At 42.3% G+C, this 517,948-nt stretch overlaps 1 protein-coding gene across 14 annotated transcripts; it reads right to left on the bottom strand.

Annotated features, from left to right (window-relative positions):
• Positions 1-125,301: 125,301 nt before the first annotated feature.
• On the bottom strand, positions 125,302-486,303 carry ptprub (protein tyrosine phosphatase receptor type Ub). 14 transcript variants are annotated; one of them, XM_036973950.2, is made up of 30 exons: positions 486,013-486,257; positions 392,289-392,420; positions 302,878-303,149; positions 283,035-283,116; positions 277,785-277,900; positions 271,154-271,328; positions 263,061-263,354; positions 259,164-259,481; positions 256,596-256,705; positions 254,520-254,721; positions 247,340-247,442; positions 246,888-247,161; positions 220,480-220,516; positions 210,553-210,691; positions 198,325-198,354; positions 197,997-198,154; positions 189,884-190,071; positions 185,999-186,122; positions 173,960-174,036; positions 169,820-169,856; positions 168,797-168,894; positions 167,907-168,023; positions 162,526-162,680; positions 161,988-162,123; positions 161,530-161,679; positions 153,309-153,623; positions 150,937-151,062; positions 149,488-149,645; positions 136,095-136,230; positions 125,302-133,721 (listed from the first exon to the last, which is right to left on the bottom strand). In XM_036973950.2, exons 1-30 carry the CDS (start codon positions 486,080-486,082, stop codon positions 133,653-133,655), a joined length of 4,398 nt encoding a protein of 1,465 aa, XP_036829845.1. In that variant the 5' UTR covers positions 486,083-486,257; the 3' UTR covers positions 125,302-133,652. The 14 variants fall into 14 exon arrangements, with proteins under 14 accessions (XP_036829845.1, XP_036829848.1, XP_036829850.1 ...); XM_036973953.2 differs by having other exon boundaries at positions 168,806-168,894; XM_036973955.2 differs by having other exon boundaries at positions 392,289-392,417; positions 486,013-486,255.
• Positions 486,304-517,948: the final 31,645 nt, after the last annotated feature.

Below are 517,948 nucleotides of genomic sequence, written 5' to 3'. Positions count from 1 at the left end.
TCGGGAAAAATCGGGAAAAAATCGGGAAAAATCGGAAAAAAATCGGGAAAAATCGGAAAAAAAATCGGAAAAAAATCGGGAAAAAATCGGCAAAAATTGGCAAAAAAAGCGGAAAAAAATTCGGAAAAATCGGGAAAAATCGGAAAAAAATCGGAAAAAATCTGAAAAAAATCGGAAAAAATCGGGAAAAAACGAAAAAAAAATCGGGAAAAATCGGAAAAAAATCGTGAAAATTGGGGAAAAATCGGAAAAATCGGGAAAATTGGAGAAAAAATCGGCAAAAATCGGGAAAAAAAATCGGAAAAAAATCGGAAAAAATCGGGAAAAATCGGGAAAAAATCGGGGAAAATTGGGAAAAAAATCGGGAAAAAATCCGGAAAAATCGGAAAAAAAATCTGAAAAAAATCGGGAAAAAATCGGCAAAAATCGGCAAAAAAAAGCTGGAAAAAAATTCGGAAAAAATCGGGAAAAATCGGAAAAAAATCGGGGAAAAATCGCGAAAAATCGGGAAAAATCGGAAAAAATCGGGAAAAAATCGGGAAAAATCGGGAAAAAATCAGAAAAAAAATCGGGAAAAAATCGGGAAAAATCGGAAAAAAAATCAGAAAAAAATCGTGAAAAAATCGGGATAAATCGGCAAAAAAATCGGAAAAAAAATCGGAAAAAATCGGGAAAAATCGGAAAAATCGGAAAAAATCGGGAAAAAATCGGGGAAAAATCGGAAAAAATCGGAAAAAAAATCGGGAAAAATCGGGAAAAATCGGAAAAAAATCGGAAAAAAATCGGGAAAAATCGGGAAAAATCGGCAAAAAAAAGCGGAAAAAAATCGGAAAAAATCGGGAAAAATCGGAAAAAAATCGGGGAAAAATCGGGAAAAATCGGGAAAAATCGGAAAAAAATCGGGAAAAAATCGGGGAAAAATCGGGAAAAATCGGAAAAAAAATCTGGAAAAATCTGGAAAAATCGGGAAAAAATCGGGAAAAATCGGAAAAAAATCGGGAAAAAATCCGGAAAAATCGGAAAAAAAATCGGAAAAAATCGGGAAAAAATCGGCAAAAATCGGCAAAAAATCGGGGAAAAATCGGGAAAAATCGGAAAAAATCGGGAAAAAAATCGGGGAAAAATCGGGAAAAAATCGGGAAAAAATCGGGAAAAAATCTGAAAAAAATCGGGAAAAAATCGGGAAAAATCGAAAAAAAAATCGGGAAAAATCGGAAAAAAAATCGGAAAAAAATCGGGAAAAATCGAAAACAAATCGGGAAAAATCGGAAAAAAAATCCGGAAAAAATCGGGAAAAATCGGGAAAAAAACGGGAAAAATCGGAAAAAAATCGGGAAAAAATCCGGAAAAATCGGAAAAAAAATCGGAAAAAAATCGGGAAAAAATCGGCAAAAATCGGCAAAAAAAGCGGAAAAAAATTCGGAAAAAATCGGGAAAAATCGGAAAAAAATCGGGGAAAAATCGGGAAAAATCGGAAAAAAATCGGGAAAAAAATCGGGGAAAAAATCGGGAAAAAATCGGGAAAAAATCGGGAAAAAATCTGAAAAAAATCGGGAAAAAATCGGGAAAAAATCGGGAAAAATCGGCAAAAAAAGCGGAAAAAAAAGCGGAAAAAATCGGGAAAAATCGGAAAAAAAATCGTGAAAAAATCGGGAAAAATCGGAAAAAAATCGGGAAAAAATCCGGAAAAATCGGAAAAAAAATCGGAAAAAATCGGGAAAAAATCGGCAAAAATTGGCAAAAAAAGCGGAAAAAAATTCGGAAAAAATCGGGAAAAATCGGAAAAAAATCGGGAAAAAATCTGAAAAAAAATCGTGAAAAAATCGGGAAAAATCGGGAAAAATCGGGAAAAATCGGAAAAAAATCGGGAAAAATCGGAAAAAAAATCGGAAAAAAATCGGGAAAAATCGGGGAAAAATCGGGAAAAATCGGGAAAAATCGGAAAAAAATCGGGAAAAAATCCGGAAAAATCGGAAAAAAAATCGGAAAAAAATCGGGAAAAAATCGGCAAAAATCGGCAAAAAAAAGCGGAAAAAAATTCGGAAAAAATCGGGAAAAATCGGAAAAAAATCGGGGAAAAATCGCGAAAAATCGGGAAAAATCGGAAAAAAATCGGGAAAAAATCGGGGAAAAATCGGAAAAAATCAGAAAAAAAATCGGGAAAAAATCGGGAAAAAATCGGCAAAAATCGGCAAAAAAAGCGGAAAAAAATTCGGAAAAATCGGAAAAATCGGAAAAAAATCGGGGAAAAATCGGGAAAAATCGGAAAAAAATCGGGAAAAAAATCGGGGAAAAATCGGGAAAAAATCGGGAAAAATCGGGAAAAAATCTGAAAAAAATCGGGAAAAAATCGGGAAAAATCGAAAAAAAAAATCGGGAAAAATCGGAAAAAAAATCGGAAAAAAATCGGGAAAAAATCGGGAAAAAATCGTGAAAAATCGGCAAAAAAGCGGAAAAAAGCGGAAAAAATCGGCAAAAATCGGAAAAAAAATCGTGAAAAAATCGGGAAAAATCGGGAAAAATCGGGAAAAATCGGAAAAAAATCGGGAAAAATCGGAAAAAAAATCGGAAAAAAATCGGGAAAAATCGGGAAAAATCGGGAAAAAATCGGGAAAAATCGGAAAAAAATCGGGAAAAAATCCGGAAAAATCGGAAAAAAATCGGAAAAAAAATCGGGAAAAATCGGAAAAAAAATCGGAAAAAAATCGGGAAAAAATCGGGGAAAAATCGGGAAAAAATCGGGAAAAATCGGAAAAAAATCGGGAAAAAATCCGGAAAAATCGGAAAAAAAATCGGAAAAAAATCGGGAAAAAATCGGCAAAAATCGGCAAAAAAAAGCGGAAAAAAATTCTGAAAAAATCGGGAAAAATCGGAAAAAAATCGGGGAAAAATCGCGAAAAATCGGGAAAAATCGGAAAAAATCGGGAAAAAATCGGGGAAAAATCGGAAAAAATCAGAAAAAAAATCGGGAAAAAATCGGGAAAAATCGGAAAAAAAATCAGAAAAAAATCGTGAAAAAATCGGGATAAATCGGCAAAAAAATCGGAAAAAAAATCGGAAAAAATCGGGAAAAATCGGGAAAAATCGGAAAAAAATCGGGAAAAAATCGGGGAAAAATCGGGAAAAATCGGAAAAAAAATCGGGAAAAATCGGGAAAAATCGGAAAAAAAATCGGAAAAAATCGGGAAAAATCGGGAAAAATCGGCAAAAAAAAGCGGAAAAAAATCGGAAAAAATCGGGAAAAATCGGAAAAAAATCGGGGAAAAATCGGGAAAAATCGGGAAAAATCGGAAAAAAATCGGGAAAAAATCGGGGAAAAATCGGGAAAAATCGGAAAAAAAATCTGGAAAAAATCTGGAAAAATCGGGAAAAATCGGGAAAAATCGGAAAAAATCGGGAAAAAATCCGGAAAAATCGGAAAAAAAATCGGAAAAAAATCGGGAAAAAATCGGCAAAAATCGGAAAAAAATCGGGGAAAAATCGGGAAAAATCGGAAAAAAATCGGGAAAAAAATCGGGGAAAAATCGGGAAAAAATCGGGAAAAAATCGGGAAAAAATCTGAAAAAAATCGGGAAAAAATCGGGAAAAATCGAAAAAAAAATCGGGAAAATCGGAAAAAAAATCGGAAAAAATCGGGAAAAATCGAAAACAAATCGGGAAAAATCGGAAAAAAAATCCGGAAAAAATCGGGAAAAATCGGAAAAAATCGGGAAAAATCGGAAAAAAATCGGGAAAAAATCCGGAAAAATCGGAAAAAAAATCGGAAAAAAATCGGGAAAAAATCGGCAAAAATCGGCAAAAAAATCGGAAAAAAATTCGGAAAAAATCGGGAAAAATCGGAAAAAAATCGGGGAAAAATCGGGAAAAATCGGAAAAAAATCGGGAAAAAAATCGGGGAAAAATCGGGAAAAAATCGGGAAAAAATCGGGAAAAAATCTGAAAAAAATCGGGAAAAAATCGGGAAAAAATCGGGAAAAATCGGCAAAAAAAGCGGAAAAAAAAGCGGAAAAAATCGGGAAAAATCTGAAAAAAATCGGGGAAAAATCGGGAAAAATCGGGAAAAATCGGAAAAAAAAGCGGAAAAAATTCGGAAAAAATCGGGAAAAATCTGAAAAAAATCGGGGAAAAATCGGGAAAAATCGGGAAAAATCGGAAAAAAAATCGGAAAAAAATCGGCAAAAAATCGGCAAAAATCGGCAAAAAAAGCGGAAAAAAATTCGGAAAAAATCGGGAAAAATCTGAAAAAAATCGGGGAAAAATCGGAAAAATCGGGAAAAATCGGCAAAAAAAGCGGAAAAAAAGCGGAAAAAATCGGGAAAAATCGGAAAAAAATCCGGAAAAAATCGGGGAAAAATCGGGAAAAATCGGAAAAAAAATCGGGAAAAAATCGGGAAAGAATCGGGAAAAAATCGGAAAAAAAATCGGGGAAAAATCGGAAAAAAAATCGGGAAAAAATCGGGAAAAATCGGAAAAAATCGGGAAAAATCGGAAAAAAATCGGGAAAAAATCCGGAAAAATCGGAAAAAAAATCGGAAAAAAATCGGCAAAAAATCGGCAAAAATCGGCAAAAAAAGCGGAAAAAAATTCGGAAAAAATCGGGAAAAATCTGAAAAAAATCGGGGAAAAATCGGGAAAAATCGGGAAAAATCGGAAAAAAAATCGGAAAAAAATCGGCAAAAAATCGGCAAAAATCGGCAAAAAAAGCGGAAAAAAATTCGGAAAAAATCGGGAAAAATCTGAAAAAAATCGGGGAAAAATCGGGAAAAATCGGGAAAAATCGGCAAAAAAAGCGGAAAAAAAGCGGAAAAAATCGGGAAAAATCGGAAAAAAATCCGGAAAAAATCGGGGAAAAATCGGGAAAAATCGGAAAAAAAATCGGGAAAAAATCGGGAAAAAATCGGAAAAAAATCGGGAAAAAATCGGGGAAAAATCGGGAAAAAATCGGGAAAAAGCGGAAAAAAAAGCGGAAAAAAAAGCGGAAAAAATCGGGAAAAATCGGAAAAAAAATCGTGAAAAAATCGGGAAAAATCGGCAAAAAAATCGGGAAAAAATCGGGAAAAATCGGGAAAAAATCGGGAAAAATCGGAAAAAAAAGCGGAAAAAATCGAGAAAAATCGGAAAAAAATCGGGAAAAATCGGAAAAAAAATCGGGAAAAAATCGGGAAAAATCGGGAAAAAATCGGGAAAAATCGGAAAAAAATCGGGAAAAAAATCCGGAAAAATCGGAAAAAAAATCGGAAAAAAATCGGCAAAAAATCGGCAAAAATCGGCAAAAAAAGCGGGAAAAAATTCGGAAAAAATCGGGAAAAATCGGAAAAAAATCGGGGAAAAATCGGGAAAAATCGGAAAAAAATCGGGAAAAAAATCGGGGAAAAATCGGGAAAAAATCGGGAAAAAATCGGGAAAAAATCTGAAAAAAATCGGGAAAAAATCGGGAAAAATCGAAAAAAAAATCGGGAAAAATCGGAAAAAAAATCGGAAAAAAATCGGGAAAAAATCGGGAAAAAATCGGGAAAAATCGGCAAAAAAAGCGGAAAAAAAGCGGAAAAAATCGGGAAAAATCGGGAAAAAAATCGTGAAAAAATCGGGAAAAATCGGGAAAAATCGGAAAAAAATCGGGGAAAAATCGGGAAAAATCGGGAAAAAATCGGGAAAAAATCGGCAAAAATTGGCAAAAAAAGCGGAAAAAAATTCGGAAAAAATCGGGAAAAATCGGAAAAAAATCGGGAAAAAATCTGAAAAAAAATCGTGAAAAAATCGGGAAAAATCGGGAAAAATCGGGAAAAATCGGAAAAAAAATCGGGAAAAATCGGAAAAAAATCGGAAAAAAATCGGGAAAAAATCGGGGAAAAATCGGGAAAAAATCGGGAAAAATCGGAAAAAAAATCGGGAAAAAATCCGGAAAAATCGGAAAAAAAATCGGAAAAAAATCGGGAAAAAATCGGGGAAAAATCGGGAAAAAATCGGGAAAAATCGGAAAAAAATCGGGAAAAAATCCGGAAAAATCGGAAAAAAAATCGGAAAAAAAATCGGGAAAAATCGGAAAAAAAATCGGAAAAAAATCGGGAAAAAATCGGGGAAAAATCGGGAAAAAATCGGGAAAAATCGGAAAAAAATCGGGAAAAAATCGGGAAAAATCGGAAAAAAAATCGGAAAAAAATCGGGAAAAAATCGGCAAAAATCGGCAAAAAAAAGCGGAAAAAAATTCGGAAAAAATCGGGAAAAATCGGAAAAAAATCGGGGAAAAATCGCGAAAAATCGGGAAAAATCGGAAAAAAATCGGGAAAAAATCGGGGAAAAATCGGAAAAAATCAGAAAAAAAATCGGGAAAAAATCGGGAAAAATCGGAAAAAAAATCAGAAAAAAATCGTGAAAAAATCGGGATAAATCGGCAAAAAAATCGGAAAAAAAATCGGAAAAAATCGGGAAAAATCGGGAAAAATCGGAAAAAAATCGGGAAAAAATCGGGGAAAAATCGGGAAAAATCGGAAAAAAAATCTGGAAAAAATCTGGAAAAATCGGGAAAAAATCGGGAAAAATCGGAAAAAAATCGGGAAAAAATCCGGAAAAATCGGAAAAAAAATCGGAAAAAAATCGGGAAAAAATCGGCAAAAATCGGCAAAAAATCGGGGAAAAATCGGGAAAAATCGGAAAAAAATCGGGAAAAAAATCGGGGAAAAATCGGGAAAAAATCGGGAAAAAATCGGGAAAAAATCTGAAAAAAATCGGGAAAAAATCGGGAAAAATCGAAAAAAAAATCGGGAAAAATCGGAAAAAAAATCGGAAAAAAATCGGGAAAAATCGAAAACAAATCGGGAAAAATCGGAAAAAAAATCCGGAAAAATCGGGAAAAATCGGGAAAAAATCGGGAAAAATCGGAAAAAAATCGGGAAAAAATCCGGAAAAATCGGAAAAAAAATCGGAAAAAAATCGGGAAAAAATCGGCAAAAATCGGCAAAAAAAGCGGAAAAAAATTCGGAAAAAATCGGGAAAAATCGGAAAAAAATCGGGGAAAAATCGGGAAAAATCGGAAAAAAATCGGGAAAAAAATCGGGGAAAAATCGGGAAAAAATCGGGAAAAAATCGGGAAAAAATCTGAAAAAAATCGGGAAAAAATCGGGAAAAAATCGGGAAAAATCGGCAAAAAAAGCGGAAAAAAAAGCGGAAAAAATCGGGAAAAATCGGAAAAAAAATCGTGAAAAAATCGGGAAAAATCGGAAAAAAATCGGGAAAAAATCCGGAAAAATCGGAAAAAAAATCGGAAAAAAATCGGGAAAAAATCGGCAAAAATTGGCAAAAAAAGCGGAAAAAAATTCGGAAAAAATCGGGAAAAATCGGAAAAAAATCGGGAAAAAATCTGAAAAAAAATCGTGAAAAAATCGGGAAAAATCGGGAAAAATCGGGAAAAATCGGAAAAAAAATCGGGAAAAATCGGAAAAAAAATCGGAAAAAAATCGGGAAAAAATCGGGGAAAAATCGGGAAAAAATCGGGAAAAATCGGAAAAAAAATCGGGAAAAAATCCGGAAAAATCGGAAAAAAAATCGGAAAAAAATCGGGAAAAAATCGGCAAAAATCGGCAAAAAAAGCGGAAAAAAATTCGGAAAAAATCGGGAAAAATCGGAAAAAAATCGGGGAAAAATCGCGAAAAATCGGGAAAAATCGGAAAAAAATCGGGAAAAAATCGGGGAAAAATCGGAAAAAATAAGAAAAAAAATCGGGAAAAAATCGGGAAAAATCGGAAAAAAAATCAGAAAAAAATCGTGAAAAAATCGGGATAAATCGGCAAAAAAATCGGAAAAAAAATCGGAAAAAATCGGGAAAAAAATCGGGGAAAAATCGGGAAAAAATCGGGAAAAAATCGGGAAAAAATCTGAAAAAAATCGGGAAAAAATCGGGAAAAATCGAAAAAAAAATCGGGAAAAATCGGAAAAAAAATCGGAAAAAAATCGGGAAAAATCGAAAACAAATCGGGAAAAATCGGAAAAAAATCGGGAAAAAAATCGGGGAAAAATCGGGAAAAAATCGGGAAAAAATCGGGAAAAAATCTGAAAAAAATCGGGAAAAAATCGGGAAAAATCGAAAAAAAAATCGGGAAAAATCGGAAAAAAAATCGGAAAAAAATCGGGAAAAATCGAAAACAAATCGGGAAAAATCGGAAAAAAAATCCGGAAAAAATCGGGAAAAATCGGGAAAAAATCGGGAAAAATCGGAAAAAAATCGGGAAAAAATCCGGAAAAATCGGAAAAAAAATCGGAAAAAAATCGGGAAAAAATCGGCAAAAATCGGCAAAAAAAGCGGAAAAAAATTCGGAAAAAATCGGGAAAAATCGGAAAAAAATCGGGGAAAAATCGGGAAAAATCGGAAAAAAATCGGGAAAAAAATCGGGGAAAAATCGGGAAAAAATCGGGAAAAAATCTGAAAAAAATCGGGAAAAAATCGGGAAAAAATCGGGAAAAATCGGCAAAAAAAGCGGAAAAAAAAGCGGAAAAAATCGGGAAAAATCGGAAAAAAAATCGTGAAAAAATCGGGAAAAATCGGAAAAAAATCGGGAAAAAATCCGGAAAAATCGGAAAAAAAATCGGAAAAAAATCGGGAAAAAATCGGCAAAAATTGGCAAAAAAAGCGGAAAAAAATTCGGAAAAAATCGGGAAAAATCGGAAAAAAATCGGGAAAAAATCTGAAAAAAAATCGTGAAAAAATCGGGAAAAATCGGGAAAAATCGGGAAAAATCGGAAAAAAAATCGGGAAAAATCGGAAAAAAAATCGGAAAAAAATCGGGAAAAAATCGGGGAAAAATCGGGAAAAAATCGGGAAAAATCGGAAAAAAATCGGGGAAAAATCGGAAAAAATAAGAAAAAAAATCGGGAAAAAATCGGGAAAAATCGGAAAAAAAATCAGAAAAAAATCGTGAAAAAATCGGGATAAATCGGCAAAAAAATCGGAAAAAAAATCGGAAAAAATCGGGAAAAATCGGGAAAAATCGGAAAAAAATCGGGAAAAAATCGGGGAAAAATCTGGAAAAATCGGAAAAAAAATCGGGAAAAAATCGGGAAAAATCGGAAAAAAAATCGGAAAAAAATCGGGAAAAATCGGGAAAAATCGGCAAAAAAAAGCGGAAAAAAATCGGAAAAAATCGGGAAAAATCGGAAAAAAATCGGGGAAAAATCGGGAAAAATCGGTAAAAATCGGAAAAAAATCGGGAAAAAATCGGGGAAAAATCGGGAAAAATCGGAAAGAAAATCGGGAAAAAATCGGGAAAAATCGGAAAAAAAATCGGGAAAAAATCTGGAAAAATCGGGAAAAAATCGGGAAAAATCGGAAAAAAATCGGGAAAAAATCCGGAAAAATCGGAAAAAAAATCGGAAAAAAATCGGGAAAAAATCGGCAAAAATCGGCAAAAAAAGCGGAAAAAAATTCGGAAAAATCGGGAAAAATCGGAAAAAAATCGGGGAAAAATCGGGAAAAATCGGAAAAAAATCGGGAAAAAAATCGGGGAAAAATCGGGAAAAAATCGGGAAAAAATCGGGAAAAAATCTGAAAAAAATCGGGAAAAAATCGGGAAAAATCGAAAAAAAAATCGGGAAAAATCGGAAAAAAAATCGGAAAAAAATCGGGAAAAAATCGGGAAAAAATCGTGAAAAATCGGCAAAAAAGCGGAAAAAAGCGGAAAAAATCGGCAAAAATCGGAAAAAAAATCGTGAAAAAATCGGGAAAAAATCGGGGAAAAATCGGGAAAAAATCGGGAAAAATCGGAAAAAAATCGGGAAAAAATCCGGAAAAATCGGAAAAAAAATCGGAAAAAAATCGGGAAAAAATCGAAAAAAATCGGAAAAAAAAATCGGAAAAAAATTCGGAAAAAATCGGGAAAAATCGGAAAAAAATCGGGGAAAAATCGGGAAAAATCGGGAAAAATCTGAAAAAAATCGGGAAAAAATCGGGGAAAAATCGGAAAAAATCGGAAAAAAAATCGGGAAAAAATCGGGAAAAATCGGAAAAAAAATCAGAAAAAAATCGTGAAAAAATCGGGATAAATCGGCAAAAAAATCGGAAAAAAAATCGGAAAAAATCGGGAAAAATCGGGAAAAATCGGAAAAAAATCGGGAAAAAATCGGGGAAAAATCGGGAAAAATCGCAAAAAAAAGCGGAAAAAAATCGGAAAAAATCGGGAAAAATCGGAAAAAAATCGGGGAAAAATCGGGAAAAATCGGGAAAAATCGGAAAAAATCGGGAAAAATCGGAAAAAAATCGGGAAAAAATCCGGAAAAATCGGAAAAAAAATCGGAAAAAAATCGGGAAAAAATCGGTAAAAATTGGCAAAAAAAGCGGAAAAAAATTCGGAAAAAATCGGGAAAAATCGGAAAAAAATCTGGGAAAAATCGGGAAAAATCGGAAAAAAATCGGGAAAAAAAATCGGGGAAAAATCGGCAAAAAAGCGGAAAAAAAGCGGAAAAAAAGGGGAAAAAAATCGGGAAAAATCGGAAAAAAAATCGTGAAAAAATCGGGAAAAATCGGGAAAAATCGGGAAAAATCGGAAAAAAATCGGGAAAAATCGGAAAAAAATCGGGAAAAAATCCGGAAAAATCGGAAAAAAAATCGGAAAAAAATCGGCAAAAAATCGGCAAAAATCGGTAAAAAAAGCGGAATAAAATTCGGAAAAAATCGGGAAAAAGCGGAAAAAAAAGCGGAAAAAAAATCGTGAAAAAATCGGGAAAAATCGGCAAAAAAAGCGGAAAAAAATTCGGAAAAAATCGAGAAAAATCGGAAAAAAATCGGGAAAAATCGGAAAAAAATCGGGAAAAAATCGGGAAAAATCGGGAAAAAATTGGGAAAAATCGGAAAAAAATCGGGAAAAAATCCGGAAAAATCGGAAAAAAAATCGGAAAAAAATCGGCAAAAAATCGGCAAAAAGCGGTAAAAAAAGCGGAATAAAATTCGGAAAAAATCGGGAAAAATCGGAAAAAAATCGGGGAAAAATCGGGAAAAATCGGGAAAAATCGGAAAAAAATCGGGAAAAAATCGGGGAAAAATCGGGAAAAATCGGAAAAAAAATCGGGAAAAAATCGGGAAAAATCGGAAAAAAAATCAGAAAAAAATCGTGAAAAAATCGGGATAAATCGGCAAAAAAAGCGGAAAAAAAATCGGAAAAAATCGGGAAAAATCGGAAAAAAATCGGGAAAAAATCGGAAAAAATCGGGGAAAATCGGGAAAAAATCGGGAAAAATCGGCAAAAAAAGCGGAAAAAAAGCGGAAAAAATCGGGAAAAATCTGAAAAAAATCGGGGGAAAATCGGGAAAAATCGGAAAAAAATCGGGAAAAAATCGGGGAAAATCGGGAAAAAATCGGGAAAAAATCGGGAAAAAATCTGAAAAAAATCGGGAAAAATCGGGAAAAATCGGAAAAAAAATCGGAAAAAATCGGGAAAAAATCGGGGAAAAATCGGGAAAAAATCGGGAAAAATCGGAAAAAAATCGGGAAAAAATCCGGAAAAATCGTCAACAAAATCGGAAAAAATCGGGAAAAAATCGGCAAAAATCGGCAAAAAAAGCGGAAAAAAATTCGGAAAAAATCGGGAAAAATCGGAAAAAAATCGGGGAAAAATCGGGAAAAATCGGAAAAAAATCGGGAAAAAAATCGGGGAAAAATCGGGAAAAAATCGGGAAAAATCGGAAAAAAAATCTGGAAAAAATCGGGAAAAATCGGAAAAAAATCGGGAAAAAATCCGGAAAAATCGGAAAAAAAATCGGAAAAAAATCGGGAAAAAATCGGCAAAAATCGGAAAAAAAATCGTGAAAAAATCGGGAAAAATCGGCAAAAAAAGCGGAAAAAAAAGCGGAAAAAATCGGGAAAAATCGGAAAAAAATCGGGGAAAAATCGGAAAAAATCGGGGAAAAATCGGGAAAAAATCGGGAAAAATCGGCAAAAAAAGCGGAAAAAAAAGCGGAAAAAATCGGGAAAAATCTGAAAAAAATCGGGAAAAAATCGGGAAAAATCTGAAAAAATCGGGAAAAAATCGGGAAAAATCGGAAAAAAATCGGGAAAAAAATCGGGAAAAAATCGGAAAAAAATCGGGAAAAAATCGGGAAAAATCGAAAACAAATCGGGAAAAATCTGAAAAAAAATCGGGAAAAAATCGGGAAAAAATCGGGAAAAATCGGGAAAAAATCCGGAAAAATCGGAAAAAAAATCGGAAAAAATCGAGAAAAATCGGAAAAAATCGGGAAAAATCGGAAAAAAAATCTGGAAAAAATCGGGAAAAATCGTAAAAAAATCGGGAAAAAATCCGGAAAAATCGGAAAAAAAATCGGAAAAAAATCGGGAAAAAATCGGCAAAAATTGGCAAAAAAAGCGGAAAAAAATTCGGAAAAAATCGGGAAAAATCGGAAAAAAATCGGGAAAAAATCTGAAAAAAATCGGGAAAAAATCGGGAAAAAATCCGGAAAAATCGGAAAAAAAATCGGAAAAAAATCGGGAAAAATCGGCAAAAATCGGCAAAAAAAGCGGAAAAAAATTCGGAAAAAATCGGGAAAAATCGGAAAAAAATCGGGAAAAAATCTGAAAAAAATCGGGAAAAAATCGGGAAAAATCGAAAAAAAAATCGGGAAAAATCGGAAAAAAAATCGTGAAAAAATCGGGAAAAATCGGGAAAAATCGGGAAAAATCGGAAAAAAAATCGGGAAAAATCGGAAAAAAAAATCGGAAAAAAATCGGGAAAAAATCGGGGAAAAATCGGGAAAAAATCGGGAAAAATCGGAAAAAAATCGGGAAAAAATCCGGAAAAATCGGAAAAAAAATCGGAAAAAAATCGGGAAAAAATCGGCAAAAATCGGCAAAAAAAGCGGAAAAAAATTCGGAAAAAATCGGGAAAAATCGGAAAAAAATCGGGGAAAAATCGGGAAAAATCGGGAAAAATCGGAAAAAAATCGGGAAAAAATCGGGGAAAATCGGAAAAAATCGGAAAAAAAATCGGGAAAAAATCGGGAAAAATCGGAAAAAAAATCAGAAAAAAATCGTGAAAAAATCCGGAAAAATCGGAAAAAAAATCGGAAAAAAATCGGGAAAAAATCGAAAAAAATCGGAAAAAAAATCGGAAAAAAATTCGGAAAAAATCGGGAAAAATCGGAAAAAAATCGGGGAAAAATCGGGAAAAAATCTGAAAAAAATCGGGAAAAAATCGGGAAAAAATCGGGAAAAATCGGCAAAAAAAGCGGAAAAAAAGCGGAAAAAATCGAGAAAAATCTGAAAAAAAATCGTGAAAAAATCGGGAAAAATCGGGAAAAATCGGAAAAAAATCGGGGAAAAATCGGGAAAAATCGGAAAAAAATCGGGAAAAAATCGGGGAAAAATCGGGAAAAAATCGGGAAAAATCGGAAAAAAATCGGGAAAAAATCCGGAAAAATCGGATAAAAAATCGGAAAAAATCGAGAAAAATCGGAAAAAAATCGGGAAAAATCGGAAAAAAAATCTGGAAAAAATCGGGAAAAATCAGAAAAAAATCGGGAAAAAATCCGGAAAAATCGGGAAAAAAATCGGAAAAAAATCGGGAAAAAATCGGCAAAAATTGGCAAAAAAAGCGGAAAAAAATTCGGAAAAAATCGGGAAAAATCGGAAAAAAATCGGGAAAAAATCTGAAAAAAATCGGGAAAAAATCGGGAAAAATCGAAAAAAAAATCGGGAAAAATCGGAAAAAAAATCGTGAAAAAATCGGGAAAAATCGGGAAAAATCGGGAAAAATCGGAAAAAAAATCGGGAAAAATCGGAAAAAAAATCGGAAAAAAATCGGGAAAAAATCGGGGAAAAATCGGGAAAAAAATCGGGAAAAATCGGAAAAAAATCGGGAAAAAATCCGGAAAAATCGTCAAAAAAATCGGAAAAAATCGGGAAAAAATCGGCAAAAATCGGCAAAAAAAGCGGAAAAAAATTCGGAAAAAATCGGGAAAAATCGGAAAAAAATCGGGGAAAAATCGGGAAAAATCGGAAAAAAATCGGGAAAAAAATCGGGGAAAAATCGGGAAAAAATCGGGAAAAATCGGAAAAAAAATCTGGAAAAAATCGGGAAAAATCGGAAAAAAATCGGGAAAAAATCCGGAAAAATCGGAAAAAAAATCGGAAAAAAATCGGGAAAAAATCGGCAAAAATCGGAAAAAAAATCGTGAAAAAATCGGGAAAAATCGGCAAAAAAAGCGGAAAAAAAAGCGGAAAAAATCGGAAAAAAATCGGGGAAAAATCGGAAAAAATCGGGGAAAAATCGGGAAAAAATCGGGAAAAATCGGCAAAAAAAGCGGAAAAAAAAGCGGAAAAAATCGGGAAAAATCTGAAAAAAAACGGGAAAAAATCGGGAAAAATCTGAAAAAATCGGGAAAAAATCGGGAAAAATCGGAAAAAAATCGGGAAAAAAATCGGGAAAAAATCGGAAAAAAATCGGGAAAAAATCGGGAAAAATCGAAAACAAATCGGGAAAAATCTGAAAAAAAATCGGGAAAAAATCGGGAAAAAATCGGGAAAAATCGGGAAAAAATCCGGAAAAATCGGAAAAAAAATCGGAAAAAATCGAGAAAAATCGGAAAATATCGGGAAAAATCGGAAAAAAAATCTGGAAAAAATCGGGAAAAATCGTAAAAAAATCGGGAAAAAATCCGGAAAAATCGGAAAAAAAATCGGAAAAAAATCGGGAAAAAATCGGCAAAAATTGGCAAAAAAAGCGGAAAAAAATTCGGAAAAAATCGGGAAAAATCGGAAAAAAATCGGGAAAAAATCTGAAAAAAATCGGGAAAAAATCGGGAAAAAATCCGGAAAAATCGGAAAAAAAATCGGAAAAAAATCGGGAAAAATCGGCAAAAATCGGCAAAAAAAGCGGAAAAAAATTCGGAAAAAATCGGGAAAAATCGGAAAAAAATCGGGGAAAAATCGGGAGAAATCGGAAAAAAATCGGGGAAAAATCGGGAAAAAATCGGGAAGAATCGGCAAAAAAAGCGGAAAAAAAGCGGAAAAAATCGGGAAAAATCGGAAAAAAAATCGTGAAAAAATCGGGAAAAATCGGGAAAAATCGGAAAAAAATCGGGGAAAAATCGGGAAAAATCGGAAAAAAATCGGGAAAAAATCGGGGAAAAATCGGGAAAAAATCGGGAAAAATCGGAAAAAAATCGGGAAAAAATCGGGAAAAATCGGAAAAAAATCGGGAAAAAATCCGGAAAAAATCGGAAAAAAAATCGGAAAAAAATCGGGAAAAAATCGGCAAAAATTGGCAAAAAAAGCGGAAAAAAATTCGGAAAAAATCGGGAAAAATCGGAAAAAAATCGGGAAAAAATCTGAAAAAAATCGGGAAAAAATCGGGAAAAATCGAAAAAAAAATCGGGAAAAATCGGAAAAAAAATCGTGAAAAAATCGGGAAAAATCGGGAAAAATCGGGAAAAATCGGAAAAAAAATCGGGAAAAATCGGAAAAAAAATCGGAAAAAAATCGGGAAAAAATCGGGGAAAAATCGGGAAAAAATCGGAAAAAAATCGGGAAAAAATCCGGAAAAATCGGAAAAAAAATCGGAAAAAAATCGGGGAAAAATCGGGAAAAATCGGGAAAAATCGGAAAAAAATCGGGAAAAAATCGGGGAAAAATCGGAAAAAATCGGAAAAAAAATCGGGAAAAAATCGGGAAAAATCGGAAAAAAAATCAGAAAAAAATCGTGAAAAAATCGGGATAAATCGGAAAAAAAATCGGAAAAAAAATCGGAAAAAATCGGGAAAAATCGGGAAAAATCGGAAAAAAATCGGGAAAAAATCGGGGAAAAATCGGGAAAAATCGGAAAAAAAATCGGGAAAAAATCGGGAAAAATCGGAAAAAAAATCGGAAAAAAATCGGGAAAAAATCGGGAAAAATCGGCAAAAAAAAGCGGAAAAAAATCGGAAAAAATCGGGAAAAATCGGAAAAAAATCGGGGAAAAATCGGGAAAAATCGGGAAAAATCGGAAAAAAATCGGGAAAAAATCGGGGAAAAATCGGGAAAAATCGGAAAGAAAATCGGGAAAAAATCGGGAAAAATCGGAAAAAAAATCTGGAAAAAATCTGGAAAAATCGGGAAAAAATCGGGAAAAATCGGAAAAAAATCGGGAAAAAATCCGGAAAAATCGGAAAAAAAATCGGAAAAAAATCGGGAAAAAATCGGCAAAAATTGGCAAAAAAAGCGGAAAAAAATTCGGAAAAAATCGGGAAAAATCGGGAAAAATCGGGAAAAATCGGAAAAAAATCGGGAAAAATCGGAAAAAAATCGGGAAAAAATCCGGAAAAATCGGAAAAAAAATCGGAAAAAAATCGGCAAAAAATCGGCAAAAATCGGTAAAAAAAGCGGAATAAAATTCGGAAAAAATCGGGAAAAAGCGGAAAAAAAAGCGGAAAAAAAATCGTGAAAAAATCGGGAAAAATCGGCAAAAAAAGCGGAAAAAAATTCGGAAAAAATCGAGAAAAATCGGAAAAAAATCGGGAAAAATCGGAAAAAAAATCGGGAAAAAATCGGGGAAAATCGGCAAAAATCGGCAAAAAAAGCGGAAAAAAATTCGGAAAAAATCGGGAAAAATCGGAAAAAAATCGGGAGAAATCGGAAAAAAATCGGGGAAAAATCGGGAAAAAATCGGGAAAAAATCGGGAAAAAATCTGAAAAAAATCGGGAAAAAATCGGGAAAAAATCGGGAAGAATCGGCAAAAAAAGCGGAAAAAAAGCGGAAAAAATCGGGAAAAATCGGAAAAAAAATCGTGAAAAAATCGGGAAAAATCGGGAAAAATCGGAAAAAAATCGGGGAAAAATCGGGAAAAATCGGAAAAAAATCGGGAAAAAATCGGGGAAAAATCGGGAAAAAATCGGGAAAAATCGGAAAAAAATCGGGAAAAAATCGGGAAAAATCGGAAAAAAATCGGGAAAAAATCCGGAAAAAATCGGAAAAAAAATCGGAAAAAAATCGGGAAAAAATTGGCAAAAATTGGCAAAAAAAGCGGAAAAAAATTCGGAAAAAATCGGGAAAAATCGGAAAAAAATCGGGAAAAAATCTGAAAAAAATCGGGAAAAAATCGGGAAAAATCGAAAAAAAAATCGGGAAAAATCGGAAAAAAAATCGTGAAAAAATCGGGAAAAATCGGGAAAAATCGGGAAAAATCGGAAAAAAAATCGGGAAAAATCGGAAAAAAAATCGGAAAAAAATCGGGAAAAAATCGGGGAAAAATCGGGAAAAAATCGGGAAAAATCGGAAAAAAATCGGGAAAAAATCCGGAAAAATCGGAAAAAAAATCGGAAAAAAATCGGGAAAAAATCGGCAAAAATCGGCAAAAAAAGCGGAAAAAAATTCGGAAAAAATCGGGAAAAATCGGAAAAAAATCGGGGAAAAATCGGGAAAAATCGGGAAAAATCGGAAAAAAATCGGGAAAAAATCGGGGAAAAATCGGAAAAAATCGGAAAAAAAATCGGGAAAAAATCGGGAAAAATCGGAAAAAAAATCAGAAAAAAATCGTGAAAAAATCGGGATAAATCGGCAAAAAAATCGGAAAAAAAATCGGAAAAAATCGGGAAAAATCGGGAAAAATCGGAAAAAAATCGGGAAAAAATCGGGGAAAAATCGGGAAAAATCGGAAAAAAAATCGGGAAAAAATCGGGAAAAATCGGAAAAAAAATCGGAAAAAAATCGGGAAAAAATCGGGAAAAATCGGCAAAAAAAAGCGGAAAAAAATCGGAAAAAATCGGGAAAAATCGGAAAAAAATCGGGGAAAAATCGGGAAAAATCGGGAAAAATCGGAAAAAAATCGGGAAAAAATCGGGGAAAAATCGGAAAAATCGGAAAGAAAATCGGGAAAAAATCGGGAAAAATCGGAAAAAAATCGGGAAAAAATCGGGAAAAATCGGAAAAAAATCGGGAAAAAATCCGGAAAAATCGGAAAAAAAATCGGAAAAAAATCGGGAAAAAATTGGCAAAAATTGGCAAAAAAAGCGGAAAAAAATTCGGAAAAAATCGGGAAAAATCGGAAAAAAATCGGGAAAAAATCTGAAAAAAATCTGGAAAAAATCGGGAAAAATCGAAAAAAAAATCGGGAAAAATCGGAAAAAAAATCGTGAAAAAATCGGGAAAAATCGGGAAAAATCGGGAAAAATCGGAAAAAAAATCGGGAAAAATCGGAAAAAAAATCGGAAAAAAATCGGGAAAAAATCGGGGAAAAATCGGGAAAAAATCGGGAAAAATCGGAAAAAAATCGGGAAAAAATCCGGAAAAATCGGAAAAAAAATCGGAAAAAAATCGGGAAAAAATCGGCAAAAATCGGCAAAAAAAAGCGGAAAAAAATTCGGAAAAAATCGGGAAAAATCGGAAAAAAATCGGGGAAAAATCGGGAAAAATCGGGAAAAATCGGAAAAAAATCGGGAAAAAATCGGGGAAAAATCGGAAAAAATCGGAAAAAAAATCGGGAAAAAATCGGGAAAAATCGGAAAAAAAATCAGAAAAAAATCGTGAAAAAATCGGGATAAATCGGCAAAAAAATCGGAAAAAAAATCGGAAAAAATCGGGAAAAATCGGGAAAAATCGGAAAAAAATCGGGAAAAAATCGGGGAAAAATCGGGAAAAATCGGAAAAAAAATCGGGAAAAAATCGGGAAAAATCGGAAAAAAAATCGGAAAAAAATCGGGAAAAAATCGGGAAAAATCGGCAAAAAAAAGCGGAAAAAAATCGGAAAAAATCGGGAAAAATCGGAAAAAAATCGGGGAAAAATCGGGAAAAATCGGGAAAAATCGGAAAAAAATCGGGAAAAAATCGGGGAAAAATCGGAAAAATCGGAAAGAAAATCGGGAAAAAATCGGGAAAAATCGGAAAAAAAATCTGGAAAAATTCTGGAAAAATCGGGAAAAAATCGGGAAAAATCGGAAATAAATCGGGAAAAAATCCGGAAAAATCGGAAAAAAAATCGGAAAAAAATCGGGAAAAAATCGGCAAAAATTGGCAAAAAAAGCGGAAAAAAATTCGGAAAAAATCGGGAAAAATCGGGAAAAATCGGGAAAAATCGGAAAAAAATCGGGAAAAATCGGAAAAAAATCGGGAAAAAATCCGGAAAAATCGGAAAAAAAATCGGAAAAAAATCGGCAAAAAATCGGCAAAAATCGGTAAAAAAAGCGGAATAAAATTCGGAAAAAATCGGGAAAAAGCGGGAAAAAAAGCGGAAAAAAAATCGTGAAAAAATCGGGAAAAATCGGCAAAAAAAGCGGAAAAAAATTCGGAAAAAATCGAGAAAAATCGGAAAAAAATCGGGAAAAATCGGAAAAAAAATCGGGAAAAAATCGTGAAAAATCGTGAAAAAATCGGGAAAAATCGGAAAAAAATCGGGGAAAAATCCGGAAAAATCGGAAAAAAAATCGGAAAAAAATCGGCAAAAAATCGGCAAAAATCGGTAAAAAAAGCGGAATAAAATTCGGAAAAAATCGGGAAAAAATCGGGGAAAATCGGCAAAAATCGGAAAAAAAAGCGGAAAAAAATTCGGAAAAAATCGGGAAAAATCGGAAAAAAATCGGGGAAAAATCGGGAGAAATCGGAAAAAAATCGGGGAAAAATCGGGAAAAAATCGGGAAAAAATCGGGAAAAAATCTGAAAAAAATCGGGAAAAAATCGGGAAAAAATCGGGAAGAATCGGCAAAAAAAGCGGAAAAAAAGCGGAAAAAATCGGGAAAAATCGGAAAAAAAATCGTGAAAAAATCGGGAAAAATCGGGAAAAATCGGAAAAAAATCGGGGAAAAATCGGGAAAAATCGGAAAAAAATCGGGAAAAAATCGGGGAAAAATCGGGAAAAAATCGGGAAAAATCGGAAAAAAATCGGGAAAAAATCGGGAAAAATCGGAAAAAAATCGGGAAAAAATCCGGAAAAAATCGGAAAAAAAATCGGAAAAAAATCGGGAAAAAATCGGCAAAAATTGGCAAAAAAAGCGGAAAAAAATTCGGAAAAAATCGGGAAAAATCGGAAAAAAATCGGGAAAAAATCTGAAAAAAATCGGGAAAAAATCGGGAAAAATCGAAAAAAAAATCGGGAAAAATCGGAAAAAAAATCGTGAAAAAATCGGGAAAAATCGGGAAAAATCGGGAAAAGTCGGAAAAAAAATCGGGAAAAATCGGAAAAAAAATCGGAAAAAAATCGGGAAAAAATCGGGGAAAAATCGGGAAAAAATCGGGAAAAATCGGAAAAAAATCGGGAAAAAATCCGGAAAAATCGGAAAAAAAATCGGAAAAAAATCGGGAAAAAATCGGCAAAAATCGGCAAAAAAAATCGGAAAAAAATTCGGAAAAAATCGGGAAAAATCGGAAAAAAATCGGGGAAAAATCGGGAAAAATCGGGAAAAATCGGAAAAAAATCGGGAAAAAATCGGGGAAAAATCGGAAAAAATCGGAAAAAAAATCGGGAAAAAATCGGGAAAAATCGGAAAAAAAATCAGAAAAAAATCGTGAAAAAATCGGGATAAATCGGCAAAAAAATCGGAAAAAAAATCGGAAAAAATCGGGAAAAATCGGGAAAAATCGGAAAAAATCGGGAAAAAATCGGGGAAAAATCGGGAAAAATCGGAAAAAAAATCGGGAAAAAATCGGGAAAAATCGGAAAAAAAATCGGAAAAAAATCGGGAAAAAATCGGGAAAAATCGGCAAAAAAAATCGGAAAAAAATCGGAAAAAATCGGGAAAAATCGGAAAAAAATCGGGGAAAAATCGGGAAAAATCGGGAAAAATCGGAAAAAAATCGGGAAAAAATCGGGGAAAAATCGGGAAAAATCGGAAAGAAAATCGGGAAAAAATCGGGAAAAATCGGAAAAAAAATCTGGAAAAAATCTGGAAAAATCGGGAAAAAATCGGGAAAAATCGGAAAAAAATCGGGAAAAAATCCGGAAAAATCGGAAAAAAAATCGGAAAAAAATCGGGAAAAAATCGGCAAAAATTGGCAAAAAAAGCGGAAAAAAATTCGGAAAAAATCGGGAAAAATCGGGAAAAATCGGGAAAAATCGGAAAAAAATCGGGAAAAATCGGAAAAAAATCGGGAAAAAATCCGGAAAAATCGGAAAAAAAATCGGAAAAAAATCGGCAAAAAATCGGTAAAAAAAGCGGAATAAAATTCGGAAAAAATCGGGAAAAAGCGGAAAAAAAAGCGGAAAAAAAATCGTGAAAAAATCGGGAAAAATCGGCAAAAAAAGCTACCCAGAGAAAAAACAGAATTACTAGTTGGAAACGAGAGCATAACAGGGTTAACCTGACACTCTGTGATGAAAGAACACTAACAGAGAGAAAGGGATGGATAAAACTCGCTCACCGGAGAAAAAGGTGACATTATTGGTATGATATCATCTTATTTCATTGGACTAGACTACCGATGGGTTCCCTCTGGATTGATGCATTCAGCTTCAGAATTCAACTTTAAACTACTCAGATATTTACATAAGACAATTTATTTTGATTACCCTTTGCTATTGGTGGTTTAAAAAAGTAATAGGAGGACGTGGTGATGGCGTTGAACTGAGCAGATGTGTTCTCTTGCTCTCTTGCCAATTTTGGCTAAACTTCTTTTAAATTCTTTTAATCTCTTGTTTTAAATCCTCTTAACACAAACAGCAATTTTCTTGGACCATTTCAGGAGTATTCATTCCATTATGAATTGTCTAATTAAACATAGTCCTCCTAAAAACAACAAGAACATCTAGCATCGACAACATGGTCCAGGCTAGGCCAGTTAGCCTTGCTAATTCAGCCAGCCCTACTAACTTGGTTTGCTCTGCATCCTCCTCACACCATCCTCACACCATGAGTCCCACGTGACAAACAACGATGTTGACGACCTAAACCAGAACAAAGGGGTTTTGGAAGCAATCTTTGCCATTGGGGCAGACTTTTCCACCAAACTCGAAGGTGTCCTAACAGGGATTAGTGAAGTTAAACAAGCAAGAGGAATGCATTAGCATGGTGGAAGATACTGTTGTCACTGTCAAAACAACAACCAAAAAGTTGGAAAAACAGGTGGCGGACTCTACTTCAAAACTAATTTTGCTCGACAACCACCACAAGAGGTGTAATTGAATCTACCCGAAAAAGTGGAAAATTGGGACGTAGTTGGATTTCTCGAGAGAGATGGCTTCCCGAGGCATTGGGGCCGGACAACTTGACGGACCCCTGATCATTAATAGAGCCTATCGGCTTCCAGCTCCTACAGGCCCAAGAAACCACCCCTCTCCTCTAGTCCTTATCATTATTAAGTTTATCAACTTTCAAGACGAATTCAAAGTGACTTTCAAGACGAGCTCAGGTCCTTCAACATTGCCTAAAATACGTGTGAAGTTTACCACCACTCTGGACGAATTTATTAGCTGCTAATAAACGACGCTGAGATGGTGGGACATCGCTGCATGCTCTCGGACGCGCTCCTCGACCCCTATACCAGGGGCACCTGCTAATAAATTAGCAGCGGTATTACTGGGCTGCACAATGTTTTGGTTCTCCAAGAAGCCATACTTAGACTGGAGACTGAAATGCTCTCCACAAAAAAAGGCTTACCTTTAAGTAGTTGGCAATTTCAGTGGGTTTTGTGATGAATGAGCCATCTAAATCAATGAATTATGGAACTAAATTGGCCTTTTTTCCCAACATTTCATTTAAGATGCTCCAAAGCTCTTCCTGACAGTCCCCGCTTTGTTTCATAGTATAGTTTCTTATTTTTTCAGTTTAGTCACATGATTTCTCAATTTGCAAAAAGTTTGCCAATCGCTTCTGCAGCCAGACTTATTTGCCAATCCTTTTGCCTCAACTATCCACAGAGATTTAACAGCTTTTACAGTAATTTTCTTAACGGGTGAATGCTTATTAGTAACTGGAATGAGAGGAACTTCTCCCAACCATCTAGGAACAGTTTGGTGACGAACAATGCCTTTTCCAGCATGATGGAGCATCTTGCCATAAGGCAAAAGTGATAACTAAGTGGCTTGAGGAACTAAACATCAATATTTTGGGTCCATGGCCAGGAAACTCCCCAGACCTTGAGAACTTGTGGTCAATCCCCAAGAGGCGGGTGGACAAACACACATTTTGACAAACTCCAAGCATTGATTATACAAGAATGGGCTGCCATCAGTTAATTGACAGCATGCCAGAGTGGATTGCAGAGATATTGAAAACAAAGGGTCAACACTACACATATTGACTATTTGCATCAAATTCATGTCATTGTCAATAAAACCCTTGGACACTTTTGAAATACATGTAATATACTTCAGTATTCCAAAGTAACATCTGACAAAGAATATCTAAAGACACTGAAGATGCAAACTGTGGAAATTAATATTTATCTCATTCTCAAAACTTTTGGACACGACTGTTGTATCAGTAGAGGCTGTTAAAGGGACATAAATTAGGTCACTTATATTGTATCTTACCCCTGGTGTAATGTACATTTGCTGAAGCATTATGACAACTCTGCGCCACAATGGTAGGGATTAGCAGAGCTGGGCTTGGGTCAGTGATTAGTCATTGTCACAATGCAGCACTATAGTGGTGTGGAAGGATCCAGAATCCCAAATGATTTGGATGGATCCCATCCATCCCATCCTTATATAACGTGTTTAGTTTCCAAAAGGTATCGAAATTGTCAACAAAAGTTACAACCATTGAGCTGCAATGATCACATAGTCAGTTGTGAAGAGAAAGAATGCTGCTTCAACGTTCAATGTTGCAATTCAGAGGGCACAGAGGGCATATGATGGATCCTTTATTAGTGTTTACCTGCTGAGCTCATTAAAATACAGTTTCAACTTTTCAGAGCCACCCTTCATAAATGTCATTAAAACACACATGGATTATGATAGAATCGACGGGGCGAGAGGCAGGATAACTTGAGCCCGTTGCTCCCTGCGCCTGGTGCAAAGCCTCCTGCTTGATCGAGTGTATATTGCTTGTCTTGCTCCTCTTGCTGTGCTCCTTTGATATCGCTATCAGATGGTGAAGCTCTGGTAAACATAGGCCAGTTGGATAACAACAAACGACAAGGCAGAGATGCATCCAACAAGCATGAACGCAATTCCAGTCACCTGCTAAGAAAATGTTAACATTCCTCTCTGCGTTTTTCACAGTTGCTTAAGTAGGCTTGCGACCTGCATGATCAAGGAAGCCACCTTTGAAGCCTGTAATCCTCGGCAAGTGAACAATTGCCTCAATGGAACTTCGAGTGATCTGTTTTGTCCCGAAACAATGTGTAATAGATACAGCTCCTACAGCGCTGGAATTGTTAATTTATTTCTTGAGACAAAGACATTGCAAAACTCATCTGGTACCAACTTCGCTAGCTTGACGGCTGGCAGTGTAGCGTCTCTGTCAAGCAGGCTTTAACCTGTCTGTTAAGTGGGATTCCGGGACAAGAAATAGCGGTCCTAGCTGTTAAAAGCTAACCGTCTCGATGAATCCATGCAAAAACAAGTTCTGTATTCGTATTTAGTTTTGTCAACTGCAGTTATTCAATACCTATTTTCTCTCCCTTTGATTTCTACTTCTCAGGTGAGAGTTTCTGTGAATGAGTTATGCTCTCGATCCAATGTGATTGGAGTGAGCTTCTCTGATTGGCTCAGTCACCGTTGGTGCTTGACCATACAGTATCACTGGTGGCACAATCAGATGGTTTGAATTCCTCGTCCTGCAGTGGTAATTACATTATTATTTCATGTTAAAGAAGATATTGAGACTACATAAATAACAAATATCTAATCAGTCAAGCCACTCTGTGTTCTAATGTGATTTTCTGAATATACTGCTTTAATGTGACAAGCTATTACGATATTCACAGAACTATGTCAAGTCATCCTTTCATCCTCTGACAATTTCAGATCATATGTGGATATACAGCGACGTGCAATTCTAGATGCATGCATGAGTCTGTGTAATGTTTAAATAATTATATTAATGCCTTTGCAATCCCTTTTGGAAATGCATGTTGCATTTAACACACTGGTTTGGAATATTAGGGTAACATTTTTGGAGCTTAACAGCCCCAAAGCATGATGTTTCCACCCCCATGCTTCACAGTACGTATGGTGTTCTTTGGATGCAACTCAGAATTCTTTGTCCTCCAAACGACGACGAGTTGAGTTTATACCAAAAATATATATTTTGGTTTCATCTGACCATATGACATTCTCCCAATCTTCTTCTGGATCATCCAAATGCTCTCTAGCAAACTTCAGACGGGCCTGGACATGCACTGGCTTAAGCAGGGGGACACGTCTGGCACTGCAGGATTTGAGCCCCAAGCGGCGTAGTGTGTCACTGATGGTAGGCTTTGTTACTTTGGTCCCAGCTCCTATTGCAGATTCAGTCTTCCCAGCCTGGTGCAGGTCTACAATTTTGTTTCTGGTGTCCTTTGATAGCTCTTTGGTCTTGGCCATAGTGGAGTTTGGAGTGTGACTGTTTGAGGTTGTGGACAGGTGTCTTTTATACTGATAACAAGTTCAAACAGGTGCCATTAATACGAGTGGAGGACAGAGGAGCCTCTTAAAGAAGAAGTTACAGGTCTGTGAGAGCCAGAAATCTTGCTTGTTTGTAGGTGACCAAATACTTATTTTCCACCATAATTTGCAAATAAATTCATTAAAAATCCTACAATGTGATTTTCTGCATTTTTTTCTCATTTTGTCTGTCATAGTTGAAGTGTACCTATGATGAAATTGCAATTGGTTCAGAACAGGGCAGAACGGCTGTCCCTTGGATGTACACAGAGAGCTAAAATTAATAATTTACATGTCAATCTCTCCTGGCTGAAAGTGGAGCAGAGATTGACTTCATCACTACTTGTATTTGTGAGAGGTTATGTCATGTTGAATGCGCCAAGCTGTCTGTTTGAACTACTGGTGCACAGCTCAGACACCCATGCATACCCCACAAGACATGCCACAAGAGGTCCCTTCCCAGTCCCCAAGTCCAGAACAGAGTATGGATGGTGCACAGTACTACATAGAGCCATGAACTCTATTCCACTACAAGTAACTCATGCAAGCAGATAAAAAAACACACACGATAACACACACACTATACACACACATACACGTGGATTTTGGCACTTGCAGATATGTAGTAGTTGTGGAGTAGGGGCCCGAGGGCACACAGTGTGTTGTGAAATCTGTTAATGTATTGTAATGTTTTTAAAATGGTATAAACAGCCTTAATTTTGCTGGACCCCAGGAAGAGTAGCTGCCTTGCAGGATATGCCGTTAAGAAGGTGGGGCGGCAGGTAGCCTAGTGGTTAGAGCAACACTAACCGAAAGGTTGCTAGATTGAATCCCGAGCCAATGAGCTGAGGTAAACTCGAAATTGAATATACCACAGGTGAACTCCCATCAAGTTGTAAAAACATCTCCTAGTGATGGCCGCCCGGCTAAACTGAGCATTCGGGGGAGAAAGGCCTTGGTCAGGGAGGTGAACAAAAACCAGATCGTCACTCAGACAAAGCTCCAGAGTTCCTCTGTGGAGATAGGAGAAACTTTCATAAGGACAACCATCTCTGCAGTATGCCACCAATCAGGCCTTTATGGTAGAGCGGCCAGACGGAAGCCACTCCTCAGTAAAAGGCACATGACAGCCCACTTGGAGTTTACCTAAAGGCACCTAAGAGCTCAGACCATGAGAAACAAGATTCTCTGGTCTGATTGAAACCAAGTTAGAACTCTTTGGCATGAATGCCAAGTGTCACATCTGGAGGAAATCTGGCACCATCCCTAATGTGAAGCATAGTGGTGGCAGCATCATGTTGTGGGGATGTTTTTCAACGGCAGTGACTGGGAGACCAGTCAGGATCAAGGTAAAGATAAACGGAGCAAAGTACACAGACATCCTTGATGAAAACCTGCTCAATACCTCATACTGGGGCAACGGTTCACTTTCCAACAGGATAACGCACACTGCCAAGATAACGCCTTCTCCATTGCCATGAGTAAGACATTTAAGAGTTTTAATCACTTCTGTCATCATGAAGTGCTTTGAGAGACTAGTCAATGATCATATCACCTGTCACCCTGGACCCACTTCAATTTGCTTACCGCCCCAATATATCCACAGACGATGCAATCGCCATCACACTGCACATCCCATCTAGACAGAAGCATACATATGTACAAGCTCATCATTAAGCCGGAGGCCCTGGGACTGAACCACCCCCTGTGCAACTGGGTCCTGGACTTCCTGACCTCCTGACGCGACCAACACATTTTGATTTGAGGAGTGGCTTCGGGACAAGTCTCTGAATGTCCTTGAGTGGTCCAGCCAGAGCCCAGACTTGAACTTTTGGTCAGAGAACAGGTGTACTCACTCATGGGTTTTCATAGTTAAAATAATAACAGGAAGAATCTGCCTGACTGACAAACTAACTTATGTTGTCTATCTTCTTTCTTCCTGTGTAAAACAGGATCTTACTCTCAGTAGCGGGATCTCATGTCCAGGACCTGTTAAAATAGCAATATGAGTCGAGTCATACCTGAGACTTTGTCTACTCTTTATCAGTTTCCCTGATCAAGTCAAAATGGACAAAACCCCTAACCCAATGATTAACTTCCCCATCTCAATCATTCGTAGGTCTAGGGAACAATGCTAAGAGCGTTATCTGCACAGAAGATGAGTAGCCTTCTGTATGCAAACAGAAACCACAGCGTTGATGACAAACACAGTGGATTAAACGGAACCATTTCCCATGCTGCCCCCTCTCTCATCCCATTATCTTTCCTCTTTTCCAGTCTGCCATATCCCTAACGCTCGCACTGAATATTTTAGAGAACTGAGAACATAGAGAACATTTTTTGAGAACTGCTGGTGTTTACATGGGATACGAGGGGCAGTTGTTCAACATGGCTGACATTAAAATCAAATCAAATGTTATTTGTCACATGCACCGAATACAACTGGTGCAGACTTTACTGTGAAATGCTTACTTACAAGCTCTGCCCAACAATGCAGAGTTAAACAATGTAAATAGTAACACCATAGAGGAATAAAATAAAATACACAAGAATGGAGCTTGGAGTACCAGTAACAGATCAATGTGCAGATGTACGAGGTATTTGAGGTAGATGTGTACATGAAGTTAGGGTAAAGTGACTAGGCATCAGGATTGATAATAATGATATAGGGCATGGAGCTCGGCCCCAGTGATACACATTTGCCATACCAAGCGGTGATGCAGCCAGTCATGATGCTCTCCATATTGTAGCAGTAGAACTGTAGAATCCGAGGGCCCATGACAAATATTTTTTAAGAGGACGGGTGAGATGGACGTGAAGCCGTATTGTTACCAGTTTCCCATTTATATTTTCAGGTTGGATGTTAATACATGGGGCACACTGAATGCTGTTACCTCATTAGTCAGTATATGTTATACCTGTGCTGGCCCATGTGATCAGAAGAAGTCAGAGAGTGCTATACAGAAACACAGCCTAAAACCCCAAACAATGCAGATGTATAAGCATGGTGGCTAGGAAAAGCTCCCTAGAAAGGCAGGAACCTAGGAAGAACCAGGCTCTGACGTGTGGCTATGCCAGGTGGAAATTAGAAGAGTACATGGCCATTTAAGGCTGAATTGTTCTTCAAGATTTTTTTATGTATATATTTTTGTATTTAACCTTTATTTAACTAGGCAGTTAAGAACAATGATGGCCTACACGGCCAAACCCGGACAATGCCTCATTTACTTCATGAGTAAATGTCAGTTGGCTTTTCATAGCCGAGCATTCAAAGGTCGAGAAAGCAGATGCCGTTGAGAGAGAGAGAGAGACTCAAAACCAGAAGAACTGTACAGTGAACAGGTCAGGGTTCCCGAGCCGTAGGCAGAACAGTTGAAACTGAAGCAGCAGCATGACCAGGTGAGCCAGGAGTCATGAGGCCAGGTAGTCCTGAGGCATGATCCTAGGGCTCAGGTCCTCCAGGAGGGGAGTGAGAGAGAGAGAATTAGAGGGAGCATACTTAAATTCACCCAGGACACCAGATAAGACAGGAGAATGACAAAAGACATAACAGACTTACCCTAGCCCCCCGGCACATAGACTATATTGGAGCATAGATACTGGAGACTGAGAGACTCATATCTTAATGTTTGAAGCCTGAAATGTGGCAAAAGGTCGCAAAGTTCAAGGGGTCCGAATACTTTCGCAAGGCACTGTAGATTATTGCATAAACCTAATCTAGAATGATCTATTCTGCATCATTTTTGGACAAATAAGCATCTGATTTTGGGGTCCAGTAATGCTGAGGTCCTTCACAGTTTTATTTGAGATGACTGTACAAGATTAATTGTCAGATTAATTTCGGATGGCTCCGAAAGTCATCAGCAGATCTCTTTGTTTCTTGGGAACTAGAACTAGCATCTAAATTTAAAAGTAATTTGTCACCGTCCACTTCCTCATTTCTGAAACAGGCTTCCAGGGCAGGCCATTTTGGGGCTTCACCATGTTTCAACGAAATGTAGAGCTGTGTGTCGTCTGGATAGCAGTCAAAGTTGACATTGTGTTTCCGAATGACATCACCAAGAGGTAGAATATATAGTGAAATAAATCAATAGTGGTCCGAAAACAGAACCTTGAGGAATGCCAAAGTTACAATTTATTTGCCAGAAGACAAACCATCCACAGAGACAAATATTTATCTTTCCGACAGATAAGATAAGGCCTGGGCAACTCCAGTCCTCGGGGGCCTGATTGGTGTCACACTTTTGCCCCAGTCCCAGCTAACACACCTGACTGAAACCAGGCTGAAGCATTTCATACACATTATTTGTCTTGGGAAGGCAGCTTCTTCAAACATTTGAGGGGAATGAGAGAACTGATATAGTCCGATTCGTTTTTCACATTTTCCGGGTCAACGTTTGGCTTTTTCAAGAGAGGCTTATAATAACTGCCACTTTTATCCGATGGATAGAGCCAATTATTATGTTCAAACATAGGAGGGCCAAGGAAGTAGCTCCTTCAATAGTTTAGATGGAATAGGATCCAGTTTGCAGTTGATCGTTTAGAGGCTTGACTATTTTCATGAATGTGTAAAGAGACACAGGATTAAAAAAAACTTGTCTCCATATTTTTTTTAAACAGATTCAAAGTGGAGTCTAATTTGCTTTCTAATGATCATGTTGCTTGTTGCTCTTTTCACCTAAGAAGTTCATGAATTTATCACTGCTGAAGTTAAAGCTAGCTAGTTAGCTTTGCGACAGGATCAAAATACATTTTGGATTGTTCTTATTAAGTGGGAATAATAGGATGATCTCACAGCAGTGATGGCTCTTCGAAACTGCACGGTATTGTATTTCCAAGCGAGTCGGAAGATATCCAGTTTGGTGGAGCACCATTTCCGTTCCAATTTTCTAGAAGCTTTTCAGGGCTCAGGTATTTTCTGTACACCAGGGAGCAAATGTCTCGTGAAAAATGTTTTTTTGTTTTTAGGAGTGAGACTGCTTGCAACACGGCTATCCTCACCATAAGGCAATAGTTCTCCTGTATATTACGAGTATAGCGACTGCAATTAGATGTTATAGTGTTAATGTTACTACTTAGCTTTGCCAGCTTAGTGGAGGTCCTGTAGAACCATGTCCAGATAAAGGTTCCGGGATGAAAAAGTTGGATGAAAAATGTTGAGTGAGGGGAAAAAACTAAGACATTGGTAAATGTATTAAGAGTAAAAAAAGTTTGGCAGATAGCCAAGTAGCAACCAACAGCGAAACAGCACAGAGACAAATGTTGTTTTTGTTGACTCTCCCTATTTGATTTCTAGAAAAACAAAAACATATTGTCGCTCAAACAGTAGGAGGAAGTAGCAGACTTTACCGACAACAACATTGTGTTAGTTCCCCCTTCTGTTTGAGCGACAGATTTTGGTTTTCTTACTGGGGAAAGTGTTTATACTGTTAGAGGCCCGTTAATGGAGACCATCCCTCTTGATCCACAGGGTGCAGTGGAGCAGTGATTTTTGGGCCTCACAAACCCAAAACCATGCAGGAAATAGATGAGACCAATTATAAATTAACATATCCCTTTCTGTGAACCAGTAATGGAGAGTGTGGGAATATGGAATACAAAAATGTATTCTTTATTGTCCGGAATAATGGATCAATATGTAAATGTTTTTAAGCAATATAGAGTGCACACAGAGATACTGTAATGGTTACAGTGTAAAGGTGAAACACATCAAGCTCGCTTGCATTTGTTCAAAATGAATGCTTCACTTCCAGCTCTCGCCTCACTCGACTTATGATGAAGCCTTCACATTCTTTTTTCTTTGCTCACCATACAAAGTTGGGCACAGAAGTGTTGAATATTCCTGAAACTTTGTGGCACATTAGTGTACTCACCTACAAAAAGTGTACTCACCTACCTCAAAAGGAAGTTGCCTAGTCTTTGTTTGCCTGGTTCAATGGGTTTACTGAAGCGCTGAATTCAATGCTTACTGGCTTCCTCTAGTAACTGGCCCTTTTGGTTCCCACTGAGGTTTTGTAAAAGTGATGCCTAAGGATAGACAGACACACTAGTAGAAATATAAGTATGGATTGCTTTAACACACATGTGCGTGCATACACAATCATGTCTCATCATCTATTGTAATTGTTCTCTACTACCATAACAAGTGTTCATTTATACAATTTTGACATAATGCAAACACTTCCAAAAAAACACATGAACACACACAAAGACACACTCCATGTCTAGGTTACATACTTGAATTATGCTCCTCTGATAAGAGCAACATGACCTCCAGGAGATGTGGACAATGCATTGTGAGAACAATGTTTCGTGACAGCTTAACACCTTTTAAATTCACCCGGAGGAAAGTTGGAGGGAGAGTGGTAGAGACTGAATATAGCTAGAGGTAGAGAGATAAATAAAGTAATTTAAATTTAAGAAAAAAGGGGGGTTGCAACTGTCGCCAACTCGCCTGGTGCATTGGCTGGTCTCTGAGGACCGTCCACCAGCAGCTGAGCATTCCTGATAAAGTTTCAGCCAAGGAGCAGAGGAAAAAAGGGGAGAAAAGACAGTGAAATGCTAAACTGATAGGACAGTTGTTATTTTATATTTCAATTCTTCCTCTCAAATTGTCATTATATAAAGTCAGTATTACATTTTCTCAAAAGTGAAAAATTGCCCTCTTTACTGGTAGAAAAACACCTTGTAACATTTCCCAATGGGAAAGCTTTTGAGCAAAACAGGATTCAGACAAACTATTTAGGGAACCAGAATATACCCGGGTGTATAAAACATTAGGAACACCTTTTAATAGTGAGTTGCGCCCAGTCCCCCTTTTTGCCCTCAGAACAGCTTCCGTTTGTTGGGGCATGGACTATACAAGATGTCAAAGTGTTCCACAGGGATATTGGCCCATGTCGACAACAATGGTTCCCACAGTTGTTTCAAGTTGGCTGGGTGGTGGACCATTCTTGATACACACGGGAAATTGTTTAGCGTGAAAACCCGAGCAGCGTTGCAGTTCTTGACACACTCAAACCTGTGCTCCTGTCACCTACTACCTTACCCCATTCAAGGCACTTAACCCTTCTGTTGTGTTCCAGTCGAATTGGAACAATTTACAAGTTTTTGTCTCTGAAAAATGTAGTTCATTTAATCTTATTGTCATAAGGTTATGTGACTTTGTCCAACCAGTGCATCTGAACACACAAAATAGATTTGGATGATTTTCATAACATTTTGGCTCTTTTATTTAACTTATTTAACTTAACACCTGTGGTGTTCCCGGTCAACAATGACCGATCATTAGAAATGAATGGGTGAGACTACAATTACTCTATACAATTGAGTTCATGCGCATGCCCGTTCATCAGATGGACACACCAGACCTCCACATGCAAGTGTGTTTGAGCACACATACACACACACACCACACTCCCCTTCTTGGCTTCCATGGCAAACCCCACGGGAACTTTTTCCCAATAGAATCTTTCTCCCACGGGAACCACACCCGTTGGCATTCTCACAAACAATCACAACATCGTTTCAATAATACTGTATACAGTTTTCTCGCAGCTCTGGTAAAGTTTTTTTGCTCACAATTCATTCTGTGGCAGCACAATGACCAAACAATACTGTATGTATACTGTAGGCGCTTGATCAAATCTTTGATCATGACACTGGTGAGGAGGAGAGAGTCCTTGTTAAATTGACACAAAGTATTCTGTGACAAATAGAACAATATGTATCATCTGAGTATTTGTTATAGTCAAAATAACCCATACATTAAGCTTGTTTTACTCATAAACTAGTTGAATGAGCTCAGGTCAATGAGGCCTACAGGCCATAAACAGAAAATAGAAATTCAAAATGTGTAATGTTCACAATAACTTAAATTGATAAAAAGATCTAACAACATTAGGTGATAATGTTTTATTATGGATTTATAATCAGCTATCAGCTAATTTTGGACAGGGAACACAGAATGAAAGGGGTTGTAGTCTGCCGTGAAGCTTTCATCCATGTATACAGGTAAGAATCTAGCTACAGATTCAGATATTACACATTTCCAATTTTGTCTGAAAGTTATTTTCATTGCAAGCTAAAGCTTGCTGAAAGCTAGCCAGCTGGAGTTCGATGGCTAGCTTGCTAACTACCAATGAAATCAAATCCAATTTTATTTGTCACATACACATGGTTAGCAAATGTTAATGCGAGTGTAGCGAAATGCTTGTGCTTCTAGTTCCGACAACGCAGTAGTAACCAACGAGTAATCTAACCTAACAATTCCACAACTGCTAACTTATACACACAAGTGTAAAGGGCTAGATAATATGTATATAAAGATATGTACATTTATGATGTACATAAAGATAATGAGTGATGGTACAGAACGGCATAGGCAAGAGTCAGTAGATGGTATCGAGTACAGTATATACATATGAGATGAGTAATGTAGGGTATGTAAACAAAGTGGCATAGTTTAAAGTGGCTAGTGATACATGTATTACATAAAGAGGCTGTTTAACAGTCTGATGGCCTTGAGATAGAAGCTGTTTTTCAGTCTCTCGGTCTCTGCTTTGATGCATGCGTTGTGCAGACCTCACTACCCTCTGGAGAGCCTTACGGTTGTGGGCGGAGCAGTTGCCATACCAGATGGTGATACATCCCGACAGGATGCTCTCGATTGTGCATCTGTAGAAGTTTGTGAGTGCTTTTGGTGACAAGCCAAATTTCTTCAGCCTCCTGAGGTTGCTGCGCCTTCTTCACAACGCTGTCTGTGTGGGTGGACCAATTCAGTTTGTCCGTGATGTGTATGCCGAGGAACTTAAAACTTACTACCCTCTCCACTACTGTCCCGTCGATGTGGATAGGGGGGTGCTCCATCTGCTGTTTCTTGTAGTCCACGAACATCTCCTTTGTTTTGTTGACGTTGAGTGTGAGGTTATTTTCCTGACACCACACTCCGAGGGCCCTCACCTCCTGTAGACCGTCTCGTCGTTGTTGGTAATCAAGCCTACCACTGTAGTGTCGTCCGCAAACCTGATGATTGAGTTGGAGGCGTGCATGGCCACCCAGTCGTGGGTGAACAGGGAGTACAGGAGAGGGCTCAGAACGCACCCTGGTGGGGCCCCTGTGTTGAGAATCAGCGGGGTGGAGATGTTGTTACCTACCCTTACCACCTGTGTGCGGCCCGTCAGGAAGTCCAGTACCCAGTTGCACAGGGCGGGGTCGAGACCCAGGGTTTGGAGGGTACTATGGTGTTAAATGCTGAGCTGTAGTCGATAAACAGCATTCTCACATTCCTCTTGTCCAGATGGGTTAGGGCAGTGTGCAGTGTGGTTGAGATTGCATCGTCTGTGGACCTATTTGGGCGGTAAGCAAATTGGAGTGGGTCTAGGGTGTCAGGTAGGGTGGAGGTGATATGGTCCTTGACTAGTCTCTCAAAGCACTTCATGATGACGGAAGTGAGTGCTACGGGGGCGGTAGTCGTTTAGCTCAGTTACCTTAGCTTTCTTGGGAACAGGAACAATGGTGGCCCTCTTGAATCATGTGGGAACAGCAGACTGGGATAGGGATTGATTGAATATGTCCGTAAACACACCAGCCAGCTGGTCTGTGCATGCTCTGAGGGCGCGGCTGGTGATCCCGTCTGGGCCTGCAGCCTTGCGAGGGTTAACACGTTTAAATGTTTTACTCACGTCGGCTGCAGTGAAGGAGAGTCCGCAGGTTTTGGTAGCAGGCCGTGTCAGTGGCACTGTATTGTCCTCAAAGTGAGCAAAAAAGTTATTTAGTCTGCCTGGGAGCAAGACATCCTGGTCCGCCACGAGGCTGGTTTTCTTTTTGTAATCCGTGATTGACTGTAGAATTGCAACTCTACATTGTCTCTATACTGACGCTTAGCTTGTTTGATTGCCTTGCGAAGGGAATAGCTACAATGTCTGTATTCGGTCATGTTTCCGGTCACCTTGCCCCGCTTTCAGTTTCACGCGACTGCTGCCATCAATCCACGGTTTCTGGTTAGGGAATGTTTTAATAGTTGCTGTGGGTACGACATCGCTGATGCACTTTCTAATGAAATCACTCACCGAATCTGCAACATAACGTTATTTGGTTAACTTTAGCTTGCTATTGCAATCGGTTTGAATTGCTAGTAACATTACTATATGGATTAGGATTATAGTTCATTTTTTAGCTATTTTTTTAGCTATCTAGCAAACGTTAATATGACATGTATAAACAAAAGATCCCAAGTTAAAGGTTCCTGTAAGCTAGCTAATGTTAGCTGAGGTTAGGTGGCTGGCTTGCTAGCTAACATTAACCTGTGTTTGTGAAGTGTGTGTAATGTTAGTTATGTTCTCAGAATGCCATTTGACATCTATTGTATAATAATGCTAAAATATTTGTGTCTAGAATTTGTTTTTCAGCATTAATCAGTAGAACACACCTGACTCTAATCCACCAATCATATAGTCATCAAAAAGTTAGCTGGCCCAAGCAAGCAAAGGCAGCAGCGCAGTCATCAACTACATGCACCATTTCTTCAAATATGGAGTTGGGAAAAGACGTGTGGACCTGAATTGTGATAACTGCAGTGGCCAAAACAAGAACAAGGTTGTGCCTGGTACACAAGCTCCACCACAATCTGGACCTTCACTTCCTGATCACAGGCCACACCAAGTTTGCCCCTGACTTGTGCTTCAGCCTCATCAAGCAGCGCTTCAGAAGGACCAGAGTGAACACTTTGTCTGAGATTGCTGGTGTTGTGAAGGACAGCACTGTCGTTGGGTTGCCTAAATATGATCCCCAATCAGAGACAACGATAGACAGCTGCCTCTGATTGGGAACCATACTAGACCAACCTAGAAACTAGAAACTAAAAACTAGAATTCCCACCCTGACCTAACCAAATAGAGAAATTAAAGGATCTCTAAGCTCAGGGCGTGACAACATGTGCACCTCACTCAGGTTTCAACTTAGGTTGCATGGCCTTAACTTATCAAATCAAATGTATTTATATAGCCCTTCTTACATCAGCTGATTCAAAGTGCAGTACAGAAACCCAGCCTAAAACCCAAAACAGCAAGCAATGCAGGTGTAGAAGCACGGGGGCTAAGAAAAACTCTTTAGAAATGCCAAAACCTAGTAAGAAACCTAGAGAGGAACCAGGCTATGAGGGGTGGCCAGTCCTTTTCTGGCTATGCCGGGTGGAGATTATAACAGAACATGGTCAATATGTTCATAAATGACCAGCATGGTCAAATAGTATTAATCTCAGCAGTTGTTGAGGGTGCAGCAAGTCAGCACATCAGGAGTAAATGTCGGTTGGCTTGTCATAGCCGATCATTAAGAGTAATCTCTACCGCTCCTGCTGTCTCTAAGAGAGTTGGGACAGGTAGCTCGTCCGGTGAACTGGTCAGTGTTCTATAGCCGCAGGCAGAACAGTTGAAACTGGAGCCGCAGCACAGCCAGATGGACTGGGGACAGCAAGTAGTCATCAGGCCGGGTAGTCCTGAGGCATGGTCCTAGGGCTCAGGTCCTCCGAGAGATAGAGAAAGAGAAAATTAGAGAGAGCATACTTAAATTCACACAGGACAAGACAGGAGAAGTACTCCAGATATAACAAACTAACCCAAACAGGAAGGATAAAACCCCACCCACTTTGCCAAAGCACAGCCCCCACACCACTAGAGGGATATCTTCAAACACCAACTTACCATCCTGAGACAAGGCCGAGTATAGCCCACAAAGATCCCCGCCACTTCCCAAGGGAAGATCACGTCAGTGACTCAACCCACTCAAGTGACACACCCCTCCTAGGGACGGCATGAAAGAGCACCAGTAAGTCAGTGACTCAGCCCCTGTAATAGGGTTAGAGGTAGAGAATCCCAGTGGAGAGAGGGGAACCGGCCAGGCAGAGACAGCAAGGGCGGTTCGTTGCTCCAGAGCCTTTCTGTTCACCTTCATACTCCTGGGCCAGACTACACTCAATCATATGACCCACTGAAGAGATGAGTCTTCAGTAGAGACTTAAAGGAGACTTAAAACCGAGACCGTGTCTCTCACATGGGTAGGCAGACCATTCCATAAAAATGGAGCTCTATAGGAGAAAGCCCCTCCTCCAGCTGTTTGCTTAGAAATTCTAGGGACAATTAGGCGGCCTGCGACCGTAGCGTACGTGTAGGCATGTGCGGCAGGACCAAATCGGAAAGATAGGTAGGAGCAAGCCCATGTAATGCTTTGTAGGTTAGCAGTAAAACCTTGAAAATCAGCCCTTGCCTTAACAGGAAGCCAGTGTAGGAGGCTGGCACTGGAGTAATATGATCTATTTTTTGGGGTTCTAGTCAGGATTCTAGCAGCCGTATTTAGCACTAACTGAAGTTGTACGGAATACTATGTGATAAGTGCATCTGTAACAGTATATAAAAGTATGCTAATGCACTGGTGTGAAGGCATTTGGGAAGTGATGTATAAAGTACTTAAGTGAAAATACTTTAAAGTACTACTTAAGTAGTTTATGGTATCTGTACATTACTTTACTATTTATATTTTTGCCAACTTTTACTTCACTACATTCGTAAAGAAAATAATGTTCTTTTTTTCCATACATTTTCCTTGACCCAAAAGTACTTGTTACATTTTGACACAAAAATTGTCAAATTCAAATACTTATCAAGAAAACATCCCTGGTCATCCATACTGCCTTTGATCTAGCAGACTCACTAAAAACAAATGCTTCGTTTGTAAATTATGTTTGAGTGCTGGCTATCCATCAATAAAAAACAATACAATTGTGCTGTCTGGTTTATTATAAGGAATTTTAAATTATTGATACTTTACCTCCGGTATAACAATTTAGTACTATTTCCACCACTGGATGTGGCTGGGAGTTATAGCATTTCTTTCACATGACCTATCAATTTAGACAAATGTATCTGGGTAATCATCATCTATTTATAAAATATTTTTATCTAGACACTTTGTTTACCTGGAATTTTTCCTTATTGTAGGCTACTACCACTCGACCTCATGTGAATCCTTAAAGAGATGGGTGGGGCTGTATATGGCAGCCCATTTTGGCAGGCCATTTTGTAGCTCCGAATCTCTACTTTTATTCAATGTAAAAAACTGAAAATCTAATTTTGCTACATCAGAAAGAATCCAGGTGGTGAGTCACATATGCCAATTTCAGTGGCATAGGAATATTTAAAACTAACCAAAAGCTTATCAGTAAAGCAATTGGTTATGGCATTGATTTTGGCAGTGCACACATTAACACTATTAACATAACCAATGTTTTGTTCAAATATCACGAGCAGCAAAACTTTCAGACAGTCCCCTTTTTTATGTATACATTAGACATTATTATTGTCCAGGTTCTGTGTAATGTTGGGACTCATTATGTGCGATGTCTACTGCATGAAAGATGGCAGTGACTGCAAGAAGCTTGGTGAGGAACATAAAGTCATTTAAAAAGATTGCATCTTCCACTTGGAACTAACTGTCAAATCGCAGGGAATACCAATCACTGTCCATGGTGCAGAATCCACTTGTAGGCTATATTTTCCTGTTTGTTTACCTTTCACGTGGCAATGTCACTACTAGCTATATTAATGGCGACGTAAGACTATACACTGAACATTTTTTTATGCAACAATTTCAAAGATTTTACTGAGTTACAGTTTATACAAAGGAAATCAGTCAATTGAAATAAATTCATTAGGCCCTAATCTATGGATTTCACATGACTATGCAAATGAGTATTCCCAGAGTTGACCAGGCAGTTGATTGGGACCTGTGGAATGTTGTCTCTCTCCTCTTTAACGGCTGTGCTAAGTTGCTTTATATTGGTGGGAACTGGATCTAGAACATCCCAAACGTGCTCAATGGGTGGTATGTCTGGTGACTATTCAGGCCATGGAAGAACTGGGACATTTTCAGCTTCCAGGAATTGTGTACAGATCCTTGCATATGGTGACAGTGGCGGATGAATTGCACAATGGACCCCAGGATCTCGTCACGGTATCTCTGTGCATTCAAATTGCCATTGATAAAATGCAATTGTGTGTGTTGTCCGAAGCTTATGCCTGCCCATACCATAAACCCACCACCACGGGGCACTCTGTTCACATCAGCAACATGCTCGAACACACGACGCCAAACATGCTGCCTGCCATCTGCCCGGTACAGTTGAAACAGCGATTCTTCCATGAAGAACACACCTCCAGCGTGCCAATGGCCATCGAATGAGTATTTGCCCACTGAAGTTGGTTACAATGCCGAACTGTAGTCAGGTCAAGATCCTGGTGAGGACAACGAGCATGCAGATGAGCTTCCCTGAGACCGTTTCTGACAGTTTGGTGCAGAAATTCTTTGGTTGTGCAAACCCACAGTTTCATCAGCTGTCTGGGTGGCTGGTCTCTAGGGAAGAATCTGGATATGGAGGTCCTGGTCTGGTATGGTTACACGTGGTCTGCGGTTGTGAGGCCGGTTGGATGTGCCAAATTCTCTAAAATGACGTTGGCCTCCAACGCTTATGGTAGAGAAATGAACATTCAATTCTCTGGCAACAGCTCTGGTGAACATTTCTGTAGTCAGCATGCTGTAATGAATACTGAGGAAGAAAAAGGTGTAGATTCACTCGCAGAGCGCATCCATGGTCACAGGCAGGCCATGGTCATACACAGGTTGGCAAACAGGCAGGTGTATCAAAACTAGGACTTAAGGCTCTAACTGGTTCACCCAAACAAGCTAGGAAAAGGCTAGTAGTGTCAAAACGAACAGTACCTCACAAAAGGCACAAACTGAATGAACTGAACTAAATAAGGAGCTGATGAGACCAGGTGAGTAACTAACACAGGTGAAATCAATGAACAGAAATGAAAGACAGGGCTACGTTCAAGACCACAAAGAAACAGGGCTGTGTTCAAGAGCACAACGAAACAGAACACAAGGTTGACTATGAAAATAAATACAGAACCTTACACATGCCAATTGCACTTGAGACATCTGTGGCATTGTGTTGTATGATAAAACACGTTTATATGATCAATTCATTTATATATGATAAAACCACATCTTAGAGTGGCCTTATATTGTCCCCAGCATAAGGTGCACCTGTGTAATGATCATGCTTTTTAAATAAGCTTCTTCATATGCCACACTTGTCAGGATGATGGATTATCTTGGCAAATGAGAAATGCTCACTAACAGGGATATAAACAAACTTGTGTGCAAACTTTGAGAGAAATAAGATTTTTGTGCTTATGGACAATGTCTGGGATCTTTTATTTCTGTTCATGAAACATGGTACTGTTAGGTTCTAATTTTCTGGGTAAATACCTCATGGACACTAGAGAAGCTTAACCAAGCTTAATTCTTCCCAAAGGGTCGATACAGCTGCATTCAGGACATCACGTTTCCACCACCACAAGTATATATACTCCAATTTAGACACTCCTTCTCTCCAATCCTTACATATTTTATGGTCTGACAGGAAGACGAACTGATAGGTTAATCCAAAGATCTCCACCTAACACATTCCACAGCCATCTGTCTCCTACAGATAACCATTAACTTCTGATGTAAAAACAGACTCTTTCACTCTTTTATATACTATGCGTCTGAGTATAACAATGTCTCTTGCATAGCAATGTTCAAGTTTCACCCCGAATCCAACAGTCCCTCCTCTTGAACAATAGCTACCTACTGTTCAACTTACATAAACTTGGAAATTACTTATAAATGGACAAACAATGATAAGAAAACATGAATTTCAAAAACTAAAAGATAAAACATAAAAGATAAAAGATAAAATAAATGAACGAACAATGACAACAAAACATTCACTGTGAGGTTTACAAACTCAGAGACTTATGGCCTCTATTCTATGATCACACCATACAGCATTTTATTTTCATCTCTCATCACACAATAAAATGCCACTCCAGCTGAATCTGCTGGCTTGCTCCATGTTAGTTGGAGTGGCTTTAAGTTTCTCCAATTTCACTTCCTGGTTCCTAAGAGAGTGATAGCACAAGATTTGGAAAGCAACAAAAAGACACACAAAATACACTGCTCAAAAAAATAAAGTGAACACTAAAATAACACATCCTAGATCTGAATGAATGAAATATTCTTATTAAATACTTTTTTCTTTACATAGTTGAATGTACTGACAACAAAATCACACAAAAATGATCAATGGAAATCAAATTTGTCAACCCATGGAGGTCTGGATTTGGAGTCACATTAAAATTAAAGTGGAAAACCACACTACAGGCTGATCCAACGTTGACGTAATGTCCTTAAAACAAGTCAAAATTGAGGATCAGTGGTGTGTGTGGCCTCCACGTGCTTGTATGACCTCCCTACAACGCCTGGGCATGCTCCTGATGAGGTGGCGGATGGTCTCCTGAGGGATCTCCTCCCAGACCTGGACTAAAGCATCCGCCAACTCTTGGACAGTCTGTGGTGCAACGTGGCGTTGGTGGATGGAGCGAGACATGATGTCCCAGATGTGCTCAATTGGATTCAGGTCTGGGGAACGGGCGGGCAAGTCCATAGCATCAATGCCTTCCTCTTGCAGGAACTGCTGACACACTACAGCCACATGACGTCTAGCGTTGTCTTGCATTAGGAGGAACCCAGGGCCAACCGCACCAGCATATGGTCTCACAAGGGGTCTGAGGATCTCATCTCGGTACCTAATGGCAGTCAGGCTACCTCTGGCGAGCACATGGAGGGCTGTGCGGCCCCCAAAGATATGCCACCCCACACCATGACTGACCCACCGCCAAACCGGTCATGCTGGAGGATGTTGCAGGCAGCAGAACGTTCTCCACGGCGTCTCCAGACTCTGTCACGTCTGTGTGAACCTGCTTTCATCTGTGAAGAGCACAGGGCGCCAGTGGCGAATTTGCCAAAATCATGGTGTTCTCTGGCAAATGGCAAACGTCCTGCACTGTGTTGGGCTGTAAGCACAACCCCCACCTGTGGACGTTGGGCCCTCATACCACCCTCATGGAGTCTGTTTCTGACCGTTTGAGCAGACACATGCACATTTGTGGCCTGCTGGTGGTAATTTTGCAGGGCTCTGGCAGTGCTCCTCCTGCTCCTCCTTGCACAAAGGCAGAGGTAGCTGTCCTGCTGCTGGGTTGTTGCCCTCCTCCACGTCTCCTGATGTACTGGCCTGTCTCCTGGTAGCGCCTCCATGCTCTGGACACTACGCTGATACACAGCAAACCTTCTTGCCACAGCTCGCATTGATGTGCCATCCTGGATGAGCTGCACTACCTGATCCACTTGTGTGGGTTGTGCTACCACTAGAGTGAAAACACCGCCAGCATTCAAAAATGACCAAAACATCAGTTTTGCATAGGAAGCATAGGAACTGAGAAGTGGTCACCACCTGCAGAACCACTCCTTTATTGGGGGTGTCTTGCTAATTGCCTATAATTTCCACCTGTTGTCTATTCCATTTGCACAACAGCATGTGAAATTTATTATCAATATTGCTTCCTAAGTGGACAGTTTGATTTCACAGAAGTGTGATTGACTTGGAGTTACATTGTGTATAACAGTATTAACAATGTCATAAGCTTTGTGTAATTTCCTGCGCATGAAAACCATGACAATTCCCACTCTCTCTTCACCTGACTCTATGCCTAAGGATACTTTTCTGCTGGATTCCACAAAAACGAAAGCCCTAAAAAGCCTACTCATGCTTTCGCCCAGTATTCCCCTTTCGGCCCCAGATTCTGAGAGGTATTCCAAAGTCATGTCATTTTCACTTTGTTCCCCATATCCTCCATTGTCACAACCCTATATCTTCTTGCTTTCACATCAATGCCTTCAAAATGTTGTTTAGAGTACAACTACCCCAACATCTATCTTCTTTCATACAATGCATTAGAAATAAAGCAGCTAACCCCAACCCCAACTATGATGTTTTAAGACAAGCATAGACTATATGACAATTTATTACATTAACCTTTTCTTAATAACATTATCTCTATGACAAACTTCAAAGAGCATAACATACAGTTACTGCTAAAACCATTTTCCAAATTAGTTTATACTGCCTGTTTCTACTGGCGACCTCTCGGCAGACTTACCATATCATAAAGTTAGCACCCTAACCCCACACAGAAATCCCACACTCCATAAATCCCAATCTGGTGAAATTTGAATCAAAACAAAAATGAAAAATGAAATCAGCAATGCAGTTGAAGTCGGAAGTTTACATACACTTAGGTTGGAGTTATTAAAACACATTTTTCAACCACTGCACACATTTCTTGTTAACAAACTACAGTTTTGGCAAGTTGGTTAAGACATCTACTTTGTTCATGATACAAGTCATTTTCCCAATTTTCCCAAATGTTCACAGACAAATTATTTCACTTATAATTCACTGGATCACAATTCCAGTGGGTCAGAAATTTACATAAGTTGACTGTGCCTTTAAACAGCTTGGAACATTTCTGAAAATTGTGTCATGGCTTTAGAAGCTTCTGATAGGCTATTTGGCATCATTTAAGTGAATTGGAGGTGTACCTGTGGATGTATTTCAAGGTCTTACCTTCAAACTCAGTGCCTCTTTGCTTGACATCATGGGAAAATCAAAAGAATTCAGCCAAGACCTCAGAAAAAATTGTAGACCTCCACAAGTCTGGTTCATCCTTGGGAGTAATTTCCAAATGCCTGAAGGTACCACGTTCATCTGTACAAACAATAGTATGCAAGAATAAACACCATGGGACCAAGCAGCCGTCATACCACTCAGGAAGGAGACTGTCTCCTAGAGATGAACGAACTTTGGTGCAAAAAGTGCAAATCAATCCCAGAACAGCAAAGGACCTTGTGAAGATGCTGGAGGGAACAGGTAGAAAAGTATCTATGTCCACAGTAAAATAAGTCCTATCCCCTGAAAGGCCGCTCAGCAAGGAAGAAGCCACTGCTCCAAAACCGCCATATTAAAAGCCAGTCTACGGTTTGCAACTGCACATGGGGACAAAGATCATACTTTTTGGAGAAATGTGCTCTGGTCTGATGAAACAAAAATAGAACTGTTTGGCCATAATGACCAATGTTATGTTTGGAGGGAAACTTGCAAGCCAAAGAACACCTTCCCATCCGTGAAGCACAGGGGGTGGCAGCATCATGTAGTGGGGGTGCTTTGCTGCAGGAGGGAATGGTGAACTTCACAAAATAGATGGCATCATGAGGCTGGAAAATTGTGTGGATATATGGAAGCAACATCTCAAGACATCAGTCAGGAAATTAAAGCTTGGTCGCCAATGGATCTTCCAAATGGACAATGACCCCAAGCATACTTCCAAAGTTGTGGCAAAATGGCTTATGGACAACAAAGTCAAGGTATTGGAGTGGCCATCATGAAGCCCTGACCTCAATCCTATAGAAAATTTGTCGGCAGAACTGAAAAAGCATGTGCGAGCAAGGAGGCCCACAAACCTGACTTAGTTACACCTCTGCTGTCTTCAACCAAGATCTCAGCGATCACTGCCTCATTGCTTGCAACCGTAATGGGTCAGCGGTCAAACGACCTCCACTCATCACTGTCAAACGCTCCCTGAAACACTTCAGCGAGCAAGCCTTTCTAATCGACCTGGCCGGGGTATCCTGGAAGGATATTGATCTCATCCCGTCAATAGAGGATGCCTGGTTATTTGTTTAAATGCTTCCTTAAATAAGCATGCCCCATTCAATACATTTAGAACCAGAAACAGATATAGCCATTGGTTCTCCCCAGACCTGACTGCCCTTAACCAACACAAAAACATCCTATGGTGTTCTGCATTAGCATTGAACAGCCCCCTACACAGGCAGTTAGAAAGGCCAAGGCTAGCTTTTTCAAGCAGAAATTTGCTTCCTGCAACACTAACTCAAAACATTTCTGGGACACTGTAAAGTCCATGGAGAATAAGAACACTTCCTCCCAGCTGCCCACTGCACTGAAGATAGGAAACAGTCACCACTGATATATCCACTATAATTGAGAATTTCAATAAGCATTTTTCTACGGCTGGCCATGCTTGCCACCTGGCTACCCCTACCCCGGTCAACAGCACTGCACCCCTCACAGCAACTCGCCCAAGCCTTCCCCATTTCTCCAACTCCCAAATCCAGTCAGCTGATGTTCTGAAAGAGCTGCAAAATCTGGACCCCTACAAATCAGCCGGGCTAGACAATCTGGACCCTTTCTTTCTAAAATTATCTGCAGAAATTGTTGCCACCCCAATTACTAGCCTGTTCAACCTCTTTCGTGTAGTCTGAGATTCCCAAAGATTGGAAAGCATCTGCAGTCATCCCCCTCTTCAGAGAGGGAGACACTCTTGACCCAAACTGCTACATACCTATATCTATCCTACCCTGCCATACCTTAAGGGAACATTTTGGCATTTCGTGTATGATTAGTGAAAAAGTCCATATTGCAAATGTACGGTCCCTTACTAGACGTCCGAAATCGTTTGTAAAATTCGCGGTCGGCGTCGGGCCGTGCGGTAGAGCCGGACCTACCGGGAAGTCATCAAATGAACTTTGTCGGACATTCGGTTTCCGTTTTATAAAATAACAAGTTTTGGACCATTTTTCCGCTATCCCGGAAATTCCCACAAGAGGGCATACGGAATCATATGGCAATTTGGCAAAACATCACGAATCACGACGGGGCCTTATCTCGAAAAAACTGAAAATATTTAGAAGCCGAAACTTGGTGAGCGTAGGTTTGGCATAATGGGCAGTTGGCCGCGAACAAGATGGCGTCTAGGTCTCAACGGTTTTTGAGTTATGGCCATTTTTCTGGGATTAAAGGTCCAAAATGGAAATAGAGAAATTATTTTTCCACTTCAGGTCAAAGTCAAGGAGCCTCCAGTGTCAATAAAAAAAGAACCAGCCATTTATCTATCGTCATTTAAGAGAAACGGAACAATGACAAATGTGTGATGTTCACAAATAGGCGTTTTTTTTTCTCCAACGGTTACAGATCCAGTTGCAGGGTGTTCATACGAATCTTTTTAAAGTGTGCTGCGGAGCTCTGCGAGATTTCTGTGATTTTCTATGATTTTCTGAAATAACACACACATACTAAACCCTCCGTAAATAACTCAGTTCTTAACGTAAAGACTTAAAACTCATGTAAAGGCATACCCCAATCAGGATATGAGTTTATTTATAGCTTCCTGTGCCAACCGGAAGTGCCTTAAATGGTGTCTCAGGGGCTGTTTCGAAGGGTTAAAAAAGTCAGATCTGTCCAAAACGTCATATATGTGATTAGGCAACCCCCATGAACTGTAAATCAGTCATTTTTCCCCAAAAAATTCAAAGGAAAAAAAAATCACACTAAAACACAACTTGGAAGGAGGGACGTATTGGGGTGCGTAGAGACAGACAGTGGCTGCAATAGTTAGCTTTGTTCGAGCTAAAAAAGAACCGTCAGACCTAGAGTTCCGAAACGTTAGAAACCTGTTTTAGACCTCCGGTCGATGGTGCGTGGTGAGTTACGTGGCTCTAGAAGGTTCTCGGACCGAGAAACAGCCTCGTACATTTGCAATACCTTCAATTCATTTTGACCATTACGAAAATGACGACGTTTAGAAAAGTCTCAGAGACGCAAGGCTAGGTGCAATGAAACCGGCTCGGCCCATAGAGACGGACCCCAACGTTTCTGTCCGATAGCTTGTTCAAGGACCCCGTAGTAAGGCATGGAAAAAAGTGGATTTTCAGCACCAATTAGGGTTTTTCTCGGACACCAAATGACCTATCAAGCCGAAACTCGGGATTCGGGGTCGCCTCACATAGGCCTTCACATAATGTCCGAACTGGACCCGCAGCTAGAACGTAACTATGTGTTTTACCTTTTTATTATGTTTTAAACTGGAGGCGCTGTGAATGATGGGCCTGCTCTGACATATGTGATAGTTGGCTTCTAAATGAGTAGGAAAAAGTGGGTTTGGTGTCAATTGATATCAGTTTGGTGTCATAATGACATCTAATTGACTGATGGACACTGACTTGCTAGTTGACTTTTGTGCATTTGCAATATGTTTAAACGGAGAGGGACCATCACCAAAATGGCATTCTGAAATCAACACAAAAAATGGCATCACCATAGGCCCAAAATGAAGCCTGCCCCACAATGTCATTTGATTTTGAGTGACAGTGAGAGAACCGTTAGGGTGAGAAGAAAAATTCCACCACATGAATGTTCCTAAGGTCCTCCCGATCTGAGCAAGCCTAACCTTGACCGTGTGGCATTAACCCTTAACAGTAAAACAGTGTTTTTTGATCTCACAGATTACAGTGTCATCTCTCCCCATAGGAATACATTGCCTGCACCCCTAAATTCAACCTGAAGCCTATATGGGTTATGAATGCCGTATGAACCCGTCTTCGGTACCAGTCCATCAGGCCACTATGAGGTCTACATGTGTTGATTCTAAGCTTCCTGGACCAACCGGAAGTGGTTAAAATGCCCCTAAAAGTGCATATCCATACCCTGCCTGCAGTTTGACAGACATAGTGCATTCAAGCCTGTGTAAATCAGTCAATTCTTAATGTAAAGACTTAAAACTCAGGATTCTATAACAGCATACCCCAATGAGGATATGTGTTGATTTATAGCTTCCTGTGCCAACTCAGGGGCTGTTTCGAGGGGTTAAAAAAGTCTGATCTGTCCAAAACTTCATATATGTGATTAGGCAACCCCCATGAACTGTAAATCGGTCATTTTTCCCCAAAAAATTCAAAGGAAAAAAAAATCACACTATAACACAACTTGGAAGGAGGGACGTAGTATTGGGGTACGTAGAGACAGACAGTGGCTGCAATAGTTAGCTTTGTTCGAGCTAAAAAAGAACCGTCAGACTTAGAGTTCCGAAACTTTATAAACCTGTTCTAGACCTCCGGTCGATGGTGCGTGGTGAGTTACGTGGCTCTAGACGGTTCTCGGACCGAGAAACAGCCTCGTACATTTGCAATACCTTCAATTCATTTTGACCATCACGAAAATGACGACATTTAGAAAAGTCTCAGAGACGCAAGTCTAGGTGCATTGAAACCGGCTCGGCCCATAGAGACGGACCCCAACGTTTCTGTCCGATAGCTCGTTCAAGGGCCCCGTAGCAAGTCATGGAAAATAGTGGATTTTCAGCACCAATTAGGGTTTTTCTCGGACACCAAATTACCTATCGAGCCGAAACTTGGGATTCGGGGTTGCCTGAACTAGGCCAACACATAACATAAGAAATGGACCCGCAGCTAGAACGTAACTACGTGTTTTATGGTTTTTTATGGTTTGAACCGAAGGCGTTGTGAATTTTGGGCCAGCTCTGAAGTATGTAATAGTTGGCTACTAAACGAGTTGGAAAAAGTGGGTTTGGTGTCAGTTTGTATCAGTTTGGTGTCAGAATGATATCTAATTGACAGATGGACTCTTGTCCACTTGACTCTTGTCCATTTGCAATATGTTTAAACAGTGAGGTACCATCACCAAAAGCGACATTCTGAAATCTACCCTTTTTACTATAAGCGATTGAGATGAACCAGAATCACTGCAAAGCCATCCCGAGTTCATCGGGCCAGTCAATTTCACATTCCTGCAGGATTTTTATAGCATGACAAATTCGTGATGGTACCTGCCCATTAAAACATATTGCAAATGCACAGTGACTTTGAAAAAGTAAGGAAACATAAACAAATGGACATAATGAAATCACAATTTTTTTATTTTTGGGTAACCAGTTGCACGTGCATTTGCAATATGATTCTATAGTGAAAAAACATCACCAAATGGACATGATGAAATCAACACAACGAGTGATGGAAATGAACAACTATCACTGCCCGGCCATCCCGAGTTCATCAGTACAGTCAATTTTGGCCCCCCCAAAAATAGACTTTTGACTTCCTATGAAATCATATTGCAAATGGACAGAACATATGCCTTATGCACAAGTAAAACAAAACAAAAAATTATGATAATAACATTTTACAAAAGTATATTCATACACTTCTTACACATGATTAATTGTCTTAAAATCGAAACAATTTCGAAAAACGGTCCAGAAAGCACTTTTTTTTAGTTTTTAAAGTAAAAAAAAAAAATCTAATTTTCGACTTTTGACATCCTATTAAATCATATTGCAAATGGACAAAACATATGCCTTATGCACAAGTAAAAAATAATAATATATATGATCATAAAATACGAATAAAGTATGTTGATACAGTTCTTATCCGTTTGTAATTGACACAAAATTCGAAAGAATTTTGAAAAATGGTCCAGAAAGCACTTTTTTAAGGATGTGTGAAGTTTTTTACCAAATTTTGACATTTTTGACTTTTGACTTTCTATGAAATCATATTGCAAATGGACAAAACATATGCCTTATGCGCATGTAATTAAAAAAAAAAAAATATGATAACAATATTGGACAAAAGTATATTCATACAGTTCTTACACATGTGTAATTGACAAAGAAAATCCAAAGAATTTCGAAAAACGGCCCAGAAAGCACTTTTTTAAGGGGGTGATAAGTTTTTGAAAAAAAAATCATTTTTTCAAAATTTTGCTTTTGGATGTTGACTTGGGTTGCATTTCCAATATGAAAAACCCCGGTGGAGCGCACTCGCCCCCTGTTGGATTTTTTAAGTGTTACAACTGGCAATTGCCATATGGCATTTGCCATATACTTTGGACATTGTGTATATTGTTTGTCCAATGCCAATATGTTGCCATTCATTTTTGTCCAATTCAGGGGGGTATTCCCTTACTTTCTAAGGTCCTCGAAAGCCAAGTCAACAAACAGATTACCGACCATTTCGAATCTCTATGCAATCTGGTTTCAAGGTCCTCAAGGTCCTAAACAATATCTTAACCGCCATCGATAAGAAACATTACTGTGCAGCCATATTCATTGATCTGGCCAAGGTTTTCGACTCTGTCAATGTCAATCACCACATCCTCATCAGCAGACTCGACAGCCTTGGTTTCTCAAATGATTGCCTCGCCTGGTTCACCAACTACTTTTCTGATAGAGTTCAGTGTGTCAAATCGGAAGGCCTGTTGTCCAGACCTGTCCACACTGTGTTAACAACCCTCCAGGCAAGCTTCAATGCCATACAACTCTCCTTCCGTGGCCTCCAATTGCTCTTAAATAAAAGTAAAATTAAATGCATGCTCTTAACCCTTTAGTTCCACCTCCCACACATGCGGTGACCTGACCTGGTTTAAATGATGTTTCTAGAGACAATTTCTCTCTCATCGTCACTGAATGTCTAGGTTTACCTCCACTGTATTCACATCCTACCATACCTTTGTCTGTACATTATGCCTTGAATCTATTCTACCGTGCCCAGAAACCTGCTCCTTTTACTCTCTGTTCCAAACGTACTAGACAACCAGTTCTTATAGCCTTTATCCGTACCCTTATCCTACTCCTCCTCTGTTCTTCTGGTGATGTAGAGGTTAAGCCAGGCCCTGCAGTGCTAGCTCCACTCCCATTCCCCAGGCGCTCTCATTTGTTGACTTCTGTAACTGTAAAAGCCTTGGTTTCATGCATGTTAACATTAGAAGCCTCCTCCCCAAGTTTGTTTTATTCACTGCTTTAGCAAACTCTGCCAACCCGGATGTCCTAGCCGTGTCAATCCTGGCTTAGGAAGACCAAAAAAAATGACATTTCCATCCCTAACTAAAACATTTTCCAACAAGACAGAACTGCTGAAGGGGGAGAAGTTGCAATCTACTGCAGAGATAGCCTGCAGAGTTTTGTCTTACTATCCAGGTCTGTGCCCAAACAATTTATGCTTCTACTTTTAAAAATCCACCTTCCCGGAAACAAGTCTCTCACCGTTGCCAATTGCTATAGGCCACCTTCTGCCCCCAGCTGTGCCCTGGACACCATATGTGAATTGATTGCCCCCATCTATCTTCAGAGCTCATGCTGTTAGGTGACCTAAACTGCGACATGCTTAACACCCCGGCCATCCTACAATCTAAGCTTGATGCCCTCAATCTCACACAAATAATCAATGAACCTACCAGGTACAACCCCAAATCTGTAAACACAGACACCCTCATAGATATCATCCTAACCAACCTGACCTCCAAATACACCTCTGCTGTCTTCAACCAGGATCTCAGCGATCACTGCCTCATTGCCTGCGTCCGTCATAGGCCTTAGGTCAAACGACCAAGCCTCTACACTGTCAAACACTCCCTAAAACACTTCAGCGAGCAGGCCATTCTAATCGACCTGGCCCGGGTATCCTGGAAGGATATTAGCACATGCTGTAAATAGATCTGTCCACTGTATTATTGATTGTATGTTTGTTTGTTTATTCCATGTGTAACTCTGTGTTGTTGTATGTGTCGAACTGCTTTGCTTTATCTTGGCCAGGTCGCAGTTGCAAATGAGAACTTGTTCTCAAATAGACTACCTGGTTAAAAAAAGCCGGGTGAAAAAAAATAAATAAATAAAAAAATAATAATAATTATATATATATATATATATATACACACATACACACACGCACACACACAGTGGGGAGAACAAGTATTTGATACACTGCTGATTTTGCAGGTTTTCCTACTTACAAAGCATGTAGAATCCAGAAAATCACATTGTATGATTTTTAAGTAATGAATTAAGTAATTAATTTGCGCTGCAGGATTTTAATCCATGACGGCGTAGTGTGTTACCAATGGTTTTCTTTGAGACTGTGGTCCCAGCTCTCTTCAGGTCAGTGACCAGGTCCTGCCATGTAGTTCTGGGCTGATCCCTCACCTTGCTCATGATCATTGATGCCCCACGAGGTGAGATCTTGCATGGAGCCCCAGACCGAGGGTGATTGACCGTCATCTTAAACTTCTTCCATTTTCTAATAATTGAGCCAACAGCTGTTGCCTTTTCACCAAGCTGCTTGTCCTGTAGCCCATCCCAGCCTTGTGCAGGTCTACAATTTTAGCCCTGATGTCCTTACACAGCTCTCTGGTCTTGGCCATTGTGGAGAGGTTGGAGTCTGTTTGATTGAGTGTGTGGAAAGAGTCTTCTATACAGGTAACAAGTTCAAACAGGTGCAGTTAATACAGGTAATGAGTGGAGAACAGGAGGGATTCTTCAAGAAAAACAAACAGGTCTGTGAGAGCCAGAATTCTTACTAGTTGGTAGGTGATCAAATACTTATGTCATGCAATAAAATGTATGATTTTTAAGTAATTAATTTGCAATGTGATTTTCTGGATTTTTGTTTTAGATTCCATCTCTCACAGTTGAAGTGTACCGATGATAAAAATTACAGACCTCTACATGTTTTGTAAGTAGGTGTTTCAAATACTTGTTCTCCCCACTGTGTGTGTGTATACATATATATATATATTTTTTTTTTAATTAGAGGATGCCTGCTATTCTTTAAAAATGTTTTCCTCACCATCTTATACAAGCATGCCCCATTCATTTTTTTTTTAAAAACCTCTTAAAGCTCCCCTGAATTATTTCAACATTTTGTTAAAAATCGCGCAACATTTCAACGTCCTGCTACTCATGCCAGGAATATAGTATATGCATAGGATTAGTGTGTGGATAGAAAACACTCTGAAGTTTCTAAAACTGGTTAAATAATGTCTGTGACTATAACAGAACGTGAACAGCAAGCGAAATCCCAAGAAAAACCTGGTCACAAAAACCACAGAAAAGTATTCATCCGCCAGTCTCTATTGTTTATTGCAAGCAAAAATAGATAACGGTGAGGTTGCAGTTCCTCCAACTTCCACACGATGTCGCCAGTACTGGCATTTTAATTGGTTTAAATCCTTTGTGGAATGATAAATAGGTCCTTCCTTTCGTCCAGTAAACAGGAAGAGACTTATGGGAGAGAGACAAAGGACCACGATTTCAAGAGTAGCTGCTATTGAATACAGATCGCCCAGTGATCAATTTGATCGATTATTAACGTTTACAAATACCTAAAGTTGGGTTACAAAAGTAGTTTGAAGTGTTTTGTCAAAGAATATAGGCAACTTATTTAATTTTAAAAAATGACGTTGCGTTTTGGAACAGAGCTTTTGGATGGATCAGACATCAGACAAAAATGACATTTTGGGTATACATGGACGGATTTAACGGGAAAAAGACCCAATTGTGATGTTTATGGGACATATAGGAGTGCCAACAAAGAAGCTCGTCAAAGGTAATGAATGTTTTATATTTTATTTCTGCGTTTTGTGTAGCGCCGGCTACGCTAATTATTTTGTTTACGTCCCCTTCAGGTATTTCGGGGTGTTGCATGCTATCAGATAATAGCTTCTCATGCTTTCGCCGAAAAGCATTTTCAAAATCTGACATGTTGGCTAGATTCACAACGAGTGTAGCTTTAATTCAGTACCCTGCATGTGTGTTTTAATGAAAGTTTGAGTTTTATTGAGTACTATTAGCATTTGGCATTGCGCACTTCCATTTCCTGTTGACTAGGTGGGACACTAGCGTCTCACATGTCTCTAAGAGGTTTTAAACCAGGAACAGATATAGCCATTGGTTCCCTCCAGACGTGACTGCCCTTGACCAGCACAAAAACGTCCTGTGGCGTACTGCATTAGCATCGAATAGCACACGCGATATGCAATTTTTCAGGGAAGTGAGGAACCAATATACACAGACAGTTAGGAATGCAAAGGCTAGCTTTTCAAACAGAAATTTGCATCCTGTAGCACAAACTCCAAAAGGTTCTGGGACACTGTAAAGTCCATGGAGAATAATAGCACCTCCTCCCAACTGCCCACTGCACTGAGGCTAGGAAACACTCACTACCGATAAATCCACGATAATTGAGAGTTTCAATCAGCATTTCTTTACGGCTGGCCATGCTTTCCACCTGGCTACCCCTACCCCGGTCAACAGCCCTGCACCCTCCACAGCAACTTGCCCAAGCCTTTCCCATTTCTCCTTCACCCAAATCCAGATAGCTGATGTTCTGAAAGAGCTGCAAAATTTGGACCCCTACAAATCAGCCGGGCTAGACAATCTGGACGCTGTCTTTCTAAAATTATCAGCCGAAATTGTTGCAACCCATATTACTAGCCTGTTCAACCTCCCATCTAAGAACCCCAAAGATTGGAAAGCTGCCGCGGTCATCACCCTCTTCAAAGGGGGAGACACTCTAGACCCAAACTGTTTTAGACCTATATCCATCCTGAACTGACTTTCTAAAGTCTTCGAAAGCTAGTTAAAGTTAACAAACAGACAAACAGACCATTTCGAAACCCACCGTACCTTCTCCGCTATGCAATCTGGTTTCAGAGCTGGTCACGGGTGCACCTCAGCCACGCTCAAGGTCCTAAATTACATCATAAATGCCATCAATAAGAGGCAATAGTGTGCAGCTGTATTCATCAACCTGGCCATGGCTTTTGACTCTGTCAATCACCACATTCTTATTGGCAGACTCAACAGCCTTGGCTTCTCAAATGACTGCCTCGCCTGGTTCACCAACTACAGTATTTCTCAGACAGAGTTCAGTGTGTCCAGACCTCTGGCAGTCTCTATGGGGGTGCCACAGGGTTAAATTCTCGGGCCGACTCTCTTCTCTGTTTACATCAATGATGTTGCTCTTGCTGCTGGTGACACCATTCTGTATAATTCTGGCCCTTCTTTGGACTCTGTTAACTAACCTCCAGATGAGCTTCAATGCCAAACTCTCCTTCTGTGGCGTCCAACTGCTCTTAAATGCAAGTAAAACTAAATGCATGCTTTTCAACCGATCGCTGCCCATACCTGCCCGCCCATCCAGCATCACTACTCTGGACTGTTCTGACTTAGAATATGTGGACAACTACAAATACCTAGGTGTCTCGTTAGCCTGTAAACTCTCCTTCCAGACTCACATTAAGCATCTCCAATCCAAAATTAATTCTAGAATCGGCTTCCTATTTCGCAACAAAGCATCCTTCACTCATGCTGCCAAACATACCCACGTTAAACTGACTATCCTACCGATCCTCAACTTCAGCGATGTCATTTACAAAATGGCCTCAAACACTCTACTCAGCAAATTGGATGCAGTCTATCAGTGCCATCCGTTTTGTAACCAAAGTACTATATACTACCCACCACTGCGACCTGGCTGGCTTTCGCTTCATATTCGTCGCCAAACCCACTGGCTCCAGGTAATCTACAAGTCTTTGCTAGGTAAAGCCCCGCCTTATCTCAGCTCACTTGTCACCATAGCATGCGCTCCAGCAGGTATATTTCACTGGTCACCCCCAAAGCCAATTCCTTATTTGGCCACCTTTCCTTCCAGTTCTCTGCTGCCAATGACTGGAATGAACTGCAAAAATCACTGAAGTTAGAGACTCATCTCCCTCACTAACTTTAAGCACCAGCTGTCAGAGGAGCTCACAGATCACTTCACCCGTAGATAGCCCATCTGTAAATAGCCCATCCAACTACCTCATCCCCATACATTTATTTATTTTGCTCCTTTGTACCCCAGTATCTCTACTTGCACATTCATCTTCTGCACATATCACTCCAGTTTTTAATTGCTGTATTTTAATTATTTCACCACTATGGCCTATTTATTGCCTTATCTCCCTTATCCTACCTCATTTGCACACACTGTACATATACTTTTTCTATTGTATTATTGACTGTATGTTTGTCTATTCCATGCGTATCTCTGTGTTGTTTGTTGTTTGATAAATGCTTTGCTTTATCTTGGTCAGGTTGCAGTTGTAAATGAGAACTTGTTCTCAACTAGCCTACCTGGTTAAATAAAGGTGAAATGAAAATAAATAATGGGAAAATAAAGAAGTTGTCTGAATTGGAGGATTTGGTGGGTGGAAGCTGTTGTCCTCATCTCGAAGAAAAATTTAGGACAAAAGGAGGTACAGCACCTGGCCACTAGTGGAGCGCAACAGTTTGTCATTTGAACTGGAGTTGTCAGAGAATTTCCTTACTATTGAAAAACAGATTAAAAGCCAGACAATGTGGTTGCTGTGTTTGTTTTCCTATGCATATTTACCATAAATAATACAAACTGGGTGGGTGCTTATACTTGTCCTGTATTGTGTCATTCTGCACTATGTTATTTTAATTGTTTGTAGGTGTAAACACAACTGAACCACAGGTGGGTGGGAGGAGCCCAGCACATCTAGTTCAGGCGGTTAAAGACGTCTTGAATTCTAAATTGAGTATGTTTATGTTTAAAGTGATTTCCTTTCTGAGAATAGCAAACAGCAGATACATCAATTGACTACAGACTAAATGTAATTGTATTGTTTAGTGTTACCAGTAATGTAGTATGTAACATTTGATGTTTGATATATACAGTACCCATGCATGTTATCCATGCCAAACTCTCGGTCTTTCCTGATAGATGAATGTGGTGAAAAAGGTCAGTTCCCCTACCGCTCTTTTGAGGAGTGGACCATCGTCATTAGATGTCTGGGGCATGAGTTCACCATCAAGCGACCATCATCTTTTGGTAAGAAGCAGCTGGAAGACATACTGGAGACTTCTAATTTGAAATTAGTAGGTGTAAAATAGTTATATCTTTGTCTCATTCTATCGTGTTATTATTGTTCAATTTTCCGATAATTATTCCGAAATTATTACTTGATATAACTGAATAGATATTGTAGGCCGGCTCCTGAAATGACTCTTAGCAACTGTATGCAAGAGGTTTATTGTGTGAAAAAGTAGTGAGGGAAGATTTTTGTAGATAGAAGTTGCTCTATGCTGATGTCAGATGTGAGTTGTAAAAATGTAGTGGTTTGCTTTGTTTTTAATGGTGGGAATTGAGGCACAAAAATGTGTTGAAATTAAGTGTCCAGTATATTGAAATTAAATGCTCCCATCTCATGAGGTTAAGTAATCTACCTGCTGTTTATGTGAAACAGAAAGATGACAGAAAGTAAAATGTATTGTTTTGTTTATGTGTTATGCGTGTGATAGTATTTAACTGCAATGTAGTACATGTTTGTTTTTTAGTAAATTTCATAACTATACATAAAATATGCAGTTGGTTAAAATTATTCCTAATACATACTGTACATTTGTGTTACAGATAACCCCAGACACCCTGGTGACATTGGACATCTCCCAATTTAGTACACATTTGTATTTTGGTTGTTAATTTAGGGCAGACAGACAAGTTCTCTTCTTTCTCCCCTTTTCACTTGCCTCACTTGGACGAATTTGGCCTGCGGGTGGTTTTATTTGTCCCCTCAAGTTCTCAGAGCAACAAAGGTACACTTTTTTTTTTACATTTTCATTGTTGGACATAAGACTGTAAAAACACCAGGAAATTAGCTCCAAGTGACTTTTATTTAAGAAATCTGTCCCAGGTATTCCCACACATAATAGAGAGACACGTGATCATATACAAATGTAAGCAAGGTTTGAAATGATTGCGTTTCAGTCAAACATATCTTTTTGGGCTTCTTGCAGTCAATATGCAGTCTAGAAATTATTTGTAATTATAAACTGGGTGGTTCGAGCCCTGAATGCTGATAGGCTGACAGCCGTGGTATATCAGTCTGCATACTACGGGTATGAGAAAACATTTATTTTTACTGCTCTAATTACATTGGTAACCAGTTTATAATAACAATAAGGCCCCTTAGTGGTTTGTGGTATATGGCCAATGTACCACTGCTAAGGGCTGGATCCAGGCACTTCACGTTGCAGCGTGCATAAGAACCGTGCAGAAGAACAGCCCTTAGCCGTGATATACAGGCCGTATACCACACCCCCACAGGCCATTTGGTTAATTATGTTAAAATGCACTAGTAAGGCCTATCAAACCGTTTCACTCTTATTGAGTAGAATGTTACCCGACATATACATTTACTGTAAGCAGTGCATTGTAAGTACACTACACCACCATTTCTAAATGGTAGGACAAAGTGGGTACTCCATTTGTCCCATTGAAACACACAGACAACTCTAGTAGACTGAAAAGATTTGGCATGGGTCCTCAGATCCTCAAAAGGTTTTACAGCTGCACCAGAGAGCATCCTGACGGTATGGCAACTGCTCGGCTTCCGACCGCAAGGCACTACAAAGGGTAATGCGTACGGCCCAGTACATCACCGGGGCCAAGCTCCCTGCCATCCAGGACCTCTGGATGCCAGGTGCTGTCAGGTGAAGGCCCTTAAAATTGTCAAATACTACAGCCACCCTAGTCATAGACGTGCTACCACACGGCAAGCGGTACCAGAGCGCCAAGGCTAGGTCCAAGAGGCTTCTGAACAGCTTCTACCCCCAAGCCAGAAGACTCCTGAACAGCTAATCAAATGACTACCCAGACCATTTGCACCCCCCCCCCCCCCTTCTACGCTGCTGCTACTCTCTTATTAATTCAGTCTACCCCCTCCTTTTTCGAACATTCTGTTAAAAATCGCGCAACATTTCAGCGTCCTGCTACTCATGCCAGGAATATAGTATATGCATATGATTAGTATGTGTGGATAGAAAACACTCTGAAGTTTCTAAAACTGGTTAAATCACGGCTGTGACTATAACAGAACGTGTGTTTCATCGAAAAGCGCAAGAAAAACTGGTCACTGAAAGCTGAAAATAATATTCATGCGCCACTTGCATGTATTGTTTAAAGGACACCAAATTAAATAGGACCAAGGATGCAATTCTTACAGCTTCCACACGATGTCGCCATTGTCGTCATTTTCCTGAGAGTTATTTCTTGGTAAAGCAAAGGAAAGGGATTCCATTTCTTCCGGTCTCCGACAGGATGTTTTGGAGGAGAGATTTCCGACCATGATTTCAAGACGTGGAGCTATTGAATACACATCGCCCCGTGATAATTTGGATAGATTATAAACGTTTACTAATACCTAAAGTTGGATTACAAAAGTATTTCGAAGTGTTTTGTGAAAGTTTATCGTCTACTTTTTTAATTTAAAAAAATGACGCAGCGTTTTGAAACAATGTTTTTTTCTGAATTACACAGTTTCCATAGATGGCTATTTTGGGTATATATGGACCGATTTAATCGAAAAAAAGACCCAATAGTGATGTTTATGGGGCATATAGGAGTGCCAAGAAAGAAGCTCGTCAAAGGTAATGAATGTTTTATATTTTATTTCTGCTATTTGTGTAGCGCCGGCTACGCTAATTCTTTTGTTTACGTCGCCTTCAGGCATTTTGGGGTGTTGCATGCTATCAGATAATAGCTTCTCATGCTTTCGCCGAAAAGCATTTTAAAAATCTGACTTGTTGGCTAGATTCACAACGAGTGTAGCTTTAATTCAATAACCTGTATGTGTGTTTTAATGAACGTTTGAGTTTTAACGAGTACATTTAGCATTTAGCGTAGCGCATTTGCATTTCCAGGTGCCTAGTTGAGACATCTGCGTCTCAGATAGGAGCAACTGGATTTATTATCTATGCATAGTCACATTAATAACTCTACCTACGTGAACATATTACCTCAATTACCTTGACACCAGTGCCCCAGCACATTGACTCTGTATATAACCCCGCTATTGTTATTTACTGCTGCTCTTTAATTATTTGTTATTCTTACCTCCTACTTTTTTTTGGTATTGTCTTAAAACCGCATTTTGGTTAGGGGCTTGTAAGTAAATATTTCACTGTAAGGTGAAGGTAACCTGTCATATTCAGCGCACGTGACAAGTAACATTTTATTGGACATTTTGATTTAGCCTACTGTACATGGCATGATGTTAAAATGTTAGAGCAGCACATTGGTCTGAGCAACTTATTTCCTGTTAGTGAATGTCTCTTAAAACTACTTAGGGATAGGGGGCAGTATTTTCACGTCCGGATGAAAAGCGTGCCCAAAGTAAACTGCCTGCTGCTCAGGCCCAGAAGCTAGGATATGTATATTATTAGTGGGTGTGGGTAGAAAACACTGAAGTTTGTAAAACTGTTTAAATAATGTCTGTGAGTATAACAGAACTGATTTGGCAGGCGAAACCCCGAGCACGATCCATCCTGGGAAAAAATGTTTTGAGGTCAATCTGTTTTCCATTAGATTTCCATGGTATTCCCTTTTTAATAGGAATCTGCTTGCAGTTCCTATGGCTTCCAATAGATGTCAACAGTCTTTAGAAATTGGTTGATATTTTTCTTTTGAGAAATGAAGTAGACCTGTTGTCACTCCAGGGTGGACTCGTGACCTGGAACGCACTTCACTTTGTTTTTGTCCAGTATTGAACAGTTTATCCCGTCTTAAATTTGATTGATTATTTACGTTTTAGGATACCTAAGTTTGGATTAGGAACGTTGTTTGAAATGTTTGGACCCAGTTTACAGGTAACTTATTAGATACTTTGTAGTCATGTTGGGCAAGTTGGAACCGGTGTATTTTCTGAATCAAACGCGTCAAATAAATTGACATTTTGGGGATATAAAGAAGGAATTTATCGAACAAAATGACCATTTGTGATGTTTCTGGGACATTTTGGTGTGCCAACAGAAGAAGATCTTCAAAGGTAAGGCATGAATTATATCGTTATTCTTGACTTTTGTGTTGCGCCTGGCTGGTCGAAATATGATTTTCATGTGTTTGTGTGCGGGGTGCTGTCCTCAGATAATCGCATGGTATGCTTTCACCGTAAAGCCTTTTTGAAATCTGACACTGAGTATTTCTGTTTTTGAATTTGGCGCACTGCAATTTCACTGGATGCTGTCAAATCAATCCCGTTACCGGGATTCGAGCGGGAAGGGATCACTAAGACGTTTTAATGAGAAAAAAAATCTAAATGGGAATATTGCATTTTAAAATGCAAAACTATTGAATCTGTAGACAAATTGAAATAGTGATTCCGACATCAGTGGACCTGCGTGAGTGGTGCATTTTGGAGGGGCTGAATGTTGCACCATTTAGGCTTAGGCTACTGTACAGCCGGGAGCCTCTCAGAGGTCTACTTTCTCCTGATGAATTGATATGGGTACGAAAGACAGACAAGAAGTCAGAGAAATAAACTGTAAGTAAGCAATGTCCAAAATGGATGGCAAACACAAATTATCAGCCTAACATCCAAAACATGCAGCTGCACTACAGTATGAACCACTGGTAGTCTACTTTCCATTGTATTAGCCTGCTGGAGAAACTAGTCTAGATAAGACCAATAAAGTTTAATCGATTCGTAACAGGGAACAACAGTCAATGTTATTATATGGCCAACTTTCCTTCAAATAGCCTACGCAATATGTGATAATAATCACCTCTTTATAGTGGAGTTTATTATAGGCACAAGGATGCAACAGGTGCATCTATCTGCTTGGGCTCTATAGGCTACTACTTGACATTGACCTAAGTCTATATAACAGACACTTATTTGCATGGTTTTAATATAGGCTATGTTCTAATATGTATGGTGGTAGGCTGCTTGCATCATAAAGGCAATTTATGCGGGTGGAGAACATGAGTCCATCTGCTTGAGCCCTACGTGTCCTTGGCAAACATCAAAAGTTAAAACACAAATCATGGCACTGCCATCTGCATGTTAATGTATTCAGTGTCATTGTCAAGCAATATCCTAAAAAGACATAGTGCGCCTGTGTAGGCTATAGGGGGTTTAATGGCCACCCACATTTTTTTTATTTTGATGTTTGTTGAGGTTCTAATGTCGAGATATACATATATATATACATACATACATACATACACACACACATACACACACATTTACATACTTGTTTAACCCACCATTCAGCATTTGACCCCCTAAAACCCTTTGTGTTTATCAAGCTAGATCTGGTCATGTATGCACAAATTGACTGTCTTTTGTAGCTCTGACTTGGGGTTTGGAGAAATACATCTTTGGGATGATTCTGATATAATTTCCTAATTATTATTGTGTTTGCCACCCAGAAATATCAGAACTGATATTAGTTGAGTTGTCCCCATTGTTGAATATAAACAGACTTTCTTAAATTTGTTGATACCCTTACAGCACATTAAAATAATGCTTCATTCCTCCTGAAATGTGATGAAATTAAAAGCTATTTTATAATTTATACTTGCATGCCTTTGGTATGTCATAGAATAAAGTAAAGAAGCTGTGAAAAGAGATGAATTATTGTTTATTCTACAAAGATATTCTAAAAGGGCCTGGACATGTTTGTTGGTACATGTTTGAAAATATAATAAATAATTGGATTATAGTGATACTTCAAACAAATCAGTTTCTTTAATTAGTATCACACGTGTCTCAAATCTTGTAATCGGTCATTCAGCCTATTTAAATGGAGAAAAGTAGTCACTGTGCTGTTTGGTATCAATATGTGCAACACACTGAACATGGACCAGAAAAAGCAAAGAAGAGATTTGTCTGAGGAGAACAGAGACAAATTAATAGACAAGCGTGGTAAAGGTAAAGGCTACAAGACCATCTCCAAGCAGCTTGATGTTCCTGTGACAACAGTTGCAAATATTATTAAGAAGTTGAAGGTCCATAGAATTGTAGCCAACCTCCCTGGGCGCGGAAGCAAGAGGGAAATCGACCCCAGATTGAACAGAAGAGAGTGCGAATGGTAGAAAAAGAAACAAGAGAAAAGCTGAACTTCAAGGTGAAGGTATGTCCGTTTATGATCGCACCATCTGTCGCTTTATGAACGAAAGAGGGCTCCATGGAAGAAGACTCAGGGAAGACTAAACTTTTGAAAGGAAAACATTAAAAAGCCAGACTGGAATTTGCTCAAATGGATATTGACAAGCCACAATGCTTCTTTGAGAATGTCCTTTGGACAGATGAGGCAAACTGGAGCTTTTTGGCAAGTCACGTCAGCTCTATGTTCACAGACAAAAAATGAACCTTTCAAAGAAAAGAACACCATACCTACAGTGAAACATGGAGGAGGCCCGGTTATGTTTTGGGGCTGCTTTGCTGCGCCTGGCACAGGGTGCCTTGAATCTGTGCAGGGCAAAATGAAATCAAGACTATCAAGGAATTCTGGAGCGAAACGTACTGCCCAGTGTCAAAGCTCTGTCTCAGTCGCAGATCATGGGTCCTCCAACAGTATAATGACCCAAAACACACAGCTAAATGCACCCAAGAATGGATAAGAACAAAAAATTTGACTATTCTGAAGTGGCCTTCTATGAGTCCTGATCTGAATCCTATCAAACATCTATGGAAAGAGTTGAAACTTGAGTTTTCTGTAGTCAAGGAGACCAAGGAGATTAATTATATTAATTGATCTAACAATTGCACTGTTAAAAACTGAGGAAGTACCTCTCGATCTGCACAAGCTGATCCATCTCCACTTTCCTGCTGTGCCCTGAAAAAATAGATTAGAGAGGGCATACAATAATGCATGCTGAAAAATAACTTTGTTTAGTCATTTGAAATTAATTACAACATTGTATGTTGCTGGAGCATTGCAACAAATTGCTCATATTGCACAGATCATGCGTTTGCCTCTCAAGGGTGACACTGACATTCCTGCCCCAAATCCCTAATGGTGTCCAGTGTTGCTCCTAAAACAGAAGTAACAGATGTGACAACATTTCTAATCAATACTGAAATTCTATGCTTAGATTATTGATACCATGGTTTACCTGGATGAGAATGTGCAATTTCTGCCATTTCCCGTTCTGCGTCTGTTGCAACTTCTGTTGCTTGGGAAAACCTCTGTGGCAGAGTCCACTAAAACAAAAAAACTGGAAATGTTAGGATCACCACTAGAGTCATCCAGCATCAAGTAAATGAATAACAATTCTAAGTGTACTAACGTTGCCTCTGGCGTATCTCTTTCCCATGGTGGAGAAGTGTATCAGTCAGGAGGTCAATACGATGGTACGGTGGCATTTCTTTGGTGACCCTGCCAAAGCTCCTCAGATACGGCCACAGCCTCTCCATCTGCCAGTCCAGCACCTTCGACACATCGGGTGTTGAATTTTATCTAGAAATAGGAAATCATGTCATACCATGGTAAAAGGGTTATTTGGTTAAACCTTATAAAATATGAACAAATACCTACTGACAATATTAATGATCATGTTCAGGTATCTGACATGGCAAGTCATGTCCAAAAGCATGGAAAACTGGCACAATAAATTTGGCCCCATGCGTCTATTCAGGAAAGTTTCTCTAAAAAGTTATGGACAAATTGTTCATGTTAAAACAAATTTTAGATAAAACTGCTATTCAAATGGTAAAGTCAATGAGATCTTACACATGTGGCTGCATCTTGCATGCAATGTCACACATGAAGATGAGAATGATGTTCACTGCATTTGAAAAACTACAGAAGAGATACTTGATTATTTGGAAACTAAATTAATCAAACACTGAAAAAAAATACTGAAAAACAAAATGAAAAAAAAACTCATTATTACTGCATCCCACCTTTCACCCTTTTTCATGTTCAGGAAGTGAAGCCGGTGCTCATGCTTTCAGGAAACGCGCCTGTCTTGCCAATTTTGTTGTTTGGGTTTGGACCTGATGGCGTTGCCCGATTTGAAATCCATGGCAATACTAAAAATAATAATAATAATAATGATAATAATATCATGTATAACGTACGGCGGAAGCAGGTTCAGTACCTAAATGTATGTTGCATGAGACAACCAGCAATATTACATTCAACATACAACACCAGCATACCGTCTCCAACCATTAGACCACTGAGTCAAACAGATGAAGTGCAGGGACAACTGCATCATTTAAATATGAATTAGTGGTGAAGTTTGATACCATGAGATCAAATAATTCTAGATGTTGTTCACATTCCCTTCCAATTGTGCATAAGGTAACAATGGTTGGTATCCTTAAAATGCAGTGCATAGTACATTCAGGCATTACCCCTGTTGGTGATATCAGCTTTGTTTGCGAAGTTCTTTTCCCCATGTTTTGGTGGCTCAGAACTTGATCCAAACTACTTTTTCCTAGGCAATCCCCCAAAAATTGTCCTGTAAAGAGATGTCAAATATAATTGGATACAACTTTATAGTTTTTGGACCCCAGGTAGAGTATTTGCTGCTTTGTAACAGATCATGGGGCTCCCAATAAACAAATAAAATGAAAGACTAAATTCTAAGTCTATTAGTCTGTACAATTGTTTGACAAAAATGGAACGGATGTTTCTAATAGATAATTTATGTTTATAAAAGAGGGAGACGTCACAATTGATATCTTATTTTCTGATGTGGGTTTTGGGGGTGATAAAACATTTAACAGGCCCCAAAAAATACAACAAACCTTGGGACAGAGCGGGCACTGGGTTCCATCGGCAGTTGCTGGGGCCAGACGGCGCAACATATCAAGTTCCAAAATAGCATGTCGGAACTCCTCATAGGCCTCATTTGTCAGGGCAGTATACAAGTCTCTTCCCTGAAATGAATGAACAGAGTCACTTAAAGGCACTCTGATTCATTACTGCATTCCATCAGAGTAGGACATCAACACATACAAGTAGCACATGGTTTATATGACAGATCTGCTAATCAACAGGAATTTGGTTATGAACTTTAGCAGACAAAGTAGACATAGTATAGAATCAGACAATAAAAGTGATTATTTACTGTCCAATGAGGAGCATTTAATGACAGGCATATGGCCCTCAGTTAACCACCACTCTCAAGCTGCAGGCTGGTTTTCTGCTTGAGTAGTGAGCAGACCACTGCAGTCTGAGGCTGGCAGGGTGTGCAAGGCAAGAGCATGTACCTGACCAATGACACTGCTTCCAGCTCACACTGGCAGAGCTCTACTCGAACATCATGCACTCAGCCCGAAAGAAGAAAGTAGTTAGTCATGAAAAGTTCCATTAAAAAGTTCAATGCAAGTATAAATGGTTTTCTTTGACATATCTGTGATGCGTGACGGCACAATCTGCAGTCAGGAATTCAGTTTCACCATCATTCAGGGTTGACAGCATAACCAACATGCTTAAGAAGTTTAGGTTTGGTGCATTATAATTAGCCTTGTCCCAGCCATGACAGCCCATAAGGGCAGAAGCCTACCTCCTGTTTCATTAGTGTGAGGCAACGTGATATACAAGTATACCACTTGGACAGGATGCTAGTCTATCGCAATGCCTTACCCCAAATCCATCTGCTTAATGTGGAGTGCCAAGCAGAGACTCATTAGGTCTGACTTTTTAGAGTCCTTGGTATGACGGAACTAGGGATCTAACCCAACCTTCCAATCTCAGGGCTGACACTAACCCCAAGTCCACTGAGATGATGGGTGCATTCTGCTTTAAATGAACAACATCCGCTGCAGATTGTCAGCTGTTGTAACCTAAAACCTCAGTTTTGAGTTCTCCTTCAATGATTTGAGGGCAATCACTTACCGAAACTGTCTTGTTCACTTTTACTAGCTGTAAAACCATGTCTTCCGAGTTGTAAAGGGGTGGCCAGCCACTATCCCATTGACTACATCCAGTAAGTTTCTTATTGTTCTATTCAGGATATCATAACCTAGTTACGCTACTACTTTTAAGTAACAAGCCATAATCAAGGGATATTCACTGAGTAAACCAAACATTATGAACAGCCTCAATTTGTTGGGGCATGGACTCTACAAGGTGTCTAAAGCGTTCTACAAGAATGCTGGCCCATATTGCTTCCAATGCTTTCCACAGTTGTGTCAAGTTGGCTGGATGTCCTTTGGGTGGTGGACCATTCTTGATACACACAGGAAACTGTTGAGCGTGAGGTGCATCTGGCGCCTATTACCATACCCCATTCAAAGGCATTTACATCTTTTGTCTTGCCCATTCAACCTCTGAATGGCACACATACACAATCAATGTCTCAAATGTGTATATATATATACACACATATATATATATATATATATATGTATGTATGTGTATATATATATGTATATGTATATATGAATGTATATATGTGTATATGTATATATGTATATGTGTATGTGTGTATATATGTGTATATATGTGTATATGTGTATATGTATATATGTGTATGTGTGTGTGTGTGTGTATATATGTGTATGTGTATATATGTGTATATGTATATATGTGTATATGTGTATGTGTGTATATATATATATATATATATATATGTGTATGTGTGTATATATGTGTATATATGTGTATGTGTATGTGTGTATATATGTATATATATATATATATATATATATATATATATATATATTTATTTTTTATTAAACATTTTTTTTTAATGGGGGGAACGTTTAATTTAACAAATCCTTGTTCCGATCTCCTGACCCACAGTATGTAAAGGTACGGCTGACTATGTCGGTTGCGGATGGTTTATTTTTTGACCGGCAGTGCTTAGCAATATAATCTTGAGGCTATATCTTGCTTATCTCTGGGATTGACCCAAAAAAGGCTTAAAAATCCTTCTTTAACCTGTCTCCTCCACTTCATCTACACTGATTGAAATGGATTTAACAGTGACATCAATAAGGGATCATATATATCACCTGGTGAGTCTATGTCATGGAAAGAGCAGGTATTCTTAATGTTTTGTATACTCAGTATATGTAATTTGAAAATGCAAACAAAATTGCATTGAACTTCTCGCGTAATAACATTTTAAAAAACAAAATTGTTTTTAGAGTTTAGTTTGCTGTAAGATACTACTGACAAATGCTTTATTACTTACCAATGTCGCCAAATACCTTCAGAAGTCTACTCTGGTAGAGTGAGCACTAATGGCCATCTCTCCGCCTCCAGTGCCATTCAAAAGCAAACGGAAGGGTCCTTTTAAATGGACCATCCTTAAGAGGAAGAGTTTTGGTTAAGAGTGTGGGCTTGGTTTCAATGATTTAGCCACGGCTAAAAAGCATGACCTGGTGAAAATAAGCACGTTGTGGGTGGAAATATGTATCAGATAGACAGAGCAAATACATTTCGTTGGTCAGTTTAAGTGCTACTGCAAATAGTACAAATGCTTGATTAAGGTGATGACTGTGATCCTTTGTGGGATAAACCTCTGCGAAGGCTTCAGACACTTATCCATTTCACTTAACTTATGTTTAGAGAAATTAGTTTATTTGTCAATTGGGCTCATGATGAAACATTGTCGATGATAATTACCTGCCAGATCTCCAGGTAGTGCACAATGTTTGTCTTTATGGGTGGCCACCACACAGTCAGAGTAAAGTATTGTCTCAGCCCCACAGTCAGTGCACCGCCATATTATCTCTGGCTCGATCCCACACAAGGAGCAGATGGATTTTACTGGGAGGGCCATGTTCTCCACAAGGATGTTGTGCAGCTGCTCCCTCATTTCTCTCCATGCAGCAACTGTTTTCCCTTTCCTCCTCTGAGCACTGGCAGTCTGGGTATTACTTGTAGCTGGACTATGGTCCTCCCTTTGGGCCTGAGGAGGTTCCGAGACGGAGGAGCAGCACTGAGGGACAATGTGCCTCTTTCGCCTCAGAGCCTTGCCTCTCAATGGAATTTCCTTTCCCAAGATAAAGATTTTTGTTTTCCCAAATCTGAAACAAAGACAGTTATGAAGAATCAGATGAAATAGTGTCACGTCTTTCGTAATAATGGTCGGACCAAGGCGCAGCATACGTAGAGTTCCACATATTTATTAAAGAATAAAGTGAAACTTTAGCAAAGACAAAACAAATAAAGAATAAACGAAACGTACAATGAACCGTGACTACACCACTAACTCAAAACATAAACAATATCCCATAACCCACAGGTGGGAGAAAAAAAAATGGTACTTAAGTATGATCCCCAATTAGAGACAACGATAGCCAGCTGCCTCTAATTGGGAATCATACCAAAACCCCAACATAGAAAAAACAACCTAGAAAATATAAACTAGACTAACTCCCCAGTCACACCCTGACCTACTCCACCATAGAAAATAAATGCTCTCTATGGTCAGGACGTGACAAATAGATATAGTTGATCACAAACTCAAGGAAAGCAAGAACCCAGAAAATTCCTGCCCACTTTCAAAAGGTATTCACCATATGTCTTTGATGTCTCACAAATCATTTGACAAGGACTATGCAACATTTAGGGAAGGGATCATCAACTAGATTCAGCAGCGGGCCAAAATGTTCTTGAGAGGATAGTCAGGGGATCGGAACATAAAACAAATATTTGTAGATTGCAAATTGACTTCAAGAAGCCTAAACAGATATAATATTAGACTAAAACGGACATTGCCCTGCATAGGGTGCCTTAGGTGTCCTTACTCTCTGTGGTCATTTAATTCCCAACCTGGCCACATTCAATCATGGCCACCTAATCATCCACCTCATTCCTAATTGGCATAAATCACTCCTCACCTCTCCACCTGATAACTGATGTGTGGTGAGCGTTCTGGCACAAAAACGGTTGGGTAGTACACATTGATGGTGGATGAGATGAGTTTCCCCCTACTAAGTAATGTGCTTGAGTACCTCAGTTGGTAGAAAAGTGCAATTATTATTTGTACATGATCACATATGTCTCTCACATTTCCAAAATTACAGATTTCCAAAATTAAAATAAATTGGGAGATGATTACCTGGTGTTTTTACATCCAACAAGAAAGAAAAATATGTATAATTATAATACCAACCAAAGAAATGTGTATTTTTTTCCCTCAGAAAACCACCCTCGGGCCAAATTCGGCTGATTTAGGTTGTATTCACTTAGAATCACCGCATCCAGTAGGTGGCAGCAACAGACCTTTTGGGTTGGGAAACCCTGCTGACCACATGCACTGGTGGTGCTCGGTACTTCAGGTTCCAGCTGGTGAACGTCAACCCCTGCAGCCTGCAGTGAAGGCCTATCCACCACCAGAGAACGATCTCATAGTCAAGATGGCGGATGGAAGACAGGGTGGTGCGGCAGGTGCCGCTTCTCATTCGAATGCTGTAATTTTATCTAAACCATCAGGTGTACGCCGACCCCAGCTAAGTAACTCATGGAAAGAGCAATTATGTGTTTTATCTCCAGTACTCTGCCATGATTGTCAGTTATGTAGCTGCTCTACTGATAATCTCAGTGCGTCCTTGCTAGGATGACACAAATCTACTGCCGGAGAATATCAACACCAAACACTTTGGTTCACCGTTCCACGGGAGCGGACAGTACACAGCGTACCATAATGTTCTGAATAATGGCCAAGTCTATCTCGCTCCCTATTCCACTGAACCGCTTAGGCGTAACAAACACAAGTCCAACATTTATCGGAAACTACCTGTTCACTACCCTCCTGCTCTCCAGGGATGTGCAACTTAATCCTGGGCCCAACATCACCGAGCCAGCGATACGCACCGGAGTGGAAAGCGGTGGATTGCCTCGTCCACTGATCGTAGCCGCTGTGGGTGGGTGCTATGGTCCCATGGTTTCTCTCGACTCACCCGGCTCCAGGATGGAATTTGACTCTTCAAACATACCCAAGTCGCTATATGCGATCCCTGACTCTGCTTCTGGTACGCAAGCTGTTTTAATTAGTTCCCCGTATCCAGTGCAGGCGAGAGGGATTGTTAATTGCGCTACCGAACTGCCCCTAATCAAAACGGCCTAGACCCAGCCGTCAGAAAACACAGAAAATGTAACTTTTTTTAATGTGTCAATCACTCTCGAGTCATCTGGCACCCACGAGCTAAGCCCAAGGGACTAGTGGGGAGGCACTTGAACATTCGTAGTGTCATTCCAAAAAGTTATCAAATTCAACATCTACTCACAGACTCCAACCTTGACTTCATCTGCCTCTCAGAGACATGGCTCTATAAAAACTCTCCATATGCTGCTTTGATTGTGCCTGGCTACAATGTTTTCAGGAGAGACAGGATTGAAGGAAGAGGAGGGGGTGTGATGATTTACATTAAAGAACATATCCGATGTAAACAAATTGAGTGGTCATGTGATAATGAACTAGAATGTATTGGCCTGAACGTTACACTGTCTCCACAAATGTCTTTTACCCTTATTGGAATGTATAGGCCACCTTCCACCAAAAGTGTGTTTTTTGATCAGTTTAATAACATGCTTTGGGAAAGAGGTCATCTTAATGGGAGATTTTAACATGAATTATGAAGACTAGTTTTGTAGGAAAACCCTCAAACGGATCACTAATACCTTTGACCTTACACAGCTAGTTAAAGGGCCAACCAGGGTGACTTGTTGCTCTAAAACACAGATTGATTTGGTGTTCAGTAATAAACCAAAGAGAGTGACTGGGCTATCTGATCATAATCTGACACTTATAGCCAGAAAATTGTCTAAGAGCAGGTTTTAACCTCTCTACTGTTAGAAAGCCGGATTAAATATGTATATGTGTATATATGTGTGTGTATGTATGTGTATATATATGTATATGTATATATGTATGTGTGTATATGTGTGTATGTGTGTATATGTATATATGTGTATGTGTATATGTATGTGTATATATATATATATATATATATATATATATATATATATATTATATATATATATGTATATTATATATATGTGTATATATTTATTTTTATTTTTTATTTAAACATTTTTTTTAATGGGGGGAACGTTTAATTTAACAAATCCTTGTTCCGATCTCCTGACCCACAGTATGTAAAGGTACGGCTGACTATGTCGGTTGCGGATGGTTTATTTTTTGACCGGCAGTGCTTAGCAATATAATCTTGAGGCTATATCTTGCTTATCTCTGGGATTGACCCAGGATGACGCTTAAATGCGCAATATGTTTAAGTTGCAACTTATTCTGTTTAGGTTTATTAGATGCTAACTGAACACTTAACTCGCGGGAGCCTCCTCAGTTCATATGTTAGTAGAAGTTCTAGGATAGTGAGAGGTGAACGTATAGTTGGGATTTAATTTTTGTTTTACCTCTTGTTCGAGGTCGCGCCGTGCTTTTTTGGCATCGGCCAGACAATGTGTTTATTATTTTTATTTTTCCTTTTTTTTCTCTCCTGTTTGTGCATGCCTGTTAAATGTGGGTTGATGGGGGGGGGGGGGGGGGGTAAGTGTTGGGGAAATTAGGGGAACAGGGTGGGAAGTAAAGGTGCTTGCAGGGGGGGAGGGGTGGGTTGGATACTGCTCGGGTGTAGGTGCTACATATGCTGATCGTGATGGTTTGGTGCACTTTCTTACTTTTTTATCAAGTTACATGGTATGCAGGCCACCATAGGAACTACAAACGAGAGGAGGGCGGGGCTTACATTCACTTCCTGGAATGTCAAGGGTTTAAACGAACCAATTAAGAGGGGCAAGGTCCTAGCCCACTTGAAAGCACTCTCGTCTGATATTATATTTTTGCAAGAAACCCATCTGAAGAATAACTCTCATAGCAGACTTAAGTGTAGGTGGGTGGGGCAAGTGTATCACTCTAACTTCTCTGCCAAAACGAGAGGCACAGCGATTCTGGTACGGAAAGGAATTCCCTTTCTACATAAAACCACTATTGCGGATAAAGAGGGTCGGTATGTGATCGCAATAGGAGAAATCCACTCTACCTCAGTAACTCTACTAAATATCTATGGGCCAAACATTGACAACCCCTCTTTTTTCAAAAGAGTCCTTGCCCTGATTCCAGATATCTCCCATACTAACCTGGTCATTGGAGGGGACCTTAACTGTGTGCTAGACCAATATTTGGATAGATCCTCTACCCGGCGAACCCCTACCTCCTATTCAAGCGAATTCTTGAATACCTACATAAATAATTCGAACTTATTTGATATATGGAGGATCGCTAACCCTACGAGTAGGGAATACTCCTTTTACTCTCATGTTCACAAGGTTTATACTCGAATTGACTACTTTTTGTTGGATGCTAGAATACTCCCCTATACCTGTAATGTGAGGAATCATGATATTATAATCTCGGACCACAGTCCACTCACCTTCTCCCTGAGATTGGGTGACATTGTACCAAACGAGAGGGTCTGGAGGTTGAATCCTCAGCTCCTCACAGAACCAACATTCTGTGAATATCTTAAAGACCAAATTACATTTTTCTTTGATACCAACGACAACACAGAGACCTCCCCAGCATTATTGTGGGAAACACTGAAGGCTTATCTGAGAGGGTGTATCATCTCCTTTCAGGCTGCCAGGAGTAGGCAAAACAGAGGAAAACTGGAAGAACTGGAGGGACAAATTCCATTACTGTATAGGGAGAATGCTAGCCACCCATCTATGGAGAAACATACAAAAATTACCTCTTTAAAATTTGAATATAATCAGATTCTCTCAGCTAAAATTGCTAAATCCTTTCTCTATGCCAAGCAAAAATATTTTGAGTTTGGTGACAAACCACACAAATTACTCGCCAGACAACTTCGAAAAAATGTGAGTGACCGAATGATTCACAGGGTTAAATCTGCATCTGGGGAATTACTCTCTTCCCCCAAAGACATCAATGACAGATTCCGGCAGTTTTATGAGACTCTATATACATCTAAAGCGGATCCTAACCCCTTAATTATGCAAACATTTTTGGAGGACTGTAATCTTCCTGCCCTGAACCAGGTAGATTCTAACATCCCGAATAAGGAAATATCTCTTGATGAAATTCGAGAAACAATTAAATCTCTAAAGAGTGGCAAGACCCCGGGCCCAGATGGATACCCTGGTGAATTCTATAAAACATTCAGCAACATGCTCTCTCCCTACCTGCACAAAATGTTGGTTCAGGCCTATGAGGATGGAGCTCTCCCTTCTACTTTGGACGAAGCGCTCATTACAGTTATACATAAGAAGGGTAAAGATCCAGAAGAGGTAGGGTCATACAGACCAATATCTCTCCTTAATACAGACCAAAAGATTTTAGCAAAAACTCTGGCTAACAGGCTTAGCACTTTAATTGGCAAATTGGTCCATTCGGATCAGACCTGCTTTATCCCTAACAGCAACTCATTCTTCAATCTCAGGCGCCTCTTCAATATTATGAATTCTCAGAGGTTACCCAACGTGGACCTTGCCGTCATATCTCTTGACGCCGAAAAGGCCTTTGACCAAGTTGAGTGGCCCTATCTATTCAAGGTCCTACAGAAATTTAATATTGGAGGTTCATAAACTGGATCCAGCTTTTATATAGGAACCCCTGTGCCAGAATACTCACTAACCAATCATTGTCGCCCCGATTTAACCTCCACAGGGGGACAAGGCAGGGTTGTGCGCTGTCGCCTGTGCTCTTCGCCCTAATTATCGAACCGCTCGCTCAGACGATTAGATCTCATGCTGGCTATAATACTAAAGTTACTCTAAATAAGATCTCTCTATACGCAGATGACATCCTCCTCTATGTAACAGAACCCCAGGCTAGTATCCCAGCTATTCTTGATGTGATCAATTTGTTTGGTACCTTCTCGGGATACAGAATAAATTGGAACAAGAGTGAATTAATGCCCATACGGTCGCAAAATACCTCCTGGCTAGAACATCTCCCATTTAAGTTATCTTCAGAAAAATTTACCTACCTAGGAATTGTAGTTACCAAACAATACTCCTTACTATTTAAAGAGAATTTCCCCTCTCTGATACAAAAACTCAAAGCAAACATACTATTTTGGAGAACTCTCCCAATTTCTCTGCTCGGAAGAATTAATGCCATTAAAATGGTCTTCCTCCCACAACTGCTCTACCTATATCAGAACATCCCAGTAGACCTATATCCATCCTGCCCTGCCTATCTAAGGTCTTCGAAAGCCAAGTCAACAAACAGGTCACTGACCATCTTGAATCCCACCGTACCTTCTCCGCTGTGCAATCTGGTTTCCGAGCCGGTCACGGGTGTACCTCAGCCACGCTCAAGGTACTAAACAATATCATAACCGCCATCGATAAAAGACAGTACTGTGCAGCCGTCTTCATAGACCTTGCCAAGGCTTTCGACTCTGTCAATCACCGTATTCTTATCGGCAGACTCAGTAGCCTCGGTTTTTCGGATGACTGCCTTGCCTGGTTCACCAATTACTTTGCAGACAGAGTTCAGTGTGTCAAATCGGAGGGCATGCTGTCCGGTCCTCTGGCAGTCTCTATGGGGGTGCCACAGGGTTCAATTCTCGGGCCGACTCTTTTCTCTGTATATATCAATGATGTTTCTCATGCTGCGGGCGATTCCCTGATCCACCTCTACGCAGACGACACCATTCTATATACTTCCGGCCCGTCCTTGGACACTGTGCTATCTAACCTCCAAACGAGCTTCAATGCCATACAGCACTCCTTCCGTGGCCTCCAACTGCTCTTAAACGCTAGTAAAACCAAATGCATGCTTTTCAACCGTTCGCTGCCTGCACCCGCACGCCTGACCAGCATCACCACCCTGGATGGTTCCGACCTTGAATATGTGGACATCTATAAGTACCTAGGTGTCTGGCTAGACTCTAAACTCTCCTTCCAGACCCATATCAAACATCTCCAATCGAAAATCAAATCAAGAGTCGGCTTTCTATTCCGCAACAAAGCCTCCTTCACTCACGCCGCCAAACTTACCCTAGTAAAACTGACTATCCTACCGATCCTCGACTTCGGCGATGTCATCTACAAAATTGCTTCCAACACTCTACTCAGCAAACTGGATGCAGTTTATCACAGTGCCATCCGTTTTGTCACTAAAGCACCTTATACCACCCACCACTGCGACTTGTATGCTCTAGTCGGCTGGCCCTCGCTACATATTCGTCGCCAGACCCACTGGCTCCAGGTCATCTACAAGTCCATGCTAGGTAAAGCTCCGCCTTATCTCAGTTCACTGGTTACGATGGCAACACCCATCCGTAGCACGCGCTCCAGCAGGTGTATCTCACTGATCATCCCTAAAGCCAACACCTCATTTGGCCGCCTTTCGTTCCAGTTCTCTGCTGCCTGTGACTGGAACGAATTGCAAAAATCGCTGAAGTTGGAGACTTTTATCTCCCTCACCAACTTCAAACATCTGCTATCTGAGCAGCTAACCGATCGCTGCAGCTGTACATAGTCTATTGGTAAATAGCCCACCCATTTTCACCTACCTCATCCCCATACTGTTTTTATTTATTTATTTTTCTGCTCTTTTGCACACCAATATCTCTACCTGTACATAACCATCTGATCATTTATCACTCCAGTGTTAATCTGCATAATTGTAATTATTTGCCTACCTTCTCATGCCTTTTGCACACAATGTATATATAGACTCCCCTTTTTTCTACTGTGTTATTGACTTGTTAATTGTTTACTCCATGTGTAACTCTGTGTTGTCTGTTCACACTGCTATGCCTTATCTTGGCCAGGTCGCAGTTGCAAATGAGAACTTGTTCTCAACTAGCCTACCTGGTTAAATAAAGGTGAAATAAAAAATAAAAAAATAAAAAATACCTAAATCCTTTCATAAACAACTGGACTCAATTATCAATCCTTTCATCTGGGATTATAAAACACACAGGATAGGTAAAAAACACCTCTGTAAATCAAAGATGGAAGGAGGATTGTCTCTCCCAAATTGTATATTTTATTACTGGGCCGCTAACCTCCGCGTTGTTACGTTTCTGTTGGATGACGTACTTCCGGCATCCAGCTGGCTTAGTATGAAGCGTGAGGAGTGTCACCCCTTCTCTATTGGCGCTGTGATTTTGTCGCCTGTCAATCTGGAGATGTCACTTTATTGTAACAATCCTATTATACATAGCACAGTCCGACTCTGGAAGCAAATTAAAGTCCACTTTGAGCTTAGACCAATGTCATTCATGCTCCCTGTCGCCAGAAATCCCTCCTTTGCCCCTTCTAACCTTGATAACACCTTTGAGCGATGGGGAGAGTTGGGGATAAGTACTATAGGGGATTTATACATAGAAGGGACCTTTGCTTCCTTTGAGTTGCTGAGGGAAACTTATAATCTTCCCAGAAGTAATTTTTTCAGATACCTACAAATTAGAGACTACGTTAGAAAACACCTCCCAACATTTGGGAATGCTAAACCTTCCATGTTTGACGGATGCATAAAAATATGCCCCACCTCAGATAAACTGATATCGCGTCTATATGATGCTTTTCTAACTGTTAGCACACCTTCTACAGATGCCATCAAGGCAAAATGGGAGGAAGAACTAGGGACTGACATCTCGGTGGCAGACTGGGAAGAGAGCTTGGAGTATATCCACACATGCTCCATTAATTCCAGACATCGTCTCATACAATTCAAGGTATTACACAGATTACACTATTCCAAAACTAAACTGCATAGGATATTTCCTAACACATCCCCTACATGTGATAAATGTCAGGCTGCGCAGGGTACACTACTCCACTGCTTTGCCCTATGCTCTAGCTTGCATGGTTATTGGTGTGGAATTTTTGGGATCCTCTCTAAAGTTTTGGAGACTTCAATAGATCCAGACCCGCTTCTGATAATCCTGGGAGTATCTGAGTCCCTAAACGGATTAAGGGGGGGGGGGGGGGGGGGGGGATAGGGGGGACATCTTCCCTCTTTCTTTCTACGTGTCCTTGTTTTGTATGTCGTGTTTTGTATTATTTGTTCTGCACCCAGAACTCTGGGTCTTGTTGTTCCTGTATGCTATTTTATGGTTAGATAAGAATTGTATACCTGTCTTGTATACCTATACACCATTCTTGTGTGTGTTCAATAAAAAATATTTGAAACAAAAAAGAAAGCCGGATTAACTAAGAATACCTAAGTGTGAATTAAGCTATTTTGAAAACGCAATTAAGGGAATTAACTGGAACTGGACTAAATGGAGAAATCTGGCAATTGATGAAAGAACGAGATGATGCTCTAAAAATAGCCCTAAGATCCAAATTAGAGCATGACAGACGTAGGTTTACCATGTTGAGAAATAAGGTGATGAAAGAAATCAGACAGGCCAAGGCAAACTTTTTTATTAACATAATTGGTGAAGCAAAGGGAAATTCTAAACTGATCTGGAAGAATCTAAAAAAAGTTAACAGGGAAAGACCATAGTAACACTGCAAAAAGACTAGAAATCATTGTGAATAACAATCTAACACAGGATGCAGTCGAAATAGCAATAGCCTTCAATTCCTACTTTATTGACTCTGTCAGGGTACTGACACAGAACCCCTCCACTGGTTTCTTGGGCTCAGTGCTAGTAAATTATGCTCAACCTGTCTTCATCATAAGGGAGGTTTCTGAGTCAAAGGTGAACAAGGTGATTAGCTCACTAAAGAACTCTAAAGCCAAAGATGTGTTTGGGCTGGAATCTACCTTTCTTAAAAACTACAAAGAGTCACTCATTGGCACCATTACTAAGGTTACCAACACATCTATTGGTCTCGGGGTGTTTCCAAGGGTATGGAAGTCGGCCACAATAACGGCCATCTGTAAATCAGGCGACCCTGCTGATGTGAGTAACTACAGGCCAATTAGTATACCACATGTGGTGTCAAAGGTTGTTGAAAAGTGTGTAGCAGAACAACTGATTGCCCACCTCAACAACAGCCCCTTCACATTACACTCCATGCAGTTTGGCTTCAGAGCGAAACACTCCACAGAAACGGCCAACTGCTTTCTTCTGGAAAATGTGAAGTCCAAGATGGACAAAGGGGGCGTTGTTGAGGCTGTGTTTCTGGACCTAAGGAAGGCTTTTGATACTGTTAACCATGAGATTCTCATCACAAAATTGTCCAAGTTCAACTTTTCCCCTGATGCCTTGAGATGGATGAAATCATACCTTCAAGGCAGCTAACACATGCTTGCTCTACGCTGCTACTGGTGAGAAAGGACCATTTTTTTCTCCTCTCTGTTCCGCCATCTGCTGATTCCCCATTTTCTCCAAGCAGAGCAGGCAGGCCTGTTGCCCTAGCGACTCCAGACTCGACACAGACACAGCGTGTACACATGCTGCTCCAGAGCCAGTAATGTTCTTCCTTCGGACAAGCATTCATCAAAACTTTGTTCATTTAAACAATGTCTCTCATTCGCATTCTCTTGAAAATGTCCAAAAAGGACATTCGGAGGCTCCTGGGGTACCCTCCTGTTGGCCACTATTTATCCTACCCTTAGAGTACAGTCCAGTAGTGTGAAGGGTTATGTTGGGCTAGTACTGGCACCGCTGAGCTGGTTCTAGCACCGCTGGTCTGAACTGGGCTTGTTCTGGCACCGCTGGACTGAGCGGGTTCTGGAACTGCTGTGCCAAGCTGGTTCTGTCAGCGCTGGGCTGAGCTGGAATGGTTTAGGAACCGCTGGACTGGTTCTGGCACCACTGTGGTCAGCTGGGCTGGTTCTGGCATCACCGGTCTGGATATAGCGCCACTGGGCTCAGACGTGTTTGTAGGGGCTGGAGATGTCGGTGTCTGGCTAAACTGAGATTAGATGGTACTCCTCTCTCTCCTTGGATAGCGGGGAGGTGAGGGGGCTCTGTTGCTAGGCTGGTATGATTTTGGTACTATGCCTAACGTGGCATCCTTCAGGTCCTTGGCAAAGATTCTGACTCCCTCATGGTCCAGGTGTTCATGGTCGTATAAGTGCTCACATGTCAGGGTGTGGTGGTAAGAGATGTTGACATTTGGTGGTGAGGCAGTCTATGGAGATGTATTTTTGTTAACCTTGTGGATAATCTGCTAGGGGAGATCTTTCCTTGGTAGAAAGGTTGATATAATAATGTTTGGCCTTGGGAACAGAGTGTGTGCTTTCTCTGACACTTTTCTCACAACCTCAGCCACTCTTTCTCCTTTTGTGTGCAGGTCATTTGTCCCAGTATGTATGATAAGACTGTCAGGATTTTACAGCTTGGCTTGATAGAGCAGTTATAGTACACTGTCAGTAGTAGGACACCAGAATTTAGCTGTCTGGTGTCTGGGGAATAGTCTCCAATCTTCTAGATACTTTGCATTAGTCTATCAGAAATGCCGTTTTTCTGAGATCTCCTGGGTTGAACTGGATTCTGTCCCCTGTCCTCTGGAGGTGTATTAGGCTGAACATGGTCAGACTGCTGGGAGGTTGGCAAGGCAGGGTAGGCTGGGAGGTTGGCAGGTCAGGGTAGGCTGTGGCAGGCTCGGAGGGTGGCAGATCAGGGTAGGCTGTGGCAGGCTGGGAGGTTGACAGGTCAAGGTGGACCCTAAGAGGCTTAGAGGCTTGTAGTAGATGGGGTGAAGGCTGCACTGGGCTCAAGGGTATCTACGCTTCCACCTGGCTGATGGGGCTGCTCTGTTGATGGCATGGTTAGAAGCTGCTGACCGAGGGAATCGATGTCCTTCTCTCTGCTGAAGCTCCACCTTTACACACAGCTCCTCTTGGAGGGCATTATTGGACTGCGTCATTTGTTCATTGTTCAGTCTTAACTGTCCTATTGAAGCATAGCTATCCTCCTGGACATGCCTGAATTATTCTATCAGCGTCTGGAAATTGTGTCACACTCTTGTTGTTTGCTCTCCCTTGTTTAATCTCGCTCGCTCTCTCACGCATACCTACACACACGATAACAGGCAGAGAGCAGTGGAAAAGACTGTCTATTGAAATTCATATGAGGACGCATGCATATTCCTTTGACCCTTTGGCGTTGGGGCATTAGTCATTTGGACTGCGGAAACCATGAATAAAGAATGCAATGGGTGAATGGGTGCGAGGCCAGCGAGACAGGCTGGTTGGCTAAATACAGTGGACAGTTTGACGTCTCTCTCACAAGCAGCTAGGGAGGAGGAATGGGGTGATGCAGCACCCTTTAGTGTTGGCATATCATATTCTCCACATAACTTTTACTTTTTTCCAATCTTAACTGTTGCCTTTGACTCCCAGAGGTATGGCATTTCAAGGGCCAGACTCTGTTGATGTTCAGGGGGGGTCAGAGTGCCTTATTTATTTTAGACAATGACAGGGGGCACAGCTGACAGATATGTAATGGTTTCATAGGAAGGCTATGATCTTATAGTGGTCAGCCTGGAGCAGTATACAAAACACATTTACAGGGATAGAATACTATTTCAGACTCAGCTTTTTGCAGGTTAAACATACAGGGGAGGCCACACTGAAAATGTATCTTCTATTCCAACGTATGTGTATAATGCACCTGAACTCCCTTGAGGGAATTGGTCACTAAATGCTGTGTAGAAATACCAGGTGTTATGACCATATACTGTCACGGTGTCACTGTATCATACAATCTGATGGATACAATACGTTACAGACAACATAACAATTGCCATTATGTTTTTCTACAACACCACAAAATGGATTTGCATGTACACAAGCCTTCCTTGGGATTTTTGCATTCCACCTAAAAACAGCAAAGCAAATCTCTTTTTAGGTGCCAAGCTCAGTAACTTAACAAGATTGTCATGATCTGCTGAAACTTTTATCACTTGAAACAGTATCCTCTCCGAAACACTCAAACGCACACCTTCTCTCTTTCAAAGGGGTAGATCAGCTTTAATATTGCAGATAGATTGTGTCTTCTATCAAAGTAATTGTCCGCATTATTTCCAATCCCCCATATATTTTTTTTGTGTAAATATATACACACTACCGGTCATAAGTTTTATAACACCTGCTCATTCGAGGGTTTTTCTTTATTTTTGACTATTTTCTACATTGTAGAATAATAGTGACGACATCAAAACTATGAAATAACACACATGGAATCATGGAGTAACAGAAAAAGTGTTCAACAAATCAAAATATATTTAACATTTGAGATTCTTCAAATAGCCACCCTTTGCCTTGATGACAGCTTTGCACACTCTTGACATTCTCTCAACCAGCTTCACCGGGAATGTTTTTCCAACCGTCTTGAAAGAGTTTGCACATATACTGAGCACTTGTTGGCTTCTTTTCCTTCTCTCTGCGGTCTGACTCATCCCAAACCATCTCAATTTGGTTGAGGTCTGGGGATTGTGGAGGCCAGGTCATCTGATGCAGCACTCCATCACTCTCCTTCATGGTAAAATAGCCATTACACAACCTGGAGGTGTGTTGGGTCATTGTCCTGTTGAAAAACAAATGATAGTCCCACTAAGCCCAAACCAGATGGGATGGCATATCGCTGCAGAATGATTAACCATGCTGGTTAAGTGTGCCTTTAATTCCAAATACATCACAGACATTGTCAGAAGCAAATCACAACCACACCTCCTCCTCTATACTTCACGGTGGGAACCACACATGTTGACATCATCCGTTCACCTACTCTGCGTCTCACAAAGACATGGCGGATGGAACCAAAAATCTCCAATTTGGACTCATAAGACCAAATGTCAGATTTCCACCAGTCTAAGGTTCATTGCTCGCATTTCTTGGCCCAAGCAAGTCTCTTATTATTTTTGTGTCCTTTAGTAGTGGTTTCTTTTCAGCAATTTGACCATGAAGGCCTGATTCAAACAGTCTCCTCTGAACAGTTGATGTTGAGATGTGTATGTTACTTGAACACTGTAAAACATTTATTTCGGCTGCAATTTCTTAGGCTGTTACTCTGCAGCAGAGGTAACTCTGGGTTGTCCTTTCCTATGGCGGTCCTCATGAGAGCCAGTTTCATCATAGCACTTGATGGATTTTGTGACTGCTCTTGAATAAACTTTCAAAGTTCTTAAAATTTTCTGCATTGACTGACCTTCATGTCTTAAAGTAATGATGGACTGTCGTTTCTCTTTGCTTATTTGAGCTGTTCTTGCCATAATATGGACTTGGTCATTTACCAAATAGGGCTATCTTCTGTATACCACCCTACCTTGTCACAACACAACTGATTTGCTCAAACACATTAAGAAGCATCTAGCATCCCAGTGCTAGAAGCGTCACTACAAACAACCTGGTTCGAATCCAGGCTGTATCACAACCGGCCGTGATTGGGAGTCCCATAGTTGGCGCACAGTTGGCCCAGCGTCGTCCGGGTTTGGCCGGTGTAGGCCGTCATTGTACATAAGAATTTGTTTAACTGACTTGCATAGTTAAATAAAGGTCATAAAAAAAACATTTTAAAAAGTGTATGTATATATTTGTATGCCGCAAGCTAGCTAAGCTTTAGATTGACTCTGAAAGCAAACTCTTGCCACAGTTTTGCAATCCATACTCACACTGCGGAAAGCAGTGGATATGCTTCCTTTTTTTTTGTCAGACCTTCTTGTACCTTTTTGCTATATCATCTGGGGTTTTGGCTGTTAACATAAAGAACATAAAGCAATTTATTAATATGCTTCTCTTAACAACAAGGACCTTGGGTCCCAAATGAGGACCCAGCCGAGATGAGATCAACATCCGACGAGCTTCTCCTTCATGTCTCTATAGATTAAAATGTTTTTTTTTGATTTTGAAAATGATCTGAACACAATAGCATTTATTCTAAACATACATATTTATATATTTCCTTCTGCCATAACTCAAGTAAAGCTTAAGCTAGAAAACCAAATCAACTTCAGCATGTACAGTACAGAATGATTGAGGATGTTTAACTAGAAAACATAACACTTGTCCTTAAGTTGATGTTATATAGTAATTGCATAGTAATGTTCTTAGTAACAACAATGTAGGTAAATAGTAATTGTAATGTAATTACAGTTTGGTGACACCTGTTATCACAGGCTCCCTCCCCCTGAGTCCTCCCTCGTGCGCAGAACAAGCTGTTCAAATGGTTATATAATTAGCAGTCAGCCAACCATCCTGCCCATGTGCATTATGCCCAAAACGTGTCCTCAAAGACAAGGTTCCATGCTAAAATATCCATAAAAGAAACAACGTAGGTCACTTACTCACTTTTCCCTAAGCAGTTGAAATTTCCCAAAATAAAAAAATATATTGTGTTTTAATAAAGCTAGGGGGCAGAATTTTGAATAGCGTGCCCAATTTCAACTTCCTGCTACTCATGCCAAGAATATAAGATATGCATGTTATTCATAGATTTGGATAGAAAACACTGACGTTTCTAAAACTGTTTGATTCATGTCTGTGAGTATAACAGAACTTATGTAGCAGAAAAGAGGACTAACTGTTCATACTTTTTTCCCCCCTCTCTGTTCCCTATATTGTCTTTGCCATGGGATATTTCATAGGAACCTATTTTCAGGTCCTACCGCTTCCACTGGATGTCGCCAGTCTTTGGAATTTGGTTGAGGTTATTCCTTTGTGCAAGTTAGCCAATGTTAGCTGGTTAGCTTGGGTACTTGACTGATGTTTTTAGGACAGAACGCTCGGATCAACCCTTAAGTGTAGACAAAGAAGAGCTCTCCAGTAGGTATCAAAACATTCAAAGCACATTTTCTCAAAAGTGAGGTTACAAGGGTATCAACTTTTAAAGCAGAATTCTTTCTCAAATTGAATGTATGGTATACCATTTTGTAGCTCTGTCTCCGCTTTTATCCTGTGTAAAAAAACAATTTCAAATTTTGCAACATAAGACTGAATCAAGGCGGTCGGTCACATATTATTTCACCAGCTGGAACACTTTTATTTATTTATTGCTATGGACATGCATTGAAGAGAATAATCTAAGCTTTCCAGTGGCCAGTGTTCTTTATAATTGTGTATATGCTGCTTGAGAAATTTCCTTTCCAGTCTTTTTACAAGGGCTTGCACTCCTCTGTGTCCATGCTGCATTCCAACTCTGGACACGTTGGACTGCAAGCCCGTGTAGAGCGAGTGAAGAGTTTAGGAGACACACCCTTCTAGTCTACCTTCTAGTGTGGCCTGCAGCCTAAATCAAATCAAATCAAATGTATTTATGAAGTCCATCTTCCATCAGCTGATATCTCAAAGTGCTGTACAGAAACCCAGCCTAAAACCCCAAACAGTAAGCAATGCAGGTGTAGAAGCATGGTGGCTAGGAAAAACTCCCTAGAAAGGCCAGAACCTAGGAAGAAACCTAGAGGGGATCCAGGCTATGAGGGGTGGCCAGTCCACCTCTGGCTGTGCCGGGTGGAGATTATAACAGAACATGGCCAAGATGTTCAAATGTTCATAGATGACCAACAGGGTCAAATAATAATAATCACAGTGGTTGTCGAGGGTGCAACATGTCAGCAACTCAGGAGTAAATGTCAGTTGGCTTTTCGTAGCCGATCACATTCAGAGTATCTCTACCACTCCTGCTGTCTCGAGAGAGTTGAAAACAGCAGGTCTGGGACAGGTAGCACATCCGATGAACAGGTCAGGATTCCATAGCCGCAGGCAGAACAGTTGAAACTGGAGCAGCAGCACGACCAGGTGGACTGGGGACAGCAAGAAGTCATCAGGCCAGGTAGTCCTGAGGCATGGTCCTAGGGCTCAGGTCCTCCGATAAGACAGGAGAAATACTCCAGGTATAACAGACTGACCCTAGCCCCCTGACACATAAACTACTGCAGCATAAATACTGGAGGCTGAGTCAGGAGGGGTCGGGAGACACTGTGGCCCCATCCGACGATACCCCCGGACATGGCCAAACAGGCAGGATATTACCCCACCCACTTTGCCAAAGCACAGCCCCCACACCACTAGAGGGATATCTAGGAAAGGGTCCTCCATCATACCAGCGTTCTTCATAGGATTGGTTCGGCCATGGACCAAATGATGGAGAGGATGGATCGATTTGAGAGGAGTGGCCTTCCCACCTCATCTCCAGCACCCCCTCCTCCAGCACCTCCTGTTCCTGCTACCGCATCTGGCTTCGGGGCTCTTCGGCTGACGCTCCCACGGGAGTATGATGGAACGGCGGCTAGGTGCCAGGGTTTCCTTCTACAACTGGAACTGTACCTGGCTACCTTGCGTCCTGCTCCCTCCGGAGAGGAGGGCGTGAGCACCCTCGTCTCCTGTTTGACTGGGCGAGCTCTCGAGTGGGCCAACGCAGTGTGGAAAGGTCCGGACTCGGAGAGGGATCATTACCCCGAGTTCACCCGCCGATTCCGAGCTGTGTTTGACCATCCACCAGAGGGTCGTGCAGCGGGTGAACGGCTGTTCCACCTGCGTCAGGAGACGAGGAGGGCGCTGGACTTTGCCCTGGAGTTCAGGACCTTGGCCACAGGAGCAGTGTGGAACGACAGGGCCCTGATAGATCATTTCCGATGCAGTCTCAGGGAGGACGTCCGCAGGGAGCTAGCATGTCGGGACACCACCCTCACACTGGATGAACTCATTGACATGGCTATCCGTCTCGACAACCTGCTGGCTGCCCGCAGGCGTTCGGATCAGGTCCTGTCGTTTCCACTTCCCAGCCCTCCTGCCCCTATCCCTATGGATTTAGGAGGGGCGGCTTCGAGGGGGACCGGAGGAGGAGTGTCCTCCTGCACCAGTTGTGGCCGGCAAGGGCACACGGCCGACCGGTGCTGGAGGAACTCGTCTGGGAGTCGGGAGGGCAGGCGGAGCACTACTCGATCACCCCAGGTGAGTAAGCACCAGACTCACCCAGAGCTTCCTGTCGGTCATATGTATGTGTTAACTTCTTTCCCTGGGTTTCTTCCCTCTCTACAGCATAAGGCGCTAGTCGATTCAGGCGCAGCTGGGAATTTCATGGATCGTGGGCTCGCGTTAAGGCTAGGGATTCCCTTGGTGTCGTTAGACCTACCTTTCCCTGTGCACTCCTTAGATAGCCAACCATTAGGGTCAGGAGTAGTTAGGGAGGCTACGGTGCCGCTGGACATGGTAACGCAGGGGGGTCATAAGGAGCAGATTAGTCTGTTCCTTATAGATTCACCTGCGTTTCCAGTGGTGTTGGGAATTCCCTGGCTAGCTCAACACAACCTGGTGATTTCCTGGCGACAGGGGGCTCTTAAGGGGTGGTCAATGGAGTGTTCAGGCAGGTGTATAGGAGTTGCCGTTGGTGCGACTACGGTGGAGAGTCCAGACCAGGTTTCCACCGTGCGCATTCCCTCTGAATATGCCGATTTGGTAGAGGTCTAAATTCCATCACAGTGGGGTTTAGTTATCCACTACCTCTCATCGCTACGGCGGTGGAATCATTTCACGGGGCGCGCTTCTTCACAAAACTGGACCTGAGGAGTGCATATAATCTGGGATGTATCCGGGGAGGAGATGAGTGGAAAACCGCATTTAGTACTACATCTGGTCATTATGAGTACCGCGTCATGCCATATGGGTTGAAGAATGCTCCAGCCGTCTTCCAATCCTACGTAGATGAGATTCTCCAAGACCTGCTCGGGCAGGGAGTGGTAGTGTACATCGATGACATCTTGATCTATTCTGCCACACGCGCGGCGCATGTGTCTCTGGTGCGTAAGGTACTTGGGCGACTGCTGGAGCATGACCTGTATTGCAAGGCGGAGAAATGTGAGTTTTTCAAACAGGCCGTTTCCTTCCTGGGTTATCGTATTTCCACCTCCGGGGGGGGGGGGGGGGGGGGAGGGGGGACCGGTGCGCTTGCGTTGGTCAGCAGAGGCGGGCAGAGCTTTCAGTCGTTTGAAGGAGCTGTTCACCAATGCGCCCGTGTTGGCACATCCGGACCCCTCTTTAGCGTTCATAGTGGAGGTGGACGCGTACGAGGCGGGGGTCGGGGCCGTGCTGTCCCAGCTGTCCTCGGGCGTGCCACCGAAGCTCCGCCCTTGTGCCTTCTTTTCGAGAAAGCTCGGTCCAGCGGAGCGAAACTATGACATGGGGGACCGGGAGTTGTTAGCTGTAGTCAACGCTCTGAAGGTGTGGAGACATTGGCTTGAGGGGGCGAAACACCCTTTTCTCATCTGGACTGACCATCGTAATCTCGAGTATATCCGGGCAGCGAGGAGACTAAATCCACATCAAGCTAGATGGGCTATGTTTTTCACCAGGTTTCGGTTAACCATCTCATACCGGCCAGGCTCCCAAAACACCAAAGCCAACGCGCTGTCCCGCCTCTATGATACCGAGGAGCGGTCCGTTGAGCCAACTCCCATCATTCCACCTTCATGTCTCGTGCCACAGGTAGTATGGGAGGTGGACGCGGAGATAGAGAGGGCCTCACGGTTAGAGCCGGCCCCCCCTAACTGTCCAGCGGGGGCTCAGTACGTGCCGAGGGTGGTCCGGGATAAGCTGACCCGGTGGGATCATACTCTCCCCTCCTCGGGTCATCCTGGCATCGAGAGGACAGTGCGGAGTCTTAGAGGGAGATACTGGTGGCCCACGCTGGCTAAGGACGTGAGATTTTATGTCTCCTCCTACTCAGTGTGCGCTCATAGCAAGGCTCCTCGGCACTTGCCTAGAGGGAAGTTACAACCCCTCCCCGTTCCACAACGACCGTGGACACACTGATCGGTGGACTTTCTTACCGACCTTCCCCCGTCCCAGGGAAGTACTACGATCCCGGTCGTTGTGGATCGGTTTTCTAAGTCCTGTCGTCTCATCCCGTTGCCCGGTCTCCCTACGGCCCAGCAGACTGTGGAGGCCTTGTTTACCCATGTCTTCCGGCACTATGGGGTGCCTGAGGACATCGTTTCTGATCGGGGTCCCCAATTCACGTCCAGAGTGTGGAGGGCGTTTATGGAGAGACTGGAGGTCTCGGTCAGCTTAACCTCAGGTTTTCACCCTGAGAGTAATGGGCAGGTGGGGCGCATAAACCAGGATGTGGGCAGGTTTCTGCGGTCCTATTGCCGGGACCGGCCTGGTGAGTGGGCAAGGTATGTTCCTTGGGCTGAGCTCGCTCAGAACTCCCTACGCCACTCCTCAACTAACTTGTCCCCTTTTGAGTGTGTGTTAGGTTACCAGCCGGTCCTGGCCCAATGGCATCAGAGCCAGACCGAGGCTCCTGCGGTTGAGGAATAGGTACAGCGCTCCAAGGACACCTGGAAAGCCGTCCAGGACTCGCTAAGGTTAGCGGGAGAATGGCAGAAGAGGAGCGCTGACCAGCACCGCAGTGAGGCCCCCGTGTTTGCACCGGAGGACAGGGTCTGGCTCTCGACCCGAAACCTGCCCCTCCGCCTGCCCTGTCGGAAGCTGGGGCCGCAGTGTGTGGGGCCGTTCAAAGTCCTGAGGAGAATAAACGAGGTGTGTTACAGGTTACAACTTCCTAGGTATTACCATATTAAACCCTTGTTTCATGTGTCTCTCCTCAGGCTGGTGGTGGCTGGTCCCCTGCAAGAAGGTGAGGTGCCTGAGGTCCCTCCGCCCCTTCTGGACATCGAGGGGTCCCCGGCGTACACGGTTCGCGGCATTCTGGATTCGAGACGCCGGGTGGGGGGCCTACAGTACCTCGTGGACTGGGAGGGGTCATTTTGGACCCTTCTCTCCTGAGAGATTTCCACCGCCTCCACCCGGATCGCCCGGCGCCTCGTCCTCCGGGTCGTCCTCGAGGCCAGTGGCGGCCGGTCAGGGGGGGGGGGTGTACTGTCACGACTTCCGCCAAAGTTGGCTCCCCTACCTGTTCGGGCGGTGCTCAGCGGTCGTCGTCACCATCCTACTAGCCGCTACCGATCCCTTTTTCGTTTGTCTGTTGGTTTTGGCTTATTAGTTTCACCTGTGTGTATTTTGGTTTAATTCGCTTCCCTATATGTAGTAGTTTGACCCGCCCTTGTTTTGTGTGGGATTGTTTTTTGTTACTCTGTTGGTTGTGGTTTCATGTTGGTATTCTCCGGACTGTTTGGTCCTGTGTTTGGGCTGGTCTGTTTTATGCTGTATGGTCTGGTCTGTATGTTGGCGTGACCGTTTTTTGCCGGATAATAAATTACGATTTACCGAACCCTGCTCTCTGCGCCTGATTCCAACCCACCACTCCTAGTAGGCTGTGACACATCTGTTCTGTTAACGAATTTGGCACACTAAAAAAGTTTTGGATATTTAAAAAAATATTGGGGCTGCATTACCCAAAAGGGCTTCCAAAAATACCCCCCCCCCCCCCCCCCCCATTTTTTTTTTTGTTTTTATACTGGGATGACATGCTCATTGATGATTAAATAGTTGGGCTAGTGGTAGACCTGCCAAGGTCAGAAAATACATAATTTTGACCACTTTGTTGGTTTAATAGCTATCACCCATAGAATGTCCATGCTCTTTTAAAACTGTGTCTCAATGGGTTGAGTCTGGGGCCTATCGTGAGTTTAATTTATGAAAAAAATATGTGGGTTTCTATTGTCATACACTATTGATCTGATTGTTAATTTCTTTGTTGTAATATTGCAGAAATGCACAGGGGCTACACTTGAGGCAAGTTGATATGATAGAGGATGGCATTGCAAGGAGCTCAAGGACCCTGACAAGAATGACGATAAAAGCCTAAGAGTGCATTGTGAATGTTAGAGTTGTCAATCAACACAGAATAATGAAACATTTTGACTCTGAAAAGGCCACAAGCTTTGCTTGCCTACGGTGCATTTGGAAAGTATTCAGACCCCTTGACTTTTTTCACATTTTGTTACGTTACAGCCCTATTCTAAAATTGATTCAATCGTTTTTTCCCTCATCAATCTACACACAATACCCCATAATGACAAAGCAAAAACAGGTGTTTAGGAATTTTTGCAAATTTATTAAAAATACAAATTTAAAATCACATTTAAATAAGTATTACGAACCTTTACTCAGTACTTTGTTGAAGCATCTTTAGCAGCGATTACAGCCTTGAGTCTTCTTGGCAGTGACATTACAAGCTTGGCATACTGTGTTTCTCCCATTCTTCTCTGCAGATCCTCTCAAGCTCTGTCAGGCTGCATGGGGAGCGTCGATGCACAGCTATTTTCAGGTCTCTCCAAATATGTTGGATCGGGCTCTGACTGGGCAACTCAAGGACAAAAGCCTGTTTTCCTGACTGAATATAGGCTGAATGTTTTGTCAAATATTAAAATGTTTACAGTAAATTACAGTGAAAATAGCAACAGACAAACTCATACTCTCAGTTATTTTGTGACAACTTCCATTAAAGTGTATTTCAACATGAGACAGGAGCCGTGTCAGGTCAAGACGATCCTATAGAAGTTGATGGTGCTTCCTTGGGACACTCAAAGCCCTGAGAAGGTTCAAGAGGTGGAAGGGTTTCCAAATTGGGCCAAGTTATCCATTTATCAATTTTTATTCTTTATCTAGGCTTGGGACCTAAGAGATCATTTGTTGATATATTTCACTTTTGGTAAACCATTGCCTTTTTAAAGTACTGCTCAGTAGATATACTGAAATTGGAAATGATAAAAAAAAGAGGGCTTGCCAACTTCATATACTAAATAATATGATAAATACATCTCTGTATTTGTATTTATAAGGGATCCCCATTACTCTTCCTGGGGTCCAAACACAGCAAAGCACCCACATTACACAATAAAACAAAATATAAAAACAGTGAACTATGTTTGTCCTGAATGAGCCAAAGATTAAACAGTATATCATATAACATCGCTACACCACCACATATCCACAACACAACATTTTCAATACCACAATGTGTGCTTACACATGTGTACTTAAAAAAATAACTTTTATTTAATTAGGCAAGTCAGTTAGGAATAAATTCTTATTTACAATGACAGCCTACCCCGGCCAAACCCGGACGATGCTGGGCCAATTTTGCGCCTCTCTATGGAAATCCCAATCATGGCCGGATATGACAGAGCCTGGATTTGATCCAGGGTCTATAGTGACGCCTCTTTCACTGAGATGCAGTGCCTTTGACAACTGCGCCACTCGGGAGCCCCATGGTGCCACCTTTGTGTGTGTCTCTTCACACTCCCCGTTGTTCCATAAAGTGTATTTTTACCTGCTTTTTAAATCAAATTTTACTGCTTGCATGAGTTATTTGATGTGGAATAGAGTTCCATGTAGTCATGGCTTTATGTAGTATTGTGCGCCTCCCATAGTCTGTTCTGGACTTGGGGACTGTGACGAGACCTCTGGTGGCATGTTTTGTGGGGTATGCATGGGTGTCCGAGCTGTGTGCTAGTATTTTAAACAGACAGCATTCAGTACATTCAGCTGGTCAACACCTCTTACAAAAACAAGTAATGAGGAAGTCAATCTGTGTTCCACTTTGAGCCATGAGAGATCCCAGTTGAGTGATCGCTGTCCCTGTTCACCCACGACTGTATGGCCAGGCAGGACTCCAACACCATCATTAAGTTTGCAGACAACACAACAGTGGTAGGCCTGATCACCGACAACAACGAGCCTATAGGGAGGAGGTCAAAGACCTGGCCGGGTGGTGCCAAAATAACAACCTATACCTCAACGTAACCAAGACTAAGGAGAGAATTGTGGACTACAGGAAAAGGAGGACCGAGCACGCCCTTATCTATTGCAGATTCAGTCTTCCCAGCCTGGTGCAGGTCTACAATTTTGTTTCTGGTGTCCTTTGACAGCTCTTTGGTCTTGGCCATAGTGGAGTTTGGAGTGTGACTGTTTGAGGTTGTGGACAGGTGTCTTTTATACTGATAACAAGTTCAAACATGTGCCATTAATACAGGTAACGAGTGGAGGACAGAGGAGCCTCTTAAAGAATAAATTACAGGTCTGCGAGAGCCAGAAATCTTGCCTGTTTGTAGGTGACCAAATACTTATTTTCCACCATAATTTTCAAATAAATTCATTAAAAATCCTACAATGTGATTTTCTGGATTTTTTTTTCTCATTTTGTCTGTCATAGTTGAAGTGTACCTATGATGAAAATTACAGGCCTCTCTCATCTTTTTAAGTGGGAGAACTTGCACAATTGGTGGCTGACTAAATACTTTTTTGCCCCACTGTATATAGGCAGACATAGGAAATAGCTATGGATAGCAGAAAGAAAACCCCCGTCAATACTGCCATCTATTGGTAAACATAAATATACCAGGTTACTACAGTTAGTGATTCATTTTATCTCTATTTCTTCTTTTTGTGACTCCTCTTTGGATGGAAAATGGCTGTGTTTTTCTGTGATTAGGCACTGACCTAACATAATCAGATGGTGTGCTTTCGTCGTAAAGCCTTTTTGAAATCGGACACTGTGGTGGGATTAACAACAAGTCTATCTTTAAAATGGTGTATAATTCTTGTAAGTTTGAGGAATTTTAATTATGAGATTTCTGTTGTTTGAATTTGGCGCCCTGCACTTTCACTGGCTGTTGTCAAATCGATCCCGTTAACGGGATTTCAGCCGTAAGAAGTTTTTAAACAATATCTAGTCCTAGATAGAAAATCCTTGTATATTATGCTCACCCATCCAGGGGCTTTTTCATTTGGACCTACCCTGCCAATCAGGCTCATACTCTTGAGAGGGCAGTGCTACTTTAGCTGGTCTCTGACCGCATTCACCTTTCCGTCTTGGCTGCATTGGCTACTTGCAGTAAGCCTATAAAATGGATAAGGACTTCTTCTTAGTGGGTGGGTCACTCAGGTGGATGTCTAATATGGCACCGTTCCATCATAATAGGACAAAAAATAAACAAACTATATACTTGTGATTTTATTTTTAAAGTGGGCAAAAGTGAATACTCTCTCTGTCACAACTCCTGCTCGCAGACACACATTGGCTCTGGCATTTGCAGCCATTTTCCTTACTCACACACTTTCTAGCACACTCACATGTTCACACCTCATAAAGCCGCTCACACATTAAGCTTTGTGATTTCCTCTTCCAATTAACTGAACACATTATCTACAAAATCTGTAGCTTCTACAGTAAAGACTATTCTACAGGCGCTCTGACAGTGGTTCAATCTTGCAGTTATGGGTCATTGTCTTCTTCGCATCAGGAATTTAATTTGCCGGAACATTTTAAAATCCTGTTTGTCTGCTTCATGTGCTCCACAGGGAAAAGCTCATCTCTGTATTAAAGCTATAAATAAAATGAAAGGAGTTTGTGGTATTGTTTCATACCTCCAGGATGCTTGTTCACCGGACGCTGCCATGACAGGTGTAAGAGGTTTGCTCATCATCCTATGGCTGTCCAGAGGAGGCCTCCATCCTTGTCTAGATATGGCCTTGAGCCAGTGAGGAGCCCGGTGACTGTGACATTAGCCCCTGATCAGGTCTGTCATCTCATCTGAACCAGTTCCACACACAGCCAGGGGCCAGCCACACCTGGGGCACCCAGCCTCACAGGCTCACCGTCATCAACCAATCCCGACAGTCACAATATGCTGATGGTACACGGGAGCTTTGTTGATTTTCTCCTGGGTCAGCTGAAGCAGCATACTGAAGTCAATACAGACAACTCTCATGTCTGTCACAGCTTAGTCAGCTAAAACAGACACCTCATATTCAATCGATATTTGTAGCTACTGGGAGTATGGTGCAATTGACATTTGTAGCAAATGGACATATATTACATTTATAGGTTGCTAGCTATATTACAGTAAAATATAAAATATAATATATGCCATTTAGCAGACACTCCTATCCAAAGCGACTTGAATGCTTGCATTCATTTTACGTATGGGTGGTCCCGGGAATTGAACCCACTACTGAGTTATGGTAGAATCCATGGTGTTGATATATTATATATTAAAGTGTTGATATATTATTCTATTGACATGCATTTATTCATATTACTCACCTCATTGCACTGAGAGGCAGGTTAATGTGGGGGGATGATGTTTATCTCTGTAACTCTGAGATGGATAAATCATTCTCAAATTTTGTGAAACTACTACCCTATTTGTGGAGAGCCTCGGGTGTATTTCTCTCCATGTAAAGAGGTTTTTAATGATGGACATACGACAGAGTCAAAACATCCCCCTTTCATTATCCTCTATGAGCAGCATAATATTTGGTTCAATAATATAAAGTCCATATACTACTCAGTCAAAAACCTGAGTAGCTAAGTTACTTCTACCCTGAACACCAAAACCTCTGTATTCACCTGACAAATTATACATCATGTCTGGCTGGAGAAGCCGAGTCTAATTTCGACCAGCAGGTCTGGATAACAGAGCCTGCTGGGAGAGGTTAAAGGTCAGGCTATGTAATAACATCTCTATCACACCCGAGCAGCAAGGGGACCTGGCTGAGTCACAAGAGATGATTGCTGGGGCTGGGTGGTTGACTGTCTGATTCACTCTTCTGAGGACTCTCCCATCCCATCTCCATAACAGGTCTATTCCTCAGACAGCCTCTCCATCTTCTCTATTGCAACGAGTATTTGAACTGAAAATTAGTTCTGCTCTTACTTTGATCAATTGCACTGAGAACAAGTAAAAGTAGGTGTCTTGTTATTTTACACTAGAGCCCAAGTCTATGGATTTTCTTGTTAGTGTATGAAACAATTAAATGACATGTTGAAGAGACAGGTTTGCTTGTCACCACCATAATATGTAGCTATCATTATTATCCTTATCTTCAATACTTCAATACACTCTTGTTGGTGGTAAGAAAAGTGATTAGAAACACCTGTGTGCTCAACATTTGAAAATAACTCTTTAGAAATGACAGACTAAAACATTGAAGATGGATAGTCTCTCCGTCTGCAATAACAGAAACAGATGGAGACCACTTAACAAAGACAAATCTTCAACTAGAACTGGGTAGGAGAGGACAGAGGAAGGATTTTGTGACATTTCCAGCTCAGTAATGTATTCAACTAAACTGTTCTCGTTATGGCCTTTATGTGGAACAATTTACAGAGCTCACTGAAATTAGATGTTCCAGTTCAGAGTAATCTTTAGAGATCTATGTCTGTTTTTCTTAACATGTTTTGTCTATATTGTATATGTTTGATATATGTGTGCAGGGCTCATCTGACATCCCTGTCAAAACGAAGGTTAAAGAAATAAAGAAATAAATGTCTGCAATTCAATTATGCCCATTCCACCTGCTTCGAGAAATGTGTTTTGCTGTAGTGGCTCCCGAGTGGCGCAGCAGTCTAAAGCACTGCATCTCAGTGCTAGAGGCATCACAACAGCCCCTGGTTCGATAAAGGTTAAATATAAATACATTTAAAAAGAGCATAGCATTTTTACCATCAGCTCTGTCAAACCAATACTGTTCCTTAGCTTGAATGCTTTACTTTTACTAATAGTGCACCCTGTGCTTTCTCCTTGTTTAAGAACATGATGTCTGGAGGTGGGTTCAGCATAAATCAATGGATTTATTTTCATTGCAGCTGGCCTCTAATAATTACCCCAGTCTTCTTTGAGATGATGTGCAAAGAGCTGTAATGCATGCTGTTTACGTCATTGCGATTGGAAAGGTGCATTATGGAGACCTTGTTTGTGGATTTAGCATTTAATTAGGCCTCCTTTGGTGAGAGCATGGTCACAGGACCCAGGTGTCATGCGCCTGCCAGGGGCCTTATTGAGCTGTAGTGAGCATCATGTCAAGCCTACACATTGACATGGGGTAACCCAGACATCCTGTAGAAAAGTGACTCAGAGATGCACTCTCTAAGGTACAGTACATTGGTGACGTCAGTCTGAGCTAAGTGAGTTTCTCTAATGCACAAAATAACTCATATAGTCATGGATAGATCAAAGCATTTAAAATACTGCAAACAACCTGTTGTGGCTTGGTGTGCCTTCATCAGTGTGAGAGAAGGGTGTCAATTAAAAAGGCGAACAGTGCTACAGTAAAACCCAGTACAGGAGAGTGTCATCTGCTTACGGCGTTTTGTGATATTGTCAAATGGAATTAGAGGTATGCAAAAAAACTACATTGTACATTATCAGATAGGCTACACCTCATAAAAAACAACGTTGGCAATCCGTCAACAAGCAAATTGGTAATTCAAATGTACGTTTGATATCAATTATGAAATGTGATGATCCTGGCAATTAGTCCTTTAATGAATGAATTAATGTTCATTTCCCCTTCATATTTCCTGTAATTCAAAAGAGCAGCTGTTTCAGGGAGTTGAGGTTGGCTTCCCTGTTACCTTCCTATTACACAGTGGAATTTAGAGAGACTCAAAACGAGGCCATTAAATCATTTGAGTTATCACGCAGCAATAAAACCTACAGTAATGCAAGTCTTCCATCACAGTATGATGTCCTACACTGCCATAGATAGTCATAGATAAACTCTAAAAAAAAAGAGAGACAAAACAGCTGAGATATGCCTGTAGCGAATTGGTGGGGTTGTATGACTGGCAAAGCTGATGTAAAGCCAAAGCTACAGTTAAAATATTAAGCTAGTGAGCTAGCATGTGGTAATAGCACACTGCTTGCTTAGCAAGTATGTCCTGATTCAGCTTACACCAAGGCTTGAACACAGGACCTCTGCCTTGTAAACACACATGACCACCCCTACAGTGCAAATGGCGACACTTTAGGCTGACTAGTAAGTAGCTATGTTTCCATTAACTTTATCTAGTGATTTTCTTTAGAATAATTATTTTTTAGATACCGTTTCCATTACGTCGCAATGTAACATTGCTTTTGTCAAATAAACCTGCTTCAATGGAAACCTAACTACTTTCACACATCCCCATGTGCTACATTCACCCCTGAAACTTACTCCACAGCGACCCCAGCTTTGAGTGCAGATCTACATCAAGGCACACCGCTTCCTCCTGATTCGGGGCAGGCCAGAACCCAGGATCTCTGCCTTGCAAGCACACATGACTGCCCTCCCAAAGCGTCTTAACAGTCAGCAGCAACCGAAAAGTTAACAATTTCAGGCTGACACTTCAGGCTGAGGAGTAAGTTTCACATATCCCCATGTGGAACGATAGCATACAGGCAACAAAAAGACTTGTCTTAATTGCCTTAATTATACAACAGTAAAAACTGCTACTGCAATGATTATGATTGACAGTGACGTGCTCTTCAATGGCTAGCGGCAGTTAGCAACATTTTTTAACTCCTTTTCTCTTTCTCTGTTTGGTTTGAGAAGATTGAGGTGAGCTGTTTGTAGTGCTGCTCTTCAAAGTGTCGACAGGAAGGACCCCAAATACAGATAAGGTTCCCACGCACTTCCCTTTTTTATAGTCCCAGAACAGTGATTATCAAAGCTTAAAGACAACAGTGTTCCTCTTACCAAGGATAAGCATTGCATAACATAGAAAAAGTTTTGCGTCCTTCCATTTTCTTCTGGTTGGTAGACAGTTTGTGATTACTTGTATGAGGTGTTTCTAATGGTACATCAATAACGATAACTAACACACTTTTGTACATGGCACTGTTCCGTACAATTGACCTTATGTTAGTATTACAATTTTTTTTAATACTTCCAGATCAACTGTAATATGAATACCATTGTAAAGCACAATTTCTCCCCTTTCCAGCAAAATCAATGACGAGACCTTCATGCTGCCCGCCTCTGCATGATTGAAGAAGGCAATGAGCTCTGTCAGGTCTTTTTAAAAATGGCGGGTGGGGAATCGAAACCTACTGCGTGATAGGGAAAGGGGGCGACATGCCGTGTGGAGAAACTGCTTTTTTCACCTGATCTGTCCAACTTTTCACCTCTTAAATGTAAATTATACAATATAAAGAGTTTTTTGAAGGTTTGTGGTTTGAAGGTTTGAAGGTTTGTGTCAAATTTGAATTAGGTTTTTAGGGTGCCGCTAAAGTTACCTTCAGAAGTAAATAGCGGCATAACGCGTCATGATATGTCACAATTTAACGTACAGCGTCAGAGGGGTCAGTTTTTTAAAACTATTCTCCAATACTATCGGGCCATTACCATGTCAATCAACACTGGAATAGAAATGTAGTTCGCACCCCAGATTTTGATGCCAAGACAATCACTACGGTCCCATTAGTTTTCATTGCAGCCTCGTTTGAATGTCGCGGTTGCGCAAATCTATACAGAATGGGGTTAGTCACCGTTACTTGTTTTTGCAATGTCATGTCTGTGACTATCATTAAAGGTGAAGACTGTTATTTTATCAAATCAATTCTCTGTGTAATTCTTATTACGTGATTAAACTAATCATGTACACTTTAATTAACTAGGAAGTCGGGGCACCACGGGAAAATATGTATAGCGTCTCTATTTCCCAAATCGACTCTTCAGATATTTTCATATCTCATGAAGTACAGTCTTGTATTAATGTATTGTGATTACCTCATCAGTTCTCATTACTAAATGTCGCAAACCATTGGATATCTGCACAAACCCTAGTTTCCAGAATGAATCAGCGATATATAAAATGGCTCAATTATTTATTTACTAACTAACTAAACAAATCACAAAAATACATAAACAAACAATATATTTATTGGTTACTAACACAATGCGTTGATAAGTCCCTAGTGGGATAAACCGGTATGATGGCTTGGTTGACAATGGAAAGGGGTGGGACAGATAAAAAGCAGGAAAGACTAAATTGATTCATCACACACAGTTGATAATTATATGAATTGAAATGCTAATCCTTTGCACACGGCCGCTCATTCGAAAATAATTGCAATGTATATATTTAAATCGGTATGTTGTTTTTGTCTTCTCTGTTGGAATCACCGGTCCATCTGCTGGAGAGTCAGTTCATCAGAGAGTCTCTTGTTAACTTCCCCAGAAGTCCCAATGTCTTTTGTAGTTGTCGCTTTCTCAGCAGCTCTGGATAGTGTCTGTTGTAATGGATACGACAGGCGTACAGATGGTTGTTGCATAGAATAGACGCTTCCGCGGTTGTCGGTATTCTCGCACTAGATTTACGTAATTTCCAGCTGCAGACTAGCAATTCTACGTCTAGGATTTGCTCTTATTCTGTAGTGATTGATAGTCTCAAGAGTTTAACAATATACAGCTGTGTAGCCAACACTACACACTGTCTGGTCTCCCTGGCCTTAACCATTTCAACATGTAGCGCCATCTCCATATTTTCTGGTCTTAGAAGTTCAACCATTTTCAACCTTAGCTTACACCGTGGTTTGCGTGGTCTGGTGTGAATTGCATCACAGGGGCTTTTATACTTGGGTAGAAAAAGGGCCATCTCATCATCGTGCCCACCTGGGCGTGGCTACTGACTGTGCATAAGTTACCATAAACATCCAATTCTCATTTAGAAGATTAAATCACATTGTTACTTATTCATTCATCTTACATGGCATTCAAAATCAAATCAAATGTATTTATATAGCTAGCCCTTCATACATCAGCTGATATCTCAAAGTGCTGTACAGAAACCCAGCCTAAAATCCCAAACAGCAAGCAATGCAGGTGTAGAAGCACGGTGCCTAGAAAAAAACTCCCTAAAAAGGCTAAAACCAAGGAAGAAACCTAGAGAGGAACCAGGCTATGAGGGGTGGCCAGTCCTCTTCTGGCTGTGCCAGACGGAGATTATAACAGAACATGGCCAAGATGTTCAAATGTTCATAAATGACCAGCATGGTCAAATAATAATAATCATAGTAGTTGTCGAGGGTGCAGCAAGTTAACATTTACAGGAGTAAATGTCAGTTAGTTTTTCATAGCCGATCATTAAGAGTATCTCTACCACTCCTGCTGTCTCTAGAGAGTTGAAAACAGCAGGTCTGGGACAGGTAGCACATCCGATGAACAGGTCAGGATTCCAAAGCCGCAGGCAGAACAGTTGAAACTGGAGCAGCAGCACGGCCAGGTGGACTGGGGACAGCAAGGAGTCATCATGGCAGATAGTCCTGAGGCATGGTCCTAGGGCTCAGTTCCTCCGAGAGAAAGAAAGAATTAGAGAGAGCATACTTAAATTCACACAGGACACCGGATAAGACAGGAGAAGTACTCCAGATATAACAAACTGACCTTAGCCCCCCGACACAATAAACTATTGCAGCATACATACTGGAGGCTGAGACAGGAGAGGTCAGGAGACACTGTGGCCCCATCCGATGATACCCCTGGCCAGGGCCAAACAGGCAGGATATAACCCCACCCACTTTGCCAAAGCACAGCCCCCCACCACTAGAGGGATATCTTCAAGCACCAACTTACCATCCTGAGACAAGGCCGAGTATAGCCCACAAATATCTCCGCCACGGCACAACCCAAGGGGGGACGCCAACCCAGACAGGAAGATCACGTCAGTGACTCAAGCCACTCAAGTGACGCACCCCTCCTAGGGACGGGCATGAAAGAGCACCAGTAAGCCAGTGACTCAGCCCCTGTAATTGGGTTAAGGGCAGAGAATCCCAGTGGAGAGACTGGAACCGGCCAGGCAGAAACAGCAAGGGCGGTTCGTTGCTCCAGAGCCTCTCCGTTCACCTTCATACTCCTTGGCCAGACTACACTCAATCATATGACCCACTGAAGAGATGAGTCTCCAGTAAAGACTTAAAGGTTGAGACCGAGTCTGCGTCTCTCACATGGGTAGGCAGACCATTCCATAAAAATTGAGCTCTATGGGAGAAAGACCTGCCTCCAGCTGTTTGCTTAGAAATTCTAGGGACAATTAGGAGGCCTGCGTCTTGTGACCATAGCGTACGTGTAGGTATGTATGGCAGGACCAAATCAGAAAGATAGGTAGGAGCAAGCCCATGTAATGCTTTGTAGGTTAGCAGTAAAACCTTGAAATCAGCCGTTGCCTTAACAGGAAGCCAGTGTAGGGAGGCTAGCACTGGAGTAATATGATCACATTTTTTGGTTCAAGTCAGGATTCTAGCAGCCGTATTTAGCACCAACTGAAGTTTATTTAGTGCTTTATCCAGGTAGTCGGAAAGTGGAGCATTGCAGTAGTCTAACCCAGAAGTAACAAAAGCATGGATTCATTTTTCTGCATCATTTTTGGACAGAAAGTTTCTGATTTTTGCAATGTTAAGTAGATGGAAATAAGCTGTCCTTGAAACAGTCTTGATTTGTTCGTCAAAAGAGAGATCAGGGTCCAGAGTAACGCCGAGGTCCTTCACAGTTTTATTTGAGACGACTGTACAACCATTAAGATTAATTGTCAGGTTCAACAAAATATCTCTTTGTTTCTTGGGACCTAGAACAAGCATCTCTGTTTTGTCCAAGTTTAAAAGTATAAAGTTTGCAGCCATCCACTTCCTTATGTCTGTAACACAGGCTTCTAGCGCGGGCAATTTTGGGGCTTCACCATGTTTCATTGATATGTACAGCTGTGTGTCATCCGCATAGCAGTGAAAGTTAACATTATGTTATCGAATGACATCCCCAAGATGTAAAATATATAGTGAAAACAATAGTGGTCCTAAAACGGAACCTTGAGGAACACCGGAATTTACAGTTGATTTCAGAGGACAAACCATTCACAGAGACAAAGTGATATATTTCTGACAGATAAGATCTAAACCAGGCCAGAACTTGTCTGTGTAGACCAAGTTGGGTTTCCAATCTCTCCAAAAGAATGTGGTGATCGATGGTATCAAAAGCATCACTAAGGTCTAAGAGCACGAGGACAGATGCAGAGCTTCGGTCTGATGCCATTAAAAGGTAATTTACCACCTTGACAAGTGCAGTCTCAGTGCTATGATGGTGTCACGCCCTGACCTTAGTATTTTGTGTTTTCTTTATTTTTTTCGTCAGGCCAGGGTGTGACATGGGTGAATTATGAGTTGCCTTGTCTTGGGGTTTTGTAGATTGATGGGGTTGTGTTTAGTATAGTAGTCTAGGTAAGTCTATGGTTGCCTAGAGTGGTTCTCAATCAGAGGCAGGTGTTTATCATTGACTCTGATTGGGAAACATATTTAGGCAGCCATATTCTTTGGGTATTTCGTTGGTGATTGTTCCTGTCTCTGTGTTTGTTGCACCAGATAGGGCTGTTTCGGTTTTTCACGTTTCTTGTTTTGTATATTGCTAAATTTTTCATATTTTATTAAAGATGTATAAAGATAACCACGCTGCATTTTGGTCCTCCTCTCTTTCAAGAGAAGAAAACCGTAACAGAATCACCCACCACAACAGGACAGGGCGGCGTGGTGACAGGCAGCGGCAGCAGGAGCAGAGAAATCCAGATTTCTGGACATGGGAGGTAATCTTGGACGGTAAAGGACCCTGGGCACAGCCAGGAGAATATCGCCGCCCCAAAGAAGAGCTGGAGGAGGCACACAGGGAGTATGGCGAAGCCAGGTAGGAGACCTGCGCCTGCACGGTCCGGTCTATCCAGTACCACCTCCACGTACCAGCCCTCCGGTGGCAGCTCCCCACACCAGGCTTCCTGTGCGTGTCCTCGGCCCAGTACCACCAGTGCCACCAGTGTCTCCCGCCTGTCCAGCGCTGCCGGAGCCTTCCTCCTCGCCAGCGCCGCCGGAGTCTCCCACCTGTCTAGCGCCGCCAGAGTCTCCCGTCTGTCATGAGTCGCCAGTCAGCATGGAGCAGCCAGAGTCGCCAGTCTGCCAGAGTCGCCAGTCTGCCAGAGTCGCCAGTCTGCCAGAGTCGCCAGTCTGCCAGAGTCGCCAGTCTGCCAGAGTCGCCAGTCTGCCAGAGTCGCCAGTCTGCCAGAGTCGCCAGTCTGCCAGAGTCGCCAGTCTGCCAGAGTCGCCAGTCTGCCAGAGTCGCCAGTCTGCCAGAGTCGCCAGTCTGCCAGAGTCGCCAGTCTGCCAGAGTCGCCAGTCTGCCAGAGTCGCCAGTCTGCCAGAGCCGCCAGTAAGCCAGGATCCGCCAGAGCCGCCAGTCAGCCAGGATCTGCCAGAACCACCAGTCAGCCAGGATCTGCCAGAGCCATCAACCTGCCTGAGCTTCCTCTCAGGCCTGAGCTGCCCCTCAGTCCAGTGGGGCCCTTTGTTAGGGTTGCTAGGCCAAGGTCGGCTCAGAGGGTCGCCAGTCTAAGGACGCGGAGTAAGCGGACTAAGACTATGTTGGAGTGGGGTCCACGTCCCGCGCCAGAGCCGCCACCGTGGACAGAAGCCCACCCAGACCCTCCCTTATGGGTTTAGGTGTGCGGCCAGGAGTCCGCACCTTTGGGGGGGGGTACTGTCACGCCCTGGCCTTAATATTTTGTGTTTTCTTTATTATTTTGGTCAGGCCAGGGTGTGACATGGGTGAATTATGTGTTTGTCTTGTCTAGGGGTTTTGTAGATTGATGGGTTGTGTTTAGTATTGTAGTGTAGGTAAGTCTATGGTTGCCTAGAGTGGTTCGCAATCAGAGGCAGGTGTTTATCGTTGTCTCTGATTGGGAACCATATTTAGGCAGCCATATTCTTTGGGTATTTCGTGGGTGATTGTTCCTGTCTCTGTGTTTGTTGCACCAGATAGGGCTGTTTCGGTTTTTCACGTTTCTTGTTTTGTATATTGCTCATTTTTCATCTTTTATTAAAGATCTATAAAGATAACCACGCCGCATTTTGGTCCTCCTCTCTTTCAATGGAAGAAAACCGTAATAGATGGGGTCTAAAACCAGACTGAAGCATTTGGTATACATTGTTTGTCTTCAGGGAGGCAGTGAGTTGCTGCGCAACAGCTTTTTCAACATTTTTGGAGAGGAATGGAAGATTCAATATAGGCCGATAGTTTTTTATATTTTCTGGGTCAAGGTTTGGCTTTTTCAAGAGAGGCTTTATTACTGCCACTTTTAGTGAGTTTGGTACACATCCGGTGGATAGAGAGCCATGTATTATGTTCAACATAGGAGGGCCAAGAACAGGAAGCAGCTCTTTCAGTAGTTTAGTTGGAATAGGGTCCAGTATGCAGCTTGAAGGTTTAGAGGCCATGATTATTTTCATTGTGCCAAGAGATATAGTACTAAAACACGAGTGTCTCTCTTGATCCTAGGTCCTGGCAGACTCAGGACAACTGAGCTTTGAAGGAATACGCAGATTTAAAGAGGAGTCCGGAATTTTCTTTCTAATGATCATGATCTTTTCCTCAAAGAAGTTCATTAATTTATTACTGCTGAAGTGAAAGCCATCCTCACTTGGGGAATGCTGCATTTTAGTTAGCTTTGCAACAGTATCAAAAATAAATTTTGGATTGTTCTTATTCAGACGTAAACCTGACAGCTGCGAAATGTACACCTTAAGATGTACAGTTATGTATGTTTCCTGGCCTTCATGAGATCACCAAATGAAACACACTCAACATGACTGTCCCGTAAGTGTCCACAGACCATTCCCACATTCTCAGAAAAATAAAAATGGTTTAATTCTCCCATTTTGGGGATTTGTTCTCCATACTCTCTCCCTCAATACTGAATGGCAGTTTCTACCAGGTATTTATGACAGTTGTAAAACCTGATGTGGGAGAGCGAGTGAGAGAGGGGGGAGCCATGATATACACCCAAAAAGGGCCACGTCGTGAAAGCAAGAAGTGTTGACATGATGAATGCGGTGAGGTGTCTGTTTAAAATACTAGCACACAGCTCGGACACCCATACATACCCCACAAGACATGCCACCAGAGGTCTCTTCACAATCCCCAAATCAAGAACAGACTATGGAGGTGCACAGTACTATGTAGAGCCATGGCTACATGGACCTCTATTCCACATCAGGTAACTGATGCAAGCAGTAGAATCAGATTTAAAAACAGATAAAAATACACCTTAAGGAACATCGGGGACTGTGAGGAGACACAGGCACAGACTTACACATACAAATGATAAGATGCACTCTACACACACATGGATTTTGTATTATTAGATACAGTATGTGATAGTAGAGTAATGGCCTGCGGGAGCACAATGTGTTGTGAAAAGTGGGATCCTTAATAAATACAAAATACACACATAGGTCACCAAATGGCTTAGTATGGTCTCGACTCTATAACAACATAAGTACTGTAGCAGGAAAAACACTTCTTCACCACTATCTTTATTTATTGGCTGGAGCAGAAGTGCACAGTCAGTCTCTCTCGCTCTCGTTGGGTCTAGAGAAGAGCTTACCCAGGTTATGAGCCAGAAAAGGCCTCCTTTGCTACTGTTTTCAAGGGCGCAACAGTACTCTTTCAAAGACTCTCTCATCATGTCTACAACGAAAGCAGTAATGTTTTTCCGCTGTCTTCCGGACAACATCAGTATAAAAGGATCCATACTTGTATAGTTTCTACGAAATGGGGCAGCTTTGATTTGTTGTACGTATCCTGTCAGCAAGCATAGATCCCCCCCTCCACTTGGCCTTCGATGCTCAGTCATAGGACTGCTATATTGGAAACATAAACAGACTTCAACATCATCTTTCATCTTGCAGCAGTGAAAATGCCTCTGTTCAGAGAGACGTTTGTGCTCAGCTTGAATATCCAATTGCAGTAAAGCCACAAACAATGCGTATTTGCTATGGTAAGAATCTCTTTCTAGATTTGTCTGAATTCAGAACAAGAAAAAGTAATATGTGACTCATTTCAGGAATGTCGCACATCACTTCTTCACAGGAGAGGCATTTGAAAGTAAACTTTTTATTAAACTCTAAATGCGTTTTTGGGCAAAAATTCCATCTGGATCATGAGAACTTTAATGTGCCTTAATAACAAACCTGTATGCCATCTGTAAATACGAATGAATTGGTTATAATACGAGCCTAGTTGGTTTCGCTATGGAAAAAGTCTGGAAACTTCCCACTAGCCATGATTGGCTGAGATATAGGATGGGCTGGACATGCCGAGAGATGAGTAGCATGTTTCTGTCGATAACATCAGCTGGTCAGTATGTGAAAGTAATCCTTTCCAATGTGGCTTTTTTAAAAGATATCACGTAGTAGACCTGCAAAAATGTTGCTCTCCACTTTCTAGAGGACCGAGTTTTGAAATCAAACGAATGACCGCTGGAATTAGAGTATGATAGCTAAGGAGATTCTGGCGTTTGATTGCAAACATGCAAAAACACAAAAGGTTGTTGTATAAAACACCTGTCTCCAGTGTCCATCTTCAAACTAAGGGTAACCATGGCATCAGAGAGGTAGAAGTGTCCATCCATGTACAGTTGAAGTCAGAAGTTTACATACACCTTAGCCAAATACATTTAAACTCAGTTTTTCACAATTCCTGACATTTACAGTGCCTTGCGAAAGTATTCGGCCCCCTTGAACTTTGCGACCTTTTGCCACATTTCAGGCTTCAAACATAAAGATATAAAACTGTATTTTTGTGAAGAATCAACAACAAGTGGGACACAATCATGAAGTGGAACGACATTTATTGGATATTTCAAACTTTTTTAACAAATCTTAAAAACTGAAAGTAATTCTAATTTTGTCAAAGTTATTTTCATTTCAAGTTTAATTTTACTGTTAGCTAGCCAACGTTAGCTGGCTGGCTTGTTAGCTAAAATTACGTGTATGATATGTGTAGTAATATTATTCGTATCTCAGGGCCATTTACATTGCTAGTTATAGCCTAATGTTAGCTAGCAAGCTAACATTATGGTTAATTGATTAGCTAGCTAGTTAGATTAGCTATGTCTAAACAAAAGACTCCACTATGCAAGTAACCATTTCACTACACCTTCTGTATCCTGTGCATGTGACACATGAACGTTGATATAGTATGTGTTTACCAGAGACAGTAATGTGAAGAACATGACCTGGACCAAAGTCAAATCTTGATATAACGTTAGGCCAATGAGACAGTGCCCAAGTTAAGAAATTCTCTGGTAGAATGCCATGCTTTTATTTTTTCACACTGACAACCGTAGTCTATTTTCTCTTATTGGCTCGCATTAACTTGTTGTGAGTTGATCTTGTTCTGAGTTTATTTTTCTGTAAAAATTAAAACAAATGAGCTAAATTGAAGACATTGTCAACTATATGATATAGTCATTTTAACTGGCTATCCAGCTAACTTAACATTTCTAGCTAGCTAACAAGCTAGAAACTAACCAAAATATTGTTTAGAAAGTTGGTTTTAGTTGCCTGGTTTATTGGTGTTAAAATACACTACTTATGCTATTTTGGATCACCATGCTGCTGATGTCATAGTAGCCTGTAGTTTTTGTGTTTATACTTCATAATGACAATGACTAGTTTAATGTCAAAAAGACAATAGAATGTTCATGATGTCACTGAGACAACTGTCGATAGACGTAGTATAAACCAGGCTTTAGTCTTGAAAGCTTTGGTTGTTTAGTACATGGCCTCACTTGTGAATACTTAAAGAAATGGGTGGGGCTGCGGCTTGGGTGTGAACAATGTTGAATGGGTGTAGACTAAGAAGAGCACTCCAGTAGGTTTACCAAAACATTCAAGGGACATTTTCTCAAAAGTGAGGTTACAAGTTCATCAAATTTCAAAGGAGAATTACTTTCCTTTTGTTCATCAACTGTAGAGTATGATATACAATTATCTAGCTCTGAGACTCTACTTTTATGCAATGTCAAAAAACACAATTTCAAATTTTGCTACATAAGACCGAATCGAGCCAGGTGGTCACATATGAACAAAGTTATGTCTGAAATACTTATGGATCTCTGGGCCCAGTTTTTTTTTTTTTTTTTTTTTTTTTTTTACCTTTATTTAACCAGGCAAGTCAGTTAAGAACAAATTCTTATTTTCAATGACGGCCTGGGAACAGTGGGTTAACTGCCTGTTCAGGGGCAGAACGACAGATTTGTACCTTGTCAGCTCGGGGGTTTGAACTCGCAACCTTCCGGTTACTAGTCCAACGCTCTAACCACTAGGCTACCCTGCCGCCCCAAATGTTGTCTGGATTTCGCCTATCCGATAGGAGTAAATGCATAGAAATGGAATGAATAGTAACGCACAAATCATTGACTTGAATAGAACTCTCATTGTATTCATTCTATGTATGTGCATTTAATCATATATGATACCCAAAATAGACCAAAAAAATTAACTGGGACTTTTGAACATAGAGGCTCTAATGAAAAATCACTTGGCAGCTAGATCCTCTTCAGTGATTTAGCTTCTTGTGTATTGATCATGAAACAGTCTCATCTATTTAGCAAAGTGTCTTTGAGCTCACATAGAATATCAAAAACAAAGAAGAATCTTTAGTTCCAAAGACCAAAGAATCTTCTGCATTTAATCATGAAGCACTGTGTTGATAGAGAACTGTTCTACAATTCCAATAAGAACTTTCTGTAGACTCCATGCTTCTCATAAATTAGGATTGTTAGATTAAGGTAGAGTCATGGTATAGCATTATAATGTAGCAGTACTTGAACTATTCTTTATTCTGGACAGCATTAAGAAAACATTCATATACTGTAAATCTCTTTCCTTTCCTATGGACACACGCACACCAGTCGACTAATCCATGATGGTCTGTTTCTGTCTCTGTAGTGTCATTTAAATTTAATTACTACCATTACACTGCCTTTCATTGATTATTGATTGCCATTACCATTAGTATCTATCTGTTTATCCTACTACTGGTCACTATTACTCCTGTTTACATGTTGATATGACCATTAGTATATTACCAAAGTATTTACAGTATATATATTCCTGCTACGAGTCACTTTTCAGCACTGCTATATTGTTTACTACTTACTACTACTATTATTAATCCTGTTACCAGTCACTTTTGACTAATTCCTGTCTACATGTACTGTACATATCTACCTCAACTATCCCTGCACACTGTAAATGTGGTATTGGCATTGAACCTGTATGTAGCTTGTGTCATGTGTTATTTTTCTTTGCTTCTTATTTCTCGAGTTTGTTTAATTTCTCTAGTTATACTATTTTAGATATTTAATACAGAATTGTTGGGAAGGGCCTGCAAGTTAAGCATATCACTGTACTTGTGCATGTGACAATACAACTTGAAACTTGCCTAAGCAGTAATTATGCCAGTGATGATGATCATTCACAGAAAATATGAAATTAAAGTAAATTATATACTAAAAAGGTAATCCGACTGCACTTCCCATGTACCAAGCCTGCACTCCCAATGTACCAAACCTGCTCTTCCCATGTCCCAAACCACACCAATTGAGCTCTCCTGGTCCTCACACTGAGCCTCTCTCCCCAGACACACTCACCAGGAGATAAATTCCACTCATTTCCTGTGTTGACAGTCCTGAGCTGCTTCCTTGACTCCTTGACAATTAATGGTCCAAAACGTTTTCCCATCCAATATAGCACCATCAATCACATTGCGTGCCTTCATTACTTTCTATAATTATGTGTCACTGTTCTCTGCGAAGGCAAAGCATTGCCACAGCAAAGGCAGTGAGAAGAGGAGGGTGCCATGGCAAAAGCTATAGTTTGGAATTGAAAACAGATCCAAATTAATTACTTTTGAGCTGTGTTCAACCACTTATGCAGAAATCGGGGTCGATCTCAGTGCCTTCAGCACTAGCCAGTTAGGAGCAATTAGGGGCAACCAGGAAGTGACCCAGAAGTAAATGAGGACCAAACAGGAAATTATAGGTGCTGACCTGCAGTGGGCAGTGAGGACACAACAATGTACACATCCTGATATGCTCAATGGTTGGAATCTGCAGGTAATTGATGTGGTGGGAGAGGTCTACCTAGGGGAAACTGATGCAGACAATGTAATTTGTATAAGCACCCTTAAAGAGAAGGATCCCAGACATCAGAGGTAGGTGGTAATGCAAGGGTAAATTGATAGTGTGAATTGTGAAAAGGATATGCTACAGTGGTTATTCCTTTAAAAGTTGTGTTGTACTGCAGCACAGCTTGCGGGCTGCTGCAGAATTCTATGGCACATTATTTAAGTGTCAGCCATTATTGCCATTAATGCTAGTTAGTGCTAGTTTGACCACCAGAGGGCATCTTTGAGAAGAATTTGACTGTTTTTATAATCGGCTGTACTAGAGAATTTAAAACCTTTTTCTGTAAGAACATAGTATATGGGATTGATTAAGAAATGTAGTTTAATTAATTTGATTGAGATTATGGTGTTTCTATTACAAGAAAAATGAAAAACAAAACCCTCAGGGTTTCCTTTAGGAAAATATGGTGCTGTACAACATGACCGGTCGAGAGTAGGCTACTAAGTGACTGCGAGTGAAGAGCAAAATAATCCTAACATCTCCACACCCTAATTGTAGGCTAACCAATACCCAAACAGAGATTCAGTGAAAATAAAAACCTCATTGATTTATCAAGACCAGTCCCCAAGCTTGTCTCAGAGCAGCATGAAACAGTGCTGAAATAGTCGACCACAGGTGGGTAGGCTATTGCTTCAAATCCTATTATAACAATTGGATGACTCTGGGTGTTCCTGTAAGCAACAATTTGTTGCCTTCATTAGCCTACTTTATTCAGTTATATTTATTCCCATGGTAATTCATTATGGATCCATCCAGATGTGGTTAGAAAACAAGGCATTCGGTGGACACGGTACCAAACTCGTACAGAACGCGTCTCCTTCCTGAGCGGTATGAAGGCTGCGTGGTCCCATGGTGTTTATTCTTGTCAAGCAAAGAGGCACTGAGTTTGAAGGTAGGCCTTGAAATACATCCACAGGTACACCTCCGATTGACTCAAATAATGTCAATTAGCCTGTCAGAAGGTTCTAAAGCCATTACATATTTTCTGGAATTTTCCAAGCTGTTTAAAGGCACAGTCAACTTAGTGTATGTGACCCACTGGAATTGTGATTCAGTGAATTATAAGTGAAATAATCTGTCTGTAAACAATTGTTGGAAAAATTACTTGTATCATGCACAAAGTAGATGTTGTAACCGACTTGACAAAACTATAGTTTCTTAACAAGAAATTTATGGAGTGGTGGAACAACGAGTTTTATTGACTCCAACCTATATGTATGCAAACTTCCGACTTCAACTGTAAGTAGCAACATCTGAAATGGTGTTTTTTACATTATATAAAAGTAGAAACTCAGAGCTACAACGGGGTATATCATACGTTGCATTTGAGGAACAATGGGAAAGTAATTCTGCTTTGAAAGTTGATCAACTTGTAAACTCACTTTTGAGAAAATAGCTTTTGAATGTTTTACTATCTTGTGAAGAGCTCCTCTTTGTCTACACTTATTCAGCATCGTTCAAACCCTCACCCTAAGCTTCAGCCCCAGCCGTCTCGTTTTGTTCTCAAAACGCACACTTGACACTCTGGCCAATGATTTGTTTACCTCTGGATAACATGAAAACACCCTAACCAGCTCTGCTGCCAACAATTTCATTACGCTCTTCTTCAGATGTTTACTGAAACCGGCCATATTCATATACACACATCATGTAACGTTAGCTAACGAGCCAGCCAGCCAACGTTGTTAGTGAAACAATAAACAGTGCCAACAATGTCACAGTGCTGGGAGCTAACCAACCACATTCAATGTTAGCTAGCTAACATTAGGCTCTAACTAGAACAGCACACAGCTCTGGGAAATGAATATTAATGTCAGCTAGGGTGCCAGCCAACTAACGTTAGCTAGCAGTACACTTTAGCTTAAGACATATAGCTTGCTAGCTAGGTAAGCAATGTACCTAGCTAGGTAAACAAAGTGTAAGTTCGCGCACGTCACATAACGTTAGCTAGTCAAACAACAATGAACAGTGCCAACAATCTCATAGTGCTGGGAGCCAACCAACCATGGTCAACGTTAGCTAGCTAACATTAGGCTCTAACTAGAACAGCAAACGGCTCTGGGAAATCGAATAATAACATCAGCTAGAAATCCAGCCAGGTAACATTAGCTTGAAATTAAACCACTTTCTGTCAAAATTGGAAAACGTGTAATATCTGAAAATGTAACATTAGCTAGCTAAAGCTGCCCTTAGTTTGAAGATGAAATCCGGAGAAAGGTGTTATATCCATCTCTTTAGCTATCATACTCAAAACTTGATCCTCCAGAAAGTGGGGAGCCACACTTCTACAGCTCCACTACACAATATATTTTTTTAAAAGCAGCGTTCGACAGGATTGCCAACATAGACTGACGAGCTTCTATGGCAAACCAATCTGAACTCCTTTTTTGGCATGGCCTTCCCACTCATTATCTCAGACAATCATGGCTAGTAGGAAGGTTGCTCCCTTTTTCTGTGGCTTAACCAATAAGGCTCGTAATTGAACAATTGTATTCGTATTTACAGATGGCATTCAAGTTTGTTATTAAGGCACTTGAAAGTTCACATGTTCAAGAAGGCATTTCTGCCCCAAAACGCATTTTGATAAAAAAACAAAACGCCTCCTCAATTCACTTCCGTGGCCGGTCTGTGCTGTCGGTCCCCCTATCACAGGACAGAATGGGTTGAGGGGGGTCACACTGATTTGAGGGCACCAAGCAGCGTAACTGACAGAGATGGATTCTCTGTGGCCCAAGCATGGAATTACTTTTTCCTCCCTCTGGAACTGAGCGAGAAGCATCTGAAGGGCTGCAAACAATCTCTCCCAGCCAGGATCCAAACAACACACGGCCTGAGTGCCAAGAAAAGCTTATAGGCTGGAGGTGAGGAAAAGACAGGACTATTTGGATAAAATGTTTACATTTTAGCTCACCCTAACCTTAACCTGCTGTGCAACTTCTCCTAACCTGCTACAAAAAGAACATTTGGACATAAGCTGTACAATGTAGTCAAAACCTGGAGCCAGGGGAAACAGGAGGCAACGAAGCCAAAAAGATCTGCAGGTCCTCAAAACGTGTTTAATCAACAGCAGCTGCTGAGGAGGCAATTTGAGGCCGTTAGAGTCCTGCTTTGTTGAAATGTAAATGTATTTTTTATTTTTGTCATTTCTCACATAGCTGCACTCTCTGACTCCCCAATGCTGTAAGGTCCAGTAAGGTGAACAACTCTTGATGTGATGATGGTTATTTGACAGAGTTGGTAATTGGAAATTAGGCAGGTGGTGTAGGCTCAAGCTCACAGTGGGAAACAGAGTGTTTCAGAGTGTTTCACTCTCTCAGTAGGACAGAGACACAGAGGTGTGCTTTCCAATATCAGCTAGAGAGGCTCTGTACTGAGCTAGCTGCTTTAACCCAGATTCACCTTCTGGGTTAAAGCAGGGGCTTTAAGTTCAAATCGTAACCATGATCATCATCATCACAATGATAGGAAATGCAAAGTTAGTGATGTTACAATTCAAAAAGCCAGTGACACTCTCTGCATGTGGCTGACCCAATTGAAGATGTGAAGATGAATTTCAGGGACAAAGCAGACAAGAAGGCTTTCCTAATACAGATGGAGTCATTTTTTTCTAAAGAAATGTGTTGAATCCCACAGTAGTTTCACCATTAATGGTGCATGGCTGCAGTGTGATGATGCATCGTCAGACAGTGAGAAGACTGTCTCACTGAATCTGTCTTAAAAGACTACTTTTTTTTACCTCTCCCCTCACTCACTCACCCTCCCTCCAAACTCTGTCCATTTATTTTTTCCCTTCTATTTGAATTCCACTTCAGTCACACAACTCTTATGGGTGGTCTCCACTAATCTACCTCTCCTGACACAGTTATTTCATGACAATATGCCTGATACTGTAGAGTTATATCAGACAAAGCAACTAATCAGCATTTTGAGCAAAGGCCTGTCTCATCCAGTGATGCTCTCGGACACTTTTATCCCATCATTCACAGCATAGCCCGCCAGCCAGCCAGTGTGTATGCTTGCGTGTGATTGAGATTGTTAATGCTTGCATGGGTGCGTGCATGTGTGTGTGTGTTTCTGTGAAATAAAGAGATTGGCCCTGACCCTAAAGGCGCCCACATACTAGGTTTGCTCCTAGCAGAACTCGGCTAGTTGATGTGAAAGTCTGTGCCTTGCATACTCCCTTAAGAATTTTGCTTGAAAAACGTTTAAAAACTGCAATATTACTGTTTGTCCCTCTTGGACGCAGTAGACCGTACACTTCCTAAAATATAGATTACAACTAAAGAAATCTGCAATTTGTTTAGATTTCGGTCTTACTTGGAAAATTTTACATCGACCTACTGTAAGATGTTTGGTGCAGTATTTCTGCATGAAACAAATTTGCATGATCTCGTTGAATGACAACAAACACTTAATTGAAGAATCCCTACTGTTGACTAATCACTGACTAAGGGGCATAGACTTCAGCTACTGAACTTCGGCTTGATTCAAGAAAAACATTTGTGTGCATGAACAGCCGAAAAAAACCTTGCCGAAGACCAAAAGGAACAAAAATGTCACAAAATGTCATAATATACACGCTAATTATTTTTTAGCGTTTCAGATGGGATGCATGCAGACATCTTAACCCTCACTCCTACTGTCGGCTGACATGACTGGCTGTGTTTGTCTAGTCTGATCACAGCTCATTTGTCTGTGTGCAGTTAATCTGCAGCGCTCTTATTAAAGCGAGCTGACAAGTGCAGAAATGGGAAAAAGAAACAATCAATGATGTCCGGTTATTCCATTTACTAGTTCAATGTCACGACTTCCGCCAAAGTCGGTTCCTCTCCTTGCTCGGGCGGCGCTCGGCGTCGCCGGTCTTCTAGCCATCATCGATCCACTTTTCATTTTCCATTTGTTTTGTCTTGTCTTCCCACACACCTGGTTTCAATTCCCTCATTATATGTTGTGTATTTAACCCTCTGTTCCCCCCATATCCTTGTCCGGAATTGTTTATTGTAGTGCATGTGTACGTTTATCTGGTGTGCGACGGGTTTTGTACCCATTGATTGTTTGTTTCTGGATGCCGGCAGTTTAATGTAACTGCTCTGCTGAAACCCAGTTTTTTCTCTCCTGCGCCTGACCTCCCCCCGCCAGTACGCACCCCTTACATTCAAGGTACTGGCTGTATTCCTCTTACTAAATTGTTGTCACACTGAATGTCATTCTATCTTGGCCAGAATGTCATTCTATCTTGTGAAATTATATTGGACCGATGGCTATGCTTGGCAAAGCAAACTGACATTTACCCCTGAGGTACATACATGCCTGTTGCAGCTTCTACAATCACTCTGATTATTATTTACCCTGCTGGTCATCTATGAACTTTTGAACATCTTGAAGAGCAATCTGGCCTTAACGGCCATGTACTCTTATAATCTCCACCTGGCACAGCCAGAAGAGGACTGACCACCCCTCAGAGCCTGGTTCCTCTCTAGGTTTCTTCCTAGGTTCCTGCCTTTTCCTAGCCACCATGCTTCTACATCTGCATTGCTTGCTGTTAGGCTGGGTTTATGTATAGCACTTTGTGACATCTGCTGATGTAAAAAGTGCTTTATAAATACATTTGATTTGATGGTGGATGTCAACAAACAAAGGCTTCCTTTACAGGAGGTCAGTGATTAAGGTGTCATTACTCTTGTGTGTGTGTAATACTTGCACTCATTTGGCCATTACCGTCTGTATTTGTATCCGTGAAGACATGTGTCAAGTGCACTGTAGAGTGGGATAGTGTTCATTGTCTCCATATCATGCTGTACTCGTACATAAGTACAAACTCTGGGATGTTCTGTCACAGAAGGCTCAAACTATCACACCATGCGACAGAAGAGCCATGTCCACAACAACCCACAACAAGCCAATGCAAATACACATTGAGTTTTGCATCATTTACAATGAAAGTGCCAATTACCCATGCATTTAGATAATAAATGACCATGTTATATTAATGCTATAGATTGGCAGATCTATGCTGAGACAGATGTAAATTATGACATTGTGACATAACATCTAAACACACCACCTCAAAGCAGGTTGCGACTCTGTCACCTGGAGCTGTGCGGGACCACTGACAGACAATGAGAGGGCAGGGGACCAGGGGGGAGCGTGGGGGAGAGACCCAGATCTGCAGCCAGCTCCCCAGACCTCCCACCAGCTGTCAGAACAGAAGCTCCCCATTCCTCCAAATGTGACCTTCCCCCCACCTGCTATGAGAGGGAGATGGATGGAGAGAGGGAGGCAAGGGTAGGATGATAGCAAGGGAGGAAAAACACATGAATTATTCTGCTCCAATCCTGTCTGACAAGAGTCTCTGAAGGCATTTTTACAAAAAGTTCCCCCTCTGCCGATAAGTGTAACCTGTACAGAAATCAAATATTAAACAGTTCATCTTTGGATGTGTGTGGATTCGTGGGCATGGCCTGTACAGTAGCATGCCACTGGAATCCCCAATGCAGATAGAGGATCCCCAATGCCTGGAGGTCCAGATACAGACAGGAAAGGAGATTAACAACAACAGCCTGGAAGAAAAATGTTTTCACTCATAATTAAGTTGGAGGGTTATGTGAGAGGTCAGTGCAGGACAGTCTCCCTATGCGGTATAAGCATCTCTAGCCCCGTTTATACCTGGATCTAACTTGTCCGTTGTCCTGATCTTGTCCACATTTTGACTGCACCCACATTTTTAGACAGGCGAAGACAATCAAAATACACATTATGATCTGATTGGGATCAAATCATCCTGCCTAATTCCGGAGGTAGTCAGACACACATTGTGTCTGGATATCTTACAAGTGTAGACAGATCTGGAAAGAGAAACCACTTAAGTCATAATTATTCTGCCCTCTAAAATCATTGACAGGTGGCACCATTGACTGATTGCATCAATGTGTCTTACAATAAATAAATAAATATTATTTTGAAAGAATAGCCATGAAATAATTTTCATAAGGGAAGGGTCCTGGAAGTCTGGTTACAATGCAGATACAGGGCATGGATTCAGACCATGCCCTGAGATTGGGTACAACCAATTGAGATTGGGTACAACCTGTTTCCATTGATCATTCTTGAGATATTTCTACAACTTGGAGTCCACCTGTGGTAAATTCAATTGATTACACATGATTTCGAAAGGCACACACCTGTCTAGATAAGGTCCCACAATTGACAGTGCATGTCAGAGCAAAAACTAAGCCATGAAGTCAAAGGAATTTTCCGTAGAGCTCTGAGACAGGATTGTGTCAAGGCACAATTTTGGGGAAGGATACCAAAACATGTCTGCAGCATTGAAGGTCCCCAAGAACACAGTGGCCTCCATCATTCTTAAATGGAAGAAGTTAGGAACCACCAAGACTCTTTCTAGGGCTGGTCTACAGGCAAAACTGAGCAATCGGGGGAGAAGAGCCTTGGTCAGGAAGGTGACAAAGAACCCAATGGTCACTCTGACAGAGCTCCAGAGTTCCTCTGTGGAGATGGGAGAACCTTCCAGAAGGACAACCATCTCTGCAGCACTCCAACAATCAGGCCTTTATAGTAGAGTGGCCAGACTGAAGCCACTCCTCAAAGCACATGACAGCCCACTTGGAGTTTTCCAAAAGGCACCTAAAGGACTTTCAGACCATGAGAAACAAGATTCTCTGGCCTGATGAAACCAAGATTGAACTATTTGGCTTGAATGCCTGGTGTCATGTGTGGAGGAAACCAGGCACCACTCATCACCTGGCCAATACCATCCCTATGGTGAAACATGGTGGTGGCAGCATCATGCATATTTTTCAGGAGCAGGGACTGGGAGACAGGTCAGGATCGGGGGAAAGATTAACGGAGAAAAGTACAGAGAGATCCTTGATGACCCTAAGCACACATCTAAGACGACGCAGGAGTGGCTATGGGACAAGTCTCTGAAGGTCCAGGTGTGCCAAGCTTGCTTCGTACCCAAGAAGACTCAAGGATGTAATTGCCTGTGGAAAGGGTCTGAATACTTATGCAAATTTAATATTTCAGTTTATTTATTTATATTAATAGCAAAAAATTATAAAAACCTGTTATTGCTTTGGTTTTATGGGGTATTGTGTGTAGATTGATGAGAAACAAAAACAATTTATTCAATTTTAGACCAAGTCTGTAAGGTAACATAATGTGGAAAAAGTGAAGGGGTCTGAATACTTTCCGAAGGCACTGTAAACTGTGTCCAGACAAGAGTTTGTTGATAGATGCTTTTTAACTCTCAAAGTATAATCAGCACAGCATCTACAGAACATGTATTAGCACAATAATACACTATGAATAAACTATTTACAATATAATGAAGTACTTTAAAGATCGAGAGCTTGGAATATGGTAGAGAAAGAGTGTTTTGTAAAATGAGAAGATTGAGAATGAAAGTCATCTGACTGCATACGAAAGACAGTGTGAGTGAAGTGAGGCCCTCATTTTGAAGCAGAGAGAAACCCAAGAGGTGTAGCCAGCTAGCACAGGAAGGAGAAAGGAACAGGTGTGGCTGCCTGAATGGCCATGCCCTCATTTGGGATGCAGCAAGCAGTGTGTCCGGCCAGCTTGGCATTACTCATCTCTGGGGAGACCACACAGGTCGCAGTTCTGGGTCTGCAGAGATGAAGGGCGGAAGGACTTCAGAGCTCACTAGCTGGCAGGCTCCATAGCCTGGCACACTGAACTGCTTGTTATGAAGCATAAATTAAAAGGCAGAGGAGAAGAACTGCTGCTCCCATCATGCCATGGGGCCCAGGGTAAAAAAAATAGATGTTTTAATGTCAGATACACCAGAAAGGTGGGAAATAAGTTGTTTTACAGCATTATTAGATCTGTCCTCCGGTCCTCTCCACACTGCATCAGTCTTCCATAACTACAGGAGGGAGAAGGAGAGGAAGAGAAAAGGGATGGGGGAGAGAGGATGAGAAAGAGAGAGAGAGACTTTGGAGTCTTTGACTTTGGAGTACTACTGTTAATGTCCAACTCTTTACAGAACAAATCAATTGAACATTAGTATAGTTGGGTCACTTGAAATAGGAGACAAAGGGCTGTGAGAAAGAGGTGCAATCCTAGACACATGAAAAGTGGGATATATACAGAGGGTGCGGGGCAACAGAAGACAAACAGCAGAGGGCCAAGAATCTTAGAGATGGTGAAAGGACCGATAAAATGGTGCGAAAGTTTGAGGGACTCAACCCGGAGGGGCAGATCCCTAGTGGGCAGCCATACCCTCTGCCCGAGAATATATCGGGGAGCCGGGGTCCGGTGGGGGTCAGCCTGTCGTCGATATCTGGAAGTGGTCTAGAGAAGAGCGGACTGGACCCCGGCTCCCCGGGTTTTTCCTAGCCAATGTGCTTTAACACCTGCATTGCTTGCTGTTTGGGGTTTTAGGCTGGGTTTCTGTACAGCACTTTGAGATATCAGCTGATGTATGAAGGGCTATATAAATACATTTGATTTGATTTAGGTATGGCGACAGCAAAGGATGAACATCTGGGCTGAGGGTATGCTAACCTCTTCCTTGTGATCAGGGAAGAGTGGGAGTTGACATCCCATCGAACAATTGAAAGGTGAGAGACCAGTGGCCGAGCAGGGAAGGGTGTTGCGGGCGTATTCCACCCACACAAGTTGCTGGCTCCAGGTGGTGGGGTTGGCAGAGACGAGACATGGACATCGAGAACATGTTCTTGAGCTGAGTGGGAAAAGACGAGGATGTCGTCGAGGTAAACAGGGCCTGGAACACAGCAGGAGAGTTGGTCTGTCCGAATGGCATCACCAGGTATTCGTAGTGCCCGCTAGCCGTGTTTAAGATTGTCTTCCACTCATCTCCTCCCGCATCAGATGGTAGGAGTACTGAAAGTCCATCTTTGAGAAAATAGTAGCCCCCTGGAGCGGCTCAAAGGCGAGGCGATGAGTGGCAGCAGGTAATGGTTTTTAACCATGATGTCATTCAGGACCAGGTAGTCGATACACAGGGTCAGGAATTTGTCTTTCTTCTCCACAAAGAAGAACCCCACACCGGCGGGGGAGGCAGAAGGACAGATAAACCCAGCAGCCAAGGAGTCCTCGATGTATGCTTCCAGCGCACTGGTCTCCGGACCCGATAGGTCGATCACGCAGTCGTGGTCTCCAGCCCATGATCGCACAACCAGTCCAGTCAATAAGGGCATTGTGTCGCTGGAGCCATGAAAACCCCAACACCACGTGTATCTCAGGAGACTTGATGAGCATAAACAGCATAGACTCACTGTGGTTCACTGACACTCACAGGTTGATACGAACCGTATTGTGGGTGACTGCCTATACAGCACCCATCCAGCACTCTGACATCCATGGGAATGGAGACGGTTGAGTGGTGATAACTAGCTCTGACACCAGGGTAGTGTCCATAAAACCCTCATAGGCCCCAGAGTCAATGAGCACCAGGAGAGATTTCGACCAGTCACCACACAACAGGATGGCATGGAGAGGGGTACAAGTAAGGGGATATGGGAATGATGAGCCAGGTCTATTAATGGACAGGTAACGACCTGTATTCTCACAATACAGACAACTCTTGGTGTTAAGTCTGCGTAAACATTCTGCATGAGACAATCTAGCTCTGCCGAGTTGCATAGGCTCCGGAAGAGGCGTGTCGGCAGACGTCAGAGATTTCCGGGGGAACTCGGGTAACTGCGGATTCTCTCGGCAACGTAGATACCGGGGACTTCCGGATTCTTCGGAGGCAGGGTGGGATCCTTGAGCGAGCGAGTGGGACCGGAATCAGACCTCACTTTCTCCTACGTACCCATAGCCGCCAATAGATCAGAATGGTCAAGGTGATGAGTGAGTCGAGATCCGTGGGCAGCTTCCGGGGTGCGAGCTTGTCTTTAACCTCTTCCGATAATCCTCCAGACTGAAGCACACAGCAGACTGTTGTTCCCAAACCACCGTAGACCAGGCGAGAGCGTTATAAGGTATGCTATCTTTGAGCGGTCAGAGGGAAAGGACGATGGCTGCAGCTCGAAGACGAGTGAGCACTGGGAGAGAAACGCCCGACAGGTTCCTGAATCTCCAGTAAAGCGTTCCGTAGGAGGTAAGCAGGCTACTCGGGAAGCCGGGGTGGGCTGGAGAGCACGCTGCTGACAGCGGGGTTACTCCCGAGTGACACAGCGGTCTAAGGCACTGCATCTCAGTGCAAGAGGCATCACTGCAGTTCTTGGTTCGAATCCAGGCTGTATCACATCTGGCCATGATTGGAAGTCCCATAGGGCAGCGCACAATTAGCCCAGCGTCGTCTGGGTTTGACCGGGGTAGGCCGTAATTGTAAATAAGAATTTGTTCTTAACCAATTTGCCTAGTTAAATAAAGGTTAGATAAAACATTTTAATAAAAACTGATGGGCTGGGAGGTTACTGTAGTGGCTGGCTGCCTAACAAGTTTTGGCATCCTTCCATAAGACCTTGAAGTAACTCCTTGTGTCTTCCAATGGTGGCTCCTTGGGAGGAGACAACGTTGCGGAGCTGGTCCGAGTCTGCTGGATCAGTCATGGACAGTTCATACTAACACGACTCAGGATATGACCCAGATGCAGACACAGGAGTCAATAGACAGATTTGTTTAATAAACCACAGGAGGCAGGCAAAGGGCAGGTCAAGGACAGGCAGATGTTCGTAACCAGGTCCGAGTCCGACACGGCGGCAGGTGGGCTCAGGGTCAGGGCAGGCAGAAGTTCATTAACCAGGTCAGAGTCAGATAGATACAGGGCGGCAGGCAGGCTCGTGGTCAGGCAGAATAGTCGGAACCGGGAAGAGTAGAAAACAGGAACTAGGGAAACAGGAGTACAGAAAAAACACGCTGCTGGCTTGACGAGACAAAGACGAACTGGCAACAGACAAACAGAAAATGGAAGTATAAATGCACAGGGGTAATGAGGAAAATGAGAGAAACCTGGAGGTGGGTGGAGACAAGCACAAGACAGGTGAAACAGATCAGGGTATGACATATTCAGAGCCATTTTGTAAAGATGCTTTGAGATCCTCAGGGATGGATCTCCTGGCTAATTCAAAACCTTGCAGAGAGCACTGGTGTGTTTGTTATTGTGTTTTTGATTTATACAGTACATAGCCTACTACAAGGAAATCAATCGCTTGATTATTACGATATTAAGAAGAGCCAGAAAGTGGAGGTTTGATTGTCTCTGTTATTGGGAGCTATGTCAGCTTGATTGACAGATGATTGATGAGATTCATAAAAGGGGGCCTCATATTCTTCTCTAAATAAAATCAAAGATAAATCAAGTTCAACCTGTCTGTCCCTCAAAAGAGGTGACCTTTTGATAAGCCCATCTTTCAAATTTATGGCAGCACTGAGATGCTTTATTGAGCAGCAACCTACAAATAGCCCATGTGGACACCACCGACCCGAACATTTACAAGCTCTCTCCCAGCAAACCCGAGGCTCGACATCTCTATAACTGTACTAATGACAGGACAGTATCCTCTGTGAAAAATACCATGGCTGAATATATGGGCATTATCTCGCTCATTATGTTACAATTGAAGGTCTTTCTGGTGAGAGACCTTGTAAATCAATATAAAAGAGAAATAATAACCGAGGCCAAGAAATACAAGGGGGCTGCAGCACCTGTTGTTCTTTGCCCGAAATAAAAGAGGTAACGCAAAGATATCCAGGAGCTCAGATAGTCAGTCAGTTAGCCAAGTCTCCACAGGATTGGGAGGGAGATTGAGGAAGTTAAAGGATAAGTGTGATAAAAAGAGGTCTGAGGGGTAGTCAGCCATGCATCCACTGAATCACGTTATCAGGCCTGGGCTCCACTGATTGCCCCTGGGTGCTGGACTGGAACAGTCTGAACCTCTGTATACAGTGTATGCACAGTGACAACCAATGAGCTGAGAACACACCAGGTGATATAAGGGATCCAGTCAAACGGGCTGTAGCTGTAAACCAGTGAGCGAACAAGGCAGTCAGACAGTGGCCATCTGGCCCACACCTATATCCACACATTGCTCTACTGAGCTAAGACCTGCTGCAGCCACCAGACCCTCCTGCTTTGTACACTACCAACAAGATGAATACCAGAGAGAGGGTGGGACAAGATAACATCTGGAATTGTGCGTGTGTGTGTGTTTGTGCAACAGCGTACATTGCTGAACCCAGGGGACAAGCATTCTCCCCCATTGCTTCACATTGTGATTGTGGTGTGGGACATTGTTTCCAGCAATCACACAACGTGTGGATGTGATGGCCTGTGTATAGCTGTGTAAATTCTCCTCCCTGATGACAACCCGTTAGTTCCGGTGTCCCAGTGCCATTTGAAAAGGAATGCAAAGACTCTTCTGTTAGTTTTCCCACTGAAGTTCGGTCAAGGTCAACCTCCAAAGAATTCACGGTATCTCCCCTGGAGACTTTTGGTGTTTTATTAGCATTTTTAAAGTTGAGCCTTTCGGGGATAACAAACATTTCGCTGTTAAACTGACACCGTTATGCACTTTGACGCACAGCATGCTGCAGTTGCTGAAATTTCTATGACTTTCGCACCATCTTTCATCAACTAGCCGAACACCGGAGCGGTCTTTGTTAACAAGTGGAGCGCAGTGCATTTAGAGCAGCAGCTCTCCTTCTCCCTCCTCAACACAGCAGCCCCTGACTGTCAGAGGTTATCTGCATTTATTGATCCACAACATGAGTAGTAGAGGAAGGAATAGAAGGGGAAGAGCATAAGCAGCAGTAAGCAACAAATATCAGCATACTAGGCTCATCCTACTGAGAATGCTTTATCCAATGCACAATTATGTTGGTTCCCGCCATTCGTACATGGTGGTACAGCGCGTCCCCTCAGCTAATTATCACGTCAAAAACACGTGGGTCTCGAAACAAAATTCTCTTCCTCAATGGTGTGGAGCAAGTTTTACTACATGAAAAGCCAAAATGAGTATGACATCCTGGCATTCAAGGCATACAAAATTGTTGCAATTTCACATACTACAAAACTTTATTTTTTCACATACCCAAAATGCCTACTATTTGGAAAGCAAGTACGGTTATACGGACATGGCCAAATACCCGTGGGGTTTAAAGTTAAGTGAACATAACATCACATTCGATGTCTACGTGGCCAGGAGTTGTCCCCCAACTCGACAGGGTCTTGTCCTCTAATTAATCTGGCTTGTCTCTCTGCTTAAACACTGGATCACTTTGCAGGCCCACTGAATTATTCACCATAGCCCACGCTGAGGGAGGAAGTTTGCAGTCCAGATACCTTACCAACCGTGAGGACAGCCTCAACCGTGAGGAGAGGGGGAAAAGAGAGAGAGAGAGCTTAGGACAGATGCAGAATAAGGGGCAGGCAAGAGAGAGAGGAAAGGGTGAGATTAGGACAGAGGGAGAGTTGAGGACACAGAGAGAGAGAAGAATGGTATGACGACAAAGAGATACTTATTGGGAAAAATATGGGAAGAGTGAAAACATTTGAAAGGGAGAGAGATCGGATGTCATCTGATCCAGGGCCACTGATGCTAACAGACCACATCCGTATGTAGAAACCACAGTGGGTCAAGGCCCTACAGACAGACAGGAAGTCATTCTCCAGCTGTCAGCTCTCTCCACTCCTGCTGACAAGACCATAATAAAACCACAGAGTATTTGCAGTGCTGTACATTTCAGAGAGGAGAACATGAGATCATAAGCAGACAGATGCTTTGCCATTGGAGCTGAGTGGACAGTAGACTATACAGTGCAGTGAATGACATCATCATTTGTCTTTACACGACTGTAAAGTCATACCAGATGATGGGAAACACTTACCACAAAGATACAAGTAGCCCTTTGTCTCAATACATTTTTATTGTTGATGGTTGTTATTCTTCAGAACAAAAACCCACTCCCACCCGCCAAATATATTTCCTTTCCTTTGCCTCCCTCTCTCTCTTTTTACATACACACCCTGCCCCACAAATACATGGTCAGAAACACAGTACTCTTGTTCCAATATCATACAAAAACACTCAAGAAGGAACGAATGGAGGCGGCCCACTCAAGCAATTACTGTCGTTACAAAAGCATGATGAGAGCTTTGAAAAAGTAAAAGTAAATTGCGTTCAGTTCACACTGTGACAGCTATGTGGAAATACACAGTAATGATGCAGATCAGAATTATAATCAAAGGCTCTATTCAATCTGCACTGTGAAATTCAACTTTACAGCGTGATTTAAATTTTAAGGTAATGTTCCTGCTTTAGCAGAGACTGCATTCATGGTAAACGTCAGTAAATGTCGGCACAATCGGAAATTACCTTTACATTTCTATGGCGGAATCTGTAATGCTTCAGCTTTACAGATTGAATAGAGAACCAAGTAACACAAATGAGAATGTCTTTGAAGTGGAAGAAAAAGGAACACTGATTTGAACATTTGGATTCACACATGCGTTAATGGTCAGAGGCATGTTTTTTTAAGAGAAGGGGCTTTGGAATGGCACTCAGAGAAAAATGCCCACGATCGTTGGCAAAATGTGGCAAATAATCTGACTGCATTAAACTCATAGACCCGGTTTATACCTGGTGTTAAAATAGGTCCTTTGTCCTGATCTTGTCTACATTCTGATTGTACCCACACTTCCATAAATGTGTCTACACATGGTATTAAAAGTTTCAAGTACAGTGAAATGCTTTTCTTGCAAGCTCTAACCCCAACAATGCAGAAATCAAATAAATTGTGTCTTATCTGTCCACTGTCTGCACTGTGACCAGATTTACGGGTCCCTTCCTTTATTCTAATTATTTCACAGCTATTCTTTCAAAATATTATTTATTTATTGGGCACGCAAGACATATTTATGTAATCAGTCAATAGTGCCATCTGTCAAAGAATTGTAGACTTGTTTACGTTTTTTACTTTTTAATTACCGTTTTATATACATATTTTTCCCCTCGCTTGACTTTTTCCACCCAGGACACTTTATCTGGACATGGTTCTACACAACTTCCACCAGCCGAAGCTAAGCAGTAACATTAACATGATGCCTTCTATAATTGCCTTCTAATTGCAGTCGCTGTACTCATAATATACAGGAGAACGGCGAGGATAGCCCAGCTTCAGACGCAATCGTTAGGCAAGGGTAATTTAAGTGTAGGAAAGTATGAAACAGCTTCTGTGCCAACAATAAGTACAGATAGTAGCATGAATCCCCTCACACAATCCCCGCAGTTCGACAATTTTCTCATGGCTTCTGGAAGGAAATGCTGTAGGAATGCTCAACCGGTGTCGCTGATTCAGCCGACAGAAACTTTAAACCGGTTCTCCCCATTAATCAACGAGTTGGAGTCAGAGTCAGAGTCTTCTTTTGTCTCTCCTCCACCGGTTACGGGGTCTGAGACGCCGAAGCCTCCCACCATTAGCTCTAACAAATTGAACACCCAAGTCATTGGCGACTCCATGACCTGCAGTATTAGACTTAAAAAATAATCATCCAGAAATCAAACACTGTTTACATCGGTAGCAGGGCTAATCTGAAGATGGTGCTGGCTAAGGCTAAAACTGGTGAGTATAGGGATATTGTTATCCACGTCGGCACCAATGATTTTAGGATGAAACAGTCACAGGTCACCAAGCACAACATAGCTTCAGCGTGTAAATCAGCTAGAAAGATGTGTCGGCATTGAGTAATTGTCTCTGGCCCCCTCCCAGTTAGGGGGAGTGATGAGCTATACAGCAGGGTTTCACCAAAAGATAGAATTTGTAGATAATTGGCCCTATTTCTGGGACTCACCCACAAACAGGACCACGCCTGGCCTGCTGAGAAGTGACTGACTCCATCCTAGCTGGAGGGGTGCTCTCCTCTTATCAATGAACAGGGCTCTAACTCCACAAGGAGATAGGGTGCAGGCCAGGCAGCAGGCTGTTAGCCACCCTGGCAGCTTACTGGAGTCAGCCACTAGCATAGTCAGTGTAGTCAGCTCAGCTATCCCCATTGAGACTGTGTCTGTGCCTCGATCTAGGCTGGGTAAAACTAAACATGGTGGTGTTCGCCTTAGCAATCTCACTGGATTTAAAGACTTCCTCCATTCCTGTCATTATTGAAAGAGATTGTGATATCTCAGCTCAAAATAGCGTTACTTAATGTTAGACCCCTCACTTCCAAGGAAGTTATAGCCAATGAACTAACCACTGATCATAATCTTGATGTGATTGGCCTGACTGAAACATGGCTTGTTCCTGATGAATTTACTGTGTTAAATGAGGCCTCTCCTCCTGGTTACACTAGTGACCATATCCTCCGCGCATCCCACAAAGGCGGAGGTGTTGCTAACATTTACAAATTTCAATATACAAAAAGAAAATGTGCGTTTTTGTCCTTCAAGTCATGAAATCTATGCAGCCTGCTCAATCACTTTTTATAACTACTATTTACAGGCCTCCTGGGCTGTATACAGCGTTCCTCACTGAGTTCCCTGAATTCCTATCGGACCTTGTTGTCATGGCAGGTAATATTCACATGGAAAGGTCCACAGACCCACTCCAAAAGGCTTTCCTGTGGAATAAATATTGTGGATCTTAATGTTTTTCCTCATAATCCTGGACTATCGGACCACCATTTTCTTACGTTTGCAATTGCAACAAATAATCTGCTCAGACCCCAACCAACGATCATCAAAAGCCGTGCTATAAATTCTCAGACGACCCAAAGACTCCTAGATGCCCTTCCAGACTCCCTCCACCTACCCAAGGACTTCAGAGAACAAAAATAATTTAATCTTGCGTAATACCCTAGATGCAGTGGCACCCCAAAAACAAAAAACATTTGTCATAAGAATCTACCTGGTATACAGAAAATACCCGATCTCTGAAGCAAGCTTCCAGAAAATTGGAACGGAAATGGCGCTACACCAAACTGGAAGTCTTCCCGACTCGCTTGGAAAGACAGTACCGTGCAGTATCGAAGAGCAGTGCTGCTCGATCATCCTATTTTTCCAACTTAATTGAGGAGAATAAGAACAATCCAAAATGTATTTTTGATACTGTCGGAAAGCTAGAGAAGGAGGATGGGATGCCTTTCACTTCAGCAGTGAGAAATTCATGAACTTCTTTGACAAAAGATCATGATCAAAATAAAGCAAATTACGGACTCCTCTTTAAATCTTCGTATCTCCGTACGCTACGGTCACAAGACGCAGGCCTCATTACTGTCCCTAGAATTTCTAAGTAAACAGCAGACTCGGTCTCGCCCTTTAACTCTTTATTGAATACTCATCTCTTCAGTAGGTCCTATGATTGAGTGTAATCTGGCCCAGGGGTGTGAAGGTGAACGGAAAGGCACTGGACCAACAAACCACCCTTGCCGTCTCTGCCTGGCCGGTTCCCTTTTCTCCACTGGGATTCTCTAACATCAAACCCTATTACGGGGGCTCAGTTACTGGCGCTCTTCCATGCCGTCCCTAGAAGGGAAGCGTCACTTGAGTGGGTTGAGTCACTTACGTGATCTTCCTGACCGGGTTGGCGCCCCCCTCGGGTTCATGAAGTGGGGGACATCTCCGATATCCCTCTAGTGGTGTGGGGGCTGTGCTGTTTGCCTGTTTGGCCCTGTCCGGGGGTATCGTCAGACAGGGCCCTGTGTCTCCCGACCCCTCCTGTCTCAGCCTCTAGTATTTATGCTGCAATAGTTTTTGTTGGGGGGCTAGGGTCCTTCTGTTATATCTGGAGTATTTCTCCTGTCTTATCCAGTGTCCTTTGTGAATTTAAGTATGCTCCCTCTAATTCTCTCTCTCTTTCTCTCTCTCTCTTCATTAGGAGGACACGAGCTCTAGGACTATGCCTCAGGGCTACCTGGCCTGATGACTCCTTGCTGTCCCCAGTCCACCTGGTCATGCTGCTGCTCCAGTTTAAACTGTTCTGCTTGCGGCTATGGAACCCTGACCTGTTCACTGGATGTCCTACCTTGTCCTGGTCCTTCTGTTTTGGACTCACTCTCTACCGCACCTGCTGTCTCTAACTCTGAATGATCGGCTATGAAAAGTCAACTGAGATTTTTTCCTGAGGTGCTGACCTGCTGACCAACCACTGTGATTATTATTATCTGACTGTGCTGGTCATCAATGAACGTTTGAACATCTTGGCCATGTTCTGTTATAATCTCCACCCGGCCCAGCCAGAAGAGGAATGGGCACCCCTCAGAGCCTGGTTCCTCTCTAGGTTTCCTCCTAGGTTCCGGCCTTTCTAGGGAGTTTTTCCTAGCCACCGTGCTTCTATATCTGCATTGCTTGCTGTTTGGGGTTTTAGGCTGGGTTTCTGTACAGCGCTTTGTGACATCGGCTGATGTAAATAGGGCATCATAAATACATTTGATTGATGAATAATTATGATTTAAATGGTTTCTCTGTTACAGATAGATTGTGTCTGACTACCTCTTGAGGTGGGCAGGAGGATCTGATTCACAATGTGTCTTTTGATCGTCTACACTGGTCACAAAATGTGGGCACAATCAGAATGTAGACAAGATCAGGACAAAAGATGCAAGTTTGAACCAAGTATAGATGGGACTAGAATGATGGTCATGTACAATACATTCAGCTTTGTGGTCACTTACTGAACATCATTACTCTGGGCAAACAGATAGGAATTATTCACAGAACATACAGTAAATATACATCGATATGTACACGTATACTCTCAAACCTCAAGTAAGTGTCCAGGCACTTTCTTTTGTACTCCAGGGATTTCAAAGACGAGCAATGTTGCCTTTTGTTCATGAAGTGCCCAACAGAACCCAGGAAGCACTGCACTAGCAAACCTTAACATTTTTCTAATCCAGTTTTGCATGAAAAAGATGCATAACTGTCAGATTTTTAAGACCCTGTTGGGGTCTGGAATACTGTCTCTTTCTCTACTTCCTCCATCCTGGTGCTTTGACCAGACCGCAGATTTAAGAACCAGCAGGGACTGGGTCTGTCTTAGCTGCCGTGGTTGGGGCGAATGCCACTCATTGTAAGGTCCCAGTCCCCAGGAGAGGGCTTTTTAGAGGAGGTGGAACTCCTGGTCAATAGGAGTGACATTTGCACCACCATTACAGCACAGTAAGACCCTGAGATCATCTGCAGAAAAAGCAAACTGCTTATGTTCTCACTTAGTGGGCATTAGTAGAGACTGCAATACTGGTTTACTGACCCTTGATTTAGCCACCAAATTATATATTTAAAATCCCAAGGGGGATTTGCTTCATGTTAGTGTTCTATGGGTTATGGGCACTTTTCATTTAATTTGGGATCAGGGTCTCAGGACAGATCATTTAATAGGCTACACATTCCAACATGCATATACGAGCTGTGTATTTTCATACAGACAGGGTCTAATGGGTTAGCTACACCAGTCTATATTGTGGAACAAGGTCCAGATTGGGGAAAACCAGGTTTTCCACTCCCCCCGTTTATTTAATTATAACTACTGAGCATGGTGTGAACATCAATGGAGTCCCCAGCACAGTAAAACATATTGGACAAATTAGATGTGTGGCATACACCGTACAGTACTTATCGACTTGACTAACATGGTAGATAAATACACATTGGTACATAAAAGTAAGAGCACATTTATGAAGCTTGGTCCAATTTATATTTAAATGTATTTGAGTATCTCTTCAATTATATTCCCTTTAGGGATTCCTATCTGGGAGTCAAACCACATTAAATGATAGAGAACATAGATGTCCTACAAGGACTGCCCATATAGACAAGTGGTCACAGAAAAAGTGGCAGTTTTATACTGTACATCTTTCTCTAATGACTCGGCCTCTTAAATCTATCTGTACAACTGCACTGCTTTCAAGACCACTGCATAAGGGGATCATCATATTGTACACCTCCACATTTAGAACAGTGGCTTTACCAATACAGTGCCTTCAGAAAGTATTTAGACCCGCTGACTTTTTCCACATTTTGTTACAGCCTTATTCTAAAAGGGATTCATTTGTTTTTTCCCCCTTTCCAATCTAAACACAATACACCATAATGACAAAGCAAAAACAGGTTTTAGACATTTTTGTAAATTGATTACAAATAAAACACTGAAATATTACATTTACATAAGTATTCAGACCCTTTACTCAGTGCTTTGTTGAAGCACCTTTTGCAGCGACTACAGCCTTGAGTCTTCTTATGTATGAAGCTAAAAGCTAGGCACACCTGTATTTGGGGAGTTTCTCCCATTCAACTCTGCAGAGCCTCTCAAGCTCTGTCAGAGCTGCAGAGCTATTTTCAGGTGTCTCCAGAGATGTTCGATCGGGTTCAAGTCAGGGCTCTGGCTGGGCCACTCAAGAACATCAAGAGACTTGTCCCAGAAGCCACTCCTGCGCTGTCTTGGCTGTTTGGTTAGGGTCGTTGTCCTGATGGAAGCTAAACCTTCACCCCAGTCTGAGGTGAACGCTCTGGAGCAGGATTTCATCAAGAATCTCTGTACTTTGCTCCGTTAATCTTTCCCGCAATCCTGACTAGTGTCCCAGTACCTGCCACTGAAAAACATCCCCACGGCATTATGCTGCCACCACCATGCTTCACCGTAGGGATGGTGCCAGGTTACCCCCAGATGCTACGCTTCGCATTCAGGTCAAAGAGTTCAATCTTGGTTTCATTAGACCAGAGAATCTTGTTTCTCAGGGCCTGAGAGTCTTTAGGTGCCTTTGAAAAACTCCAAGCGGGCTGTCATGTGCCTTTTACTGAGGAGTGGCTACCGTCTGGCCACTCTACCATAGATGCCCGATTGGTGGAAAGCTGCAGAGATGGTTGTCCTTCTGGAAGGTTCTCCCATCTCCACAGAGGAACTCTGGAGCTCTGTCAGAGTGACCATTGGGTTCTTGGTCACCTCCCAGACTAAGGCCCTTCTCCCCCGTTTGGGGAGAAAAGCCCTAGGAAAAGTCTTGATGGTTCCAAACTTCTTCAATTTAAGAATGATGACCTTCAATGCTGCATAAATGTTTTGGTACCCTTTCCCAGATCTATGCCTCGACACAATCCTGTCTGCGAGCTGTACGGACAAATCCTTCGATCTCATGGCTTGGTTTTTGCTCTGTAATGCACTGTCAACTGTAGGACCTGTAGGACAGGTGTGTGCCTTTCGAAATCATGTCTAATCAATTGAATTTACCACCGGTGGACTCCAATGAAGTTGTAGAAACATCCCAAGGATGTTAGCAAAGGGTCTGTAAATAAGGTATTTCCGTTTGGCAAAAATATTTTTTTTTACTGTTTTTGCTTTGTCATTATGGGGTATTGTGTGTAGATTGATGAGGGGGAAAATTATGTAATCCATGTTAGAATAAGGATGTGGAAAAAGTCAAGGGGTCTGAATACTTTCAGAATGCACTATACATGTATCAACATGAAGGAGTAGAACACGTGGAAGACAGGATTCAAGTCAGTCTGTGGGATTGGCACGATTAAATTAAGTGACAGGTTAGGCATCCCTTTTCATGGGAATTGGATCAGTCTTATGACATACCAGGATGGCCCATCACAAAAAGCGGAAAACACATCAAATTGTACTTCATCCTCCTATGTCTCAATGACTCATCTATTTATCATAACACTGCCATATGTGTAACACAAAGCATTGTTGTTCATGTAGCCCATTGAAATTCTTCCATTGAGTTGTACTATATATTCCCCAGTGTTAGGAAACGGTAAGGCAGTTTGCGGTAGAGATATCTTGTATTCACCACAGTACACTGCAGTTGCTGTGGCTCTTGGAGAAACCTGGAACACTTTCATGCAGAGAGTTTAGCAAGACAAACTGTCCAGGCCATTCATGTTTGAAGAAAATTATGAAAGGCAGGGCGACCTCTCCACAGGTACTTTGTACTCTCTCATGTTTCTCCATCATTGACGACAATAAAACATTTCGCACAAAAGAGTTCCAGTAGAGGCAAAGACCAAAAACGCACAAAAACGAAGCTGAAAGTATCAGAAATGAAAACAACAACGTCAACAATAAAATGAACAAAACCACAGCTATACATTTAAGGGTTAAAAGTGAGGAGCACTTACCCCTTTTTTTATTTTTTTCTATTGTTGTCCTTCACAACAGTTTAGGCCCATTAATCCAAACAATAAAGTAAATGTTGAGGGGGTCACAGGGTATGTAACCCAGTCAGCGGTCACAGCCCACGAGATGCACCAGCTACGGAACATTGCTATCTCATGCTATCTTCTATGCAGTCCAAGTACTCCAGGATAAGGTCGTAGCAGAATCGGTACTGGTCCTGCAGAAAACACACATACATGCATTAGTTACATAAACCAGCAATGGTAGTGATATGTAGGGTTAGGCTCAAATCCATTTCAACTCCAACTCAGGAACTTAACAATTGAAAAAGCTTCAATAATGGTAACTTTTTAAGTCTTGAATTGAAATTTAATTTAATCTTGGGCCCGATCCCGATGCCTTTCCCAACCACTTCGCAGTATTTGGTATTCGGACTTACCTTTTTCATTCAAGTAACGCGCTCTGCATGTGTGGCTACCTTGCACACTGAATAAATGTAATTCAATTGCTGAAAACCCTCCCACTTGCTGGCCAACAGATTTTCTCATCGAGTTTTCATTCAATAGGGCTTTCAGTACATTTACAGTATCTTAAATCATCCCGTTAAATATGGTGCTCCTTTTATGCGGAACAAAAACATTTATAAACGCAACATGCAACAATTTCAAAGATTTTACTGAGTTACAGCTCATAAGGAAATCGGTCAATTTAAATACATTCCTGGGACCCTAATCTATGGATTTCACATGACTGGGCAGGGGCGCAGCCATGGATGGGCGTAGGCCCACCCACTTGGGAGCCAGGCCCACCCACTGGGGAGCCAGGCCCAGCCAATCAGAATACGTTTTTCCCCACAAAAGGGCTTTATTACAGACAGAAATACTCCTCAGTTTCAGCAGCTGTCCGGATGGCTGGTCTCAGACGATCCCACACATAAAGAAGCCGGATGTGGAGGTCCTGGGCTGCCGTGGTTACACATGGTCTGCTATTGTGAGGCAGTTGGACGTACTGCCAAATTCTCTAAAATGACGTTGGAGGCGGCTAATGGTACATATATTAACATAAAATTCTCTGGCAACAGCTCTGGTGGACGTTCCTGCAGTCAGCATGCCAATTGCACTCTCCCTCAAAACTTGAGACATCTGTGGCATTGTGCTGTGTGACAAAACGGCACATTTTCGAGTGGCCTTTTATTGTCCCCAGCACAAGATGCACATGTGTAATGATCGTGCTGTTTAATCAGATTCTTGATATGCCACACCTTTAAGGTGGATGGATTATCTTGGCAAAAGAGAAATGCTCACTAACAGGAATGTAAACAAATTTGTGCACAACATTTTCGAGAAAAATTGAATTTATGCGTATGGTACATACGCTTCACATGTTGCATTTAGATTTGTGTTCAGTATAGTTAGAATTTTGTAGACAGACTAGAATATATAAAAAAAACAGGTTCAGAATATGAGGGATCAATGAAAGAATGCCTTCTAAATATTTGCATATTCGTCTCCATTTCAGCACCAATTGGTAGATAAAAAAAATACACTGATCTTGTAGATTATTTAGGTTTAGGAAAGTATTTATGAATCATAAAACCAGGTTTGGAGAGCCTTTATGCACGAAAAAAAGAAAACAGTGGTTTGATTCATTCTGAAAATTGCCACATTCAGTTCTTCAACCCATGGTAATGTTGGAAGATTAGTGTACATAGAATTAAAATAGGGAGAATATCATCTGTTGCCTGCAGTAACCCTAGAACTGTGTGATAACAAGGCCAAGTATTGCGCCATGTGTCGGGTTCAAACTGCCTACATGTCTTTTTTTTTTATATTATCAACTGTTAGTAATGATCCTCAGCAACAACCGAACGGCCGTGAAGCATTTACAGAGGAAGTAAATGAAGGTAAACAAAACAATGTAATTAAATGTAATAATATAGGCTATATCAACTGTAGGGAACTAACAGTAAATCAAATGAAATAACATTTTATTGGTCGCTGAATATGTGTGGTTTAAGGCCTACTGACAGTCGATACTGAAATTTAACATGAGACAGAGAAAGTCGGGGTAGCCTATAATTATGACATTTGAAAGTGCCCTGCAAAGTTAAAAGGCCATACATTCAATTTAAATTCTGCATAATGGCACAGCCTTTCATAAACTTTACTCTGGGAAAGTGTATATGTTGACATGCCTCAGTTTTGCTGCCATATGACTGGTTTCACATTTGTATCCGGCGATCATAAGATAAAATAGATCTAAAATAAGTCTAATTTATATTTACAATCACCTTATCCAAATGGATTACTCATTTACCTAGCTCTTATCAATAGATCTTATCAAGTTGTGAATTAAAGTGCATGGTGAACGGTGTTTTTCTATCTGAAAATAATTAAGTAGACGTTCCATTTATGTCGCTCTTAACCCAGGACGGAATTCCTCGCCCCCCCCCCCTAATTGATTGAATACAAATATAATTGATAATACTGGATAGTAATACAAATCAGATTAAACAAAGGCAGACACATTCATAGTCATCGCTAAAATACTGCAAAACTAAATTGCAGCCGGTCAGCCCCACTGCACCTACCAGTGACTCCACCATGTTGGGTTTGGAGTTGCGGAGCGTCTTGACGGAGTAGAAGATGTCCACCATGTTCTGGTACTGGATCATCTCCAGCAGGATGGTGCTGGCACAGAATGTCCCACTGCGCCCACCGCCGCTCCTATAAGACAGGGAAGAGTTGTTAGAAGGAGGAGTTGAAACACAACCTTCAGTGTTAAGATGCTAGGATTTTTGTATTCATTGGGATCTCCAATTAGCTGCTGCCCTACTCTTCCTGGGGTCCAAACAGGAAACATAACAGATAAAATACATAATATACATAAATATACATAGCAGCACTACATTTACATTACAATTTATCCATTCAGCAGACGCTCCCATCCAGAGTGGCCCACAGCTAGTGCATTCATCTTAAGATAGCCAGGCGAGAATCACATATCACAGTCATATCCCAACCACGTATCACATACATAATACAATACAAAATGCATAAAAATGTCTGTGCTTCTTTTCACAATCCCCGTAAGGTTTTTTATCTTTTTTTTTTCTTCTTAAATCTGGTTTTATTGCAAGTTTGAGTTACCTGGGGTGGCAGAGAGTTCCATTAATTTCATGCCTCTATTTAATACTGTGTGTTTCCCAGCCTCTATCCTGGACTGTGAAGAGACCTCTGGTTGCATGTCTTGTGTGATAACAATAAGTGTCCGAACTGTGTGCCAACTGCTTGAACAGACAGATCGCTACCTTCAACAGATCAACACCTCGCACAACAACCAATAGTGATGCAGTAAATTTCTCTCCAATTTTGAGCCAGGAGAGATTGACATGCATGTTATTGACATTCGCCCTCTGTGTACATCGAAGTGAAATGTTCCCATGTACTTCTTTGCCGCATCCGATCTCACAATTGGACAGCAGTCCAGGTGCGACAAAAGTAGGGTCTGTAGGACCTGTCTGGTTGACTGAGATATCAAGAAAGCAGAGCAATTCCTTATCATGGACAGACCTCTTCCCATTTTAGAAACCATTGCTTCTATATGTTTTGACCATGATAGAAAGCTATCTAGGGTGACACCCAGCAGTTTAGTCTATTCAACTTGCTCAATAGCCACATTATTCAATAATAGATCCAAATGAGGTTTAGGGTTGAGCGAGTGATTTGTTCCAAAAATGATGCTGTGAGTTTTTGAGATATTTAGCACCAGGCTATTGCTAGTTACCCATTCTAAAACGGACTGGAGCTAAAAGTGTAATTTATGTACTTTACTGTTGCAGACAAAATGTCTTCAGAAAGTATTCAAACCCCATGGCTTTCTCTACATTTTGCTACTTTACAAACCTAATCTAAAATATATAAATACATAAAAATGAAAAGCAATCTACACACAATAACCCATAATGACAAAGCGAAAACATGTGTTGTTAAAAAAAGAACAGAAATACCTTATTCACATAAGTATTCAGAAATTGAGCTCAGGTGCATTCTGTGTCCATTGATCATCCTTGAGATGTTTCTACAACTTGATTGGAGTCCACCTGTCGTAAATTCAATTGCTTGGACATGATCTGGAAAAGCACACTCCTGTCTATATAAGGTCCCACAGTAATAAAACTAAACCAAGCCATAGAGCTCCAAGACATGATTGTGTCGAGGCACAGATCTGGGGAAGGGTACCAAAACATTTCTGCAGCATTGAAGATCCTCAAGAACACAGTGGCCTCTATTATCCTTAAATGGATGAAGTTTGGAACCACCAAGACTCCCTGACAAAGAATGACAATATTACAGTAAATGAGATATGTTTAAATTAAGCTATGGTATAGAGTTAGCTTACCTGATGAACCAAACCACTAATCTTTCCGATGATACCAACAGATTTCATCACTTTGCTGCAGACAAATTGAATACGATCTTTCCAGGACAACTTTTCATCAATTAAAACTCTGGAACTGACTTGTTCCATTTCATTCCCACCAAATGGGATTCTGGCTAATTTCTTATTCTTACTAGTAAATACAATAAAGTAGGTTTTTTTAAACATTTAAATATAATTTGTTCAGAAAATTTGTCCATGCCTGAGTTGGCTTTATTAATAAGTGAATCACAATTAGTGTGATAAAATCAAATTGGTATCGTCAGCAAAGAAAATGGGATGTATAGTAGAAGACACAGCAGCAAGGGCATTGATATAGATTAGCAATAACAAACCCTGTGGCACACCACAGGATATCTTAGCCTTGGTAGATGCAGAGCTGTTTGCATAAACAGACTGTTCTCTATCAAAAACATAACTATATAGCCAATTATATGTACACTATATGTACAGTAGAAGACACAGCAGCAAGGGCATTGATATAGATTAGGAATAACAAACCCTGTGGCACACCACAGGATATCTTAGCCTTGGTAGTTGCAGAGCTGTTTGCATAAACAGACTGTTCTCTATCAAAAACATAACTATATAGCCAATTATATGTACACTATATATAAAAGTATGTGGACACCCCTTCAAATGAGTGGATTTGGCCATTTCAGCCCCACCCGCTGCTGACAGGTGTATAAAATCCATAGACAAACATTGGCCGTAGAATGGGCTTACTGAAGAGCTCAGTGACTTTCAACGTAGCACCATCATAGGATGCCACCTTCCAAGAAGTCAGCTGCCCCGGTCAACTGTAAGTGTTGTTATTGTGAAGTGAAAACTTCTAGGAGTAACAACAGCTCAGCAGCAAAGTGTTAGTTCACAGAACGGGACCGTGTAAAAATCGTCTGTCCTCAGTTGCAACACTCACTACCAAGTTCCAAACTGACTCTGGAAGCAACGTCAGCACAATAACTGTTCGTCGGGAGCTTATGAAATGGCTTTCCATGGCCAAGCAGCCGCACACAGTACGGTGAAGGGAAATCGCTATATCATAAAATGACATTATAGACGATTTTGTGCTTACAACTTTGTGGAAACAGTTTAGGGACATAACAATGCCCCCATGCACAAAGCGAGGTCCATAGAGAAATGGTTTGTCGAGATTGGTGTGGAAGAACTTGACTGGCCTGCACAGAGCCCTGACCTCAACCCCATCAAACACCTTTGGGATGAATTGGAATGCAGACTGCGAGCCAGGCTTCATCGCCCAACATAAGTGCCCGACCTCACTCATTCTGTGGCTCAATGGAAGCAAGTTCCCGCAGCAATGTTCCAACATCTAATGGAAAGCCTTACCAGAAGAGTCAAGGCTGTTATAACAAAGGTGGGGACAACTGCCCATGATTTTGGAATGAGATGTTCAACAAGCAGATGTCCACACACTATAGGTCATGTAGTGTATAATCATGAAAACCATGATAATGCAATTTAGAAAGTAGTACTTCATGATCAACCATGTCAAAAACTTATGATAAATCTAAAAAAATACCAAGAGTGTATTCATTTCTGTTCCACACATGATTGTGACTCTACTATAAGAGCAGCAGCATTGATTCAAGGATTCCCCATTTCAAAGTACTGCATTTCATACTGGAATAGGCCCACACGCATCCCCCCATTTAAGTTTCAAGTTTTAATTTCACGTGCACAAGTACAGTGAAATATTTTCTTGCAAGCGCAAAACTCAACAATACAGTAATCAATAACAATGCAATCCTAAAAATAACACAAGGTAGAACAAAAACACGTGAAAAATATGAAATAAGAAGAACACGAGAAAGTAAGCATACTATCTACAGGGTCAGTCAGTTCCAGTACCAAATTAACAATGCGCAGGAATACTGGAGCGATAGAGTGGGGGAAAAAAGTATTTAGTCAGCCACCAATTATGCAAGTTATCCCACTTAAAAAGATGAGAGGCCTGTAATTTTCATCATAGGTACACTTCAACTATGACAGACAAAATGAGAAAAAACAATCCTGAAAATCACATTTTTTATGAATTTATTTGCAAATTATGGTGGAAAATAAGTATTTGTTCACCTACAAACAAGCAAGATTTCTGGCTCTCACAGTCACACTCCAAACTCCACTATGGCCAAGACCAAAGAGCTGTCAAAGGACACCAGAAACAAAAATGTAGACCTGCACCAGGCTGGGAAGACTGAATCTACAATAGGTAAGCAGCTTGGTTTGAAGAAATCAACTGTGGGAGCAATTATTAGGAAATGGAAGACATACAAGACCACTGATAATCTCCCTCGATCTGGGGCTCCACGCAAGATCTCACCCCGTGGGGTCAAAAGGATCACAAGAACGGTGAGCAAAAATCCCAGAACCACACGGGGGGACCTAGTGAATGACCTGCAGAGAGTTGGGACCAAAGTAACAAAGCCTACCATCAGTAACACACTACGCCGCCAGGGGACTCAAATCCTGCAGTGCCAGACGTGTCCCCCTGCTTAAGCCAGTAGAGCATTTGGATGATCCAGAAGAAGATTGGGAGAATGTCATATGGTCAGATGAAACCAAAATAGAACATTTGGTAAAAACTCAACTCGTCGTGTTTGGAAGACAAAGAATGCTGAGTTGCATCCAAAGAACACCATACCTACTGTGAAGCATGGGGGTGGAAACATCATGCTTTGGGGCTGTTTTTCTGCAAACGGACCAGGACGACTGATCCGTGTAAAGGAAAGAATGAACGGGGCCATGTATCGTGAGATTTTGAGTGAAAACCTCCTTCCATCAGCAAGGGCATTGAAGATGAAACGTGGCTGGGTCTTTCAGCATGACAATAATGCCAAACACACCGCCCGGGCAACGAAGGAGTGGCTTCGTAAGAAGGATTTCAAGGTCCTGGAGTGGCCTAGCCTAGCTAAGAAGGACTTTCAACTCCCTCCAAAGATTTTCTATGGGGTTGAAAGTCCGTGTTGACCAGCAACAGCCCCAAAAGATCACTGCTCTAGAGAAGATATGCATGGAGGAATGGGCCAAAATACCAGCAACAGTGTGTGAAAACCTTGTGAAGACTTACAGAAAACATTTGATCTCTGTTATATACCCTTTGTTGGCAATGACAAAGTATTGAGATAAACTTTTGTTATTGACCAAATACTTATTTTCCACCATAATTTGCAAATAAATTCATTAAAAATCCTACAATGTGATTTTCTGGATTTTTTTTCTCATTTTGTCTGTCTTAGTTGAAGTGTACCTATGATGAAAATTACAGGCCTCTCATCTTTTTAAGTGGGAGAACTTGCACAATTGGTGGCTGACTAAATACTTTTTTGCCCCACTCTATGTCACTTTAGGGGTAAGATGACTAGGCATCAGGATATATGATAAACAGAGTTGCATGTGCATATTATGTGTGTGTGAGCAAATGATGAAGTGAGTGTTTGCACGCGTTTTGAAGTGTCGGTGTGCATGAGTGTGGAGTGCAAAAATAAAATAAAAGGGTCAATTCAGATAATCCATGTAGCCATTTTGTAAGCTATTTAGTTACTTATTTAGCAGTCTAATGGCTTGGGGATAGAAGCTGTTCAGGAGTCTGTTGGTATCAGACTTGATGCACCGGTACCACGTAAAGAAGCAGAGAGAACAGTCTCTATGGCTTGGGTGGCTGGAGTCTTTAACGATTCTCTGAGCCTTCCTTTCACGCTGCCTGATATAGAGGTCCTGGATGGCAGGGAGCTCGGTCCCAGTGATGTACTGGGCTGTCCACACCACCCTCTGTAGTGCCATGCGATTTAGGGTGGTGCTATTGCCATACCAAGCAGTAATCAGCCAGTCAAGATGCTCTCAATGGTACAGCTGTATAACTTTTGAGGATTTAACAGCCCATGTTAAACATTTCAACCTCCTGAGGTGACTGTGAGAGTGTGTGTGGACCATTTTAAGTCACACCGAGGAACTTGAAGCTCTCAACCCGCTCCACTGCAGCTTCCAGCGGTGGTCAAGTACTTCAGCACCGTTTCGCACAAGCATGGGGACTGATCTAATAAACAAATGACATTTTTATTTTCACTGAATCTCCGTTTGGGTATTGGTTAGACTACAATTAGGGTGTGGAAATGTTATGCTCTTAAGACTGTAGCCTACTCCCGACCGCCACGTTGTACAGTGCTATATTTTTTGTTTCATCCTAACAGAAACCCTGAGGGTTTTGTTTTTCTTAGATTAGAAACACCATAATATTAATCAAATGAATTAGGCTAAATCCCTTAAAATCAATCCCATATACTATGTTCTTACAAAAAAAGGTTTTAAATTCTCTAGTATAGCCAATATTGAAGGCTATCAAATGCTTCTCCAAGATGCCCTCTGGTGGTTAAACTAGCACTAACTAGCATTAATGGTAACAATGGCTGACAATTAAATAAAGTGCCATAGAATTCTGCGGCAGACCGCAATGTGTGCTGCAGTATGATGCAACTTTTAAAGGAAGAAGGAGCGGCAGGTGTGTTAGTGGTTAGAGTGTTGGGCCAGAATCCCCGAGCTAACAAGGTCTGTCGTTCTGCCTCTGAACAAGGCAGTTTACCCACTGTTCCCTGGTAGGCCGTCATTGTAAATAAGATTTGTTCTTCAAATCAAATCAAATCAAATTTTATTTGTCACATACACATGGTTAGCAGATGTTAATGCGAGTGTAGCGAAATGCTTGTGCTTCTAGTTCCGACAATGCAGTAATAACCAACAAGTAATCTAACTAACAATTCCAAAACTACTGTCTTGTACACAGTGTAAGGGGATAAAGAATATGTACATAAGGATATATGAATGAGTGATGGTACAGAGCAGCATAGGCAAGATACAGTAGATGGTATCGAGTACAGTATGTACAAATGAGATGAGTATGTAAACAAAGTGGCATAGTTTAAAGTGGCTAGTGATACATGTATTACATAAGGATACAGTCGATGATATAGAGTACAGTATATACGTATGCATATGAGATGAATAATGTAGGGTAAGTAACATTATATAAGGTAGCATTGTTTAAAGTGGCTAGTGATATATTTACATCATTTCCCATCAATTCCCATTATTAAAGTGGCTGGAGTTGAGTCAGTGTCAGTGTGTTGGCAGCAGCCACTCAATGTTAGTGGTGGCTGTTTAACAGTCTGATGGCCTTGAGATAGAAGCTGTTTTTCAGTCTCTCGGTCCCAGCTTTGATGCACCTGTACTGACCTCGCCTTCTGGATGATAGCGGGGTGAACAGGCAGTGGCTCGGTGGTTGATGTCCTTGATGATCTTTATGGCCTTCCTGTGACATCGGGTGGTGTAGGTGTCCTGGAGGGCAGGTAGTTTGCCCCCGGTGATGCGTTGTGCAGACCTCACCACCCTCTGGAGAGCCTTACGGTTGAGGGCGGAGCAGTTGCCGTACCAGGCGGTGATACAGCCCGCCAGGATGCTCTCGATTGTGCATCTGTAGAAGTTTGTGAGTGCTTTTGGTGACAAGCCGAATTTCTTCAGCCTCCTGAGGTTGAAGAGGCGCTGCTGCGCCTTCTTCACAATGCTGTCTGTGTGAGTGGACCAATTCAGATTGTCTGTGATGTGTATGCCGAGGAACTTAAAACTTGCTACCCTCTCCACTACTGTTCCATCGATGTGGATAGGGGGGTGTTCCCTCTGCTGTTTCCTGAAGTCCACAATCATCTCCTTAGTTTTGTTGACGTTGAGTGTGAGGTTATTTTCCTGACACCACACTCCGAGGGCCCTCACCTCCTCCCTGTAGGCCGTCTCGTCGTTGTTGGTAATCAAGCCTACCACTGTTGTGTCGTCCGCAAACTTGATGATTGAGTTGGAGGCGTGCGTGGCCACGCAGTCGTGGGTGAACAGGGAGTACAGGAGAGGGCTCAGAACGCACCCTTGTGGGGCCCCAGTGTTGAGGATCAGCGGGGAGGAGATGTTGTTGCCTACCCTCACCACCTGGGGGCGGCCCGTCAGGAAGTCCAGTACCCAGTTGCACAGGGCGGGGTCGAGACCCAGGGTCTCGAGCTTGATGACGAGCTTGGAGGGTACTATGGTGATGAATGCCGAGCTGTAGTCAATTAACAGCATTCTCACATTGGTATTCCTCTTGTCCAGATGGGTTAGGGCGGTGTGCAGTGTGGTTGAGATTGCATCGTCTGTGGACCTATTTGGGCGGTAAGCAAATTGGAGTGGGTCTAGGGTGTCAGGTAGGGTGGAGGTGATATGGTCCTTGACTAGTCTCTCAAAGCACTTCATGATGACGGAAGTGAGTGTTACGGGGCGGTAGTCGTTTAGCTCAGTTACCTTAGCTTTCTTGGGAACAGGAACAATGGTGGCCCTCTTGAAGCATGTGGGAACAGCAGACTGGTATAGGGATTGATTGAATATGTCCGTAAACACACCGGCCAGCTGGTCTGCGCATGCTCTGAGGGCGCGGCTGGGGATGCCGTCTGGGCCTGCAGCCTTGCGAGGGTTAACACGTTTAAATGTCTTACTCACCTCGGCTGCAGTGAAGGAGAGACCACATGTTTTCGTTGCAGGCCGTGTCAGTGGCACTGTATTGTCCTCAAAGCGGGCAAAAAAGTTATTTAGTCTGCCTGGGAGCAGGACATCCTGGTCCGTGACTGGGCTGGATTTCTTCCTGTAGTCCGTGATTGACTGTAGACCCTGCCACATGCCTCTTGTGTCTGAGCCGTTGAATTGAGATTCTACTTTGTCTCTGTACTGACGCTTAGCTTGTTTGATAGCCTTGCGGAGGGAATAGCTGCACTGTTTGTATTCGGTCATGTTACCAGACACCTTGCCCTGTTTAAAAGCAGTGGTTCGCGCTTTCAGTTTCACACGAATGCTGCCATCAATCCACGGTTTCTGGTTAGGGAATGTTTTAATCGTTGCTATGGGAACGACATCTTCAACGCACGTTCTAATGAACTCACACACCGAATCAGCGTATTCGTCAATGTTGTTGTCTGACGCAATACGAAACATGTCCCAGTCCACGTGGTGGAAGCAGTCTTGGAGTGTGGAGTCAGCATGGTCAGACCAGCGTTGGACAGACCTCAGCGTGGGAGCCTCTTGTTTTAGTTTCTGTCTGTAGGCAGGGATCACCAAAATGGAGTCGTGGTCAGCTTTTCCGAAAGGGGGGCGGGGCAGGGCCTTATATGCGTCGCGGAAGTTAGAGTAACAATGATCCAAGGTCTTTCCACCCCTGGTTGCGCAATCGATATGCTGATAAAATTTAGGGAGTCTTGTTTTCAGATTAGCCTTGTTAAAATCCCCAGCTACAATGAATGCAGCCTCCGGATGAATGGTTTCCAGTTTGCAAAGAGTTAAATAAAGTTCGTTCAGAGCCATCGATGTGTCTGCTTGGGGGGGGATATATACGGCTGTGATTATAATCGAAGAGAATTCTCTTGGTAGATAATGCGGTCTACATTTGATTGTGAGGAATTCTAAATCAGGTGAACAGAAGGATTTGAGTTCCTGTATGTTTCTTTCATCACACCATGTCACGTTAGTCATAAGGCATACGCCCCCGCCCCTCTTCTTACCAGAAAGATGTTTGTTTCTGTCTGCGCGATGTGTGGAGAAACCCGTTGGCTGCACCGCTTCGGATAGAGTCTCTCCAGTGAGCCACGTTTCCGTGAAGCAAAGAACGTTACAGTCTCTGATGTCCCTCTGGAATGCTACCCTTGCTCGGATTTCATCAACCTTGTTGTCAAGAGAATGCTAGGGAGTGGTGTACGGTGTGCCCGTCTCCGGAGTCTGACCAGAAGACCGCCTCGTTTCCCTCTTTATCGGAGTTGTTTTTTTTTTGGGTCGCTGCATGGAATCCACTCAGTTGTCCTGTTTGTAAGGCAGAACACAGGATCCGCGTCGCGAAAAACATATTCTTGGTAGTACTGATGGTGAGTTGATGCTGATCTTATATTCAGTAGTTCTTCTCGACTGTATGTAATGAAACCTAAGATGACCTGGGGTACTAATGTAAGAAATAACACGTAAAAAAACAAAAAACTGCATAGTTTCCTAGGAACGCGAAGCGAGGCGGCCATCTCTGTCGGCGCCGGAAGTGAACTGACTTGCCTAGTTAAATAAAGGTTACACAACCACTGTACTTCTAGACACAAATGAGAGAACAGCTCACTCTGACCATTTTACTCGCCCTAGCAGAGCTGGTTAAAATGTTTTTTTTTTTGTTATCCAGAAGGTTGGTGACTGCAACTGTGCTGCTGGTAACAATTTACGCTTTTTTGCCAACGTTTACTGACCATATTCAACGGGTGTTGAGCCTTCATAGATTTGTCAGTTATTCTGTGCTCTGGCACACTCAGACGAGAGTGCTCTGAAATCGGAGTAGATAGCCAGAGGGAATTTACCAGCTATGTCAAACAACAGTTGTCGCAGTGACATCATTAACATTCTATTGAAATGGATACTTGCATTGTGGAGTCGATTGTTATGACATGTAGCTAGCTAGCTAATCACTGAACCATAATCCCAACTCATGACCTTACTACCTTGTATGAATTTGGAGGTAGCTAACCAACCAGGTTCAATGTTAGATAGCTAACATTAGGCTATAAACTATCAAAGCAAATGACTCTGAGATACGAATAATATTACTACACAGATCATAAATGTAACATTTGCTAGCAAGCTAGCTAACAGTACTCTAACCTGAAATGCAAATTACTTTCTGACAATTAGAAAAGTGTAATTTCTGAAAATGTAGCTCTCTAGACTATCTTACCCATACACATGGATGGACGCATCTTCCTCTCTGTCACGGATGCCATGGTTGCCCTTAGAGAAATCTCCACATTGCATCTTCAAACTATCTCCTTAGCTATCATACTCTAATTCTGCTGATTTCAAAATATGGGCCTCCAGAAAGTGGAGAGCAACACTTCTGCAGATCTAATATGAGATATATATATACATACATACATAAAAAGCTGCGTTAGACAGGATTAGCTACACATACTAACCAGCACAAATAGACAGAAGTGTGCTACATGGCAGACCAATACGAATTTCTCTTGGCATGTGCAGCCCACTCATTATCTCAGCCAAACATGGCTAGCGGTAAGGTTGCTTACTTTTTCTGTGGCTAAATCAACTAGGTTTATAATTTAACAATTTTATACATATTTACAGATTGCATACAAGTTTCTTATTAAGGCACATGAAAGTTCACATGTTCCAGAAGGCATTTCTGCACAAAAACATTTTAAATAAAAAGCTTATGCTCAAATGGCTCTCCTGTGAAGTAGTGACCAGCAACATACGCCTAGTTGCCTGAAACTAGTCACAAATTTGTTCTTGTACTTTTTGTAATTTGCAGAATTCAGGGGAGAAGGATTTATGATAAACTTTCAGCTACTCTATGTTTGCCAATCTGCTGTGTTGCCAGACTTATCTGCTATTCCCTTAGCCTCATTCCTCTGAGCCATACAGTGTTTCAATTAATCATCTTTCCATGGGGATTTGGAATTTTTAACAGTCCATTTCTTTATGGTTGCATGCTTGTCAGTAACAGGAAGAAGCAATTTCGTGCAGCGTCATGATATTCCTCATTACACACATCAGACCAACAAATATTTTTCACATCTTCAACATAGGAATCATTGCTAAACCTCTTGTATGATCACATACACTTTTTTAGGTCCAGTCTTTGGAACTTTGTTTTTCCCTAGATATGGATATACTGTATTATGATCACTACATCGGATGGGTTTGGATACTGCTTAAGAGCAGATTTCTGCGGCATTAGTAAAGATGTGGTCAATACAAGTGTATGATTTAGTTCCTGTTCTGTTTGTAAATACCCTGGTAGGTTGACTGATAACCTGAACCAGTTTGCAGACACTGGTTACAGTGTGAAGCTTTTTCTTGAGTTTGATGAAAGCCAGTCAATATTTAGGTCACCCAGAACATACCCCTATTGATGTCACCTACATTATCAAGCATTTCACACATATCATCCAGATACTGACTGTTAGCACTTGGTGGTCTATAGAAACTTCCCACAAGAATAGGCTTTAGGTGAGGCAGGTGAACATTTAGCCATATTACTTCAACAGCATTTGACATGAGATCCTCTAAGCATTACAGGAATATGACTCTGAATATAAACAGCAATACCTCCTCCGTTGGCATTCCTGACTCTTCTGTAGATGTTATAACCATATATTGCTACAACTGTACAGCTGATTGTGCAGGGTGAACTACTCACAGTGGGCTTCTTACTAGGGCAAAACGTTTCAGTGCTAACAGTATAACTTAGGTTCATAGGCACATTGCTTACTGCTGAGAATAGCTGTTGTTTTGACAGAGGCATTTAGATGAACATAAATTAGGTTACTTACATTATGAATGTGAACACCTCTGGGAAAATGTACATTTGCAGTAGCACTACAACAGCTCAGCAACAAAATGGTAGGGATTATCTGAGCAGTCACTGATAAGTCATTGTCTCGACGCGGCCTTGAAATGCGAGGACAGGGTCCAGTAAGCTTGTTGTGTGTGGCATTTTGTGGCGCTAGATGGTCTGGGTTATCATCATAGGCTAAAGGAACATTAATAAACAAAGGAGGCGAGGCCGCATTCTCATTCCTGACATGCACCCTGGGAAGGCAGGCGCCCAGTCGCCACGGCAGCCAATATGGGCAATATTAAGGTAATCAATCGGCGTCAGCAGTTTGGCAGCCTGGAATTTACTATCGTGAGAGCCGGCACATTCTGTATTAAGCTATAATTGATTTCATCGCCATAATCTCTTTCCCGGTTGCAGTGGGTAATGCTGTGTGACAGGACTGAGTGATGTGTTTTTGGACTGTGGTGGTGGAGGCGCACGTGTCATGGTTCAGCAATGTGCATAAGGCTCCATATTCAGTCAGGTCCTGAGGAGAGTACAGTGCAATTCAGCCAAGAAGCCATGTGGCGTCATGCTTACTGCTCAAACCACCTCTTACACTGATTGGTGTATGTCCTGAGGGTTGGTCTGTAGTTGTTGGTCTGTAGTTGTTTATTGGGCAGGTGCGTTCCTGAAGGTTGGTACCTGATTGGCTTTGAGCATTATGAACTGGTGTTTACTTCATTGTCTGTGATTGGGTGTTAGCTATGTTGATGGCTGGTGTTTGATTAGGTGAAGGCCAAGCTGACCTCCAGTCTGTGATGAACTATGCTTGGAGTACTGCTGTTGTGTGTGTATGTTTGTGTATTTTTTACCTTTATTTAACTAGGCAAGTCAGTTAAGAACAAATTCTTATTTACAACGGCGGCCTACCGGGGAACAGTGGGTTAACTGCCTTGCTCAGGGGCAGAATGACAGATTTTTACCTTGTCATTTCGGGGATTCGATCCAGCAACCTTTCGGTTACTAGCCCAATGCTCTAACCACTAGGCTACCTGTGTATGTCTGTGTCTGTGTGTGTGCTTGTATGTCAGTGATTGCGTTCGTGCATGTGTTTCACTTGTGTGTGTGTCAGATTGTCAGGAAAACTCACAGGCAGTGGACAACGGTGCGGCCATCTCCACACTCCCTCTGCCACTTGTGCACATGAGCCAGCAGGCTGAGGAAGGCCTTCTTGGAGTCGGGCACGTCGCGGTAGGCTGACCAGCGCAGGAACTGGAACTGACACACCACCAGCTGGCCCTCCTGGAGCTAAGGACAGAAAGAAAACATGAAGCTTATGAGACCTGAATGTGTGTGTATGTGCATGAGCTCCTGCCTGTGTGTTGCTAGTTCATGTGTGTCAATAAGTGTGTGTGAGATTTATAGTCTGCTGGTGAGACTGAGACCTGGGATGGGAAAGGGAGATGTCCCTGTGTGCTCAGAGCTATAGCCCATACTAGCACCTGCATTAATATCACTGCTGCTGCAGGGGCACACGTGACAGATATAACAGCCTCCAGCCCTACACGCAGGAGCTAGGGATGCACTGTAAGTCATGCAGATTGGACTAACGCAAACAAATAGGATGCAAGGAGAAGTTACAATCATGGAAGTGGGATTTTCAGATTCTCTATGGACCTATTTCTCTCTCACACACAAACACATGCACACACCCTAGTTTCACACAAACACATAATTTCCCCACACTATGATATCTGTGGGTTTCATTGTTCCGGGTTGTGTGAGGTGCTGTTTGACAGTGCAGTGTGGAGGAGAGAGGTAGTGTAGGTGAGGAGGGATGACAGGAGGGGTAGATTGGGGAAAGGAGGATGCCACTCTGAGGGTGGTTATGGGCACCTCCTGTCACACAGCCTACCAGCAGGGACAGGCCTCGCATGGAAGTGCCAATCTGGTTGACAGTGATGCAACACACCTACTCATTTACACACCCACACACAGTATTGTACACACACTTTGTTCTTTCTACCGTTCTGACAGACAGACAGAGATAATTAAGACACACACGAAGGCAAGTACGCATACGCACAAGTAAGCACATGCATGCACATGCACACGCACACCAAACAAAGTCTCTATTATTCTTCACAGAGGTAGGGAGGGAACATTGCTGGGCATCTTCCTTTTCTTCCTGCCGGCATACTAAGGGGGACTTTGACAACACCAGTACTCCCTGTACTTTGACAACAGAGCTGTAATCTTCTTCAGTTGGGATTGACATGTAGCCTATTTCATGAGTTCTGCCTGATTCTCTACGTCAGGTATTTGATTTAAATGTGTGACATGCTTTATGAACAAATAAAAAGGGGGAGAGAATATACATTAGAGCCATTTAGAATATCACACATTGTGGATGTGACATGCATTATGCTCAAAGTCCCCCTTAGTAACCCGGCAGGATGAAAAGGAAGATGCCCATCAATGTAATGACAAGCAGGAAATTGAAAAAGGGAGACGGTTGTTTAATAATGTTGAAAGCGTTTCCTGTGTGTGTGTGCGTGTGTGTTCAAGCAGGTGTGTATAAATTCTCTTAGTGACTGACTCTTGTCACGTTTTTGACACGGAACAGACGAGTGATGACATCGTCGTCAGCTGACGTGGACAGGAATTCAACCTCCATTGGCCCATACTGCTGTAGACCAGGCTCTGGCCAGTACTGGACACAGGGCTAGAGAGAGAGAGAGGGGAAAGAGAGAGACAGAGAGGGAGGGTAGAGTGAAAAAAGGAGGAGAAAATAGTTAATTTGGCATCTTTGGGACCTATTCCAAAAGATTCCAAAAAGGGAAATATCAGTCCAATTAATTCACCCCCAAAACCACTCTGTTACGACTCCAAAAGTGTTTCAATAGCATGTGATTGGAACTGGCAACAAAAGCAGACCTTTCTGAGAGGAAGAGCTCTCACATATATATATATATATACAGTGCCTTGCGAAAGTATTCGGCCTCCTTGAACTTTGCGACCTTTTGCCACATTTCAGGCTTCAAACATAAAGATATAAAACTGTATTTTTTTGTGAAGAATCAACAACAAGTGGGACACAATCATGAAGTGGAACGACATTTATTGGATATTTCAAACTTTTTTAACAAATCAAAAACTGAAAAATTGGGCGTGCAAAATTATTCAGCCCCTTTAAGTTAATACTTTGTAGCGCCACCTTTTGCTGCGATTACAGCTGTAAGTCTCTTGGGGTATGTCTATCAGTTTTGCACATCGAGAGACTGACATTTTTTCCCATTCCTCCTTGCAAAACAGCTCGAGCTCAGTGAGGTTGATGGAGAGCATTTGTGAACAGCAGTTTTCAGTTCTTTCCACAGATTCTCGATTGGATTCAGGTCTGGACTTTGACTTGGCCATTCTAACACCTGGATATGTTTATTTTTGAACCATTCCATTGTAGATTTTGCTTTATGTTTTGGATCATTGTCTTGTTGGAAGACACATCTCCGTCCCAGTCTCAGGTCTTTTGCAGACTCCATCAGGTTTTCTTCCAGAATGGTCCTGTATTTGGCTCCATCCATCTTCCCATCAATTTTAACCATATTCCCTGTCCCTGCTGAAGAAAAGCAGGCCCAAACCATGATGCTGCCACCACCATGTTTGACAGTGGGGATGGTGTGTTCAGTTGTGTTGCTTTTACGCCAAACATAACGTTTTGCATTGTTGACAAAAAGTTCAATTTTGGTTTCATCTGACCAGAGCACCTTCTTCCACATGTTTGGTGTGTCTCCCAGGTGGCTTGTGGCAAACTTTAAACGACACTTTTTATGGATATCTTTAAGAAATGGCTTTCTTCTTGCCACTCTTCCATAAAGGCCAGATTTGTGCAATATACTTTTGTTGTCCTATGGACAGAGTCTCCCACCTCAGCTGTAGATCTCTGCAGTTCATCCAGAGTGATCATGGGCCTCTTGGCTGCATCTCTGATCAGTCTTCTCCTTGTATGAGCTGAAAGTTTAGAGGGACGGCCAGGTCTTGGTAGATTTGCAGTGGTCTGATACTCCTTCCATTTCAATATTATCGCTTGCACAGTGCTCCTTGGGATGTTTAAAGCTTGGGAAATCTTTTTGTATCCAAATCCGGCTTTAAACTATATATATATATATATATATACATACATATATATATACACGTATATATATATATATATATATACACACACACACACACACACATATATATATACACACATATATACACATATACACACGTACAGATATATATACACACATATATACATATATATATATATATATATATATATATATACACACACACACACATATACATACATATAGAGAGAGAGAGAGAGAGAGAGAGAATGTGTGTGAGAGTGAGACAGAGGTGGGCCGGTATTAAGGAGATGAGACAGGAGCAGAGGGGGATGGGGTAATGCCCTGTGACGAGTGTCTTGTAATTCATTAAGAGACAGTCAGGCAGACACTGAGATACCTACAAATAGAAACCTTGAGTTATAGCTTAGGGGTAGGACTAAAAGTGATATAGCTGATTCTCTAGAGATCGAAATGAAGCGAGGAGTGTTACTGACTCCACAATATCAATGTGGTCAGACATCATTGAGGCACAATGTGGTGTGAAAAAACAAATCCAAAAGCACACACACTCATACAACTACATGATGGCAGCGCAGCATGACTGACTCGCTAAGTCTTCTGCTATCAGAACTATGGACACAGGAGAAAGAGTTGAGCTAAGATACAGCATCCCAGACACTGCCAGTAGAATCAGAACTAGATTCAGACTCAGATCTGCAGCACTTCACTGTGAAAAGCGAAATGCGGATTCACATATAGAACACTGTCCCTTCCTAAAAAACAGCATTCATTAACATATATATTACATGCAAACAGTATACCTTAATATACATAAATACAAAAAAATATAGCTCACCCAGGCAGAGTTGGACTGGTTGAGCTGGTTGAGCATGACCACCGAGGTGCAGCCGTAGTCGAACACCAACCTCCAGAAGTCGGCGGTGGTGCCGGGGAGCGGGTGAGGGGTGACGATGAAGGCGGCGGGCTGGTGGAAGCTGTCAGTGAGTGCCGCGTTGATGTAGTTGTTGCTCTCGCCCTCAGTGGTGACCAGGAATGCCAGGGCACGGTCAGGCGGCAGCACGTCCATGCTGCGGTTCTTCTCCCGGTTCCTGGGGAGCAGGGCGATGCTGCACTCCTCCACGTCCAGGTGAGGGGTGACCGAGTTCAACGTCTGGAGGAGGAAGGGGAGGTGGAAAGGGAGGGAAGATGGAGGGGATGAAGAAAAGAGGGGTGGGAGGGATGGATGGATATAAAGATTTAATGGAGGAAGAATTTATGAGATTGGTGAGGTGAGGAGAGGTGAGATGAGATGAAGTACCAGAAATAAAAATAGGTGATGAAGAAAAAAGAGGGAAAGGAGGGAATTGATGGAGGTGGACAGAGAGAAGGGGAGGAAGTGGGGGTGGAGAAACAGCGTGCTAATGGCAGATTGGCCACTCATTATTCTCTACAATACCAGTGACAGATTGGCCACTCATTATTCTCTGTCAATACCAGTTAGAAGCATCTTTAAATAGCTTAACATCACTCTGAAATTGTCATAGAGTTCAAAAACAAATTGGAAAAATTAGGCCAGCCTCATGCATAATGAACACAAATGTTATGAACCTTTGGGAAAACAAACGTAAAACTGCATATTTTGCACCTATTCCCTTTGAGGAACATTATCAAGCATTCCACCCTAATGACATAAAACAATATGAACATAATAGTTGGATCATTAATGCACTACATCAATAATAGATCTAGGAAATGCTGATCTTAGTGATACTGGCTGGTATTGGCTCTATCTGGGCTTTGTGATAGATACGGCATGAGCAAAATATAGGTAGAGGTTTTATTGAGGTTGCACTTGGCATACATTGCATGGATCCTTTCAGAAGGAATGTCAGTTGGGTGAATTACAGGATCAAAAGGGATTCACATGACCATCTAACTTAGGAAAGAACTAACAACCTGTAATCAAAGACCACATTCCCCCCCCGCCCAGCCTAAGTAATAAATCATCAAGTAATGAAAGTGGCATAATTGATATGGATTGTATAAGGAAAAACACAGTAAAGAGTTCAAGTGTGCCAGGTGTGAGGGCCATCACCGACGCAGAGGACGGGGTGATCTCGCATTCCCGAGGCCGACGTGAGTAAGGTATTTAATCATGTAAACCCCCGCAAGGCCGCGGGGTCCGATGGTATTCCAGGACGCGTACTCAGAGCTGGCAGGCATATTCACGGTAATTTTCAACTTCTCCTTGTTCTAGTCTGTAATCCACACGTTTTAATGACCATCGTCATTCCTGTTCCCAAGAACTCTATGGCTTCATGCAACAATGACTACTGCCCTGTGTCATGTAAAATGTTCTCCCAGCGTGAAAATGTTCCCAGCTCAATTATTGCATGTGCATCTCTAGGTGGATGGCTGAGCTCCTGCGGATGTTTCTCTCACACCCTCCCTTGAAAAGCTGTTCTGTGGGCACACGCATTTGCTTTACACATCTGCCAATCAATGGTGGCCAGGAGTATTGACTCTCACCAATCAGAAGCTTGTTGAGGCATGAGGTCAGCATATAAATACCCGGACTCATGCGTCGAAGTGCTGAGGGCTAATGTGAGGAGAGATTTTTTGCGAATGCAATGACTTGGGCGCTACGTTTTCGATTGAAAGTGCATATATTTGTTAGTTAGCTAGTTATACAAAAAGTTGAAACTGCACACCTCTGAGAACAAGCCATCTCGACCAGTTTACAGCTAATTATGCTAGTTAGCTAGATAAATCCAGGGCGAAGGGATGTGAGAGAAACGAGCTCAGCCATCTACACAGACACTCATGCAATTATTGACTGGGAACATGTTGTGAAAATGTTTACAACATGACATCACAATCATAACGATTTGGAACTATTTCATATATATTTGTAATAATGACAATTACAACAATACTGAATAAACAATGAACACTATGATTTTAACTTAATATAATACATCAAAATCTATTTAGTCTCCAATAAATGATGAAACATGTTCAATTTGGTTTAAATAATGTCAAAACAAAGTGTTGGAGAAGAAAGTAAAAGTGCCATGTAAAACAGCTAACGTTTAAGTTCCTTGCTCAGAACATGAGAACATATGAAAGCTGGTGGTTCCTTTTAACATGAGTCTTCAATATTCCCAGGTAAGAAGTTTTAGGTTGTAGTTATTTATTATAGGACTATTTCTCTCTATACCATTTGTATTTCATATACCTTTGACTATTGGATGTTCTAATAGGTACTTTAGTATTGACAGCCTAATCTCGGGAGTTGATAGGCTTGAAGTCATAAACAGCGCAATGCTTGAAGCATTGCGAAGAGCTGCTGGGAAATGCAGTAAAGTGCTGTTTGAATGAATGCTTACGAGCCTGCTGCTGCCTACCACCGCTCAGTCAGACTGCTCTATCAAATCATAGATCTAATTGTAATATAATAACACACAGAAATACGAGCCTTAGGTCATTAATATGGTCAAATCCGGAAACTATCATTTCGAAAACAAAACGTTTATTCTTTCAGTGAAATATGGAACCGTTCCGTATTTTATTTAACGGGTGGCATCAATAAGTCTAAATATTGCTGTTACATTGCACAATGTTATGTCATAATTACGTAAAATTCTGGCAAATTAGTTCGCAACGAGCCAGGCGGCCAAAACTGTTGCATATACCCTGACTCTGCGTGCAATGAATGCGAGAGAAGTAACAATTTCCCTAGTTTAATATAGCCAGCCTGCTAACATGAATTTCTTTTAACTAACTATGCAGGTAAAAAAATATACTTCTGTGTATTGATTTTAAGAAAGGCATTGATGTTTGTGGTTAGGTACATTTATGCAACGATTGTGCTTTTTTCACAAATGCGCTTTTGTGAAATCATCCCCCGTTTGTCGAAGTTGGTTGTCTTTGTTAGGAAGAAATAGTCTTCACACAGTTCGCAATGAGCCAGGCAGCCCAGACTGCTGCATATACCCTGACTCTGTTCCACAGAACGCAAGAGAAGTGACACAATTTCCCTCGTTAAAGTAAATTAATGTTAGCAGGCAATATTAACTAAATATGCAGGTTTAAAAGTATATAGTTGTGTATTGATTTTAAGAATGGCGTTGATGTTTATGGTTAGGTACACATTGGTGCAACGACAGTGTTTTTTTCGCGAAGTGGACTGTGATTCAATGATAAATTAACAGGCACCGCATCGATTATATGCAACGCAGGACAAGCTAGATAAACTAGTAATATCATCAACCATGTGTAGTTAACCAGTGATTATGTTAAGATTGATTGTTTTTAATAAGATACGTTTAACGCTAGCTAGCACCTTGCCTTGGCTCCTTGCTGCACTCGCATAACAGGTAGTCAGCCTGCCACGCAGTCTCCTCATGGAGTGCAATATAATCGGACATGATCGGTGTCCAAAAATGCCGATTACCGATTGTTATGAAAACCTCTAATCTGCCCTAATTAATCTGACATTCCGATTATTCGGTCGACCTCAATTTAAGAGGCTAGTTGTGGGCACACATCAACTCCATCATCGCAGACACCCTAAACCAACTCCAATTTGGATATCACCCCAACAGCTCTATAGACGACGCAATCTCAATTACACTCCACACGGCCATCACCAACCCTAGATAAGAGGCACAGTATGTGAGTATGCTGTTCATTGACTACAGCTTAGTGTTAAACATCATTGATCCCTTGAAGCTCGTCACCAAGCTCAGGACCCTGGGACTGAACACCTCTGTCCGCAACTAAATCCTTAATTTCCTGACGGGCTGACCGGAGGTGATGAGGGTAGGCAACATCACCTCCGCCCCACTGACCCACAGGGGTGTGTGCTTAGTAAAAAGTTATACAGCTGCACCATTGAGAGCATCTTGACTGGCTGATTACTGCTTGGTATGGCAATAGCACCACCCTAAATCGCATGGCGCTACAGAGGGTGGTGTGGACAGCCCAGTACATCACGGGGAAAGAGCTCCCTGCCATCCAGGACCTCTATATCATGCAGCGTGAAAGGAAGGCCCAGAGAATCGTTAAAGACTCCAGCCACCCAAGCCATACAGACTGTTCTCTCTGCTTGTGTACGTGGTACCGGTGCATCAAGTCTGATACCAACAGACTCCTGAACAGATTCTATCCCCAAGCCATTAGACTGCTAAATAGGTAACTAAATAGCTAACAAAATGGCTACATGGATTATCTGAATTGACCCTTTTATTTTTGCACTCCACACTCACAGGGCCTTACACACTCATGCACACCGACACTTCAAAACACGTACAAACACTCACTTCATCATTTGCTCACACACACATAATATGCACATGCAACTCTGTTTATCATATATCCTGATGCCTAGTCATCTTACCCCTAAAGTGACATATCTACATCTATCACTCCAGTATTCCTGCACATTGTTAATATGGTACTGGAACTGACTGACCCTGTAGATAGTATGCTTACTTTCTCATGTTCTTCTTATTTCTTATTTCCCATGTGATTTTGTTCTACCTTATGTTATTTTTAGGATTACATTGTTGTTGATGACTGTATTGTTGGGTTTAGCGCTTGCAAGAAAATGTTTCACTGTACTTGTGCACGTGAAATTAAAACTTGAAACTTAAATGGGGGATGTGTGTGGGCCTATTCCAGTATGAAATGCAGTACTTTGAAATGCGAAACCTTGAATCTATGCTGCTGCTCTTATAGTAGAGTCAGTAGACAGTACCATTTGGAGGGCTAAGAGAGGAAATTAATGCATGTGGGAACACACCTGGTGCTCCTCTGTCCTAATTAGAATCAAATAAAGTGCTCTGAGACCATCACAGCTTCCCACAAATTATGGGAGATTTGAATGACAATCTTACACTTATAAAAGCGAGAGGAAACTGGAATCCATGTTTTGCCATTCGCAAACACATATGCATATGCACACACATGCAAGAAGACAGACAGGCAGGCACGCATACATACACTCACATTCATGCACTGATGTACATATAAATTTTCTGAGATCTTTATTCAAATATTTTTTTAAAGTAGTAGAGTAACTATTTGTTCCCCCAGAACAATTTTGCTGTGGGAACGAACAGTTAATTTGGAGGTGACTACAACCATTTGTGCCTGTGTAATAAACTGTAATTACTTTCGGAGCAGCAAAATATTTGTATTTGTTATGGATCCCCATTACTCAACCATGCACCTTAGAAGCTGCTGCCCTATGCACATAGACATGGAATCACTGGTCACTTTAATAATGCTTACATACTGTTTTATTAATTTCATATGTATATACTGTATTCTACTGTATTTTAGCCAATGCCACTCCGACATTGCTGGTCCTAATATTTATAAATTTCTTAATTCCATTCTTTTACTTTTAGATTTCTATGTATTGTTGTGAATTGTTAGATACTATTGCCCTGTTGGAGCTAGGAACAGAAGCATTTCGCTACACCCGCAATAACATCTGTTAAATATTCTATATTTCCTGGGGTCCATCAAAATTAAGGAAGTTTATACAATTTTCAAAACATTACAACACAATCACAACAGTTTTCACAAGACATTAAGTGTGTGCCCTCAGGTCACTACTCTACTACCACATATCTACAACACAAAATCCATATGTACGTGTGTGTATAGTGTGTATATTATCGTGTGTGTTTATGCATGTCTGTGCCTGTGTCTCGTCACAGTCCCTAAAATTCCATAAGGTGTATTTGTATCCGTTTTTTTTAAATCTGATTCTACTGCTTGCATCAGTTACTTGATGTGGAATAGAGTTCCATGTAGTCATGGCTCTATGTAGTATTGTGCTTCTCCTATGGTCTGTTTTGGACTTGGGGGCTGTGAGGAGACCTCTGGTGACATCCCTTGTGGGGTATGCATGTGTGTCCGAGCTGTGCGCCAGTTGGTAAAACAGACAGCTCAGTGCATTCACCATGTCAATACCTCTCACAAATATAAGTAGTGATGAAGTCAATCTCGCCTCCACTTTGAGCCAGGAGAGATTGACATGCATATTATAAATGTTAGCTCTTGGTGTACATTTAAGGGCGAGCCGTGCTGCCCTGTTCTGAGCCAATTGCAAAGTCCTCCTTTGTGGCACCTGACCACACGACTGAACAGTAGTCTAGGTGCGACAAAACTAGGGCCTGTAGGACCTGCCTTGTTGATAGTGTTGTTAAGGCAGCAGATCAACGCTTTATTATGGACAAACTTCTCCCCATCTTAGCTACTGTTGTATCAGTATGTCTTGACCATGACAGTGATCCAGGGTTACTCCAAGCAGTTTAGTCATCCCAAATTCCAGCAAATATTATTTACATCATAAACATAAGAATCCCTACAAAACGTCTTGCATGACCTATAATAGACTATATTAGGCCCAGTCTTTGGAACTTTGGGTTTCCTAGATATTAGCATGTTATTACATAATACTTTGGTAATAGTTTTTTAATTGCAGAGCAATTAGCTGAGAGTTTGTACACAAGATAAATAGTGACGGTTCCTTATTCCACTGTAACAATTCCATTATTAAGCAATTTCCAAAGTCCTATGTAACAACAATGTTGCTATTGTAATAATCAAAGTTACTATATTACTTTATGTCTCACTCATTATGAAAATATGTCTTGTTCATTTTGAAGCAGCAAAAGTGGTCTACTCTAATGTCCCTCGACCTATCCAAACCATGTACTTATGATCATATATATATTTATACTAATTCAACTACCGTAAAACTTCAATCAATATCCCGGGTGTTTATTTGATTAAATCACTGAACACAAAAGTTTACTTATCAGAGGAAGGCTTCTATTTGAGCCAGGTGTCTAATGCACACCACTTTTGCTGATTTGTATGGTTAATCGTTTAATTTCAGCATTAATTTCCATCATTCTATTATATATATATATATATTTTTTTTTTCCTGCACTAATCTGTTTTCATTTATATACTGTCACGTTTCTTTTGACTTAGTATTCCTCTATAAACAAAACAACAGAGGGCGATCGGACGATTTCTGGGGGTCTGTACAACCAAAGTTGTTGACAACTTTTTTGCTTGCCAGTTAGCTAGCAGTTCTCAGCTGTTAGCAGCCAATGCCTAGCTGTTTCTTACTGGAGATAAAAACTTGTTGATTGTGACATTTTTTTCAAGTCATTACCGAATTATGTAATGTAACATATCTAACATTTAACCTCAAACAATTCATGGTAATTCATGGTAACCTCGTAAATAATTAATTTAGACACGTTTATTTGCTGAAATGTGTGTCGTTGCCAGGCTATTAAAAGGGACAGGCAGCTATTTGAGATGCTGCCTTTAATTGAAGTTGTACAGTTGTAAAAGTGTTTCAGTCTTCATCAAATGTTTGACATCAAATATATATGTTTAGTTTTTAAATAACTTGCATATCTTCATCTCTTCATATTCATATCTTCAAATATTATTTGGTTTTTTGAAACATATCAAAATACTTAAATTGTTTTTCTGAGACCTGTCATTTAATATCAAGGAAAATAGTTGACTTTTAGTTTAAACTCTACATAAAATATATTCGATAACCTTGAATATTTGAAAAGTTGGTATTTTCAAATAAACTACAGAATACAACTATTTTCACCTTGGTTCTGATGTGCACACATGCACCTTTTTGTCAGCTCTTCCGCATTGTAACTCCTTTCTCTCTACACCGTCTGTTGACTTTTAAGAGCTTGTGCCACTTAGTGATTGACTGTATTTTTCCACAAGAGTGCTGTTTTAATCAGTCTAAATTGTCCTGTTTTCTGCTACAATGTTCTGGGCTTCTGAGCCATCCAGCATCGTTACATCAACTGACTTCAGGTCAGACACAACTTCTGTCTGATCCCCACCAGTCCACCAGCAACAAAGTCATAATATCCAACAGTGCTTCAATTTAGTATTCTAGGTTGGGGTTGTGTTGTTTTGTCTTAACCTTTTCTGAGAAGTCACTGAAAACAAATAGTATTTCACAACGAAACAGAAGGTGTATTATTCCATTCCCGTGTGTGACTGACCTGGAACTCTTCTCGTAGCTGGGAGGAGTTGCTCTGAGAGTCCACCCGCAGCATGTCTTTGTAGGTGAGGGCAAACTCATTCACCAAAATGGCCGTCTCTCCACACAGACAAGCCTCCAGGATGGCATCATGGATGAATATGTACTGCTCCTTCAGATAGAGAGAAAGGGGGGAGGGAGTGGGGTATGGATAGAGAAAGAAGAGAGAGAGAGAGAGAGAGAGAACAGAGAGAGTAAGAACATGAAGAACATAGGATGATATCACAAAAGTGGGCGAGGAATGGTAAAGAGGACGGGGGGGGGTGTTAGAGAGAAAGCGAGAGGGAGAGAGATAAGAAAGAGAGAACAGGGAGAGTTAGAACATAAAGAACATAGGACCGCATCACAAAGAAAGAGTATGAGGTGTGGAAGGGTGGCGGGAGAGAAATATCATTATGTACTGTAGACCAGCCCATTCACCTCTGTCTGGATCATGTTAATGCGTCGTGAGCACAGGGTTTTGACACAGTTGTAGATGTCCACCACGCCCTCACACTCGGCCATGTCCAGCATGACGTCCAGCACGATGTAGCAGCCTGTGCGGCCCGCCCCCACACTGACACAGGGAGAACAGCATGTCACTCTCACTGAACTCTGACCCTTTAGAACAAACCTTCACATACAATACTGTAATAACAGTGTACAGATAAGGGTCGAAAAGCAACTCTTGGCTCTCTCTTTCTTTGGGTGACATGAAAATAATAGAATCAGGGCTAGGGATGGATGCAATTCCCCTATACAAGGCTTCAACCACAGCAGGTAAAACTGGCTGATATAGCGTCCTACTCATAACGTAAAACTGATTAAACTTTTACGTAAAACTGATTAAAATTATGTCATTTCAACCAGTTTTGCCCACTGGGACTAAGCTTTAAAAACAAAGTAGTAACGGTTACATGAGTATTGACAGCTAGCAGGAAGTGGTGTACTGCAGTGTGCGTTGATTGGAGGCTGGTACCTGCAGTGGACGACCACGGGTCCGGCATCAGGGGGAGTGGATGCTTTGACCCGCCGTATGAAGGCCAGCAGGCCTGTGGCGTGGTAGGGAACCCCATGCTCCGGCCAGGACGTGAAGTGGAACTGACGCACCTCGTGTTTAGCTGAGTAGCCCCTCTGGAAATACAACATCAGAAGAATAAAAAGATTAGATGAGTTACAGAGCCTTCAGAAAATATTCATAACCCTTGACATTTTGTTGTATTACAGCCTGAATTCAAAATGGATTAAACATGTTTTTTTCCCCTCATCCATCTACACACAATACCCCATAATGACAAAGTGAAAACCTGATTTTAGAAATGTTCGAAAATCTATTGAAAATCAAAAACAGATATCTAATTTACATAAGTATTCACACCCATGGGTGAATACTTTGTAGAAGCAACTTTGGCAGATATTACAGCTGTGAGTCTTTCTGGGTAAGTTTCTAAGAGCTTTGAACACTCGGATTGTGCAAAATGTTGCCCATTATTATTTTCAAAATCCTTTAAGCGCTGTCAAATTTGTTGTTGATCATTGCTAGACAACCATTTCAGGTCTTGCCATAGATTTTCAAGTAGATTTATATCAAAACTGTAACTCTGCCACTCAGGAACTTTCACTATCTTGTTGGTTAGCAACTCCAGTATAGATTTGGCCTTGTGTTTTAGATTTGTATTCCAAGGCATAGAAGGTATTGGAGTGGCCATCACAAAGCCCTGACCTCAATCCTACGGAAAATTTGTGGGCAGAACTGAAAAAGCATGTGCGAGCAAGGAGGCCTACAAACCTGACTCAGTTACACCAGCTCTGTCAGGAGGAGGGACAAAATTCAGCCAAGTTATTGTGGGAAGCTTGTGGAAGGCTACCTGAAACATTTGACCCAAGTTAACAATTTAAAGGCAATGCTAGTAAATACTAATTGAGTGTATGTAAACTTCTGACCCACTGGGAATGTGATGAAAGAAATAAAATATGAAAGAAATAATTCTCTCTCCTATTATTCTGACATTTCAAATTCTTAAAATAAAGTGGTGATCCTAACTGACCCAAGACAGGGAATTTTTACTAGGATTAAATGTCAGGAATTGTAAAATATTGAGTTTGAATGTATTTGGCTAAGGTGTATGTGAACTTCCGACTTCAACTGTATGTAAACTTCCTGTACAGTACAAAAATAAAAGTGTATGCGTGTGTATAGTGAGTATGTTATCGTGTGTGTGTGTATGCATTTGTCTGTGCCTATGTTTGTGTTGCTTCACAGTCCCCGCTGTTCCATAAGGTGTTTTTTTAATCTGTTTTACGACAGTCACTTGATGTGGAATAGAGTTCCATGTAGTCATGGCTCTATCTAGTACTGTGTGCCTCTCATTGTCTGTTCTGGACTTGGGGACTGTGAAGAGACCGCTTGTGGAATGGCTTGTAGGGTATGCATGGAATGTTCGAGCTGTACGCCAGTAGTTCAAACAGACAGCTTGGTGCATTCAACATGCAAGTATTACTGAAGTCAGTCTCTTTTTGTGGCACCTGACCACATGACTGAACAGTAGTGCTGTTAAGAAGGTAGAGCTATGGGACAGACTTCATTATGGGACAGACTTCTACCCGTTTTAGCTACCCTTGTGTCAATATGTTTTGGATACGGCAGTTTACAATCCAAGGTTACTCCAAGCAGTTTAGTCACCTCCACTTGCTCAGTTTCCAAATGATTTATTACAAGGTTTAGTTGAAGTTTAGGGTTTAGTAAATTATTTTCTTTTAGTTATAGAAATATTAAGGACTAACTTATTCCTTTGCAACCCACTCTGAAAATAACTGGAGCTCTTTGTTAAGTGTTGCAGTCCTTTCAGTCGCTGTCGTAGCTGACATGTACAGAGTTCAGTCATCTACATACAGTGGGGCAAAAAAGTATTTAGTCAGCCACCAATTGTGCAAGTTCTCCCACTTAAAAAGACGAGAGAGGCCTGTAATTTTCATCATAGGTACAGTTCAACTATGACAGACAAAATGAGAAAAAAAATCCAGAAAATCACATTGTAGGACTTTTAATGAATTTATATGAAAATTATGGTGGAGAATAAGTATTTGGTCAATAACAAAAGTGTATCTCAATACTTTGTTATATACCCTAAGTCTTCACAAGGTTTTCACATACTGTTGCTGGTATTTTGGCCCATTCCTCCATGCAGATCTCCTCTAGAGCAGTGATGTTTTGGGGCTGTTGCTGGGCAACACGGACTTTCAACTCCCTCCAAAGATTTTAAAATTCCCATTGGCATCATGGTGCGTGGTTTCCTTCCTCTCTGGCAACTGAGTTAGGGAGGACACCTGCATCTTTGTAGTGACTGGATGTATTGATACACCATCCAAAGTGTATTTAATAACTTCACCCATGCTCAAAGGGATATTTAATGTCTGTTTTCTATACCCATCTACCAATAGGTGCCCTTCTTTGCGAGGCATTGGAAAACCTCCCTGGTCTTCTGTGTTTGAAATTCACTGCTCGACTGAGAGACATTACAGTATGTGTAGGGTACAGAGACGAGGCAGTCATTCAAAATCATGTTAAAAACTATTATTGCACACAGAGTGAATCCATGCAATGTAAACTCAGCAAAAAAAGAAGTCCCTTTTTCAGGACCCTGTCTTTCAAAGATAATTCATAAAAATCTAAATAACTAAACATATCTTTATTGTAAAGTGTTTAAATACTGTTTCCCATGCTTGTTCAATGAACCATAAACAATAAATGAACACGCACCTGTGGAACAGTCGTTAAGTCATTAACAGCTTACAGACGGTAGGCAATTAATGTCACAGTTATGAAAACATAGGACACTAAAAGAGGCCTTTCCACTGACTGTGAAAAACACCAAAAGAAAGATGCCCAGGGTCTGAGCTCATCTCTGTAAACGTGCCTTAGGCATGCTGCAAGGAGGCATAAGGACTGCAGATGTCACCAGGGAAATAAATTGCAATGTCCGTACTGTGAGACTCCTAAGACAGCGCTACAGGGAGACAGGAGGGACAGCTGATCGTCCTCGCAGTGGCAGACCACGTGTAACAACACCTACACAGGATCGGTACATCCGAACATCACACCTGCGGGACAGGTATATGATGGCAACAACAACTGTCCGAGTTACACCAGAAACGCACAATCCCTCCATCAGTCCTCAGACTGTCTGCAATAGGCTGAGAGAGGCTGGACTGAGGGCTTGTAGGCCTGTTGTAAGGCAGGTCCTCACCAGACATCAACGGCAACAACGTCGCCTATGGGCACAAACCCACCGTAGCTGGACCCAGATAGAACTGGCAAAAAGTGCTCTTCACTGACGAGTCGCGGTTTTGTCTGATTCGTGTTTATCGTCGAAGGAATGAGCATTACACCGATGCCTGTACTCGGGATCGATTTGGAGGGTCCGTCATGGTCTGGGGTGGTGTGTCACAGCATCATCGGACTGAGCTTGTTGTCATTGCAGGCAATCTCAACACTGTGTGTTACAGTGAAGACATCCTCCTCCCTCATGTGGTACCCATCCTGCAGGCTCATCCTGACATGACCCTCTGGCATGACAATGCCACCAGCCATACTGCTCGTTCTGTGTGTGATTTCCTGCAAGACAGGAATGTCAGTGTTCTGCCATGGCCAGCGAAGAGCCCACATCTCAATCCCATTGAGTATGTCTGGGACCTGTTGGATCAGAGGGTGAGGGCTAGGGCCATTCCCCCAGAAATTCCCGGGAACTTGCAGGTGCCTTGGTGGAAGAGTCGGGTAACATCTCACAGCATGAACTGGCAAATCTGGTGCAGTCCATCAGGAGGGGATGCACTGCAGTACTTAATGCAGCTGGTGGCCACACCAGATACTGACTGTTACTTTTGACTCACCCCCCTTTGTTCAGGGACACATTATTCAATTTCTGTTAGTCACATATCTGTGGAACTTGTTCAGTCTATGTCTCAGTTGTTGAATCTTGTTATGTTCATACAAATATTTACACGTTAAGTTTTCTGAAAATAAACGCAGTTGACAGTGAGCGTTTCCTTTTTGCTGAGTTTATTATGTGACTTGTTAAAAGTCCAGCATAGATCCAGCAACAAATTGACACCATTGTTGAGTACAGCTACAGTGAAGCATGGACTACATGGTCCTGTGGGACTGGAATCCCCATGTGTGTTTAACTCTCCACCATGGATGTAACATTAACTCCAGCTGCAATCTGACAGCCAGATCTAGGCTTTACTCTGTTACTCTGTGCTTGAGGAGGCTCGTGCTCAATGGGGAACTAGGTGGCAGACGCATCACTGTAATTTCCTCCTCTGAGCCGAGTTGACAAAGTAAAGAAAATATTTGGAGAGAGAGAGAGAGACCCCCCCAAAAAATGTACTCAGAAGACGAGGCTCATTGAAAACAAACTGTCAACTTCTCCTAAAATCTCTGCTTGATAAGTGGCGTACAGTAGTGCTCCCACGGAGAGTGGCGGCAACAGTGAAACAATAATGCTGTGTTTGTGCCACTGTCAATCCGCAAAGTTGCTCTGAGCTGCTCCATGGATAAACCCTGGTGTTGATTGACAGGATGGTCCACTGAGAGCAACGAACACTTCAAGTGCAGACGCTGTCATTGTAGAAGCAGCAGTGCCTCAGCGGTGTGGGAGAGAGGGGGGAGGTATAAGTAGCTTGAGTTATTAAATCCTCTCACTCCAGGCATATTTAATCAGAGGGCCTTCGATGATCATCGTCTCTGAGTCACATCGGTCTGTACATCAGGAGCTGTTGTTTATTCTAATCTCTCTACATCGTATTTATGCATCATCAGGAAGTAAGACACTGTCTACTCAATTCAGCGTATGCCAACTGCTGCTGTCTCTGCAATCTTTATGAGTATTGGGAAGGAGACTGGTACAGGGGCCAACTCAGTAACAAAGGAGAGAAAAGAACCATAGAGCCAGAGTATTATTTCTTACTATCACCTCTCTATAGTCAGAGACAGGCTGCTATTTGTCAGCTAAGTGCCTTTATCACAGAGTCAAATAGGGCTAAGGGAGCCATGTTCTCTGGGTAGGATGCATTCACAACAGAAGCACCTCATAATTGAGACAGATTGAATGCTGGTTCTGTTCAGTTGGACTGATAAACACCACAGACTCTTTAATCGAAAACTGCCTGGAAACGCTGGCTGAATGGTATGTCTAAGCAGTGAAGCCATAAGAAACCAAAAATAAGGAAAGAATGAGGGAAAGATGCTTAGTAGTAGCTGGGATTTGTCCTGTATAAGTAAAAGCCATGTGATATTGGTCTTAGACGTAGACTGACTCAATGTCAAAACATGTGCAGGCACAGAATGTTTGGACTTACCCTCTCCATGGCAAAAGTACGAACGGTGTACTCTGAAAGTGTTTCCGTCTTCAGCAGTGTAATCTTGATGTCTCCATACATCTCACTGTCATCAGGCCAGTATTTACAGCATTTCACCTGGTCAACAGGGACAAATAACATTTGATCAAATGTGCATACAATGATAGTCACAGAAATTTGTTTGACCAACCAGTGTTCCTTGTTGGTGAATTATGCTACCTACTGCTCAGCATTAAATACATTTAAGGAAAGAAGACACAGAACAATTATACTTACATTCAGCTCCAACAAAATCAACCAGTTCTTCCATAGATAGGGGTGGTAACTATAGTAGTCTTTAATGATGGGGAACATAATATCTAGAACTGGGCCACCACTTAAGGCACAAAGGATTTAGTCATTTTTAATTTAGGTCAGATGTTATTTTGATTCAGCTGACAAACAATCCAGCACTAGGAGGGAACAGCAAAGTTAATGTACTGATATTGATAGAAACATTTTGTCATCTTAACAACTATGTCTATGTTTATGATTTCAGAAGAAAAGAAATGGGACTCTTACTATAGTATTTACATTCTGCTGGCGTTTCAATTGCTCTAACAATGATGTCTGTCTGAGCAAATAGCAAGGGACCTGAACACAGTAGAGAAAATTGAATTGTGTCCCCTTTTGCGCTTATATATATATATATATATATATATATATATATATATATATATATATATATATATATATATATATATATATATATATATATATATATATATATATATATATATATATATATATATAAGAAGTCTATGACTGGATGGATGGATTTCCGGCAAGATGGAAGCAATAGTGCTGGGGATAGGTGTGTCTGAGGTGAGAGGTGTGAGTGTGAGACTCACCCTGCCTACCTCTACCAGTTTAGTGATCATGACGATGCTGAAGCAGTTCTCCTGCCACACCATCCTCCAGAAGTCATACACTGTCTCCTGTTTGGGCCCTATGGGACAGAAAGGTAAAACCACCACATCAACCATCTCAGTCAAAAACAGTTTGCTGTAAATACAAATTATCAATATGACTAGGGCCTGGATTGTTTCCTGACCACGTGACCCGATACTACTGTACTAAGTCACTTTTCTTGGACACAGGATCAAGGTACATGCAGCTAGGTTATAAGTAGGGCCAAAGAGTTTTTCCTGGTCAGGTCACATGCCCTACTATAAATCAAATCAAATCAAATTTTATTTGTCACATACACATGGTGAGCAGATGTTAATGCGAGTGTAAGCGAAATGCTTGTGCTTCTAGTTCCGACAATGCAGTAATAACCAACAAGTAATCTAACTAACAATTCCAAAACTACTGTCTTATACACAGTGTAAGGGGATAAAGAATATGTACATAAAGATATATGAATGAGTGATGGTACAGAGCATTATAGGCAAGATACAGTAGATGGTATCGAGTACAGTATATACATATGAGATGAGTATGTAAACAATGTTGCATAGTTAAAGTGGCTAGTGATACATGTATTACATAAGGATGCAGTAGATGATAGAGTACAGTATATACGTATACATATGAGATTATGATAATTAACGTTGTGCTGTACAGTGCTTCATGGCAGTGTTTATTGGTCTGTGCCAGCGAACAGTGGCTCAGTATGAGAAGTGACAGGTGAAACAGATCATGAGTCTCTCTCTCTCTCTCTACTAGGAGAGGGTTTAACTGATGCTAGGGTGTGTATCTACAACGTCCAAATATGCACGCACCCAAAAAGGAAACTGATGTATACACGAGCATGATGTGTCACTGTTGCTAGATCCTACCTGGAAGTTCATTGGGTAGGTTGGTCAACCTCGAATTATCACACAAAAACACACACAAGCACCCAACTCCAGACATGGCGGAATACTCACCCTGAGTGGCTATGAAGTGGTTGGATCGATGGTAGCCCTGAAAAAGAGAACAGGGATGACATGCTGAGTAAGCTATCTGTGCCTCAGACAGCGCTTTCCCTCCTTCTCCTCTCTCCCTCCTTCTCCTCTCTCCCTCCCTCTCTTCTAGCACGGATCACCTTTCCTTCTCACTACTGTCCAATTCCCTCAGTAACATCATGTTTCCTGTCATTCCAACACCACTCACAAAAAATCCAGAGAGAATATGGTGTGCCGTCAGACACCCACAGTTTGGTGTGCATGCTAAATAACCCCTCCTAAAAGCACAACTAATTATGACGCCTGAGAAAAAGAGTTCCATCGTATGTCAGGCTTTACCTAAAAGCTGTCATCAACCTCTAAAAGCATGTGCAAATCCCCCCACACAGACGTCACAACAAACATGGTTACGATATTGTTTGGCATTGAGAGAGAGATGAGAGAGAGACTGTAGTCCCAGAGTGATTCAGAACATCCACTTTGCCCATCGAAATTATGCTTTTCAGGATACTACGCTACGTTTAAGTCCCATAAAAATAGCAATTGGATTTCATTATTCAACACAATGCACAAAATAATGCGTTCTCCTTGTATTATCACAGTTGGTTTACTGCTCCAAAATAGAGATTTTTTTTCACGTTTTAGCACATTTTGCACAATTATATACATTTTTGCAATAGTATGTAGAGGAAATTGTACAGTTTTAAAGCAAATTTACTGTAATTCAACACATTTATAATTATAATTTCCTGCAATTCTACACATGTTGCAATAGGATGGTGAGAAATGTTAGCAGTGAGACTGACTAACAAAATCAATGGAGAAAGGTAATTCAACCACGATAACAAGTTTAGATAGCTGGCTGCTAAACTAACTTAACGATCTACAACATTTTAGCTGACATGGGCTAATTGACTTACTATCAGTGACTGAGATAACGAGAATAACTGCTGATGCACAACCTCATTTTGAGTATTTGTGTATTCCACTTTTCTAACTCGCAAGTTGAGACTAGATTTTGTGTGTGTGTGTGTGTGTGTGTGTGTGTGTGTGTGTGTGTGTGTGTGTGTGTGTGTGTGTGTGTGTGTGTGTGTGTGTATGGGGAGGGGTATCTAGATACAGTGGAGATGCGGTGCTCAACCAAAAGAGGAAAAAGCAACGTTGAAAAAAAGGGATTCACAAAATATACAGTACTTTCCCATTGTTCCTCAACTGTACTGTATGATATACCATTTTCTAGCTCTGAGTGTCTACTTTTATCCAATGTGAAAAACACCAATTCAGGGCCTCCCGGGTTGCGCAGTGGTCTAGGGCACTGCATTGCAGTGCTAGCTGTGCCACCAGAGACTCTTGGTTCGCGCCCAGGCTCAGTCGCAGCTGGCCGCGACCGGGAGGTCCGTGGGGTGACGCACAATTGGTCTAGCGTCGTCCAGGTTAGGGAGGGTTTGGCCGGTAGGATATCTTTGTCTCATCACACACCAGAGACTCCTTTGGCGGGCAGGGCACAGAGCACGCTGACCAAGGTCGCCAGGTGCACGGTGTTTCCTCCGACACATTGGTGCGGCTGGCTTCCAGGTTGGATGCGCGCTGTGTTAAGAAGCAGTGGGGTTGTGTTTCGGAGGACCTTAGTCTCCCCCGAGCCCGTACGGGAGTTGTAGCGATGAGACAAGATTGTAACTACTAACAATTGGATACCATGAAATTGGGGAGAAAAAGGGGGTAAATAAAAAATAAAAAAACACTAATTCAAATGTTGCTACTTAACCCCGAATCGAGACGGTCGGTCAAATGTATATTCATAGCCACAATGATTGCTCAGATGAAGTTGTACAACTTGAGTGCAGTGAGACAACAGGAGACCATTTATATCAAACAATGTTTATGGGTGACGATGCTGTGAAGAGGCAGAGGGACTACATCACTGTACAGTAGGCTATAAGAAGTAGTTTGTCAACAGAACATAACTCATTGTTACTTCCCCCTAGAAAGACAACCTGGCATCTGTTGTGTCACCCTCAAAAAAAAGTGCAGAAATGCAGGTATACGCATTGAAACGCAAAAGGGATAAGTGTGTAATGGAGATGAATGACTGTCACAGTGAATGGGTGCAGTGAGCCCAACTACCCACGATTCGCTGGGGCCCTGGGCAGCACAATCAGCATGTCCATGGCATTCACGCACCTCAACCAGTCATAGTGGCAACCGTAACCTCCTGATTTTTGACCTCATGTAAGCACAATAAATATAATGACACAGGGACACTTGTCACATGCTGGAGATGACAGGGCATGCCAGTGGGTATAGTGACGATGACACAGCTCTATATGCTTACAGGTCACAAATACAATGGGCCACAAGGCATCTCGTCTTCAGCAGATATGGGAGCTCCTTCAAACGTGCATTCCTCTTTACTTAGTGGTTGTCTTTTATTCAGATATGGTAGAGAAAAGAAAGAGACAAACATCTAAGATTCAACGGCAGATAAAAGGAAAAGAGATGGCAACCCTCAGAGTTTCTTCACTCTGCTGCAATCTGAACATTGTGACACCTTGGAGCAGCTTGCTTTGTGCCAACTCTGAATCCAGGCTCCCAAACACTAGACTGAAGAGTTTGAATTTTGAAGGAGGGATGTACTGCATGGGAAAGAGGGAAAAGAAAGGGATGGCAGACAGAAGAAAGAGCAGTGAAGTACTTACTTCCCTGTTAATCCGAATCTACAGGGTCCAAAGTCGAGTAGGTGGGGAAGGTAGTAGAAAAAGAAGAGAGAAGAGATAGAAGCTAGTTAATGAAAGAAGATTGAGAAATCTAAGGAGTTAAAGGTTGCAGTCAGGAGGAGAACCTGTATAGAGAGGTGTGCTTGTTTACATACAGTATGTGTGTGTGAGACTGAGTGTGTGTTTTGTGTGTGCACGTACATTTGTTCATGCTGCCATGTGTGTGGATTGCTTTGGACGGTCTCCCTATTTAACAAATTAGAGGCTGTCATATAGCATTCACTTGCTGAGTGTGGTGATGGAAAATACTGCACTGTATGTACTACAACACATGACAAACACAGGCAGCTGCCAAGCATGCATATAGCACACACACACACACACACGATGGGTGACAAAGAGATCAAATCAAATGCTAAAGAGAAAAACAATCTGAGAGCTCACTTCTTCAACCTCTGCTTTAACAAACAGAAAACACATTTCAGAGAGAGGCTAAACTTTTCCATGTAACCTCTGGTGAAATAGTAATGGGCTCTCCACAAGTACTCCCCTGTGGCAACGTATTCATCATTCAGGGCCAGGGCTAGCCTTGTCAGGGGCCAACTTGGCACTACAGCAGGCAGCACCCAAGCATTGAGTTGCATGTCTCTAATGATGCTTGGTCTCCCCGTGCCCTGACACTAATTGGCACCCTCACAATGGCAGGAGTCAAAATAGGACAGCATTCTCAAGTGCCCTCTCTATGCTAATGAAGTCCCCTAAAAGCATTTCTCCTGCACAAGTCCACTCGCTCTCTATCTCTCCCGGCTAAATGATGTAAAAAGGAGTGCTTGCACCTTTCCGACGAGGCGTTTTAGACAAGTTTGTCTCTTATGAGGGAATAATGTACATTCATGAGTGTACAGTCCAACAAATGGATGATGCATGTTGCTCTACGGGTGACACATTATAGTTGATGCAGATGGAACCAAGAAGTACAGTGAAGTGAAGGTGAGCAGCCAAAGAGATCATGTCACAGAGCTGCTCCCCATCCATCTAGGGATTGAACAACATCAATCCAGTCTATTCAATTCAGAGGGATTGGGGGATTTTACAAAGGGCTTTACCTCCAGGACTTGGTATAAAATTAATTTATTGTCTATTAATAGCATTGGATAAGGGGTTGTAGAGGTAGTCACCAAACAGACATGACATCTGTCTAGAATGCCAAGAGGTGGAGCCTGGTGTTTCCAGGAACAGGAATAACCTCTCACAGGTAAATCTGGGGTACCGTATTGCTTAAGGCAACACAAAATAGTGTGAAATGGACAGTGGTTATTCAGAAAGGGATAAGTAATGACTTGATGAGTTTCCCAGTATAACACTGTGATTGGAAAGGATTCTGAGCAGAAAGGAAGGTGAGACTTACGTCTATGTAGTTGGCGTTGATGTAGTCAGAGTTGGGGTCTCCCAGGAGTGGGTGGAGCTTGACCCTGTGGCGGTCATCTGGAATGGACACAATGGGAGAATCACATCTTAGCCATGTTTCCAATTACATTACAGTACATCCACATCATATACAGCTCAATTAAAATAACACATCCATATATATTTTTTTTACATTTTATAAAAATACCTATACATAAAATAACACATTTATTGTTGTAACTTGACAAGGAATGCCTACACGCATTTCAAAATTACTTTCAAGCTAAGAAATAAAAGGCGTACAGCCATGTACACCCGGCTCCCGAGTGGCGCAGCGGTCTAACGCACTGCATCTCAGTGCAAGTTCGAATCCAGGCTGTATCACATCCGGCCGTGATTGGGAGTCCCATAGAGCGGCGCACAATCGGCCCAGCGTCATCCGGGTTTGGCCAGGGTAGGCCGTCATTGTAAATAAGAATTTGTTCTTAATAAGTAAAAGGTTAAAGAAAAAAAGAAAAAATATAGACTGATAGACTTGTGGTGTTAGTGTTGGGACATCAGATCTCGTTGAAAAGAAATAAGGACTGTCATATATATTTTGTTTGTTTACAATTACTGTAGCAGAAGTTCTAAAGTGTTGTGAAGAAGAGAACACTGATGTGGTTTACTTGTTTAAGCTTATGTTTTTTCTTACATGGGGGATTGAAATTAACAGGGGTGAAGTGTTAAATTGTGGACACTATATGAATAATTACATTTAATATGAATTGTACTTACCTACAGTACAGTACGATTGCTATTCATGTGTGCATGGTTATTATTGGCATTGACCGTGACCTTTCCCCTTGGATGATGTCATTACCCCGAGTCGGATCTGTACAATGCGACTCTACCACATGTGGGCTGTATCATTTGGCTGTGTTTGTACCGTTTGTACATTTAAATTATATAGATAGAGAGATAGATAGATAGATAGATAGATATCTATCTCTCTATCTATCTATCTTCTTGTTGATCTGGCACTCAGAACATGATTTCACTTTGTTTTCTACGTCCTGATCCATGTTAGGCCACCAGATGTAAGATCTGGCTAAACTTTTCATCCGGGAGATGATTTGTGAATGGCCAGGGGGTGGAATAACCACTCTGGACCGACAGAGTATGCAGCCATCATGCACACTAAGCTCAGTTTTGTGCTTTGCATAAGGTCTCAGTCCATCATCCTCTATGACAGGAGGCCAACCTGGTATCTTTTTACTTGGGCCAGGATAGGATCCCAGTCTGCCCACTATTGGATCCGTTTGTCATTCACAGGTCAGTTTGACAATCTCTACAATCTCTAAATTGTCTCGGGAGGCACTACAGTTGTGGCGGGCATCTCTAGTAGCGGGAGACGGCTGAGCATGTCTGCGTTTGAATTGTCCTTCCCTGCTCTGTACACTATAGTGTATTCTTAAGCTGACAGTGTTAGGGCCCAGCACTGTATCCTTGCTAAAGCCATGGGAGGAATGCATCTTGATTCACTAAATAGGGTCATTAGTGGTTTGTGGTCAGTGCATATGGTGAAATGACAACTATAGCGGTACTGATGAAAGTGTTTCACAGCAAAGACTATTTGCCAGACCTTCCTTGTCTAAATGTGAATAACCCTTCTCAGCACTCGTCAGCGTGCTTGATGCAAATCCAATGGGTTTCTCTGACCTGTCCTCTATCTAAATGAGAGATTACTGCCCTAACGCTATAGGTTGAGGAGTCACATGAAGTGATGATCGCTTTGTCTTGGTCAAAATGAACCAGCAGTTGTGCTGGACTGTAGTAGCGCTTTCACTTCCTTGAAAGCTTTCTCTTGTGCTGGCCCCCACTTCCATTTAGTCTTTGTGGAGCAGCTGATAAAGTGGAGCCAACACTGTTGACAGCTCAGGGAGGAACTTACCATAGTAGTTCACCATGCCCAGGAACGACCTGAGCTCAGACACGTTCTTGGGGTTTGGAGGATCCTTGATTTCCCTGACTTTGTCCTCCATAGGACACAGACCCTACGCTGTTATCTTGTGACCTAGGTATGTCACACTCTGTGCATGGAATGTGCACTTGCTACACTTCAGGCGCAGCTCTGCCTCGGAGAATCTCTTTAACACCTGGTCCAGATGGTGGAGTTGCCACTGTAACCAGGATGTCATCCAGGTACACTGCTACATGAGGGATCCCCTGCAGCAGACTGTCCTTTGTCCTCTGGAAAATGGCTGGACGTCACACTGGAAACCAAGCGGTTGTACCTGAACAAGCCTTTGTGCGTGTTGACTGTGACATACTCTTTTGAGACCTCGTCCAGGAGGAGCTGTTTGAAGGTGTGACCCATGTCAAGCTTTGAGAACGTCCTGCCTCCTGCAAGCGTCATGAACAGGTCCTCCACCTGCAGCAGCGGGTAAGCATCCAGCCTAGAGGCCCAGTTGATGGTGAGTGTGTAGTCCCCACATATACGCACCATGCCGTCACTTTCAGAACGGGAATGATTGGAGCTGCCCAACGGGAGAACTGAATGAGAGTAATGATGTCTATTTCCTGCAGCCGCTCCAACTCATCCTCAACTTTCTCTTTTTTTTAAGGCGTTGTCCTGGGATTGAAAAAGTGAGGCTTGGCCTGAGGATCCGTGAACAGCTTAACTGCAGTGTGCCCAGTTCATCTTTTAAAATCTCAGGGTAATTATGAATGACATCCTTAGTCACTTGGGTGAGAGAAAACACACACCAGTTCAGTTGTATTTTAGTGAGCCAGTCATGCACTAGTAAACTAGGCCCATTCCCTTTCACCACCAGGAGCCGCGCTCTCGCTTGCTGATTGTTGTATGCAATGTCCACATCTAGAGCGCCTAGCAATGTTATGGTCTCCCCGGTGTACGTACGCAGTCTGATCCCTGCCGGTGTGAGGGCTGAAGCCTGTTTTGAGCCCCACATTTCTTTGTAGGTCTCCTCACTGAAACTAGAGGAAGAGGCCCCTGTGTCAACCTCCATCCTCATCTGCTTTCCATCTACCTTCACTGTAGCATAGACAGGCTCTGCGCACAGCCCACTCACATTAAACATGTTGTAGGACCAATGCTCGTCCTACTCTGTGCTCTCTAAGTCGTGCGCTGCTGACTGCAGCTTTTTAGTTGTGAACTTGCCCTGCCCAGTCTGCCCACCCTCTGGCTTGCTCCTAGGACCCCTGCATTTGTTTGCTAAATGTCCCTTTTTGTTGCAATTGTGACAAAGTATCCTTGAATTTAGATGGTTTGCATAATGTGTTCCCCCACATCTGAAGCATTCCACTGCTTTTCCCGTTTTTCCTGCCACCTCTTTTGTCACCTGATGCACTGCACAGCTTCCACTTTCGGCCTTTTGAATATTTTTAGCATTACTTACTAGCGGCCATCTCCATCCCTTGAGATAGTTCCAATAATCTCTTGAAAGCCAGTGTGGCTTCCCCCAGCAAATGGTACTGTCTGCTGTCCTCATTAATGCCACAGACTCATCTGTCACAGAGCACGTCCTCTAACATAGCCCCAAATTCACAATGTTCAGAGAGTTAACATAATTCAGTTAACAAACTGACCTGTTTTCCAAAAATGGCAGTTGAACTTGAACCTATGGACAATCACTGAAGGCTTTGGATTGGGGTGAGTTTTAACGAGAGCCACACAAATAATTTCTCCCGGTCTCCGTGGTGTAGCCAAATTCCTCATTAGCTTGTAGGTTTTAGCCCCACACACACTCAAGAGAATAAAGCGCCGTTTAGCCTCATCTGTAATTCCATTTACCAAGAAAAAGTGTTCCAACCTTTCCACATATTTTGCCCAGTCTTTGTTCTATTCCACAAACTCAGTGATAGTCCCAAACATTGCTATGATAACGACAACTTGTCCTTGATCGTCACCATCGGTGTTTCCCTCCAGCGATGGCTGCTCTCCGTCACTCATCAGCTAGCTAGCAAGCTGACTCCCTCCACTGTTTCTTAGTTAGCTAGCACATTGATACATGCTGATACATGCTGATCAAGATTTATCCTCGTCACCAAAAAGAGTGTAGTAACTTGACAAGGAATGCCTACACACATTTCAAAATTACTTTCCTTTACTTTCAACCTAAGAAATAAAATGTGTACAGACATGTACAAGCGCCACAAATACAGCCAAACGATACAGCCCACTCAACATGTGGTAGAGTCGCATTGAACAGATCCGACTCGGGTGATGACATCATCCAAGGGAAAAGGTCACAGTCAATGCCAATAATATCCATGCACACATGAATAGCAATCATACTATACTGCAGGTAAGTACAATACATATTCAATGTATTATTTCCACAATATAATATATACAGTGCCTTGCGAAAGTATTCGGCCCCCTTGAACTTTGTGACCTTTTGCCACATTTCAGGCTTCAAACATAAAGATATAAAACTGTATTTTTTTGTGAAGAATCAACAACAAGTGGGACACAATCATGAAGTGGAACGACATTTATTGGATATTTCAAACTTTTTTAACAAATCAAAAACTGAAAAATTGGGCGTGCAAAATTATTCAGCCCCTTTACTTACAGTGCAGCAAACTCTCTCCAGAAGTTCAGTGAGGATCTCTGAATGACCCAATGTTGACCTAAATGACTAATGATGATAAATACAATCCACCTGTGTGTAATCAAGTCTCCGTATAAATGCACCTGCACTGTGATAGTCTCAGAGGTCCGTTAAAAGCGCAGAGAGCATCATGAAGAACAAGGAACACACCAGGCAGGTCCGAGATACTGTTGTGAAGAAGTTTAAAGCCGGATTTGGATACAAAAAGATTTCCCAAGCTTTAAACATCCCAAGGAGCACTGTGCAAGCGATAATATTGAAATGGAAGGAGTATCAGACCACTGCAAATCTACCAAGACCTGGCCGTCCCTCTAAACTTTCAGCTCATACAAGGAGAAGACTGATCAGAGATGCAGCCAAGAGGCCCATGATCACTCTGGATGAACTGCAGAGATCTACAGCTGAGGTGGGAGACTCTGTCCATAGGACAACAATCAGTCGTATATTGCACAAATCTGGCCTTTATGGAAGAGTGGCAAGAAGAAAGCCATTTCTTAAAGATATCCATAAAAAGTGTAGTTTAAAGTTTGCCACGAGCCACCTGGGAGACACACCAAACATGTGGAAGAAGGTGCTCTGGTCAGATGAAACCAAAATTGAACTTTTTGGCAACAATGCAAAACGTTATGTTTGGCGTAAAAGCAACACAGCTCATCACCCTGAACACACCATCCCCACTGTCAAACATGGTGGTGGCAGCATCATGGTTTGGGCCTGCTTTTCTTCAGCAGGGACAGGGAAGATGGTTAAAATTGATGGGAAGATGGATGGAGCCAAATACAGGACCATTCTGGAAGAAAACCTGATGGAGTCTGCAAAAGACCTGAGACTGGGACGGAGATTTGTCTTCCAACAAGACAATGATCCAAAACATAAAGCAAAATCTACAATGGAATGGTTCAACAATTAACATATCCAGATGTTAGAATGGCCAAGTCAAAGTCCAGACCTGAATCCAATCGAGAACCTGTGGAAAGAACTGAAAACTGCTGTTCACAAATGCTCTCCATCCAACCTCACTGAGCTCGAGCTGTTTTGCAAGGAGGAATGGGAAAAAATGTCAGTCTCTCGATGTGCAAAACTGATAGAGACATACCCCAAGCGACTTACAGCTGTAATCGCAGCAAAAGGTGGCGCTACAAAGTATTAACTTAAGGGGGCTGAATAATTTTGCACGCCCAATTTTTCAGTTTTTGATTTGTTAAAAAAGTTTGAAATATCCAATAAATGTCGTTCCACTTCATGATTGGGCCGAATACTTTCGCAAGGCACTGTACATATAAACACAACATGAAACAATTTCAAAGCCTTTACTGAGTTCATATATGGAAATCAGTCAATTGCAATGAATTCATTGGGCCCTAATCTATGGATTTCACATGACTGGGAATACAGATATGCATCTGTTGGTCAGAGATACCTTAAAAGAAATGTAGGGCCGTGGATCAGAAAACCAGTCAGTATCTGGTGTGACCACCATTTGCCTGTTACAATGCAACACATCTCTTTCGCATAGAGTTGATCAGGCTGTTGAATGTGGCCTGGGGAATGTTGTCCCACCCCTCTTCAATGGCTGTGCGAAGTTACTGGTTATTGGCGGGAACTGGAAGAGGATGTCCTACACGTCAATCCAGAGCATCCCAAACATGCTCAATGGGAAGACATGTCTAGTGAGTATGCAGGCCATGGAAGAACTGGGACATTTTCAGCTTCCAGGAATTCTGTACAGATCCTTGCGAAATGGAGCCATACAATATCATGCTGAAACATTAAGTGATGGGGGTGGATGAATGGCATGACAAATAGGGCTCAGGATCTTGTCACGGTATCTCTGAGCATTCAAATTGTGATTGATAAAATGCAAGTGTGTTCATTTTCCATAATGTATGCACGCCCATACCATAACCCAACCACCTCCATCGGGCACACGCTGTCTGCCATCTTCCCGGGACAGTTGAAACCAGGCTTCATCCGTGAAGAGGACACTTCTCCAGCGTGCCAGTGGCCATCGAAGGTGAGCATTTGCCTTCTCTAAAATTCTCTAAAATGATGTTGGAGGCAGCCAATAGTAGAGAAATTAACATTCAATTCTCTGGAAACAGCTCGGTGGCTATTCCTGCAGTTAGCATGCCAATTGCACCCTCCCTTAAAACTTGAGACAACTGTGGCATTGTGGTGTGTGACAAAACTGCACATTTTAGAGTGGCCTTTTATTGTCCCCAGCACATGGTACACCTGTGTAATGATCATGCTGTTTAATCAGATTCTTGATATGCCACACCTGTCAGGTGGATGGATTATCTTGGCAAAGGAGAAATGCTCACTAATAGGGATGTAAACAAATTTTTGCACAACATTCGAGAGAAATAAGCTTGTTTTGCCATAATTTATTTCAGCTCATGTCAACATGGGACCAACACTAAGGAAATCAGTCAATGGAAATACGTAAATTAGGCCCTAGTCTATGGATTTGTCACACCCTGATCTGTTTCACCTGTCTTTGTGCTCGTCTCCGCCCCCCTCCAGGTGTCGCCCATCTTCCCCATTATCCCCAGTGTATTTATATATGTATTCTGTTTGTCTGTTGCCAGTTCTATTTGTTTCGTCAAACCTACCAGCAGGTTTCCCCATGCTCCTGTCTTTCTCTAGTTCTCACGGTTTTGACCATTCTGCCTGCCTTGACCCTGACTGCCGTTCCGTACCTTGTCACACCGCCCTGGATTACTGACCTCTGCCTGCCCTGACCCTGAGCCTGGCTGCCGTTCTGGACCTTTCGGACTCTGCTCTGGATTACTGACCTCTGCCCACCCTTGACCTGTAGTTTGCCTGCCCCCCCCTATTTTTTTTATAAACTTTTGTTACTATCTGCATCTGGGTCTTCTCCTGAGCCTTGACAGATTTTACATGATTGGGAATACAGATATTCTTCTGTTGGTCACAGATAGGGCTGTTGCGACAATGACCGCAGTAAAACTCCATGTGACCGTTCAGTCACGGTAATCTCCTTTAATGCACTCTGGATATGCTTTGGTAGTACCCAACTTGCTAACTACCATCAGGTCCTAATGGCCTGGTACTCAGGGCACTATTTTCCCTCTAACTACTCTGAAATAAAAGCAAATGCAATTGAAAATCACAAACACTTATCATCAAAACAGTATACCTATACTTTTAAAACTCAGCTAAAGAAGTCCAACAGCAGGTTGAATCTGAGCGGAAAACATTGTTGTGGATGTTGTTTCAAAGCCTAACACCATGTAATGGACTGCACTTTCTAAGGTGATGATTAATTCAAACCACCATTTGAATATTAGAGCTTATGCAACTGTTTAAGGCCAAGCCAAGCCTGGTTACCTTGTGCTACGCTCCAAAATATCTATCCATGAGTCTGGGAGAGAATGTATAGCCCTAGGCGATACTGTTGGTTCATTGATTATGCAGGGCAGCTAACAGTTAGCCTACAATCAGCGAATTTGGATTTGAATAGTCTAGTAATAAATAGGGGATTTTTTATAATTTAAATAATTTAATTGGGTGACATTACATTTATCTATACAGCATGTCTCACGTTTTCATCCACTTCTCTTTCCATTATTCCTTTTTCGAGTACACAGACGGCCTGTCAACGGTTTAGTGAAATATGTTTTGCTGCGAAAACATGTTACTATCAATGTTCCCAAACAAATTTCACACCCAAATTAAGCACTGGGTAGCTGCAAGAACAAGGTTGGAGAGCCCATGGCATACATAGTTTTGGCAGAAAATCACCAGTCAGGAAGCGAGAGTATGCTCCTCAAACAGTGGTTAATGCGTGGAATAAAATAAGTGTTCTTAAATGTATTTCTCAAAGCACATGCTCCGCTATAAAACTGAAGTATCCGTTTGGGAAAGGGCGGCCTCAATTCGCTAATCGAGTGCATAGAGGACATGTCATTTTTCACCCCACCCTATTCCTGCCCATTTGATAATGGGCAATTCTAAATCAAAACTAGTTTTGCATATTAATAAAGACAAAATTACATTGAGAATATAGTCTGATGAGTGAAAATAAGATTAATTGATGAGAGAACAACTGTGCAGAATGAGGCAAGCAACAGAGCGCAAGCTTTTTTTGGTACTTTCTCAAATAGTGAATAGCCTATAGTCGCACCATGCAGGTCATAAATGTTTTGATTTCTAAAACATTCTAAGGTGTGTCTCATTCACAAATAAAGTTGACAAATAACTAAATCTAGTATATAGGAAATTATCACTTTTACGCTCAACATAGCCACTTCACACGCACAGTCGCTCCGTATTGGAAAAAATATCCTTTCCATTTTATTCAGCTAAGTTTGATCATATTCTTCTTACAATAAAATCATGTCAAATAAAATAATGGCACGGGACATAGGCATATCTTCTCAGCTAAATGAACAAGTCTACAGCATATGGCATGGAAGATAGCCAAACAACATAGGCCTACAGTAAGCCAACTCATATTCTGTTCATCTGAAATACATTTTCTTTATATAATAATGTTTCTTTAGACCTGACTAAAATCAAAACTATGAAATAACACATATGGAATCATATAGTAACCCCCAAAAAGTGTTTAATAAATATTTTGAGGTTCTTCAAAGTAGGCAACGTTTGCCTTGATGACAGCTTTGCACACCTGGAATGCATTTCAATTAACAGGTGTGCCTTGGTAAAAGTTACTTTGTGGAATTTCTTTCCTTAATGCGTTTGAGCCAATCAGTTGTGTTGTGACAATGTAGGGGTGGTATACAGAAGAGAGCCCTATTTGGTAAAAGACCAAGTCCATATTATTGCAAGAACAGCTCAAATAAGCAAAGAGAAATGACAGTCCATCATTGCTTTAAGACATGAAGATCAGAACTTTGAACGTTTCTTCAAGTGCAGTCGCAAAAAAACATCAAACTCTATGATGAAACTGGCTCTCGTGAGGACCGCCACAGGAAAGGAAGACCCAGAGTTACCTCTGCTGCAGAGGATACATTCATTAGAGTTACCAGCCTCAGAAATTGCAGCCCAAATAAATGCATCGCAGAGTTCAAGTAACAGACACATCTCAACATCAACTGTTCAGAGGAGACTGTGTGAATCAGGCCTTCATGGTCAAATTGCTGCAAAGACACAACTACTAAAGGACACCAATAAGAGGATGAGACTTCCGAGTAATGGATATTAGACTGGTGGAAATCTGTCCTTTGATCTGATGAGAACATATTTGAGATTTTTGTTTCCTATCGCTGTGAGACGCAGAGAAGGTGAACGGATGATCTCCTCATGTGTGGTACCCACCGTGAAGCATGGAGGAGCAGGTGTGATGTGTGTGGGGGCTTTGCTGGTGACACTGTCTGTGATTTATTTCAAATTCAAGGCATGGCTACCACCGCACTCGGCAGCGATACGCAATTTGCGATTAGTGGGACTATCATTGGTTTTTCAACAGGACAATGACCCAACACGCCTCCAGGCAGTGGAAGAGCTATTTGACCAAGAAGGAGAGTGATGGTGTGCTGCATCAGATGACCTGGCCTCCATAATCACACGACCTCAACCAAATTGAGATGGTTTGGGATGAGTTGGACGGCAGAGTGAAGGAAAAGCAGCCAACAAGTGCTTAGCATTTGTGGGAACTCCTTCAAGACGGTTGGAAACGCATTCTAGGTGAAGGTGGCTGAGAAACTGCCAAGAGTGTGTAAAGCTGTCATCAAGGCAAAGTTATTTTGAAGAATCTCAAATATAAAATATATTTTTTATTTAACACATTTTTTGTTACTACATGATTCCATGTGTGTTATTTCATAGTTTTGATGTCTTCACTATTATTCTAAAATGTAGAAAATAGGGAAAAATAAGGAAAACCCTTGAATGAGTAGGTGTGTCCAAACTTTTGACTGGTCCTGTATATAAACACAAAAAGAAACTTCCAATTTTCAGGACCCTGTCTTTCAAAGATAATTCGTAAAAATCAAAATAACTTCACAGATCTTCATTGTAAAGGGTTTAAACACTGTTTCCTATGCTTGTTCAATGAACCATAAACAATTAATGAACATCGTTAAGACACTAACAGCTTAGAGACGGTAGGCAATTAAGCTCACAGTTATGAAAACTCAGGACACTAAAGAGGCCTTTCCACTGACTCTGAAAAACACCAAAAGATAGATGCCCAGGGCCTGAGCTCATCTGCGTTAACGTGCCTTAGGCATATTGCGAGGAGGCATGAGGACTGCAGATGTGGCCAGGGCAATAAATTGCAATGTCCGTACTGTGACGGACAGCTGATCGTCCTCACAGTGGCAGACCACGTGTAACAATACCTGCACAGGATCGGTATATCGGAACATCACATCTGCGGGACAGGAACAGGATGGCAACAACAACTGCCCGAGTTACACCAGAAACGCACAATCCCTCCATCAGTGCACAGACTGTCTACAATAGGCCGAGAGAGGCTGGACTGAGGGCATGTAGGCCTGTTGTAGGTCCTCACCAGACATCACCAGCAACATCACCACCTATGGGCACAAACCCATCGTCACTGGACCAGACAGGACTGGCAAAAAGTGCTCTTCACTGACAAGTCGCGGTTTTGTCTGACCAGGGGTGATGGTCGGATTCGCGCTCATCGTCGAATGAATGAGCATTACACCGAGGCCTGTACTCTGGAGCGGGATCGATTTGGAGGTTTCCGTCATTGTCTTGGGCGGTGTGTCACAGCATCATCGGACTGAGCTCGTTGTCATTGCAGGCAATCTCAACGCTGTGTGTTACAAGGAAGACATCCTCCTCCCTCATGTGGTACACATCCTGCAGGCTCATCCTGATATGACCCTCCAGCATGACAATGTCACCAGCCATACTGCTCGTTCTGTGTGTGATTTCCTGCAAGACAGGAATGTCGGTGTTCTGCCATGGCCAGAGAAGAGCCCGGATCTCAATCCCATTGAGCACGTCTGGGACCTGTTGGAACGGAGGGTGAGGGCTAGGGCCATTCCCCCAGAAATGTCTGGGAACTTGCAGGTGGAAGAGTGTCCAGCAAGAACTTGCAAATCGGGTGGCCACACCAGATACTGACCGTTTGATTTTGACCCCCCCTTTGTTCAGAGACACATTTTTCCATTTGTGTTAGTCACATGTCTGTGGAACTTGTTCAGTTTATGTCTCAGTTGTTGAATCTTGTTATGTTCATACAAATATTTACACATGTTGAGTTTGCTGAAAATAAACACAGTTGACAGTGAGAGGTTGTTTCTTTTTTTGCTGATAATATGCATCTTTAGCTCAGGTTCTTCCACTAAGGTAAATATATATATTTTACATGGAAGACCTGGCCAAAAGATCCCACATATCAATAATTACATGGCAAAAGAATAGAACACATATTTGTGATTGACAATATTGCTTACGGTGATCAGTGCTTTCGTCACAAGAGGGCTGGCATGTCCATGATGACTTACATCCCATCAACGTGTCATGCCTCCCTTTAGTTTTGTCCTTCTTTTTGGTGCAGTCCCAGCCATCAAAGAAGCTCTGTCGAGGTTTAGGGAAGTACATGTTAATGATACTGTTACCAATACCACTCTTCCCCTATCGTGTCAAACATATTTACAATGTGTCTCTTCTAAACCATTATATCTGCAGTTGTCAGTTGTGTTTGAGTGAAGTAAGGGGGAAATAGAAAATGAGTGGGTATAATTGCAGCAATATCTGTCAAGTAGTGAGCCAATACATACATCATGATGCTGTAGTGCTTTTCAAAGACCATTCGGACTAACTGATAATACCTGTTCACGTTAACTGATAATGCCGAACGTGTGGAAGAGCCTTTGCTACAGGGAGGGGTTGAGGGCCCTTGGAGTGTGGTGTCAGGAAAACAACCTCACACTCAACGTCATCAAAACAAAGGAGATGATCGTGGACTTCAGGAAAGAGCAGAGGGAGCAACCCCCTATCCACATCGACGGGCCAGTAGTGCAGAAGGTGGAACGTTTTAAGTTCCTTGGCGTACACATCACTGACAAACTGAAATGGTCCACTCACACAGACAGCGTGGTGAAGAAGGCGCAACAGCGCCTCTTCAACCTCCAGAGGCTGAAGAAATTTGGCTTGTCACCAAAAACTTTTACAGATGCACAATCGAGAGCATCCTGTCGGGGTGTATCACCGCCTGGTACGGCAACTGCTCTGCCCACAACCGCAAAGCTCTCCAGAGTGTAGTGCACAACGCATCACCGGGGGCAAACTACCTGCCCTCCAAGACACCTTCACCACCCGATGTCACAGGAAGGCCAAAAATATCCTCAAGAACAACATCCACCCGAGCCACTGCCTGTTCACTCCGCTATCATCCAGAAGGAGAGTACAGGTCAGTACAGGTGCATCAAAGCCAGGACCGAGAGACTGAAAAACAGATTCCATCTCAAGGCCATCAGACTGTTAAACAGCCATCACTAACATTGAGTGCCTGCCACCAACATACTGACTCAAATCTCTAGCCACTTTAATAATAAAAAATTGGATGTAATAAATGTATCACTGGTCACTTTAAACAGTGCCACTTGATATAATGTTTACATACCCCACATTACTCATATGTATATATTGTACTCTATACCATCTACTGCATCCTGCCTATGCCGTTCGGCCATCGCTCATCCATATATTTATGTACATATTCTTATTAATTCCTTTACACTTGTGTGTATAAGGTAGTTGTTGTGAAATTGTTAGATAACTTGTTAGATATTACTGCATGGTCGGAACTAGAAGCAAAAGCATTTCGCTACACTCGCCTTAACATCTGCTAACCATATGCATGTGACCAGCAAAATTTGATTTGATTTTCTCTCTCTGTGTGTGAACATGACGCTCTCTAGTGAATCCCATACATTCTGGCTAGTCACGGCTCCATGCACAACTCTGTTCCAACAAGTTCCTCTCATCAACATGCTTCACTATCGCCATCCCATGACATTCCGGACTCAAGGACAACCCCAGCAGTGGGATCCAGCTCTATTATGCTCTCATCAGCTACTCCTCTCCCCTAGTATGTGGGGCCAAGTCCCCGCCCACACACACCTGTGGTTGTTCAGCCACCAGAGGGGACTGTGGGTGAATCCAAGCCTGCATGCTGAGCAGGGGATTACAACCCCACTGCTCCCCACAGAGAGAGAGAGTAACCACCCAAACCCTGTCTAGGGGGGGTGTTGCAGGGAGGGGTTAATTGGTTCTGAGGATCACACAAAAAATTAAGAGAAAACTCGAATGAAAGACAAAGACGAGACACAGTGAAGAACAGTCTGAGCCGTTACATAACTGTGTCATGAATAATTTTGCTGCAGTGGTTTCAAATTATCGCTGTCTTTTTTTCTCCCCCAGTGCAATATCACTATGTCAACCATCCCACCGGTGTTGACTACGTTCCTTTTTCCTAATCATAATGACAGTATAAGTCAACATCCTGAAGACACAATTCAAAAACCTTGGCTGTGATCGGTGAAAACAGTTCTTGTTGTGTTTACTTCATTCCACACACAAACCTTCTCTACTGTATCTAGACATACAATAAATCGATCGATTATGCCTTTCAAGCTTTGCCTCAAGGTGATGCCCTGTACAGCATAGTGAATGCCTCAGTTCTCTACATCTTAGTGTTTACCTGCAAGTAACTGCAGTGGGAATACAGGTCCACCCACAGCTCAGACATGCCAGTCCCTTCCAACGCACTGCAGATAGCTGATCAATATCTCTGAATGTCCTACATTGGCATTCCACTGGGAAATAAAGCCTAGGTGGTCAGGAGAGCACGATAGTCCTCATTGTTTTCAATTGTAATGGAGAGAGACATAGATAGAGAAAATACAGGGAGCTGAATATAGATTTTTGTTGTGGAGAGTTTTGCCTGTGGGGGACAGTTTAATGAGTCTACAAGCGGAGTTCCAGAACCAGAAGAGCAAGCATGTAGCCAGGGAGAAATTGGGGAGTGAGATATTTTCTATCTTTTCCTTGACATGTGACAGGGAAACCACAGGCAACAGACAGGGATGTAGCTCACCCCAGAGTCTGCTGTTGACTGGAGAAGTACCCCACTGGGGACAACTGTTTCAGGGCTGTTTGCCCTCCAAAATGTGGCCCGACGCATCCAGAGAGCCATGGAAATCAGCCGTTACAGAGGTACTGGAATAATAAGTGGGTTCAGTTCTGCTTCTCTCCCAAAACAAAAACATTTCCCTCTCTACCTACGGTAAAGTACAGATTCAATTCCACAGTCTGAATGTCAAAATATTTTATTTTATTTATTTAACTAGGCAAGTCAGTTAAGAACAAATTCTTATTTACAATAACGGCCTACCCAGGCCAAACTCCCCTATCCAGGACGATGCTGAGCCAATTGTGCACCGCCCTATGGGAGTCCCGATCACGGCTGGTTGTGATACAGCCCAGGATCAAAACAGGGTCTGTAGTGGCGCCTCTAGCACTGTGATGCAGTGCCTTAGACCGCTGCACCACTTGGGAGCCCTCAGGAGATAAGTGAACCAAGCGAGACTCTCCTTAACACACACTCCCTGATGCATAAAGAAGTTTGGAACAGAGCCTATAAGTCCCCCAAGGCTTCTCTCCTTAATTGTAGGCAATGATTTCACAAAATGTCTCCCTCGTTGTGCCATGCACCACTTAAGAACACTTTCAACTTGGTGGCATCCTATACATCACACCACAGCCACTTAGCAGTGGTGAAGCCCAAAAGCCTCTATTTAGAATTGTCCTCCAACCAGAGTACAGAGGATCTTCTTTTATCATTGTGGTACTGGAGGACAGCCAGGGGTTGGGAGCCACCGAGCCCCCGATGCTGAGGCAATTGGCGGTCACTGGGCTGGGGAACAAAGGGCCTCCTGGTCTGGAGAACACCTGGGGATTAGGGGGCTTCATCAGCTACACTGCTACAGCAACTCTGACAGAGGGGCTATCTGAGCTCCAGACAATGATGATTTAATAGTCTCACAGTCAACTTGGTCCAAGAAGTTTATTTTAACCCTGATCATACATTTCTGCAGTCTGTAAGAACTGGGATGTGAGTGATAACTTCACACAATCTGACTATTAACTATTAACTATCTACAATTTTGACTTGTAAATTATGAAAATTTCTACATTTTAAAACCCTAAACAGTGTATGATGACATGACTACAAACTTCTATTTTGTCACACCTTCCCCAGCAATACACCCTTATACCATCCAAATGCACATCAGCCACAACCATGCACATCAGCCACAACCCATACTGCCTACCTCATACTCCTGTTTGAAGCCGTAGCCCTCTGCAGTTTTCATCTGGTTGATGTGTTGGAGAAGGTCGGCCACGCGCACAGCAGGGTGGAGCTGACCAGTGTGGTAGGGTGAGCCCTTACGCCCACACTGGCGTCGCGGCGAACCCCCCAGAAGACTACTGGACTCGTTCACTGAGCTACGCTGCTCACCTGTGAGAGGAGGACAAAGGAAGGGGGCACCGTTAGGCATAGAGCTACACACAAAAGGTGGTATAGCCTGTTTTAGAGAGATGTAATGATCGAATATTGTAAGAGCTTTCATTGTCTGCTTATGTGCCCCCGTTATTTATCCTACGGTTCTGACTTGATGTACAGGGAGAATACTGTAAGAACAGCCCATGACCTGAATTATGTCGCTCTGTCAATTTAAAAAATGCTGAACAAATAGGCGACATATTAAGCTACATCCGTTTCAGCTTGCTCATGTCCTAATCCAAATTACAGCATGCCTCTTAACTGCTTATCGTCGTATATGCCATTGCCATAATTAATATTAGCATCTTATTAATAATTTTAGGCAATGTTAATTGCTTTTTACATTGTGTGTTATAATTAGCTAGGCTGATGGTAAGTTACAGACCCAACAACATTATATAATAGTATCCCCTCCTTGACAGTCTCTTTTGTTCAACAAAAAGTTCAGTAATAGACCAATGTAATTCCAGTTCATATTGCGAGGGTTGTTTTGTTTGCACAATGCGCTGTCAGTGCGTCTGTATATTGTCTATAAAAGTGGATCCTCATGATTGAATTGTCCTTCCCTTTTAGACCACATACTAGGCCTATTAAAACACTTCAAATTGTAGACTAACAGCTGAGTCTGGGTCTCTCTCTTTCTGTGGTGACTTAAAGAAGAGTAAAGTTAAGGCCTCAACATCTTGCGGAATTTATCTGAACTATATAAGAACAAACATTGTGAATTTACTGAACATAAATGTAATAATGTTTGAGTGTTGTTCCAAAGGGAAAACTAATGTCGACATTCATTATTATTGAGAGAGAATGTGGTTCTTATCAAGTTACACAAATCAACAAGGAGTCAATAGAAACCATATTTATTTAATCAAGTCAGCCATAAGCTCCACTCTCGGGACAGCTTTAAGTGGACCCTAAACTTCTGTGGGCACCGTTTGCATTGTTTAGAGAAAAAAATGGGTTGTTTGACATGCTAAAACGCCACTGCATAGGCTATAGGTATATAGAAAAATGAATGTGTCAGATTGGACCCAGCTATTGTATGTATTATTTAAGTTGCTGACAGTAAAGTGAGATTAGTTTGTTATATATGATTGTTTGGGTAGTAATATTTGATTGAGATGACACCATCCAGTCTCTCTTTGATTAACTATTAAGTACATCAGGGCCCAGTTGTATAAAACATCTTAAGTGTTTCCCTTAAGGAATAATTTTACATTACCTAATGGAATTGTTTAAGGGTGTTGCATAGAGTCCCTCAAATATTTCCATAGTTTGAAGGCTAGCTTGCAGAGTAGCTATGTCCTCTGGGTCAATTATGGGGATTTTTATTATTTTTTCACTACAATCACCCCAGTTTTTTTAAAACCTCTATATCAAAGTATTTTATGCAATTTAAACCTCAATTTCCCTGTTTTACCCTTGTCCCTGACCCAAAATTTCGAGTTTCTACTGTTTTTCTATGAGAAAACATTAATAATTACACATTATATAATGTTATCTACTAGAGAAAGAGTCAATTAAATATTGCTTGTAGAGAGAATATTTTTTAATTGTCATTCATTTTTAAACAGGCTATAATTTCTTTCATTTGTGGTAGAATTTTGAGAAAAAATGTAGATGATGTATTTAGTGTAAACTCTATGCTAGCCGAAATACTAGCCAAAGCATGCTAACCAGTCTGTTATTCTTTGCTCAAAACTGTAGAAGCGTCATTTCCATGAAAGTAATTTCCATCTCAAACTTAACAGTGGTGGAAATGACAGAACGTGGCAAAAATTACAAACATCTATTATGTTATTACTTTTGGTTTATTTAATCATGGTTTAAATCAATTGAATCTAGAAAATGCTCCAAGGTGTGCACAAGTTGAAAAAACTTAAGTAGTATTGTTCTTTGCTTTTAAAAGATGCCACATAAAACAGCAGAGGTCACAGACATAGAAACAAAATAAAAATAAATATCCTATACGATACCAGGAACATCTGCAAATAGACAGGGAGAGATGCTGGAAAAAAAAAGAAAAGGGAGAAGTGAAATCTATCTCTGAGTTTACAAAGCGAAAACAAAGAAGCAAGGGAAGGAAATGGAAATGCAACCAACGGAATAGAAGACATATTTGAAAGAGAACAGTTGCAATGAGACCTACCTATCAGGCAACACACCACCTCAGTCACCAGATGACTTGCAGCCAGAGCATCAGGACAACATACCTGCCTCTAACTTACCTACCCCTAACTTACCTGCCCCTGATTCCCCTTCCTCACCATCTGCAACAGGAATGAGAAGTCGGATACTTGTTGGAAGGAAAAGGTTTGGAAGAGGTCGCTCAAAAACAGAGATCTTTGCATGACAAATGTCAAACTTGATAAAACTTTACGGAAAGCTGAGAAATACAAAATAAAGTATGATCAACTGATGAAGAAAATGGAGAGACAAGATTCCCCAAAGACAAAACAGGAAATGAAGGGAACTCCGAAGGATTTTATAGTTTCAAAATGGCATCATTACAGAGTTAAAGCAAAAGTATAACAACATGTTTGCAATGCCAAGGACAAACAAATGGCTTCAAAAATGCTCAGAGGCAACATCCTGAGAAAGTATGGCCTGGTCAAAGGGCAAATGAAAACAGGCCAACAAGTCTTCAATACTCCAGGAAAAAAAGTGTAACATAATTACAAAGCCACAGAAGAGAAAATCACTAGATTCTATGAACATGATGACAACAGCAGAGCAACAACAGAGAAAAAGGACACACTAATGAGGAACAAGAAGAAAATCAGTAGTGCTTCTTGAATGGCACAATTCAGAACCTTTATCAGAATTTTAAGAGGGAATATTCAGAGATGAAAATGTCCTGTGAATTCTGCAGAAGACATCCTTTTGGGGTTGTCAAGCCAACAGTCCAGGATAGGGACACATGCCTCTGCAAAACCCATGCCAACCTCCATCTCACGGCGGCTCATGGCGGTAAAACTACAGCATCACAAAGAGTCTTTGCGCTGTGAGAACCTGAAGAAAGAGTGCATGTACAGAGTGCTCCCTTTGCCAAGCAAAAGAGCCAACATCTGCTGGTGAGCAGACATGGTGGTTTGAGTTGAAAAACAAAGCTGAAGAGAGAGAAGGAAAAACCAAGAGGGAAACTTGGAGAAGTTCACAGTACATTTGACAGTAAAAGAAAAGGTGTGTGGAACACTGCAGATTCTACTGGAGGACTTCTTCAAAGGATTGAAAGAGAAGTTGGGGGAAATACAAGTACACCATTCAACATCAATACTCCAAACAGAGAATTAAAAGAGAACCTCCAGAAAGAGGAGATCATTGTGCATATTGACTTTGCAAAGATCTACCTGTATAATTACACTAGTGAAATACAGGCAGTTCACTTTGGTGTATCTCACAAGCAGGTGAACCTCCAGACCCGTGTTGAATATACCACAAATTATACAGTTTGCCTTGGCTCATTGAGCTCTTCTATGCGAATGACCCCCCTGCAATCTGTGCCCATATCTCAAAAACACTGGCCTGCTTCTTTGAGCCCTGCCCATCAGCTACTTTTGGAAACATACTTTGTCTTCAATTAATTAAAAGATTAACAATGGTTGTTGTTCAAACTGTTTGTAATAAAATATTGTTTTCATACTTATTTTAAAACATTTTTTTTTACATAGATGTCATTTCCACCACACCCATATTTTTGGGGTAAATTAGTATATCATTTATAATTGACATTGATTGATTTGTTTTAGAGAGGGAAATCATATGGTCTTTATCATAATCTCTCAAAAAGATTGGGTGGAAATCTCTCATTTTTCATGATAAATAAAAAAAAATCAGTTTATACATTCAGGCATTGTGTTGAATTATTAATATTAGAAAAACTAATAATCACTTAAAATATTATTCAATACAAATTAATGTACACATGTGTTATAAATTAGTTTTAAGATATTTCATTTTCAACTAAAATTGCCATGATGGAAATTACATTTGTTTATGGCTGTCTGAGAAAAATGACAAAAATATATACACTGCTCAAAAAAATAAAGGGAACACTAAAATAACACATCCTAGATCTGAATGAATGAAATATTCTTATTAAATACTTTTTTCTTTACATAGTTGAATGTGCTTACAAAAAAAATCACACAAAAATTAATCAATGGAAATCAAATTTATCAACCCATGGAGGTCTGGATTTGGAGTCACACTCAAAATTAAAGTGGAAAACCCCACTACAGGCTGATCCAACTTTGATGTAATGTCCTTAAAACAAGTCCAAATGAGGCTCAGTAGTGTGTGTGGCCTCCACGTGCCTGTATGACCTCCTTACAACGCCTGGGCATGCTCCTGATGAGGTGGCGGATTGTCTCCTGAGGGATCTCCTCCCAGACATGGACTAAGGCATCCGCCAACTCCTGGACAGTCTGTGGTATAACGTGGCGTTGGTGGATGGAGCGAGACAGATGTCCCAGATGTGCTCAATTGGATTCAGGTCTGGGGAACGGACCGGGCCAGTCCATAGCATCAATGCCTTCCTCTTGCAGGAACTGCTGACACACTCCAGCCACATGAGGTCTAGCATTGTCTTGCATTAGGAGGAACCCAGGGCCAAGCGCACCAGCATATGGTCTCACAAGGGGTCTGAGGATCTCATCTCGGTACCTAATGGCAGTCAGGCTACCTCTGGCGAGCACATGGAGGGCTGTGCGGCCCCCCAAAGAAATGCCATCCCACACCATGACTGACCCACCGCCAAACCGGTCATGCTGGAGGATGTTACAGGCTGCAGAACGTTCTCCACGGCGTCTCCAGACTCTGTCACGTCTGTCTCATGTGCTCAGTGTGAACCTGCTTTCATCTGTGAAGAGCACAGGGCGCCAGTGGCGAATTTGCCAATCTTAGGGTTCTCTGGCAAATGCCAAACGTCCTGCACAGTGTTGGGCTGTAAAGCACAACCCCCACCTGTGGACGTCGGGCCCTCATACCACCCTCATGGAGTCTGTTTCTGACCGTTTGAGCAGACACATGCACATTTGTGGCCTGCTGGAGGTCATTTTGCAGGGCTCTGGCAGTGCTCCTCCTGCTCCTCCTTGCACAAAAGCGGAGGTAGCGGTCCTGCTGCTGGGTTGTTGCCCTTCTACGGCCTCCTCCATGTCTCCTGATGTACTGGCCTGTCTCCTGGTAGCGCCTCCATGCTCTGGACACTACGCTGACAGACACAGCAAACCTTCTTGCCACAGTTCGCATTGACGTGCCATCCTGGATGAGCTGCACTACCTGAGCCACTTGTGTGGGTTGTAGACTCCGTCTCATGCTACCACTAGAGTGAAAGCACTGCCAGCATTCAAAAGTGACCAAAACATCAGCCAGGAAGCATAGGAACTGAGAAGTGGTCTGTGGTCACCACCTGCAGAACCACTCCTTTATTGGGGTTGTCTTGCTAATTGCCTATAATTTCCACCTGTTGTCTATTCCATTTGCACAACAGCATGTGAAATGTATTGTCAATCAGTGTTGCTTCCTAAGTGGACAGTTTGATTTCACAGAAGTGTGATTGACTTGGAGTTACATTGTGTTGTTTAAGTGTTCCCTTTATTTTTTGGAGCAGTGTACATTCCTGAATACTACGATCACAGCCATTATCAGATATTATTTCTAGACAAATCAAAGACAAGTAGAATAGTGGTAAAATGGTGTTTCATTTCTGAAAGCTTGCAGGGCCAAAGTGCCCAAAGTTGCAGAATCACCCAGCTAAATATAACTAGCCAGCTAGCTTTCTAGCCATGGATTGTGCACCTTCCATTATTTAGCTAAGGAACTACAGTAGCTGATTGATGTTTTCCTTTTGTAACCAGAGCAGATGAAGGCAACATTAATCTCCACAAATGCTATTTACATCGATACTGAATGAAGCAGCTAAGGGACCTCATGGGCACCCTTAACTTTTTCACTTAATTTAACATTTAACCTTAAATGTTTGTTGCAACTGACTTAAAGATAAGGAAAATGTAAGGGAAAAGATAGGGGGGAAATTAACTTAAAGTGTTTTACAGTGGTTGCCCCATAAATTTTGCGATTATGCTGCGGTACTTAGAGGTAATTTGTGGTTTAGCACGGTACCCTGCGTCACCACTTCATCGCTCCAGACCAGCGCAAGGGGGAGCTAGAGCACTGAGTATGTTTTTGGGTCCTACTGTGTCTCTAATTGACAATGAATTGGCGACATAAACCTAAATAGAAACTGATAATTGTGCTCATGACTGTAGGTTTTTCTCCCTCTAATTAGCCTCTCTGGGATAGGCTTCCTGTCAGTGAGACCAAATACTTATTTTCCACCATAATTTGCAAATAAATTCATTAAAAATCCTACGATTTTTTTTCTCCTTTTGTCTGTCACAGTTGAAGTGTACCTATGGTGAAAATTATAGGCCTCTCTTATCTTTTTAAGTGGGAGAACTTGCACAATTGGTGGCTGACTAAATAATTTTTTTGCCCCACTGTATTTGTTGCATTGTAGTATCATCAAATTCTCTAGCCATGTCACGTCCTGACCTTAGTTCCTTTTTATGTCTCTGTTTTAGTTTGGTAAGGGCGTGAGTTGGGGTGGGCATTCAATGTTTTTGTTCTATGTTTTGTATTTCTGCTTTTGGCCTGGTATGGTTCCCAATCAGAGGCAGCTGCCAATCGTTGTCTCTGATTGAGAACCATACTTAGGTAGCCTGTGTTCCCACTACGATTTGTGGGTAGTTGTTTTCTGTTTTGTATATTCACCTGACAGAACTGTTTTGTTTCTTCCATTCACTTTGTTATTTTGTTTTGTGTGTTCAGTCTAATAAATTAACATGGACACTTACCATGCTGCATATTGGTCCAACCCTTCCTACTCCTCCTCAGACAAAAAAGAGATTCGTTACAAGCCAAAACATCTTGATGGCCTCAAAAGTTTGGACACACCTACTCATTCCATGGTTTTTCTTCATTTTACTATATTGTAGAACAATATGAAGACATCACAACTATGAAATAACACATATGGAATCCATTAAGAACAAACAGCCAACTCCTTCGTTCCAGTCGAGGAATTGAACCCCGGTCTCCCGCGTACGACACAGGGAGTCTTTAGCTAAATAGCCCAGCACTGTTGTACAGCGCCATATTTTCCATTCCATCCTAACAAAAACTCTGAGGGTTTGTCATTTTTCTTGGAATAGAAACACCATAACATTTATAAAGCAACATTTCTTAAAATCAGTCTCATATACTATGTTCTTACAAAAAAGGTTTAAAATTCTCTAGTAAAGCCACAATTGAAGGCTATCAAATGTTTCTCAAAGATACCATTTGGTGATCAAACTAGCATTAATGGCACTTAAATAACTTGCCATAGAATTTTGCGGCACCACGCAAGTGGTATATGCTGCAACTTTTAAAGGACGAACCACTGCATGCAACTGAGCCCAGGACATGTAAACCAAGATTATTTCTTTCCTTTTCTGTTATGAACCGTCATATTTCAAGATATTGAGATGAGAAGGAAGACGACTAGAATCACAAATCATTTTCTTGCCTGAAGGTGTTCCACTTTACATCTGTTTGCAATTTTATTTTTCTTGTTATCTTATTTTAGACTGTGGATCTGCTGCAGGGAGTATAGCTGCTTCTGAGGTATATGAAACTTTTCTAAGACTAAATGGATGTTGTGGGAGGTATAAAGATCACACACAATATTGTGGGAACATTTTGGGAAAAACTTTAGACCTCAGGATTTCCACAAATTAATCATAGTTTGATTACTGGTGTCAAGTTTTTACTTGAAATAACATACTGCAGGTGTGTATGTGTGTGTGTGCTTATGCCTGTGTATGTGTGGGTCTTACTGCGCGTGCTGCAGGTGTGTGCCATGCGTGCTGCAGAGAGGGCCATGCGCTCATCCTCCTGCAGAGTACTCTGGTCAGTGAAACTGCGCTCCATCGAACCCATGTGACTCTTCTCCTGACGGTACGTTATGGGTGTCTTATTTATGTTCACTGGCTTCCTACAAACACATAGAGAGAGATAGAGGGAGTGGGAGAGGAAAGGGCGAGGGGGATAGAGAGAGCAACAGTTTTATTTGGCCACAAACCCTTCATTGGCAGCCAGAGAGCACAAGCATGTGAATGATCGATTAGCAAAACAATGGAAAGGTAGGAGGGTGGCGTCACTTACGGATAGTAAGAGTAAGAGTAGTAGTCCCTTCTGGCAAGTGAGCGGGAGGGAGGGCAGAGAAAAAAAAATCAAGATAAAGAAGATGTGAAATGCAAGAAATGCCGGCCAAGGGATGGATTCATTAACGTGAAAATGGCAACAGTCTCTGCAACGTCTGCTTGGACTGTGTGACTCACGCATTTACCACATAGTGACAGGACCAAACCACAGCTAAAGCAGCTAGGCCAGCCTCTAATTGAATGTCACTGTTTTCCCCTTTAACGAGTAAACCATGTCGCTTCCTGCAAGAGCAAATGTAGCAATCATACCGCTAAGAGCTAACTTCATGGTGGCTTAGTGGAGTAATCTGGAATAATGTGTTGGGGCAAGCAGCACTAGCTGCTTTCTTCTCCAGGGTTGTGGATGCCATAGGTGTGGACTCGAGTCACAAGACTTGAGACTCGACTTGAGACTCGACAAGTGATGTTGGTGGCCAGAAACTTTCTTGCCCGGAAAAGAGAGGCTGGATGTCCTCCCAAAGATATGCTTGCTGTGCATAACCTCCTGGATGATGATATGTTTCCTTCTCTGAATGAAATCATTCACGTTGCTCTCACAATTCCTGTGAGCAGCTGCTCCTGTGAAAGGTACTTTAGTGCACTGCGCCATATGCAATCCTGATTGCGTAAGACAATGGGTCAGAAAAGGCTTGTAAGTCTTGCAGCCATGTCCATTGAGTGTTTGGGCCACTAAGCCATAATAGTGTCATTGACCGCTTTGCCACCTTTAAAAATAGGAGGTACACTTTGATGCGTCCACCCACAAAATAAGCATCAAAAGAGAGAAGCAGTTCCTTAATATAGGTTCTAATATTTGTTTGGGATCTTTCTTTTTTATCAGATGATATTCCTAATTATTTTATTTAGCTCATTAGTTGAATTTAGTTTTGCCCCTTTGTGGATGATACAGTTTTTTTCTAATGGTATAGCATGACCTGCATCTCTCGCTCTCTCCCTTAATTTAATCCTCCCGTGTATGATAGTTTTGGCCTGCCTCACTAACGACGCCTTTTGCCTATTCCCTGCCTGTACTTTAGTCTATTGGATTTCCTGTTATCAACCTATTGCCTGATCTCCTAGATGATGTTACTAGCCTTTTCCCTGCCTGTACTGTTGCCTTTTTGGACCCCCTGTGTATGACCTTCTGCCTGCCCCTGGACCCAGCTACCTGCATCTTCCTGTGGTCCTTTACCAATAAACACCTGCTGCGCCCTGCGCTTGAAACCAGCTCTCTGTCTCCCATCGTGTTCATTACACACAGAAACTATGAGACGGTTATAATTTTAGCCAACCTTGACCAAAAATAACCTTATTTTGATAGAATATTCCTGGGGGAGAATGCCTAGACCCCCCTAAAAAAGGCTTAGCCCCCCTATCCATGAATCTCTAGTGACGTCCCTGGTTCCAGTGAAGGGAGATCTTAATGCTTCAGCATACAATGACATTCTAGACAATTCTGTGCTTCCAACTTTGTGGCAACAGTTTGGGTAAGGCCCTTTCTTGTTTCAGCATGACAATGCTCCCATGCACAAAGCGAGATCCATACAGAAATGTTTTGTCGAGATTGGTGTGGAAGAACTTGACTGGCCTGCACAGAGACCTGACCTCAAGCTCATCTAATAACTTAGGGATGAATTGAAAACGCAGACTGCGAGTCAGGCCTAATCACCCAACATCAGCACCCGACCTCAGTAATGCTCTTGTGGCTGAATGGAAGCAAATGGAAAGCCTTCCCTGAAGAGTGGAAGCTGTTATAGCAGCAAACGGGGGACCAACTCCATATTAATGCCCATGATTTTGGAATGAGATGTTCGACAAGCAGGTGTACACATACTTTTGGCCATGTAGTGTATCTAGACCTATGAAAAATATGTCTCAAGTTATTTTATGTATCGATTTTTTTTAATTGGGGCTGCATACCTGCATCTACAGTCGAGAATCCATCTTGTCCAAGCAGGGGAGCAACAACTCTGTTTTCATTGTTTGGGAACATGACAATTCTGTGCCTAAACCCAAGTAGGTCTCCACCATAAAACCTCCCATTTTCCTTTGTTTGCACTTTCTTGCTGCATCTGCCTCTGGAATATTGTGAATTTCACAGAGTGCTTTGGTTCTGTCAAAGTTCTGTTGTAAATGCATCTGTGCGTTTGCCTACCAGTGTGTCACATACAGCTTGTTTGCCAAAACAAGCTTCAGCCAGGTCTACAGTCTGTTTCTGGAGGAATTTATGTAATCCCTCAGTTATAGAAAGAAGGCACTGAAACATCAGTAGCAAATACATGGTGTAGAACTTATGAAACTTTGCAATCAGACCAACAGCCATGGGGGATCCAATGGCAGATAGACAATCAACAATTGCAGTTAAAGTGTCCAGGACTGCATTTATGGACCGCAGCTGGTACACCCAGTGAGTGTTTGAGAGCTGTACAAGTTCTGCTAACGCTATTCTAAGTTTGAACTTGTGTTTAACTAGGGATATACTGAAAAACTAATACACATTCTCCAAGAAACTGAAATGGTGTCCGTAATCTCTTGAGCACAGCATTCGATCATGTAATTCTGAGATTATGGAGAGAGATACGTCACATTTGATGGAGTATTGTACCTTTGCAGGAAAGGGTCAAACTCATTCAAAAGCTCCATACACTCAAGAAAAATCCCTCTATTTATGCTTTCACTAGATTCATCATTGGCACAGAAAGAAATTCTTCCCAACATTTAGGTGACCGCAACAATTCTCCTCAGATACTCCCTTCTCTCTGCAACATCACTAGCATGGGCAGATGTTAAAATCTGAGCAATGTTCCCATTAATGCTTATTGCCTGGTAGCTTTGCCATGCCACAACACTGTCTGTATGTTTATACCATCTCATGTTCACCAAAGATAAAAAAGCTTTTTTCACATTTTTGCAGCCATTACCGACAAGAGTCAAATGTAATGTTTTGCCCCAAAAAAATTCAAAAAGAAAGCTGCGTTTTTGTACTCTACCCAAACCAGCAGTGCTGAAATTCCCTTTTCTGTTTACAAAAACTTTTGTGTGGGTAGCTATTCAGCTTCACTTGTCTAGGCCCCGTGTCTTTGTCACCTAAATCGCTCTCATTTCTGGAAGGAGTTGCTGCAGCAGCTTGCTTACTTTCTTTCTCTGGATCGGTTTGTTGTCCCTCCCTCTCTGGATCGGTTTGTTGTCCCTCCCTCTCTGGATCGGTTTGTTGTCCCTCCCTCTCTGGATCGGTTTGTGGTCCCTCCCTCTCTGGATCGGTTTGTGGTCCCTCCCTCTCTGGAACGGTTTGTGGTCCCTCCCTCTCTGGAACGGTTTGTGGTCCCTCCCTCTCTGGAACAGTTTGTGGTCCCTCCCTCTCTGGAACAGTTTGTGGTCCCTCCCTCTCTGGAACGGTTTGTGGTCCCTCCCTCTCTGGAACGGTTTGTGGTCCCTCCCTCTCTGGAACGGTTTGTGGTCCCTCCCTCTCTGGAACGGTTTGTGGTCCCTCCCTCTCTGGAACGGTTTGTGGTCCCTCCCTCTCTGGAACGGTTTGTGGTCCCTCCCTCTCTGGAACAGTTTGTGGTCCCTCCCTCTCTGGAACGGTTTGTGGACCCTCCCTCTCTGGATCGGTTTGTGGTCCCTCCCTCTCTGGATCGGTTTGTGGTCCCTCCCTCTCTGGATCGGTTTGTGTTCCCTCCCTCTCTGGATCGGTTTGTGTTCCCTCCCTCTCTGGATCGGTTTGTGTTCCCTCCCTCTCTGGATTGGTTTGTTGTCCCTCTTAACTGAAAGCTTAAACAACTGTTCTATCACTAACTTTCATCAGACATGCTCTCTCAGCCCTGTCAGGCTCCAGCTTCTTTCCCTCATTCCTGTCTGTGTTTTGACATGTATTGTTATTAAACTCATATTTGCAATAACTCAAGGCTTAATAGGTGATTAATCAGTTTAAGTTTTAATTTGTTTGTTTGAACTGGTCAAATCTTCCTTTCTCGCTGGATTGGCCTTCGGCAGAGCTGCTGGCACTGCCTCTCTTGAAGAACTTCCGTATATCCATCTAATGTTAGTTGTTAGCTAGCCTACAGTTGAGAAATTGAGGATAATACAAAGACATTGTGATCAACACTATGTCACCTTTTCTACACATGACCTACTGATAATTGTTTTGCAATTGCCTACTGAATGAAAGCAATTGAGTATGAAAAGACATGTGCATGATGTTACGTCATCTGTCTCATTTATAGCCTGGCACAGATAGCAAAACTACATTAAATACAACGTTAATTAGATATCGCAACATAACTTATGTTGAATTTGAAAGACAACGTTAATGGTTAGCTAGCTTGCAACATCTGTTACACTGTAGCAGGAGACCTCAAATAAAAACGTATTGGTCAACAAAGCTTTGATTATGATTGTTTGTCTATAGTAGTGAATTCTCTGTTCTAACATACCACAAATTCACATCGTAGCCTATCTGCATGAATTCGTCCTGTCAGAGCCTTTTCCTGTCAGTTTACTGTTAGCTAGCAGTCTCAAGCCACAGGAGTAGCTAACGTTAACCAAAATGTTAGCTACAAGTAGTCCTAACAGTCACTAGCACATGCAGCAGCAGCCTCCCCCAGGTCCTAGTGCACGCCCAGTAAGAAGTTTAAGATGCGAGGGAACGGTTGACAAAAAAAGAAAGAAATCACAGAGAAAATATATTTATTTATTTAGGGTGGTCTAATGAATATTTAAAAATAGGCCTAGTGACGTCCCTGACTGGAACTAAGGGGCCCAGCCCGAACCATGAAAAACAGCTCCAGACCATTATTCCTCCTCCACCAAAGTTTACAGTTGGCACTATGCATTCAGGCAGGTTGCGTTCTCCTGGCATCCGCCAAACCAAGATTCGTCCATTGTACTGCCAGATGGTGATGCGTGATTCATCACTCCAGAGAACGCGTTTCCATTGCTCCAGAGTCCAATGGCGGCGGGCTTTACAACACTCTTTACAACACTTTACAACACACAGTCAACGCTTGGCACTGAGCATGGTGATCTTAGGCTTACTGCTCAGCCATGGAAACCCATTTCATGAAGCTCCCAACGAATAGTTATTGTGCTGACGTTGCTTCCAGAGGCAGTTTGGAACTCTGTAGTGAGTGTTGCAACTGAGGACAGTCCATTTTTATGCGCTTCAGCACTCAGCGGTCCCGTTCTGTGAGCTTGTGTGGCCTACAACTTTGTGGCTGAGCCATTGTTGCTCCTACACATTTCCACTTCATAATAAACATCAAACTTAGAGTTGACTGGGGCAGCTCTATGAGGGCAGAAATTTGATTAACTGATTGTTGGAAAGGTGGCATCCTATGACGGTGCCACATTAAAAGTCACTGAGCTCTTGAGTAAGGCCAGCTAATGTTTATTTATGGAGATTGTATGGCTATGTGCTCAATATTATACACCTGACAGCAACAGGTGTGGCTGAAATAGCCAAATCCACTCATTTGAAGGGGTGTCCACATACTTTTGTATATATAGTGTATTTTAATAGGCTACATATTTGTATTCATTTCACCTTTATTTAACCAGGTAGGCTAGTTGACAACAAGTTCTCATTTGCAACTGCGACCTGGCCAAGATAAAGCACAGCAATTCGACACATTCAACAGAGTTACACATGGAATAAACAAAACATAGTCAATAATACAGTAAAACAAAATAAAACAAAAAGTCTATATACAGTGAGCGCAAATGAGGTAAGATAAGGGAGTTAAGGCAATAAATAGGCCATGGTGGTGAATAAATTACAATATAGCAATTAAAATACTGGAATGGTAGATGTGCAGAAGATGAATGTGCAAGTAGAGATACTGGGGTGCAAAGGAGCAACAGCAATAAATAAATACAGTATGGGGATGAAGTAGGTAGATAGATGGGCTGTTTACAGATGGGCTATGTACAGGTGCAGTGATCTGTGAGCTGCCCTGACAGCTGGTGCTTAAAGCTAGTGAGGGAGATATGAGTCTCCAGCGTCAGAGATTTTTGCAGTTTCTTCCAGTCATTGGCAGCAGAGAACTGGAAGGAAAGACGACCAAAGGAAGAATTGGCTTAGGGGGTGACCAGTGAGATATACCTGCTGGAGCGCGTGCTACGAGTGGGTGCTGCTATGGTGACCAGTGAGCTGAGATAAGGCGGGGTTTTACCTAGCAGGGACTTGTAGATAACCTGTAGCCAGTGGGTTTGGTGACGAGTATGAAGCGAGGGCACACCAACGAGAGTGTACAGGTCGCAATGGTGGGTAGTGTATGGAGCTTTGGTGACAAAACGGATGGCACTGTGAAAGACTGCGTCCAGTTTGTTGAATAGAGTGTTGGAGGCAATTTTATAGATGACATCACCGAAGTCGAGGATCGGTAGGATGGTCAGTGTTATTAGGGTATGTTTGGCAGCATGAGTGAAGGATGCTTTGTTGCGATATAGGAAGCCAGTTCCTGATTTAATTTTGGATTTGAAATGCTTAATGTGAGTCTGGAAGGAGAGTTTACAGTCTAAACAGACACCTAGGTAGTTGTAGTTGTCCACGTATTCTAAGTCAGAACCGTCCAGTAGTGATGCTGGACTGGCGAGCAGGTGCGGGCAGTGATCGGTTGAATAGTATGCATTTCGTTTGACTTGCTTTTAAGAGCAGTTGTAGGCCACGGAAGGAGAGGTGTATGGCATTGAAGCTCGTCTGGAGGTTAGTTAATTAACACAGTGTCCAAAGAGGGGCCAGAAGTATACAGAATGGTGTCGTCTGCGTAGAGGTGTACCAGAGAATCACCAGCAGCAAGAGCAACATCATTGATGTATTCAGAGAAGAGAGTCGGCCTGAGGAATGAACCCTGTGGCACCCCCATAGAGGCTGCCAGAGGTCCAGACAACAGGCCCTCCGATTTGACACACTGAACTATCAGAGAAGTAGTTGGTAAACCAGGCGAGGCAATCATTTGAGAAAACAAGGCTGTTGAGTCCGCCAATAAGAATGTGGTGATTGAGTCCAAAGCCTTGGCCAGGTCAATGAATACGGCTGCACAGTAATGTCTCTTATTGATGGCGGTTATGATGTCATTTAGGACCTTGAGCGTGGCTGAGGTGCACCCATGACCAGCTCTGAAACCAGATTGCATAGCGGAGGAGGTGCGGTGGGATTCGAAATGGTCGGCAATCTGTTTGTTAACTTGGCTTTCGAAGACCTTAGAAAGACAGAGTAGGATAGATATACAGTGGGGAGAACAAGTATTTGATACACTGCCGATTTTGCAGGTTTTCCTACTTACAAAGCATGTAGAGGTCTGTCATTTTTATCATAGGTACACTTCAACTGTGAGAGACGGAATCTAAAACAAAAATGCAGAAAATCACATTGTATGATTTTTAAGTAATTAATTAGCATTTTATTGCATGACATAAGTATTTGATACATCAGAAAAGCAGAACTTAATATTTGGTACAGAAACCTTTGTTTGCAATTATAGAGATCATACGTTTCCTGTAGTTCTTGACCAGGTTTGCACACACTGCAGCAGGGAATTTGGCCCACTCCTCCATACAGACCTTCTCCAGATCCTTCAGATTTCGGGGCTGTCGCTGGGCAATACCGACTTCCAGCTCCCTCCAAAGATGTTCTATTGGGTTCAGGTCTGGAGACTGGCTAGGCCACTCCAGGACCTTGAGATGCTTCTTACGGAGCCACTCCTTAGTTGCCCTGGCTGTGTGTTTCGGGTCGTTGTCATGCTGGAAGACCCAGCCACGACCCATTTTCAATGCTCTTACTGAAGGAAGGAGGCTGTTGGCCAAGATCTCGCAATACATGGCCCCATCCATCCTCCCCTCAATACGCTGCAGTCCTCCTGTCCCCTTTGCAGAAAAGCATCCCCAAAGAATGATGTTTCCACCTCCATTTTTCATGGTTCGGATGGTGTTCTTGGGGTTGTACTCATCCTTCTTCCTAAAAACACGGTGAGTGGAGTTTAGACCAAAAATCTCTATTTTTGTCTCATCAGACCACATGACCTTCTCCCATTCCTCCTCTGGATCATCCAGATGGTCATTGGAAAACTTCAGACGGGCCTGGACATGCGCTGGCTTGAGCAGGGGGACCTTGCGTGCGCTGCAGGATTTTAATCCATGACGACGTAGTGTGTTACTAATAGTTTTCTTTGAGACTGTGGTCCCAGCTCTCTTCAGGTCATTGACCATGTCCTGCCGGGTAGTTCTGGGCTGATCCCTCACTGATCCCTCAGGTCTGTGAGAGCCGGAATTCTTACTGGTTGGTAGGTGATCAAATCCTTATGTCATGCAATAAAATGCAAATGAATTACATAAAAATCATACAATGTGATTTTCTGGATTTATTTTTAGATTCCGTCTCTCACAGTTGAAATGACAGACCGCTACATGCTTTGTAAGTAGGAAAACCTGCAAAATCTGCAGTGTATCAAATACTTGTTCTCCCCACTGTAGGTCTGTAGCAGTTTGGGTCTAGAGTGTCATACCTTTGAAGAGGGGGATGACCGCGGCAGCTTTCCAATCTTTGGGAATCTCAGACGTTACGAAAGAGAGGTTGAATAGGCTAGTAATAGGGGTTGCAACAATTTCGGCATATAATTTTAGAAAGAGAGGGTCCAGATTGTCTAGCCTGGCTGATTTGTAGGGGTCCAGATTTCGCAGCTCTTTCAGAACATCAGCTATCTAGATTTGGATAAAGGAGAAATGGTGGGGGCTTTGGCGGGTTGCTGTGGAGGGTGCCGGGCAGTTGATCGGGGTAGGGGTAGCCAGGTGGAAAGCATGGCCAGCCGTAGAGAAATGCTTATTGAAATTCTCAATTATAGTGGATTTATCAGTGGTGACAGTGTCTCCTAGCCTCAGAGCAGTGGGCAGCTGGGAGGAGGTGCTCTTATTCTCCATGGACTTTACAGTGTCCCAGAACTTTTTGAGTTAGGAATACAGGATGCAAATTTCTGCTTGAAAAAGTTAGCCTTAGCTTTCCTAACTGCCTGTGTATATTTCTTCCTAACTTCCCTGAAAAGTTGCATATCACTGGGGCTGTTTGATGCTAATGCAGAACGCCACAGGATGTTTTTGTGCTCGTCAAGGGCAGACAGGTCTGGAGTGAACCAAGGACAATATCTATTCCTAGTTCTACATTTTTTGAACGGGGCATGCATATTTAAGATGGTGAGGAAGGTACTTTTAAAGAATAGCCAGGCATCATCTACTGACGTGATGAGGTCAATGTCATTCCAGTATACACAGGCCAGGTCGATTAGAAAGGCATGCTCGCAGAAGTGTTTTAGGGAGCATTTGACAGTGATGAGGGGTGGTCGTTTGGTCGCAGACCCATTACAGATGCAGGCAATGAGGCAGTGGTCGCTGAGATCTTAATTGAAAACAGCAGAGGTGTATTTGGAGGGCGAGTTAGTTAGGATGACATCCATGAGGGTGCCCATCTTTAAGGATTTGGAGTTGTACCTGGTAGGTTCATTGATAATTTGTGTGAGATTGAGGGCATCAAGCTTGGATTGTAGGATGGCCAGGGTGTTAAGCATGTCCCAGTTTAGGTCACCTAGTAGCACGAGCTCAGAAGATAGATGGGGGGCAATCAATTCACATATGGTATCGAGGGCACAGCTGGGGCAGAAGGAGGTCTATAGCAAGTGGTAACAGTGAGAGACTTGTTTCTGGAAAGGTACATTTTTAGAAGTAGAAGCTTGAATTGTTTGGGTGCAGAGTTCTGAATTACTATTTTTGCAGTGGATTTCAACACCGCCCCCTTTGGCAGTTCTATCTTGGCGGAAAATGTTATAGTTAGCGATGGAGATTTCAGGGTATTTGGTGGTTTTCCTAAGCCAGGATTCAGACATGGCTAAGGCATCCAGGTCAGCAGAGTGTGCTAAAGCAGTGAGTAAGACAAACTTAGGGAGTAGGCTTCTAATGTTAACATGCAGGAAACCAAGGCTTATATCGTTACAGAAGTCAACAAATGAGAGCACCTGGGGAGTGGGAGTGGAGCTAGGCACTGCAGGACCTGGATTAACCTCTACATCACCAGAGGAACAGAGGAGAAGTAGGATAAGGGTATGGCTAAATGCTATAAGAACTGGCCGTCTGGCACGTTCGGAACAGAGAGTAAAAGGAGCAGGTTTCTGGGCACGATAGCATAGATTCAAGGCGCAATGTACAGACAAAGGTAAGGTAGGATGTGAGTGCATTGGAGGTAAACCTAACCTGGAGGTATATATATATGGAAAAGGGGTTACCTAGTAAGTTGCACAACTGAATGCATGTAACCAAAATATGTATTCTGCATTTAACTTAACCCCTCTGAATCAGAGAGGTGCGGGGTCTGCCTTAATCGACATCATCGGCACCTGGGGAGCAGTTGTTGGGGGTTAACTACCTTGCTAAAAGAGCAGAACGACAGATTTTTTCCACATTGCCGGCTCAGGGATTTGAACCAGCAACCTTTCGTTTACTGGCCCAACGCTCTTAACCGCTAACCTGCCACCCACAGTATGTTTGTTACACTGGTAAGGCATTTTTAACCGGAACCAACAGGAACCTTTAATTATATCCTCTCCATAGCCATGCAAATGCGACAGAGAGCTACTGATTAATAGACTGGAAACGATATGAACTGAGTTCTCCCTACAACATCCCTGCTCAATGTGTAAATGTACACTACCGGTCAACAATTTTAGAACACCTACTCATTCAAGGGTTTTTCTTTATGGAATCGTGTAGTAACCAAAAAAAAGTGTTAAACAAATAAAAAAATATTTTATATTTCAGATTCTTCAAATAGCCACCCTTTGCCTTGATGACAGCTTTGGACACTCCTGGCATTCTCTCAACCAGCTTCATGACGTAATCACCTGAACAAGCATAGACCAGATTCTGAGTTATGATGGGGTTGGAACTAAGCTCACGAGGCATTTAAATATCCCTCAAGAATTAGGGGTATATACAGTGCTCTCCGAAATTATCGGGACAGTAAATCATTTTTTGTCTTTTGGCTCTACTCCAAAAGTTTGGATTTGAACTCAAACAATGACAATGAGATTGCAGTGCAGAAAGTTACAGAAGCACAAATATCATACTCACCAAAAAATGCTAACTTCCCCTGTTATTGTAATGGTGAGAGGTTAGCATGTTTTAGGTGTATGATATTTGTGCATCTGTAACTTACTCACTCATCATGATTCACATTAATTTAGGATTATCCATAATCATGGTAGCATCCACATTCACGTAGAAGTGATTAGAAACATTCTACTCTTATTTACAAAATGTTTACCATTCATTTCTATTGGACACAAAACCATCTGAAACACAACCAAAAATAGAAAATGCATCCAACAAATGTGTAGAGTCACAAGCTTGATGTAGTAATTTGGGAAAACAAATACTTATTTTTGACTACTTTAATACACATTTGCTTTAATACAAGTGAATTTGTCCGAATACTTTTGCTCCTCTAAAATGTTGGGACTTTGTACAAAAGGTTCTATAATTTCTAAACGGTTCACCCGATATGGATGAAAATACCATTGTTTGATTTCAAATCCAAACGTGTCAAGTATAGAGCTAAAAGAAAAAATTCATTGTGTCAAGTCACTCCTGTGAAAGGGAGTATATGAGTAGGGTGTAACATCTGAGTCATATGCCACCATAAAAGGTGTGTGGGCCGACCCTCTCGTTGTCACCACCTGCGGGGAGGTGAGACCTTTGGGAGCTAGTGGCTAGGCTAATTATCTACCTTAAGCACACCTTTTCCCTCTCAATTAACCTCTCATTTATGGGTCATGCCACAGCCCGGCATGTGTAATTAAATTGTATTTGCATTTAATTAAATAATTCACACTAAGATAAGCTCTGCCAATGAGAACGGTGTGGTCCCTCTGATACACCATAAGGGAACGGTAGTGCATCTCTCTCTCCCTCTCCAACACAACCTGGCCCTTTGGAAAGGCAAATACGAGTTCTAGGGAAGACTCGAGGGTAGAATCTAAAAAATAGCACCAACATTCTAAAGATACACAAGCATGGTTTGTGTGGTCCAGAGAATAGGAAACAAATAATTTACCACCCTGTGTGGTAATCATGTGCCTCTGAGGAAAGTTACCTATTTGGCTAACTGAGTGAGGACCGAGAAGTGGTATAAAAATGTGGGCCAGTGACTCACCCCTTTCTGATGACAATAATGATAGCCCCCAGGAGCAGGATGAGCACCACCAGGCCCCCAGCACACACCCCCAGGATCAGCCCCATCTCCTCTGAGTGTTGGGACACTTCCAGAGCCCGTCGGTGGTCCTTACAGGCCGCTGAGAGAGAGTGATGAAGGGAGGAGGGGGGAAGCAGAGATGGGATGAAGTGAGAGAGAAAAGAGGTGGGACAGAGAGTGGGGTAGAAAGAGAGCAAGATAAACAGAAGGAGAGATACAGACAGAGAGGGGGGGAACAGAAAAAAGGATACAGAGAATGAAAGAAATATACAGGCTTAAAAAATGCAGGTCAACAATCATCTATGCTTATCATACACAACAGCCATCACTCTGTCAAATCCTGACTCGTAACATCACAATGGCTGCATTCACACTAGCACCCTGACCGCTGAGAAAAGATAGAATGTTTCAAAACAGACCGACTCTTCACCGCCACATCTGTGCATTCATATGCAAGGTTGAATTTATTTCTATGGCAGTGTGTTTCAAGGGACAATTGTTACATATCGAAACTGTCTGGCTACCAGAATGCACAATAAAAACGTTTACAAAAAGGGTGTGTGGTGCCCACATTTTAAGCAGCCAATAGAGAATCACCATGACCTCACCGGCGCATCAGCTCCTCCTAAAATAGACACCTTGTGTTCATTAGACAAAATAATTGGATGGGAGACACAAAGAGACCACTGTCATGTGAGAGCTTTTCAATAGGCAAATCATATTGGCTATTTCTCTGCTCGTTTAATAAACGAGATTTGTGTCTCCTACGACAACAAAAGCCATTTGTGTCTTTGAGTGATGCACAGGATAGTAGGGTTGAGATATACTGTATGAGGCCAGGGATAAAAGTTGTCTAGGACTGGGGGAATGTTTTGTAGAGGGTCTTCATAAACTTGCCACACTGAGTACCTGGGTCGTGTTCTATGGGCACCAAACAGAAGAACACAGACTGAAATAGAGTGCCTACCTGGACCTATTCGTTTTCAATTGTGTGCCCTAATGAATGTGACTTTGCTTAAAGACATTCTGTACAACCACAGTATGTTTAATGCCACATCAAAACAAGCGTTTTTTTTGTGGAAGAAATCCAAGAAAATCTAAATCCAAGATGATAGTGTGGTTAATTTAAATCTACACGAGTACAGTAGAGTATGGGTGGCAGGTAGTCTAGCTGTTAAGAGCATTGGGCCTGTAACCGAAAGGTTGCTAGTTCAAATCCCCTAACCGACAAGGTGGAAAAATGTGCTGTTCTGCCCTTGAGCAAGGAAGTTAACAACTGCTCCTTGGGTGCCAATGATGTCGATTAAGGCAGCTCCCTGCACTTCTCTCATTCAGAGGGGTTAAATACAGAAGACATTTCGGTTGAATGCATTCTGTTGTGCAACTGACTAGGTATTCCCCTTTCCCCAGTATAATTTCAAGGTGTCCCAGTGTCTGTAAGATGGTAAAGGCCATTATTATAATAGCAAGTTACTCATCTCATTGGCACAAAGCTCTACACGTATGGAAATGGAAGGAGAAGCAAGAAGCTATTTATGTCTTGTAGCAGGAACCCACTTATCTACTTTCTCTGTGTAGTGTCAGCCTCTCCTTATGGCCCAAACAGCCCTGCAACCAGCCCTACTGTGCCTTTAGGAACAGTTGCACAGCCATTCTCTAGTGGAGGAGAAAGTCAGAGCTGGCCTAAGGAAAGAGGTCTAGATAGCTAGCTAGCGTTTGGAATAAAGAGGCTCACAAGGGCAAAATGAGATCTGGGGCATAGGAAAGGGAAAATAAGCCATGTTTTAGCCCTCTCCTTCTACAACCAGGCCCAGGGGCATTTTACCGACCTCATCCCTATGGGGGAGAACTCTTACAGTACATTTTGGGAAGGTTTGTGGTTGGTGCGGAGTGTTTAATGAAAAATCACCAAGTACTGTTTATGGTAGGGGATAGTCCCAAAGTTTTAGCAGCCATGTATGTACACTGACACTAATGTTTTTACAGTCTATTACATTTATTCAGATAATTACCATAGATGTCATTGGTGTACAGGTCACGTAGACTAATGGACTCTGTGCCTTGTGTCTCTCCTGACAAAATGGATACATCCTTGGAGTTCTATACACGAGTATCACCGGTAATCTTTTTGTGTATCACAAGTTTGCTTGACATACAAGGGTGACAGTTACAACTAATTCAGCCAGCCTCCCTTCAGAAAGCATTCGTACTCTTTGACTTATTCCACATTTTGTTAAGTTACAGGCTGAATTCAAAATGGATTAAATATATTTGTTTTTCTCACCCATCTACACACAATACCCCATAATGACAAAGTGAAAACATGGTTTTAGAAATGTGTGCAAATTTATTGAAAATTAAATACAGAAAGGTCAAATTTACATAAGTATTCACACCCCTAAGTCAATATTTTGTAGAAGCACCTTTGGCAGCAATTACAGCTGCGAGTCTTTCTGGGTAAGTTTCTAAGAGCTTTCCACACCTGGATTGTCAAATCCAATAAAACTTTGTCACATGTGCCCGAATACAACCTTACTGTGAAATGCTAACTTGAAAGCCCCTATACAACAGGGGGTAACGGTACCGAGTCATTGTGCATGGGTACAAGTTAGTTGAGGTAATTTGTACATGGAGGTAGGGGTGAAGGGACTATGCATAGATAATAAACAGCGAGCAGCAACACTGTACAAAACAATTGGGGGGGGTCAATGTAATAGTCTGGTGGCCATTTGATTAATTGTTCAGCAGTCTTATGGCTTTGGTTAAGGATCCTTTTGGTCCTAGATTGCCGTGCGGTAGCAGAGAAAACAGTCTATGACTTGGGTGACTGGAGTCTATGACAATTTTATGGGCTTTCCTCTGACACCGCCTATTATATAGATCCTGGATTGCAGGAAGCTTGGTCCCAGTGATGTACTGGGCCGTACGTACTACCCTCTGTAGCGCCTTACGGTCAGATGCCAAGCAGTTGTCATACCAGGCGGTGATACAACCGGTCAGGATGCTCTCGATGGTGCAGCTGTAGAACTTTTGAGGATCTGGGGACCCATGGCAAATCTTTTCAATCTCCTGAGGGGAAAAGGTTTTGTCGTGCCCTCTTCATGACTGTCTTGGTGTGTTTGGACCACGATTGTTCGTTGGTGATGTGGACACCAAGGAATTTGAAGATCTCGACCCGCTCCACTACAGCCCCGTTGATGTTAATCCTTGGGGTTCTGTACACGAGTGTTGTGCAACATTTGCCCATTATTCTTTTCAAAATTCTTCAAGCTATGTCAAATTGGTTGTTGGTCATTGCAAGACAAACATTTTCAAGTCTTTCCATAGATTTTCAAGTACATTTAAGTTAAAACGGCCACTCAGGAACATTCATTGTCTTCTTGGTAAGCAACCTCAGTGTACTGTAGATATGGCCATGTGTTTTAGGTTATTGTCCTGCTGAAAGATGAATTCATCTCCCAGTATCTGATGGGTAGCAGACTGATCCAGGTTTTCCTCTAGGATTTTGCATGTGCTTAGCTCCATTACATTAATCGTTTTATCCTGAAATACTCCCTAAACGATTACAATCATACCCATAACATGATGCTACCACTATGCTTGAAAATATGGAGAGTGGAACTCAGTAATGTGTTTTTACCCAAATATAACTATTTCTATTCAGGACATAAAGTGAATTGCTTTGCCACATTTTTTGCAGTATCACTTTAATGACTTGTTGCAAACAGGATACCGGCTTCCTTCTTTTCACTCTGTCATTTGGGATAGTATTGTGGAGTAACTAAAATGTTGTTGATCCATCCTCAGTTCTCTCTGGTAACTGTTTTAAAGTCACATTTGGCCTCTTGGTGAAATCCCATGAGGTCAATGGCGTTATGAAGGACGCCTGTATCTGGGTGTGTTGATACCCCATCCAAAGTGTAATCATTAACTTCAGCATGCTCAACGGGATACTCAATGTCTTCTTTTTTAAAATCCATCTACCAGTAGGTAACATTCTTTACAAGGCTTTGGAAAGCCTCCATGGTCCTTATAGTTGAAACTGTGTTGAGAATTCACTGCTCGACTGAGGGACCTTACAGATTATTGTATGTGTGGGGCACAAAGTAGAGATAGTCATTCAAAAATCATGTTAAACTCTATTACTGCACACAGTTAGTCCATGCAACTTATTATGTGACTTGTTAAGCACATTTCTACTCCTGAACTTTTATACATTTGCCTTAAGAAAGGGGCTGCATGCATATTCACTCAAGACAGCTCAGCTTTTCATTTAAGGGGGAAACCCCCAGTGAGGCTCGAGGAACCTCTAATGGCAAACATCAGATACGGCAACATGCAATCCCAGTTTTTCCCATCCTTATCGATTACCTTCCTGAACTTTGACTTCAGGGAATGGCTGAATCTCTCATATTCCGTCTGAGGATGGTAAACCGATGGCCTCAACTGTTTCACCTGCCACAATTTACAAAGCTCCGCCATAAGGCGGGACATAAAGGGGGCCCATTGTCAGTAAGGATCTCCTTTGGAACCCCTACCCTGGTGAACAGGAGCACTAGTTCCTTGGAAATATTTTTGGAAGCCATCGTCCGAAGGGGAATGGCTTCTGTGTAGCAAGTGGCATAATCTAGAATGACCAGAATGTATTGGTGCCCTCTTGCAGATTTGGGTAGTGGGCCCACTATATCCATTGCTATCCTCTCAAATGGCGTTTCGATTATGGGGAGTGGCACTAACGGGCTTCTAACAGCTGGTCGGAGAGTTGTTAAAATCTCTTTGGGCTAGGGGGTATATTTTCATGTCCGGATGAAAAGCGTGCCCAAGTAAACTGCCAGCTACTCAGGCCCAGAAGCTAGGATATGCATATCATTAGTATATTTGAATAGACAACACTCTGAAGTTTCCAAAACTGTTTGAATGATATCTGTGAGTATAGCAGAACTTATTTGGCAGGCGAAAACGGGATGACAAACCATCCCGGAAAAAATAAATTGGAGGTCACTCTCTTTTCATTGGGAATCTAGAAGTCTAAGGCAGTTGCTTGCAGTTCCTATTGCTTCCACTGGATGTCAATTGTCTTTAGAAATTGTTTGATGTTTTTCCTTTGTGTAATGAAGAAGTAGGGCTGACCAGAACGAGGGTCGAGTGAAGTGTACTGTTTGATTGAGGCGCGTGACCAGAAATGTATTGAACGCAGTTTATCCCATCTTAAATTATATAGACTATTCACCTTAAAAAAATACCTAAAGTTGTCTTAGGAAAGTTGTTTGAAATGTTTGGACAAAGATTACAGGTAACTTATGAGATATTTTGTAGTCATGTGGCGTGAGTTGGAACCAGTGTTTTTCTGGATCAAACGCGCCAAATAAATTGACATTTTGGATATATAACAATGGAATGAATCGAACAAAAGGACCATTTGTGATGTTTATGGGACATATTGGAGTGCCAACAGAAGAAGCTTGTCAAAGGTAATGCATGAATTATATCTTTATTTCTGAGTTTCGTGTCGTGCCTGGCGGGTGAATGATGATTGTCTGTCTTTGTTTGATGGGGTGCTTTCCTCAAATAAAAGCATTGTTTGCTTTCGCCATAAAGCCTTTTTGAAATCTGACACAGCGGCTGAATTAACAACAAGTGTAGCTTTAATGTGGTGTATTGCATGTGTGATTTCATGAAAGTTTAATATTTATAGTATTTTTATTTTATTTGGCTCTGCCATTTCACTGGATGTTGTCAATTCAATCCCGTTAATGGGATTTGATCCCTAAGATTAACTGGCACTCTCCACAATTCCTGAGCCACTTCAGCCTGAATTCCTGGCCAGTAAAACCTCCCTACAATCCGGTCTCAGGTTTTAATCGATACCAAGGTGTCCACCTAGAATGTGCCCATGAGCTAGATCCAGTACTGTCCCCCGGTACAGGGTGGGGACCAACAACTGTTCCACAGACTCTGTACACCAAACCCTTTTTCATGATGAAGTGGAGAAAACTATTAGGCATCATCCCATCATTTATGGGAGTACCATCTACGACCTGCACATCTGTTCTGGCTTGCTGCAGGGTTGGATCCTGGTTTTGGGCCATCCCGAAGTTAGTCAGGGACCCTGCCAGGTCTGCTGGTTTTAGATAGTCGTCCTCTGGATTCAGATTGATCACCAGCCCCACTAGTACCGGGCTGCTCGTTATCAACGAGGTCTGCCACTTCTTCCTCATCCTCCCCTATTAGCACCTGTGAGGATGGCACCTGGGAGACCACTCTTCTTGGCTTGGGTTGAAGGCTACATGCTACTTCCTACTTGGTCAGGGTTGATGGCTTCTCAAATATGCCATTCTTTTGGACTAACTTCGCAAAGTTAGGAAAGTATCTACCCAGTATTACATCATATGGCATCTTTGGGACCACGCCGACCTCACAATCCAGCAGACCGCCCTCGGTTTGTATGCTGACTAAGGCTATGGGGTACAGACGGGTATCCCCATGATTGCACATCACACTGATATCCTGACTTGTATCCAGTTTATGAGTTGGCACTAGGTTTGCAACGACCAGGGTTAGCATACTGCCGGAATCCCTTCAACCTTCACATATGTTTGTTTTTTGATCATTCAAGTACAGTGGTTACAACAGGACATGCATACCATATATCAGCTTCATCTTTTTCACTGAGGTTACATTAAATTGGATATTCTTTAATAGGGCAGTAGGCTGAAATATTTCCCGGTCGATTACAATTGTAACAGATAATAAGGTTTCGCAACCCCCGGTCACGGCTTTTTCCCGTAGTGTCTTGGCCCCATTGTGATTCTTTCCTCGCGGCCCCAGACTGCTCTCTTACCCCTCCAAATGTTGAGACAGTCATACTCTGTTCGCTGGTTTGCCCAGGCCTGGGGAATGGGGATCTTTCCTCCTGTGCCTGGTCAGCTGTTCCTGCCGTACAATACCATTCAACCAGGCCCACGAGATGGTTGGTGGAAAGTACCTTGTTCTGGCCAACCCATCGTCAAACTTTTTGGGGTAGATCTTGCTGAAACTGGTTGAGTACGACGGTCTCGACGACCTCGGCGGATGAATGGGTCTCCGGTAGCAACCATTACCGTGCCAGGTGAATCAGGTCGAACATCTGTGTTCGGGGGGGGGGGGGGGTTATCGGTCACTGCCAGTCTAGTCAAAATCTCTCCCTTTAGTTTATCGTAATCCTGTGCATCTTTCAACTCCAGGTCAAAATACACTTTTTGAGCATCCCCTGACAGGTATGGTGCCAGAAGCCCTGCCCATTCTTCTTTCGGCCACCTCTCCCTCTCTGCCGTCCATTTGAAGGTGGTGAGATATGCTTCCACATCATCCTGCTCTGTCATTCCCTGAAGAAAATTATTGGCCCGCCTCTGGGTATTTGCAGCTGGTAACTGAGCCCCAATTTGGTCCGCTAGCTCCAATAGGCCTTCTCTTAACTCCCGGGTATTTCTCTCTTGCTCCTCTCTGAGCAGCTGGTTGGTGCGGTGCAGGACCTGTAACGTGTCCTGAGACATTTGCATTGAATCATGATGAGCTCAATGATGTTAAGCTCAAGTTGCCTCTTGTTGGGCGGCCGCCGCTTCTAACAGGGCCTGTATGGCACCCTCCATACTCATTATCCCGAGAAAACTGTCATAACCAAACAAAGCCACAAAAAAAAAAAAATTGACTCCCCTTTGGAGTGCTAACTGAACATTTTTTTTTCTCTACCTAACCAGCGGTATGGTTAGTCTCCACCAGGTGTGGCAAATCTCTTCAAGATTAGGAGCGTTTGTCACAAATTACGTGGGAAACTTTCACCTTAAATTACCCCAGAATGAGTTCTTTCGAACAGGACAGTACCTGTGTGTTTGTTTCTCCATCCTGGTCCATGCAGGCCACAGGCAAGGTCAAGGATAGCAGGGTTCTCGGTAGGTCCAGATCCAAACGCCAACAGGCACGTCCAAACAGTCCAGCTCATACACGGTAAATCCAGCCGATATATATTGTCTCTTTCTCTATGGTTCACAGATCCTTCCAGCCCTTTCTCTCCCTCTTCCTGGTTTGTCTTGACCCTTTATCTGTGGGTTGGCCCCACCTTCTGAGGGTTCCCCTTGCTTCTGGGAATTGGCAGTCGGCCATTTTGTGATCTGTAGTTCTGACCGGTGTGGCCATTTTAGTGATAGGGCAGAGCCAGTTTATTAGATCTGCTCTCACATATGTGCCATTTATCACTCAACCCCTTTCTTTGCTACACTACCAACACAGAGAGATGGAGAAGCCATATATAAAAAAATATGTATTTAACTGACACCCTGGACAGATAGGATCATCTTGCCACACTTAGTCTGGGAATTTCTATTAGCCAAACATTACATTTTTTCCACATTAATCCATACACCTACCGGCTGGCTGAGAGTGGGGAAATTGGCACTTAGAGGATAAATGGAAGTCTATTGTTGTGTTGGGAGCAGCCAAGAGATTGTTAATTAAATTGTCACCTGGAAGTTGATATGCAATCTCCAGCTTTGTTATCTAAACCCAAATAATGTTCCTGCACTTTGATGATCATAGGCTGTTGAAAAGTAACGCTTCACGACCAGTAAAATGCGGTGATGCAGCAGCAACCATTTTTAACGTTAGAGGGATCACATAGATAAAAAATTACTAACCACTGACACTGATGTGTTGTACCTTGACATTTAAAATGATCTGGGGTATCCTATTTGTCAGTTTAGTTCCATCAGTTTCTAAAGCTGGTCTTCTTACTTAACCCTGTCAGCCACCATATTATTTCCTGTTTTTCAAGCAGGATGTTAAAAGGCTGACAAAAAAATTGCTAAAGTTGATAATAACTCATTTGAAAGCTATTTGGGGAGTTAAAATACAAATGTGGCTGAATGTTCAAATACATTTTCATAGGGTTGTCATCAAGGCCCTTTATGTTTTCTTTCCCTCTCTCTCTCACTGCCTACAGTATGTGCTAGAGAAAAGAGACATGTACTGTGTAATGTTCATCAATGTGTCGAGGCGTAATTAATCAAAGCCCAACTGGGTGTCTGTGAGGAGCAGATGGAGTGAGACGCAGAGCTAAAATGGCTTGCCTTGCCTTTTGGATTCATGCTTCAAGAGAGCCTGGTCTCTTTCATTACTCAGTCACAAAAAGAGGCCTTCACCGAAAAGTGCACCTTGCCAAGTCAATTTACTAGCAAGACTAGCTTACTGTTGCAGCGCTATGATAACTATAAACACGTTACTTTTAGTCAGCACGATCCAACAGCGAACAACGGCAGAGGGGGAGAGCCTGTCGTGCCATCAGAAGTCAATTTCTATACCCTTTTCATGTCCATTTGAGTCCCTGTGGCAGGGTGAGAGTGGGAGGGAGGAAGGGGGGAGAAACATTGCTCATATTGATGGGCTCAGGTAGTTCCATCTGTGTTTTTGATGCCCTTCTTGAGCAGACAGGGGCCAAAAGCTCTCAGATGTTTCTCTCCCCCTCTGAGTAGTGTAGCTGTCTGACGGAAAAAGTGGAACTGCCTTTGATATGGTTGTGTCCCCCCAAACAAACATGATGAAAGCCTGATCTCTAATCTCTCCCTGCTTGCTGTCCTTTTCTCTAAAGGCAAGAGTCGGCCTCAACACTAAACAACATGGATCTTCAGAGAAATCCCCCTTCTTCTTCCACATGCTAAACTCCATCTACAGTACATGTCTGGAATACCAGCACAAAGACAAGTGTTTGGACCTGAACCCAACACATATTTTCATCTTTGGAGTTGCATTTAGAGTGTAAGGTCAACATGCTGCAGTAAAGCCTACAGGACTTCAGAGACTCGGGAGATCCATAAAAGGTCACCGTTTTGGTCAATGAAAATATTAATGTTGACTTACCTTTCCGGGCTATTCGGATGCAGTTTATTCTCGTTTCCTGAAAAAAAGAGGGAATACAGAGATCAGAGGTGGGAACATTGCCAATGCTTTGCATCCTGTAGAATGCAGGCAGTAACTATGCACCTAGCATTATATATTATTTTGGCTGAACCATAATGAACATTTTATTTTGAAAATAAAATCACAAATAAAATGATTTTCAACAGATGAAAATAAGACAAACATTCACTGTAGGATTTTCTTAGATCTTTAGGGACCAGCATATTTGATTGAAAGACACTCAAAAAGAGCCCCATGAGTGGAATACTGTATATATATTCAATCAGCTAAAATGATAGTCACTAAAATGATAGTCACATATGACACCAGTGAATGTCAAACAATATTAAAGCCAAGAGTTGAGGTGAAGTGTTTAAAGAGAGAACGGAAGATTTGATGAAAGGGAAAATAACCGAATTGTGAAGATGGCCCTGGACCAATATGCCGCTATAAAAATGAATTAATTTCCTTCAAATTTCAGCTGATGACATCTTGATGTTATGAAAAGGATCTTTGTCAAACAACACTAATGAGAATTAAGACCCTAATCCAATTCCGTCTTGCCACCTCGACGAAGAGATGCATTATCAAATTAAGATTTACAGATGCTAATTCAGGCCTTATGGGACAATTATGCCAATCTGCCCATCCGGAAAGGAGCAAGAGCCATCCTCTCAAACTGCGGCTAAATTGCCTTTTTTAATTGAAAATCCATTTCAAGCTGACTTCTTCCTAAACCCACTCAAACCTATGGTGATGTTTCTTTCCTAAAAAACAGACACGTAGCGAGGCATATTGAAGACACACACACAAACGATCCACAAACAAACTGACTAAAACATTCACACACATTCAGCTCTCTTTTTTAGCATCAGTAAGCGCTATGGAAATGTAATTGCGGGATGCTTTGGACATTTAAATACAATGGGCTCTTAGAAGACTATCAAGACAGACAAAAACCAGATCATAAAAATACAGGGGTAATTCCTCACTGCATCAAGGCAATCATTTGCAGGAATCTATGCAGGAATCCCATGCTGACTTAACACTTGTGCTTAATACAGACAAAACAAAATAAATATTGTTTTTAAACTCTCGTAAGAATATTTCAGATGAACTACATGTTCGCTCATTAGATGGCTCTCCAATTGAACGTGTCCCACATATACATACTTTGGCTTGTGTGATAGTGACTGATCCCCGATTGTTGAGTCACTGTCGCAGGACTTAAACCCGCATCCTTCCACTCAATCAAAGTCACGAAAGAGACCATGCCCAGTCTGGCTTTCCAAAAGCAAATCTGTCATTCCGGGTGATGGGGAATAAGACTGAGCAGACTTGGTTTACTGCATTTGACAGAAACATTTGTAACGCAGAAAGTAGAGGTGATATATTGCAGCTCAAACCATCCATACTGGCACGTCGTTGGTCTGTACGAGGAAAGCAGTAGAGTGGAGTTAATTGGTGATCTGGAGAGCAGAAAGGGATAGCCCACATAGGGGACACTGATGCCCTGCCGCCCACACAAACTGTGCCAGTCATGCCAGAGGGGTTGGCAGCCCTGGCAGACATCGTTACTACAGTACACGCAGGTTAGCCTGTGTGAGTGTGCCATTAGGAGACGCAGTGGGTGTTGTGATTGAAATGCTGCCCATGCTGTGGTTTTCAAAGAGCCAGTCAGAATGCATCATCTTTCAAGTGCCTCTTTACATGCATCAATCAAAGCAATTGCACACAGGCTTGACAGCAAACCTCCAGCTCATTAGCATGAGTAAATGCCAAATATTGTTAGTCTCCTTCACTATTTAAACGTCTCTGCCAATGTTAATAAGAGCCACTTATAGCAGAAATGTTGGTCTTTAACAAAGCTTATTTAGACCAAAATAAAACATTTGTGATGCTGTGGTAATTAACCAAACACAGACAATTAAGGAACAAATTAGGAATAAATTAGGAATATAAGCACAGTATACCATATAAGACCTAAGCAAGAATACTGAACTCTACTCAAAAACATACCAGATCATCAGAAATGCAGGGAAGCAGGGTGCTCAATTTAAATTCAAAAATATACTTATGCCTGGTGAGAAACACCATCAGTAGAGAGCTTTACCATGGTTCAACTGTCAAACCCATTTCTTGGCAGGCAGTGGAGCGGAGAACATGCAAGGGGGACTTCCTGAAGGTTAGGGCTCCCGAGTGGTGCAGCGGTGTAAGAGGTGCTAGAGGCGTCATTACAGACCCTGGTTCAATTCCAGGCTGAATCACAACCAGCCATGATTGGGAGTCCCATAGGGCGGCACACAATTGTCCCAGCGTTGTCCGGGTTTGGCCGGGGTAGGCCGTCATTGTAAATAAGAATTTGTTCTTAACTGAATTGCCTAGTTAAATAAAACATTAAAATAAAAGGTTTGTCATATTGTAGACCTGGACCAAGGAGTGAGGCAGGCCAAAAACCACCCAGGTAATAACCACCCAGAGGTGGCAGGTAACCTAGTGGTTAGAAAGTTGGGCCAGTAACTGAAAGGTTGCTGGATTGAATCACAGAGCTGACAAGGTAAAAATCTGTTGTTCTGCCCTGGAAAAAGGCAGTTAACCCATTGTTCCCGGTAGGCCGTCATTGTAAATAGGAATTTGTTTAAACTGACTTTCCTGGTAAAATCTTTTTTTTGTTTATAACCTCGGCCTAAAATACAAGTACAGAACATTTTAACAGCTCTCCCTGCTAATTTGAAACTATCTCAGATCACCAGAGTACTGCTGTAGTCAAGTGATAACCTTCAAATAAATGTCAACCAAATCACTATGAGGTTACTGTTCCATATTGAAAGACCATGCATTCTCAAACAAATCAGGTACCCCATGACATTGCTAGTAGCATAGCAAGCTAGGGGAATAGTCATAAAATGAACGAAGCTATCTAGCCGGCAGTCCCTTCGAAAAGTATTAAGAACCCTGGACTTTTTCCACATTTTGTTAGGTTACAGCCTTATTCTAAAATTGATTCAATAGTTGTTTTTTCTCATCAAAATACACACAAAACCCCATAATGACATAGAAAAATCAAGTTTTTTAAAAAAATTTTGCTAATTTATATATATATATTTTTTTACAGAAATATGACATTTACATAAGTATTCAGACCCTTTACTCAGTACTTTGTTGAAGCACCTTCGGCAGCAATTAAAGCCTTGAGTCTTCTTGGGTATGAGGCTAGAAGCTTGGCACACCTGTAATTGGGGAGTTTCTCCCATTCTTCTCTGTAGATCCTCTCAAGCTCTGTCAGATTGGATGGGGAGCATTGCTGCAAGGCTATTTTCAGGTCTCTCCAGAGATGTTCGTTTGGGTTCAAGTCCAGGCTCTGGCTGTGCCACTCAAGGACATTCAGAGACTTGTCCCAGAAGCCACTCCTGCGTTGTGTTGGCTGTGTGCTTAGGGTCGGTGTCTTGTTTGAAGGTAAACCTTCATCCCAGTCTGAAGTCCTGAGTGCTCTGGAGCAGGTTTCCATTCTCTGTACTTTGCTCCGTTTATCTTTGCCTCGATCCTGACTAGTCTTCCAATCGCTTCTGCTGAAAAACCCCCCCACAGCATGATGCTGTCACCACCATGCTTCACCGTAGAGATGGTGCCAGGTGCCAGGACGTGACGCTTGGCATTCAGGCCAAAGAGTTCAATCTTGGTTTCATCAGACAAAATAATCTTGTTTCTCATGGTCTGAGAGTCTTTAGGTGCTATTTGGCAAACTCCAAGCGGGCTGTCATTTGCCTTTTACTGAGGAGTGCCTTCAGTCTGGCCACTACCATAAAGGCCTGATTGGTGAAGTGTTGCAGAGATGGTTGTCCTTCTGGAAGCTTCTCCCATCTCCATAGAGGAACTCTAGAGCTCTGTCAGAGTTCCCATCAGGTTCTTGATCACCTCCCTGACCAAGGCCCTTCTCCAACGATTGCTCAGTTTGGCTAGGATGACAGCTCTAGGAAGAGTCTTGATGGTTCCAAAATTCTTTCATTTAAGAATGCTGGAGGCCACTGTCTTCTTGGGGACCTTAAATGCTGCTGAAATGTTTTGGTACCCATCCCCAGATTTGTTCCTCAACACAATCCATTCTCGGACCTCTACGGACAATTCCTTCGACCTCATGTTTTTTTTGTTGCTCTGACATGCACTGTCAACTGTGGGACCTTATATAGACAGGTAGCCTTACCAAATCATGTCCAATCTCAAGGATGATACATGGAAACAGGATGCACCTGAGTTCAATTTACAGTCTCACAGCAAAAAGTCTGAAAACATATGTAAATAAGGTATCTGTTTTTGTATTTTAATATATATGCAAACATTTCTAAAAACCTGTTTTCATTTAGTCATTATGGGGTATTGTGTCTAGATTGCTAATCCATTTTAGAAGAAGGCTGTAACGTAACCAAATGTGGAAAAAGTCAAAGGATCTGAATACTTTCCGAAGGCAATGTATATCACATGAGTGGCCCTGCCATAGACTTCTTCTGGCTTTACATTATACAGTGTAGCGGTATTGTTAGAGAGGGGTAAAGATAAAGATTTTGCTCGGGCGCCAGGCAGGTATTAACTCTGCCGAAAGGAAAAGAGTAGTATAGATAGAGTACCACTACCAGACAACCACACATCAGCAGAATAGACTGCCTAAAGTGTAGCTGGTTTGCCAGATAGTCAATGGATAGAAAAGACAAGACATCCCATATAAAACACACAACACAGCACAGAGGTAACCCAACCAATAATACCTCATTCAATAATGGCAGAGCAATTTAACGGCAACTTCATAGAAACCATTGACGAGAAAGAACCCAGTCATCAACATTAGAGGATTTGCAATAATAAATAGTCAATAGTACCACATCAATATAGTTCAAATAAAAATACACAATAAACTCGCAAGCAACCTCCCTTTAATAAAATGTCAACCCAAATATGTCTGGCAGGGCAATAATAGTCCAGCGACATTGAGCGACAAAGGGAAGAGCATTGAAAAATAAGAGTCTGCTGCAGTGTAAAGCACTGGAGCGATAGAAGGAAGAAAGAGAGATAGAGGGGGGGAGGGGGGGGTCTTAGCTGTTGACTTCAGACTTGCAGTTGCACTGTCTGTCCATCTGATGGTTTGTATGTCAAAGATTCGCAACTAATCCATGCGATCAATAACCGGTGCGGTCCCAAAAGATAACAACCACGACCTAGAGCAGAAACAGCAATGTTAAACACTTTACAAACTAAGCACGCTGAAAATAAACAAGTCTTCTATAGCATTGCGAACACACTATCAAAATGCCACGCCAACCAAGAGCTTCCCATATAGAGCCGGAAAAGCTACAGTTGGAAGTCGGAAGTTTACATACAACTTAGCCAAATACATTTAAACTCAGTTTTTCACAATTCCTGACATTTAATCCTAGTAAAATTCCCTGTCTTGGGTCAGTTCGAATCACCACTTTATTTTAAGAATGTGTATTGTCTGAATAATAGTAGAGAGAATTATTTATTTCAGCTTTTATTTCTTTCATCACATTCCCAGTGGGTCAGAAGTTTACATACACTCAATTAGTATTTGGTAGCATTGACTTTAAATGGTTTAACTTGGGTCAAACGTTTCGGGTAGCCTTCCACAAGCTTCCCACAATAAGTTGGGTGAATTTTGGCCCATTACTCCTGGCAGAGCTTGTGTAACTGAGTCAGGTTTGTAGGCCTCCTTGCTCGCATACGCTTTTTCAGTTCTGCCCACACATTTTCAATAGGATTGAGGTCAGGACTTTGTGATGACCACTCCAATACATTGACTTTGTTGTCCTTAAACCATTTTGCCACAACTTTGGAAGTATGTTTGGGGTCATTGTTCATTTGGAAGACCCATTTGAGAACAAGCTTTAACTTCCTGACTGATGTCTTGAGATGTTGCTTCAATAATCCACAGAATGTTCCTACCTCATGATGCCATACACCTCCAATTGACTCAAATTATGTCAATTAGCCTATCAGAAGCTTCTAAAGCCATGACATCATTTTCTGGAATTGTCCAAGCTGTTTAAAGGCACAGTCAACTTAGTGTATGTAAACTTCTGACCCACTGGAATTGTGATACAGTGAATTATGTGAAATAATGAAATAGTGAAATAATCTGTCTGTAAACAATTGTTGGAAAAATGACATGTGTCATGCACAAAGTAGATGTCCTAACCGACTTGCCAAAACTATAGTTTGTTATCAACAAATTTGTGGAGTAGTTGAAAAACAAGTTTGAGGGGGTGCGCTAGAGAGCGTGCTTTGAAGTAGATATGCTTTGTTAGAGCTCCTCTCAATTTTGAAATAAATTCATATTTATCTTAATCTCTCACAACCTATAACTTCAAACATTGTCTGGCAGTATGGCACCAAAAAAGGGGGCACGAAACAAGATAATTTGAAGGAGATAGACAACGAACCAAATTCAACATCGCCGACCTACGAGGAGTTAGCTGAAGATGCTAGCTCCCAAGAGTTCCCCACAGAACCTACTCAAAGTGACCTACTATCTGCTATAAACTCACTAAGCAAGAAGGTGGACACAAGGTTGGCTGATATCTCAAAGAGTATTGTGACTTTGTCTGAAACGGTGAAGGTAACTAAGGGCAGGGTGAAACAGAGAAATTACAACAAAACCCTGAAAGCCCGTTTGGAAATGCTCGATTCGCATTCAAGACGCCAGAACATCTGAATATTTGGTATCCAGGAGGACACTGAGAAAGGAAAACTCACTGAATTGGTCTCGCGATGATAGTGGCATTGCTGGGAGTGAACACTTCAAAATGGTCATCCTGATCGACCGCGCACACAGATTACAGGCAACGAAGCCTATAATCTGTGTGCGACAAAAGTATGTTTTCCAACAATTTTCTACAGACAGATGATTTCACTTATAATTCACTGTATCACAATTCCAGCGGGTAAGAAGTTTACAAACACTAAGTTGACTGTGCCTTTAAACAGCTTGGAAAATTCCAGAAAATGATGTAATGGCTTTAGAAGCTTCCGATAGGCTAATTGACATAATTTGAGTCAAATGGAGGTGTACCTGTGGATGTATTTCAAAGCTTACCTTCAAACTTAGTGTCTCCTTGTTTGACAATATGAGAAAATCATAAGAAATCAGCGAAGACCTCAGAAAAAAAATTGTAGACCTCCACAAGTCTGGTTCATCCTTGGGAGCAATTTCCAAACGCCTGAAGGTACCATTTTCATCGGTACAAACAATAGTATGCAAGTATAAACACCATGGGACCACACAGCAATAATACCGTTCAGGAAGGAGATGTGTTCTGTCTCCTAGAGATGAACGTACTTTGGTGTGAAAAGTGCAAATCAAGAACCCAGAACAACAGCGAAGGACCTTGTGAAGATGCTGGAGGAAACAGGTACAAAAGTATCTACAGTGGGGAGAACAAGTATTTGATACACTGCAGATTTTGCAGGTTTTCCTACATACATGTAGAGGTCTGTCATTTTTTGCATACTTGTGTTGAAGAGATGGAATTTAAAACAAAAATCCAGAAAATCACATTGTATGATTTTTAAGTAATTAATTAGCATTTTATTGCATGACATAAGTATTTGATACATCAGAAAAGCAGAACTTAATATTTGGTACAAAAATCTTTGTTAGCAATTACAGAGATCATACGTTTCCTGTAGTTCTTGACCAGGTTTGCACACACTGCAGCAGGGATTTTGGCCCACTCCTCCATGCAGACCTTCTCCAGATCCTTCAGATTTTGGGGCTGTCACTGAGCAATACCGACTTTCAGCTCCCTCCAAAGATTTTCTATTGGGTTCAGGTCTGGAGACTGGCTAGGCCACTCCAGGACCTTGACATGCTTCTTACGGAGCCACTCCTTAGTTGCCCTGGCTGTGTGTTTCGGGTCGTTGTCATGCTGGAAGACCCAGCCACGACCCATCTTCAATGCTCTTACTGAGGGAAGGAGGCTGTTGGCCAAGATCTCGAGATACATGGCCCCAACCATCCTCCCCTCAATACGGTGCAGTCGTCCTGTCCCCTTTGCAGAAAGCATCAACAAAGAATGATGTTTCCACCTCCATGCTTCACGGTTGGGATGGTGTTCTTGGGGTGCACTCATCCTTCTTCTTCCTCCAAACATGGCGATTGGAGTTTAGACCAAAAAGCTCTATTTTTGTCTCATCAGACCATATGACCATCTCCCATTCCTCCTCTGGATCATCCAGATGGTCATTGGCAAACTTCAGATGGGCCTGGACATGCTCTGGCTTGAGCAGGGGGACCTTGCGTGCGCTACAGGATTTTAATCCATGACGGCATAGTGTGTTACTAATGGTTTTCTTTGAGACTGTGGTCCCAGCTCTCTTCAGGTCATTGACCAGGTCCTGCCGTGTAGTTCTGGGCAGATCCCTCATCTTCCTCATGATCATTGATGCCCCACGAGGTGAGATCTTGCATGGAGCCCCAGACCGAAGGTGATTGTCCGTCATCTTGAACTTCTTCCATTTTCTAATAATTGTGCCAACAGTAGTTACCTTCTCACCAAGCTGCTTGCCTATTGTCCTGTAGCCCATCCCAGCCTTATGCAGGTCTACAATTTTATCCCTGATGTCCTTACACAGCTCTTGGCCATTGTAGAGAGGTTGGAGTCCGATTGATTGAGTGTGTGGACAGGTGTCTTTTATACAGGTAACGAGTTCAAACAGGTGCAGTTAATACAGGTAATGAGTGGAGAACAGGAGGGCTTCTTAAGGAAAACGAACAGGTCTGTGAGAGCAGGAATTGTTACTGGTTGGTAGGTGATCAAATACTCATGTCATGCAATAAAAGGCAAATTATTTACTTAAAATCATAGAATGTGATTTTCTGGATTTTTGTTTTAGATTCCGTCTCTCACAGTTGAAGTGTATCTACGATAAAAATAAGTAAGTAAGTAGGAAAACCTGCAAAATAGGCAGTGTATCAAATACTTGTTCTCCCCACTGTATATCCATAGTAAAACGAGTCCTATATCGACAAAATCTGAAAGGCCGCTCAGCAAGGAAGAAGCCACTGCTCCAAAACTGCCATAAAAAAGCCAGACTACGGTTTGCAACTGCATATGCGGACAAAGATCTAAGGTCTGATGAAACAAAAATAGAACTGTTTGGCCATAATGACCATTGTTATGTTTGAAGGAAAAAGGGGGAGGCTTGCAAGTCGAAGGACACCATCCCAACCGTGAAGCACAGGGTGACAGCATCATGTTGTGGGGGTGCTTTGCTGGAGGAGGGACTGGTGCACTTCACAAAATAGATGGTATCATGAAGCTGGGAAATTAAGTGGATATATTGAAGCAACATCTCAAGACATCAGTCTGGAAGTTAAAGCTTGGTCGCAAATGGGTCTTCCAAATGTACAATGACCCCAAGCATACTTCCAAAGCTGTGGCAAAATGGCTTTAGGAAAACAAAGTCAAGGTATTGGAGTGGCCATCACAAAGCCTTGACCTCAAGTCTATAGAACATTTGTGAAAAAGGGTGTTCGAGCAAGGAGGCCTACAAACCTGACTCAGTTACACCAGCTCTGTCAGGAGTAATGGACCAAAATTCACCCAACTTATTGTGGGAAGCTTGTGGAAAGCTACCCGAAACATTTGACCCAAGATAAACAATTTAAAGGCAATGCTAATACTAATGGAGTGTATGCAAACTTCTGACCCACTGGGAATGTGATGAAAGAAATAAAAACTATTATTCTGACATTTCACATTCTTAAAATAAATTGGTGATCCTAACTGACCTAAAACATGGCATTTTTACTAGGATTAAATGTCAGGAATTGTGAAAAACTGAATTTAAATGTATTTGGCTAAGGTGTATGTAAACTTACGACTTCAAGTACATACTACAATTTGAGATGCCTTTTCAACGTAATGTATCATGATCATAAAGTTGAGGCAGTGGTAATTGCTCTTGATGCAGAAAATGAGTATGATCAGATTGAGTGGAAGTATATCATGTCGGTTCTGGTTCATTTCGGGTTTGGAAAGGAATTTATTAATTGGATAAGAATAATTTATGCACACCCAATGGCGTCCGTGGTAACCAATCAGGAAATGTCGCAGTCATTCCGCCTGTTCAAGGGCTGCCAACAGGGGGTGCCCTATTTCGCCTGCTCTCTTCGCTATAGCCATGGAACCCTATGCTACTCTCATTTGTGCATGTGACGTTATAGCTTTGGTTAAAATAAAAGACACGCAGCACAAAATGTCTCTATACGCAGACGATGCTCTTTTGTTTTTATCCAAGCCTGAAACTTGGCAAAAAAAAGTGAATTGATGCCGATATCACGGCCTGTGGATATGCAATTTCTGGAATCGACTCCATTTAGAACAGTGATGGACACGTTCACAAACCTTGGCATTGTAGTGACAAGAGACCTTGATCAGCTATTGAAAGCGAATTGGAACATGACAATTTATCAGCTTTAAACAAAATATACATTTTTGGAAAACTCTGCCTTATCTCCTTGGTTGGTTGTATATATGCTATTAAAATGGTTATCCTACCCAGGTTTCTTTACCTCTTCCAATGTCTACCCAATTTCATACCACAAAGCTATTTTAAGAAACTGGATTCAATAGTAATTCCATTTTTAATGGGATAACAAGGCAGCCAGAATTTCATAGAAGTATTTTTGTACAAGATAGAGGGGGGGCTTTGGCCAAAGCTGTATTATTGGGCTGCTAATCTGATTGTTTCTTTCTGGAGGGAAAGTACCTGGGATGCGACAGAATGATATTGATTGAGCAGGCCTCCTGTCAACGTTCCTCACTCCCTGCATGGGGCCTTCACAGTGCGCTGCCACTAAGAGCGCATCAGCAGTCAGAAAGGAGGATATAAAGACACAGCTGAAGTCGGAAGTTTACATACACTTAGGTTGGAGTCATTAAATCTCGTTTTTATTTTTTATAATATCTTTATTATTTTCCAATAAATTAAAAATTGTAAAAGACAGCGATACAAACATTGACATTCATTGTACTGTTGAATGGGATGGCCAATTTAGAGGACAAAACAACTTAACTCACACATACACAAAATAAAACAATCCTATTAGGTGGTACATATAAGAAGACAGTTTATAGTCATTACAAGCAGTGCATTGAGTGGAGTGCAGCACTGAGTAACAGCATTTGATCAACCTAGTTATGAAGAAGGGACTAGACCATTTATCCAGTATCGGCTGCCTTATTTAGTAAAACATTGGACTTCTATTGCAGGTATTGTATCGAATATTTTCCATATGTATTACATTTCCTAAATCCCGTAACCACATTTCAAAGGAAGGTACAGTCTCCAATTTCCAAAATTGCAATATGAGCCTTTTAGCTAATAGAGTACAGAGAGACAGCCTTCCCCTCCTGGTTATTCCCATCAACTGTACCAAACAGAGCGAGCCCTTTTAATAATGTCTGTGGATACCCATATGTGGCCCTGTAGCACATCATACAGTCTAGAGACCGACCCTTTTGAATGGGGTTTGACAAGGATCAGGCTATCTAATGTAGGATTATTTGGCTTAATGCCATACTGTGGGACATGTGTCATTAAGAAATTCCTGATTTGGAGGTATCTGAAAAAAATGTGTTGTTGACATGTTAAATTTACCCTTAATTTTTTTAATTAAGCTAACTGACCGTCAATGTATAAATGACCAATTGTTGTGAGCCCCTTCTCCATCCACTGTGAAAACACCATATCATCCAATGCAGGGTGGAAAGCATAATGCAGGGTGGAAAGCATGATTCAGGCAAATTGGGCTGTCAATGTATACAGTGGGTATGTTAGGAAAATACCTTATCTCTTTCCAGATCCTAAGAGTATGACAAATGACTGGATCAGAGTCATAGGTGGCTTTTTTTCACATATGCTGGATTATACAACAGTGTGTCACAAGCCTTGTTTCCATTAGCCTTTTGAGCCGAGATGGAATCAAACCGAGACTGGCTTGGGTTGGAGGGTACAGCTCAATTTGCATTACCATGCTGCCCAAAAAAATGTTTGTGTGTTTTTTCCCCAAGATGGCGTAGCAGTCGGATGTCTATTTTGTTTCTCTTGTCCCGTCCCATGTATATATCGATTTTCTTCATATATATTTTTTTTATATTTTTAATCTCAATTTCCATCTATGGACTGAACATACTCTTCTACAACCCGCCTCACCCGATGTGGTATGGATATGCTATTTTTTATACTTTAGAACCGGCACCCCCTTCAGAAGCTGGCCAGCAAATAGCTACTAGCTAGTAGTCAGTTAGCCACAGCTAACAGTGATGACCGTTAACTCGGACATCTACCAGCATCTATCAGCTCGGTAAATACTTACCAGTCTGCACAGCGCGATATCAACCCAGAGCATATCGGACTGCTTTTTCTAATCAAATCAAATCAAATTTTATTTGTCACATACACATGGTTAGCAGATGTTAATGCGAGTGTAGCGAAATGCTTGTGCTTCTAGTTCTGACAATGCAGTAATAACCAACAAGTAATCTAACTAACAATTCCAAAACGACTGTCTTATACACAGTGTAAGGGGATAAAGAATATGTACATAAGGACATATGAATAAGTGATGGTACAGAGCAGCATAGGCAGGATACAGTAGATGGTATCGAGTACAGTATACACATGAGGTGAGTATGTAAACAAAGTGGCATAGTTAACGTAGCTGGTGATACGTGTATTACATATGGATGCAGTCGATGATATAGAGTACAGTATATACGTATGCATATGAGATGAATAATGTAGGGTAAGTAACATTATATAAGGTAGCATTGTTTAAAGTGGCTAGTGATATATTTACATCATTTTCCATCAATTCCCATTATTAAAGTGGCTGGAGTTGAGTCAGTCAGTGTCAGTGTGTTGACAGCAGCCCCTCAATGTTAGTGGTGGCTGTTTAACAGTCTGATGGCCTTGAGAAAGAAGCTGTTTTTCAGTCTCTCGGTCCCAGCTTTGATGCACCTGTACTGACCACGCCTTCTGGATGATAGCGGGGTGAACAGGCAGTGGCTCGGGTGGTTGATGTCCTTGATGATCTTTATGGCCTTCCTGTAACATCGGGTGGTGTAGGTGTCCTGGAGGGCAGGTAGTTTGCCCCCGGTGATGCGTCGTGCAGACCTCACTACCCTCTGGAGAGCCTTACGGTTGTGGGCGGAGCAGTTGCCGTACCAGGCGGTGATACAGCCCGCCAGGATGCTCTCGATTGTGCATCTGTAGAAGTTTGTGAGTGCTTTTGGTGACAAACCGAATTTCTTCAGCCTCCTGAGGTTGAAGAGGCGCTGCTGCGCCTTCTTCACGATGCTGTCTGTGTGAGTGGACCAGTTCAGTTTGTCTGTGATGTGTATGCCGAGGAACTTAAAACTTGCTACCCTCTCCACTACTGTTCCATCGATGTGGATAGGGGGGTGTTCCCTCTGCTGTTTCCTGAAGTCCACAATCATCTCCTTAGTTTTGCTGACGTTGAGTGTGAGGTTATTTTCCTGACACCACACTCCGAGGGCCCTCACCTCCTCCCTGTAGGCCGTCTCGTCGTTGTTGGTAATCAAGCCTACCACTGTTGTGTCGTCCGCAAACTTGATGATTGAGTTGGAGGCGTGCGTGGCCACGCAGTCGTGGGTGAACAGGGAGTACAGGAGAGGGCTCAGAACGCACCCTTGTGGGGCCCCAGTGTTGAGGATCAGCGGGGTGGAGATGTTCTTGCCTACCCTAACCACCTGGGGGCGGCCCGACAGGAAGTCCAGGACCCAGTTGCACAGGGCGGGGTCGAGACCCAGGGTCTCGAGCTTGATGACGAGCTTGGAGGGTAGTATGGTGTTGAATGCCGAGCTGTAGTCGATGAACAGCATTCCCACATAGGTATTCCTCTTGTCCAGATGGGTTAGGGCAGTGTGCAGTGTGGTTGAGATGGCATCGTCTGTGGACCTAAATTGGAGTGGGTCTAGGGTGTCGGGTAGGGTGGAGGTGATATGGTCCTTGACTAGTCTCTCAAAGCACTTCATGATGACGGAAGTGAGAGCTACGGGGCGGTAGTCGTTTAGCTCAGTTACCTTAGCTTTCTTGGGAACAGGAACAATGGTGGCCCTCTTGAAGCATGTGGGAACAGCAGAATGGTATAGGGATTGATTGAATATGTCCGTAAACACACCGGCCAGCTGGTCTGCGCATGCTCTGAGGGCGCGGCTGGGGATGCCGTCTGGGCCTGCAGCCTTGCGAGGATTAACACGTTTAAATGTCTTACTCACCTCGGCTTACTCACCTCTACCACATCTCCAGATTAATTCCTAACGCATCGCTGAACCTTTACTCCGGCTCATCGCAGCTAGCTAGCTGCTATCCGAGTGGCTACTCCTGGCAAACGTCTCTGTCCCGAAGCAAGCACCAGTTAGCCTGGAGCTAGCCTCGAGCTAGGCTCATCTCCAAGCTTGCCGAAGAGATCCATCAGACCATTCCTTGGCTTCAATACCTCTTTTGGCAATTGGCCTGGACCCTTTGCTGCCGACACGGAGCCCCGCCGATCCATCACGACTGGTCTGCCGATATAACCGTCCGAGGGGGTTTCAACAGGCTCTTCTGTTGCGACATCCCCCTGAGGCCCATCTGCTAGCCTGCTAGCCCTGGACCCTATGACCACTCGGCTACACTTGCCTCTCCCTAATGTCAATATGCCTTGTCTACTGCTGGTTAGTGATTTTTGTCTTATTTCACTGTAGATTCTCCAGCCCTGCTCAATATGCCTTAGCTAGCCCTTTTGTTCCACCCCGCACAAATGCAGAGACCTCACCTAACTTAAATGGTGCCTCTAGAGACAAAACCTCTCTCATCGTCACTCAATGCCTAGGCTTACCTATACTATACTCACATCCTACCATACCCTTGTCTGTACATTATGCCTTGAATCTATTCTTCCGCACCCAGAAATCTGCTCCTTTTACTCTCTGTTCCGAACGCACTAGACGACCAGTTCTTTTAGCCTTTAGCCATACTCTCCTTCTCTGTTCCTCTGGAGATGTAGAGGTTAACCCAAGCCCCCAGCATCACTCCCATTCCCCAGGCGCTCACATTTGTTGACTTCTGTAACCGTAAAAGTATTGGTTTCATGCATGTTAACATTAGAAGCCTCCTCCTTAAATTTGTTTTATTCACCGCCAACCCGGATGTCCTAGCCGTGTCTGAATCCTGGCTTAGGAAGGCCATCAAAATTCTGAAATTTCCATCCCTAACTATAACATTTTCCGACAAGATAGAACTGCCAAAGCTGGAATTCCCTAAACTGGGGCATGCTTAACATCCCTGCTGTCCTACAATCTAAGGTAGATGCCCTCAATCTCACACAAATTATCAAGGAACCTACCACGTACAAGCCTAAATCCGTAATTATGGGCACCCTCTTAGATATCCTCCTGACCAACTTGCCCTCTAAATACACCTCTGCTGTCTTCAACAAGGATCTCAGCGATCACTGCCTTATGCGTAACAGGTCAAAAGTGCTTTCCTCTCCATATTAAATAAGCATGCCCCATTCAGAAAATGTAGAACTAAGAACAGAAATAGCCCTTGGTTCACCCCAGACTTGACTGCCCTTGACAAGCACAAAACCATAATGTGGCATTCTGCATTAGCATCGAATAGCCCCCACGATATGCAACTTTTCAGGGAAGTCAGGAACCAAAATACTCAGTCAGTTAGGAAAGCTAAGGCTAGGTTTTTCAAACAGAAATTTGCATCCTGTAACACTAATTCCCCCCAAAAATTGGGACACTAAAGTGGAGAATAAGAGCACCTCCTCCCAACTGCACTGAGGCTAGGAAACACTGTCACCACCGATAAATCTACGATAATCTATCACTACAATAAGCATTTTTCTATGGCTGGCCATGCTTTCCACCTGGCTACCCCTACACCGGCCAACATCTCAGCACTCTCTGCAGCAACTTGACCAAGCCTCCATCATGTCTCCTTCACCCAATTCCAGACAGCTGATGTTCTGAAAGAGCTGCAAAATCTGGATCCCTACAAATCAACTGGGCTAGACAATCTGGACCCTCTCTTTCTAAAATGATCCGCCGAAATTGTTGCAACCCCTATTAATTAATAGCCTATTCAACATCTCTTTCGCATCGTCTGAGATTCCCAAAGATTAGAAAGCTGCCTCTTCAAAAGGGGGTGACACTCTAGACCCGAACTGTTATAGACCTATATCCATCCTGCCCTGTCTTTCTAAAATCTTCGAAAGCCAAGTTAACAAACAGATCACCGACCATTTCAAATCCCACCGTACCTTCTTCACTATGCAATCTGGTTTCCGAGCTGGTCATGGGTGCACCTCAGCCACGCTCAAGGTACTAAACGATATGTTAACCACCATCGATAAGAAACATTACTGTGCAGCCGTATTCATTGATCTGGCCAAGGCTTTCGACTCTGTCAATAACCACATCCTCATCGGCAGACTCGACAGCCTTGGTTTCTCAAATGATTGCCTCACCTGGTTCACCAACTACTTCTCTGATAGAGTTCAGTGTGTCAAATCGGAGGGTCTGTTGTCCGGACGTCTGGCAGTCTCTATGGGGGTGCCACAGGGTTCAATCTTAGACCGACTCTCTTCTCTGTATACATCAATGATGTCGCTCTTGCTGCTGGTGAGTCTCTGATCCACCTCTACGCAGACGACACCATTCTGTATACTTCTGGCCCTTCTTTGGACACTGTGTTAACAACCCTCCAGGCAAGCTTCAATGCCATACAACTCTCCTTCGATGGCCTCCAATTGCTCTTAAATACAAGTAAAACTAAATGCATGCTCTTCAACCGATCGCTGCCTGCACCTGCCCGCCTGTCCAACATCGCTACTCTAGACGGCTCTGACTTAGAATACGTGGACAACTACAAATACCTAGGTGTCTGGTTAGACTGTAAACTCTCCTTCCAGACCCACATCAAACATCTCCAATCCAAAGTTAAATCCAGAATTGGCTTACTATTTCGCAACAAAGCATCCTTCACTCATGCTGCCAAACATACCCTTGTAAAACTGACCATCCTACCGATCCTCGACTTCGGCGATGTCATTTACAAAATAGCCTCCAATACCCTACTCAACAAATTGGATGCAGTCTATCACAGTGCAATCCGTTTTGTCACCAAAGCCCCATATACTACCCACCATTGCAACCTGTACTCTCTTGTTGGCTGGCCCTCGCTTCATACCCGTCGCCAAACCCACTTGCTCCATGTCATCTACAAGACCCTGCTAGGTAAAGTCCCCCCTTATCTCAGCTCGCTGGTCACCATAGCATAACCCACCTGTAGCACGCGCTCCAGCAGGTATATCTCTCTGGTCACCCCCAAAACCAATTCTTTCTCTGGCCGCTTCTCCTTCCAGTTCTCTGCTGCCAACGACTGGAACGAACTACAAAAATCTCTGAAATTGGAAACACTTATCTCCCTCACTAGCACCAGCTGTCAGAGCAGCTCACAGATTACTGCACCTGTACATAGCCCACATATAATTTAGCCCAAACAACTACCTCTTTCCCTACTGTATTTATTTATTTATTTGCTCCTTCGCACCCCGTTATTTTTATTTCTAATTTGCACATTCTTCCACTGCAAATCTACCATTCCAGTGTTTTACTTGCTATATTGTATTTACTTTTCCACCATGGCCTTTTTTTTTTGCCTTTATCTCCCTTATCTCACCTCATTGACTGTATGTTTGTTTTACTCCATGTGTAACTCTGTGTTATTGTATGTGTCGAACTACTTTGCTTTATCTTGGCCAGGTCGCAATTGTAAATGAGAACTTGTTCTCAACTTGCCTACCTGGTTAAATAAAGGTGAAATAATTAAAAAAAATAAAAAAAAATGGGAGGATGTGGGTGGGCATCTAACTTTGGTGGCGGCTCTGGCTCTGGCTCTGGGCGCAGCCCGCCTTCTTTACATTGAGCCCTCTGCCCTTGTAGCACTGACCCGTGGATCCTTGCCGGAGGCTCATTACTGCGGATCATCGCTGGCAACCCCGGGCTGGGTACAGTCGCTGGAGACCCCGGCCTGGGGACCCCGGGCTAGGGACCGTCGCTGGAGACCCCGGGCTGGGGACCCCGGGCTAGGGACCGTCGCTGGAGACCCCGGGCTGGGGACCCCGGGCTGGGGACCCCGGGCTGTTGACCGTCGCTGTAGACCTCGGGCTAGGGACCGTCGCTGGAGACCACGGGCTGGGGACCGTCGCTGGAGACCCCGGGCTGGGGACCCCGGGCTGGGGACCGTTGCTGGAGATCCTTGTCTGTGGCCTGTCGTGGGAGGTTCCGGTTTGTGGCCCGTCGTGGGAGGTTCCGGACTGTGGCCCGTCGTGGGAGGTTCCGGACTGTGGCCCGTCGTTGGAGGTTCCGGTCTGTGGTCCTTCGTTGGAGGTTCCGGTCTGTGAACTGTCGACGGACGCTCTGGACTGGGTCCTGTCGCCGGACGCTCTGGACTGGGTACTGTTGCCGGACTCTCTGGACTGGTTACTGTCGCCGGACGCTCTGGACTGGGCACTGTCTCCGGACGCTCTGGACTGGGTCCTGTCGCCGGACGCTCTGGACTGGGTACTGTCGCCGGACGCTCTGGACTGGCGAGGCGCACTGTAGGCCTGGTGCGTGGTGCCGGCACTGGTGGTACTGGGCTGGGGACACACACCTCATGGCGAGTACAGGGAGGAGGAACAGAGCATACTGGACTGCGAGGCGCACTATAGGCCTGGTGCATGGTGCCGGCAATGGTGGTACCGGGCTGGGTACACGCACCTCAGGGCGAGTGCGAGGAGCAGGAACAGGGAGTACTGGGCTCTGGAGGCGCACAGGAAGCCTGGTGCGTGGTGTTGGCATTGGAGGTACTGAGCTGGTGACACACACCTCAGGGCGAGTACGGGGAGCAGGCACAGGACGTACTGGACTGTGGAGGCGTACCGGAGGTCTGGAGTGTAGAGCTGACACAACCCGTCCTGGCTGGATGTTTATTTTCGTCCTGCAAATGCAGGGCACTGGCACAGGATGCACTGGGCTGTGCAGACTCACCAGAGACACAGTACGCAGAGGAGGCTGAGCCTGCACCCTTTCCTGGCTGGATGCTCATTCTAGCCTGGCCAATATGAGGAGCTGGAATGGAGCACACCGGGCTAGAATAGCGCAATGGAGACACCGTGCGCACCACCACATAACACGGTGCCTGACCAGTAACACGCCCCCACGGTAAGCACGAGGAGTTGGCTCAGGTCTCCTGACTCAGCCAATCTCCTCGTGTGCCACCCCCCCAAGGCTGCCTCTCGTGTACCCACATATGCTAGTCGTGTACCCACATATCGTCGCCGTTCCTCCCGTGCTATCTCCACCTGCCTCCATGGTAGGCGATCCTCTCCTGCCAGTATCTCCTCCCACGTCCAGGATCCTTTTATCGTCCAGTATTTCGTCCATGCTGTCTGCTCCATCATGCGCTGCTCCTCCTTTTCACGCTGCTTAGTCCTGTTCTGGTGGGTTATTCTGTCACGTTCGTCGTAACGATGAGACCAAGGCACAGCGTGATTAGAATACATTCTTATTTTATTAACGAAAAACACGAAGAACACTTAAACTAATCAAAAACAACAAAACGAACGTGACGCTATAAACAACTAGTGCTGACATTCAACTACACATAGATAATAACCCACGAAATACCCAAGGAATATGGCTACCTAAATATGGTCCCCAATCAGAGACAACGATAAACAGCTGCCTCTGATTGAGAACCAATCTAGGCAACCAGAGACATAAAAACACCTAGACTAGAACAAACCCATAAACATACAAAAACCCTAGACAGGACAAAAACACATATCACCCTCGTCACACCCTGACCTAACCAAAATAATAAAGAAAACAAAGAATACTAAGGTCAGGGCGTGAAATAAACTCCCCAGACCTCAATCCCATTGAAATTCCCCAGACCTCAATCCCAATTTGTGGTCAATCCTCAAGACGCAGGTGGACAAACAAAACCCCACAAATTCTGACAAACTCAAAGCATTGATTATGCAATAATGGGCTGCCATCAGTCAGGATGTGGCCCAGAAGTTAATTGAAAGCATGCCAGGGCAGATTGCAGAGGTCTTGAAAAAGAAGGGTCAACATTGTAGATATGTACTCTTTGCATCAACTTCATGTAATTGTCAATAAAACCATTTGACACATATGAAATGCTTGTAATTATACTTCAGTATTCCATAGTAACATCTGACAAAAATATCTAAAGATACTGAAGCAGCAAATTCGTGGAAATTATTATGTCATTCTCAAAACTTGTGGTCAAGACTGTACATGAACCCTTTACCCCTTTTCCTCTGTATGAAGGGTATATAAGCCCAAGAAGGTGATCTGGCATGAAGGGAGTGTGGATTCTCTGTGCCCACGGGGAGAGCCCTGGAACTTGTATAGGGATCGCCTGTAACTACTGTATACCCTTGTTGCCAGAATGGCCTTGGCTGGCAGAGCCCCCTGGGGACTTAGGGCTGGGCCTTGTGATCGGGCACTTTGCCTCCATTGTCCAGCCCGCTCCCAGCGCTGGAGTCTGGCTCGCTGCCAGCCAAAACAAAGCCCTAATCCCATCCGCCGGTAAAGTCAGACGCTTCACTGTCTAATCCTGTCGCTTATTAACCCAGTTGTGTGAACTGCTCACGCTGCACGGCCCCTAGCATTTCTCCACTGGGCCAGAAAAAGCCACCACCGCCACCACTGGAGGAAAAGAGTGGTGAGTTGCTCTGCTGATGGGCCCTAGACTAGAATGCACCCATTTGTCAGACTTCCACCTAAAATACTCTACAATAACAAAGGTAACCTACCATACAATGCTAACCAGAGATTTGCAAAGAAAAGCCTTGCCGCGCTCTCTGAATATTTAAACGGAACATTTCTATCTCTGATCATCTGCACCTGTGTCCAATTATCCCTAAGTAATTGTCTCTGCCAGGTAGTGGGTGATCCTGTAATGGCAGTTTGGACTGATAATGGGGCTTCCTTGGTGTATGATTGGGACTGCTGCAGATTTTTTTGGGTAGGAGAGGAGCAGTAGAGTGAGAGAACAAGAACAGAGGATGGTGGTCTGGAATAAAGCCCTGCTGGATCAGGATCTTCCTCGACTGAGGATCCTATTAGTCACAGGGTTTAATGAGTCTCCACTGATTTGGAATAAAAGAGAGGAAAATTGAGTAGATAGAGGAGAAGAATGGAGGGAATGGAGGATAAGGCTAGGGATGAGAACAGTAGCAGAGGGATGAAAAGAGAAAGAGTGAGAGGGAAGGATAGAGAATGGAAGGAGGGATAATGAGAAGAGTACCAGCTAATCACAGATTTACTAGCAGGAAGTAATGCGCACAAGAAATTCCCTGTCCTTGACACCCTTTGAATGCTGTGCATCGAATCAAAGCGCTGGACACGTTCAGAAACATGGATTCCAGCTAAGGACCATGCCAATCCAGGCATTCCCTTCCAACAAGCACATTTCACACCACAAATATTTTCACATGGGGTACAAGCCTAAAGGAGGTCATTTCCCCCGCTCTTTCAAGCCTGGCATACATTATGGGAGATATACAGTGCCTTCGGGAAAGTACCCCTTGATTTTTCCACATGTATTAAATGTTTTTTTCCCTCATCAATCTACACACAATACCCCATAATGACAAAGCAAAAACATGTTTTTATAATTTTTTGCAAGTTTATAAAGCAAAAAAAATCACATTTACACATAGTAAGTATTTAGACACTTTACTCAGTACTTTGTTAAAGGAACTTTGGGAGCGAACAGCCTCGAGTCTTCTTGGGTATGACGCTACAAGCTTAAGATTTGATTTGACACCTGTATTTGGGGAGCTTCTCTCATTCTCCTCTGCAGATCCTCTCAAGCGCTGTCAGGTTGGATGGGGAGCGTTGCTGCACAGGTATTTTCAGGTCTCTCCAGAGATTTTCGATCAGATTCAAGTCCCGAAGCCACTCCTGCGTTGTCTTGGCTGTGTGCTTAGGGTCGCTTTCCTGTTGGAAGGTGAACCTTCACCCAATTCTGAGGTCCTGAGCGCTCTGGAGCAGGATTTCATCAAGCATCTCTCTTTCCTTTGCTCTGTCCATCTTTGCCTCGATCCTGACTAGCCTCCCAGTCCCAGACTCTGAAAAACATCCCCACAGCATGATGCTGCCACTACCATGCTTCACCGTAGGGATGGTGCCAGGTTTCCTCCAGACGTGACGCTAGGCATTCTGGCCAAAGAGTTCAATCAGACCAGAGAATCTTGTTTCTTATGGTCTGAGAGTCCTTTAGGTGCCTTTTGGCAAACTCCAAGCGGGCTGTCATGTGCCTTTTACTGAGGAGTGCCTTCATTCTGGCCACTCTACCCATAAAGGCCTGATTGGTGGAGTGCTGCAGAGGAACTCCCGGATCCGGGATCGTGAATACAGACTCAAGCTCATTACCATAACGCAACGTTAACTATTCATGAAAATCGCAAATGAAATGAAATAAATATGCTAGCTCTCAAGCTTAGCCTTTTGTTAACAACACTGTCATCTCAGATTTTCAAAATATGCTTCTCAACCATTGCAAAACAAGCATTTGTGTAACAGTATTGATGGCTAACGTAGCATTTAGCATTAGCATTCAGCTGGCAACATTTACACAAAAAAACAGAAAAGCATTCAAATAAAATCATTTACCTTTGAAGAACTTCAGATGTTTTCAATGAGGAGACTCTCAGATAGCAAATGTTCAGTTTTTCCTGAAAGATTATTTGTTTAGGACAAATCGCTCCGTTTTCTGCGTCACGTTTAGCTATGAAAAAACCCCTGTATCCAGGATTATGTAAATCTATCAGCAAGCTCATTAGCATAACACAACGTTAACTATTCATGAAAATCGCAAATGAAATGAAATAAATATGCCATCTCTCAAGCTTAGCCTTCTGTAAACAACACTGTCATCTCAGATTTTCAAAATATGCTTCTCAACCATAGGAAAACAATCATTTGTGTAAAAGTAGCTAGCTAGCGTTAGCATTTAGCGTTAGCATTTAGCGTTAGCATTTAGCGTTAGCATTTAGCGTTAGCATTTAGCGTTAGCATTTAGCGTTAGCATTTAGCATTTAGCGTTAGCATTAGCGTTAGCATCCAGCACGCAACATTTCAACAAAAACATAAAAGCCTTCAAATAAAATCATTTACCTTAAGAACTTCTGATGTTTTCAATGAGGATACTCTCAGTTAGATAGCAGATGCTCAGTTTTTCCAAAAAGATTCTTTGTGTATTAGAAATAGCTCCGTTTTATACATCACATTTGGCTACCAAAAAAAATCAGAAAATTCAGTCCTCAAAACGCGAACTTTTTTCCAAATTAACTCCATAATATCGACTGAAAACATGGCAAACGTTGTTTAGAATCAATCATCAAGGTGTTTTTCACATATCTCTTCATTGATACATCGTTCTTGGACACATGGTTTCTCCCCTATATCAAATGGAAAAGTACGAGCAGCTGGCAATTGCGCACCGAATTCCACGCAGGACACCAGGCGGACACTTGGAAAATGTAGTCTCTTATGGTCAATCTTCCAATGATATGCCTACAAATACGTCACAATGCTGCTAAGACCTTGGGCGAACGACAGAAAGTGTAGGCTCATTCCTTGCGCAATCACAGCCATATAAGGAGACAATGGAAAACAGAGCTTCAGAAATTCTGCTAATTCCTGGTTGATGCATCATCTTGGTTTCGCCTGTAGAATGAGTTCTGGGGCACTTACAGACAAAATCTTTGCAGATTCTGAAACAGAATATGCATAGTCGAGCATCTTTTCGTGACAAAATATCGCGCTTAAAACGGGAACGTTTTTTATCCAAAAATGAAATAGCGCCCCTAGAGATCTAACAGGTTAAAAATGATGGAGACCACTGTGGTCTTGGGGACCTTCAAGGCTGCAGAAATGTTTTGGTACCCTTTCCCAGATCTGTGCCTTGACAGAATCCTGTCTCGGAGCTCTATGGACAATTCATTCGACCTCATGGCCTGGTTTTTGCTCTGACATGCACTGTCAACTGTGGGACCTTATATAGACAGGTGTATGCCTTTCCAAATCATGTCCAATGAATTGAATTTACCACAGATGAACTCCAATCAAGTTGTAGAAACATCTCAAGGATGATCAATGGAAACAGGATGTACCTGAGCTCAATTTTGAGTCTCACAGCGAAGGGTCTAAATTCCTATGTAAAATAAGGTATTTGTATTTTTAATAAATGTCCAAAAATGTCTAAAAACTTGTTTACACTTTGTCATTATGGGGTATTGTGTGTAGATAGCTGAGGATTTTGCTTTATTTAATCAATCTTAGATTAAAGCTGTAGCGTAATAAAATGTGGAAAAAGTCAAGGGGTGTGAATACATTCCGAAGGCACTGTACTGGACTGGAGGACAATGGAATTTTAAAAAATACTACATTTTCATAAACCAACACCAATTCAGCGTTACATATTGAATTACAAATTGCCCCCTAATCCCTGGGCATTCCTGTGGATCTAAAAGGATTGATAAGCAATTGGGTAACATTTCCTCCCAGCCAATTAGCAACTGAAGCAATTATCATATAGGTTGTCTCAATAATGTGCAGACAGTTCGATTTGCCTGCTGGGGGGCCGGGAGGCCCCAACTCCTCTAAAACCATTGACAACTGCATGCCATTTTCAAGGGAATTTTAAATAAATGCTAACTATTTAGTTGTAACATCACCTTTTGACGAGCATAGTCAGAACTCCACATTTCAGATTATTCCCTGCAAAACTATCAGTAATGATCAGTAAACATCATTTGTTCATGTTTTTTCAGATATGTGATGGTAGCCTCATAACATCTCTCAATAATGGCCACCATTAATTGGATATTTGAGTGATTTACAAAATAAGTAGTGAGTGGTTTAGGTTAATTTCCCATCTTTTGTGGGATCTGCCTGTCAATCTGCAGAGGGGTGCATTTGCCGATGTACTGTTAGCTGATATTATAATGTTTAGTTTGCAAGATACCTGTAGAAACTTTACACAGTTGGCTAAACATAGTGGTAAGTAGACATAGTGTACTTTTTTCTCCAACCAACGTAGGCCTACCTAGCAAAGTTAGCTAACATGATCCCCTTTTCAACATTGTTTTTAAGAGTGTTTAATCATGATTGCTGCTGAGAGACATGATAGGCTACATTGATTGATTGACCACGTTAAATTGGATCACTTCCTGTTTTGTAACTTTGTTGCTTTTAAATAATATTATTCAGCTTTATTATTATTATCTTTATTTTTAAACTGGATTTTTAGCATACATTGTAAATTACATCACATTACATTATATATACTGTACATATATAAAAAATAAAATCAAAGTCAATAACTTACCATTGTTTACCCCCTCCTCGTTTCATTGGTTCTTCTCCTTTCTAATTTGTTTAAAAACTGTTCAGCTGGGAATCAAGACATTTGCAATTGTCATTTGGCACCGGGTTTTCCATTTGTGCATTCTCTATACATATGATGAGGCGAACAATGTTTTTATAGGTATCTTTAAGTGTTCCAGTGATTTTCCCATATAGTATGGCATTTGGTTCGATTTCAATAGTGTTTCCAAAATCCTGCATTTGTTCCCAGATTTCTTTTGTTCTGCCACATTCTAATAATACGTGTTGAAGTGTTTTAACATAACAACTCCATTGGACTACTGCTCTCACCGGGAGCCGTCGCACTGAGATTAGCCACGTCGTGTCTCTTACATTTTCTGACAAGTGATTTGCCCATCCCAAACTCTTTCCAAAAGCCTAATCTCTGATGAAGCTAAATGACACGTTGTTTGCGTAGCTAGCTTGCTATATGCCAAATGGATAGGTTACCCTCACGTATCTGAATTTAGTACATGATGTTTACTGATCATGAAAAGCATGAGTTACTTGTCGTATTATTCTGATCATAGAGCTAAATGTAAAATCTAAATGTAAAATGTATAGCTCTGACTATGCTCTTCAAGAGGTGATGATATTAAAACCAAATAGTTATAACATTTATTTAAAAATCCCTTGAAAACGTCAGGTAGTTGTCAATGCTTTTAAACAAACAGGGGGTATCCCAGCAGCCAAATCAAACACTCTAAACTGTATTGTGACATTTAATTGATAACGACCATTTGTTTACCTACCCATATTCTCAGATCACCTAGGGGCTAGTGGTTGATCTAGAAATCAGCCACAGCCTTCTTCAAGCCCTGTACTCACCCCTCTGAAGTTGCTCATGGCCTGGAAGTAGACGAGGTAGCTCTTGCGGGGGTCCAGCGGGGTGTTCCAGTAACCGTTGTAGGTGTGGTTGTCCCCCACTGTGAAGGGGCTGGCTTCAAGCAGGCTGCTGGGAGGCAGCTCGGCCGTGTAGTAGTGAGGGGTCCCTCTGGCTTGGGCCTCCCCATGGGACATGGGCAGAGGGTAACAGTCCTGAACCCCCAGTTCCCTCTTCACCTTCCTGCCACTCTCCTCCTCTACCACAACCTGGTACGTACTGGTGGACACAGAGCACAAAGAGGTTGGTATAAATTATTGTAAGATGTTTCTCATTAAGTTTGATCATATAGGGGCTTTGGCAAATAATATGTATGTGCTGTAAATGTGACATCGAATGTCTATAAATCTTATGTATCAAATCAAATCAAATCTGTGTGTGTGTGTTGTGTTCTCACCTGACGGGTGCTCCCCTGCCCAGGGCGGGGCGAAGCAACACAGTGATCGTGCGCTCTGTTTCACTGAGAGGGGACGGCATGTCTCCATAGTCAAACATAGGAGCTGAGGAGACAGAGCACAGGAGTACAGACAGTTATATTATATTGCAATTAGACTGACCTTGTAATTAACAAGATAATATACATAAGCACACACACATACTTATACACATGCTCTTACACACACTTTTTACCAAACACATACTCTTAAACCACACACTCACACTCAGACACACACGCAGACATACACGCACGCACGCAGACACATCCTTCATCAGTCCCCTTTAAAAGCAGCTGAGCTGTGTCAATGCACACATCCTATCTAATCAACATGCAGCCTCTTTCCCTATTCCCTCATAAAAGGTCTGCAGCTCTATTGACTCTTGTGAGTCCCGTTCCGACAGAAATGTCCCTCCCGAATTTCCCTATGTTCTGGTTGTCTTGGATACCGAGTGCAATTAAAAGTCAGGGAAATGCAGGACAAATAGTAGGAGCTTCTCATTTAAAGGGATTTGGCCGAAGCTGCGTTTCTCCCAGGAGATGCCACCTTCTGCACGGCGTGTCTATAATATCCCTAGTCAATTAGTGAAGGGGGGGAAAGGCAAAATATTACAGAGGAATCAACAATTATGGTATAAAAAAATAGGGTTTGGGAAATAGCAACTAGCTGAATTAAAGTGAGGCGTTAAATAAGTGTGTGCCTATTTTATTCACACATAATATAAAATCTCTAGCGTGCTACGAAGAGTCTGAGGTGTTTGATGTCAGTAAGTAAGGTGTTGGTCGGTTGGGAGTAGGTTTTGCGGGGGTTTATTGGGGTAAGCTCAATGGAGATAAAGTAAGAATTAGCTTGCGGGTTGTGTACAGTTCATTGTGTGTTCTGTGGTAGTTCACTCTGGAAGACTGTAGACTAGATGGCAGGCTCTGTAGCTGTCTTAGTAGGGGTGCACGTACATAATGTGGAGTTCGTTATAGGCGCTATAAGCTAGTTGTCAGTGTAGCAATGAGAGATGCTCAGTACATGTGACTGTTCTGCTCTTCTGAGGGGGAGGATGATACACAAGGACTTTTGGACTCTCTCTCTGGCCTAGTACCAACAGGTCCCTGTCTGACATACAGCCGCCAAGGAGTGATTAAGCAGTACATCTATAATTAAAGAACTCTCAGTACTCTCCTTTACATGAAGACACACTCATACACCCACAGAGAGAGAGAGAGAGAGAGAGAGAGAGAGAGAGAGAGAGAGAGAGAGAGAGAGAGAGAGAGAGAGAGAGAGAGAGAGAGAGAGAGAGAGAGAGAGAGAGAGAGAGAGAGAGAGAGAGAGAGAGAGATGCATTGAGGTTTCCTCTGAGGTGTTCTTATTCCTGCCTTTTTACACAGGGAAACATGCATCATTAAAAGTGAATAGAACACCAGGGATGGATTTCCTTCTTCAGTAATAAGCTCAGTCTGTCTCTCTCAGCTGGGAGATGCTATATGGTCCCATGAAGCACTGCATCTATCCTTACACATAACAACCGTTGTTTCCCCTCTGCTCTTTGTGCTTTGTTGTGTGCGATGAAAGGGTGCCACTCCCTTTGAGAGGATGGTAGTTGTAGCACAGCCTCCACTCTTCTGGGAAAACTTTCCACTAGATTTTGGAACATTTCTGCGGGGACTTCCATTCAGCCATGAGCATCAGTGAGGTTGGATACTGATGTTGGGTGATTAGGCCTGGCTGGCAGTCGGCATTCCAATTTTTCCCAAAGGTGTTTGATGGGGGGTTGAGGTCAGGGCTCTATGCAGGACAGTAAAGTTCTTCCACACCAATCTTGACAAACTGTAGACATTTCTGTATGGACCTCACTGTGTGCGCGGGGGCATTGTCATGCTGAAACAGGAAAGGGCCTTCCCCAAACTGTTGCCACAAAGTTGGAAGCACGGAAGCACAGAATCATCTAGAATGTCATTGTACAGTATGCTGTAGCGTTACAATTTCCCTTCACTGGAACTAAGGGGCCTAGACAGAACCATGAAAAACAGCCACAGACCATTATTCCTCCTCCACCAAACTTTACAGGTGGTAATATGCATTCGGGCAGGTAGCGGTCTCCTGGCATCTGCCAAGCCCTGATTCGTCCGTCGGAATGCAAGAAAATGTGTTATGAATGTATTGTAATATTTTTTATATTGTATAACTGCCTTAATTTTGCCAGACCCCACGACCAGCTAATGGGGATCCATAATAAATACAAAAACAAATGTTGAAGTGTGATTCATCACTCCAGAGTACGCATTCCCACTGCTCCAGAGCCCAATAGCAGCATGCTTTACACTACTCCAGCCTATGCTTGGCATTGCACATGGTGATCTTTGGCTTGTGTGCGGCTGCTCGGCCATGGAAACCCATTTCATGAAGCTCCTGACGAACAGTTATTGTGCTGATGTTGCTTCCAGAGGTAGTTTTGAACTCAGTAGTGAGTGTTGCAACCAAGGACAGATGATTTTTACGCGCTACACGCTTCAGCTCTCGGCGGTGCAATTCGGTGAGCTTCTGTGGCCTACCACTTCGCGGTTGAGCCATTGTTGCTCCCAGACATTTCCACTTTACAATAACAGCACTTACAGTTGACGGGGGAAGTTCTAGCAGGGCAGACATTTGATGAACTGACTCGTTGGAAAGTTGGCATCCAATGACGGTGCCACGTTGAAAGTCACTGAGTTCTTCAGTAAGGCCATTCCACTGCCAATGTTCGTCTATGGCTGTGTGCTCAATATTATATACCTGTCACCAACGGGATGTGGCTGAAATAGCTAAACAGACAAATTTGAAAGGGTGTCCACATACTTTTGCATATTGTATATTTACAAACTCCTGTTATCTCCTTCAGACAATTGATGTTCAACTGATTGATCCATGCTAGGTGCGAAGGTTGACATGGCACACGTGGAATCGCACTCCACACACACGTACACATACATTTTGTATTGTAGATACAGTGCATTCGGATAGTATTCAGACCCCTTGACTTTTTCCACATTTTGTTACATTACAGCCTTATTCTAAAATGGATTCAATTGTTTTTTTCCCCTCATTAATCGGCACACAATACCCCATAATAAAAAAGCAAAAACAGGGTTTTAGCAATGTTTGCAAATGTATAAATAAAAAATAATTAAGTGTTACAATGTACATAAATATTCAGACCCTTGAAAGATCTATCTTGAAAGATAATGCGATCGGAATTTGATTGTAAGGAATTCTAGGTCAGGTGAACAAAAGGACTTAAGTTCCTGTATGTCGTTATGATTACACCATGAGTCGTTAATCATAAGGCATACACCCCCGCCCTTCTTCTTACCAGAGAGATGTTTGTTTCTGTCGGCGCGATGCACGAAGAAACTAAGTGGCTGGACCGACTCTGACAACATGAGCCATGTTTCTGTGAAACAGAGAATGTTCAAATCTCTGATGTCTCTCTGGAAGGCAACTCGTTCCCTAATTTCATCCACCTTGTTATCTAGAGATTGGACATTGGGGAGTAATTTGCTCGGGAGCAGTGGATGGTGTGCTCGCCTTCTGAGTCTGACCCGTAGGCCGCTCCATCTGCCTCTCCTGTGGCGACCGCGTGGTTTTGGGTCGGTCTCTGGGATAAGATCCCATGTCCAGGGTGGAGGTCCGAACAAAGGATCCGCTTCAGGAAAGACGTATTCCTGGTCGTAATGTTGGTAAGTTGTCATCGCTTTTATATCCAATAGTTCTTCCCGGCTTAATGTAATAATACTTGAGATTTCCTCGGTTAACAATGGAAGAAATAATACATAAAATAATACATAGAAAAACAAATAACTGCATAGTTTCCTAAGGCCCTGAAGCGAGGCGACCATCTCTGTCGGCGCCATCTTCAGATCCGCACAGAAACTTAAACAGGAAACGCCAGTGCTCAGGTTTGTCCAACGCTGGTCTGACCAATCGGATTCCACGCTTCAGGATTACTTCGATCATGTGGACTGGGATATGTTCTGGATAGCTTCAGACAACAACATTGATGTATACGCTGACTCGGTTAGCGAGTTTATTAGCAAGTGCATCGGAGATGTTGTACCCACTGACTATTAAAACATTTCCTAACCAGAAACCGTGGATTGATGGCAGTATTCGAGCAAAACTGAAAGCACAAACCACCACTTTTAATCATGGCAAGGCAACTGGAAACATGACCGAATACAAACAGTGCAGCTATACCCCCGCAAGGCAATCAAACAAGCAAAGCGTCAGTATAGAGACAAAGTAGAGTCGCAATTCAACGGCTCAAACATGTGGCAGGATCTACAGTCAGTCACAGATTAAAAAAAGAAAACCAGACCCGTCACGGACATTGATGTCTTCCTCCCAGACAAATGAAACAACTTCTTGCTCGCTTTCAGGACAATACAGTGCCACTGACACGGCCCGCTACCAAAGCCTGTAGGCTCTCCTTCTCCGTGGCTAACGTGAGTAAAACATTTAAACATGTTAACCCATGCAAGGCTGCCGGCCCAGATGGCATCCCTAGCCGCGTCCTCACAGCATGCGCAGACCAGCTGGCTGGTGTGTTCACAAACATTTTCAATAAATCCCTATCCCAGTCTGTTGTCCCCACATGCCTCAAGATGGCCACTATTGTTCCTGTTCCCAAGACAGCTAAGGTAACTGAACTAAATGACTATCGCCCTGTTGCACTCACTTCTGTCATCATGAAGTGCTTTGAGAGAATAGTAAAGGAACATATCCCCTCCACCCTACCTGATACCCTAGACCCACTCCAATTTGCTTACCTCCCCAATAGTTCCACTGACGATGCAATCGCCATCACACTGCACACTGCCCTATCCCATCTGGACAAGCGGAATACTTATGTAAGAATGCAGTTCATTGACTACAGCTCAAAATGTAATACCATAGTACACTCCAAACTCGTCATTAAGCTCGAGACCCTGGATCTCGGCCCCACCCTGTGCAACTGGGTCCTGGACTTTCTGACGGGCCGCCCCCAGGTGGTGAAGGTAGGAAACAACATCTCCACCCCGCTGATCCTCAACACTGGGTCCCCACAAGGGTGCATTCTCAGCCCTCTCCTCTACTCCCTGTTCACCCACTGCGTGGCCATGCACGCTTCCAACTCAAACATCATGTTTGCAGACAGCACTACAGCGGTAGGCTTGATTACCAACAACGACGAGACGACTTACAGGGAGGAGGTGAGGGCCCTCGGAGTGTGGTGTAAGGAAAATAACCTCTCAATCAACGTCAACAAAACAAAGGAGATGATCGTTGGGGCGGCAGGGTTGCAAGGTTGCAAGTTCAAACCCCAAACTTACAAGGTACAAATCTGTCGTTCTGCCCCTGAACAGGCAGTTAACCCACTGTTCCTAGGCCGTCATTGAAAATAAGAATTTGTTCTTAACTGACTTGCCTAGTTAAATAAAGGTAAATAAAAAATGTAATCGTGGACCTCAGGAAACAACAGAGGGAGCACCCCCCCATCCACATTGAAGGGACAGTAGTGGAGAAGGTGGAAAGTTTTAAGTTCCTTCCTTAAGTTACAGATGAACAAGCGAGAACATCCTGTCGGGCTGTATCACCGCATGGTACGGCGACCGCACCGCCCTCAACCATAAGGCTCTTCAGTTGTTAGTGCGGTCTGCACAACGCATTACTGGGGGCAAACTACCTGCCCTCCAGGACACCTACAGCACCCGATGTCACAGGAAGGCCAACAAGATCATCAAGGACAACAACCAACCGAGCCACTGCCTGTTCACTTCGCTATCATCCAGAAGGCGAGGTCAGTCCAGGTGCATCAAAGATGGGACCGAGAGACTGAAAAACAGCTTCTATCTCAAGGCCATCAGACTGTTAAACAGCCATCACTAACATAGAGAGGCTGCTGTCAACATACAGACTCAAATCTCTGGCCACTTCAATAAATGGACTTAATAAAGGTATCACTAGTCACCTTAAATAACGCCACTTTAATGATGTTTACATATCCTACATTACTCATCTCATATGTATATACTGTTCTATACCATCTACTACAACTTGCCTATGCAGCACGGCCATCACTCATCCATATATTTATATGTATTTATTCATCCCTTACATTTGTGTGTATAAGGTAGTTGTTGTGAATTTGTTAGATTACTTGTTATATATTACTGCATTGGCGGAACTAGAAGCACAAGCATTTCGCTACACTCGCATTAACATCTGCTAACCATGTGTATGTGACCAATACAATTTGATTTGACCAGAGAATCTTGTTTCTCATGGTCTGAGAGTCCTTTAGGTGCCCTTTGGCAAACTCCAAGCGGGCTGTCATGTGCCTTTTACTGATGAGTGCCTTCAGTCTGGACACTCTACCCATAAAGGCCTGATTATTGGAGTGCTGAAGAGATGGTTGCCTGGGTGGTTCCACAACCTGGGTGGTTCCCAGACTCCACAGAGTCTGGGTGGTTCCACATTTCTTCCATTTTAGAATGATGGAGGCCACTGACTTCTTGGGGACCTTCAATGCTGCAGAAATGTTTTGGTACCCTTCCCCAGATCTATGCCTCGACACAATCCTGTCTCGGAGCTCTATGGACAATTCCTTCGACCTCATGGCTTGGTTTTTGCTCTGACATGCACTGTCAACTGTGGGACCTTATATAGACAGGTGTGTGCCCTTCCAAATCATGTCCAATCAATCGAATTTACCACAGGTGGATTCAAATCAAGTTGTAGAAACATCTCAAGGATGATCAGTGGAAGCAGGATGCATCTGAGCAAATGTTTTCGTCTCATAGCTAGCATAAGATCTGCACACTGATGTAAGGTATGTCTGTTCTTTTTATTTTTAATACGTTTGCTTTGTCATCATAGCTTATTGTGTGTAGATTGATAAGGAAAAATGCATGTAATCCATTTTAGAATGAGGCTGTAACGTAGCAAAATGTGGAAAATGTGAAGGGGTCTGAATACTTTCCGAATGCACTGTAACTGCCTTAATGTTGCTTGACCCCAGGAAGAGTAGCCTAGGCATCAGCTAATGGGGATCCTCAATAAATACAAATGTATAGACACATATTCAAGCATGAACACACACACCTGTAGGTGTGCACACACACCAACACTCACCTGAAATGTTGGTGGTGATCTCAGTTAGGGCGGTCTGGCCGAAGCCCTTGGTTGTGCGGGCGCGGACAGAAATCAGATATGTGGTGCCAGGGTGAAGGTTGGAGAACATGTGATAGGTCTCGTTCCTCAACTTCGATACTGTTCTCCTAGGTCCTGGCACGTTGATGCCCGGGTCAGACGACTCAATGCTCTGATAGCTGATCTGTGGACAGATTAAAAAAAGACACCAGAATGATTTATACAGCAATTACTTCTGAGGGCATGAGTTATTTACTTGTGGAGCAACTATCCTTTACATGTTGTACAATTGACCTTCTCTGAGGATTCACATCTGACTTTTAAAATTGTGCTGCTGCTCTAAGTCAATGTACTGATTGTTAATTTTTTTTTTGCAAATCAAAATCTAATCAAATTGTATTAATCACTTGCTTCGTAAACAACAAGTGTGTACAATGCAGAGAGTAAGAAAATAGAGAAATAATAGAAAAGTAAAACATGTAATAATAAAAGTAATAACAGATACACAATGAGTAACAATAACTTGGCTATATACAAGGGGTACCAGTACCAAGTCGACATGCAGGGGTACAAGGTAATTGAGGTAGACATGTACATATAACTAGAAATAAAGTGACAGAAATAGTAACAGCAGCATATGTGATGCAGTCCAGTGTAATGCTGTTATTTTGTCATGAAATTGGAATCATTATCAAAACGATATTGTTTTGTGTGTTTACAGATTTCACAACCTGCAGGTTGCACAATAACAAGATGCTAATGATTTTGTTTGGCTTGCTAATCCATTCGTAATGGCCTGAAGGACATTCATGCTAATGTGGAAATGTGTTCTGTGTAAAATATTGATGTTGTTGGAAGCAACTTGTTTTCCCACCCAGTCAAACTGCCTTTTGGGATTCCACCAATGTGGCATCAGAGAGTAATGTAAAAACTGGGAATGTTAAATAACACAGACACGCCTTACTTCCCACTGACTTGACCAAACTATTGATGATGCAGATTATTTTAAAAGCACTACAATAACCCATGTGGGCGTGGTAGCTGTGAAGACAGCCAATGACTGTACAAGGTACACACAGAGACCTATGTGTTCCTCATAAAAAAAGCCAATACAAAAGCCGATAATAGCCTTCAAAAAGAGCAAAGAGGACCAAGAAGGGGCTTGTGAGGCTGGAGTCGTGGCGGTCGATGGGCTCAGGGAGACAGGTCAAAGCTTTAATGGGAGAGAAATTAAGAGGATTTCTTCTGTGGCTCCGTCTAAAGCTCTCTTTGTCAGCTCAGAGAGATCAGGACGCTACGGGGAGAAAATCCATCCCTGCCTCCACTTTATATGTCAAACCACAAACCCCATTTAATAATATCCTCCTTGAGATGACATTGAAAGAGAGACGGCTGGGTGAAGGCTTGAGGCTGGCATAGGTAATACTGTACTGAGCACCTACCATAGGTGAAGACAGAAGGGTGAAAGCGAGACTAACGTTACAAATTGTCTGTTTTCATCGGAGACCTACTCCAAAATTAGCATGAATAAATTAGTGCTAATAAATGAGGGTGAAAAATGTGATGATGCATGGCAGTGCTATATGCTGATAAATATTTTTCTTAACTTCTCTTGGTGACAAGGTGCCAGACTATTTTCTAGCTCTAGATGTACTATTAGATGCGTGGAGAGAAACAGAGAGCGCTCTGGGGATGGACTATGAGCTTGTAAAAAAAATGCACTGTACTGTACAGTATGTACAGTTCTGCCTGTATTCTTAACGTCAAACAGCTGTGTTGTGTCTATTACCTCAAATAACAACCCCCTGTAAAATATAGCTATTGTTCTGTCCTTGTTTCAAACTCTCTGTGTGAAAAGTTCTGTGACATTTCTCTCCTAGAACTTACCTACACTAATCAATGCCTGTGACACTGCTCTTGCTGACCTAAACTACACCAATCACTGCCTACAAACTCTAATAGGATATGAGGTCCAGGAGGGTGAACCTGAGAACTTTGGAGGAGATGTTTAGAGGAAGATGATTGGAGGGCATCAAGCAGAGTGGGAAGCATCCTTACCTCGTATTGGGTGATGAGACCATTGGGTTCCACTGGCTCCTCCCACTTGAGGAAAATCATGTCCTCCAGGGGGGTGAATGTCAGCGATTCAGGGGCGATGCCACCGGGTACTATTCGAAATAAGCAACAGGTCAGGAAATTGAAGCTGTAATATCATGGCAAGCATCTCATAATGTCAATATCATATTCAGTGGTCAATGTCACTGAGTCTCTCTTACAATGTTAGCTTCAGAACTGAGAATTCTGCACCATGTAGGACATACAGGACTATATGTTGTGTTAACCATAGTGCATATAGTCAGGGGCAATCAGAGAGTGTACAAGCAAAGAGAATAGGAGATGATTGACGGATATAAAACCACTGAAGTAGAGTATAGTATACTATAGTAAATAACAAGTACTTACAGTCAATTCAGACGGATCAGATTCATACTATCATCATGATGGCGAGGTTCATATTACGTGATAAAGATATTACTTTGAGCACCGAGTCTGACAGTGACATGATATAATTACTGTACAACAGTGGACAAAGCATTTCTATTGTACCATGAGTCTTATGCCTTCAAAATACCTCTGTGGAATAGTGGTGATTAAATGCATCCTCCTCAGATAAATGGTGAATGCTGTTAAAGCTCTGTCTGGCTTGGACACCAGGGGGAAACCTGGCCTAGACACATCCCTATAAAAACAATGCTAACTGTTTTTATAGTATCCTCTGTGCTCTGTGGTTTTCTATTCCAGACCACAATCCCCATTAGTCTGTGTGTGTAGAGTGCCGGGTGGAGGGGTAGTTGGGGCTAAAGCAACAACCATTCAGCGCTGTGAGGAAACAGCTGAGTCTGGTGTTATTTTGGTAGTGACAGAGTTTGGAAAGAGAGTTCCTGATTAAAAGCTTTTGAAGGGTGTGTTTATAATTGACAGGTATCTCTTTTTTTCTCTTTCTCTCTCCCTCGCTTTTTCTCTCATTCTCGTTTGCTCTCTCACAATTTTTTTTCTCCCTTTGGTGTGAGAACAGTGCATTTGTTTAGTTTCTTTTTAATGGAAAAATGTATTTGTCCTTCAGCCAGGCATCTGCAATGCACAGAGGCAGCTGTTGGCTGCCTTGGCAAAAAAGGAATATATTGGGAGATATGGGGGGAAATCCGTTCTTTCTGGCTTACTAGTGGGCCTCAGATATGATTATTAATATTTAATTTTCATTTGAGAAAGGAGACGGATCCTTCGGTATACTGATGCAGCCTCTTTGAGATGGTCACAACGCTTTTATTCAAGTCTACTGAGACACAACCGTATGGGAAAGGAGACGGACAATAATAGTTATGAATCGCTTCAATCAAACTGTAGCTACTTGTAACGTCTGCTTCCAACTCACACCCCCAAACACATAGATCCCCTGAACACAGCTCACTTTCCAGCCCACACTCTCAAACACCTAGATCCCCTGAACGCAGCTCACTCTCCAGATCCCAAATCACCTGGATTCTAATCACCTTCTAATCACACACCTGTATGTCATTATCACACACTATTTAGTTCAGTTCTTTGCACTCCATCACTGTGATGTAATGTTTGTTTTGTGACACACATCTTTTAGAGCTCTGGGTTTCCCGTGATTTACTCCTCCCGTGTATGATAGTTTTGGCCTGCCTCACTAACAACACTTTTTGCTTATCCCCTGCCTGTACTTTAAGCCTATCGGATTTCCTGTTATCTACCTATTGCCTGATCTCCCGGAATATGTTACAAGCCTTTTCCCTGCCCGTACGGTTGCCCTTTTGGACCCCCTGTGTATGACCTTCTGCCTGCCCCTGGATGCCCCTGGACCCAGCTACCTGCCTCCTCCTGTGGTCCTTTGCAATAAACACCTGCTGCGTCCTGAGCTTGAAACCAGCTCTCTGTCTCCCCTCGTGTTCTTTACACTACTGATGTTGACTGACCCAGTGTTATCAATCCCAACTGTATAGATAGCTAGATTTTTTTGCCCATTTGAACAGCACTAATTTTGTTCATTTGTTAATTCCCTCCTGAGAAAAGTTTTGGATGACTCCCTAGGTACTTTGAGTTATTTTGGTCTCACAGAAGTTTCACCACTACCTAAACAGACAGACACCAATGTGATCAATGAACAGTCTGTCACTAAAACATTCAAGTGTTTCTTACAGATCTCTGGGAAGCAGGGATTGAGAAGGTAGACAGCCATGTGAAGAGGTTGGATGGTAGCCAACAGACCTTGCCAGGCTATCAGGTACATCTAAAAGGACTGATATAATGTACCAGCAGTGTTCAGCAGACTCCACACATTTTTGTGAATAGTAACCAACAACCTGAACTGCGGCCTGACAAGACTGGAGTATTGCACCACTGAAAAATATTATTTTCGCATTAGGGCACTCTAACACAAGATGGTTCCTATATCATTCTACTTTATATGAATATGTGCCCTTTATGTATCAGTTCCTTTTTATGTCTCAAACATTCTCCCATGTTATTACGGTTTCTATGAATATGTACCCTGTATTAGCTCCTAAGCACAGTATATGTCTACAACATTCTCTCATCACTTACTGTCCTCTTCAGTCTGAAAGGTGACCTCCCGACCCTCCTTCTTGCCCTCAGGGTTGGCGAGCGCCAGACGGACCCGGATGGAATGGTAGGCCGGCAGGTCGCGCAGGGTGAAGCGTGAGGCATTGTGCTCCACCGCCAGGCACTCGCGCACAGTAGTGTTGTGCCCGCCACCGCCCCCTGCGGTGGCATAGCGGTAGCACAGGGACACAGAGTAGGTGTGGCAGCGGGTCAAGTTGTAGGCCAGCGTCTCCCACTGCAGGGTCAGCTGCCTGGACTGGATCTCTGAGGCTGTGAGACCTCGCAATGCCCGTGTTGGTTCTAACAGAGGGAAGGTGGGAAGGTGGGAGGAAGGGAGGGAAAGGAAGAGAGAGAGAAGGCAAGGTTATCAACTAGGTCCAGGTCTTCTTTTGAAAAACATATTTTTATCTCAAGAGACTAACCTGGTTAAATAAAGCTGAAATAAAAACTGTTTAAACACAGTGTAAATTACGAAATCTTTACGTTTTAATGAAATCCTTTAGTAATAGCCCTGATGTTCCCATGTGTGACAAGTTCTGACAACGTTCTCTCGGTCACGCCGATGTGTTGGAAGCTGTTCATCCAAGCTAGGTGGCGCTACCATGTCCCATCATTGAGGTCAACAGTTTTCCTGCCAGAGAGAAACTGTGGGCGCGGCACACTCACGTCCCCCGCCAGCCATGCACGGACTAGTGCCAATTACGCTAATTAATGGGACAGGCTGCGGGTCTCTGTCACACCCCCGCCAGTCCCCGCCTACGTGTCAACTACAAAATTGAGTGTCCGCTATAGTTCCATGCCCAGAGGCCAAATTCAGAACCATAAATAAGAGCGCTGTCCAAGGGCATTCAATTCCGCCAGTATATTTTTATTGCTGGGTCATTTTGACAGGCTGCTTGTTTTTAGCAGTCACCCAGTTACTTCTGGTCACTGCTGGGTTTGGAGTCAACCCTGTTTCCTTTGACTCAAGCAGAGAGAACTACAGCCTTGTCTTTCTACTCCTCCCTCGGCATAGACCGATAGAGGGATACAGAGATACTGAGAAGCCTCTGTGCCTTCAAGCACAAGCCAGTCTGTGTTGCAGTAAGAGATACAGGCTACAGGGGTGAGCCAAGGACACTCTCAGGCAACACATTACCAATGGAGGCATTTGTCACATCCCATTATTAACACAATCGATGCCTTTTTGTCAAACAATATTCCACATAATGTATTGTATTGCTTTGTTCTTTTAATAGGGATTTGTGACTAATGGTAGAGGAGAGTGAGAGTGACAGAGGAGATATGGAGTGGAGGGCTCAGCAGTGAGAAGAGTAAGGTTAAAGCCAACGTCTTCATTCCTGCACTGACTATAACACTCAAAGGGATTCTTCTCTCACTGCAGTTATTTGTGCTGAGGACTAAAACAATGGAGCTAATGCATCGATGAGCGAGAGAAAGCTTAATTAAAGGAAGAATGGGAGTAATCAAGGGAGATGGATTTAAAAGGTGCTCTCTCTGAATATGCAAGGAAATATATGAGCACAAACAGGCACATGCACACACACACACACTAACGCACCACTCAAAAGGTTCTCTCTTCTATTCATCTCTTCATCCCTTTCTATTAATTATATCTCTCCCTGAAGTTGATCCATTTATCCCTTTCTATTAATTATCTTTCTCACTGAAGCAGAATTTCATGACACTGGCAATCTATACTTAAGCCCCTCCACAGTCACCTGTTTACTTTCCAAATGTGTTTTCTGGCATCTCGGTCTAGAAGGAAACATGACCACTGCTTCGTTCTGAACATCAGTTTGTGACAGCAGATACATATGTGGTCTGGGTAATAAAGTAGTGGTACATTAGACGCGGCAGGAAATGTTAAAACAATTGTTCAATTTGATTGAGAATTGTCTTTATGGTGTAATGGATAGTCTGCACAGTCTGGAGACTTAACCACAGGGGAGATGGGAGATGAAGGAGGCCTGCCATGATGGACGAGGAAGACGAGCCATGAAAGGGATGAGCACACTGTAATGTTCCTAATTTTAGTCAGGCACCAGTATGAAGCCCCTCGCTCGGCAGAGAGGTCTGGTGGCAGGGGCTCTCCAGAAGGCTCAGTGACCCAGAAGCAGGTGGAAGCCTATTAAATAGGTTTGGAAATAACTTGTCTCCTCTGTGATTTACTTGAGGGGCTTTGAGCTACGATAATGCAGCCCTGCTGATAATCACAGTGATGTCTCATCAAGCACACCTGGCTGGCCATCAGAGGCGGGCGGAGACCATGTTCACATTCACGGCCATTAGTTTTACAGCACTCACAGGAGAACGCCCGGGCTCCACTATATAGGTCTGCACAAGCCAGGAAGAGAGGCGTTGTTCCCACGGAAGAGCAGAACATACCCAGTCCATGGCAACACTGTTTTTTGGAGAATAAAGTAACTTTAGTCATAAGAACACCAAGAGGGTCCAAGCCTGTTCACTCTGGTAACTAGCACACTCCCAGAGATCCCCACTGTGACAAGACCATATATTTCCTCATGCTTAGACCTAAGCAGCCCAACAAATTTGAGGAGGATCATAATGCAATAATGACGTTTGGGGTCAGTGTGGGTTCTGGACCAGATGGTCTGGGGGTTGGGTCAGTGGAACTCAAGGGTGTCCAGGTGGTGATTAGAGACTTCTGGAGGGTGAACGGGGTGATGGAGAGGAGTATCTGAAGGTGTGTGAATCAGGATCAGGCCACCAACAGAACAAACAAGTAGACACAAAAACCTAACCCTTATGTTGTGAAAACAACAGCTGGGGAAATGAAAGGGCAAGAAGTCAGGCTTTGATATCTGAGACAGTTATTTGGAGTCACAATTGGTATGAAAATTATCTGGAGGAAATAAACATGACAGACAGGATAAAACAGTGCCACTAAAATAAATGTACATTACAACAGTGTGTGCATCCTCTCTCACCTCACAACTATAAAATTCCCTCTCCTCTTTCCCTGTCTATCTCTTTAAAAAATATTATAATTTTTTCCTTGTGTATCCTTTCTCTACTTCCTCTCATTTTTTTTCCTGTGTTTTTGAGTGAGAGCTGGCTCTGGGCTCTCTATTTTACTGATGAATGGCTGGTGTCTGTGGCTATTGGGAAAAGGGAGTGTGCTTAATGTGTCATCAGACAGGACATGGAGGCTGTGGTTGGTGGAACAGGGAGGGGGGGGGGTGAGAGATGGTTTGTGGTGGGAAGAGATCGCTGGGCATATTAAAGACTGATGACTGTAGGAGACATGGGACAAATGCCCACAGGAAATAGGCATGAATTTTGTGGTTGAGTGTGTGTGTGCTAGTTGTTTTCTTCCAGCTATTTTTTTTTTTTTTTTTACAAAGACCACCTCTCAATCTCACAGAAGGGTTTCAGTCTGGAATACAATTTGGCCACATTATCACCACAGTCGATGGTCTGCTATTCCACTTTTCAAATTCAATAATATAATGAAGCAATTACTCTGAGATTAAATAAAGTCTGAGCATCTAGCTGTTGGGCATCTGTACTTTGAATAGTCTGAGGAAATATCCTCTCTAAAATGACCAAAAATATGAGCGTTTCTGAGGTTTCGTAGGTAAAATCCACAGACGAAGCAAACTGCTTGTAGAATGATGCACTTCCCTCTATTTATCAAGACTAGAAACATATCAGTCAGACCAAGAAAACTAGAATGATCTTACAATAAAATGTGCAAATCAATAAAAAAATGATGGTAAGACTTAATCAAGGATTTGCAAGTGGTTAATAACATGTATTACCAAACTATTCTGTGTTACCAAACACTGACAACTATGAGAATGTCACATACTGTACAAGAATATCTAGACCTTGCCACACTGCCCAGACCCTCACCTGCACACTTAGTCCTGCTGATGAGGGGTGGTCCGGGTGGTCCGGTGCCGCCCTCTCCGGGCCGGGTCAGCAACACACTTATGTGATACTCCGTGTCTGGGTCCAGGTGCCACAGCTTGTAGGTGACCATGTTGACCCCATGGACCTCGGACCAAGGTGATTGGCTGGCCCGGTACTCAATCTCCTTCCTGATGATAGGGCCATCTCCCAGGATGGAGTTGGTGTTGAGCTGGATGATCAGATATGTGGAGCCCGCTCGCAGCAGCTGCGGGGGCGCAATAGGGGAGGGGGGAACTGTGGGAAGAAGACAGGGTAGGAGGCTGTGAGGTTATTTAGATGTTATTTTTGCTTCTATACACTGTAGCTGTATCTATGTGACATTTGAGGACTATCTTGGTCAGAAGCGGTTGAACTGCATTCCACTGTCCTTCAAAATACTATGTACTATTGCAAATCAGTCTTATTACAACATGCTTATCAGCTTTTCATACTTTTACTCCATCTACAACCTTCAGGTTTGTTTGAGCCCCCCACCTTTTTTTTGCAGATCAAGGGTTCAAATGGCAGATTGGACACACCTATTAATAGCGCATTAACGAGCCATACATGAACATAGCAGATAACCGCGAGTGAAAAAAAACAGCTGTGCATATGGTCTGAGGAATGTGTATGATCTCAGAATACAAGCTCTCTTAATTGAGCGATGTGTGCCTCCCGCTGGCACCATAATTCATGCAAGAGCTTCACAGAGGAAGTCACCATGATGAAAGAAGAGAACCAAACATCATTCCGAGGACAAGTTGCCAAAGCATGATTCATTTCAGAGGCCACCGTCCGAATGTCACTTACAGCAGACTAACTTAGCCACTGAGCAATTACACAGAAATGTGACTGTGTGAGGGGAAGAAGGGAATGCAGAAAAATGAGGACTAAGAGCGATAGAAAGTTCAGAGTTAGATCTGTGGCTGTGACTAATCCCTGATTCCTGCAGAGGTGCCGGTGTCTGTTATGACTGTCCTCTCAGAGGGCTCTCGTCTCTATTCCTGCCTCATCCCATGGACACTTCCATGGAGCACGTACAAACTGCAAGAAATCATGCAAGCCTCACAAGCCTCTGGAAGCACAGGGAGACAGGCACAGGGAGACACTGTATATTGATGTAAATTCACCTCATCTCACATCAACAAAACTCCCTTACTGTACTATCCCAAGGATTCTTCAATAACTGGCATTATTCATTACTGTTGCATTTCTGTTTTCAGCACCATTTTGTGTTTAGGAACACAAACCCAGCTGACTGTATCAGCTGGAGGTTTGTTAACATAGCTTTCTATTTACTTATGTACTTGCTCAATGATTATTACTTTTCCGAGATCCCTGAAAATGAGTTTATCGAAACATGACAACTGATATGATACATCTTAGCCAAAAACACCTCAGGGGTGAAACTCCACAAAATGTGTTCTACATTGCAGGGACAGAACACTGTCCTCCATGGGCCTCTTTGCAACTGACATGATTACTTTGTGCATGTAATCTATGGGCCAAATGGGGAGCACTTGTGGGATCTGAAATTAGTTGATCAAGCTAATTAAAAGGCTGATTACCCTCTCGTTAGCGGGGGCAGTGGGGGAGGACTGTTTATAAAAGCCTTGTTAAGAGGCACGCACTGCAGTCCCTGTGAAATACAACACAGCGTATGAGTTATGGCCCTGTTGCAGAACGGCTATGCATCAGTTCTCAGGAGTCAGGACAGAACACGCCATGCCAAAAATAACCCACATATTCTGAATTTAAAAAAGCTTCGGCAACAACCATGTCACTACTATAATGCTACTAACAATTCTAGAGCTGAGAATTCTTTGTACAGTTTTCTATGGAGCTGAGCACATTACTTGGAGATTGTATGGCCCTCTGTCTGTGAATTGATTGAGGCTGTTGCTTACTGGCAGACATCGTGTGAGCTCAGTGCTGGTCTGGCAAGGGGCTGTGCTCTTATCCACCAAATGGTCCGTATCACTAAATCCATGCTGCCACATCTAGCAATTGATTAGATTGGTGCTACTTCACAAACCCCCCCCGTTACTTATTCTCACTCCCCCTCCTCTCCTTTTTCTTACTCTCTCTCTCTCTCCTCTTTCCCTCCCTCTACCACCTCTCCCTACTTTCAAGGCCTGTTTCAAGAAGTGATGATGCAAAGGATATAAAGCACTAGAGGAGATGAGTAGAATAGGACTTCTCCATGTCCTTATTTCCCTCTCCATCTCATTCCTCTGGTTTAGGGATTAGGGCCTGGCGTGGCATCAAACCCTCCTATTGAGCTGTGTCATCAAAGAGCTGTCAGAGCAGTGTCAGGCTCTAGGGTTAGAGTGAGTAATGGGACTGAGGTTGGGCCATCTGCAGAGAATGATATGAAGGGGCAGAGATATTGGATCAACATTGGTGTCCAATAGATCAGCTCTCCAACACTGCTCTACTGATCAGCCTGGAACAGTATTATTATTATTTACCTTTATGTCAACAGGGAAGTCATATTGAGACTAAAGTCACTTTGACAAATGAGCCCTGCACAATACAAAAACAAGCACATATAGTACATCAGGCAAACATAAATATAGACAATATACACATGGCTGCAGGTAGCCTAGTGGATAGTGTTGGGCCAGCAACCGAAAGGTTGCTGGATTGAATCCCCGAGCTCACAAGGTAAAATTATGTCGTTCTGCCCCTGAGCAAAGCAGCTAAAGACGGCTGCTAGAATCTGAACTAGAACCAAAATATTTGATCATATTACTCCAGTGCTAGCCTCTCTATACTGGCTTCCTGTTAAGGCAAGGGCTAATTTCAAGGTTTTACTGCTAACCTACAAAGCATTACATGGGCTTGCTCCTACCGATCTTTCCGATTTGGTCCTGCGTACATACCTACACGTTAGCTACGGTCACAAGACGCAGGCCTCCTAATTGGCCCTAGAATTTCTAAGCAAACAGCTTGAGGCAGGGCTTTCTCCTATAGAGCTCCATTTTTATGGAATTGTATGCCTACCCATGTGAGAGACGCAGACTCGGTCTCAACCTTTAAGTCTTTATGAAGACTCATCTCTTCAGTAGGTCCTATGGTTGAGTGTAGTCTGGCCCAGGAGTGTGAAGGTGAACGGAAAGGCACTGGAGCAACGAACCGTCCTTGCTGTCTCTGCCTGCCCGGTTCCCCTCTATCCACTGGGATTCTCTGCCTCTAACCCTGTGACAGGGGCTGAGTCACTGGCGTACTGTTGCTCTTCCATGCCGTCCCTAGGAGGGGTGCATCACTTGAGTGGGTTGAGTCACTGACATGATTTCCCTGTCTGGGTTGGCGCCCCCTTGGGTTGTGCCATGGCGGAGATCTTTGCAGGCTGATATCCCTCTAGTGGTGGGGGGGGGGGGGGGGGGGGCTGTGCTTTGGCAAAGTGGGTGGGGTTATATCCTGCCATTTTGGCAAAGTGGGTGGGGTATTGTCGGATGGGGCCACAGTGTCTCCCGACCCCTCCTGTCTCAGCCTCCAGTATTTATGCTGCAGAAGTTTATGTGTCGGGGGGCTAGAGTCAGTCTGTTATATCTGGAGTATTTCTCCTGTCTTATCCCGTGTCCTGTGTGAATTTAAGTATGCTCTCTCTAATTCTCCCTCTTTCTGTCTGTCTGTCTGTCTGTCTGTCTGTCTGTCTTTCTTTTTCTCTCTCGGAGGAGGACCTGAGCCCTAGGACCATGCCTTAGGACTACCTAGCCTGATGACTCCTTGGTGTCCCCAGTCCGCCTGGCTGTGTTGCTGCTCCAGTTTCAACTGTTCTGTCTGCGGCTATGGAACCCTGACCTGTTCACCGGACGTGCTACCTGTCCCAGACCTGCTGTTTTCAACTCTCTAGAGACAGCAGGAGCGGTAGAGACACTCTGAACGATCGGCTATGAAAAGTCAACTGACATTTACTCCTGAGGTGCTGACCTGTCGCACCCTCGACAACCACTGTGACTATTATTATTTGACCCTGCTGGTCACCTATGAACATTTGAACATCTTGGCCATGTTCTGTTATAATCTCCACCCGGCACAGCCAGAAGAAGACTGGCCACCCCTCATTCTGGGTTCTGGGCTTTCTATGGAGTTATTCCTAGCCACCATGCTTCTACACCTGCATTGCTTGGGGTTTTAGGCTGGGTTTCTGTACATCACTTTGTGACATCAGCTGATGTAAGGGCTTTATAAATAAATTTGATTGATTTGACTGAGTTAACCCACTGTTTCCACTGAGTTAACCCACTGTTGTATGTGACAATAAAACATATTTAGCTTTTATTTATAGTGTCCATATACATATTTGGAGTAACAATTATTGTATTCAAAGGATGTGCTTTGCTTACGATAGCGCATGCATCATAGTCTATATCAGTGGTTCCGAAACGTTTTATAGTCCCGTACCCCTTCAAACATTAAACCTCCAGCTGCGTACCCCCTCTAGCACCAGGGTCAGTGCACTCTAAAATGTTGTTTTTTGCCATCACTGTAAGCCTGCCACACAAACACTATACAATACATTTATTAACATGAGAACGAGTGTGAGTTTGTCACAACCTTGCTCGTGGGAAGTGACAAAGAGCTCTTATAGGACCAGGGTACAAATAATAATATAATAATAATAATAATAATAATCAATAATTTAGCTTTTTGTTAACTATCTTACATATAAAACCGTATTTGTTAATTCAAAATTGTGAATAACTCACCACAGGTTAATGAGAAGGGTATGCTTGAAAGGAAGCACAACTCTGCAAAGTTGGGTTGTATTGGAGAGAGTTTCAGTCTTAAATAATTTTCCGCACACAGTCTGTGCCTGTATTTAGTTGTCATGCTAGTGAGGGCCAAGAATCCACTCTCACATAGGTGCTTGCAAAGGGCATCAGTGTCTTAACAGCGCGATTTGCCAAGGCAGGATACTCTGTGCGCAGCCCAATCCAGAAATCTGGCAGTGGCTTCTGATTAAATTCAATCTTCACAGAACCGACAGTTGCAATTTCAATGAGGCTCTCTTGTTCAGATATCGGTAAGTGGACTGGAGGCAGGGCATGAAAGGGATAATTAATCCAGTTGTTTGTGTCATCCGTTTCGGTAAAGTATCTGCGTATTAGCGCACCCAACTCACTCGCTATATCACATTTGCCATTGTCCGTAAGCTTGAGTTCATTTGCATACAAACAAATCATACAATGATGGAAATACCTGTGTGTTGTCCTTGTTAATACAGAGACAGAGAAGAGAACCAACTTCGTAATCATAGCCTCAATTTACAGTGGGGCAAAAAAGTATTTAGCTAGCCACCAATTGTGCAAGTTCTCCCACTTAAAAAGATGAGAGGCCTGTAATTTTCATCATAGGTACACTTCAACTATGACAGACAAAAAATACTTATTTTCCACCATAATTTGCAAACAAATTCATTAAAAATCCTACAATGTGATTTTCTGGATTTTTTTTCTCATTTTGAAGTGTACCTATGATGAAAATTACAGGCCTCTCTCATCTTTTTAAGTGGGAGAACTTGCACAATTGGTGGCTGACTAAATACTTTTTTGCCCCACTGTATGTCCTGCACATTGAATATAGTTGTGGAGAGTCCCTGTAATCCTAGATTCAGATAATTCAGGTGAGAAAAAACATCACCCAGATAAGCCAGTCGTGTGAGAAACTCCTCATCATGCAAGTGGACAGACAAGTGAAAATTATGGTCAGTAAAGAAAGCTTTAAGCTCGTCTCTTCAAAAAAATGTGTCAATACTTTGCCCCTTGATAAAAGCGTTACATGATTGCTGTCCATGTCATTGTATAGTGCAGAAATAAACAGGTTCAAAATCATATAAAATTGTATTTGTCACCAACCAGCTGTATGTTGATATTGTCGTTGCTCAGCCACGATTCGGTGAAATATAAGATATTACAATTTTTAATGTCCCGTTGGTAGGATATACCTGCTTTCAGTTTGTCCCATTTATTTTCAAGCGATTGAACGTGTGCTAGCAGAACGGAAGGCAAGGGTAGATTAGCCCCTTGTCGCCTGATCCTCACAAGGCATCCTTATCTCTTTCCACGAATCCTATGTTCCCTTACCAGTGAATCACAGGGATCTGGGCTTGGTCGGGTGTCCGTAGTATACACCTCCCGTCTGACTCATTGAAGAAGAACTCCTCAACCGAGTTCAGATGTCCAGCAGCTCTTTTTGGTCATAAGAGACGGTAGCAGCAACATTATGTACAAAACAAGTTAAGAACAACGCAAAAAAATATAAAAAATAGCATGGGTGGTTAAGAACTGATAAGACAGCAGCCCTACCCTCCGGCGCCATCTTCACCTTGCTTTAACAAAGTTAAGCATTTTCACTGTAAGTGTCCAAAACGTCTTTCAAGCTCGCAGGCATTCCCTTGCAGCAAGAGCCTCTCAGTGGATACTGCAGTGTACCTAAGTGGCGTTGGAAGCAACTGCTTGCACTATGTCTCCCTGTCATGACTTTTGTGCCATCAGTACAGATACCAACACCTCTTGACCATCAAAGTCCATTTGATGTCACAAAGCTGTCCAGTACTTTAAAAATATCCTCTCCTGTTGTCCTGGTTTCCAGTGGTTTACAGAAGAGGATATCTTCCTTAATTGAACCCCCATAAACGCAACAGACATTTGCCAGGAGCTGTGCCAGGCCCGCCACATCTGTTGACTCATCCAGCTTTAACTGATAAAATTCACTGGCTTGTATGCGAAGCAGTAATTGTTTAAAAACATCTCTTACCAAGTCACTGATGAGTGTCGTGAAACAGTGTTGTTTGATGAATGCATTGTCTGTATAGTTTTCTTGTCCTTTTCCCTCAGCATTGTCCCAGCTATATCCACGGCAGAAAGAATAATTAAGTCCTCCACAATAGCATGGGGGCTTGCCGATCCTAGTCACTCAGTAGCTCACCACATAAGACACTTCCAGCCCCTTCTTATTAATGGTATCTGTTGCTTTTATACATGACTTACTGTCTTAATTCTCACTCAAAAAACTCCTGTGGCTTATTTTTCTAATTGGCATGTTTTGTTTCTAAATGTCTGCGCAAGAGTTTCATCGAGTTGTGAGAGTACTTTTGCACATATAACACACTGTGGCTGAGGAAAGGCACTACTCCCAATATAAGTGAACACCAAATCAATGTAGTTCTCATCATATTTACACTTCTTTGATGGTCCAACGTCCCGGTCTGTTTGATGCTTTCCCGGGTAAGGGGGCAGTAGCTCTTCGGCTGCATCAGATTCACAACTGTCAGTGTCCATGCTAGCTGGGCAAACAATAAATGTAGAATTACTGATGCTAGCACTGGATGTGCTCATGGAAGCAGAACAACTTGTGTTGTCGACAGGTGCAGGTGTAGTACTGCTGGTATGTGTCTATGGACACAGGCCTTACTTTTTTTAACCATTTATCAATTTTCGAGCAAACGGAATGAGCAGCAGCTACATTTGCCTACATACGGACTGTTAATGGAATTCCCGCGAGAGAGTAACGGTTAATGTGATTGGATGTTACTTATTTGACTAGGCTACCTGTATTTGTTATTTTGCTGAACACTAGATGGTTTAATTTTATTTTTGGTAGTGAAACGAGGCTACTCAGGTGAGAAAAAAAACATAAAAAAGTATAGCCCATTGGAAAATATAAATGGACTGTTTTAAAATGTAAAAAAAAAGATATAGATATAAAAAAATTAAATTAATTTTCTATGTGAATCACATTTTTATTTGGCGTACCCCCGACCACATTCCACATACCCCAGTTTGGGAATACCTGGTCTATATGATAATATCAATCAAGCACTTAAATGTGTTGATTTAATTATACCACAGCTGAGAAGTGTGTGGGATGTGTAAATTTATGACAGATTATGTAAATGTTCATTTTCAACATTTACTGCTTTTGCTAACACAAAGTAACATAACTAAATCAGCTTTATTCAGTTCACCTTTGGTTCATAGACCTAGAGTACAGGATCTTGAGAGATCCTAGCCTAGACCCCACTGACTGACGGCAAGCGAATTTACCTTTGACGATGAGCTCAGCGAAGTTGGAGACCCCAGAGCCCCTGGAGGACTGGGTGACACATCGGTACAAGTCCTGGTCGTTGCGCTGCACACTGTCCACCTGGAATGATGCCACAAAGCGCCGGTGACTCAGGTGCTTGACCAAGGCTGTAGCTATCACGTCCCCACTGTGCCTCTGGAGAGAGGGGACAGAAAAAACAGGATGGGTCAGACATAAACAAGCACACTCACAAACACATTCTTGCACACAGACACACAGCTGCAAATGTAACAGTATTACTTCCATTTACCGCCTTGCCCCAACCTGGGCTTGAATCACATCAACAACTGCCTCCCATGAAGCATCGTTACCTATCGCGCCACAAAAGCCACAGCCTTTGCAGAGCAAAGGAAACAACTACTTCAAGGTCTCAGAGCGAGTGATGTCACCAATTGAAACACTACTAGCACGCACCGCTAACTAACTAGCCATTTCACACCGGTTACACTCACCCCCCTTTGACAACCTTCTCCACAGAACCCCAGCAGCTGGGCAGAGCCCAACTGAGTGATCCAATGTAAGAGTATTGCTTCCGTCCCTCTCCTTGCCCCAACCTGGACTTTTACCAGGGACTCTCTGAACACTTTAACAACTGCCTCCCACGAACCATCGTTTCCTATTGCTCCACAAAAGTCTGTGGCCTTTGCAGTGTAAGGGTAGTGCTGTAGCAGTCATGACATTTAGTCAGCCGGTTATTTTCATGTAAATAACTGCATCTCAAGGCCTCGACGCATACAAGCAGCATACAAGCCACTGGTGTGCTCCTTTGGAACGTCTACATTTTAAAAAGTCTAATACATCCATTAAATATACACTATCACAATAAATCCATCATTTATTTTTTGGCAGCTCTAAAGACAACCTTATGATATGAAGAAAATATATTTTTGCACCATGCCATAGGCAGTAGGCTAATTCATTTAGGAGACAAGATAGTCCTGTTTCATTATTTTATATAACATGATTTTCTAGTAAGAAGGATATAATTCCCATTTCAGAGCGAGTGCGCATAGGAAGTGGCTATATTGAGCGTAAAAGTAACCATTTGAACCAGGTTCTATACGCTAGACTTATTTGGCAACTTTAGTTGTGAATGATACAAACCTTAGAATGTCTTAGAAATCAAAACATACAGGATATGGGCTGCATGATGCTACTATAGGCTATTGTGATCTGTTCCTTCCCTCGGGCTGCTCAAACGTGTGCACGCTGTCCTCTCATCAAGTGATCACCCATCAGACTATTCTAACACTTTGCCAGTTGGTCAGCGCATGCTCGGAGTACACATCCTGCTAATCCGTCTGGCCCAGCGGCCTTGTGAATGTTGACCCGCCACATCGGCTGTGGTCTTACTCACACCGGCTAAAATTTGTTTCTATTGAAAATGGCTCATTATCAAATGGGCGGGAACAGGGCCAGGAGTAAAAATACATGTCATCCGTATGCACTCAAATAGAGAATGGAGGTGTGTTGTCACAGTTCGTTTTTCAATCATGCCAGGTAAGTTACTACTCTGGTTTTATAGTAGAGCACGTGCTTAATATGAGCAGCTGAGGAATAAATACAGTAGCATCTGGGATCCTCCTCTTTTTAAGGGCAACCATCAAAACTTTCAAATGGGATTGAATATAGAAATGTCTGGGTTTATACAATGAACAAAACTATAAACGCAACATGTTGGTCCCATGTTTCATGAGCTGAAATAAAAATCCATGAAATGTTCCTAAATACACAAAAAGCTTATTTTCTCAAATGTTTTGCACAAATGTGTTCACATCCCTGTTTGTGTGCACTTCTCCTTTGCCAAGATAATCCATCCACCTGACAGGTATGGCATATCAAGAAGCTGATTAAACAGCACGATCATTACACAGGTGAACCTTGGGTTGGGGACAATAAAAGTCACTCTAAAACGTGCAGTTTTGTCACACAACACAATGCCAGAGATGTCTCAAGTTTTGAGGAATTCGCATGCTGTCTGCAGGAATGTCCACCAGAGCTGTTGTCGTTTTAGAATTTGGCAGTACGTCCAACTAGCCTCACAACCGCAGACCATGTGTAACCATGCCAGCCCAGGACATCCGCATCCGGCTTCTTCACCTTTGGGATTGTCGGAGACCAGCCACCTGGTCAGTTGATGAATCTTGGGGTTTGCGCAACCAAATAATTTCTGCACAAATTGTCAGAAACCGTCTCAGGGAAGCTCATCTGGGTGCTCATTGTCCTCAGGATCTTTACCTGACTGCAGTTCGGCGTCATAATTGACTTCAGTGGGCAAATGCTCACCCTTGATGGCAACTGGCACGCAGGAAAAGTGTGCTTTTCATGGTTTCAAATGTACTGGGCAGATAGCAAAGCATACCCAAGTTTGCTGATGTCAACATTGTGAACAGAGTGCCCCATGGTGGCGTTTGGGTTAAGCTATGGACAACAAACATAAGCCATGGACAACGAACACAATTGTATCTTACCTATGGCAATTTGAATACACAGAGATACCGTGATGAGATCCTTAGGCCCATTGTCGTGCCATTCATCCGCCGCCATCACCTCATGTTTCAGCATGATAATACACGGCCACATGTCGCAAGGATCTGTACGCAATTCCTGGAAACTGAAAATGTCCCAGTTCTTCCATGGCCTGCATACTCACCAGACATGTCACCCATTGAGCATGTATGGGTATGCTCTGGATCGACGTGTACAACAGCGTGTTCTAGTTCCCACCAATATCCAGCAACTTCGCACAGCCATTGAAGAGGAGTGGGACAACATTCCACAGTTCACAATCAACAGCCTGATAAACTCTATGCAACTCTATAAGGAGATGTGTTGCGCTGCATGAGGCAAATGATGGTCACACCAGATACTGACTGGTTTTCTGATCCACACCCCTACCTTTTTTTTATGTATAGGTGACCAAGAGATGCATATCTGTATTCCCAGTCATGTGAAATCCATAGATTAGGGCCTAATGAATTTATTTCAATTGACAGATGTCCTTATATGAACTGTAGCTCAGTAAAATCTTTGAAATTGTTGCATGTTGAGAATATATTTTTGTTCAGTATAATAACACTTATTTCACTCCCCGCACCGTTTGAGGAGCACGCAGCCTTGCTGCGCAACAGGTGATATTCCACCGAAACTCAGTATGCCATGGGCTCTCCAACACACTGTTTTCACAACAAAACATATTTTATTACATTCTTGACAGCCCCTCTCTTTGTGCTTTCTAGAAAGTAGAGAGAGGAGATGGAAATGCACAGTGATGAGATATTATGTATCTAAAGGTAATGGATCAGCCTATTAATTATCAAATATATTTTTTAAAAATTGCCTAATATTTGTCACGTCTCTCGTCCAAAGGCATGGACCAAAGTGCAGGGTGGTAAGTTTTCAAGATTTTTATTTATCAAAACACTCAAACAAAAATAACAAAGTGAAAGACGACCAGTTCTGTAAAGCAAATGAACTATACAGAAAACAACTACCCACAAAACACAGGTGGGGAAAAGGCTACCTAAGTATGATTCCCAATCTGAGACAATGATAGACAGCTGCCTCTGATTGGGAACCACACTCGGCCAAAAACAAAGAAATAGAAAACAGAAATAAAGAAACTAGAATGCCCACCCTGACCTAACCAAAATAGAGAATAAAGGCCTCTATGGCCAGGGCGTGACAAAAGCCTCTATGGCCAGGGCGTGACAATACTATACAATACTTATATTCTCGTTTGGAGCGTAGCATAAGGTAACCAGTCCATCTAGAACGCATAATAATACAGTCCACACTCAAAGACAATTATTATGGAATAACTTACATTTTGGAGTGTAGGCTAGACCAATTATGTTTTTCTGCCGTGCGTAATATGCAGTTGGCTTTTAGGCTATGTTTTGTATAATGGCACAATCATTATTTTAATTCAGGCTTTTTGGGGGGGGGGGGGGGGTATTGGGCTCATACACTAAGTGTATAAAACATTGATCATTCCATGACATATACTGACCAGGTGAATCCAGGTGAAAGCTATGATCCCTTATAAATGTCACCTGTTAAATCCAATTTAATCAGTATAGATGAAGGAGGAGACAGGTTAAAGAAATATTTTTAAGCCTTGAGACAAATGAGACATGGATTGTGTATGTTTGCTATTCAGAGGGTGAATGAACGGGCTAGACAAAATATTTAAGTGCCTTTGAACAGGGTATGGTAGTAGGTGCCAGCCGCACCGATTTGTGTCAAGAACGGCAATGCTGCTTTTGAATGGCAGGGGACATCCCTCTGTGGTAAACATGTACAATTACATTCAGGTATCCTTTAATACAAACAAATGAAATCGTGTCAAGATAATAATGATTATGAGAGCAATGTTGGTTATGAGGGCCATTAGTTAATTCAGCGCAGGTGCCGGTAGTCAGTTAGCATCACCCAGCACTCACACAGTCCTGCAAAACACTACGGAGCCAATACATTTAAATCCACATGAGTAGCTAAAAGTGTATGCCTGGTGGGCTTAATGTTTCACCATGTAGTCACTCTAATGTGTCGTCTGGCAGATGAATAGCATGGGGTAGGCTTTCATGTTTTGGTACAGAGCAAAAGGAAACGAAAGAGAGAAAATGACTCTGACACCAGTGCTCTTCAAAGCCAGAATATACCACGGAGAAGGAGTGGGCGTGACAAAGGTAGAGAGAGAGAGCGCAGGAGAAAAAATAACAAAAACAAAAGAGACTACTGGTGCTGGGAAAGAAAGCTGCAGTAGAGATATTGTTGAATGAAAGGAGGTATCCCACTAAACCCTTCAAGGCATTTCTCACATTGTTCTTTTCCATTATCACCACAAGCATCCTTCAAGCCTATAGTCTCAACAACAGGCCACCTTGAGCCTAACATTAGTCTAACGTGTAGGCCAAGGTATTTTTCAGTGTGTGAAATAGCAGGCTTCCCTATCAACACATTCTTCTCTCTCTTTCTTTTTCATTGAAAAACAACTGGTGAGTAAACAGAATCAGTCTCAGAGAAGACATTGGCCCGGGGTCCTCTGGGAAGCAAGTGGGATGAGCTAGGCCCCTTCTCTGTTCGCTTGGATGACTGGATGTGTGTAAGTCTTTGTGCTGTCCAAAGCCACAGTGGACTTGTCTGTATGTTTGTAAACTCTTGAAAGCCACAGACCACAGAAGCCCCAACTGTCACAAGTAAACACCCAAACTCTGATTAGGGTCAAGCAGTGGCAACCAGTCTGGTTTGGTGGTCATACCAAAAACAAACCAAACCCTCAATCATAGACTTCAGTGTCTACTGCCCTTGGCTTACTTCTTTTATCTATTTAGATGTTTCTCCCTCCACAAAAGGATATTAGGAAAATCAGGTTAATCAAATAAGCCTGAGACGGATTATGTAAACTATCAGGCTGGAGCGAATTACTGAGAAAACTACCAAATTATCTGTTTAGTCTGGCAGGAGTTGGCATGGTGAGACTGGGTCGCAGCTGGTACACACAGCAGATGCAACAATCACATGAAAACAACAAAACAACAGGGAGGGGAAGCAACCTCATCTAAAATGGCAGCCGTGACACCCAGTCATGTATCTCCTCATGCTGTTTGGGGAAGGCAGGCATCGAAGAGCCTTGAGGACTTTTGTTATTGCAAATGTTAGTGCCGTTATGACAGCTCCCTACTGGAGGCATCTGTCCTTGTCCTTGTGATGTTACATAATGGTTTGTTTGATATCATTCTCACTCGGATGTTAAAGGTTTTGTAACGTTGAAGGAAGGACAGGGACGCCTCCACTACTTTGAGGTCTCAAAGTTGAAGACAATGTTGTGCCTTGCGCCTCAAGGCTTGCATGGTGTAATTAACACATACTGTGGTGGTGGTGGTAAGAGTCGTGGATGTGTGGCTGCCTGGTAATTGCTGTGAGAGACAGAGCCTGGAAACAAAAGACTATCACAATGCTCTTTGAAAGCTTCCATCAGGTCTTCATACGTAATGTTTTTAAAACCAATGAATGTTATTCACTCAGACATGCACTGCAGCGGCCTTCCTGACCTTCAGAGGGATGGAATTTGCATGAATAAAGCATACAAGTAGGAAAAAGGGATATTAAAAACAGAGCCCTCTAAAGGAAGAAGGCTGTGAAGAAAGTAGAGCACTGTGAAATCATGAGCAAACTGGATTTTGAAAGGTGCTGGGCTGGAGAGTCTTCAAGGCTGGTGCGTAGCATTAAAACTCCCCCCAATGCTCTGCTGAATTTGAATACAAACACAAGCATGTATATAATTCAAAGACACTGACCCATCGTTTCAAGTTTCCCTCTTTAATGGCATGACTACAAATACACTTAAAGTAGAACTCAAAAGTGCTGGTATTCCCAAAGAGACCTGCATTCAAATAGTATTTGGTTTCTTTGAAATACTTCAGCTGCGCTTGATTGAGCTTGTCTGGCTCAATGGAACCAATTCAATAGCTGAAAATGAACCCAAAAGTGCAAACCCACCTGCCACTCCAGACAGACTCAATCAAACTCTCAAAAGTATTTGAAAGAAAATAAATACTATGGGTGTGCCCCTAAATCCCCACTGACCTCCAGTAGGAACTTCTCAGCTTCCGATGCCCGGCCCGATGCCACACACTGGAAGGTTGCATTCTGCCCAGCGTTGACTTCCTCATCTCCCAGCCGGGAGAAGTGGGGCGCCTTATCTGTTGGAACAGAGTGAGAGAGCAGAAATCAAATGACTGCTGTGCCGTGACAGACAGCTAATCCCAATGTTGGCCAGGCAGACCAACAAAATAAATGCTTTTATTTAAAATACATTTTACGAAGTTATGTGTGGCAAAACACCCCCTTCCTTCAATTTCAGGGTTATGCAGCTATACTAGGGCTCCCGAGTGGCGCATCGGTCTAAGGCACTGCATCTCAGTGTTAGAGGGTTCTATCCCGGACTGTATCACAACTGGCGGTGATCAGGAGTCCCATAGGGTGGGGCAAAATTTCCCCAGCGTCGTCCGGGTTAGGGGAGCGTTTGGCCGGGGTAGGCTGTCATTGTAAAATAAAAATATGTTCTTAACTGACTTGCATAGTTAAATAAAAAATTAAATACTACATTTCATGATTTCTAAAGAGCTGCAGTAAATTATCATCATTCGGACTTTGTTCCAGCTTTATTGCCAGTGTGAGATGTGTGTGAAAGTATGAAAATGTCACCGTTGGCAGCTTTTCACATTATACGACAAAGTAATTCAAACTTGCATGTTAAATTAGATAAAAATCAGAGACTAATTGTCTCCCATTAAGGACCTCACAGCTGGTTGGAGAAGGACTCATTGACATACTGACATATTGCTTGTTCTCTCCCTTTATTGTCCTACAATAAACTCACAAAGAGAAGTCATCCAATACACAACTTAGAAATGAATTGCTGGCGGCTACTATTCTCGACAACCTTTCACTGTGGCGATAAGTTATAACACAGGCATCAACGGAAGTTAAGTGAACATCCTTTAACCAGATCCCCAGACAATTGCGAAATCAGGCTCAAGAACATTGTTGCTGATGAAAGAGCAGCACTCTTCTAATAAGAACCCAGCTTGATGCATCGAGCTCCGCAGTGAGTGTGGGTTCCTCAGCAGCAAACCCACCCAGCTACACTGTGATTAACACTGGAGCTCTCCTGCTCCTCCACAGCTCTATGAGACAGACTTCCCGCAGAGCCTAACCACTGGGTTAGAGCCTCCAGCACAGGCTCTCACAAAACGGAGGACAACCCAACGTAGACAGGATACGTTACTTTAGTGGTGGAGTAGTAGTGAAATCAAAAAGAGGGAGGCGAATGTTTCAATTCCTGCTCTTCCATGTTCAGTGTTTCATTACATTGTTGCTTTCTGGGAGAGAGAGAGAGAATTTGTTGATCTACTTTGTGTAAATAGGCAGGGGGGAGAGGCGGGGATGCCTCTTGCGTTTGTAGTCCACAGGTGGTCAAGTTTCCCATGGACGAGTCCCCCGTCTAAGGTTAATTCATAATTAATCGTAGCTATGAGCCAGCATAAACAAACACAAAAATGAATGTGATAAAACTGGGCCTTCTGTTAACTGAAAAACTTGGTAGTATAAATGTGTCAGATCACATCCCGGGGACTCTTTACCATGATAAATATTTAATTTGACTGCAACACTGGTTTCAGAGTCAAAGACTAGGACTATGGAGACTACAACAGAAATGTCAAGCGTGCTTAGCAGTTTCAACCAGAATTTGCAAGAAGGAAGGAGCTTGGTGGCTTTTCTTCTTTTTTTTCTCTCCGCTTTTGTCTCCTTTCCTTATGACAAATGGTGCAGGCTGGCCGTGTGCCACCATAGACAGTCTAAATTATTTAATGGTAGCACTGGGGGTGCGGGGTGTAGAAGATACCATCTGCTCTCCATGGGAAACGCGGGGAACCACTGGGTGGCTAGGCAGAGACACAGTCAGCATCTCTGATTGAAATCCCTTCCGGTCTCCATGGCACATGGTGTCTATAAAACGATACAGTAGAAACTATACTGAACAAAAATATAAACGCAACATGTAAAGTGTTAGTAATGTTTTTCATGAGCTAAAATAAAAGTTCCCAGAAATGTTCCATATGCACAAAAAGCTTTTCTCTAAAATGTTTGTTTGTTTACATCCCTGTTAGTGAGCATTTCTCCCTTACCAAGATAATCCATCCACCTGACAGGTGTGACATATCAAGAAGCTGATTAACAGCATGATCATTACACAGGTGAACCTTGTGCTGTGGACAATAAAAGGCACTCTAAAATGTGCAGTACCACAAGTTTTGAGGGAGCGTGCAATTGGCATGCTGACTGTAGGAATGTCCAACAGAGCTGGTGCTAGAGAATTGAATGTTCATTTCTCTACCATAAGCCGCCTCCAACATCATTTTAGAGAATTACAATCAACCAGCCTCACAACCGCAGACCAAGTGTAACCTCGCCAGCCCAGAACCTCCACATCCGGCTTCTTCACCTGCAGGATCGTCTGAGGAGTGTGGGGGGGGGAAACTAATTCAGATTGGCTTGGCCTATCTCCCCAGTGGGTGGACCTGGCTCCCAAGTGGGTGGGCATGTAACCTCCCAGGCCCACCCATGGCTGCGCCCCTGCCGCAGTCATGTGAAATTCATAGATTAGGGCCTAATGAACTTATTCAATTGCCTTATTTCCTTCTATGAACTGTAACTTTGTTGTGTGTTGCGTTTAAAATGTAGTTCAGTATACAAAAATCCATGCAAAAAAATGATCCTCCAATTACACGGTACCGAAAACCCTCATGACAAGGAAAAGAAAAGCCCAGAGTATAACCTCACCTCAAGCACAAGTCACTTATATCTACAATTGAAGTTGGAAGTGTACATACACTTAGGCTGGAGTCATTCAAACTCGTTTTTCAACCACTCCAAACATGTTTTGTTTACAAACTATAGTTTTGGAAAGTCGGTTAAGACATCTACTTTGTGCATGACAGAAGTCATTTTCCAACAATTGTTTACAGACAGATTATTTCACTTATAATTAACTGTATCACAATTCCAGTGGGTCAGAAGTTTACATACACTAAGTTGACTGTGCTTTTAAACAACTTGGACAATTCCCGAAAATGATGTCATGGCTTTAGAAGCTTCTGATAGGCTAATCGACATAATTTGAGTCAATACGAGGTGTACCTTTGGATGTATTTCAAGGCCTACCTAAACTCAGTGCCTCTTTGCTTGACATCATGGGAAAATCAAAATATATCAGCCAAGACCTCAGAAAAACAATTGCAGACCTCCACAAGTCTGGTTCATCCTTGGGAGTAATTTCCAAACACATGAAGGTACCACGTTCATCTGTACAAACAATAGTACGCAAGTATAAACACCATGGGACCACGCAGCTGTCATACCGCTCAGGAAGGAGACGCGTTCTGTCTCCTAGAAGTGCAAATCAATCCCAGAACAACAGCAAAGGACCTTGTGAAGATGCTGGAGGAAACAAAGTATCTATATCCACAGTAAAATGAGTCCTATATCAACATAACCTGAAAGGCCGCTCAGCAAGGAAGAAGAAACTGCTCCAAAACCGCCATAAAAAAGCCAGACTACGGTTTGCAACTGCACATGGGGACATGGGGACAAAGATCGTTTATGGAGAAATGTCTTCTGGACTGATGAAACAAAAATAGAACTGTTTGGCCATAATGACCATTGTTATGTTTGGAGAAAAAAGGGGGAGGCTTGCAAGTCGAATAACACCATCCCAACAGTGAACGACAGGGGTGGCAGCATCATCTTGTGGGGCTTATTTTCTGCAGGAGGGACTGGTGCACTTCACAAAATAGATGGCATCATGAGGAGGTAAAATTATGTGTATATATTGAAGAAGCATCTCAAGACATCAGTTAGGAAGTTAAAGCTTGGTCGCAAAGTTGTTGAAAAATGGCTTAAGGACAACAGTCAAGGTACTGGAGTGGTCATCACAAAGCCCTGATCTCAAACCTATTGAAAATTTGTGGGCAAAACTGAAAAAGCGTGTGGAGGCCTACAAACCTGACTCAGTTACACCAGCTCTGTCAGGACGAATAGGCCAAAAGTCACCCAACTTATTGTGGGAAGCTTGTGGAAGGCTACAAGAAACATTTGACCCAAGTTAAACAATTTAAAGGCAATGCTACCAAATACGAATTGAGTGTATGTAAACTTCTGACCCACTGGGAATGTGATGAAAGAAATAAAAGCTGAAATAAATCACTCTCTCTACTATTATTCTGACATTTCACATTCTTAAAATAAAGTGGTGATCATAACTGACATAAGACAGGGAATTTTTACTCTGATTAAATATCAGGAATTGTGGAAAACTGAGTTTAAATGTATTTGGCTAAGGTGTATGTAAACTTCCAACTTCAACTGTAACTGGACTAAAGGTGTTAACTGAATTCCAAATGAGTGAGCTGTCAGATCACTTTTGATCAGCAGTATGTAGTGGGGGGCAAACATGTCACAGGGATGGAGAAGCTTTGTCCAGGGTTTAAGCTCAGGTAGTGTTAGCCACTGCCGTTACTGCTGTTCCCATGACTTTTCTACTCCTCTAGGATTGATAGCACACTAAGCCTGTGTTATCCCAGGTACACTGTGCACAAACAGACAGCCTTAACCACTGTATAACAGCAGTGGGAAACCACCTAGTGACAAAAACACCACAAGTCTTCTCCTAGAGGAACAGCTTTTGCAAAATACACATTTTGCCATTTAATTCTAGAAAATGTATCTAAAAAATGGCAACTGCATGGCAACTAATGGATAATATTTTGTTTTGACAGGTAGATATGCTGAGAGCAAGATCTCTTCACAGAGCTACATTTAAAAAAAAAAATACAAACGCAACAATACAATAATCACTGTACATAATACAGTATATAATACAGAGGAGAGAAGAGGTAAAGAGCAGTTTATACCTCTAAGTTCTGCATACTTAGAGGGTTAATTTACTTTGTGGGATAAATCCGAAATAGGTTTCTATCTCTAACCTTGAGTCAGTTGGGCAAATTATGAGTGCTCTTGAGACTAAATCACAGGGGAGTGGCTGGAGCTGAAGAGTGTTTAGGGAAAATGTAATTCACATCAAACCTGGACCCCAATTGCAATCAACCAATGAAAAGGTCAAGCTTCCATTAGCGTTCTCCTCCTCTTTATCATATGGAACTAACTCTCTACATTTCACTCTCTATACAGTATCTGTCTCTACATTTTCTATTTTATACTGCTCCTTAATCCCCAACCACCTCCCTCCTCTTCTACATCAGTGATGGTACTCACAACAGGGATAGGTCAGGAGCATGATGTCATCCATGGCGATGTAGCCTCGCCGCTCCCTGGAAACAGTTGCTTCGATCAGGACCTGGGAAGTAGAATAAAAACAAAAAAGTGAGATAGCTTGGAGTGATAAATCTTGAAACAAATTTGATTGCTGTTATCCTTTATACAATTGAGGCATTTATATCAAATCAAACTGTCCTCCGTCTGAGGCAGAGATCTTAATTATTATCACAAAGCTCTACACAATTGCACAGTTACTGACCCACAAGATAGGTGAGGGAAAAAGAGAGGACCTAAATCTTTAAGAATGGATACAAATTTGACCCTAAATCAAATCAAAATCAAATCAAATGTATTATATTTTTTTCTTTGTATAGCCCTTCGTACAACAGCTGATATCTCAAACCCTAACAATTACAGAGGCATTTATATAAACAGTAACCTGGTTTTCTGTAGTACTATACACTGAGTATTCAAAACATTAGGAACACCATCCCCCCCATGGACTCTAAAAGGTGTCGAAAGCGTTCCACAGGGATGCTGGCCCATGTTGACTCCAATGCTTCCCACAGTTGTGTCAAGTTGGCTGGATGTCCTTTAAGTGGTGGACCATTCTTGATACACACAGGAAACTGTTGAGTGTGAAAAACCCAGCAGCATTGCAGTTCTTGACACAAACCGGTGCGCCTGGAACCTTCTACCATACCCCGTTCAAAGGCACTTAAATCTTTTGTCTTGCTTATTCACACTCTGAAAGGCACACATACACAATCCATGTCTCAATTGTCTCAAGGCTTAAAAATCCTTCTTTAACCTGTCTTTCATAACAGGTGACATCAACAAGGCTTCACAGCTTTCACCTAGATTCACCTGTTCAATCTATGTCATGGAAAGAGCAGGTGTCCTTAACATGTAAGACTTCTAAACGTCCTTCATAAGCACAATGTCTTGAGTAAAATCCAAAATGGAATAATAACAAAACATTGCACGATTGATCATCTTTACACCCTGTTCACCCTGATAGATAAATATGTCCACCAAAATAAGACCAACATTTAGGTTTCCAAAAAGCATTTGATTTTATTTGGCATAAAGGACTGTTCTACAAAGTTATTGAAAGTGGTATAGGGGGTAAAACATATGACGTAATTAAATCAATACTGGCAATACCTGCGGCATGAGAATTGGCAAGAAAAGGACAGAATTCTTTAGCCAGGGGCGGGGCCTTTGCCATGGTTACAAATCTCAGCCTGGCACTTTTCAATATTTACATCAGTGAATTGACCACTATTCTAGAAAATCCCCAGCACCTGGACTCTAAAAGGTGATTCTTCACAGATGACCTGTGCCTGTTGTCACCCACAGCACATGGCCTACAGCAGAGCCTGGACCTGCTAGAGCAGTACTGCCAGATCTGAACCCTAGCAGTAACCCCCAAATAATGATTTTCTAGAGAAGATCCAGATCACAGGGAATTAGACCAAAGTTCTCAATTGGTACAAAATATATGGAGTACTGTACACACTACAATAACGTAGGTTTAAAAATAAACTCAACTGGACACATACAGTGAATGAGGCAGTAAATTAACTGAGAAAGCATGCAGGGCATTCTACGACATTAAAAAACAAATTCAAATTGAAACACCTTTGAAAATTTGTCTCAAATTAATTGAATATGTCATTGAACCAACTGCACTTTATTGCAGCGAGGTGTGGGTTCCCAATTGCAAAACAAGATTTAACTCAACGGGAAAAAACAACCCATTGAAACCCTGAATGCAGAGTTCTGTAAGATTGCTCAGATGTCCAGAGGAAAACTGCAAACAATGCACGCAGGGGAGAATTAGGCCAATATCCACTAATAATAAAAATTACTTTTACCAAGCCCTGCTGAGCAAAGAAAAGAGTCACCTCATCTGGCTGATCCTGAGCTCACAGACCTGTTCTGCTAACACCACAGTTCCAGAATATCCAATCAGAATACACAAAAATGATAACACAGTCAAAACAAAACTACATTACCTATTGGGAAACACAAACACAAAGCAAAATGCCAAGCTATCTGACCCTAAATTGACAGTACACCATGGAAAACTATTTGACCATGGTTACTGATCAAAACCTTAGAAAAGCCTTGACAATGTTCAGGCTCTGTGAGCACAGCCTTGCAATTGAAAAAGGGTAGACAAAGCAAAACCTGGCATTTCACAACAAAAAGTTTAAAAAAAATACAAAACAATGAAATGTCATTTTACAAATTTGAAACCATTATTCAAGGTTCCAAAGACATCTTTGATGAGAATAGGATACCCATTGGGGGAGGAAGCAGAGAGCTGTGGGTTGGCAGTGCACAAAATTGCTGCCTGATTTTATTTGTTATTTGTTATTTATTTAACCTTTATTTAACCTTTATTTAACTAGGCAAGTCAGTCAATGACAGCCTACTGGGTGTGCCTTGTTCAGGGGCAGAACAACAGATTTTTACCTTGTCAGCTCTGGGATTCAATCCAGCAACCTTTCTGTTTCTGGCCCAACGCTCTAACCACTAGGCTACCTGCCGCTCCAATTAAGATGATCTGTGTCTGAGAGCCCTGCACATGTCCTCTATGCCACTGTTATTGTCAAATGTATGGTTCTTTTTATACTTAATTATTGTTGTTTCTGATTATCCTGTTGATAATCCTGATTATTATTATTATTGTAATGACATTAATACTGTAAATGAATCGCTTAATTTCCAATATGTACATTGTGTCCTTATGGCATTAAAGCAATTTGAATTGAAGAGAGAGAGAGAGGAAAAGAGGAATAGATGGATACGTTCTATAGTTCTCTACAAGCCCCTGAGGTCTTGGGGAAATAATGGCATTATCGGGAGGCACAATGTGCTGCCGGACACAGGACCCATTCAGGATTCTAGACAGAGGCAGCTCTAAAGATATAACAGCAGATAATACAGCAAACAAAGGGTCATGTGGCTATGGGGACAGGTGGCTTCCGTACCCAATCCTGTGGTAGAATAAGGTGGAGGTCTGTGGGCGCCAGTGACATCCAATCAATATCAAATCACCGCCCGCCAGTAATAGTCAGACAGTTATTAGACACGGCAGCAAGGTTTGTTTTCCCAGCATCGAGGGCAGCCTGCCCACACATATGATCGAAGTGCAGCCCTGACGTATTGTTTGTCAAAATGCCCGAGCCACTCTACTGTAATGTGCAAGTACTTAAACAGGGAGTCAAATTGAGATAAAACTATTTTACAAGAGGGCCTTGTATAGGTTTACAAATAAAGATAGCTGGGAAATCGAAACATATCCCAGATCAGACAAGAAACAAATCAAATCAAATGTTATTTATATATATATAAATATATATATATATAAATATATATATAAATACATATATATAAATATAAATATAAATATAAATATATATATATAAATATATATATATTTTTAAAAATATATATATATATATATATATATACATACAGTGCCTTGCGAAAGTATTCGGCCCCCTTGAACTTTGCGACCTTTTGCCACATTTCAGGCTTCAAACATAAAGATATAAAACTGTATTTTTTTGTGAAGAATCAACAACAAGTGGGACACAATCATGAAGTGGAACGACATTTATTGGATATTTCAAACTTTTTTAACAAATCAAAAACTGAAAGATTGGGCGTGCAAAATTATTCAGCCCCTTTTCTTTCAGTGCAGCAAACTCTCTCCAGAAGTTCAGTGAGGATCTCTGAATGATCCAATGTTGACCTAAATGACTAATGATGAAAAATACAATCCACCTGTGTGTAATCAAGTCTCCGTATAAATACACCTGCACTGTGATAGTCTCAGAGGTCCGTTAAAAGCGCAGAGAGCATCATGAAGAACAAGGAACACACCAGGCAGGTCCGAGATACTGTTGTGAAGAAGTTTAAAGCCGGATTTGGATACAAAAAGATTTCCCAAGCTTTAAACATCCCAAGGAGCACTGTGCAAGCGATAATATTGAAATGGAAGGAGTATCAGACCACTGCAAATCTACCAAGACCTGGCCGTCCCTCTAAACTTTCAGCTCATACAAGGAGAAGACTGATCAGAGATGCAGCCAAGAGGCCCAAGATCACTCTGGATGAACTGCAGAGATCTACAGCTGAGGTGGGAGACTCTGTCCATAGGACAACAATCAGTCGTATATTGCACAAATCTGGCCTTTATGGAAGAGTGGCAAGAAGAAAGCCATTTCTTAAAGATATCCATAAAAAGTGTTGTTTAAAGTTTGCCATAACCACCTGGGAGACACACCAAACATGTGGAAGAAGGTGCTCTGGTCAGATGAAACCAAAATTGAACTTTTTGGCAACAATGCAAAACGTTATGTTTGGCGTAAAAGCAACACAGCTGAACACACCATCCCCACTGTCAAACATGGTGGTGGCAGCATCATGGTTTGGGGCTGCTTTACTTCAGCAGGGACAAGGAAGATGGTTAAAATTGATGGGAAGATGGATGGAGCCAAATACAGGACCATTCTGGAAGAAAACCTGATGGAGTCTGCAAAAGACCTGAGACTGGGACGGAGATTTGTCTTTCAACAAGACAATGATACAAAACATAAAGCAAAATCTACAATGGAATGGTTCAAAAATAAACATATCCAGGCGTTAGAATGGCCAAGTCAAAGTCCAGACCTGAATCCAATCGAGAATCTGTGGAAAGAACTGAAAACTGCTGTTCACAAATGCTCTCCATCCAACCTCACTGAGCTCGAGCTGTTTTGCAAGGAGGAATGGGAAAAAATGTCAGTCTCTCGATGTGCAAAACTGATAGAGACATACCCCAAGCGACTTACAGCTGTAATCGCAGCAAAAGGTGGCGCTACAAAGTATTAACTTAAGGGGGCTGAATAATTTTGCACGCCCAATTTTTCAGTTTTTGATTTGTTAAAAAAGTTTGAAATATCCAATAAATGTCGTTCCACTTCATGATTGTGTCCCACTTGTTGTTGATTCTTCACCAAAAAATACAGTTTTATATCTTTATGTTTGAAGCCTGAAATGTGGCAAAAGGTCGCAAAGTTCAAGGGGGCCGAATACTTTCGCAAGGCACTGTATATATATATAAAATAACACATCCTAGATCTGAATGAATGAAATATTCTTATTAAATACTTTTTTCTTTACATAGTTGAATGTGTGACAACAAAATCACACAAAAATGATCAATGGAAATCAAATTTATCAACCCATGGAGGTCTGGATTTGGAGTCACACTCAAAAACCACACTACAGGCTGATCCAACTTTGATGTAATGTCCTTAAAACAAGTCAAAATGAGGCTCAGTAGTGTGCGTGGCCTCCATGTGCCTGTATGACCTCCCTACAATGCCTGGGCATGCTCCTGATTAGGTGCCGGATGGTCTCCTGAGGGATCTCCTCCCAGACCTGAACTAAAGCATCCGCCAACTCCTGGACAGTCTGTGGTGCAACAGATGGTGGATGGAGCGAGACATGATGTCCCAGATGTGCTCAATTGGATTCAGGTCTGGGGAACGGGCGGGCCAGTCCATAGCATCAATGCTTTCCTCTTGCAGGAACTTTTGACACACTCCAGCCACATGAGGTCTAGCATTGTCTTGCATTAGGAGGAACCCAGGGCCAACCGCACCAGCATATGGTCTCACAAGGGGTCTGAGGATCTCATCTCGGTACCTAATGGCCGTCAGGCTACCTCTGGCGAGCACATGGAGACATCCAGACTGTCACATGTGCTCAGTGTGAACCTGCTTTCATCTGTGAAGAGCACAGGGCGCCAGTGGCGAATTTGCCAATCTTGGTGTTCTCTGGCAAATGCCAAACGTCCTGCACGGTGTTGGGCTGTAAGCACAACCCCCACCTGTGGACGTCGGGCCCTCATACCACCCTCATGGAGTCTGTTTCTGACCGTTTGAGCAGACACATGCACATTTGTGGCCTGCTGGAGGTCATTTTGCAGGGCTCTGGCAGTGCTCCTCCTGCTCCTCCTTGCACAAAGGCGGAGGTAGCGGTCCTGCTGCTGGGTGGTTGCCCTCCTACGGCCTCCTCCATGTCTCCTGATGTACTGGCCTGTCTCCTGGTAGCGCCTCCATGCTCTGGACACTACGCTGACAGACACAGCAAACCTTCTTGCCACAGCTCGCATTAATGTGCCATCCTGAGCCACTTGTGTGGGTTGTAGACTCCGTCTCATGCTACCACTAGTCAAAGCACAGCCAGCATTCAAAAGTGACCAAAACATCAGCCAGGAAGCATAGGAACTGAGAAGTGGTCTGTGGTTATCACCTGCAGAACCACTCCTTTATTGGGGGTCTTGCTAATTGCCTATAATTTCCACCTGTTGTCTATTCCATTTGCACAACAGCATGTGAAATTTGTTGTCAATCAGTGTTGCTTCCTAAGTGGACAGTTTGATTTCACAGAAGTGTGATTGACTTGGAGTTACATTGTGTTGTTTAAGCGTTCCCTTTATTTTTATGAGCAGTGTATATAATGAGGTTACATACAAGGGGTACCGGTATAGTAACTGCCAGATAGAAATCTTTATTCAGTTTGGTATACAAAAAGTAACTTGAACTACCTTTGCCAGTTGGAATGTGCATGTAGGAAGCAACCTAGTAATGTTCTGTACCCGAACCCCAGGATAGCACAAAGATTTTGCCCCGGGAACCGAGATGCTTTTTACCATAGAGCTGCCGGTGATAATGACTGGTGAGATGTCAGAGGAGATCTGGCAGTTGATAAGACTATGCAATTAGTCTATTAAACTGAATATCTGACTCCATAAAGAGTATTTAGCAATATGCATTACACTATAGTTAAGTAACAGTTTTAGAAAGGTCAAGAAAGATCTAAGAATGGTCTGTATCAAAAGCAGATATTTAACCTTTTACAGCAGTGGGCTAAATCAGGGTCACACAGAGTGTTTCTTGGTAGTCTTATACAAGTCTAATTTGAAACAAAAGTATACACCTTACACACATGGTTATGGTCTTAAAGAAATAAAACACCTGTAACATGTCAGATATAGATTCACTTATGAGTTTGCATCCCAATATTACACTTTACATACATCACAGAAGACTGAAATATAACACAAACGTTTGACATATAAACCACGGATTTCGAGGTGTAAAAAAAGTGTATTAATTATGAAAAATATTAACATTCCATCCTTGAGGCCACTAGAGTGTGATTTGATCATATGACTGCAGGAAAGGGATATCATTGTAAAATGAATGGATTCACATACAAGGCATAAAAATTACAAGGCAATACTAGCATGATCAGAGATAGAGAAAGATAAGTCATAGCCTGAAATGTCGTGCCCCAAGAAGTCCATGGGAAGGGGAGAGAGAGAGAGAGAGAGAGAGAGAGAGAGCAGGTCAGAAACAAATAAAGCAAAAGAGACAATGGAGAGAAGATCCTTGTATCACCATTTGACCATGTTTTGATTCAAAATTTGAGTTGTTGACCCAATAGTATTACTGCAGAGTTAACCTCCAATCAGATATCCGACCTACAGAATGTAAAGTCAACAGAGAGCAACAGAGAGAATGCTGAATTCCGGGGGAAGACAATAAACCATCTTGCATTCAGGTGATAAGAGTCACTTCGGGGTCTGGGCCGCCCTACATCTTTCTGATATTTCTGTCCTGTCTGTGAATGCGTGTGAGCGTATACAGTGCCTTGCAAAAGTATTCATCCCCCTTGGCGTTTTTCCTATTTTGTTGCATTACAACCTGTAGTTTAAATGGATTTTTACTTGGATTTCATGTAATGGACATACACAAAATAGTCCAAATTGGTGAAGTGCAATGAAAAGAAATAACAAACGGAAAAGTAGTGCGTGCATATGTATTTACCCCCTTTGCTATGAAGCCCCTAAATACGATCTGGTGCAACCAATTACCTCCAGAAGTCAAATAATTTGTTAAATAAAGTTAACCTGTGTGCAATCTAAGTGTCACATGATCTCAATATATATATACACACCTGTTCTGAAAGGCCCCAGAGTCTGCAACATCACTAAGCAAGGCGTACCACCCAGCAAGCGGCACCATGAAGACCAAGGACCTCTCCAAACAGGTCAGGGACAAAGTTGTGGAGAAGAACAGATCAGGATTAGGTTATAAGAAAATATCAGAAACTTTGAACATCCCACGGAGCACCATTAACTTCATAATTAAAAATGTAAAGAATATGGCACCACAACAAACCTGCTAAGAGAGGGCCGCCCACCGAAACTCACGGACTAGGCAAGGAGGGCATTAATCAGAGAGGCAACAAAGAGTCCAAAGATAACCCTGAAGGAGCTGCAAAGCACCACAGCGGAGATTGGAGTATCTGTCCATAGGACCACTTTAAGCCGTACACTGCACAGAGCTGGGCTTTACGGTAGAGTGGCAAGAAAAAAGTCATTGCTTAAAGAAAGAAATAAGCAAACACGTTTGATGTTCGCCAAAAGGCATGTGGGAGACTCCCCAAACATATGGAAATAGGTACTCTGGTCAGATGAGACTAAAATTGAGCTTTTTGGCCATCAAGGAAAACACTATGTATGGCGCAAACCCAACACCTCTCACCACCCAGCATGGTGGTGGCAGCATCATGCTGTGGGGATGTTTTTCATTGGCAGGGACTGGGAAACTGGTCAGAATGGAAGGAATGATAGATGGAGCTAAATACAGGGACATTATTGAGGAAAACCTGTTTCAGTCTTCCAGAGATCTGAGACTTGGTCGGAGGTTCACCTTCCAGCAGGACAATGAACCTAAGCATACTGCTAAAGCAACACTCGAGTGGTTTAAGGGGAAACATTTAAATGTCTTGGAATGGCCTAGTCAAATCCCATACCTCAATCCAATTGAGAATCTGTAGTATGACTTAAAGATTGCTGTACACCAGCGGAACCCATCCAACTTGAAGGAGCTGGAGCAGTTTTGCCTTGAAGAATGGGAAAGAATCCCAGTGGCTAGATGTGCCAAGCTTATAAAATTAATACCCCAAGAGACTTGCAGCTGCAATTGCTGCAAAACGTGGCTTTACAAAGTATTGTGAATAGTTATGCACGCTCAAGTTCAGGTTTTTTGTGCGTTATTTCTCGTTTGTTTCACAATAAAAATATTTTGCATCTTCAAAGCGGTAGGCGTGTTGTGTAAATCAAGTGATACAAACCCCCCCAAAAAAATACATTTTAATTCCAGGTTGCAAGGCAACAAAATAGGAAAATTGCCAAGGGGGGTGAATACTTTTGCAAGCCACTGTATGCCTTTGTGTGTTTGTGTGACACTGAACAAATTGGTTAGTGTGCTAAGTCACCATGGCTCTCATGCTATTTCTCAGAGATAGCAAATCAGCCCGAGCTGGAGTAGAAGAGTAGCCTTTTGGGAGGAAAGGTTGAAATAAATCAGAAGCAGAGGGATCAGACATTATGGTAGACAACTTAGAAATACCTTCACAGTTTAATTGAAGGTGCAATTATTCTCTGCCGAGCTAAAGCACTCAATGAGAGATTGATTGCAGGCTCATCTTTAATTGTCTCGGCCATTAGGGCTGCAGGTTATTTAAAGAGGGAGACATTCAAAACATTTGTTTCAATAAACAACAGTCTATAGATTTTACTGAGGACCACTTTACCAATTAAACGTTCCATATGTGCATAGTTTATTCTAATCAGAGGTTACTTTACTTTGAGAAAAAAAATGCATTGGAAAATAAATGTCTGGGCATGCAGTGATTTAAGATTTAAGACTGAAATAAAATATACATTATGAGAACGTATTAAATAACGCTGGATTGCCAGACCTTTAGAAGTGGTTGTCATATATACAAATCAAGAGATCATTTATTTGGAACTATAAAAATACTAGCCTCCACCCCTTCCTTTTTGGTCAGGAACTGGCATTTAGATGCCAAGGCCTTGCACTCACCATTACCAAGTCAGGGAAAGATAATTGCTCCTTAAATACTCACAGATTAAATCAAATCAAATTTTATTGGTCACATGGTTAGCAGATGTAATGCGAGTGTAGCAAAATGCTTGTGCTTCTAGTTCTGACAGTGCTGTAATCTAACAATTCCACAACAACTACCTAATACACAAATCTAAAGGGATGGAATAGGAATATGTACATATGAATAAATGGATGAGCAATGACCGAGCGGCACAGGCATGATGCAATTCATGCTATAAAATACAGTATATACATATGAGATGAGTAATGTAAAATATGTCAACATTATTAAAGTGGCATTATTTAAAGTGATCCATTTATTAAAGTGGCCAATGATTCGAGTCTGTATGTAGGTAGTCGCCTCTCTATGTTAGTGATGGAAACATGGTAAGGCACATCTGACCAGGTTGTCAAAGGAAATATTTATGTCTTTCCATGAGAGAGGGTTCAGACATAGAGGGGGGAGAGGGGAAGATATCAACAGTCCCTGGTTAAACTTAAGATTGCCTGTCTGTCTGTCTCGTAGATCGATTAATCACACACTTTTTGTTTATAAAGCCCCATTGCAGAAAATTCCACTCTATATATCTTCATTGTTAACCTACAGAAGTACAGACTACAGGACTCGGAATCGGGTGGTTAACTCTGGAGATCCCTACCATTACTGAGGAGGGCCAATCGGCCTTTTGTTTTTTGCACCTTATGTGTGGAATGATATCCAAAATACTTTAAAGTTGGAAGAATTGGTTCCCCTAGGGCAGGGCTGTCCAACCACGTTCCTGGAGAGCTACCGTCCTGTAGGTTTTCACTCCAACCCTAATCTAGCACACCTGACTATATTAATTAGCTGGTTGATAAACTGAATCAGGTTAGCTACAACTGGTGTGAAGCGAAAACCTACAGGAGAGTAGCTCTCCAGGAACAGGGTTGGAGAGCCCTGCCCTAGGGCATTTCATTTTGTTGTGTATATATATGGATGTGTAGTTTTACATTTCAATGTGTATTGTGTACACAGGGCTCACCTAGAAAAGACCCTCTGTTAAAATTAAGGTTAAATAAATGTTTTAATAAAAGCCAGGGAGTCAATGTGGCTATGTGTGTCCCTAGGGTGTGGTGAAAGAACAAAGGGAATTGGACAGACATAGCATAGCCAAATCCTTCATTTATTTTTGGTCTGGTAAGATCACTATTTTCCTATTCTTTGATCTGTCTTTCTCACCCCCACTCCATCCTTTCATACAAAACAATCCATTCCTTGTACAAACAGAATCTATCAATAAAAGACAACAGAGCATGAAAACAGCATGTAGACATGAGTCCTCATTCCTGCCCAATGATCCATACAAGTGTGTTTTTTATAGAAATCCCTCCCACTATGTTCCTTTCCTTTCTGGTTATGAAAGCAATGTGCAACTGTGGTGGCGATGGGGAACTTTGGAAACCTGGACTCAATGGTAGATGTAAGATAGTAAAATAAAAAAAAACGTAACACTCCAATTACTTTGACATGTTAAGTTTCGTATGGTATGTATTCATGTGGATGTCCATCATCCATTTCATATGATATGATATGTTATGAAATGCGATTCGTACAATACTTTATGAATTGCAATTCGTACAATATGTTAAGATTTTTCAAAACGTATGATATGTTACAAATTCCAATTTGTTGTGGCTAACATTAGCTAGGCTAGGGGTTAAGTTTAGGGTTAGGGTTAAGGTTAGGTTAAAGGGTTTAGATTATGATTAGGGGAAGGGGAAGGCTTAGCTAACATGCTAAGTAGTTGCAAAGTAGCTAAAACTAGTAGGTAGCAGGGTTGGGATCAAGTCCATTTTAATTCCAGGTAATCCGAATGTAAAGCAAATTTCAGTGTACTTCCTGAATTGAAATGGAATTGACCACAAACCTGGTAAGTAGTTGAGCTAAAATGTTAATTTTGTCCATGATGAGATTCAAACACGCAACCTTGTTGTGTTATATGTCTCCCCATCCGCCCCTTTCTAAAGATCCCATTTAACTGCCCTGTATATAACAATATGCACAATGGCTTCAGAAAGTATTTACACCACTTTACTTTTTCCACATTTTGTTGTGTGACAACCTGAAATTAAAACGGATTAAATAAATAAAAAAGTCTCAGTTGTTGGAGATTAAATCACCTTGCAGCAGGACAATAACCTAAAACACAAGGCCAAATTTACACGGGAGTTGCTTACCAATAAACAGTGAGTTGGCCGAGTTACAGTTTTGGCTTAAATCTACTTGAAAATCTATGGCAAGATCTAAAAATGATTGTCTAGCAATGTTCAACAACCAATTTGTGAGAGCTTGTAGAATTTTGAAAAAAAGAAATGGGCAAATGTTGCACAATCCAGGTGTGGAAAGCTCTGCGAGACTTACCCAAAAATACTCACAGCTGTAATTGTTGTAATTATATTTGTATTTATGATTTAACATTTAATGTAATATCTTATGTTGTTTTTGTCTATTACTGTTCTGTACTTTGTCGTGTATTTGTACATTTTATGTGGACCCCAGGAAGAGTAGCTGCTGCATGTGCAGTAGCTAATGGGGATCCTGCAGCCATAACAAGTTAAATAACTTTCTGTCTTATGTAACCATATCAAATGTAACTTATGTGACCAACTGGCTCGATTCGGTCTTATGTAGCAAAATTTCAAATTGTGTTTTTCATTGGATAAAAGTAGAGACTCAGAGCTAGAAAATGGTATACCATACAATACAGTTGAGGAACAATGGGAAAGTAATCTGCTTTGAAAGTTGATGAACTTTTAACTTCTTACGGAGGTGGTCCCTGCACAGGGACAGCTCAGCGGAAATTTCAGAGCGCCACCTATAGTACTCGAGTATAGTACTCGATAAATCTCAAACTTTCATAAAAATACACATGCAAGGTACTGAATTAAAGCTACACTCGTTGTGAATCTAGCCACCAAGTCAGATTTGTAAAATGCTTTTCGGCGAAAGCATGAGAAGCTATTATCTGATAGCATGCACCCCCCCAAAATACCAGCACGACACGTAAACAACAGATTTTGCGGTAGCCGGCGCTACCCAAAACACAGAAATAAAATATAAAACATTCATTACCTTGGACAAGCTTTTTTGTTGGCACTCCTATATGTCCCATAAACATCACAATTGGGTCTTTTTCCCGATTAAATCCTGGCTGAAGGCCAGTCTGATGCTGCAAAAAGCACATTTACAAGACGCAACAAGACGTCACTTTTTAAAATTACAAAAGTCGCCAATAAACTTTTACAAATCACTTCAAACGACTTTTCTAAACCAACTTTAGGTATTAATAAACGTTAATGATGTATCAAATTGATCACGGGGCGATCTGTATTCGATAGCAGCAAGTCTGGAAATCATCGTCCATTTTTTCAGTTTCACAACATACTGTGGTGCGCCTCAAGAAAGGAGGGGTCTATTCGTGTTGTAACCAAGGATACATGAGTCAGAAATTGACAGCAATGGCGACATCGTAAGGAAGCTGTAGGCGTTTACAGGGGATCCTCATTTATTTTAGGTCGCCTTAAACAATACATTGAATGGCGGACGAATATTTTTTTTGTGTTTTTGGTTAACAGTTTTACCAGGGATTTTTACTCCTAAACACGTTCTGTTATAGCCACAGATCCGATTTAACCAGTTTTAGAGACTTCAGAGTGTTTTCTATACACACATACTTATCATATGCATATACTATATTCCTGGCATGAGTAGCAGGACTTTGAAATGTTGCACAATTTTTTACAAAAAGCTGCGAAAATTCGCATCATCCATAACAGGTTCCTCACGTTTGAGAAAATGGCCCTTGAATGTTTTGGTAAACCTACTGCAGAGCTCTTCTTTGTCTACACTAATTCAGCATTGTTCACACCATCTTAGGCCTTAGCCCCGCCCATCCCTTTAAGGATTCACATGTGAGGCCATGTACTATAAAACCAAAGATTTCAAGACTAAAGGCTGGTTTATACTACGGGTGTATTCGTAAATTCAATATGGAGTACCAGATGCGCCCTGCGCGTTTGTAAACTCAGAATGTTGTCAGATTGAATTTACGAACAGAGAGAGCATTTCGCTCTCCGAGCATTCAGAGAATACACTGGACAAATCTGGCCGAGGAGTAGGGTTGATCCGAGCGTTCTGACCTAACAACAGCAGTCAAGCTGCTAAGTTAACTGGATAATGTTGGCTAGCTTGCTAGCTACTTCCAGACACATGAGAGAACAGCTCACTCGGACTATTTTACTCGCCCTAGTAGAGCTGGTTAGGCTGTTTTTATGTTATACAGACCGTTGGTGACTGTAACTGTGCTGCTGGCAACAATTGAATTATGTTATTTTGCCAAAGTTTACTGACACCGGCCCAATTCAACGGGTGTTCAGCGTTCGTAAATTCGTCAGTTATTCTGCGCTCTGGCACACTCAGACGAGAGTGCTCTGAAGTTCGAGTAGATAGCCAGAGCGAATTTACCAGCTACGTGTATCGACAGTTGTCGCAGTGACATAATGAACATTCTATTGAAATGGTTACTTGCACAGTGGAGACTTTTGTTAGACATGTAGTGTAGGTGAAAAATGCATGACTATGGTTGATTTTCCAATATCCAGACTGTTGTCCCAGAAGTATTGAGCCCGAAAACATAGGTTTAATTCAAGACGTGTGTAAGAAGAATAAAGTCTGAGCTCAGGTGAATGGACAGTGGACGACGCTAGGCCAATTGTGCGTCACCGCATGGACATTCTGGTCGCGGCCGGCTTGCGACAGAGCCTGGGCGTGAACCCAGGGTCTCTGGTGGCACAAGACCACTGCGCCACCCGGGAGGCCCCGAAGTTGGAAGTTTACATACACCTTAGCCAAATACATTTCAACTCAGAGTAAAAATTCCCTGTCTTAGGTCAGTTAGGTTCACCACTATACATTAAGAATGTGAAATGTCAGAATAATAGCAGAGGGAATGATTTATTTCAGCTTATATTTCAGTCATTATATTCCCAGTGGGTCAGAAGTTTACATACACTCAATTAGTATTTGATAGATATTGCCTTTAAATTGTTTAACTTAGGTCAAATGTTTCAGGTAGCCTTCCACTAGCTTCCCACAATAAGTTGGGTGAATTTTAGCCTATTCCTCCTGACAGAGCTGGTGTAACTACTATCTATTTTGTGAAGAGCGCCAGTCTTTCCTGCAGAAAGCAACCCCACAACATGATGCTGCCACCCCTGTGCTTCATGGTTGGGAAGGTATTCTACGGCTTGCAAGACTCCCCCTTTTTCCTCCAAACATAACGATGGTCATTATGGCCTAACAGTTCTATTTTTGTTTCATCAGACCAAAGGACATTTCTCCAAAAAGTTCAATCTTTGTCCCCATGTGCAGTTGCAAACTGTAGTCTGGCTTTTTTTATGGCGGTTTTGGAGCAGTGGCTTCTTCCTTGCTGAGCGGCCTTTCAGGTTATGTCGATATAGGACTTGTTTTACTTTGGATATAGATACTTTTGTACCGGTTTCCTCCAGCATCTTCACAAGGTCCTATGCTGTTCTTCTGCGATTGATTTGCACTTTTCGCACCAAAGTACGTTAATCTCTAGGAGACAGAACGCATCTCCTTCCTGAGCGGTAGGTCCCATGGTGTTTATACTTACGTAATATTGTTTGTACAGATGAACATTGTAGCTTCAGGCATTTGGAAATTGCTCCCAAGGATGAAACAGACTTGTGGAGGTCTACAACTGTTTTTCTGAGGTCTTGGCTGATTTCTTTTGATTTTCCCATGATGTCAAGCAAAGAGGCACTGAGTTTGAAGGTAGGTCTTGAAATACATCCACAGGTACACCTCCAATTGACTCAAATTAATTAATTAATTAATTAATTAATTAATTAATTAATAATTTTCTGGAATTTTCCAAACTATTTAAAGGCACAGTCATTTTAGTGTATGTAAACTTCTGACCCATTGACATTTTGATACAGTGAATTATTCGATAAATAATCTGTCTGTAAACAAATGTTGGAAAAATTACTTGTGTCAGTCACAAAGTAGATGTCCTAACCGACTTCCCAAAACTATAGTTTGTTAACAAGGCAATTGTGGAGTGGTTGAAATTGAGTTTGAATGACTACAACCTAAGTGTATGTAAACTTCCGACTTCAACTGTATGTGCTTGTAGTTCGTCCACTTTATTATCCAGCCATTGTACGTTGGCCAATAGTACCGATGGCAAAGGCAGATTAGCCACTCGTCGACCAGATCCTCACAAAGCACCCCGATCTCCTTCCACGATACCTCCGTCTCTTTCTCTCTGCGAATGACGTGGATGAGGGCCTGTTCCGGTGTCTGGAGTAAATCCCTCTTGTCCGCCTCATTAAAGAAAATGATTTGTCCTCTTCAAGGTGAGTAATCGCTGTTCTGATGTCCAGAAGCTCTTAGGGCATAGGAGATGGTAGCAGCAACATTATGTACAAGATCATTTACAAACAATGTGAAAAAAACTAAAATAGCACGGTTAAGAGCCCATAAAATGGCAGCCATCCCCTCTGGCGCCATTCCGAGTGGCGCAGGAGGGGATGGCTGTCTAGAGGGAAGGTTCCTGACTTTTTCCATGGCTAAACCAACTAGGCTAGTAATTTAACAATTTTATTAGTATTTACAGATGGCATAAAAGTTTGTTTTTAAGGCACATAAAAGTTCACATGTTCCAGAAGGCATTTCTGCAACAAAAAAAGCATTTTGATAAAAATTCAAAAATGTACGCTCAAATGGCTCTCCTGTGAAGTAGTGATGCGAGACATACACCTAGTTTCCTGAAACGAGGCACATATCATACTAGTTCCGGATTTACATTTACTATGTTACTTCTAGCCTAAGAGACCAGGCTGTCAGAAAAGGTCTGCAACTTGAGACAGTATTTGTCACACTGAAAAAGAAGACGAGGGGGAGCACAGTGAGAGAAAACACACCATGGGAGAGAAGGGAAAATTGTGAAGAGAGGGAAGAAGCTGAGGGAGAGCACAGCTCCAGATCTAGTTGGCAGACTTGGTGGGCCGATAACATCTTTAATACTTGATAACAAGGTTCCAGCTATCGCAGACACCTCCACCAGTAAGAGGAAGAAATATATGGCTGAGCACGGCAGATGGGAAGGATCTCAAATCAAATATATTCTAAAGTGATCTCACACTCTCCGTCTTCCATTTTCCACTTGCCCCACCCAACCCTCTCTTGATGTTAGGGGACACAACAGCAACAGGAGGAAGTGAAGTGGCTTAGCACCTATCACCAGAGTGATATAAATATCAAAGCTTAATCTTATCACAACCAACACTGTGTTGTTGTCTCAGGTTAGGCAACAAAAATGGCGAGACATACACTAGATAGAAACATGAAGCCTTCAAAAAGTTGTGAACAAGGAAAAGGAAAGCAGGGAGGGAATTGTATTGCAGATAGATTACTAGGCTGACAAATGATTAGGGAGAATTTATGTGGCTTTTGAGTATGTTAATCTACTATCGTTGGCTCTGTTGATTTACAGAGAATGGAACAGACTTGTCTTTTTTTATTACATTCCACGCTTTAAACAATATTTTATTTTACAGACAAACATTGAGAATGTGTGCTATAAAAGAGCTCTCTTTCCTCCTACGTTCAAGGATCATGATTAAACAGCCCCTGAGAATATGTAATTGTCATAAAGTTACTGGGATTTGTTTTTGTCTTTAATCCATTCATTACAAATATATATTTTTAATCAACTACAGTGTTGTGATAGCAGCATCGAAGGGAAAGTAAAATCTAGGAATGCCTTGAAAGATTTAAGGCAGTGATATTTTAAGACTTCATAGGTCAATTTGCTGTGCATTGGGTTTACTGGCATGATAGGCATGACCCAGGAACATTATTCTCTCAATCCATTCTTCAAGAGTAGACCCTGACTCTCTGGCGACAGAGCAAATCTGATGACCTATCACTTCAAATCCAAAGAGATTCCATCCAGCTTGCTGCAGGGCTCCTGTAACCAAAGTCAGTTAATATTTAAAGTGACACGGGTTGCAGCTAACATGCTTTACAGCTAAGAGCTCCTTGGTGAATACAGAGAGTGAGAGAGGCGTGCTGGGTCAGATCGAGTCATGTTCAACTCCACTCCGCTTGACTCTCTCCAGCATTGTTTGTAGTTTATTTATCCGTTTTCATCGGCATGACTGCTGATGTTACTGCAGAAAGGGGCCATCATTATTTTTTGCAGAGAAGGGACTCAAAAGCGGAAACACTGTTTTAGTGTTTCATTTGAGATGTATTTCTTCACTGCTGCTACACTATTACTTGTCATGGTCAGACATAAGGTTCATGTACCGATCAGTTCATTAATTAATTTTTTTTGCCAAAAACTAGAAGATTGATTATTCTGGATAAATAACATCACAGTATCGTCATTTTGAGATGGATGATCGCAGCCTACAGTTGAAACAGTTTCTTAACAGGTTGTTGCTGCAACCAGTCATTCAGACTCATCCTCCTCATATGCCCATTATTCCTTCCTTCTCCTGTGATGCCTATCCTCGGTAGCCCTGGTGTGATGCTAACTCACACATGAGCCATCACTGGGCTCCTTAAGAAGCTGTGAAGCAGCATGCACCAAGACAGAGGGCAGAGAGGAGGACACAGTTAGAATTAGAAGGAAGAGGAGTGTTGCAAAGGAAGCCAATTAAGACACATCAAAAATAGGCCAGAGGAATGCTGTTCACCCCTGGTGTTTCTGCTATAGGAAACTGCCATGGCCACATTAATGGTCGTTAATGACGAACTGCTCTGCTAAAGAGGGCATTGATGTGAGAGCTGGTCTGAGGGTGGTGTGATTGGCTTGCAATCCTCTCACGTAGTGATATATTTACTGAGATGACTTTGCGTTTGTCAGATATTGTCAAAGTCATTTTTCACCTGGCCCCCTACCCACCCACACGCTTTGACACCTTTGTGTGTTGTGTTGTGTGCGTCGAGCTTAAATACCCCTCATTGTCAGGCCATACAGTGATAATTCCACAGTGTCATCCTACCTTTGGCTCATGTTTGTACAAAGCTGGACTATTATTTACACTTGAAGGTCAGATCCTGCAGAACCGCATGGAAGTTAATTAAGTCGAAGGTTATGACAGTTCTCAAAACATCACACACTACTCACCTTAATTGCATTTTGACAGCTCCGCAGAGTTTGCAGAAAATATAAATGTAATTTGTGGCCCGGTCACGCCAATCCGGAGACCAATAGAAAGCGCCCAGGTACCCACAGTGGCTGCCAATCAATTTGGGTCTGAGTGGGTAATGACCTGCCACTGATTGAGTGAAGTTGTGTTGTGTATTCCAATGGCTGATGTACAGTTAGCAGAGACAGTCTCAGTAGGTTAAACTGTAACAAGCCTGGCCACAGAGAAACCAGTTAAGGCCTTTTAGCACTAACCTAGCCTACATTTACCAAGGGAGCAATGATATTAAACTAAGCTAGCTTTGCATGTGATTAACAAGGTCTCCCTGTGGCGTACAGTATCTCACTGTTGGAGAACAGTGAAGTTAACACACACAGTCCTGGATGATCAGGCTTATCTATTGGCTGGTTACCCTTATGCTGTATATGTGTCTGAATAACTAACACCTTCACTAGGCCTTAAATAAAGCCTTATACGGATTGCATTAACATCATACATGAAGTCAATGGAATCAGAATGAGCCTGTTCGATTCTAGCCACTACTATGACACAGTGGAAAAATGTAAGCATGCTGCGTAACGACTGAAAGTAGCAGTGAAGTGATGCCACTGCGAGGGATTTACCTGGTACTCATTGGGCCAGAAGGTGCTGACAGCCAGCTCCACTTGGTGCCACTGTCGTCCGTGGGACCCCGACGTGTTCCATACTGGGCTACCCAGCGGGCCGCCGTTGACCCGAACGTACGCCCGCAGTGCCCCAGGACTGTGGCCATCGCGGCTGTACAGGAAGTAGCTGAACTGGACGCAGTGTGTGTCGTTTTCACTCAGCGTCTGCAGCAGGAGCTGGGCACGATGCCCTGCAGCATGCTGGGAAGAGTTCACCAGCATATAGGAACCTGGAGGGATGAGACAGAAACAAGGGTAATGTCACACAAGGGTCAGAGATAATGCATGCTGTAATGCCATGACCCCGACCTCAGCGACAAGAAGAAAAAAATGTTTTTGCATTTGTGTTCGCCATTGGTGGGTACATGAACTGATTAACCTGACTCATCCCTCAGGTTCCCTTTGGGTTATGATACAGTGTTTTGAAATGTAATTGTAAGCCATGTAAGTTATCCTGAATGTGTTTATATGTACTGTGTCATTCATTTTGGCCAAATAATGTAACTAGAGTAAATAAATAATGTAACCCATTTTTAGAAAGGAATCATTCACATTTCTGCTAATGATAGAACAGAAGCACTAAAGATCTCAATGACATATCCCTCCTAATCTGAGTAACCTCTCTCCAGATGCTAGCCTCATTGACAACGTTTACATGCCCACCAATATCCAATTATTATTTGGGATACTCAAGTATTCTGTTTTTGAGTTGACACATATAAACATCATATCCTGTTAACAATAACCTGAAAAAGCATATATCACGGTTATGAGAAACCTGGATAAGATGCCTGGGATATGCTGATCTTAGACAGGATACTGCTGCTTTTAAACATCTTGTCCCATTTACTGTTGTTTTTTGCAGGCTAAGTTTTGCATATAATGGGTATTGTATCATCTAATTGTCAAACAAACTGAAAACGTGTATGGTTGAGAATGATGAGGCAAAAGGAATGGCAAATAAGTCTGGCTGCACAACTGATTGGCAAACGTATTTCTAATTGAGAAATCATGTGACTAAACTGAATAAAAAGAAGAAACTACTCTATGAAACTAAGATAAATTACATAAGAATTATTGTAAAAAGCTTTGGAGCACCTTTAATGAAATTCTGGGGAAAAAGGCAAACTCAGCTCCATCATTCATTGAAACAGACTGCTCATTCATCACAAAACCAACTGATACTGCGTGGTCGGAACTAGAAGCACAAGCATTTCGCTACACTCGCATTAGCATCTGCTAACCATGTGTATGTGACAAATAAAATTGGAATTTGAAAGTACTTTAATGATTTTTTCATAGGCAAGATTAGCAAATTTAGGCATAACATGCCAGCAACAAATGCTGACACTACACATATAAATTGAACAAATTATAAAAGACAAGCATTGTCATTTTAAATTCTATAAAGTGAGTGTGGAAGAGGTGAAAAAACTATTGTTGTCTATCAACAATGACAAGCCACCGGGGTCTGACAACATGGATGGAAAAAACTAAAATGACTGCAACTATAACAGAGAGTTGCAGTTAGTTTCAAGGAATAAGTTAGTCTTAAATATTTCTGAAACGAAAAGTATTGGGACAAATCATTCACTAAACTCTAAACCTTGACTAAATATTGTAATAAATTATGTAGAAATTGAGCAAGTTGAGGTGACTAAACTGCTTGGAGTTACCCTGGATTGTAAACTGTCATGGTCAAAACATATTGATACAACAGTAGCTAAGATGGGGAGAAGTATGTCTATGACAAGGCGCTGCTCTACCTTCTTGACATCACTGTCAACAATGCAGGTCCTACAGACCGTAGTTTTGTCACAACCTAGACTACTGTTCAGTCGTGTGGTCAGGTGCCACAAAAAAAGGACGTAGGAAAATTGCAATTGGTTCAGAACAGGGCAGCACAGCTGGCCCTTGGATGTACACAGAGAGCTAATATTAATGATATGCATGTCAATCTGATAAGATAATTATGTTCTCCAGGTACATCACCCAATTTAATTATATTACTCTCAGTCTGCAAATCAGAATTTGTAAGATCCTGGTCGAATGAAACAGACAGCTAAAATAGTCAAAAAGGTTTATTCACGGAACGTTCTAAAGTCAAGAGTACAAATAATTCATTTTATACTGACTCACGCCCACACATTCACACAGCCATATGCACACACACACAAACAGACGCACATACACACATACCCACACACACACATGCACACAAACAGACGCACACACATGTCCAGCTACGCACACACTGTCTTTCTCACTACCCAGCCGACAGAGATAGTGACCTTGTCCTTGAGACGTACTCCCCATTCTCTCCCAAATCTCTAGTCAGGTCGACACCAAGCTCAGACAGTCTGTGTTTAAAATACCATAAAGACATATTGTTTTACCCTAATTCTGACTAGGACTACACATTTATTGATTATGATTTTATACATTCTAATCAATTCCATACAATTATATGTTTCAGGGCGGAATATTCTAATCATTCAATTAACAGACAATTCTCACCTATCACAATCTCTCCTGGCTCAAAGCGGTTGGGAGATTGACTTCATCACTTCTTGTATTTATGAGAGGTATTGACATGGTGAATGCACTGAGCTGTCTGTTTGAACAACTGGCGCACAGCTCAGACACCCATGCATACCCCACAAGACATGCCACCATTGGTCTCTTCACAGTCCCCATGTCAAAAACCGACTATGGAAGATGCACAGTACTAAATAGAGCCATGACTACATGTAACTCTATTCCACATCAAGTAACTCATGCAAGCAGTAAAATTAGATTTAAAAAACAGATTAAAAAAAACACCTTATGGAACAACGGGGACTGTGAAGCAACACGAACATAGGCGCAAACACACACAACAGCATACGCACTATACACACACGTACACATGGCTTTTGGACGGTATATATGTGGTAGTGGTGGAGTAGTGTCCTGAGGGCACACAGTCTGAATGTATTGTAATGTTTTTAAAATTGTATAAAACTTCTTTATTTTTGCTGGACCCCAGCAAAAATGCCTTGGCAGCAGCTAATGGGAATCCATAATAAATACAAATCACTTCAAAAAGTAGGCTACCTGCGCAGTTCTATCCACCATAATTACATAATAATGTAATGAACACGAGGGGAGACAGAGAGCTGGTTTCAAGCGCAGGGCGCAGCAGGTGTTTATTGCGAAAGACAACAGGAGGAGGCAGGTAGCTGGGTCCAGGGGCAGGCAGTAGGTCATACACAGGGGGTCCAAAAATCAGATCAGCCAATAGGTAGATCAGTAGAACAGGAAATCCGATAGGCTGAAGTACAGGCAGGGAATAGGCAAAAGGCGTCGTTAGTGAGCAGTCAAAAACTACCATACACGGGAGAAGTAAATCACGGGTAAAAACAGAGCTCCGAAAGACGTGTGTCACAAAACAAACAATACCTCACAGTGATGGGGTGGAAAGAACTGAACTAAATAGTGTGTGATAATGACATACAGGTGTGTGAACAGGTGATTAGAATTCAGGTGATTGGGATCTGGAGAGTGAGCTGCGTTCAGGGGATCTACGTGTTTGATAGGCTGGAAAGTGAGTTGCGTTCAGGGGATATATGTGTTTGAGGGTGTGTGTTGGAAGCAGACGTTACAAATAGTTTATTTTGCTGATACTCCATACTGGACCGTATAGCCTACTGGCTACTTTCACCCAAAATTTAGACAACTTTCTGCTTATAATTTCCGACATTTAGTAAGCCATATTATAATTGACGACATTTGGTAGGCCATTTGTTTGTCAACTATAGTTAGATACATGCAGCTTCCTTGTGTCATAATTATTGTTGTCCCAGAATTCTAAATGCAGTAGAGCTCACGAGAATAATGCCTTACATTGTTGATAGAATGAATAATAATCTATAGTAATCTATTTAAGACCTCTAAATTATTTAAAAAATGTAGGGACCTTGGAGAAAACGCAATAACTACAAAACAGTGGATATTGGTCCTGTGCATAATGTCCAAATATCATTAGTTTGACCAGTTTTAAGGAAAGAAAGGCTGAGAAAACAATTGAACAGGAATATGATAAGACTTCAGTTTGTCTTAGGTGCATATTTTATGTGGTTAAAATACTGTCTACTTGCATGAATGTGTCAATGATAAGATATTACACACAAATTCACATTTCTTGATTTTCTAAATACAGTAGTATATCGCACAAGGTTGAAAAGTAATGTTTCACCAAGAGAAAGTGAGGAGAAAGTTAGGTGTTTTTAAATAATATGGATGTGCAAACACACTGATGCACGCACACACACACACACACACACAGGCATTTAATCAGCCTGCTATGGCCATTAGAAATAAAGGGACGACTAGTCTAGCAGTCTAGATATTTACAGCAGCAAGGTGAGGCTGAGGTTGGTGAGGCTAATTACTGATGAAACATGAGTCCACTAAGACCCAGAACTCAAACCCCAAAGCCCCTTGTAATTAGGACAACACAACCTCCTCCCCCCTCACCTAGCATCTGTCCTCCATCAAGTCTGTCCCCACAAACGTGATTACAACAACAATGCCAGGAGACCTTCCTGTTTACCAACATAATCAAGGTTGTTGTCTTTGTTCTCGAAGGTCTCTGTTTTTCCATTCAGAATTGTATTGGACTCTGCGAGCTACCAAACAGAATTTGCAGCCTTGGCGGAGCTAGGCCTTACAGAGAAGTTGACTCTTATCTAAGGCAAAGAGAATGTGAATGTTAATCGTAGACAGCCAAAGAGAGAATTGTTTAACTAATGTCTTCATGAAAGGCAAATAACATTAACAAATAGTCTGCAATGAAGTGAGGTGAATCTGACACAAAATTCCACGCAAGAAGCTATTACTTTCGAAGCCACCTTTATTTGAGCCATGAGCTTACGACAACAGTCAACGTTTTGGTGGGATATGAGTAGAGTCCTTATTGCCCCAATTCAGACTACTGTGTACCGCAATAAATCATTTTCTGCATTATTTAAGTTCACATCTTACTCTTAGACAGTCTGCCTTACAGCCAAATCAAATCCAATGTTATTTGTTACATGCGCCGAATACAGTGGAATGCTTACTTACAAGCTCTTAACCAACAATGCAGTTTTAAGAAAATACCAACAACAACAAAAAAGTAAGAGATAAGAATAACACATAATTAAAGAGCAGCAATAAATAACAATAGTGGGGTTACATACAGGGGGTACCGGTACAGAGTCAACGTCAATGGGCAGGGGCACCGGTGTCGAGGTAATTGAGGGGGGTCGTCAATGCAAATAGTCTGGGTAGCCATTTCATTAACTGTTCAGGAGACTTATGGCTTGGGGGTCGAAGCATCTTGGATCTAGACTTGGTGCTCCAAGCTGACCAAGACACTTGCCAGTTGGTCAGCGTATGCTTGGAGTACATGTCCTGGTAATCCGTCTGGCCCTGTGGCTTTGTGAATGTGGACCTGTTTGAAGGTATTACTCACATCGGCTGTGGAGCGCGTGATCATACAATAGTAATGGAACAGCTGATGCTCTCATGCATGTTTCAGTGCTACTTGCCTCGAAGCAAGAATAGAAGCAATTTAGCTTGTCTGGTAGGCTCGTGTCACTGGGCAGCTCTAGGCTGCGTTTCCTTTTGTAGTCTGTAATAGTTTGCAAGTGCTGCCACATCCGACGAGCACCGGAGCCGGTGTAGTAGGATTCAATCTTATTCCTGTATTGACATTATGCCTGTTTAATGCTTCATCAGAGGGCATAGCATAATTTATTATAAGCTTCTGGTTTAGTGTCTCGCTCCTTGAAAGCGGAAGTTCTACCCTTTAGCTCAGTGTGAATGTTGTCTGTAATCTATGTCTTCTTATTGATAAAGCCAGTGACTGATGTGGTGTACTCCTCAATGCCATCGGAAGAATCCCAGAACATATTCCAGTCTGTGCTAGCAAAGCACTCCTGCTCTAATTTTTGCTTGTATGCAGGAATCAGGAGGATAGAATTATGGTCAGATTTTCCAAATGGAGGGCGAAGGAGAGCTTTGTACGAATGTCTGTGTGTGGAGTAAAGGTGGTGTATAATTTATTTTCCTCTGGTTGCACCTCTGGTCCCCGGCACTAGGAGCACCGCCTCTGGATGGGCATTTTCCTGTTTGCTTATGGCTTATGGCGGTATACAGCTCATTGAGCTCAGTTTTAGTGCCAGCATCGGTCTGTGATGGAAGGTCGACAGCTACGAAAAATACAGATGAAAACTCTCTAGGTAGATAGTGTGGTCTACAGCTTATCATCTATACATATGGGTGGATGTCTGTTGTTCTCCAAACACAGTTTCTTCAGTTTTTTAACCTACGCTGCTAAAAAATAAGACATCAAAACTTAAGGAACACTTCAGTGAGTGTGGGTTTTTCCTTTCTTCCAGTATTTGTATTTGTTTTTATTAAGGGTCCCCAAGGCAGACAGCCAAAGAGAGATATTGTATCTATAATTAAGCAAAATCCAAGTGTACATGTGTGTAGAGTGCGTGTCTTATTATGTGTATGTGCCGTTGTGTGGGTCTCATTACAGCTGTTTCACAATGTGCATTTTTATGTGTTTAAATGTTTTTTTTATACTGCTTGCATCAGTAACCTGATATTGAATAGAGTTCCATGTAGCCATGGCTCTAGTATGTAGTACTGTGTACGACCCATAGTCTGTTCTTTACTTGGGATTGTGAAGAGACCTTTGGTGGCATGTCTTGTGAGGTATGCATGGGTGTCAGAGTTGTGTGCTTGTACCTTAAACAGACACCTTGTGCATCCAGCACATCAACACTTCTTACAAAAACAAGTAGTGATGAAGTCAATCTCTCCTCCACTTTGAGCCATGAGAGGTTTACATGCATATTATTGATATTTATAAACTGGGTGGTTCGAGCCCTGAATGCTGATTGGCTATCAGCCGTGGTATTTCAGACCGTATACTATTGGTATGACAAAACATTTATTTTTACTGCTCTAATTACTTTGGTAACCAGTTTATAATAGCAATAAGACACCTCATGGGTTTGTGGTATACGGCCTATATACCACAGCTAAGGGCTGTATCCGTGCAATCCGCATTGGGATGGACGGTGGGAGGGAGAAAGACAGAGAGAGTATGGGAGAGGGGACAGAAAGAGGGAGGGCAGCGAGGGAAGAGAGGATAGGGCCGGAGGGCGAGTTACACACGTGACTCTCAGACATATACCACACCTCCTCGTGCCTTATTGCTTAAATATGCCCCACAAAGAGAGACATCTTTTGTAAGCCCTCTCCAGTAACTCAGTGAATATGAAGTGTATTACAAAACCTGATTGAGTGATACTATACTACATTTTCCCACTGCATTACAAAAGAAGAAAAAACATACAGTCCAGTTACTTCTTGACATGCAGATGGGAGAAACCACTGGCCAATGGCCAGTAATCTTTCTTCCCTTGGTTTAGTTTCCAAAAAATATATATTATAAAAAGTGATAGATATGGCCCCCCCTTGGCCACCTATGTTAGAGGGGTAGAGAGGGGTGATGTGGCCACATATCTAATGTCACGTATACTCCCTCTCCGGCCTCTAGGTCATCAGGCTGCCGATTATCCCCCACACCTGTCACCATTGTCAAGCGCACCAGCGCCTCATGACACTCACCTGGACTGCATCACCTCCTTGACTATCTTCCCTATATCTGTCACTCCACCTGGTTCTTTCTTCAGGTGTTATTGACTCTGTTTAATGACGGTGCTTTGTTTGTCTTTCATGTTTATTGTTTACTTTATTTATTAAAACACTCACTTCCTGTACTTGCTTCCCGACTCTCAGCGTACTCGTTACATCTAAAGGCCCGAGAGTGGTCTAGTACAACCAAAATCTCCTCCTCTCCTTTCTGTTGTCTCTGCAAGTTAATGTTATGTAGGGACACGTATTGTTCTCCATTTTATATGGTTGCCTTTGACCCTCCCTTGACGATGTGGAGGTGTTGAATATGCAATGAGAGAGTTGGAGGTATCAAATATGCAAAGACAAATGTATGCGATACAATGTAATTCAGTTCAACTTAATTCAGCAACAAAAAAAATCACCTTTTGACACCACTATAACAGGCTCATTCAATCAAACTCTCAACAAACCTTCTACAAACCTTCTACAAACAGTTAACTATTGGCACTATTGTCCCGGATGCTGTCATATTTATTAAATCCTCTTAAAAGGAGTCTCGAAACATATGAGTTGGACGACGCAAGGTTCAACTTTTAGTCAATTTGTCACTGTGTCATCTCTGACTGTGGTGAGATATTTTGGGAGGTGGTGGGCGAGCCCATCTCTCAGCCATGGCGCTTTGCCTGACACTCTCCACCATGCCCGTCTGTTTCAGGGGGGACATGAAAGTGAATGCACAGCTTGCCGGCAGGACTACAAGTACAAGAACAGCAAGATTGAGAGAATGGAGAAATAATGATGGAAGGGAGGAATGTGCAGTCCACTGTCTCAACTGATGCACAATGTTCCTTGATTCTCATTGAGTTAAAGCACTGGCAGCATGTGCTGCATGTGTAGCTCATTCAGAAAGGTTGATGGACATGGACATACAACAAGTACTGACCTCGCTTCAAGATGTTGCAAAGGTCTAAGGATTGACCCTGGGGGGGACTTTAGAAAACGGGAATGCTTCAGTGATGGACATGCTGTTCAAATCTAACCTTGAGCGCTATCCATTTACTTTGAAATCCTATCACACGGCGTGAAGAATTTCTTTAGAAGTAGTGAGTTACTTGGAACTCTTGACAGGGTGATGGCGCCGACAGAGATGGTCGCCTCACTTCAGGTCCTTAGGAAACTATGCAGTAATTTGTTTTTATGTATTGTTTCTTACATTGTTAGCCCAGAAAATCTCAAGTGTTATTACATACAGCCGGGAAGAACTATTGGAAATAAAAGTGACGTCAACGTACCAACATTACGACTAGGAATACGACTTTCCCGAAGTGAATCCTTTGTTCGGACCTCCACCCTGGACATGGGATCTTATCCCAGAGGCCAACCCAAAACAACGCAGTCGCCGCAGGATTTTGACGCAGTTTCTTAACGCATCGCGGTAAGAAGAAGGGTGGGGGTGTATGCCTTATGATTAAAGACTCATGGTGTAATCATAACAACATACAGGAACTCAAATCATTTTGTTCACCTGACCTAGAATTTCTTACAATCAAATAACCGACCGCATTATATTTAAAGATAATTATTTTTGATTATAGTCACAGCTGTGTATACCCCCAAAGCAGATACCTCGACAGCCCTGAAAGAACTTCACGGGACTCTATGTAAACTGGAAACCATACAGTGCCTTGCGAAAGTATTCGGCCCCCTTGAACTTTGCGACCTTTTGCCACATTTCAGGCTTCAAACATAAAGATGTAAAACTGTATTTTTTTGTGAAGAATCAACAACAAGTGGGACACAATCATGAAGTGGAACGACATTTATTGGATATTTCAAACTTTTTTAACAAATCAAAAACTGAAAAATTGTCCGTGCAAAATTATTCAGCCCCCTTAAGTTAATACTTTGTAGCGCCACCTTTTGCTGCGATTACAGCTGTAAGTCGCTTGGGGTATGTCTCTATCAGTTTTGCACATCGAGAGACTGACATTTTTTCCCATTCCTCCTTGCAAAACAGCTCGAGCTCAGTGAGGTTGGATGGAGAGCATTTGTGAACAGCAGTTTTCAGTTCTTTCCACAGATTCTCGATTGGATTCAGGTCTGGACTTTGACTTGGCCATTCTAACACCTGGATATGTTTATTTTTGAACCATTCCATTGTAGATTTTGCTTTATGTTTTGGATCATTGTCTTGTTGGAAGACAAATCTCCGTCCCAGTCTCAGGTCTTTTGCAGACTCCATCAGGTTTTCTTCCAGAATGGTCCTGTATTTGGCTCCATCCATCTTCCCATCAATTTTAACCATCTTCCCTGTCCCTGCTGAAGAAAAGCAGGCCCAAACCATGATGCTGCCACCACCATGTTTGAGAGTGGGGATGGTGTGTTCAGCTGTGTTGCTTTTACGCCAAACATAACGTTTTGCATTGTTGCCAAAAAGTTCAATTTTGGTTTCATCTGACCAGAGCACCTTCTTCCACATGTTTGGTGTGTCTCCCAGGTGGCTTTTGGCAAACTTTAAACGACACTTTTTATGGATATCTTTAAGAAATGGCTTTCTTCTTGCCACTCTTCCATAAAGGCCAGATTTGTGCAATATACAACTGATTGTTGTCCTATGGACAGAGTCTCCCACCTCAGCTGTAGATCTCTGCAGTTCATCCAGAGTGATCATGGCTGCATCTCTGATCAGTCTTCTCCTTGTATGAGCTGAAAGTTTAGAGGGACGGCCAGGTCTTGGTAGATTTGCAGTGGTCTGATACTCCTTCCATTTCAATATTATCGCTTGCACATCCTTGGGATGTTTAAAGCTTGGGAAATATTTTTATATCCAAATCCGGCTTTAAACTTCTTCACAACAGTATCTCGGACCTGCCTGGTGTGTTCCTTGTTCTTCATGATGCTCTCTGCGCTTTTAACGGACCTCTGAGACTATCACAGTGCAGGTGCATTTATACGGAGACTTGATTACACACAGGTGGATTGTATTTATCATCATTAGTCATTTAGGTCAACATTGGATCATTCAGAGATCCTCACTGAACTTCTGGAGAGAGTTTGCTGCACTGAAAGTAAAGGGGCTGAATAATTTTGCACGCCCAATTTTTCAGTTTTTGATTTGTTAAAAAAGTTTGAAATATCCAATAAATGTCATTCCACTTCATGATTGTGTCCCACTTGTTGTTGATTCTTCACAAAAAAATACAGTTTTATATCTTTATGTTTGAAGCCTGAAATGTGGCAAAAGGTCGCAAAGTTCAAGGGGGCCGAATACTTTCGCAAGGCACTGTATATCCTGAGGCTGCATTTATTGTAGCTGGGGATTTCAACGAAGCTTATCTGAGAACAATGCTTCCTAAATTCTATCAGCACATCGAATGCGTGACACGAGCTGGTAACATTCTGGACCATTGCAAATCAAACTTCCGCGATGCATACAAAGCCCTGCCCCTCCCTCCCTTCGGCAAATCTGACCATGACTCAATTTGGTTGCTCCCAGCCTATAGACAGAAACTAAAACAGGAAACACCCATGCTCAGGTCTATCCAACGCTGGTCTAACCAATTGGATTCATCACTTCAAGATTGCTTCAATCACGTGGACTGGGATATGTTCCGGGTAGCCTCAGACAATAACATTGATGCATACGCTGTCTATGTGACCGAGTTTATTAGCAAGTGTGTCAGTGATGTTGTACCCACTGTGAGTATTAAAACCTTCCCTAACCAGAAACCGTGGATTGATGGCAGCATTCACACAAAACTGATAGCATGAACTACCGCTTTTAATCATGGAAAGGCGACTGGAAACATAACCAAATACAAACAGTGTAGCTATTCCCTCCACCAGGCAATCAAACAGCAAAGCATCAGTATAGAGACAAAGTAAAGTCACAATTCAATGGCTCAAACACGAGACGAATGTGGCAGGGTCTACAGTCAATCACAGATTACAAAAAGAAAACCAGCTCTGTCGCGGACATCAACGTCTTTCTCCCAGACAAATTAAACAACTTCTTTGCCCGCAATACAGTGCCACAGACACGGCCAGCTACCAAAGCCTATGGGCTCCCCTTCACCGTGGCCAACATGAGTTAAACATTTAAACGTGTTAACCCTTGCAAGGCTGCCGGCCCAGATGTCATTCCTAGCTGCATCCTCAGAGCATGCGCAGACCAGCTGGGTGTTGTGTTTACGGACCGTGGCCTACAGCAGGTCAGCCACCAGGGGGAGACTCATCGAGGCCTGGTGGCAGATGGAGACTACATCATGAGGCAATGGCTCCCTCTGCTGGACGTGACAGGTCTCGATGGGCTCTCGGCCAGGACTAATGGGGGCTGATTGTGGTTGGTGAGTAATCAAGGGCTCACTAGCTGTATGAGTCCCATAAATCTGCCAGAAGGGCAGCACACAAGGAGAGGGACCGCGGGAAGAAAGGTGACTTCAGGATAGTTGGACACGGTGCCCAAGCTAAAAGGAGGGAGTTCAGTTTTTGTGCACGACAGGACCCAGAGCCCAGAAGACAGTATCCCAGAGAGGATCTCATGGGGGAGACCTATCCTTTTATTATGATTTATTATTTAAATAAACACCTTTGAAACGAGCTAATCCTACTCTGATCTGTGTAAACGTCTTGACCAAACCAACTGGTCTGTCACAGGACATAATCAATAAATCCCAGTCTGCTGTGCCCACATGCTTCAAGATCGCAACAATTGTTCCTGTTCCTAAGAAAGTTAAGGTAACTGAACTAAATGACTATCGCCCCATAGCACTCACTTCTGTCATCATGAAGTGCTTTGAGAGAGTAGTCAAGGATCAAATCAACTCTACCTTACCTGATACCCTAGACCCACTCCAATTTGCATATCGCCCCAATAGGTCCACAGACGACGCAATTGCCATCAAACTGCACACTGCCCTATACCATCTGGACAAGAAGAATACAGTGGCTTGCAAAATTATTCACCCCCCATTTTTCCTATTTTGTTGCCTTACAACCTGGAATTAAAATAGATTTTTGGGGGGTTTGTATCACTTGATTTACACAACATGCCTACCACTTCAAACTGCTAAATATTTTTTATTGTGAAACAAACAAGAAATAAAACAAAAAAACAGAACTTGAGAGTGCATAACTATTCACACCCCCAAAGTCAATACTTTGTAGAGCCACCTTTTGCAGCAATTACAGCTGCAAGTCTCTTGAGGTATGCCTCTATAAGCTTGTCACATCTAGCCACTGGTATTTTTTCCCATTCTTCAAGGCAAAACTGCTCCAGCTCCTTCAAGTTGGATGGGTTCCGCTGGTGTACAGCAATCTTTAAGTCATACTACAGATTCTCAATTGGATTGAGGTCTGGGATTTGAATTGGCCATATCAAGACACTTAAGTGTTTCCCCTTAAACCACAGTGTTGCTTAGGAGTATGCTTAGGTTCATTGTCTTGCTGGAAGGTGAACCTCCGTCCCAGTCTCAAATCTCTGGAAGACTGAAAGAGGTTTTCCTCAAACATGTCCCTATTTAGCTCCATCCATCATTCCTTCAATTCTGACCAGTTTCTCAGTCCCTGCCAATGAAAAACATCCCCACAGCATGATACTGCCACCACCATGTTTCACTGTGGGGATGGTGTTCTCTGGGTGATGAGAGGTGTTGAGTTTGTGCCATACATAGTGTTTTCCTTGATGGCCAAAAAGCTACATTTTATTCTCATCTGACCAGAGTACCTTCTTCCATATGTTTGGGGAGTCCCCCACATGCCCTTAGGCGAATATCAAACGTGTTTGCTTATTTCTTTCTTTTAACAAATGGCTTTTTTTCTGGCCAATCTACCGTAAAGCCCAACTCTGTGGAGTGTATGGCCCTAACGTGGTCCTATGGACAGATACTCCAATCTCCGCTGTGGAGCTTTGCAGTTCCTTCAGGGTTATCTTTGGACTCTTTGTTGCCTCTCTGATTAATGCCCTCCTTGCCTGGTCCGTGAGTTTTGGTGTGTTGTTTGTTGTGGTGCAATAGTCTTTCCATTTTTAAAAATGAATTTAATGGTGCTCCGTGGGATGTTCAAAGTTTCTGATATTTTTTTATAATCCAATCCTGAAATGCACTTCTCCACAACTTTGTCCCTGACATGTTTGGAGAGCACCTTGGTCTTCATGGTGCCGCTTGCTTAGTGGTGCCCCTTGCTTAAGGGTGCTGCAGATTCTGGGGCCTTTCAGAACAGGTGTATATATATACTGAGATCATGTGACACTTGGATTGCAATAAGGTGGACTTTATTAAACTAATTATGTGACTTCTGAAGGTTGCGCCAGATCTTATTTAGGGGCATCATAGCAAAGAGGGTGAATACATATGCAATTTTCCATTTGATAAAAAATGTATTTCACTTCACCAATTCGAAATATTTTGTGTATGTCCATTACATGAAACCCAAATAAAAATCAATTAAAACTACAGGTTGTAATGCAACAAAATAGGAAAAATGCCAAGGGGGATGAACACTTTTGCAAGGCACTGTACCTACAGTTGATTAAGAAGTTTACATACACCTTAGCCAAATACATTTAAACTCAGTTTTGCCACAATTTCTGACATTTCCTGGAAAAAATTCCGTCTTAGGTCAGATAGGATGACCACTTTATTTTAAGAATGTGAAATGTCAGAATAATAGTAGAGAGAATGATTTATTTAAGCTTTTATTTCTTTCATCACATTCCCAGTGGCTCAGAAGTTTACATAGACCGAAAAGGTATTTGGAAGCATTGCCTTTAAATTGTTTAACTTGGGTCAAACATTTCAGGTAGCCTTCCAAAAACTTCCGCCGAAGTTGGCTCCCCTGCCTGTTCGGACGGTGCTCGGCGGTCGTCGTCACCGTCCTACTAGCCGCCACCGATCCCTTTTTCGTTTGTCTGTATGTTTTGTCTTATTAGTTTCACCTGTGTTTCTGTTTGGTTTAATCAGCTTCCCTATATTTAGTAGGTAGACCCGCCCTTGTTTTGTGCGGGATTGTCTTTATGTTACGTGTGTGCATTTTAGGTAGTGGTGTATTTTCTTTTCTTTAACTTGGCACCATGTGATTTTTGGGTTGTCTCGTTGTGTGTCCCGCGCCCTGTATTTGTTGGGCTTATTATTTTGTTGTGCCTGAGTAAAGCACTTATCATCAGTGGAACTCTCTCTGAATCGGATTCCTGCACCCACCTAGTCCCGCGTGAATTTTGGCCCATTCCTCCTGACAGAGTTGGTGTAACTGAGTCAAGTTTGTAGGCCTCCTTCCTTGCACATGCTTTTTCAGTTCTGCCTCACACATTTTCTATGGGTTGAGGTCAGGGCTTTGTGATGGCCAATCCAATAATTAAGCCATTTTGCCACAACTTTGGAAGTATGCTTGGGGTCATTGTCCATTTGGAAGACCCATTTGAGACCAAGCTTTAACTTCCTGACTGTCTTGAGATGTTGCTTCAATATATCCACACAAATTTCCTCCCTCATGAAGCCATCTATTTTGTGAAGTGCACCAGTCCCTCCTGCAGCAAAGCACCCCCACAACATGATGCTGCCACCCCCGTGCTTCACGGTTGGGATGGTGTTCTTTGGCTTGCAAGCATCCCCCTTTTTCCTCCAAACATAATGATGGTTATTATGGCCAAACAGTTCTATTTTTGTTTCATCAGACCAGAGGACATCTGCTACAAAGTATGTTCTTTGTCCACATGTGCAGTCGCAAACCATAGTCTGGCTATTTTTTGGGCGGGTTTGGAGCAGTGGCTTCTTCCTTGCTGAGCGGCATTTCAGGTTATGTCGATATAGGACTCGTTTTACTGTGGATATAGATACTTTTGTACCTGTTTCCTCCAGCATCTTCACAAGGTCGTTTGATGTTGTTCTGGGATTGATTTGCACTTTTCGCACCAAAGTACGTTCATCTCTAGGAGACAGAACACTTCTCCTTCCTGAGCGGTATGACGGCTGCGTGGTCCCATGGTATTTATACTTGCGTACTATGTTTGTACAGATGAGCGTGGTACCTTCAGGTGTTTGTAAATTGCTCCCAAGAATGAACCAGACTTGTGGAAGTCTATTGTTTTTGAGGTCTTGGCTGATTTCTTTTGATTTTCCCATGATGTCAAGCAAAGAGGCACTGAGTTTGAAGGTAGGCCTTGAAATACATCCACAGGTACAGCTCCAATTGACTCAAATGATGTCAATTAACCTATCAGAAGCTTGACATAATTTTCTGGAATTTTCCAAGCTGTTTAAAGGACCAGTCAACTTAGTATGTAAACTTTTGACCCACTGGAATTGTGATACAGTGAATAATACGTTAAATAATCTGTCTGTAAACAATTGTTGGAAAAATTACTTGTGTCATGCACAAAGTAGATGTTCTAAGAGACTTGCCAAAACTATAGTTTGTTAACAAGACATTTTTGGAGTTGTTGAAAAATGTTGTTTTATTGACTCCAACCTAAGTGTATGTAAACTTCCGACTTCAAGTTTATGTAAGAATGTTGTTCATTGACTACAGCTCAGCATTTAACATCATAGTACCCTCTAAACTGGTCACTAAGCTCGAGATCCTGGGTCTCGACCCCGCCCTGCGCAGCTGGGTCCTGAACTTTCTGACGGGCCACCCCATGGTGGTGAGGGTAGGAAACAACATCTCCACCCTGCTGATCCTCAACACAGGGACCCCACTAGGGTGCGTTCTAAGGCCGTCTCCTCTACTCCTTGTTCACCCATGACTGCATGGCCATGCATGCCTCCAACTCAATCATCAAGTTTGCAGACAACACTACATTGGTAGGACACTACAATGAGACGGTGAGGGCCCTCAGAGTGTGGTGTCCGAAAAATAACCTCACTCAACATCAACAAAACAAAGGAGATGATTGTGGACTTCAGGTAACAGCAGAGGGAGCACCACCCATCCACATCGACGGGACAGTAGAGGAAAGTTTTAAGTTCCTCAGCGTACACATCACAGACAAACTGAATGGTCCACCCGCAACAGCGCCTCTTCAACCTCAGGAGGTTTGTCACCTAAAACACTCACAAACTTTTACAGATGCACAATCGAGAGCATCCTGTCGGGCTGTATCACCGCCTGGTACGGCAACTGCTCTGCCCACAACCGCAAGGCTCTCCAGAGGGTAGTGCGGTCTGCACAACGCATCATAGGGGGAAAACTACCTGCCCTCCAGGACACCTAATGTCACAGGATAGCCAAAAAGATCATCAAGTACAACAACCACCCAAGCCACTGCCTGTTCACCCCGCTATCATCCAGAAGGCGAGGTCAGTAAAGGTGCATCAAAGCTGGGACCGAGAGACTGAAAAACAACTTCTCTCTCAAGGCCATCAGACTGTTAAACAGCCATCACTAACAAAGAGTGGCTGCTGCCAACATACAGACTCAGACTCCCTGGCCACAAAAAAAATAAATAAATAAAGCACTTGTTACATATTACTAGAAGCACAAGCATTTCGCTACAATCGCATTACATCTGCTAACCATGTGTGTTTGCCCAATAAAATATGATTTGATGTCATCTTCCACCAACTCATTTTCCCAGCAAAGAGCTGGGGTCAACACAGCCTCTACTGGTTCGCCTTTAAACACAGCACACGATGATTAAGGTGAAACCGCTGCCTCGCATGAAACAACATTCATCTGGCTTTTCTGAAAAGCCGAACATGTCATCCCTTATCATTATCAACTGGATGATTTTACACTTTCTCTGTCACCTTTAATATGAGCTTGACACCTGATACTAGCCTATTCATTAATTCACAAGAGAGGATTATAGGTTTCTATAATAGCTTGCCTGGTTTAATGCTTGAATTAACATCTTCGTTGCCAACTTTGAGCCTCAACATGGAAACTTAAAAGGACGAAGGACTTGACAGTCTGCCTGAATACCGTATGTCAACAGCAATGCCATAGCAACATTTAGTTAGTTCATAACTGGATGATACAGTATGCGCGACAGGTCTTATTATGACCTGGTGACCTAGGTGAGTTAAACATGTTATGTGGGACATTACTTAGTGACATTATTTATTGCCATATTTTGTAAATTGCTGTGGGAGTACAAAATAATTTGAGGTAACCAACCAACGCTAGTATTTACACTCATTAACATTCATGCTGAGAGTCATTTTCTCCTTGTAAACTAAATATGTAAATATTTACTCGCTAGACATATACATTGACTAACAAACACTTTTTAGAATGTATGTTAGCGTCAACAAAGTTTCCTCCTGTTTATCTCTATGCCAAATGAACAATATCAGTTTCAAGTAAATAGAAGGGAACACTTTGGCATTCACTGATTTTTAATGTCATTCTGTATATTTTTTTAGATAGGCATTAGAGACTTACAAAAATCCTCAAATAAAATGTTTGCACCGGTTCAATCCATCTCCATGACAATCTCGCTGATAAATATGGACTTGAAAGAGTGGGATAGATGATCCATATTCTGTCTATTACAGGTTATACATATTCAACAGCACCCAGAATAATAACCCAAAGTTCCATTCAAAATAATTCCAGGATATTACTTTTTGAGGTTAGAAAAGCTGCACTTGTGAGAAAAAGTGCATTGTCCTACTTTTATTTAAGCAGTGAACTGTTGACCTATAATGTTCGTACTTTAAAACAATCTTCACTGAATAACATTAACAGCGATCAGTTACATAAAAGAGAGAAATGAAATAGAGAGAATGGTAAGTACTTAGAATATATATTTACTGCTTGAATAACTGGTGTTAGCTCCACACCTGGCAATATGTTACAAAAAACAGAACTCCCATCCCCCAAAACATGCTGTCTCATCAACTGATGGAAGAAATAAGCGTACTGGACCAACAAGCAAAATCTGAATGCATGCTTGTTTATGTGTATGTATGATCTTCTGAACTGAATTATGTTCACCAGGAGTAAATGGGTGTTGTTATCATGTTGTCCTTGCTAAATAAAGAACTCTACTGATCTACTGTTCATGCATTCTGTTATCATCTTCATGTAACTCAAAGCCACATCCAGGCATATACAATAACTCCTCCACCGTCTGAATATACAGTACACACACACACACCCATGCATGCACACACCCACGTGCACCCACCCACATGCACGCACGCACACACACAAGCACACACATACATGCACCCACAGTAACACACTCAGACACAGAGATATATAATGCATTATGTCCTTTTATGAATTATGATTCAAAAGCCTGTGAAATCTGATAAAGTCACATTCATCCCCTGCTGATCCTCCCAAGGGCGTAAGAACATACATAACAAGATTAGAACTGATCCAGCACATCATAACTCATACGGAGCACTGCAGGACCCAGACCCTGGTCACAGGCTGTACTGGAGGATGATATCTGAGGCATGCCACAATGACAAGAAGGGAGGGAGAGAGGGATCCCTGGTGGGTAGAAGTAGAAAAAAATAACACACTAAGGAGTAGTATGAGAAACTATGAATAGAGCGAATGAGAGAGGTTTATAAGGTTAAGAGGGGAAAGAAAGACAGTGGATTGATGTAAAAGTAAACAGTGGTGAAAATATAATTCTGAGAGATGCTCCCATTGAAAAAAATATATATAAATACAGGGGCAATCTCAGAGCAAGGGAAACGGAAGGGCAAATATACTTTTTTTATACTTTTCCTTTTCATTTCTCCTCCCATCTAAATTCTCTGAAGCCCCTCTCTATTTGACCCCGACAACAAGGCTTTGTTCCTCTCCAACATCAAGGGTGGAAGAGAGGGACTCGTAAACATATCAAGAAATGGGAGCGATAAGAGAGTTCTGAAAACATTTGGATCAATAGATGCTTTTGCCTCAGACTCTTAATAACATTTTACTGCAGTGAGCTAAATCAGAGGCAAACAGAGTGACTCTTGGTAGTCTTAAACAAATCCACTTTCAAACAAAAGTATACACCTCACACATGGTTATGGGCACCTGTACCATGTTAGATATAGAGGTGACATTTATACAATTTTGAGTTTGAATCCCAATATTACAGTTTATACACAGCACAGAAGACTGAAATATGACAAAACTGTTAAACATGGAAACATTGGATTTTCATCGTAAAAAAAAACCCCAACTGTATTAATTATGAAATTATGAACAATATTAATAACACTACAGCCGAGGCCAAAGAGGGCACTTTTGGTCATTGACAGCAGGAAAGGGCTTCAGGGATTACCGGGTGCTTGCTGTACTGGCTGTGCTGTTTCTATTTGTCCGTGTGTCACAGCCTACTAGGAGTGGTGGGTTGAAGTCAGGCGCAGAGAGCAGGGTTTGGTAAATAGTAATTTATTCTCCGGCAAAAAACGGTCACGCCAACATACAGCAGACCAGCCCAAACACAGGACCAAACAGTCCGGAGAATACAAACATGAAACCACAACCAACAGAGTAACAAAAAACAATCCAGCACAAAACAAGGGCGGGTCAAACTACTACATACAGTGCCTTGCGAAAGTATTCGGCCCCCTTGAACTTTGCGACCTTTTGCCACATTTCAGGCTTCAAACATAAAGAAATAAAACTGTATTTTTTTGTGAAGAATCAACAACAAGTGGGACACAATCATGAAGTGGAACGACATTTATTGGATATTTAAAACTTTTTTAACAAATCAAAAACTGAAAAATTGGGCGTGCAAAATTATTCAGCCCCTTTAAGTTAATACTTTGTAGCGCCACCTTTTGCTGCGATTACAGCTGTAAGTCACTTGGGGTATGTCTCCATCAGTTTTGCACATCGAGAGACTGAAATTTTTTCCCATTCCTCCTTGCAAAACAGCTCGAGCTCAGTGAGGTTGGATGGAGAGCATTTGTGAACAGCAGTTTTCAGTTCTTTCCACAGATTCTCGATTGGATTCAGGTCTGGACTTTGACTTGGCCATTCTAACACCTGGATATGTTTATTTTTGAACCATTCCATTGTAGATTTTGCTTTATGTTTTGGATCATTGTCCTGTTGGAAGACAAATCACCGTCCCAGTCTCAGGTCTTTTGCAGACTCCATCAGGTTTTCTTCCAGAATGGTCCTGTATTTGGCTCCATCCATCTTCCCATCAATTTTAACCATCTTCCCTGTCCCTGCTGAAGAAAAGCAGGCCCAAACCATGATGCTGCCACCACCATGTTTGAGAGTGGGGATGGTGTGTTCAGCTGTGTTGCTTTTACGCCAAACATAACGTTTTGCATTGTTGACAAAAAGTTCAATTTTGGTTTCATCTGACCAGAGCACCTTCTTCCACATGTTTGGTGTGTCTCCCAGGTGGCTTGTGGCAAACTTTAAACAACACTTTTTATGGATATCTTTAAGAAATGGCTTTCTTCTTGCCACTCTTCCATAAAGGCCAGATTTGTGCAATATACGACTGATTGTTGTCCTATGGACAGAGTCTCCCACCTCAGCTGTAGATCTCTGCAGTTCATCCAGAGTGATCATGGGCCTCTTGGCTGCATCTCTGATCAGTCTTCTCCTTGTATGAGCTGAAAGTTTAGAGGGACGGCCAGGTCTTGGTAGATTTGCAGTGGTCTGATACTCCTTCCATTTCAATATTATCGCCTGCACAGTGCTCCTTGGGATGTTTAAAGCTTGGGAAAATTTTGTATCCAAATCCGGCTTTAAACTTCTTCACAGCAGTATCTCGGACCTGCCTGGTGTGTTCCTTGTTCTTCATGATGCTCTCTGCGCTTTTAACGGACCTCTGAGACTATCACAGTGCAGGTGCATTTATACGGAGATTTGATTACACACAGGTGGATTGTATTTATCATCATTAGTCATTTAGGTCAACATTGGATCATTCAGAGATCCTCACTGAACTTCTGGAGAGAGTTTGCTGCACTGAAAGTAAAGGGGCTGAATAATTTTGCACGCCCAATTTTTCAGTTTTTGATTTGTTAAAAAAGTTTGAAATATCCAATAAATGTCGTTCCACTTCATGATTGTGTCCCACTTGTTGATTCTTCACAAAAAAATACAGTTTTATATCTTTATGTTTGAAGCCTGAAATGTGGCAAAAGGTTGCAAAGTTCAAGGTGGCCGAATACTTTCGCAAGGCACTGTATAGGGAAGCTAATTAAACCAAAATACACACGGGCGAAACTAATAAGAGAAAACCAACAGACAAACGAAAAAGGGATCGGTAGCGGCTAGTAGGATGGTGCCGACGACCGTCGAGCACTCCCCGAACAGGCAGGGGAGCCAACTTCGGCGGAAGTCGTGACACCGTGGCTGTGTGACCAGCTCACATGTTATGCTGACCGGCCTTAATGCTCTTCTTCATTTTCATCCTGCACACTGCACATTTCCTCAGAAGGTCACCTGGGATTTCAGATCTCAGAGGAGTTTCTTTTACTGAGCGTCCGTCTGCAGTAACCTTCAGCTCTCTACTACGTGAGGGAGTGAGCTGTGGTCATTGGCTAGAAATGCACAGCCATTTTCTTGTTTGGACATTTTCTTTGTCATGTTTGCTCTGCTTTCACTGAAACAAACCCATTCACACATTCGCTTTAAAGGTGACATTGTCTGTGCCGCTGTACGTTTTCATTCAACATGATTTGAATCACAAAACATAAATGCTGCCTTTACATCACATTCCATGAACATATTGCTGTTTAAATGCCAAAACTATTTGTGAAATTATGTAATGTGATTTTAAACTGTTTAATGAAGGAAACTCCAATTCCCCTTTGGAGTTTAACTAAAGCATTGGCTCGTCCCATGGGCACAGAAATTGATCTGGCGTCATGGGACAGCCCCTTTCTGCTGTTACGAATATAACCAGCACCGGGAGGAATTCCCTTCAGACCAAGCTTACATCAATTACGAGAGGGCTATGGTTTGAGCCCAGACCAACTTACCTCAATAACCGAGAGGGCTAAGGTTTGAGTAGATTGCTGAAATCTTAACCATAACACGTGGTTAAACTCTGAGGCTATCGATACCGACAGAATAAGAACAAATCTTTGATACTAATTACTAGTCTGCAGCTAGGAATACGGTACCATTGAACGTGAAGACCGACAACCGCCGAAACATCTATTCTATAACATTGCTGAATGTTACTCTGAACTATCCATTCTATCCACGGCAGAGAGAGAGAAAGGGCGGACAAACTCTCCAACAGAAACAAACTTTCCAACAGAGATCCCGACGACACACTGAGTGTAAATATATATAATGGTTGCAATTATTCCCCAATGAGTGAGCGTTCATGTGCAAAGGATTAGCATTTCAATTGTTATAATTATCAACTTTGCAGTGTCTTTTATCTCAGTCGACCCCCACTTCCCTTTTGTCCACCAAGCTGTGATACCGGTTTATCCCTCTAGGGAAAATCCCCTATAATTTCCTTGTAACCAAATCTACTTGTTTGTTTGTGCATTTCTGTGATTATTTAGTTAGTTAACAAATAAATGATTGCGACAATTGATGTATGGATGACTCATAGTGAAGACTGGGTTCATGCAGATAACCATCATTTTACAACGATTGGAATAAGACTAATGTGAGGTAAAGAATAATTCATTAATTAGAAGACTAATTAGACGACTATAGATTAATTAGAAGACTATTAAAATATCTGAAAGTTATATTTGGAAAATTATAACTTTGTAATCTGAATATTTTCATTGGTGCCCTGACTTCCTAGTTAATTATATATCTACCTGATTAGTTAATCACGTCATAATAATTGCAGGGAATTGATTTGATAAACTAAACAGTCTTCAGTTTAATGTTGCCAAAGACACGACAGCACTGAAGACTGAAGTCCTTCACGTATTCAAATCATCTGCTGGCAATGCCTTCAAACATCCCGTCACACACAAAAACATGTTACAGTACATACATAACCTGGATCAAATACAGTGCATTCAGAAAGTATTCATACCCCTTGACTTATTCCACATGTTGATGTTACAGCCTATATCAACAAGATGGTCCCAAAAAACATGGCTGATGTTTTACATTCTCCCAACCAATAGTGCTATTTTGTTAGTTTTTTAGCGTTTTGTGTAACTTATTTTTTTTACACTTATTGTGTACATAATGTTGCTGCTACCATCTCTTATGACTGAAAATAACTTCTAGACATGAGAACAGCGATTACTCACCGCGGACTGCAAGAAACTTTTTCCTTTAACCAGCCTGACGAGAAGGACATCCTGCATTCACTGGAACAGCCACAAATCCGCACCTTATTCGTGAAGAAAAGGCGCAGGAAAAGGGTCTCCAGATCGGGCAGCCTTCTGAGAATCCGTCGGCGAGTGAGTAAACTCCCACTGCTATCCGTTCTTCTTGCTAACGTGCAATCATTGGAAAATAAAATTGATGACCAACAATTAAGATTATCCTACCAACGGGACATAAAAAACTAACATCTTATGTTTCACCGAGACGTGGCTGAATGACGATACACGGACAATATAGAGTGAGCGGGATTTTCCATGCACCGGCAGAACAGAGACACTATCTCTAGTAAGATGAGGGGTGGGGGTGTGTGTCTATTTGTCAAAAATAGCTGGTGTGCGATGTCAAATATTAAAGAAGTCTCAAGGTATTGCTAACCTGAGGCAGAGTACCTCATGATAAACTGTCGACCACACTATCTACCAAGAGAGTTCTCATCAATATTATTCGTAGCCGTCTATTTACCACCACAGAAGAAAGCTGGCACCAAGACCGCTCTCAACCAAATCTATAAAGGCCATAAGAACAGAAGAAAATGCTCACCCAGAAGTGTCGCTCCTAGTGGCCAGGGACTTTAATGCAGGCAAACTTAAATCAGTTTAACCAAATATTTACCAGCATGTCACATGTGCAACCAGAGAAAAATAAATCCTACACAAACTTTACTCCACACAAAGAGATGCATACAAAGCCATCTCCGCCCTCCATTTGGCAAATCTGACCATAATTCCATCCTCCTGATTCCTGCTTACAAACAAAAACTAAAGCAGGAAGTACCAGTGACTCGCTCAATACGGAAGTGGTCAGATGACACGGATGCTACACTACAGGACTGTTTTGCTAGCACAGACTGGAATATGTTCTGGGATTCATCCAATTGCATTGAGGAGTACACCACCTCAGTCATCGGCTTCACCGATAAGTGTATTGACGACGTCGTCTCCACAGTGACTGTACGTACATATCCCAACCAGAAGCTATGGATTACAGGCAACATCCGCATCGAGCTAAATGCTAGAGCTGCCGCTTTCAAGGAGCAGGAGACTAATCCGAATGTTTATAATAAATCCTGCTATGCCTTCAGATGAACCATCAAAGAAAACGTCAATACAGGATTAAGATTGAATCCTACTACACCGGCTCTGACACTCATCAGATGTGGCAGGGCTTGAAAACTATTTTCGGATTACAAAGGGAAACCCAGACGTAAACTGCCCAGTGACGCGAGCTTACCAGACGAGCTAAATGCCTTTTATGCTCGCTTCAAGGCAAGCAACACTGAAGCATGCACGAGAGCACCAGCTGTTCTGGATAACTGTGTGATAAAGCCCTCTGTAGCCAATGTGAACAAAACCTTTAAACAGGTCAACATTCACAAAGTCGCTGGGACAGACGGATTACCAGGACGTGTACTCAAAGCTTGCGTGGACCAACTGTCAAGTGTCTTCACTGACATTTTCAACCTGAGTCTGTAATACCTACGTTTCAAGCAGAACACCATAGTTCCTGTGCCCAAGTAAGCGAAGGTAACCTGCCTAAATGATTACCCCCCCAATGGCACTCACGTGGCCATGAAGTGCTTTGAAAGGCTGGTCATGGCTCAAATCAACAGCATCTTCCCGGACACCCTAGACACACTCCAATTCACATACCGCACCAACAGATCCACAGATGACGTAATCTCAATTGTTATTCGTATTGTTACTTTTTATTTTAGTCTACTTGGTAAATATTTTAATAACTGTCTTTGAACTGCACTGTTGGTCAAGGGCTTGTAAGTAAGCATTTCACGGTAAAGTCTACACTTGTATTCAGCGCATGTGACAAAGATTGATTTGATTTCTAAATGTATAAATACACTGCTCAAAAAAATAAAGGGAACACTAAAATAACACATCCTAGATCTGAATGAATTAAATATTCTTATTAAATACTTTTTTCTTTACATAGCTGAATGTGTTGACAACAAAATCACACAAAAAACTATCAATGGAAATCAAATTTATAAACCCATGAAGGTCTGGATTTGGAGTCACACTCAAAATTAAAGTGGAAAACCACACTACAGGCTGATCCAACTTTGATGTAATGTCCTTAAAACAAGTCAAAATGAGGCTCAGTAGTGTGTGTGGCCTCCACGTGCCTGTATGACCTCCCAACAACGCCCGGGCATGCTCCTGATGAGGTGGCGGATGGTCTCCTGAGGGATCTCCTCCCAGACATGGACTAAAGCATCCGTCAACTCCTGGACAGTCTGTGTTGGTGGATGGAGCGAGACATGATGTCCCAGATGTGCTCAATTGGATTTAGGTCTGGGGAACGGGCGGGCCAGTCCATAGCATCAATGCCTTCCTCTTGCAGGAATTGCTGACACACTCCAGCCACATGAGGTCTAGCATTGTCTTGCATTAGGAGGAACCCAGGGCCAACCGCACCAGCATATGGTCTCACAAGGGGTCTGAGGATCTCATCTCGGTACCTAATGGCAGTCAGGCTACCTCTGGCGAGCACATGGAGGGCTGTATGGCCCCCCAAAGAAATGCCACCACACACCATGACTGACCCACCGCCAAACCGGTCATGCTGGAGGATGTTGCAGGCAGCAGAACGTTTTCCACGGCGTCTCCAGACTCTGTCACATGTGCTCAGTGTGTGAAGAGCACAGGGCGCCAGTGGCGAATTTGCCAAAATCATGGTGTTCTCTGGCAAATGCCAAACGTCCTGCACAGTGTTGGGCTGTAAGCACAACCCCCACCTGTGTACGTCGGGCCCTCATACCACCCTCATGGAGTCTGTTTCTGACCGTTTGAGCAGACACATACACATTTGTGGCCTGCTGGAGGTCATTTTGCAGGGCTCTGGCAGTGCTCCTCCTTGCACAATGGCGGAGGTAGCGGCCCTGCTGCTGGGTTGTTGTCCTCCTACGGCCTCCTCCATGTCTACTGATGTACTGGCGTGTCTCCTGGTAGCGCATCCATGCTCTGGACATTACGCTGACAGACACAGCAAACCTTCTTGCCACAGCTCGCATTGATGTGCCATCCTGGATGAACTGCACCACCTGAGCCACTTGTGTGGGTTGTAGACTCCGTCTCATGCTAACACTAGAGGGAAAGCGACGCCAGCATTCAAAAGTAACCAAAACATCAGCTAGGAAGCATAGGAACTGAGAAGTGGTCTGTGGTCACCACCTGCAGAACCACTCCTTTATCGGGGGTGTCTTGCTAATTGTTTATAATTTCCACCTGTTGTCTATTCCTTTTGCACAACAGCATGTGAAATTTATTGTCAATCATTGTTGCTTCCAAAGTGGACAGTTTGATTTCACAGAAGTGTGATTGACTTGGGGTTACATTGTGTTGTTTAAGTGTTCCCTTTATTTTTTTGAGCAGTGTATATATATCACTCATCTACACACAAAACATCAGAATGACAGTGAAAACATGTTTTAGAACTCTTTACACATTTATTGAAATTGAAATGCAGAAATGTCTAATTTCACATAAGTATTCACACCCCTGAGTCAAAACATGTTAGAATCCCCTTTGGCAGCGATTACAGCTGTGTCTTTCTGGAAAAGTCTTTAAGAGCTTTGCACACCTAGATTGTACAATGTTTGGACATTATCATTTAAGAAAATGTTCAAGCTCTGTCAAGTTGGTTGTTGATCATTGCTGGACAGCCATTTTCAAATCTTGCCATAAATTTCCAAGCCGATTTAGATCAAAAATGTAACTAGGTCACTCAAGAACATTCCGTGTTGTCTTGGTAAGCAACTCTAGTGTATAGTTGGCCTTTAAGTCATTGTCCTGCTGAAAGGTGTATTTGTCTAACAGTGTCTGTTGGAAAGCAGACTGAACCTTATTTTCCTCTAGGATTTTACCTGTGCTTAGCTATATTATGTTTATTTTTTATCCTTAACAACTCTCTAGTCCTTGCCGATGACAAGAATACCCATAACATGTTGCAGCCACCACCATGCTTGAAAATATGAAAAGTGGTACTACATTTATTTGCAGTATTACTTTAGTACCTTGTGGCAAACAGGATGTATGCTTTGGAATATTTTTATTCTTTACAGGCTTCCTTCTTTCACTCTGTCGATTAGGTTAGTTTTGCAGAGTAACTGCAATGTTGTTGATCAATCCTGAGTTTTCTCCTATCACAGCCATTAAACTCATTGGCCTCATGGTGAAATCCCTAAGCGGTTTCATTCCTCTCCGGTAACTGATTTAGGAAGGGGCTTGTATCTTTGTAATGACTGGGCGTTTTGATACACCATCCAAAGTGTAATTAATAACTTCACCACGCTTAACGGGATATTCAATAGGTGCCCTTAGAGAGGCATTGGAAAACCTCCCTGGTGTTCGTGGTTGAATCTGTGTTTAAAATTCACTGCTCGACTGAGGGACCTTACAGATAATTCTATGTGTGGGGTACAGAGTTGAGGTAGTCATTAAAATATTATGTTAAACGCTATTATTTCACACAGTGAGTCAATTCAACTTGTTATGTGACTTGTTAAGCACATTTTTACTCCTGAATCTAGGCTTTCCATAACAAATAATTTTTTTAAAGTCCACTGTTACAATGAAACCAATGTAATAGTCACAAAAGTGCAAAATTCAATCATGCCTCATTACTTGTGTGTGTGCAACTCTTAGAGGACTAGGTTGTAGCTAATCATAAGTATGCCCTTATGCTAAATCAGTCAGGAAACAATTGTTACCAGATAAATGTATTAAGCTATTATTGTGTTAACTACTTCTTTACTTCTTGCCGTTGCCTTAGATACATAATAACATTCTAAACACACAAGGGAAACACTAACAACCACAATCAAATAAAATCCTTTGTGATTTCAAATTATTTATAGTACGCACAATTTCAACACCCCAAGGATTAGCGCCCACTTTCTCCCTCCTTTCAAATCTGGTCTGTCCTCCCTTAGTGAATTTTACACAACATAGATTAATGCTACAGTAGCTCTCTGTAAGAAAACAGGGTCATAGTCTGAAAGAAAGGCTTATAATACATCTCATTACAAAACCACTTCCAAAGCAAAAACATAATTTCAGAAGTTGAGCCAAAGGCAAAAGTACTGAAGAGATTAATTCTGTTCATTCTCTAACCCTCATCTTCAGCAAATGATTGGGAAGACAATTGATGTGCCAGATGAAAGAGTGAAATAGAGAGATTAATAGATCTATTCAGTGCTGTCATGAATATTTGTGAAAGCCTAACCAAATAGTATGGTAGCTAATTAAGCCTTCATGCTAGCCCAACAGGAATCTTATTTATTATATTTTTTATTTGTTAATCTCAGGTAAAATATATGTTTTACTACCATACAACACTTACAGTGGTTCCTCCTTTAAAAGTTGTGTCATACTGCGGCAGCAGCATTCTGTGGCATGTTATCTATTTGTCAGACATTTTTTCTAGTTTGACCACCAGAGGGCATCTTTGAGAAGCATTTGATAGTCTTCCATATTGCAGGCATGCGGGAGACTGGGGTTCAATCCCCCAACAGGGAGGAAGGAGTAGGCTGTCCTTGTAAATAAGAATTTGTTCTTAAAGTTTAATTTGGAGCCTCCTCGCCAACAAAGCCAAAGCTTGGCTTCCCAATTTCCCCACGGGATGAAGCCAACCCTCTCCGCACGGAACACCTTTGACCCTGTTCCAGGTCAGCCAAACGACACAGAGATTCCTAGCAGACATAGAGGACGCTTTGGATGGCTACCCGAACGCTACGGGTTCTGACAAGCTTTACCTGTTGAAGAAAATGTCGAATAGACATGTGACAAGGTTCATTCATCTACAACAGCAACACGTGCAAAACGACTACACTAAACTTGCCACAGCTTTGAAATTAGAATTCAGTGGTTCTGCCACTCGGAAACACGACAGCTCACTGGCTAACACTGTCAAACAAGCTCGGAATGAACATGTATCCCACCTTCATTACCTACTTAGGCCCTGCAGCCCACATTGGCTTGCCTATCTTACAACTCAGAGAGTTTGCAAGCACAGTTTTTGAGGCATCCAATGCACGCAACGCTAAGAGCCCTGATATCTCGGTTTTGAAGTTTGACCAGGAGCACTCCTACTAGATTATCAGGTATTATCAGGTATTGGAGTGTTGAGAGAAGATGCACAACAACAATTTCTACCATGAAACCATGATACCAATACCCAACGCAGTCGAAATAACTGTAAAGTACGTCGCCATCGAAACGACTATCGTTACAATCGACCTGATCGCTACATTACTGCACCCAACCCACACAAAGTGTCAGAGCACAAGGGTAAAAAGGGTTCAAGGACGATCAAAATGTAGACGAATGTTCTCTAGAAGTTATACTACGTGGAGAAGTAAAGCGAGAACAATTTGAGAAAAGGGTAGAAAGATAAGTCACTAGGACTAGACGTGGAATCGCCAGACAACAGGAATTAACTCCCTTAGCAAGGACGTTAAAAATCGAAATTCTCCCGCTCTCACTCGAGACCCTATCCAGGGCCCGCTCCATCAAGAACAAGCCCACAGGCGTTTGTCTATAGTCTGATACAAAGGTTGCAAAGAAAAAGATCAAAAGCTTTGCAAAAGCCAAGTCCACTCAAAACCCGATAAGTCAATCTGCTTTAACATCACGTCATTGCGAACAACTACCGTAATTTCCGGACTATAAGCCGCTACTTTATTCCCACGCTTTGAACCTCGCGGTTTATACAATGACGCGGCTAATTTATGGATTTTTCCCGCTTTCACAAGATTCATGCCGCCAAAAAACTGAGCACCGTCACATAATGTGACGTAAATCGAGCGCGCTCAAACTTCCCATCATTCTGAATACGGTAGTAATTTTGTCACCCTCATCATGGCAAAGACACGGAGAAATGCATAAGATGCAGCTTTCAAGTTGAAGGTGATCTATCTGGCTGTTGGAAAAGGAAATAGAGCTGCTGCACGGGAGCTTGGCCTTAACTTCACCGATATAGGGGGCGCTCTTTTAATTTTTGGATAAAAAAAACGTTCCCGTTTTAAACAAGATATTTTGTAATGAAAAGATGCTCGACTATGCATATATTTGACAGCTTTGGAAAGAAAACACTCTGACGTTTCCAAAACTGCAAAGATATTATCTGTGAGTGCCACAGAACTGATGCTACAGGCAAAACCAAGATGAAATTTCAAACAGGAAATGCCCCAGATTTTGAATGCGCTGTGTTCCAATGTCTCCTTATATGGCTGTGAATGCGCAAGGAATGAGCCTACACTTTCTGTCGTTTCCCTAAGGTGTCTGCAGCATTGTGACGTATTTGTAGGCATATCATTGGAAGATTGACCATAAGAGACTACATTTACCAGGTGCCCGCTTGGTGTCCTCCGTCGAAATTATAGCGTAATCTCCAGCTGCGTGCATTTTTCCATTTGGTTCAGAGGAGAAACCAAACTGCCACGAATGATTTATCATCGAATAGATATGTGAAAAACACCTTGAGGATTGATTCTAAACAACGTTTGCCATGTTTCTGTCGATATTATGGAGTTAATTTGGAAAAAAGTTTGGCGTTGTAATGACTGAATTTTCTGGTTTTTTTCTTAGCCAAACGTGATGAACAAAACGGAGCGATTTCTCCTACACAAATAATCTTTTTGGAAAAACTGAACATTTGCTATCTAACTGAGAGTCTCCTCATTGAAAACATCCGAAGTTCTTCAAAGGTAAATTATTTTATTTGAATGCTTTTCTTGTTTTTGTGAAATTGTTGCCTGCTGAATGCTAGGCTTAATGCTATGCTAGCTATCAATACTCTTACACAAATGCTTGTATAGCTATGGTTGAAAAGCATATTTAGAAAATCTGAGATGACAGTGTTGTTAACAAAAGGCTAAGCTTGTGAGCCAATATATTTATTTCATTTCATTTGCGATTTTCATGAATAGTTAACGTTGCGTTATGCTAATGAGCTTGAGGCTATGATTACGCTCCCGGATACGGGATTGCTCGACGCTAGAGGTTAATGAGTCGATGATAAGACGTTGGAAACAGCAGCGTGAGGAACTGACTCAGTGCAAAAAGACAACAAAAGCTTTCAGAGGGAAGAAAAGCAGATGGCCCAAAGTATTTGCAGCCACTCGACATCAGTGTAAATCGTGCATTTAAGGTGGCGCTCCTTGTTCAGTGGGAGGCTTGGATGACAAGTGGGGAGAAATCCTTCACTAAAACGGGCCGCATGCGAAGAGTAACTTATGGTCAAGTCTGCCAGTGGGTCCTGACAGCGTGGAGCATTGTCAAAAAATCCACTATCATCAACGGGTTTCGAAGGGCTGGACTGCTGCGTATTGAAGGGGCAGCATGAGCTCAGCGGGGTATTTGCCTCCGGATGAAAGTGACGAGAGCGACACTGAAAACGATCCAACATCGGATGAAGCAATTCTGAGGCTATTCAACTCCGACACCGAAGGAGATGACTTCAGTGGTTTCAGTGCACAGGAGGAGGAAGATAGTGACCAAGTTCATTTGTTTCAATGTACCGGTAGGCACCTGCGGCTTATAGACATGTGCGGCTTATTTATGTACAAAATACATATTTTTTTATAATTCCGTGGGTGCGGTTTATATTCATCAGCGCTTAATAGTCCAGCAATTACGGTACTCCACTTTGTGGGGAATATGTCCACTAAACGCAAATGAAAACGGCCATACCTGGAAACAGTCCTGATTAACCCTTCATGCGCTAATTGATTCGTCTCGACAATATCTCTCAATTCTGAAACATTGTTCAATGATCTCAAAAGGGCTTTGAAGCCAACTAAACATTGGTTAAAAAGGGAACGATGCGACACTACAGAAAAAAAGCGGAGGAAGGGGAGCACTGCTCTGGTATACAATAGTAGATTTTGGTAGACAGAAGGTGCTCTTTGATAAAAGGGGTAAATTGGTTATCAAAAACAAAGGAGGACCAAGGAACTCCTCATATAATTAATTAAAATGCCTTTATTTGTATGGCATGTTCAATAGAAACTAAGTTTTAAAAATCCGACATGTTTCGGTTGCATGGAGTACAAAGAAATTCAGGGAGTACAAAGAAATTCTAATACAACGTTCTCTTTTGAACAGCTTTTTCAAATCAGCCCTAATTAGAAGAGGGAGTGGTTACAACATTGATTGGACAACACCTAGTAAGCAATACTATACACATTAAAAAGTGAAATACTGTAGATAAGTTGTCAAAATGTTTTACACTACACTGAGGTTTCACTCAGACTACCTAGCCTCTCACATTGAGACTCATGCAAAACTACACTTCTAGGACATATCACTTGTTCACCCTGTGTATGTTATCAGCCTCGAATATGAACCCGTTACTCGGAGAAGACTTGATGGATCGTTTACTCCTACTGATGGATTGGAATACCAACCATGTATGATCACAGGTCACAGTGCCTTCTCCACTGAACACACTCCTCCTAACGTTAGCTGCAATGCAGTCATCCACGAGGGGTATCTGTCGACAGCACCCATTGGGAAAAAGACGTTTTCGAAAACCTCTTGGTGCAGAATCCAACCCAAGGAGATTTTACGATATCTCAACACATTCCATCAGTAAACCAGATTGACCATTATTTCAAGCCAGCAGTTTCTGTGAATGACTCCTTCGAGTCGTGCAATACTGTAGTTGAGATTAATTTCTCTTGCCATTCAGACACTTCCGCAAACACTGTGGCCGTCTCAAGAATAAAAGCATCAACGTGCAGTGTGTACTCTGCTTCTGATGATACATTTTCCGCTTTGTGGGGGACTGTCACTCCTTACAATGACACTAACGGTGTCAGTCCCGCAACTGACTCGATGACTCCCACTGGTGAAACACTTTGCGATATCACATGCAGATATCCTCGTCATCGAGGCCGGTGGAGGGGGTTGAGACTACGTGCAACACAGTACGAGGCCGCCAGAGCAGGAAACAAATCTAGTTGTAAACTTCCCCAAGAGAAGAGTGGACAGGCCCCTCGACGGGGATAACCTTAGAAAACATCAAAGATATCACTGGGGTGTACCACACTGTACCACACCTCTAAAACAACAATGGCAACAATAATCATTCCTTGCCTTGTGTAGTTTCAACTACAATGCAACTAGTAAAATGCTCTAAGCTTGTGTTCCGGTAGGATAACATTTCAAAATAAATCAGTAGGATAACCAGTACCAATGCCAGTCAGTCCAACCACAATCAGTAAGAAGGTTAGAGACCTCACAAGTCAAATTGCTATTGATAACAGCTACAGAGGAGTTAGTAGTCACTCAGATTGCAACACGTATAAGGGAATCTCCAGAACACTCTTCTGATGGTTAACACACGTCACTAATAAATAGAACCCTCCGTTCTGGAGGAAAGTTATTAGAAGTCACGAACCATGATCACACCGCATACAACTGGTTCAGTGATTATAGAGTACTTCCGTCGTGAGGTTAACATGGCTATGAAATGGACTCCTTCATATCTATCACCACTACAGTGGTGTAAGACACATTGACATGTAGTAAAACTACAACAGATCCCCTTAACATAGGTCGTGAGGTCGGCATCAATTCTTACTGACCTCTGGGCATTTACATGGAAATTATCTGATGACGTCAGACTCATTCTGAACAGCTTGCAGCCTACCAGGATACTTGGTTTTCTTTCCCTTGGCATGTGCGCTTGTGTAAGCATAAACACACATGTACAAAGGAACATTTAACAAAGATTTATGCTAGGATCATTTAAGGGTTCGAGCAAATACCAGCCTTAGTAAAGGTGAACATTTTACCTGAGGCCTACTGAGGTCTACAGCTACAGTGCTCACCAGTTTCTCCACAGAGGTCCATAGGTCTTCCCTGTACTCTCCGAAGCTGGTACCTTCCAGCTGTAGACTTATCATGTAGTTATCAACTTGGGACAGCCCTAAGCAACACACCGCTAATTAAGAAAGCCCTAGATATGACGTTATACACAATATCATGATAGGGTAATTTTGCCAAGACCGTGGACGTATATAGAACACAGTCCAATTAGATGATTAAGATATGATATCTAAAATATAGTTATCTTTTGTTTCATTTTCTTTGACACTTAGGAAGTGATAGAGCCATAAACAAGTGCCCCATACAACCATCAGTTAGTGCCACAACAAACTGATGAGTTAATTGATTTGATAAAATAACCGGCGCTCTATTAATTACTCAGCTGCTGGGTTAATCTCCCAACCCAATGTGCTGTGTTTGTCACAACCCAACACACTAGGTTGTATAACCCAGCAATACAGTCTAATTTACCCAGCAGTTGGGCCAAGCACTCAACCTAAGGCTCTGGGTTAGAAGCACGGTTGAATTAACTCAATGCTGTGTTTGGCCAATAATTGACCCAGGGCTGGGTCGTCGAAATTACCCAAATTTGATTATTTTTAACCCAGCATTTTTTTTTATATATAAACAATAATTCATTTTGGAACAACATTTTGGAACACTGATTGGAATTGCCATATTCGGCATAACCCAATTTCTACCTTTTAATATGCCAAAATATAAATAGTTTTTCGTAATTGTTTTCTGATTGTTTCAGGTCAACAAGATTTGGACGAAGATTTGGACTTCCACAGGGCAGCTATTTCCAAAGTTCACTCAAAAAGGCAATCGTTCTGAACTGGGTTTGGTTTTAGGAAATGGAAAACATACAAGACCACTGATAATCTCCCTCGATCTGGGGCTCCACGCAAGATCTCACCCCGTGGGGTCAAAATGATCACAAGAACGGTGAGCAAAAATCCCAGAACCACACAGGGGGACCTAGTGAATGACCTGCAGAGAGCTGGGACCAAAGTAACAAAGCCTACCATCAGTAACACACTACGCCGCCAGGGACTCAAATCCTGCAGTGCCAGACGTGTCCCCCTGCTTAAGCCAGTACATGTCCAGGCCCATCTGAAGTTTGCTAGAGAGCATTTGGATGATCCAGAAGAAGATTGGGAGAATGTCATATAGTCAGATGAAACCAAAATATAACTTTTTGGTAAAAACTCAACTCGTTGTGTTTGGAGGACAAAGAATGCTGAGTTGCATCCAAAGAACACCATACCGACTGTGAAGCATGGGGGTGGAAACATCATACTTTGCGGCTGTTTTTCTGCAAAGGGACCAGGACGACTGATCCGTATAAAGGAAAGAATGAATGGGGCCATGTATCGTGAGATTTTGAGTGAAAACCTCCTTCCATCAGCAAGGGCATTGAAGATGAAACGTGGCTGGGTCTTTCAGCATGACAATGATCCCAAACACACCGCCCGGGCAACGAAGGAGTGGCTTCGTAAGAAGAATTTCAAGGTCCTGGAGTGGCCTAGCCAGTCTCCAGATCTCAACCCCATAGAAAATATTTGGAGCGAGTTGAAAGTTCATGTTGCCCAGCAACAGCCCCAAAACATCACTGCTCTAGAGGAGATCTGCATGGAGGAATGGGCCAAAATACCAGCAACAGTGTGTGAAAACCTTGTGAAGACTTACAGAAAACGTTTGACCTCTGTCATTGCCAACAAAGGGTATATTACAAAGTATTGAGATAAACTTTTGTTATTGACCAAATACTTATTTTCCACCATAATTTGCAAATAAATTAATTAAAAATCCCTACAAATGTGATTTTCAGGATGTTTTTTTCTCATTTTGTCTGTCATAGTTGAAGTGTGCCTATGATGAAAATGACAGGCCTCTCTCATCTTTTTAAGTGGGAGAACTTGCACAATTGGTGGCTAACAAAATACTGTTTTGCCCCACTGTATAAACCGTTGAAGTGGTAAGTTTACATACACATAGGTTGGAGTCATTAAAACTTGTTTTTCAACCATTCCACAAATTTCTCGTTAACAAACTATCGTTTTAGCAAGTCGGTTAGGACATCTACTTTGTGCATGACACAAGTATTTTTTCCAACAATTGTTTACAGACAGATTATTTCACGTATAATTCACTGTATCACAATCCCAGTGGGTCAGAAGTTTACATACATGAAGTTGACTGTGCCTTTAAACAGCTTGGAAAATTCAAGAAAATTATTTCATGGCTTTAGAAGCCTCTGATAAGCTAATTGACATAATTTGAGTGAATTGGAGGTGTACCTGTGGATTGTTCAAGGCCTACCTTCAAACTCAGTGCCTCTTTGCTTGACATCATGGGAAAATCAAAAGAAATCAGCCAAGACCTGACAAGAATAATTGTAAACCTCTACAAGTCTAGTTCATTCTTGGGAACCATTTACAAAACACCTGAAGGTACCACGTTCATCTGTACAAACAATAGTATAGTATGTATAAACTCCATGGGACCACGCAGCTGTCATACCGCTCAGGAAGGAGATGCGATCTGTCTCCTAGAGATGAACATACTTTGGTGCGAAAAGTGCAAATCAAACCCAGGACAACAGCAAAGGACCTTGTGAAGATGCTGGAGGAAACAGGTACAAAAGTATCTATATTCACAGTAAAACGAGTCCTATATCGACATAACCTGAAAGGACGCTCAGCAAGGAAAAAGCCACTGCTCCAAAACTGCTATAAAAAAAGCCACTACACATGGGGACAAAGATCATACTTTTTGGAGAAATGTCCTCTGATCTGATGAAACAAAAATAAAACTGTTTAGCAATAACGACCATTGTTATGTTTTGACGAAAAAGGGGGAGGCTTGCAAGCCGAAGAACAACATCCTAACCGTGAAGCACGGGGGTGGCAGCATCATGCTGTGGTGGTGCTTTGCTGCAGGAGGGACTGGCGCACTTCACAAAATAGATGGCTTCATGACGGAGGAAAATGATCTGGATATATTGAAGCAACATCTCAAGGCATCAGTCAGGAAGTTAAAACTTGGTCGCAAATGGGTCTTCCAATTGGACAAGACCCCAAGCATACTTCCAAAGTTGTGGCAAAATGTCTTAAGGACATCAAAGTCAAGGTACTTGAATGGCCATCACAAAGCCCTGACCTCAATCCTATAGAAAATGTGTGGGCAGAACTGAAAAACCGTGTGCGAGCAAGGAGGTCTACAAACCTGACTCAGTTACACCAGCACTGTCAGGAGGAATGGGCCAACATTCACCCAACTTATTGTGGGAAGCTTGTGGAAGGCTACCCAAAACGTTTGACCCAAGTTAAACAATTTAAAGGCAATGCTACCAAATATTAACTCAGCGTATGTAAACTTCTGACCCAGTGGGAATGTGATGAAAGAAATAAGAGCTGAAATAAATCACTCTCTACTATTATTCTGACATTTCACATTCTTAAAATAAAAGTGGTGATCAGACCTAAAACAGGGAATTTTTACTGGATTAAATGTCAGGATTTGGCTAAGGTGTATGTAAACTTCCAACTTCAATTGTGTACATACACACTACCGTTCAAAAGCCTGGGGTCATTTAGAAATGTTCTTGTACCGTTCAAAAGCTTGGGGTCATTTAGAAATGTTCTTGTTTTCGAAAGAAAAGGTAATTTTTTGTCCATTAAAATAACATCAAATTGATCAGAAATATAGTGTAGACATGGATAATGCTGTAAATGACTATTGTAGCTGGAAATGGCTGATTTTTAATGGAATAGCTACATAGGCGTACAGAAGCCCATTATCAGAAACCATCACTCCTGTGTCCCAATGGCACTTTGTGTTAGCTAATCCAAGTTTATAATGGCCTTCTAGGCAGAGTTCCTCTGTCCAGTGTCTGTGTTCTTTTGCCTATCTTAATCTTTTATTTTTATTGGCCAGTCTGAGATATGGCATTATCTTTGCAACTCTGCCTAGAAGTTCAGCATCCCGGAGTCGCCTCTTCACTGTTGACATTGAGACTGGTGTTTTGCAGGTACTATTTAATGAAGCTGCCAGTTGAGGACTTGTGAGGCGTCTGTTTCTCAAACTAGACACTCTAATGTACTTGGCACAGGAAGAACAGGTAAGCTAGCACCAGCAAGTGCTGTTGTTAGTCTTGCCAGGTGAGAGGAGGAGAGGAGAAAAGGTGTTCTGTTTGCCTTTGCCTTTGGAATTGTCCTCCGGGCTGCAGCAGCATGGAAACAGCTGACAGGTTTAGCCCGGAGAGGGGAGGAGAAAGGGACCCGATATGGAGGACAGAATAAACATGTACTGTCTATCACTGCATATTTGACAGTTATCATCATCAGTGCAGTCCTGTTATCTTTTTTTTGCCCTTCTCGATCAACTGCTGAGATATCTCCAAAACCCTGACCCCACATAGGCTGTAGTCTTCTGGTAGAGAGAGTAAAATGTTAAGTTATCTCAAGACAGATGAAATACTGTGCTGTGCTATGCTTTCACACTATGCAATGTATTGGCACTAAGACGACTGACAAAGTAATAGCAAATCAGCATCACCCAATGCAATGTACAGTACACATGGAGCTGGTGCATAGTAGCTGCAATATATTAGGTATCTACACACTCTCTATGTCCCATGACTGTTAGTGCAGTGGCCAGGCCTGAGGACTCTATCCCAGATAGCTGTTCTCTCATGCCGCCAGAGTTTGGTTTGGTCTGTGTGGATCTTGTCCTGGCTCCTCTGTCTCTGCCACTCTATGCCACTGCCATCACTAACAACCCTATCAAACACTCAAACACCCTGGGGGACTCAATGAGGGGTTCAGTTTGGGTTGATTTAGATGTCTCCTTTCCTATCCATCTGCTGTTCTAAGCATCGAATTGAACAACATCCTCAAAAAGTCGGAGACACAGTCACAGACAATACAATGTTCTTGCACCTGCAGTTGATGTATTGCGAGAGACGTGCTGTGGTATCCATCTCACCGACAGGTAACGGCAACAAGGACAGCAGTGTCATGTTATGAAATGCAAAGCATGGGAGAGAGACGCCACCACTGTATCGTGATTAGCTTTTCATTAGTTTGTTGTTATCAATGGCCGATACCATTAAAATGTCAGCATGCCGACATGCCTGTTTGGTAAACAGAGATGGTATCATGGGAGAAGTTCCTGCCTGGCGGCATGGAACACTGATAGGTCATTTTTCACAACCAGGCAACCAATGAGGTGGCCGATCGAGAAAGAATTTGGAATGAACTGACATCCCTTGCCAGTGCATTTGCTACCCTGAGCACACACTAAAAGTGATTTATTTTTAAAAACACAATTGCCACACTGCCTATGCTTTAAAGATATTTGTAGTCTCTAGGGGCCCATTCAAAATCAGTGTTTCAGTGATTTAATTGTGTGGCTTTAGGCATATATCCTTGGATATTAAAATCAATAGTGAGAAATCAGCATAATAAGATAATCAACCGGGAACAACCTTACACGCAACCTGGCACCCTCTCCAATTATAATAGCTCAAACTTCTATTATTTTTTAAGACAAACACATTCTTTAGTAATATAAAACCTTAGCTTGCTCCACAAGCATCCTCATCTACATTGTCAATCCACATTCTCATCTCCTTCAATTAATCACCAGCCTTTATCTAAGGAAGTATTCACTCTCTTTCTTAACTTGACAATCACGATGACTAAATCTAACGAAGGTTAAAGTCTGAGTACTGCCTGAGCTCTTCCATTCCCCAGCTCTCAAGTACTATAGACTGGTGCAGGCTGCTGTTCACCCCATCCCATCACAGGAGGGTTGGATGGACGAGTGCCAAGCCAGGCCTGAGACAAGGCCACTTCCTGTGTGACATAAATCTCAGGCAGACATTGATAGGCTCCAGAACTGCGTGACTGGCAGGAGGAGGCTGACCTGTTTCCTCAGCTCAGTTGTGTAATGTGTCTGTGATTAACTGTCAATCCACCAGTCTGGTGAGTGGTGCTCTGTCTCTATTAGGCTCACTCATCACTGTGACATGTACTTCACTGTACCTGTGACCTTGGCCATCACACCACAGCCTGGGACTAAGCCAGAGCCAGTAAGAGGTCCAGCCTGGGCATAGAGACAAGAGGCTGGGCACTGGGCAAGGAGAAGGGCACACTGGCAGAGAGGGACACAGTCTAAAGCCCCATTTATACCTGCCTCTAACATGCATCCTTCATCCTGATCTTGTCTGTTTACACTTATAAGATCTGAACAGAATCACAATCTTTTAATCATCCACACCGGTCTTAAAATGTGAGCAAAGAATCCAAGTATAAACAGGGCTTAACACATATACATTCACATAGTAGACACACATTCACAGACACATGAAATGCGTTTAGACAGTCAGCACAATTCTGATCTTTTTTTTTCACTAATTAGGATTTTGACCAATCAGATCAGCTCTGAAAAACAGCTGATGTGAAAAGATTGGATGTGATTGGTCAAAAGACCAATTAGTGGAAAGAAGATCCGAATTGGTCTGCCTGTGTAAACACAACCATGGAAACACATACTGTAAAAACTTGTGTACGCATGCACATTGTAGCGGTTTCATGGGTTGTGTGGTGGATGGACGGTATGTGCCTGCGAGGTTTATGTGTTTTCTGGCTGCCAGGACCACGGACAGCAATGGGAAGTATTCCCCAGAGGCAGGACCATGGACAGCTCAGGGGAAACTGCCAGACAGCAGCAGAACAGCCACACCTGTCTCCAGTTGTAATTAGAGACTAAACGGCAGACAGGTGAAACCAAATCAGGGGCCTCTACTTAACCGCGCCCTGGGTTTTCTTTCTTTGTCTTTCCTTTGACCCTGGCAGGTGAACGAAGAGGAGAGACTCAGTATACGGTGGAGAAGGAGGTTTACCGGAATAAAGGAACTGAAGATTTCAACAAGGAGTGAACCCCAAAGACCAAGAGTGGAGGATCTTGCACTGGTAACGATGTGTTTGTTTGAGTTTGGAAACCAATCACTTGTTATTGGAGGAAGTGTCAACTGCAGATGACTATGGACATGCAAAAGTTAACTACTGCTGTGAAAATGTCGCAACAGACAATGGGTCTGTCTACCCATCGTGGCCACTCGGTATCTGCAGAAAATGATGTCGGGTGATGACGTTGAGGCTTCCTAAAGACATTTTGAGAGCACGGCAGAATGAGAGGCATGGCCACAGGTAAAATGGGCAGGTATACTGGCTCCATTTCTTTGTGAGGATGCAAAACAGGCGTGGTCTGATCTGGAAGCAACGGAAGCCAATGACTATGATAATGACTATGACTATGATGAAGAAGAAAATATTAGCACGATTGGGAGTCATGGTCTAGTTGAGGGCACAGCAGATCCACACGTGGACGCATCAATCTGAGAAGGGCCAAGACCTAGGTGCCAAGACCAGGTTTTCAATGTGAAGCAAAGATGAGGAAGAGAGGGGTGGATACTGACATCCAAGAGTGCTACCGCTGTGGCGAAATAGGACACTTTGTATGGGACTGTCCCAAGAAGGAGGAACCCATGCTGGTCGACATTTCCAATCTACACCATAGCCATGTCATTTCTGTCCATGTCCAAGCCTACCGCCACCCACCGCACCTCAGTCAGGTACAGGTCCAAAGGAAGGATGTTGATGCTCTTCTAGACTTCGAGAGCATGGTCTCCATCATCCCTTCACTATTAACCCAGCCGCAGAAGACTAACACCCGAATCATGGACTTCACCTGTGTACACGGGGACACCAAACCTTACCCAACCACAGATGTAGAGATTAAGAACCACCAGAGGGCGGTTCCAAGGTAACCTAGGGTTGGTTGAGAACTTACCAAACCCTGTGCTACTGGGTTGTGACTGTCAATATTTTCAAGAATTGTGGAATAGACTACAGGACAAAGGAGTTGGCAGTGCCAGTAATAGGGCATGCCAGGCACCAGTTACATGTTCCAGTGAAAAGAAAATTAAACCGCTACAACATTCTGTACTTCCACAGGCAATTAGATACATGTACCTGCACAGATAAACCAGCAACATTCTTAAAGAAACACCTTGCCATACAGACAAATGGGGTTGTGGAGATGGCTGCCGTTTTACGGGCTCCTAACCAATTGTGCTATTTTCTGTGTTTTTTCGCGTCGTCTGAAACTTATTTTGTACATAAACGGGGACATTAATGCAGGCAAACTTAAATCTGTTTTACTTCATTTCTACCAGCATGTTACATATGCAACCAGAGAAGAAGAAAACACTCTAGACCACCTTCCAGGACTCATCCGATTGAGGAGTATGCCACATCAGTCACGGGCTTCATCAATAAGTGCATCGATGACGTTGTCCCCACAGTGACAGTACATACATACCCCAACCAGAAGCCATGGATTACAGGCTACATCCACACTGAGCTAAAGGGTAGAGCTACCGCTTTCAAGGAGTGGGACTCTAACCCGGAAGCTTATAAGAAATCCCGCTATGCCCTCAGATGAAGCATCAAACAGGCAAAGCCTATATACAGGACTAAGATTGAATCCTACTACACTGTCTCCGACGATCGTTGGATGTGGCAGGGCTTGCAAAATATTAAAGGTTAGCCCAGCCGCGAGCTGCCCAGTGACCGAAGCCTACCAGACAAGCTAAACAACTTCTATGCGCGCTTCAAAGCAAGCAACAATGAAGTATTCATTAGAGCACCAGCTGTTCCAGACGACTGTGTAATCATGCTCGCTGTAGGCGGTGTAAGTAAGACCTTTAAACAGGTCAACATTCACAAGGCTGCAGGACCATATGGAGTACCAGGACGTGTACTCTGAGCATGCTCTGACCAACTGGCAAGTGTCTTCACTGACATTTTCAACCTGTCCCTGGGCGAGTCTGTAATACCTATATGGTTCAAGCAGACCACCATAGTCCCTGTGACAAAAAACACTGAGGTAACCTTCCTAAATAACTACCAACCCGTAGCACTCACACATGTAACCATGAAGTGCTTTGAAAGGCTGGTCAAAGGCTAGGATCAAGAGAGACACTCAAGTGTTTTAGTACTATATCTCTTGACACAATGATGAAAATAATCATGGCCTCTAAACCGTCAAGCTACATACTGGACCCTATTCCAACTAAACTACTGAAAGAGCTGCTTCCTGTGCTTGGCCCTCCTATGTTGAACATAATAAACGGCTCTCTATCCACCGGATGTGAACCAAACTCACTAAAAGTGGCAGTAATAGAGCCTCTCTTGAAAAGCCAAGCCTTGATCCAGAAAATATAAAAAACTATCGGCCTATATTGAATCTTCCTTCCATTAATCTCATTCCTCTTGGCTAGGGTCAGTTTGTTATATGTGAAGTACTTCTCCTGTCTTATCTGGTGTCCTGTGTGAATTTAAGTATGCTCTCTCTAATTCTCTCTCTCTTTCTTTCTCTCTCTCGGAGGACCTGAGCCCTAGGCCCATGCATCAGGACTACCTGGCATGATGACTCCTTGCTGTCCCCAGTCCACCTGGCCGTGCTGCTGCTCCAGTTTCAACTGTTCTGCCTGCAGCGATGGAATCCTGACCTGTTCACCGGACGTGCTACCTGTCCCAGACCTGCTGTTATCAACTCTCTAGAGACAGCAGGAGTGGTAGAGATACTCTTAATGATCGGCTATGAAAAGCCAACTGACATTTACTCCTGAGGTGCTGACTTGCTGCACCCTCGACAACTACTGTGATTATTATTATTTGACCATGCTGGTCATTTATGAACATTTGAACATGTTGGCCATGTTCTGTTATAATCTCCACCTGGCACAGCAGGAAGAGGACTGGCCACCCCTCATAGCCTGGTTCCTCTCTAGGTTTCTTCCTAGGTTTTGGCCTTTCTAGGGAGTTTTTCCTAGCCAACGTGCTTCAACACCTGCATTGCTTGCTGTTTGGGGTTTTAGACTGGGTTTCTGTACAGCACTTTGAGATATCAGCTGATGTACGAAGGGCTATATAAATACATTTGATTTGGTCATGGCTCACATCAACACCATCATCCCAGAAACCCTAGACCCACTACAATTTGCTTACCGCCCCAACAGACCCACAGATGACGCAATGTCTATTGCACTCCACACTGCCCTTTCCCACCTGGACAAAATAAACACTTATGTGAGAATGCTGTTCATTGACTACAGCTCAGCGTTCAACACTATAGTGCCCTCAAAGTTCATCACTAAGCTAAGGACCCTGAGACTAAACACCTCCATCTGCAACTAAATCCCGTATTTCCTGAGGAGTCGCCCCCAGGTGGTAAGGGTAGGCAACAACACATCTACCACGCTGATCCTCAATTGACCATCATTGTGACTCCATTGCATTACATTGGAAGTCCTTGTGAGGGAAATGCCCTGATGCTCCGACACTGCCCATAGCTACTACACATCAGAGTTCGCAGCTGAACACTGTATGCTGGAAATACTGTTTGTTATTTTTGATTAAGACATACCCAATATTCATTAAATATAAATACCGAACTTGTTTTTACATGGATTCTGTGATGCAGTTATCTTTAATAGCAGTTATCTTTAATGTCCCAGAATCCCACTTAAGAGACAGGTTGAAGCTTGCTTGACAGAGCCCCTAAGCTGCTAGCCATCAAGCTAACGAAGTTAGTCCCAGATGAGATTTGCAATGGAGCCCACTTTGTCTGGGGAAATAAATTAACAGTTCCAGCGTTGTAGGAGCTCTTTCCACTACGCTTTGTTTCAGGATAAACCGGAACACTCAGAGTTCCGATGTGGCAATTGCTTGCTTGCCGAGGATTATAGGCTTGAGGTGGCTTCCTTGATCACACAGGTTGCCAGCCTATGTAAGAAACTGGGGAAAACGCAGAGTGAAATAATGACCTTTTCTACACCGGTGGCTGGACAGCATTCACGCTTGTTGGATGCATTTGTTTCCCGGAGCTCCCCCATCTGATAGCGGAGTCGAAGGAGTATGTCAAGAGGAGCTTGGCAAACAATTATGGTCGGATGTCACGAGCCATGGAAGCCGAAGACAGTGGCCTCCCGCAAAGCAGTCTACACTCCCAACGAGAGGCCTGGAGCGGATACAAAAAAATGAATAGTATCGCTGCCCTGGAGCCTGATCTTCCTGCACCATTGTCGCTGGGGGTACCTGTGTCTGCAGCTGGAGTGCCTACTCCTACGATTTTGAAGTCGACAAACTTCCGTCCCTGCTCTGGATCGAGGGAGGCTTCTCCATGTGTCGGAGGCCTGCGCCAGGGGCAATGGGCTCAAGTTATCCTGCCTCTCGCCCGTCCATAAAGGGTTCTCCGAATCCTGTGAAGTGTTGGAGTGGGCGGATTTCCTCGTCCTTCTCGTCAGCTGTGATTTTGGGCAGCTCCATGGTAAGAAATGTGACCGTTCCTGGGGCAAAAACAACATCCTATCCTGGAGCACAAGTAAATTACATTACTAAGCTGCTTATCGGTTATAGTCCGCTGCAGGACAAACGTGTTATGGTTTTACACCCCCTGCTATATTGTGAAAAAATAGTTCTGTCTAACAGAACACAAAGGGTGTTATTTAATGGAAGCCTCTCCAACATAATCCAGATAGAACCAGGCTTTGAGTAAAGCCAGTGTGTCTATGTATGCAGACGCCTCAACACTATACACGTCAGCTAATACAGCGACTGAAATAACTGCAACACTTAACAAAGAGATGCAGTTAGTTTTAGAGTGGGTGGCAAGGAAAAAGTTAGTCCTAAATATTTCTAAAACTAAAAGCATTAGATTTGGGACAAATCATTCACTAAACCCTAAACCACAACTAAATATTGTAATAAATAATGTAGAAAATAAGCAAGTTCAGGTGACTGAGTGACTATGACAGCTTACAATCCAGGGTTAAAACATATTGATACAACAGTAGCTAAGATGGGAAGATGTCTGTCCATAATAAAGTGCTACTCTACCTTCTTAAAAGCATTGTCATGATGAATGCACCAAGCTGTCTGTCTGAACTACGGACACCCATGCCTTCCCCACAAGAGGTCTCTGCACAGTCTCCAAGTCCAGAACAGACTATGGAAGGCGCACAATACTACATAGAGCCATGACTACATGGAACTATATTCCACATCAAGTAACTGACACAAGCAGTGAAATTTGATTTAAAAAAACATTTTCACAGCGGGGACTGTGAAGCAACACAAACGAAGGCACAGACACATGCATTCATACGCACTATACACACACACGTACACATGGATTCTGTATTGTAGATGCGTGGTAGTGGTGGAGTAGGGGCCTGAGAGCACACAAGTGTGTTGTGACATACTGTACTCCCTGTTCACCCATGACTGCCTGGCCAAGCACGACTCCAACACAATGGTGGTAGGCCTGATCACCGACAACAATGAGACAGCCTATAGGGAGGTCAGAGACCTTGCAGTTTGGTGCCAGGACAACAACCACTCCAAATCAAATCAAATGTATTTGTCAAATACACATGGTTAGTAGATGCTAATGCGAGTGTAGCGAAATGCTTGTGCTTCTAGTTCCGACAATGCAGTAACAACCAACGAGTAATCTAACCTAACAATTCCAAAACTACTACCTTATACACACAAGCGTAAAGGGATAAAAAATATGTACATAAAGATATATGAATGAGTGATGGTACAGAACGGCATAGGCAAGATGCAGTAGATGGTATTGAGTACAGTATATACATATGAGATGAGTAATGTAGGGTATGTAAACATTATATTAAGTAGCATTGTTTAAAGTGGCTAGTGATATATTTTACATCAATTTCCATCAATTCCCATTATTAAAGTGGCTGGAGTTGAGTCAGTGTGTTGGCAGCAGCCACTCAATGTTAGTGGTGGCTGTTTAACAGTCTGATGGCCTTGAGATAGAAGCTGTTTTTCAGTCTCTCGGTCCCTGCTTTGATGCACCTCGCCTTCTGGATGATAGCGAGGTGAACAGGCAGTGGCTCGGGTGGTTGTTGTACTTGATGATCTTTATGGCCTTCCTGTGACATCGGGTGGTGTAGGTGTCCTGGAGGGCAGGTAGTTTGCCCCCTGGGAGGCATTGTGCAGACCTCCCTACCCTCTGGAGAGCCTTACGGTTGTGGGCGGAGCAGTTGCCGTACCAGGCGGTGATACAGCCCGACAGGATGCTCTCGATTGTGCATCTGTAGAAGTTTGTGAGTGCTTTTGGTGACAAACTGAATTTCTTCAGCCTCCTGAGGTTGAAGAGGCGCTGCAGCGCCTTCTTCACAACGCTGTCTGTGTGGGTGGACCAATTCAGTTTGTCTGTGATGTGTACGCCGAGGAACTTACTACCCTCTCCACTACTGTCCCATCGATGTGGATAGGGGGGTGCTCCCTCTGCTGTTTCCTGAAGTCCACAATCATCTCCTTAGTTTTGCTGACGTTGAGTGTGAGGTTATTTTTCTGACACCACACTCCGAGGGCCCTCACCTCCTCACTGTAGGCCGTCTCGTCGTTGTTGGTAATCAAGCCTACCACTGTAGTATCGTCCGCAAACTTGATGATTGAGTTGGAGGCGTGCATGGCCACGCAGTCGTGGGTGAACAGGGAGTACAGGAGAGGGCTCAGAACGCACCCTTGTGGGGCCCCAGTGTTGAGGAACAGCAGGGTGGAGATGTTACCTACCCCCACCACCTGGGGGTGGCCCGTCAGGAAGTCCAGTACCCAGTTGCACAGGGCGGGGTCGAGACCCAGGGTCCCGAGCTTGATGACAAGTTTGGAGGGTACTATGGTGTTAAATGCTGAGCTGTAGTCGATGAACAGCATTCTCACGTAGGTATTCCTCTTGTCCAGATGGGTTAGGGCAGTGTGCAGTGCGGTTGAGATTGCATCGTCTGTGGACCTATTTGGGCGGTAAGCAAATTGGAGTGGGTCTAGGGTGTCAGGTAGGGTGGAGGTGATATGGTCCTTGACTAGTCTCTCAAAGCACTTCATGATGACGGAAGTGAGTGCTACGGGGCGGTAGTCGTTTAGCTCAGTTACCTTAGCTTTCTTGGGAGCAGGGACAATGGTGGCCCTCTTGAAGCATGTGGGAACAGCAGACTGGGATAAGGATTGATTGAAATTGTACATAAACACACCAGCCAGGTTGTCTGCGCATGCTCGGAGGATGCGGCTGGGGATGCCGTCTGGGCCTGTAGCCTTGTGAGGGTTAACACGTTTAAATGTTTTACTCACGTCGGCTACAGTGAAGGAGAGTCCGCATGTTTTGGTTGCGGGCTATGTCAGTGGCACTGTATTGTCCTTAAAGCGGGCAAAAAAGTAATTTAGTCTGCCTGGGAGCAAGACATCCTGGTCCGTGACGGGGCTGGTTTTCTTTTTGTAATCCGTGATTGACTGTAGACCCTGCCACATACCTAGTGTCTGAGCCATTGAATTGCGACTCTACTTTGTCTCTATACTGATGCTTAGCTTGTTTGATTGCCTTGCGGAAGGAATAGCTTCACTGTTTGTATTCGGTCATGTTTCCGTTCATCTTGCCCTGGTTAAAAGCAATGGTTCGCGCTTTCAGTTTCACGCGAATGCTGCCATCAATCCACGGTTTCTGGTTTGGGAATGTTTTAATCGTTGCAATGGGAACGACATCTTCAATGCACTTTCTAATGAACTCACTCACCGAATCAGCACATTCATCAATGTTGTTGTTGGACGCAGTGCGGAACATATCCAGTCCACATGATGGAAGCAGTCTTGGAGCATGGAATCAGATTGGTCGAACCAGCGTTGAACAGATCTGAGCGCGGGAGCTTCTTGTTTTAGCTTCTGTCTGTAGGCAAGGAGCAACAAAATGGAGTTGTGGTCAGCTTTTCCGAAAGGAGGGCGGGGCAGGGCCTTATATGCGTTGCGGAAGTTAGAATAGCAATGATACAAGGTTTTACCAGCCCTGGTTGCGCAATCGATATGCTGATACAATTTAGGGAGTCTTGTTTTCAGATTAGCCTTGTTAAAATCCCCAGCTACAATGAATGCAGTCTCAGAATATGTGGTTTCCAGTTTGCAAAGAGTCAAATAAAGTCCGTTCAGAGCCATCGATGTGATGTGTCTGCTTGGGGGGGAATATATACGGCTGTGATTATAATCGAAGAGAATTCCCTTGGTAGATAATGTGGTCGACATTTGATTGTGAGGAATTCTAAATCAGGTGAACAGAAGGACTTGAGTACCTGTATGTTGTTGTGACCACACCACGTCTCGTTAACCATAAGGCATACACCCCCGCCCCTCTTCTTACCAGAAATATGTTTGTTTCTGTCGGTGCGAAGCGTGAAGAAACCAGCTGGTTGCACCGATTCCGTTAGCGTCTCTCGAGTGAGCCATGTTTCCGTGAAGCAAAGAACGTTACAGTCTCTGATGTCCCTCTGGAATGCTACCCTTGCTCGGATTTCATCAACCTTGTTGTCAAGAGACTGGACATTGGCGAAAAGTATGCTAGGGAGTGGTACGCGATGTGCCCGTCTCCGGAGCCTGACCAGAAGACCGTTTCGTTTCCCTCTTTTACGACGTCTTTGTTTTGGGTCGCAGGCTGGGATCTATTCCGTTGTCCTGGGTGAAAGGCAGAACACAGGATCCGCTTCGGGAAAGTCATATTCCTGGTCGTACTGATGGTGAGTTGACGTTGCTCTTATATTCAGTAGTTCTTCCCGACTGTATGTAATGAAACCTAAGATTACCTGGGGTACCAATGTAAGAAATAACACGTAAAAAAAAACTGCATAGTTTCCTAGGAACGCGAAGCGAGGAGGCCATCTCTGTCGGCGCCGGAAGTGATCAAGACAAAGGAGATGATTTTGGACTACGGGAAAAGGAGGGCCCGAGCAGGTTGAGAGCTTCAAGTTCCTTGGTGTCCACATTGAAATAGACATGAAATAGACACATGTACACAAATGTGTCACAAAATAATGCAACGGTAATTGCCGCTTTTAGTATAAAGACAATTTCCCTCCAACCTCTGCATTGACCTCAGTCTTAAATGGCTTTAGTCTGTTTTTGGCCATATATTTTTCTCTTCTGAAAAAAGGAAAGTGCACTACAGCTGGAAGAAGATGAACATTTTTAAGTAATTTTCACCAGAAGGGTTTCTATTTTTTCCAGGGGTTCGGCCGAAAGAAACAGTGATTTTCTGCTTTTGTTTTTCTTGAACCTCTTATCGATTGCTATCTCTCCCAGCTGTTAGGGGGGTGAAGTATTTCTCACCCTCTCCATGGTGCCTCTCCTCCATGGTGTGACATCCAGGCCTTGACATGAGGTTAAAATGGGAAGAGAGGAACAAACATTTTAGCAGCCGCCGAGCAAGGGGCGGAGCGGGAACCAAAAGCTTTTGTAGCTAAATACATTGGAAAGTAATTACAAGGAGCAGATACCTTCTTTCTTGTCTGTTTTTTTTTCTTCTCCGTCTCTCACTCGCTTATCCCCTACTTTCTCTCTCACACACACCCCCCCCCCCCCCTCTCTCTCTGTTGGCATCAGCCTCCCAAGATGGCCATGCCTTGTGAGATTTAATTAGAGGTAGTCACAGATGAGGGGCTGGGTTCTGGTTCTGTGTAGAACTGGCTGCCCTCTGACGACAGTTTAACACAACAGGTGATACGGAACATGACAAAAGAAGCTTTACTAAACCCTCTATGAATGGATAGAGAGACTGCATACTGTTTAGGGTACTCATTCTGCATTTCAATGTTATCACACCTGAATCATGATACACATACCTATGTTTAGTATGCTATGGACATCTAAACAACACAACAATAGTAACTGCTGAGCATTGAAGTATTATGAATAGTTCTAGCTGGATTCAGTTCTATAAATAATGACGTGTTGTCAGCGAACCACGGTGGAAAACTCCACACACTAATCTTTATGAAGGATCATCTGTGCCTCTTCCTTAAAAATAATCAGAAACTGTCAACTTGCCAAACTCTGAAGAGCAGCAAGGCCATTAGGCACCCATGGCGAGTGGTGTGCTGTGCTGAACTTCAGAGGGTTTGTGAGCGAGCGGCGTTGGAAAGCCCTGCCAAGCTCCAGCCTGAGGGAGCTGACGAGCTCATGGCCCCACTACCCGCCTCCGAAACCAGGCTGATGTCATCAGCTAAGCATGCCTACAATCAACAATGAAGCCAGATGGAGAGAGACTGGAGCCTTCAATGACTAGCTCCACACTAGATAAGAAGCCAAAAGGTATACTACAGCTAGCGTTCTGAAATAACCTTTCTATTTTTATTTTGTTACACTCTCGATTCATCAAAGTCTATATTTTTAAGGTCATTTTTTTTAATCTAGCCTAAGAATATGAAATCCACTTAAAGTAGCACTAATGAGCAGTGTTTGTGGGAGCTTATACTCAGATAGCCTACATGGCCTAAAATATCCACGCGTCACTTCCTGAAGCTTTGAAATCAATGTTCAACAAACAGAACTAATACTTTGTTTGATGCTCTTTATGAGAGTGTAGAATGTAAAGAGAAATGTGCATCACAACGACTCATTCCTCTGTATTTACGATGTTTCGTATACGTTCTGCAACTAGTTCTACAGATATATTTTGTATATGCCTTATAAAATCCTCATCCTAATTCCTAAACATATGGTTCTTCTTGTCCCAAATTAGCTTTCCTTTTAGACTGGATCATAGCTATGCTGAAACACTAACAGACCATTCTAGAAAAACAAGACCACAAGAGATCCAATAACCCATGCAGGGAGATAATCAAGCATGACAGGTCCTTGCACCAAACGGATGGAAAGGAGCTGGGAATGAGTCCAGGGAGATCCAAAGTTCACCTCCCCCTCCCTCTCCCTCTTTCTCCCTCATTCGCTCTTTTCTTATCCTTCAAAAATGTCTGCCTCCCCCTCTCTATCTCCCCTTAGCCACTGTACGCAGTAATGTAAAATCTGCTCTCTCCTCTCTGAGGTGCGCTGGGCATTAATCAATCTAGTCTGGCCACATTAATGGATGTGTCTTTGAGAATTACTCAGACAGACAGAGAATTTGCTCAGGTTTCACTCTGCATTACTATCAGTGACCTTCTACGTGTGGAGAATCCATTAGCAAAACCTGTGATTACACATTGCCCATGCTGGCATGTACACACGCATCTCTAGAACAGGCGCTGATTGCACATGCCCATACTCCATAGTGTTTCCCTATATTCGTCTACGCCACTCCAAAAAAGATACAGTGCCTTGCGAAAGTATTCGGCCCCCTTGAACTTTGCGACCTTTTGCCACATTTCAGGCTTCAAACATAAAGATATAAAACTGTATTTTTTTGTGAAGAATCAACAACAAGTGGGACACAATCATGAAGTGGAACGACATTTATTGGATATTTCAAACTTTTTTAACAAATCAAAAACTGAAAAATTGGGCATGCAAAATTATTCAGCCCCTTTACTTTCAGTGCAGCAAACTCTCTCCAGAAGTTCAGTGAGGATCTCTGAATGATCCAATGTTGACCTAAATGACTAATGATGATAAATACAATCCACCTGTGTGTAATCAAGTCTCCGTATAAATGCACCTGCACTGTGATAGTCTCAGAGGTCCGTTAAAAGCGCAGAGAGCATCATGAAGAACAAGGAACACACCAGGCAGGACCGAGATATTGTTGTGAAGAAGTTTAAAGCCGGATTTGGATACAAAAAGATTTCCCAAGCTTTAAACATCCCAAGAAGCACTGTGCAAGCGATAATATTGAAATGGAAGGAGTATCAGACCACTGCAAATCTAACAAGACCTGGCCATCCCTCTAAACTTTCAGCTCATACAAGGAGAAGACTGATCAGAGATGCAGCCAAGAGGCCCATGATCACTCTGGATGAACTGCAGAGATCTACAGCTGAGGTGGGAGACTCTGTCCATAGGACAACAATCAGTCGTATATTGCACAAATCTGGCCTTTATGGAAGAGTGGCAAGAAGAAAGCCATTTCTTAAAGATATCCATAAAAAGTGTCGTTTAAAGTTTGCCACAAGCCACCTGGGAGACACACCAAACATGTGGAAGAAGGTGCTCTGGTCAGATGAAACCAACTTTTTGCCAACAATGCAAAACGTTATGTTTGGCGTAAAAGCAACACACCTGAACACACCATCCCCACTGTCAAACATGGTGGTGGCAGCATCATGGTTTGGGCCTGCTTTTCTTCAGCAGGGACAGGGAAGATGGTTAAAATTTATGGGATGATGGATGGAGCCAAATACAGGACCATTCTGGAAGAAAACCTGATGGAGTCTGCAAAAGACCTGAGACTGGGACGGAGATTTGTCTTCCAACAAGACAATGATCCAAAACATAAAGCAAAATCTACAATGGAATGGTTCAAAAATAAACATATCCAGGTGTTAGAATGGCCAAGTCAAAGTCCAGACCTGAATCCAATCGAGAATCTGTGGAAAGAACTGAAAACTGCTGTTCACAAATGCTCTCCATCCAACCTCACTGAGCTCGAGCTGTTTTGCAAGGAGGAATGGGAAAAAATGTCAGTCTCTTGATGTGCAAAACTGATAGAGACATACCCCAAGCGACTTACAGCTGTAATCGCAGCAAAAGGTGGCGCTACAAAGTATTAACTTAAGGGGGCTGAATAATTTTGCACACCCAATTTTTCAGTTTTTGATTTGTTAAAAAAGTTTGAAATATCCAATAAATGTCGTTCCACTTCATGATTGTGTCCCACTTGTTGTTGATTCTTCACAAAAAAATACAGTTTTATATCTTTATGTTTGAAGCCTGAAATGTGGCAAAAGGTCGCAAAGTTCAAGGGGGCCGAATACTTTCGCAAGGCACTGTATATACACACAGTACCGGTCAAAAGTTTGGACACACCTACTCATTCCAGGATTTTTCTTTATTTTTACTATTTTATACATTGTAGAATAATAGTGACAACATCAAAACTATGAAATAACACAATCATGCAGTAACCAAAAAAAGTGTTCAACAAATCAAAATATATTTTATATTTGAGATTCTTAAAATTAGCCACCCATTGCCTTGATGACTGCTTTGCACACAATTGGCATTGTTCCCACGTTCACAGAGACTGCTGTTCACGTGAAAGCTGCATATATCAACTCAATTGGAAATTACCTTTACATTTCAAATCACGCTACACGCTACAGCACCGACCTTCGGCACTATGGATTGAATTGAGCCCTTGTGAACCTTGAGCTTCCGTGCACATAAACTATATGAGTGGGAGATGACCAACTCGCAAGTTGGTGCTGTAGAAGCAAGCAGTAAATTGCGGGGCAGTCAGCCAAAACAACGGTCAACAAGTTAAGGAGAGACACGTAGCAGGAGCATTCGTATACCAACTTATCAGCGTGGACGAGCGTGAAGCTTTGACTGGGTTTATTAGCGTGTGATTCTGATTCTACTAACACAATAAGAGATTATAACACTGCTGAACACTTAACCAGTATGGTACCACAGCATTCTGCAGTTATACGCCATCCCATCTGGTTTAGTTGGACTATCATGTGTTTTTCAACAAGGCAACCCAACACCCCTCCAGGCTGTGTAAGGGCTATTTTACCAAGAAGGAGAGTGATGGAGTGCTGCATCAGATGACCTGGCCTCCACAATCACCTGACCTCAACCAAATTGAGAAGGTTTGGGATGAGTCGGACCGCAGAGTGAAGGAAAAGCAGCCAATTAGTGCTCAACATATGTGGGAACTCCTTCAAGACTGTTGGAAAAGCATTCCATGTGAAACTGGTTGAGAGAATACCAAGTGTGCAAAGCTGTCATCAAGGCAAATGGTGGCTACTTTGAAGAATCTAAAATCTGTTTCGGTTTACTACATGATTCCATATGTGTTATTTAATAGTTCTGATGTCTTCACTATTATTCTACATGTAGAAAAGCGTAAAAACAAAGAAAAACCATTGAATGAGTGGGTGTGTCCAAACTTTTGACTGGTATTGTACATCACAGAAGACTGAAATATAACAAAACTGTTTGACATAGAAAAAAGAAGATGTATCGTTTCTTTATTTTTATAATCGTTATTAATTATGAAATTAAGAAAAATATTATTGACCTTCCACCCATGAGGCCATAGAGGGCATTTTCGGTCATTGACTGCAAGAAAGGGCTACGTATGCAGCGCCCCTCATTGCTGGCTCAATAAACACATGTATTATTTCACTTTAATATAAGGAAATATTCAAAAAGTGTGGAGAGAGGCTTTTGTGCTTCCACTCCATAAGGGATAGTAGTGATCTTGATAATGATTGACCCATTTCCAGGCTCCCTTGTCTTGTGAAAACACTAGAATCATTGGTCAACAAATAGCTCCATTCTTTTCTATCTCTAAATGGTATTCTTAATGTTAATCGATCCGGATTCAGATCTAAACATAGCACCATTACGGCTACCACGCTTGCTATAAATGATATTGAAAATACCTTGGATGATATAATTAATTGTGCTGCCATGTTTGTAGACTTGTCAAAAGCTTTTGATACTGTGGAACATGTTATTCTGTTGAATAAGATGTCCCAAAAGGGTTGGGTGCTGATGCTTGCCGATGGTTTCATAATTTTCTCAATGGCATAACTTAGGCCATCAAGGTAGATGGGGTCAGTTCCTTGAGTTATATAAAGGGGTGACCCAAGGCAATGTGCACATGGCAGGCTATAAAAGTGTGAATGTTCCATTAGCGGAAAACACCATTATCTAAAGTGATTGCAAATGCAATTATGAATGCAATGCTTTTATTATAAAGATGCATTTTTATGGTGAACATTATCTTCCCCAAACTTGAAACTCACGCGCCACTTATATATGCCAGTTAGGCTCTAAACCCCTTGTAATGCCGATTTAATGTGCTTAATTTTAAGAAGTTATTTGGCCACTTTAGTTGTGATACAAACCTTATTAAAATAGACAGGCCTATAGGCTAGGCTACATGAGGTGTGTGACCTCATGATTCACAAAAGTCGCAAAAAAAGCATTGTTTCTTATGCTGGGCATCATTCACAAGTGATAATATGTAAGTCACAATTGATTGGTTAACATTTTCACCCATCAGACTGTTCTTGATTTAATGTTGTCTTTACATATACTAAATAATATATGTGTGACATGTGTTTTGATTTAGAATGGACCATTATCATGTACCTGTATCAAAACAGGGTCAGTGGGAAAAAATGTCATCTATGCACTTAAATAGCGAATGGAGGACGCTTTTCCCCATGGTTTATTTTCATGCCAGACAGGTAGGCTATACTCCTGTTGTAAATATAAGCAATGTGCTTAATATTAGGAAAGTTGAGAAATAAATATAGTAGGTCTAGCCTATAGAAAGCTGATGGGATCCTCCTCTTTTTATTAGCGGCCATCAGTCTGTTTTCTCCCGCAATTGCTTAGCCTATAAAAATGTTGCGCAACATGAGCTCATTGGCTCTCATTAAGTGTTTGATAAAACTTTCGAATACATTTACATTGATGTCAGAGTGATTAGAGTGACAATAGAGTGCTGAGTACCAGGCAGTTGGCAAGTGTGGTAGGCTACTAAGTTTTTTAGGCTACTAGAGCTTGGAGAAGCCTAATTACCGCAACTAAACGGTCATGTGGAATTTGACTGCCTTCATGACTCGTGACCACCAGTGTGGCGGTAATACAGTCACCACAACAGCCCTAAGCATGTCTGACTTTTGTTAATAGGAAGGAAATTGTCCAGGTCACTTATCTATTTTTTAGATTATGGGGATATTATCTATGTGCATGCTTCGGCATCAACACTTAAACCACTAGATGCTGTTTTCCATTGTGTCCTTAGGTTTATTACTGGTGATGGTTATATAACTCACCATTGTGTTTTGTATTAAAAAGTGGGTTGGGCATCATTTGTATGTAAGGAGAGAGCAGCATTTAATTGTGTTTATCTACAAAGCACTCATGCAGAAACTTCCTATGTACTTATCTACATTAATTCAAATTTATACTTACAAATTACCAAACCCGGTCTCAGGCTTGGATACCACTGGAGGCCCCTTCGGTCTCAGTTTTGTTTGCGGCCTTTATGTGGAACAAGTTACAGAGCTGTCTGAAATTAGATGTTCTGCCCCCCTTGGTCAGTTCAGAGCAGAGTATGTGAGTCGAGTGGAGCTGGAGCGGAGCGAGAAGCGGAGTGACCCCAATTTGACTGGAGCGAGATTCCCAAAGGCTGGAGTAGACCTTCTCGCCTGCTCCAATTTCCCTCCAGAAGCGCTCACTACACAAGCTCAGGGATAACTAAAGCGTGTCATTGTAGCAAAGTATTTATAGACTAAAAATCTGATGTCCCAAAAGTTGTTAATTTTTGTTCTATTATCTATACAATATGCCATAAATGATTTTGGCCTGGCATATTCCCACATTCAAGAAGCTTTTAGTTTTGGATTGGGTTATTTTACCTAAAACCTTTAGGCCTACCTATATACAAATTTAAAATTTTGCATCTCTGCCAAGAGTGGCCAAAAGGGTGTTTAGCATCCACCGTGGCTCTGCAAGCATGGAGAGGATATTCTCCGCTGCTGGCCTGCTCTCCAGGCACCATCGCATGAGTCTGATGCCAAAGGCACCAATAAGTCATTTTTAGTTGAATTTGTATTTAATTCTAAGTCATAGAATATATGCAAACTTTATAGACTACAATGATTTAACACAACAAAATGTTGTTTAAATGCTGAGCGCTTTATGTCCCAAATGCGTAACAATGTATTCCTTTGTAGGCTATAGCCTTGAAATAATTTTAATAATATAGCCGCAGGGCCAGACTGAGGGCCAGACAGATTACCAGGACGTGTACTCCGAGCATGGCTGACAAACTGGCAAGTGTCTTCATTGACATTTTCAACCTCTCCCTGTCTGAGTCTGTAATACCAACATGTTTCAAGCAGACCACCATAGTCCCTGTGCCCAAGAACACTAAGGTAACCTGCCTATTACACGTCTGTAGCCATGAAGTGCTTTGAAAGGCTGGTCATGGCTCACATCAACATCATTATCCCAGAAACACTAGACCCACTCCAATTTGCATACTGCCCTAACAGATCCACGGATGACGCGTGTTCAGTCCCCTCCTGTACTCCCTGTTCACTCATGACTACACGGCCAGGCACGACTCCAACACTATCATTAAGTTTGCCGATGACACAAGTGGTAGGCCTGATCACCGACAAGAGCTTCAAGTTCCTTGGTGTCCACATCAACAAACTAACATGGTCCAAACACACCAAGACAGTTGTGAAGAGGGCACGACAAAACCTATTCCCCCTCAGGAGACTGAAGAGAGTTGGCATGGGTCCTCAGATACTCAAAAGGTTCTACAGCTGCACCATCGAGAGCATTATGACTGGTTGCATCACTGCTTGGTATGGCAACTGCTCGGCCTCCGACCGCAAGGCACTACAGAGGGTAGTGCGTACGGCCCAGTACATCACTGGGACATCACTGGAGCCAAGCTTCCTGCCATCCAGGACCTCTATACCAGGCAGTGTCAGAGGAAGGACCTAAAAATTGTCAAGGACTCCAGCCACCCTAGTCATAGACTGTAGATGTACATATTACCTTAATAAAAACGACTAACCGGTGCCCCTGCACATTGACTCTGTACCGGTACCCCCGTATATAGCCTTGCTATTGTTATTTTAAATGCTGATCTTTAATTATTTGTTACTTTTATATATCTTATTCTTATTTTTTTGTAGGTATTTTTTATACGCTGTTTAATATGACATTATATGCTGTTTAAGATGACGCAATTATGTGCACTTCTTCCATTCACCTTTTCATGTTATTCAAATACTTTTCATTCAAACCATATGGTTTGGTTTCAATACTTCTAAACCAAATGGTAGGTCCAGGTAGTCAGAAAAATAGATTGGTTTTGGTTCAATTGTGATTTGAATGAATGGAGCAAATTTGGAGCGGCAGTTTTTTTCCCCTGTGAGCGTAGACGTTTTTAGCGGAGCGGTTGGAAAGGACTTGGCGTGTCAGAGCGCTCAATGAGACGGATTTTCAACCACTCAACTCCGCTCACATACTCTGGTTCAGAGTAATGATCGGAGACCTCTATGTTGAAAAATGTGTCAGTTTTTCTTAATATATTTTGTAATTTTGTATATTGCATGTATTTATGCAGGGCTCATCTTTAAAAGAGGCCCTAGTCTCAGTATGACTTCCCTGCCAAAATAAAGATAAATCAAAATAAAAACATCTTGTAGCTCTGTGTGGACCGTGCCTTGGAGAGTTATGGGCCGATGTGATGGAGACCCAGGCGTGACTGCTGTGGGGTTGCAGCAGAGCAGAGCAGCGAGGACCAGCAGAGACAGGAGGAGCCCACAGCCGGCAGCATTAGACACAAGCCTTTGAACTGGTGAACCTGTTAAGCACTCACGCTTAAGACGTTGGGGAGATAGATTTGCAGCACTGTAAACAACAGCACCTCGTCTCATCTCGTCCATATCCACACGGACACATAAACACACCCTCACGCATGTACATACACACAGTTCCTGTCCACACACACAAGCATAAATGTGGGAACGCTTAAGCCTTGCCATACTGCACAACTTCTCATGGTGTGAGGGGGTTGATTAGACCCGATTAAGGGTCCAAGGAAACAGGATTAGCCCAACTCTACTTTCTAATGAATTGTCTTGGTGTTTGGCCAATAAATCATTGTAATCTCCTTCTGTTAAACTTGGTAATGAAGCCATGAGATATGTGGAAGGGGGAATATCTATCTTTTTGGTCCTCGGTTAATTAAATTAAAGAGATAGGCCAGTGCATTTCATTACGGAAATTGTTGAGCATTGCTAGATTAGAGCATTGCTATATGTATTCTGTGGCTAGTTCAGTCTTTTTTTTGTGTGTGTTGGTTTTAGCCTGCAATGGAGAGCAGGGGTGAGGGAACCACAATGAGGAGACAGAGGATGGATGTAGCAAGGGCAGGCAGCAGGCTGTTACAGGGGTATTTAGAGCCATGGTGACTGGCAGACTTCTGGGAAAGGGGAAGTCTGCCCTAAAGCAGAGATGCCCTGAAGCTATAGCAATATATGCCAGGAGGAGACATGTAGCAGTTGGCATAGTGCATCTCGGAGCCCCTTCCTAGGCAGAGCCTCTCTCTGTGCAAAGGCTGGTTGCAGGCCACTGACACACCCTGCAGTCTAGATGGCTGCAGCTGGAGCCAGTGTGTACTATTGTACAGCATGTGTAATTCCCCAGCCACAAGCTTAGCCATATTACCTAATTTTCTTCTCTGAGAGAGAGAGAGAGAGTAAGAGAGAGCAAAAGAGAGCGGAGATGTCGCTAGGGTCCACTGAGATGGTGTGTTTATGCTCCTGGTTCCCAGCGGGCGCCCGCATATTAGGAGTTAAGCGACGTGGAAATCCAGCAGCTGTTTCTGAGACTGTTCTGCGACCATGTGAGGGACAACCAGCTACAGACCACAGACAGTCCCTGCCACCTCAAAGATTCGTCGAGTGAGGAGAGGAGGAGAAAAACATGCTTCCGATGCCATTTGGCAGCTCCATGTCACCGCTCTGATGTGAAACTCTCTCCACTCTACCCAATGTTTCCCAGAGCATTGATACCAAAAGTCCTCATTTTCTTTGCAATGAAAAACCTTACAAATGCAAGTTATAAAATTATCTGAGTTTCCCCCAGAAGTTATGTTTATAGCTTTTGTTATTGCTCCCTTTAGCAAGGTGACATGGAGGCTGCCTAGTGCCTAAGCGCACAGCAGCGTGAACTGAAACTTCATTATTGTACTGTCATACTAAAACTGATGTAGGCTTTAGTGCAGTCTCTCTTTGGCACGGCTCAAACTTCAAACTTCCAAAAAATGACAGAGATGAACAACACCTGACTCCTAGTCACAGCACTCTCCTCTGGCATCTAGCCTAGAGTCAAATGCTTTTTAAAGCCAAAATACTGTATGTGTGCATCCCAGGGTGTGTGAGTGAGTGTGTATATAGTGGTTATTTACACTAGTGTTGCGTTTGAGTGACACAAATGTACAGTGCCATTATTTTAGAACATCAGCCCAGAACTCCCATCATACCATTTTAATAGCATTTACGCCTGAGCAAATGGCTTCAGACAGCTACTCGTGGAGAATCCTCAGCAGTCATTTGGTGTAACAGCCTGGGAGTGCTCCTCAGAGAGACAAGCTAGCTCCTCTCTGCACTGATGTTAAGCTACATAACAACAACAGTATTGCAAGGCTTTTCTAGTTTTTGTTGGATTCAATTTTCTCCAAGAACAACTTGAAGACTTCAATCTCTGGCCAGTGCACAAATATTGTGCCAAGTTGTAAACCTGAGTGAAGATGTAAATCACAAGGAATTACATTAATTAGATAATCAGGATAAATATAACCAGCATTATGACATGATAAAATGACCATGATTCACAATAACATAATCCCATATCCTCCCAAACTTTTGAAGCACCAACCGGCACAGCCAAACATGATCACTATCCAAATGATCACTCTCATTATCAGTGCCTAACTCTGTCCTCTGCTCCTCATTACACACTTCTCTCCCTTTACTTGACATTTACAGACGCATAGTGTATTTCGCTCCCAGGCACGGATCTCAGGCTTTTACTGTTTCTCCCAAATGTAATCCCAAATGTAACCTCAACTCCATTACCATCCTCCGCTTTGCTCTAGTTCGACAGTTTCTCGTGATGTCTCCCGCGCAAGGCTTTTCCTCTTGCACACATGCAGCCAGCTTGAGATTTGTTGCTGGAGGAGAATGAGAGGAACGTCTGAGTCCACTTCTGAGGGATAGACTGTCAAAACATGGCAGAGAGGAGGCCAATTATCCAAGCCGCGAGGAAGACTGCTGTTCATGTGCTTGTTCTTAAGGGAAGTGAGCTGTATCCGTCTCTTACTGAATCCCAATCAGAGCCCTTTCTTCCACAACCCCATGGCTTCTTATATATATATATACACACACACACACACACACACACACACAGGTAGGAGTCATTAAAACTCGTGGTGGTGGTAGCCGGCTAGTGACACTGTCTAAGGTTCAGTGCAGGATTTCGGGTGGAGTCCGGCTTGTGATGACTGTTTAACAGTCTGATGACCTGGAGATAGTAGCTGTTTTTCAGTCTCTCGAGTCCCAGCTTTGATGCACCTGTACTGTCTACGCCTTCTTGATGGTAGCGGGGTGAACAGGCCATGGATCGGATGGCTGAGGTCCTTGATGATCTTCTTGGACTTCCTGCGACACTGGGTGCTGTAGATATCCTCGAGGGCAGGCAGTGTGCTCCTGTTGATGAGTTGGGCAGACCGCACCACCCTATAGAGTGCCCTGGGTTGCAGGACTATAAGGTAGTATGTGTGCCTCGTGATATAGACGGCCTCATGTTGGTCATGCACTAATCAAGTTTAAAACATCTGACATTATGTCCTCTACTCCTGAGCCACTCCCGCCCAATACTGATTTCACTAACTCTTTTGTTGTCTGCCAACTCAATACTCAATTAATAGCTTGATTCAGACTGGAGGATTTGAGAGAGCTACCCCATAAAGGGATGCTTCTAAAAGGGTTTCACACCGCTATTCAGCGCTTCTCTCCCCTCGACCCAAAATTCTAAGCGAAGTTCAAGCACATAGATGTTTTGAACAAAGAGTTATCGAGACAGGTAGATAGTCGATGTCTAATTTGAGAGGCTTTTTTCACATGCAATATAGCCATATGGCCTTTATAAAATAGAATTTAAAAGTGAATAGGCTTAACACGTATCAATGAGAATAATAAAGTTTGGTGGGGCCTGAGAAGCTAATTATCAGCAGTCTGGTTAAAAGCCACGACAAAGGCAGCATACTAAGTGGATTGAAACCGAGGAGATACACAGCAGCCATTTTGTCACAATGCCTCAACTGCAACAAATGGCCTAAGCTTTTTACCTCATTATAACCTGCTAATAAACAGAAACTACACAAAGCAAAATGTCATAAAAACAACTCTGGTGGAAGGCAGCCAAGCCATTTACAAGAGGGGAAGCAGGTGATAAATGCAGTGCGGTGTAGTTTATAGATGTGTGGTCCCACATTCCCCAGGTATAGGACAGGCAGTCATGTGGAGTGCCGTTGATCACTGCAACCTGATATAATGTATTGCTTATTGTGTATAAATGAAATAGCCATCCATCTCCTGAGAGGCATTCCGCTTGCATCAGGCCTTCCACAGTCATTATCATATCAGTTAACATGATTATATGCAAATGACTCCACCCATCAGAGGCATCTACATATCAATTACGTTGACAGTGAGTTGTGTGCCACACAAGTTATTATGGTAATACTCCAGAAATAGATTGCATTTAAGAGGCAGCGAGAGAAGGAAAAAGTGAGAGAGAAGGGGGAACGAGAGGAGATGGAGAGGTTCGGTCCTCAGATCCCCTTCCCTCAAGGACTCGTGGCAATTCAACCAGATGCCGACTCAATTGCATCTTACATCCAAAACCTCTGAAGTATGTACAGTAGCACCCATGTTACACAGGGCACTGACTTTACAAACACATGGTGGTGGCGTAAACCCTCAAAGTGAAGAGCTGTAACAGTATATTTCCCCCCAAGCAAGGCACTGAACCTTACAATGAAAATCCAGCATACGATAGAGAGCAATGTCAATTTGATGTCTGGTCATCAAGTTTATGATGTATGCCATTGTTTAACCTTCAGCAAAACAAGCTCAAAATGTTTAAAGGGTTCTATTGTACAAGCGTTTTACTTTAGAGTTTTTCCCATAGAGGGGATGTGGTATTGAATATGGGAAACAATATGATGAAACTGTTCTTGGTTCACTTCTTGGAGAGCAAGACAAAGAATGCGAATCCTTTTGACAAAACACATACTGCATAGTGACATGTCATGGATACCAAAGCAACTTTGAGAAACAAGATAAATCAATAAAGTATACTCTTAGAGACAACCAAGGTTCATGAAATCAATAATTTGCTAGTAACAGATGACATTCATTCTGACAATCTCTGAAACTCACTTAGATAATACCTTAGATGATACAGTGGTAGCAATACATGGTTATAAGATCTACAGAAAATACAGAAATGCCAAGGGTGGAGGTGTGGCCGTTTATATTCAGAACCACATTCCTGTAAGGCTTAGAGAGGATCTCATGTTAAATACTGTTGAAGTAATATGGCTACAGGTTCATATATTTCACCTAAAGCCCATTCTGGTGGAAAGCTGCTATAGACCACCAAGTGCTAACAGTCAGTATCTGGAGAAATAAAATACTATTTTATTGCTCACATACACAATGTAAATTAACGTGAGAAATACTTGACAATGTATGTGATATCAACAGAGAGGTATATTTTCTGGGTAATTTAAATATTGACTGGCTTTCAACAGGCTACCACTGAAGAGAAATCTTCTAACTTTAACTAGTGCCTGCAATCTGGTTCAGGTTATCAGTCAACAGACCAGGGTAGTTACAAACAGCACAGGAAGGAAATCATCAACATGTATTAATCACATCTTTACTAATGCTGCAGAAATTAGCTTGAAAGCAGTATCCAAATCCATAGGCTGTAGTGATCACAATATAGTAGCCATATCTAGGAAAACCAAAGTTCCAAAGGCTGGGCCTAATATAGTGTATAAGAAGTCATACAATAAATTTTTGGATTCCTATGTTGTTGATGTAAAGAATATTTGTTGGTCCGTGGTGTGAAATGAGAAGGAACCAGACGATGCATTTGACACATTTCTGAAATTGCTTATCCCAGTTACTAATAAGCATGCACCCACTAAGAACATTTCTGTAAAAATGATGAAGAATTTAAAAATGGTATGTATGAGAGGGATGAGGCAAAAGTAAAGGCAAATTGAGAAATCATGAGACTAAACTGAATAATAAACTACGTTATGAAACAAAGCTAAATGGCATAAAGAATGATAGTAAAAAGCTTTGGAGTACTTCAAAATACATTTTGGGCAAAAAGGAAAACTCCACCATCATTCATAGAATCAGATGGCTCATTCATCACAAAACCCACTGATATTACCAACTACTTTCATAATTTTCTTATTGGTGAGATTATCAAACTTAAGCATGTCAGCAATGAATGTTGACACTTGACATCTACGTATATCTTACCAAATTATGAAAAGACAAGAATTATAATTTTGAATTCTGTAAAGTGAGTGTGGAAGAGGTGAGGATAATAGCGGACGATATTGCTAATCCTATTTGCCATATTTTCAATTTAAGCCTACTAGAAAGTGTGTGCCTTCAGGCCTGGAGGGAAGCAAAAGTAATTCCCCAATGTTAGAATAGTAAAGCCCCTTTACTTTAAATAGCCAACCAATCAGCCTGTTACCAACCCTTAGTAAACTTTTGGGAAGAATTGTGTTTGACCAGATACAATGCTATTTTAAACAGACTTTCAGCACACTTATAGGGAAAGACATTCAACAAGCACAGCACTTACACAAATGACTGATGATTGGCTGAGAGAAACTGATGAAAAAAAGACTGCGGGGTCTGTTTTGTAGGACTTCAGTGAGGCTTTTGACATTATCGATCAGTCTCCTGCTGGAAAAATAGATATATTTTACTGTAAATATTTATCACATTCTTTATGTATGATCATATATTTTCTTACATTGAATGTTAATATTGTTTTTACTTTATCCAATCCATGTTAACGTCTTGAATTGCTTTAGACCCATGCACTTTTGCCATGAGGGATGAAGGCTAAGCTTAATATAACAACGCTGTTCTCTCATCTAATCAATGATCTTTAAATGGTTTAAAGAGCAACAGTCCCTGCAAATATTAGCAAGTATGTTGCATAGGGCATAGTACAGTACGTGACTGTCCAAAGCCGTCTTGACACAATACACAAGAAAATACATTTCTTCTGCCCCTGTTTAGGGTTGCAGCTGCGGCTTTCATGTCCACGCCTGGACAACCTTTTTCATAAGAAGATATTGATAAAAACGCACGGCCATGTTGACTCACTTGGGTCAAGGTGATCCAGCAAGTTTGTTTGGGTGTGCTGCTGAGTGTGCTGCCTGTGTCTCAATTAAGTTGTTAAACCGACAACCTTACTCATAGAGGTCCTCTTGTTGTCCCTGTAATGTGACACTAATTATAAAAACAGTGCCGCCAGAAGGGGACACATTACCATACAGCCTGTGTGTGTCCCTGTGCCTTTGTTAATGTTGATGTGTTTGGATTTCTGAGCTTTAACTATCATTAGTTATAATAGAGACATGAGGGGTGCCATAGCCCAGGGTTTACACCAGGAGTTGTCTGTAGGAGGAAGGGTTATGGTGGGTGAAATTAAGCTTGGGAGGAGCTGAGTGCAGGGAAAACGGTCACATGTGGTAATACTGATAAGGCGAGAGAGCCGTGGATAAGCGGGTCGAGGTCAAGTCAGGTCAAGTTAAGGGAAAAGGAAATGTTTATTGCCCGTATCACTTAGTTTACTGCCTAGCAATAAAGATGTCATGTTTAGCGAGAAGGAGGAGACTACACCCAAAGTGGGGTGCATAAGGTTGAAGTCAGAAGTTCGCATACACTTAATTTTTCAACTACTCCACAAATTTCTTGTTAACAAACTATAGGTTTGGCAAGTCGGTTAGGACATCTACTTTTTGCATGACACAAGTCATTTCCCCAACAATTGTTTACAGACAGATAATTTCAATTACCATTCACTGTATCACAATTCCAGTGGGTCAGAAGTTTACATACAAGAAGTTGACTGTTGACTTTAAACAACTTGGAAAATTCCTGAAAATGATGTCATGGCTTTAGAAGCTAATTGACATCATTTGATTCAATTGGAGGTGCACTTGTGGATGTATATCAAGGCCTATCTTCAAACTTAGTGCCTCTTTGCTTGACATCATGGGAAAATCAAAAGAAAGACCTAAGAAAAAAATTGTAGACCTCCACAAGTCTGGTTCGTCCATGGGGGCAATTTCCAAATCCCTGAAGGTACCACGTCCATCTGTACAAACAATAATATGCAAGTATAAACACCATGGGACCACGCAGCAGTCATATCGCTCAGGAAGGAGAAGTGTTCCATCTCCTAGAGATGAATGTACTTTGGTGCGAAAAGTGCAAATCAATTCCAGAACAACATTAAAGGTGCTGGAGGAAACCGGTACAAAAGTATCTATATCCACAGTAAAATGAGTCTTATATTGACATAACCTGAAAGGCCACTCAGCAAGGAAGATGTCACTGCTCCAAAACCACCATAAAAAAGCCAGACTACGGCTTGCAACTACACATGCAGACAAAGATCGTTCTTTTTGGAGAAATGTCCTCTGGTCTGATGAAACAAAAATAGAACTGTTTGCCCATAATGACCATCGTTATCTTTGGAGGAAAAAGGGGGAGGCTTGCAAGCCGAAGAACATCATCCCAAACGTGACCCACTTTGGAATGTAATGAAAGAAAGAAAAGCTTAAATAAATAATTCCCTCTACTATTATTCTGAGATTTCAAATTCTTAAAATAAAGTGGTGATCCTAACTGACCTAAGACAGGGATTTCTTACTAGGATTAAATGTCAGGAATTGTGAAAAACTGAGTTAAAATGTATTTGGCTACTTCAACTGTATAACACCACTATTGTAACCATGTCTTTGTCGATTCAACTGTTTGCTCCTTTGGGAAGAATAAACTTGGTTTAAGCTTTCATAGTGTCCGTCGCGTTCTTACTCTGGTAATTAGAAACCCAACAATGTCAAGCCACTTCCTCTGCCCTCTGTGATTAAAATGTGTTATGAGTGACATGGAGGGCCAGTCATCAACTAATCGTGTAAAGGAAAGCAAGGTCACAAAGTGTTTCACACAAAAACTCTGAGAACACTCATATTAACCAAAATCTGGCTTAGAAGGTTTGACCCTGACAAAACATGGTTCAATTGACCAATTAACATTACAAATCTAGGTCAAAGTTCAATGTGAGAAAAAGTACAAAGTAGAAATTGCCTCGATGAATACAGACATGCCCTCACAGAAAACATGTCCATATTGGCACGATGCGGGCCCAACGGGGGTTAAAATATTGGCCCCATGTAGGCTGACAATATTGAGCCAATGCGCCTTTGCTCATCAGCTCCACGTTGGCCCCGAAGGCATTTGCCCAGTGTGGCCAGTCCATATTACTGTACTGTCGGAGCTAGAAGCACAAGCATTTCGCTACACCTGCAATAACATCTGCTAAATATGTGTATGTGACCAATACAATTTGATTTGATATCTGGTGAAGGCATGTCACATTCGTCATAACGAGGAGACCAAGGCGCAGCGTGATAAGAATGCATTCTTCTTTTATTACACAAAGAACACTTAACAAACTAACAAAACAACACAATTAACGTGAAGCTAATAGACATGAGTGCTGACAGGCAACTACACATAGACAATAACCCACAAACCCAAAATGGAAAATGGCAACCCAAATAGGATCCCCAATCAGAGACAACGATAAACAGCTGCCTCTAATTGGGGAACCAATTCAGGCCACCATAGACCTACAATTACCTAGACAAACCAAAACCCCATAGAATATACAAAAACCCTAGACAAGTCAAAAACACACATAAGCACCCTTGTCACACCCTGACCTAACCAAAATAATAAAGAAAACAAAAATAACTAAGGCCAGGGCGTGACAAGACAGCCCTCACTTTGCCTGAAATAAGCCAATCTTTTTTCAGCAAACATGCCCACATTGGAATGATGTGGGTCCAATGCTGCCTAAAATATTGGCCCGTGTAGGCTGCCCACATTGGGCCAATGTACCTAGGATTTAATAGGAATGTATTTATTATTTATTTATTACATTTTAATCTCATGAATAAATTGCATACTTTTCAAGCCATAAAAGTATTTCTGGAAAGTGATACATTGTTTCAGAAAATCAACCAAGTTGTGACAGCCATACTTATACACAGAGTGTATAAAACATTAAGAACACCTTCCTATGCAGGGAATGTATTTATTTTGTCAGGCCTCGGTGAATACTAAATGTCATCTCATTTGGCATGAGCTAATGAGGCTACAGTCCCCTCAGCTAGATAAACAGTCCTCTCAAGCAAGAAGACATAAAACAAATGAATTGAATTACCTTTAGAGAAAAGAAAATACCTTGGTGTCAACCCAGGACCTCTTTATCTCCCTGCTAATATACTTTATCAACGTCACGTCTAGGAGTTGTACAATAGAGCATAATTTCCCATAGACTTGGAGAGTTTATGTGCTACTTTTCCCATTAGGTTTAGATTTAGTCAGCCAGGTCCGATTTACACCACATCTATTAACTTATTCCCTCTGGCTTTCAGCAGCACCCAAAAACGTACACACACGTCATACCTCTCTTCTTTCTCTACATGGCCCTCCAAAGACAAACAGGGAGGCATTATTATTTCAGAAGGAACCTGGGAGGATGCCTTACAGGCAGGTAGCTCACAGGTCTTCAGATGAGATGGTGAATTAGATCGCCACCCTTCAGGCAACCACTGAAAGCCTCTAGTATGTGTGTTCAGTATTCCAAAGCTTTATTCCCCAACGTGATTGCGAGATTGTCGGTTTTGTTTGCCCTAAAAACTAAAAAGTATTACTTCTGTTTGTCTGTGGTATATTTTTTACTGCGCTTCTGTGATGACATATAATTTCTTATTTCAACAGACATTGCAGACAAGGCATTGATCAGCATGGCAACATTATGCAAAGCAGCAAAGCAATTCAAGCAATTTCATGCAAAAGTCACCACTTTTCTTATGTGATGCAAATATGTTTCCCAATACTGAAGTTGTCTTTCTGTAAATGTTGACTTAAAATGAAAAATACACTTCACTGCAGGGAGGTATACGTTTCTTTGATTATTTTCATCAAAGGCCTTTCCATTTGGAGGATAGGTGTATTCTTGTTTCTAGTGTGTTTTTCACTGTAGCTCCTATACAGTGGTGTAACTTAAGTAAACATACTTTAAAGTACTACTTTTTGGGTATCTGTACTTTACTATTTTACTACTTTACTATACTTTTACTCAGGTTTGACAATTTGGTACTTTTTCCACCACTGCTCCGATAGCCAGTTTACTATTGTGGACATTGCTGGTACCTCTCAAAATTATTGAATCATTTCATCTGGACATGGATGGGAGAACTTAACATTAAAAAGGTCAGGTTAAGGTTAAAAGATCAGGTGACGCAATTAAATTGTACAATCTTTTTCTGTTTTACAAAACCAGCAACTCACAAAAGCACCAATCTCTCAATTACTCAGCAGAAACATCTGTTCCCTATCCTCTACTCTAAAACAATCCCCCACAAACGTATCGGTAAACAAATTATAGCACCATTTCCAGAATTATGCATGTGTTTATTAAGGATCCCCCATTACTCTTCCTGGGGTCCAGCAACATTAAGACCGATATGTACAATTTAAAATATTACATGACATTACATTCCATAATACTTTACCCAATATATTTAGTGTGTTCCCTCAGGCCAATACACCACTATCACATATTTTCAATACAGCATCCATGTGTACGTGTGTGTAGAGTGCGTATCTTATGTGTACAGTATGTGTGTCTGTGCCTGTTTGTGACTCTTCACAGTCCCCGCGGTTCTACAAGGTGTATTATTATCTGTTTTTTTAACTGATTCTACTGCTTGCATCAGTTACCTGATGTGGAATAGAGTTCCATGTAGCCATGGCTCTATGTAGTACTGTGCACCTCCCATTGTCTGTTCTTGACTTGGGGATTGTGAAGAGACCTTTGGTGGCATGTTGTGTGGGGTATGCATGGGTGCTAGTAGTTTAAACAGACGCCTCGGTGCATTCAGCATGTCGACACTTCTTACAAAAACAAGTAGTGATGAAGTCAATCTCTCTTCCACTTTGAGCCATGAGAGACTTACATGCATATTATTAATGTTAGCTCTCTATGTACATTTAAGGGTCAGCCGTGCTGCACTGTTCTGAGCCAATTGTAATTTCCCAAGGTCCCACTTTGTAGCACCAGACCACATGACTGAACATTAATCCAGGTGCAACAAAACTAGAACCTGTAGGACCTGCCTTGTTGATAGTGTAGTTAGAAAGGCAGAGAAGTGCTTTATTATGGATAGCATTCTTCCCATCTTCATCAGAGTGCGCAGTTGAACATTGTATGCTGTCAAACACTTGGTTTGTTATTTTTTGATTGAAACAAAACTGATATTCATGAAATACGAATACAGAACTTGTTTTTGCATGGATTCCGCGACATGGTTAGCTTTTAACAGCTAGGACTGCAATTTCTTGTCCTGGAATACCACTTAACAGACAGGTTGAAGCCTGCTTGACAGAGACGCTAAGCTGCTAGCCATCAAGCTGCTAGCCATCAATAATTTGCTAGTAACATGAAATGAATTTTCTGGCTCTGAAACTCAGATAATACCTTTGATGATACAGTGGTAGCAATACAAGGTTATAACCCATCTGGACAAGAGGAATACCTATGTGAGAATGCTGTTCATTGACTACAGCTCGGCATTCAACACCATAGTACCCTCCAAGCTCGTCATCAAGCTCGAGACCCTGGGTCTCGACCCCGCCCTGTGCAACTGGGTACTGGACTTCCTGACGGGCCGCCCCCAGGTGGTGAGGGTAGGCAACAACATCTCCTCCCCGCTGATCCTCAACACTGGGGCCCCACAAGGGTGCGTTCTGAGCCCTCTCCTGTACTCCCTGTTCACCCACGACTGCGTGGCCACGCACGCCTCCAACTCAATCATCAAGTTTGCGGACGACACAACAGTGGTAGGCTTGATTACCAACAACGACGAGACGGCCTACAGGGAGGAGGTGAGGGCCCTCGGAGTGTGGTGTCAGGAAAATAACCTCACACTCAACGTCAACAAAACTAAGGAGATGATTGTGGACTTCAGGAAACAGCAGAGGGAACACCCCCCTATCCACATCGATGGAACAGTAGTGGAGAGGGTAGCAAGTTTTAAGTTCCTCGGCATACACATCACAGACAAACTGAATTGGTCCACTCACACAGACAGCATTGTGAAGAAGGCGCAGCAGCGCCTCTTCAACCTCAGGAGGCTGAAGAAATTTGGCTTGTCACCAAAAGCACTCACAAACTTCTACAGATGCACAATCGAGAGCATCCTGGCGGGCTGTATCACCGCCTGGTACGGCAACTGCTCCGCCCTCAACCGTAAGGCTCTCCAGAGGGTGGTGAGGTCTGCACAACGCATCACCGGGGGCAAACTACCTGCCCTCCAGGACACCTACACCACCCGATGTCACAGGAAGGCCATAAAGATCATCAAGGACATCAACCACCCGAGCCACTGCCTGTTCACCCCGCTATCATCCAGAAGGCGAGGTCAGTACAGGTGCATCAAAGCTGGGACCGAGAGACTGAAAAACAACTTCTATCTCAAGGCCATCAGACTGTTAAACAGCCACCACTAACATTGAGTGGCTGCTGCCAACACACTGACACTGACTCAACTCCAGCCACTTTAATAATGGGAATTGATGGGAAATGATGTAAATATATCACTAGCCACTTTAAACAATGCTACCTTATATAATGTTACTTACCCTACATTATTCATCTCATATGCATACGTATATACTGTACTCTATATCATCGACTGTATCCTTATGTAATACATGTATCACTAGCCACTTTAAACTATGCCACTTTGTTTACATACTCATCTCATTTGTACATACTGTACTCGATACCATCTACTGTATCTTGCCTATGCTGCTCTGTACCATCACTCATTCATATATCCTTATGTACATATTCTTTATCCCCTTACACTGTGTACAAGACAGTAGTTTTGGAATTGTTAGTTAGATTACTTGTTGGTTATTACTGCATTGTCGGAACTAGAAGCACAAGCATTTCGCTACACTCGCATTAACATCTGCTAACCATGTGTATGTGACAAATAAAATGTGATTTGATTTGATTTGATTTGATTTAACAAACGTTTTTCCAGCAGAATATGGTCAATAATGTCAAAAGCTGCACTGAAGTCTAACAAGATAGCCCCCAAAATCATTGTATCATCAATTTCTCTCAGCCAATCATCAGTCATCAGTGCTGCGCTTGTTGATTGTCCTTCCCTATAAGCGTCATGAAAGTCTGGTTAGAGCCCGTTTGTTTACTGTGAAATAGCATTGTATCTGGTCAAACACCATTTTTTACAGAAGTTTACTAAGGGTTGGTAACAGGCTGATTGGTCGGCTATTTGAGCCTGTAAAGAATGCTTAACTGTTCTTGGGTAGTGGAATGACTTTAGCTTCCCTCCAGGCCTGAGGGCACACACTTTCTAGTTGGCTTATATTGAAGATGTGGCAGAATCGTCCGCTATTATCCTCAATTGTTTTCCATCCCGATTGTCAGACCCCGGTGGCTTGTCATTGTTGACAGACAATAATATTTTTCACCACTTCCACACTGACTTTACAGAAATCAAAAGTACAATTATTGTATTCCTGCACAAGAAACATTAGTAATGTTCAAAGATTGTTCCAAGAATCTTATTTAAAAACATATACACTACCGTTCAAAAGTTTGGGGTCACTTAGAAATGTCCTTGTTTTTGAAAGAAAAAAACTTTTTTTTCATCCATTAAAATAACATCAAATTGATCAGAAATACAGTGTAGACATTGTTAATGTTGTAAAATACTATTGTAGCTGGTAATGGCAGATTTTTTTATGGAATGTCTACATAGGTGTACAGAGGCCCATTATCAGCAACCATCACTCCTGTGTTCCAATGGCACATTGTGTTAGCTAATCCAAGTTTATCAAAGGCAAATTTATCATTTGAAAACCCTTTAGCAATTATGTTAGCACATCTGAAAACTGTTCTGCTAATTAAAGCAGCAATAAAACTGGCCTTCTTTAGATTAGTTGAGTATCTGGAGCATCAGCATTTGAACAAAGACCTTTCTTCTGAAACTCGTCAGTCTATTCTTGTTCTGAGAAATTAAGGCTATTCCATGCAAGAAATTGACAAGAAAATTAAGATCTCGTACAACGCTGTGTACCTCTCCCTTCACAGGACAGCGCAAACTGTCTCTAACCAGAATAAAAAGAGGAGTGGTAGGCCCCAGTGCACTACTGAGCAAGAGGACAAGTACATTAGAGTGTCTAGTTTGAGAAACAGACACCTCACAAGTCCTCAACTGGCAGCTTCATTAAATAGTACCCGCAAAACAACAGTCTCAATGTCAAATGTGAAGAGGCGACTCCAGGATGCTGGCCTTCTAGGCAGAGTTGCAAAGAAAAAGCCATATCACAGACTGGACAAAATAATAACAATTAAAATGGGCAAAATAACACACACTGGACAGAGGAAGATTGGGGAAAAGTGTTATGGACAGACAAATCTAAGTTTGAGGTGTTCGGATCACAAAGAAGAACATTCGTAGGACGCAGAAAAAAATATAAAGATGCTGTAGGAGTGTTGATGCCATCTGTCAAGCATGGTGGAGGCTATGTGATGGTCTGGGGGTGCTTTGGTGGTGGTAAAGTGGCAGATTTGTACAGGGTAAAAGGGATCTTGAAGAAGGAAGCTATCACCCCATTTTGCAATGCCATACCCTGTGGACGGCGCTAAATTGGAGCCAATTTCCTCCTACAACAGGACAATAACCCAAAACACAGCTCCAAACTATGCAATAACTATTTAGGGAAGAAGCAGTCAGCTGGTATTCTGTCTATAATGGAGTGGCCAGCATAGTCACCGGATCTCAACCATATTGAGCTGTTGTGGGAGTACGTAAGATTGTTGTATTGTACGTAAGAGGTGACCATCAAGCCAATCCAACTTGTGGGAGGTACTTCAGGAAACATGGGGTGAAATCTCTTCAGATTACCTCAAATTGACTACTAGAATGCCAAAAGTCTGCAAGGCTGTAATTCTTTTACAAAAGCAAAGTTTGAAGGACAATTATTATTTCAATTAGAATTCATTATTTATAACCTTGTCAACATCTTGACGATATTTCTTATTAATTTTGCAACTCATTTCATGTATGTTTTCATGGAAAACAAGGACATTTCTAAGTTAACCCAAACTTTTGAACAGTAGTTTACATTCTGTTCTCAGCCTCAACAAAACTCTCTCCCATCCTCCATCTTGATAAGTGTGTTCGGGTGTGTTGGCCACGCCCACTAATTGGCAACACCTGATCTAAATGAGTGCTTGTTTCCTTTGAAAAATACTAAAATGAACAGCTTTGTATGACTGAGAAAAAAAAACATGGCATGCTACAGTAGCTCCATCCTGGTGGTGCAGTGGACTAATTCCATGGACAGAGAGCAGATCATAAGTTCAAATCTCACTGATGCCGTGTCAGCTGATTAATGCCTAAGTAAATACATTTCCATGTATCCTATCTGTGCTTGGAGTTCAAAACAGTTAACCTAAACTAAACTAGCACTGTTATGAAAAGTCTTATAGAAACATGTTCTCAGAATGTTATTTAATACCCTTCAAATAACCTATAATTTCCATTAATAAAACCAAAAAAATTGACTTTCAGGGAACCATAGAAAAACTCTCAGCACCTCCCTGCAAACAAAAAAAATTTACTTTCCCAAAACATATGGCTTCGTTCCCAGAACCAATGGGTACATCAATGACAAAAACCACCCGAGCCACTGCCTGTTCACACCGCAATCATCCAGAAGGTGAGGTCAGTACAGTTGCGTCAAAGCTGGGCCCGAGAGACTGAGAAACAGCTTCTATATCAAGGCCATCAGACTGCTAAACAGCAATCACTAACTCAGAGAGGCTGCTGCCTACATTGAGACCCAATCACTGGACACTTTTATAAATGGATCACAAGTCACTGTAAACAATGCCACTTCAAATAATGCCATTTTAATAATGAATAACATATCTTACATTACTCATACCACATGTATATATTGTATTTTATACCATCTCCTGCACCTTGACTATGCCGCTCGGCCATCGCTCATCTATATACTTATATGTACATATTCTTATTCACCCCTTTAGATGTGTATTAGGTGTTTGGGAAATGTTAGATTACTTGTTAGATATTACTGCACTGTTGGAACTAGTAGCACAAGCATTTCGCTACACTCGCATTAACATCTGCTTACCATGTGTATGTGACCAATAAAATTTGATTTGAAAACAAAAACATACATTCCCACAACTTCCAAAGAACCAAATCGGGGTCTCTCCCCCTCTCTTTTCTCAAGAAAAGCAAAGCAATCACTTTTACCATGCTCAACATTAAATTATATTAAATTCTACTCTTATCTTAAACAAGTATGTATGTCTTATGTATGTCTAGACAGACAGTCCTGTCACACATTCATCTAATAAAGTCTGATTCATCTCTTCTGGAAGGTCATAACTAAAGGAACCTAAGGATCTGTGTGTTTCTGGTATGACTCTTCATATAAGTGGTGTCTGTCCAGCCCAGTCCTTGATTCTTAATCTATCTTACATTCAGCTGTGAAAGTGATACTTAAACTGACTTTGACAAAACTTTAAACTATTTCATGACTCAGTAACAGTTTATCCATGTTTGTCATGGGGCGCACATACAGTACTGTATGTCTGTAGGCATATGAGTCTCTAGCACATTTCAGAAGGAAAATGAAAATGATAAACAGCTTAAACAGGAGAAATGCTTTTATTAAAAATTTTCCTCCCTCATTCCTTCCACAAGCTTTCCCTCTACATTGAAAATCCTGATTTCTCCTGTGAGACACCACAGGCAATGTTTGCAAATCTTCACTGGGCACCAATGTCTCAGCCCAGAAAGTTAATACCGGCCCACTGTAAATAGCCTTATCTCATAAACACAAGTTATCCTCCACCTTCTCTGCCCTGATGGTGGATTGTTACAGTAAACTGCTGATGTGATATAGAAGGATATGAGACAACTTACACAGACTGCAAACCTGAGTAAACTGCCTTCCTGATAACTGATAATAAGTAATGGCACCGGGGAGGATGGCTGTCATTTTATTGGCTCTTAACCAACTGTGCTATTTTGTTGGTCTTTTCGCATTGTTTGTAACTTATTTTGTCCATAATGTTGCTGCTACCATCTCTTATGGCCAAAAAGGCTTATGGACATCAGAACAGCGATTACTTACCTTGAATTGACAAATAACTTTTCTTTAATGAGTAGGACGAGAAGGATTTACTCCAGACACCCGAACAGGCCCTCATCCCCATCATTCGCAGGACAAAGAGACTGAGATTTCGCAGAAGGAGATTGCAAGACAAAGGGTGGCAGTCTATTTATATTTGAAAACAACAGCTGGTGCACGATATCTCAGGAAGTGTCAAGGTTGTGCTCGCCTGAGGCAGAATATCTCATGATAAGCTGTAGACCCTACTATCTACCAAGAGAGATTATCTGTATTTTTCGTAGCTGTCTACATACCACCACAGACTGGCACTAAGACTGCTGGCACTAAGACTGCTGGCACTAAGACCGCTGGCACTAAGACCGCACTCAATGAGCTGTAAACCACCATAAGCAAACAGGAAATAGCTCATCCAGAGGTGGCGCTCCTAGTGGCCGGGGACTTTAATACAGGGAAACTTAAATCCGTTTTACTTCATTTCTAATCAAAATGTTAAATGTGCAACCAGAGGGAAAAAAAATGCTACACCACCTTTACTCCACACACAGCGGCGCGCACAAAGCTCTCCCTCGCCCTCCATTTGGCAAATCTGACCATAATTCTATTCTCCTGATTCCTGCTACAAGCAAAATTTCAAGCAGGATGCACCAATGACTCAGACAATAAAGAAGTGGTCAGATGAAGCAGATGCTCAACTTCTTTGGGGTAGGGGGCAGTATTGGGAATTTTGGATGAAAAGTGTGCCCAAATTAAGCAGCCTGCTACTCAGCCATAAAAGCTAGAATATGCATATAATTAGATTTGGATAGAAAACACTCTGAAGTTTCTGAAATTGTTTGAATGATTATGTTATACTATAACAGAGTATAACAGAACTCATATGGCAGGCAAAAAATCTGAGAAAAAATCCAACCAGGAAATGGGAAATCTGAGGTTTGTAGTTTTTGAACTCAGCCCCTATCAAATACACAGTGGAGTAATTTTGCACTTCCTAAGGCTTCCACTAGATGTCAACAGTCTTTAGAAACGTGTTTGATGCTTCTACTATAAATATGGGCGGAATGAGAGGGGAATGAGTCAGAGGTCTGCAAGCAGCCACAAGCTCAGTCTCGCGCGCTCACGTGAAAGGTAGCTGCGTTCCACTTCATTTCTGAAGACTAAGGAATACTTCGGTTGAAATATTATTGAATATTTATGTTAAAAACATCTTTAAGATTGATTCCATACATCATTTGACATGTTTCTACGAACTGTAACGGAACTTTCACTTTTCGTCTGAAACTAGTGAACGTTCTTCATGAATGTGGATTACTGGACTGAACTTGCTAACAAAAGTAGCTATTTTGACATAAATGATGGACATTTATTCCATTTATTGTGGAACTGGGATTCCTGGGAGTGCATTCTGATGAAGATCAAAGGTAAGTGAATATTTATAATGCTATTTTGACTAATGTTGACTCCACAACATGGCGGATATACAGTATGTATGGGCACTGAGCGCTGTACTCAGATTATAGCATGGTGGGCTTTTTCGGTAAAGTTTTTTTTAAATCTGACACAGCGGTTGCATTAAGGAGAAGTGTATCTATAATTCGGTGTATAACAGTTGTATCTTTTATCAATGTTTATTATGAGTATTTCTGTGAATTGATGTGGTTCTCTGCAAAATCACCGGATGTTTTGGAACTACTGAACATAATGCGCCAATGTAATCTCAGATATTTGGATATAAATATGAACTTTACCGAACAAAACATGCATGTATTGTGTAACATGAATTCCTATGAGTGTCATCTGATGAAGATCATAAAAGGTTAGTGATTCATTTGATCTATATTTCTGCTTTTTGTGACTCCTCTCTATGGTTGGAAAATGGCTGAATGCTTTCTGTGACTAGTTTCTGACCTAACATAATGATACGTCATGCTTTCGCCTAAAAACATTTTTGAAATTAGAGACTGTGGTTGGATTAACGAGAAGTTTCTTTAAAATGGTGTAAAATACTTCTATGTTTGAGGAATTTTAATTATGGGATTTCTGTTGTTTTGAATTTGGTGCCCTGTAGTTTCACTGGCTGTTGAGAGGTGGGACGCTCACATCCCGAACGATCCCAAAGAGGTCAACTACTGGACTATTTTGCTAGCAGAGACTGGAATATGTTCCGGGATTCTTCCGATGGCATCGAGGACGTCATCCGCACACTGACTGTGCGTACATACCCCAACCAGAAGCCATGAATTACAGACAACATCGGCACTTACCTAAAGGGTAGAGCTGTCGCTTTCAAGGAGCGGGACTCGAACCCGGAAGCTTATAAGAAATCCTGCTATGCCCCCCAACAAACCATCAAACAGGCAAAGTGTCAATACAGGACTAAGACCGAATCGTACTACACCAGCTTCGACGCTCATCGGATGTGGCTGGGCTTGCAAACTATTACAGACTACAAAGGGAAGCACAGCCGAGAGCTGCCCAGTGAAACAAGCTGCCCAGTGACACAGAGACCTGACCATTTGGTGCAAGGACAACTACCTCTCCCTCAACGTGATCAAGACTACAGGAAAAGGTGGACCGAGCACGCCCCCATTCTCATCGATGGGGCTGTAGTGGTGCAGGTTGAGAGCTTCAAGTTCCTTGGCGTCCACATCACCAACAAATTAACAGGGTCCAAGCACACCAAGACAGTCGTGAAGAGGGCACAACAAAAACCAGTCCCCCTCAGGAGACTGAAGAGATTTGACATGGGTCCTCAGATCCTAAAAGGTTTCTACAGCTGCATCATTGAGAGCATCCTGGCAGATTGCATCCCTGCTTGGAATGGCAACTGCTCGGCCTCTGACCGCAAGGCACTATAGATCCTATAGATCCTATGCAGCGACCCAAAAAAACGACTCCGAAAGAGAGGGAAACGAGGCGGTCTTCTGGTCAGACTCCGGAGACGGGCACAGCGCGCACCACTCCCTAGCATTCTTCTTGCCAATGTCCAGTCTCTTGACAACAAGGTTGATGAAATCCGAGCAAGGGTAGCATTCCAGAGGGACATCAGAGACTGTAACGTCCTTTGCTTCACTGAAACATGGCTCACTGGAGAGACGCTATCCGAAGCGGTGCAGCCAACGGGTTTCTCCACACATCGCGCTGACAGAAACAAACATCTTTCTGGGAAGAAGAGGGGCGGGGGCGTATGCCTCATGGCCAACGTGACATGGTGTGATGAAAGAAACATACAGGAACTCAAATCCTTCTGTTCACCTGATTTAGAATTCCTCACAATCAAATGTAGACCGCATTATCTACCAAGAGAATTCTCTTCGATTATAATCACAGCCGTATATATCCCCCCCCAAGCAGACACATCGATGGCTCTGAACGAACTTTATTTAACTCTTTGCAAACTGGAAACAATTTATCCGGAGGCTGCATTCATTGTAGCTGGGGATTTTAACAAGGCTAATCTGAAAACAAGACTCCCCAAATTTTATCAGCATATCGATTGCGCAACCAGGGGAGGAAAGACCTTGGATCATTGTTACTCTAACTTCCGCCCCGCCCCCCTTTCGGAAAAGCTGACCACGACTCCATTTTGTTGATCCCTGCCTACAGACAGAAACTAAAACAAGAGGCTCCCACGCTGAGGTCTGTCCAACGCTGGTCCGACCAAGCTGACTCCACACTCCAAGACTGCTTCCATCACGTGGACTGGGAGATGTTTCGTATTGCGTCAGATAACAACATTGACGAATACGCTGATTCGGTGTGCGAGTTCATTAGAACTTGCGTTGAAGATGTCGTTCCCATAGCAACGATTAAAACATTCCCTAACCAGAAACCGTGGATTGATGGCAGCATTCGTGTGAAACTGAAAGCGCGAACCACTGCTTTTAATCAGGGCAAGGTGTCTGGTAACATGACCGAATACAAACAGTGCAGCTATTCCCTCCGCAAGGCTATCAAACAAGCTAAGCGCCAGTACAGAGACAAAGTAGAATCTCAATTCAACGGCTCAGACACAAGAGGCATGTGGCAGGGTCTACAGTCAATCACGGACTACAGGAAGAAATCCAGCCCAGTCACGGACCAGGATGTCTTGCTCCCAGGCAGACTAAATAACTTTTTTGCCCGCTTTGAGGACAATACAGTGCCACTGACACGGCCTGCAACGAAAACATGCGGTCTCTCCTTCACTGCAGCCGAGGTGAGTAAGACATTTAAACGTGTTAACCCTCGCAAGGCTGCAGGCCCAGACGGCATCCCCAGCCGCGCCCTCAGAGCATGCGCAGACCAGCTGGCCGGTGTGTTTACGGACATATTCAATCAATCCCTATACCAGTCTGCTGTTCCCACATGCTTCAAGAGGGCCACCATTGTTCCTGTTCCCAAGAAAGCTAAGGTAACTGAGCTAAACGACTACCGCCCCGTAGCACTCACATCCGTCATCATGAAGTGCTTTGAGAGACTAGTCAAGGACCATATCACCTCCACCCTACCTGACACCCTAGACCCACTCCAATTTGCTTACCGCCCAAATAGGTCCACAGACGATGCAATCTCAACCACACTGCACACTGCCCTAACCCATCTGGACAAGAGGAATACCTATGTGAGAATGCTGTTCATCGACTACAGCTCGGCATTCAACACCATAGTACCCTCCAAGCTCGTCATCAAGCTCGAGACCCTGGGTCTCGACCCCGCCCTGTGCAACTGGGTACTGGACTTCCTGACGGGCCGCCCCCAGGTGGTGAGGGTAGGCAACAACATCTCCTCCCCGCTGATCCTCAACACTGGGGCCCCACAAGGGTGCGTTCTGAGCCCTCTCCTGTACTCCCTGTTCACCCACGACTGCGTGGCCACGCACGCCTCCAACTCAATCATCAAGTTTGCGGACGACACAACAGTGGTAGGCTTGATTACCAACAACGATGAGACGGCCTACAGGGAGGAGGTGAGGGCCCTCGGAGTGTGGTGTCAGGAAAATAACCTCACACTCAACGTCAACAAAACTAAGGAGATGATTGTGGACTTCAGGAAACAGCAGAGGGAACACCCCCCTATCCACATCGATGGAACAGTAGTGGAGAGGGTAGCAAGTTTTAAGTTCCTCGGCATACACATCACAGACAAACTGAATTGGTCCACTCACACAGACAGCATCGTGAAGAAGGCGCAGCAGCGCCTCTTCAACCTCAGGAGGCTGAAGAAATTTGGCTTGTCACCAAAAGCACTCACAAACTTCTACAGATGCACAATCGAGAGCATCCTGGCGGGCTGTATCACCGCCTGGTACGGCAACTGCACCGCCCTCAACCGTAAGGCTCTCCAGAGGGTAGTGAGGTCTGCACAACGCATCACCGGGGGCAAACTACCTGCCCTCCAGGACACCTACACCACCCGATGTCACAGGAAGGCCATAAAGATCATCAAGGACATCAACCACCCGAGCCACTGCCTGTTCACCCCGCTATCATCCAGAAGGCGAGGTCAGTACAGGTGCATCAAAGCTGGGACCGAGAGACTGAAAAACAGCTTCTATCTCAAGGCCATCAGACTGTTAAACAGCCACCACTAACACTGACACTGACTCAACTCCAGCCACTTTAATAATGGGAATTGATGGGAAATGATGTAAATATATCACTAGCCACTTTAAACAATGCTACCTTATATAAATGTTACTTACCCTACATTATTCATCTCATATGCATACGTATATACTGTACTCTATATCATCGACGGTATCCTTATGTAATACATGTATCACTAGCCACTTTATACTATACTATGCCACTTTGTGTACATACTCATCTCATTTGTACATACTGTACTCGATACCATCTACTGTATCTTGCCTATGCTGCTCTGTACCATCACTCATTCATATATCCTTATGTACATATTCTTTATCCCCTTACACTGTGTACAAGACAGTAGTTTTGGAATTGTTAGTTAGATTACTTGTTATTACTGCATTGTCGGAACTAGAAGCACAAGCATTTCGCTACACTCGCACTAACATCTGCTAACCATGTGTATGTGACAAATAAAATTTGATTTGATTTGATTTTAGAGGGTAGTGCGTACGGCCCAGTACATCACTGGGGCCAAGCTTCCTGCCATCCAGGACCTCAATACCAGGTGGTTCAGTCCCACCCTCGCCGCCCGGATGTACTCCAGATTGGAGTGGTCAGTCCAGATGAGAAAAGGGTGTTTAGTCCCCTCAAGTCAATGTCTCCACGCCTTCAGAACCTTGACAACAGCCAACAGCTCCCAGGCCCCACACAACCTCCTCTCTCACAACGATCCATCGTTTGCTCCGTTCTAGAATCCTATGTATACCATGGTATTTTCACGGTGCTATTTCAGATGTATAATATGAACTAATATACTACCTTACATCTTGCCATGGGTGAGGCCCTGTTCTGAAACAATTGATTAAGTCCTTTTTGTGGCACATGACCACACGACTGAACAGTAGTCCAGGTTAAGACAAAACTACAGCCTGTAGGACCTGCCTTGATGACAGTGCTGTCAAGAAGGTAGAACAGCGCCTTATCATGGACGTACTTCTCCCCATCTTAGCTACTGTTGTGACAATATGTTTTGACCATGACATTTTACAATCCAGGGTAACTCAAAGCAGTTTAGTCACATCAACTTGCTCAATTTCCACATTTTTATTCCAAGATTAGTTGAGGTTTTAGGTTTAGTGAATGATTTGTCCCAAATACAATGCTTTAAGATTTTGAAATATTTAGTAATAAGTTATTCCTTGCCACCCACTCTGAAACTAACTGTAACTATTTGTTAAGTCATTTCAGTCGCTGTAGTAGCTGACATGTATAGTGTTGAGTCATGTGCATACATTGCCACTGGCTTCCTCAAAGCCAGTGGCAATTCATTAGTAAAGAGTGAAAAAGGTAAATGGGCCTAGAAAGCTGCCTTGGGGAAATTATGTTGGAGAGGCAGGCTACCATTAAAGTGCACCCTCTGTGTTCTGTTAGACAATAAAGCAGGGGGTGTAAATCCATAACATAAGTTGTCAGCAGCAGACTATGATCGATAAAGTCAAAACTCGCACTGAAGTCTAACAGCCTCCACAATATTTTATCATCAATTTCTTTCAGCCAATCAGTCATTTGTGTAAGTGCTGTGCTTGTTGAATGTCCTTCTCTATAAACATGCTGAAAGTTTGTTCCAAAAGTTTACTACGGGTTGGTAACAGACTGATTGGTCGGCTATTTGAGCAGGTAAAGGGGGATTTACTATTCTTAGGGAGTGGAATTACATTTTCTTCCCTCCAAGCCTGGTGGCACACACATTCCAATAGGCTTAAATAAAAAATATGGCATATAGGAGTGGCAATATTGTCCGCTATTATCCTCAGTAATTTTCCATCAAGTTGACAGACCCCGGTGGCTTGTCATTGTTGATAGACAACAATTTTTTCACCTCTTCCACACTCACTATACGGAATTTAAAATTACAATGCTTGTCTTTCAGAATTTGGTCAGATATATTTGGATGTATAGTGTTCAGCATTTGTTGCTGGCATGTCATGCCTAAATTTGCTAATCTTGCCAATGAAAAAAATCATTCAAGTAATTGGCAATATCAGTTGGTTTTGTGAAGAATGAGCCATCTGATTCAATGAATGATAGAGTTTGCCTTTTTTCCCAGAATTTCATTTAAGGTGCTCCAAAGCTTTTTACAATAATTATTTATTTCACTTACCTTTGTTTCTGTCACACCCTGATCTGTTTCACCTGTCTTTGTGCTTGCCTCCACCCCTCTCCAGGTGTCGCCCATCTTCCCCAGTGTATTTATACCAGTGTTCTCTGTTTGTCTATTGCCAGTTTGTTTTGTGAAACCTACCAGCGTTTGTCCCCTTGCTCCTGTTTGTTCTTGTTCCTGTTTTATAGACTTTCCCGGTTTTGACCTTTCTGCCTGCCCTGATCCTGCCTGCCGTTCTATACCTTGCCACACCTCTCTGGATTATTCACCCCTGCCTGCCCTGACCCTGAGACTACCTGCTGTTCTGGACGTGTTGCACCCTTTCTGGATTACTGACCTCTGCCTGCCCTTGACCTGTCGTTTGCCTGCCCCTATACTAGAAATAAACGTTTGTTACTTCGACACTGTCTGCATCTGGGTCATATCTGAAACCTGATAGTTTCAGTGTAGTTCCTTCTTCTTTTTATTCAATTTAGGCACTCAATTTGCAATACATTTTCCAATCTGTTGTGCAGCCAGACTTATTTGCCATTTCTTTTGCCTCATCCCTCTCAACCGTACATTTTTTCAATTCCTCATCAATCCATGGGGATTTAATCATTTTTACAGTCATTTTCTTAATGGCTGCATGCTTATTAGCAACTGGAATAAGCAATTTCATAAATGTCAAGTGCAGTGTCTGTTTGCTCCTCATTACACACCACGGATCAACAGATATTATTTTCATTAATAACATAGGAATCACAACAAAACTTATTGTACGACCTCTTATGACCTCTCATTCCTGTGCTGTTTGTAACTACCCTGGTAGTTTGACTGATAACCTGAACCAGGTTGCAGGCACTGGTGACATTTTTAAGCTTTTTCTTGAGTGGGCAGCTTGATGAGAGCCAGTGAATATTTAAATCACCCAGAAAATATACTTCTCTGTTGATATCACATACATTATCAAGCATTTCACACGTTAACCTCTCTGGGATATGTGGGACGGTAGCATCCCAACTCACCAACAGCCAGTGAAATTGCAGGGTGCCAAATTCAAAACAACAGAAATCCCATAATTAAAATACCTCAAACTATTTTACACCATTTTAAAGATAAACTTGTTGTAAATCCAGCCACAGTGTCCGATTTCAAAAAGGCTTTACGACCAAAGCACACCAAACGATTGCGTTAGGTCAGTACCTAGTCACAGAGAAACACAGCCGTTTTTCCAGCCAAAGAGAGGAGTCACAAAAAGCAGAAATAGAGATCAAATGAATCACTAACCTTTGATGGTCTTCATCAGATGACACTCATAGGACTATGCTACACAAGACACGTATGTTTTGTTTGGTAAAGTTCATATTTACATTCCAAAAATCTCAGTTTACATTGTTATGTTCAGTAGTTCCAAAACATCTGGTGATTTTGCAGAGCCACACATCAATTTACAGAAATACTCGTAATCAACATTGCTAAAAGATACAAGTGTTATGCATGGAATTTTAGATCCACTTCTCCTTAATGCAACCGCTGTGTCAGATTTCAAAAAAACTTTACGAAAAAAGCAAACCATGCAATAATCTGAGTACTGCGCTCAGACACAAAAACAGGCCATGCAGATACCCGCCATGTTGTGGAGTCAACAGAAGTCAGAAATAGCATTATAAATATTCACTTACCTTTGATGATCTTCATCGGAATGCACTCCCAGGAATCCCAGTTCAATGATAAATGTTTGTTTTGTTCGATAAAGTCCATCATTTATGTCCAACTACCTCATTTTCGTTTGCGTGTTTAGTACACAATCCAAACTCACGAGGCGCGGGCAAGTCCAGGCGAAAGTTCATATGAAAAGTCATATTACAGTTTGTAGAAACATGTCAAACGAAGTATAGAATCACTCTTTAGGATGTTTTTATCAGAAATCTTCAATGTTTCAACTGGAGAATTCCTTTGTCTGTAGAAATGCAATGGAAAGCAGCCAACTCTCACGGGAGCGTGCGAGACTGAGCTCATGCCACTCTGCCAGACACCTGACTCAATCAGCTCTCATTCCCCCCTCCTTCACAGTAGAAGCCTCAAACAAGGTTCTAAAGACTGTTGACATCTACTGGAAGCGGTAGGAAGTTCAATATGACCCCATAGACACTGTATATTCGATAGGCAATGACTTGAAAGACGACAAACCTCAGATTTCCCATTTCCCCAGATTGTATTTTTTCTCAGGTTTTTGCCTGCCATATGAGTTCTGTTATACTCACAGACGTCATTCGAACAGTTTTAGAAACCTCAGAGTGTTTTCTATCCAATACTAATAATGATATGCATATTCTAGCTTTCAGGCCTGAGTAGCAGGCAGTTTACTCAGGGCACCTTTTTATCCAAGCTACTCAATACTGCCCCCCAGTCCCAAAGAAGTAAACCAGATATTGACTGTTAGCACTTGGTGGTCTTTAGCAGCTTCCCACAAGAATGGGCTTTAGGTGAGGCAGATGAACCTGTACCCATATTACTTCAACAGTATTTAACATGACACCCTCTCTAATCTGTACAGGAATGTGGTTCTGAATATAAACAGCAACACCTCCACCATTGGCATTTCTATATTTTCTGCAAATGTTATAACCTTGTATTGCTACCACTGTATCATCAAAAATATTATCTAAGTGAGTATCAGAGATAGTTATAATATGAATGTCATCTGTTACTAGCAAATTATTGACTTCATGAGCTTTACTGGGAAGCTTAGCAGCAGTAGATGTGCTCATGTTCTGTATGTTAGTGCAGGGTGAGCTGCTCACAGTGGACTTCCTCCTGCATCCCCTGCATTGTGATTAAAAAAGAGCCTTTACTTCATCTCCCTTTAGGAATTTTTGGACCTTCTTCAGAGTGACTCTAGTCTCCCGTATCAAGTGTAGTGAGTGTGAGGTGTGTGAGGTGTTTCTTAAGGCCCGGAATGATTCCCTGTTAAATTATCTGTTAAAATCTCAAATTATTCATAAAGGTCCTATTGGTCCATTCGCTTGATTGTAGTGAGTCATACCATTGTGTTGTCTGCCTCTCAGCACAGTTTGTTATCTTCCGTAATATCAATTTTTTTTTCTATCAGCCATCCATTTGTTCTGCCACTTTATCTCCTATTCTAATATGTAATTATGGTGTCTTAGGGGGTTTTCATCCAAGTTAATTTTGCTTCTCTAACGTCACACTGAATCCCATTACCAATTAATAGAATAGGAAGGCATCCACACTTTGGAGTGTTTCCTAAACACTCCCAGCTTCTGGACAGCTTCAGCATCTCATTTGAGCAAATATGCACGTGGGAACACGCACAAAGACTGTAAATCACACCTAAGAAGAGCAGGCACTAGCTGCTTAGAAAGCCAATGTGTATGTTGTTGGCTCGCACATTGACATTCTATCTAAGGATTGTAATCCAGGGAGGAAGACATCACACATTAAGACTTGAGAAGTCTCATACCACCCCAGTCCTGGTTTCTTATCATTTCTGATACAGATACCCCATCCACAAAGTGATAGTGATACTTGCATTAGATACCATAGTGGATACCAGGTTAGCACCAGATGAAACTTCAATACTCTGAAGCGTAATAAGAGCAGGAACCCACCACGCAGGAGGTCAGAAGAGGCGTAGGGCGAGTTGTGTGTCCGGTAGAGCTGCCAGTCAAAGTCATCCTCCTCGCCTTGGGTGAAGTCACACAGACTGGGCTCAGAATCCTCGTCAAAGGTGCAGCCTGCTGCTGAGGAAAGAGAGAGGAGATGACATTAAGTGGGAGGTCACACATGATGAAGTAAATATCATTCAATATCAAGGGATTAATGGATTATATTTTTTAATGGCTTGCACATGATCACATTTAATTTGATTTCCTGGGATTGAAAGGAATCATAGATTTAGCCCAAGATGGACACACGTTTCAGCCATTGCCACCATAAAATCAGTATTTGCATCTTATTTGTACTTCCCTTATGATAACAGGGGGCTCCATAGAGAATAAAGGGGTTGTTGCAGTACTGTAGGCGAGAACCCACCATCATCCCCCAACCACACCTGCCTTCACTTCAGAAACTTTCCACTATAGTTATTATTCCAGTGTTGTTGTGTAGTGGCTTGTTTGGGCCATATTTCACCACAATATCCCCTCTGATCCTCTTTCAATAACTGAGATGGGACAGATGCCAGACAACTAACTGGGAAATCCATTTCCCACTTCACCCAGACACTAATAGCCTGGCGCAATGCAATCTGTACTCCACTCCAGCCCCCCTGACACTCTCACTCACCAACACACTAAGGTTGTTAAAGTAAACTAAAACTGAAAACTGATCTTGAAAAAACAATTTGTAAACTGAAATAAAATAATTAACAAACCCGTTTGAAAAACAGACTATACTGAAACCATTATCTTTGACTCAAAAACTATTTAAATAAAAGCCATTTTGAATTAGATTAGGCTTTTTTGTATTGGGGTTTTCAAGCTTCTGAATCTGTCAGGTCTCACTGAGATTGACTTTATAATTTCAAGGTAGACTCGGCAAGATTACGTTGCCCCGAACAGCATCGTAGATAGTGGTTGGGAGAGTTTGAGTGGTAAGGCTAAAGCAACTGACTGTAGACGACAGTCAAGGAGTAAAGTCAGGGGAGGTGCATTTGCCGAAAGTCAGACACCGATGTGGTTTTCCAACAGCAAGGCTCAGATAATCATGGCAGTGTTGCAATTGTTGAAAATGTTGAAAATAAACTTGCATCTAACCCTCATATTACACACACTCACAAACTGAAATCATAACATAAAATTGTGTGTGTACAGTCGTGGCCAAAAGTTGAGAATGACATAAATATTAATTTTCACAAAGTCTGCTGCCTCAGTTTGTATGATGGCAATTTGCATATACTCCAGAATGTTATGAAGAGTGATCAGATGAATTCCAATTAATTGCAAAGTCCCTCTTTGCCATGGAAATGAACTGAACCCCCCAAAAAACATTTCCACTGCATTCCAGCCCTGCCACAAAAGGACCAGTTGACCTCATGTAATTGATTCTCTCATTAACACAGGTGTGAGTGATGACGAGGACAAGGCTGGAGATCACTCTGTCATGCTGATTGAGTTCGAATAACAGACCGGAAGCTTCAGAAGGAGGGTGGTGATTGGAATCATTGTTCTTCCTCTGTCAACCATGGTTACCTTCAAGGAAACACATGCCGTCATCATAGCGTTGCACAAAATGGCTTCACAGGCAGGGATATTGCTGCCAGTAAGATTGAACTTAAATCGACCATTTATCGGATCATCAAGAAGTTCAAGGAGAGCGGTTCAATTGTTGTGAAGAAGGCTTCAGGGCGCCCAAGAAAGTCCAGCAAGCGCCAGGACCGTCTCCTAAAGTTGATTCAGCTGCGGGATCTGGGGCACCACCAGTACAGAGCTTGCTCATGAATGGCAGCAGGCAGGTGTGAGTGAATCTGCACGCACAGTGAGGCAAATACTTTTGGAGGATGGCCTGGTGACAAGAAGGGCAGCAAAGAAGCCACTTATCTCCAGGAAAAACATCAGGGACAGACTGATATTCTGCAAAAGGTACAGGGATTGGACTGCTGAGGGCTGGGGGAAAGTCATTTTCTCTGATGAATCCCCTTTCCGATTGTTTGGGGCATCCGGAAAAAAAGCTTGTCCGGAGAAGACATGGTGAGCACTACCATCAGTCCTGTGTCATGCCAACAGTAAAGCATCCTGAGACCATTCATGTGTGGGGTTGCTTCTCAGCCAAGGGAGTGAACACAGCCATGAATAAAGAATGGTACCAACACATCCTCCGAGAGCAACTTCTCCCAACCCTCCAGGAACAGTTTGGTGACGAACAATGCCTTTTCCAGCATGACCGAGCACCTTGCCATAAGGCAAAAGTGATAATTAAGTAGCTCAGGGAACAAAACATCAATATTTTGGGTCCATGGCCAGGAAACTCCCCAGAACTTAATCCCATTGAGAACTTGTGGTCAATCCTCAAGAGGCAGGTGGACAAACAAAACCCCACAAATTCTGACAAACTCCAAGCATTGATTATGCAAGAATGGGCTGCCATTAGTCAGGATGTGGACCAGAAGCTAATTGACAGCATGCCAGTGCAGATTGCAGAGGTCTTGAAAAAGAAGGGTCAACACTGCAAATATTGACTCTTTGCATCAACTCATGTAATTGTCAATAAAATCCTTTGACATTTATGAAATGCTTGTAATTATACTTCAGTATTCCACAGTAACATTTGACAAAAATATCTAAAGACACTGAAGCAGCAAACTTTGTGGAAATTAATATTTGTGTCATTCTCAAAACTTTTGGCCACGACTGTACATTGTACAATCAATTAGTGAGAGAGAGCATCAAAAGTCAAATGTATTTGTATGTATCCACTGTACACATACAGTGCCTTCGGGAAGTATTCCATTTAGTTAATTTACAGCCTTGTTCTAAAATGGCAAAAGAAAATACATCCACAGCAATCTACACACAATATCCCATTACGGCAAAGAGAAAACAGGTTTTTATAAATGTTTGTACATTTATAAAAATAAAACAAATACCTTTTTTACATAAGTATTTAGACCCTTCACCAAGACACTATAAATTGAGCTCAGGTGCATCCTGTTTCCATTGATCATACTTGAGATGTTTCTACAACTTGATTGGAGTTCACCGGTGGAAAATTAAATTGATTGGATATGATTTGGAAAGGCACCCATATATAAAGGTCCCACTGTTGACAGTGCATGTCAGAGCAAAAACCAAGCTACGAGGTTGAAGGAATTGTCCGTAGGGGTTCGAGACAGGATTGTGTTGAGGCACAGATTTGGGGAAGGGTACCAAAATATGTCTGCAGCATTGAAGGTCCCCAAGAACATAGTGGCCTCCATTTTTAACCACCAAGACTCTTCCTAGAGCTGGCCGCTGAGCAATCTGGGGAGAAGGGCCTTGTTCAGGGAGGTGACCAGATAGAGTTCCTCTGTGGAGATGGGAGAACCTTCCAGAAGGACAACCATCTCTGCAGCACTCCACTAATAAGGCCTTAATGGTAGAGTGGCCAGACGGAAGCCACTCATCAGTGTAAGGCAAATGACAGCCTGCTTGGAGTTTGCCAAAATCACCTAAAGACTCTCAGACCATGAGAAACAATATTCTCTGGTCTGATAAAACCAAGATTGAACTCTTTGGCCTGAAAGCCAAGCATCACGTCTGGAGGAAACCTGGCAACGTCCCTACGGTGAAGCATTGAGGTGGCAGCATCATGCAGTGGGGATGTATTTCAGGTGCAGGGACTGACAGACTTGTCAGGATCGTGGGAAAGATGAAAATTTCTCCAGAGCGCGCAGGATCTTAGACTGGGGCGAAGGTTCCCCTTGCAACAGGCCAATGACCCTAAGCACACAGCCAAGACAATCCAGGAGTGGCTTCGGGACAAGTCTCTGAATGTCCTTGAGTGGCCCAGCCAGAGCCCGGACATGTACCCGATCGAACATCTCTGGAGATTCCTGAAAATAGCCTTCAAAACAACACTCCCCATTCAACCTCACAGAGCTTGAGAGGATCTGTAGAGAAGAATGGGAGAAACTCCCCAAATACAGGTGTGCCAAGGTTCTTCAACAAAGTACTGAGTAAAGGGTCTGAATACTTACTTAAATTCGATTTTTCCGTTTTTTACATTTTATAAAAACCTTTCTACAACCTCTAAAATCCTGTTTTTGCTTTGTCATTATGGGGTATTGTGTGTAGATTGATGAGGGGGGAAAATAATTGGATGCATTTTTTAATAAAGCTGTAACGTAACAAAATGTGAAAAAGACAAGGGGTCTGAATACTTTCCAAAGGCACTGTAAATCGCAGCTAACTGGTTCCTGTTTCAGTCATGTCTTTGATCATGTTCTCATGGGTCAAACAAAAACACGCTTATGATTGCTTGACAATAGAGCCTCCCACAATGCAGGTGATGGCTGCAGGATGAAGGTTGGGGAAGAGCAACTGCACAAACTTGCAATTGACTGCAGTCAAAACTTCATGACCTTTGATCACAGGATTGTTCATGCAAAATTGACCATTTAGATCAGCATGATGCAAGACTTTGCTCTCACACGGTCACACAGAGTATCTGCGCATGTGCACGGGTGCACTTCATGCTGCTACAACGTGCACACTACAGGACCACAGCAATTGAGAAGTTTACCCTTGTGCTCCAACGCTCCTGGTTGTTGCGGTAATTGACCCACTACTACAGCTTACTATGTGCATCTATGTCATCTTCCTGAGTCTACCCTTAAACCTTACCTAACCTATGACCTGACCCAACACCTTATCCACTACTACCCCACAGTGGCAAGAACTGACATCCCCCAAAACACAAAAACTATAAAAATACATAAATGGCCCCTAGCCTCCCATGCATAGGCTACTTTCTGTCCCACACACCAAAACTAAAACTAAATCATATGAAAACAAAATAAATGTTTTTATAAAACTTTAGCTAAATAAAAATTTAAAACTAACTAAACTCAGTTTCAGATAAAAATCTTAAAACTAAAAGAAATAAAAAAATATATATAAAAACACAAACCTTGCAACACACACACACAGGCAATGTTGGCCCCCTGCTTTTGTAAAGATTTCCCCTTCCCATAAAACACAAACAAACTACAGCGCACATCTCCTATGCACAGCCACATAAACACACATACTTATAAAGTTGGGGAGGGAGGGATGGCAACCAGGGGACTGTGATTATTATTGTAATACATCACAACCTGCTACATTCCACACGCCAAAAAGCACATTTTTTTCAAATTATATTTAAATAGCCAGGGCTTTTAAGGCCCTTGGGCATAATTTGCTTCCGTCTCCACTCGCAGCATCTGTTGCCATCTCACACATTAACCCAGTGGTGTGAAAATTACAGGCTAGAAGTGGGCAGCCACCGATTCCCCCATCACGTGACCAGAGTATGTGCCAGCCAGAGTTGGAGCGCGACAGTGAGAGCCTAGAGACGCATCGGGGCTAATGATGGGGATGACCAGAACCAGACCCTCAAGGTCACCCTGCTGGTCCACTGCTTTATTAATGCTCATTCTGGACTCTAAACTAGAAGCACAAGCATTTCGCTATGATCGCATTAACATCTGCTAACCATGTGTATGTGACAAATAAAATGTGATAATCTACCATTAAGAAAATGGTCCAAATGTGACCATCAAGCAGCAGGGACTAAAGTCAGATTCTATACAATTTTACTACTGATGAACAAGAGGACACCAAAACTATTACAGATCAGTGGCAAATTTGTTTTGTTGGAAGTTCAAATGTTACAGGCAATCATAAAAAAACAAGGGTTGGTCTACTAACTAGATGGTTCATTCCAAGCCCGTAAGAACAGATAGAACAGACGTACTGTGGACAAAAGGAATTCCATATTAAGCTTTCATGCTGAAAGTCTGCCGGACGATATATATATATTCAGTGGGGCACAAACGCACAGTGGTCAGCCTTGCTCACCACCTCCAACCTCCATTACATCTCGGTGATAATATGCTAAAACTGGAAACTCTAGAGCATTGTGATGAGATTGGCTGGGCCTGATGGGTAGCAGAGAGTCGTAGCAGCCCAGCCAGAGAGCCAACAGAATGTTGAGTTGGGCTAGGTTTCTCCTCTTCTTCACTGATTTTTGGCTCATGCTAAGCCGTTACAGCAGGGATCCACATGGCGAGGGCCAGAGGTTAATTGTCCTGCACAGGGATCTATTTCTAATAGAACAGCCAAAGATATGGGACCTGACACATCCAAATGCTGCCAGTATATTATTCTTTACTGGAGCTAGAAATGAAGCATGCTGATTTCTCCTCAAAGGAACCCATCATGCGAGAGCCGGGGCATCAGGCCTGGGGTGTATTCTCTTCTGCTCCTACTGGTCTATATACTGTATCGCCCAGCCCGGCCTTCAAGTTTCAATTATGCCCACTCTCTATCCCTCCCTCTCGCTCTCCAAGACAGGGGTGTCTCTATCCTACTAAGTAATTACATTATAATTTGGTACCGGGCACAGCGCAAATCTAAATATCAAGTTTGAGACGGTGCCAAGGTTAAAAGCCTCCTGGCTGGAGGGAGGGGATGTGTTTTGTGTCTGCTCACTCATCGATTTCTTCATTAAATGTAGAACAACCTCCCTTTTTAATGAGCTGCTTTGGTTTCGGTATTAAATATTTGTTAACAGCGTGTGTGATTAAAAGGGGTGTAAATATGATTCAGATGTGTGAAATATTTGACCTAAGAATGAAACCACAGACCAAAATGTCGCCCTACAGCAGCGGTTCCCAAACTTTTTCACTCAGGCCCCCCTTCCAGCATTCCGCGCCACTATTTCTATGGGCACAAGAACTGTTGATGACACAAACTGTTCACACCCCTCTTGCTGGGGGAGAGAACATTTTGCAGGTTTAAAGCTTATTTCCTGCAATTCTACACATTTTCCCATGGGGTGCAGATAAAAAAAAATAGTTTTAAAGTGCATTTTCTTCCAATTCTATATACACTGCTCAAAAAAAATAAACGGAACACTAAAATAACACATACAAGATCTGAATGAATGAAATATTCTTATTAAATACTTTTTTCTTTACATAGTTGAATGTGCTGACAACAAAATCACACAAAAATGATCAATGGAAATCAAATTTATCAACCTATGGAGGTCTGGATTTGGAGTCACACTCAAAATTAAAGTGGAAAACCACACTACAGGCTGATCCAACTTTGATGTAATGTCCTTAAAACAAGTCCAAATGAGGCTCAGTAGTGTGTGTGGCCTCCACGTGCCTGTATGACCTGCCTACAACGCCTGGGCATGCTCCTGATGAGGTGGCGGATGGTCTCCTGAGGGCTCACCTCCCAGACCTGGACTAAAGCATCCGCCAACTCCTGGACAGTCTGTGGTGCAACGTGGCGTTGGTGGATGGAGCAAGACATGATGTCCCAGATGTGCTCAATTGGATTCAGGTCTGGGGAACGGGCAGGCCAGTCCATAGCATCAATGCCTTCCTCTTGCAGGAACTGCTGACACACTCCAGCCACATGAGGTCTAGCATTGTCTTGCATTAGGAGGAACCCAGGGCCAACCGCACCTGCATATGGTCTCACAAGGGGTCTGAGGATCTCATCTCGGTACCTAATGGCAGTCAGGCTACCTCTGGCGAGCACATGGAGGGCTGTGCGGCACTCCAAAGAAATGCCACCCCACACCATGACACCATGAGTGACCAAAACATCAGCCAGGAAGCATAGGAACTGAGAAGTGGTCTGTGGTCCCCACCTGCAGAACCACTCCTTTATTGGGGGTGTCTTGCTAATTGCCTATAATTTCCACCTGTTGTCTATTCCATTTGCACAACAGCATGTGAAATGTATTGTCAATCAGTGTTGCTTCCTAAGTGGACAGTTTGATTTCACAGAAGTGTGATTGACTTGGAGTTACATTGTGTTGTTTAAGTGTTCCCTTTATTTTTTGGAGCAGTGTAGTTTGCCATGTCCAAACCTAGCTAAAAAAAAATTGCTGACATGGGCTAGTTGACCTGTCCATTTCTGACAAGTTATTAATAGCTCTCTAAGGTATGCAATGACTGACATGACAAGAGGAATACTGATGATGCACTACCAAATTTTGAAATGTCACCTTGTCTATTCTACTATTACAACTTTCAAGAGTTAGTTGAAAGCCGGACTGTTCTTAAAAAATAAATAAACTGTGCGCCCCACAGTTTGGGAACCACTGCCCTAGAAAAACTAAATGACCCTTCTAAACTTCAAATGAAATGGAACACATTAATACTGTACATTCTGTTTTTGTATCTTAACATTCTTGCCTGCTCAAAAATGTCTTCTGTGTAAATTATAATACTTAACCATCTATTCATAAGATAATATATTAACCTGCATCCCCTTTATGAAAAAACATGACCTCTTCAGCTTCCCAGTAATCAAAATAACTTCACACATCCACTGGTACTGTTGCCATGACTCTCGGGTTATTAGCAAAAGAAAGAGCAAGGTTGCAAACAAAATAGAGAATGTTGTTAGAAGCTCACAAGGATACAATGTCACTGAATAAAGATGTCGTAGGGGGGGCAATTTGTTCAACATCACCTCCAGGTTGCCACCATATTGCCAGGAGATATGGAAAACTCTGTGGCTTAACTTTGATATGTGCATTCAATCAGGGATTGGGCTGTCTGTCTCCCTGCATTGGTCAATTCTCGATGTCATACGTAGCTTCACAAATTAGATGTCATATGTCTTGGCTCATCTGTTTTGTGACACCCCTGCCTTGCTATATAATGAGGTGTTTGCTATGCACATTGGGCGTTGTTAGTGAATCTCTGATCATCCACTCTATTTCCATATGCTGTACTCGGGGTATAGTGTGTCTTCGCTCATTTAAGGAGACAGACACTTTCCACTTGGATAGAGTCTTGCAGAAAATGCTGCTTATGTTACATAAAACAAACCAAGTGCCAAAGCAGATCCTAACCAACACCACCACCCAATTACACACACACGCAAGCACACACAAATCCGCGCACAAAGCCCAAATAAAAATTACATTTGCAACTTTAACAACTTTAACCAATTCACAAACTTTTTCTCAGCCTTCACGCCCCTCTCATCTCTCAGCATCCGCCCTCAGTTCTAACTCGTTTACAGGCGCTAAAGGTAATGAATCCCCACCGTTTAAAATAAATGCTGGTACCGCCAAGCCACCTGGGAAATAAATGAAATGAGGATATGCTACCTAGCTGTCCACACGACTAAAACTGAGAGACCAGTGGAGAGACATTTTTCCAGGACTCCCTGGTCAGATGGTCAGGAAAAAACACTGTCCCTACTCATTTATTTTTATTTAACCTTTAAGTCTCATTGAGGTCAAAATACCTATTTTACCTCTCATACATTCTTCACTGTTACATGCATAGGGACACTTACCCATGCACACATCTTCACACTATATAGGGTCCATATAGCTGGATCCAGATGGTGTCTCGTGTGTAACACCAGAGGCAGTTACAGGAAGAGAGTGGTTGGCAAGGTTGCGGGTCTAATTTGCATTGCAGAGAGTGCGGCTCCTCGTGCATCACCCATAGACAGGTGTATTTATTCTCAGTATAGGAGCTCTCCCAGCACTCCCCTGATTTCTCCATCCATCCCCACTGACTTACAAAATTAAATAATGTATCTGGCTCCCCGGGCATTAATAATTCAGTCTAACCTCATAAGGAGGATGGGGAATTCTCGACAGGCTGCTCCCCTGCACTCATCCTTTGTCTTTGAGGTGAATAGTTAGGAACACTTGGTCTTTCCATGACATAGACTGACCAGGTGAATCCAGATGAAAGATCCCTTATTTTCTGTCACTTGTTAAATCCACTTCAAATCAGTGTAGATGAAGGGGGAGACAGGTTAAAGAAGATTTTTTAAGCCTTGAGACAATTGAGACATTGATTGTGTGTGTGGGCAATGTGAATGGGCAAAACAAAATATTTAAGGACATTTGAACAGGGTATGGTTGTTTGTTCAGCGGTTTGAGTATGTCAAGAACTGCACTGCTGCTGGGTTTTTCACACTCAACAGTTTCCTGTGTGTATCAAAAATGTTTCAAAAGGACATCCAGCCAACTGTGGGACGCATTGGAATCTACATGGGCAAGCATCAAAGTGGAAAGCTTTTGACCTGCCCCAACCAATTTAGGATGGGGGGTGACCTCAGATGCTGCTGTGATGTCTCGGAGGCCAATTGCTTTTACATTAAATAAAAACATTTAATCGTTTAAAGACAGCTCCAATCCTCCTGAGCCTCTTAAGGTTTGTCATACACTCATATGTATGACAGGCCTTAAATTGAACCTGACAATTAAGTGTTTTACCATTTCATTTTCAGGACAACCAGGGCTTGAAGTAGAACACAAAACAATTTGGCATAAACAGTTGCACAGGCTTTTTCAGTTTTGCCCACAAATTTTCGGTTTGCAACTGCACATGGGGGACAAAGATCATATTTTTGGGAGAAATGTCCTCTGGTCTGATGAAAAAAAAATAGAACTGTGTGGCCATAATGACCATCGTTAAGTTTGGAGGAAAAAGGGGGATGCTTGCAAGCCGAAGAACATCATCCCAACCGTGAGGCACTGGGGTGGCAGTATCATGTTGTGGGGGTGCTTTGCTGCAGGAGGGACTGGTGCACTTCACAACATAGATGGCATCATGAGGCAGGAAATTGATGTGGATATATTGAAGCAACATCTCAAGACATCAGTCAGGAAGTTAAAGCTTGGTCGCAAATGGGTCTTCCAAATAGACAATGACACCAAGTATACTTCCAAAGTTGTGGCAAAATGACTTAAGGACAAAAAGTCAAGGTATTGGAGTGGCCATCACAAAGCCCTGACCTCAATCCTATAGAAAAGTTGTGGGCAGAACTGAAAAAGTATGTGCGAGCAAGGAGGCCGACAAACCTGACTCAGTTACACCAGCTCTGTCAGGAGGATTGGGACAAAATTCACCCAACTTATAGTATGAAGCTTGTGGAAGGCTACCCAAAATGTTTGACCCAAGTTCAACAATTTAAAAGCAATGCTACCAAATAGTAATTGAGTGTATGTAAACTTCTGAGCCACTGGGAATGTGATGAAAGAAATAAAAGCTGAAATAAATAATTCTCTCTAATATTATCCTGACATTTCACATTCGTAAAATAAAGTGTTGATCCTAACTGACCTAAAACAGGGAATTTTTATTGGGTTTAATGTCAGGAATTGGGAAAAACTGAGTTTATCCTCTCTAGGGTAGGGGGCAGCATTCAGAATTTTGGATGAAAAGAAAACACTCTAAAGTTTCCAAAACTGTTAAAATAGTGTCTGAGTATAACCTGTTGCGACTCTAGGGGCAGTATTTTCATTTTTCAAACGTTCCCGTTTTAAAAGGGATATTTTGTCAGGACAAGATGCTAGAATATGCATATATAATTGACAGCTTTGGATAGAAAACACTCTAACGTTTCCAAAACTGTAAAGCTATTGTCTGTGAGTATAACAGAACTGATGTTGCAGGCGAAAGCCTGAGAAAAATCCAATCCGGAAGTGCCCCATATTTTGAAAGCGCTGCGTGCCAATGAGTCCCCATTGAGCTGTGAATGTGCTATGAACCAGCTTACGCTTTCTATGTATTCCCCAAGGTGTCTACAGCATTGTGACGTAGTTTTACACATTTATGTTGAAGAATACCCGTAGGGGGCTACATTGCGCAAGTGGTCACATGATGCTCCCGGAGAAAATCTCACGTAAAGTACAGAGGTAGCCATTATTCCAATCGCTTCTACTGAGAAACCAATTGTCCCGGTGGATATATTATTGAATAGATATTTGAAAAACACCTTGAGGATTGATTCTAAACAACGTTTGCCATGTTTCTGTCGATATTATGGAGCTAATTTTGAAAAAAAATTGCCGTTGTCGTGACTGCAATTTCCGGTCGATTTCTCAACCAAACGTGAAGAACAAACGGAGCTATTTCGCCTACAAAAATAATATTTTGGGAAAAAATTAACTTTGGCTATCTACCTGGGAGTCTCGTGAGTGAAAACATCTGAAGTTCATCAAAGGTAAACGATTTAATTTGATTGCTTTTCTGATTTTCGTGACAAGGTTGCCTGCTGCTAGCAAGGCATAATGCTATGCTAGGCTATCGATAAACTTACACAAATGCTTGTCTAGCTTTGGCTGTAAAGCATATTTTGAAAATCTGAGATGACAGGGTGATTAACAAAAGGCTAAGCTGTGTTCCAATATATTTCACTTGTGATTTTCATGAGTAGGAAGATTTTCTAGGAAGATTTATGTCCGTTGCGTTATGCTAATTAGTGTCAGATGATGACAACGGTCCCGTTCACGGGATGGGGTGTCACTAGAGTATAACAGAACTGATTTAGCAGGCGAAAACCTGAGAAAAATCATTCAGGAAGTAGTTTCTTTTTGGTTTTGTAGTTTTCTATTCAATGCCATTTCAGTAACCATTGACTTAGGACTCCATTTGCAGTTCCTATGCCTTCCACTAGATGTCAACAGTCTTTAGAAATTGTTTCAGGCTTTATTCTTATAAATGAGGGTGTAAGACCAGTCTGAACGAGTGGACCCTAAAGTGACGCAGAGTTTTTTCAGGCGCATGTGCATTTCTTGTTTACCTTTTATATTGACGACGTTATTGTCCGGTTGAAATATTAAAGATGATTTAGGCTAAAAAACAACCTGAGGATTGAATATAAACATATATAAATTTGACATGTTTCTATGAACTTTACGGATACAATTTGGATTTTCTGTCTGACTGTTTTGACTGAGTTTGAGCCTGTGGATTACTGAAGAAAACGCAATAACAAAACAGAGGTTTTTGGATATAAAGAGACTTCATCAAACAAAAGGAACATTTATTGAGTAAATGAATGTCTTCTGAATGCCACCATATGAAGATCATCAAAAGTAAGGGATTAATTGTATCTCTATTACTGAGTTTTGTAACGCTTCTGCTTGGCTGGTTACTGTTTGTATTAATTTGTCAACTGGGCTATGTTCTGGGCTAGGTATGCTTTCGCCGAAAAGTATTTTATAAATATGACACTGTGTTAATCTTTAAACCTATGTAAAATATGTTTTGTTTTCTGAATTTTTATAATGAGCATTTCTGTAATTGAATTTGGCGCTCTGCAACATCACTGGATGTTGGCCAGATGGGACGCTAGCGTCCCACATACCCTAGAGGTTAAATGCATTTGGCTAAGGTGTATGTAAACTTCCGACTTCAACTGTATGCTGTGAAATTGTTAGATATTACTGTACTGTTGGAGCTAGAAACACAAGCCTTTCGCTACACCCACAAATACATCTGCTAAACACGTGTAAGTGACCAATTTGATTTGACTTCAAAATTACTCATGTGGATTGTGAGCATCCTAGAACAAAACAGCGCTTTTAATAATTTGTTGCTCAAACCCTTTGGACTCTACAGACGTTATTATCCGCCATTTTCTTACAAACATTGCTTACAACTCATTGGATTAATACCAGTTGTTTCTGCTATTAACATGATAGATAAAAAGGAAATGGTATGAAATACAGCAAGCTTGGTTCCTCCTCTCAAAATGTGGACTTGAAATGAGGAGCGCATCAAATATTCCACATCATTCCTCTTGTAAGGGGGGAATGGAGGGAGTGAATAAGGGAGGGAAGTGGGGGAGGGAACAGGAAATCTCAGTTAACACCACTGATGAGCTACTTTTAATTATCCCATTTCCTCCCCCATCCTTGTCAAGTAGGTCTATTTTCAGTGTATGTGGAGGGTTGTTTTTTTCTCCAAAACAGGCTCAGATTGATATGCTGCCTCTCCTCATCATCCCTGCATGCAGTCCATTTCCAATTTGAGAAGGAGACACATTGCAGCTCTCTATATCCAGAGGAGATAAGAACAGAGTTATAAGTGGATCCTGAAAGCAAAGTACACTACAGTTCAGAAATTTGGGGTCACTTAGGAATGTCCTTTTTTCCCATGAAAACATACATGAAATTAGTTGCAAAATTAATAGGAAATACAGTCAAGACGTTGACAAGGTCATTAATAATTGTGTCCTTCAAACTTTGCTTTCGTCAAAGAATCCTCCATCTGGAGCAATTACATACTTGCTGACCTTTGGCAATCTAGTTGTCAATTTGTTGAGGTAATCTGAAGAGATTTCACCCCATGCGTCCTAAAGCACCTCCCACAAGTTGGATTGGCTTGATGGGCACAACAACTCAATAGGTTGAGATCTGGTGACTGTGCTAGCCACTCCATTATAGACGGAATACAAGCTGACTGCTTCTTCCCTAAATAGTTCCTGTCGTCATTGTCCTGTTGTAGGAGGAAATTGGCTCCAATTAAGCACCGTCCACAGGGAATGGCATGGCGTTGCAAAATGGAGTGATAGCCTTCCTTCTTCGAGATATTTTACCCCGTACAAATCTCCCGCTTTACCACCACCAAAGCACCCCCAGAACATCACATTGCCTCCAACATGCTTGACAGATTGCATCAAGCACTCCTCCATAACACTTTTTCCCAATCTTTCTCTGTCCACCATCTGTGTTGTTTTGGCCATCTTAATCTTTTATTTTTATTGGCCAGTCTGAGATATGGCTTTTTCTTTGCAATTCTGCTGCCCAGCATGCCGGAGTCACCTCTTCACTGTTGACATTGAGACTGGTGTTTTGCGGGTACTATTTAATGAAGCTGCCAGATGAGGACTTGTGAGGTGTCTGTTTCTCAAACTAGATACTAATGTACTTGTCCTCTTGTTCCGTAGTGCACCGGGGCCTCCCACTCCTCTTTCTATTCTGGTTAGAGACAGTTTGCGCAGTTCTGTGAAGGGAGTAGTACACAGCGTTGTACGAGATCTTCAGTCTATTGGCAATTTCTCGCATGGAATAGCCTTCATTTCTCAGAACAAGAATAGACTGATGAGTTTCAGAAGAAAGTTATTTGTTTTTGGCCATTTTGAGCCTGTAATCGAACCCACAAATGCTGATGCTCCAGACACTCAACTAGTCTAAAGAAGGCCAGTTGTATTGCTTCTTTAATAAGGGCAACAGATTTCAGCTGTGCTAACATAATTGCAAAAGGGTTTTCAAATGATCAATTTACCTTTTAAAATTATAAACTTGTATTAGCTAACACAACGTGCCATTAGAACACCAGAGTGATGGTTGCTGATACTGGGCCTCTGTACGCCTATGTAGATATTCGATAAAAAATCAGCTGTTTCCAGCTACAATAGTCATTTACAACATTAACAATGTCTACACTGTATTTCTGATCAATTTTATGTTATGTTATTTTAATTACTTTTCTTTCAAAAACAAGGACATTTCTAAGTGACCCCAAACTTTTGAACGGTAGTGTAAATCTTAAGGAGCATAAAACAAATCAGTGTAATTATCAAGATAAGATGGGTGTCACCTGGCATGGGCGTCAAAACCTGCTTCCTTTTTTGTCACATATTGTAACTTGTGCTGAAGTTTTCTTTGGAGTGGAGAACGATACCAGACACCTACAAAAGCTATTTGAAAAGCTAATTTGCTCATTTATATGCAGAGGAAGGCATGTTGTGCCCACAGTGACGGGAGACTGCATATTAGGACCTGAGGCTGAGGCTCAGGCTGAGAAGGGACCATGAGGAAGGCCTCTCAATGCCTGGCTAAAATGTATGTCTGGCAGCTCTTCCTGGGAGTCAGAGAGAAATACAACTGGAGCGGAGCGACTAAGAGCAAGGATACAAGGTCGAGAACACTGTGACACCCATTGTAGCCCTAGATCTATCCTCTTTTGATTCTGCCCATCTTCAGGTGGTCAGTGGTCAACTAATGTTGTTTGCAAGAGATCACATCTACAGTAAGGGAAAGACTAGAAGAAGTTGAATAGAGCATCATAAAACTTACGGGACACGCCACCAAGCCTGCCAGTGTCATAGCTGTGGCACTCGAGTCACTCAAGCAACATGACAGAGACAAGTAATAGAGGTATATAACATAATAGCATTAATTCTCGCTAGACTACAAACTGGTGGGGTCAGTATAGAGTATGTGTCTCTCTCACTCTGCACTCCTTTCTCACACTCCATCTGTAGGGACTCTCTCTTTCTTTCTCTCCTCTGCCCATGTTATCCAAGGGGATCACAGTGACATAGTAAATCCAAAAGTGCCTGTGTCACTTTTGGTATTTAATTTCATTTTCAACCCCCCCTTCCCTCTGATCATGAGTTTCTTTGTAAGTGCCTTGGGTCCAAGGCAAATGTCAACAAAACTAAACCATGTGTCATTTAAGGTTTTACAGCACATCTCCAGGAGATTAACCTCAAGAAAAAGCAGCCTTTTTGAGATACTCAAACATATTTGAGGAGTACATATCTGGAAAGCCAGACTGAACTGAAACTTAGAAAATCCAATGTATCGTACTGGTCACTACATCACAATGGGGAGTCTACTGTAACATTACTTCTATCTGTCTCACAATAATAATAATAGATTACATTTGTAAGGCACTTTCATTATACAGAATAATCTCAAAGTGCATAAAATAAAAAATGTAACATAAATGGACACAACTAGAAAAGGCAACTGACACAAAGACCACAGCTGACGCTACAAGGGACAAGCGCACCAAGCAGCACAGCTATCAACAGAAAGCCTTCCTAAAAAGAAAGATCTTTAGGCGCGTCTTAAAGTAACCCATAGTCTGTGGTGCCTTCAGGAGGTCCGGGAGGGCATTCCAGAGGCTGCGGGCCGTCGAGCTGAAAGCCCGATCCCCCAAGGAGCTTGGTCCTGGGGACGTGGAGGAGCAGGCTATCACTTGACCTGAGGGTTTGGGTGGGGTTATGGAGGGAGAGCACTTCTTTGAGATAAGAAGGGGCATTGCCATGAATACACTAGAAAGTCAGCAGGAGGGTTTTGAATTCAATCTGGAATGAGACGGGGAGCAATATGACGGGAGTGATATGATGGTGTTTCCGCACTCTTATCAGGATCCTGGCAGCATTGCTCTGGAACTATTGGAGCATCTGGAGACTCCTGCCAGGGATACCGATGAAGAGTGCATTGCAGTAGTGCAGCGTTCAGGAGATAAAGGCATGGACAAGCTTCTCTGCATCAGACTGAGTGAGGGTGGGACAGAGTTTGGCAAATTTCTAGCTGTGATAGAATGACGCTTTACACAGTCGTTTGATGTCGCTGTCAAAAAGGTCAGGGAGGAATCCAGCTTTACACCCAGATTGGCAACTGAGGGGGAGGGATGTTCTGTCCTTCAATGGTAAGCTGCGTTATTGGTGAGTGATGGAACTGGTGGGGGGTGCCAACAAGTAGGGCCTCTTTTGATGCTGTTCAGTTGAAGGAAGTTTTGCTTCATCCATGACCTTATCTACTCAAGGCACATGAGTCAGAAGGACTTTGGGCAGTTTTTTACATACAGCTGGGTGTCATCAGCATAGCAGTGGAATGAGATTCCATGCACTCTAAAAACTGCTGGGTTAAAAACAGCTCAATTTAGGTTATTTGGTAACACAGCGCTGGGTAAATATTGGACAGAACTCATGCTGGGTTATTTTGCCAGTTGTGTGAATAACCCAACATTTTAGGTTGTTTGTTTGTATTATCCAAACATGGGTTTATTTGACCGTCAGTTTTTTTTCAAACCATCAGTTGAGTTGTCACAGGAATCCTTAGGTTATTTTCAGGAGGTGTGGCCTATTATGGGCATGGCTTTCAGATAATGTATATTTTGGGCCACCAGTAAGAGTAAACTGGTATATCTTACTTACACTGCAAATAAAAAAATGGACTTGAATATTTTAGCACATGAAATAACATTTTCGACCGACCACCTCTTTTCAGTCTTATGCTACAAAATGTGATTAAAAAAATAATAATTACATTGGATGAAAGTACAGACTCTAGAAAATGGTATATCATTCACTAAAGTTGAGGGACAATGAGAAAGTAATTCTTCTTTGAAAGTTGATAAACTTGCAACCCCACTTTTGAGAAAATAGTCCTTAAATATTTTGGTACATCTGCTGAGAGCTCTTCTTTGTCTAGACCCAATCAGCATCATTCACACCCTCTTAAGCCCTAGCTCAACCCATCTCTTTAAGGATTCACGTGAGGCCATGTGCTAAACAGAGTGCGTAAGGTAGTGTATTTAACATTTTCAATACAATAGATGGCCGTAATCACCCCCAGATACACCTGGCTAATCTTTATTTTTTACGCCTTTTTCTCCCATTTTGTTATATCCAATTGGTAGTTACAGTGTTGTCCCCTTGCTGCATCTCCCATACGGACTCGGGAGAGGCGCAGGATGAGAGCCACGCGTCCTCCGACATGACCATGCCAAGGCGCAATGCTCCTTGACACACTGCTTGCTTAATCCGGAAGCCAGCCACACCAATGTGTCGGAAGAAACACAATACAACTGGTGAACATGTCAGCGTGCATATGCCCGGCCCGCCACAGGATTCGCTAGAGCGCGATGGGACAAGGACATCCCGGCCGAAACCCTCCGCTAACCCAGACAACGCTGGGCCAATTGTGCACCACCTCATGGGTGTCCCGGTCACAGACGGCTGCGACACAGCCCGGGAACGAACCCGGATCTGTAGTGACGGCTCAAGCAGTGCGATGCAGTGCATTAGAGCTCTGGGCCTCTCGGGAGGCCCACACATGGCTAACTTTATAGGTAATGTAATCATCTGGTGAAGTGGATTCTTTTGTTTAAACATGTCGTTAGCTAACCATAATCCCAACCCAAACACAACTAGAAAAACGAACAGATTGTCATAGCTAGCCACCATGCATGAAATGCTGTAGTATCAATCTACAGGTAGCTAAAGCTAACAGGCTATAACTAGCAATGCAAATGGATTTGTGAGATATTAATAATATTACTACACTAATCATACACGTAACGTTAGTTAGCGAGCTAGCCAGCTAACATTCCCTAGCTAGCTAACCATACACTTTAACTTGCAACTTTGACGAAATTTGAAATGTATAATATTGGAAAATGTAGCTAAACTCTTTAATGAAGTAAGACGTCCTGTGTTGTTTGGACAGCTTGCTTGGCCCGTTGTGTCAAGTCACTCCGGTTCACACTGACCGTGTGCAATGTGAAAAGAATCATCATATTTTTCTCCGTCTCTGTCATGGATGCAATCAAATGCCAGAATTTTCAACATCTCCTTCTCATACTCTGCTTACACCGGGAATTCCACTGATTTCAAAAATTGGTCAGATTCTTCCGTGACAACAACACTGTTGATCGATGTTTTTTCCCCATCACTTTTATTATTAGACTCTACAATGTTTGGTTCAAAGAAAATGTTGTTACCCAAGTCAGGGATTTCCACATCGTCTGATTAATTTCAGAGTCAGAGTCAGCAGGCATGATCGTCCTCCAGAAAGTGGTCCAACACAACTTTTCCCCACTGATCTTTGTCGATATTGTATGCTAAATTCAGCAATGTTGTTGAGAGCAGTAGCAACACTTCTGCAGTTATCCATGGCTACTATATCTTTCAAAAAGGCCACGGTAGCAAGGATTATCTACACAAACTGAGCAGCTCATTTTATATTTTATTCTGCCATGTAGAAGCATGCTACATGGCAGAACAATCCAAACTCATCTCTCGGCATGTCCAGCCCATCCAATATCTCAGACAATCATGGCTAGCAGGAAGGTTCCTTGCTTTTTCCATGGCTAAACCAACTAGGCTTGTAATTTTACAATTGTATTAATATTTACAGATCACATACGAGTTTGTTATTAAGGCACATAAAAGTTCACATGTTCCAGAATGCATTTCTTTAAAAATATATATATATATTTTGATCAATAAAAATAAACATTAAAATTCCTCTCCTGTGAAGTAGTGATGTGCGACATACGCCTAGCTTCCTTAAACGAGATGCATACATACACCATCCTGTCTGAGGGTTAGGAGTGGAACCAGCTCAAGGCTGGTTCAAACAGTCCAATGGTGTCCCGGAGGCGTTCCAGGAGGATGGGGTGGTCGACAGTGTCAAATGCTGTGCTCAAGTCCAGGATCAGGAGATAGGGGGAGGCTGCATCATCTGCCATCAGAAGGTTGTTGGTGACCCTGAGTAGGTCCGTTTCAGTGCTGTTGGCCGGCCGGGAAACCTGACTGGAACTTGTTCTGATTGAGATGGAGCTGTACAGCAAACACTTTTTCCAATACCTTGGAGAGGAAGATGAGATTTAATATCGGCCTGTAATTGTCCTGCACTTCTAGGTCCAGGGTGGGCTTCTTCAGAAGGGGGATGATGACAGCGGTCTTAAATGCAGGTGGGACACTGCCAGATTGGAAGAAAAAAAACAGGAGGAGGTTGTCATCATGGAGATAGTTTTCTCAATAATTGTTTTATTTTATTTATTGAACCTTTATTTAACTAGGCAAGTCAGTTAAGAATAAATGATTATTTACAATGAGGGTCTACTCCGGCCAATCATGCTGGGCCAATTGTGCGTCTCCCTATAGGACTCCCAATCATGGCCGGTTGTGATACAGCCTGGAATCGAACCAGAGTCTCTAGTGACGCCTCTAGCACCGAGATGCAGTGCCTTAGACCACTGCACCACTTGGGAGCTCCCTGGGTGACTTCAAGGAAGTAGGAGAGAGACTGAGGTGACTTTGGTGGAGGTTCAAAGGGCGGGAGGAGACAGAGTAGTAGAGCTAGAAATGAGAGATCTGAAGTTGCTGACCTTTGAAAAAGTCAATGAAGCTGTTACACTGCTCTTTCGTTGTCTCGATGGGGGAAATGAACTGGGGTGTCAAAAGATGGTTTATGGTGGAAAACAGGTGCTTTGAGTTTCCAGGATTTTAATTGATGCTCTTGATTTTCCTTTGATGCTCTTGAAAGGCCAGTCTGTAGGATGGTGAGGCTCAAGTTACTCCCCTGCACTCAGCCCAGGATGTGTCCAGTGGATTTCATGTTTCTCAGTTCTGAAGTAAACCAGGGAACTGAGTGAGCAAATGCGACGTCCCGTGTTTTTATGGGGGAATGAATGGAGGTCAAGCACACTGCTCAGGGATTGATTGTAAACTCCACAGTTTCATCCACTGATTAAAAAGGAGGAGACAGGTTCAAGATGTCTTCTGACAGGCTGGCTGGGTAAATGTTTTTCCAGTTCCGGAAACACAGGCGATGCTTGGACTTGGTTAGAGGGGGAAGGAATGTCAAGTCCAGTGTGAGAACCTTGTGGTCAGACACACAGATCATAGACCTGCCTGTTGTTGATGGGGGTGGAATAGACAGTTTATTAGGACAACCTTAGAGTCACAAGAAGTTGGTGTCACCTAGTGCAAATCAATCCCAGAACTACAGCAAAGGACATTGTGAAGATGCGGGAGGAAACAGGTACAAAAGTATCTATATCCACAGTAAAATTAGTCCTATATCGGCATAACCTGAAAGGCCTGCTCACCAAGGAAGAAGCCACTGCTCAAAAACCGTCATAAAAAGCCAGACTACGGTTTGCAACTGCACATGAGGACAAAGATCGTATTTTTTGGAGAAATGTCCTCTGGTCTGATGAAACAAAAATAGAACTGTTTGGCCATAATGACCATCGTTAAGTTTGGAGGAAAAAGGGGGATGCTTGCAAGCCGAAGAACACCATCTCAACCGTGAAGCACGGGGGTGGCAGCATCATGTTGTGGGGGTGCTTTGCTGCAGGAGGGACTGGTGCACTTCAAAAAATAGATGGCTTCATGAGGGAGGAAAATTATGTGGATATATTGAAGCAACATCAAGACATCAGTCAGGAAGTTAAAGCTTGGTCGCAAATGGGTCTTCAAAATCGACAATGACACCAAGCATACTTCCAAAGTAGTTGAAAAATGGCTTAAGGACAACAAAGTCAAGGTATTGGAGTGGCCATCACAAAGCCCGACCTCAATCCTATAGAAAATTTGTGGGCAGAACTGAAAAAGAGTGTGCGAGCAAGGAGGGCTACAAACCGGACTCAGTTACACCAGCTCTGCCAGGAGGAATGGGACAAAATTCTCCCAACTTATTGTGGGAAGCTTGTGGAAGGCTACCCAAAACGTTTGACCCAAGTTAAACAATTTAACGGCAATGCTACCAAATACTAATTGAGTGTATGTAAACTTCTGATCCACTGGGAATATGATGAAAGAAATAAAAGCTGAAATAAATCACTCTCTACACTATTATTCTGACATTTCACATTCTTAAAATAAAGTCGTGATCCTAACTGACCTAAGACAGGGAATGTTACCTCCGATTAAATGTCAGGAATTGTGAAAAACTGAGTTTAAATGTATTTGGCTAAGGTGTATGTAAACTTCCGACTTCAACTGTATGTCCCCAAATGCACTGCTAGGTAAAAAGAAGCCCCTATGAGTTCTTCTGATGTGTTTCTACATTCAGTAATAACCTCAAAACACTTCACAAATCAGGCATACAAGGATATAGGCCTATAATTTAAAGTGTGACTATTCAAACTGCTCCCAAAAACATAACTGAAAAGTACATTCAAATGCAAATAAATAACCTCGTACTCTTCCCCCATTCCCCATGATTTTGTATTCATGTATTTATTATTTAACCTTTATTTTAACAGGGAAAACATAGAGACCTAGGTCTCTTTAAACAAATTTGCCCTGTATATACAACATTATGCCCAAATATATACAATGAGTGATCACAAACAAATGATTGATCACAACAAATCAGGTATATTAGTCACGTAATGTTTTCAGTCACTGTCACTGTCAGAGTGAGAGATACAGAGAGAGAAAGAGGGAGAGAGATTCCCACATAAAAATACCATTCTCAAACACCCATCCTGTCAGCCCACCCTGGGCTGTTTTCAAGATACACAACTGTGAAAATACAGAAATCATCCCCTTATGATGCAAAACGCAGCAGGTTTTTGAAAGTTACATATCTTGAACACTTGATTTCTGACAAGAAAAACATTTTGGGATTGTCAACAATGGACTAATAAAACAAATACCAAAAAAATGTTTTTGGGTGGAGTTTTCCTTAACACTTCTCAAATCGTTGTTGAGATGCCAATGTCATAAGCCTATCGTCAACCAATCACATTTCTCAAATCCTTTTGGGCTAAATTCCAGCTCAACTTCGAAGACAGTTAGGTGTAACTACTTACAAAAAGCGTGCTTCTGATGAAGCTCTACAAAAGTAAGTAAATATTTTTAAATGTAAATAGCCGTATATTAGACTGAAAGATAAGGTCATTTCAAACTTGTGAGGCTACAGTATTTACCATGCTCATTAGTTGGTAATTCAACATTTTAATTGCTGCTATTTTCACGTAGCAATTTGCCTTAAGTTAATGTTTCAATAATTTAGTTTTGTTTCTTTCTTTCTTTGTTTGCTGAAATATACTTTTTCAATAAACGTTAATCAAATTCAACCACCGACTGTTTCCTTGTTGAGATTCAACTGGCACATGCACATTTCCGCGGTGTTGCCATTTTAGAGCAACAGCAATGAGCAAACAGCCAGTGGTTGTATTTGATTAACATTTATAAAAAATATATTGATCTCAGCAAACAAAGAAAGGCACGCAACTACAGAGGACAAATATCGGTACAACGTAGGCGTTTCATAACATTTTTTTTATTAAAAAATAAGTATTGACCATGGGCGAATCGATGTAGTCTGAGCTAGATTCCACAAAGCCTGGTCTCTGCTCCACTCCGTTGGTGGAGTGATCAGAAACGTCCTTCAACATGGAGAGGAGTTTAGTCCGCTACTACTTCACTCAATCCCATTTTAAAAGTCTTCTTTCCTAACTGTTTTACATTCCCTGAGACCAACCAGAAATGTTTCCTTGGCTAAATATTTCCATAAGAAAGCCACAGTGGTCTCTTGTTTCTGCATCAGCAATTTTTTTTGCACAAAGCAAACGAGTAGGGAGCAGGTTCTACATAACAGAACCAAATCTAATAGGGTAGATTAGATCAGACGTTGTCGGCATGTTTCAAAAGTGTTGCATAAAGATTTGTTGGCATTTTATTGCTTTGAAATGTATATGAATGAAGGATGTAGGTAATGTTGTCAGTCTGGTGTAGAAGGATTGTTCTACTCAGTTATATCACCATCACCAGCTGGGTGTTCTGTGTGCAAAGACTTTCAAATATTTGTTTTATTTCCTGTGTTCGTTTACATTACTGTTATACCAAAAATAGCACCTTAGTCATTTCTCATGAGATTTTAGGATGGTTAGCTGAAAACTCAACAGCGCGCAACTAGACAGAACTTGCTTGGATTGGACAGGGATCTTGAGGCTATCCATGCTCATTGTTGCTCATTCAACATAATATTTGCTGGTAATTCACTGAGCAGACTAAACTCCATGGTGAAGGAAGTTTCTTATGACCTACAAAGGCTTTATAGTTCGTTTATCACCATGTGCTGTAATTTGCTCACGAAAAAGTAATTGAAGAAGATATAAATGCATATTTCCATGAAACAGATTGATTGGCATGAGATGCTGCCAACATTTTGTATTCGTGTAGGCTACACTGTCCTGCAAAATTACCATGTTGTCCCACATTTGGGTGTTTTAAATGTGGTCACCCAATCCCCCCCGGACCCCTTTACTGCTGCAGATGCAACGTACCCAGTCCCTCCGTGTTAGCATTAATCTGACTGTGGCTGGAACCAAGCAGTCAGCCCAGAAACAACAACAATCTCTCTGGACCCCTCTTCTGAAAGCAAACAGAGAGGGGAGGGCTGAGGTCCCCTGCCGATTTTGAGCATTCAGTGTTCCTGTGTGTGTGGTGTGTGTGTGTGTGTTTCATGCATCTGTCCAGCCTTTCTCAAAGTCATAATGAAGCCTCCAAGGGATTTCTGTCTTCTCCAACTTCTGAAGTATATCTAAATGGGGATAAAAGTTTTTGGGCCACTTTTTGGTGACTGTCAAAAGAAAAGTACCCGATTTAATGTGTTTTAACACCGTTGGATAGTATGTGTGTGTGTGCATGTTTGTGTGTGTACATGTGCATTGATCGAAAGGCACAGAGGCTTGACACAGTCCTAGATATAATGAGAATGATTCCCGTCTCAGCTTCCAGTATTTATGCTGCAATAGTTTGTGTCGGGAGGCTAGGGTCAGTCTGTAATATCTGGAGTATTTCTCCTGTATTATCCGGTGTCCTGTGTGAATTTAAGTATGCTCCCTCTAATTCTCACTCTCTTTTTCTCTCTTTCTCCTCTCTCTCTTTTTCTCACCCTCTTCTCTCGGAGGACCTGAGCCCTAGGACCATGCCTCAGGACTACCTTGCCTGATGACTCCTTGCTGTCCCCAGTTCACCTAGTCATGCTGCTGCTCCAGTTTCAAATGTGGCTGCGGCTATGGAACCCCGACCTGTTCATTGGACGTGCTACCTTGTCCCGGACCTGCTGTCTCGAACTCTGAATGATCGGCTATGAAAAGCCAACTGACATTTACTCCTGGGGTGCTGACATGCTGCACCCATTTCAACCACTGTGATTATTATTATCTGACCCTGCTGGTCATCTATGAACGTTTGAACATCTTGGCCATGTTCTGTTCTCCACCCGGCACAGCCAGCAGAGGACTGGCCACCCCTCAGAGCCTGGTTCCTCTCAAGGTTTCTTCCTAGGTTCTGGCCTTTCTAGGGAGTTTTCCTAGCCTCCGTGCTTCTACACCTGCGTTGCTTGCTATTTGGGGTTTTAGGCTGGGTTTCCTGTACAGCAGTTTGAGATATCATCTGATGTAAGAAGGGCTTTATAAATAAACGTGATTGATTGATGGTAGACATAGGGCACACACAGCAGGCAGAGATGGACAGATGGAGAGATGGGAACAGACACCAAGGAATCATACATGAATATCTATGTACATATGCTGCCTCGCTAGAGACGCAACCACACAGCCACCAAACAAGCAGCCAGGAGTCACAATGCTTCTTGTCATATACTCTCCCCTGTCAATTCTCTCCATCTCGCTGCACTCCTTTTCTCTCCCGCATCGCTTCGCTTCTGCTGATATACTGAAATAGGTTATTTAGGCACAGGGGAAGAGTGGAAACCATAGAGAGAAGAGAAAGCCTGTGAAAAGCAGAGGAGAAAGTATGAGACGTGTGTGAATGAAGTAGTGAAACAGCTGTAAGGAGAAAAAAGGAGGGAGGGAGGGACAGAGGGAAATAAAGAGTGAGATAAAGAAAGAGAGAAATAAAGAGTAAGGTAAAGAGAGAGCGAGATGTGACCTGAAACCTAAGGAGGTGTTTTTGTCTTTGACTTAAACAGATGTAGTTTGCAGCCAGTCACTATACAGCAAAAAAGCTGTGGTGCTCCTGGGTTGCAAAATCTGTCTAGTCTGAAGTTCGAGTCAGAGAAGAACACAACAGCTTCACTGTGAAACAACACTGCAATCTTCACCACAGTTGGGCTTTGTTTACAATGGCGATGGAAAGAGCACGATGTGGAGCCAGCTCTCTAGGTTATCCCCCTTCCTGTTTTGTCATTAAGGCTTCAGAACTTTGCAGACAGTTGACATTCCACATCAGTCGGAGGGAGGGTTACTTTTCAACCACGATTAGCTCCTGACAGAAAAGTGAGGGAAAACAGACACAAACATAATCTGGGGAGTTGCGGTGGCTGATTTGGGGGAGGTTATGTTCAAATGTAATAATAAAAAGTCAGCTAGTCGAGAGTTAGCGCTGGTCTCCAGGGGCCTAATCAGTGAGATTCTGAGTCTGACAGAGCATCTGCTGTTGTCTCCATTTGAAGTGGGGGGGGGGGAGAAAATTGGGTTGCCACAGTGACATGTGTAGACAGCCAGGAAGAGAGAAGGGGATGGGACCATGTTCCATTCATGTAAGGTTGAGTGGAGGCAGCAGGAACAAAAAGGCATGTTTAAAGTGATTAGCCATGCACCAGTCAAAACACTGAGCTCCCTGAGTGGGAAAAGCTCCTGAACTGAGGTCCCCTTGTCTGCCATTCCAGCCATACAGAAGTCTGGTGGATTGGATGAGCAGTACTTATTTAGTTGACTTTTTAAAGGATATTGGGCATAGAGGCAGCTGTCTCAGAACAAATGTCAGTTGTGTCAGAGATCCTAAAAATACACCAATGAAGGGCAAACTCTTAAAACCAAAGTAAGCCAAGGGAGAAAGAGCAAGGAAGGAGATGGAGAAAAGCAGATGGAGAGAAAGTGAAACAAACAGAGAAAGAGAGGGAGAGAGAGCGTATGGCAGGAGGGAATCTCGGTGTAAGCCCAGGAGATCAGCAGGGGTCAGTGTTTTATGTCCTGATGGGGGAGAGGGATAGTTGAGGCCTCTGAGACCTGCTGTTATAGAGCTAATCAAACTACAGGCCCTGTGTGAGAGGTGAAAGCTGAAGCACAGGCCAGCACTCACCCCGTGAAGCCCCTCTTCACTTCAAAGAGCCCAACGCTCACCAGTCAGCTTTCTGACTAACAGGCCTGTAAAGCATTTCCTTACCTCCATCCCTCCTACTCTGTTGCTTTCTGCCCCTCTCTTTCCCTTTTTGACACATTCACACTCTGTCTGAAACACTAACTCAAAACCTGGGTTTAAAGAGCAAGCATTTTTATCATGTAGCCAGCTTCAATCAATTCAATTGGTCCATAAATGCCCTCTTGAGGCAGGGTGACCTCCACAGATGTGCACCCATAACAGAGATTAGAAATAATATGAACACAAATGCCCAGCAGAGAATGAAATTCAACAGCATAACCTGCGGCCATCAATAAATATGGAGCACAAGGAACATGTTGCAACGAGCTTGGCAGACATCTGTATATTTTTATTTCAGGGGTTAATTGGCTAATTAAAGCCTGAGGGGCCTCTGTAAGAGCTGAATGACCCCAGCATCGAGCCTTGTTACACGCCATGACAGACAGGTGACACAGCAATCCTGAGATACCCCATAGCATGATAGTTGTGAAGATTAGAAACAAATACTAAATCAATTTTCCCATGTAGACTACTATTGTTATTGTTTGTGGTTTTAATGCCAATAGTATAACTGTGAGTCCTTCGACTGTGTTATGTAGACAGTGTGTATTGCCTTTTGAACTTCAAAAACATGTCAAAACCCAAAAGAACACCTTTGGGGGTTTTCTAGGCACACAAAATATGAAATATAACATTTAGTTAGAAATGTGTGCAGAAATGAAAGGAGTTTATCACAAAGGCTTGTCAGACCTTTGTGTACACTACAAAATAATGTATATACACTAAAGCAAACAGTATGACTGAGGGAGATAGATGGTATTCCTGTTGGACTGAGCAGCATGCATTGAGGTACCGCGCTATGCTGCAACCACTTTTCATGTTCTACGTTTCATGTTCACGTTTCTGTCTTCACTCCTCCGGCATAATATTTGGAACTTATCAAAGCAAACCGCATGATGTGTGCACTGGGCAGGTTCTATTCCACTCCCTTCTATTTTTCTTTTGATTTTTTTTTCTTGTTTTCTCTGCTGAGCAGACTAATTTGGGGATTTCGAAGAAACTGTCTCTAAAAGATGCTGAACAAGGCTTTGGCATTGGGCAATGTATCACCATTGGCCAGCGAGCTAAGGGTCTTACTTCATATAAGTAATCCATACTCCCATGTTGGACTAATCCCCTACAACTATTAACTCTGCCCTCCCCTCCACATAACTTTTTTTTATTTTTTATTTTAGCTCATATTAATCTGGATTTAGGCCCAGCAGGATATTGTGTCTGGCTCCTTGTAATGTATATGAAACAAAGGGATTACTACAGCAGTTGAAATCTGAACAGTGTTTCTATGGTGCCTTTTAGTGTGAAAGTCATCCTGTGATATACAAGAAGGGCAATAACAACAGTTATAAGTATATTGTTATTTTTACTTCTCTCTTTGAAGATTATCATTGAGACATGACATGGAAACTCAATCTCTGTCCTCTGTTTCAGAGTAAATCAGTTTGTTTGAAATCAAGCATGTACAAAGTGAAAGAGCTACGACAATGGAAATGTGACATATTGAGAGAACCCTGCTTTCTTTTTTTTATCAGAGGAGATCTGATAAATCACATTATGATTCGTAATTGAAGATAGATTAGTTACATTCTGCAATTCAAGATAAACCATAGAATGAATTAGTCAATAATCCTGTTTTATGAAAAAATCTCTGATGGTTAATATTTTATTGTTTTGGTGAGTTTTAGAGTCAACAGTATAAATGCATGCTACAATCCTGCCGATTGAAGTGTACACATCAGCATGCATAGCCATCCAATGTGTCTGCCCCTGCCAGTACTTTAGTTCTAATCATGCCCCAGTGGGTCGACCTTGCTGGGGGAAGACACTGCAGGCATGTTTCAACTCTAGGGCCTTTGAAACTATAGGGCCCTCGAGGAGAGAACTAGATGTTATAAAGACGCCCTCTAGAAGAAAAAAAAAGAAACGCACACCTATTTAGGCGAGGTGCTGGCTAGCGGAGTAGAAAACCTGAAAATAAAAGAGCCGCACACTCTAGGAGCTCAGATGCAAAAATGTAATTACCAACGTTTCGACAGCCAAGCTGTCTTCATCAGGGTATAAAGAAGCCCTCGAAATAAGAGACTTGACTAGACAACCGAAAAAGAGAGTTGTGGGCAAGTACACATATGTACAATGATTTCACTTTGCTATTCATAGACTGGTGTCTGGTGCTTTTCCCTGCTACATCTGGCTGTAACCGAAAGGTTTAGGACGATTTAGCTCAACTGCATGTTTTCTCATTAATGGTTTTATGTTAATGTTGCATATCTGCGGCACAGGCATAATCAACAGCATACAGTGTCCTGTGAAGTGGCAGAACTACAAATTGCCACACTAAAGATTAAACATTTGGATATGGGCTATATTCACACTGATCTATGCTAAAGTTACCGAGGTAGATGACGACAGTGTGTATCAAGGGAGGACAAACACAACAAAAGAAGGCAGGTGGTTGAGCAATTTTGCCTTACTTGTCACATACTTCGTAAACAACAGGTGCAGACTAACTGAAATGCTTACTTCCGAGTCCTTTTCCAACAATTGAAGAGTTACAATGCAGACAATGCACAGTCTGCTGTCAATAGAAGCATGAAAATATGACCCAGTTGCAGGGACACCATTACACGCAGTTCATGAAATGTTAGTAGTTATGCTCCTAGTACCTGAACATGCTGGTTGAATATTTTCAAACCAATGAGTAACATTACCCCTTCCACTCAGAAGAGAAAGTATTGCCATCTAGTTGCTAAAACTACAAAAATGGTATACTAATCTTACTACAGGCTATTTTGAATGTAGTGTTTATTAAAAATGTACACAAAAAAATATAAACATACTAGGCTCACCAATACTGAGAATGCATCCTCTAATGCGTAATTGCGTTGTTTTACGCCATTTGTTAATTTTGCTACAGCCTTATACAGCCTTAGCCTCTTATCTGACTATCAGCTGTTATCACACATGGGTGTGAAAAGACTATTCTCTTCCTCAACAGTGAGCAGCAAATTCTAACTTAAACCCACTCTTGTGGGAAGCTGCTATAGACCATCAAGTGCTAACAGTCAGTATCTGGATAATATGTGTGAAATGCTTGATAATGTATTTGATATTAACAGAGAAATATATTTTCTGACTGATTTAAATATTGACTGGCTCTCATCAAGCTGCCCACTCAAGAAAAACTTCAAACTGTAACCAGTGCCTGCAACCTGGTTCAGGTTGTCAGTCAACCTACCAGGGTATTTACAAACAGCACAGGAATGAAATCATCAACATGTATTGATCACATCTTTACTAATGATGCAAAAATGTGCTTTAAAGCAGTATCCAAATCCATAGGATGTAGTGATCACAATATGGTAGCAATATCTAGGAAAACCAAAGTTCCAAAGGCTGGGCCTAATATAGTGTATAAGAGGTTATACAATAAGTTTCATAGTGATTCATATGATGATGATGTAAAGAATGTTTGCTGATCTATGGTGTGTAATGAGGAGCAGCCAGACGCTGCACTTGACACATTTATTAAATTTCTTATTCCAGATACTAATAAGCACGCACCCATATAGAAAAGGACTGTAAAAACTGTTAAATCCCCTTGGATTGATGAGGAGTTAAAAAATTGTATGGTTGAGAGGGATGAGGCAAAAGGTCTGGCAGCCCAACTGATTGGCAAATGTACTGAAAATTAACAAATCATGTTACATGGCTACATCTCAGAAAGTTTTAAACTGTCAAGAGGAGTAAAACAAGGTTGCCCACTATCGGTATATCTATTTATTATTGCCATTGAAATGTTAGCTGTTAAAATCAGATCCAACAATCATATAAAGGGATTTGAAATCCAGGGCTTAAAAACAAGGAACGCTGATGATTCATGTTTTCTTTTAAATCCACAATTAGAATCCCTTCCTAGATACTTTCAGTAACCTCTATGGATTAAAACCAAATTATGATAAATCACGTATTGGTTCACTAAAAAATATAACATTTACATTACCGTGTAGTTTCCCAATAAAAATTCTGACGGGATGTGGACATATTCAGTATACATATCCCGAAACAAAGAAATTATCTCACTCCATTGTATTTTTATAGAATGTTAGCAAAAATAGACAAGATCTTCCTATCATGGAAAGGAATTTGTGGGAAAATCACCCTGATTAACTCTTTAGTCATATCACAGTTGACCTATTTGCTTATGGTTTTGCCTACACCTAACGACCTGTTTTTTTTATTATATGAGCAAAAAATATAACATTTTATTTGGAATGGCAAGCCAGACCAAATTTAAAAGGACCTATTTTATATAACGAATATTATTCGGAGGGTAGTCATTATTAAATATTAAAGCATTAGACCTCTCACTAAAGGTGTCAGTCATACAAAAGTTATACTTAAATCCAAACTGGTTCTCTTACAAATTTGTAAGAATGTCTCACCCCATGTTCAAGAATAGCCTTTTTCCCTTTATTCAGATTACAACCTCTCATTTTTGGTTATTTGAAAACGAAATCATGTCCAAAAAAAATCTTTATTTTTAAACAAGCCATAGAAAGTTAGATGCAATTTCAGTTTAATCCACCTGAAAAAGACAGAACAAATAATACAACAAATACTGTGGTTAAACTCGAATATACTAATTCGATTTTCGATAAAATGTTTTAAAAACAGTATAATCTTTGTAAATTGCAAAATAGTTGGGAAGTGTCATGTACACTCCCTCTCCGGCCTCTAGGTCATCAGGCTGCTGATTATCCCGCACATCTGTTACCATAGTTAAGCGCACCAGCGCCTCATGCCACTCACCTGGACTCCATCACCTCCTTGATGATCTTCCCTATATCTGTCACTGCCCTTGGTTCTTTCCTCGGGTGTTATTGACTCTGTTTCATGTCGGTGCGTTGTTTGGGTTTTGTTTTTATTGTTTTGTTTACTTATTAAATCACTCACTCCCTGTACTTGCTTCCCGACAGAGGTTGCTGCAAGGAGGCAAAATCATTAGATCATTTATTTTGGTACTGTCATATGTAGTTTGTTTTTGGTCACAGGTCCAGGAATGACTGAAGAATTGCAACATTTACCTAAAGCTAACACTGTAGATAACAATACTGGGTGATTTGAAGTCATAGTCAATTGATCAATAATATAATTATTTTAGCAAAATATTTTATCTAAAATGACAATCTGTAGAAACTATGAGAATAGAAAGGTTCAGCACTTTGTGAAGCGTCACAGCACAGTTGAAAAATATATTGCAAATATAAATAAAATGTGGATGGTGTTAAGAGAGTGATTGGAGGGGTTGAATGGAGCTGAAGGATGGGACTAATACCAACAAGGAAAGGAAAGGTGGATACCTAGTCAGTTGTACCACAATGCATTCTACTGAAATGTGTCTTCCACATTTAACCCAACCCCTCTGAATCAGAAAGGTGTGGGGGCGCTGCCATAATTGACATCCATGTAGAGATTGACTTCATCACTACTTGTTTTTGTAAGAGGTGTTGACAAGCTGAATGTACCGAGCTGTCTGTTTAAACAGCTCAAGACATGCCACCAGAGGTCTCTTCACAGTCCCCAAGTACAGAACAGACTATGGGAGGTGCACAGTAGTACATAGAGCCATGACTACATGGAACTCTATTCCACATCAGGTAACTGATGCAAGCAGTAAAATCAGATTGAAAAATGTTCCTCTTAACCTTAACAACCTCATCATACAGGTACTGTCAGCACAAATATCTGTATAAAACAACACCTAAGTTAGGCCATGGAAGGTTAGAGCTAAGGATAGAGTAGCCGAGAACGTCTGGTTTTAGGGCCTTAAGGTTTCTTTATGCGAGACCTCTCCCACAGATATCAATCAAATCAAACTTTAATACCACATGCGTCGAATAAAATAAGTGTAGACTTTACCGTGAAACGCTTACTTACAAGCCCTTCACCAACAGTGCAGTTCAAGAAGAAGAAAATATTTACCAAGTAGCCTAACATAAAAAGTAACACAATAAGAATAACAATGAGGCTATATGCAGGGGACACCGGTACCGAGCCAGTGTACAGGGGTACAGGCTAGTTTAGGTAATCTGTACATGTAGTTGGGGGCGAAGTCACTATACATAGGTAACAAACGAACAGCCAGTAGCAGCAGTGTACAAGAGGACTTACAATGTAAATTGTCTGGTGGCGATTTTTAGGAATTGTTCGGCAGTCTAATGGCTTGGTTGTAGTTGCTGTTGAGGAGCCTTTTGATCCTAGACTCGGCACTCTGGTACCGCTTGCCATGCGGTAGCAGAGAAAACATTTTCTAACTTAAGTCTGACAATTTTATGGGCTTTCCTCTGACACCGCCTATTATATAAGTCAAGGATGGCAGGAAGCTTGGCCCCAGTGATGTACTGGGCCATTCGCACTACCCTCTGTAGCGCCTTACGGTCAGATGCCAAGCAGTTGCCATACTAGGCGGTGATGCAACTGGTCAGGATGCTCTCAATGGTGCAGCTGTAGAACCTTTTGAGGATCTGGGGACCAATGCCAAATCTTTTTAGTCTCCTGAGGCGGAAAATGTTTTGTTGTGCCCTCTTCATGACTGTCTAGGTATGTTTGGACCATGATAGTTTGTTGGTGAGGTGGACACCAAGGAACTTGAACCTTTCGTCCCGCTCCACTACAGCCCCTTCGATGTTAATGGGGGCCTGTTTTGGCCCGCCTTTTCCTGAGGTCCACAATCAGCTCCTTTGTCTTGCTCACATTGACGGAGAGGTTGTTGTGATGGCACCACACTGCCAGTTCTCTGACCTCCTCCCTATCGGCCGTTTCATCGTTGTCGGTGATCAGGCCTACCACTGTTGTGTCGTCAGCAAACTTAAATATGGTGTTGGAGTCGTGTTTGGCAACGCAGTTGTGGGTGAACAGGGAATATAGGAGGGGACAAATTACACACCCCTGAGGGGCCCCAGTGTTAAAGATCAGCGTGGCAGACGTGTTGTTGAATACTCTTACCACCTGGCGGCTGCCCGTCAGGAAGTCCAGGATCCAGTTGCAGAGGGAGGTGTTTAGTCTCAGAGTCCTTAGCTTAGTAATGAGCTTTGTGGGCACTATGGTGTTGAACGCAGAGCTGTAGTCGATGAACAGCATTCTCACATAGGTGTTCTTTTTGTCGAGGTGAGAAAGGGCAGTGTGGAGTGTGATTGAGATTGCATCATCTGTGGATCTGTTGGGGCAGTATGCGAATTGGAGTGGGTCTAGGGTGTCCGGGAGGATGCTGTTGATGTGAGCCATGACCAGCCTTTCAAAGCACTTCATGGCTACCGATGTGAGTGCCACGGGGCGGTAATCATTTAGGCAGGTTACCTTCACTTTCTTGGGCACAGGGACTATGGTGGTCTGAAAGGTTGAAAATGTCAGTAAAGACAATTGACAGTTGGTCCGTGCATGCTTTGAGTACACGTCCTGGTAATCCATCTGGCCCAGCGGCTTTGTGAATGTTGACCTGTTTAAAGGTTTTGTTTAGCGTTATCACACAGTCATCCAGAACAGCTGGTTCTCTCGTTCATGCTTCAGTGTTGCTTGCCTCGAAGCGAGCATAAAAGGCATTTAGCTCGTCTGGTAGGCTCGTGTCACTGGGCAGCTCGCATCTGGGTTCCCTTTGTAGTCTAATAGTTTTCAAGCCCTGCCACATCCGACGAGTGTCAGAGCCAGTGTACTAGCATTCAATCTTAATCCGGTATTGACGCTTTGCTTGTTTGATGTTTTGTCTGAGGGCATAGCGAGATTTCTTGTAAGTGTCCGGATTAGTCTCCCGCTCCTTGAAAGCGGCAGCTCTAGCCTTTAGCTCGATGCGGATGTTGCCTGTAATCCATGGCTTCTGGTTGGGATATGTACGTACAGTCACTGTGGGGACGACGTCATCGATGCACTTATTGATGAAGCCGATAACTGAGGTAGTGTACTCCTCAATGCCATTGGATGAATCCCGGAACATATTCCAGTCTGTGCTAGCAAAACAGTCCTGTAGTGAAACATCCGCATCATCTGACCACTTCCGTATTGAGCGAGTCACTGGTACTTCCTGCTTTAGTTTTTGCTTGTAGGCAGGAATCAGGAGGATAGAATTGTGGTCAGATTTGCCAAATGGAGGGCGGGGGATAGCTTTCTATGCATCTCTGTGTGCGGAGTAAAGGTGGTGTCGGAATCTTTTTCCCTTGTTGCACATGTGACATGCTGGTAAAAATTTGGTAAAACTGATTTAAGTTTGCCTGCATTACAGTCCCTGGCCACTAGGAGCGCCGCTTCCGGGTGAGCATTTTCTTCTTTGCTTATGGCCTTATAGAGACGTCTTAGTGCCAGCTTCACTTTGTGGTGGTAAATAGACGGCTACGAATAATACAGATGAGATAGTGTGGTCGACAGCTTATCATAAGGTACTCTACCTCAGGCGTACCCGAGACCTCTAATATTAGACATCACGCACCTGCTGTTATTGACAAAAAGACACACACCCCCACCCCTCGTCTTACCAGAGGTAAGAGGTAATAGTAGGTCATAAATTGTATTTTGTAACGATTGCACATTAGCAAGAAAAATGGAAGGCATTGGGAGTTTACTCGCTCGCCTACGGATTCTCAGAAGGATCCCCCTTTTGCATAGAGAAAAGACGCCGGAAAAGGGGACGCAGATCGCGTCCCCTTTTCCGGCGTCTTTTCTCTATGCAAAAGGCGTGGATCTGGACCTGTTCCAGTGAAAGCAGGAAATTCTTCTCGTCGGAAGGAAAATTTTCTTCCAGTCCGCGGTGAGTAATCCAGAAGTTATTTTCGGTCATAAGAAATGGTAGCAGCAACATTATGTACACAATAAGTTTTAAATAGTAACACAAAAGGCAAAAAAATAACAAAATTGCACAATTGGTTGGGAGAATGTAAAACATCAGCCATGTTCTTCGGGGCCATTTCATATGCCGAGGCACAAATATAGTGCCCACATTGGCTCAGCATGGGTCTGTCTAGTTCATAATGAGAGAACACTTTGAGTAGAATTCCGGCAAATCAATGGAGTCTCCACTGCATACAAACCCAATTATGCTGTTCTTGGACTCTCAGATGTCTGGAGGCTGAGAGGTTCAAGATTTAAAACCAATGCCACTACAGATTTACATGAAAGTTTAAAAGATGTTTATGACCAATATTTGTTTCATATTTAAGTAACTTAATGTATTTACTGACAGGCGATACAGTATAGCCTAGTAATTGCATGTTTACACCACTGTCAAAATAAATGATTGATTCAATCTATCAATGTAAGAATCGTAATTTGTGGTGTTTGTGCTTTGTGCATGATCTCTGTCATCTCAAAGCCCACTGCTAATTAGCTTTGTCTGCAGTCTCCACATATAAAGCCGTAAGAATCATAATTTGTGGTGTTTGTGCATGATCTCTGTCATCTCAAAGCCCACTGCTAATTAGCTTTGTCTGCAGTATCCACATATAGCTTCCGAGCCAGAAGTTGTGGCTGTCTTACGGTTGGAGCAGTCAGGCCGAGTGAGTCATCTTCACCAGAAATAGCGAAGTGTGTCCATGGCCTAATTGTGAAAGCACACATCAAGAGTGCCGACATTGAGAGGAGGAGATAAAGTCCGGTAACTTCTCAGGGATTATCTTTGAAGGTTAATTGCTTATAGCGCCTAAGGGTCTTGGTGGAACATGAGAATTTCTTAACTTTATTCATAAATGTTCTCGGCTCGCCATAGCGGTTATTACATTAGAGAAGTCACAAGGTGCCATGATGCCATGAGACTAGCACACAAGACAACAGAGAGATTCAGTCCTCCTCATCTATATCTTAAACAAGGACTTGTAATGGATGGAAACTAGGACATTACTCTAAGACTGTTGAATATGCTTTACAATAAAACTGAAGAGTAGAGTGCATCACAGACCAGATATTTGAGCCTAAAATGCAAAAATTACCTATGCAAATGCAATATATTTTATAGAATATTGTGTGTGAGAGACTCAACTCTCAACTTCTCTGACAAGTATTTATGAGGAGAAACAGCTTAGAATGAACAAAACTTTGCCCATCATCAGCTGAAGTCAGGACAGAATGTGACAGTGCAAGCCTTGATTTCACTAATGGTGCACCCAGGGGGATGCATAGTGGCACGTTCCTGGCACTTGTCTCGAACGGATGTAGTCGGACACCATAATTATATCTTTCATCCCTAACACTCGCATGCATGATCACATCAGTACTGTCTCTGGGTTTATGGTCCCAGTAGCAGCGGAGGAGGCCGTAGCTGAGGCGGGATACCAGGCTTCTGTGGGGGGTGGCGAGTACCCCTTCGCCTCACATTAGCATCAACGGAAGGGCACTGGCAAAGAGCTGAACAGAGTTAAGGCACCAAGGGGCAAGGGTGGCAAGAGAGGGGAAGAGCGGTGGGGCAAAAATAAATGTTTTGAAAAAGCCAGTCCTGCCACTAAACATCAGTTGAGGGATTCTTCGGCTGTCCCCATAGAAGAAGCCTTTTTGGTTCCAGGTATAACTCCTTTTGGGTCCCATGTATAACCCTCTGTGTAAAGGGTTTTACATGGAATCCAAAAGAGTTATACATGGAACCAAATGGGTTACTCAAACGTTCTCCTATGGAGACAGCTGAAGAACCGTTTTAAGATCTTTAGGAAATAACTTTTACATTGAGCCATTTTGAACATTTGTTCTCCCGAGTGGGGCAGCGGTCTAAGGCACTGCATCTCAGGGTAAGCCGTCCTTGTAAAATAAGAATATGTTCTTAACTGACTTGCCTAATTAAATAAAGGTTAAATCAATTTAAAAAATAGACGTAAAACAGAAGGAATAAAACACAAGGATTCACAAATCCTGGCCAATGAGATCATTAAAATGTAGAATAGCAAAGCACAGATAAAGTCCCTGCAATCTCCTCTTTAGCGGAAGTTAACTGAAGCGAACAAGACGCATGTGAGGCTGAGAAGAAGGAGCAACAGTGACAGTTAAGCCTGCAGTCCTGGAAGTCGGAGTGTAAAGCCTGTCTGGCCTCTGGGCATAACTGTCACAGTGTAGGAGATGCAGTCACAGCTTTTGTAAACCAAACCCCTGTTTGTTTGATTATGTAAAAAGGGATGGGAGTTGTCATGCGGGGGCTGTCAGAGGGCCAACACTTAGGGGTGGTCACATAGCTTCATCACAGAGATAATACACAATGACAAAGCACCTGACCACAGCATAATGAATGTGTGCCAAAATTGGTGCCAGGGGCAGGACTGAAAGAACATGTCAATAAATGTGTCATCATAAGCTATATTTGCACATTTAAATAGGATAATGTTTCAGTTTCCGTTGTGATATTACTGTATGTGTGTTTTGAGTGTCCTTGAAAGGTATCTTCTTAAATTCTAAGTACTGTTTATCTCATAGAAATGTGATATCATGAATAAATCCCCCTGCCAAAGCAATTGGATATCATGAAGATATTCACAAATCAAACCAACTACAACGCAACATCAATTTCTAAAACCAAACCTGACCAACATACAGTAGCCAAAGTCAACTTTCCTCCACACAGCAGTAAACTTATGTGACAGTAGTGAGACTAAGTTCAGGTGCTCCATCTTTCAGGGAAGAGAGAAAATTGCAAATAATCTGGAAGTGATCCATCTGGCCACCTTTCTGAGGACACTGTCCTGGAAGTGGAGGTGCCCCCTCTGTCCGGCGGCACAGGTTGGCAGAGATGCTGGGTAAAGGGGAGGGGGCTCCAGCAAGCGTGGCTCCTCAAATCTCCGACACCATTAATCACACTTTGCAGTGGCCAAGCGAACTGTGTAACAGCGCTGAGAATGATTAATACTTAATGCAGCGTTTAAGAGAATGATTTATGCCATCTGTTAGTGGAGGACACAGAGCAGGAGTCCACCTCTCCGCTTCACACTGAGACTCGTCGTCAGCCAAGGGGGTGATTCATAATTTAATCTGGGGAGTAGTGGGTCACCTCCAAAATTAGGGTGGCTTTAGACCATGAACAAAGGGTATGGGGTGGATGTTGTGGCATAACCCCATGCATTCTCTGTGAGGAGCTGGATGTGTGACAGGCAGCCACCCAGATCTCTGTATCGACAATGAGAAACTCAACACCTACTGTATATGGCTGCTGGGACTATTGTGGTGACCATACTACATGCTGTTTGTGACAGACTCTCTATCTTCTGATCCAAAGTCCTGATTGTAAACAACCAATATTGTTCCACACCACACATTTCCATATTCAAAACACGGTGTCAAAGCCGCACACCAAACAAATTGTTACCTGCCAGAGTTTGCTTGGTTAAAAATGCACTGCATGAAATCATCCCAGCTTGTCAGTGTGTGACGTTATTACTGGCTGCCCCTGCTCTGCCTCCGCAGGAAGCTGCAGTCACAATCTACGGTGAACACAAAGACAATCTGTTTGTCCACTGCATTGAATCTTTCCATTCCAGTAGGTTATGTGGTTTGTTTTTTCCCTTTGTTCATAAAAAAAGAGCCTTTGTAACACAGAGGGTCCTTCAAAAAGCAGTCAATTTATTTTCATAGTTGTAGCTACAGAGGAAATCAGTCACTCATATTCCTTCAATAAATGTTCCTACAGAATTGTGTCACCAGTGTTAGTCACTAAATGTCAGTCAATGCATATCAACCCCAAAAAAATCTGTTACAGTTTTCCGCCCTGAAAACTGCCTGTAGCCAAATTAAGCTATGCTAAAATTGTAGTTACCACAGAACACCAGGGGGAACTCATAATCATATTTAGGAGAAAAGAGAACATGGCCTTAAGACAGGCCTGGGTAAAGGCCGGCCCGGGAGCCGTATGCGGGTCGCAACCTGATTCAATACGGCCCACGGAGTAATGCTGAAATCACATAAAATATTTTGCAATAGTAAAGTTTAAGAAAACTTCTTTGTTATTCAAATTAAAAGCACAATAAATTACTCGCATTTGTGTAATGTTTAAACTTCCACCGCTTTGTGGGGCAATTATTTTGAAGGCACTTATAAATAGCAACTGTACGAGGACAGACAGTGACTGACAGGCTGACACACACATCACAGTTACAAATAATAGCTAGCTATAAATTGCACAACAAAAATGTTTTCCAAAGATTTCAAAGAAAAGGAAGGTAGACAATGAATGTAGGGGTGTTTCAGCAAGAGTGGACATCGAAATATTTCTTTATTGGATGTATCAGATAAAGCTGTGTGCTTAGTGTGCAAAGAGAGCATTACTGTCTTGAAAGACTACAACTTGTCCCGACACTTCCAGACAAAGCATGCAGAGAAATATAGGAATATGTCTTCTGAGCAGAGGGCAAGTGCATCAAAAGAGTTGCTTTCTCAGTTGCAAAAGCAGCAAGGACTTTTCACCAAACTGCATTCAGCAAACGACGGAATTGCAAGAGCACTGTCCTACAAAATTGCTAAACATACAGTGCCTTGCGAAAGTATTCGGCCCCCTTGACCTTTGCGACCTTTTGCCACATTTCAGGCTTCAAACATAAAGATATAAAACTGTATTTTTTTGTGAAGAATCAACAACAAGTGGGACACAATCATGAAGTGGAACGACATTTATTGGATATTTCAAACTTTTTTAACAAATCAAAAACTGAAAAATTGGGCGTGCAAAATTATTCAGCCCCCTTAAGTTAATACTTTGTAGTGCCACCTTTTGCTGCGATTACAGCTGTAAGTCGCTTGGGGTATGTCTCTATCAGTTTTGCACATCGAGAGACTGAATTTTTTTCCCATTCCTCCTTGCAAAACAGCTCGAGCTCAGTGAGGTTGGATGGAGAGCATTTGTGAACAGCAGTTTTCAGTTCTTTCCACAGTCAACAGTCAGTCATACACATGATGTATAATCCTGTAATATGATTCTGGACCGCAATGGTAAAAATATATTCTAATGTGGCCTCCATGGAAAATAATTGCCCAGGCCTGCCTTAGGATGTACTATTCTCAGACTATCCCCTGGCCTCTAGTCTTCAGGGAGGGGAAAGGGGAATGTTTGTCAGTTTTGGAACAAGCATTAGCTTGCCCAAGAGCAAACACTACTCAAGAAGTGGTGGTAGTGAGAGGCAAGTGAGAAGGAGGGGGAAGGTCCTTTTCTTTGAGATTGCAAGTCTAGACTTCGGAGAACTTGCTTCCTTGTCAGCATCCCTGTACAAAGGAGACATCCTACAAATGCTCAATTCCACGGCTGCTGAGAAACTACTATGACTACAGGTTCTTTACATGTTGAAATGGCTTTGTGAAATGTAGGCATTGAAATAATGTTTTTATCAAACTTCGACTCAGCGATATGACGTTGCCACAAGCAGCATTGCAGATGTTGCAGGTGAGCACGATGAAATACGATACCCTCACATATTATCACAAAGGGTGACTCAGGTGTTATTTATTCAAGCTATTCAATTACTATTGGAATTAATCCCAAAGTTGAAAATGCAACAATAAAAATCTGTGTCTTCTTCTCTTTTACTGATGCTTTATCATTCAAAAAGATCACTCATCAGTCTACCATGAAATTAAATGATATTCTTCCCAAGACTCTGATACCAAGCACTGCTTGTTACATTAAAGGTTCAATTAAAAGTGTGAATTTGAAGATTCGGACCATAAAAGGGCCATGCTAAACCTGTGGTAGGTTGTAAAGACATTTGTTGAGAATTCAATACAAATGTACCTCTACTTCATATTACACTCATTTTACATTAAACCAATTCCTGGTACACCAAATTGTAAAAATGGAGAAGGTATTTTTCAATGGAGAAGAACGTATTTGATCCAATTACTCTTCAACAACTTTTAATTGCTGTCATATTGCCTGGGGGCATTAGCACAGCTGAGACACAGTCTGATTAAAATGACACACTATTAATCCCCTTTGTAACACTGTTTGTTAGGCTGCAGCCAGCATAATGAACAAGAGACAGAAACATAACATAGTTCTCTGCTTTAGAAACTGTCATCTGTGATTACATTTGCTTTCAAGCAGTTTCACAAAATTGTAGTATGTGTAGAAAAGAACAATAAAGCAAGAAAATAGAGCTTAGTGATAGACAAGGTAACATGAGAAGAGAGTAGAACGGAGTAGTAAGGTGGCCCTGTGAAATGTGGCATGTTGCAACAGGTACTCACTCTCCTGTTCAGAAAAACCTCTCAGCTCTATGGTGGTGGTGGCGGTGGAACAAAAACAACCGTAATGAGAAGATCACACACACACACCAAAACTAAACTTACATGCCCGTGGCAATTTCAGCATACTATAAATACCAGCCTTCGGCAATCTCTGGATCCACACTACGAGGCAGACAGACAGCAAAATGAAAACGAAGACAACAACAGGATCCTGGAAATTGTATTCTCATAAATGTAAATTTATGTACACCCATTTGACATGCTCTACTCTAGGTTGGTTTGTGTTCCTCTTTCTCTTCCTACCCATTATGGTTGGTAATTAACGCTGCGTCTGGGTCCAGCCGTGCAGAGAAGCACCGAGCAGGGGACCTAACAGTGGAAACAGGCCCCTGCAATTACATCAACCCTGCCTGTGATAGTGGTAAACAAACCCGCCCCCCTTTGTAGAGGTAACGTCAGTCATCTGAGACAGCCAATCAGGAGCCTGGAAAGGTAATAATAGTCTAATTATAGTCTCCTATTTGGGTAAATAAGAGATGAGCCCTCTCTAAAGGCTAATTAGCTAGCAAGATACAGGTAGACCATGAGGGGGAGAACGTACTTCAGTTATCCAGGTTATTCTAGGGATGGCACTGCCTATAAATATGAATTAAAGTCCCAAGGGAAAATGATTACAATGAGAATGGGACCATGAGGTGAGGTAATTTTTTCATAACCAATAATACAGGTGACGTTGTTCCTTTCGAGAGCAATATACACTACAGTTCAAAAGTTTGGGGTCATGTAGAAATGTCCTTGCTTTTGAAAGAAAAGCTTTGTCCATTAAAAGAACATCAAATTGATCAGAAATACTTAACCAGGCAAGTCAGTTAAGAACAAATTCTTATTTACAATGACGACCTAGGAACATTGGGTTAACTGCCTTGTTCAGGACCAGAACTATATATTTTTTACCTTGTCAGCTAAGGGATTTGATCTAGCAACCTTTTGGTTACTGGCCCAATGCTCTAACGACTAGGCAACTTGCCACCCCAGGCGACTACGGGATGCTGGCCTTCTAGGCAGAGATGCAAAGGAAAAGCCCATATATCTCAGACTGGCCAATAAAAACAAAAGATTAAGATGGGCAAAATAACAGACACTGGACAGAGGAACTCTGCCTAGAAGGCCAGCATCCCGGAGTCACCTCTTCACTGTTGACACAATGAGACTTGTGTTTTGAGGGTACTAGTTAATGAAGCTGCCAAGTGAGGACTTGTCTGTTACTCAAACTAGACATTCTAATGTACTTGTCCTCTTGCTCAGTTGTGCACCGGGGCCTCCCACTCCTTTTTATTCTGGTTAGAGCCAGTTTGCGCTGTTCTTTGATCTTCAGTTTCTTGGCAATTTCTCGCATGGAATAGCTTTCATTTCGCAGAACAAGAATAGACGTTTCAGAAGAAACCATAGCCATTTTGAGCCTGTAATCGAACCCACAAATGCTGATTCTCCAGATACTTAACTAGTCTAGAGAAGGTCACTAGTATTGCTTCTGTAATCAGGACAACAGTTTTCAGCTGTGCTAACATAATTGCAAAAGGATTTTCTAATGATCAATTATCCTTTTTAAATCTTCAGCAGTAAAGAAGCCTTAAAGCAAAACTCCACCGAGGTTGATACATCCATAAATAAAGCATGGTGATCACATACACCCCTCTGGTGTGGCACTGTCTTTTAATGCCTTTTTACAGCGCTCACCCTGTCGCCAAGCGTTTACAGCCTGTCAATCAAATGTCAAGTTTGGGGCCGCAGCGTGCCCTCACAGTGACGGGTCCCCCTGTCAGAGCCAGTCACTTCTCCCAGTCCCCAGTACTGGCATCATACCACACAGACTTGGACTGATGCTTAAGTGTGGTTCGGTAGTATTAGTCTGAAATTCCTACCTAAATGACTGTGTGTACAAAATCATTATTGATGAATACGGTAGTATAAACTTGAGCGAGTCCAATACCCCAATTTCGTTTGGAATCTTTAAACCTACAAGCTCATACCAGCTCTGATTCCATTCTTCTGACTAGCTGACTCATCCTCAAATGACATCACAACTACAAGGTACTTCACACCTTCAGCCTGTGGCATCCCATCACTGTGCAAAACCCAACAGACTTGGTGCGTGTAGAAACACGTGTAGAAACAGCAGGCTGCTGGCAGAACAGAACAGAGAGATACAGTAGAAAGTGAGGGAGAGGGAGAAGAGGAGGAGGGCAGAATGGTGCAACAGCAGGCCCTATAGGTCGATAGGAAAAAACGCACGTCTAATAAGCCAATGATGGAGGCCGCGAGTAAAGCCCAGTCCCCTGCGTGGAGCTGACGCCTCCTTGTTCCAAATGTGTCATTTACTCCACTCTGATTCATCCAGCCGGCAGCAGAAATACACTGTCCTGAACTGATGTCTGTCGCAGAGAGAGAACGCAGGAAAACATAGCCCACAGACTAAACCATTGATCAACACATTGTCTTTGCCTTGAAGCTAGCGGTGGAAATAATTGACCTGTAAGAGCATGACAGTTTGAGAGGAGTGTGTCAGGGAGAAGTGTCATTGGGTTCACTCATCCAATACATGAGAAGGACAGCAGAGATAGGCCTACCAATATACCAAATTACTATTTCCCCTAGCCCTGCTTGCATAATGACTCAGTTGTTGACAATGAAAAGATAGAAGGACCATAGGTAAGGCTCGAGCATGGTAAGATGGGTGAAAAGAGTGTTATTAGGCTGTGACATATCTTTAAATATCTGAAAGTGAGCCACGGTGATATAGGTAAGAACCAGAGTAGTGAGGGAGTGTTACCAGCTGGATATATTAGTGGTGTAGTATATTAACTGGTGACATATGTGAATTAGGGATATGAGTTATTGGGCTTGGAGGCTGAATTACAGTTATATGATAGAGCCTGGCGGGAGTCAGAGTGCAATATGCGCCATTGGCTGTCATTGGCCCCTTCACAAGCTACTTCTTACACAGACACTCTTCTTCACAAGCTACTGCTTACACAGACACTCTTCTTCACAAGCTACTGCTTACACAGACACTGTTCTTCACAAGCTACTGCTTACACAGACACTGTTCTTCACAAGCTACTGCTTACACAGACACTGTTCTTCACAAGCTACGGGAAGCATCTACCTGTCAAAGGAGATAGCTACAACTACTATGTTTTTATCCCAAAACCCTTCTGTGATTTTATTTGACCCTATAGAAGAAGAGCAAAGCAGGTTGGAATTTATTGTCATAAATCTTGCCCAGGAGGCAGCTCTGCAGAGTGGTCACTAGCTGACACAGCCACACAATTATCAAATCAGATTTTAAACCTAACCCAACCTTAACCCCTAACCAAACTGCTAACCCTAATGCCTAACCCGAACCTTAAATAAAGACCAAAAAGCTCATTTTGACATCGCAGCTGGCCCATCTAGCAGAAATCGCTCAGTTCTTCCTCCAGGGAAAGATTTATAACTTCAAACTGCCTATAGAAATGGCAATGCACGTCACAACAAATGGGGAGAACACTTTCTCAATGGCCACTAAAACTGAGCACATACACATCTGTCAGACACACACATCTGTGCTGGATAAACAAACGTATCATAGTGTTGAGAGTAGTGGATCTCTACAGAGAGAAATCTGTTCAGAATCGTAAAAGACATTTCTGAAATTGTTTATGAGCCACACGTGTGTTCGCATGCTAGTCCTGGGTGCGAGGGCCTGGGCTATAGAACCCGTCTCTGGGGAGGCGAAAGCTCACTCTGCCCTTCATGACAAACTACGCCCATAGCTCCATACAGGGCCAATACACACACTGCATACAGACAGACCGCTGTGTGCGCCCTTCAAACACACATATCTGATAGGTCTATGTAAGTCCAGGCCCTATCAATCAAATTGTCGGTTAGGAGTTAAGTCTTCCAAAGAGTAAATGGTAAGCTGCATACATTTTGTTAGCGTCTGCAAGGAAAAGTAATTTGTGCTTTCCATTATGTTTGGTTTAAAAACATCCACAAGAATAATGAATGTGCCTGAGAGCTTCATTTAGGCAATGATGAATACAATTAAGTAAATATCAACACGTATTCCCTGGACATTATTGTTTGTTTGTGAAAAGCACTGTTACTGTATTTGGAATATACTGACGAGTTTCAGAAGATAAATATATACAGTGGGGCAAAAAAGTATTTAGTCAGCCACCAATTGTGCAAGTTCTCCCACTTAAAAAGTGGAGAGGCCTGTAAATTTCATCATAGGTACACTTCAACTATGACAGACAAAATGAGAAAAAAAATCCAGAAAATCACATTGTAGGATTTTTAATGAATTTATTTAGCAAATTATGGTGGAAAATAAGTATTTGGTCAATAACAAAAGTTTATTTCAATACTTTGTTATATACCCTTTGTTGGCAATGACAGAGGTCAAACGTTTTCTGTAAGTCTTCACATGGTTTTCACATATTGTTGCTGGTATTTTGGCCCATTCCTCCATGCAGATCTAGATAGAGCAGTGATGTTTTGGGGCTGTTGCTAGGCAACACGGACTTTCAACTCCCTCCAAAGATTTTCTATGGGGTTGAGATCTGGAGACTGGCTAGGCCACTCCAGGACCTTGAAATGCTTCTTACGAAGCCACTCCTTCGTTGCCCGGGCAGTGTGTTTGGGATCATTGTCATGCTGAAAGACCCAGCCACGTTTCATCTTCAATGCCCTTGCTGATGGAAGGAGGTTTTCACTCAAAATCTCACGACACATGGCCCCATTCATTCTTTCCTTTACACGGATCAGTCATCCTGGTCCCTTTGCAGAAAAACAACCTCAAAGCATGATGTTTCCACCCCCATGCTTCACAGTAGGTATGGTGTTCTTTGGATGCAACTCTTATATTTTGGTTTCATCTGACCATATGACATTCTCCCAATCTTTTGGATCATCCAAATGCTCTCTAGCAAACTTCAGACGGGCCTGGACATGTACTGGCTTAAGCAGGTGGACACGTCTGGCACTGCAGGATTTGAGTCCCTGGCCGCGTAGTGTGTTACTGATGGTAGGCTTTGTTAGTTTGGTCCCAGCTCTCTGCAGGTCATTCACTAGGTCCCCCCTTGTGGTTCTGGGATTTTTTTGACCCCACGTGGTGAGATCTTGCGTGGAGCCCCAGATCGAGGGAGATTATCAGTGGTCTTGTATGTCTTCCATTTCCTAATAATTGCTCCCACAGTTGATTTCTTCAAACCATGCTGCTTACCTATTGCAGATTCAGACTTCCCAGCCTGATGCAGGTCTACAATTTTGTTTCTGGTGTCCTTTGACAGCTCTTTGGTCTTGCCCATAGTGGAGTTTAGAGTGTGACTGTTTCAGGTTGTGTACAGGTGTCTTTTATACTGATAACAAGATCAAACAGGTGCCATTAATACAGGTAACGAGTGGAGGACAAGAGGAGCCTCTTAAATAAGAAGTTACAGGTCTGTGAGAGCCAGAAATCTTGCTTGTTTGTAGGTGACCAAATACTTATTTTCCACCATAATTTGCAAATAAATTAATGAAAAATCCTACAATGTGATTTTCTGGATTTTTTTCTAATTTTGTCTGTCATAGTTGAAGTGTACCTATGATGAAAATTACAGGCCTCTCTCATCTTTTTAAGTGGGAGAACTTGCACAAATGGTGGCTGACTAAATACTTTTTTGCCCCACTGTATGTATGTATATATATAAAAAGTACACACACACACACACACTACATGACCAAAAGTATGTGGACACTTGCTCGTTGAACATCCCATTCCAAAATCATGGGCGTTAATATGGAGTTGGTCTACCCCTTTGCTGCTATAACAGCCTCCTTTTTTCTGGGAAGGCTTTCCACTAGATGTTGGAACATTGCTGCTGGGACTTGCTTCCATTCAGCCACAAGAGCATTACTGAAGACGGGCACTGATTATGGGCGATTAGACCTGGCTCGCAGTTGCCGTTTCCAATTCATCCCAAAGGTGTTCGATGGATTTGAGATTTGAGGCTCTGAGCAGTCCAGTCAAGTTCTTCCACACTGATCTTGACAAACCATTTATGTATGGACCTCGCTGTGTACACGGGGGCATTATCATGCTGAAACAGGAAAGGGCCTTCCCCAAACGGTTGCCACAAACTTGGAGGCACAGAATCGTTGAGAATGTCATTGTATGCTGTAGTGTTAAGATTTCCCTTCACTGGAACAAAGGGGCTTAGCCTGATCCATGAAAAACAACCCAGACCATTATTCCTTCTCCATCAAACTTTACAGTTAGCACTATGCATTCGGGCAGGTAGCCTTCTCCTGGTATCCGCCAAATAAATATTAGTCAGTCGAACTGCCAGATGGTGAAGCGTGATTCATCACTCCAGAGAACGCGTTTCCACTGTTCCAGAGTCCATTCGCGGTGAGCTTTACACCACTCCAGCAGACACTTGGCATTGTGCATGGTGATCTTAGGCTCGTGTGTGGCTGTTTGGCCATGGAAACCTATTTCATGAAGCCCCCTGACGAACAGTTCTTGTACTGACGTTTCTTCCAGAGTCAGTTTGGAACTCGGTAGTGAGTGTTGCAACCGAGGATAGATGATTGCAGCTCTAGCAGGGCAGAAGTTTCACAAACTGACTTGTTGGAAAGGTGGCATCCTATGACGGCGCCAGGTTAAAAGTCACCGAGCTCTTCAGTAATGCCATTCTTCAATTTCAATTTTATACTCGAATCCACTAATTTGAAGGGGTGTCCTCATACTTGTCTATATGTAGTGTATATTGTGTATAATGTGTATATTTATTTGTACTATAACAAGGCACATTTTGTAAAGAGACCTAGGTCTCAATATATCTTCCCTGTTAAAATAAAGGCAAAATAAAAATTTAAAAAAGGTTGGGTTTGAGGTTCTCCAAATCAGCTCTAACTTCGGGAAACCATCCCACAACACCCTACGGTCAGCGTCACATGGTGAATGAACAACTTTTTAAAAAGTGGGATAAATTAGTTATAATGAGGGCGGCAAATTGGGCATCTACTCCTCAATCTGCGGGTCACATTTCATCTCTGAGAACTTCCACGGCTATCAACAATGGAAGGAGGCTTCAGCAAGAAGTTGCTTCTCAAAGTGGATGCTGTCCCTTCCAATAACATGGCTTCTAACGCATCTCAAATAGCCACGAGCCCCAGCAGAAACCAAGCATTATCACATGCATGGAAGTGAAGAGGGTCAAATAAAGAGCTAGCTTGCTACCTCTATGCTAATGTTAGCTAAATAACACTGATAAAACTAACTAAATGTAAACGTGTGCCCGCTGTTGGTATCTAATGGCTGATGCTGTCATTGATAGTAATAAGCCTATGGGAAAGAGTCGTTTTCAAGGTGTTTGTTGGGCCTGCGCATTGCGGTAATTCGTTGTTCTGTTGCTCTTGGAGTTTTCTATGCAGCCTGGAGAACTGAAATTACTACGAAGATAATCAGCTTCTGCATTTTGGAGAAGCTCCAGAGCAAGGCTTTCTTTGGAGGGGTGGATTTTGGTCAATGGGAAAGTGTACTGCTGGAGCCGTGAATTGTGTTTTGGGAGCTGCTGGCTGTCTGTGTGCGTGTGTTTGTGTGTGTGGATGGTTCGTCAGATGGATCCACATGGGTTGATGGACACCTCCAGCAGAATTTTATTCTGACATCTGCTATGGGCTAGGGCATTTCGAAGATAATCACTACAGTCCTACACTGGACCTATGGCAGATTTTAGAAACGGAATACTGCCTGCCGAGTGCAGGCTAAATTGAAACGTGACGCTTCGGACATTGATCAGATCGCAGAACGGGTGGCATTTAGGAGACGGCCCGGAGCCATGCTTTCTTTGGAGTGGAGATTGGCGATTCTGCTCCGTCTTTTTTTTTTCTTAGTATCAAATGTGGTCACATTTGCTTCTTGTTGAAGAGGCAGAACATAATGTTAGCTAGCTATCCTCTTCCTCCATTTCTGAATGAATTTGTGGCCATTTCTTTTTAGCTGGCAAAATAAGTGAACTAGATTTTGTTTGTGTACTGCCATATGTCAATAACATAGCCAAGTTTGTCACTGGTATGAGTTAGAAAATATCCTAAACCTAGCTAGATAGACAGTGTTAACCGCAAGCTAAAACCGGGGAGAGAGGGAGGAGAGAATTCCCTTTCGGATCCATCTGCTGCTGGCTTGCAAATTTTCACTCTAATATGTTTTTCCAGGTGTAATAGATGAAATTAGATTATTATTCTATAATTGTGTCAATATGTTGTCAACATTTTAGAAAAATCCTCACAGCCGTTTTCTATACTATCCAGGCTGTATTACAACCGGCCGTGATTGGGAGTCCCATGGGGTGGCGTACAATTGGCTCAGCGTCACCCGGGTTTGGCCGGTGTAGGCCGTTATTGTAAATAAGAATTTGTTCTTAACTGACTTGCCTCGTTAACGGGATTGTAGCCCTAAGAAGTTAACTGACTTGCCTCGTTAACTGACTTGCCTTGTTAACACCAAGTACCACTTGGTGTGCACCAGTTATCCCATGTACAGGAGGCTACAGGCAATATGTGCCTTCACCGTGTGAGTCACAGAAATTGCCAGGAAGCCCCGAACGCAAGATTGTAGTGGTTTTTATATGCAAGGAGCATAAATTGTACAATTTTAAACTGCAAATAAGTTTGATTGCATGTATATTAGCTAATATACATCACCAACTACATGTACACAAATATCTGATAAAGGTCCATCATCTGCTACCTGGACTATAAGGGGATAAAGTGTTTAATATGATGCATGCAACATCAGAGGGCAGATTTAGACGATTCTAATCTAATAGCCTTGAGAAAACACATGCCTCTTAATATTGGTCAATGTTGGCGAGTAAGAACGTAGAGAATGTGTGGTGAACTGCTTTCTTTGAGTGTTATGAGCAATATTCCCAATGATTCACTGCCTCTTTGAACAACAGGTGAGATCAAGAGGTATAGAGAGCACTCGAACAGCAACTCCCCCATTCCAGCCCCATTACCTTACATGGCAAAGACCTACAAGAGGCCACCCAGGTCAGTACAGGTTTGACTTAAGAGATATAAAAGGACATGGTGTGTGGGCAGATTTGTAGTTGTGTGCATGTGTAAATAGGTGATGTAATATGTTAGAAATACATAGACTGAGTGTACAAAACATTAAAACCCCTTCCCAATACTGAGTTGCACCACTCCCCCTCATTGTATATCCAAATCTGGTGTTTTTAGACAGAATTCAAGCTATATTAGATCAAATCCAGACAGGGACTATTATTTTAGCAGGTGCCCTACACTGAGTATAAAAAACATTAAGAACACCTCCCTAATATTGAGTTGACCTCCCCCCTTTGCCCTCAGAACAGCCGCATTCGTTGGGGCATGGACTCTACAAGCTGTCGAAAGCGTGTTAACTCCTAGTCCAACCCTGCAAGTAGGCGGCATAGGACTGATGGTCGCTGAGGCACAGGACAGGAACAGTGTGCCTCCTCGGCAGCACCCTACACATTCTATTCACCCACAAAGACTAAAGGCACTGGTTGCACATGTACTCCAAAGATACAAGATCGACATTGCAGTTCTGAGTGAGACCCGATTCCATGGAGAGGACTCACTAACTGAAGTGGGAGAAGGATATAACTTCTTCTGGAGGGTCTCCTGAAGTCTCAACGGAGTGGGTTTTGCAGTCAGAACTAGCCTGCTCCACAACATTCCAGAATTCCCAGTAGGTATCAATGAGAGACTCATGACATGGCAAATTCCACTCACCAAGAAACGCTACGGCACACTCATCCTTGCCTATGCCCCAACCCTAGATGTAGACCCAGAGAGCAAAGAAGCATTCCACGCCTCCCTAAATGCCGGTTCAATTTTGCAGGACTGTTTGCATAAAACAAGATTGAGATCTGAGCTTGAAGCGAGGATAGTTAAAATGGCAGTTTTCCTAAAATGGACATACAAATAAGAATGTACCAGTGTTTGAACCTGCGTATTTGTAGTGATGTCCACCCGACAGCACTGTAGAGATCACAATGGTGAGTTAGACGTCTCTGACTGGTGACAAAACACGAAGAGATCCTTCAGTGTAGCGCTGGAGGCTTGCACATAAGTAGTATCACCATAGTCCAACACAGAGAGAAAAGTACAACTATTTTCTGGCGGCAAAGGTAAAACAAGCTTTTCCTGAAGGTTCTCAAAATGATTAGGCTGTCATTGTAAATAAGATTTTGTTCTTGCCTAGCTAAATAAAGGTCAAATAAAAACATGGGTGATGAAGCTTAACTTCTCATCCCCCCCAAACTCACAGATATTGCTCGGTTTTGACTTCTATGATGCCATCAAATCTATCTACGGTCCCCAAAGAAAAAACATAATCCCAGTGAGATACATAAATGGAGCCACACTCATCGAGGGTAATCATCAGATTCTGGAAAGATGGGCTGAGCACTTCGGCACCCTTCTCATGAAGGGAAACCCAACTGTACACAACGCACTCAACGAACTGTCCAACATCCCCCTGTCCAGCAATTGGACTCTCCCCCAAGCTTTTCTGGGGTATTACAAGTCATCAAGGTTCTCAAAAACAACAAGAGCCCAGGCAGAATCCCGGCTGAGATCCATAAGCATGTGTTGAGTTGAGTGGAGAGTGACTGAGTGGATGCTTTCACATACCTCCTCACTCGCCGCCTTCACCTGCTGGTAAATAATATCTGGTCCTCGGAAGCCATATCTAATTTTCAAGCGGAGGAGTATCTCTCCTCGCAGCCGCTGGCAAAGTCCTGGTCAGGATTATGCTATACAGCTTGGCAAAACATGTATTTAAAAGCATCCTTCCAGGAACCCAATGTGGCTTCAGACGCGACCGCAGTGCCACCGATACAGTATTTGTGGTAACGCCGGTGCAACAGAAGTGCAGAGATCAGAACCAAGATATGTACCTTGCTTTTATCGATCTCTCCAAGGCTTTCACCACAGTAAACCACAAGCTCCTGTGGGAACTTCTCAGCAGGCCCAGAGTTCTGTCAAAGTTCCTCAATGTGCTCTGGCAGTTCCATGTCAGAATGCAAGCATGAGTGTGCAGTGAAACAAGGTTGTGTCCTCGCCCTTATCATCTTCAACATGTTTCTCACCACAGTGACTCTCCTCTCACACAAGTCCTTGGAAGATGGATGACAGAGTGGGAATACAGTTCCACCTGAATGGCAATCTTTTCAACTTCCGACACCTCCAAGCCACCACAAAGACCTCAACTTAACACATCTTTGAACTACAATATGCAGACGACTGTTCTCTCCTCGCCCACTCACCAGAATCCATGCAGCACTCTCTAAATGTGATCTCCTCCATCAACAACCCCATTGGCCTCAACATCAACATAAAAAAGATGAAAATTATTGTGCAACAAGCCACCACCATTGAGAAATGTCCACTTTACACATCAATGGTCAATAGCTCGAAGTTGTACCTCACTTCACCTACATCGGCAGTGTCCTGTCCCCAACATGCAGAATTGACAATGACATCCAGGTGGGACTCGCATCTGCTGCCTTTGGTCAACTCAAGTCCGGGGTATTCCAGAACAGGAACCTGGTAATACCCACTAATACCGAGTCTACAAGGCAGTGTCTTAATCCACCCTTTTGTAGGGCTCTGAAGCCTGGACACAGTACAGAAGGCACATTAACCTCTCTTGGGTAAAGGGCAGTATTTTCACGTCCGGATGAAAAGTGTGCCCAAAGTAAACTGCCTGTTACTCAGGCCCAGAAGCTAGGATATGCATATAATCGGTTGATTTGGATAGAAAACACTCCACAGTTTCTAAAATTGTTAACTTCTTGGTGACAGGGGGCAGTATTTTCACATCCGGATGAAATGCATGCCCAAATTCAATTGCCTGCTACTCATCCCCAGAAGATAAGATATGCATAGTATTAGTAGGTTTGGATAGAAAACACTGAAGTTTCTAAAACTGTTTGAATCACGTCTGAGTATAACATAACTTATTTAGCAGGCGAAACCCAGAGGAAAAACCATTCCGATGTTATTTTTGAGGTCACTCTCTTTTCAATGGGTTTTCATTGGGAATACAGGTTTCTAAGAGACCTTCTTGCAGTTCATACCGCTTCCACTGGATGCCACCAGTCTCTAGAAATTGGTTGAGTTTTTTCCTTTGTGTAATGAAGAAGTAGCCCTGTTCAAAACGAGGGTCACTTGTATTGTACGGTTAGATAGTGCGTGTGACCAGAAAGCTAGCTACAGTTTGTTTTCCTCCTGTATTGAACACAGATCATCCCATCTTCAATTTGATCAATTATTTACGTTAAAAACACCTAAAATTGTATTACAAAAGTAGTTTGAAATGTTTTGGCAAAGTTTACAGGTAACTTTTGAGATATTTTGTAGTCACGTTGCGCATGTTGGAACCAGTGTTTTTCTGGATCATACGCGTCAAATAAATGGACATTATATATAGACAGAATTAATTGAACAAAAGGACCATTTGTGATGTTTATGGGACATATTGGAGTGCCAACTAAAGAAGCTCATCAAAGGTAAGGCATTAATTATATTTTTATTTCTGCGTTTTGTGTCGCGCCTGCAGGGTTGAAATATGCTTTTCTCTCTTTATTTACGGAGGTGCTATCCCCAGATAATAGCATCGTTTGCTTATGCCGAAAAGCCTTTTTGAAATCTGACATCTTGGCTGGATTCACAACAAGTGCAGCTTTAAATTGCTATATTGCATGTGTGATTTAATGAAAGTTTGATTTTTATAGTAATTTACTTGAATTTGTCACTCTGCATTTTCCCTGGCTGTTGGTATATCCCAAAGAGGTTAACCTGTCTAGAACCCCCGTTCCGCTAGCGGAACCCCTCGCCAACAGCCAATGAAATTGCAGGGCGCCAAATACAAATCAACAGAAATCTCATAAATCAAATTTCTCAAACATACAAGTTTTAGGCACCATTTTAAAGATAAAATTCTCGTTAATCCAGCCACAGTGTCCGATTTCAAAAATCCTTTTCAGCTAAACCTCCACAAACGATTATGTTAGGTCACCACCAACTCACAGAAAAACCCAGCCATTTTTCCAGCCAAAGAGAGGAGTCATAAAAAGCACAAAGAGAGAAAATGAATCACTAACCTTTGATGATCTTCATCAGATGACACTCATAGGACTTTAAGTACACAATACATGTATGTTTTGTTCTGTAAAGTTCATATTTATATCCAAAAATCTTATTTTACATTGGCGTGTTACGTTCAGTAGTTCCAAAACATGCAGTGATATTGCAGGGAGCCACATGTATTCACAGAAATACTCATAATAAGTGTTGATGAAAATACAACTATTATACATGAAACTTTAGATACACTTCTCCTTAATGCAACCGCTATGTCAGATTTCAAAAAAACTTTACGGAAAAAGCATAATCTGAGAACGGCGCTCAGAACCCAAACCAGCCAGAGAAATATCCACCATGTTGGGTAGTCAACATTATTCATAAATAGCATTATAAATATTCACTTACCTTTGATGATCTTCATCAGAATGCACTCCCAGGAATTGCAGTTCCACAATGTCCATGATTTATGTCCAATTATGTCCAATAGCTTCTTTTGTTAGGGCGTTTGGTAAACAAATCCAAAAGCGCGATCTGGTCCATTCGGACGAAACGTTCCAAAAGGTATATTACAGGTTGAAGAAACTTGTCAAACTAAGTATAGAATCAATCTTTAGGATGTTTTTATCATAAGAGTTCAATAATGTTCCAACCGGAGAATTCCATTGTCTGTAGAAAAGCATCGGAATGAGAGCTACCTCAAGTGAAAGCGTGTGACTGAGAACGAGGCTGTAGGCAGACCCCTTAGTGAAACAGCTCCCAACCGGGCCCCCTTTACATGAGAAGCCTGAAACAATGTTCTAAAGACGGTTGACATCTAGTGGAAGCCTTAGGAAGTGCAAAATAACCCATATCCCACTGTGAATTCGATAGGGGTGAGTTCAAAAACTACAAACCTCAGATTTCGCACCTGTTTGGATTTTCTTCTCTCAGGTTTTTGCCTGCCATATGAGTTCTGTTATACTCACAGACATCATTCAAACAGTTTTAGAAACGTCCGAGGGTTTTATATCCAATACTAATAATAAGCATATATTAGCATCTGGGACTGGCAGTTCACTCTGGGCACGCTATTTATCCAAAAGTGAAAATGATGCCCCCTATCCCAAACAAGTTTTAACACCCGGTGCCTTCAATGGATCCTGGGCCTATCATAAGAGGACAAGGTACCCTATATCAACAGACAAACCCGAACCATGATCATTGAAGCGTTTCTTGCTCAGAGACACCTGCATTTGCTGGGGCATATGATCCACATTCACCAGCAGATCCTCTCTGGCCACCTGGAAAATGGAGGGGGACAAAAGAAAAACACTTAAAGGACTACAGCAAGACCCTACTGAAGTGTTGTGAGATCCAGCCTGTAAACATGGAGTGCCTGGCAACAACAACCGCCATACCTGGCATTCCACCTGCCACCTGGGTGTCACACACCTCCAGGACACAATCTCAGAGAGGAGAATTGAACGGTGAGCATAACAGCATCAGTGTGCAGCAGGGGCACCCCTCTCTGGTTTAGAATTCACCTGTCCCTCATGTGGCAAACCTGTGGCTCTCGAATTGGCCTGCACAGCCACATACAATGGCACAAAGAAAGCCCCCCACAACAATCAGGAGCAACGTCAACATCAACATTGATGGAAAACCATAAGCAAGTAAGTGTGTGTGTGCATATGCGCGTGTGCGTGTCAGGAGTATTACCCCCATCAGTCTCAGTGTAATTAGAGGGTTCCCAGACTGATACCTGCTCATTATGTTGTAGATCATAAAACCTCACTGATTACAGAGACGCCAACGTCCCAGGTGTCAGACCTCCCTCAAGCACTGCCACGCGAACACAAACATACACAGTATACACACATTAAAACAATAGCTCCAGGTGTAAGCTGTGTCCTCAGTACCAATGTCACCATCTAAACTCAGTTAGTGTAATCAAGTTAATGTGATGCTAGAGCTGGCTAATGAAGTCACCCTCTCCCATAGCCTAAGGGAGTGGAGTTATGACTTTGTAGTGGGGCTTTCAAACTCAACGTGTGTGTTTTTTACCTTGTAGCCTTAGGGAAAACACCCCTTCGCCAAAACACTGGGGCATATTTCCCACAGACAGGAGACGAGAGAGAGGAGAGAGGAGAGAGGAGAGAGGAGAGAGGAGAGAGGAGAGAGGAGAGAGGAGAGAGGAGAGAGGAGAGAGGAGCGAGAGAGAGAGAGAGAGAGAGAGAGAGCACAAGTGATGGAGGGGCATAGACAAAATGTGGGGATAAAGAACCAAGAGAAATAATGTAACCTGGGCTCCTGTATTTCATCAGTTCAACAGCAATGTAGAAACTAAGACAGGCTTCCTGTCAACCTGCGCAACCTCATAACAAATCCCCTGACAGCACGAGACTATTAGCATGTGTGAGACTCTTCCTCACACACTTCTTCACACTAACTCATTCTTTACCAACACATACTCAGACATCCATGCACGGAGACAGAGTCAGACCCAGACATTTATCACATACTAACTGAAAAGAATGGCTTCAGAATATCCCTCCAGTTTGTGTTTCAGGTCCAAATCCCCCAGACAGAACCCATCTTAAATACTTCAGCAGCAGAACCTCTGGCGCCATTGGGGCTCACTGGACTGGGCTAAATCCCGAGGACTGTTGTCTCACTACTGAATAGGCCTGCTCCCCAGCCAGGAACCTAGCTAGCTAGCCCCACAGGAAATTGGCATTCTAATTACCACAATGATACGGTAGCCAATGGAGTGAGGCCCAGGGAGCGCCGTCATTGGAGGTAAAACTTGCCCAAGTTAATCCTGCCCCTGCAGTGTAATGACAGCCTAAGCCGACCATTCATGCTCCCCCTCCCCTTCCTTCCCCCACCCATTATCACCACCCTCCAAACCCACCTTCTCACCGACATATCAACTCAGAGTCAGACTCAGCCTCCCTATTCCGTTTCAGCTCAGGGGGAAGGAATTAAATCGTCTGGAAGGACATTTTCCATTTTCCTGTACAGCACATACAGACAGTGAATAAAGCCAAGTTAGCCAGGCAGCCACAAAAACACATTCCTGTCTGAATAGTGTTGTGGTCTGTTCTGGCCCAATTACTTCAGAGGTGACTGTCAGGGCACCACACTCTACAGGTCCTCTGAAGGGATAAGGCTAGTTAGGGGATTTAACAGATCAGTCATGGAAATCTCTCTCAGGGCACCACACTCTACAGGATTTGAACCAGGGACTGGTTAAAACGCTGCGCCACTCGGCAGCCCGGGAGTCATGCGTTAATGAGTCAAACAATTATCAGGCTCCTAAATTGTTTGCCTCCCTCTCATGTAAAATGTAAATAAAGAGATGGGAATCCGTGTACAGTACATTAGATGAGGATAGCGTGATGTGGGGACACAAACTCTGTGTTTGAATAAACCTTCTACACGGGACATTATTATTCAGACTGGCTTAATGCCATATCCTGTCTAAAGGTCCGTTTTTACAGCTTGACTTATAGAGGTGGATCAGAGGCTGTATGGATCATATTACTATGACATGTGGATCAGACTAATATCCCACAATAAATACTGGAAAAACTGTACTAGAGATACTAGAAATATGGTCATGTGTCTGTTTTGGGAAATTACCTCTAGTCCTCTTTTTGTCTGGATCTCAAGCCAAACCAATAGCACCACCTTAATCCTCTCAAAACAGGAGAGACAGAGATTGAGATTCTCCCTTCCCCAGCAGAAGCCCCATGGGTATCATGCTTTAAATTCTGCCTTCAGCTCATTCACATTAACAAAGGAGAACATTAATTACATTCCCCCAAAATATCTCAAAAGATGTGTGTGTGTGTGTGTTACTTGTGGTGCGTGGGTGGGTGGGTACATATGTGCGCATGTCTGTGTGTGCTCACGCACGCGCCTCTGTGCCAAACACTTTAGAGCACTGCTAAAATACCTCGGGGTGTAGTACAGCAAAGTATTACCATACTCCAATTAGGTAAAAACGAATTATGACAATTTGAGAAAACGAGAGACTAAGAGAGAGAGAGGGCTACTCTCGGACTGTGTGTGAACAGTTATCTGAGGTAAAGCCTAAAGCCTATTATAAGAAAGCCTCAATGCAGAACTCAGCAGCATCAACAGGCTTCCATTGTCAGCTGTGTCAGTGTCACATGATACCATACCTAAGCACACTAAGACCCATATTAACCACCATTCTCCCTCTTAGTGCCTTCTCTCCTTTCCCCTGTGATCCGCCTACCTCCATGCATAATCCAAGCCTAAGCTGATTGGTCAGATGGCGCAATTAACAAACAGACAAAGGGAAAGAGAGGGCTTTTCTCTGCTTTCTCCTTAAAAGCAAAAGGCAGGCCATTGTCACACACTGATCTGAGACTGTTACCACCCTTTGAGATGGACTACAGAGACGGGTTACCACACCTTAAATGGGGAGGACGGGCTTGTGGTAATGGAATATGGAGCGGAATGGTATCAAATACATGGTTACATGCCATTCCATTTGCTCTGTTCCAGCCATTATCCCCTCAGCAGACTCCTGTGCTGGTTACTTTAGGCCTAGTGTTTCTGCAGGCAAATGTGGTTGACCATGTGGTATGTAATTTTGTTAGTGTGCAAATTACTCACATATTCTTCAAATAAAGCCAACCAAAGGCTAACCCAAACATTTACTAAGCTGGAATTTCTTATAATGATTCACATGCTCACATTGTCCCACAGAGTTCCCCAAATATTTCCATACACTCCGGTGGGAATAATTCTGCCTACAAATGACATGACTAATATCAAAACACACACACACACACACACACACACAATCTTCCGTTTGTCCTTGTGGACCAATCCCTTTGTCAACAGCACCCTGTGGGCCGCAGGACAGGGGTGTTCCTGCATTCTTAGGGGCTTTGTGCTAATGTGAGACACTAACACTATACTGCCACAGTTCCACCAGCCTACATCAAGGACCTGGCTGCTGTCCAGATTGAGACATGAGAGAAATAGAGAGAGAGTGGGCCATTGGGGCATGCCATGTGGGCACCTTCTGCTATTGATCATGAGCTTGCTGGAGGCATGAATGGCATAGTGTCTTATGAAAGGGTACGATTGAGTGTGTGCCTTATCACTGCCTACATCTGTACATTAAGGCTGATGGATAGATACAGGTCTCCAGATGCTCCCAGTTAGACCCTTTCCTTCTTGATTTGTGTCACTAACAAGCGCATCACAAAAGTTCGGACAGAGATATGTTCTGAAATCCTCCTGTGCTTCAGGCAAGACTACGACATTGTGAAAAGAAAACAACACTTCGTAATGTGTCACATGAACATTTATGAACACATCAATAACCAATGTTTTCACACTAACTATACCCAATTCGAAACCAAACTAAAAAGCAGGTTGTTACATGTGTACCCAAGGGGAGAAAGGATACCTGGTCAGTTGCACAACTGAATTAATTAAACCAAAATGTGTCTTTGGCATTTAACCCTCTGAATCAGAGTGGTTTAGGGGGCTGCCTTAATCAAGGTCATCAGCACCCGGGGAACAGTTGTTGTTGGGGGTTAACTGCCTTGCTTAAGGGCAGAAAGGCAGATTGTTATACCTTGTCGACTCAGGGTTTCAAACCAGCAACCTTTCAGTTACTGGCCCAATGCTCTTAACCACTAGGCTACCTGCCGCTAGGCTACTCTGATTGAGAGAGGTATGATGCCAAAGTTAGGAGGATTTTGTCAGGAGGACATAGGATAGAAAGAGAGAGGCTCAAGGGGAAGCCAATAAGCTGCATCTGACAGCCTGCATGTGAAATCGATAGACCTCCCTTCGTTCGGTCTCCCTTCAATACCTGGCTGTGAACAAAGCTGCTTGTGCTCGCTCTGTTCTCACACTCCCTTTACGTATTTAATGCCCTTTTCCACTCTTTATTTGTGTTAAGCACCTCAATTCAACACATACGTGGTCCATTTGTACTTACCTTATTGTGGCTGGTTATATACACTATTCTGGATGCGCCGAAGATGGGGATGGCAACCTAATCTCATGAGACGCTCCATTTCAAAAATTTAAACAGATCCATATCTAAAGTTTCTAGCATGTTTTCTCAGTCATACGTGGGCAAATCTAGCACACTACAAGTGACACATTGCCTTGAATTCACCACTTTCCCATTCCCAGTTCTCAACCAGTTGGGGGTTGAGAGAGGTTACTCCCAGCTGGCACTTGGAGCCACCGAACCAGCCATGACTTGCCCATCAACAGCCACAGCCGGCTGTCACACTGGGTGGCACCCCTCCGTCCCTTGCATAGTCCCCAGTCCCCACCAACTCTTATACAGGAGAGGGAGTGAGAGGGATAGTGAGAGAGAGAAGCATTAACAGATCTTGGGCCAAGTTCACTCCACACATCTCAAATCTTGCCATTGCACCCAATGCCTGTGGAGATGGAATATCACAGAGAATACTATGTGTTTAGCACTGCCCACAGGGACTGGCCCAACCAGAAATACCACCTGCCCCCAGAGAGACCAGGGTTCCATGTCAAGGCATGTCAAGCCTGCATCCATCACACAGAAAGGCCTCGAGTAGCTGTTTTGTCTCAAGAGAGTGTGTCGATTTCATATTTCCCTGTGGCGGTATCTCAATACAGAATGTTAAAGGGCAGCTCTGTACCCCAGACAATATCATAACATGATCTTGCAACACTGGTATTGGACCTTTCTGTGACCTTACTGACCTGTACATACATGAGGGCGAGCCACAACGCTGATCACGGTCAAGAATCAGAATATATTAGGTGATTTATAAAGGGAAAAAACTGCAGTATAATATTTGTATAAAATCAGCCAATATGCTAAAAATAAACACAGGTGAGAGTCTCTTCCCTCTAGGTAGGGGTGAGAAGTAGTAGCACAAGAAGCATCTTTCTTGCTCTTTTTCTGCTTCAGGGAGAGAAACACAGATCTTGTGTATTTTAGATGAGGGATGTTTCCTCTGTTGGAGAATGGAGAATGGGTATTATTCAGTGTTATAAAGTTCTTAATTCGTTTTTTTGAGTATCTGTACTTTACTATTTATCATTTTTGACAACTTTTACTTTTACTTCACTACATTGCTAAAGTAAATAAATGTACATTTTACTCCATACATTTTCCCTGACAACTACTACCCAAAAGAAGTAGTTACATTTTGAATGCTTAGCAAAATGGGTCACAAACCATCACAAATCATCACAATTCACATACTTATCAAGATAACATCCCTTGTCATCCCTACTGCCTCTGATCTGGCGGACTCACCAAACACAAATGCTTTATTTGTAAATTACATCTGGGTGTTGGAGTGTGCCCCTGGAGTGTGCCCCTGGCTATCCATAAATTTACAAGAAGATTGAGCTGTCTGGTTCGCCTAATATAAGGAATTTGAAATTATTTATATTTGTTATATGTATTTTTTATTTAGCCATTACATTAACTCTTAATACTTAAGTATATTTAAAACCAAATACTTTTAGACTTTTCCTGAAGAAGTATTTTACTGGTCAACTTTCACTTTTACTTGAGTGAAAATACAGATACCATAATAGAAAATGACTCAAGTAAGACAATTGAGTTGTTCCACCACTGGCATTATTTTGGCTGTGAAGCAGATGGTGGCATGTATCAAATAACTATGTTGATTACCTTGTCAATAATTGTAGGATAATGAGCAGCACAATTTTAGTATGTATGCATATATTACCACAATTTTATTGAGTTCTCCACCATCTACAACTAAAACTATTTTAATGAGTTGTCCAAAGTAGTACTTTTCAAAGACATTAGAGTGCCTTGTCTGTGATTATTTCAGAATATTCTATTAATCTCTAAACATGCTTTTCTAAGGAATCATACTACACAGAAAGACATCTACCTTGTCATACCCAAATGCATTCACGTTAGCAAAGAGCTAACCTGGTCCCTACCAGGTTAAGCATTTGCTAACATGAATGCAGTTTGGTATGACAAAGGTAGATGTCTTTCTGTGTAGTATGATGTATTAGAAAAGCATTTCAAAAGGTAGATGTCTTTCTGTAGCAATGTCCATCGCAGTGCATGCATGTGTGTGCATGTGCATATACTTTACATACTGTATGTGTGCTATCACAGGGGTTCCTTGGTCATGAATGACCTGTCCTCTCCTTCCTGACACTGATGCTTATTATAGGGTGCTGGAGTTCTTGGGCGACTGGCTCGCCAAGGCCCCAAACAGCCACTCACGGCCCCAAACAGCCACTCACGGCCCCAAACAGCCACTCACGGCCCCAAACAGCCACTCACGGCCCCAAACAGCCACTCACGGCCCCTTCGGTGGCTAATTCATACTCCTACATCAAGCTGCCAGCTCACATTGTGGATGAAATCTAAGTGAAATGGACTTGCCGGGGCCCTGGGATCAATACCACATTAATATCACCTAGATGGCTGTGCTGGAAGGCTGCAATGACTGTGTAGAGTAAAGGGGGGTAAAGAGGGGCCCAGTAAATCTACCCCCAGGCTGGCAGCTCTGACAGGGGGCTGTGAATGGCTGTGTGGGGCCTTGTAGAGCCAGTCGCCCATGAGCTCCAGCACCCTATAATAAGCATCAGTGTCAGGGAGGAGAGGACAGGAAACCCCTGCGAGAGCACACATACATACAGTATATGCACACCCCACACACACATGCACTGTGATAAACATTGCGACACTGTTAAAATACCAAATAAGCATATGCAGTGCAAGCAAAAACAGAAAAGGCATAAATCACCTTAAAAAACAGCAACAAAAAGGGCAACTGAAAATCCACAACTATTGGAGTAGGAAAGATAGAGGGAAGATTATTGCCAAGTCTATTGTCATTGAAGGGCAGTTGGTCAAAATGCATAATGAGTAGATAAACCATATCTATAGGCTCATGACAGCGTGTATTATGCATGCCATAGAAGACTGATGAAACAATAGGTTATTTAACTCTCTCTTATTCACCTTGAGGCAAAGCTGACAACCTAATGGCAACAGCAGCACACCAGGATTCAGTGCAAAGTATTGCATAACTTGCTATCCTAACATCTGGTGTCTCCTAATACTTCAGTCATTTAACTTTTTTGTGATGAGAAAAATTGGTTTTCTGGGTCCCTTGTTGCTGCTGCTAACCTCCAAGAGACCGCTCCATAAAACATTCACATTTGAAGTGACCTTGGCAGGATAAAGAGTGCCACCTCTAATTATCTCCTCCGTTTCTCCCCTAGAGTGGTTCCTTTCAGAGCCTCTTTGTTGGCCTGTCGAATTTCCCCCTGGGCTTTGATATGACTGAACACCAGTGGGGGTCCGTGACGTTTAAGATGTGGGAGGACAATATTTTTTTTTAAATGATAATGGCTTTTTTTTAATTACAACATATTGGATGACTGTCATTCATATTCCATTCACCCAGCTCAATGTAACCTCGATAGGTTTAGGCTACTACATGACACTCAACGTTTCCCTATGCCCATCATGAGGTTGCTACAACCTAGCCTATGAATTAAAGTTGACAACGTAGGTGCACAGGTCGAGAAAAATTTGAGTAATAAAGGTGACAGACATTGACACATTCAATACCGTGTTGCACACGCTTGCCTGTATCTAGCAGAATCTGGGGTGTAATCACTTGTCTAACAGTTGCAAACGAGAGTTTCTATTGGACAAACAGAATCAGCGGAATGAAAACAGCCCTGATCACACGTAAACACACGTCACTTTCATAGCAGCCACATACAAAAGCATGATTTTTAAAATGTTATTTAACCTTTATTTAACTAGGCATCCCTTTGATCGATGTATAATTCCTTTACGCATCTACGTGATCTCCTGTCCTAATATTTTCCCTTCGCTTGTGGACCTCAGTGGACAACACATCAGCTGTCTGTGACCAGGCAACAAAAAAAAAAAAAAACTTTCCAAACCTAACCTTCATATCATAACCGCTACACACTGCCTACATCGTTGTCATCATATTAGCTAACATCATAATCAGCATAGCTACTAGAACTAACGTGTTAGTAAACCCGGTACAATCATGCAGTACAGTGTACAGTCAACCAGCAGTTTAGCAGTGACACCGGCGGGTCCTGGTGTAAATAGATTGCGCCGTACTGGATGGCCGCTGTTTTACAAGCTCCAGCCCAACTTTGCTATTTTGTGATTATTTTGTAGTTTAATTTTACTCTATTTTCACGACATCTGTCTGCTATTATTTCTTACAACCTACAATAACTTTTGAACATCAGATCGGCAGTTACTTATCCCAATTCCGGCATCTACTTTGACTCATCTGCCCTGGGCTGTAATTCCGACCCAATTTTTGGGCTGCCCAAGAGGAAATGGCGGCATTAGAGGCAAGATTTGCTACGAACGTGAATATCGGGACTGCAATATTCTTCTTTCTCAATATGCCTCTTCATCAACACCAACTGATGTGCTACTTCCAGCTAGTGGTAATCTAACCTAGTGGTTAGAGCGTTGGACTAGTAACCGGAAGGTTGCAAGTTCAAATCCCCGAGCTGACAAGGTACAAATCTGTCGTTCTGCCCCCCACTGTTCCTAGGCCGTCATTGAAAATAAGAATTTGTTCTTAACTGACTTGCCTAGTTAAATAAAGGTAAAATAAATATATATAAAACAGTAGTTATTTATTTAGATAGAGCCAAGGATATGTTTTGTATAATTCTTCAAAGTCCTAGAAGTCCAGTCTCAAAACCGCTACCCATTCATCCATTGCCGACAGAAAAGCATATTTTAATTGTAAGTTTATTATGTTACTTGTTTTTGCTTTGTAGCCAGAACAATGCTGCTGTGCGAGTGGTCATGTGCTGAATGCATGTACAGGACATATATTCTTGGAAAAAGTGAAATTTGGAAATAGACCTGCACCTGAATTTTGAGAGTTATTTGACAAAGTGTCAAAGAAACTGCAGAATATGCTCTTCCAGATACTATAGGGAAATCCAAAGGTTTTACCTGCATGTGACTCAGGAGGATTTGATAAAGCGATGTTCCTTTCCCTGAATCTGTCAATTACAAGATGTGCTCATCTCTTCATGTACAATTTGACAATTGATAGGCCTAATCAGTTAGATCAGATTACTATTATTGTCAATTTAATCTTGCCTATAGGGTAACTCTTATTATGTGTGAAATTAGTTTCGGTATAGTTTCGATGGGCCGGCTGTGCAGGCTGACTAGCATTGTTTGTTTCCCCCTCATCAACTTGGATAGAGTCAAGGATATGTTTTGTATTATTCTAAAGGCCTACTGCAACACATAGCATGTTTTCATTACAATAAATGTGACCAACGGACTCGATTCGGTCTAATGTAGCAAAATTTGAAATGGTGTTTTATACATTGGATAAAAATCGACACTGAGCTAGAAAATGGTATATCATACACTACAGTTGAGGAACAATGGGAAAGTAATTCTGCTTTGAAAGTTGATAAAACTTGTAACATTACTTTTGAGAAAAAGTTTTGGTACCTACTGGGAAGCTCTTCTTTGTCTACACCCATTCAGCATTGGGCACACCCTTTTAAGCATTAGCCCCACCCATCTCTTTAATGATTCACATGTGAGGCTATGTACTAAACAACCAAAGATTTCAAGACTAAAGACTGGTTTATACTATGGGTGTGTTCGTAAATTTACTCTGGAATGCCTGAGTGTGAAATCTTAGAGCGTTGTCAGATTGGCCGTTTGTAAATGCAGAGCATTTCACTCTCGGAGCATTCAGAGTACACACTGGACGTCTCTGGCGGAAAAGTAGGGTTGATCCGAGCATTCTGACCCTAACAACAGCAGTCAAGTACCCAAGCTAACTGGCTAGCTTGCTAGCTACTTCCAGACACAAGTGAGAAAACACTGACCATTTTACTCGCCCTAGCAGAGCTGGTTAGGCTGTTTTTATGTTATTCAGAGCATTGGTGACTGCAACTGTGCTGCTTGCAACAATTTGATTACACTTTTTTTGCCAACGTTTACTGACACCGGCCATATTCAACAGGTATAATTTATTCTGCGCTCTGGCACACAGACGAGAGTGCTCTGAAATTGGAGTAGATAGCCAGAGCGAATTGTCTATCGACAGTTGTCGCAGTGACATCAAACATTATAAACATTCTATTTAAATATTTACTTGCATTGTGGAGTCTTTTGTTTAGACAAGAAGCTAGCTAGCTAAACAATGAACTATATTCCCAACTCATAACGTTACTACCCTGCATGAATTTGCAGGTAGCTAACATTAGGCTATAACTAGCAAAACAAATGGTTCTGAGATAAGAATAATATTACTACACAGATCATACACGTCATGTTGGCTAGCTAGCCAGCTAATGTTAGCTAATGTTAGCTAGACGTAATGTTTTTCAAACGCTAAACCAACAAGGCTTGTAATTGTAATTTTTCATTGGTATTTACAGATGGCATACAAGTTTGTTATTTAAAAAAGACATGAAAGTTCACATGAGTTCACATGAGTTCAGTTCAGGCTTTTCTGACAAAAAACGCATTTTGATTTAAAAAATAAATGTACGTTCAAATGGCGCTCCTGTGAAGTAGTGACGTGCGACATATGCCTAGTTTCCTGAAACAAATCACAAATGTAATTAGTAAAATAGAGTTACGGTAAATAAAACAGTCCTGTAACAGCTTATTTTTACAAACTAAAACGTTAGAGAATGGTATCAACCTGCAAGGCACAGGTAGCCGAAAGGCTATTGACAAGCAGGAAAACCTACACCCAGAGGCTGCCTTACTGGTTGTCGGCGATTTTAACGTGCCATCAATAAGACACGTGATGCCCAACCGAAGCTCGAATCCCTGAGCTGACAAGGTAAATTATCTGTTGTTCTGCCCCTGAACAAGGCAGTTAACCCACTGTTCCTAGACCATCATTGAAAATAAGAGTTTGTTCTTAACTGACCTGCCTAGTTAAATAAAGGTCAAACAAAAATTAACATGAGCACCAACGCTGATAAATAGGTAAAACACAAACTCATCATTACACTACTGTTGTTCTAAATTAAATAAACCTCTTCACTCTCAATCAGTTAGGCATAATTTAAAAATCAATTGTGAAGGAACTTGCAAAATTGTCATCTATTTTTCATTCATTCAGTGTGCCGGCATCGTTTGCGTTGTTGGATAGAGTCATGGAAATGTTTTGCATTTTAATCAAAACAAATTTGATTTGCCACATGCGCCGAATACAACAGGTGCAGGTAGACCTTACTTACAAGCCCTTAACCAACAATGCAGTTTTAAGAATAACAAACAATTAAAGAGCAACAGTAAATAACACCAGCAGGGGATACCGGTACAGAGTCAATGTGCGGGGGCACTGGTGTCGAGGTAATATGTACATGTAGGTAGAGTTAAAGTGACTATGCATAGATAATAACAGACAGTCGCAGCAGTGTGTGTGTGGGGGGGGCAATGCAAATAGTTTTGGTAGAAGTTGTTTAGAAGCCTCATGGACCTAGATTTGGCACTCCAGTACCACTTGCTGTGTGGTAGCAGAGAGAAACATCTATGACTAGGGTGGCAGGTGTCTTTGACCATTTTTAGGTCCTTCCTCTGACACCTTCTGGTATAGAGGTATTGAATGGCAGGATGATGATGTGATGCACTGGGCCATACGCACTACCCTCTGTAGTGCCTTGCGGTCAGAGGCCGAGCAGTTGCAATACAAGGCAGTGATGCAACCCATCAGGACGCTCTCGATGGTGCAGCTGAAAAACCTTTTGAGGATCTAAGGACCCATGCCAAATCTTTTCAGTCTCCTGAGGGGAACTAGGTTTTGTCATACCGTCTTCACGGCTGTCTTGGTCTTCTCAGACAGGGAGAGGTTAAAAATGTCAGTGAAAACACTTGCCAGTTGGTCCGTCTGGCCCTGCTGCCTTGTGAATGCTTAAAGGTCTTACTCACATCGGCTGGGGAGAGCGTGATCACACAGTCGTCTGGAACAGCTGATGCTCTCATGCATGTTTCAGTGTTACTTGCCTCGAAGCGAGCATAGAAGTTATTTAGCTCGTCTGGTAGGCTCGTGTCACTGGGCAGCTCTAGCAAAACGGTCCTGTAGTTTAGCATCTGCTTCATCTGACCACTTTTTATAGACCGAGTTACTGGTGCTTCCTGCTTGTAAGCAGGAATCAGGAGGATAGAATTATGGTCAGATTTGCCAAATGGAGGGCGACAAGAGAGGTTTGTACGCATCTCTGTGTGTGGAGTAAAGGTGGTCTACAATTTTTTCCCTCTGGTTGCACATTTATCATGCTGATAGAAATTAGGTAAAACTGATGTAAATTTCCCTGCATTAAAGTCCCGGCCACTAGGAGCGCCGCCTCTGGATGATTGTTTTCCTCTTTGCTTATGGCGGTATACATCTCATTGAGTGTGGTTTTAGTGCCATCGGTCTATGGTGGTATGCATAGTAGCATGTTTTAATTTCCCTTACAATACATTTTATTAGAAAATAGAGTTATAAAAATAGAGTTATAAAAATAAAAATAGAAAATATAGTTATAGTAAATAAAACAGTCCCATAAGAGCTTATTTTTACAAAGTAAAACGTAAAAGAGAATGGTATCAACCCGCAATTCACACGGTCACATTTTCTGCTGATAAATAGGCATAACACAAACTCATCATTACACTAGTGTCTTTCCAAATTATATCAAACTCTTCGCCCTCCTTATCATTCAGTTAGGCCCAATTTAAATTAAATTGTGAAGTAAGATGCACAATTATTGCCCATTCTATGTCATTCATTCACTGAGGAGAGAAAGGCGCATTAGCGCCTGGATGGGTACCAATGTCCTACAGCACATTGTCTTGGCAGATTAAGTTGGGAATTGGTGTGGAAAAAAAATGGTAAAAAGTCTCTAAATACTTTTCTGTTTCTGATTTCAAAATTCTGAAAAATTAGCAGTGTGAAATACAACCCCCCCTTTTTTCCCCTTTTTTTCATTATTATTATTATTTTTTAAATCGGTATCGGCTTTTTTTGGTCCTCCAATAATCGGTATCGGTATCGGCGTTGAAAAATCATAATCGGTCCTCTAGTTCCAGCCCCTGCTTTAAAGCAAGGGGACACCTTTCACTGTTCTGATTACACTCTGGTCTCTGGGGATTCTTTGTCCTTAGCCTTACTGGTAAGGGCACCTTTCCTCACACCCTTGAATATGGCATGTTCTGCCTCCGATCTCTCTGATTAAATCCATATTTTCTTAATCCAGGCCTTCAGCTGCAGTCCAGCCATCAGGCTCACTGGACATTAACTGGAGGGGAGGAAATGAAATATACGGCCTGCCACAGACAGACCCCATGGTGTGGTTGAGCTGTGGTAAAATAAAATGCCAATAGAGCTAGCAGCAGAGACAAGGTCAAGGAAGTGAAGAATCACTGTTTTCAGGATGTATTTATTTGGTTTTAAAGGGGGGCTGAAAACACAGATTCTGCATGTGTTTTTCTGGTGCTCATTATGAAAAACGAGATTTGGGTCTTGGGGTTGTGGTTCGACGTGGGTGTTATTTTGCTGTTGTTTTGTCCCTCCAAAGCAACAACATAGTAGCCACTATCACTTCCTCAAAATATCCCGAATTAATCTTAGATAAATCAAGAAATCTGTAATTCATTTAAACGGTTTTGCTAAGGAGGTCTTTGTCACATAACTACAAAATGACAAAAACATTCATCTTTATGAATTATTTTAAGAGTAATTTACTTCCAAAACACTATATCAACTACTTTTTCAGATATGCGTTTTTTCACCAGAAATGTTTTCTTATGGGTGTCTACTCCCGCCTCCTCCACGCCGTCACTCGACATCGCCAGTTTACTAACCACCCGTCCTGGCAACCCATCATTACGCACACCTGGAAACCTTCCTAGGTTCCGGCCTTTCTAGGGAGTTTTTCCTAGCCACCGTGCTTCTACATCTGCATTGCTTGCTGTTTGGGGTTTTGGGATGGGTTTCTGTACAGCACTTTGTGACATCGGCTGAAGTAAAAAGGGCTTTATAAACACGATTGATTGATTGATTGATTGATTACACACACCTGCGCCCCATCAGTCACACCTGGACTTCAATTATGCCTTGATTACTTTCCATTTATCTAGCACTCTGTTCTGTCAGTCATCAGGTAGTATTGTTTATGTTTCCTTGTTATACACTTCTCTTATTTTGATTTGGTCCATGTTCATTATCATTAAAAACTCACACTGCAATTGTTTCCTGACTCAGTGAAAAATGTGACTGTTCTCAGATGTATTTATTATTAGCTTAACACTATATATCCATTGTTTAGATGGAACGTAATGCTCACCTAGCTAACTAAGTCACTCTGGATAAGAGCACCTGCTAAATTACTAAAATGTCAAATGTAAATGTTTTACATATAGATCTCATATTACTGTATTGATAAAACATTTTAAACTCAAGGGTTTGCCCCCAAAAAAACATGAATATTTGTCTCTCTGAAATGAAACAATCAAGTGATAGATTTTAAACAAATACATGTCTGTCATTGAACAAACCCATGCCATGATTAGATGGTGAAAAACACACCAATCTCTTTCATATGTTCTTTAATTAAACAATAAAATCTCATTTACTAACATTTCTGAAAATTGATATATAGCCTTTGAAGAAACTTCATATCATAGACATATGTCATGATTTTGCAATAAATATTTTTATTTAAGTAACCGATATTTACTTTAACACGGGTTTGTGCATGGTCATTTGGTTATTTTCAGAACATCTTGAATAGTCTTACCAGACAATATATTTTTTACAACTTATATGGCACTATACCCCAAGGCTATTTATAAAATGTGCATAATTCATTTAAGAACACTTGTTTTCATCAATTGGCTGCTTGGCAAATGGTCATTTTAATATTACATTACAATAGCCCCCACCCATAACAGCTATGACAAAAACTCATGTGCCTAGCAAATTATGTCAATGTTTAACCAACAAATAGGGATTTGAATTATTGGACATTAATGCTCAGGGCAGTAAAAGAAAAATACAGCCGGTGGAAAAAAATACTTTCACCCCTGAGAAAAACAGTAGTGAGATATTTGGCTGAAACTTTTCAAGCAAGGAGAGAACATAAAGTAGGCATGTACTATAAAAACTATTGTAAATAAAGCACAAGCTACACACTGTTTATCAGTGCCCGAAATCACCTGCTAGCTAGCTAAGTTCCATCTCTGTGTTTGTCAATGAAGCTAGCTATTTGTCAATGAAGCGGTCTGTTCCACGCTGGTCTGACCAATCGGAATCACCATGATCCGTTTAACCTGTCCTTGTGATGGTCTCCAACCATCCTGGTGTCGCTTGTTTTCCTAAGTGTATTTATCCCTGTGTTTCTGTCTCTCTGTGCCAGTTCGTCTTGTATGTCCAAGTCAACCAGCGAGTTTTTCCCGTGTTTCCTGCCTTTTCTATTCTCTTTTTGCTACTCCTCCCAGGTTGACCCTTGCCTGTGTCTGGACTCTAGCCACCTGCCTTCCTTGACCTCAAGCCTGCCTGCCACTCTGTACCTCCTGGACTCTGAACTGGTTTTGACCTTTTGCCTGTCCACGACCACTCTCTTGCCTACCCCTTTTTGGATCAATAAACATCTAAGACTCCAACCATCTGCCTCCTGTGTCTGCATCTGTGTCTCGCCTTGTGCCCTGATAGGAATCCATGCTTCGAGATTGTTTTGATCACTCGGACTGTATGTTCCGGGTAGCCTCTGAGAATAACATTGACGAATACACGGATACCGTGACTGAGTTTATCAGGAAATATATAGGAGGTGTTGTACCCACTGACTATTAACACCTACCCAAACCAGAAAACATGAATAGATCGCAGCATTCATGCAAAACTAAAAGCGCAAACCACCGCATTTAACCATGGTAAGGTGACTGGGAATATGGCTGAATACAAACAGTGTAGTAAATCCCTCCATAAGGCAATCAAATAGGTAAACCGTCAGTACAGAGTCAAAGTGGAATCGCAATTAAAAAGCTAGAATAATTTATTTCATTTACAAATGACCTAGCACCAGGTTGTTTTGACAGGTGTCAGTAAAAATCCGCAAAAAAATGTAATGAAATTGTTGCCAATAGCACAGTTAGTCATTAACTTCTTTCGGATCATTGGGACGCTAGCGTCCCACCTCGACAACATCCGGTGAAATTGCAGAGTGCGAAATTCAAAAAACAAAAGTAGTAATATTAAGCATTCATAAAAATATAAGTGTTATACACCATTCTTTAGCTTAGAATCTTGGTAATCGAACCGCTTTGTCCGATTTACAATAGGCTTTACGGCGAAAGCATAGCATTTGATCGTCTGAGGACAGCGCCTCACCCACTTCCTGCATTAACATAACCTGCACAGGTGTCACAACTCAAAAATAGCAATAAAATAAATCACTTACCTTTGAAGATCTTCATCTTTTTGCAATCCAAAGGGTCCCAGTTACACAATGAATGGTTGTTTTGTTCGATAAAGTCCTTCTTTATATCCCAAAAAGGTCTGTTTATTTGGCTCGTTTGATTCAGAAATCCACCTGTTTCAACTCGCCCAACATGCCTACAAAGGAATCTAAAAAGATACGTGTAAACTTTGTACAAACAATTCAAACACCATTTCTAATCCGACCTCAGGTACTCTAATATGTAAATAATAGATCAAATTTCAGACGAAATATACTGTGTTCAATAAACGAGAAAAAAAATGAGGAACGCACACTCATTCACTCGCGCCAAAAGACTAGAGTCCTTTTGAGGGATACTTCGAAAGAATTCTTCTTCATTTTTCAAAAAACAAGCATGAAACAATTTCTAAAGACTTGACATCTAGTGGGAGCCATAGGAACTGCAATATGGGTCCTAATTATTAGACTTTCCCATAGAACAGCATTGAAAAGTCCATTGACCTCAAAATACAATTTTCATAGATGGATTGTCCTCGGGTTTTCACCTGCCAAATCACTTCTGTTATACTCACAGACATTATTGGAAACTTTAGTTTTAGAAACTTTATCCAATACTACCATGCTAATGCATATCCTAGCTTCTGGGCCTGAGGTACAGGCAGTTTACTTTGGGCACCTCAATCATCCAAACTTCCGAATACTGCCCAATAGCCTTAAAAAGTTAACCATTGAGATAACAGTATAACCAGCTTTGCTAGGGCAAGTAAAATGGTCAGAGTGAGGTGTTTCATGTTATCTCAAGGGTTAATGAATGTAATTGTGCTAATGGCAACAATTTCATTAATTTTTTTTAGCCGATGTTAACTGACACCTGTCAAGTCAAATGAAAAGTTATTTGTCACATGCGCCGAATACAACGGTGCTTACGTACAAGCCCTTAACCAACAATGCAGTTATAAAACATAAGAATTCAGTAAAAAATTAAAGTAACAAGTAATTAAAGAGCAGCAGTAAAATAACAATAGCGAGGCTATATACAGAGAACAATGTGCGGGGGCACCTGTTAGTCAAGGTAATTGAGGTAATATGTACATGTATATCTTGTTTGGGACAGGGGGCAGCATTTCACTTTTGGATGAATAGCGTGCCCAGAGTGCACTGCCTCCTACTCAGTCCCAGATGCTAATATATGCATATTATTATTAGTATTGGATAGAAAACACTCTGAAGTTTCTAAAACTGTTTGAATGATGCCTGTGAGTATAACAGAACTCTTATGGCAGGCAAAAACCTGAGAAAAAAATCCAAACAGGAAGTGGGAAATCTGAGGTTTGTAGTTTTTGAACTCACCCTATCGAATACACAGTGGGATATGGGTTATTTTGCACTTCCACTAGATGTCAACCGTCTTTAGAACGTTGTTTCAGGCTTCTCGTGTGAAGGAGGGCCGGACGAGAGCTGTTTGAATAAGGGGTCTGCCTACAGCCTCGTTCTCAATCACGAGCTTTCAATTGAGAGGTAGCTCTCTTTCCATTGCTTTTCTACAGACAATGGAATTCTCCAGTTGGAACCTTATTGAACTTTTATGATAAAAACATCCAAAAGATTGATTATATACTTAGTTTGACAAGTTTCTTTGACCTGTAATATAACTTTTTGAATGTTTAGTCCGAATGGACCAGATCGCGCTTTTGGATTTGTTTACCAAACGCCCTAACAAAAGAAGCTATTGGACATAAATCATGGACATTATCGAGCAAAACAAGCATTTATTGTAGAACTGCGATTCCTGGGAATGCATTCTGACAAAGATCAAAGGTAAGTGAATATTTATATGTGTGAACTGATTGCCCCCCATCTATCTTCAGAGCTCGTGCTGCTAGGCGACCTAAACTGGAACATGCTTAACACCCCAGCCATCCTACAATCTAAACTTGATGCCCTCAATCTCACACAAATTATCAATGAACCTACCAGGTACCTCCCCAAAGCCTTAAACACGGGCACCCTCATAGATATCATCCTAACCAACTTCCCCTCTAAATACACCTCTGCTGTCTTCAACCAAGATCTCAGCGATCACTGCCTCATTGCCTGCATCCGTAATGGGTCAGCGGTCAAACGACCTCCTCTCATCACTGTAAAACGCTCCCTGAAACACTTCAGCGAGCAGGCCTTTCTAATCGACCTGGCCGGGGTATCCTGGAAGGATATTGACCTCATCCCGTCAGTAGAGGATGCCTGGATATTTTTTAAAAATGCCTTCCTAACCATCTTAAATAAACATGCCCCATTCAAGAAATTTAGAACCAGGAACAGATATAGCCCTTGGTTCTCCCCAGACCTGACTGCCCTTAATCAACACAAAAACGTCCTATGGCGTTCTGCATTAGCATCGAACAGCCCCCGTGATATGCAGCTGTTCAGGGAAGCTAGAAACCATTATACACAGGCAGTTAGAAAAGCCAAGGCTAGCTTTTTCAAGCAGAAATTTGCTTCTTGCAACACTAACTCAAAAAAGTTCTGGGACACTGTAAAGTCCATGGAGAATAAGAACACCTCCTCCCAGCTGCCCACTGCACTGAAGATAGGAAACACTGTCACCACTGATAAATCCACCATAATTGAAAATTTCAATAAGCATTTTTCTACTGCTGGCCATGCTTTCCACCTGGCTACTCCTACCCCTGTCAACAGCACTGCACCCCCAACAGCAACTCGCCCAAGCCTTCCCCATTTCTCCTTCTCCCAAATCCATTCAGCTGATGTTCTGAAAGAGCTGCAAAATCTGGACCCCTACAAATCAGCCGGGCTAGACAATCTGGACCCTTTCTTTCTAAAATTATCTGCCGAAATTGTTGCCACCCCTATTACTAGCCTGTTCAACCTCTCTTTCGTGTCGTCTGAGATTCCCAAAGATTGGAAAGCAGCTGCGGTCATCCCCCTCTTCAAAGGGGGGGACACTCTTGACCCAAACTGCTACAGACCTATATCTATCCTACCATGCCTTTCTAAGGTCTTCGAAAGCCAAGTCAACAAACAGATTACCGACCATTTTGAATCTCACCATACCTTCTCTGCTATGCAATCTGGTTTCAGAGCTGGTCATGGGTGCACCTCAGCCACGCTCAAGGTCCTAAACGATATCTTAACCGCCATCGATAAGAAACATTACTGTGCAGCCGTATTCATTGATCTGGCCAAGGCTTTCGACTCTGTCAATCACCACATCCTCATCGGCAGACTCAACAGCCTTGGTTTCTCAAATGATTGCCTCGCCTGGTTCACCAACTACTTCTCTGATAGAGTTCAGTGTGTCAAATCTGAGGGTCTGTTGTCCGGACCTCTGGCAGTCTCTATGGGGGTGCCACAGGGTTCAATTCTTGGACCGACTCTCTTCTCTGTATACATCAATGAGGTCGCTCTTGCTGCTGGTGAGTCTCTGATCCACCTCTACGCAGACGACACCATTCTGTATACTTCCGGCCCTTCTTTGGACACTGTGTTAACAACCCTCCAGGCAAGCTTCAATGCCATACAACTCTCCTTCCGTGGCCTCCAACTGCTCTTAAATACAAGTAAAACTAAATGCATGCTCTTCAACCGATCACTACCTGCACCTACCCGCCTGTCCAACATCACTACTCTGGACGGCTCTGACTTAGAATACGTGGACAACTACAAATACTTAGGTGTCTGGTTAGACTGTAAACTCTCCTTCCAGACCCATATCAAACATCTCCAATCCAAAGTTGAATCTAGAATTGGCTTCCTATTTCGCAACAAAGCATCCTTCACTCATGCTGCCAAACATACCCTTGTAAAATTGACCATCCTACCAATCCTCGACTTTGGCGATGTAATTTACAAAATAGCCTCCAATACCCTACTCAACAAACTGGATGCAGTCTATCACAGTGCAATCCGTTTTGTCACCAAAGCCCCATATACTACCCACCATTGCGACCTGTACGCTCTCGTTGGCTGGCCCTCGCTTCATACTCGTCGCCAAACCCACTGGCTCCATGTCATCTACAAGACCCTGCTAGGTAAAGTCCCCCCTTATCTCAGCTCGCTGGTCACCATAGCATCTCCCACCTGTAGCACACGCTCCAGCAGGTATATCTCTCTAGTCACCCCCAAAACCAATTCTTTCTTTGGCCGTCTCTCTTTCCAGTTCTCTGCTGCAAATGACTGGAACGAACTACAAAAATCTCTGAAACTGGAAACACTTATCTCCCTCACTAGCTTTAAGCACCAACTGTCAGAGCAGCTCACAGATTACTGCACCTGTACATAGCCCACATATAATTTAGCCCTATCAACTACCTCTTTCCCAACTGTATTTAATTTATTTATTTATTTTGCTCCTTTGCACCCCATTATTTTTATTTCTACTTTGCACATTCTTCCATTGCAAAACTACCATTCCAGTGTTTTACTTGCTATATTGTATTTACCTTGCCACCAAGGCCTTTTTTTGCCTTTACCTCCCTTCTCACCTCATTTGCTCACATTGTATATAGACTTGTTTATACTTTATTATTGACTGTATGTTTGTTTTACTCCATGTGTAACTCTGTGTTGTTGTATCTGTCGAACTGCTTTGCTTTATCTTGGCCAGGTCGCAATTGTAAATGAGAACTTGTTCTCAACTTGCCTACCAGGTAAAATAAAGGTAAAATAAAAAAAAATAAAAATAAAAATAATACTATTTATGAATAATGTTGACTACCCAACATGGCGGATATTTCTCTGGTTGGTTTGGGCTCTGAGCGCCGTTCTCAGATTATGCTTTTTCCGAAAAAAAAAATTGAAATCTGACACAGTGGTTGCATTAAGAAGAAGTGTAACTAAAGTTAGAGCCATGTGAGACGCTAGCGTCCCACCTAGTCAACAGGAAATGGAAGTGCGCAATGCCAAATGCTAATAGTATTCGATAAAACTCAAACTTTCATTAAAACACACATGCAGGGTACTGAATTAAAGCTACACTCGTTGTGAATCTAGCCAACATGTCAGATTTTTTAAATGCTTTTCGGCGAAAGCATGAGAAGCTATTATCTGATAGCATGCAATACCCCGAAATACCTGAAGGGGACGTAAACAAAATAATTAGCGTAGCCGGCGCTACACAAAACGCAGAAATAAAATATAAAACATTCATTACCTTTGACGAGCTTCTTTGTTGGCGCTTCTATATGTCCCATAAACATCACAATTGGGTATTTTTTCCGATTAAATCCGTCCATGTATACCTAAAATGTCCATTTATATAGCCTGATCCATGGAAAAGCACCATTCCAAAACGCAACGTCATTTTTTTAAATTAAAAAAGTTGCCTATAAACTTTGACAAAACACTTCAAACTGCTTTTGTAACCCAACTTTAGGTATTTGTAAACGTTAATAATCGATCAAATTGTTCACGGGGCGATCTGTATTCAATAGCAGCTACTCTTGAAATCATCGTCCATTGTCTCTCCCCCATAAGCCTCTTCCTGTATACTGGATGAGAGGAAGGGTCTATTTCTCATTCCACCAAGGATTAAATCCCATGAAATTGACAGTACTGGCGACATCGTGTGGAAGCTGTAGGAACTGTCAACTGATCGCCATCTATTTTTTCTTGCCATAGACAATTCAGAGACTGGCGGATGAATACTTTTTTTTTTTGTGACCAGGTTTTTCTTGGGATTTCGCTTGCTGTTCATGTTCTGTTATAGTCACATACATGATTTAACCAGTTTTAGAAACTTCAGAGTGTTTTCTATCCACACATACTAAATCATATGCATATACTATATTCCTGGCATGAGTAGCAGGACGTTGAAATGTTGCGCGATTTTTAACAAAATGTTGAAAAAATGCAGGGGAGCCTTAAGAGGTTTTAATGTATAATAGTTGTATTTTAATCAACATTTATTATGAGTATTTCTGTGAATACATGTTGCTCTCTGCAATATCACTGCATGTTTTGGAACTACTGAACGTAACACGCCAATGTAAAATAAGATTCTGGGATATAAATATGAACTTTACCAAACAAAACATACATGTATTGTGTAACATAAAGTCCTATGAGTGTCATCTGATGAAGATCATCAAAGGTTAGTGATTCATTTTCTCTCTATTTGTGCTTTTTGTGACTCCTCTCTTTGGCTGGAAAAAATGGCTGGGTTTTTCTGTGAGTTGGTGGTGACCTAACATAATCGTTTGTGGAGCTTTCGCTGTAAAGCACTTTTGAAATCAGACACTGTGGCTGGATTAACGAGAATTGTATCTTTAAAATGGTGCCTAATACTTGTGTGTTTGATAAATTTGATATGAGATCTCTCTTCATTTGTATTTGCAATTTCATTCGCTGTTGGCGAGGGGTTCCGCTAGCGGAACGGGGTTCTAGACAGGATATAGTTAAAGTGACTATGCATAAATAATAAACAGAGTAGCAGCAGCGTAAAAGCGCTCTGGTACCGCTTCCGTGCAGTAGCAGGGAGAACAGTCTATGAGTAGGGTGGCTGGAGACTTTGACCATTTTTAGGAACGTCCTCTGACACTGCCTGGTATACAGGTCCTGGATGGCAGAAAGCTTGGCCCCAGTGATGTACTGGGCCGTACGCACTACCCTCTGTAATGCCTTGCGGTCGGAGGCCGAGCAGTTGCCATACCAGGCAGTGATGCTCTTGATGGCGCAGATGTAGAACTTTATGAGGATCTGAGGACCCATGCCAAATCTTTTCAGCCTTCTGAGGGGAATAGGCTTTGTTGTGCCCTCTTCATGACTGTCTTGGTGTTGGTGTCTGTCTTGGTGTTTTTGGACCATGGTAGTTTGTTGGTGATGGGGACACCAAGGAACTTGAAGCTCTCAACCTGCTCCACTACAGCCCCGTCAATAAGAATAGGGGCGTGCTCGGTCCTCCTTTTCCTGTAGTCCACAATCATGTCCTTTGTCTTGATCACATTGAGGGAGAGGTTGCTGTCCTGGCACCACACAACCAGGTCTCCTACCTCCTCCCTAGAGTCTGTCTCATTGTTGTCGGTGATCAGGCTGTTGTGTCATTAGCTAACTTAATGATGGTGTTGGAGTCGTGCCTGGCCATGCAGTCATGAGTGAACAGCGAGTACAGGAGGGGACTGAGCACCCGCCCATGGGGGGCCCCCGTGTTGAGGATTGGCGTGGCGGATGTGTTGTTACCTACCCTTACCACCTGGGGGCAGCCCATCAGAAGTCCAGGATCCAGTTGCAGAGGGAAGTGTTTAGTCCCAGGGTCCTTAGCTACATGATGAGCTTTGAGGGCACTATGGTATTGAATGCTGAGCTCTATGTAGTCAATGAATAGCATTCTCACGTACGCCGAGCATAGCTGACCAACTGGCAAGTGTCTTCACTGACATTTTCAAACTGTCCCTGACCGAGTCTGTAATACCGATATGTTTCAAGCAGACCACCACAGTCCCTGTGCCCAAGAACACTAAGGTAACCTGCCTAAAGGACTACTGACCCGTAGGGCTCACGTCTGTAGCCATGAAGTGCTTTGAAAGGCTGGTCATGGCTCACATCAACACCATTATCCCTGAAACCCTAGACCCACTCCAATTTGCATACCGCCCCAACATATCCACAGATGACGCAATCTCTATTGCACACTCGTTAACAAACGAAGAATGTTTGTGTTTGGTGAGTCCAGATCAGAGGCAGTAGGGATGAGCAGGCATGTTCTTTTGATAAGCATTAAAAATGTAAAAAGTACTTTTGGGTGTCAAGGAAAATGTATAGACTAAAAAATACATTATTTTCTTTAGGAATGTAGTGTAGTAAAAGTTGTCAAAAATATAAATAGTAAAGTACAGATACCCCCCAAAAAACATTTTAAGTACTTTAAAGTATTTTTACTTAAAATACTGTGAAGATTATGGAATTTTGGGTAACGATTAATTATCATGGCAATGGTGATTGTCATAATAGATATTTTTGTAAAAAAAAAAAAAACGTTTGCTTATAATGCATCTCATGAAAATAGCTACAACAAACCTCATAAATACAACTCCGCTTTGGTGACACCGCTGTCTCAAAAACAAATGTTTAAAAAAACCAAATGAAGCTTCTCCTCCCAATGGTGCAGTTCTACTCGTGAAATTATGACCAACTTTACCCACTTAATGTAAAAATATATATATATTAAAACAACTATATCTACTTGAAGTTGCAACCCCCTTCTCCTAAAATCTATTAAGGCAAGGAAAGTCAGTTAAGAACACATTTTTATTTTCAATGACGGCCTAGGCTTAACTGCCTGTTCAGGAGCAGGAGCAGGAGCAGAACGACAGATTTGTACCTTGTCAGCTCGGGGGTTTGAACTTGCAACCTTCCGGTTACTCGTCCAATGCTTTAACCACTAGGCTACCCTGCCGCCCCAATATGCAGAAAAAAAATAATGTTTATTGTCCATATTTGTTTATTACACAATAATTGTACTAGCCCTAATCCTACTTATACTTTTTAGTCCATTTTGGCACTGGAATAAATGCTTGACCAATATCGATGCCACGTAGGCCGTTTTCAACCAGATTATTTTTACGTCCAATTGCTCTTAAATGATACGGAATCCCTATCTAACACTTCTATCCCTCACCTCCTCTGCTCTGTCGGCTAACTGGCATAATCTGTGCCAATTTTTCTGTGTCATCCCTCATTTTATGATTTCATCTCATTTTAATGCCGAAGATTCTCGATATGAAGCGGCACAGTTTGTCAAAATGACTGCCTCGTGAGAATGTGCTCTTATTATTAGAGCAGAGCCACTGTCTTCAACACCAGCAGCAACATCAGTTATTGCTGGCAGGACATGCTAGAACATCCACACAGACATTCCTAAGCATTTTGCTTTATAAACTCAGCAAAAAAAGAAATGTCCTCTCACTGTCAACTGAGTTTATTTTCAGCAAACTTAACATGAGTAAATATTTGTATGAGCATAACAATACTCAACAACTGAGACTTAAACTGAACAAGTTCCACAGACATGTGACTAACAGAAAGTGAATAATGTGTTCCTGAAAAAAGGGGGGTCAAAATCAAAAGTAACAGTCAGTATCTGGTGTGGTCACCAGCTGCATTAAGTACTGCAGTGCATCTCCTCCGCATGGACTGTACCAGATTTGCCAGCTCTTGCTGTGAGATATTATCCAACTCGTCCTCCAAGGCACCTGCAAGTTCCCAGACATTTCTGTGGGGAATGGCCCTAGCCCTCACCCTCCGATCCAACAGGTCCCAGACGTGCTCAATGGGATTGAGATCCAGGCTCTTCGCTGGCCATGGCAGAACACTGACATTCCTGTCTTGCAGGAAATCACACAGAACGAGCAGTATGGCTGGTGGCATTGTCATGCTAGAGGGTGATGTCAGGATGAGCCTACGGGAAGGGTACCACATGAGGGAGGAGGATGTCTTCCCTGTAACGCACAGCGTTGAGATTGCCTGCAATGACAACAAGCTCAGTCCGATGATGCTGTGACACACCGCCCTAGACCATGATGGATCCTCCACCTCCAAACAATCCCTCTTCAGAGTACAGGCCTCGGTGTAACGCTCATTCCTTCAATGATAAACTCGAATCCGACCATCACCCCTGGTGAGACAAAACCGCAACTCGTCAGTGAAGAGCACTTTTTGCCAGTCCTGTCTGGTCCAGCGAGGTTGGGTTTGTGCCCATAGGCGACGTTGCTGCCGGTGATGTAAGGCAGGTCCTCACCAGCCAACCGTTCTACAAGCCCTCAGTCCAGCCTCTCTCAGCCTATTGCGGACAGTCTGAGAACTGATGGAGGGATTGTGCGTTCCTGGTGTAACTCAGGCAGTTGTTGTTGCCATCCTGTACCTGTCCCACAGGTGTGATGTTCGGATGTACCGATCCTGTGCAGGTGATGTTACACGTGGTCTGCCACTGTGAGGACGATCAGCTGTCCATCCTGTCTCCCTGTAGCGCTGTCTTAGGCGTCTCACAGTAGGGACATTGCAACGTATTGTCCTAGCCACATCTGCAATCCTCATGCCTCCTTGCAGCATGCCTAAGGCAAGTTCACACAGATGAGCAGGGACCCTGGGCATTTTTCTTGTTGTGTTTTTCAGAGTCAGTAGACAGGCCTCTTTAGTGTCCTAGGTTTTCCTAACTGTGACCTTAATTGCCTACCGTCTGTAAGCTGTTCCACAGGTGCACGTTCATGAATTGTTTATGGTTCATTGAACAAGCATGGGAAACAGTGTTGAAACCCTTTACAATGAAGATCTGTGAAGTCATTTGGATTTTTACGAATTATCTTTGAAGGACAGGGTCCTGAAAAAGGGACGTTTCTTTTTTTGTTGAGTTTAGATGAGAGCAACCCCTTGACGCCAGTTAAACGCATGCTATGTATCCATTCATGTTTCTCTTGGGAGGAGCTTGATTGAGTGGATTATGAAATATGCACTGAATATCATACACTACATGTTTAGCTTAGATACCGGCCTCTGAGAGTCAGCTGGGTCTGTAGTCATATTGGGTTAATTTTTCGAGACGTTAATTTGGTTTAAGACTATTACAAAGAGACCAGTGAGTGCGAATGAATAATAGAGGTAAAAGTATAAGAGAGGTGGTTGCACATCATTACAAAATAAAAAACCAACAATGTTGTTTTTGGACCCACAGAGGGGAAACACTTCCACCACGAGCCAGACCAACCAACATCTGGAGGGAGAGAGAGAGAGAAAAGCAAGAGAGAAGAGAAATCAATTTGTCCTGGACAGATCAGATAACTTCCCTCTTAATCTAAGCAGCACTATTTGTGTGGTCCTGGGTGGAATTGTGGATAGCCAATGAAAAGACAGAGAGGGAGTGGTTTGTCTCAGAGCAGGTTACCAGTATGGTGCTATAACCCCCTAGGTGTCCCCCAGACCATCCTCCTCCCGTCCTCCCCAGCCTTGTGTGATTAAGCAGTGTACTTATGTGAGGAGTGCTGTGCTCTGCAGTCCTGTCTCTGCTCCCCTTCCCACTGATATATTAATGTGGCAAGGCTACGTGGATGGGTGCCAGACCCCGACTGGGTTACTCATCTTACAGGCAGCGGAAAATCTAACTTATCCATGTGTGTTTTTTATTAATTTCAGCTTGACACCAAGTGCTGTGATTTGTATGCCCCGTCAAGGCAGGCACGCTCTTCGGCAAGGGCCCCATTCATCTTCCTCTCTGACTCTCAGCTTATTCTATATAGCCTGAGTAGCCAGGCTACCCAGAGAATGCAAAGTGTTGTTGGTTTTCCAATTGTTTCTTTTGAACAGAACCATTATTGTTTTGGTTTCGTTCCACTGTTCCAACCAGCAAAATAAAGTTCTGAGACGGTTTGAACCTCAAAAAAGTACTGGTTTATATCGTTCCTTTCTGTTTCTTTTTAAAAACTCTGAAATCGACATTTAGCTCGACATTAAATTACTTCACCAATCCGTGAGGCTAGAACAGCTTGCTATGGAGCAGGTAAGCAATTTAATCTGTATAGGAAAGTCGTTAAGAGCAAATTGTATTTTGCAGTAACAGCATGGTTTAATCATAATGAAATATAAGCACATACACTGTGCTGCCAGTCATGGTGTAGGGTGTGAGATGCAACTGAAATTTTGCGGCTGAGAAGAGAGCAAGAGAGGATGGAGGAAGCTTGCCTTGAAGCGCTGGGCATTTTGTTATGACATGCATTTTCTGAATTAGGCCCACAGAATTATACCTACGTTGGAATGGCTTCTATGGAGGAACTTTGAATGTCTTTGAACTTCCCAGCTGGTTTAAAGTTGGACCAGAGCAAACATTAGCTTGATAGCTAACAAGCTTGTGTGTGCAGAGCAGCACTAGAATGAAAAACAGGTCTTACCTTTTTGTTGTTAATAAATCCAACGTGAAACTTTTTTTCATCCTTAACTAGCATTGAAAAAGTTAAATCCATTCTTTTAATAAACATATCTCCCTAATTTCTGAATCATGCTTGTAACATTGTCAGTAGGCTACAGTAACATGCTTCAGAAGGGAGGGGCAGGTAGCCCACACACACACAGGCAAAGATTTCCAGCTGCCTGGCAGACGTTGGAATAATTTGAGAAAGAGTGAGGGCTTTGCATAGGCGCTTTGTTGCAATTTTGGGGAACTGAAAATAATGCCTGCAACGTAAAAGAACATTATTAACTGGCTCCCAAGCTTTTAAACAAGAGTAGGCCGTCATTGTAAATAAGAATTTGTTCTTAACTGACTTGCCTATTTAAATAAAAGTTAAATAAATGTAATAAATAAAATAAAATAACGATTCTGTTGCAGAACTGTATACTTTAGTTTACGATTCGGGTTCTGTTTGTCAAATAATTTAGTTATTTTCCGGTTTTCTGTTCCGTTCCCAGAACCAGGTCCAACCCTTGCTTTAAAAGTCAAGGCCGAATCAACATAACATCGCCTCATCTGTGCAACCAGCAGACACACATGGAGAAGTGTGGGGGGAGTCCAATCACTCGTATGATGATCCACAGACTGTACTACTGTACCACTGTAATTGGCTAATTGGAAGAAAATCATGCTGATGTTGGGCGCTGCAACACCCCAGTTCACCAACTAAATAATAAATAGCGTGTAAATCTCTGTTGACACAATCAGATGTTCCTAGTGAAGCGTCACAGTTCCATTTGACCTCTTTTAATTATCTGCATGTCATTTAATAATTTTCTAATTTCAAGCCATTCCACTTAATGATTTGCCTCATAACAATTCATATTTGCAAACATGGTTTTGTTGCATGTGTGTTGTGTATGACACACAATTGTGTTGTATCCATCTTAATGTTGAAAAGTTATTTTCATGGCACATACAGTGATTAATATTATGGTGTTTCCATTCAGAAAAAAAGGAGAAAAAATATGGTGCCGTACAATGTGACGGTCGGGAGCAGTCTACAGGATTGGAGGATTCTAAATTGTTTGCCTTCATTAGACAACTTTGTTCCAATATTTCTGTAAATCAGTGATATTTATTCCCATAGTAATTCATTACGGATCCATAACTAAATCAAAATCTGCATTTTGAAAGAGTATTTTTTATCAATGAAATGTGGTTATTTGTTTATTAGGCTACTGTGCAGTCTACAATACATACTGTAGTAAACATGTGAAAGTGCCTAATTCCTTACACAAGGGAGAGCAGGCCATGCCTGTACCACAGAATGCAGGAGACCAGTGTTATTTCATAGTTGTGATGTCTTCACTATTATTCTACAATGTAGAAAATAGTAAAAATAAAGAAAAATCGTGGAATGAGTAGGTGTGTCCAAACTTTTGACTGGTGCTTAAAAGTATCTCATTGAAACTATTATCCTGTGTCCTCAGATTAATGCAGATGAAGGGAATTAGAAATGCATAGTTTTTTTCTCTATATATGAATTACAAATCAATCATGTTTCTAGTAGAGGTCGACCAATTAATCGGAATGGCCGATTACTTATGGCCGATTTCAAGTTTTCATAACAATCTGAATTTTTGGACACCGATCATGGCCGATTACATTGCACTCCACGAGGAGACTGTGTGGCAGGCTGACTACCTGTTATGCAAGTGCAGCAAGGAGCCAAGGTAAGGTGCTAGCTAGCATTAAATGTATCTTAACATAATCACTAGTTAAACTAGTAATATCAACCACGTGTAGTTATCTAGCTTGTTCTACGTTGCATATAAATTAACAGGCAACGCATCGCTTATCATTGAATCGTTGCACCAATGTGTACCTAACCATAAACATCAACGTCTTTCTTAAAATCAATACACAAGTATATACTTTTAAACCTGCACATTTAGTTAATATTGCCTGATAAGATGGATTTCTTATAATTTAATTGTGTCAGTTCTCTTGCGTTCTGTGCAACAGAGTCAGGGTATACGCAGCAGTTTGGGCCGCCTGGCTCGTTGCAAACTAATTTGCCACCTGCTTTTCAACCACTCCATAAATATCTTGTTAACAAACTATAGTTTTGGCAAGTCGGTTAGGACATCTACTTTGTGCATGACACAAGTACATTTTTCAACAATTGTTTACAGAGAGATTATTTCACTGTATCACAATTTCAGTGGGTCAAAGGTTTACATAAACTAAGTTGACTGTGCCTTTAAACAGCTTGGAAACTTCCAGAAAATTATGTCATGGCTTTAGAAGCTGATAAATTATGTCAATTTGCCTGAGTCAATTGGAGGTGTACCTGTGGGTGTATTTTAAGGCCTAAATTCAAACTCAGTGCCACTTTGCTGGACATCATGGGAAAATCAAAAGAAATCAGCCAAGACATCAGAAAAACAACTGCAGACCTCCAAAAGTCTGGTTCATCCTTGGGAGCAGTTTCCAAACGCCTGAAAACGTACAAACAATAGTTTGCACGTATGAACACCATGGGACCACGCAGCCATCATACCGCTCAGGAAGGAGAAGTGTTCTGTCTCCTGGAGATGAACGTACTTTGGTGCGAAAAGTGCAAATCAATCCCAGAACTACAGCACAGGACCTTGTGAAGATGCTGGAGGAAACAGGTACAAAAGTATCTATATCCACAGTAAAATTAGTCCTATATCGACATAAACTGAAAGGCCACTCAGCATGGAAGAAGCCACTGCTCCAAAACCGCCATAAAAAAACAGACTACGGTTTGCAACTGCACATGAGGATAAAGATCATACCTTTTGGAGAATTGTCCTCTGGTCTGATGAAACAAAAATGTAACTGTTTGGCCATGATCAAATCAAATCAAATGTATTTATTATAGCCCTTCGTACATCAGCTGATATCTCAAAGTGCTGTACAGAAACCCAGCCTAAAACCCCAAACAGCAAGCAATGCAGGTGTAGAAGCACGGTGGCTAGGAAAAACTCCCTAGAAAGGCCAAAACCTAGGAAGAAACCTAGAGAGGAACCAGGCTATGAGGGGTGGCCAGTCCTCTTCTGGCTATGCCGGGTGGAGATTATAACAGAACATGGTCAATATGTTCATAAATGACCAGCATGGTCGAATAATAATAAGGCAGAACAGTTGAAACTGGAGCAGCAGCACAGTCAGGTGGACTGGGGACAGCAAGGAGTCATCATGTCAGGTATTCCTGGGGCATGGTCCTATGGCTCAGGTCCTCCGAGAGAGAAAAAGAAAGAGAGAATTAGAAAGAGCATATGTGGGATGGCCAGTCCTCTTCTGGCTGTGCCGGGTGGAGATTATAACAGAACATGGTCAAGATGTTCAAATGTTCATAAATGAACAGCATGGTCGAATAATAATTAATGAGGGAGAAAAATTATAGGGAGGAAAATTATAATTATAATTATAATATTATGTTTGGAGGAAAAAATGGGGAAGCCGAAGAACACCATCCCAAACGTGAAGCACGGGGGTGGCAGCATCATGTTGTGGGGGTGCTTTGCTGCAGGAGGGACTGGTGCACTTCACAACATAGATGGTACCATGAGGGTGGAAAATTATGTGGATATATTGAAGCAACATCTCAAGACATCAGTCAGGAAGTTAAAGCTTGGGGTTATTGTCCATTTGGAAGACCCATTTGCGACCAAGCATACACCTCCAAAGTTGTGGAAAAATGGCTTAAGGACAACAAAGTCAAGGTATTGGAGTGGCCATCACAAAGCCCTGACCTCAATCCCATAGAAAATGTGTGGGTAGAACTGAAAAAGTGTGTGCGAGCAAAGAGGCCTGCAAACCTGACTCAGTTACACCAGCTCTGTCAGGAGGAATGGGCTAAAATTCACCCAACTTATTCTGGGAAGCTTGTGGAAGGCTACCCAAAACATTTGACCCAAGTTAAACAATATAAAGGCAATGCTACCAAATACTAATTGAGTGCATGTAAACTTCTGACCCACTGGGAATGTGATGAAAGAAATAGAAGCTGAAATAAATAATTCCCTCTACTATTATTCTGACATTTCACAATCTTAAAATAAAGTGGTGATCCTAACTGACCTAAAACAGGGATTTTTACTAGGATTAAATGTTAGGAATAGTGAAAAACTAAGTTTAAATGTATTTGGCTAAGGTGTATGTAAACTTCCAACTTCAACTGTATTATTTAGTATACAATACCAGTCAAAAGTTAGGTCACACCTACTCATTCAAAGGTTTTACTTTATATTTACTATTTTCTACATTGTAGAATAATATGGAATAATGTAGTAACCCAAAAAGGGATAAACAAATCAATATACACTGCTCAAAAAAATATCTGAACGAATGAAATATTCTTATTAAATACTTTTTTTCTTTACATAGCTGAATGTGCTGACAACAAAATCACTTATCAATTATCAATGGACATCAAATTTATCAGCCCATAGAGGTCTGGATTTGGAGTCACACTCAAAATTACAGTGGAAAACCACACTACAGGCTGATCCAACATTGATGTAATGTCCTTAAAACAAGTCAAAATGAGGCTCAGTAGTGTGTGTGGCCTCCACGTGCCTGTATGACCTACCTACAACGCCTGGGCATGCTCCTGATGAGGTGGAGGATGGTCTCCTGAGGGATCTCCTCCCAGACCTGGACTAAAGCATCCGCCAACTCCTGGACAGTCTGTGGCGCAATGTGGCGTTGGTGGATGGAGCAAGACATGATATCCCAGATGTGCTCAATTGGATTCAGGTCTGGGGAAAGGGCGGGCTTTCCTCTTGCAGGAACTGCTGACACACTCCAGCCACATGAGGTCTAGCATTGTCTTGCATTAGGAGGAACCCAGGGCCAACGGCACCAGCATATGGTCTCACAAGGGGTCTGAGGATCTCATCTCGGTACCTAATGGCAGTCAGGCTACCTCTGGCGAGGACATGGAGGGCTTTACGGCCCCCCAAAGAAATGCCACCCCACACCATGACTGACCCACCGCCAAACCGGTCATGCTGGAGGATGTTGCAGGCAGCAGAACGTTCTCCACGGCGTCTCCAGACTCTGTCATGTCTGTCACGTGCTCAGTGTGAACCTGCTTTCATCTGTGAAGAGCACAGGGCGCCAGTGGCGAATTTGCCAATCTTGGTGTTCTCTGGCAAATACCAAACGTCCTGCACGGTGTTGGGCTGGAAGCACAACCCCCACCTGTGGACGTTGTGCCCTCATACCACCCTCATGGAGCCTGTTTCTGACTGTTTGGCAGACACATGCACATTTGTGGCCTGCTGAAGGTCATTTTGCAGGGCTCTGGCAGTGCTCCTCCTGCTCCTCCTTGCACAAAGGCGGAGGTAGCGGTCCTGCTGCTGGGTTGTTGCCCTCCTACGGCCTCCTCCACATCTCCTGATGCTCTGGACACTACGCTGTCTGTGGTCCCCACCTGCAGAACCACTCCTTTATTGGGGGGTGTCTTGCTAATTGCCTATAATTTCCACCTGTTGTCTATACCATTTGCACAACAGCATGTGAAATGTATTGTCAATCAGTGTTGGTTTCTAAGTGGACAGTTTGATTTCACAGAAGTGTGATTGACTTGGAGTTACATTGTGTTGTTTAAGTGTTCCCTTTATTTTTTTGAGCAGTGTATATTATATTTTAGATTCTTCAAAGTAGCCACCATTTGCCTTGACGACAGCTTTGCACACTCTTGGCCTTCTCTCAACCAGCTTCACATGGAATGCTTTTCCAACAGCCTTGAAGGAGTTCCCACATATGCTGAGCACTTGTTGGCTGCTTTCTTCTCTCAACCAGCTTCATGAGGTAGTCACCTGGAATGCATTTCAATTAACAGGTGTCCTTTCTTAAAAGTTAATTTGTGGAATTTCTTTCCTTCTTAATGCATTTGAGCCAATCAGTGTTGTGACAAGGTAGTGGTGGTATACAGAAGATATCCCTATTTGGTAAAAGACCAAGTCCATATTATGGCAAGAACAGCTCAAATAAGCAATGAGAAACGACAGTCCATCATTACTTTAAGACATGAAGGTCAGTCAATGTGGAAAATTTCAAGAACTATGAACGTTTCTTCAAGTGCAGTTGCAAAAACCATAAAGCGCTATGATGAAACTGGCTCTCGTGGGGACTTTCACAAGAAAGAAAGACCTCTGCTGCAGAGGATAAATTCATTAGTTAACTGGACCTCAGATTGTAGCCCAATCTGGGGGCGGCAGGTAGCCTAGTGGTTAACATTTTTAAGAACTGACTTGTTGGAAACGTGGCATCTTATGACGGTGCCACATTGAAAGTCACTGAGCTCGTCAGTAAGGCCATCTACTGCCAATGTTTGACTATGGAGATTGCATGGCTGTGTGCTCAATTTTATACACGTCAGCAACGGTTGTGGCTGAAATAGCCAAATCCACTCATTTGAATGGGTGTCCACATACTTTTGTATATATATTGTAGGTGTTACTCCAGGTGGGAGAGGGTGTGGACTGTGGAGTGCAATACAGATTGAGTCATCTGTGGAGGCAGTATGCAAATTGGAATGGGTCCAGGGTGTTTGGGATGATGTGAGCCATTACTAGCCTTTCTGTCTATAGATGTGAGTGCTATGGGGCAATAGTCATTTAGACAGTTACATTGGCGTTCTTGGGCATAGGGCCTGCTTGAAACATGAAGGGATTACAGACTGGGTCAGGTTGAAAATGTCAGTGTAGCCACTTGCCAGCACATGTTCTCAATCAAAGCATGATTTTCCCTCAGTCTACATATTTCCATTAGATAAGAGGCTTTAAAACTCAACACAAAACATCGGTAAAGCTGTATCCACATTTACACGTTGGAATGCAATTTCATGTCCAGAAATGTTAATCTAGAATTAAAGTAGCAAACAATACCGACGCACTGTTTGAATAGCCTACTTCCAAGGGGGAAATACGGGCTATAAACGATTAGGCGAATTTACCAATAACATACCCTAGACTACCCTCCCTTTACATACCATAAAGCTATAACAAAAAGCGGGAATGTGAGGATGATTCTGATCTGGAATGCAGAGAGGCAAGTCTTTCTCACAAAACAAGCACTATCCTCAGATTCGTAGCAATCTAATAAAACACATTTTCATAACGAAGTTGTCTATTCTTATGAAGAGCCCATTATCTCTCCTCTTGACAATTATCTCAGTAAGCCCTCTTCATTATCCAATAAATCGAACCTTCCATCTCCTATGAATAAAGTTAACTGCGGGAAACATACTGCGACACCTTTCACACCCCTTTTCAGGCTCAACACAGCGATTTAGAGCTTGCCAAACTGGATGCATCGCTTCCCAAGTGCGCAGTGACTTGAAAACAGGAAGAAATGTCTCTTTACCTGTTGGTCCCTCTATGCCTTCGGCGTAGATTTGAACGGCCAGGAGCAGCAGAAAAGCGCAGGTGTTCATTGTGCTGTTTTAGTCCAGTTTGGGATAGCTGCAGAAATCATTTCAGTGACTCCTCGAGGACCGATCTGCAAGTTGTGGACTCCAGCCTATCGATTCCCGAATTCTTGCTGAAACGTGGGTGCGAGACAACGGCAGTAGTGCAAGCCGTACTAACTGACGTCAGGATAAACAGTACAAAACATTTTCTCTCTTCCCCCCAAGCACACTTTCTGTGTGATTGTGTGTGATTAAAAATATGCGACGGACGCCTCCAAGTGGCACCTTCTTGCAACTATTCTGGCGCTTGAAGATTTTTCTGAGGTTAGATTGAACTCGCTACATGTCTCTCTCCGTGTGTCTGTGTCTCGCCAAGCATTCACGTACATCCTCCTAGTCCCTTGCAACAAACAGCCTAGTCTCCATCAAAATGTAGTAGCTGATTGGTTCTGGGTGTTGAGGTTATCCACCTGATGATCTCCCAAAAGATGTCACACCAGATCCACTCTGACCAGTGGCTCAAAGTAGCCTCAACAATGGATTCACTGGTGGCTTTATGATCACAGGTGAGATGAGCAGATCTGCAACGGTGGACACAGTCTGTCAGTCTATCTGCAGAATGGAAAACAGATTAATTATCCTAACAGCTTCACAGGTTGAGTGGATAAGGCAATTTCTTTTAGCACACAACAAAAGACCAGGTGGCTGGCTGCTATGTCATAACTTGGGGAAGGGAAGGGACATAGATATCCAAATATTAATCCATCTATCAATATAAATGTACTCTGTATAGGTCAGTCCATATGACATTGTACTATGTAGGCTATGGGTATGTGTGACTTGTTCAGAGGTGCATATCTTTACTCCGTAAAGGATGCACCCAGATAAAAACATACCTTATTGAACAGTGGGGACTGTGAAGAGACACATGCACAGACAGACGCACATACACATGATTACATACACACAAGTACACATGGATTTTTTTGTTGTTGTAGATATATGGTAGTAGAGGGCACACAATGTGTTGTGAAATCTGTTGTAAAATGTAATGTAACGTTTTTAATTGTGTATATATGTCTGCCTTCATTTTGCTGGACCCCAGGAAGAGATGAGAAAATTCTTAAATTAGAGACTTTAAAAGATCAGTAACATTTGTTGCAGATACAGTGGGTAGAACAAGTACAGTGCCTTGCGAAAGTATTCGGCCCCCTTGAACTTTGCGACCTTTTGCCACATTTCAGGCTTCAAACATAAAGATATAAAACTGTTTTTTGTGAAGAATCAACAACAAGTGGGACACAATCATGAAGTGGAACGACATTTATTGGATATTTCAAACTTTTTTAACAAATCAAAATCTGAAAAATTGGGCGTGCAAAATTATTCAGCCCCTTTACTTTCAGTGCAGCAAACTCTCTCCAGAAGTTCAGTGAGGATCTCTGAATGATCCAATGTTGACCTAAATGACTTATGATGATAAATACAATCCACCTGTGTGTAATCAAGTCTCTGTATAAATGCACCTGCACTGTGATAGTCTCAGAGGTCCGTTAAAAGCGCAGAGAGCATCATGAAGAACAAGGAACACACCAGGCAGGTCCGAGATACTGTTGTGAAGATGTTTAAAGCCAGATTTGGATACAAAAAGATTTCCCAAGCTTTAAACATCCCAAGGAGCACTGTGCAAGCGATAATATTGAAATGGAAGGAGTATCAAACCACTTCAAATCTACCAAGACCTGGCCGTCCCTCTAAACTTTCAGCTCATACAAGGAGAAGACTGATCAGAGATGCAGCCAAGAGGCCCATGATCACTCTGGATGAACTGCAGAGATTTACAGCTGAGGTGGGAGACTCTGTCCATAGGACAACAATCAGTCGTATACTGCACAAATCTGGCCTTTATGGAAGAGTGGCAAGAAGAAAGCCATTTCTTAAAGATATCCATAAAAAGTGTCGTTTAAAGTTTGCCACAAGCCACCTGGGAGACACACCAAACATGTGGAAGAAGGTGCTCTGGTCAGATGAAACCAAAATGGAACTTTTTGGCAACAATGCAAAACGTTTTGTTTGGCGTAAAAGCAACACAGCTCATCACCCTGAACACACCATCCCCACTGTCAAACATGGTGGTGGCAGCATCATGGTTTGGGCCTGCTTTTCTTCAGCAGGGACAGGGAAAATGGTTAAAATTGATGGGAAGATGGATGGAGCCAAATACAGGACCATTCTGGAAGAAAACCTGATGGAGTCTGCAAAAGACCTGAGACTGGGACGGAGATTTGTCTTCCAACAAGACAATGATCCAAAACATAAAGCAAAATCTACAATGGAATGGTTCAAAAATAAACATATCCAGGTGTTAGAATGGCCAAGTCAAAGTCCAGACCTGAATCCAATCGAGAATCTGTGGAAAGAACTGAAAACTGCTGTTCACAAATGCTCTCCATCCAACCTCACTGAGCTCGAGCTGTTTTGCAAAGAGGAATGGGAAAAAATTTCAGTCTCTCGATGTGCAAAACTTATAGAGACATACCCCAAGCGACTTACAGCTGTAATCGCAGCAAAAGGTAGCGCTACAAAGTATTAACTTAAGGGGGCTGAATAATTTTGCACGCCCAATTTTTCAGTTTTTGATTTGTTAAAAAAGTTTGAAATATCCAATAAATGTCGTTCCACTTCATGATTGTGTCCCACTTGTTGTTGATTCTTCACAAAAAAATACAGTTTTATATCTTTATGTTTGAAGCCTGAAATGTGGCAAAAGGTCGCAAAGTTCAAGGGGGCCGAATACTTTCGCAAGGCACTGTACATGGGCCTTGTGACTCATAATTCAAGTAAAGTATTTTAGGAAGCTGCAAAGTGCTGACAAGGCAACAGCATCCCACTAGGCACAGCACGCCATTTCATTAATATTTGTTAGAGACATTGATCAATGAGATCTCAACCTATATTCACCACTCAAAAAGGTAGTAAACAGTTATTTAATTTCGGTACTATCGAGTTTGAAAACTATACTCGACTAATAATCAACTACATTTAAATATTGGATTGAGGTTGAGAACACATAATGAATTCAACAGGGATAATTGCCAATCCATGAAGTATGTTGATTATATGTTTAGAAGTAGTTGGTCTTTTGGAATGTAAGCTTTTTTACATTAAATAAGGATAAAAGTACCCTGATACAGTATGTACACTGAACAAAAATATAAACACAAAGTGCAACAATTTCAAATATTTTACTGAGTTACAGTTCATATAAGGAAATCAGTCAATTTAAATGAATTCATTAGGCCCTAATATATGGATATCACATGACTGGGAATACAGATATGCAACTATTGGTCGAAGATACCTTAAAAAATAAGTAGGAGACGGTTGATACATCTCCTTCACATAGAGTTGATCAGGGTGTTGATTGTGGCCTGTGGAATGTTGTCCTACTCTTTAATGCTGTGCGATGTAGCTGGATATTAGCGGGAACTGGAACTCGCTGTCATGCACGTCGATCCAGAGCATCCCAAATATGCTCAATGGGTGAGTATGCAGGCCATGGAAGAACTGGGACATTTTCAGCTTGCAGGAATTGTGTACAGATCCTTGTGACGGGGCCCTGCATTATCATGCTGAAACGTGATGGCGGTAGATGAATGGCACGACAATGGGCCTCAGGATCTAATGCATTGAAATTGCCATCGCCAAAATGCAATTGCGTTCGTTGTCCGTAGCTTATGCCTGCCCATACCATAACCCCACCGCTACCATGGGGCACTTTGTTCACAACGTTGACATCAGCAAACCGCTCGCTAACACCACGTCATATAAGACGTCTGCCATCTGCCCAGTACAGCTGAAACTGGGATTCATTCGTAAAGTGCACACTTTTCCACCGTGCCAGTGGCCATCAAAGATTAGCATTTGCCCACTGAGGTTGGTTATGACACCAAACTGCAGTCAGGTCAAGACCCTGGTGAGGACAATGAGCACACAGATGAGCTTCCCTGAGACTGTTTCTGACAGATTATGCAGAAATTCTTCGGTTGTGCAAATCCACAGTTTCATCAGCTGTCCGGGTAGCTGGTCTCAGACGATCACACAGGTGATGAAGCCGGATGTGGAGGTCCTGGGCTGGGGTGCTTGGTTACACATGGTCTGCGGTAGTTAGGCCGGTTGGGTATACTGCCAAATTCTCTAAAACGACGTTGGATACAGCTTATAGTAGAGAAATTAACATTTAATTCTCTGGCAACAGCTCTGGTGGACATTCCTGCAGTCAGCATTCCAACTGCACGATCCCTCAAAACTTGAGATATCTGTTTCATTGTGTTGTGTGACAAAACTGCACATTTTGGAGTGGCCTTTTATTGTCCCCAGCACAAGGTAATGATCATGCTGTTTAATCAGCTTCTTGATATGCCACACCTGTCAGGTGGATTGACTACCTTGGCAAAGGAGAAATGCTCATTAACAGGGATATGAACAAATTTGTGCACAACATTTTAGAGAAATACTTTTTGTGCGCATGTAAAAATCTTCTGATAATTTATTTCAGCTCATAATACATGGGACCAACACTTTACATGTTGTTTTTATATTTTTGTTCAGTATATAATGCAACAACAACTATTAAGAACAATACAGTACCAGTCAAAAGTTTGGAAATACCTACTCATTCAAGGGCTTTTCTTTATTTTTACTATTTTCTACATTATAGAATAATGGTGAAGACATTGAAACTATGAAATAACATATATGGAATCATTTTTATATTAGCGATTTTTCAAAGTAGCCACCATTTTCCTTGATGACAGCTTTGCACACTCTTGGCATGCTCTCAACCAACTTTATCTGGAATGCTTTTCCAACAGTCTTGAAGGAGTTCCCACATATGCTGAGCACTTGTTGGCTGCTTTTCCTTCACTCTGCGGTCCAACTTATCCCAAACCATCTCAATTGGGTTGAGGTCGGGTGATTGTGGAGGCCAGGTCATGTGATGCAGCACTCCATCACTCTCCTTCTTGGTCAAATAGCCCTTACACAGCCTGGGGGTGTGTTGAGTCATTGTCCTGTTGAAAAACAAGTGATAGTCCCATTAAGCGCATGGATGGCATATCACTACAAAATGTTGTGGTAGCCATGCTAGTGCCTTAAATTCCTTGAATTCTAAATAAATCACCAGCAAAGCACCCCAACACCATCACACCTCCTCCTCCATGCTTTATGGTTGGAACAAAAAATCGCAAATATGGATTCATCAGACCAAGTCTATTCTTCTTATTGGTGCCCTTTAGTAGTGGTTTATTTGTAGCAATTCGACCATGAAAGGCCTGATTCACGCAGTCTCCTCTGAACAGTTGATGTTGAGATGTGTCTGTTACTGAACTATGTGAAGCATTTATTTGGGCAGCAATTTCTGAGGCTGGACACTAATGAACTTATCTTCTGCAGCAGAGGTAACTCTGGGTCTTCCTTTCCTGTGGCGGTCATCATGAGAGCCATTTTTATCATAGCGCTTGATGGATTTTGTGACTGCACTTGAAGAAACTTTAAAAGTTCTTGAAATTTTTCACATTAACTGACCTTACTGTCTTAAAATAATGATGGACTGTCGTTTCTCTTTGCTTATTTGAGCTGTTCTTACCATAATATGGACTTGGTATTTCACCAAAAAGGGCTATCCTCTGTATACCACCACTACCCTGTCACAACACAACTGATAGGCTCAAATGCATTAAGAAGGAAATAAATTCCACAAATGAACTTTTAACAAGGCACACCTGAAATGACTACCTCATGAAGCATTTGACTACACCTGTAATAACATCTGCTAAACATGTGTTTCACATTAAAAGCTTACTTGCAAGCCCTTAACCAACAATGCAGTTCAAGAAATAGATTTAAGAAAATATTTTCTAAATAAACTAAGGTAAAAAAAAAAGTGAAAAAAAGTAACAATAACGAGGCGATATACAGGGGGTACCGGTACCGAGTCATTGTACAGGGGTACAGGTTAGTCAAGGTAATTTAGGGTTAAAGTGATTATGCATAGATAATAAACATTGAGTTGCAGCAGTGTAAAAAGAAAGGGGTGGGGGGGTCAATGTAAATAGTGTAAACAGCTGGGATTCTTTATTGTGGTCAAGGAGTGCACCAGCTCGGGATCTACGAGAGCAGAGGGATAGTCACGTGATCTTCCACCTCCTGGGGAAAGAGTGAGTATTCCCTTTTCCTCACTTTCTGCTAAAGTATTTTTGGTGTCCATCCCACTAGTTGACTGTCCCTCCTGCACTGGGTCTACAGCGTTAGCGGATTCCGGTGCCTCTGGGAACTTTATTGACCAGACCCTTGCCTCCTCTCTGAACATCATCTCATACCCACTCTCCGGAACCATCACACACATCATCCAACCACTCACCCTCACAGTGGAGTCCATTCATAAGGAGAACATTCCCTTCATCACCAGTTCCCAAGATCATCTTCGGCCTCCCTTGGCTTCAACGCCACAACCCCACCATCTCATGGTCGAGTATGAGAATCACAGACTGGTCACCCAAAAGCCAGAGGACCTGCTTCCCCATCCCCTGTGGTTCCACATCAGTTGAGAGTCCTGTGGTTGCCCTTCAGCCCAACATCCCGTAGGTATTTTCCAAGACCGTGCCACCTGTCTTCCTCCTCTTCGCAGGGACTGGGACTGTGCCATCGACCTGCTTGCAGGTTCTGAGCCTCCGTTCAGACGCATCTACCCTCTGTCGGTGGCTGAGACCAAAGCCATGGAGGAGTACATCTAAGAGGCCTCCAACAAGGTTTAATTCGCACGTCCACTTGTCCTGCATCAGCTGGTTTCTTCTTCGTGGGCAAGAAGGATGATGTATTGATTACAGAGGACTCAATTAAATCACCACAGAGCACCTTTGCTCTCTCTCGTTGGTGCCGGCAGCCATCGAACTGCTCCACGGGGCCCGGTTCTTTACCATACTGGACCTGCGGAATGCATACAATCTCATCTGCTTCCGGGAGGGGGATGAATGGAAGACGGCTTTTAGCACAATGTCTTAGCTAATGCTCCATCAGTGTTCCAAGCATTTGTCAACGAGGTGTTCAGGGACATGCTTGGACACCAGGTGGTCGTGTAAATTGATGACATCCTGGTCTACTCGGCTACCCTGGAAGATCACATCGCCCATGTTTGGTCAGTCCTGGAACACCTTCTGGCTAACCACCTGTTTGTCAAGGCTGTGAAGTGCCAGTTTCGTCAGAAGGCTGTCTCCTTTGTAGGCTACCAAATCAGCCCGCAGGGAGTAAGGATGGATGACAAGAAGGCAGATGCAGTCAGGTCATGGCCAGTCCCAACCACCATAAAGGAGTTACAACGGTTTGTGGGGTTAGCCAACTTCTACCACTGTTTCATCAGGAGCTTCAGCTCCGTTGCCACTCCTCTCTCAAGGGTGGCCCCCATAGGTTGGTGTGGAGCCCATCAGCTGACATAGCCTTCTGTCTACTCAAGTGACGTTTCACCTCCGCCCTATTGCTCAAACACCCAGATCCCAGGATATCCCTTGTGGTGAGGTGGGCGTGGGGGCAGTTCTGTCTCAACGACAATATAATCCACAGAAATTGTATCCGTGTGCATATTACTCTAAGAAACTGTCCCCTGCAGAGAGGAATTACGACGCCGGTGATCGAGAGCTCCTGGCAGTGAAATTAGAGAAGTGGTGATACTGGCTGGAGTGCGCCAAGGACCCATTCGTCATCCTCACCGACCATAAGAACCTGGAGTACATACAGACAGCAAGGAGGCTGAATCCGTGCCAAGCAAGGTGGGCCCTTTTCTTCACAAGATTTGACTTCATGCTGACCCATCACCCAGGTTAAGAAAACAACAAGGCAGATGCCCTTTCCCGTCTCTACGATTCAGAAGAGAGTCCTGTCCAGAATGCACCAATAATCCCATCCTCCCGAGTCATAGCCCCTGTGGTCTGGGATGTTGATGTGGACATCCGCCAGGCTCTGGAGAGGGAGCCCGCACCCACTAACTGTCCTCCTGGGCGCATCTACATTCCCACAGGGATAAGAGATCAGCTGCTGACCTGGGCACACACAGCTGTCGTCGCTGGACATCCAGGTATTTCTCACACTACCCAATCCATCTCTGAGAAGTACTGGTGGCCCACCTTGGTGTAGGACATCACTTGCAACGTCAACTCCTGTTCCATATGTGCCCAAACCAAATCCCCCCCGCCGTAACGCTCAAGCAAGGATAAATGAGAACAGCTCCCCTGGTTGTGGATAGATTTTCCATATCCTGTCTTTTAATTCCTCTCTGGTCTCCCTACTGATCTCCAGGTCACTGAGGCACTACTCCAGCAGGTCTTCCGGCATTATGGCCTTCCGGAGGACATCGTCTCCAACCGTGGCCCCCAATTCACATCACGGGTATGGAGAGCCTTTATGGAGAAGATGGTCAGCCTCAATTCTGGGTATAGGCTTTAGCCCAACAGGCGGATGGAGAGGATGAACCAGGAGCTGGGGAGGTTCCTGAGGAGTCACTGCCAGGACCGACAGGGAAAGTGGGTCCGATTCCTTCCGTGGGCGGAGTACGCCCAGAATTCCCTACAGCACTCATCCACTTGGCTGTCCCCCTTCCTGTGTGTTCTGGGTTTTCAGCCGGCCGTGGCTCCGTGGACCCCCAGGCCAGACCAAAGCTCCTGCAGTTGATGAGTGGTTCAGGCACGCAGAAGTTTTGAGCGATGCTCACGTGAGTCTCCAGTTTGTAGATCCCCACTGCAGTGTGACTCCCGTTTTTCCATCCTGGGGATCGTGTCTGGCTCTCTACCAGGAACCTCCCACTCCACCTGCCCTGCAAGAAGCTGAGCCCCTGGTTTGTGGGGCCATTCAAGGTTCTCCGGAGGATCATGATGTGACATGTAGGTTACAGCTTCCCAATTACTAACATATCTCACCTTTTCATGTCTCTCTTCTCAGGAGAGAAGGTCTCCCTTCTCCCTTCTGGGCCGTACGCATTACCCTCTGTAGTGCCTTGCGGTCGGAGGCCAAGCAGTTACCATACCAGGCAGTGATGCAACCAGTGGTGCAGCTGTAGAACTTTTTGAGGATCTGAGGATCCATGCCAAATCTTTTCAGTATCCTGAGGGTTTTGTCGTGCCCTCTTCACAACTGTCTTGATATGCTTGGACCATGATAGTTTGTTGGTGGCGTGAACACGAAGGAACTTGAAGCTCTCAACCTTCTCCACTACAACCCCGTCGATGAGAATGGGGGCGTTTTCAGTCCTCCTTTTCCTGTAGTCCACAATCATCTCCTTTGTCTTGATCACGTTGAGGGAGAGGTTGTTGTCACGTTGAAGGCCAGGTCTCTTACCTCCTCCCTATAGGCTGTCTCATCGTAGTCGGTGATGAGGCCTACCACTGTTGTGTCATCAGCTAACTTTATATGGTGTTGGAGTCATGCCTGACCAAGCAGTCATGAGTGAACAGGGAGTACAGGAGGGGACTGAGAACGCACCCCGGAGGGTCCCCCATGTTGTGGATCAGTGTGGCAGATGTGTTGTTACCTACCCTTACCACCTGAGGTCAGCCCGTCTGGAAGTCCAGGATCCAGTTGCACAGGGAGGTGTTTAGTCCCAGGGTCCGTAGCTTAGTGATGAGCTTTGAGGGCACTATGATGTTGAACGCTGAGCTGTTTGTAGTCAATGAATAGTATTCTCACATAGGTGTTCCTTTTGTCCAGGTGTGAAATGGCAGTGTGGAGTGCAGTAGAGACTGCATCATCTGTGGATCTGTTGGGGCGTTATGCAAATTGGAGTGGGTCTAGGGTTTCTGGAATAATGGTGTTGATGTGGGCCATGACCAGCCTTTCAACGCACTTGATGGCTACATACGCGAGTGCTATATAGCTCAGTAGTCATTTAGGCAGGATACCTTTGTGTTCTTGGGCACAGGGACTATGGCGGTCTGCTTGAAACATGTTGGTATCACAGATTCAGACAGGGAGTATGAAAATATCAGTGAAGACACTTGCCAGTTGGCCAGTGGAGTACATGTTCTGGTAATCCGATTGGCCCTGCAGCCTTGTGAATGTTGACCTGGTTAAAGGTCTTACTCACATCGGCTACGGAGAGAGTGATCACACAGTCGTCTGGAACAGCTGATGCTCTCATGCATGTTTCCGTGTTACATGCCTCGACGCGAGCATCGAAGTAATTTAGCACGTCTGGTAGGCTCGTGTCACTGGGCAGCTCGCGGCTGTGCTTCCCTTTGTAGTCTGTAATAGTTTGCAAGTCCTGCCACATCTGACGAGCGTCAGATATGGTGTAGTACGATTCAATCTTAGTCCTGTATTGACGCTTTGCCTCTTTGATGGTTCGTCGGGATTTCTTATAGCTTCCTTGAAGGTGGCAGCTTTACCCTTTAGCTCAGTGCAGATGTTGCCTCTAATCTATGGCTTCTGGTTGGGGTATGTACGTATAGTCACTGTGGGGACAACGTCATCGATGCACGTATTGATGAAGTCAGTGACTGATGTGGTGTACTCCTCAATGCCATCAGAAGATTCCCAGAACATATTCCAGTCTGTGCTAGCAAAACAGTCCTGTAGCTTCACATCTGCTTCATCTGACCACTTTTTTAAAGACCCGAGTCACTTGTGCTTCCTGCTAGTTTTTGTTTGTAAGCAGGAATCAGGAGGGTAGTATTATGGTCTGATTTGCCAAATGGAGAGTGAGAGAGCTTTGTATGCGTCTCTGTGTGTGGAGTAAAGGTGGTCTAGAGTTCTTGTCCCTCTGGTTTCACATTTAAAAATTAGGTAAAACGGATTGAAGTTACCCTGCATTAAAGTCTGCGGCCACTAGGAGCGCCGCCTCTCGACAAGCATTTTCTTTCTTACGTTTGCTTATGCCCATAAACAGCTCATTGTGTGTGGTCTTAGTGCCGGCATTGTTTTTGGTGGCGAGCAAAACCTTGCAACGTCCATAGGTATCGTGCACCAGCTGTTTACAAATAAACATAGACCGTCACCCCTTGTCTTACCAGAGGCTACTGTTCTATCCTGCTAATACATTGTATAACCCGTCCAGCTGTATGTTATTCATGTCGTCGTTCTGCAGTTTTTAACGTCCTGTAACTAATTACCTACCCTATATCTGGCACTCCCATAGGTTCTTTCCCCAGCCAGTATTGTTTCTGCGTCTTTGTGAAGACGCCACTGCTATGTCGTCTATGTATGTTTGTTGGTTTATTAAACGTACCACCTGCTTCTCGACTCTGTCTTTGTTGCAAGTACTGTGCGCCTCCAATTGTCGGTTCTGGACTTGGGGATTGTGAAGAAACGCCTGGTGGTATGTCTTGTCGGGTATACATGGGTGTCCAAGCTGTGTGCTAATAGTTTAAAAAGACAGCTCGGTACATTCAGCTTGTCAACACTTCTTACAAAAACAAGTAGTGATGAAGTCAATCTCTCCTCCACTTTGAGATTTGAGAGTTTGACATGAATATCAATATATGCATATCACATATCATGTACTTTCAAGGTCCAGCTGTGCTGCGCTGTCCTGAGCTAACTGCAATTTTCCTAAATCCCTCTTTGTGGTACCTGACCACACGACTGAACAGTAGTCCAGGTGTGACAAAACTAGGGCCTTCTCCGCATCTTAGCTACTGTTGTATCAACATGTTTTGACCACGACAGTTTAAAATCCAGGGTTACTCCAATAAGTTTAGTTACCTCAACTTGCTCAATTTCCACATTATTGATTACAAGATTTAGTTGAGGTTTAGGGTTTAGTGAATGATTTGTCCCAAATGCAATGCTTTTAGTTTTAGAAATATTTAGGACTAACTTGTTCCTTTCCAACTCATTCTGAAACTAACTGCAGCTCTTTGTTAAGTGTTGTAGTCATTTCAGTCGCTGTAGTAGCTGACGTGTACTGTGTTGAGTCATCCCCATACATAGACACACTGGCCTTACTCAAAGCCATTGACATGTCATAAGTAAAGATTGAAAAAAAAGTAATGGGCCTAGACAGCTGACCTGGGAAATTCCTGATTCTACCAGGATTATGTTGGAGAGGCTTCCATTAAAGAACACCCTCTGTGTTCTGTTAGACAGGTAAATCTTTATCCACAATATAGCAGAGGGTGTAAAGGCATAACACATATGTTTTTTCCAGCAGCAGCCTATGATCGATAACGTCAAAAGCTCTACTGAAGTCTAAGAAAACAGCCCCCACAATATTTCTATCATCAATTTCTCTCAGTCAATCAACAGTCATTAATGTCCTTCCCTATAAATGCACTGAAAGTCTGTTTTCAATTTGTTTACTGTAAAATAGCATTGTATCTGGTAAATAAAACACATAAGTAAGCTTAAATTTAAGATATAGCAAATAGGAGTGGCAATATCATCCGCTATTAACTTCAGTCATTTTCCATCCAAGTTGTACGGTGGCTTGTTATTGTTGTCGACAAAAACAAAAAAATCATATCTTCCACACTCACTTTACGGGATAAGAAATTACAATGCTTTGTCTTTCATAATTTGAACAGATTTAGTTGGATGTGTAGTGTCAGAGTTTGTTGCTGGCAAGTCATGGCTAAATTTGCTAATCTTTCCAATAAAAAAAATCATGAAAGTAGTTTGCAATATCAGTGAGTTTTGAATGAGCCAAGAAGGCAGAATGGCGTCGGAGGGGATGGCTGCCGTTTTACAGGCTCCTAATGTAACAGTACTCGTCTTGCGTTGTGTACAATCAGTCATCGACACGGAACTCCAACATGTAGCACCAGTCATGTAGCTTTATTCTGATAAGAACGACACAAAATTGCACGTCATGCAATGCACGTCTCACCATCCAACGCTGCACTCACGCACGCTGGTTTGGTGCTTGTTCACTGGGGCAGTTACCAAAATAATACAATTACAATATACAATATAATATATTTAACAATGTACCTGATAAGAACGACACAAAATTGCACGTCATGCAATGCACGTCTCACCATCCAACGCTGCACTCACGCACTGTACAAAATATATGAACCCCCCCACCAGACACAGTAAGTTGCTAGCTAATACTGGCGGGAATTCTCTACAACAAAATGCACAACAAATATTCTCCAAAAACGCTGCATCTTATCGAATAACATTTACAAACAATTTGATATAAATTGTACATTTAAATTATCACTTGAGAGTATAAAAATCACTTTTGATGTACAGTGCTTTGCAACCAACAACTTACCGCTGGTTTGGTGCTTGTTCACTGGGACGATTCTAACTGGAACATCCCCCCTCGTAAGCAAGCTACGCAAACCAGCCAATAAGATGCCATGTTGAGTAGGTGAAGGCAAAACAAACTCAAACCAAAAACCCATTGGCTTAACAATAAAGTGGCAAGGGGAATCACCAATATAACCCTGTTACACTCCCCCCTACTGAATTCCACTTGCCAAGAAAAATAACAAAATACAAAACGGCACTGTGCAAACATACCAGATACAGAGACACTCAACATATGTACAGAATAATCCAGAGAAAAAAAATATATTTTTATACTCCCTAATAGAGAGAACTAAAAGGTAAAGCTGTGTATATCAAGGATGCAGACCCTGCTTTAAATCAGTCACTAAATATTCCAGTCATTAGACTATTCTCCTTGAGAATTAGAGTGAAAAGCAGTTGATCAAACCCCTTAGCCCTCATAGGTAAACATGCCTGTCACATGTTAAGTACACTCGGTGACTTTAAAACATCCAAGTAATAAAATAAACCACCATAAGAGACTTTATCATATCTGTCACATTACCATCCTGCAACCTCTAATCATGGTCACAGTGATGTAAAAGCAAAACAAATAAAAGATGTCAATACCATTGACCCTCTATTCACATATTTAACCTTCAAGAGCTAACTTTCTGCTGATTCATAATCTCAATCAGTCTTGACACTGGTTTAAATAGCCTTCCTGCCCTTGACCTAATATGACCCCGACTACCTTCAACTGCATAAGGGGTAACAGTGTTGTGTACTGTTGCAATAGTGTGTCCGTCAACACAATCAGTACGTAACTGATCAGGTAAGGAATGGTCCGTGTTTGGTAGGTCAGTACGGATATCGTAAGCAGACTGGTCAATTAGCTCACTCACTACACTGTTACAGTCTCGGTCAGATTCTTGAAGACTCTCTGATCGAGGCAGACCTTCCAGCTGCAGTATATCATCCACGGAATCCAAAGGTGAAATATCCTGAGCATCCAAGGATCGCACATCACCCTCCAGGCTTGTGTCACCTGTTCCTTCAGAAGACAACTCTGACACCCACACTCTGGTTCTGTACTCAGCACCATCATCCACTGCAGTGTCCATGGCAGCTGAGACCACAAGGCTGTCATTCATGTCCTCAGACTCTGTTAATCCAGACATGTCTGTTCTCTCCTCAACAGCAGCATGGGGAAGAGGAAGAAAGTTGACTGGCATTATCAGGTTGCGATGTACCGTCTTCTCCCGTCCCGTGGAGCTGTTCTGAATCTTAAAAGTGTGACTGACAGCATTCAATCCAGTGACAAGGTAGACAGTATCCTCCCAACGGTCAGCGAGCTTCCGCTTTCCCCGCTCCCCCTTGTTAGCCAGCAATACTCGATCCCCAATCTCCACTGGTGCTCCTCTGACTCTTCTGTCATAAAGGTCAGCATGCCTCTTCAACTGCTTCGCTGCAGATGCCTGTGCTGCATTCATGGCTTCTTTCAGATCTCTCCTCAAAGACTGAACAAACTGGTCATAGTCGACAACTTCTGGGTTCTCTATGACAGAGCCAAAGACTATGTCAACAGGCAGTCTTGGCGTCCTCCCAAACATTAGCAGGAAAGGGGCAAAGCCTGTGGTCTCGTGGATTGTACAATTGTATGCAAACGTAAGGGACTTCAGCGCCTGAGGCCATCTGTGCTTTGCTCTCGTTGGCAGGGCCCGGATCATATTTCCCAAAGTCCTATTCATCCTTTCGCAGGACCCGTTCCCCATCGGATGGTATGGCGTGGTGTGAGACTTCTGAACGCCTGCAACACTCAACAGTTCGGCTATTAAAGCGCTCTCAAAGTTGGCTCCCTGGTCTGAGTGTATACGGCGAGGCATCCCGTAGACACAGAAATAGTTGTTCCACAACTGATGAGCTACTGACTTAGCAGACTGGTTCGGACACAAGAAGGCATGAGCCAATTTGGTAAAGTGGTCAGTAACAACGAGCACATCCAAGGATTTGTTTGAAGAATCTTCTGCAGACCGGAAGTCTATGCACACTAGTTCAAGAGGCTCAGTTGTTATTATGCTCTCAAGAGGAGCTCTTGCTTCCGGATCAGGAGTCTTGCTCACCACGCATCTCCTGCAGCACTTCACATAAGCTTTTACCTCCCTCTCCAGGCCATGCCAGAAGAACCTCTGTCTTGTCAGGTAGACTGTTCTCTGTTGGCCCTGGTGGCCAGCTTCATCATGGACACCCTTCAACACCATTGCTTTCATGGAGGCTGGAACCACATACAGATACATTTTCCTCTTTGTAGCCACATTCTTCGAAACACGATACAGTACACCCATCTTCATGGTCAACTTGTCCCAACTTCTGAGAAGACACAAAACCTCAACACTCTCATGGGCACGCTCTCTCCGGGATGGTCTTCTCCCCCTCTCCACAAAGAAGATGACTTTGCTGATCACGTTGTCATCACGCTGCTTACTCATCAGTAGGTCGTGTGGCAGAACATCGACATCGGTCTGCTCTGATGGCATAACAGCCTGTGGGAGCTGTGGCAACAGCAGTGCATGTGAGCCCACTTCACCCACCCAGCACCTGTGTGAATGAAGAACAGCTGCAACTTCATGTCTTGATAAAGCACCAGATGGGGGGTCAACAGTAGCCTGACAGCTAATGACCACTTCGTTGGAGTCAGAGGCTTTGTCAAAGGGGTGGCTGGACCAGCGAAACACATCTTGCACACTGTCTGTGCGCACAGCGTCGGCTTCAGCTAGTAAGGTCTCGTACGGGACCCTTGTCAGGCGATGGAGTGCACTGGGTCGTACGAAGGGCTCTCTGCTCAAAGCATCTGCAACAACATTTATTTTTCCAGGGATGTACTTGATGTCAAACTCGTACGGTGCCAGCTTGGCGACCCATCTCTGTTCACAAGCATCAAGCTTTGCTTTGGTCAGAATGTATGTCAAGGGATTATTATCCGTCCATACCGTGAACTGCTGTCCCCGTAGCCAGTGGTGGAACTTGTCACAGATAGCCCATTTCATGGCAAAGAACTCGAGCCTGTGTGCAGGATACCTCGACTGTGCATAACTGAGGGACTTGCTCGCGAAGGCTATAGGTCTCGCTGTAGTTCCCGGTTCCTGCACCTGAGATAGCACAGCACCTAAGCCATTGCTGGATGCATCCACCGAGAGTAGAAAGGGTTTTTTGAAGTTGGGGTGGGCCAACAAAACCTGGTCCAGTAAGGCTTGCTTTAGCTGGAATAAGGCCTGTCTGCATTCTGTTGTCCAGTCGGCAGCCGTCAACTTCCTGACAGGTGAGCTTCGCCTCTTTTTCCAGCGTGGAGCCTTGTGTCCAGTAGTCAATCCAAAGAGAGGCTTTGCAATGGTCGAGCAACCTTCAATGAACTGTTGATAATACACCACCATCCCAAGGAATGACCTCAACTTCTTCTGAGATGGAATGTCAGTGCCATCTTTCATCAGATCGGCTTCTGTTACTCCTGTAATGGCCCTCACCTTCTCAGGGTCTGTAGCTACACCATCCGCACTAATGATATGCCCCAGAAACTTCACAGACCTCTGCAGAAAGTTACACTTTTTTGGCGCCAACTTCAGGTTGTGAGCCTTGAGACGCTCAAAAACCATTTCCAGGCGCTGTATAGCCAGATCTTCAGTGGGCGCATAGACCAAGACATCGTCAAGGTAACACAGCAGACTAAGAAAGTTCTGATCCCCAAAGATGTTTAGCATCATCCTCATAAAGGTTGCCGGACTATTACATAACCCCTGTGGCATTCGATTGTATTCGTACAATCCAAATGGCGACGTAAAAGCTGTGAATCTCCGGTCATCCTCATGCACTTCCACATTGTAGTAGCCAGAGGTAAGGTCCATTGTCGAGAAAAAGGCATTTCCACCTAACGCAGCCAGCGCGTCAGCCTGGTGAGGGAGTGGGTGGGCGTCTTTGATGGTGCGAGCATTGAGCAAACGAAAATCAGTACAGAGTCTCAGGTCTCCAGACTTCTTCCATACAAGGACAAGGGGAGAGGCGAACTCACTACTAGACTTCCTTATGATATCACGTTCTTCCATCTCATTCAATGCTTGTTTGAGCTTCTCATAATTATTTGGTGAAAGGCGTCGGTAGGGCATCCGAAAGGGTTTCTCATCACTCAGTTGAATGCGGTGAAGACATCCGGAAGCTTTTCCACAATCCAACTTGTGCCTGGAAAAAAATAGACTGATACTCAGCTATGAGCTGGATGAGTTTCTTCTTACCAGCAGGAGACGCTTGACAGGAGGAGACATCAATATCAGTCACACCTAAGTCACGTAAGACCTCAGGATCGCTTGAACTGTCCGGTCCGTCAGTATCGTGAAGTTGGCTGGAACCGTCAGTCAGTGTCAAGTCATCTTGGCAGTCAGTGAGTATATCAGCCGTTCTCTGCACTTGCTGCTGGAAAGCTGCTGATGAATCATCATTCACACACGAACAGTCAAAGTCCTCTAGAGCCATGCAAGGAAAGACATCGGCTAGAGTGGCGTTTCGTCTCAATGTCACTGTCTTCTGAGAAGGGTTAATCACTCTGACAGGGAGCCACCCATCCCCCCACAATAGAGCTACTGTCCTCCCTACCAGTATTGACCTTGGTGTTGACCTTGAACTGCTGGGCTCAATGACAACAGCACTGCCAGCTGATAGATTCTGAGTGTTTCGTAGTCTGCCCCAGACTAAGTGCTCCTGCATAGGCTCTAGAGTCACAGCCCCTTTTAGTCTCACAGTTCCAACTTTGTCAGGTACTTCACTGTCTCTCCATCTCTCCACATTAGCCATCATATCGATTAGCTTGCTCTCCTCACCCCCGTCACACACAGGAGTATAAACCCTCTTCCAGAGATCTCCATCCGTCTTCAGGTGGCGAATCAAGTGCTTTAGGAGATTGCTGCCCAAGATGAGGTCATCACTCTGGCCTTCCACCACCAGTGTAGGCACAGCAACTCTACATCCGTACACCTCCATCTCCAGCTCACATACTCCCAAAGGCCTCGTCTTCAACCCACCACAACCAACCAAGACTACCTCTGTAGGACTCAATGATGGACTTTTCAACACTCCTGCATGCAACAGTTCAGGTAAGACCCTAGAGCTCAAGGTACAAGCCATGGATCCACTGTCAAGCATAGCTCTCACTTCTACTTCTCCTCCTATTAACACCTTGGCATAGAATAAATCGTCATACGGGGTAAGTCTCTGTGTGTTCTGCATTATGATACTCTTCTCAGTCTCCATTTCGTCACAAACACTTTTATATACAGACTCCAAATCAACAGCTCTCACTGATGGGGACTCTACAAAAGGCCCAACACTCTCCCCTTCTACATGCAGGCCTACTAGTTTTCCGGAAGCTGAGCAGTGATTACTGTAGGGACTCCACCAGCTGTGCTCAGAGCTGCGGCCTTGGGGCACTGAGAGCGTGCGTAGCCAGCTACATGACAAAGAAAGCAGAGGTGATTGGCCCTGCAGTGAAAGTAAGTATCATGTCCAGCATCCCCGCACACGTTACATGGCCCATTAGACTTCACTTTGCTCCTATTCCCTTTTTGGAACTTATGGTCAGACTGTTGTGGCCTCTGCTCCAGCACACGCTCCAGCATGGCAAGGATACGTTCCATCGGCTCAGCTGAGCCCTGAATAGTCTGGGCTGGGTAAGGCAACGTATTGGGTACTTCCATGTGGGTTCTCACAGCAGGCATGGTGATCGGCATGACAGCACCAACTTCCTGCTTCATTGTTGCGATGGCTGGGGTCAACTTAGATAAGTGAGAGTACCTCCGCTCCCTCCTGTATTCATCCAGCCTCTCATGAACATCTGCAGCAGTCCACTGCTGTAATGGCTTGCACTTAAAGATAAGCGACAGTTCAGCATTAGGGCAATGTCTGATAAACATGACTGTGAGCTCACGAGATGGGTCTTCAACACTTTTTCCCTGTCTCTTTAGACAATCTTCAGCAACCTCCATAGCCCTGTTCAGTCTGAGCCAATATTCAAATGGTTGTTCATCAGTCAGAGGTAATGTGGCATAAAAGTCAGCAAGGGGCATGCTTGAAAAAACAGTGTCACTAAAATGTTGTTTCAGTATGTCAAAGATGGGACTCGGGCCTTTAGATAAATCAATGGAGGGATTGCTGCGTATGCCAACTTTAACAACATCGCGGGCCCTTCCCATTAGCCTGCCCATAACCTCAACTGCTTGGTCCATCACAGACACGCCCCTCTTAAGCATGTAAACCATTACCATATCCTCCCACTCATGCACTGTGCACTTTTCAGAGCCATCCCCCCAAAAGTACACCGGTTCCCTGATATCAGACTTCAATACCAGGTTCAGGCCTGACACATCCATACCCTTCGAGCTGCATACACTCCCCATAACATTGTCCCCAACATGCCCAACAATTGCCTTTGACTCCAAACAGGAGGCAATGTTCTCCCCAATGGAATGACCAATCTGCTGTACTATGTCTGCTATCAAATCCATGGAGACCTCCCCACTCCCTGTATTTGGCAAAACTATTTCATACACATCCTTGGGCGTGTCCATGGGTAACCTATCATCAAAACCCTCCAGTTTGGGCATAGGTGTAGAAGTAACTGGAATTTTGGCTGAACCCCTACCAACAGATGGTGACATATTAAATGACAGGAAACTCCTACCTCTCCCAACACCTTCCATTTTAACAATGGGAAATCAACACCCTAATAAAAATGTAAATAGCAAAACATGTATATATATATATATTTTAAACCTCACGTCAAAATCTAACCTATATCTAGTACACTGGTAAAACTCACCCTACTTATATCAGATATACATTAGAATTGCAATTAAACAAGTAACACAAAAGTTCATCAATTTCGATAATAAAACGTTCTAGTGGCGCCCTCTTGTGGCGAAATGCGATATCGCCATAAACTGCACCAGCAACGTCTTATCTGATTCTTCAACAGCAACCACGGCGAAGTTCTGAGATGGAAATCCAGCGAAGGATGATCCGATCCAGAAGAACGGTCACGGCACCACTGTAACAGTACTCGTCTTGCGTTGTGTACAATCAGTCATCGACACGGAACTCCAACATGTAGCACCAGTCATGTAGCTTTATTCTGATAAGAACGACACAAAATTGCACGTCATGCAATGCACGTCTCACCATCCAACGCTGCACTCACGCACGATGGTTTGGTGCTTGTTCACTGGGGCAGTTACCAAAATAATACAATTACAATATACAATATAATATATTTAACAATGTACCTGATAAGAACGACACAAAATTGCACGTCATGCAATGCACGTCTCACCATCCAACGCTGCACTCACGCACTGTACAAAATATATGAACCCCCCCACCAGACACAGTAAGTTGCTAGCTAATACTGGCGGGAATTCTCTACAACAAAATGCACAACAAATATTCTCCAAAAACGCTGCATCTTATCGAATAACATTTACAAACAATTTGATATAAATTGTACATTTAAATTATCACTTGAGAGTATAAAAATCACTTTTGATGTACAGTGCTTTGCAACCAACAACTTACCGCTGGTTTGGTGCTTGTTCACTGGGACGATTCTAACTGGAACATCCCCCCTCGTAAGCAAGCTACGCAAACCAGCCAATAAGATGCCATGTTGAGTAGGTGAAGGCAAAACAAACTCAAACCAAAAACCCATTGGCTTAACAATAAAGTGGCAAGGGGAATCACCAATATAACCCTGTTACACTAACCAACTGTGCTATTTTATTTATTTTTTTTGCATTGTTTGTAACATGTTTTTTTTACTACTTTTGTACATAATGTTGCTGTTACCGACACTTATGAATCACGGAATAGTAAGTAACTAGGATGTTGGGGCACCACAAGAAAATGTTGCTTATAGAGTTGCAATTTCTCGAATTTAACTCTTCAGATATTTTATTAGCGATTACGGTCTTCTATTAATGTATGATGACCGCTACAGTCTCATTCCTGAATGCCGCAAACTCTTGGATATCTGCCAAGTTAATAAACAGATCACTGACCTTTTCAAATCCCACCATACCTTCTCCTCTGTGCAATCCGGTTTCCAAGCTGGTCATGGGTGCACCTCAGCCGCGCTCAAAGTACTAAACCATATCATAACCGCCATCGATAAAAGACAGTACTGTGCAGCCATCTTCATCAACCTGGCCAAGGCTTTCGAATCTGTCAATCACCACATTCTTATCGGCAGACTCAATAGCCTTGGTTTCGCAAATGACTGCCTCGCCTGGTTCACCAACACCTTCGCAGACAGAGTTCAGTGTGTCACATCGGAGGGCCTGTTGTCCGGACCTCTGGCAGTCTCTATGGGGGTACCACAGGGTTCAATTCTCGGGCCGACTCTTTTCTCTGTATACATCAACGATGTTGCTCTTGCTGATGGGTGATTCCCTGATCCACCTCTACGCAGACAACACCATTCTGTATACATCTGGCCCTTCCTTGGACACTGTTAACTACCCTCCAAACTAGCTTCAATGTCAAACAACACTCCTTCTGTGGCCTCCAACTGCTCTTAAATGCTAGTAAAACCAAATGCATGCTTTTCAACAGTTCGCTGCCCGCACCCGCCCGCCCGACCCAGCATCACTACTCTGGACGGTTCTGACCTAGAATATGTGGAGAACTACAAATACCTAGGTGTCTGGCTAGAATGTAAACTCTCCTTCCAGACTCATATCAAACATCTCAATCTAAAATCAAATCTGGAATCGGCTTTCTATTTCGCAACAAAGCCTCCTTCACTCACTCCTACCGATCCTCGACTTCAGCGATGTCATCTACAAAATAGCTTCCAACACTCTACTCAGCAAACTGGATGCAGTTTATCACAGTGCCATCCATCCGTTTTGTTACTAAAGCACCTTATACCACCCACCACCTTTGACCTGTATGCTCATGTCGGCTGGCCCTCGCTACATATTCATCGCCAGACCCACTGGCTCCAGGTCATCTACAAGTCCATGCTAGGTAAAGCTCCGCCTTATCTCAGTTCACTGGTCACGATGGCAACACCCACCCGTAGCACGCGCTCCAGCAGGTGTATCTCACTGATCATGCCTAAAGCCAACACCTCATTTGGCCGCCTTTCGTTCCAGTTCTCTGCTGCCTGTGAATGGAACGAATTTCAAAAATCGCTGAAGTTGGAGACTTTTATCTCCCTCACCAACTTCAAACATCTGCTATCTGAGCAGCTAACCGATCGCTGCAGCTGTACATAGTCTATCGGTAAATAGCCCACCCAATTTGACCTACCTCATCCCCATACTGTTTATATTTATTTACTTTTCTGCTTTTTTGCACACCAATATCTCTACCTGTACATGACCATCTCATCATTTATCACTCCAGTGTTAATCTGCAAAATTGTAATTATTTGCCTACCTCCTCATGCCTTTTGCACACAATGTATATAGACTCTCTTTTTTTTCTACTGTGTTATTGACTTGTTAATTGTTTACTCCATGTGTAACTCTGTGTTGTCTGTTCACACTGCTATGCTTTATCTTGGCCAGGTCGCAGTTGCAAATGAGAACTTGTTCTCAACTAGCCTACCTGGTTAAATAAAGGTGAAATAAAAAAATAAAATAAAAAAGATGTGAGTGCTATGGGGCGATAGTCATTTAGACAGGTTACCTTAGCATTCTTGGGCACAGGGACTATGGTGGTCTGCTTGAAACACATAGGTATTACATAGTCAGGGAGAGGTTGAAAATGGCAGTGAAGACACTTGCCAGCTGGTCAGAGCATTCTGTGAGAACGCGTCCTGGTAATCCATCTGGCCCTGCAGCCTTGTGAATGTTAACATGTTAAATAAGGATAGGACCATTTTTTTCCATTTTTGCCTAAAATGACATACCCAAATCTAACTGCCTGTAACTCAAGACCTGAAGCAAGGATATGCATATTATTGATACCATTTAAAAGGAAACACTTTGAAGTGTGTGGAAATGTGAAATTAATGTAGGAGAATATAACACATTAGATCTGGTAAAAGACAATACAAACAAAAATACATGTGGTTTCTTTTTTTTCATCATCTTTGAAATGCAAGAGAATGGCCAAAATGTATTATTGCAGTTTAGGCGCAATTTGGATTTTGGCCGCTAGAGGACAGCAGTGTGTGTGCAAAGTTTCAGATTGATCCAGTGAAGCATTTCAATACTGGACAATATTTTGTATCAAGTCTGCCCAAATGTGTCAATTGATACATTTTCAAGTATATAACTACAGAGATATACAATAATGATATGGTTAATCAAAATTTAAGTTTACACACTCCCAGGAATGTCATACAGAATGGATTATTAGCTTTTACACTAACTTTCACACATCTCGATGTCGTGGTGGGTGTGGAGCCAGACACAGCAGGGGTTCAAACTGAGGGACCCAGTTCTCTACATTTGAAAATAAAAATAGATTGTATCAAACAAAACTACAAAATTAAACTATTTTATTCCTGGGACCCTCAGGATGACAAATCAGAGCAATATTACTGAATGTAAGTATATTATTTACCTTCAGAGGTGAATGTATCAATCCAGTTGCCATGATAAAAGTATTGTGTTGTTGTGCACTCTCCTCAAACAATAGCATGGTCTTTTTTCACTGTAATAGCTACTGTAAATTGGACAGTGCAGTTAGATTAACAAGAATTTAAGCTTTCTGCCCATGTAAGACAAGTCTATGTTCTGGGAAATGTTATTGTTACTTACAATGTCATGCTAATCACATTAGCACACGTTAGCTCCACCATACCGGTGGAGGGACACCGATCCCGTATAGGTTTTGATGGTCTTACTCAAATCGGCTACGGAGAGCGTGATCACACAGTCGTTCGGAACAGCTGGTGCTCTCACGCATGGTTCAATGTTGCTTGCCTCGAAACGAGTATAGAAAGCATTTAGCTAATCTGGTGGGTCCAACAAACCATTAAACTTAGTCCATTTGCATTTATAGGTGACAAAATGATTGTCTTACCTCTTCAGTGATTGTCTTCCACGTAGGGCTTGATTCGCTTGAAATTGGTTGTGCTCTGTGTTAATAATTGTAGGCAACACATACTAATAAGGCCATCAGGTCAATCGGGTTCATCTGTCAGAAGACATCGTGAACAGGTTGACAAGACACCTTTTTCACTAGTGTGGCAACTCTTCATGCAATGTAATCACAATTTTTGTTTGTTTGGGGGGGTTACCATTATTTAACTAGGCAAGTCAGTTAAGGACAAATTCCTATTGACAATGACGGCCTACACCGGCCAAACCCAGATGACGCTGGGCCAATTGTGCACTGCCCTATGGGACTTCCAATCACGTCCGGTTGTGATACAGCGTGGAATCAAACCAGAGTGTGTAGTGATGCCTCTAGCACTGAGATGCAGTGCCATAAACCGCTGTGCCACTCAGGAGCCCAAAACATAATATGTGAATCGTTTCACAAAACTAGGGGTACGTCACGAGTCACTACTTCACAGGAGCTCCATTTGAACCTAACCTTTCATGTGCCTTAATAACAAACTTGTATGCATATGTAAATACGAATACAATTGTTAAATTACAAGCCTAGTTGGTTTGGCAATGGAAAACACAAACAACCATCCTGCTAGACATGATTGGCTGAGATAATGAGTGGGCTGGACATGCCAAGAGATGAGTTCGGTTTGGTCTGCCATGTAGCACGCTTCTTTCTGTCTATAACATGAGCTGGTCAGTATGTGTAGATAATCCTTTCTAACGCAGCTTTTTTTTTAAAAGATATCACGTAGTAGAACTGCATAAATGTTGCTCTCCACTTTCTAGAGGACCGAGTTTTGAAATCAGTGGAATTAGAGAATGATAGCTAAGGAGATAGAGACAATTCTGCCGTTTGATTGCAAATATGCAGACAGAGTCGAAAAGAGAACACACAGAAGGCTGTTGTATAAAACACCTGTCTTCGGATTACATCTTCAAACTAAGGGTAACCATGGCATCCATGACAGAGAGGGAGAAGAATATCCATGTATACAGGTAAGAGAGTCTAGCTAGCTACATTTTCAGATATTACACATTCCTAATTTTGTCAGAAAGTCGTTTAATTTCAAGTTAAAGTGTATTGTTAGCTAGCTAGCTAATGTTAGCTGGCTGGCTAGCTAGCTAACGTTACATGTATGATCTGTGTAGTAATATTATTCATATCTCAGAGCCATTTACATAGCTAATTGTAGCCTAACGTTAGCTAGCTAACATTGAACCTGGTGGGTTCGCTACCTGCAGATTCAAAACAGGGTAGTAACATCAGGAGTTGGGATTATGGTTAATTATTTAGCTAGCTAGCTACAAGTCTCAACAAAAGACTCCACTATGCAAGTAACTATTTCAATAGAATGTTTATGATGTACCTGCGACAACTGTTGATAGACGTAGCTGGTTAATTCGCTCTGTCAATCCACTCTGATTTCTGAGCACTCTCATCTGAGTGTGCCAGAGTGCAGAATAACTGTCAGTAACCTTGGCATAAAAAGCATAATTAAATTGTCGCCAGGAGCACAGTTGCAGTCACCAACGCTCTGGATAACATAAAAACAGTCTAACTAGCTCTGCTAGGGTGAGAAAAATGGTCAGAATGAGCTTTTCTCTCATTTGTGTCTGGAAGTAGCTAGCAAGCTAGCCAGCCGTTAGCCAGTTAGCTTTGGTGCTTGACTGCTGTTGTTAGGTTCGAATGCTCTGATCAACCCTACTCCTCGGCCAGAGCGTCCAGTGTGTGCTCTGAACGCTGTGAGACTGAAATGCTCTGAAATTACAAACGGACCATCTGACAAAGCACTGAGTTTACGGATGACCAGAGCACACTCTGCCACGCCCGATTAAATTTACGAACACACTCGTAGTAAAAACCAGCCTTTAGTCTTGAAATCTTTGGTCGTTTAGTACATAGCCTCACATCTGAAACCTTAAAGAGATGGGTGGGGCTAAAGCTTAAGAGGGTGTGAACGATGTTGAATGGGTGTAGACAAAAGGGGCTCTCCAGTAGGTACCAAAACATTCAAGGGCCATTTTCTCAAAAGTGAGGTTACAAGTTAATCAACTTTCAAAGCAGAATGACTTTCCCATTGTTCCTCAACTGTATTGTATGATATACCATTTTCTAGCTCAGAGTCTCTACTTTTATCCAATGTAAAAATACAATTTCAAATTTTGCTACATAAGACTGAATCAAGCTGCTTGGTCACATATGGCAACTTAGCCCTAAAAATAGAATGCCAAATGCATGATGTTAATATAATAAACATTTATATTTGGATATTGTCTTATCCATATATATTATGAATGACATTTAGAAAAGACAATATCCAAAGGTAAAAGTTTATTACTACTATCATGAATTTGGCATCCAATTTATAGTGTAATTACTTTGAGAAATAAAAATGACAAAACTAAATAAAAAGTTGGTCACTACTTTTAAACTTCTAAAGATGAATCATGAATGAACGATAGTATACCTAGCTACACCTTGAAGTTATGGTGTCCTTTGGGCAAATCTGAGGTCAATGTACTACGTTGAATGGAACCTACGGTACCAGTCAAAAGTTTGGACACACCTACTCAGTCCAGGGTTTTTCTTTATTTTTACTATTTTCTACATTGTAGAATAATAGTGAAGACATCAAAACTATTAAATAACACATATGGAATCATGTAGTAACCAAAACAAGTGTTAAACAAATCCAAATGTATTTTGCATATTTAAGGTAGGGGTGGTATACAGAAGATAGCCCTATTTGTAAAAGACCAAGTCCATATTATGGCAAGAACAGCTCAAATAAGCAAAGAAAAATGACAGTCCATCGTTACTTTAAGACATGAAGGTCAGTCAATGCGGAAAATTTCAAGAATTTTTAATGTTTCTTCAAGTGCAGCCGCAAAAACCATCATGAACTATGATGAAACTAGCTCTCATGAGGACCGCCACAGGAAAGGAAGACCCGGAGTTACCTCTGCTGCAGAGGATAAGTTTGTTAGTGTTACCAGCCTCAGAAAATGCAGATAAATGCTTCATAGAGCTCAAGTAACAGACACATCTGAACATCAACTGTTCAGGGGAGACTTTGTGAATCAGGCCTTCATGGTCGAATTGCTGCAAAGAAACCACTACTAAAGGACACCAATAAGAGGAAGAGGCTTGCTTGGGCCAAGAAACACGAGTAATGGACATTAGACTGGTGGAAATCTGTCCTTTGGTCTGATGAGTCCAAATTTGAGATGTTTTGTTCCAACTGACATGTCTTTGTGAGACGCAGAGTAGGTGAACAGATGATCTCCGCATGTGTGGTTCCCACCGTGAAGCATGGAGGAGGTGTGATGGTGTGGGCTGCTTTCCTGGTGACACTGTCTGTGATTTTTTTTTTTATTCAAGGCAACACACCTCCAGGCTGTGTAAGAACTATTTGACCAAGAATAAGCATGATGGAGTGCTGCATCAGATGACCTGGCCTCCACAATCACCTGACCTCAACCCAATTGAGATGGTTTGGGAGGAATTGGACCACAGAGTGAAGGAAAAGCAGCCAACAAGTGCTCAGCATACAGTATGTGGGAACTCCTTCAAGACTGTTGGAAGAGAGTTTGCACGAGTGCGCAACACTGTAAGAGTGTGCAAAGCTGTCATCTAGGTAAAGGGTGGCTACTTTGACAAATCTAAAATATGAATATATTTTGATTTGTTTAACACTTTTTTGCTTACTTCATGTGTTATTTCATAGTTTCATTGTCTTCACTATTATTCTACAATGCAGAAAATAGTCAAATAAAAGAAAAACCCTTGAATGAGTAGGTGTGTCCAAACTTTTGACTGGTACTGTACATAAACCCAACCTCACTCCGAATTTACTTTCACATAGCTTGTGTAAAACAATTTAGAGGAGTTACTTTCAACTATTCAATGTTATTAAGGTCGAGCATAGCTATGCACATGTGTATGGAATCTGCTCAGTATCCGTATGTGTTGACATGATAGCAGAAACAAACACAGCTTGTTTCCAAAGCTTAGCAGGGTTCAACATAATTTCTACCATCCCAATATATATTGGATATAGGATGAAAAACAGACATTGATTAAACAGTGAGAAAATGCTAAAATGTCAACATCTAAAATATGATGAAAATGTGACATGGATCTGATGTTGCATGTTCAAAGTATTTCCAACACCACATGACATGAATTGTGTTTCATTTTTCTAACCATTCTACGTAAAATTAGCAACGCAATTTCCACGTATACATGGCTGATCTAACAACTAGTTAGTCAGGTAAAGTTATTGTCTTTAAATCAAAGTTTTACCTTAATTTCAATGTTTGCAACGCTGGTTGGAATTATAAGAAACAATAATGGTTGATTACTTTTGCAAATCCAAACGTGTTTCAAACATAGATTCAATGTCTCAATACATTGACAGATTACGTTGAAACAATGTTGATTCAACCATTTTGTGCCTAGTGGGATCCTAGAATGATCCAAGGTAGCATTAGAACAGAGTTTGGACGTCATTAAACACTGTGGCCCCAGAATGCCCAATTGGATCAAACCACCATTTGCAGGCTGTTTCATCATTCATTTTGTTTCCCCGCCTGAACATTAGAGACGCTGGATTGGATTAAACAGGGGAAACAGACGCACACCCCTGCCGAGAGCGACGTCTCTGAGCCTGCAAGGGGAGCTCACGTCCCAGTCTCTAATGTAGTTAGCCGGGGATGGCAGATGAGCGATGGATTACTCTGCAAATGATTCAATTTGAACAAAGGAGCAAAGTGAATGTCAAGCAAGCATCTGGAATCACACCTGGGTGAAGCAGGCAGACATTTTGCACCTTAATAGTCCAACCACACCACAAATTGACTTAGCCACTTTGAAACCAGAGGGTAATTTGCCACACAGATGTGGGGGTTGGGATAATATGCTGCCTGAATCCAATACAATGATAGGTGGACAGAGGCACACTGACAATGTGGATGTGTTAAGTGGTCAACTAGACCAGCAGCTGCCACTATCAACCATCTGTAAACAAACACATCTGGAGAACCAAACAGATTACCTCTAGCCTCTAATCAAGAAAGGTTACGATTCCAATCCCCAAGGAAACAAAAGTAATACTTTACATCTATGACCCAACATAGACTCAAAAGTCTCCCACCTTCACAATCCCTAGACAGTGTGTTAAATTATCAGTCTGACTCAGGTTCTCCTGAATGCGTTCCTCAACCTAATAAAGGGACAGAGATCTGATATAAATGTTGAACAGAGCCTCTGTCATTGCCATATTCAGATCAGAGAGATTCCACAGCAGCAGCAGGCGATCACTTCAACTGAGCCCTGATGAATAGAGTAGTGATTGGGGGATTGGATTAAAACCTACAGCACCTCTCAGATGGAAACTAGGGGGAATCAGGGAATCCAGACAGCTTCGTTCTCTGTGTAATATACAGTATGCTACAGGTTCCATTGGGAAACAATGAATTATGTTACATCAATGTCACAGGCTAAGCCATCTCAATAACATCAGGACATCAGACCTGTGTAGGTAATGTAGTGCTGCTCACATAATCCAGACATCCACACACTTTATGCAATTTTTTTGTTTGCAGTCGGGAAAGGCTTACTGACTAGTGGCCAATGTGTTCTTAGTCAACTTACCTGGTAAAATAAGGGTAAAATAAAATAAATAAAATACTGTGACTACTAGGAAGTGGTCAAGAGCCAATAGAAAGAGAATCATCCAGGAACCAATTGAAAGAGGGGGTTTGTTTTCCCTGAGAGTTTTGTAACTGATAGGCCTGAGAGATGAGCGCAACAGTGTGTGATTGCGGGGCGTTCCTGCATTTGGGGCGTTCCTGCATGTGGGCATTCCTGCAGCTGCAGGAACACCCCCCTCAAATATCCCATAGGTCCATCTGAAAAAAAGTGTGACACACTCATATCTAAGGCTCCGTAGCAATTGACAAGCTATTCTTAGAGCTATGTGTGTACCTATCAGGTTTGAAGGTAAGACCCGGGTGCAGACAGTGTCAAAGTAACAAAAGTTTATTAAATCGAACACGGGCAGGCAAAGGTACAGGATGGCAGGCAAGCTCAGGGTCAGGTCAGGCAGAGGTCGGTAATCCAGAGTAGTGGGGAAAAGGTACAGGACAGCAGGCAGGCTCAGGGCAGGCAGAAAGGTCAAAACCGGGAAAACTAGAGAACAGGAACTATAGACAAGACAGGAGCAAGGGGAAAACCTCTGGTAGGTTAGATGAATAAAACAAACTGGCAACAGACAAACAGAGAACATAGGTATAAATACACAGGGGATAATGGGAAAGATGGGCGACACCTGGAGGTGGGTGGAGACAATCACAAAGACAGGTGAGATAGATCATGGTGTGATAGTACTAGCTAGATCAGGGATGGGCAACTTATTTGTATTTTTTTTTCTCAATTTACTGTTGTGAGTTAGAATAATAGAATACACAATGTGCAATTTCGAAATTTGGTTGTGCATCATCAGTTTTCTCTTGTTATGTCAGTCACGGATAGTCAATTAGCCCATGTCAGCTAACATTTTTTAGATTACTAAATTAGTTTAGTGGCCAGCTATCTAAACTTGTTAACAGGTCGAAGTACCGGCCGGGGGGCATTATTTTGTTAGTCAGTCTCACTTCAATGTAACCCTCTCCTACAGTCAAATTACCTAGTGTCCTCATGGGTGGAATGTTATTAATATTTTTCTTAATTTCATCATTAATAAACATATATATTTTTTAACGGTTTTGTTATATTTCAGTCTTCTGTGATGTCTATAAAGTGTAATATTGGGATGCAAACTCAAAATGTAATACATTTCAACACTATATCTGACATGGTACAGGTGTCTTAATTTTGATAAGCCCATAAACCATGTGTCTGAGGTGTATACTTTTGTTTCAAAGTAGATTTGTTTAAGTCCTCCAAGAAACACTCTGTGTGACCCGTATTTAGCCCAATGCAGTAAAAGGTTAAATACAATTATACCATATTAAAAAAAGCAAACATTTCTAACCGCCCTATTGAAAAATGTGTAGAATTGCAGGAAATGAGCTGTAAAGCAGCAACATTCTCTCTACACCCCATGGCAAAATGTATAGAATGGCATAAAATTAACTCTACAACTAAAAATATATATCTATGCTGTCACGAGAGGGGCCACAAAATTATTTTGCTCACAGTGTAGGGTGGGGGGAGATGCAGGAACACCCACTTGCAAGAATACCCCAAATTGCAGGACGTCACTAGTTAACACAGCCACAAAGTCATTAACCACGCCCATTTCTACAATTTATCTTCGTTCAATCTTATTTTAAACCTAACCCTAACCACACTGCTAACTTCATGCCGTAAATCAAGACAAGAAGCACAGTTCTGTTTTCATTATTTATTTATTTTTTCGAACATTTTAACTTTGTGGCTGTGTTATCTAGTGGAAACGAGAATTGCGGACAGCAATCACACCCTTCTCAATTAGAGGGGCCTGAGAGATGAGGACTG

Source organism: Oncorhynchus mykiss, chromosome 3 (genome assembly GCF_057628025.1).
Source record: "Oncorhynchus mykiss isolate SJ-2025 chromosome 3, ASM5762802v1, whole genome shotgun sequence".
NCBI lineage: Eukaryota > Metazoa > Chordata > Actinopteri > Salmoniformes > Salmonidae > Oncorhynchus > Oncorhynchus mykiss.
Note: the sequence above shows the minus strand (reverse complement) of the source record. Positions and strands in the feature narration are given on the sequence as shown.

What these genes read in the sequence shown, in the direction of transcription:
- ptprub (XM_036973950.2), bottom strand. Translation starts at nt 486,082, where the DNA reads ATGAACACCTGCGCTTTTCTGCTGCTCCTGGCCGTTCAAATCTACGCC. An exon ending in CATCCGAATAGCCCGGAAAG is followed by an intron (nt 210,692 to 220,479) that starts GTAAGTCAACAT and finishes ACTCTCTCTCAG; the next exon opens with CGGCCTGTAAGGACCACCGA. An exon ending in TCAACGCCAACTACATAGAC is followed by an intron (nt 169,857 to 173,959) that starts GTAAGTCTCACC and finishes TCTCTTTTTCAG; the next exon opens with GGCTACCATCGATCCAACCA.